At 38.9% G+C, this 449,891-nt stretch overlaps 1 protein-coding gene across 1 annotated transcript; it reads right to left on the bottom strand.

Annotated features, from left to right (window-relative positions):
- Positions 1-13,243: 13,243 nt before the first annotated feature.
- Positions 13,244-280,915, bottom strand: CPA6 (carboxypeptidase A6). Its single transcript, XM_058528827.1, has 11 exons — positions 280,675-280,915; positions 175,866-175,941; positions 92,156-92,280; positions 84,219-84,333; positions 82,209-82,310; positions 79,757-79,861; positions 57,381-57,491; positions 56,782-56,872; positions 20,278-20,480; positions 16,596-16,680; positions 13,244-13,431 (listed from the first exon to the last, which is right to left on the bottom strand). The coding sequence occupies exons 1-11, from the start codon at positions 280,788-280,790 to the stop codon at positions 13,244-13,246; spliced, it is 1,317 nt and encodes a 438-aa protein (XP_058384810.1). The 5' UTR covers positions 280,791-280,915.
- Between the last annotated feature and the right edge of the window lie 168,976 nt (positions 280,916-449,891).

The raw sequence follows: 449,891 nt of genomic DNA on the forward strand, positions 1-449,891 counted from the left end.
GTCTGAGACCTTTGGCCACTGTTTGGAAATTGTCGATCTACTGCAAATAACATGTAAAATCTAACGATTACCTTATTAGAGATATACACTGAAGTATTCATGGCTGAAATCATATGATGTCGAGGATTTCCTTTAAAATACTGCGCAAAAAAAAGTTGGAGGAGGAAAGATGAAATAAGTTTGGCAGAATAATATGTCGATAATTGTTGAAACTGGATGATGGGAGCATGGGATTTATTATACTATACTACCATTGTCTGTTTAAAAATTTCTGTAAATTAGAAAAATCTAAGGACTTGGCTTATGTTCTCAGCTTTGCCATTAACTGGATAAGAAACCATACTCAAATCACTTAAATATTCTGTGCCTTGATTTTTACAAATGATCCTATTGCAATTAATCAATCAGCAAGTAATTATTGAGCTAGGCTTACTGGGTAGGTAGCATTCTGATGATACTATCTAAATTCCCAGGGATGTTGTCAGATTACTGGAAAATATAAAGTACATTAAAAAACTAAAACCTCTTTTCAAGTATTATCACAAAATCCATTGTTGAAATTCTTTGAGTACAAATGCTTGGAGCGCAGATCTTTGGTAAATGAAATTTCCTGAAGACTTCTCTTTTTCTCGTGTTTAAGAATAGTTATTTAGGTTAGGTATCTGCTGAGATAGCAGCTGCTCACACTCCTACGTGAGAATAGGACAGGAAAAAAATAGTAATATGTTACACATCTTGGCTCCTTTTGTGTTTCTGAGAAAAAAGCAAGCAACCTTTAATATTTCTAAATACTGTCTGTATCTACTACATGGTAATATAATTTAATTCGGACACTTTTGTGGTTAACTCCCCAAAGGCAGGTAAATAGAGAAGGAAAAACTTAAAGTTTAAGAATATGCAAGCTTGTGTGTCTGTTGTTGTGTATGCACAAGCATAAATGATTTCGAAAATTTGGAATACCATCCAGGCACGGCTATGTGGCATAGTGCCAGAATAGGGAGATGATGGCCCCCTTCTTATCTGTGGACTTGAAGCCTTGGTGTGGTTCAGGACCAGACATGGACTGTGGCTTGAAGGTCTGGGGACTGCAGTGTGTGACCACATGCCTGGCTACCAGTGGAGTGCTTTAGTGGGCATTCCTGACTGACACTGAAGGAGTGGGAACAGTGAAACAATTGCAAACTAGGATGAGAACGTGCTGTGCACCCAGTGGAGTAGGGTAGGCACAGGTGCTATATGATAAGTGTAGGGAGTACTTAGCCTCCTGAATCACTAGAAATTCTTCCCTGTGGTTATTAAGCAATTACTCCCTGCCAGAAGGTACATTCTGTGCAAAGAGGGTTAAAATTCTTTCATAATGTGGTGTGTTTGAGCTAACTGTATCCTCTCTGTTATGGACTAAATGTTTGTGTCCCCCCGACCCCCATTAGTACGTTGAAGCCCTAACCCCCAGTATAGATGTATTTGGAGGTAGGGCCTCCAAGGAAGCAATTAAGGTTAAATGAGGTCATAAGCGTGGGGCCCTGATCCAAGAAACACCAGAAGCTTGGTATATTTCGAGAGCGTACTCCCCGCCACCCCACTGCCCCCACCGCCCCCATGTACATGAAAGAAAGGCAAGCCAGGAAGAGAGGACTTACCAGGAACTGAATCTTGGACTTCCAGCCTCTAGAACTATGAGAAAATGAATGTCTGTTGTTTAAGCCACCCAGCCTGTGGTATTTTATTATGGCAGCATAAGCAGATTAATACACCCTCCAATAGATAGATAGATGAGAGCACTTCCCTCTAGGGTGCACCAGAGAGGTCAGTTTTGATTAGGAAGAGGTGTGGAGAGAAATCTGGAAAGGCAGGCCAGAGAGAGGTGCTTCAGCTGGGGACAGTGATGGTGGTAGTGGGATTTCCTGAGCAGTGGGAGGCAGCAGAGTGCTGGTTATCCAGAAGAGACAGAGAAGTTGCCAAGAGAGAAAGCACTGATGTAAACTTGACCTTCTTTACAATTTTGCTTGTGGAGTACCTTGGCAGGAGACAGTATCAATCATACAGTAGTTGCTCAATAAACCTTTGGATAAATGCACAAATTTCCTTGGGACGTGGATTTTCTCTGGCACATTATTTGTTTGCCATATACACAGAATGGTAAATGTATCTAATAACTATTTCAGTCTTGTTAGTTTAGGCTTTTAAGAATAATATCTTTATTACTCCAGAGCACTGAATAGGGATATTTCCTCCCATTAAAGACCATATTTAAATGCTTTCCTCCTCCTTTTAGATGAGATGTTTATTGAAATATATTTTTTTCTAAATTGACTTTGTCAACAGTGTGCTATAGAAAAAAAAATGAATTTCCTTAAAACAAGGTGTGCTATAGCTCGAGTATGAGAAAAGTAGATCAAGGTGGAATCCTAATGATCATGTACTCATAATCAATGAAGAAGTCTGCATGCTTTGATTAGATTAATATTTTTTCTCCCAGTAAAAAAATTTGCCTGCATCCCGTACCTTATGTTTTTGCATATTTGTAAAATTTAGAAAATTTTGCTTGGGATGGACAATGTAGGGCTCAGGCCCTCCACTGAAATTTTTCTAATGTTACTACCTTTAATGACAGCCCTCGTGGTCTAGTGGGTAAGATTCAGCATTCTCACTGCTGTGGCCTGGGTTCGTTTCACCCTGTCTATTGGTTGTCAGACCGTGGCTGCTGTGATGCTGAAAGCTATGCCACCAGTGTTTCAAATACCAGCAGGGTCAACCATGGTGGACAGGTTTCGGTGGAGCTTCCAGACTAATACAGACTAGGAAGAAGGACCTGGCCACCCACCTCTGAAAAAAACTGGCCATGAAAACCATACAAATAGCAGCAGAACATTGTCTGATATAGTACCAGAAGGTGAGAGGATGGGAAGGTGAGAGGATGGCGCAAAAAACTAGGCAGGGTTCTGTTCTGCTGTACACAGTGTTGCTAGGAGTTGGAATCGACCTGATGGCACTAGCAAAACAAACCTCCTTTAATCCTCACAATATACCTGTAATACTGATCTTGTTATCCCTATTCTACAGATAAAAACTAAAGGAGGACTCCTCTGGAGTATGACTAAGAGACCCAGGATTGCTAATCAGAACATTTTCTCTTTTCTAAATGTAAAGCCAAACATACTTCTTGTCTCATTGTGCCCTCTCTTTACAAGATTTCATTCTTTTTAAGGCTGAGTAATATTCCATTGTATATATACACCACAATTTCTTTATCCATTGATGTATTGCTAGACACTTAGGTTGCTTCCATGTCTTAGTTACTGAAAATAATGCTGCAAGGAACATAGGGTTGCATATATCTCTTCAAATTAGTGTTTTCATTTTCTTTGGATAAGTAGCCAGAAGTGGAATTGCTGGATCGTATGATAGTTCTATTTCTGTTTGGGGAACCTCTGTACTGTTTTCCAGGGGCTGCACCAATTTACATTCTCACCAACAGTGCACAAGGGTTCCCTTTTCCCCACATCCTTGCCAACATTTGTAATTTCTTGTCTTTTTGATAATAGCCATTCTGACAGGTGTGAGGTGGTATCTCATTGTGGTTTTTACTTGTATTTCCCTGATGATGAGTGATGTTGAACATCTTTTCATGTGCTTGTTGGCCATCTGTATATCTTCTTTGGAAAAATGTCTATTTAAGCCCTCTGCCCGTTTTTCAATTTTTTTTTTATGATATGAAGTTGTGTAAGTTCTTTATATATTTTAGATATTATTCCCTTATCAGATGTATGATTTGCAAATATCTTCTCCCATTCAGCAGGCCGCCTTTTCATTTTGTTGATGATTTCCTTTGCTGTGCAAAAGCTTTGTAGTTTGATGTAGTTCCACTTTATTTTTGCTTTTGTTGCCCTTCCCTGAGGAGACTAGTCTAAAACAATATTGCTAGGACTGATGTCAAAGAGCTGACTGCCTGTGTTTTCTTCTAGGACTTTTATGGCTTCAGGTCTTACATCCAAGTCTTTAATCCATTTTGAATTTATTTTTGTATATGGTGTAAGATATGGTCCAGTTTCATTCTCTTGCATATAGCTGTCCAGTTTTCTCAACTTCATTTATTGGAGAGACTGTCTTTTCCCCATTGTATATTCTTGTCTCTTTTGTCATAGATTAATTGACCATATATGCATGGTTTTTTTCCTGGGCTCTCTATTCTATTCCATTGATCTATATGTCTGTTTTTGAGAAAGTACCATACTGTTTTGATTACTATAGCTTTGTAGTATAGTTTGAAACCAGGGAGCATGATGCCTACAGCTTTGTTCTTCTTTCTGAAGATTGCTTTTGTTATTTGGGGTCTTTTGTGGTTCTGTACAAATTTTAGGATTTTTTGTTTTAGTTCCGTGAAAAATACCATTGGTATTTTGATGGGGAGTACATGGGTAGTATGGACATTTTAACAATATTAATTCTTCTAAGCCATGAGCATGGTATATCTTTCCATTTATTTGTGTCACTTTCAATTTCTTTCATCAGTGTCTTAAAGTTTTCCAAGTACAGGGCTTTCACTTCCTTGATAAAATTTATTTCTAGGTATTTTTTTCTTTTTGATACAATTTTAAATGGGATTTTAAAAAAATTTTCTTAATTTCCATTTTTGATAGCTCATTATTAGTGTATAGAAATGCAGCCAATATCTGTATATTAGTTTTGCATCCTGCAACTTTATTGAATTCATTTATTAGTTCTAATAGTTTTTTGGTGGAGTCTTGAGGGTTTTCTGCCTATAGTATCATGTTATCTGCAAATAGTGACAGTTTTACTTTTTCCTTTCCAATTTGGATGCCTTTTATTTCTTTTTCTTGTCTAATTGCTGTGGCTAGGATTTCTGGTACTAATGTCGAATAAAAGTGGTGAGAGTGGGCATCTTTGTCATGTTCCTGATCTTAGAGGAAATGCTTTCAGCTTTTCACTGTTGAGTATGATGTTGGCTGTGGGTTTGTTGTATACGGCCTTTATTATGTTGAGGTATTTTTCTTCTATACCTGTTTTGTTGAGACTTTTTATCATAAATGGATGTTCAATTTTTTCAAATGCTTTTTCTGTATCTATTGAGATGATAATTCGATTTTTAGCCTTCATTTTGTTAATGTGGTGTATCATATTAACTGATTTGTGGTTGTTGAACAATACTTGTATCCCTGGAATAAATCCCACTTCATGTTGGTGTCTGATCCTCTTAATGTATTGTTGAATTTGGTTTGCTAATTATTTTGTCGAGGATTTTTGCATCTATGTTCATCAGGGATATTGGCCTGTAAGTTTCTTTTTTTCTGGTGGCTTTGGTTTTGGTGACAGGGTAATGTTGCCCTCATAAAATGAGGTTGGAAATGTTCCTTCCTATTCAATTTTTTGGAATAAATTGAGAAGGATATGTATTAACTCTTCTTTAAATGTTTTGCAGAATTAACCAATGAAGCTGTCTGGTCCTGGACATTTGTGTTTTAGGAGTTTTAAAATTACTAATTCAATTTCCTTACTTGTAATTGGTCTGTTTAGGTTTTCTGTTTCTTCATGACTCAGTCTTAGAAGGTTGTGTGTTTCTAGGAATTTATCCATTTCTTCTAGGTTTTCCAATTTGTTGGCATGTAATTGTTTGCAGTCTTTTATGATCCTTTGTATTTCTGTGGTGTCAGTTGTAACTTCTCTTTCATTTCTGATTCTATTTTGGGCCCTCTCCTTTTTTCTTGATGAGTCTGGCTAAAGGTTTATCAATTTTTATCTTTTCAAAGAACCAGCTTTTAGTTTCATTGATCTTTTCTGTTTTTTTTTTAGTGTCTATTTCATTTATTTTTGCTCTGATCTTTATTATTTCCTTCCTTCTACTAACTTTGGGTTTGTTTGTGCTTATTTTTCTAGTTCCTCTAGATGGAAAATTAGATAGTTTGAGATTTTTTTTTGTTTCTAGAGGTAGGCCTGTATCGCTATGAACTTCCCTCTTGGAACTACATTTGCTGCATCCCATAGATTTTGGAAAGTTGTATTTCTGCTTTCATTTGTCTATTTTTTTATTTCATTTTTGATTTCTTCATTGACCCATTGGTTGTTTAGTAGCATGTTGTTTAGTCTCCACGTGTTTGTGTTTTTTTCCAGTTTTCTTCCTATAATTGATTTCTAGTTTCATACTGTTGTGGATGGAAAAGATGCTTGATGTGATTTCAGTCTTCTTGAATTTATTGAGACTTCTTTTGTGGCCTAATGTGACCTATCCTGGAGACTGTTCCATGTGCACTTGAAAAGAATGTGTATTCAGCAGTTTTTGAACGGAATCTTCATCCCACCAGAGCAGCCTTGGTGTGGAGTGCCACGGGACCCCCCAATCCATGCCTGATCCAGCTCTGGCCATCCTGCCAGGGTGGCCCTAGTGTGGAGTGCCCCAGTATAATGGAAATTCACAAGATGCAGATTGCTATAAGATCTGTGGTTGAAATGTTTATTGTGATTCTAAGTGTCTTCTGTATGAAAGCAGCTTGGCTAAAGATAGTAAATAAAAAGGATCAGACTCCCAAGTATTTTAAAGGAAAGAAAAAGGCTAGTGTTCATATTTATTAGTCTAAAACGAATATTCATTTGATTTCCCGTTCCTAGTACAGAATTTATTCTTTGGGGGTAAATTCTACTCAGTTACTACTATTGTCACAAATAATTAATTGATTCTTGGACACTCTTGGTTAGCTCAGTGATACCTCTTTAGGATGTCCTCATATATTTCCCACGATAGTTTGGGACAGGTGCAGTGACACTTCAAATATTCATTCTTTTATGAAATTCTGTTGACCCTGGCACACATTAAACTGTCTATTCACGTCTGCTGCTCTACCAAATGAAACATTACACAATTTTTCAGACCAATATTGCTTGAGATAGACAGCTGGATCTAAACACATCCAGCAACACAATTTCTACTTAGCAGATATCAGATAGTCTCCCTTAGAATATTGAATACAGCTTTAAATTACTGAAGAATTCTACCTAGGATAGCAGGGATCTGTGCTTCTGCCAAAAGTATAGCTACAATAGAAATTCAATAATTGAGCCTAACACCAGTCATTTGGTTGTTGCGAATTATTTCTTCCAGGGCATGTACATGGTCTGTGGGCTCACTTTCATGGAGGGGCTAGGTGTTCCTGTTACCTTTTAATTCTTCTCAACTGGGGAAGCATTTACTCTTGAGTCAGTTTGAATCTTAGAACACACTGTTTCAGTGTTATGTGGGAAGCTATCCTCTTAGTTTAACTAACAACTAAATTATGAGGCGAATAGTGCTCCAGAGTCTATACACTATAACGTCTTGAGTGATCATTTGATGTGCTTCCCTCGCCTGGCCTGGGCTGGTGGAATAAAGATGGACGCCCTGGGCAGAAACTCCTATAGGGCATCCATGGGGAAAGAGGAAGTAGTCCTAGAAGTCATAACTGCAGAAACACAGTGGAGGGATTGGCGGCACATTGGAAATGAGGAGTTCGAGTCATTAGAGGACCTTCAAGTTCCCTTTATTTTCATGTGCAGTATTCAGATGTCTTAGCAGCTCTCAGTATAATTTGTTTTATGAAATACATTAGGTACTCAGTGTAGCTGTTGTCAGGTTTATTCAATATTCTGATTCTGATTCATGAAAATATTCCATTAAATGCAATTGCTCATGTAATTACTTTGCTTAATCTACAGCATACTTTAATTAACATTGCACAGAATTCTGATTTAATCAATTAGATTTGATCTAGTATAACGTAGCTGTAAGTACTTTTTATGATGCAGCAGCCCAAAATAATTATCGAGAGCTAAGGTAATATACGACACTACCTAAAACTAACAAATTTCCTATGTTAAGTAAAGTAAATCCTAATTTGAACTATAATTTTTATTATTTATAAAAAAGTAAACTACAATGAGTAAATCATTGTTTTCATTAATCATCTATTAAAAACAATCTCACCGGGAGTGTTAGAACTTAAAAAATGTGGTTTATTTTTGTGTGTATTCCCCCACAGTTAGCCTTGACAACCAAAGATTAAACTCAAGCAAGATTCACCACTTTTTGATTTTGTAAATAGACTCATTAACATTAATATCTCATGATATTTGTTCACTCTTATGGGTTGAGTTTGCCCCTCCCAAAAAAGATATGTTGAAGTTCTAACTCCCCCAGTAAGTAAGAATGTGACCTTATTTGGAAATAAGGTCATTGCAGATGTCATTAGTTAAGATCAGGTCATACTAAAGTAGGGTGGACCCCTAATCCAATGTGGCTGGTGTCTTTATAAGAAGATGGCTATGTGACAACACAGAGACACTCAGGGAGAAGGCCATGTGAGAGGAAGGCCGAGTTTGAAGTTGTGTAGCTGTAAGCCAAGGAATACTAAAGATTGCTGGCAACTGACCAGAAACCAAGAAAAGGCAAGGAAGGATTCTCCTAGAGGTTTCAGAGGGAGCATGGCCCTGCTGACACCTTGATTTTGGACTTCTAGCCTCTAGACTTGTGAGACAACAAATTTCTGTTTTTTTGTTTTTTTTTTTGGTGAGAAAGATTGGCCATGAGCTAGGTTGCCAATCTTCCTCTTTTTGCTGAGGAAGATTGGCCCTGAGCTAACATCTGTGCCCATCTTCCTCCATTTTGTATTTGGGACACCGCCACAGCATGGCCTGACAAGCAGTGCATCAGTCTGTGCCCGGGATTCAAACCTGCGAACCCCAGGCTGCCAAAGCAGAATGCACGAACCCAACCACTATGCCACCAGGCCGGCCCCTATTTTCCTCTATTTTGTATATGGGCTGCTGCCACAGTGTGGCTTGATGAGCGGTGTGTAGGTCGGCGCCTGGGATCCAAACCTGCGAACCCTGGGCTGCCAAAGTGGAGTGTGCGAACTTAACCACTACGCCACTGGGCTGGCCCCCAAATTTCTATTGTTTTAAACCACTCAATTTGTGGTACTTTGTTATGGCAGACCTAGGAAACTAAAATACTCACTAAAACTAAGTTGAGAGCTACCACTCAACATAACCAGAATCTATAAAATTATTTTTAATAATAGCGGGGGGGAAGCATCTTGCTAAACTATATTTCAAAATGCAGATGCTCTTTTTCGTTTGAACTTTTACATTCCTAAGCAAGTATTGACATAAATATAAAACTTTTTGTTCCTAGCACCCCTCCTCACACACAGTACCTAGCAGAGTGCCTTAAACATAAATCATCCAACAGTACATTTTGTGGCTTGGTTTAAAAAGATTAAAAATGAAAATAGCCTATAAATATTAAAATACCCACTTATAGAACTTGAGCTGTAAAATATATACAGTGCTACTGAAATGTGAGAGTAATCATTGAGAAGAATTTATATGAGGCTCATCAAGGCAAAATTTCATCTTGAATCTATATATGGATAATAAAGAAACTATATACCCAGCTAGTTGGTGGATTATTCAGATTTTATATTTTCTGTTGCCCTCATTTTAACTTTGAGGAAAATACTCTTAGCACCTTCACTATGTGAAGGGCAGGGAAAAATAATATAGATTTATGTTCTTGGTATTAACTAGCTAACAGATCTTGTTACTTAGGGTATAGAATAGATGAAAATTAAAAATATAATAAAAACGAATTTGGAGGGTTATCTGTAAACCCTTGTATCCCCCCTGAATATTCAAGAGCTGACAACCCCTTGGGTTGTCACTGGGGTGATAATGTTTGATGGAAAGGCATCAATGGACACCAGCAAAGGATCTGTACAGAAACAGCTAACAGAGCAGGGGGTATGTAGCATGCTTCAAATCAAAGGGAAAAGTTTCCTGGCCTCAGGGGGCCACGAAGGCCACCAGACGACACCAAGTTAATTGTGTGCATCTTTGTCAGGTCCTTTGCGAAGCAGCGTCTTCCCACTCTTGGGGGTCTTCATAAGCCTCTGGTGCTCCTGGTTGTTCTGGACACTTTGGCTTTTGCCCGTTCTACGGGTAGAAACAGCTAGCATAAAACAACTCCCCACCCCCCAGATCATTTCTGAGCGTTTCCTGCCGGATGGGATGAACTGAAGTTTAAATTCCCAAGTGTACTATTCCTCAGCAGGATAGAGCCTCAAACCTGCCTGAGAACCATTTCTGCAAATATATAATTGGGAATAAGATGACAAGAGGAATTAGATTCATAAAACATAGACAAAACTAACATTTCCTGATTGTCTACTATATTTTAGGCTCTGTGCTAAGCATTCCATATAATCTCATTTGACATTTCTTTTAAATTTAATTTTGATTTCATTTTTTTATTGAAACAACGTACATTTATAAATATCAAAAAGACTCGGTGGTAAGTAGTTGGGAGTTCATTTTAAAAAAAGATCTTCCTTTAAAAGGAATATACTCTTGTATGATATTTTTCATAATTAAAAAATAAAACCAGTCAAATAATACGACGAGGCTTATCCTCTTCTCCATCCTTCCTTACTCCCAATTCCCTCTTGTTAGTGCAATACCTTTTAATCTTTTAAATTATTTCTTCTAGTATTTTCTTTCTTGTTTCTAAATAACATGCCTATACTGATATTTCTTTTTTTTCCCCCCCAGTTTTAGATGTGTCTGTTGACATCCTACTATGGCAGATGAGGATTTAACCCTCCTACACCCGCTCCTCTCACATACATTTACTTCCTTCTATTCTTCAATACATTTACGTATATCACAGATTTTGGTTAAGTCAATATTTAGGGCTGGGGGCCGGCCCAGTGGCACAGCAGTTAAGTTTGTGCACTCCGCTTCGGTGGCCAAGAGTTTGCCAGTTCAGATCCTGGGCGCAGACTTACTCACTGCTCATCAAGCCATGCTGAGGTGGCATCCCACATAGAAGAGCTACAACTCTACAACTATGATACACAACTATGTACTGGGGCTTTGGGAAGAAAAAGAGGAAGACTGGCAACAGATGTTAGCACAGGGCCAATCTTCCTCAAAAAAAACCCCCCAAAAAGCCAAACAAAAAAATCAATATTTAGGCTTAACATTATTTTATATAAATATTATTTATAGCTATGTCACATAGTATACTATGATTATATTTCCTTTCTTGTATAACTCATTGTTTTTACCAGAGTTAACAATTGCATTATTTTTTGTTTGCTTGGTTTCTGTGCTTTTATTACTAATTCTGATATAAGTAAAACTTTCTGATATAAGTAAAAATTGCCTCTGAACATGTTTTTTTTTTTTCACCTCCAAAACACCAGTAGATAGTTGTATGTCATAGTTGCACATCCTTCTAGTTGCTGTATGTGGGACGCGGCCTCAGCATGGCGGGAGAAGCGGTACATCAGTGCGCGCCCAGGATCTGAACCCGCGCCGCCAGTAGCGGAGCGCGCGCACTTAACCGCTAAGCCACTGGGCCAGCCCCTGCCTCTGAGCATGTTGAAGTGTTCTGTTTCATTTCACCTGAAGTCTCCAGCCCTCCTCTCCCTATTCCAGGTCAGTGGTTCTCTAAGCCCGGCACACGGCTGTTACTGGGACATTTCCATTCACCGTTACCTTGAGATGTTTTTCCGTGCCCTCCTCCTGTTTCAGATTTCCTATTTTCTGGGATCCTACATCTTTCTCTTGGTTTACTCTCTCATTTTGGTAGAGTATATCCTTCAGGAGTTTCCTGAGAATGGTAAATAATTTAGGACCTCAATTTTATGAAAACGTCTATATTTTACCCTCACATTTCTTTGATTGTTTTGCTGGGTGTAGATTTTTAGGATAGAATTTCTCCTCAAAACTCTGAAGGCGTTTCTGCGTTGTTCAAGCTTCAGTGGTGCTCTTGAGAAGTTTCATTCTACTCTAATCCTCATTCCGTTGCGATCCCTTTTTTTTCATCTCTGGAAGTTTTTAGGTTCATCTCTTTATCCTAGTGTTCATGATGCATCTTGGTCAGATAAATTCTCTGAGAGGATTTGTATTTGCTTCTACCAAATACTTTGAAGGTATAACCAATCTTGGATTAATCTGAATTAAATTCTTGGCTAGAGGTTTATTTAGGTAGTCTGAATTTGGGCCACAAGCCTGGGTGAGGGCTACTTGTGGTTCCAATTTCTCGGTGCCAATTTCTCCCCTCTCTACTCTTGCCAAAATTTGAAATAGTCGCTTTTCCTTGTGATCCATTGGAGACAGTAGGGGGGCTCATTTGTAATTTACCCCGACACTGAAGCTATAGCCCTTTGGGATCCCAGAATTCTGGAAGGAGGAGACTCTGCTACTCGACTTCCCACCTTGGAGTAGCCTTGGGCTTTGTTCTCTGCTCTCATTCTCTAAAACGCTGTGAACATCAGGGTCTGCACTCAACTAGTTTAACAAATGCTCTCAGGAAAACAGCTTCCCACTTATCTTTCTGGGTTCCTGCCTTCACTCATGCCTGACCTGAGATTTTCTTACTTTTTTGTCTGATGTTTTAAAGATGATTTAAAAAATTATATTTTGTCCAAAAGTTTTAGTTATTTCCAGCAGTCTAGAATACCTATCCTGTCATTTTCCTGGAAATGGAAGTCTATATCACTTTTCTAAGCTGCAATTTCCTCATTTGAAAAATGAGGATAATAGTAGTATCTACTTCAAGTATTTGAGGAATAAGTGAGATGATTAGTGTAAAGCTCTCAACCCTGTATCTGGCACCTCAATTAATGTTTATTCTTTTTTTTAAAGTGTTATTCTCAGAGTCTAACTGTAAGTGCTCTATCTTGCTATGTTTTTATAGGTGTTTGGCACACTAATGCCAGGGGATAAAGATACGAATAATCTGAGGTCTTGGTAAGTTGTATATATTAAGAAATATAGTTCTTTCCATTTCAAACATTTCCATTTCAAATGAGAACCAAGTGGTTAAACATCATTAGTAGCCTAGATCTTAATTGAAAACATGAGATTTATTGAAGCGAAATCCTCAATTTCTACGTTTCTCGAGACAAAAGAATTTGAAAATATTTCCTCCCCCCTTAATCAAATAAGACTCTAAAGGGATATGAGATGGATGCTTTCTCTTACAACAAACTAGGCTAAGCTCTATTTTTTTTATCCTTTTTTATTGCCACAGAGAGTTGAATTGCATGAGAAGGTCCTTTTGAAGTCCACAGATATATTCATGCTAAGCAGTTGCCTGTCTCTTTAAAAACAATTTCCACCCATTGCCAAGTAGCTCTTGCGCAGTATCAGCTCCGTCTCTGGTGGTTGATCTGACTCTTGGGCTGTCTCAGGGACACTTTTTTAGTAGGTGCATTGTGATATTCTTCACAGCCAGCATGGTCTCTGTACAGGTGGGTTTGATGAGCGCCTCGGGGAGTAAAAATCCAAAATGCCCAGTGTCACGTAGTTCAAAAGCAAATGTGTAGGGTATTCCATTTTTGTAGGCCCAATCCATTGAGCTACCAGAGCTCACATCTAAAAGCAGAAGAAAAAAAAAAATTCAGCCTCACTAAAGAGTCTGTATACTTTCCAAAATATATATATAGTGCTTGCTTACTAAGCCAAACTAAATCCTTCCAATTAAATACTGTTTCAACAAGAATGATTTAACAGTAGTTCCTTGGCATCAGGCTCATGGAACTTATAAATCATATCTGCTATCATCTTTGAGGATCTAGTCTAAGTATTAATGCTTTTTCAGTATGATGACCTCAAAATTTCTCAGCCTCAATTCCAATAACGTTTATCTCCACCCTCACTTCATTTACCCATAAACAAACCCAAACCGTGGACTTTTCTTCTTATCGCTCAGTTCTTTTCCACTTCCAAGGTCTAGAATATTGAAATTCTGTTCCCAGAAAACCTCCTCATTTCTTCTATTTCCCCTATTTTTTCACTCCTAATGAGCTTGTTCTTTACCTTTACTTAAGTTTGTAGTTTCCAGACTCCTCCCAGCCTTCTTATAATTTCATTTGACTCTCTACCTGGCCATGGTCAATTACCTCACTGAATTTCTCACCAGACTCTCAGAGGCCTCATCCAGTCCTTTTTCTGCCTTTGTTTTGCTAGTTCTCAATTCTTGGGCCAGTTTTTCTGCTCACATTCCTTGTGAAGGAGCAGAAGAGAAGTCCTTGCTGTAAATTCACACTAATCGCTGAAGTCGTTCTCTGTTTCCAACGCTGTTCTAGGCTCCTTTTTCTAGACCTTAATTTACTGACCCTTTCTCATGCTCTTCTAGTCCTGCCCCTCACTTTACCACTGTCCCCATACTCATAATAGGTAATCAGCCCGTCACCTCTTCTACTGACATCATAGCTCTCTGACTTTTCTCCTGCTAGCTCAGAGGAAGAAATGTTGCTCGCCTTTTACGTGTGTCATCTTTTGACTCCATCCATTATTGTCTTCTCTGGTAGTGAGAGGGTCCCTTCTCTAGGACCTTGTCTCATTAATTAAACTCCCCTTTCTTGCATCTGCATTGACCAAAATGCTTAAGCACTGCTTTCCTGCTATATATATATATAGCACTTCCTTCTCGTGATCCTGCTATATACCATCCCCTTTTTCTTCTTCCTTTTGCTTTAGAACTCAAAAGGGAATATATATATGTTGCTTCTACATCTGGTTCTTGCCTCTACCCATCTATGAAAACTTTGTTCCTGAAGGTTACCAATGACAGCAGGCCTAATCTCCTCTGTTTTTTCCTTCCCTCAGATCCCACTTTCAAACTCTCAACAGTATTTAACCTAGCTGACAATCCATTCTGGCAACTCTCTCCTTCTCGTTCCTGTGACCTCACATGTTCCAGATTTTCAGCACGGAGTTGAAGGTGAGGGCATTAGAGGCAGACTGTGGGCTTGGGCTGTATCCGAACCCATCACCTATTGTGACTTCTCTGTGCTTCAGTCTCCCCTTTTGAAAAACAGATAATACCTACTGCATAGGGTTGTTGTGAAAATTAAATGAACTAATGTGCTCAGGATATATTAGCTGTTATTGTTTTGCATCTTTACACTCCAAAGTGCCTAATATGTAATTTTTAGCATAACATGCTCTTAATAATTACTTAATAAATGAATAAATGTTTCATAGAAGAATCTTATTATACTTTTTTCCTGAAAACTATATGATCCAGCTTGATATAACATTATTATTTTTAAAAAATTTTCAGAGCATTTTCATCTACTCAGATAATACCACTTTTTATACTATTTTTGCCAGGACAAGTTAGAGATAGAATTATTATGTGAAGACGACAATTAAATGACTCTGCATGTGAAGATGACAATTAAATGACTCTGCTGTTTCTCAGACTAAGGACAGAAGGTAGGCTGTGGCTTCATTGTCCCTCTGGGTTAGAGTACACTGGAACTGCAAATAGTAGTCATAGTAGCCAAAGTCAGAGACAATATGTGCCAACGGTTACATCATGGTGATGTGACAGCCTCATTTCTATGGTAACAGGTTGTTCTGGGTAAATATAATACAATGACTGTGTCTTGATACCAAGCTGAAAAGGTGAACTGTAAGATTTTAAAAAATTAATGTTTTAAAATTGTTAATATATATTATGTTGGTATTAATTGGTAATGTGATTTTTTTTAATACTATATTTCCCCTTTTAGGGTGGCTCTATCGAAAAACAGCTCTAAAAAGGTCATGAGACCAATGATCATAGTCTTTGAAAAAAATTCTGATACTTAAGACATTCTCATTATTAGGATAAACTTACTTGATAAGCAATGTTAATTGACAAACCAAGCTTTTCTTCTGAAGGCTGAAGAAAGTGAGTAGTTAGGAATATAATGATGGATGGATTAAAGAAATTAAGGAGAAATTTGCTACTTCACTGAAAAGCATAATCAGATGTCACTATCCATACATATACCTATAACTTGTGTGTGTAAACTTTCATATGCATATGTAGACATTCAATATGATTTCTCACCATATTTTCCCCATCGTATAGTCAATAAATTTTAGAGTTTGAAAGGTCAGGAGAAATGATGTAGTCCAATTCCTCATTTAATAGTTGTAGAAACGAAAGCCCAGGATTAATATCTTAGCTAAGATTACAACCCGACTAGTGGCAGAATTAGGACTAGAATCCATGTCTCCTGATTCTTTGTCCAAGTTCTTTCCATATATCCAATTGCTCGTTATTTCATATAAAATAAATATTGTAATCACCTTTTAAGGGGAAATTCAGCTGAAGGTGTTATGTAAGAAATAGAATTTCATAACAAGAATGGTGGAGGAAAGGAATAAAAGGGAAGCTCTTTTAGGGCTGAAACATTACTTCATTATCTTCTCAAGGCCCATTTCCACCCTTCCAGTAGTTACAATTGCTTAAGGAGCCCATTTTGGTACTTTCTACTGTCATAAGATCTCAATTCAACTTTGTAGTCATTACCACATGCTTAGAATATTCACTGCTTAGAATTTATTTAAATTAGAACAGTGATTTCTGTCAAGCAGTGTAAAACTGATCAAATATAAAATCCCTCCATCTTCCTTGGCTAATTTGATAGTCAAAAATTTCACTTTAGGGGGAGCACACTTCCTCTTTTTTTAAGGAGAAGTCATTATATAGGACACTGGTTCAAGAGATGATTCTAACACAACATACACAGGAAACTTACACAATGTGCTGGAGGCAGGTCCATATCTATACTGTACCCCGTATACCGACCAAAGGGCATTCACAGCTTTATAAGCTGCAGATTCCTGTGAGGGAAGATGGAGAATTTATACCACTTACATCATTGCATTGAAACCTTTAGAAACCTGGCATGTTGTTTGAGCATCATCAGTCATCAATTTGGAGAAGAAGGATGGGCACATTAGTTAATAGCTATATTTAATAATAATGTTATTCTTTGTCACGTGCTGCATTTTGCAATATGTTTTAGAACACGTTATTTCCTTTGATCCTCACAATAAGACAGTGATCAGTAATATTTCCATTTTACAAACGAGAAAAGGAAGGCTCAGTGAGGTTAAATGGGCAAGATGGGGTTACGTGGCAAGGAGTGGTTGAGCTGGGATAAGTACCCATATCTTCTGACACTGATTTAGTGTTCTGTCCTCTTAACTTTAGTTCAGAGATAGCTATTTTTATAAATTACAAAATGCTTTGACAGGGGAGGGCCCATGTCAGTCCTACTCATGGCTACTCATGCAGTATTTAGCAATGTGCCTGGGTATAACCGATGTCTAATCAACATTTCTTGCATGAATGTTGAATAAGCATAGATCTGCAAGAGTATCTAGATAATTTTATCGATGCTTAAGTACATACTTCCGTGGCTATGTACAAGAAAGTTAAAACACATTTGGACGAATTAAAAAACCCTTTAATTCGGTAAGAAAGACTTCTCTTATGCTATGTGTTTATCCCTACTGGGAATGGGAACAACAATTTGAGACTGCGTCATGACTTCTGACAGAGCTCAGCAAGGTACTGCTAAGATGTAGACATTTTGAGGTGGAACTCTTCCTACTAATGCCAAAAATCAGGAAAAATACTCAACACAATCAAAATACTAAAAGGTGACTCTTCTAACATGAACTAAAATGATACTGAACACCCTTGAAAACATTTTCAAATGGTATAAAGGCACTGGTTTCGATAAGGAGTTAGAGAAGTATTGTATGACCGGTGAGAGGAAAAGAAGTGTGTTGAAACCAGTATACAACTCTCCCGTTTCAATTGGCCTGTGAATAATTTAATCTGTCGGTTGAAGGCCTCTGGGCAACACGGTGCTGTGTGTAGGCCCAGCTTCATCCTGCTGTCCCCCTTCACCTCGGGGACGCAGACAGCAGCATTTGCAGCAAATACCACGCTTTGTGGATATTCAGGGACCAGGCTCCAGAACCTGGCAGACAATTTATCATTGATCTCACTGATCATGACATTCTCCTCTCAGGAGCCAACAGAAAAGGAATGTAAACACCATAATAAGGTATCTTGATGGAGAATATTCTAAGAGTTTAACATTTTCTTTAACGGTCTCAGCAATATTCCATGGCAAGGGCAGATATTTCTACATTTAGAAGATGACTGCATTCTGTTGGTGAGAAGACTTTTGTTCCTCATTATTTTAGATGACTAAACCCAAGGAAAAAAAAAATCTATTAAGAAAAACAAATTTTGCCTATTTACATAGAACATGCGTAGTTTTAGCCTTTTGAGCTCACTGCACTTCTGCCACTCGGGAGCAGGGGCATGTTGATGAGAAGTTCAGATATCCTTCTACAAAAAGCAGAAACATCATCAAATTTTCTAAGAATTATTTTCCAGGGTGGCATAGCTGGACACCTATTTGAAAGAGTTTAAGCAATTCCTCCTTTCTCTATTTCTTCCTCTTTCCAAATGTCCAAAAGGACCTACGCCTCACTTACTGGACCTCAGCTAAGTAAGAAATATATTTTTTATTTAAATATTTCCATATCTAAAGAAACTTAATGAATGGCATAAAAAATGTTAGCAGAAACACAGACTCCTACATATTGATGGAATGTTTTTGAACAATTTTAATAGAATTTAGTGGTTTCTGGTTAACATTCAGAGAGTATCTAGTTTCTCAGAATTGTAATCTTGGTTTTAGTGATTTAGCTTGTACATAACCCACTAACAGGATTTCGCCACTGTGGCACCACTGACAGTTTGGACTGAATAATTCTTTGCTGTGGGAGGCTGTCCTATGCATTGCAGGACGTTTAGTAGCATCCTTGGCCTCTACCTACTAGATGTCAATGGCATCCTCCACCCCTGTTGTGACAATAAAAAATGTCTCCAATATCGTCCAATGTCCCTTGAGAGGCAAATTTATCCTTCGTTGTGAACAACTGATCTACTCTTTATACCACATCCTTCAACCCAAGACAAAAGGAAAATAGGCTTAACTCCTGGTGGGAAGATAAATTCAAAATAAGGAGAACTTTCTCGTGTAATAATTTTAATATACTGCATATCTCATGTAATCTGTTCTGAGACTCTAAGTAGACACTGTGCCCTATTTAGAAAGCGCTAAACATTTGCCTACAGAAAGATAGTGATACAGGGTGGTTAGGGTGCCAGGTCGACAACAGCAAGCCTATTTGACCCAAAGACTAGCTGAAGAATAGCACTATCAAATATGACTACCACCTTTACGATATTTCTGGAGAGAGAGACTTTGCTCAGAATTCTTGCTTGGAATGCCAAGAACAAAGCTCCTCCTTTGGACAGAACACAAGCCTTCCCCAGGCCTTCTTCTGATCTCCTCATGTTCCCTATTCCTTCCAGGTCCTGGACGTCTAAATCAGGAATTGCTGCAACATCAAGCAACTGGTACAGGATTTGGACTTGAAGGTATAGAGACAAAGAGGATCCTTCTCTTTTATAAAAACTTTTAAATTTAAGTATAATGTACATACAGAAGAGTATACAAATTTTAAGTTTATAGCTCAATGAATGATCACAAATTGCACACACTCATGTAACCACCCTCCAGGTCAAGGAGTAGAACATCAGTAGCAACCCAAAACCCTCCTATGCCTCCTCCAAATCACTGCTCCCTCCCTCTTCCTTACTTCTAACACTATATATTAGTTTGGCCTGGTTTTGAACTTCATGGGCCTTTAGATGCTATAGGTTCTGATCCAGACTCACTTTATGAGGAATTATGCCCTATAGTGAATAGCTTCTTGGGTTTCCGAGATGAGAGAAAGGAATTCTGTTTTTTCACTTTCAGCTAATCTTATGCCTGAAAGGCTGTTCATTCTTAGCACTAACTTGTCAGATACATGCCCAGAGACTTAGTGGCATTAAGCAAATAGCGCTTATAAATTAAAACTTGCTTTTAATTAATGAGAGTCAGACCATAATTTATGAACAATTATTTACTCAATAAAGTTAATTACAGCCCTGCATATGTGATTGAAGCCGTAATACTAATCAAAACCATCCTGATGTTTTCTGTGTAACCTGTGGCAAGAATGTAAATAGGTTTGAAATGATTGCACTTGAGAAGGAGCATAGCCCAGTGGTTAAAAGCATCAGCGCAGGAGCTGGATTTGGGGCTGAATCCTGGCTAGGACACTTACATGTTCTTAGTCGAATTACCTAATTTCTCTAGGTTTCAGTTTCCTCATCTGTAAAATGGGGATAATAATAGTTACCTACCTCAAATGATTATGAAAAATAAATGAGTTAATATATAAAATGCTTATTAGAATAAACACAATATGTGCCTGCTATTATCATTGCTACTTAGAACCATCTTAGCATTAGAAAATCATTCGCATGTCTGACACACATGTACAGAGTCAAATACTTACCACACAGCTAAAATTGGGGATTGTTGCATATTTGTAAGAATAGGGATACAGCAACATCTGAGCGTATGCATGAAAGGAGAGGTAAGCCCTAATGTGCTTCCTGTGTTTTCGGAGGAAGTTAGCTACAGCTTTCACTTCTGGCTCAGATTCTGGGAAAGGTCCACAGTACGTATCATCACAAGGGTGGTTAGAAGCTCCTTCATCTGCAAATTAGAAAAGAAAACAGGGTGGAGAAGAGGGCAAGAAGCAAGAAACACGAATCAACATCGTTAAACTGTAATTTTTCTTTTTTGTTTTTTTTTGCTGAGGAAGATTCCCTCTGAGCTAACATCTGTTGCCAGTCTTTCTCTATTTTGTATGTGGGTAGCCATCACAGCATGGCCACTGACGAGCCGTGTAGGTCCGTACCCGGGAACTGAAGCTGGGCCGCCCAAGTGGAGCATGCTGAGCTTAACCACTAGGCTACTGGGGCTGGCCCTGTAATTTTTCTTTTATTTCTATAAACATATGGTATTATTAAGCAATTCATCTAACTTCTCATTTATAGACACCAATACTGAACATCCAAGGTGGGTCAAGCCTCCATGCATAATAGGAGGGCAGCCCGAATAGGAAATAGGTACTGACTGCTTAACTGAGCCTCATAAATCACTCTAAAAGGATGGCTCCATCAGCTGGAGAACTAATTCTGTATGATCTCCCAGAGCAGGTAGAGCCTCCTGTTTATATAAGCCACAACACCTGCTCTTTCCCTCCATAATGCTCAACATGCTCGTAATTAGTGCCAAAAATTTACTCATTTAACATTCAACCAATATTTACACTGTTCTAGGTGCCTGGGAAACACTGTAAAACAACACAGAAAAAAAAAATCCCTGCTCTAATAGAAACTACATTCAATCTGGATTCTTTATCAGACTCTAATGCTCCGTTAAGGCAGGGACGGCATCTTTCTTGCTGGGTACCTGGCAACTAGAACAACATATGGCAAGTGTTCAACAAATATTTGTGGAATAAGTGAATGTCAGATCTAAAGAATGAGCTAGACACCTGTAAAGGTTTCTGGTAAGATACAAATATTGATATATCAAGAACATGGAGGCAGAACAAAATAATTCCACAGAACATGTCAAACCAACTTCCATTACATTTTTAGATCAACAATATCCAGACTGGTTTTGTAAAACTCAAGAGGCCTCTCTAGTTATCTTGGGGGTTAGTTAGGGTTCAGTTAAGAAATCCTCAAGACTAAATTTTAATAATTTTTGAATTAAAAAAATTATACAGGTCTATGAAGGGGAGGAAGGAAAATAAGATTTATTATAACAACCACAAAATATTAAAGTTCCAAGAAGTTTTGAAAATAATTAAATTTTCTATAGTTATTTGCCATTCTGGGCCGTTATTATCCTTCCCATACCCATAAAAAACTATAACTCTTTCTATAAACTAATGGTAGATGTTTGGTGATTCTATGACATAGTCTAATTCTACTGAACATAAAAAGACAACCAGAGAAAACAAGAATTTGCAAGAATCCCAATAAATATTCAAGGGCATATCGGAGGGCATTGGAAACGTTAAGCAAGGACAAGAAGTTATAAAAAGAACCAATCAGATATAATAGAAAAAAGAAAACCTTAATTCATGGGTTGAATGAATACAGTTGATGAATGAATTAATGAGATGGAGTGAGTTTTGAAATGTTTCCAGAAGTCATCAAGAAGGGACAAAGAATTGGAAAAATGAGAGAAAAATTAAAGGGTATGAAAAATAGAATAAGTGTCAACATCTGATTAATAGGGGCCCTAAAAGGAGAGAAAGAAAATAAAGTTAAAATTTGAAGAATTGCTAATTGAAATTTCCCCACAATTAAGGAAAAATTGAATGGACTTATTATATACCAAACAAGAGAGATAAAGGAGAAAACAACACTTTGATAGTGAAATTTTTTTTTTTTTTTGTGAGAAAGATCAGCCCTGAGCTAACATCTGTGCTAATCCTCCTCTTTTTGCTGGGAAAGATCAGCCCTGAGCTAACATCTATTGCCAATCCTCCTCTTTTTTTTTCTTCCCCCCAAAGCCCCAGTAGATAGCTGTACATCATAGTTGCACATCCTTCTAGTTGCTGTATGTGGGACACGGCCTCAGCATGGCTGGAGAAGCGGTGTGTTGGTGTGCGCCCGGATCCGAACCCCGGCCACCAGTAGCGGAGCGCGCGCACTTAACCGCTAAGCCACGGGGCCGGCCCTCACAGTGAAATTTTTAAAGTGAAATTTAAGAAAAGATAATTCTAGAGAGAAAAAAGCAGGTCATCTATAAAGGAACAAGAATTAGATTCACATCTGACTTTTCAATATCAACAGTAGAGTAATATTTCCAAAGTACTTTTTATTTTATTTTTTATTTTTATTTCTTTGTGAGGAAGATCAGCCCTGAGCTAACATCCATGCCAATCCTCCTCTTTTTGCTGAGGAAGACTGGCCCTGGGCTAACATCTGTGCCCATCTTCCTCCACTTTATATGGGACGCCGCCACAGCATGGCCTGACAAGTGGTGCGTCGGTGTGCGCCCAGGATCCGAACCCTGGCCGCCAGCAGCGGAGCGCGTGCACTTAGCCTCTACGCCATGGGGCAGGCTCCTCCAAAGTTCTTTTTAAAAAGGAAATTTGAATCTAGACTTTTATATCTAGCCAAACTCTCATTGAAATGTGAGAGTGAAATAAAGATGTTCTCTGGCATAAAAGTTCTCAAAAGGTATACTATACAGAGACATAACTTGAAAACACCCTTGGAGAAAGTATTCTAACAAAATGATGAATAGCTCCAGAGAACTTACTTGATGTGAGAATTACAGGCGAGTTAGCAACTTAGTAAGATCTGTTGTCTGAATAAGCAATGTCCAAAGGAAAAAAAGAATAATGATAGAGTATCAAATTCTGGAAGATGGCAAACTAATGAAAGGGTGGCGGAGGGCAGAGATGACTTTTGTAAAGGATATATATATAGTAATTAAGTTTAGAAATTAATGGAGAAAAACAAACCTAAGCATGGGTCTTAATAAGTTATGAATAACCATCAGAAGAAGAAAAATAGAAGTAACTTTGACCCATCCAATAGAAACTAGTAAAGAAGAATAAAAAAAGAGAAATATTTGAAAATAGAGAACAGGAAATAAGATGGCAGAAATAAGTCTGAAGGTAACAGTGATTATGAAGAATGCTAAGAGTTTAAACCCACCAATCAAATGACTGGTATTTTCATACAGAAAAATAAAGATCCAGCAATATCATGTCTTTGGAAAAAAAAGTGGTATAAGTGGATATATAAGATGTCCACTTTTAGTATTGTAGCAGACTTTGTATTAGTTTCCTAAGTCTGCCATAACAAATTACTACAAATTGGGTGGCTTAAAACCAATGAAATTTATTCTTTCACAGTTCTTGAGGCTGGAAGTCTGAAATTAAGGTGTCAGCAGGCCATCCTCCGTCTGAATGCCCTGGGGAGGAATCCTTCCTTGACTCGTCCTAGCTTCTGGTGACTCCTGGGAAACCTTGGCATTTGTTGGTTTGTTGATGCATCACTCCAATCTTTGCCTCCATCTTCACATGGCCATCTTCCCTGTGTGTTTCTCTGTGTGTCCTCTCATCATCTTATAAGGACAACAGTCCTTGCATTTAGGGCACACCCTAATCCAGTATGACCTCATCTTAACTAATTACTTCTGGAAAGACCCTATTTCCAAATAAGGTCATATTCTGAAGTTCCAGGTGGATTTGAATTTTGGGAGGATTCTATTTATCCCACCATTCTTCTGTAGAACAACTAGATCCTGTATAGGATATATTCTCTGAGGCATTTTTCATCTTGTAAGAAGTAGAGGAGGCTCCAAGATACACAAATACAAGATTGACTTTAAAAATTTAATAATGTAATTCTACTCTCAGCAGTATTATCAATGAGAATATGTAGTAGAAAACAAGACACGGTTCACAGTATCTAGTAATTAACCTATCAAAGAATGTATAAGACTATCAGAAAATGTTAAATGTGGACACACACACAGACACACACACACACATGTTCAATTCAATTTCAACAAAAATTCCAGCAGAAGGATTTTGGGAAAACTCAACTAAGGAACTCTAACCTTCTTGAGGAAGAATAAATAGCTAAGAAAGTCTTAGAAAAGAAGAGCAAAGAGGAAGGAAGCTTTAAGGCCATCAGGCATTACTACATTTACTATATAAATATAGTAATAGAAACAGTATGATACTGAGTCAGGAATAGGCTAGTAGACCAATGGAACAGAATCTATGGGAATTTGGTATAATGATAGAAGGGGTCTCACAAATCACTGTGGAAATGATAGACTGTTTAGTGGATGATGCTGAGAAAACTAGCTCATTATATAGAGAAAACAGAGTTGCATCTTTACTGCATAAATATACAAAGTAAATGTTAAACAGTTTAAAGATTTAAATAACAAAAACAACAACAGGGTAAGGAAGCAAGAACCATAAGGGTTTCGTTTTTGTTAGGTGCTTTCTCCAACCCTTTTCTTTCATATCATTCTTCTGGAAGGGCTTACAGAATGTGGGGATGGTTACTTGGTGTTCTTGAATAACTAAGTTTTGTTGATGAAGATTATATGAAGGTGTGAGGGGTGGCATAGGAAAAGACTTTGAATGTTTGACCATATATAATGAAAGGATAATGAATTAAGAATTAAGATAAGTTTTGAAGATTTAGAAACTAATATTGGAAAAAATAAGGGAGGAAGAAAGAGTTCATGGGAAAATGATAGGTGTTAGAAAATATCTTTTCCAAATTCATTTTAAAATAAATTCTATTCGGGCCGGCCCTGTGGCTTAGCGGTTAAGTGTGTGTGCTCCACTGCTGGCGGCCCGGGTTCGGATCCTGGGCGCACACTGACTACTGCTTCTCCGGTCATGCTGAGGCTGCGTCCCACATACAGCAACTAGAAGGATGTGCAACTATGACATACAACTATCTACTGGGGCTTTGGGGGAAAAAATAAATAAATAAATAAAATTATAAAATAAATTCTTTTCAAAAAAGTATCAGGGCTGGCCCTGTGGTGTAGTGGTTAGGTTTGGTGTGATCCGCTTCGGTGGCCGGGGTTTGTGGGTTCAGATCCCCGGCGTGGACCTACACCACTCATCAGCTGTGCTGAGGTAGTGACCCACATACAAAATAGAGGAAGACTGGCAACAGATGTTAGCTCAGGTTGAACCTTCCTCACCAAAAATAAAAAAAATAAAAAAGTAAGTATATTTCGAAAATTGGTAGGAATTTTTATAATTCTCCCATTACTAGTAAGAATCAGAATTAGAAAAATAAATAGCTTTTCTCTGCAGGTTCTACCAACAACACCATGACTAGGCTATGCCACCACCACTATCACCACCACCTCCACCACCTCATTTACTGGGGCTCACTATATGTCAGGTTCTTGTTTAATCTTCACATCAACCTTGTGTGGTAGATAACTATTATTATCACAATTTTACCAAAAAAATCAAGGAAATGCAAAGGAATCCAAATATAGAAGATGACATAAATCAGACCATGTGTAATAATAAATGCAAAGGGCTTATATTTCCTAGTTAACAGCTGAAGTTGAATTCAACTGAACATTTGTTGAATACTTCTGTTCTAGACACTGTGTTATACACTGAAGATTCAAATATGAATAAGCTACAGACTCTGAGTTGAAGAACATATAGATTAACCTGGAAGACATACAGTTAAGTGATAATATCAATATAATGTGGTAAATGATATGATGTAGTTAGAAGATATTATGGAAGCAGAGAGAAGGGGCAATAAACCTATGTGGGTGTTCAGGAAAGGCTTCTTAGAGGAGATAATGCCTCCTAGAAGAGATAAATCTAGAAGAATAGATATGAGTTAGAAGATTGTTTCAGGTAGAGAGAACAATATGAACAAAGGTGTGAGGCAAGAAACATTTAGTACTAAAGTTTAACATAAAATCTGAATCAGGGAGTTTTGGTGGATAAGCCTGGAGTGGTAATTAGATGTTCATGGAGCATCTTACATACTATGCAAAGGAACTTGCAGTATCCTGTAGGCAGTAAAGAATGTCTGTGGTGGCCATGAAGTCCACCACTCAGATCTCCTGCTACAGTGAACACAGTTGACTGATAGCTCCAAGTACCACCACTCTGGATCCACCACTGCATTCTCATCAAGCCCACAATTACCCCAAAGTTGCTCCTAGCCAATGACTGATAATAGGATAGGTACTAGTGCAGGGCTATTCTTGAAGGATGCACGTGTTAAGAAATCCAGGGACTATTTGTTTGAAGAAGGAGGGTGTGGTCTGCGTGTAAAATGTGGAGAAGAGGTATATTTAATTTTACAGTAACGAAGTAATTGGGAATTTTGTTATAGAAAAATTAGTGGAGTGATGGGGCAAAAACGAGATTTAATATGCACTGAGAGGAATGAATGAGAAGGAAGAAATAGGAGATACTGAATACAGACTATCTTTTTCAGGCAGCTTGGTTCACAAGGGAAGGAAAATACAGAATGATGGCGAGAGGTAAGCTTGAGACTAAGAAAAAGATATAATTTTTTTAGAGAGGAAAAGACTTAAGCACGTTTATACAAACAATGGGGAAAACAGCATAGAGGAAGAAGTTAGAAAAAGAGAAAAACTATTTGATGAGAGAAGGTTCTAGAAAGCATGTGAATGAGTGGGATCAACAACCAGGTAGACTCATAAGCCTTGTAGAGTAGATGGAACTTCTTATTTCAGTGGTCTCCAAATGTTTTTGACAGTTCATACCATCAGTAAGAAACTTCGGGTGTATTCCTGATATATATTTACTTTGAATTTATATACGTCTTATTTGTGGGCTAATATATAAAATATACAAAAATAAAAATTTAGAAAGAATGGTTTAAAGATGAGTTAAACAATAATTTAAAGTATTTTCATTTTTAATTAATTGTGCAGAAAGATATTAATTTTCCAAAAATAAGGATGAGAGAGAGAGATGAAATCTAACTTGAAGTAAAATACTTCAGCAGTGTCCAGGTACTGTTTTCTAAATGAATATATGATATAAATGATAATGTAAAAAAATGTGAGCACACCGAGTTCTTGGCCGATCTCCTAACTGGAATTTTTATGCAAAAATATGTGTATTGTAATCTTTAGTCTCTCTGGATGTTTTAAAAAAAATCATTGACTTCTCTAAGAGTAGCCATTGGAGAGTTAATTCAATAACTACAAGAAAAAATGTTTGCAACTGAATATAGAAAAGAAGAACACGCAATTGAATAAATGAGATGGTTAAAAATATCCACAGAAAAAAACCAAAAATGTACCAAAGAATGACAGTAGTTTGTTAGGCTGGTGATATGCTAATTATTTTTTCCTAATGTCTTATTTCTGTAATAATATATCAATTATATATATATAAAAAAAGTATATGAGAGAAGAAAAAATAGAGATATGAGAAATAGTTTTTAAAAAGGAAACATTTTTAAAAGTTTTTTAAAGGGAAATAAGTAAAAACACAAAAAAGGCAGACAAATTTGGTTTTATTTTCCTTTTTGCAGCAATTGGCCTCTGTGGAAATTGATCTAACAGAAGCAGCTGAGTCCTCTAGCAAGCAGTATCTGGGGAAGTCATAGTTATTGTAGCATATTTTCATTGGTTATTTTTTCATTTTCAATGTTTGTTTTTCTTTTCCTATAGCTTTTAAATTTTACATAAATGGAATCACATGCCATTAAATTTTTTGAATCATTTTAGTCTTTTTAGAAATTTCTTTTCTGCTTACATCACCCGCTGCCAATTTACCTTCAAGTAACCCATGTTGACAACCGAGTGCAGTTGTTACTATAGTTTACAAACACACACATGCGTAGGCGTGTATATATGTATTCATGCACCCCTGCATATATGTATTTTTATATAGGTATATAGATATAGATACACATGCCTATATATAGGAGCTATTTTTGGTCACACAACAAGATCATAATCATATGGTTTTTTGCTTCTTGCTTTTTCCATCAATGATATTTTGTAGAACTCCTACATTAACTTGAATTCATTCATTTAAATTTTGTTCTATTGTGGTTATAACATAATTTAGTCTCCCACCTGCCTATTTAGGGTTTTTTTTATTTCCCTCCATTCTTTTTTGCTATGATGAACAATACCACAATATAGAAAGTGGGGACATTACTAGTGACCTGACAGAAACAACACTGCAATAAATATCGTAGTATACATATCCTTACATGTACTTTTTTTTCGCTAAGGAAGATTCGCCCTGAGCTAACATCTGTTGCCAATCTTCCTCTATTTTGGAGGTGGGTCGCTGCCACAGCATGGCCACTGATGAGTAGTGTAGGTCTGTGCCTGGGAACTGAACCTGGGCCGCCGAAGTGGAGCACACTGAACTTAACCACTAGGCCATGGGTCCAGCCCCTAAACGTGAGTATTTTTATTTCTATGGGATAGATTTATAGGAATGGGACACTGGGTTGAAGGATATATTAAAAATATATATATATTCATTTTAGGTAGGTATTAAATTCACATGATTCAAAATTTTAAAGTTTTAAAAGGATTGTATTTTTAATTCTCACAGATTTTTGCCAGATTGCTTACTAAGATTGTTACTATTTACACTTCCACAAACAGTGTCTAAGAGTACCATCTCTCTTTAGTCCCTACCAACAATACCCTACAAGTGTATCACCTTTTGATTTTTGCCAGTTTGATGCAAAAATTTAATTTGCCTTCCTTACTGCAAGTGTGTTTGAGCATTGATTCATATGTTTATTTTAGATTAGACTCTTTTCTAAATTGCTTAATCATGTCCTTAGCTCATGTTATTCTCTCTTGTGCTGTTTATCTTTTTCTTACCCATGTATAAAAGAGCTTCGTATAGATGTTTATCTGTCATCTGCATTGCATTTTATCCTCAAATTCACAATTTTTCTATTCAATTGTTTATGGTAACTTTTATCATTCTTGTCATTTTAAGTTTTATATAATTACTAAGTTTTTTCTTTTTAAATGGCTTTTCGGTTTCCTGTCTTGGTTAAGAAAGTTTTCCTTATTCTTAAAGATTATAGGTAATTTATAGATTTTCTTCTAAGGATTTTATCATTTTATCTTTTTCCATATAGGTCTTTAATCCTTCTGGATTTATTTTTGTACATATGTAACATATAGTTATACCTTCAGTATTTCTATATAGATAGCCAATTCTATCAGCATCATTTATTAAATATTCTATCATTTTCCCACTGAATTGAAACAACTCCTTGGTTATTTATTAAAGTCTACTGCATGTGTGGATCTATTCCCGGATTCTCTATTTTGTTCTATTTGTCTATTTCCATATTGTTACCTTACAAATCTGTAGTAGCATTAAAATATGTCTGATATCAGGCAAGACAAGTTCTCCTTACTGTTCTTCTTTTTCATAGTTTTATTGGCTTTTTAGGGTCTATTTATTTTTCCATATAAACTCTATGACCATTTTATCAATTTCCAAAAGCAGAAAACAAAACGAAAAACCCCTTTGAGATTCTAATTGGAATTGCGTTCAATTTATACTGATTTTGGGAAGATATTATTATACCGAATCACCCAATCCAAGGACATGTTATGCCATCCCATTTGTTCAGATCGTGTTTTATGTTCCTAATTTATATTTTATCATCTTTTTCCTTATGTGCTATCAAAATAAAGATGTGACCCAATGAGCAAATTTTATATTCAATATTATATACTATGATAAACATACTGTTCTGATAGCTTTTCTTAAAGATAATATGCTTACTTCATATTTGGGATAACGAGTAACAGCTCCATTGACATTTCCTTAGAAAATCAGACCCTCTTCTAAATAATTAAATATTCTAAGTTCTTAAAGCTACATAACTTGCTTTGTTCAAAGTGTTAAAGAAGAAAGCATTTAATTCTTTAGTATTCTCATTTTTCATTTTCTCCATAGATTGTAACTATTTCTAAGCCACTTCTGAATTTCATAGAGGCTAGAGACTTACTTGTTTTTCAACTATCTAAGGGGGGGAATTGCTGTTTTTTCTCCTTTTTAAGGGAAGAAAAACCAAACTTAATGATTTTCTCCTTTAAGACTGAGTAGCAAAAGGGATAACTATTTGATCTTGAAAACAGGGCTGGAGCTATTGTTCCTTTTTGGAGTGGGGAGCAGTCAGGGCTATAGATGGAGATGTGGGTGGTGAGCATCTTGCCTTGTGTCCCCGGCTGTATAACCACAGTGAGACAATCCTCTTGACCCGAGGCTACTTGTTTTATCCACAGCATCCTCACTAGATCCAGCTAACACCCATCTTCTACAGGTAGGCTTGAGGTTTTATGACATCCCATACTAGCATAGGTGGTTCAGATCCAATACAGGGTGGGAAGAGCAGTAGAATATAGAATAATTCTAGAGATGACTGTGTCTGGCTGTAATCTGGTAGCACTTATGTTGTAATGTAGTTATTTATTTATATAGACTCTCCTCTCCTTTAGAGGGTGGGTTCATCAAGGACAGAGGTCATGCTTTATTATTCCCAAGTACTTAATAAAGTGGACACCCTGGCTACCCTTTAAATGTTGTTGAATGAGTAAGTGGAGCTGACCCTGCTCAGGGAAAGTGTTTGCACTTTGGACTATTTCATTGCTATTTGTCTTTGATTAGACAACTAAATCCCAGTTCATCTCCACAGAAGACTGAGAACATACAAGTGCAATAACAACGAAACATCTTTGAAAAGCCCATTGGTCTATGAGAACATTCTGTTACCTACATATTTCTTAAATAATTTCAAATCTGAAACTCTGAGCTTTCCTAAGTTGTACGTACTTTAATAAATATTAACAGTTTCAGAAAGGGAATGAGGTACTTAAAAAATTCTTATATACAGGGGATGAGCCCCAAATTGTTAATGTACATGGGTACAAATCCTCCTTTGCCCCCAACAAAATACAGAGTGATAGGTTCATGAGTAAGCTTTTAACAAGTCATAGCGAAAATAGCGCCATTACATTTCCTCTTAGACTGCCTAAAAACTGTAATTGTGTGCTGGTTAGCTTTCTTCCACAAAATGAATGGAGAGAGATTTGCAATTAGGACTGTTCACGACAGGAACGTTTTGAGGAACATGCAGAGAGGCTAGAGATATGTGGAGGACGGACAGGGCCACAAAATATATAGGCTGGCCAGCAAAGCAGGAGAAAGGGGCCACGGCTTCAGCAGGGCCAGGGGCCTATCTTACCTGGCTTTTCTCAGAGCTTGACCTCCTGCCTGAAAAATTCTTGTCCCTTGGCTTTTGAAACACCGTTCCCTTATAATTTTCTTCCAACTAGTCTGTTCTTTCCTTCTCAGTCCTCTTTCTGGGTTTCTCTTCCTCTAATAGTCCCTTAAAAGAAGGAGTACCGAATTGTTCTGCCCTTTTTCCGTTTTCTTCAATGATCTCTCTCTTCCATGAATATGGCTTCTTCAACTACTACTTATATGTCGATACTTTCATTTATTCAACAAGTATTTACTATACACATACCATCCATCAATGAACAAAACAAAGGTTTCTGCCTTGGCAAGTTTACGTTCTAGTGGTGGTAGTGGTAGGGGGAGACAATTAACAATAAACAGTGAATAAGTGAATTGCACTTTGTAGTAGTGTGCTGTGGGAAAGAGAAAAAGGTAGAACAGTGTATGAAAGATCAGGAGGGCCGGCCCCGTGGCTTAGTGGTTAAGTGTGCGTGCTCCGCTGCTGGCGGCCCGGGTTCGGATCCCGGGCGCGCACCGAAGCACCGCTTCTCTGGCCATGCTGAGGCTGCGTCCCACCTACAGCAACTAGAAGGATGTGCAACTAAGACATACAACTATCTACTGGGGTTTTGGGGAAAAAAAAAAGGAGGAGGATTGGCAATAGATGTTAGCTCAGAGCCCCTCTTCCTCAGCAAAAAGAGGAGGATTAGCATGGATGTTAGCTCAGGGCTAATCTTCCTCACACACACACACAAAAAAAGATCTGGAATTCTGGGGAGGTGGGTTGCAATTATAAAGATGGTGATGAGGGTTATTCTCAGAAGCTGACTTTTGAGCAGACTTGAAGAATACAGAGAGTCAGCCAAGGCATCTGGGGAAGAGTATTTTAGACAGAGGGACCAGCCAATGCAAAAGCTCCAAGGCAGGCCTGGAGTGTGCCTGGCCAGTGTGGATGGAGGCAAGGTACCATTGAGGGGAGGCTAGAAATAGATGAGATCAGGCAGTCAATGGAGGCCCAAATCACATGAAGTTTTATAGGCTATTTTACATCCTTTGGGTGAGTAAAATGTGGAGCCATTGCCGCATTTTGAGCTGAGGACTGACATCAAATGACTTCAAAAGGTTCATCCTGGCTGAGGATAGTGTGTGTGTGTGTGTGTGTGTTGCGGGGAGAGTGTATGCAAGGGTAGAAGCTGTGAGACTAGTTAGAAGGTTCCCACACTAATCTAGGTGAGAGATGATGATGGCCTGGACCAAAGTGGTAGTAATAGAGGTGGTCAGGGGTGGTTGGAATCCGGAGCTATTCTAAAAGTAAAACCAAAAGAATTTCCTAATGGATTAGATGTAGAGTTCAAGAGAAAGAGAGGAGTTAAAGATTATTCTGTGGTTTTAGGCCTGAGCAACTGGAAGGATGGAGTTACCACCAACTGAATTAAGAACGGCTGTAGGAAGAGCAGGTCCGGCAGAGTGAAGATCAGGTGTTCAGTTTTGGATATTTCGAGTTTGAGATGTCTTTTAATACCCCAGTGGAGATGGCAAGTAGATGTTATATATAGGAGTTTGGGAGAACGTTTTGGGTTGAAGATATACATTTGGGAGTCATAGGCATATGGTAGAGGATGAGCTCTCAAAAGGAAAAAATGTATAAAAAAGAGAAAATGTCCAAGACTGCACCCTGGGCATTCCAATGATAAGAGTTTAGGCGAAAAGAGAGGACCCCAAAAATAAGACTGAAAAGAAATAACCAAGCAACCAATGAGTTTGGAAGAGAGTTTAATATTCTGGAGGCCAAGTGAAGCTAAATGTATTGGAAAATAAAGCAGGATCCACTTTGTCAATGCTGCTGAGAAATCAAGTAAGATGACATTGAGATTTGAGCATTGGATTTAGCAATGTGGAGAACAGTTTGATGGACCTGTAAGGGTTGTAAGGGTATAACACTATGTGGAGTGAGCTTAAGAGGGACTAGAAGGAGAGTAATTCGACACTGCAAAAAGGAACAAAGAAATGGGGCTGGTGGAAGAAGTGGAGACAAGAGAAGGATTTTTTTCAGGTGGGAGGAATAATAGCATGCTTTTAGGCTGATGGAAAAAGTCCAATAGAGAACAAAAGAACAAACAAACACAACCAACAAACCAACCAACCAGACAACAGAACTAAAGAGATAGGATAATTCCTGGAACAATATTCTTGAGTAGCAAGTGGGGATGGGATCTAGTGCAAGTCAATGACTCTTGAATCTCTATCAAGCTTCAAACTCATGTATATAGTAGCCTTCTGGACATCTCCATCTGCTTGTCTCAGAGGCTGTGAAAGCTCAAGGTGTTCCTAGATGAAATCATCTTTCTCTTTGCTACCCACTAAATTGATCTTTTGCTATGTTTCTCAACCTATGTTTCCTTCATTCATCTACTGGCCTAAGTCAGAAACTTAGGCGGAGCAATCCTAGAGGTTTTCTTCTCTCTCATCTCTCCATCCAATTGGAGAGCAAATTCTGTTGATCCTACCTGCTAAATCTCTCTATGCCTGCTTCCACCAACAAAGTTCAGGCCCTCATTGTTATTCTCCTGTATTATCAGAATAGTTCCCTGCCTTCAGTCTGGCCTACCTTGAATTCAGCCTTCTCAACAATATCATTGTAATCTCCTAAAAACATAAATCTTTTTTGCTCTGCCACTTAAAATCCTTCAGAAGTTGCCTTCTCGATAAAGTTCTGAAATCTTTACTATGGCTTAACGGCCCTAGAAGTAGTGTGATCCAAATGTCTGAATTTGGTATTGGTATGTATTATAGCTTATCTTGTGTGAGTGTTTTTTCTGTCTTAAAAAACAATCTGTGATTTTTGCCCTGTTGCTGTACAGATAGGACTGTAACTGGTATTTTATCATCTACTAGATAATTTCATGTACTTTCCATGGCTCTATAATAGTTTCAAGGTTACATAGTTTTCCCCTTTCTTGGAATTCAGAGGGTCATGCTCCCTCCCTCTGACCACATGATTATAAGGCCCTTCATGATGTGTTTTTGCTCGGCCTGCTTAAAATTTTAGCTTCTACCAGGCTGTCTTAAACCTTCTACCTTTATTCCTACTAAACTATTGGTCATTTTCCCAAGGTTCCATACTCCTTTGCCTTTATGACTTTGTACATGCTGTTCCCTTTGTGTGAAGCATCTCTTTTCTTCAGTCTAAGTTTACTCATCCTTCAATGCTCAATTTAGTTACCACTTCCTCTCAGGATCTCTCCAATGCCCTTAGGCTGGGTTAGGTGCCTCTCCTATACGTGCCTATAACACCCTTTACATGCATTTGTCATAAAACTTAGTATCATATGTTAAAATTGTATACATACCCATTTCCTCACTCAATTGGGCCTGTCCCAGTGTTTGACCAGTATTGCGTACATAATAAGATGAAAAAGCTCATGATTATCATACATGAGCTAAACTGTATAATATTAAGAAAGGCCATGCCTCGATTTACTGCTGTTTGCCTGAGAAGCACATTAGACACTGGAATGTTCTATAGCATTTTATGGTTTACTTTATGGATTGGCATCCTGCCAATGTTATTACCACAGATTAAGTATCGATTCACAGCAGAATGGGACATCACATTCAAAACTCTTTCTGCCAGTGTTTCTCTCTGAATTTTTGCCTTACTCATCTTCTATATCAAAACTGTCTTTAAAAAATAAAATAGAATCCTGAATAGTGGGGCCTCTAAGATGGAAATAAATTAATTCAGGTGGAAAGAAAACCACTAAAACAATGTAATTTTATTTATAGCCTTTTGGGGGCACTATCTAGGCTTTACCAAAATGCAAAGAAACAGCTCACAAATATTGTTGAATAGTAAGTCCCTTTGAGATTTTAAATAGCTGTGTTGGATACACAATTTGAAGAGTCCTGTCCAGATCTAGACTCAATTACACAGATTCTGATCAGAAACATCTGCTGTACTATAGAAGATCAAGATAGCAAAAGCTAAAGTACCAGGACACAGCATTTCAAGGAAACAAGTAAAAAAACACCAAAAAAGGAGTCAATATCCAGGGAACAATGATAAAACAGACTTCTGGGAGAAAGGAACAAGAAGCGTCAAAGTCATCCCTCTATAGATTTTAGGAGCATCAGAATCTAAAGGTTATTAGTTTTTCCTTAGTTTATGGGAGCCAATATATTGTTTCTGAAGCTGAGACAAAATTCTCTTTCCCATATTCACATACAGAACTGCAGAATATATAACAGATCTCTTCAGTGCAGAGTGGAGAGATTTTAGTCTTGTCAAATAAAACAGCATACGTCTCTGTTCTGCACCCTTCAGCAATTTAACTTTCAGACCATACATCACCTCTTTAGTTTTTGAGTATTGAGATGCGAAACTCTACAGGGACCTCATAAATCTAGAAAGGAGACAAGACGTGCACATGTGAGGAAATTAGAGCACAAGACAATGTAGGATACAACACAATCGTAAAGTGTGCAGTGCAGACGAAGCACATGGGGGGTACAGAGGAGGCAGGGAGAGCAGGGAGGCTTAGGAGCCCTGGGGAGGCTGTAATGGCAAAGAGACTCGATGGGACTCAAGATGGATGGAACTCGGAAAAAAAGGATTTTAATTAAGGAACAAAACAAGTTTTGTTGCCTCCATGGACCTTAGGCCCTCTGGATGGTAAAATGCAGTGGAAGGTAGTCTTTAGAGAAGGATGGAGAACTAGAAGCAGCAATAGGCTGAAATTCACAAGACCAGGCTCCAGTCAGAACTGTCAGAATGACAGTCATTCTGGACAGAATGTCCAGTCAGAATGAGCTCAGTGACAGGCATGTCACTGCTCTGACTGTATTTGTCCTGGGTGGATTAGGGACCCAAATCAGTGGTTCTCAGGTGGTGTTGCTATCAGACAATGCATTGCTATCAGTTGTGGGGGTTGTCTCATAGTAGCTAGTTACGTGTTATAAAATTATTTAACTAAAAAAATTGGTTTAGTTATTCTAATAAATAACTCAATTTATTCTTATATACTCTTGTAACAGGGAAGAGAAAAGGTAAATTAGAGTGAGTGTGCTTGGAATTAACCATAGGACTGGGATTTCATCAACTGGGTGTGTGGTAGTGGGAAAAAAAGGCCAAGAACTGTTGGATTAGAAAATGATTGCTAAAATGCTACAGCACTGAGTTTATGATTATAGTCCAGATGAAAAAAAGAATTCCAATGTAATTACATACTTACTTTTCCTTAACATCTTTAGATTCTGTTCTAAGGATGTGAGGATAAAATTTAGTAATAAAAGTTGTGTTACTTAATTGATTTCTGTTTTTGCTCTTAGAGGCAGTCTCCAAGAATGGATTGTAATCTAAAACTTAGTTTGCAAGCAAGTTGTTTAATTCTCAGAACACACTTTTTCTTAGATAAAAATTTCCCTCCCTGCCTAAGGTCCTCCAACCCTCTCCCTGGTCTGCTTCTCCTTTTGTATTACAAATCTTGGTGTATGGCACCTGATTGCCCAAAGCAGAAATCATTTGCTGCAGTCAACAATCTGCAAAGAGCTGTTGGTGCCGTTCTGTTAATTTCTCTTCAATACACCCAACTCAACTACTGCTGTCTTAGTCTAAACTCTCCTGAATTATTGTAGGGGTTCATTGACTCCAGGCTCTTCTTCAATCTGCATCCTCAGAAGTCCTGAATTAATTTTACTAAAATGCAAATCTTATCATGTAATTCCTCTGCTAAAACTTTCCAGTGGCTCACTACGGCCTTCAGGATAAAGGGGTTGGATTAGGGGCCTTTCCCCTATACCCCTTGTGGTGGGCTGAATAATGGCCCCCAAACATTGACAGGTCCTAATCCACAGAATCTGTGAATGTTGTTTTATATGGAAAGGGGTCTTTGCAGATGTGATAAATTAAGAATCTTGAAATGGGGAGATTATCCTGGGTAAATGTAATCACAGGTATCCTATAAGAGGGAAATTTGATTATAGACAGAAGAAAAGGCTTATTGGACAGATTATAGACAGAAGCAGAGGGAGGCTGAGTCAGAGAGAGAAGATACTATGCCACTGGCTTTGAAGGTGGAGGAAGAGATCACAAGGGAAGGAATACAGCTGCCACTACAAGCTGGAAAAGGCAAGAAAACCGATTCTCCCCTAGAGCCTCTTGAGAGAATATGGTCTCGCCATACTTTCAGCCTGATGAAATCCATTTCAGACTTCTGGCTTCTACAGCTGTAAGAAAATAAATTTGTGTTGTTTTAAGCTACCAAGTTTGTGATAATTTGTTAGTGCAGCAACAGGAAACGAATACACTCGTATAAACACCCTTTGTTTATCCACACACAGCATTCAGCACAGTTTAAAGTAATTGTATTTAAAGTAATTGTATTTTTACTAAACTGTCAACCTTCTTGAGCGCAGGAATTAGATCTTTTTCTTGTTTGTATCTCCTATGCCTAGCATACTGCCCTTAAAAATATTTATTAAATAAATTAATGAATTTTTTAATATGATTCAGATTAGAGGATGCCTCCAGAAAATTCTTCTTTTTCTCTTTTCTCTCTATTAACATTCTTTGTTTTTTGGGTCAAAGCCCTTTAACTAGATATATGGGGGAATTATTATTTTTGGCTAAAGATCTTAGAGTCTTCTTTAACTCCATAGTGTCCCCCTCCCTCCCTCTCTCCTCCAGTCAGGCATCGTGCTCTATGACTGTACCTTTCTAGCGTCTTCTCCTTTCTCTCCTCCCATCTTCTATCCTAATTTTGGCATACATAATCCCTCACCTGGACACGACCATGGCCTCTCGCCTGGTCTCCCCGCCATTATATGCTTTAATCCATCCTTCACACTGCAATTAGAGCACTTTTCTAAAACACAAATAGATCACGTTATTCCGCCAAGCCCCACCCCAAAACTCTCATTGGCTCCTTGTGGACAACAGCATCAGTGCCGACCCCTCAGCATGGTATCCAGCTCCTGCCCACTGAACATTTTTAGGCTCCTGTTCTCTTCTGTATACCCCACAAGCAGCTGCAGCCCTAGGACCCCCCTTCACGCACTGGTGGCTGCCCCATCCTCACTCCCCACACCTCTCTGCCTTCGTTCCTCTTCTTCCTTCAGCCTAGCCTATCCACCTCTTCTCTTGAAACCTATCACAAACCTTCCACGCCCGGAAGGCTCAGCTCAAAAGCCACGTGTCTGCAGCTTTCTCACTCTCACCCCAGTCAGAATTTCTCTTTCCTCTCTCCTCTGTGACATTCATGCTTCTATTTATCAGCTTTCATGTGGCCTCAGATCACAGCTGCTTGTTTACATGCCGCTCTCCCTCCCTGGACTGCTAGTTCCCAAGAACAAGAACTGAACAGTACTCCTATTTGCCTGACATCATGCTTTGCTCATAGCAGACGCTCAATAAATATTTATTGAGTGAATTAATCTTCCCTATAGCAAGGGCCCTCTTGGTCTATCACAGCAAAATTCCATTTGTGTTTTATATTTTAAGGTCAGTTTTATTATAATTTAAGGTTGTAATAAAAGGTAAGAGATTGCACAAGAGCCTGAACAATGATGTTGTTTTTAGCTCCGTGACATACCCTTAAAATATGTGCAAATAAAATTATACCTGAGAATAAGAATATACTTGAGAATGAGAATACATAAAGTGAAAAGGGAATCAAAAGTTTTGAATCATATTACTGCTTTGTCTTTGATTGTTGCCAATGTACCTTCCCAATCTAAAGGTAGTGAATGAGATGAATTAGTGCTATTTTTTATTGTAGAACTTGCTAGAAGGCCATTCTGGAATCTCTTTCTCAGAATGACACAGACTAGAATGGCATGCCAGAATCTCATTTTTTTTTTTTTTGTGAGGAAGATCGGCCCTGAGCTAACATCTGCCAATCCTCCTCTTTTTTGCTGAGGAAGACTGGCCCTGAGCTAACATCTGTGCCCATCTTCCTCCGAACCAGTGAACCCCGGGCCGCTGCAGCGGAGCGCGCACACTTAACCACTTGCGCCACCAAGCTGGCCCCCAGAACCTCATTTTAAATAGATAGCAGTATAAGAAAACAGATATTGTATTCTAATGAAATATGTCACATTCATTAAAATATTTTTGCTGATATACATTTTCTATTTCTCTACATAATGAAGTGATAAATTTTTGTAAAATGTTTTGAATCAGTGTAAAACTTAATTTTTCCTCTCAAACTATTTCACAGCCAACACCTGGGGATACCAAGGGGAATGATATGGGAACGATAGGGGACTATCAAAGAGATGATAAGGGAGGCCAGAGGGGTAGAGGGCAGTGCATTTGGTGTGCCTCAGATTAGATAATGTGTAATTAAGTGGGGACTCTACTTTGCCATTTCTCATTGGGGTGGTGAGTAGGGCAATGAAGAATGGTGGTGGAGGGAATATAAGTAATATGATTTCTTTATAGGCCCATGAGCTGCCTCTTTTTGGTCCCACTCCCCCGTGTTTTACTAATAATAACAAATTAAGCTAAATAAAAACTAATATGCAAGGCAAAGAAGTTCTTTGAATGGTGGTAGTACATTCTGGAACTTGATTTTGGTCAAAATTTTACTTTTAGGTTTTTCAGAAAAGCATGTTGACTTATTTTTACTATTTTTAATTTTTTTGAATGACCAATGGATGCACATGATTATACCATGGAAATTGTTCCCTCCTTCATCTGTCATCCATTTCTTTTCCCCAGAAGCAATCACTACTTTCTTGTATTATTTCAGGGTTAGTCTACATGTTTGTAAGCAAAGAGCCAGTTTTATTATATCTATCTGTGAAAAAAATTTTTTTACAAAAATAGCAGTATTCTTTATATATATTAATCTTAAATCTTCCTTTGTTCAACTATGTGTGTGCGTGTGTAGTCCTAGAGACTTTTCTATATTAGTACATAAAATAGCTGTCTAATTCTGGCTATTTCTGTCTATTTTACTGTATAATTGTAGCCTAATTTACATGACTAGTCCTTTGTTGATGGACATTTGGGATGCTTCTCATCTCTTATTATAAAGAGTGCTGCAAGGAATATCCTTGTACATATGTTATTTTCCACATATGCGAGTACAGCAATAGGATAAATCCCTAAAAGTAGAATTAATTACTCAGTCAAAAGTATGCGTATTTTTCAATCTTGATAGACATTGCCCAATACCCTTGCACAGGAGTTGTACCCATTCACACTCTCAGCAGGAATGTATAATATTGCCTGTTTTTCCATATCCTTCGAATTTTTATTCTTTCTCTCTGTCTTTTAACACATGAAACTTTGGTGTATAATAAAATTATAAGAATATCAATAGGTCCAAGTTAGATAGTCAGAAAAGGTGTTTTTATTTAAAGTGTCATTTGAACATAGGTAGAGAAAAATATATTTGAAAAAGAAAATTAGAAACTGTTTCCTTGATCTGAAAAAACATTCTAAAGTAGCATCCAGAGTACCTGTATATATTAGGTGCTCGTACATATTTGTTGAATGACTCCTGTGCCTCTATGGAGTTTTGCTAAATTCTCAGTGGTATAGTAGGGTGGCCTAACTTAAAGTCTCATAGTGGCAACAAGATCATATATTTAGATGGTATTTATCTATGGGATTCATTTCAATACATGCATCTTTTTTTGTGTGTGTGAGGAAGACTAGCCCTGAGCTAACATCCGAGGCCAATCCTCCTCTTTTTGCTGAGGAAGATTGGCCGTGGGCTAACATCCGTGCCTATCTTCCTCTACTTTATATGGGATGCCGCCACAGCATGGCTTGACAAGCGGTGTGTCAGTGTGTGCCCGGGATCCAAACCTGCAAACCCCGGGCCACCAATGCGGAGCGTGTGCACTTAACCGCTGTGCCACCGGGCTGGCCCCCATATATGCATCTTTTAAAAAAATCATGTCGCTTGATTGGTCATTTGGCTAATCAGTTGTAGGTTGTATGGGAAAAATAAAAATATATGCTATTAAAGGCAAATTGTTCCTTAATGTGGAATTCTAAAATTAACTTTAGAAAAAATTCAAAGGAAAAACAAACAACACTAGTCCTCCAATTCCGGCATTATGGTATATTTTTTCCCAGTCTTTTTTTCCTGTGTTAGTATGTAAATGTGTATGTATCATGCACACTTATCTGTCACATGTTCATAAGGAATCATCATTATATATTTTATAGAATTTGTAATCACGGTGAAAAAATAATTATATAGCTAGAATTAGACTCGATATCATAAGCTTTTTAATTATTTTTAAATGAAATTCTTATCCCTTTTTATGGCTTCCTAAAATTTCACTGAATGAATATGTGTTAATTTGTTTAACTATAGACCTGTTATTCAACATTTGGGTTGTTGTCAATCTTTTATTATTAATTATAAATTACATTGTGGTCAGCATCTTTTTCTGTTTCCTTATAATGTATTTTCAAAAAGGAATGCTTAGACCAAAGGGTTTACACAGGCTTGAGGTTCTGCTTTGATTCTCTTCTCGTTTCACTGTTCACGTGTACCAGTCTGATCTGTCCCCAAAGCTTCCACTGCTCCTTGTGTGCTAAGGACCCACGAGCCTATATGTTCAGATTAGAACCTTTTCAATACTCCAAGTCTACGTCTCGTTACCTATGGCAGATCTTCCCCTAGACTCCCACAAGCACTTCAAATCCACTGCTCAAAATCGGACTCATATTTTCCACCAAATCCTCACCTCTTACTAGATGCCAAATCTTGATAGATGACACCTCTATCTACCACTCACTTTAGCGGGAAGTGGAGTCATCCTAGACTTTTCCCTCTGACTGTCATCGTCTGCGTCTCACGGGGGTGTAAGTGAATGCTGCTGTTCCCATATTTCTCGCGTGCACCTTTCCTCTCCATCCTCGTGACTCCCTCCTGGATTATGATCCTGCCGTAATTTACTAACCAGGCCTTTGGCTGACACTCCTGCTCAAGTGACACTCAGAGGTCAGTCATCTTCTTCCCAGCTTAAAAAGCTCCCAATTATCCCTCCCTTTACAGGCTCCCAATTATCCAGTGTTTGTCAAACTTTTCCATCAACATACCCGTAAGAAGCAAAGTCAACATAGACTGTAAGTCCATAACTTCTTTGAAACCTTTGTTTTACCTTAAAAATTCATGTGAATTGTCCAGTCCACTCAATTATGTACTTGTGTTTGTTCTAAAATAAAATAATTCTCCTTCTGAAATCTTCAAATGAAACTGATATGCCCTGAAGGTGTGCTATGACTTTTTGTGACTTTCTCTGTGACATAGCTCCATATACATATAACCTCAGATTAGTTTAAAAGGCACGGCTTCTAGAATAAAATCCCTAGACTCCAGCACAGCACTGAATCTCAGCAAGTCCATCATGAACTATACCCTGGGAGCTTCTCCTGTCTCATTTCTCACCAGTCTTTTCAGTCATCCTTTGTTCCAGTCACTCATGGCCACCTAACCCTATTCTGTTTCATGCTGCACATTTTCCTCAAAGATATACTTGTTACCCGTACCTGAAATGGCCTCTTAACTCTGAATCCTTTGCTGTATTTACCTTCTGCCCCACGGTTTAGTTTATCTGATGACAAGTATATTTTTAATATTCAAATCTGCTATTATCTGTTCTATGAAGACTTTTTTGATTTTATCAAGTAGAACTGATCCCTTCTGTCTTTATATCTCCACTGTACCATATTTATATATCTATATATATCATACGTATTTCTACATAGTATCTATAACATTTCATTTCATTTTTTTCTCTCCCTTCCTTCCCCCTCCACTCCTCTTTCTCCTTCCCTCTTTCTCTTCCTTCTCTTCACCTACTCCAACCTCAATGATGTTAAACCCCACGAGGACAGGGAATATGTTGGATTTGTCTCTGCTTCCCACGTGTGTAGCACAGTGAGGCAGGTAGAATGATGCAGTACATTTTTTGTGTGTGTGTGAGAAAGACTGGGTCTGAGGTGACATCCGTTGCCAATCCTCCTCCTTTTGTTGAGGAAGACTAGCCCTGAGCTTACATTTGTGCCTGTCTTCCTCTATTTTGTATATGGGACGCCGCCACAGCATGGCCTGACGAGTGGTGCATATGTCCGCAACCTGGATCCGAACCCTCAAACCCTGGGCTGCGAAACAGAGAGTGTGAACTTAACCACTATGACACCGGGCTGGCCCCCCATTTTTTGGAATGAATGGAGGAATGAATGCGTTTTTGATGTGGTTGGTAGACTTTCTTTTTAAACCCCCCAGCGATACATGCTATTCCCAGTTTGACCATTGCTTTCAGCTTAAGTTATCACATTAGACATTTTGGGGGAATAATTTAATAGATGAAATGTTATCTTGTTTTATTTTTTATTATTGTTTTTGATTACTAGGAAGTAGCCCATTTGAGCATGTTGGTTTATTTTCATGAGTTAACTCTGGTTTTTTTTTTTATTTTAGCTTCTAAAGTCCAGGAATTTTTCTTTATGTTTTATATGGACTCTTAAAAATTATTTTTATTATGTAATGTTTGATTCTGAAGTGTTTATATAAAAATGATAGTAAAACTTTCTCTGCTATTTCCTGCAAATATTTTTTTCTCGCATTGTTGCTTATCTTTATTTTGGTTCCTTTTAATAACACTTGGTTCTTTACATAATAAAGATATATTTACATTTAGAATTCATTGTGGTATATGCCAGGTTGTCTAAAGATGTGGATAATAATATTCTTAGGTTAGACTTTTTATTATATTTTGAAAGCAGTGCTTTCAAATGAGAAAGTGTAATTTGAATCCCAATATCTGCCAACAATCCATTTGGTAGAGTAGCCAGAATAGTTATCTTTAAAAGTTAGTTAGATCCTGTCACTTCTCAATTCAAAACTCTTTGGTGGTTTCTCATCCCATTCAGAGCAAAATCCAAAGTCCCTCCTAAGATGCGGGACCTGTATCATCTTGCCTCTGGCTACTTCTCTGACTTGTCTCCCACCCCTCTCTCCTCCCTCACTCAGCTCTAGCCTCCCAGCCCTCCTTGCTCTTCCTTAAACACTCCAATGATGTTCCCAACTCAGAGCCTTTACACTATTGTTCCCTCTACCCGGTCTTTCCCTGGACCTCCTTTGCTCTCAAGTCTCATCTTATCAGAGTGGTCTTCCCTCTGCCACCTAAAACAGCGGAACTCCCCTGTCCCCCTCCCCACTCTCTATTACTTTTTCTGATATTATATTTTTCTTCATAACATGTATGATAACCTGACTTTGTTTATTGCTATTTTCCCAATAACCAGCTCAGTAAATAGTAGTTGAATAAATGAATGAATGAATGAATGTAGTCATGTATCTGATAACCTCTGAGATGGCAACTACATAAAACATATTTGGTACTTTTTCTTACATTGTAAAAAAATCTTTTTTTCTTACAACTTAAAAATACTACCATTGTGAGTGTCAGTTATTGCTATGGTTTGAATGTTTGCATCACCCCCAAATTCATACGTTGAAATCCTAATGCCCAATGTGATGGTATGAGGAGGTGGGGCCTTTGGGTAGTAATTAGGTCATGAGGGTGGAGCCCTCATGGATGATATTAGTGACCTTATAAAGGAGATTCCATAGAGCTCCGTAGCACCTTCCACCATATGAGAACACAGTGAGAAGGTGTTATCTATGACACTGAATCTGCTGGCGCCATGATCCTGGACTTCCCAGCCTTCAGAACTGTGAGAAATAAATGTTTGTTTTTTATAAGCCACCCAGTCCCTGGTATTTTGTTATAGCAGACTGAACAGACTAAGACAGTTATTTTTTTGGGCACCTAATTACTTCTCCTGGACCACTAGGGTTCTGCAGCTCACCAGGGTTTTGTGTAGTTTTGGAAATGTTCTAGAAGACAGTATAAAGGCATGGTGAACTGCCCGTGTGTCTCTGGTCATTATTCAGCATATCACCTCTTTTCAAACAATCATAAAAAGTGGTAGATAAAAAAGAATATCATTGTTTTCCTATTTCTGCATGTAAGAATAGCATTCAAAAGAGATTGTTTTAATAACAGAAAAGTTACTTCAAAAGGAGGTTGAGTTAAAAATAAGCATATAGATTGAAAGGAAATTGGGAATCTGAAAACAAGTAAAATATTTAACAACATTAGTGACCCAGAAAGAACATAATGCTGTAATGCTTATGAGGTATCAAAAACAGTAACAAGGACCAACAATTCAAAGCAGTTAGATATGCATGAAATTTATGAAAATAAAAAATAACATGACTTGTCAAATGCAAATGAGACAGCTGGAGGAAAATTATCAGAGGGTGTAGTTTGTTTTTGGTGAACTCAGAAATGCAATAATGTTGAAAAGCAACCAGCATAGTAGAACAAGAATTAGTAGATTAGATAAAAGCTTTAAAAACTTTACTCATATGCCCAAGGCGAGATTAGAAGCCTCCTAGACATTGAGCAGCATGGGAGGGTTACCTGCTAAAACAGGTGCAATAAAATTACTGGACTTAAACATCAGTACCAAACGAAAAATCAGTAGCTCAGTGTCCCAGGAGCCGAGGGAGTGATTCTGTCACCTCCATCATGCCTCACTGCAAAGACATCATTTTTATATGCCACTTAACTTCAGTGACTTTCAAAAATGAGCTATTGGTAAAAGGTTTTTAAACTTTGTAACATCATTTTCAAAAACTTCAACAAAGATATTTTTTCATGATGCTGGAATGGATGTTATAAATAAACTAAGATATTGTCCTTCACATGCAAATTCTTACCTATTTACCCAGAAGAATGATCAGAGAAGTACAACAACAATATATCATTTTGTGTGCACACATACAATCAGTACCAAACGTTAATCTGTGGTTACATGAAGCTCATTTTAAAAAGCATTTGGTGTGTCTTGCATAAGGAACATGAAATATGAAACAGGGAGACAAAGTGAGTTTTGCATAAAATCGGTATCTGGATTAGGAAAAATAGGATTCAAGAGTGCCTTCACAAAAGATAAAATAGCTCCTTTTAGTGGTGTATTAGCGGGGAAACACATGTTTGAAGAGCAAGAGAAGAAAATGAGTGCTTTTTGTATTTTCTTTAGGTCTTAGAGACAGAAGGATTTTCAGTTTAGCCTCTTGATCTTCTATCCTGGAAAGAATGAAGTTTTCAAAAACATGCTTAAGGTTGATGAATTAGAGCAGCGCTGAAAGGAACTGACAATACGTTCTTTAGCTAAGTCATACTAAGGAGATAGCGATAATAGCCTGCTAATATTTCTAGTAGGTACATTATTTTACAAGGCTAAAATAGTAAGGATGATAACTGAATATGAAAAAGTAGGATAGTAGCAATAATTAAAACAAAGAAAAATTGAACTAAATGTCAGAAAAAGCTTATGAAAGTATAAAATTCTTGGCTGAGGTAATAGATGTGGGCTGGGAAATGAAGTGTTCGTGAAAGACTCTGTTGGTCAGAGTTTCATGAAAGGGCACAGAATCTGCTGTGGCTAGTTTAAACAGAGGGATTTTTTTTTTTTAAATAAGGTGTTACACGTCTGTCAGAGTCATTGGGAAAGTAACTCTAGTTTGAGCCTTCGTGGATGACTTCAAGAGGCAAGGTGCATGTTACCAGGAGGGCTCCTGCCTCCTCTAAAATGAGGAAGCAGCACATTCAGGGAAAAGCCAAGATGGGGAAGCTGCCTCAGATAAACCACACCCCTCCCCGTTGGTGCTCCACAGCAGGCACAAGAGAAGCCACAGAAACTGACCTCCATCTTACCTCCACATTCTAAGTCTCACGTGAGGGCACCAAAATGGTGGAAGCTAAATCCCACCCAGATCCCTGGCTGTCAGGGGTTCTAGGAAATGCAGTCTTTGTCTTTTTGGCCTCAGGAGTACAGGAAGGCACACTAGACAGAGGTTGGAATGGATGGAGGGTACGTATCCATGACATGCAATACAGATTTCATTACAAGACAAACTTAAAAAGAAAATGCCTAAAATAACAACTAAACCAGAAAAATCAATGAGAACTAGTTCTTCTGAAGTTTCAGCATTCATTGTCAGCTCTCCCCAAATGTCAAAAGGACTACTATAGAAAGAGTTAAAAAACAACTTTTGGAATAAGAGTAAGAAATACCTTAAAGCTACAGACTTTTATTTTGAAACCTTTATTTTGAAACTGAGAGAGTATTGCTCTTGTGGTCTTATTACTTGTAGGAGGCAGCAAAAAACAAAGTTGCCTGGCATTGGTAGGTTCTGTAGGATCAGGTACAGGTAGGATTGTTTTAGACAGTTGTGGTGATGATAGAAGGTCTTAAAACCGTCATCAAGAAGTCAGGCCAACACTAATTCTAATTGTGTTAATGTCTAAAATGATAGCTGGGTTTGCTGGCAATATGGCAGAATTGTGGTAGATACTATGGCAAAATCTCCTGCTATAAATACCTCTAAGTGTTCAGTAAATCAATTGAAATACACAGCAGAGTTCTCTAAGATGTTCCTCAGAAAACAAACATTTAGAGGGTACTGGAATGAGAACAGGTGAAGTAGAAGCTGCAGCCATTCTTGGGGTGTTTGCTGATTTCAGAGGCACATTTCAGTGGCTGCATGCAGTAGAGGCAGGGGATCAGGATTTGGATCCTCAATATGCAGGAAGGGGGAACAAGACCAGGGCATACACCTGGGACACTCAAAGGGGGATACTTGCAGTGAAAGTGTGGGTACAAAAAAAATCTGCCTCCATGGGAAGACATCAAGCTCTGGCTGGGGGGAAAAATGTCTCCCCAGAGAATTCATGATCACACATCTGACATCACGTGTAAATTCAAACTACCTGCACAGTATGAGTTGGCCCAAGATCAGAAACAGCACCAGGGGAATTTTCCTTTCCTTCTCTCTTACCATGTGTTTTCAGTCTCTCTCTTTCTCTTGTCTGTGTTTCATAATTTTGGATAAAACAGTCCTATTATTCTTTTGATCCTTAAACTACTCTTTTGCAGCCACACATTGTTTAACTCGAACAAAGTGGAATGACCATTCACGTCAAGCTGATCCCTAAGGGGTCAGACTAAGGCTAGAAACGGGGGCACTAGAGTCAGTCAGACATGGCTTTTCATTCTGTCTCAACTTCTGTGTAATCTGGAGCAAGTTTCTGAATTTGTCTGAATCTTAGTTTCTTCATCAGTCAAATAGGGAGAATAATAGCAACTACCAATGAGAAATTCATCTCGAGCACTTAGCACATGCTTGGCACATAATGAGTCGTCAATAAATGTTAGCTGTATATCAACATCACCAGTGAACAGACCCCAACTGATCTAAATTTCTGAATTTCTAGGACTCTAGGCCCTGTACTCTCTTTGTAAAAAGCACAACTAAGCATAATAATTTAACTCATTGATTCTCTAATTTTTAAATTTTTCTACCAACTTCCACAGAAGATTTTAGGTGATTAATATATCTTTTTACACTAAATTGGTTGTAAAGCAAATAGGATAAGTGAATAGATTTTCCCTTTATATTTCTCCAGAATCCCAAATAATTCCTTGGGAATTAGATAAGAACTTATTAAGTCTTTCAGGACTCTCTGATACAATTTACATCTTCTTGCATTGTAGAAGGTGCTCAATACATTTGTTTTGATTTAAAACTGGATTAATGTCTAATATGTTAGAATCACCCCTAACAGAGGTGGCAGGGATCTTAAGGGTCTATTCTGACCATCTGGTTGATGTTTAATCCTATATATGTCATTCCCAGCCCAAAGTTATCCAACTCTTGTCTATAAATCTCCAAATACATTCACTGTCTTATGAGTGCATTCCTGTTGTGAGTTCCATGCTTCTGAAAATTTGATGTGCTGTCTCCCTGAGCTTACCTGAGGCCAGATTCAGCACTTCCTAACATCCCCAATAGCAGATTCAATTCCACAAAGAAAGTGAAGTAGATTGTACTGAATATTACCAATGGCGGTTTTTACGGAACACTGAAGAGAATTTACATACTTCACAGGAAAATTTAACTAAAATCCTCATTAGACGTCTTTAAGTTCCAAAGTCTCTTTCTAGATTTTCTAACAATGTTACCTCTCTCTTTTTTCTCTCTTCTTGCCCCAAATTTAGTGTCTGAAATCCCCTATATTTTTATAGGGATTCAGTTCAGGTTCTCAGCTCGAGTAGCTCTCTGAAAAACAAAGGCCTTCGGCTGGGAACTCATCCTCTGAGAAAGCAGGCAGGTGACCACCTAGTGTTCTTGCACAGGTATTGGCGAAAACGACCAGTATGCAGTAGTTTCCCTTTTCACCTCAGGTGATCTATCAATATATTTGCCCAACCAAAACAAACTCCCTTTTTTTTAATAGAGTGAGGAGATGTTGGCAGGAGAAGGGCATATGTGGAGAGGGGCAAATGTGATTGGGCTGCTAAAAAATATGATTTTCTCCATATTACACCTAATTTACAATAATGGAGTGTTCTAAAAAGAGTATTTATATTTCAGTTAAGTGCCTAACTTGCTCCTAAATGGTAATTAAAATTTTTTATAACAACTTTAGTAAGCTATAATGCACATACCATAAAATTCACACTTTGGAAGTGTACAGTTCAATGGGTTTTAGTATATTCACAATCATCACCACTATCTAATTCCAGAACATTTTCATCATCCCCAAAAGAAACCCCTTATCCATTAGCAGTTACTCCCAAGTTCCCCCTCTCCCTAGCCCTTGGTAACCGCCAATCCACTCTCTGTCTCCATGGATTTGCCTATTCTGGACATTTCCTGTAAATGGAATCATGCAATATTTGGTATTTTGTGACTGGCTTATTTCATTTAGCGTAATGTTTTCAAGATTCATCCATGTTGCAGCACGTGCCGGTCCTTTTTTTCATGGCCCAATAGTATTCCATTGTATGGATATACCATATTTTATCTACTCATTGGTTGATCGACATTTGGGTTGTTTCCACTTTTTGGCTATTACGCAATATGCTGCTATAAACATTCATGTACAAGTCGTTATATGAACAAATGTTTTCATTTCTCTTGGGTATATACCTAGGAGTAGAATTGCTAGGTCATATGGTAACTCTACGTTTAACTTTTTGAGGCACTATTAAACAGTTTTCCAAAGTGGTCACATCATTTTTACATTCCTACCAGCAAGTATGAGTGTTCCAATTATTCCACACCCTCACCAAGACCTGTTGTTGTCTCTCTTTGTTAGAGCCATCTTAGTGGGTGTGAAGTGGTACCTTGATGTGCATTTCCCTGATGGCTAATGATGTTGAGCACCTTTTCATGTGCTTATTCCCATTTGAATATCTTCTTTGGAGAAACGTCTGTTCAAATCATTTGTACATTTAAAATTGTGTTGTCTTTTTATCATTGAGTTGTAAGAGTTCTTTTAATATTCAGAATACAAGTCCCTTATCAGATGTATGATTTGCAAACATGTTCTCCCATTCTGTAGGTTGTCCTAATAGTAATTTATGTTTAGGCAACACTTGAATTATTCAGGAATTAAAGCTTATGTATGGATATCATCCAAACCCTTTGCCTCTCTCCTGGATTTATTCCAATTGGGAAAAAGAAGTGCTTGCAGCATTCTCTTAAAAGAGTGCATAGGGGAAGGAAAAAACCCCACAGTGCCCAGCAGAGAGTAGGAATTCAATTAACTTTGGCAAATGAATGAATAAAATGTATGTGTTTATTCTTGGTTCCCACCACTACTCTGACATCTTGAGTCCCTCTGCTGGACTTGCAGAGCAATGATATTCATTTCATGGCCTGAAGGCCCCCAGTGGGAGCTAGGAAGTATTGGAAATGTGCACCTGTTTCTATGTGTATGCTTTGTTTGTCTATGCCACATTGAACGCACTAAAGCGTAATACTGTCATGTGGGAGTCCACAGATATTTCATCGTAAAAAGCAGTCTCATGTTTTACTCTTTAAATTTGAGACTCACTGACTTAAGAGAAAGAAACAGTTTTTTTTTTTTGTCAGTTCAATGTTGACTCTATAGTGTTTTGCATGGTGCTGGGAATTTCTATATCATTTATACTATGGATGTTTATTTGAAGATTCACTTAGGAATTTCACTTACTTCAGTGCCCTTGACCTAAGAGTGGTCCCTTCAGTGAGGTTCATTGTCCCCTTGACCAAGCAAATAGCTGTAGAGAGATGGATCTGATGCTGTGAGGGAGGAAGTCCTGTTAGATCCACTGAATCTACTTGGGAGACCTTGGGGATAGGGGAGAAATGGTCCCAGTCAGCCTGTCTGCATTTCCACATCACTTACAATGGTCTATCAAGGTTATTTTGCAACTGATATTTGACATAATCCCTTGTACATTATGAGTGTTGACTCACAGGGAGAATCAGAATGATTTAAATATGGGAAGAATCAAAGGAATTCTAGTTGGGACCACAGTTGGAACTAGAAAGAAATCAAAGAAGGCATATGTGTGAGGGAAACAAGCTGGGTAAAGGAAGCAGAACAAAGGGAAGCAGGACACTTATTTGTAACTGGATATAAACAAGAATCTAACTTTACACAGGCAGAGCTGGTTGGCCTGCTAGTGTTACTCAACTCAATTACCCATTCAGTGTACTCACTCAGATGACTGTGGGCATCATACGTATGACATATGTATGGATGCAGGTACCTGCCAGCTAGTGAAATGGACACATAGTTATAAGCATGAAGAATAGTTCCATCAGAGAGAGGGAAAGATGAGAACTTTAAAAAATTAGTGGTCGTAGGGAGTTAACATAAAGAAGTTTGTTTTGGGGCCAGCCCGGTGGCGCAAGCGGTTAAGTGCTCGCGCTCCGCTGCAGCGGCCCGGAGTTTGCCGGTTCAGATCCCGGTGCGCAGCGATGCACTGCTTGGCAAGCCATGCTGTGGCGGCGTCCCATATAAAGTGGAGGAAGATGGGCATGGATGTTAGCCCAGGGCCAGGCTTCCTCAGCCAAAAGAGGAGGATTAGCAGATGTTAGTTCAGGGCCGATCTTCCTCACAAAAAAAAAATAAAAAAGAAGAAGTTTGTTTTCTTGGTCCAGGTGGAAGAAAAAAAATGTCTGTGTCTAAACAGCCACCAATAATACCACTTTATAGTATTTATGCAATGCTTTTTCTTTCCCTGTAAGTGCAAACACTTTTAAGCTTACCTTATGGCTCATCATCACAACACTCTACTGAAGGAAAGGGGTACAGACAAATGTCATTTTACTGTGCTTTACAGACATTGCATTTTTTACAAATTGAAGGTTTGTGGCAACCCTGCATCAAGCAAGTCTATCAGTACCATTTTTCCAATAGCATTTGCTTACTTGGTGTCTGTGTCTCACATTTTGGTAATTCTTGCAATATTTCAAGCGTTTTCATTGTTACTATATTTGCTACAGTAATCTGTGATCTGTGATTTTCGACGTTCCTATTGTAATTGTTTTGGGGTGCCACAAACCATGCCCATGTAAGATGGCAATTTAATCTATAAATGTTGTGCGTCTTCTGACTGCTCTACCCACCAGCTGTTCCCGTTTCTCTCCCTCTCCTCGGGCCTCCCTAGTCCGTGAAACATAATAATATTGAAATTAGGCCAATTAATAACCCTACAATGGCCTCTAAGTGATCAAGTGAAAGGAAGAGTCCCATGTCCCTCACTTTAAGTCAATAGCTAGAAATGATTAAGCTTAGTGAGAAAGGCATGTCGAAAGCCGAGATAGGCTGAAAGCTAGGCCTCTTGTGCCAAGCAGTTAGTCAAGCTGTGAATGCAAAGGAAAAGTTCTTGAAGGAAATTAAAAGTGCTACTGGTGAACACGTGAATGATAAGAAAGTGAAACAGCCTTATTGCTGATGTGGAGAAAGTGTTAGTGGTCTGCATAGAAGATCAAACCAGCCACAACATTCCCTTAAACCAAAGAGCAAGGTCCTAACTCTCTTCATTCTATGAAGGCTGAGAGAAGTGAGGAAGCTGTAGAAGTTTGAAGCTACCAGAGGTTGGTTCATGAGGTTTAAGGAAAGAAGCCATCTCCATAATCTAAAAGTGCGAGGTGAAGCAGCAAGTGCTGACGTAGAAGCTGTGGCTAGTTATCCAGACAGTCTAGCTGAGATCATTAATGAAGGCGGCTACACTAAACAACAGATTTTCACTGTAGATGAAACAGCCTTCTACTGGAAGAAATGACGTCTAGGACTTTCACAGCTAGAGAAGAGAAGGCAAGGCCTGGCTTCAAAGCTTCAAAGGACAGGCTGACTCTCTTATTAGGGGCTAATGCAGCTGGTGACTTTAGGTTGAAGCCAATGCTCATTGACCATTCCGGAAATCCTACGTCCCTTAAGAATGATGGTATATCTACTCTGCCTGTGCTCTGTAAATGGAACAACAAAGCCTGAATGTCAGCACATCTGTTCACAACATGGTGTACTGAATATTTTAAGCCCACTGTTGAGACCTACTGCTCAGAAAAAACGATTCCTTTCAAAATATGACTGCTCATTGACAGTGCACCTGGTCACCCAAGAGCTCTGATGAAGGTGTACAACGATATTAATGTTGTTTTCTTGCCTGCTTACACAACATCCATTCTGAAACTCATGGATCAAGGAGTAATTCCGACTTTCAATCTTATTATTTAAGAAATACCTTTTGTGAGGCTATAAGCTGCCATAGATAGTGAGTCCTCTGATGGATCTGGGCAGAGTCAATTGAAAACTTTCTGGAAAGGGTTCCTCATCCAGATGCCATTAAGAACATTTATGATTCATGGGAAAAGGTCAAAATATCAACATTAACAGGAGTTTGGAAGTTGATTCCAACTTTCTTGATAACTTTGAGGGGTTCAAGACTTCAACGGAGGAAGTAACTGCAGATGTGGTGGAAATAGCAAAAGAACTAGAATTAGAAGTGGTTCCTGAATTGCTGCAATCTCGTGATAAAACTTTAATGGATAAGGAGTTGCTTCTTATGGATTAGCAAACAACGTGGTTTCTTGAGATGGAATCTACTTCTGGTGAAGATGCTGTGAAAATTGTTGAAATGACACCAAAGAATTTAGAATATTACGTAAACTTAGTTGATAAAGCAGCAGCAGGTCTTAAGAGGATTGACTCCAATTTTGAAAGAAGTTCTACTGTGAGTAAAATGCTATCAAATAGCATCGCATGCTACAGAGAAATCATTTGTGAAAGGAAGAGTTGATTGATATAGCAAACTTTATTGCTGTCTTATTTTAAGAAATTGTTACAGTCACCCCAACCTTCAGCAACCACCACCCTGATCAGTCAGCAGCCGTCAACATCGAGGCAAGACCCTCTACCAGCAAAAAGATTACGACTCGCTGAAGGCTCAGATGATGGTTAGCATTTTTTAGCAATAGAGTATTTTTAATTAAGGTATGTACATCATATATTTTCAGACATAATGCTATTGTTCTTTAATAGACTACAGTATTGTGTAAACATAACTTTTATACACACTGGGAAACCAAAAAATCTGTGTGGCTCACTTTATTGCGATATTCGCTTTATTGCAGTGGTCTGGAACCAAACCCACAATATCTCCAAGGTATGCCTGTTGTTTTACCAACAATTGACCTACGGCTCAGAGGTGAATTGACTGTTCTGGAGGGTGGGAGAGAAGGGATAGATCACTGATATTTAGACCTCTGTTTACAGCTAGGACTGAATTAGCCATTAACCATACACAAATTCCTTTAATTCCTATCAGAACCCTATGAGGTGGGGAATTATTACTATAATTTGATAGAGTAAAGAAAATCACCCAAATTGTTGAGTTAATAGTGGTAGAATCAAACCATATCTGTCATATTATAGAGCCATATTCTTTATGCTCTACCATATTCTTATTTGCTAAATCTAATTGGCTAAGGGAGGTTGCCTGGAGGGATACATGGAAGGAGTCTAAGCCCGTGCCCAGTTATTCAGTCTGACGCTGGTGGGGTTGGGAGGACCGGCATCTAATATAGAACCCAAAATGAGTGGTTTTGTGATAGGCCTCATTTCTAAGGCACTAATGGAAGACTTTCTGTTACACAACAGTCTACATTTTGAGGGAGCTAAGGAAGGACTCTGCAAAAGGGCAGCTTCTTACAACTGCATTTTGATAATATTTCTTCTTTCCCTCCCTCTTGTTGCCAAGTACGATATTAGTGAAGGAAACCGGAACATATCACCCCAAAATGTGCCTATTTGACATAAAATTATTTTGAGCTGAAGGCAATTAAGCGACAACAAATGCAGGAAAACTCCCCCCACCCCACCCCTTTACTGCCTAAAGGCAGGATGTAAATTCTTGTTTTGCTGGAGACAGACTCTTAGCCATGAGACAGCACCAGAGGAATCTTACTCCAAACAAACCTTACTCCATTAGTTTCCTCCCATATATTTACCTTCTCACAGTTTGCAGCCCTTGGAAGCCTAAAATTGCTTTCCTTTGTCCTGTCATTTCTCTACAAATTTATTGCTCTTTGTTGCAGATGCTACATAAGCAGGAGTTCTAAGTTGCCACTTTGAGTTACTTTTCATTGGGTTTCTCCCATGTGATATGCGCTGCCCATGTTAATAAACTGTTTTTCTCTTGTTAACCTGTCTTTTTGTTTAAGAGACCAAGATGGGTAGAAGTAAAGTTTTGTCTCCTTTACACCAGCTATGGCCGATTTTCTCTCTCTTTCTTTTTGGGTACTTGCTTCTTTATTTTGCGTCCTCTCCTTTCTTGAAAGGTAAGTGTCAATGAAACATGGAACGTGGCTGATGACTATGTGAGTGGCAGACAGGTAGGGTCTAGACAAGGATTTGGCAGCTTTGATCATCATGGACAGATGAAGGCAGGATCGGTGTTACTCTCAGTGACAGGATAAAAACATTCAGCCAGATTTATACCACAAACCACAGATCTCCTTTTTAGTTTCTGCATGATAAATATTCCTTAGTTTTCTGCTGTTACATCTGTGTTTAAATTTTCAATTTTCTGGATTGGGCTGACAGATTTAAATCCTTGATATTTACATATTTTTAAACAACCCTTTCATTTTCTTTTGCAAATTACAGCTACAATGTACATATCTGTGTTTTTCTCTATTAGGTTTTCACATCAGTCTTACGTTAGAGTTCTAATGGGCTCATCATTTTTGAGAGTGAAAGCTGTGGAAACCTTTGGATATGAATCCCAATTAGTCCCCAACTTACCGCACCATTTCACTTTCCAGTTACGATTGGCATCAACTCCACGGCAGCGAAACCTTGAGTTCCTTGACCTGGTTTTTCTCCAAAATCGATCCTAGATGTAATTAAGAAAATAGGTGCAGAAAAAATACTTCAAAGGTTGTTCATGTGCATTTTCGTAGCTCAATCAGTGAATGAATCACAACACTGAGGGGAGAGTTCCCTCTGGGAAGAGACAAGTCGGCGGGGGGGGGGGGGGGGGGGGCGGAAAGACGGACTGGAGTAGTAGTGGAGACTCAGGTTCACACTCCAATTTCTGCCACAAACTTGCTATCTCTTACCTTCTATTGGCCTCATTTCCTCACAGTCACAATTGAACAAGCTGGACTAGAGAATGATTTTTCTGGATTTATTTGGAAGGAGAAATCTTTATTTACAAGAATCTTATGCAAAGCCAAATATATAAACGAAATCAAAAGGTTGCTGCTGTGATGGGGAAGGGAGTAGAGTTCTCTTTTATAGCACTGGAATCACTGGCTGGCTGACCACCAAGCTTCCTTCCTGTTCTGTTTTCTACAAATTATTCAGTCTGTCTTCTCAATTGGATAGGCAAAGTGACTTACATTGGTCCAGCTAAAATGGTATCCATCAACGTTAAACACAGGCATGATATAGAAATACAGATGATTTAACATTTTTCTCATGGTTGGGTCACTCCTATATGTTAGAAGAGCCTAAAAGACAAAGGTGACATTTTTTTTACAAATTGATCTCAAATACAGATTTAGAAAGAAAAATATGAAAGATTCTGTCTATCCATGGGAAATAATACGTTGGGTAAAAAGTTACAAGCTAATATGAACTATACTCTTTGACATCACATATTCTTGATTGAGACTTTTGTCTCAAACTCTTTATTAATGATAACATTTTAGCAAAGGTGGCAAAACATTAATTGGGCAGCCTCTTGCAGAATTGCGGATCTGGCTAAATTTTAAGCTGATTAAGAAAACAATAATTTAGATATACTTTTGTATGATTAGCTCTTTTTAAGATTCAACTGTGGACAAAATTATTATGTGAATTTTGATATCCTTACGTGATACATCATAATACAGTCTAGTTATATGTGTTGCTTAATTGTTTATGTCTAACTGGTACCAAACTCAAGACTTAGAACTTACTGCATGGACACTCTGTTCTCTCCTGACTTTTCTATAAAAAGTCTAATGGGAAATATAACATCTTTGTCCTCTTTATTATGGCTCCTTTGAAATCTTGCTTTGTGATTGAGTTTTACTTACATTGTGCCTGACCCCAAGTCTGAAGATTCTGCACTATAGATTTGGCCTCAAATAGAAAATCATTGAATGTGCTAAGTCAAGAATACAGACATTTTGAAATACCATTCCTATGGAATAGACTTTTAAAAAAGTACTTTCTGATGCACGTTTGTCTATGTGTAAAGTACCTTAGAGAAACACATAAGAAATTTGTAACAATGGCTGCCTCTGGGGAGGGGGACTGGGGGACAATGTACGAAAAGGAGAATTACCTTTCATTTTATACCTATTTGGATTGTTTGAATTTTTACTGTATTAAAAACATAATTCAAAATAAAAGAATTCTTAAATGATGTATATACTACCTTGGAAAATTTAATACTTAAAATTTCAATCTTCTTTTACCTCTAGTTAAGTAGGATTTCTGAACTCATCATAAGCAGTATTCTGTATTTACATGATAAGAATTCTCTTCATAGAGAGCAATCCAATAATATAATTTATTATTAGAAACTATCACTATATTAGATATAATAATGAAAATACAGGGATATATCCAAGAACATAAGAAGAGTTAAATACAATTTTATTAAATATAATTTAAATATCTATGTAATTAACACAAATTGATAAATGTTAATACAATTCTCTCTTGTTCTCCCTTATTTAAGACTAAATAATAAATTGTTGGCCAAATAGTTTCAGTACAATTTCCATATATGCTTGAATTTCTATTAACTATTTAATGCCTCAAACTAGAGAAAAATCCCTGGTATGTGATCAATTATACATATTCTAGAATTTTGTTATCCTCTAATAAATGGAGGTTCCCCAAAGTTTGGAGGAAGTCTCCTGCTGGGGATGGCTGAGACAGAGCTGTAGGGTTAGCTACATTCTTCCTTAACGTTAGGCAGCTGTGGCTTTCCATGCCAGTCTAGAGAGGAAGAGAGAAGAGATGGAAGGAAAGGGACCTGAGGCAACAAGGCAGGAAAGAAAGGGTAGGAAAAAGTCATAATAATTTCTCTCCCTCCCCTCCTAGCATTGGAGACCGTAGCTCATTTGTCTCAGTCCAAACTGGGGAAGTCTAATCTTTTCTAAGCACAGATCATGTTAACACCTAAGCACCAGACTACGCTAGAGACCTGCATGGGAGCGTTTTCATCTTATCCTGCCTTTTCCTCCTCCAATGCAAGTGACCTCCATACTTTTGTATTTCAAAGAATATTACTAACTCCCTTGAAAAAAATTACAATATTTTTTAAGCAAATAGAAAAAGTACAGAGAAGAAGATTACATCTATGTGCCCACCAACTACATCTTGCCACATTTATCAAATATTAAAAAAAAAAATTGAGACACTATAGATAAAACTAAAGCTCCCTTTTTATCATCCCTGATCCTATTTTCCTCTCCTCCACCAAGGTAATCACTGTCTTAAATTTGACATTATTGTTTTCATGCGTGATTTTATGTTTTGTTACATGCATATGGATTCATGAACAATATATACTGTGTATGCTTTGAAATTTCATGCAAGTGATATCATGATGTGTCAATCTTCAGTCTGCTTTTCTTCCCAATACTATATTTTTGACACTTATTAAGTTGATGATTTATTAATTTTAACTGCTAAATAGTATTCCACTATTGATAAATGCATACTATATCGATCCGTTATTTTGTCAATGGACAGTTAGGTTGCTTCCAATACTTCGTTGTTACAATATTGCAATGAACATTCTTGCACCTTTCTCCTAGACACGTGTGCGAGTTTCTTTATGATATATATCTAGGAATGGATTTGCTGGGTCGTGGATTTACTTGCCTTCCACTTGACTAAATGTTGCCATTTTCTCTCTAAATAGTAAATCTCTCATCTGCAGTGAATGCGAGTTCCCATTGCTCTACAACTTTACCAACGCTTGGTATCATTAAGCTTTTAATTAAAAAAAAATTTAATGGGTATGAAATTTTGTTTTCTTGCTTTATGTCACATTTCTCTGATTACAAATTATATTGAACAGCTTTTATATAATAGGTCATTCTGTAAATTACTCATATTTTTGCCCATTTTTCTACTAAACTCTCTTTTTATTCTTTTTATATTCTGGATGTTAATCCTTTGTTTGGTTATAAGCATCACAAACGTCTTCCTTTCTGGGGCTTATTGCTTCCTATTTTTATCATGTCCTTGTTGAACATAAATTTTTAATTTTATCATCATTAAATGTATAAATTTTATTTAAGAACTCATCTCTACCTTAAGATTATAAAGATATTGTACTATATTCAAAAAGTTGTTTCAAAGTTTTTTTTTCAAATGTAAGCCTTAAACCTCCTAGAAATGGTGTTTTACACGATGTGAGGTTGGGATTTATTAGCTAATTTATTTTTCCTTTGTAGAAGACCAATTGCACCACTGCACTCATTTGGATGGTTAGTCTTTTCCCCAGTGAGTTAGCACGCCATCTCCGTCCAATGTCAAGTTTTCACTTGTGGTGGAATTGCTCTAATGCACTTTGGTTTGTATCCATTCATCAAAACCACACCATGGTTTATACAGAATCTGTTGAGTCTGGTAGGATGTGTCTCCCTATGTTGTTCTACTTCAAAATTGACTTGGTTATATTTGACTCTTCTCCTGTCACATTAATTTTGAAATCAAGGTTGGATATATTAAAGATATTCTGTTTTATACTAGGTTGTTGTTTATTTTTTCGTCATTAATGGATGTTGAATTTTAGCAAGTAATCTTTCTTCATGTATTAGCATAATCATATAGTTGTTATGATCTATTTTATAAGTAATTTTCCATCTTTAAATCATCCTTTTATTCCTGGGATAAGCCCATTTGGTTATGATATATATTCTTATTATATTGGCTGGATTCAGGTTGTTAATATTTATATCTATATTCTTGAGGGAGATAGGCCTATAATTTCCTTTCTTATTTTGTCCTTGTTTGGTTTTGGTATGAGAGTTATATAACTTTATGATTATTTGGTGAGTAAACCATCTAGGCCTAGAGCAGACATTAATAAAATATTAAAAAATGATACAATAGGGAAGATCTATCTTTGCTTCCTGTTTCACTGATTTCTGCTCCTTATTGTTTCTTTCTTTTGTTGATTCTCTTTTTCCTTTTCTAATTTCTTGAATTGAGAGCTCAGCTCATTAGTTTGGAGACCTTATTCTTTTCTAATATGTACATTTAAAACTATAAATTCCCCTTCAGTACGACATCAGCTACAGTCTATATGTTTTGATATATAATAGTTTTGTTTCCATTCAACTATGTTGAAAATGTTCCTTGATTTCTTTAAACCATGAGATATTTATAAATATTTTTATATTTTAAAATATTTCAGTTTTCTTAAGTCATATTTTTATAAATAATTTTTAACAACTGCATTACAGTCAGAGAATATGGTCTGCATGATATAGATTCTTTGGTATTTCTTGAACCTTGCTTTGTGGCTTAGTATATAGTCAATTTCTGCAAATGTTCCAAATGTGCTTGAAAAGAATGTGCATTCTCTAATTATTGGGTATGGATTCTATATGTGTTTATTAGATTAAGTTTATTAATTACATTGTTATATTATCTATATTCTTACTAAAAATTCTGTCTATCTGCTGTCTTAATCACTAAGAGTCGTGTTAAAAAAACTCACATTATTTTAGATTTGTCACTTTTTCTTATAATTCTGTCAAATTTTGTTTTATGTATTTTGAGACCATTAACCTGACCTCATTTTGAAGTTCTTCATTTCCAAATAATATATTAAATAAGGAAGCTGTTCTCTGGTATTCTATTCTGGAGTGGATTTAATTTCTAAGACTTGCCAGAACATGTTCTTCCTCTGACAAATAAACAGGGTGTCATTGTATTGCATATGCTATATTTGTGATTTTTATAACTCGCTAAGAATTGCAGCCATTCTCCATCTGGTCAGACAAAGTGAGAATGATCACAATGTGATGACTGTTCACTACTGAATAGGACGACAGAGAGACCTCCTTGCTTGAAAGGTTTAAGTAATAGGACGTAGATCATTTCTCTTTTATGGTTTAGGTGGAGTTTCTAGAAAAAAGATGACCATGTGACTTTCTATTTTCCATCATTCTAACATATGCTAACCATAAAGAACCACATTCCTTCTAATGTGTAGGACACTTGAGCAATCAGTTCACACCACCCATACATACAGAAAAGGAGAAGCCTGCTAATCAAGTTCCATCTGGGCTTGACAAGTTTAATTTCTTGACTATTGTTGCTTAGGAGGAAGACAAGTAGTCGTGATCTGAAAGCCAGTCACAAAACAATGCACCATACGCCTCAGTGTGGCAGTCTTTAGGTATTACACTCACCTTCATCAATTTATTTTAAGAAGACTTCACCGAAATGGATTTTGATTTTCAATTAAAAAATATCAGAGAAAGTTTGGAGTATTATCTTCTGCTAGGAGAATGATATGTTTAGTATTAGGTTAGGGAACTTCTGAACTTGATTAAGAAAGACAAAGAATGAATCTATTTGGTATTTGCCACCTACCAAGACCATTTTGGCTTCCCCATAAAGATATACATGTCATATACCAGAATTCACCAAATAAACTTTGGTTAAATTTGAAGAAGATTTTCGCAATTACTAAAGTCTTTGTGTGGTGTGACAAAGTGAGGTCCAAAACTTTCCCTCCTTTTCACTGTTTTTGGATTTACTTGGTTGGCTGTTGCTTTCTTAGATCCCCATGACAACTGGCAATGTTGGGGCATTTTTTTGAGGATCGGTGTTACTGGCTTTTAAAAAGGTAGTTTTTATATTTTCCATTATTTTTATTTTTCTTCTAGAATCACTATAGAGACCCTAAAAGTAATAACCCCACATTCAGTGAAGGGCACACTGGGAGAACTACGCATGTTACAGCTGAGCCAAAGGGAGGGCACAATCACCAGTCAAACTGAAGAATATCCTCACTTGGACTGGAGCAGAGTAAAATTATTTAGGATGGAAAAAAGTTGTAGCACCAAAATGGATGCATTTTGACTTACAGAAGGTATTTAAAATTCAATACTAGGAGAATTAATTAGAGCAGGAGAGAGTTTCCAGGGAAATTTTAAAAAGGGAGCTTAATCTATAAAGATATTTGATGTCATACTATGAAAAGCTCATTAAATACAAAAGGGTAACTAAATAATAGTTTGAAAGCAACATGAGCAAAAGGCTATGTGAGTGAAGGATGGAGAACTGGAAAATTATATGCTAATCTTGTAAAGTCTAGTTATTTTTATACTTAGATAATTTATACTTAGAACTGCCTGGAGATTGACTAACAAGGCAGGTGACAATTGAAAAATGTTATATATTAATCTATATCTTTGAATAAGAGATACAGATAAATATTTGAAATGTTTTGTGTCACCACGAACAATATAACGTTAGATGCATGTCCACCCTACTTTTCCCTAATGCCACCTCACATTTCTAGAACTTTTACACCGAGATAGCCTAATAACAACGGTTGATTGTATTTACTCAGGACCAACAGAGTAGCGGTCAGGACCAACTTTGTGGCATTATGAAAATCTATTGTGTAAAAATCTTTTACCTACCAAAGAGAAAGTACAGGCACCCTCAATTTGCATGGCTCCAATATACACAAATTTCAGTTACCATAGTTTAGTCAAAGAACATCAGTCCTCCAACAAGTACAGTTCACATTTCGGTTACCACTGCTAGATCTTTAGTCTACAAATCACTATGTAAATAACAGATGCCCATCAAGATCTGTCACCAACTATGCCACTTCTTTTAAAGTCTGTCGGTGAGTGATTGGTCACTGTGCATTTGTTATTCAGTTCACACATAGACAGCTAAGTGTATAGCTGTGTTGCCCCGTTGTCTGCCAGGGATAAACCTATGTAGCATTTTACAAAAATAGATGATGGTAAGCGGAGATTGGCCAACAAAGATTAAAGTGCAGCAAGGAAATGAAAAGTGATAGCGGAGAGGTGAAATTTGAATCAAATGTAAACAGAGTTATAGAAGAAATAGCTGACCACAGGAATGTTAACACTGCCACCATTCAACTCTAGATATGCAGCCAGAGGAACTTAATGAAGACAAACTTACCAACCTGAATGAGAAAAGTGGTTGTGATGAAAAGGAGGAGATGTTCCATAAGAAATGATTTTGTCAACATTTCACATTAAAGAAACTCTTTAATGTGATCAAAGATACTTTACAACATTGAAAGCACAAAGGAAAAAAATATTGGAAGCTGATTCAAACTCAGAAAGGAGCAATGACAATTTGCCCAGGTGTAAAAAAATGCTCACTTCATGCTGTAAGTTATATAATGACAAGGCAAGCACTGTCCAAACTACTCATGATAAGGTTTTTCTTTTTTTTACAAAGAAATAAGACATTTTCCTTATCAGTATTTCTAATAATTACAGTGTAATAAATATTAGTTTTGCTATTTTTTGGTCATTTCCCTACCTATTTATAACAGAGTAAGGGAGTTTTTAATCTTTTGACAAAAATACGTCAAGCTCATAGAACACACACAATTTTCCCTGTTAAGGTAGACTTTTATGGCTTCAGCTTGCATAGTCACTTCACAGCCCTGCACTACCATGCAGGAAAAGCAAGGACTGCCTATATAAATAAGCCCAGAACATTCTCAGATATTGGATGGTGGAGTAAATGGATGCGACGGATTTCAATTAAATTAAATTGAACAAACATTAATATAGACCGTCGTATGTATAAGACGTTATAAACTGAATAGAAGAGGAGAAAGAGCTAGGCTGGAGGATGCAAAGCCTTAAAGAGAAGATTGGGGAGGATGAGAAGGATGGGAGAGTATGGGGAGTTCAAGGTACTAAAAGGCTGGCAGAAAACAAATAAAAATATTATAAATACTAGGAATGGCAGTGAACAAAGTCAGACAACTTAAAAAATGCAGATTATTTTTATATGATGAACTTTTTTTTTTTTTTTTTTAGTAAGGAAGACTAGCCCTGGGCTAACATCCATGCCCGTATTCCTCTACTTTATATGGGACGCTGCCACAGAATGGCTTGACAAGTGGTGCGATAGTGTGCGCCTGGGATCTGAACCTGCAAATCCTGGGCCACCGAAGCGGAGCGTGCTCACTTGACTGCTAGGCCACCGGGCTGGCCCCATGATGAAGTATTTTTTATTATGCAATTAAGGACAAAGACTTATTTGCTTACTCGACTGAACTCATTAGATATTTGATCTGGGCTTTTCAATTACTTATTTATCGCTGGCTTTTGGCACATTTTATACATATGATTTAAGTTCTCTTTTTTAAAAGGTTTACCTCTAGTGATGCATTTCTTAACCAAAACTTTGATTGAATTTCACATCTACATTTGAGGGTTTATATTATATTTTTACCTTTAATAACCAAGACATAATGAGACTGAAAGAAATGATTGTCCTTGGGAAGAGTATTCCTTGGAAAGCTCTTGAGTCCTGGCAGAAAGAGCCTTCCCATTCTGGAAAGTCTTCCCAGTTGGAGGACTTCTCCCACAGCCACTGCTCCAAGTCTTCCTTAGTCTGTGCCTTATACACCCAACCCACCATAGCCTCCACATACTACTACTCATCTTGCTCAGAATCATCAGCTGGTTCTTAGAAAATAACTCCCTTCCCTGAAGTCTCCTATTTCTATTTTTGGCTATTTGATTATCTACATAGCACATCTGAATCACATGCCAGATTTTGGCACCAAGAATAGCTATCACTAGTGCCAAGTGTAGATGAGTGGGAATGTGTAATGGAGGTGGTTTTCCAGTGTAATCAGGCTGGGCCTGGAAGGGTGAGGTTTCACATTATGTAGCAGCAGAGGAATACTGTGGATCACCTGGGACACTAAGGAAGATTTTCTTTTCTCTCTCTTTTTCTTTTTTTGTGAGCTGCTGCCTTTCTGTAACAAGATCAAATTAGATCCACCTGTATATTATACTTCTTCAAAGTCTGGAAGAATTCTCCATTTCAGACCATTTTCGTTCACCAATTTGCCTGTGGATCATCTTCTCACAAACCCTTGCTTTATTTTTCATCTGCCACTGAGTTAAATAGAATTCAACAACTGATTCTAAAATACCTGTAGGGATATATGACTCAAGCATAAATGAGTTTAGTCTGAGAATGAAATGTATTCAGTTCTGGCTGGATTAAATTTGTTTTAAAAATATCATTTTTGGTTCTATTTAATACAGAAAATTTGGAAAAACATAAAGAAGAAAATAAAAATCACCCATAATTCTTTTAGCATTTAGTGTATTTCTCATGTATATGTTTCTTGGATATGTATTTTACAACGTTGACATTATAACGCCCATGCTGGCTTTTTTTGATATAGCAGCATGTCATGGACAGCTTCCCACATCATTAAATATGGCTCTAAGATATTTTATGAAGTCAGGGCTATCAATTATTTCCTTTATGCCTTCCTCCTTTGCTTTTGTGCTTGGAATGTCTTCCTCACTTGAAAACCAAATAATATTTCCCCAAGTTACTTTCTAAATACAATAGTCCTCTCTTATCCCCGGTTTTGCTTTCTGCAGTTTCAGTTACCTGTGGTCAACTGCAGTCAGAAAACATTAAATGGAAAATTCCAGAAATAAACAATTAATAAATTTTAAATTCTGTGCTGTTCTGAATAGCCTGATGAAATCTTGTGCCATCCTGCCCAGGAGGTGAATCATCTCTTTGTCCAGTGTATCCACACTGTATAGGCTACCCGCCCATTAGACTTTGTAGCCATCTCAGTTATCAGATCAACTGTCACGGTACTGCAGTGGTTGTGTTCAAATAACCCTTATTTTACTTAATAATGGCCTCAAAGGGCAAGACTGGCAATTTTGGATATGTCAAAGAGAAGCCATCAAGTCCTTCCTTTAAGTGAAAATTTGAAAGTTCTTGACTTAATAAGGAAAGAAAAAAAATTGTATGCTGAGGTTGCTAAGATCTACAGTAGGAATGAATCTTTTATCCATTGCGAAGAAGGGAAAAGAAATTTGTTCTAATTTTGCTGTCACACCTCAAACTGCAAAAGTTATGGCCACAGTGAGTGATAAATGCTTAGTACAGGAAAAAACATAGTATGTATAGGTTTCAGTACCATCTGTGGTTTCAGGCATCCACTAGGGGTCTTAGAATGTATCCCTTGTGGATAAGGAGGGACTATTGTATTCTATGAATAAAGACTCTGGTCAAATTTACCCCAGCAATGTGGACTTATTTCAGGCAAAAGTTAAGTGCTATTCATAACTCTGGTCTAGCTAGCACCAGCCATGGCTTGAGATATTCAATCCAGGAGATTAGCAATTTCAAACTTTCAAAAGTGAACACAGCCCAAATTGCTTCATTCAGTTGGAGACGATTCTGAGAAATGAAGCAAATGCTGTTCCATCTGCATTGGCAACAAAGAATTAAGTGACATTTTCACAATTAAAAAATAAAAAGATGTGAAAATGGGCTGCTACTGAAAATTCTTGGCTACCCCAATATATCAATATTACTCCTTCCGAACTTGTGCCAGAACTTCATTGGTGAACTGCTACAATTTTCTGTCCTTTTCCCGTCTCTTCTTACCAGATTAAGCAATACAGACAAGAAAAGAACTTAGATACAACTTTGCTATTGTGGGCAAAAATCATTAGAATTTATTCCTGGACATCTGCTGCCCAAAGTAAGCCTGTGAATTAGGTATTCATTCATTTTGGCTGCTTACTGAATCTCTTTAACCTCTCATTAGAGAGTATGTCATTCTTTTAGTCCATGAGATTCAAGTTGTGTGAGAGCACAGTTATTAATGGTCCTTCCTCTTCCTCCCCAGGATCCACAGTGCATTAACAGTGCCTGGCCTGGCGCGTGGTAGGCACTTAGTAATCATTTGTTGAATAAATCAGTCATTTAACCTGTTTAATGTACTGTTGCGTTGACTTCTTCCCTTCTAACTAATGATACTGCCAACACTTCAACTGAAGCTCCCTCAACTTCAATGACACCATCACTCTCTTGGTCATCTTGCCATCTTGGACCTATCCTGCACTTTCATCCCTATATTAAGCTGATTATTAATTCCTAAAGACTTCTTTTATTGGTGTTATCGTCTGTGTTTGTGTGTCATCTCCCCAGTAGAATTGTAAATGAGTTGAGGAAAGGGTTAACGTCTTATACTTGACAGTACAGTACTTGTACCATTACAGGACTTAGCAAGCTGCCTTCACATAGAAAGAAGTGCTCACTAAGCATTTGGTAGAATGAATGAATCTTTCTTTGAACTATGTATATGCTTTCTTTACTTTCCATTCCTCCATCCACTCTTCCTTCCATGTCCATGTGTAGATTCCTGCCCTAAAAACTTCTATTTGGTCACCCTTCCTCTGGACTCGTCCTTCTTTCTTTCATTCATATCTCATTGCCTTTCATCTTTAAACTTTCTGACAATGACACATACTTTTCACTACATATCAGTGTTTTCTCATTTTACTTTATTGGACTAAACTCTGTTTGGCTTCCAAGGCTAAGTATAATTTTTCATTCAGTCTCATATTGCATTAGAATCTACTCACACAGATTCATGAATCTACAACCACCCATACGCCATGTTCTCAACATTAGTCTTTTTTCTTTCTTAGAACACTCTTTTATCTCCCTGATCAAATTCCTGCTCCTCAGTCAAGGCCTAACGAGACACACCTCCTCAAATCTTCCCCAAAACGTGTCTTCTTCCCAAGTCTCATGGATTTCTCTGATTCCTAAATTCCTTCAGTTACTATAGTCAATATAATTTAATCCCCAAAGATACACTGTTTTATGTTGTTTACCATTGTTTCTTGCACATAAATATTGCTCCTCAAACAGAACGTAGACTCCTTGAGTGCAGGGACCATGACTCATATTTCTGCTGACCCCAATCACGCTAGCAGAGTGCTGAAAATGTAGTGATCAACGGGAAATTGTTGGACTGATCAATATAAATATCTTCTAGGGGAATTCTACTTAACTTTAATTTTAAAAATAACAGCTTTATTGGGATACAATTCACACATCTTATAATTCATCCTTTTAAAGTGTATAATTCAGTGATTTTTAGTATATTCACAGAGTTGTGCAACCATCACTGTATAATTTTAGAATATTTTCATCATCCAAAAAATAAATCTCATATCCTTTAGGTATCAACTCCCCAAGCCACTCCTTTCTCCCCAGCCATAGGCAATCACTAAACTACTGTTTCTATAAATTTGCCTGCTTTGGACATTGCATATAAATATGTGGAATTGTGTAATATGTGGTCTTTTGTGATTGCCTTCTTTCACTTAGCCTAGTGTTTTCAAGGTTCATCAATGTTGTAGCATGTATCAGCACTTTATTCCTTTTTTTATTGAGATGTAATTCGTATAACAAAATTCACCATTTTAAAGTGTACAGTTCAGTGGTTTTTAGTATATTCATAATATTGTACAATCATCATCACTATCTGATGCAATCACTCACTATCATCACTATCTGTGCAATCACTATCACTATCCCAAAAAGAAACAGCATATCTGTTAGTCGTCACTCCCAATTCCCCTCTTACCCCATTCCCTGGCCACCACTAATCTACTTCCTGTTTCTATGGCTTTGCCTATTCTGGACATTTCATATAAATGGAATGACATAACATGAGGCCTTTTGTGTCTGGCTTATTTCACTTAGCATGTTTGTAAGCTTCATCCCTGTTGTAGCTTGTATTATACTCCGTTCCTTTCATCATTGAACAATATTCCATTGTATGGATATACCACATTTTGTTTCTCTATTCACCAGTTGATGGACATTTGAGTTGCTTCCACTTTTTGGCTATTATGAATAATGTTAAGAACATTCATGTACAAGTTTCTGTGTGGATATATGTCTTCATTTCTCTTGATTATATACACAGGAGTGGGTCACATTGTCACTCTATTTTTAACTTTCTGAGGAACTGCTAAACTGTTTATAACACTATTTTTAACTTAGTATTTTGCTTTGTAATTTAATTTTGAAGTCCATTACTTTTAAGCTTTTTGAGTGTCTCTTTTCCTAAGTCTCTAATTGCTATTTTCTTTGTTCTCTGACTTTTATTTGCCCTCAGATTTAAGTCTCTTACTCTCCTGTAAATAATATCTGTTCTCTTTTGCAGAAAGATAACCTCCAAGTTCTATATATTTATCTCTGTTTCCTTCTCCTTATATATCTATTGTAGTTTTCTTTCTTTGATCAATTTACTGTCTGTATCATCCCTCTTGGCTCATGACAAATTTAAGAAAACTTTATCACCAAAGGTGGTGTTCCTTAAAGCTCCTTTTTGGTTTCATGGTGAAGGGGCATCTGTAGTACACATTTCAATAGTAAGTCCACCATATCTACTCCCTCTTTTCCTTCCCCCCCAAAAAACCCCACAGTACTATAAATATAACATTAGTAATGGTTCTGCTGACCTGGTATAGACAAGCATTTAACAAGAGAAAGATTTTGCTATCCAAGAGTACCTCTATTTGTTTCCTTTATTTCGCTTATAAGATATAAAAATTTGTGATATGAATACTAGAAAAAAGACAGAAACAGCATGTACTGAAATAAAAAATGATGGCTCTATATTTTTCAACATAATTAAATGATTTTCAACTTAAAAGATAAAAACCCACAATTTTATTGTGTATTTAGCATTTAAAAAATGTCTGCCAACCAGCAGTTATATGCTGAGATAATGAATACAATTATCAGTTATATGTTGAGATAATGAATTCATTTGAGCAATCTTAAAAATAAAATGATCAAGCCTGGCTCACCAGTCATTTAAGCCAGGTGGTTTGTTTCTGTATTACTGTTTTCTGCGCCTTGTGTGTTGAAGACATTCAGGGACCCATCTACTAAATTGGAGTGGGGAGCAGAAGCGGAAGTGCTCTTAGGGCATGGCGTGGGATAGTCAAGCTGGCCAGAGAAGAGAGGGACATTTGGATCCAGGCTCATGTCTTGGTACTTCTGGTTTCCATGGCACAGAGAGTCAGGGGCAGTTGATGAGGATTATACAGCAGAGAAGAGAGCAGGGATGAAATTGCCTCTGATTCTCTAGGCAAGAGACAGATAGCACCTGGTTCCAAAGAGAATGGAACCCAGGAGTATGGAGACCTGGCTATTATTTTTATAGCAAATTTTTTATTTTGAGATAAATGTAGATTCACATTACAAGAATTAATACAGAGAAATCCTGTGTACCCGTTACCCACTTTCCACCAATGGTTACATCTTGCAAAACTATAGTACAATATCACCATCAGGCTACTGACATTGATACAGGCAAGACACAGAACCTTCCGATCCCCACAAGGACCCCTCGTGATGCCTTTGTAGCCACATCTACTTTCTTCCCACCTCCAACTCTCCTTAACCCCCAGCAACCACTAACCTGTTCTCTGTTTCTATAATTTTATCACTTCAAGAACATTATATAAATGAAATCATACAGTATATATCTATTTGGGATTGGTTTTTCAATCAGCATAATTCTCTGGAGAGTCATTCCGGTTGTTGTGTTTCCCTAGTTTGCTCTTTTTTATTGCTGAGTAGTTTTCCACGGTATGCATGTACTAATTTGTTTAACCTTTTGCCCACTGAAGGATATCTGGATTGTTTCCAGTTTTTGGCTATTATAAATAAAGCTGCTATAAACATTTGTGTACAGGTTTTTGAGAAAACTTAAGTTTTAATTTCTCTGGGATAAATGGCAAGAGTACAATTACTGGGTCATATGGTAGTTGCATGTTTAGTTTTAAAAGAAACTGTTAACTGTTTTCAAGAGTAGCTCTATCATTTTACATTCCCACCAGAAATGTATGAGTGATCCAGTTTTTCCACATCCTCTCCAGCGTTTGGTGGTGGTCTCTCCCTCTGCCTCCCTGTCCCCCCTCCCATTTATATATATAGGATTAATTTTAGCCATTCTGATAGATGTATAGTGGTAGCTCATTGTGGTTTTAGTTTGAATTGACCTAATGGCATCTTTGTGTGCTTTTCTGCCATCTGTATACTCTTTGGTGAAATGTCTCTTTATGTCTTTTGCCCTTTCCTAATTGGATCGCATGCTTCTTTATTGCAAGTTTTGAGTTTATGTACTCCAAATATGAGTCCTTTATAGGATATGTGGTTTGCGTATATTTTCTCCCAGTTTGTAGTTTGTCTTTTTCATCCTCTTAACAGGGTCTTCCACACAGCAAGCGTTTTTAATTTTGATTAAGTTTGATAACATCCAATTTATCAACTTTTCCTTTTATGGAAAGTCTTTTGGTGTCGAGTCTGAGGATTCTGCCCAGCTTTAGATCCTGAAGATTTTTTTCCTATGTTTTTTTCTAAAAGTTTTATAATTTTTCATTTTACATTTAAGTCTGTGATCTATTTTGAATTAATTTTTGTATAAGGTATGAGTCTTAGGTCGGGGTTCATTTTTTTGCCTATGGAAGTCTACTTGCTCCAGCATCATTTTGAAAAGTCTATCTTTCCCCCATCGAACTTCTTTTGCACTTTTGTTGAAAATCAGCTGGGCATATTTGTGTAGGTCTAATTCAGGGCCCTCACTTCTGTTCCATTTATCTATCTCTTCACCAACACCACACATTTTTGATTACTGTAGCATTATAATATGTCTTGAAATTGGGTAGAATGAATCTCTTTCAAAATAGTTTTAGCTCTTCTAGTTCCTTTGCCTTTTTATACAAATTTTAAAATAATCTTACCTATATCTACAAAAAGTCTTGCTGAAATTTTTATAGGAATTACATTAAACCTGTATATCAATTTGGGGAGAACTGACATCTTTACTATATCTAGTCCTTCAATCCATGAATACAGTATGTCTTTCCATTTATTTAGATTTTGTTTGATTTATTTCACTAGTGTTTTGTAGTTTTCAGCATATAAGTCCTGTATGTACATGTTTTGTTAGATTTAGTCCTAAGTATTTCATTTTTTTTGGTAATTATAAATGGCATTGTATTTTTAATTTCAGCATCCACCTGTTCATTGCTAGTATAGGGAAATACAATAGATTTTTGTATGTTTATCTTGTATCCTGTGATCTCACTGAATTCACTCATTCTATGAATTTTTCTGTAGATTCCTTGGGATTTTCTATGTAGACAATCATGTCACCTACAAATAGAATGATTTTATTTATTCCTTTCTAATCTGTACGCCTTTTATTTCCTTTTCTTGCCTTGCACTGACTAGAACTTTCAGCCCTATGTTAATTAAGAGTGGTGAGAGCGGATCTTTACCTGTATTTAGTCATTTACCATTAAGTATAATGTTTGCTGTAGGATTTTTGTAGATGTTCTATATAAAGTTGAGGAAGTTCCCCTCTATTCTTATTTTTCTGAGAGGTTTTGTCATGAATCTGTTGTTGAATTTTACCAAATGCTTTTTCTGTGTCAATTGATAAGATTATTTGATTTTTCTTCTTTAGCCTGTTCTTATGGTAGATTACATTGATTAACTTTCAAATACTGAACCAGGCTTGCATCCCTGAAGTTAACCCCAGTTGGTCATGGTGTTAATTATTTTTATAGATTTCTAAATTCTATTTGTTATTTTATATATATATATATATATATATATATTATTATTATTTTTTTTCTTTTGGTGAGGAAGAGTGGCCCTGAGCTAACATCTGTTGCCAATCTTCCTCTTTTAGCTTGAGGAAGATTGTTGCTGAGCTAACGTGTGTGCCAATCTTCCTCTATTTTGTATGTGGGATGCCACCACAGCATGGCTTGACGATCCAAACCTGCGAACCCCAGGGTGCTGAAGTGGAGCACTTGAACTTAATCACTAGGCCACTGGGCTGGCCCTTATTTATTAATATTTTGTTAAGGATTCGTGAATCTATTTTCATGAGGGATATTGTTTTAGCTTTCTTTTTTCCTACTGTATTTATCTGATTTTGGTATCAGGGTAGTACTAGATTCATAAAATGAATTGGAAGTGTTCTCTCTTCTATTTTATGAAAGAGATTGTGTAGTATTGGTGTTAATTTTTCTTTAAACATTCGGTAGAATTCTTCAGTGAAACCATCTGAGTCTGGAGATTTCGTTTTTTTTTTTTAATTTTAAAATCATGAATTCAGGGTCCTTAATAGTAATATCCAAATTATCTGTTTCATAATAGATTAGTTGTGGTAGTTTGTGTTTTTCAATTCATTGATCTATTTTGTCTAAGTTGTCACATTTATTATGTATACAGTTATTCATAGTATTCTTTTATTATCTTTTCAATATCTGCAGGGTCTGTGGTGATATTCCCCTTTTTATTTCTGACATTGTTAATTTGTATCTTCTGTCTTTTTTCTTTGTCTCTCCTTTCAAGAACTTTGTTAATTTCATTGATTTTTTTTCAAGACTCAGCTCTTTGTTTCATTAATTTCGCTAATGATGTTCTGTTTTCAATTGCATTGATTTCTGCTCTTATCTATATTACTTCCTTTCTTCTGCATGCTTTGATTTTATTTTCTACTCTTTTTCTAGGTTCTTGAACTGAGAGCTTAGATTAGTGTTTTGAGACTTTCTCTCTTTTCTAATGTATGCATTTAGTGCTATAAATTTCCCTCTCAGCATTGTTTTAGCTGTGCACCACAAATTTTGATATGTTGTATTTTTGTTTTCATTCAGTTCCATGTATATTTTTTTATTTCTCTTGAGATTTTATCTTTGACCCATGGATAATTTAGAAGCATGTGAATTTCCAGGTGTTTGGAGGTTTTCCTGTTATCTTTCTGCTATCGATATCTGGTTTGATTTTACTGTGGTCAGAGAACACAGTCTGTATGATTTCAGTTCCTTTAAATTTGTGAGGTCTATTTTCTGGCCCAGAATGCGGTAAATCTTGGCATATGTTGCATAGGAACTTGAAAAGAATGTGTATTCTATTGTTGTTGGGTGGAGTGATCTATAAACATTGTTAGATCCTATTGATTGCTGGTGGTGTTGTGTTCTTTCATAATCTTGCTGATTTTCTTTCTAATGATTCTCTTTACATTGGTTATTTAAAAATACTAAATTGCTGATACTAGTAATAAGAGTTGATTTTATTAAGTGCTTGTTATATGCCAGCCACTCTATTAAGTCTTTTACATCATTTAATCCTCCCTATAACCCAATGTGTCACATATTATTATTACTGAGGTTCAGAGAGGTTAAACAACTTCTCTACCAAAATCACACAGCTAGTCAATGGCAGAGCTGGCATTCCAACCCAGGGCTGTCTAACTACTAAATGTGTGCACATAATCTCTATGCAATCTACTATTCTATTAGGATCCCAGAAGGGCTTGACATATTTTCTTTCAGTTCTCGTTTGAGTAAGGATGCAAACATTATAGCAGTGGCTGTGGGGAAAGCCCCCCGAAGGTATGTTAGACAGTCTCTAAGGTGGTCCCCAATGAGTCCCACCTCTTGGTACCCATGCTCTTGTGTAATGCCCTCCCCTTTAATATGGTCTGGACCTAGCGGTCACTTCTAATGGACGGAATATGGTAAAAGTGATGGGATGTCACTCTGAGATTAGATTACAAAGACACTGTGGTTTCCATCTTGGGTCTGCTCTCTCTCACTCTCTCCCTCATCTGCTCTGAGGGAAGCCAGGTGCTGTGTTGCGAGCTGCCCTATGGAGAGGCCCACGTGGCGAGGAACTGATGCCTCTGGCTCACAGCCACTGAGCACCTGAGGCTGCCAACAGCCTTGTGAGTGAGCTCAGCAGATCCTCCCCCCTCAAGTCTCAAGATGACTGAAGCTCCAGCTGCTACCTTCACTGTAGCCTGAGGCAGAGGCTCCTGCTAAGCTGCACCTGAATTGCTGACCCACAGAAACTATCAGGTAAGAAATGTTTGTGGTTTTAAGGTGTTGAGTTTGGGGAAAAGCACCCAAGAAAGAGAGAAAGCAAAGGTAAGAAGCCAAAATTTGGCTTCTGACACCGGCCTCTTCCCTTGGGGTTAAAACTCCAGGGAAACAAGAGATGGCAGAAACCACTGACAGATGGGGGTAAAAAAATGTAAGAAAAGAGGACCTCTGTTTTGTTCAGCATGTCTCTCTGAGAGGACGCTGCCTCACGTAAACCTCACATGCCAAGAAGGGGCAAATGCAGAGGGGACAATCGGCCGCGTGGCATGTATCAGCCAAGAGAGGGCTAGACATAGCATCCTAGAGTCTCCTGGGAGGCAGAGACAGAGCCCAGAGGTTCCCTGGTGCCCCCAGAGGTGGCATGGAAATTAGACAAGTTAAGAGCCTGGGCACTGGTCATGGGATTTCTGTGGTGGAAGGGAGTTGACCCCTGGAAGGGACACTGCCTAGACCCCCTCTTGGACCAGCCACCCCTGCCTTCTTTGGAACACTGAGGATTTAACAAGGGAAGGAGTGTGTAAAAGATGATGTTCCAATGCTTGGCAGGTTTAAGGTTATTTAAATCTTTGAAATCCCCATTCTCCCTGCTCCCACCACCACCGAGTAGTGGGAGCTTTAAAGCAAGGTAAGGACATTCCTTATAAGCCCGCAATGTGTAAATGTTGACCCACTCCAGTCACTGCTGCCACGTGGCTGTCACATTTTGGCAGCCCCATTGCTTCCACAAGGACACTGGGACAAGTGACTCTTAGGCCACCTTTTTTTGATTTCTGGTTGCTACCCTGACTCAGGTGGGAAACGTAAGTGATAAAACGGAGGTGCAAGTGACAGCCATAAATGGCGAGAGTGAGAGAGGTGTGGAAAGGGCAGCAGAAGCACAGAAATGTCTAGACTCATCTGTACGCTTGAAGATGGCCTGGTGGAGGAGGGAGGAGGGAGAAGCCTTTTCTCTTTCATCTTTGGTGAGATGGAACCTAAATCTTAATTGATGCTTCTTGGTCTCGCTCCAAAATCAACTACCCTCAATTGACTCTCATCATGCATACCTCTTCCTTTTTCTGTGGTTACACACTGTCTCCTCTTCCTTGGAAACTTAGCTTGGGTTATAGGGCTGCCATATATGGCTGTACAGATTGTGTACTGCAAAAATCCAGCTGGTACCACTCATATCCTATGAGATGATTTGACAAGTCATCTCCCAGAAATCTTTCTACATCATTACCACTGGATTCTCATTATTCCCATTCACAACAAATATTTGAAAATTTATTAAGTGCCAGGTGTTGTTCTAGGTGCTGAGGATTTGTCAATGAACAAGATAGAGTCTCTGCCCTTGGCATTGGTAGGAAAAGACAGACAATAACCACATGAACAAATAAAGTAAGTTTAGGTATTAGGTATTAGTAATATTAGGTATTATTATAACAAATAAAGAAGAAGTTGCATATGTGGGAGTGAGGTAAAATGTTTGGGAGATACATTCTTATGTCTTTCAATAATACACAAGACCATAGTCTATAAACAATAGATGTTCTGTACTTAACCATTGTTTCCCCTTTTCTTTTTGAAGCTTGAGACAGCAGATATGTTGTATGTATACAAGGATATTTAATACAAGGTGATAGAATTAATTTCTTATTAGCTTTTGTATTTGTCCTACCAGGATAAAATGGTATTTTAAGAGAATATAAATTGCTCAATACACTGAGTGGGAATAGTTTGAAAATTTTGTTACACAATACTTATAAAATTAAGGATACTTTCATGGGTTTGGGAGTGGCAGAGAGGCAGATTTTGCAAATTTAGTACATTGTTGACATTTGTGAGGGATATTTTCCAAAACTAGGAGAGTCCTCAAAACCACAAACCTCAGTAGGGCGTGTAATTTCCCCAAAAGACATGGTGAAATATAACTGAAATATTTAAATATCTTTGTAACCCTAATGGTTTTCTATAAGTAAAGGTCTAAAGAAATTTGTAGGGTTATTTTCTGGCTTAGAATCTTCATTTCCTTAGGGGTGGTTTTCTCTTAAGAGTTTTTTTTTTTTTTTTTGGTGAGGAAGATTGTGCCTGACCTAACATCTGTTGCCAATCTTCCTCTTTTTGCTTGAGGAAGGTTGTCCCTGAGCTAACATCTGTGCCAGGCTTCCTCTATTTTGTATGTGGGATGCTGCCACAGCATGGCTTGATGAGTGGTGTGTATGTCTGCGCCTGGGATCTGAACCCTCGAACCCGGGCTGCTGAAATGGAGTATGTGAACTTAACCACTATGCCACCAGGCCGGCCCCTTAAAAGTCTTTAAAAAAAAAACAACACTCCCACCAGCAGTGTATGAGAGTTCCCTTCTCTCCACATCCTCTCCAACACATGTTGTTTCCTGTCTTGTTAATTATAGCCATTCTGACGGGCGTGAGGTGATATCTCATTGTAGTTTTGATTTGCATTTCCCTGATAGTTAGTGATTTTGAACATCTTTTCATGTGTCTGTTGGAAAACACCAATTTGCAAAGGTACATGCACCCCTGTGTTCATTGCAGCGTTATTCACAATAGCCAAGACTTGGAAGCAACCTAAGTGCCCATCAAGGGACGAATGGATAAAGAAGCTGTGGTATACATACACGATGGAATACTACTCAGCCATAAGAAACGATGAAATCCAGCCATTTGTGACAACATGGATGGACATTGAGGGTATAATGCAAAGTGAAATAAGTCAGAGGGGGAAGGTCAAATATTGTATGATTTCCTTCATTAAGTAGTAGATAATAACAACAATAAACAAACACATAGGGACAGAGATTGGATTGGTGGTTACCAGAGGGTAAGGGGGGAGGGAGGAGGGTGAAAGGGATAATTCGGTACATGTGTGTGGTGATGGGTTGTAATTAGTATTTTGGTGGTGAACATGATGTAATCTATGCAGAAATAGAAGTACAATGATGTACACCTGAAACTTTTACAATGGTATAAACCAATGTTACTGCAATAAACAAAAAATTAAAAAAAAAAAAAAAAAGTAAGATGTCAAGGTTAAAAAAAACAAACAAACCATGAAAGTCACTGCATTCTTGACAATGAAATAGAAAAATATCAGAACATAGTAAGATGTTGGCCCATGAGGTTGGCCCACTCTTGGGATAGAACCCACTCGATACACTAGCCTCGGATTTATGATTTAAATGAAGCCTTCAGAAAACGAGAAATCATTATGAGTCATCAACCGTTAGAATCACTGAAAAATATTGAAACTGAGAATGTTAAATCCACAGATGCTAAAAGTCTTTGGTATTTAAATTATAGATCCATAGCAGGAGGGGAAAATGCAATCACTTGCTCATCTCTTTGTTGTTATAGCATATGTGAGGTCATTTGGATGGAGAAGACAAGTGATGTAGAATTTTCCAAGCTGAATATCCTATGAGAAACTGCTCTAGAACACCATAAATTGGATTTTTAGCTTTTTGCCATATATCAGCTACTGTGGTTGGTTCCTACTTTGTCAGGTTCTTTGTCTGTAATGAGGTTTGGTAATTCCAACCTCCAAGGGCAGAGGTGAGGATAGACTGAGCCAGGCTTATGACAGGTCCTCCTAAACATGAAAGTGACCCACAAAAATCAAGATGTTATTATCATTCAGTCAGGTATTGCTGAATACCTGGCTTCAAGTCTCCAGTTTTGTTCCTTGAGCAGAATAAAAACACATGGGAAGCACTGATTAGCTGAAATGGACATTGTGTAAAGGGTTTCACTCACTTCTTTTACAAACCACTGACAAAAGGCAGGACCAATCCATTCTCTTGCATGAATACCACAGTCTATCCAGACAGCTCTTTTGTAAGCTCGTGATCTTCTGCCCAGCTGAAAACAAGAGTATTCATAGTAACCAACTCAGGCTTTTATTTTTAGATTTCACTAACCAGCATAATTTAATAAAAGTTTCAGCACCATTCTTCACTATAATTTGGTTCATTAGGTAACCCATAAAAAAGACAAAGAGATTTCCTATCTATTTCAGAAGTCCAGGCTTGTGTATGCAGAAACAATAAATTTATTACACTAATTACAAGTCAAAGAACTAGAAAATACATAAGGAAAAGGGCAATCCCTTAAGTAGGTTTGCTTTTGCATTTTAATATAATATGTGACTGTTAAGTAAAATGCTAAATTCCCCTCCCTCCCTCCCTTCTTTTCTCCTCCTCCCTCTCTCCACCACTTAAAGAAATAGCTATGTTTTATAGGCAGACAAAGTCAAATTTCATTACAACACAAAATGGAAAAACAAAACAACTTGATTTGCAGAATCAAGTGACAGATTTTTTTTCTTTACAATCCTATTATAGCAATATCACTTACAGGGGGATTCTAACCCAGTAATCAATAGGTAGCATTTGACATTATATTCATAGGGCATCTAGTTTTCATTCATTCATTAATTCACTCAACTAATACTTTAGGAAATCCTTTTCAATGTCAGACATTGTGCTCAGCACTGGAGATTCAAAGATGAAAAGGAATTTATATGTTAGTGGGGAGGGCAGACATGAGAGCAATCAATCATTATGATGTGAATATGCCTAAGTTACTTTGGGAACATGGGGATGCTATGTCTAATTTTCCTGGGGAATAAAAGAAGGCTTCTCAGAAGAAGGGCACTTGAATAGTTGAGCAAGACTTGAGGCTTGCCTGGCAGACAAGTTAGAAGACGGCATTTCAAGCTTGGAAGAGAATCTGAGCCCACCATATCTGAGGAACTGTTTCTGGGGTTTGAAGAAAGAATGGCAGATAAAGCTGGACACAGAGGCAGAGGACATGTGAAATTCCTGGATGCCACGTAACAGAGAGAAGGATTCATCCTGTATTCCATGGGAGGTGTGTGTATGTGTGCGCGCATGAGAGAGCAAGAGCGTGCTCACACTGACAGCAGTGTGGAGATGGATTAGAGGATGAAAGGGTAGAGGACGGGGCCTGGAAAGGAAGTTCAGTACTGAGCCTGTGGCAGTAGTCCAGGAGAATCGATCCAGAGGTAAGTTAGGGCAACAGCAGTGAGGACAAGAGAAGTGGCTGGGGCAGAGGCAAAGATATTTACAAGAAACAATTTTCAGGGGCCAGCCCAGTGGCCCGGGGTTCGCCGGTTCAGATCCCGGGTGCGCACCGACCCACCGCTTGTCAAGCCATGCTGTGGCGGCGTCCCATATAAAGTAGAGGAAGATGGGCATGGATGTTAGCCCAGGGCCAGTCTTCCTCAGCAAAAAAAGAGGAGGATTGGCAGATGTTAGCTCAGGACTGATCTTCCTCACACAAAAAAAAAAAACAACCCACAATTTTCAGTTCTTGGTGACAGATTTAAAATAAGTGGTTAAAATAAGAGAGAGGAACTTAGGATGATGCTCATGTTTCTCGACTAGGAGCATAGTGGTGCCAAGCTGAGTCTTAAGGTGCTTTTTTTGAATCTCGAGATGAGAATGTCAAGTAGGCAATGACATATGAATTTACAGCTAGAGAGTAGACTCCATTAAATAGAAAAGTCTGGAAAGATTATTGAAACTATGGGGTGGATGTGCCCATCCAGAGAGGGTTGGTAGAGCGAGAGTACACCTGAGGATAGAATCCTGGGATTACCAGACCCTAAGGAAAGGGCAAGGGGAGGGGAGCCAGTGAATGAGACGAGAGGGAATGGTCAGAGAGACAAAGAGGAGAACCAACTAGGAGTCATTGTTGATCTTGGCAAGAGACGTTTTAGAGGAATTGTAGGGGCAAAGGCCAGTGAGTCTGAAAGGGAGGTGAGGAAGTAATAGGTAAATCTTTTTAGATGTTTGGCTGAGAAGGAATGGAGAGCCCCAGGTCAGCAGCTAGAAGAGAATTCAGGGTCAAGGGCTGGGAATGACGCGTAACTTCTTACACATTTATGTACTTTTACGTTGGTTCATCTAAAGTAGCACCAAATCACAAATACTTTTGAAGCCCATTATTTTTTAAGTGCATCAATAACTATGAATGTGTTAGAAATAGTATTCTCTGGAATACTCAATGGCAAAAATTAAATATGGCTGAAAAACCTAAGGGAAAAGATTTTTCTTAAATTATCAGATGATGTTAAATATGAAACACTATGAAAGGCCATTTCGTTTCTTTTCCTCATAAGTCAAAGTTGGAGAAGATGAATGTTTAGTAAATATGTATTAAGTTAATAATTTCTTATTTTTACCTTTAAAACAAAAAGAGATCTTCCCTCGTATGACTTTCCAATAGAGAACATGTGAATGAGGCCTGAATGAGTTTTATTCAGATGATGCATCCAATTTTGAATCTAAAAGCAAATAAACAAAAACCATATCAGACTTTCACAACTATAGAGCTTTTAGAGAACAAAAAGACAACAGTGGGTCTCAGAACTCAAAGAGCATTTACAGAGTCTAAAAGTGAACAAAAACCAATTTAGTATTTTTAATTTTCTTCAGGATACTTAAAATTATATTTTCTGCCTTGCAAATAGTAGCTTTATGTCTTATATTGTTCCCTTTTTAAAGCATACCTTCTACTACCATTTATCATTAATGTCTTGATAGCAGAGATTTACAGAAAATTAATCAACGTGTTCTGGGTTCTTTTTGAAAATCAAAATTTATTTCCAAGTATTTAAGAGGAAAGAAATAAATCAGCTTCAGGAAAACCATCCAAACTACTTGAAAGTGTTTATTAAAGTCCCACATATTGTAATTTGCCACTGAACAGAAGACGCTAAGGAAAAGGCATTATCTTTTGCATTTAAAAGTTATTCTACCAAGCTACACATCGGAGGGCACACTCTGAAAAATTTCCCCAGTAATCGATCCAGTCACACACACTTATCTGTCATCAGGACAAGGTATATTTGAGATGGATGAGTAAGGCATTTAGAAAGATGGATGTCATTTCTGACTTAAAAGCCTTACAAGGAGTAAGGGAGTCACACAAAAGTGTCCCACTGTTCCACGACGTGCAAGAAAGAGTCTGTGTTGAACAAACAAATTTTGGAAAGGATCCATATTTTCTTTTCTTTCTACTCTTTTTTAGTCTAATGAGAAAAATGTATATACATATCTGTGTGTATATATATGTATTGTGTCTATGCATATGTATGTATGTATATAAGGCATATTTTAAAAATTTGACTTTTTTTCTAGTGCGTGTTAATAGCACTTCCATGTGCTAAGTTTCTAAAACCTTTCATTGCTTCTAATTTCAAGCTCCTAAAAAGTGTGAGACATGAAATATGTGGAAATAATTTTGAAAAGAAAATCATTATCAAGAGAACCATAAATTCTCTTAAGAATATAACAGAATCTCATTAAATCCTATGTCTGGCATTCCTTGGCTCAATTCAGGGGAAGTATGGAAAATGTGTGTACTCATTCATTTATTTATTCCGTCAACAGCTATCTATTTGGAGGTTTCTACTTGCTTGCCACTGGGGATATAGCGGTGAACAAGAAAGAAATGGCCTGCCCTCATGGAACTTGCAGCTTATTAGGAGAGAAAGGCATTAATCAAGTAATCATAAAGTTAACGTAATTGAAAACTATGATAGGCGTTATATCCATGTGCTATGGGTGCATGTAATATGCTCGTGCTTGGGGGTGGGGAGTTTTGATCCAGTCTGGGAGGATAGAAATAGCTCTCTTCTTGCTTAAGCTGAGATTTGACGAACAACTAGCTGTTGTCCAGGTGAACAGTAAAGGGTGTAGCAGTGGGGATGGGGTTCTGGGTTTTCCAGGTAAAAGCATGTTAAAAGGCCCTGAGCTGCTACTACAAATGAGGCTTGGCCTTTGGGAGTTCTCGACTGTGCAGAAGGTGTGGGGCAAGCATCAAAATTCACTACCCCTCACCAAATTGTTGCCCTCAAATTCTGGCTAGCTCTACCTTCCACGGCTTTTTAGTTAAGGTCTTTACAACTACAGTTATAGCAACATTACCTCACTCTTCCCTAGCACTTCCCATGTCCTTTGTGTGGGTGGGTTGGATAAAGTAATGAAATTCAAATTATTTTGCTACTTATTATCACAGTAAAAAGGTTAATGGAAGAGATGACTAAACCGAGGTGCCTAGGCAATACAAGAGCTATACCTATTTTTCATGTAGCCCCTGCCTCTGTCTTTATGCTTCTCTCCCAATCCTTAGACCTCCATGATAAAAATGCATTTGTAAAAAAGCACTAAAATCTCCTTTGATTACATACTTCTTCTAAGGAGTGATAAATTTCATAATTATATCCAGAGAGGGATCTTCTATTTCTCTGGTTTCGCAAACTGCTTCCCTCTTCCAGTGCTTTCTGAAGATCTTCTATGAGGATCCTGGATTTGAAATGACAGACATGATGAAAATTGAGTGGAGATAATATAAAAATCAAGCAACATCAAGAGAAAGTTATGCATCTATGAAAAGAAGGACAGTGAAGATTGACATTTCTAAAAATACCAGATGTTGGGAAAATGTTCTTTTTTGGGAAACAAAAACTGTTAAACAGTGTAATGAATATAAAATGTAAAATTATAAGAGATGTTCCCAAATTATAATAGTAATAATATCAACTATTGACTGAGCAGCTGCAAGAACCAAATGATGAGAATGAGCACTCATATTTATTAAGGACCTACCAGACACTAGGTATTTTACATACACAATCTTAGTTAACAACCCTCTGAGGTAGATTTTATTGTTATCTCTCTTCTACAATTGGGGCAACTCAGCCTCAAAGGGATAAGAACTTGGCCTCGTCCCTCTGCTAGCGAGTGCAGAGCCAGAATTTGACCTTGGAATGTGAACCCAAATTCCAGTCTTTAGATTCCAAGTCCTGTGTGACATTATGAAAACTGAGACAAGACAAGCTCGTCCACACCCTTGCCACATCCTCCTTTCCTGCAGCTTCTATCTGTTCCCATCTCTTTCATCACTGAGAGGCTTGTCTCATGTCTTCACCCAGCACACCTGATCCAAAACTTGGAGAGAAAAGGGAGAGGAGGAAAGAAGCTACAAACCTCAAGAGGAAATTGAAGAAGTACCCAGAGTCCGATAAAGCTGTGTCACTGCCTGCCAGTGTCAAGACTGCCAAGAGAAGACAGGCTCAGCTAATGGAAGTGAATGCCCTCGGACAGTGCATGCTGAGGCCAGGGTGAGGGCCTCCAGGGCCACCGCAATGTGTGGAGCCGCCTGCAGCTGGAGCCGTCAGTGTTCCTGATGGACGTCTGAGCTGGATATAGGCTTGTCTCCCCAGTACTCACCCCTCTCCTCTAACTGGAGTGGAGGAACAGGCGCTCACTCACTTGGGGTACTTCAAGTGTTGAAGAGCCCCTCAGTGATTTTTCTGGGCCTGGCAGTTAGCTAAAAAGCTTTGCTTTCGTATTCTATCTTCCAAAAGAACCTGTTGCTTAGTGGTTTAAGTGCTATTAAAAGAACATGTAATGGCATCTTTAAAGGACTTTCAAGGCTCATTTATATAAGCCACTTAATTTAAAAATTATCTTGAATTACCTGAATAAACGCTTTTTGGTTCATGAAGGAAGTAGAATTACTTAGGGTCATGCTGGGTGTAGGAAATTGCTTTTGATTTACTCATTCATTATTTACTGAGTATCCACCATGGACAAAATATTTAATTAGGAATTGATCATTGGCTTAATGGTCTTTTTGTTTCAATTTTTGACTTTAAAACTAGAAACATATTAATCATCAAGATAAAGTGGGGTGGCACAAACTAACTTGGTAGTTGCTTGCAGCAGCTCAAAATGTAAGTGGAGTGTTAAAGATTGTCAGTCTGAACACCATCTGTCTTCATGATTTCTTTCCTCCAGGAAAGAAGTTACAGATGAAGGTAGGTTTGTATGGACTAAAGAACTGTACAATATTGTCAGTGTAGGTCTTAAGAACCAAATGAACCTCTATATCTTTGTCCAATCTTCCTGTGTTGTGAGAGATCTGAGATGGTCAGGAAAGACGCAAGTTTGATTAGGGCGGAGGCTGTGATAAGCTGTCAACATATTCCAGTTACTGTAGACAATCCTCAGATATGTTTCCCTCACTGGCACCGTCTATCCATTTCTCCTGGCTACTTTTCTCTATCCCAGGAAACTAAGGAAAAAAAATAAATAGATTTGCCAAAGCCAGCAGTCTACATCAGAATCTCTTTCTGAATTTCCAGTTTAAAAGATAAAATACATAAATAAAATAAAATAAAAAATAAAAAGTTTTCAAAGGCTTAAGAAATTTTCAGAATGTTTACAAAATTGAGCTGTAGTGTACTGCTTTTGCAGTATTTCCAAAGTGTACAGACCTTCTAAATACAAACAAGTGCTGATAACTCGTTTCCACTCAAGGTAAGAGCAATTCCTCACATTCATCACCAGAAAGTTCTGAAGTTCTGATGCTAATATGTCTGTTTGGCAGCTCTTGATAGAACAACCATTGTTCCCTTTAGAAAGGTAATACTTTCCCAGGAGGTTGAGTAGAAAAAACTATGCTTCTTGGGGCCAGCCCAATGGCGTAGTGGTTAAGTTTGCATGCTCCACTTCGGTGGCCCAGGGTTCGCAGGTTTGGATCCTGGGCGTGGACCTACACACCGCTAGTCAAGCCATGCTGTGACCACATCCCACATACAAAATAGAAGAAGATTGGCAGTGGATGATGTTAGCTCAGGGCCAACCTTCCTCACCAAAAAAAGAAAAAAATCCACAAAAACTATGCTTCTTAATTGATTAGATTCTCTATTATTTATCATTATCAAGTGATAAATGACTTAACATATTACTAATCCCGTAATGAAATGCCCATTCAGAGAATTGTCAAAATAATTCTAATGGATAATTGCTCCCACAAAAGATTTATCTTAACATTTTTTAGTTAAGTTTGCTAGCGTTTTCACCAAAGTAAGAAAATTATAAAGTTTTTCAGTTTGAGGTTGTATGGAATCACTCTAGTTGGGTATTAGCTTCTTTGATGAATAAACTCTTAACGCTTCTCAGCCTTATTTTTTTAATTATTATTATTTTTTGGTGAGGAGATGAGCCCTGTGCTAATATCTGCCAATCCTCCCTTTTTTTTTTTTTTTTTGCTGAGGAAGACTGGCCCTGGGCTAACATCTCTGCCCATCTTCCGCCACTTTATATGAGGCGCCGCCACAGCATGGCTTGCCAAGCTTTGTGTCGGTGCGCGCCCGGGATCCGAACCGGTGAACCCTGGGCAGCCACAGCAGAGCGTGTGCACTTAACCGCTTGCACCACCGGGCCGGCCCCCTCAGTCTTTAAAGTCTCCAAGTGCCCTAAATAGAGCGAATCGTGGGATCTCTAGTACTTATCCATTCATTTAGGCCAGTGATTCTCAAGCTGGGCTGCTTTAAAATCACCTGTGAGCTTTAAAAAATACGTCACACTGGGCCCTACGTAGACCAGAATCTCTGTGGATAGGTATCAGTCCTTTTTAAAAGCTCACCAGGTGATTTTCGTATATTATCAGGCTCAAACTTGGGCTAACAATCTGGAAACCAGTAATTTAGGCTAATTAAATCAGGAAACTTACTGCTATCAGTCCTCTCGGGTTCCATATTAAATAAAAATGGAAGAGAATATTAGAAAATGGCTGATCCTTGCTTCCTCTTTCCTCCCTGGAGTGTCTGTGTTAGATATGCTCAACTGCCTCTTAACACACATTCCTACTCACTTTATGGGATTCTAGTACTGTAAAGGCTGAGAAGCGAAAGCTACTTTCCCTTGACCTTCTTGCAGCGAGGGTTCTGGGTACGCATTTGTGAACTCTGGCAAGTTAGGAAGTTCAGAGCAAGAAGTCTCCTGCCGCTGTTGCTGCAGCCATGTTGAGGTTCCAGAGATGTGACTGTTCAGAGGTGGTTGGGTGGCTGGACTGAGCACTCCAGTGTCTAGCCACCTGCTTCATGGCCCGAGAACAATGGTAATGACAGTGGTGGCAGCAGTAGCACAGCAACAGCTTCCCAACCTCTGGACTATCACATGAGGGAGAAGTAAACTTCTATTTCATTAACGCTATTGTGTTTTGGGGTCTGTCATGGGTTGAATTGGGTCCCCCTCAAAATTCATATGTTGAAGTCCTAATCCCCAGTACCTCAGAATGTGACGTTATTTGGAAATAGGGTTGTTACAGATGTAATTAGTTAAGATGAGGTCACTGGGATGGGCCCTAATCCAAAATGACTGGTGTCCTTACAAAAAGGGGGAAATTAGTTCAGTTTGGGAAGATGAAAAAGTTCTGGAAATGGATGGTGCTGATGGTTGCACAACAGTGTGGATGTACTTAATGCCACTGAATTGTATATTTAAAATGGTTAAAACAGTAAATTTTATGTTATGTATATTTTACCATAATTTAAAAAAAAGGGAGGCAGAATGTTGGACACAAAGATAGACACACATAGAGGGAAGACAATTTGAAGAGACAAAGGGAGAAGAGCCATGTACAAACCAACGAGAGAGGCCTGGAACAGATCCTTCCCTCACAGCCCTCAGAAAAAACCAACCCTTGCAACACCTTGATTTCAGACTTCTAGGCTCCAGAATCATGAGACAATAAATTTTTGTTTTTTCAACCAGCCAGTCTGTGGTCCTTTGTTATGGCAGCCCTGGCAAACTAATACAGGGTCTTTGTTCAATAACTTAGACTGTGTCTTAATACAGGTCCTAGGAGACCAACCTGAAAATGAAAATAATTGTGATGTGGCAGGGCTAGTCCCACTTTTCTTGTCAAATAGTTGACTGGAAACCAGCAGATTGTTGAGAATGCTGTGAAATGGAGCCCCGAAATGGTTTCTGTAACTGTTGTATTTTCTTAGTCCTTTATGGCTGATTATTATTCCTACCCCAATTGTACGCTCCCCTATAATGGTGACTAGCACTATTAAGAACTTTCCAAGTGATGTCATCACTTGGTACAAAACCACCTCCTCAAAGTTTCCAGGGTGGGATGGGGAGGCTCAAAATTTAAAACTCCATTACCAGTTTTTACAGGTATTTAAATTACAAAATGATTAAAAATTTTTATGGCAGAATGAGTCATCTCATCTGTCACGTCATTGAGAGTGGTTGATCATCTAGGGACCAGACACAGGGGGTCACATTATCTCTGCTTTAAAAATGACTATAGCTATACATTATGTACAGTTGTACAGAGTAAATGATAATCTTTTGAAAATACTCCAGGCTACAATAATAAAAGTCAATTAAAATGATCTCTACCTACTGGTCCTGTGGAATTTAATGGACTCTTATGTGTTATTATCTTGAGACCAACAAAGTGAATAATTCTAAATGATTGTTCTCCATAAGGAGACAACTGGTTTAAAACGCTCATTTTTTAGACTTTATTCTCTGTGACATAAAGTGTGATATTTTATTCTATTCAGTTCCAAATGACCTACATTTAATGGCAGGAAATAGAGACTTGTTAAAATAACTAGTATATTCTTTTCCACTGAATAATAATTAACAAAGCACATGAGTTGTTACTGAGCACCTATAGATATAATTACCAAGCTCTTTCCTGTCAGGCATTCAGAGAATCAAAGCACACCCTCAAAGCTATAGAATAACTAAAATATGTTCAATATGCACAATAGTTTTATGCACAGCTGTGACTCTACCCTGTTCTAGAAGCATAGATAAAATACCTCTCTGCAAAAAGTATATCAGTACTTTAATACAGCTGTAATTATCTTTCTGGCAGGGAAGTATTTGCATGGTCCAGGGAGGGATGTCACTGCCACTTTGCACCACTTGGCCCAGCCTTCCACAGAGACTAGAGATCTCACATTATTGACTCACAGAGCCATGAACGCATCCCAGGCCCTGCCAGACATCATCAGGGATCTCTGTGCCAGTTTTGGCAGTGCAACCACTTGCTAAAAAGTTGGAGTAGTTGAGGTTAGTCATTTACAATCATGCCTCTCTGCCCTGAAATCCTAGGATTCCAAATGAAAAGTAAGTCACTCCTTCCCATCTCATTAATTCACTACATTGAACTTCTCCCCCCAGATCCTGCATTGACTCTCCATCTCTCCACCACTTGCTTTTCTCTTGTCTGCTGGAATCCCTCTTTCATTGTAAATAAATTTCCTACGTTCTCCAGTCTCTTCAGAGAACTCTCTCTTCTCATATTCTTGCCCCAACAGAAACTAGACTATCTCAAGGACACAGATTCTTTTGTGGCTTTCTCTTCTTCCACTCCACATACCATGGGATCAGAATGGAGGGAGGTCAGCATTCTCCTGGGCTCCCATTTGTGCTTCCCCGTTGCTCTTCTAACTTCCTCATCCTCCTTTCATCATCACGCCATTCCTCGTTGCTTACCTCTAACTCCCGGCTACTTCCTGATATTCCTGTCCCAGGAGAACATTCTCTCCCTTCACCTCTAATTTTGCCATCAGCCAAGGAGATTCAAGACTACTGTGATGATTCTTTGGTGATTAAGCCCACTCATTCTTGACCACATCAGCCTCAATGATCTCGTCACCAGCCTTAAATGTTCTACCCCATAACTCTTAACATCTAATAGCCTACACTTTGTCAAAACTTCCTTCCTTCCAATTTGTTGCCCTCAGTCATACTATACCTGTTTTCAATATAAAGCTCTTCATACCTTCCCTGATTCTTCCATTTTGTCCCATCATTCTTCCTAGATGCTCCTCCCTCCTACCCAGATTAGACCTCATGGATGAATACTTGAGCTAGTATCTCACTAGGAACCTCAACTTCCTTGCTACTCTGACCTTTCTGTGGTCCTATCCAACAAAACCTCAACCGTGAATCTGGGCTACAATCTCTCTTCTCTGCAACAACCACTTTTATTGGTTCTTACCCCAGTTTTCCTCTTGGCAACACTCTTCAACCCCTGTCTTTTCACTTTAAGTAGATAATTTTGCTTCTTACTTCATCCATAAAATTTAGCTGTCACTTATGATCTCTTTCAACTTGTTGATTCTCCTCTCTATAATTTTAAATAGACCCATATTTACCTCTTCAGTCTTATAGGATAAGATATCCTTCCTACTCTTCAGACCCACTCCTCCACCTGCATATTCATTCCTGTCTCCTTCCCTACTGGTCCCTCCCCTCAGCCTCCATGCCAAAATTGCCCCTACCCAAACAAAGCCCAAATCTCAGTCATTGATGCTACATCTCCCTATAGTCGCTCCTCATTCTCTGCTGCTCTCCTTATTGGAACTTCTAAGAGCAGTGGTCTGCTCTTCTCCTATAGTGAGAAAACGGTAGTCTGTTCTCACCTCCTGTTCACTTCTCTGTCTTCTGCTCCTAACCGTCTAATCCCACCGTTAGAGTTGCCAACACAGTTTCCATTGCCGAATCCAAAGGAAACTGCTCAGTCCCTTTCTTGCTGGATATCCTGGCAGCACTTGGCACCATTGACGTTCCCTCTCTTGAAAGACTTTCATTTCTTCTTTGACTCCTGTGACTATCTTCCACTTGCTTCATTATTACTACTTAACTATTCCTAAAAACGAAAACAAAAAACCTCAACATATTCAAATCTGAATCTGTCTACTCATTTACCCAAGCTAGAAGACTTGGAGTCATCCTTGACTTCTTCCTCTTCTACCTACATCCAACCAAATGTGAGTCCAGGTGGTTTTGCCTCTGAACTGTTTTTTTGAGTGCTCTCCTGATCCCATTACTCTGGTCCTGACTCAGGGCCTCACTAGCTCTTACCTGGACTATTATTATAGTCTCCTACTGCCCCTGCACCCCGGTGACATGTGGCTCCCTTGCTTATATCCTCCATTTGTGCAGCACCACCCACAGGATAAGGTCTGAGCTCCCATCGCTGTGCATCAAGTTCCCACAGCCTGGCCTCCCCTGTCTCTCCAGCTTCTTTCCTTTCTACTCTCTGACTTGCACTTTGTACACTAACAACACTGAACTACATCAGTTGCCTGCACACATACCATGCTGCTTCTTCCCTTTGCTTGCACTGTCCCCTCCCCTGCCCCTCCCCCTCCCTCCCCTCCCTCATTACACTAAAAAGCTCATCAAAGATAAATATAACTGAAACACTGTGCTAGGTGCTCAGTAAATAACCTGAACACAGTTATCATTCAGTTCAGTTTAGTACAAATGAATTAAGCAAGTGAAAAAGAATGCTTACTTGTACTGGATGTTGGCTTCCTGTAAGAAGGCTAACAGGGCTTGGGAACCATTTTGGGGAATATGGACATCAGTAACTGTTCCCTCTGATACATAGGAGATACTGCTGGGCTGCCACAGGTCCACCTGTAGTGCAGGAACCAACCTATAATTCATATTCAGTGTAGGTGGGGAAAGATCCATGTCACAATGTCAAACACGTTATCTTGTTTGCATACAGTAACACCAAACACATTCTGGAATTAGACTCAGCGCTTGCCTCATCAGGGTAAAACTCCTATTTGATTTTGAATTTGATGTCTGAATTATATCCATGCAGAATTTGATCACACTTTACAAATAGTAGTTTAAAGACCAACGCATTAAAGCCACAAGGTAAAAATGAAATAAAATAGTTTTAAGTATGACTTTAATATTATTTAAAATTAATTATCACACAAATATTTGAACAGTAAAAGAAAGATATAAATTACCCTTCATCCTATTGCACAAGCAAATTGTGGTCGATTGACAATGTTTGGTGACTTTAAATGGAACACTCTCCAGATGCCTCCTCCTTCCCCAATACATGTTTTCACCAATTCCTACTCAACCTTCACATGTCAATAGAAACATCCCCTTCTCAGGGAGGACTCGTCAGCTAGGGTAGTTTTTTGTCGTAGTTCTTAGAGCACCTTGTGCTTCTTTCATTATGTAACGTCCTCTTACCAGAATGTAAGCTCCACGAGGGCAATGGATTTGTCCATTTGGTTACCACCCCATTCCAAGTGCCTAGAATGGTGCCTTGTGCATGTTAGCAACTCAATCATCATTTGTTGGATGCATGTAGACCCCACGTAGTAATTTCCTACATGTTCACCACGTGTTCAGTGTTTTTTCAGGAGAGCAGGAGCCATGTCTGTTTGGCTTACTGTAGTGTCCCCAGTGCCTTGTCTAGTGCTTTGCACCTGGTAGGAGCTCTACATTCCTTGAAAGAATGACCGCATTTAGCTGGGAGGGAGGAGAGCCCTATATTCTGCACAAGCCTAGAACTACATTTTCAGTTAGGCGTGGTTTGTCTGTACAGTCATTTCTCTGTCTTCTCTCTGCGGTGGGACTCCCTCTTCCTGCATGTCCAGTCTTGGTCTGTTGTAGGGCCTTGATCTCTGCTAAGCCCTTATCTGATAAGGTTTAGTTCCTTTATCTTCACTTGGGTGTCTGTGTCTGCATTCTGTGTGGGAACTCTAGAAGACTAAAAATACTTTGTGGCTCGAGGAAATACATCTCTAGTAGCAGAATTTAATCTGGAACAGAGTAGGGAGGCATTTATTTTTAGGATAAAAAGTCTACCTGTTTTCTTTCAAGCAGCTGACTCCTCCACTAACCTGCAAGGGCAAATCTGACTCAGCTAACATCTAGTCCAACGAGCACAGAAAAACAGGAGTGTGGGGCTGGAAGCGATGCTGAGAGGTCATTTGATCCATCTGTCAGCCCTTGGGCAAGGATACATCTAAAACTGAACCAAACTGTCCCCATTAGATGCATCTAAACTGCATCTAAACCTTTAAGTCTCCAAAAGGGGAGAGTCGACAGCATCCTAATTTAACTCATATCCACATTAACAAGATTGTCGGACAATTTTATTAATCCCCCACACTGCAGCAGTTTCATTTTTTCTTGTTCCATTTTTCAGTGAGGAGTCGCTGGTTTCTCGCCTTTGTGAGATAAAGTACATTGGTATTTTTCACTTTTCTTTATACGTTAGATTTTCTAATCCTTTAATCATCTTTGCGACTTGTCTCTAAATCCATTACTGAGACAGATTTTGATATTAAGGTTTATCACTTAATGCCAGTGGAGATGAGGAAATAGTGCTGTATTCAGAGGGTAGAGAGCCACAGGAACCTAAAATAATATGAATAACTGCTCTGGATAGGAGTCCATAAGTGCTATTTTCTGTGGCACATGCTAAAATAAGAATCCTCATCCCACAGAAAAGAATAGCTTCCCCAGAGGAAAGTTCCATGGAGGTAACATAGCCTACAGCATGATCTGGAGAAGGCTTCCTAGGAAACTAACATGTCATCAGAAAGCAATTGATCTAAAGGAAACTAACAAAAAAGAATTTATAAAATCAGGAATTGTGTTTTGTTGAAATATTAGGAAAGTAAATTAAAATGAATTATCAGCTTTTCTCCAGTAATATTTTGGGAAAAGGATACTTGGATAAGCAACATGGATATTTCAGTCTCAGTGGCAGGCACACGCCTATATCAACATATAGGGGACAGTACTACTCATGTGAGATTTGTAAAGTGCCACCCACCTTATAGATATTTCTAATCTTTTCAATAACACCTTGAGAGAGGAGATAATTGTAGATACATTGATGAATGAGAAGACTCAGGATCCTAGAGGCAAAGCCACTTTCCCAAGGATGCACAGCTGTAAAATAGTGGAACAGGATATTCCTAACTCTGGTGCCCATAATTTACTGATGGGGAAAGTGTCGTCAGGATCTTCTGAGATCACCCCAGAAGCAGCAGCAACTTCCAACTTCCTGATTTAGTGTTTGAGAGGATGTGGTCAGTGGGTCTCACACCCTGGTCTTTCCTGTCAGAGGTTATTTGCCTTATAAGTTAATATGCAGGTATTTCAAAGTTTCAGTCGGTCCACTGTGGGCAGGTTACCATTAGTCATTTCCTTAGGGCCCGATCACATCTGGATGATGTGATAAACAGTCTTGAACTGCAAAGCTGGGTGACCCTGGATTATGATGACTACAAAGCATTAACCCCCTTGTCAGGATGGCCTAAGGCTGTTGCCAACCCTCCCAGGTCTTTGCTGCAAACAGCCCTCTAGTATTCAAGGAAAGGGTGCTCTACTGCGGAGCCTTCTTGGCCTTGGAACCCGGTGGTTGTTCCCATGTGTGTCTTTCCTCATATGACTCCCAGTCACATATAGTCAGATCTGTTTAAGAAGTGGAGGCAGTTCAGTGTAAAGGCCACGTGTACGGACTTTGGAATCCCATGGCCCTGGCTGGAACGCTAGCTCTGGCAGCGTCAGCTCTGTGACTTTCGGGGAGCTTTTAACATTTCTGAGCCTCCGTTTCCTCATCCATACTGTGAAGACAACCTACCTACAGGCATCTTTTGTAGGACTAATTGGAATAATAGAAGTAAAGCACGTAGCAGAGAGTCTGCATAGTAAAAGCTCAAGAAATATTAGCTATTTGTTATTATTATTATTTGAAAAGCATACGAAAAGAAAAAATGGAAGCAGTCAAGATAAAGTTCTACTTCACATGTGTCTGGTTAAGATGAAGAATATGGTGAGATTGTCCCCTTGTTCAGAGAGATTAAAACCTACAGGTGGCTTGGCGGGTGGGGCGTGGGGGTGGAGCAATAAATAAACCAAGAATATGAACAAAGCTGGGATGTTTCCTAGCACAGGGGCAAATAGCTGGATTTGAAGCCACTCTAGTGTGGCAGTGAATTCCCTGGACTCTGGAGTCTGACTCCCCAGGATTAAATTCAGGCCTCCCCATTTGGCATCTGTGTGATTTAGGGCAAGTTCCTTAACCTCTCTGGGCCTCACGTCCTTCATCTGTAAAACGAAGATGATAATTACACTTCCTTCTTAATCAGTATTTGATAATGTTAGTGGTGGTGGTGGTTATTATTATGGGATTATAGAGATTATAGAAAATGCAGTGATGAAAAGCATGAATTCTAGAACCAGTCAGGCTGAGTTTGAATCCCGGTTCTGCCACTTATTAGCTAAGTGACTTTGGGCAATTTACTTTAGCTCTCTGCACTCCAGTTTCCTCATTTACAAAGTGGGGTTATGAATAGTATATTTTTCACAGGTTTGTTAGGCTTGAATTAATTAATACCTATAAAGCACTTAAAACCGGACCTGGTGACTAGCAGGCAGTCATTAAATAATAAATGATTCAAAATTCAAAAATAATTTCTTTGCAATTAAAAAGAGTCCTATTTCTGTCTGGCACTGTGGTCATGGCTCCTCTGGTTCTCGTGCTCTGCTTACTCATTGGCCTAGTCTGGCCTCTGGGAAGCACCCACCTGTCTTTTAGGCCCGGGGTTGATCATACATCTGGTTTAGGTGTCACAGGAGGGGTGATTAGTGTCTTCCAGCAGCTTTGGGGTGAGTCCTACATGTGGGTGTGGGAAGACATCTGAGGTGTTTCTTCAACTCAGCAACAGATGGCCTGCCTCCCAGCTGCCCGAAGTAACACAGAAGCACGGGAGAGGACGGTCCTGCTCTATATGGACTCTTATTTTTTGTTGGTTTGTAAAAGTGTTAGTTAGGCAGTGCACTTATGCGTCACATAATAGGTTTCTAATAAGACACTTTGATATCCAGTTTGTAGTCAACTAGTGTTTGATTATTTTACATAATCATATTAATTCCATATTAGCACACATAAAATCTTAATGCACTGAAAATTACCCTCTCTTATTTACCCTTAAAATTGTCTTTTTGGTCCAGACCCATTTACCCTTCTTGAATCTTCTCTTAGGATCTTTGTCTATGACCTCCTGCGAGGCTTCTCTGACCACCAAGTTTAGGTCAAGTACCTTTGTTATCTGCTTTTATGCAACTTTTAATTATATCTCATTTTTATAATTATTATATTAGTTTCCTATGGCTAACACAACAAATTGCAACAAACTGGATGGGTTAAAACAACAGAGATTTATTTTCTCCAGTTCTCACAGGAGGCCAGAAGTCCAAAATCCAGGTGTTGGCAGGGCCATGCTCTCTCTGAAGGCTCTAGGGGAGGATCCTTCCTTGTCTCTTCCAGCTTCTGGTGGCTCCAGGCATTCCTCGGCTTGTTGGGGCCACATCACTCCAATCTCTGCCTCTGTCCTTACGTGGTCTTTTCCTCCTCTGTGTCTTCTAAGGATACTTGTGCTTGGATTTAGGGCCCATCTGGGTGAGCTAGGGTGCTTTCATCTTGAGATCCTTAAGTACGTCTGAAAAGACTTTCTAAATGATGTCACATTCACAGGTTCCAGGGGTTAGGGCACAGACATACCTTTTGGAGGGCCACCATTCAACCCACTATAATTGTCATATTAACATCTGTTTTCCCCATTATTTCCATGAGAGTGGAAACTGTGGAATTCTTTTTTTTCCCCTCATGCTATACCCCAGTGCTTAGAATCGTGCATGACACATAATAAGCACTAAAGAAATATTTTGTAGATGGAATAAATGAAATCACGCATTTTTTTCTTTCCTCTTTCTTCAAATATGTACTTTCTCCAAGACTGCTGCAGAGCATTTGTAGATTCTTATTCTAGTTCCTTTCACCAAGAAATTGATATGGTGGTCCACTTAAATTTTGTCCACTCATCCCACTTCTCAACTCACAAGTCCTTAGTTTTGAATTTTTATTACGTTTAAGCGTAATCTTAGAACATGCTGCTTCTTAGGTCATAGCACTACAACCTTTTTTGATGACTATGGTGGCCACGTCAGTTACACAGTTAAAGAAATGCTGATTTTTCATGGTATTATTTGTGCTTGCTCTACTTCTTATGACTTGTCAACATTTCAAATATTGGTGAGCCGCTAGAAGGGAAACTTGGCTAGAGAATATGGTCTCCTCTAAACCAAAGGCGTTTGGCAGGTTGTTAAATTTCTGGGGCTAATTTCACCCAGCCCCCATCCTCTCTCTGCCAGCCCAGAAGCATTTTTCAAGTTATCACTTCCCTGAAGCACAGCCCCAATAAATCCAACAAAAGGCTCCAGAAACTTAGGCAACTAAGTCTCTTGTTTCACCATTAAAGATGAAAATATATTAATTAACTAATTAGGAATTAAAATAGTCATAAATATTAGTGGATGCCCAATAGTGGAATAAAATTAGATCAGTCCAAATGAAAGCTCTTCTTATAAATTTCAATATCATAGAAATTAATACTACTAGCCTGAGTACTAGTCATCAGAAAAGCATTATTCCTGCGACATTAGGTAAAGGTGGGAAGGCCTGGTAAAGCTTTGTTTTGGTGCCCAAGTTTTCCCTCTAATCTCTTCAAGGCCAAATGCTGATAGACATAATCAGATAGTAATTAATCATTAATCAAAACAAAGCGTATATGTTGGAAAAGAAAAAGATTCCTAACTTTTCCCTGAACTATTAATTAGTACATTCACCAATTTGAAAGGATTGTTGAAGCCCATCAGTCAAAGACTCTCAGAACACATGGGGAGTCAAAAAATCTTTGGGTTATTGGCTTGTTGCAAGAAGGGGTAATCTCTGAAGGAGGGTGTTAGAAAGAATTTATGGGATTTGGGCTTGTGTTAGGTGATTTTATGGAGGGTTTAAGGAACTGGGATTTTTCTCCGGATTGAATGCTATCAGAAAGATGGGTAATTTTATCATTGGATATCTTAGTAATTTTATCTAGAAGGTGGGAGAAACAAAGTGGGGCTAAAGCTATAATTGATAAAGAAGCAGTAGTCACTTATATCAGCCAAAAGGGGATGTTTGGTCATTTTTCTGGTTTGCACAATGTTCTCTTGTTTTTGGTCTGTGTTTAGACATGATCACATTGGTCTTGTTTTTACCTTATTTTATGATGGACACAGAGTAGTCTTGTCTGATGTTGGTGTTCTGTGAATTGGTTTATGTTCAACAGGAGACTACCAAGTTCTAGCTGTTAGTACCAGGCCGGCTCCTGGCTGCCAGGAGCTGCTTTTCAGGATAATTATTGTTCTACTTAGGCCATGTGATAACAGTATGTGAGTTGAGGAGTGGGAACTCTCAGCATTATTAGGCCAGGGTGGCTTGGCGGTGATTTGGGGACTAGGAAGCTTGGGTTATGAAATGAAGGACGTAGACCTGTGCTGGTCCACCCAGGAGAAATTAGGAAGTCGATGACATCTGACTTTGACACCCTGCATCTTTCTGAAGCACCTACATGCCACCACCTTTTTCATATAAAAGAGTCAATACCACCTTAATTCCTGCCCTCTAAGTGAACATTTGAAGACTTATAAATACTAAGGAAAGGTTCCTGACTCCTACACCAGAGGCTCTAAGAACTTAGCAGACACATGGGAAACTTATTAGATTAGGAAAATAATATTTCACTATATTTTGCTAGCTTAAAATAATTCTATACTTGGGAATCAGTTGGCATTTTTAGCCTTTAGCTGTGTAGAAAGGATAGAAATAATCAGATATCACCTGGTGCATCACCTGACTATCTATTAATAAGTGTATTTGAAGGCAAGAGCCCCTGCGCTGCATCTCATCAAGTAATAGAGATTTCCCTCCACCCCCTTGATGATTTATGGTTTTAACATTGAGGACTTCGTGAGACTTCGTGAGGACTTCTTGATCGCTACATTCACAAGTAGTCCATTTGGTATTCTAAACAATCGTTATGACAGTGCATTTACATTGAAAAATTCTGGCTCTTTTCTGGGGTTTAATATGCAATGAAAATCACTTCAGAGTTTGTTATGTATTTCCTTTTTCAGATGCTAGATCAAGAATTCTACTATGTATTAACCACAGAAATCAAAGCAATACTCATCTTTGGTTTAGTGAAAAAAAAAATTCCCAACTTAGGAAATAAAAGAAATGGCTTCTTCCTGGTTCTATCTAAACTTATGTCACATTTCAGAGCCTTAATTCTCTTAATTACAGATAAAGTGGTTGAACTTCTTGATTTCCAAGTGCCCCTTAAACTATAATTCTGCCAGACTCAATGTGCTTTTCTGAGTATAAAAGTTTACATTTCCCTAGGAAAATCCTTCTCAAGTTCACTCACTCTTACTCTGCGAGTCAGAAAAAAGACCTCTCAACAATTTAGCACTAGTATCACATTTCAGTATCAGTTATACTTATAGGTCAGTATTGAAAGTAATATATAAAGCAAGATAACTATTCAATTTTTAAAGCTATTTTCAACGCTGTTACTGAAAGCATTTTTTTCTAAAGCAGCTAAGAAGATGAAGCGGAAATCAGCATATTATTTTCTTCCACATTAATTGCTAGCTGATAGTAAAGACCAGTGAGAAATCCTGAAAATGGAGGGCTGGATGATCAAGCAACTGGATTATCATCCTTTGAATAATCCAGAGGATCTGGAGATTGTTCTGTCTCTCAGTTGTCTGTGAGAACAGGCTGATTTCCAAAAGTCACAGCTATGGTAACCACCCCACCTCCATTCACTGTTTACTGAGTACCTACAGAGTCTTAGCTATGTGCTGAGGATTCAATGATGAGTAAGACACAGCTTGGCCCTCAAGGACTAAGCAGACATTACATGCTTAACCTACACAGAGAAGACACATGAGGACTGTTCAGTTACATTTTGGGAGGTAGTTTGGGACACCTTCCCAGGAGAAGTGTTGCCTATGTAATACTGAATGATGAGTAGGAGTTAGCCTGGCAAAGGTGAAGGAAAGCGGAGTAAGAGGCATCATTCAGAGGCTTCATGAAATGTTGGTGGGTCAGGGATAGAAGACAGAAGAGAAAATGATAATGTTGAAGTTTGCCTAAGCCCTGTGATCCTGGAAAACAATGACAGTTACAGTCTTCCCACTGTTTCTTCGTGTTCTGGAGATGGCTTACTGCAGGGAACCATCTTCCCCATATGAGCTGGAAAAGACCCACGGACTCCTCCCGTGTTTACCTATGACAAGATCAGACGTAGATCCCCACATTTTCATTCTTTGCCTCATAAATAATTAGTTGCACTGTTTGTCCCCACTGATCAATCTGGACAAAATACCTGCTACCTTGACTTGACCAAGCATTAGTTAAGCCTTTCTCTTTCTACCAGGCCTCTTAACTTTTACCCACCCTCAGCCTGAGACGGCATACAGCCCCTCTGTAACAGCCCATCCTGAGCATCAACTGACCTCACGGTGCAACATTCTCTGATCTACTCTCTGATCAGGCCCCTTCGAGCTGTTCATCCCACTCCCCCAGATCTGGTTCTTTCTAGCCTTGTTCACTCTTCCCCATAAAAGAAAAGCCCTGGGCTGGCTCCGTAGCTTAGTGGTTAAGTGCGCGCGCTCCGCTACTGGCGGCCCAGGTTCGGATCCCGAGTGCGCACCGACGCACCGCTTCTCCGGCCATGCTGAGGCCGCAGTCCCACAGACGGCAACTAGAAGGATGTGCAACTACGACATACAACTATCTACTGGGGCTTTGGGGGAACAAAAAGGAGGAGGATTGGCAATAGATGTTAGCTCAGAGCTGGTCTTTCTCAGCAAAAAGAGGAGGATTAGCACGGATGTTAGCTCAGGGCTGATCTTCCTCACAAAAACAAAAAAGAAAAGCCCTTTTCTGTCTGAGTTTTGAGACTTGTACATATTAAGGTTGGCATGTTTGCCCTATTGCAATAGGCTTTTCTCCTGCATTTGCAATGATCTTTTTGAATAAAGTCTCTCCTTACCTAACTCAGGATTTATTTTTTATTTGATGGTACTATACAAAAGCATGCTCAAGGTTTATTTGGATAATTGGAAGTACAGAAGAAGTTCTATTAACCAACTTCCATGTAATGGATCCTGATTAACTAATGTGCTTCTCTATTCACAGGATTTCCTGTTTCAACATGTGGGATAAAGATATTGCCATTCCACTCTCCCCACACATCACCTCCAAAATAACAAAGAGAACTTGAATGAGAAACACTAACTTTGTCTTTGGTGAAACTAGCTGTAGACCTGAGAAATAAAATATGAAGATGAAAAGCAAATAGAGAAATGGTAAGTGACTTAGCTGATCAGAGAGTTCACATCTACCCAGCTAGGGATGAAGAATGGGATGTCAAAGAAAAGCAAGTTCATGAGATCCACAGAAGCCCTGGACAGGCTCAGGAATTGGTATCATGGTGGAATATGGAAGGTGGGAGTGGAGAGGTGGTGACATGAACACAAAGAGACCTTATGAAAATCTGGATAAGGACTCTAAATTTTCTACGCACCAATCCCACTCTCAGGTAAGGGCCCCTCCCGCATCCCCAGTGAATTATGTTTTCTGGAGGAATTTCAACAAAGGGGCTTTAAAGCAGTGATAAAGGACACAGAAGAGGCTGGGGTACAATGTTGGATGGAAAACAGGTAGGTTAATAAAAATATACACACTAACCTGTTGCTTTTCTTACCCCCCCAAAAAAGACATTGGAAACCAGGGATATACACTCCAGACAAGAGATTGGAGAAACCATACCATCCCAAAGAAAAAATGAGTTTATAGTGTCACTTAGGGGTACTCAATGAACTAATCATTGGAGGAGGTGAAGTCTGCCCTTTGAGAAGTCCCCTTCATGTACACCAGTCTTCCTGGCAGCTTCCTGCCACCCCACAACCCCCCAAGTTATTGAGATATGTAACATTGTGTAAGTTTAAGATATACAACATGTTGATGTGATATGCATATATCACATTAGCTAAAACCTCCATCATGTCACATAATTACCATTTCTTTTTTGTGGTGAGAACAGTTAAGATCTAGTTTCTTAGCAACTTTCAGGTGTATAATACAGCATTGTTAACTATAATCACAATGCCATGCATTAGATACCCAGAACTTATTCATCTTATAACTGGAAGTTTGTACCCTTTGACTAAATCTTCCAATTTCCCCCATCCCCTGAAAACCACTATTCTACCCTCTGTTCCTATGAGTTTGGCTTTTTAAATTTCCATATATAAGTAAGATCGTGCAGTATTTGTCTTTCTCTGTCTGATTTGTTTTGCTTAGCATAATGCCTTCAAGTTCCATCCATGTTTTCATAAATGGCAAGATTTCCTAACTTTTTCATGGCCAAATAACATTCCATTGTATATGTATATATGTCTGTCATCTGTTGACAGCACTTAGGTTGTTTCTATATCTTGGCCGTTGTGAATAAAGCTGCAGCAAACACGGAAGTGCGGATATCTTTTTGAGATCCTGTTTTCATTTTCTTTGGATATAGACCCATAAGTGGGATTGCTGGATCCTATGGTAGTTCTATTTTTAATTTTTTAAGGATCTTTTATACTGTTTTCCATAGTGGCTGAAACAATTTACATTCCCACCAACAGTGCACATGGGTGCCCTTTTCTCCGCATCCTCGCCAATACTTGCTGTCTCTTGTCTTTGTGATGACAACCGTTCTATCAGGTGTGAGGGGATACTTCATTGTGGTTTTGATTTGCTCTTCCTGTCAGCTTTTCAGTGCCTAGCTCTTACTATAAATGTGTGGTCAAGGCTCCCCAGATATTTGCTAAAATCATCAAACGAGAAACAGAAATACTAGAAAACAGAAAAGAGGAGTTCAGAGGAAATGGAGATGATGCAGGGAGGAGAGCAGAAGATGATTTCAAAGAAACTGTAATTAATAAGTGCAATGAATGTTTCTGAGGTAAGAGAAGATTCTATATTCAAGATACAAGAGCAGGGGGGCCGGCTCCTTGGTATAGTGGCTGAGTTTGGCTCACTCCACCTCGGCAGCCTGGGTTCACGGGTTCGGATCCCGGGCACGGACCTATACTCACTCATCAGCCATGCTGTGGTGGTGACCCACATACAAAATAGACGAAGACTGGCTCAGGGCTAATCTTCCTCTGCAAAAAAAAAAAAAAAGAAAGAGAAAAGAAACAAGAGCAGAATGCTCTAAAAAAAAGAACAGTTGGAGAATAAAAAGGAGCAGAAATTTAAAATCCAATAGAATAATTGGAAAACGAAGTTGAGGAAGTTTCCCAGAAAGTAGACCAAAATGGTAAAAAGATGGGAAATAAAGAAAATAAATTAAATCACGTAGTCCAACATCTGATGAATAAGAGAGCCACAAAGAATATAAAAAGTATCAGACCATTAATATAAGAATTTTCAGAACTGAAAACATAAATTTCCAAATTAAAAGGGGTATTGAGTACACAATAAATGAAAATAGGCCCACACCAAATTACATCATCATAAAATTTCAGAATACCAGGAATAAACAAAACATCCTAAAAGTTTCTAGGCAGTTTATATGTTAATGACAAACTAGCCATGGGACTTACATTTCTAGTAACACAGAGAACTAGATAACTTCAACACTCTCCTGGTACAAGACAGCAAGGAAATGCTGAATAAAATATAACCAACGTTCCTTTAAAAGTAGAGTGGAGCTCCTCAAAACATAAGAGAAATTCCCAGGAGCCTAAAATAAAGAAGAAAATGCCAACTAGAGCTGTACACATGTGGCTGTGATGGTAGACCAGTTCAGAGTTGTGGGTATTTGGGGCCCAGATCTCGGTGGATGACAAAGTTGGGAGCTGGAACTGGGATTCTAGCATAAAACTAAAGCTTCAAATGGCAAGAACCTTAGTTAAAGAATGGGATTAAGAAAAATCTACACGCCAGTAAAATTTGTTCAGGAAGCACTTTGTAGGGATAAACACAAAACCACTCCAGACACAGAAAGATGCACCCTCAAGCCAGGCCACTCGGAATTCTTACATCTGATGCCTTGCTGAAGAAGTGTTCATGACAAAAATATTATAAAACACACAAGCAGGCAATCCACTATAATTAAAAGCCAACATATTCAACACATAGCAGGATTATAACCTCAAGGTCTTCATAGTATCAAAAAGAATGGCTAGAGGGAGTTCCTGGAACAGAAAGGAAATGAAAGAACATTGGAATATCTGAAGATAAGATACTTTGATGTGGCTATCAATATATGTAGATGAAATATTTACGACAACTATGTTATCAACAGGGGAAGGGTAAAAGGGCCTCAAGGAAAGTAAGGTATCTACAAGGCAGAAAAGGAAAGAAAAAAGCATCAAAAAGAAAGTAGTATCAAAAAAGAAATAAGGAAATATATCAGTAAATATAGTAATTAAAAAGGGATTCTCCAGTTAAAAGAGCACGTATATCGAATAATAAAAAGTATCCTCTTAAGTGCTGGTTACAAGAGACATAAAATAGAAAGATTGAAAAGAAAAGAATGGAAAAAGATATACCATACGAATACTAAAGAAAAAAAAGCCGGTACAGCTATATAATAGCAAAGCATTTAGGGCAAAACCATTTTTAGGGATAATATGTCTATATATATATCACTATATATGGTGTATATGTATAATATGTCTGTGTATGCACATACATATATACATATGTACATCTATATATGTTCAATTTACCAGGAAGATATAAACACTATAAATCTAAATGCATCCAATAGAACAGCATCAAAATATGTATGGAAAAAACGGACAATATCATAAGGATTGTAAATGAAAATCCTCAGTTATATTTCAGTAACTAAAAGATCAGACTTCCTTCCCAAGCACACATAGGAATTTTTTTGAAAATTGACTCAATACCAGGCTACAAAACAAGTTTTAACAAATGTCAGAGAATTGATGTCAAACAAGTGTTCTCTGATTACAGTATAATTAAATTTAGAAAGCAAGAACAAAATTATCTACATTTAGAAATTTAAAAACAGACTTTAAATAACTTGTGGGTTAAAGACGACACTGTAGTGAAATTAGAACCAAATCAAAGCTAAATACAACATTTTTAAGGGAGAGATTTATGACCTTAAATTCTCCTGTTGCAGAAGAATAAAGATGAGAAATTGATGAGTCATGTGTCTAAATCCAGAAGTTAGACAAAGAACAACAGTATAAACTACACAAATGTGGAACACAGGGCATAATAAAGATGAGAGGAGAAGTTGATGAAATGGAAAACAAAAGTAATAGCAAAGATCAACAAAACCAAAAATTGGTCTTTGAAACATTTTAAACAGAAAAATTATTAGCAAATCTGCTTAAGAGCAAAGAATTCAAATGAGATATAATAGCAATGAGAAAGTGATGTAAACTTAGATTCATCAAATAAGCAACAAATGGGTAATACTATAAATGACCTTAAGCCAATACATTTGAAAACTTAAATGAAAAACTTCCTAGGAAAACATAATTTACCAAAATATAACAAAAAATTAGCTGCAGAAGAAATAAAAAACCTGAATAAACTTATTATCAGTTAAACAAATTGAATTGGTGGTTAAAAATTTATATTCTTCCTGACCCCTGCATGTCCCAAACCAGACACTACAAGACAAAAAAATGGCAGCCTCAGGGGAGCTCTAACACTTATGCCATACATAATGTTATCTCAATCTTAATTCTTCCCGAGTTTGGAGAAAGAAGAGATGCTCCTAAAATGACATCATGAGACTAGTATAATCTTTGATATGAAAAACCAGGCAAGGATAGCATGAGGGAGATAATTATAAGCCAATCTCACTTATGAATATAGGTGCCAATACTAAAAATGTATATTAGCAAACTAAATATAGAAACGTACTTAAATCATGACTGAGCGCAGTTGTAGTTTAACATTAGAAAAGCTATTAAGATATTTAACCATATTAATAGTAAGGTATTAAAGAAAAGAAACCATATGATCGTATCAATACACTCAAAAATTACTTTTCAAAATTTCACATCTGTTAATTATAAAATATCTATAGAAATGAGTAATAGAATTATATTTCCTTAACCTATTAAAGGGTACCTACCAAAAATCTTCAGCAAACATTTATATATAATGCTAGTATTAGAAGCATTCATTTCAAAGTCAGACACAAAGTAAATGTACTATAATACCAATTCCATAGACTTATACTGAGGGTCATTGCTAAAGCAAAAGAATAAATTTTTAAAAAGGCTAAGAATCAGAAGGGAAACAAAACTGTCATTATTCACAAACCACTGTCTACAGAGAAGCCAAGAGAACCAATACAAGTAAACCATGAAAATTCAAAGGTCTGCAGCATTTAGGGATATAACATCAATGTAAATACATAGACACATATCAGTGTAACTGTGCATTCATTGGCCTTGAAATATCTTCACAAAAATAACATTAAGTGAAAAAGCAGGTTATGGAATAGTAGGTATAGCTGATGTCACCAAAATAGCGATGTAGGAGACCTCAGCCTCCATTCTCCAATAAAGACCAACAATTAGACATATATCTATGAACTAAAAACAACTCTAAGGGAGCTCTGAAGTCCACTTAAGAAATTTTAACAACATAGTGGAATAAAAATCCTGAGAATAACTGCAAAAGAAGAGAAGGAAGACAGCTGCATTTTGCCTGCATCATTCCATTCCCCAAGGCATTGCTCAGAGCCAAGAGGGAACTTCCCAGCTAGAAAGATTTCCCCTTGCCAGGAAAGGAAGAGCAGGATGAGTGACTAGCTTCTCTAGTCTTTTCCTGCCTCAGTTTCACCTCACCGAGACCAGCAAAACTGAGACATATAGAAATGGCCAGGAAAAAGGAAGAAAAGAAGGAGCTACCAATAGCAGCAGCACAGTGCGAGCAATTGTGGTTCACAGTGACCTGTTCTCGATAAACCCAGCAACTTTTGCCGCTGAAGAGGGAACCAACTGTCAGCACAGCTGCCACAGATCTCCTGTTGATTTCACCAGCTTTTGCCTTACAGGTTTGCATTTGCTGATACCTATCGCCTGAGTCCCTCCCTGCTTCTTCTCTCCCCGCCCCTGCCCCCAAGCCTGGGAACTGCACCAGCAGCCTGTGGCTATGTGAGTGCAAGATGCTAACCTAGACCCTCTGTGGCTGACCTCCATTGCTGTACATGTACTCAGGGCTGCCCCTCCAGCTGGGCACTCATATGACACTGAAATGACACCCATCACCAGGTTCCACTGCAATGTGTACGCTTTGGGGGAGATTATGCAGCTACATGACAGCATGCTGATACTCAGGGTCCCGGGAGCTACTTGTGGGCCCCGATCAGGCCCTGTCTTCTGTCACTAGTCTGCACCACCATAGCTAGCCTCTCCAGCTATGCACATGCATGCCCCCAACCCAACCCCTGTCACCAGCCTCCACTGCAGTGCACATGTCCAGAGGGAGATTGTGCAGCCATGGGAGAGCATGCCGACAGCTGTGGGACAGCCATGGTCCCTGCAGCTGCCAGCGAGCCCATAGTTGGCCTCAACCCTTACTGCCTGCCCTGGCCCCCACCACTACAAGTGTATCTTCATCCAGCTCCAGCCACTACACAGGCACCTGCAGCTGGCCTCTGCAGCTGAGTGATTGCATGCCACCAGCTATGGCCACCACCATTGCCTGCCCTGATCTCTAGCCATTGAACCTGGAGGTGCTGCTGAGGACCCCAACAGCCCTTGCAGCCACTGTGGAGTCTCTGCAGTGCTTGCCAAAGACCACATAATTGTCTGAAGAACTAAAGAGTTGAGCTAAAGTTGAGCTAAAGAGCCATCATGCCCCGCCCCGGACCTGGGGCCACTACAATGCCCCCACACTTGGTGCCCTGCAGGTGCTAGACCCAGGGTTCTAGCATGACCCGACCTACAAGTGAAAGTCTTCCCTTACTGAAGTCAATCCATAAATTCTGGAAGGAATGACTGCTTCTTCAAATGTGCAGACACCTAAGCAAGGCTACAGGGATCACCAAGAATTAGGGAGACATGACTCCACCAAAGGAATACAAGGAACCTCCAGTAAAAGGTCCTAAAGAAATGGAGATCCATGAATTTCCTGACAAAGAATTCAAAATAAGTATTCTAAAGATGCTCAGAGAGCTACAAGAGAACACAAATCAACAATTTAAAGATATCAGAAAAACAATATAACAACAAAATAAGAAATTCAAGAAAGTGATAGAAAACATAAAAGAGAACCAAACAGAAATTTTGGAGCTGAAGAATATAATGACTGAATTAAAGAATTCAATAGAAAGTTTCAACATCAGACTTGACCAAACATAAGAAAAAATCAGTGAGCCAGAATACATGTCAACTGAAATTATCCAATTAGAGGAGCAAAAAGATAAAAGAATGAAAAGGAATGAAGAAAGCCTATGGGATACCATAAAAAGAAATAATGAACACATCATTGGAGTCTCAGAAGAGAGGGAGAAAGGGGCAGAAAGTTTATTTAAAGAATAATTGGTTGAGAACTTCCCAGACCTATGGAGAGATTTGAACATCCACGTTCATGGAGCTAAAAGGTCACTCCATAATTTCAATCCAAAGTGGTCTTCTCCAAGACACATTGTTAAAAAATTGTCTAAAGTCAAAGACAGAAAGAATTTTAAAAGCAGCAAGAAAAAAAATTCTCTCATAAAAGGGAACCCTCATTAGGCTATCAGCAGATTTCTGGCAGAGAACTTGCAAATCAGAAGAGAACGGGATGATATATACAAAGTGCTGAAAGAAAGAAACTATCAGCCAAGAATACTTTATCCAGCAAAGTTGTGCTTAAGAAATGAAGGCCAGATAAAGACTTCCCCTAATAAACAAAAGCTGAGGGAATTCATCATCACTAAACCTGCCTTACAAGAAATGCTGACAGGAGTTCTTCAAGCTGAACTGAAAGGATGCTAATTAGTAACATGAAAACATGAAAATATACAATACACTGGTAAAGGAAAGCACATTGTCAGATTCAGGATACTCTAATACTGTAATGGTGGTGGTCTGTTAACTACTTAACTCTAGTATAAAGGTTAAGAGACAAAAGTATTCAAGAAGGCTATAGCTACAACAATTTGTTAATGGATACATGATATAAAAAGATATAAATTGTGACATCAAAAACATAAAAGGGGAGAATAAAAGGGTAGAATTTTTGTATATGATCAAAGTTAAATTGTTATCAGAGTAAAATAGGCTGATATATATATCTATCTCACCATATATATACATATGCTGTTTTATATATGCCTCACAGTAACCACAAAACAAAAATCTATAATATGTTTACAAAAGATAAAGAGAAAAGAATCAAAGCATACGATTATGGAAAATCATCAATTCACAAAGGAAGGCAGCAAGAGAAGAATAAAGGAACAAGGGAACCACAAAACAGCCAGAAAATAATTAATAAGATGGAATTAGCGAGTCTTATCTATCAATAATTACTCTAAATGTAAATTGATTGAATTCTCCAATCAAAAGACATAGAGTAGCTGATAGATAAAAAACAAGAACTAACCATATGCTGCCTACAAAAGACTCACTTTAGCTTAATAACACATATAACTCAAAGGGAAGGGCTGGAAAAAGATCTTCTATGCAAGTGGAAACCAAAAGAGAGCAGGGGTATCCATACTTGTATCAGACAAAATAGACTTTAAATTTAAAATGGTAACAAGAGACAAAGAAGGTCATTATATAATGATAGAGGGGTTAATTCATCAAGAAGTTATTACACTCATAAACATATATGCACCTAACATCAGACCTAAATATATTAAGCAAATACTAACAGATCTGAAGGGAGAACAGTCAACAATACAGTAATAATAGAGAACTTCAATACTCCACTTTCAACAATGGATAGACCATCCAGACAGAAAATCAACAAGAAAAAATTGGACTTGAACTACACTTTAGAACAAATGGACCTAACAGACATTCCACCCAACAACAGCAGAACACACATTCTTCTCAAGTGCATATGGAACATTCTCTAAGATAGATCACGTGATAGGTCCCCAAACAAGTCTTAACAAATTTAAGAAGATTGAAATCATACCAAATATCTTTCTGAAACACAATGGTATAAAACCAGAAATCAATAACAGGAGCAAAACTGGAAAAACTCACATATGTGGAAATTAAACAACACACTCCTGAACAAGCAAAGGGTCAAAGAAAAAATTAAAAGGAAAATCAAAAAATATCTTGAAATAAACAAAGATGGAAACACAATGTATCAAAACCTATGGGATGCTGCAAAAGCATTTCTAAAATAGAAATTTGTAGTGATGAATGCCTGCATTAAGAAAAGAGAAAGATTGGGGCCAGCCCAGTGGCGTAGTGGTTAAGTTTGCATGCTCTGCTTTGGCAGCCCATGGCTCGCAGGTTCGGATCCCGGGTGTGGACCTACGCACCGCTCATGAAGCCATGCTGTGGCAGGCATCCCACATAACATAGAGGAAGATGGGCACAGATGTTAGCTCAGGGCCAATCTTCCTCAGCAAAAAGAGGATTGGCAACAGATGTTAGCTCAGGGCTAATCTTCTCACCAAAAAACAAAAACAAACAAACAAAAAAACAACACACTAAGCCCAAAGTGAGCAGAAGGAAGGAAATAACAAAGATCATAGTGGATAAATGAAATAAAGACCAGAAAAACAATAGCAAAAATTAATGAAACTAAGAGCTGTTTTTTTGAGAAGATAAACAAAACAGACAAACCTTTAGACAGAATATCTAAGAAAAAAAGGGAGAAGTCTAAATAGCTTTTCTAGGCTAAAAAAGAATTTACCTACTCATATAAGCTAAATCAGACATGAAAGAGGAGGCATTACAAATGATACAACAGAAATACAAAGGATCATATGAGACTACTCCAAAAAATTGGACAACCTGAAAGAAATGGATAAATTCCTAGAAACATACAACCTACCAACACTGAATCATGAAGAAATAAAAGTCTGAACAGACCAATAATGAGAAAGGAGATTGAATCAGTAACCAAAAACCTCCCAACACAGAAAAGCCCAGGATGAGATGATTTCACTGGTGAATTCTACCAGTGACAGACAAATTTAAACACAAATTAACACCTATCCTTCTCAAACTGTTCCAAAAAATTGAAGAGAAGGAAACACTCCCAAACTCATTTTACGATGCCAGCATTACCCTGACACTACAAGAAAAGAGAACTACAGACAAATATTCCTGATGAGTATAGATGAAAAATCTCAACAAAATATTAGCAAGCTACAGTCAGCAGCACGCTAAAAGGATCATACACCATAATCAAGTGGGATTTATCCCTGGGATGCAAGGATGGTTCAACATATGCAAATTAATGTGATATACTACATTAATAGAAAGAAAGATAAGAAATCATATGATCATCTCAATAGACGCAGAAAAACACTTGACAGACAACATCCTTTTGCGATAAAAACTCAACAAATTGGGTATAGAAGGAATGTACCACAACACAATAAAAGCCAAGTATGATAAACCCATAGCCAACATCATACTCAACAGTGAAAAGTTGAAAACATTTCTTCTAAGATCAGGAACAAGACAAGTTCTCATCAATGTATTCAAATAGTACTGGAAGTCCTAGCCAGAGGAATCAGTCAAGAAAAAGAAATAAAAGGCATCCAAATTGGAAAGGAAGAAGTAATACTGTCTCTATTTGCAGATGATATGACCTTATATATAGAAAGTCCTAAAGATTCCACCAAAACACTATTAGAGCTAATAAACAAATTCAGTAAATCTGCAGGATAGAAAATCAATATACAAAAATCAGTTGCATTTCTATACACTAACAATAAACTATCAGGAAGAGAAATTAAGAAAACAATCCCATGAATAATTACAACAAAAAGAATAAAATACCTATGAATAAATTAAACCAAGGAGCTGTAAGATCTGTACACTGAAAACTAAAAGAACTTGACAGAAGAAATTGATGAAGACACAAATGGAAAGATATTCTGTGTTCAAGAATAATATTGTTAAAATGTCCGTACTACTCAAAACCATCTATAGATACAATGCAATCCTTATCAAAAGTCCAATGTCATTTCACAGAAATAGAACAAACAATCCTAAAATTTTTATGGAACCACAAAACACCCCAAATAGCCAAAGTAATCTTGAGAAAGAGGAACAAAACTGGAGGTATCACACTTTCTGATTTCAAGCTATATTACAAAGCTATAGCTATCAGTATGATACTGGCATAAAAAAGTCATGTAGATCAATGGAACATAATCGAGAGCTCAGAAATAAACCCTTGCATATATGGTCAATTAATATTTGACAAATGAGCCAAGAACACTCATTGGGGAAAGGATAGTCTTTTCAATAGATGGTTCTGGGGAAACTAGATAACCACATACAGAAGAATTAAATTGGACCCCTATGTTACACTACTCACAAAAATTAACTCCAAATGGATTAAAGACTTAAACATAAGAATGGAAACTGCAAAACTCCTAAAAAGAAACACAGGGAAAAAGCCCCTTTACATTGGTCATAGGAACAATTTTTTGGATATGCCACCAAAAGTGCAAGCAACAAAAGCAAAAATTAATACTTGGGACTACGTCAAACTAAAAAGGTTTCACAGCAAAAGAAACAATCAATAAAATGAAAAGGCAACCAATGGAATGGGAGAAAATATTTGCAAATCAAAAGGGGTTGGTATCCAAAATATATAAAGGACTCATACAACTCAATAGCAAAAAATAAACAAACAAAAAACCCCCAAACAATCTGATTAAAAAATGGGCAGAGGGGGGCCGGCCCGGTGGCGCAAGCGGTTAAGTGCGCGCGCTCCGCTGCGGCGGCCCGGGGTTCGCTGGTTCGGATCCCGGCGCGCACCGACGCACTGCTTGGTAAGCCATGCTGTGGCGGCGTCCCATATAAAGTGGAGGAAGATAGGCACAGATGTTAGCCCAGGGCCGTCTTCCTCAGCAAAAAAAGAGGAGGATTGGCTGATGTTAGCTCAGGGCTGATCTCCTCACAAAAAAAAAAAAAAAAAAAAAAAAAAAAATGGGCAGAGGAATTGAATAGGTGTTTTTCCAAAGAAGACATAGAAATGGCCAACAGGTAGATGAAAAGGTGCTTGATATCACTAATCATCAGGGAAATGCAAATTAAAACCACAATGAGATATCATCTCACACCTACTAGGATGGCTATTATTAAAAATATAAGAGATAACAATATTGGCGAGGATGTGGAGAAAAGGGAACCCATGAGCACTGTTGGTGGTAACGTAAATTGGTACAGCAGCTGTGGAAAACAGTATCGAGGTTTCTCAAAAAATTAACAATAGAACTACCATATAATCCAGTAATCACAGTTTTGAGTATATATCCAAAGAAAGTAAAAACAGGAACTTGAAGAGATATCTGCACCCCCATGTTCATTGCAGCATTATTTACAATAGCCAAGATATGGAAACCTAAGTATCTATCTACGGACGTGTGGATGAAGAAAATGTGGTATATCCATATACAATGGATATTATTCAGCCATGAGAAAGAAGGAAATCCTGCCATTTATGACAATGTGAATGAACCTTGAGGGCATTATGCTAAGTGAAATAAGTCAGACAGGGAAAGACAAATACTGCATGATACCACTTATATGTGGAATCTAAAAAAGCCAAACTCATGGAAACAGAGAGTAGAATGGTGGTTATCAGGGGCTGGGTGGTGGGGGAAGTGGGGAGATGTTGGTCAAAGTACTGGTACAATCCTCCAGTTATAAGATGAATAAGTTCTGGGTATCTAATGCATGGCATTGTGCTTATATAGTTAACAATACTGTATTATACACTTCAAAGTCACTAAAAGAGTAGATCCTAAATGTTCTCAACACAAAAAAGAAATGGCTATTATGTAACGTGATGGAGGTGTTAGCTAAATGCTATGGTGGTAATCATTTTGCAATATAAGTGTATCAAAAGAACACATTGTACACCTTAAACTTACATGTCAATGATATCTCAATAAAGCTGGAAAAATATAGTAGGTATAGTATGATGCCATTTTTGCAACAACAAATATATATACATTTATATATGTAAACAAATTTAGTAAACACAAAACCAGCTAGGAGGAAAAAGACCTGTAATTCAAACAAAGCCATTTGAATTGTTCAAGAGAATGTTTGATTTACAGCTGAGAATGCTTCCTAACTTTGTCATCTACAAAGTTTTTTACCCCCTCCTTGTTCCCCTCAACTCTTTTACACATTCTGGTTAGAAACCCGCCTGCCCACCAGGATAGGTAACTGGTAACATCATGAGAAGATAAGATCAGTCTCACCAGTAATCAGGGAAATGTAAATTAAGTCACAATGAATTAATACCACACATATGTGAGACTGACCAACATTAAAAATTCTAACAATACCAAATGGAGTCCAGAGTGTGGAGCAATGTGAAATTTCATACACAGCTGCTGAAACCCATTGGTAGAAACACTTTGGAGTGCAAGTTGGCAATATCTAGTAAAGAATAAACACGTATTTCTCAACTCATCAATTCCATTCCTAGGTATATACCCCAGGGCAGTAGTTCTCAGAGAGTGGGTGCCCTAGAACACCACAATGAATACACAGGGATACCACGGGATGTTTAACATTTTCAAGGGAAACATCTCGAGAGTACTACTATTAAGTTTTTGGACCTAACTACTTAATAAGCAGAACTGTTAGTTATTTGATTTTTTTTTTTACTTGGCAATATGTCAAGGACCTTTTTCAAGTAAATACATACGGATCCATTCCATTGCGTGTGTACACCAATCATTTATTGAATTTGAATCCTTAGAAAACAAATTTCCAAAACACAACTCATACATTTCTCTCTGAAATATCTGAAGACAGACTTATTCGTGGCATACTTTTTCTTATACTCCCGAAATTATTCTAAATTTGAAGGATGTAGGCTTGAAGAGATGGTATAGTTCTGGTAATCTGGTTTTCCCACAGAAGGTAGCTGGGCACCTATTAGATGTCTCTTCTATGTTGTTTTTCTTGTTAACTGACCAAAGCTGGTGCTTCTACTCTGTTGTTGGAACTTTGAATCCAGGGTTCTCTGCTTTTGAATAAACCGTATATATTCCCAATGGATCATGGGAGGCTTCCCAAAGTGGTGTGGCCCTGGTTCTGTTTTTACCTTGTCGTTGTTGACATCCCACTTCATCTTACCTGAACTCTGGACTGTCTCTAAGGTCCAGGAAGGACTAATGATGATAGATACACATTGGTGTAGCCCACCAGCCTTCTAATGTTGAAGTGAATCCAATGCTCTGAGGCTTAGCCCACAATCAACAGCAGGATACCTAGCTCTCTTGGTATCATCTAAAAATTCAAAGAATCTTCTGTTAAGTACTCCTTCTAGCTCACCAGCTTTGGGATTGTGCATGACTATATTCTCTTTTCACCTTTCTAAATAAATGTATGCTCGCATCAGCTGTTCTGGACTCCACTGGGTTGTCATTACATTCATAATTTATTGCCCTCCTTCCTATATCTGATGGTCACCAAATGGGTATCATGAAATTCATCTCTTATTGATCTTTTTCTAAATTTCATGAGTAAGGAAAGATGGGCCTTTATAGGAACAAGGCATAGGGGCATTTGGAAGTTTTTGAGGCTGAGTACACTTGATTTAATAATTAGATGTTTTAGGTATATATTTGCAAGTGTAAGTGCTAGCCTTCCTTGGTACTCATTCTAGCTAAACAATGACTTATTCTAGGCTCAATAGGAAATGGGCTTCATTTAGGTAAAATTTTCTTTAGATAGTAATAGAAATGGTGCTGCTTTTGTTAATCTTATGTCTAGCTCAACTGAAACAAAAAACATTCAGTCACATAATTTTGCACATCCTGAATGGGACTGGAGGTAAGAGTGACTGCTTGCCCTTACGCCTCAACTCCACCCCTCTATGTTGGAGTCAGATCATCTGCCTAGGACAAGAAAATGGTTATAGCCGTAAGAAGGAGAAGAATCAGAAAGACTAGACATACTGACAGCCAAGTATGGTTCCTTCAGGTTGAAGATAACTGTTAATTTTTAAAAGGATTAAAAATTTCCAAATGTTCAGCTGATTAAGATTTTTAAGCCACCAAGAACATTCATTCTTGAAGTGATAGTTTCATTTGCATGACTCTACTCTAACCCCTGGGCAATATTAAAAAGTTATGTTTAGGCAAGAAAAAGAAATAGAAGGCATCCAAATCAGAATGAAAGGAGTAAAATTGTCTCTATTTGCAGATGACATAATTATATACAGAAAACCCTAAAGACTCCACCAAAAAACTGTTAGAACTTTTAAACAAATTCAGTAAAGTTTCAGGATACAAAATGAATATGCAAAAATCAGTTGTGTTTCTATACAATAATAATAAACTATCAGAAAGAGAAATTAAGAAAACAATCTCATTTACAATTGCATCAAAAAGAATCAAGTACCCAGGAATAAATTTAACCAAGGAGGTGAAAGACCTGTACACTGAAAACTATAAGACATTAATGAAAGAAATTGAAAAAGACACAAATAAATGGAAAGATATTCTGTGCTCATGGATTGGAAGAATTAATATTGTTAAAATTTCCAAATTACCCAAAACAATTTACAGATTCAATGCAATCCCTATCAAAATTTCAATGGCATTTTTTTTTTTTTTTTTTTTTTTTTTGTGAGGAGATCAGCCCTGAGCTAACATCCGCCAATCCTCCTCCACTTTATATGGGACGCCGCCACAGCATGGCTTACCAAGCAGTGCGTCGGTGCGCGCCCGGGATCCGAACCAGCGAACCCCGGGCCGCCGCAGCGGAGCGCGCGCACTTAACCGCTTGCGCCACCGGGCCGGCCCCTCAATGGCATTTTTCACAGAAATAGAACAAATAATCCTAAAATTTGTATGGAACCACAAACGACCCTGAAGAGTCAAAGCATCTTGACAAAGAAGAAAAAAGCTGGAGGCATCACACTTTCTGATTTCACCCTATATTATAAAGCTATAGTAATCAAAACAATATGGTATTGGCATAAAAACAGACACATAGATCAATGTAATAGAGTAGAGAGCCCGGAAATAAACCCATGAATATATGGTTAATGAATTTATGACAATGGAGCCAAGCATATATAATGGGGAAAGGACAGTCTCTTCAATAAATGGTGTTGGGAAAACTGGACAGCCACATGCAAAGAATAAAACTGGACACTTGTCTTGCACCGTACATGAAAATCAACTCAAAATGGATTAAAGACTTGAACAGAAGACCTGAATGCCCTGTCAGGGCATAGATGCCCATCAAAGATCAATGTCTCAGGTGTAATATCCCTTAACAGTATCAGGTAGCAGTTGCCTAAGTCTGTTCTTGCGACACCTTCCTCCTTCTAGTGCCTGTCATGAAGAAGTATCAGATTCTAAGTCATACACGCTTTGAAAAATATATCGTTAGACAACTGTTATCTACGATGTCCATTTGTGTTATCTGGCAAGAAACTCTTATATTATTACTTCTTAAACTTTAGAGAGCACCAGACTCATCTGGATATCTTGACAAAATGAAGAGTCTTGAGACCTATTGCCAGATATCCTGATTTCAAGGGTCCTGGGTTGTCCCAAGGGAATTTGCCTTTTTTTTTTTTTCTCTGAGGAAGATTCACCCTGAGCTAACATCTGTGCCAATATTCCCCTATTTTGTTTGTGGGTCGCTGCCACAGCATGGCCGCTATAGAGCAGTGTAAGTCAGTGCCTGGGAAGCGAAACCAGACCGCTGAAGTGGATTGCACCGAACTTAACCACTAGGCCATGGGGCCAGCCCCAGAATTTGCCTTTTTAACAAGCCCACTAGGCAATTCTGAAAGTAGTTGGTCTGAGGACCACGCCTTATGAAAGTCTTCTGCATTTAGGGACTGCTCTTTCAAGTAGTCATTAATGACAACACCAAATTTACCTATAGTTTTGAAGACACTGAAGTTTTCTCTGCTTAATTTATACATCAAGAAACCTTGAGTAGCACTCAATCAGCTACTCAATTTCAGTGACTTGTAGAAAAGTGAAATCTTGCACTAGTTTTAGAGGAAAACTCATTTATTTGGCTGCAGAAAGGATTTGCACACAGGTGTTGATGCAGGGATAGGAACCAAGTCCATTCCCAATTTGTCCTGACACAAATCTACACATTACATGCATTTTTGGAAAATGTTCAAATGCAGATACAGTTTGTTATGGGTATAATGCATATTTCCGCAATTCAAAGTAGCTTCACTATGACTGGCAATTCTCATAGTCTGTTTGGGCTGCTATAACAGAATACCATAGACTGGGTGGCTTATAAACAACAGAAATTTATTTCTCACAATTCCAGAGGCTGGGAAGTCCAAGATCAAGATGCCAGCAGATTAGGTGTCTGGTGAGAGCCTGCTTCCTGGTTCATAAGGCCATCTTCTTGCTGTGTCCTCACATGGTAGAAGGGGCAAGGAGCTCTCTGGGGTCTCTTTTATAAGGTCACTAATCCCATTCACGAGGGCTCTATCCTCCTGACCTAATCACCTTCCCAAAGCCCCACCTCCTAATACCATCACATTGGGGTTGGGTGTCAACATGTGAATTTTGGAGGACACGTACATTCTGTATGTAGCGGGAATGCAGGATAATGTCAAAATACTAAATTTTCATTGGTTCATACATAATTTTCCCAGTGCATTAATCTTTTATACTGCCAAGTAACAGTGTTCATAAAGTGTACTACTGCAGAAGAGCACAGCAAAGCACAGAGGAATTCAGGGTTGAATGTTCAAGAGCCCATTCACCCCATCTTCTTACTCTTGCCTCAGCCTGTCCACTGCTCTGCCTTGGAAGAATCCTTTGCTTGGTTTTCCCTGGTCCTTCTGAATGTTGTCCTTGTTGCTATGAAGCTCAGTGGCCTCAACCCTCCTGTTGCTCCTTTCCATCAAGCCACTGTTATTTCTTCCCATAAATACCTATATTTACCATACGCATATTAACTGTAGTATTTATTCATTAGGAATTTAACATACCTTTTAAACTATGCTAGTATTTGATTCATTTTTTGTTGTTGTTGTCAGTATTTTGTACATAAAGTTGCATAGATTTGAGTGGTCTGTCGTTAATCTAATTTTTCTCAAAAGCCCTGTTATTTTTAACACATCTTTTGTAGAATGCAAGGTTTTCTGGGATGCACATATTGCGTTACGGCAAAAACACCTACATTCTTAAACAAAATAGAAATGATCATCTATCTATGTGCTGTTTGAAATCATTTATGTTTTTGTTTTTCTCCATGAAGAGGAATACTGAAGAATGGACGGGTTTTGGCTTCGAGTTTGGAATCATTAAGCATTGCTTTTCTGCACCACATCAAGGAGTTTTGTTCATGAATTACACAACTTCTTACAGAGATACACAATTCTTCTTTTAAGCCAGATTCAGATTGTATGCCTGTCAGTTGAATACGCTGTTCAATTTTTGTTTGACAAATATACAGTTAAAGACCCCAGAATCAAACCAGGTACTCTACAAAAAACAAGTATGGAAAGAAAGCAGGATTTCTCTGGGGGAATCTTAAATATCTGAGGTACCCATTAAGGGCCTAGGACTTATTGTGGCATAATGCATGATAAGAATGAGAATTTTTACTGCACTATTATTTTTTTAACCATCTTAAAATTTTTAAGTGTACAGTTCAGTTGTGTTAAGTAAGTATATTCACATTGTTTGTGAAACAGATCTCCAGAACTTCTTCATCTAGACCCATTAAACAACAACTCCCTTGTCCCCTCACTATTATGTTTTAAAATTCCTCATCATTTGCCAGTTGAGCAAGTGGTGACTGTATGAATATCTAAAATCACCTTTAGCTTACAGAGTCATAAAGGATTTAGAGAACTAGGGGAATTAACTTTAACCAGGCTTGAGATAAATCCAGGAAAAGAGAGAAATATTTCTAATCCTAAGAGTAGAAATGTGGTCAGGATACTGTCAGAATCCCAGGTGTATCAATTCATAATTCACAGCAAGGAACTCTTTGATGGATGTTAAGCCGGCCCAAGGACTTGCATGGCAACTCTGGAGCATGCACTGCTTCTTTCTGTTGTGTTTTGTAGTACTGTGGCCCAGCAAACAGAGTGCTGAATTAGGAGTTGGGTGCCCTGCCAATGGCTTCCCTGTTAAATGGTAATGAATAAGTCATGGAGTCTAACAGGCACTGCCAAGCTCATGCACCAAAAACAGATGTCCCTCATCCTCAAGGAGTTTACTCTTTCTGAGTAATCTCAGCGAACAATCCTTTAGGGATATTTAGATGACCTTTTTCTTGAGATGTCATGCTGTTTCATTCTTTGCTAAATGTCTAATTCGTATCATTATATCAAGGCACCAAATCTGTTTAGTGTTCTTTGATGTGGATTGCAGATATAATTCACTGCTTCTGTCACGTATATCTTGGATACGCAACTGTAGACTTTCTTCCATTAACCCTCAACCTCCGTCTGGATCCAAGCAGAGCTCACTGTCACTTCTCTGCCTTACCTGTTCTGCTACCTTTCATTTAATGACATAAATGAGGAGTCTTCTGACCATTTCATCATAGAAGCTATTTGCACATATTTTAGAACCATTTTTCTAGCCGTCAAAGATGGTGCTAAATTATTTTAAAGACTGCTTGATTCATATTTTATCAGCAAGACAGACTTTTGCCTGTATCCTTAAATCCCATTTTATGTTCTTTAGAAATAGTGACTTAATTAATGACTATAGTATATAACAATTTTTAGAATAATGATATTGTATAATTATAAAGGACTGGGCTATATGTATAAGTGATTTTTCTTCCAAATGTGTAGCTCTTTTCAAAAAGTAGTTAATTAGAATTATATATATTTCAGAATGATAGAAGCATAATGTAGAAAAACTCAGCTAATTTAAAATGGAGCTCATTATTTTCTTCATGACATCCACTGCTCCTTCCATATTTTTCTTTGAGTTGAGAGGTTTATTATCTATGTTATAATGCACCCAAACCATCCAAACCATAAATCTAAAAGACACCTTTAATGCTTCTTCCTGTTCTATCTTGCAGTTGGTCCCCAGGTAGATTCTCTCTCTAAAATGTCCCTCGAATTCATTCTTGTTGCCTGAATCTACACCTCCAATATTTCCCTCCTGGTCTATTTCATTATGCTGTTGACTGATGTCCCTGGCTCTAGTCTCTCCGTTCATCAATCTGTTTCCTTCTATTGTTACCTTTCTTAAATACAGGCACCTACTGAAAAATCTCTAATGTTTTCTATTATGTAGAGGATAAAGTCCAATCCCTTGGCAGTACATCCAAGGCCTCTGGTAATTCACCTTTTCAGCTCATCTCTCCCTAGTCACCTATACTCTAGTCACAGCAACGAACTTGTCACTCTCTACTTCTGTCCCCAGGCATACATGGTTTCCTTTGCTGGAAGGTCTTATTGGCATCCTTACTATCTCCCTTCTACCCCAAACATAGCAAGTGTGAAGTAGATCCAGGTTTTGTGGGGGACCTGAGGCTTACACAATTTGGGGGGTTCCATGTAAGAAAAAGAGTACACAATTATGTATTCTCATAATTTTGTATAAATACAAAAATAGAGATGGGGCATTGGAAGGGTTCCAGGCAGTTGAGGAAGGCTGAAGCTTCAGATTGGTTAGCTTCCTTGTAAATCTGCCTTGGAGAGATTTCTCAATGACTTTATTGATTTGTTTATTAAACTTTCTCAGTCTGGCAGAGTGACTAGGATAGTATGTGCTCAGTAAAGATTTATTGAATTGAAGAATAAAATCCTACTTACTCCCAAGGTTGGCTCAAGTGTCACCTCTTCTGTACAGCCTGTCTTAATTTTCCAATCGGTTATTTGCTGTTTCTTCCCTTTTTCAGAATGCTTTGTAGACACACTTAGTATGACACTTTCAACACTGCATAGTAACCGTTTTTGTCTCTTGTAGACCAGTGGTCCTCAAACTTGAGCATACATCAGAATCAGCTTGAAGAGCTTGTTAAGCCGCTGATTGCTGGGCCCCACTCTCAGAGCTCCTGATTCCTTAATTAAGGAATTAAGATAAGCATATTATAAATTTTTAACTTCCTATACTTTTAACAAATAACAAATTATAGAATTATAGTCTTTAAAAATGGAATTCTCCTTTAATAATTAACATAATTAACAATATTTATTGAGTGACTATATATTACTTTGCAAATTAGTAATACATGGTTGTTTCTCTCTTAGATGGTGTTTTAAAAGGAAGGAAGGAAAATAAACAGAATTTTAAAGTTTCAGACTGTTCTTTATATATTCTGTACAGCACTTGGGGAAATGTTTAACAACAAAGTTGCCAGATTCTTAATCTAGATCAGGGCATATTATTTTTCTTATAACAAAGATTACAACCAAAGAATAGAGAAAGGGAGACTACCTATGAGATGGTACTTGATTAAAATCATATTCATAATGATATGCGTTTTTAGTATTGAAAAATGTTCTATATGGTTAAGAAACATAAAATTTTAATATTAAATTCCATGGTGTTTAAGATGTACACAACGATACTGAGACTAACATTATTTTGAAAAAGCAAAGGAAAATAGAGTGGAGGCAACACGGATCATTATGTTAAAAAAATTATGAATGACAAAAGAAAAGTAATTCAACCATAAAAGGCTTTTAAAAATTTAGAGTGATAATACTGGTGCCTACAGAAAATAATCAGAAATACACTGCTTTTATTTATCTAAGGATTTAGATAGTTCTCTGAGGAAGAAAAGAAGAAAGAAGTGAGAAGAGGAGGGAGAGAGAAGGAAGTGAAAAGAGGCTTTGAAAGATTATGAAACCCAGGCAATCTTACTCACAGTGTCATTTGGAAAAGGAATTACCAAATTTTCTACCAGGAGGAAATGCTCTTCATTTGCTCGAAGCCTTGAGATTATTCGGTATTAAGGACAGGGACCGCCCAACGTTCCTAATGAGGTGTGTGTCTCTGTGGGGAGATGCGGTCAGTCCTGGAGGATGGGGAGTGGGCACTGTTGCCCAGTGGTCTGGTTCCCCCTTTTGGAGGGAACTTGGCATTGCTGTTGGAATTGGAAACTTAAGGTAAGGTTTTGAGAGATCATAGACCCTAATTTACTCTTGGGGCCCATGATCTATAAAAAAGTGTTAAGAAAATTATTAAAAATCTTAATTTCAATTTTAATAGTGTTAAGAACATGTAATAGAGAGGTTGGTCACATCAGGTCTGTAAAACAGAGAATACCTCATGGGTAAGATTATTCAGTATTTATGTTGGTTCTGGTGACGTCTTGTTAGAGCACAGAAGTCAATGGAAAAAAATCAAAGCTTCCCATCCCTTCTCTGTTCTGGAACAGACTCTTTGGAAGCAGATCAGTTGCAGATTGGTGTCCAATGACATATTATTGCTGGGGAGAGACCGATGATAATAAATAGTAAAGGATTCCTGTGGCAGAGTAAATCTAATAGACTTGGGATAAACTCTACAGATTTGATCAAACTAAAATTTCTTTTTCTGAATGATAATGCCCTTATGACAGTCTCAAAACAGAACCAGAGAATTGGCTTGCACAATTCTGAATCATGGAAAGGTGGTGACAGTAGCCAAAAACGGTTAGGGATCAGTCAGGTTAGGCAGAGAAGGGAGCAAGAGGCAGGCAAACCTCCTTGGGAATTCTCAGAAATATTCTGCAGGGGACTACACCCGGGCTTGAGTTGTTGTATTTGGATATCAAAGGAAAGGGTACCCAGGAAGAACGGAAATTTCAGGGAGAATCAGGAGTGTACACCTTCAACAAAATGCTTTCTCTCCTCTCTCCTTTTTCTTCTGTCACCTTTCTTCATAAGTTTCCTTCTCCCTCTACCATTCTGGCCTCACCCCCATGCCTCTGCATAAGCTCTCTCAATCTATTAATGCTATTTTACTATGATCTTTGTGTTACTTGATGATGCAAGGTCATAACGTGTTTTATCTGCCACAATTTGTGTAGTTATTGGTTGGGAACAGGTAGGTCAGGTCAAGAGAAATATTTCATTGGTGTTGTAAGGACGGGAGACCAAAAATGCTATTAAGGGGTTCTCAGGGAAACAATATAACCTCATCACAGATTAAGGTGCAGAATAAATTTTTTTTATTTTGGTAAAAAACACATATCTCTTAACAAATTTATTGTTAAGTATAAGCACAATATTGTACAGCAGATTTCTAGAACTTTTCCAGCTTGCATGACTAAAACTCTATACCCATTAACAACAATTGCCCCCTTTTCCCCCTCCCCCAGCTTCTGGCAACCACTATTCTACTTTGTTTCTATGAATTAGGCTATTTAAAATACCTCATATATAAGTGGAATCATGCAGTATTTTCCTTATGTGACTGGCTTATTTCACTTAGCATAATGTCCTCCAGATTCATCCATACTGTTGCAAATGGCAGGATTTTCTTCTTTTTTATGGCTGAATAATATTTCCTTTTACATATATACCACATTTTCTTTATTCATTTATCCACCAGTGGACATTTATGTTGTTTCCACCTCTTGGCTGCTGTGAATAATGCTGCAATAAACATGGAAGTGCAAATATCTCTTTGAGATCCTGATCTCAATTCCTTTGGCTAAATACCCAGAAGTGGGAAGCTGGATCATATGTTAGTTCTATGTTTAATTTTTTGAGGAGCCTCTATACTGTTTTCCATAGTGGCTGCACCAATTTACACTCCCACCAACAGTGCACTAGTGTTCCAATTTCTCCACATCCTCACCAACACTTGTTATATTGTTTGTTTTTGATAATGGTCACCCTAACAGGTATGAAGTGATACCTCATTGTGGTTTTGATTTGCATTTCCCTAATGATTAGTGATGTTGAGCAACTTATCATACTTCTGCTGGCCATTTGTGTGTCTTCTTTGGAGAAATGTCTCTTCAGTTCCCTATCCATTTTTTAATTGGGTTCTTTTTATTTTAGGTTCAAATTTTTATTTATTTATTTATTTATTTATTTATTTATTTTTTTTTTTTGTGAGGAGATCAGCCCTGAGCTAACATCCGCCAATCCTCCTCTTTTTTTTTTTTGCTGAGGAAGACGGCCCTGGGCTAACATCTGTGCCCATCTTCCTCCACTTTATATGGGACACCGCCACAGCATGGCTCACCAAGCAGTGCGTCGGTGCGCGCCCGGGATCCGAACCAGCGAACCCCGGGCCGCCGCAGCGGAGCGCGCGCACTTAACCGCTTGCGCCACCGGGCCGGCCCCTTTATTTATTTTTTGCTATTGAGTTGTAGGAGTTCCTTATATATTTTGGATATTAGCCTCTTATCAGATGTGTGGTGTGCAGATATTTTCCTCCATTCTATAGGTTGCCTTTTCAGTCTGTTGATTGTTTCTTTTGCTGTGTGGAAGCTTTATGGTTTGATGTAGTCCCACTTGTCTATACAGAATAATTTTTTTAAACTTTTAATTTTGAAATGGTTATAGATTCACAGGAAGTTGAAAAAAAATGAACAGGGAGGTCCTATGTACACTTCACCTAGTTATCCCCAGTGGCAGCATCTTGCATAACTATAGTACACCGCCACAACCAGGATAATTCATATTTTACCCATTTTTCAGGTGGTCAGTGTGTGCATATGGTGTGTGCCTGTGTATGTAGTTCTGTGCATCTTTATCACATGTGCGGATCTGTGTAACCACCATCACAGTTAGGATACAGAACTATTCCATCACCACATGGCTGTGTCATGCTGTCTCTTTATAGCCACACACAATCCCCTTCATCTTGATGCCTTACCCTTGGAAACCACTAATCTGTTCTCCACTTATATAATTCTGTTATTTCAAGAATGTTACATAAACGGAATAATATAGTATGTAACCTTCTGGGGTTGTCTTTTCTCCATTCAGCATAATTCCCTTGAAATACATCCAAATAGTTACATGTATCAATAGTTAGTTCCTTCGTAGTGCTGTGTAGCATTCTATGACATGGACGTACCACGATTTGTTTAATCATTCACCTGCTGAAGGACATAGAGTTTTGTTCAGTTTGGGGCATTATGAATAAAGTTGCTGTGAACATTTGTGTACAGGCTTTTGTGTAAATATAAGTTTTCATTTATTCTGGGGTAAATGCCCAAGACTGCAATATCTACTACTTGTAAAAGGCCTCTTCGGCCCTTAGCTGAGAATACCCTAGACTCCATATTTGGTATGCAACTGAACATTTAACAAACTTATCTTTTATTAAAAAATTGGAAAACAGTGGGTACATTTGAATTTTCTTTTTATGTATAATATAAAGAGTTGCCTTTATGTAAATCTGCAGAGCACTGGGATTATGTGAAAGCCTGTCATGACTGCAGCTGATGAAATGGTCCACTGAAGAATTCCAGTGGGCATTTCTGATCATCTGCTGTAATAAGCAGACTGTTGCTTTAAAATCAGACTTTTTTTCTTCCTTTCATCTGTATACTTCATTTCCAACATAAAAATACACTGTTTTAAAAAGAATGCCTCTTAGTTTCTTTTCTTCCAAATCCTTTCAAATTAAACAAATATGGTTATGCATTTTGTAATGAAATCTTTTTTCCCTGAGCTATTAAAACAACCAAGCTTACAAGTGGAGAATTAGAGAAACAAGGCAGCATACACATATAAGTAAATTAAAATTCATAAACAGAAAAGGGGCAGCAGCAGGTTACTTACTAAATCTTGGGAGAGTGTTGGTCACAGAGTAGCGACTATCACTTCACTTAAGATGAATGCTCTTTTCTTAGTGGGGGCTTTGCCTGTGGCTTAAGGGCCTCGGATGGCATGGGGATGGAAAAACAACCCCCCCAACGCCCCAGGGCTTTTAGCAGAATATGTTACCCACTATATGTATTCAATATATACTAATTGGGTTAACACAAAACACAAGTTAATGTAAAATATGTATTAATACTTTCGAGTAAATTATAAAAGAATGAATGAAAAGACAGCAAAATCTCTGAAGAGAAGGGCCCATTTCTCAATTATATGGCAGGATAAAGCCGATCAACTTGGTTAAAATGATAAGCTCCATTTGTAGAGTTATACTTTTATTTGAACTAAGAAGTAAAAAAGAAAAGCATGACAATAAATAGATTTTGAGTTAAATTATATAATTTATGAGGCTATAAAATTGTAAAAGGATACTTCATGTCATACTCATGACATCCCTTTATGAAATATGTTTGAATTGATATTATAATAAACAACTCTAGGAAGGTAATCTTTTAAGAATTTATTAATAACCCTTACTTCTTCAAATCTAATATGCTCTGAATTTGATGCCTTCTTGATTTTACCAGGAGGTATTAATTGAAGATTTTCACACCTGGCTGACAGTGATTTAAGCCATTATCAATTGTAAGATGCATCCCATTTCAGAGATGTTAGCATGTGAAAAACTTATGCATCTTAAAATAGATAAAATATGGTTATATAATAAGCGTTTGTTGAGCATCTGTTCTATGCCAGGCACTAAGATAACTGCTGGGTATACAGAAATGCACAAGATATAGTCTACATACTCAATCAGTTTATAGCCTTCTAGGAGAAAAATAGATAAATCAAACAATTTCATGGCTAAAGAGTAATGATCTTATAAGGTCTCAATGAATTCTCTGTTTGTTTGAAACACAAGGAGAAACCTTCTGGTAACATCATTTTATAAGAGATATTGATTATACCATAGCTAAAACCCAGAAGTAGTTTTATGAGCATACAGAGAATAACCTGTTAACAGTCCTTTAATTTATTTCTCAAACACTTGCAATACCAATCCCTCACAGCCACTTTAAGTTTTGTCTATTTTTGAGACATTAGGGTGGAAAAAACAATCATTTTCCTCTTGGGTTTCAAGATTCAGATATGACCGATCTTCAACTCATTCAGTTCTCAAATAAATATTTTATCATCTTGCAGTTAAAGTAAAATGTAACATGTTAGTCCCAAAAGAGGACTTCTAAAAATAAAATCATGACTTGGTTTTAAAGCAACCCCAAATATAGTGCTTGTGCCCAATTCAGGTCCCCAAAATACTGCTGAGTGAACAACATCATTCGTGATGGAAAGAGCGACAATGGTGATCTTCAGATCTGATTTCTTGACTTTCTACAAACTACACTGGATTCCTGAAGGATATATGTGTATGTGTGTATCTGTCTACTTATCTATTATTGTGACATATTATAGTATAATATAAAATAAATATGTGCTCTTTGTCCCTGGTTCCTGGCACAGAGCTCCTAAAACCCTCGGAATATACTGGCTTTTGTATGTTAATGACTCATGGTGGGTGGAGCCAGAAAAACCAACCAAAAGATTAGAGGTTAGAACTTTCAGCTCCATCCCCTGACCTTTGGGGAGGGGAGAGGGGCTGGAGATTAAGTTTAATCACCAATGGCCAATGATTTACTCAATCATACCTATGTAAAGAAACCTCCATAAAAACCCCTAAATGATGGGGTTTGGGGAGCTTCCAAGTTGGTGTTCATATTGAAGTGCTGCCCAGAGAGGACACGCACCACCTCCCCAGTACCTTGGCCTATACATCTGGCTGTTCCTGAGCTGTAGCCTTTATGATAAACTGATAATTGTAACCAAAGTATTTTCCTGAGTTCCATGAATCAGTCTAGCTAATTGTCAAACCTGAGGGGAGGGCCCTGGGACCCCCTGAATTTGTAATTGGCTGAGCAGACATGCGGGCTGCCTGGGTATCCCATTTGCAGCTGGCATCTGAAGTAGGAGCAGTCTTGTGGCACTGAGCCTTTAACCTGTGGAGTCTGTGTTAACTCGAGGAGTTAGTATCAGAATTGAATCAAATTGTTGCACACCCAGTCGGTGTTTGAGAATTGCAGAATTGGTGCAGAAAAATGACATGTATTTTGTTTCAGAAAAAACTACACAAATAGTTTATTATGTTCACCCATTTTCCTATTGAATTCAGGCATTTTTGTTGGAATCGCTTTGGCCAAGGAAGCGTGAGGGGAAGTAGTGTGAGATCCTGCCAGGCGGAGCCTTAAGGGCCGTGCGTGGTTTCCTGTCTTTCTTCCATCTGCCATGATGACCAGCAATGTTCTAAACAGAGGCTGCCCCCTCAGCCTGGGTCCTGGGGTGAAGATGCAGAACAGAGCTGCAGATGGACCAGGAGCAAGAAATAAACATTGTTGCTAAGGTTTAGGCTTAACTTGCCGTCACAGCATAATCTAGCTTATTGTATTAAAGTCGAAGTGATACCGAATAAGGGATTTATCATGGGGAGTAGACCTGATGCAGTTGTGGGGCCTGGGAGCAAGTCTATCAGAGGGTGTTGCCTCTGGTCTCCTGGGGAGCCACAGCAGGTCAGCAGGGCTGGGGGAGAGGGAGGACAAAGTGGAACCTGACTGTCCCCCGTTTCCTCTAACGTCTCCCATGTGGGGACCTGCAGAAGGAGCTGGCATCCTGTGCTACAGAACTGCGTGTGCACCTGCACAGAACTTAAGGTGAAGGAGGAGATTCAGTGGGACCTGAGAGCTGTGGGCTGGACTGCTGCCTCACAGACATGGGGACAGTGAACTGGGAGGTCAGCGACCACGTGGGTGGCCTGCAGGTGCTCGGCCCCTGACTCGGTCCTCAGAGCAAGCTGGCTTCTGCTTTACCTAGGCCTTGCTTGTCCCCGGCAATTTCTCCTGTGGTCATCCCTAATTCAGAACTGGTTGGGAATTCTGGGAAGCACAGTTCCATCTTAGCTAAAATGACACATACAAAAGCACCACCGCTGTGAGCACACTCCAGGAAAAATGCACGCTCTACTACAAGCTAGAGCTCTACTCCCAAATCCCTATCGGGACTCAGATTTGGGTGACTGAGAGGGATCATTGTGAACGGCAAACTCTTTCTGCTTCCTTTAGCCCAAGTCCCAGACAAGAGTGGGCCGATGGTCTGCTGCTTAGGCTTTTTGTCCTAGGATCGTGCCTGATTGTGGCCCCTGAGATTAGCACTTGGACTGGAGAAGGAGAATAAGATCCTTTCCTCCGAAGGCCTGAAGCTGAACTTTACCAAGCCACCTCTCTCCATGTCTCTTTACCCTGGCCCTGCCAGACCTTGCAAGGGTTGGGGGAGATAGAGAATAATTAAAAAGAATTTTTACTCCTGGTAAGTTCTGTAGGATTCCAAAAAGGAAATCCAACTCCAGTCTCGGGAAGGCGCGGACCCACAGACACAGGAGACCGAGCTTGATGCAAATGCACGAGGTTTTATTAAGCGGAGCTCCGGGTCGACACGTATCTCTCGCAGGAGACAGAGGGGTCGACCCCGAACCTTAAGGGGCAAGCTCTTTTATAGGATTCGGAAGCATAAAGAGGGAAAAGGTTGGCGCGGTCTTACATGATTGGCTAATTTAAAACATTTAAACAGTTACATTTTATGGCGCGAATTGCTATGGCGCGAAGCAATTATCAGGTTACACACACGCGTCCCCATCTGGACCCCCTCCACCCCGACCCTCCCAAACTTATCCCTCTGGAGCACTCTCTTGTTCTCAATTTTCCCCGAACAGTTTAGGGCGAGTCTTCTATGAATAGAGTCAGTCAGGATCGATAAACGTTCCCCCTTATACCAGGAATCCTTAGGGTGTGGAGGTGCCTGTCTCTAAGGTATTAACTTTTAAATTTTTAATATAATTTACTTCCTTCAGTTCCATTTATGGTTCTTTACCTGTTCCATTGAGATTGTACCTCCTAGAGGGCTACGCTTTATCTTTGGCTCATAACAGGATTCTTTGCATTTGGAGATAGGGACAAAGGGGAAGGCTTGAGCACCGCCAGAAGTTAGAGAGGGTCCTGGACAGACTTGATCGTACTGCAGTTAACCCATTGCCAGATTAATGGACGGTCTCCATGTTCTCTGGAAAGGAAATTGACTAGTGCCCAAGACTTGTTGAATGGTTGAGGTCCCCAGGTTGCTCTCTATAGAACATCTGTGCATCTCTGCTCAACCAGATGAGTTGCAAGCTTATCAAGAATTAATTGTATTTATTCTGAAACCCATTTATGCCTGTTAGAGCAATAGGATACGAGTGGAAGTGATGCATGCAGCTTCCCTTTCACTCAATAATGAAGGTGCTTTGCTGCTGCCCCCTATGTATCAGTTATTCCATCAGCTGGTTCCAGTAGTGGCAGCTGGATTCAATTTGCAGTGTTTTTTACCCTTTCAGAATCAGCATCATTGTGCAGTTTCAGAAAGATCAGCACCATCCGGCCAGCAAACCCCTCCATCCTCAGAGGTCTGATCTCAGCTCTGCAGGGTGTCTGCTCAGAGCTCTTGGGGCACCACTATCAGCCAAGCAGTGCCCTTCCTCTGAGGTCTGAATCTTGGCTTTGTGGGAGCCTTCCTGCAACCTTCTAATGTAATCCTAACGTATTCCCTTGGTTCATGAGTCTAGCATTAAGTATGGAATAGACACTAGCATTGGGTGTACTAAATTTTCAGGAGAAAGTAGGCTTCTCATCATAATTATTAAGCCTTGGGATAGACCACTTTCAACACTGGTTTTGTGTTATGGCTAAGGTTGTCCATTCCTGGAAGAAGGAATGTTTTTTCTTTAGATCGCATTACACTTGAAAACTTAAAAACTACTTGAAAACTCTTAATGGCTTCCCTCTGTTCTCTGAATAAAGCCCTAAATTTTTATCCTTTTTTTCAAGGCCTTGAGTGAACTTGCCCTGGGCTGTCTCTCTCAGATCTCATATCTTACTGCTCTCCCTTCTGTTTCTACAGTCCAGCCATTCTAGCCTTATTTCTGTCCATCAAACAACTAGGTTCAGCTAGGCAAATCAAGTGTAAACCTGCCTTTACACTTACAATTATCTTTGCCTGAAATATTCTCTCTTGAAACCTTTGCACGACAGGTTATAGCCTCATTATCATCTTTTTAAACTTTCCGAACTTTTTAAGAATCCCAGTCTCTCTATTTAATCCTGTTTATTTCTTTCAAAGCATCTACAACAATCTGTAACTGCCTTGTTTACTTCTTCATTTGCCTATTTTCTTCTGCACGACTAGAATATAAGGGCATAAGGGCATCTAGTTTGTTTATCTTGTTGATTACCCTACCTCTTTAAATATCTATTGAATAAAAAATGAGTTTAGATTTTGGTAGTGTCTAAAATATACAAATCAATGCAAATTGATTACTTTCATTCTTCAAAGTAACCCAGAAACTCAAAGTACCTAAATATAAAAAATTTTTATTCTTCTAAGCCTAGAAGTTATCTAGGCTTAGAAGAATAAGTGGGCAACTCAGAACAAGTCGACAACTATTTTCATAAGTGGACCCTTCATGTGCTACAGTAAGTCATCTTGGAATGAGACCTCAGCAGCAAGGGGGTTAAGCATGGTTTTGATGTGAGACCCTGACATTGCAAGACACTGTCAGAGTGGAGAAGAGCTGTTGCAAATGGTTCACCAATGGGTTTGATCCTAGCAAATGCACATCACAAAATCTTGCAGGCTTAAGGCTGTTTATCCCCTCTGGTCACCCTTCATTATGACCCTGAAGGTGCCTGCTCGTAAACACGCCCTGAACACTGGCTCAAAAGGAAAAAGGTACAATCTTGTCAAGTAAGCAAAAGTTTAAGGCAAACTGCAAGAGTCAGTGAAATTGATGACATTTTCTTTTAACAAAGCCCTGTCATATTATATTGACCCAAGAAGTTTTACCAGTCTGTCTAATATTAACTCACTTTGTTTTTCAAAATCCACCTGAGGCCCACTTGAATCAGAAGGTTGGTGGTTACAGTGTCATGGCACCAATGTTTGGGGTCCAATTTAATACCTTGCACATTTGGAAAGTTGTATTTTGTCAAGAGTTAGCTGAAATCTCTCTTTGCCTCCATATATTGGCACACTCTTGTTGCACCATACCTATACCATCAATGATATTTGTTTCTAAACCACTTAGTGTTTCTATACATGAGACCTAATAAGATCAATATGAAATTTTATCTAGATTATTCAAGGAATGATTTCCCAACTGATAGATTATCTGGGTCTCATATTCTCTCACTGAAAGCATTTATTCCTCCTCCCCCAAACACCCATCTACAGCAAACTGTGTGGAAGAATTGAACAAGCCAAGTCTCATCTGCAAATTCAGCCTCAGGACGAGACAGCTGTCCACAAACCCCTGCATGGATCCACAGCCCTGACATCCTATAATTACTCCCTTCTGAGGTAGAGGATTTAGATTTATAAATACACAATCTTCAGATTTCTGCTCACGTTCTGTCACTTTAATTTTACAGGAATGGAAGAACTGACTTTCTCCACTGTCAATAACCCAAGTCTATTAAAATTTCGCAAGTGTAGAGATACAGGCAAGCACTCTCTCTTATTTATTCTACTCTGCTTACCCTTTGAAGGCCTTGACAAACCTTAGTATAAATCCCTTCTATATCACAGTTACAACCATAGGCATCACACCCTGGTCATTGAGAGAGGGCGGCAAAATGGGAAATTTGTCTGTAGCCTCATAAACACAGAATTCTACACTAGGGCTTCTTATTGCTGATGATTTGGATAAAAAAAATCCTGTTTCCCAGATGGACTTTTGGCAGGGCTATGGTTCTAAACTATCACACGATGAAATGGAGAGAACACTGTAATTACAAAAGAAACGATGCTTGTCTAAAAGCACTTGCTTGACTGTCATTTATGACATTTAGTATCATTAACCTGACTTACAGTCTCCCTCAGTGGGACAAAGCTACACTTCCTTAAACTTGGATTTTTTAGACTTCCTGTCTTTAGTACAGTTATGTCCTGGAAAGAAATGCAAAGCTTTCAAAAGCAGGAGATGAGTTAACAGTGTTCAGCAAGGCCTTTGATCTTCCTAGAGGTACAGAGAAATGGCCCCTGTGGATAGGGAAAGCCTTTGTATAATGCAATAACCTATGTTGTTAATTGGGGAGGAGAAGATGCTCAAGGTTGGTGGGCCCTATTCTGCTCATTCTCTCTCTCTCTCACTCTTTTCTTCCACCAGAAGTAAGGCTGATGTAAAGGAAAAGAGGTTGAATCAGAGGAAGCTGATGTTTGCCGACTTTTCAACTGTTCCCAATGTTCTAACCGGGTATTGACATCCTAAGTGGGATATCAGCTGACATCAAGGCCTTAGACAAAATGGAAATGGATTGCTAGGCATCTCCCACTTTCCTTTTAGATCGCTTTTCCCACCCGTTTTGTGACTCAACGCCTCCATGCTGCCCCCTGCTCAGCTCCATTCCCTACTCCCCCGTTCTCCTGGACATTACAAACAAAAACATTTCCCTACCCATGCTTAAAACAAATAATTATTGTTTGGAGAGTAAATACAGCTTGCCACAGCGAATCCTGATTATTTGAAAGTGCATTATAAACATGCAAACTTGGAAGATTCTATATAGTTGACTGAATAAATAGACAATTTCTAAATCTCCACTTTCAATTCCTATTCTAATTCATCTTATATGGAACTATCCAATTAATCTTTCTTTAACAACACTTTTGATGTCACTACCATACCCTCAAATTTATAATTACTACAAATTGCCCATAGAACAAAACTCTCAAATTTTAATCTTGGTGATTTAAAGCTCTCCATTAATTTAGTGGAAAAATACACACCAAGAACTCCACTAGGCATTTCTGAGGATACAAAATGAGCATAGTAAGATTCCTGCTTCCAAAGAATTTACAACCTAATTGAGAGAATATAGGTACAAAGATAACTACAAGGCAGATTATATGTGCCACAGAGCAGGCATAAATAATAGCAATTATATATGAGGCATTTATTGTGTACCAGCTAGTTCACATCTCTTATCACCAATCCTCACAACAACCCTATAACATAGACATCGGTATCTGCATTTACAGATAACAATAGCAATTGCCAAATTTCTACCAGTGCCAGGTGCTTTGTATACATGATCACAATGAATCCCCATAGCAACTCTTGTCTTACACATGAGTGCCAGTGATTGGCCCCAGGTCACAGAACTAGTCAGTGGCTGCTATGGTCTGAATGTTTGTGCCCCCCTCCCCAAATACACATGTTGAAATACTAACACCCAATGTGATGGTATTTGGAGATGGGGCCTCTGGGAGATGCTTAGGTTATGAGGGTGGAGCCCTCATGAATAGGATTAGTGCCCTTATAAAAGAGGTCCAAGAAAGCTCCCTAGCCCCCTTCCACCAGTGAGGACACAGTGAGAAGTTGGCAGTCTGCAACTCGGAAGAGGGACTTCACCAGAACCTGACCATGCTGACTTGCATGCTCATCTTGGACTTTCAGTCTCAAGAACTACAAGAAATAAATTTCTGTTGTTTATAAGTCACCCAGTCTGTGGATTTTGTTACAGCAGCCTAAATAAACTAAAACAGTGGCAGAACCAAGTTTCAAACCCAGGTCTCGCTGACTCCAAAGTCTTTCTTCTTTGGAGCTCAGAGAAGCTCAGTAGCTTGCCAGAGTTCATCAAGCTCTTAAGTGGCAATAGAGACTGAAAGGCAAGTTTATATTACTTCAAAGTATACACTTGCTTCCTTTTCCTCCTTCTCCTCCTCTTCTCTTCCCTTCCAAAACAAGTCATCCCTAAATCTGTGAGGCAGGGCAGAGCAAGGTAGGTGTCCCTGTTTAGAGGTGGGGTGTGGAAACACAGAACCTGGGCAGGGTGACGAGGATGTCTCTGTAGGAAGGAGCTTGAGGAGGGTGTCACACTGGAGGAGGGAGGGGAGCATGTGGTGTCAGAGCCTGGTCAGGGTCAGGAGAGTGTCCACGTGGAGGGCTTGGCCAGGTGATGGGTGTTAGAGCCCATGTGTGGTGAGGAGAGTGTCCAGGTGGGGAGAAGAGTGCCCATGTGGATGGGTACTCAGCCTGGTTGTCAGAGCTTGAGTGGATTAAGGAGGGTTTCCATAGGGGGTGGCAGTGGCCTGGCACAGGGTTTTAGAGCCCAAATAGGGTTAGGGTACTTGGTGTGTGTGTGTGTGTGTGCGCGTGCGCGCACGCACAAAGGCAAGGGAATGGTAGGAATGGGTTACATACAGGGGGTTACATACAATGTGAAAATGTATTTCAAATAATGGGAGGCTGGTTTCTCAGTGCCAAAGAAGGGAATTACAAATATGGAAAAGAACAAAATAAAAATAAAACAAATAAACATAAAATAAAAATTAAAATAGGCATTAATGTAAACCCATGGTTTTCAATATAAAAGTAGATATAAAAATATTCATGTAGATATATAAATACATATATACACACATACATGCACACACACACGCATATGTTCCCTAGCTCTGTCCACCCAGCATCAATGAGCACACCTGGTACCCAGACGTTGGCTTCTAAATGCCGTTTTCCAACTAAGAGAAACCAGGACTCTTTGAAGAAATGGCTAATTCCAGATCTGGGGCAAGGAAGGTACAAGATGAGCTGGGAAATTCCTCTTGTGCCAGAAAGAAAGTGGTCAAAGAATGATGGGAATATGTCAAAAAGACAGAGAAGCCAACTTAAAGGGGCTCCCACTGGCCTAATATAGGACAAATTTAGCATCAATATAGATCATGATAATAATAGATTAAATTTAATAAAAACAGGAAATTAGTTCATATTAATATAAATAAATATTACATAGATAAATTAAAAGTTTTATGAGGAATGGGACATTATATAGTTTCAAAGTGTCTCCCTACAAAGCACAAAAAGAAGAAACAGTGGAGAAGCTTGGCAGATGCCCCCTCAATCAAGTAATCCCCGTGAAAATTATCAGCCACGGGAAGCACTGAAACTTGTGCCAGTTGATAGGATGCAATGAGACACGGCGGCAATTCTCTGATGTTCCTGCCAAAGAAGCATAGCCAGATTCTAGTCATGAGGAAACAGCAGACAAACTCAACCTGAGAAACTTTCCACAAAATAACTGGCCTGAGGGCCGGCCCGGTGGCTTAGCGGTTAAGTGCGTGCGCTTCCGCTGCTGGAGGCCCAGGTTCGGATCCCGGGTGTGCACCGACGCATCGTTTCTCCAGCCATGCTGAGGCCGCGTCCCACATACGGCAACTAGAAGGATGTGCAACTATGACATACAACTATCTACTGGGGCTTTGGTGGAAAAAAAAGGAGGAGGATTGGCAATAGATGTTAGCTCAGAGCCGGTAACGAGGAGGATTAGCACGGATGTTAGCTCAGGGCTGATCTTCCCCACACACACACAAAAAAAAGTAACTGGCCTGAAATCTTCAAAAGTATCAAAGCCATGAAAGTCAAGGAAAGACCTGTTTCAGACTGAGGGGAACTAGTGATGACAATTTAATCCAATCACGTGATCCTGTACCAGATGCTCGTACTATAAAGGACATTATTGGGAGAATTGGTGAAAGTTGAGTGAGGTCTGAAGATTAAACGGTAGTAAAGTGTGTTAATTTAAGGTATGTTAATTCCTGATTTTGAGGGTCCTATAGTGATTATTAGGAGAATGCCCTTGTGTAGAGGAAATGCACTCTGACGTGTTCAGTGTAACAGGGCAACTTACTTTCAAATGGTTCAGAAAAAAGCCCTTTGTACTATACTTCCAAGTTTTCTGTAAGTTTAAGATTGTTTCAAAATAAAAAGAGTTATTAGAAAGATATACTCTCCTTTGTATTCTTCTTCTTTTTTTCCTAAAGTGAAATGTTACCACCATTTGTTTAGGCGCAGAGGTATTAAACATAGTTAGTGGTTAGAAAAGTCTTCATGGAGGAGATAGAATTGGGGAGAATTTAGATGGGGAGAGATTTCTAGGACGAAACCTTTCCATGTAAAAAAGTGGTGTGTTCAAACACATTAGTACTTTCCCATTGCCTTCCAAACTAAGTTTTTAAACAGGGAAATGGGAGGCAGAATACAAAAGTGGCTAAATTGGGCATTGCAGTTAGACCAGGATTCAAATGCTGATTTTGTCTTTAACAAGCTATGTGACCTTTGACTATTGAGTCTCAGTTTCATCATCTGTAAAATGAGAATAAAGCTGATGTTTGTGTGTGTGTGTGAGAATTAACGAGATTATGTATGTAAAGGGCTCAGCATGGTTCCTGCCACATAGTAGTGCTAGCAATGATGATGAGGAAGATATGGTAATAGTGATGCTCTCAACTTTGCTTTAGGGAAGATAATATGCACTGTGTAGAAGGGATTGGGATTGGTTCACAGTGACCCTGAAAGAAGGCAGAGCAGTTAGGAAGCATTAGCAATTGTCCAGGTAAGAGTAGAGTAAGGCTGTCAGAGTGGAAGGACTTGGGCAGATGAGAGTTTGTTAGGGTAAATTCTACAGGTTTAAAACAATGTTAGATTTCAAGATAATCCCTAAGAAGGTTAAAGACTGCCCTGAGATGCAGTCTCTGGCAGAGAGAGGGTATCAAGGCCATTACTGACTAGGGGAACCAGAAGATACTAGGGTTCCTTGAAGGAAAGCTGAGTCCCATTCTCCCTACCTAGGCCCTTCTAACCTCATAAGTGGAAAGAAATACAGAGACACGCACCTTTCAGCTTATTATGTCTTCTTTCCTCCTGCTGCACCTTTATTCTTTCTTCCTCATGTCTCTGACCCTTCCTCCCTGCACATTCCACTCAGGCACTCAAAGCCCTATACTTTCTTTAGGTCTTGTTCAAGATGTGTGCCTTTTCAAGCCCTAAAAGAATGTCTGATCCAAGCACCACAGAACGCGTTGAAGGTTGAGAGCATGAAGATTTCCCGATGACTGTTCTTAGACGGATACCACTTTCGATGCAGCTCCTTCCTCTGCATCTGTCCTGTAGTTCTACATGCAGCTGGTACCATACCTTCTTCCCCACCCCCCCCCCACCAAAGCCCCAGTGAATAGTTGTATGTCATAGCTGCACATCCTTCTAGTTGCTGTATGTGGGACGCGGCCTCAGCATGGCCGGAGAAGCGGTGCGTGCGTGCGCGCCCGGGATCCGAACACGGGCCGCCAGCAGTGGAGCGCGCACACTTAACCGCTAAGCCACGGGGCCGGCCCGTACCATACCTTCTTGTATTTGCTGATACAATATATCACAATGGTATGGCTCTCTGTTTCCTCTGTCTACATTTTGTCTCACCCACAAGAGGGCATGCTTTTCTGGGGCAGATGCTGTGTTTCCATAGCAACGATCACTGTGATGAGCACAGAGCGGCTGCTCCATGGATGTTTGTAGAACTGAACTGAGTGAAAATTAGTGTGATAACAAGAGGAAAAAAAAAAAACAGTACTAAAGAGGATGTGAAATCATGCTTTCCTTATTTAATTAAAACAGCTCTAAAAATATATGCTTTGGTGTTAGCTAAAACGCTCAGCAACTGCCCCTGGGGAATGCAGCGTGGCGTCTGAGAACACAGGCTTGGGGCCAGCCGCCTGCGCTGCATGTGGGCCGCTGCTCTGATGCTTCCCAGCTTTGGAATCCCGGAATTATTAGTAGCTTTTGCCGCCTAAGGTTTTTGTATTAAATGAATCATACGTATAAAGAATATAGAGTGCCTGGCAAATAGTAGCAACTCAAGAAAGGTTAGCTATTATGATTAATTCTTTCCTAAAAATTATGCATAGGAAAAGGCTATGCATAGCTCTGAAATGTTTTCACGGGGGGCATACCTATTCTTTAAGAGGCTTCAGCTGGGGAACCTGCTATCGGAGTAACCCACCCGGGCTTCAGGTAGGGAGAAGAAATCATCTGCCACCCAGTTCCTTTTCCTGACTACCGTCTCACAAGGCAGGCTGTGGAGCTCGGGAATGAGCGAGCTGGTGCAAAAAGATAGGAGACTCACAGCCTTAGACGCTCACTTCTCTCTCCCAATAAAGCCACTTCTCTCCCCTTCTGTTTCCACACTTTTTCTCTAACACTGCAATTCTGCTTGTTTAGCCTGTGTCCTTCAAAGCTGCCTTGGTGCCAATTTTTTTTTTAAAGCGCTTTTGATGATTTTTTTTTTTTTTGAGGAAGATTGGCCCTGAGCTAAGATCTGTTGCCAATCTTCCTCTTTTTGTTTTTTCTCCCCAAAGCTCCAGTACGTAGTTGTATATCCTAGCTGTAGGTCCTTCTAGTTCTTCTATGTGGGACGCCGCCTCAGCATGGCTTGATGAGCTGTGAGTAGGTCTGTGCCCGGGATCCGAACCGGCAAACCCCAGGCCACAGAAGCGGAACTTGCGAACTTAACCACTACGCTACCCGGCCGGCCCCTTTGGTGCTAATTTTAACTGATTTCCACTGCATTCTCTGAGCACAGTTAGAATGGTTGATCCACTTCCCCTCCCAGGACTGAAGCAGTCATCTTGGGCTGAAAGGCTATTCCATATTTTGGGGGTTGGGGAGCTCATTGGTAAGCCACCTCTCCAATGCTGTCTCACTTACAAGAGTATGGAAGAACATTTTATAGTGCTTTTTATTGGGCCAAATTGCTTCTATTGTATATAAGTTAGGAGGTCCTAGGGCAGGGACTTTGCATAAATTGTTCACAATGGTATCTCCAGTACTTCGAAAGGCGCCTGCTACACTGTAGGTGCTTAACGTTGCAAGAATGACATGACTTCTCCAGAAGAGTTCACCGTCTTGTTGGTGAGACAAAATGTATGTACAGGAAACAGAAAGCACCATGCAATTGGTCTCTGGCTGTAGGACTAAACCTTGTCAAGGTCTGTAGTGGTCAAACCCAGATCTCTCTCTCTATTCTCTGGCTATTACTCAACCAAAGCTTTTTTTAAAAATTTTTTATTTTCTTTTGTGGCCTGTGCTTCTTTTGGGATGTAAGCTGAGCAGTGGCTATTAAAGCCATTCCTGGGCATTTTTTTTCTTTGTTTACATTTTAGAGATAAAAGACTGTATCTAAGGGATAAGTTTCTTTCATTCAGGCTTCCTACTTGTACCTCAAGAATACACTCTTTTACAAAACTGAACGTTCTTACATGAGTGAGTTCTCAAGTTCATAGGAAGAGCAGCATAGAGCTGAATCAGATGCATAGAATGTTCTTGTAACCATCATATCACTAAAACACTTCTAGCCGCCGTTAGAAGGGATAAATGTCTGTTTCCAACCACTATTCTGACATAAGGAGAATTTTCTAACTTAAAAATGTTTAATTTTACACATTAAGTATGATGTCAATATATTTTAATTAGTGATTAAAATTGCCAATATAATTCTGTATTTTTTTACGTAAAATGATCCATAATGTGGCAATATGCTCATCCTAATTAAACAATGATCAGAACAATCACTGTAAACAACAAAGAGTAATGCTGTCCTTTAAAGGAATTTCATAAGGATTATTTGACTCAATGTCAAAAGCATTTACTGAGAAATGAATTGAGAATCCCAGTATGGTCTTCTAAATCATTTAGTATGTAACATTTGGTCAGATCAGTCACGCCATTTGCATTAAAGCTAGAGATGGATCTCTAAATCAGCACGACCCCAAAACAAATCTACTGGATAATAGAGAGCAGGTGGGACACAATTAGAGCAAAGATCTGGGACCATGCCCTGGTCTGGTTTTTGAGGCTCTTGCTCTGTTGTTAGGGATGCTGTAAACCCCTGCAGAATCCCCCTCAAAACCCAGATATAGAGCTTGTGTGTAAATACTTCAAAGAGGGAAGACTAGAAGGATAAGGGGACATAGAAAAATAACAGTGATGAGGAACATTCTGTCAGCAGCGTGTGATTAAAAAACCCCGTACAGATCTGGTCGAGTGTGCTTATTTCTGAAAATGACACTCACTTTGAAGTCTGTCCTTTTAGTCAGACCTCTGTTAGGCTAAAAGCCTCCCTTACTGCTGATACGATAGATCAAAGGAAGCACCTTACACTACATGTGAGGTGCATGGCTAGGACAAGACATTCTGGAAATAGAGCAACAGAGCAGCTAATGGACATGGAGCCAAAGTCTTCTACAAAAACACCCCCCCTTTTTGTTTTCAAAGGACGAACTGCTTTGAAAAAGACTGCAAATTCAATGGTGGTCACTTGCCAAGTTGCTATTAGTTTTTTTCCAAGGGAAAATAGAATGAACAAATCATTCGATACCAATAATCATAATTGGTATAGATCAACAACCTGGGGTCTACTCTAAAAATGTGGCTTGATTTGTAAGGCAGGTTTGTCTCAGGTACCCTGACTCTCAGGGAGACGAGGTCTGTCTCTGAAATGTCATCTTCACTTTGACAGAGCTTTCAGAGAATACCAGGATCCTCGTGTGCCACTTTGGAGAATGCCTCCTGCAAATACTCCCATGACAAGGATCACAAAGTTAAGTCTTCCTTTGCTGTTGCCAAGACCGAATTAAATTTTCAGAGAGAATTTCACTCATATATGGTTACAGCTGATTCATGATTTTCATTTCTCTGCCAGACACCCAAATGGCTTTTGAAGAGCCTTCCAGGGCAAAAGCAAATCCTCACCTCTGGATAAATAGCTCAAATCTCAAAGGAGATAATAGCCGATCTTCTACTGTTCTCCTGCTTGGCATTCTCCCTGCTCCCCATTGGTGCTTCAATACGACTACTCTTCAGTTTTCCTGCAGAAGAACAGCATCTTCCTCCAAAGATAACGCTATTTGGATACAGCACCATCTGTCCTGACTCATTGCTGCCCTGTACTGACCTTGCAGTCACTTTCCCTCATGCACTGGGATGCGGCACCTCCTCATAGTCTGCATTCAGCACTCCACCTGCAGACAACGCCCTAGAAGATATCAATGTCCACATCTGACACCTGAACCTCCACCTTCTCAACTCCAATGACCCAAATCTCCACCCCACTTCAGACATCCACGTAAGGATAACACCTTGTAACACCTCTGAAATCTTAAATTTCAATTTCCCATTCTTGGACCACAAATTCCCAGCCATGCTTTCACCTTTCTGAGTTTTAATTTCCTTTGGACATCTAGTCCCTAGATCCCTCTGCTTTCTCCAGACTTCTAGTTCCCTCTTAGCTTTCATTCTTTATTCACCCAAACTGGACATTGTAGTTGATAGCATTTAAAATAATCTCATCATAAAACTGCCTGCTGTTGCACCCTCACTACCAAACCTCATCCCTAGACCAGTGCTCCAATTCACCTTCTCCATCCCTAACCCAGGAGAGCCAGAGCTGCAGCAGAGATGCAGGGAATGTGCAGATTTGTCCCACTGCATGATCTCCAATCACAGTAGGATACTTAATGCTGCCCATCAATCCTGTTTCATATTCATGTACTGGAGATATTAAATGAGATGCCCAGGAATGCTGGGGAGGCACAAGGTTGTTCTTTACATAAGAATGGCCATTGTTTGGAGTACAAGGGTGGCCACTCCATAGGCTACTCAATAACCTATGCTGTGGCCTGGCCTGAAAAGGTGAGTTAGACCTCCTGCACTGGTAACCTGAAATATAAGAATGGAAATAATTCATCAGTTGGCATCTGAAGAGACTGAAAGAGGAGCAGATATACAGAGAGTAAGAATCATAGTAATAGTAGAGTATCCCCACCTCTTTCTTCATCGATGTGTGCTATTATTTATGATTTAGACAATAGGGTAAAGAGAATGGACAAACCAGTGCAACTCCTCTCTCATACTGGGTATCAGTTGGGTGGGCTTGGCCAGGCAGATCTAGGTCTTCTGGGACCTGAAGCTCAAACAGTTTTGAGGTGTCCTTTTAAAAAAATACGAAATTAACACAGCCACAAAAGCAATTTAAATGCATTTTAAAATTGCTGCTACTTTGTATTGAGCTACATAATTGTGTAATCAAATTGCTCTTATATAGCAGTCACTGACTCATTGATGAACACACATAGTTTTGCCACTGAAACATTGGTTTCTTCAGGCCAATGAACTGAGTCAGTGGCAGTTTTGCAAAGCATTTTGTTTGGAACCATCAGACTTAATCAGGCCAAGACGTACTGGTGCATTTGATATGATACATTGGGATGTATAAAACACATGACTTCTCACACAGATATACTTGCTACTGGTAGAAGTGCTACAGGTTTACACTCTGAAAACATGATTTCTAAAAACATAGAAATTTGACTTCACACGATTTCCATAAAAAACATATGGTGCATTTGTAATTGTACATGCTTCATTATCAAGCATATTTCTGACAGCAGAGAATGTCTGTTTTGACTAGATGGTGAGGAGAAACAAATCTTTTGCTTACAATTATACATATCTGATGACATGAAGAATATTCTACTGAGTAGCTTCTGGCTTCATACATTTCAAACCGTGTTTCTTTAACACTACTTCTGGTACTGGGCACTATCGGATGAGTTCGTATCACTTGAAGTTTCCCTGCCCTTGCCACAAAGTCACTGTGTTGGCAGAGTGGGTAGAAGGAGACAGCTAGTAGTAACTATAGACCAAGTGACTTCCAAGTAATATAAATATAACCCCACTGAAACCAAACTAAATATACCCCAAACTCCACTGCCTTCAGCAAGATCTCCCAAATACCCATAGCCTTTCCAAAGACAAGAGGATACAAGTGACAGAGGGAAAGTCTAAGTGGAATGAGACATCAGTCTCAAAGATGACAGTTCCAACACATATGAGCATGTGAACACATCAGAAGGGGCCTGTCCAGGTGAGGGGTTCTAAAGCTTAAGCTTTATTAATTTTACAGTAAATTTACCTTTGCATCTGCACTCTTAAGGCTTGACTGGCAGAGAATCTGAAGGTTCCTAGTAGGGAAGATAGGCTTCTCCCATATACCGATTGAAGAACAGGCATCTTCCTTATCCTCTTCGAAGATGACAAAGGCGTAAGAGGTATTCAAGATACAAAGACTTAGGATTAAAGTGTCTTATGAGTCAGATGAGATACTAAAATTTCTTGAGAGCAAAGGAAAGCAAGAGATTAGCTGTAATCTTCTAACTCTCACAAGAGAGTAACTTAATCAGGCCCACTTAAGTAATATGGATGAGGAGCACCTGTGGGTTAGACAGAACCACCCTGCGTGTTTATAGCCCCTGGGGGGCTGTATCCCCACTTCAAACCTCTGGCGAAGAGGTCATCTCAGGCCACCCGGGACACTAAGTATGTCGCAGCCATGAATTGTCCACTGAGTACATCAAATCACTGGAGATGATAAAGTTGTTCCACTTAGAGCAGGGGTTGGCAGACTTTCTCTGCAAAGGATCAAATAGTAAGTATTTAAAAGTTTTGTGAGCAGTATGGTCTTTGCCGCAACTACTCAACTTTGCCACTGTGAAAACATCAACAGACAAAATGCCCATGAGTGGGTGTGGCTGTGTTCCAATAAAACTTTATTGCGGATGCTGCAATTTAAATTGCATATAATTTTCATGTGTCACAAAATACTATTGTTTTGATTTTAACTATTAAAAATATAAAAACAATTTTTAGTTTGAAGGCTATACAAAAACAGGTGGCAGGCCAGATTTTGCCCCAGTCTGTAGTTTGCTGATCTCTATTCTAAAATATGCTCAGAAAAGATTTGAGATTAAACTCATGGCAGGTTTAGATGGACATCACTTTTCTGTTCTTCATTTCTATGCAGAGGGCATTTCTAAAATTACAGTGAAACTGTTTTCAGCTGTTTGGTAGGCATCATGCTGAAGATTTAAAACACATTTGTGGGTTTCCTCCCTCAAAGTGCTCAAAAGCAACATTATCACCTTCCGTACCCACAACTTTTGATTGGCTTTGGTGGTTTGGATTGGCTTGGCTATTGCTTTGGATTAAGAGTGAATGTTATCGAGACACAGTACCAAAGTAGCATCATGGGCACAAGCCAATTTGGTACATCATTGGCAGCCAAGCGGGCTGCACCTTAACAGTCAAGATAGATTGGCCACTCTGGCTGTCGGTAACTGGTGTCCTCCTCCTGTCATTGTGTTCCCTATGGGTCACTCTTATTATTATGAGTTTTCAAGTCCAAGAGGCTTTTGCACAGAAAGGATTAGTCTCAGTTACTTGCATTTTTAAGAAACATCAATTTAGTAATGTTACATAATTAAAAACATTCCTTTCATTAACTTTTAAGTTCAACATACAAATCTTATTATTCCATTTATAAATCTATATCTAAAATAAGAATTTTACCTTCCCTTGTTCTTTGATTAATGTTTGATTAATTCACGTTGCACAGGATAAACATCCTTAAATAATCAGCCTTTAGTTTATCAAATTCGTTTAAATAATTTACATTGCATTTATAAATTTATTCAATGAACTTTACTTCAAATGCCTGACCAGGCAAGTTTACTACCCAACCAAGTAAATCCTTTCTACATACTTAAACAATATAAATCAAACATAAATTTTAATATAAATTATTAAACTTATGATTATAGAGACTCTGAAGTTCTTCCAAGCATTCCATTATTGTTTATAAGTGTAGTTAAATTCCCTTTCAACTTTCAACTTAAAATCACAAGTCTATAATCAACTATACATTTTAACTGGAGTCCCCCTAAACTAATCCATTAGATTCTCTATCATGTCAAATTCCTTTAAATATTACAAGCACAATAAATATCAAACACATACAGATTGTCCCAACGATTATAAAAACTATACCTAAACTTAATCCCCAAAGTACAGACAATATGGATCAAATTACCTTCATTAATTATTAATTTTCAAGCATCCTGGGGTAAAGACCTTACCTTTTAAGTCAAGGATCAGCAAACTACACACAGCCCAGTGCCACATCTGGCCTGCTGCCTGTTTTGGGATGGCCCCAAGCCAAGAATGGTTTTTACATTTTTAAATAGTTGAGAGAAAAAAAGTAAAAGAAGAAGATTTCAGCATCCATAAATAGAGTTTTATAGGAACACTGCTATGCTCATTCATTTAAATATTGTCTATCTCTGCTTTCGGGTTATGACGTCAGAGTTGAGTGGTTAAGATGGAGACCATGTGACCCTCAAACCTAAAATGTTTACCCTCTGGCCCTTGACAGACAGTTTGCTGATACTCCCCCATGCCCCTTCCTTTTTTTTTTTTTTTTTGGTGAGGAAGATTAGCCCTGAGCTAACATCTGTTACCAATCTTCCTCTTTTTGCTGAGGAGGATTGGCCCTGAGCTAACATCTGTGTTCATCTTCCTCTATTTTATGAGGTCTACCAGGCACAGCATGGCTTGATAAGCAGTGCGTAGGTCCATGCCCAGGATCTGAGCCCGAGAACCCCGGGGTGCAGAAGCAGAGCCTGCAAACTTCACCACCACGCCACCGCCACCGGTCTGGCCTCCACACGCCCACCCCGGCCCCACCTTTTTTAAAAGAAGATACAAGTCATGCTGTGGTTGAATTTCAAAAACTCAAAGGATTGTTGTAGCAGAAGTTTTGCCTGAAGGGTATTTGGGGACCAAGAGCAAAGAGCTTCTTTTAAAAGGTTGTTTATCATCCTCCCTCCTGCATTTACCCAGAGAACAGCAAACAACAAAGACGGGATAGGAAAAAAAGGAAGGGAAAGTGCAGAACGTATTTTTTGGTACAAGGACAGAGACCCCCACCATACATTCCCTACCCACCCACCACGGTAGAAGGGAAAGTCTGAGCAGCCCCTCAGGGCTCCTTGGCAGCCACAGAGCAGTGGGGGTGCTTGGGAGCTGCTCCCTGGGTCGGAGGTCTGACAGGGGAATCCACACCAGAAGCCTCGCTTTTCAGTCACAGCTGCGGAACTCACACCTAGGGGATTCTGCTTTCTTTCCTGGTTGACTATGGGACTGTTCACCTATCTCTTCTGTATTTTGCTCCTCTTGCCTTGACAGATGGTTTAAACCAAGCATTTTAGCTAAGCCTTCCTCGGGGTAGCATCTCAACCCCCAGTTTAAGCTTCAAGTTTTAACTATGCCTTTCTTGTCATCACATCATTACAAACATGTAATATTTGCATATATGTTTTAATATGCAATATAGGTATATATTTGATTCACATAGTTTATAATTTGGACACATAACCTTTCCTCATAAACAATATTTCTGCAGCATTTCTGAACCAGTCATAACAAAGCACTGTGTCATCTAGATGAGAACAGAGACAGTGTTGAGCCTTTGGTTGCTATTAGCTTTGCCTTTCAGTAATTTCCTGAAAAGAACTGTTGAAATGCCTCCAGGCTATTATTTAGGGTCCAGTTTTCATATACCAGAAAATTTAAATCTTACGTCTTTAGAGTAAGAAAGGTGTTTGAAATAGAGATGAAAGGAGGAGAACCTAGGATAGGAGAGGGAAATTTGCATGGAGAGGAAAAATAAGCTTGAGGGTTAAAATGAATGTAATTCCTAATTACCACACTGAAATCATGGCAGGAATCCTATAGCCCCACTATTGCTTAGACAATATTTTAAAAATAGCTGTATTTAAAAAAGAACTGCTTAACGAATAGGAAACTCAAAATGCTCCTTGAAATAGAAAATTGTCCTCAAACAAAAATCAGAGCAGTTTGCTGAGTCTGAATGTCAAGCGTTTCTTACTTTTCGAGTTTTCACTTTGGCTCAGCCCCAAAGTACAATTTGTTTATCAAGATCATGAGTGACGGAGGCTAGAAGCCCGAGTTACATTCAGGATGGCTGCTGGGATGCCACAGTTATTGCGATGTGTATAGAGGAGCTTCAGGTATAGTAGCAAGGAATGCAGTAGTTTTATAACGTTTCAAACATTTTTTAGCCATTTCAAAATTTCTGCAGGTCTATTTATTCATTTAGCTTTTTGTAATTTTAATTATTTTTTGTAGTGAGAACATTTAAATAATGTAGCAAATTATTGAGGTAGTTTTGATCAAATGCTTTTTAAAAAATAAACTGGCATTTTCCTTTAATTTTTAAAAGGATTTGATCAAAACTACATCAACATATATTTCTAGGCAGCACAGCACCCTCACTTCAGAAGAACTTTGTGCGAATGAAATTATACACTTGCTAATGAACAGTATACCTCGTTGAAAGAGAGCTCCACAGGCTTAAAGGAGGTGGCACGGAGGAGAAGGGAATATAGAGAGAAACTTCATATCAAAGCAAGGGCTGTGGGGCTACAGTTTACAGAAAATCAGATTTTATGAACCTCTGAAAGCAGCTGCCTGAAGGGGCAGAGTGGGATCTTCAACGGGGGATGGGTAAGAGCTTTTCTAAGCCTTTTCTGACCCTCAAATGTACCTTGTGAGAGCTTTCTGGCGTTTGAAGGGCCATTTCATTATTTTTATGTTGTATATGATAAGGTGAGGCTGATACAGTGTTGTCAAGTCTTAAAAACATTTTTGCTACAAAATAAAACACCAAAACAAGCGCAGAGCTAAAGAATCAATACAAAGTGAAAATCTGTGTAGCCATACTTAGATGAGAAACAAAATCTCCATAGCACCCCAAAGGAGATCATTCTCCTGATTTTTACAGCAATCACTTTTTTTTTTCATTTGTAGCTTTTATCCGACAAGATCTTTCTAATCATCTCACCTATTCTTTGACGCTTCCTCTCAATATTCTGTCATTTCTGGGATTGATTTTTTTTTTTGTTCTGTTTTGTCTCTCCATTAGTTTGGAAGTTATACCTTCACCTGAAGAACACCCTTTAACATTTCGTTAGTGAGGGTTGCTGATGAACTCTCCCAGTTTTGTCTGACATATTCCATCTTCATTATTGAGAGATATTTTTGCTAGGTATATACTTAAAAGTTGGTATTGATACAGTTAATTTGTATATAGGGACCCACAAAATGGAGGCCAACCCAATGCCTCAGTCCATGTCACTAATCTAAACGTAAGTCAGCCTGCGCGCATGGGAACACACTCGTCAAGGAAACCAAACATACACCAATCACAATCCTCCAACTCAGCTTTAGCTGGCTGACCTTACCTTAGAAATAGGACCTGCTAGCCTTAAGGAAATCCCAGACCTGCTCGCCAGTCATGCCCATTTCTGCACTGCCTTTTCTAACACTCTGTAGAATTCATTCTTGCCCAAAATCCCTCAAGAAGAGTGCTCCAGCTCCCCTGCTTGTGAGGCAAGGTACTCCTCTAACCCATGGATTGTTTTTCCTTAAATAAAGGACATCAATCTTGTTATTAAATTGTTCTAGTTTTGTCATTTGACAGCATTTATTGTTGCAGTTGTTCTTATTACAGTCATGTGCTTCAAGACATTTCGGTCAACAATGGACCACATATATAACAGTGGTCCCATAAGATTAGTATCATATAGCCTAGGTGTGTAGTAGGCTATACCATCTAGGTTTGTGTAGGTCCATTCTATGATGTTCATACAAGGACGAAATCACCTAATGATGCATTTCTCAGAAGGTATCCCTGTTGTTATGACTCATGACTGTATTTTGCTACCATCCCACTGATTTCTGGCTTCCATTGCTTCTATTGAGAAATTAGCTATTAATCTGCTTGCTCCATTGAGTGAAAATTGCATTCCTCACTCCATTCCCGTTGCCTTCTTTCTGCTTTAAAAGTTTTCTTTTCTTCTTTGGTTTTTCTGTAGTTTCACTATATTTGAGTGTGAATTTCTTTCTTTCTTTTTTTTCTTTCAACTCTGCTTTGGAATTTTAAGTTGCAGACATGACACCCAGCAACCTTGTAATACTTTAGATTATATTTCCAAAGTCAAGGATATTCTCTTATATAACCATAGTACAATTATAAAAATCAGAAAAAGTCTATAAAATAGTTTCTTCTAATCAATAGACCTTATTCCGATTTTGCAAACTATTCCACTAATATCCTTTTTTGATCCAGGATCCAATCCAGGATCACAGTTTCCTTCATCTCCTTGGTCTCCTTTATTTTGGAAGAGTTCCTTAGTCTTCACTTGTCTTTTGACCTTGACATTCTGGAAGAGTACAGGTCAATTATTTTGAAGAATTTGGGTTTGTCTGATACATTTTCATGATTAGATTCAGATTAAGCATTTTTGGCAGCAATATTACAGGAGTGATGTTGTGTCCTCAGTGCATTATTTCAGGCACATGATGTTGACTTATCCCATTACTGGTGATGTCAACCATAATTACTTGGTTAATGTGGTGTGTGATTTCTCCATTGAAAATATACTATTTTTGCCTTTGAAATTAATAAATATCTTGAGAGAGCATAAATTGAGACTATGCATTACCTCTTCAAATACTGCTTTTCCTCTTTTTTTTTCCTTACTTTCTGGGACTCCAGTTAATTATGTTATATCTTTTCATTGTATCCTCTATGTTTCTTATTCTGAATTTTATATTTTTGGCTTGTGCTTTATTCATGCTTCTTTCTGGGCATTTTCTTCTGTTCTTCATTTCATTAATTCTCTTTTAAACTGTATCTAATCTGCTGTTAAACCTATCTCCTGAGTTTTTAATTTTAGCTATTTTTCAATTCTGTTTTCTATTTTTGTTTTCAGTTCTCAATATCATTTTATACAGTTTCTTGCTGACATTTTTAAAGCCTGAGTTTTCATCTCTATGAGCACAGTAAGCTTAAAAGCTGCACCACTATCTGGAAGCAAGTAGATGTTTTTGTTCTTCTGCACTGGTTCCTATTCATGCTATCCTATTTCCTTGCATATTTATCTCTTTTTGATTGTGTGTGGACGTCATATTTTAAAAGTTATTTCTAGAAATAATTTGAGGCCTAGGATGGTGTTATCTTTAAGAGAAGATTTTTGTTTGTTTTCTGGGATCACCTTAATTTAAATTCAGGATGTGAGACTTTCTGGATCATCCAGATGTTTCAAAGCAGAGCTACTTATTTCTGGTTCACCCTGACTCCAAGGGTGCAGTCTTTTAGCATCCCAACCCAAAGCACAGGCTGCTTTATCAGAGTCTCCACTCTTGGCAAGTTCTGTGAGGCTGTCAACATGGCCACTTAGACTTAGCTGTCACTTCTGCGTCAGCAAATGCCTCAAGCAAAAGTAGCTGTAAACTTTGGGCTTACCTCTCTGGATTTTCATCTTCTCTGGACTTTCACCCAGTAATTCCTCACCATCTTATTTGCTTTTTGATGTTTTAAAGAAAATGTTTATTTTTAATGCAGATTTAGTCATCTTAAATGGGAGTGTTGGTTCAAAGAGTGTTGGTTCAAATTACCTGGTCTGAATTACCCAAGTAATATTTTCTAGGTTAACTATTTTATTTTAGATGAGAATATTAAAGTTTCTGTATTATAAAATTAATTTTAAATTCAGTCTTTGGTAATATGGACAAACAAAACTGAATTTTCTATATAGCAATTAACAAATGCTTCTTAATATAAAGGCAAAATAATTTGTTGACATGTTTTAAGATAACACATTGTGTTGGGCTTGATTTGGGGACCAAATGCATATTGAAATGTAGATGGAAATAGATCTCCCAGTTATGGTATCAAAAATAGACAAAAACATTTTTCATATCTTGATGCTTGAGATTCTTGCATTTTGCACTTAAAAAAGCAACTGTTTTTTTTAAAAAAGTTGAGGTATAACTGACATATAACACATTAGTGTACAACATAATGATGTGATATATGCATATTTTGCAAAATGATCACCACAATAAGTCTAGTTAACATCTATCACCACACATAGTTATAAATTTTTTTTTCTTGTGATGAGAACTTTTAAGATCTACTCTCTTAGCTTAGAGGGAAGTTTATAGTGATAAATATCTACATTAAGAAATAAGAAAGATCTAAAATAAGCTAACTTTATACTTCAAGGAACTAGAAAAAGAACAAACTAAGCTCAAAGTTAGTACAAAAAAGGAAATAACAAAGCTCAGAGCAGAAATAAGTGAAATAGAGACTAAAAAGACAGTAGAAAAGATCAGCACAACTAAGAGCTGATTCTTTTGAAAAGATAAACAAAATTGACAAACCTTTAGCTAGACTCATCAAGAAAAAAGAGAGAGGACTCAAATAAATAAAATCAGAAATGAAAAAGGAGTTGTTGCAACGGATACCACAGAAATACAAGGGATCATAAGAGATTATTATGAATAATCATATGCCAAAAAATTGGACAACCTGCAAGAAATGGATAATTTCCTACCAAGACTGAATCATGAAGAAATGGGAAAGCTGAACAGACTGATTCCAGTAAGGAGATTGGATCAGTAATCAAAAACGTCCCAATGAACAAAAGTTTAGGACCAGATGGCTTCACTGGTGAATTCTACCAGACATTTGAAGAAGAACTAATACCAATCCCTCTCAAACTCTTCCAAAAAAACAGAAGAGAAGAGAATACTTCCAAACTCATTCTATGAGGCCAGCATTATCCTGATACCAAAATCAGACAAAGACATTACAAGAAAAGAAAATTACAGGCCAATATCCCTGGTGGACATACATGCAAAAATCCTCAACAAAATACTAGCAAACCGAATTTAATAATACATTAAGAGGATCATACACCTGATTTACTTTTTAAAAAATAATTTTTGTTTATAAATAAATACATTTTTCTCTAGATGATGAGCTGAGAGGTTTCAGGCTACTCTTTACAAGCCGTTTCCTATGTTTAACACATCATATGTATGGATAATCTATATTACCAAAAAATGAAAAGCAAATGTAGAAAATATTATCACGATAATTCCTCTTTTAAGTGTTATTTTTTAAAGTACTAGGGCTATTATAAAGTATTATAGAACATTATTAAAATCAGATTTGTGCAATTTATAGATTGTGTGAAAATAATCTTGAAGAGAATTTTTATCTGAATCATTATTTATCTGAATTATTATCATTATGATACTCCATATTACCTTATGCTATTTTAACATCAGTGTACTTGATGCTACTTGGCTTTGACTCATGATTCATTACGTAATTTCTTGTATTACATATACACACATAATTGCATATACATATATAATAATATGTAAAGTACTAAAGGTAACTGGTAAGTGCCAGAAAGGTCAAATCGTCATAGCGAAGAGCTAGTAGTGCTCAGCTAAAAGTGACTGCATTATTGCATTAACCATGTTCTATGAACTTGATGTTTTTACCAAGTTTCTTTAAACTTGATGTTTTAACATCTGCCCTGCACACATATGCTGGATACACCTTGTTCTGGACAACCTGATAATATGCCTGAGTTACCTTGTTTTGGCCTCCTGTCTCCTTTGTTGCCCCCCACCCCCCACCCCAGCCCCCGCTTTGGGAGTCCTCTTCCTCCTGGGGATGTGCTTTTCAAATACAAACCAACCAATCCAAAGTCTACACCCCCAACCACCTCCCTTATTGGGCTCTCATACATAGCCCGATTTACACCTGCCCCAATTATCCCAGAGCCAGGTGCCAGACAACCAGGGACAGCCCCTATGCTCCAGAGTCTACTAAAATTATTCAAATTAGCCAATCCTAAGTCTGTTTACCCTTCCTCACCTGTTCCTTCCTGCAGAAACACAATAAAAGTGGTCGCCTATAGACCCTTCCTCTCCCTTGTGACTGACCATGGTGATTCCCCATGTATCTCTCCCCCACAATAGCATGGATACCCTATCTCTTGGGACCTGTGAGTATAATAAACTATCTTTTCACTGGTAATCGTCTGCTGACCTGTTGGCCTTACCATACCTAAATAATAATAAAATCTATTAAAACAATTATGAGCCAATGCTGATTTGCTGACAAATCAAACTGTTCTGAAACAGTCACACCATTCCAGTTGAAGTGGAGAATGTTTAAATGTTTATTTTAAGGCACCTAGTAATAGATACCATCACCATGTTGAACAAATTGCAATCCTGAGAACACCGTGATGTTGTTGTCTTTGAGAAATACTAGACTAGAGGGAAGTACCTCTGAAAAATTCTGCTGGAGGAATTACACTTTATAGTCATATTATTATATAAAATGTGTCAAGAGTAAAATATTTCTTCATCTTATACCTTCTTTACCACATTTTGGTAACAACAGTTATCAAACCCTGGCTAACTGAAGTGAATTAGTAAAGGCAAAAGGCAATATTTCTAAGGACAATTTTCGTAAGAGCATCAAAGGACCACTTTCTCTTAGTAGCCAATTCAAATGGTATCAGATAGTGTTTGGTATTATAAGGGTGCAAGTGGGAGGCAGTTTTTAATACCATATGAACGTGTTGTATTACCAGTTCAGAGTTTTTTTTTTTTGCAAGGAAGATTAGCCCTGAGCTAACATCCGTTGCCAATCCTCCTCTTTTTTTTGCTGAGGAAGATCGGCCCTGGGCTAACATCTGTGCCCATCTTCCTCTACTTTATATGGGATGCCATCACAGCATGGCTTGATAAGTGGTGTGTAAGTCCCCGCCCAGGATCCGAACCTGGGAACCCCAGGCCACCAAAGCAGAGCACGCGCACTTAACTGCTACACCACCGGGCCGGCCCCAGTTCAGATGTGTTTTCGTCTTCCCAGTTTAACATAACCAAAAAGAATAGTTCCTCAAAGAACCTCATTTTTTAAGAACAAAGATTTTCAAGATAAGGCCATGAATAAATACAAACCTTTTGCTGATATTATAGTATCAATCAAATATTTTTATATAATTGAAAAAGGTCTAATACTTTACAACTTTGTCAAACACTACTCTCTATGGAGAACAGCAAGGCTCTGGGGCACAGGTGTACAAACACGTATATGTAAAATCTTGAGAATTTCCAGTAATTGCTATAAATGGAGAGAACTATTACAAGACATCTGTGACATAATTGAGAGTTGAGTACAGGTCCTCATATGGAATACCAGATGTCTCGATTACCTTTGCAAATGCTACAAAAATAATGCAGACCAGCGTGTGCTGGCACGTGCAGCACACACTTAAACATCCCATAAAAACTAATTTCTCACTTGGCAAACTTCTCTATAGTTCAACTTGTAATATCACAAACACCAACCCACAGATATTTTTGAAGTGCCTACCTCCACTATGGATATATACTTTAAATACCATATATAAAACAATATTTTCTTTTCTATATATAAAATGGTATTTTCTAAATACCATACATAAAATATTACTTTTCACTAGTTATATATTTCCACATTTTCCTGAAAGTGACCAAATCACAGTATAAGAAGCTCCCATATTCTGTTCAGATTCTTTGATAGGACTGAAAACATTTCGTATTAAGTATTTCTTGAAACAACTTGGTGGCTGGCTGAGGTTTAGAAACGTGGCACACAGAATTGTTTTGGCAAAGTTGTGGTCATCGTGAATGGGGTATGACCTGTACTTTTAAGCAATTTTATGCCAAGGTTAAATTTTGAAAATTGTTTTTTTTGAAGATATGTGCAACTTATTTTAAATTTGATTTAAATATCTTTAAATAAGATATTCTTTGATACACCAAATATCTCCTTCAAGAATTGGAAAACTCATTATTTAGTTTATAATGTCATTTATTTATTTATTTATTTATTCATTCATTTATTTATTTGTGAGGAAGACCAGCCCTGAGCTAACATCCATTGCTAATCCTCCTCTTTTTGATGAGGAAGATTGGCCCTGGGCTAACATCCCTGCCCATCTTCCCCTACTTTATATTGGACGCCGCCTCAGCATAGCTTGACAAGCAGTGCATTGGTATGCGCCTGGGATCCGAACCTGCGACCCCTGGGCCGCTGAAGTGGAGTGTGCGCACTTAACCACTGCGCCACCCAGCCGGCCCCTATAATATCTTTTTGAGTCAAACAGTTTGATTGTACACTATGTTGGCAAGGGCATAGAGAAATAGAAATTCTCAGACATTTCTAGCGGGAAAGTGAATTGATCAAGTCTTCATGGAGAGCAATTTGAAAAATCTATAAATCAAAGTATATAACCTCTTTGACCCAGGAATTCCATTTTTGAGAAGTTATCCTTATACATATGTGAAATGAGTTTCCTATCAGGTTTTTCATCGCGACAATGTTCAGTGTAGCACAAGATTGGCAGCAATCTTAATATCGTCAGTGGAAGACTGGTTAAAGAAATGCTGGTATATCCACGCAAAGGATGACTATACAGCTCTAAAAAAGAATAAGGGGGCTTTTTGTGTTTTGTTATGGAAAGATTGCAGAGATATCTCAAGTGAAGAAAGCAAGTAGTGAATACATGTACAGTGTGTATATTTTTGTTGTAAGTTATAGACAGATGAGGAAGAGAAATACGTGTCTGTATATAGATATACAGCCGCCCTCAGAATCCATGGGTTCTGCATCTACAGATTCAACCAACCACAGATCCAAAGGCCTAGGATAGTTGCATCTGCACTGAACATGCACAAATTGTTTTTCTTGTCATTATTTCCTAAACAATACGGTATAACAAATACATAGCATTTACATGGTGTTAGGTATTATAAGTAATCTAGACATGATTTAAAATATATGCGAGGACATGCATAGGTTAATTGCAAATATTGTGCCATTTTGTATAAGAGACTTGAGCATCCGTAGATTTTGATATCTGCAGAGGGTCCTGGAACCAATCTCCCGTGGATACTGAGAGATCAGTGTATATTTCTCTTCATCTATTCCCTCTCCTTCTCCCGGATCTGTATCAAATATGTCTGTAAGAAACTGGCAACACTAGTTGCCTCTGTGAGAAGAATTGTTGTGGCTAGAGGAGAGGAGTGGGAGAGATTTTTTTTTTTACTGTGTATTCTCTAAACCTTTTGAATTTTGAACGTTATCAATGTATTGTGTTACATATTCAAAAATAAATAAACCAAATTTTTATAGGTCTTTTTGAACTCTACATGTGTCAAGACAAAAAGAAATTACTCATTAGCAGAACAACTCTGATGTACTGAGACCCAACACCCTAAATATTTACTTCCCTTAAAAGAGAAACAAAAGCTGCTATCTACGAAAAGGCTTCTCCTCTCCCTGGTCTCACCAAGTTCTACATGATGGCATGGACTGTGACAGTTCACTGCCAGACCTTACAGAAAGAGAAATAAAAGCAAAACTGGAACATAACTGCCCAACTTGGAGAGAGGTGGAATGAGGCCAGGTCAGTGCCTCAACCACATGTTAGGAAATTATCGCTCTGATTTCTGCGTCAAGAGTCACGGTGACTCACGGTCCCTAGCAGAAAATGAGACAAAGCCCATCACGAACACCACCTGTCATTTCTTCACCTGCCTGGGAGCCGTGAGAATGAAATCAACTAACATTTTACAAAGAGTCTGGAGGCCCTTGATAGCAGTGTTACATAACAGTTTTATAATCCTGTGCTTTCTATATCTTACTTAAAAAAGAAAAAAGCCAAAGTTCTCATTATAAGCAAGAAATCAAGCGTGACACAAAACTTAAACAAAATGCTGTTAGTTCCATGGATCATTTCATTTCTATGAATTATCCCTCCGTACCTCGATACTATAAGAACTGCATTCTTGAAATGCTTTCAAATTAAGTACAGAGGGTCCCTTTGAGCTTGCAGTTACACACATGTACTCTCCACCTCCCAAGGAGAGATGTGCAGGATTTGTCCCAAACTGTTTTAATTTTAGCAAGTCTTGTTACAAAATTCTTTGAGGAGAAAAATTTAGAAATTCATTTAACTTCTCATTAAGTTACAAGCACGTTTATTCTTGAAAGAGTCCGTTCTGCACTTTATTATACTTCTTTCAGGATTATGGTTTTCCAAGAGGAATAAAGGATGTTACTAAAAGGAAGAAAGGATCTATAAAATTAAAACGGATACTAAACGAAACTGACAGTCCCTAAAGCATATCTATGAACTTTTGTTAAAAAACATTAAAGATAAACAATTATAGATTCATTGACGAGTGTTGGGAACATTCAGATCTGTAGTCAGTATTTACTAAGTTTTCCTTTAAGATAACCTGGGGTTGTGGTAGGGCATATTCAGCGAGATAGTCTGAAGAATGATTCCAGGCAAATCAGACTTTTTCTTCTGTTTCCTTTTCCTCTTTTTGTCTCTACACCATCCTGTTCCCTTGACTCAAGTTATTAAGCATATGGGTGTCACTAAAATTTTTCAACCTTTGGATAAAAAAAATACATCTTTTAAAAAATGTATCCTTTGTATATGAGGCGTGAAAGAGTATTTCATGGGGTGTGTGAGCAGCAATTTGGTTAGAAAGGGTGAAAAGATGTTGAGAAAATGTCAATTGTCGATATCAAAATATGTCGAGTGGTGATGGAGGTTGTGTGGGGTTAAGGCAAAGAGAGGTATGATTTATTAACCTTGGGTTATCCTAATGAAATTGGTTTGTTTTTCCCCAAAACTTGCAAGTGAATGAGAACATATGTTGGAGTAAGAAAAACCAGAATCTGAGAATAGATTGTACAAGAGAATAACAAAATTCTTCAAGGGCTCAAGAAGAAGGAACACATCTAGTTTTGGCAGCCAGTGAAAGCTTCTGATGAGTTAGCATCGGAGACTGCCCCTTTGACAGTATATAAGGAAGGAGTGGGTATTTTCAAAGGTGCAGGAATAACAGGTCACCCTCCCCTCCTTCAAACTTTTGCTCACATGCCATCTTTTCAGTGATGTCTTCCATGCCCATTCTATTACACTCCATGCCTTCAACCTTCTTTCCTGCTTTACTTTTCCCCTACAACTATGACCATCTGATATGCTATATTTTTACTCTTTTTTTTTTTGGTCAATTGCCTTTCATTAGAATATAAGTTTCACGAGGACAAAGATTATTGTCGGTTTTGTTTACTGCTGTAGCCTTCAGTTTTTAGAGTGTCTGGCATATGGTAATCACTTCATGTACATTTTAGAATACATTTATATATCTGTATAAACAATGCTCAGGGACTGGGACATATAGGACATATTTGGGGAACAGTGGATAGGCAAGTTTGGCTAGACTATTGAATACATGTATTGGATAAATTTGGAATAAGTCTGTCGAGGTTCTACAAAGTTGTCCTTTTTTGCTCTGGATGACCTAATGGATATCTCTGAGCTCCTTATCTGAAGGTCCAGTTTCTGTTCACTGCTGTATCCTCAGAGCACAGTGCTGGTTCACACAGTGCCCAGCATATGGTATGCAATTAAGTTCTGTTGAGGGAATGAATACGTTTGTAAGTTCTCAGGCTATAGTAGCTTTTGTAGAACTTAAACTCCTATGATATTCAGTGGATTCCACAAAGCTTATTATGGCTAGGAGTCCCAGAGATAGGGTCAGTTTTAGAGCTTCTAGTTCTTTCAGAGTAACACTAAGTACAGCAACAAATAGACCCAGACCATAGACTTGCTCAAACTCAAAAGTTTTCCCTCTTTTCTGAGACAGCTGCTCCTCGCTGGTGAGTGGCTTTCCGTCATGTGGCGATTTAGGGACCGGGCTCCATTCACCTTGTGGCTCCACTATGCACTAAGGCCTTGTCATTGTCCTGGTGCAGCCAGTGGACAGGGAAAGAGAGTGAGGAGGGGCTACAAAGTCTTGATCTGTAGATAGCATTCTCCATTTCTGCTTACTCTCTACTGGATGGAACACCGACCTATAAGGGAAGCTAAGAAATATAAGCCAAAAGAATTAGATTTTTGGTGACTAGTCAGAATGTTCTCTTAGTCACTAGATATCTGCTTGAGGGGAGGGACCACCCAAAGTCTCCTTCAGTTAGCGCAGTCTTCTTCAGTAGGTCCAGATGTGGCTCCTTAGACTCTGAAACGTGCAAATTAAAAGGCAGGTTAACTGCCCCCTGCACCTTCCTTTGCCCCATGTGCGCTGGTGGAGCAGAGACAGGACATCCACAGTAACATCTCCTTTCTGAACAGGGAAGAATGGGGAGTGTGTGCGATCGCTGGCCCATATAACGAGGACATCTATCTGGGCGGGCATGGTAAAGACTCCCCACTCTGGGGCAGTGGAGGAGGATCCTTGGTTGGACCCAGGCTCCACTCTCTGGAACTACCTGTCCTGTCACGGTTCTCCCCAGCCCTCTCTGGGAGGTTTTCCTTTGCCCATTATTCTTCCCGGCCACATTTTTTTTTTTTTAATTATTTATTTATTTATTTCCCCAAAGCCCCAGTAGATAGTTGTGTGTCATAGCTGCACATCCTTCTAGTTGCTGTATGTGGGACACGGCCTCAGCATGGCCGGAGAAGCGGTGCGTCGGGGTGCGCCCGGGATCCGGCCCGGGCCGCCAGCAGTGCAACTCGTGCACTTAACCACTAAGCCACGGGGCCTTCCTGACCACATTCGAAGCGGATGTTGGTGATATGCGCTCCTTGGAGGCAGGCAGCTTTCGTAGCCTGCTTCTGGCTTGTTCAAGTTTGGGGTCCTGAGAGTTGTATTAGGCTTTATCTAGCAAAGTTTTTGTTGTTGTTGTTGTTTTTGGTCATCTGTCATATTTTGGGCCATCTCTCAGAAACTAGGTAGGCTTCTGGTGTATTTTCTTTCATTAAGTTTCATTTGACAGCAACCACATCCTAAGTTTTTTCTTAGATGTAATTCTCAAATCTGTTTTATTATAATTTTTTGTTTCCTGGCCCACACACACTGCCCCCTCTCTCCAAATTAATGGAAGCCACTTTGAGGGCATTTGAAACAGTAGGTTTGAGTGGAAAGGTAGAAAAGTAACTCCCTTAATCGAGGTCACTTTATGAACCTAAGAAATCTTAAAACCTTTTTTAAGGTTTTTTGCTCAAAAATTTTTTCAGTCTTATTTCCTTGTGTGTAGGATCTAGGAGCAGTCTGATTTTCCTACCCTTTTATACTCCCACTTCCTTTTCATTTCTGCTTGTAAACTGGTCAATTCCTGCCTGAACTCAGCTCTTTCTTATAACATCTTTCTGTAAGCAGGGAGAGGAATCAACACGTGCTAACATTCTGGGTGTTTGCAACTAGTTCCCTTAGGACTATAGGATCAACAGGCACTTTGCTTTCCTTGGTCAGCTGATACTTTTACCAAATGTTACGTTACTACATAACACTGGTCTCTTTCTTTTTTTTTGTGAGGAAGATCAGCCCTGAGCTAACATCCATGCTAATCCTCCTCTTTTTGCTGAGGAAGACCAGCTCTGAGCTAACATCTGTTGCCAATCCTCCTCCTTTTTTTACCCAAAGCCCCAGTAGATAGTTGTATGTCATAGTTGCACATCCTTCTAGTTGCTGTATGTGGGATGCCGCCTCAGCATGGCCGGAGAAGCGGTGCGTCGGTGAGCGCCCGGGATCCGAACCCGGGCTGCCAGTAGCGGAGCACGCGCACTTGACCGCTAAGCCACGGGGCCGGCCCTCACTGGTCTCTTTCTTTCCAGATCGTGATACCTACGTTCCTTCCATCTACTGCCCAATTGCTGAGCTAATGCCATATCTTTTTGTTTTTGTTAAGGCAGCGCTCTCCTGTACCATCTGATGTATTATTTGTGATGATGCTGGAGGGGAGCAGAATATGCCACCCCAAAATATGGCTGTCGGGGTTCAGGACATGCTACCTCAAAATATGCTACTTTGGTATATTGATGATTTTGAGCTGTGGGCACTTGAAAAACAGCAAATGCAAGGAGAAGTTTTGTCTTTACTGCCCTTATCTGCCTAAAAACAGATCCTCTGAAATGAACTCAATTGTCATAAATCCCCTCCCCAGGAGTTTTATCAACCAGGGAAGATCGACTCATCACAGGAGAGGAGACCAGAAATTGATACCACACCCAGACAAACTTTGTCACAAACTATCACACCTCCCCTCTATTCTTCTAAGGGCCCATTCATCTTTCCTAAAAATCCTTCACTCTCCCCTAAGAGGCATACATCCCCTCTGCCTTTCTCTATTTAGATGGTATTTAAGTCTGAATTCTAAGCCCCCTTGGGGGTTACTCACTTTTCCCTGAGTATCTCCCATGCATATGTGTTAATAGACTTCGATTTGTTTTTCTCATGTTAATCTGTTTTTTCATTGCAGGGGTCTCAGCTAAGAACTTAGAAGGATATAGGGAAAATTATTTTTCCTTCCCTACAATGCTCAAATACAATATAATGACACTAATATAAGAGAAGTTTATTCTTTGGTCACGTGACAAAGGTGAGCATCTCTTGTGGGTGGGCAGCTTTCCTCTATGTGGTGATTCAGGGACCCAGAAATTTTCCATGTCACAGCTCCTCCATCCTCCTGGGCCCTGTTATTACTGTCATCTAGGCAGCAGAAGAGGAAAGATGGCGTGGAGAGAGAACTTCCTTTCTTTAAAGTCTTGGCCCAGAAATGGCCCACATCACTTTTGTGTACGTTCCATTGGCTATGCTCCATTGGCTAGTCATATGGCTATACCTAACTAACCGCGAGGGAGGTTGGAAGCACAGTGCCAGGAAGAAGAGAAGACAGAATTCTGCTGCACAACTAACTAAGCGTGCCATACAAAGGTCACTCCAGGAATCTCTGAAAGCCCAGAGTCCTTACACCCCGACAAGCACACCAACTTAGAGATGTGTAACTCTACACTGCTTGTTTATAAGCTCACATTTCACTATGATCTATGATTTTCCCTTTGGCATGTATTATAGTCTAAAAATTTGCAAGCGTTACTCTGCATTTGTCCTTAAGATAACTTTAATTTCTGAACCTTCTGTTTTCTGAACGTTCTATTGTTTTATTAAAATTACCTGGAATTCTGATTATAACTCCCTCAAATAACTGTTCCCTCCTTATCCGTTGATGCCATCTTCTGGCTTCATGGACATTCCCTAGAGACCATTATTTGTAGGTTTGATGAAGAGAAAAGGCTAAATATTACTGGTCAGAGAATTAACTTTTATGGCTTATGTCTCTATATTCTTCATCTACGATTGAATCCATTTATGGTTGTATGATATAGACCTTATTTGTACAACTTATTAAGGAATAAATTACTCTAGGCAATATCTTAAGTTCTGTGAAAGCCAACATTTAGTATATATCATTTATCTTGATCAACCTTGATCAATTGATCTCTTGACCAATAAAGGGCTCCTATGCCCCAGAAAGAAATTAGATGACCCTAAGAGATTTTGCTATTCCAAAATCAATGTTGTTGTTGTTGTTTTTTAATAATCTGTAAACTGTTTTCCCCAATATTTTTTCAAATACATATGATAAACAATAAGAACTGTGATAATTAGAGTCCACCTTAGATTTGTAAAAATAGAAATATCATGCTCATCACTGCAATTTCTCTCCCACTCTCTGAGCACCTCCTTCATTCTTCACATATTTATATGAGAAAATATTTGCTGTCAATTATTTAAATATACTAAGATAAAACATACTTAAATGGTTTAAACACATTATTAAGAAATAAAAAGGCAGGACGTGTTGCTGGAGGTCGCAGAAGAGTTGACTGACTGCCTGGGGCCCATTCCACTTTTGGACAAAATTGTGAAGTGAGCCGTGTTGGCCTGTGGCAAGTTCCCAGCTCCCTCCATCAGACTCCCCACCTCAGGACATCTGCATTTCTCAGTGTCCTTTCTTACTCTCAGCTGGCCACCAAATAATCTCCGCAAAAGTCTATTTAAACCTGATAAAGATTTCAGGTAAAACAAAGGAACTGCTTAAGTTGGAAAAATCTTCCCTGGAATAGGAAACAGAACATTTTAGTTTTTCACCTATAAAACTGGGATAATAATTCCACCCTCTCTGTAAATTATAGAGATGACATGAGATAATATAAGTATTTGGTAGTTAGCAGAGTCCTTAGCACATAGTAAATGTATAATAACTGTTAAATTGCTTATTTCTCTTTTTTTTGGGTGGCGAGAGGGATTTTGTGTTATCCCTTAACACCTACCCCTTGCTGTGGCCTATATTCCTCTTTAGGTGGCAGGGTTAGTGAGCACAAGGGCCTTAATTTCTCTTGTTAACCACCATATCCCTGGGATTTCAGTTATTGCCTCTCAACTTCAAATCCACTCTCTTTTTGTTCTGCTTTCTGATACTCGAGCCGGACCCTGTAAACATTTTCCCTTGATAGCTGGTCAATGTTAGGCTTTGTCAAGAGGGGGCTTTAAAGAGACACTAAAGAGAGAACAGAGGAAGGAGCTTCTTTTCCTGGCTCCAGTGTGCTTTCTTCCCTCCTATGGCATGGCTTTTGGTGGCATGTGGGAGTCCCAGTTACACTTACTCTCTGGCAAGTTTTTCTGACACCACAGCAAGCAGCTTCCTCTACACCAGCTCCAGCCTGCTGGCACCCTAGCGAATTTCTCCACCACTCATTGGGCCACTGACTCCAAGGAGGCCTGAACCTCAGCCTTGGAGTCGAGGGCAGTAAAAGAGCCTCTGTCGAGTTCTCAGTCACTTCCTGGGAACTCTTTCTTATTCCTAGGGGCAGTAGTTGCTCTCTATATTTGAATTTCCTCTCTTAATACTTTTTAGGGTTAGTTACCATTTACCAGTTAATACTGCTTTATATTAAAATTTTTCTGTTCAAATTATTGGTGTGGTTTCTGTCTCCTGATGGGATCTTGACTGATCTTGTTGCTCAATACAATCTGTTGACTAAATGAGTGGGCTGTCTACTCTAAGCCTGGCTCTGGGTATGGAGGCTGGAGTTTTAGGACAGGGAGGGGTGGGACTGTTGAATGAGAGAAGAATATATCCTGCTCTTCCATTGTTTATCCTCCGTCTATTCACTCCTTGCCTGACAGCCCAGGGCTTGCTCCCTCAGTATATTATCCATCACACTTTCACAAAAAGGCTTAGCCTGGTCCTCTAACACAGAGGCATCTCCTGCCTCTGCTCCCAACATCATTTCTCTAAGGGGATGAACAATCAACACGTGTGATGCAACTTCTCAAAGATCAGCAATCCCCACACTGGGTCAATTTTTTTCCCCTGCTAGATTATGTTTCATGCTCTCTATCTTCTCCTTTCTTCTTAAGAATATGATGCTGATTCTTAGCCCAGATCACGGTCCATTTTCAAAATGTGACTGAAATGTGAGAGAATAAAATAACACTCATGATCAGATAGCCTCAAAGCAAATGCAATTATCAGGAAAAGATCTAAGAACATGTCTGTGGGACCATGGGAATTTTAATCACAACAGCTAGAAAAACAAGATGGTAGAAAACAGGAAACTTCTTTAATCAAGCAAAGTCTTTGTGGTTGTGTCTGATGAATATGCAAAAGCTGCTCTGAATTTTTTTAGGGCACAAAGAATTGCCATATAGGCATCCCTAGTAGCTGTTTTCAGGTTACAAGAAAGGAATGGATTTGTTACTCAAGTATGTCAGAGGCTTAAAGAAATACAGACATTTTTGACTATACAAAGCAACAAATTGACTCCTAGGCAGAACATGTTAGCTCTGATTTTCAAACTAAAATAGTTCTTGTAATTAGCATTATTGTATTCATTGAGTTAGTCAGCACCCAAAGCAAAATCTTAAAGTTACATGAGATGGAACAAGAAAAGACCCGAATAGCCAAAGGAATCCTGAGAAAAAAGAACAAAACAAAAGAACAAATCACACTCCCTGATTTCAAAATATACTACAAAGCTATAGTAACCAAAACAGCATGGTACTGGCACAAAAAGAGACACACAGATCAATGGAGTAGAATCGAGAGCCCAGAAATAAACCCACACATCTATGGACAGCTAATTTTCAACAAAGGAGCCAAGAACATACAATGGAGAAAGGCAAGTCTCTTCAACAAGTGGTGCTGGGAAAACTGGACAGCCACATGCAAAAAAATGAAAGTAGACCCTTACCTTATACCATACACAAAAATTAACTCAAAATGGATTAAAGACTTGAATGTAAGACCTGAAACTATGAAACTTCTAGAAGAAAACATAGGCAGTACGACATCAGTCTTAGCAACATATTTTCAAGCACCATGTCTGACCAGGCAAGAGAAACAATAGAAAAAATAAACAAATGGGACTACATCAAACTAAAAAGCTTCTGCACAGCAAAGGAAACCATCAACAAAACAAAAAGACAACCTAACAATTGGGAGAAGATATTTGCAAACCATATATCTGATAAGGGGTTAATCTCCAAAATATATAAAGAACACATGCATCTCAACAACAAAAAAACTACCAACCCAATTAAAAAATGGGCAAAAGACCTGAACAGACATTTCTCCAAAGAAGATATACAGATGGCCAGCAGACACATGAAAAGATGTTCAAAATCATTAACTATCAGGGAAATGCAAATCAAAACTACAATGAGATATCACCTCATGCCCGTCAGAATGGCTATAATTAACAAGACAGGAAACAACATGTGTTGGAGAGGATGTGGAGAGAAGGGAACTCTCATACACTGCTGGTGGGAGTGCAAACTGGTGCAGCCACTATGGAAAACAGTATGGAGATTCCTCAAAAAATCAAGGATAGAACTACCATATGATCCAGCTATTCCACTGCTCGGTATTTATCCAAAGAACTTGAAAACACCAATGTATAAAAATACATGCACCCCTGTGTTCATTGTAGCGTTATTCACAATAGCCAAGACTTGGAAGCAACCTAAGTGCCCATCAAGGGATGAATGGATAAAGAAGATGTGGTATATATACACAACGGAATACTACTCAGCCATAAGAAATGATGAAATCCAGCCATTTGTGACAACATGGATGGACATTGAGGGTATTATGTAAAGTGAAATAAGTCAGAGGGAGAAGGTCAAATACTGTATGATTTCCTTCATTAAGTAGTAGATAATAACAACAATAAACAAACACATAGAGACAGAGATTGGATTGGTGGTTACCAGAGGGAAAGGGAGGAGGGAGGAGGGCGAAAGGGATAATTCGGCACATGTGTGTGGTGATGGGTTGTAATTAGTATGTGGGTGGTGAACATGATGTAATCTGTGCAGAAATAGAAGTATAATGATGTACACCTGAAATTTATACAATATTATAAACCAATGTTACTGCAATAAACAAAAAATTAAAAAACAAAAAAAGAATCTCCGGCAGTGGGGCCAGATATCAGCTTCCTAGGTGATTCAGTGTGTGGTCTGGGCTGGGAGTTACTGCTCTTGACAGTGGAGGACACTTAGGTTTTAAGTAGAGATGTGACATGGTCAGTTTTTCATTTCAGAAAGATCACCTTGGCTACAGTATGGAGGACAAATAGGAGTCGTATATGAGGGACAGAGGCAATTTGGGAAACTGGTGCAATGCAGGCTGAAGATGATTGGGGCCAGAACTAAAGTGGCAGTGAGAATTAGAGAAGTTATGTAGCTGCCGTCTTCCACCTTGGATCTGGTGACAGACTGGAAAGGATGGGTGGGGGTGGGGAGCTGAGGGGGTGGGAAATAGGGAGTAGGGTGGACATAAAAATGCCCACAGATTTTTCTCATGTCTATATTCACAGCTTGCAGTCACGTCATCAAGAATTGGAGCCTGTTTTTCCACTCCTTGAATCTGGGCTGGCCCTGAGACTTCCTTTGGCTGGTAGAATGTGGCAGAGGTGATGTTATCTGTTTCAAGCTTTGGTTCAAGGAGCTTTGTCAATTTGCTCTCTCTTACTCTTGGACTCCCAAGTAAATAAACCCAGGCCAGCCAGCTAGATGCTGAGAGACATGTGGTCCAATTGTGCTGTCATCCCTGCCCACAGCCTGCCAACCACCAGACATGAGAGTGGGGCAGTGACAGGTGATGGCAGATGCATGAATGATCCCAGCTAAGATCACCTTCTATGGCAGACTGTGCTGGACCCGACCTCTCAAACCATCCAGTTATAAGTGCTTTAGGAATGGCAGTTACTATCATCCAACTACTTTTAAAGTTTAAAAACTAGTCTCAAAACAGGTTGTGAAAACATGAAAACTGGAAAGTCTTACAAACAAAAAGGAAATGCGCTCAACTGAAAATACTGTGGTACTAGCCCAAGATCACATTGTCGACCTAGTTGAGTAAATTAAATAAAGGCTCACTGGGATAGTCATCATCATAATACCTTTTGAAAGGGCTTTTTACTTTCGAAAGAATGTTTCTAATGTGTTCTTGTTTTTTCCATATATTGTATTGTTTCTCTTAATATGTTTTTGTTATTGAGTATACTAATTACCAATAACCACGCAGAGGGAGAAAACTGCATTCCATGTCTGAAATTTATATTCCTGAAGTTTAATCTATAACTGCATTTGGACATCTGCCTGGATTTTAAAGAGTTTTTTCTCTTTCAAAAATCATGCCAGAAAAAGCGAAAGTCATGTTGCCTCATTACTTTACAAAGCCTTTAGCAAAAAAATGGAAATGCTATTTCCTGCCCCAAACATATTGACAGATTAAAGTTCTGGTTTCTTCCTCACTTTTATCTTTCAATATCATTCATAATGCTTCTGTTTATCTTCAGTTATCTCACCAAGTCACTAGCTGTTTAAGGTTATTGTATTAACTTTTATTGCTAAATTACCACAAATTTAGCAGCTCAGTTTTATTAGTTCACCATTTCTGTTGGTCAAAAGTGGCTTGATTTTCTGCTCAGGGTGTCACAGGGCTGAAATCAAGGTGTCAGCTAAGGCTGAGGTCTCATCTGAGATTCAGGATCCTCTTACAGTCTCACTGGTCGCTGGTAAAACTTGTTTCCCTGTGGTTGTAGGACTACGGTCCCTGCTTTCCTTTTTGTCAAACGAGGGACAGCTCTCAGCAGCTAGAGGCCTCCTGCAATGTCTTGCTATGTGGCAGTTCTCAAATGGACGTTGGATTTCCTCCAGGCCAGCAGGAGTGCATCTCTCTGACATCCTCTTTTGCAACCAGCTGGGGAAAACACTATTTTTAAAGGGCTCACCTTATTAGGTCAAGTCCACCCGGATAATCTCCCTATTTTAAGCTCAACTGATTTGGGACCCTACTTATGTCTGCAAAATCCTCTTACAGAAGTACCTAGATTAGAGTTTGATGGAATGCCTGGCAGGTGTGCATATATCAGGGCTAAGAATCTTGAGGACCATCATAGAATTCTGCCCATGGCAGCCACGATTAAGAGATCCTGTAATGGCACAATCAGTTTCTAATGAAACTGGGAAGAAATAACTCCCACAGCCTGATCTGTCACCCATCTTCTTCCTCACAAGTTTCTCAGTCAATCAAACTGGCCAGTTGGATGTTTGAGCTTGTAAGCGCCTAGGGACCACAGGTGTTCCAAAGCTCCTGTAGGTCAAGCTGTATGACTTGGGAGTGCACCAAGGAGGATTAGGGAAGAGAGCAGCCCACTACAGCACAACGCTGAGGAGGGAGAGTCACACCTGGGAAAGGCAGCAGGGAACTTCACATACGAGCCAAGGAGGAGTGAAGTCTTCCTCATATGAAGGGCAGTTTTTCCCCATGGAATTTTATGACTCTTAATATGTCACTCAGTGACACCCGACAAGCCATCTGATATCTTTGAGGCTGTGTTTTAGTTTGAAAAAATGGAAAACTTTTGGAGACAGGACAGTTTTTTTATCCTATAGCTCTCTGATGAGAAAACTGGAAACAGAAGCATAATTAATTTTTCTTGCAACAAGGACGTGTCAAATTTTATAACAGAAAGTTTGATTGTGATCTTACACAAAGCCGTTTCTATTCGTTCAGAGCACAAAGAATTTTTGAAGAAATGTAGGCAGAACGTGGTGTTCAGACTCTCACCTGCAATCTGTCCACCTTCCGTCACTTTATTTAAACCATAGCTATACTCTTAATTAACAGTTTAATTGATTGGTGCTTTCTCAATCCAGTTCTCTGGAGGCATGGTTTTCTGTTTAACTTTCTTGTTTTAATTCTTCAGCAAAACCATAAAATTTAATTAGGAAAGTAACCGGCTTTGTAACAGCAGTTCTATGTCTAATTAGCTATGCTTCGCCCGTACCTTCTCAGATTCCATTCAGCTTTGTACATACATTTTGCATTTGTTCATGTTTCAGATAAGACGTTGTGAATTTATAGCCTAAGCATGTAGTCCAATCACTTTTCACTTTTCCAAAGATGCTTGGTTATAGCCAGTGAAATCATTAAAGCATTTATACATTCTATTAAACATAAGAGTCATCCAAGGCCAAGATGTAGGGTTGTTACCTTACCGTGTGTACTAGTTTTCTATTGCTGCAGAGCAAATTACCACTAACTCAGCAGCCATTTATCATCTCACAGTTCTGTACATCAAAAGTTTAGGCACAGCTGGCTGGCCTTTCTTTTCAGGGTCTCACTGGGCTGAAATCAAGGTGCCACCTGGGCTGTGATTTCATCTGGCCCTCAGGGTCGTCTTCCAAGTGCATATAGTTGTGGCAGAATTCACTTGCTTGTGGTTGTAAGACTGACATCTCCATTTCCTTGCTGCCTATCAGCTGGGGATGGCTCTCACCTCCTAGAGGCCACTAGCATTTCTTATCATGTGGCTCCCATGAACAGTTCACCACAGAGCAGTTTGATTCTTCTTTGAGACCATCGGGAGCACGTCTTTGACTTCTTCATCTGTGAACAGCTGGAGAAAACTCTCTGCTTTTAAAGGGCTCACTTTTGATTAGCTCAGGCCCACCCCAGGTAATCTCCTTTCTGCCCCATCAAGGGAATGACTAGTCCATCATGTACACAGGCTCCGCTCACACTCAGAGGAGAGATTATGCAGGGTGTGTACACCAGGGGGCAGAAATCTTGGGGCCACGTTAGAATTCTGCCTGCCATACTGTGCTTTAGGAAAGAAGGCAACTAAAAGCTTCCTGGCAAACCTCTCTCCTTGCCCTTGGAGGCAATGAGCAGGGTGTGCCAGGAGCTGTTAACAATGGCCCCAATTTTGTCCCATCAGCTCCACAGGGCAAAAGATGACAGACAGCCATATTCTTTCTTCTCTGCATGCTGCTTTCTCTGCCTGGCCAGAATAGCTGCTTTCAGTAGTGTGAGTGGATGAAATCATTTGAATTTAAAATGACATCAAGTTAACATGATGCTTTTAGATAGAAATTTATGTAAGCTCAATGCCTCAAACTTCAGCTCAACAAAATGATTTCTTTAGTGAAAGGAAATGAAGAAATGTGCAGAAAAGAGTTAAGTAGCAGGCCTGAAGCTGCTATCCTTAGAGAGGACTGCTTGCAGTACTGGCCCTTGGCTGGCCTCTGGGAACTTGGGTTTCGGAAGGGGTTCCCATCACCCTAACTGAGAAGAGCGGCTCCCTGTGCCTAAACTGTTTGTGCTGATGACATAGTTCATGCTGAACATCTGCTCTCCTGCTGGGAGTCTGGAATTTTGGTATGTGTCAGGCAGAGGGGGCCTAGATGACTAGGCCCCAATAAAGACCCTGGGCACTAAGTCTATAATGAACTTCCCCCGTGGACAATTTCACATGTGCTATCACAGCTCGTTGCTGGGTGAGTTAAGGATGTCCTGTGTGACTCCATTTCTTGGAAGCTTCTGCCTGTTTCCTCCTGGGCTTTACCCCATGTGTCTTTTCTCTTTGCTGATTTTGCTTTGTGTCCTTTTGCTATAATAAATCATAGCTGTGAGCAGGACTACAGGCTAAATAGGTTCCACAAATCACTGAACCTGGGGATGGTGTTGATGACTCAAGGAATAAAGTAAATGAGAGCATGAGAATGCTCATATTGAGTCAAGGCTCCACTGCCCAGCAAACTCGGCCGTAATCCTCTCCACTGTGAAGATGATCAGAGTCAAGAGACCAGAGGCAAGTAGCAGGACTTCCCTGGGTTCTAGAGGGCGTGGCACTCTCTAGCTCTGTGTTCCAATTCCTCACTGGGACCTGGAGCAAGTTACTTAATCTCTGTCTGTCTCTCTCAGTTTCTTCATCTGTAAAATAGCAATAATAAAAGTCCCAGCAATAATAAAAGTCCCCACCTCATAAAGTTGTTAAAATGAGGCAATTTATAGAAAGCACTTAGCACTGTGACCAGCACACAGTGACTAAGCGGGGCTGGAGGTAATTTTCTGCGGATGGAATCAATACAGCATTGTCAACATTCTAATACAGATCTTCCTTGACTTACGATGGAGTTACACCCTGATTAACCCATTGTAAGTTGAAAATATCATAAGTTGAAAATGCATTTAGTACTCCTAACCTACTGAACATCAGAGCTCAGCCTAGCCTCCCTTAAATGTGCTCAGAACACTTACATTAGCCTACAGTTGGACAAAATCATCCAACACAAAGCCTATTTTATAATGAAGTGTTGAATATCTCACATAATTTATTGAATACTGTACTGCAAGTGAAACCAGAATGGCTATATGGGTGCAGAATGGTTATAAGGGTTGCGGTTGTTCACCATCGTGATTGTGTGGCTGACTGCAAGCTGCGGCTTGCTGCCGCTGCCCAGCATCACCAGAGAGCATACCACTAGCCTGGGAAAAGATCAAAATGCAAAATTCTGAGCACAGTTTCTACTGAATGCATATTGCTTTCACACCATGGTAAAGTCAAGAGATTGTGAGCCAAACCATCACTAAGTTGGGCACCGTCTGTATTAGCTCCCTTTTTTCCCTCTCACTCTGCTGCCTTCTTCCTCACCAGCCCCCTTTTCCTCCCTTTTCTGTTGTCTTCTAAGCTCCTTCACATCCAAACCATTTCCTCCCCCAGCTTATGACCTTTCTTAAGGACTAAATGAAAATAACATGGAGAAATGATTTTCTTTGTGTACAAAAAAGGGCACCATATAAACGTGTTGTCATCAGTGTCCACAGTCTTACTGTGCTCAACATCTTTTAGTTCCATCCGCTATGATTTACAAGAGTTTATAAGTAACCCTCACAGTCCTCACTAATGTAATTTTCTTGCTTTTGATAATGGTAGGTGATCATCACATATACAACTAGGGAATCTTATTTCTTAACTTTGTAAGGCATAGCATGTAAATAGATTCACAAATTGGGAAAAACTCCTTTCACAAATCATTTTTTCCAATATTTGGTTCATAATATTTGTTCCCTGAAATAGTAGACTCCAAGGTGTAAAGTGGCATCAATGGAGACAGAAACTTCTACTTGAAACTTGCTTTGCTTCTTTGCAACTTTTGAGTCCCTGGTGGACTGTTCAGATAGTGTTCAGATATTGTTGCTGAAAAGGCTATAATGGGGTTGATGATCATACATGACTAGAAGAAGTTAATGTCAGTATCCAGAAGCAGAGATTCCTTTGCGGAGGAGAGGAGGTTTAGGAAATGCCCGGTGAGCACAGTCTCTCTGCTGGTCATAACAATTTGAGGATGAGCTCCTGCATCCTCACCCCAGGCCCTTGTGATGACACCAAACTTAAACTAGACAGTGCATACACAGCGGCTAGGAATGAGGAGGAAGAAAGGAAATCAATAAACTAAGAGTTCAAAACTTCATTTGCAAATAGACTTAATATTTGAAGGGAAGATGTCAAAGAGAAAAATCAAACCAAAAATAAAAGACCAAAAGTTTGATAATTACAGATATCTCCAGAAGGCACTAAGTCTGTCCCTCCTCCCTCACCCCCCTAACACCTTCTCCAGGTAGGACTGTACTTCAGTCATTGAGGACACATGTTTTTCTAGCCCACACTGAAGATTAATGAGGCCTCCTTTATAATCTGCTTTGCCATCCATTAAAATGAAGCTAAACCACTGCATATTTTATGGGTTTGCTTCTGTTCTTGGTAGGCATGAAAGAAAGCCCATCACCACACTCCTCATCACAACTCTTTAGCTAAAGCTAACACTCAATTATACGCAGTAATGGGGAGATGAAAAACTCTCTAACTCTAAAATCCATAAAATTCAGCAAAGATTGAATAATCAGAGCCCTTTAACCTTTGCCAACAAAATTCTCTTATCAGACCCACTGAAACATAGCAAAATGAATTAACTTGAATTTCTAGCTTTTATTTTTCCTCAACTCACTTCTACTTGAAGTTTTAATTAGAAGGAAAATGTCTAGATGATCTGTAGGAAGATTTCAAGAAGGCAAAGTGAACCTCTGGAAAATTATAAACTAAATTCACTCATTCATTAAAAAAATCATTTACTGAGCTTCTAGGATATTCTAGACTCTCACTGAGAATATAGCAATGAACAAAAATAGATAAGCTCTCTTATGAAGCTTACAAAGGAGATGGAAAATAAATGAACTAGAAAATAGAAAATGGGTCAGATATATAATAATATTTTGAGTAACCTTAACTATCCATTAAAAGCTCTTTCAAGTTAGCATTTTCTGCCCTTGGCTAATTAATTTCAATTATTCGACTCCAGTCAGCAAAGCCCTGTAAACACATTATAAGGACAATGGTAAGTGAGTGGACATTCTATTACCTTGAGTTGGTGGTATATTTTCTTCAGTGCATACGCTTCCTCTTCTGTAATGGGATAAAGTCTTATCACCTTATCACTATAAGAAAGGAAAAAAATGGTGATTTTACCTTTCAAAAATAAAGATTTAGCCATCTCTATCTTTTTACCTTTTAAAAAACTGCCTCCACATTTAAGAAAAATAGCAGAACTGTGGACTGGCCGGCATGTATTTTATCCAGTTCTTGTTCTGCTCTGATTGCTTTGGTCTTTTTTTCCCTATCTTAAAACTATTTGTTTTTTTCAACAGCTTTTGAAGATTACAAACTCACACGTAAACAGAGAGATGCCAAAAACACAGGAATAGTGGCAACAGAGACAAGAACTTTCATGAATAGCTCAGAGCAGATACCAAGAAAGAAAATTCCTAATGACGGAAACAAACAATGCTGAAAAGAATGTGACTTTCAATGAGACGACACATGAACTCCACACACTGTGGAACAGTTCTGGTTTGGATTCTTCCCACACGAAGAACAGTAAAGATAAGTCCATCTCTATGGGGCATCTTATTTCTCTACTACAGAGCTTCCCAACTGGCATGTGGGGCCAAATTGGAGGGCCATGAATTGTTTACAGGTGTGCCATGAGATACTGATGGCTGCAAAATTTTTAAAGTAATAAAGATTTAGAATCAGTTTTTACAGCTATTAAAATGTTGCCACAGTTGAAATTATATTTGAACACTCCATAAGGGTCTTTCAGTAAAGATTCTGAATTGCCTGAGGAGACTCGAGGCATCAAACTATCCACCAGAGTTCTCTGTGGTGGTTACCTCTCCCCCAAGGAGTGCCAAACATGTATTATCATTTTCTAGTTATGTTGCGATGAGGACAGGTTGGGAAGCACAGCTCCAGTATATAATAATCACAATTGTTCTATATATCTTGCATAGAGTAGATACTTATTAAATATTTATTAATGCATTGGTATAAAGGAGATCATTGAGAATAATTGGTTTCCAGAGGGGAATGTAAGGAAAAACTAAATAAAGTATAACAGGAATGAATGTTTTTCTTAACCTTCTATGGCATTTTACAATGACTGAGGATAAAGTAGAATATCATTAGTACCATATATATAAAGCACAAAACAAAAACTCTAGCAGTTCACCTAAAACTTATCTGTCCAGCCTCAAAGAGGTACCGACATAAGGGTGGAATTTGCATGCTTTTCCATGGTTTTACTACTTAGATGAGGCAGTTTCCAAGGCTAGGTAAGATTCATATGGAGGGCTTTAGATCCCAGGGGGGACCTCCAGATTTGTTGGACAGTGATTCTTTAGGGCTGTCGGTGTGTTCATTTCCAACCACTTAAGCTTTGTTAATGATCTTGTTATACCCTCTTTAGGACTATGAATTACATGGCCCTTGGCTTGCTGAGGGTAATTTAGTCTGCTTTAGACACTCCACCCTAACATGGCTTTGGAGCTTTAGTTTCCTCAAAATCACACAAAACCACCTCTCAGTATCAGTGTCATGAAGACCATTTTTCTGAAAAGAATAAAAGAAAGTAGAGGGAAGGAAAAACTCAAGTCACCGTAAAACAACTCCAAGTATGACCTTTGGAGTTTAAACATAATTACATCTTTTCTCTTTCTCATTTCTGATACACAGTTCCCTGACCTTTGTTTTTCCTGCATTCTTCATATCCCAGCCTCTCACACCTGACCCAATATAATGCTTGGCAGAGAAAAACAACTCCACTGGGTGATATGGTTGTTTGTGAGGGATGGATCACTTGACAGCTTGCTGAAAAACACCTCCATCTGGGGCCCTGTCAGCGCCTCAAGAGTGCTAAGAAAGCAATCTGTAGCCGTTTTACAGCCATAGGAAGATCTTGGGGTTTCTTTTTGTTTTTTGTTTTTCAAATGATGGATAATTCAACCTGGCAATTGGTTCCTCTTCTGTGATTGTAGGAGAAAAGGGAACCACTCCTGGGATTATTTAACTCTGAAAGTGATTGCTCAAACCCAGCTTTGTCATTTTTATTACAAAATGTTCACTTCATCCCAGCTTGTGGAAATTCTGAGGGGTGACTTGAGAAATGTGTTGAATACTGTTTGATTACTTATCAAAGAACAGAGGATAAGGAAAGCTATTCAGGAAAAGTCATGAAATGTCATGTTTCTGGTAAACTAATAAATTATATTGGTAGACTAACCAGTAACCCAAACCCAACAAGAACTCTTTATTTGGCATGTAAAACCAAATGCCCCCCAAGTGCCCAATTTGTTTCACCACACAGAAAGCTTACTCTCCCTAGATCTGATGGCTAGTTTTTTGGAGTGGTGAACAAGAATTTGTTACCCCAAACAGTAAGGTTTCAGGAAGTGAAGTGGCTCCTAGAATTTAGAGAGAAAAACTAGCTGTGCACAACTATCAAAGAAGGTGAATGAGAGGTTTTCTTCAAATTTATCAGTTTTTCAACCAGTAGGTGGTAACATCAATTTAAGACCGCTTGGCTGCCCTTTGGGATTAAAACAAGGGAATCGAATGTCTGAATATGGGTTGAGGTTAGAGAGATGACTGGGCAACCAGCTGCTCATATGTACGTGTGTTTTTAAGTCAGATATTTTTAACTTAGGAGACTATACAAAGTTGTGGGAGACAGACAGCTCAGGTATTTTTATTTACAGTTTAAGGATGTAGTATAGAGGCAGTGGGATATTCAACATAACTAATCCCCCAGTAATTATTAATATGTATTCACTCATGATACACTCACATTTTGTCCCCTTGCCTTACAGGACACATGAGGTTATGTCGTTATAGTGCCAGCATCAAGTTTAGTTGTAAGTTTGACTACTAACCCTTGTGGGCAGTGGCTACCACATGAACGAGACAATATTAAATACATTTAATGAATTTTAAAGGTATTATTAAAGGTGTAATGAGAATGTACGTACCCAGAGAAGAGAATTTGGCAAGAGAATATCACCTCCAACTTTTTACAATCTGTCTGGGCTTCAGTTTCCTTGTTGAAGGAGTGAGAGATGAACTCCCAGTCGCCTTTCCATTTTAAAGTTCTAAAACTGTGTTATTTCAGTTTGACGCCTACCATATTTATTGCTGTGCCTTGACTGGGTGATATCTATGGAAGAACATTTCCATTTTGTGGGCAACTTGAGAGACCTCCCCAGTCTCCTTTTGAAAGATATAGATGTGAAGCTCCAGATTTTCCTTCTGGTTCCTGGCATGATCTTTCACAATTATTTCCATTATTAAATGCTAAATTTCTTTGTAAGTTACAGAAGCAGTTTATGAATCCATGCTTATAAAAATTATAATATTACAGGGGATATGATATAATAAAGTTCTCCTCCCAGTTCTCTTCCAACCCCAAACCTCCCATCTTCCCCTAGTAGCCATTGTTAATAATTTCTCATGATTCATTCCTGGTTCTCCTCTTTGCACTTGCACACGCACACACAACAGTTTGTTTTATAGCATTTTATAATACGAATTTGCTTCCATTTTTCACTTAATATTTTAGTTTTAAAACACTAGTTTTTATTTTATTTTATCTTTTTTTTGGTGAGGAAGATTAGCCCTGAGCTAACATCTGCTGCCAATTTTCCTCTTCTTGCTGAGGAAGATTGGCCCTGAGCTAACATCTCTGCCCATCTTCCTCTATTTTATGTGGGATGCCTGCCACAGCATGGCTTGATGAGCAGTGTTTAGGTCTGTGCCTGGAATCCAAACCTGTGAACCCCAGGCCACCGAAGCAGAACACGCGAACTTAACCAATATGCCACCAGGCCAGCCCCCAAACACTCTTTTTTAAATAAACATCTGGATGCTATATGCTAATATTTTATTTCAGAGTTTTATGCCGATATTCATAAGGGAGGCTTTTTTAAAAATAAACTTTTTATAAACTTAAAATAATGTTCATTTTGAATCACCCTTGATTTTGGCATCAGCACCATGCTAGCCTTATAGAATTAATTGGGAAATTTTCCATCTTTGTAATATGCTTTGACAACTTGACACAGAAATTGTGTTTCTGATTGTTTTGTAGAATACATTCAAAATTTTTCAAGGTGGGACCAATTCTTCCTTTTTTTGGTCTTTGGGGGTTAGATATCTAGTTCTTTGATGGATATTGGTCTATTCAGTTTTCTTCTGGGTTCTTTGAGATAATTTTGCTAATTTACATATCCTGGAAAACCATCCACTTATTTATATAAATTATATTAATATAAACAATTAAAAATTAATTAAAATATCTTATAATTTAAGACATCTTTTCTTTCTCTGTATCTTTGTTCCCTTTCTATGTCCTAATGTTATTTGTATTTTTTTGAAAAAATTCCTTAATCAGACTCTCCAAAGATTTGTTCATTTTATCGTTTTTTTAAAGAATCGTTTTGTTTTTATTGATCGATTATGTTGATTTTTGTATTAATTTCTGCCTCTATCTTTATTAATTCTGTACTTCTTTCTTTAGATCTGCTTTGTTATTTACGTTTTAATATATGATATTCTTATTGATGTTCAGATCTAATAGTTGATAATATCAAGTTTTTAAAATTCAATTTATTTAAACTAAAAACAAAAACACAATTCACCCACTTCTCTCATCTCCCACAACCACCAATCTGTTCTCTGTATCTATGAGCTTTGTTTTTTGTTTTTTTTAGATTTCACATAAAAGAGAGATCATACAGTCTACCTCTTTCTCTGTCTGACTTCCTTCACTTAGTGAGCATAATGCCTGCAAGGTCCATCCACATTGTCACAAATGGCAAGATTTTCTTTTTTACGGCTGAATAGCGTTCCATCGTTCAGTCCTGTGCTGCATAATGACAGTTCAGCCAGTGAGGGACTGCACATGATGGTGGTCCCATAAGATTAGCACCATACAGCCTGTGTCTGTAGTAGGTTATGTCATCCGGGTTTGTGTAAGTACTATGTTTGCACGATGAAATCACCTAATGTTGTATTTCTCAGAATGTATCCCCGTCCTTAAGCAAAACATAACTGTATACATATAGCACACTTTCTTTAGTTATTCATCCATTGATTGACACTTAAGTTGTTTCCATATCTTGCTATTATCAATAATGCTGCAATGAACATGGGGTTGCACATATCTTTTTGAGTTAGTGTTTTCATTTTCTTTGGATAAATACCTAGAAGTAGAATTGCTGGATCATATGGTAGTTCAATTTTTAACCTTTTGAGGAACTTCCATACTGTTTTCCATAGTGGCTGCACCAATTTACATTCCCACCAACAGTGCACAAGGGTTCCCTTTTCCTCAGATCCTTGCCAACATTTCTTATTTCTTGTCTTTTTGATAAAAGCCATTCTAACAGATGTGCTGCGATATCTCATTGTGGTTTTGCTTTGCATTTCCCTCATGATTAATGATGGTGAGCATCTTTTCATGTACCTGTTGGCCATCTGTATGTGTTCTTTAAAAAAATGTCTATTCAGATCTTCTGCCCATTTTTTAATCAGATTGATTTTTTGCTGTTGAGTTGTATGAGCTCTTTATATATTTTGGATATTAGCCCCTTATCATATAGGTGGTTTGCAAATATCTTCTCCCATTCAGTAGGTTACCTTTTCACTTTGTTGGTGGTTTTATTTGCTACATAGAAGATTTTTAGTTTTATGTAGTTTCACTTATTCATTTTTGCTTTTGCTTTTGGTGTCAGATTCAAAAAATCAACACCAGGACTGAAGTCAAAGAGCTTGCTGCCTATGTTTTCTTCCAGGAGTTTTATGGTTTCAGGTCTGATGCTGAAGTCTTTAATACATTTTGAGTTAATTTTTGTGCATGGTGTAAGATAGTGGTCTAGTTTCACTCTTTTGCATGAGGCTGTCCAGTTTTCCCAACACCATTTATTAAAGTGACTGTTTTCGCCCTATTGTATGTTCTTGGCTCTTTTGTCATAAATTAATGGGCCGTATATGCAGGGATTTATTTCTGGGCTCTCTATTCTGTTACATTGATCTATGTGTCTATTTTTATGCCAATAAAATACTGTTTTAATTACTGTAGCTTTGTAATATAGTTTAAAATCAGAGAGTGTGATGACTCCGGCTTTGTTCTTCTTTGTCAAGATTGCTGTAACTATTCAGGGTCTTTTGTGATTCCGTACAAATTTTAGGATTATTTGTTCTATTTCTGTGAAAAATGTCATTGGAATTTTGGTAGGGATTGCATTGAATCTGTAAATTGCTTTGGGTAATATGCACATTTTAACAATATTAATTCTTCCAATCCATGAGCATGGGATATCTTCATTTATTTGTGTTGTCTTCAGTTTCTTTCATTAGTGTCTTGTAGTTTTAAACATACAGGTCTTTCACCTCCTTGGTTAAATTTATTCCTACCTATTTTATTCTTTTTGATGCAATTATAAATGAAATCGTTTGATAATTTCAGTTTTTAGTTCCTCTTTACCAAAGAGTTATTTTGAAGAATGTTAAAAACTTCTACATATACCTATTAAACATGTTTATTTATGTTATTTATTTTTATTTTTTATTTTTTTTAATTTTTTGTTTATTGCAGTAACATTGGTTTATGACATTGTAAAAATTTCAGGTGTACATCATTGTACTTCTATTTCTGCATAGATTACATCATGTTCACCACCAAAATACTAATTACAACCCATCACCACACGTATGTACCGAATTATCCCTTTCACCCTCCTTCCTCCCCCCTTCCCCTCTGGTAACCACCAATCCAATCTCTGTCCTTATGTGTTTGTTTATTGTTGTTCATTAAGTAGTAGATATTTATGTTATTTAAATCTTCTCCCTACTTATATTTTGTCCACTAAATTTGACAATTTTTGATATAATTTTATTTAATATACCTACTGTGATTTTGGATTTGTCAACTTATTTTTGAATTTAAAAATTTTGATTCATGTATTTTGATGATATGTAGCTATATCATCATGACTACTGTATCTTCTGGAAGGAATAAAATTTTTATTTGAACATAATGTCCTTAGAAAAATCTTTCTTCGGCTCCTTTAATGCTCTTTACCATGAATTCTATTTCAAACTCAAAATGCTAGATTACATTTTTAAAAATCCAGTAAGAGACTTTCTGACTTTTAACTGGAGAATTTTACTTATTCACATTAATTATAATACCTAACATGTGTGGTTTTATTCTTATGATGTTTTTTTCCTTTGTTTTCTTGTTATATAAGATTATTTTCTTTGTTCTTTGTTTCTTTCCTTACTTATTTGTTGCCTTTTTCTCCCTCTTTCCCATCTTTCTTGGAGCTGATCAATTTTTTTGGCTGACTTTTTCTTATCTAGTGGTTTGCAAGCTGTGCATCTTATTTCTATTTTTTCAGTGATTTTTTTATTAGAAATTTTACAAACATACTTTAACAGATACCTCTTCTTTCATGGCTAGAACTAATAAGTCTCTGTAATTCTCCCCCTTGAACAAGAATATCTTTTCATCCCCCTCCCTCCCATGTTTTCCTTGTTCTTTGCTCCATGTTTTGTTAAAATCATCTGGAATTTTTGCTGCACGTTGTGTCTAACTGTGGGTATCTGAATCGTATCCCCTCCAAATTCATATGTTGAAGTCCTAACCCCTAGTACCTCAGAATGTGACTGTATTTGGAGATAGAGTCTTTAAAGAGGTAATTAAGTCAAAATGAGGTTGTTAGGATGCGCTGTAATCCGATATGACTGGTGTCCTTATCAGAGGAGTAAATTTGGGCACAGACATGCACAGAGGGAAGGCACTTTGAAGACACAGGGAGAAGACGGCCATCTGCAAGCCAGGAAGAGAGTCCTCAGAAGAAACCAAACCTGCCAACATCTTGATCTCAGACTTATAGTAACCGAACTGGGAGAAAGTAAATTCCTGTGGTCGAAGTCACCCAGTCTGTGGTACTGTTGCCGCAGCCCCAGCAAATGAATACACACCTTGAAGATCGCAGCTTAACAGTCATGTCCTCGGGGGAGCTATCCCTTGATATCTGGGAGATTTTAGTCACCTTGTTCCTAAATTCTCCCAATGCTCTCTACATTTCCTATCACAACACTCATTGCCCTCATTGTTATTATTTGTTTAACATCTCTCTCTCTCTCTCACTAAGCTCTAAACTCCATATGAGCAGGAACTCAATACATTTTGGTTTTATTCTGTGGGAGTTCTGGGTTGTGTAAGTGTCTCTATATGATGTGGAGCTTGTTTCGAGGGGTTCAGGGCCAGGTTTTGTTTTAATTGCAATTCCTATATCACGTGGAGTGTGAATTAGGAGCCCCCACCCATACATGGTAGAGGCCTGGGGTATCGACTTTGCAGAGGTATCTTCCTCCTTACAAGTTCCTGGTAGACTGAAACCACCCTCCATTTCCCCAGCTGGAGGGGGGAGTTTTTCTCCACACTTTGGGGCTCCCTGCTTTATGTAGACTTGCTCCTAGCTCCCCACTTCCGCCCGTTACAGGCATTAGAATCCCACCCTCAGCCTTGAGGGCTCCTTTTCATAGTCCCGACTCCCAGAACCACAAAGCATGAGCTTTTCCTTTCCACTTAAACTTTGCTTTTTACCCCAAATGTTTGGCATCTGGGAGTTTCCTCTTCTTTCTTTCTACAAAATTCAGTTATCTACTAAAACAAATGACAAGGTGGTAAAAGCACATACTCTGGAGGGAAGTTGCTGGTGCTAGCTGTGTGACCTTGGACAAGGTTTTTAACCTCTCTGTGCCTCAGTCCTTTTGTCTATAGATTGGGGATAGTGGTACTTAATTCATGGGTTACTGTGGGGATTAAATGAGTATGCATGTCCAGTGCTTAGAATAACACCTGACGCATAGTATTAGGTATGTGTAGGGCAATATAGATGTTTGATATGATGATGTTTTTGCATTTTCAGCATTTTTTCACTTTATTGAAGTTTATACTTTGAGGGTTCCTGACTGCATCAACTAAGTCTTCCATGTTCTCTCATATTCTAATCTGTTGAATGGAAGAATGAATACAATTCTCTCAACAGGAAACTACTTGTAGCAGACATCCTGAGCGGCCTCAGAATGCATGACCTGTCCAGAGTTTCCCTCTAAAGTATCCTTTGCTTGGTAACTCCTTCTCTTGGGACCACATCTAACCTGACACTTAACTTAAAGGCAGTCAGTGGACGATAAGAAAGAAGGAGAAGTGAGTCCTGCCCAGTTGGGTTCACTCTATTGGACGGTGACTGACAGCTGACCCAGTCAGATCCCATCTTTGGGAGTTTGCACTTGAGACATAAAAGAAAAAATCAGTTAGTTTGCAACATCAGGAGCAGTGGCAGCAGACAGATGTAATAGCCAAGTTACCACAACGGCAAAGTTCTCAAGCACAGGCACTGGGCACATCACCCTTTGTGAAGGATCCTTTAGGCTCCAGGGGCCTGGTTTGGAAATAGTCCCTGTTTTTCCCCGTGTTTCTTTATAGTAAACTTCTACCGTCTGATGTATCTGGAGCACGTCTTTTTTAAACCTAACAAATGTGCTAGTATTAAGAACATTTAAACTTCAGATACTCCATTTTTTCACTCTTATCCCCAAGTCACTGGATTTATCTTCTGTGATTCACTTCCCTCTTCAGGTAGGGAAGAAAGAGAGTAAGGTTGGATTCCAATCTGGGCTCCACCACTTGACCAAACTGCTTAAACATTTAGAGCCAATGATTACTAATCTTTAAATGGGGGAAACAGCAATAGACTGTTACATAAGAATTTTGTGAGAATTATTTTGTTCAGCCATGTTCATTAAGGTTACATTACATGCCAGGCACAGTGGTAGGTGCTAAGAAATACAGCAATTCCTGCCTGTGATGGGCTTACAGTCATAGTCCCAATGACATACTACTAGGGAGATGCCTAACTTATTCTAGTCTCTCAATGCGTAGTAGCTACCATTATTACCTCTGCAGGAAAATGTTTTTCTCATTTTTTAGAACCTGAAGCCCTGAAAACAGATGGTTCTCCAAGTATGTTTCATTGTGAACATCAGAGACAATAAAACACAATTTTATTATGGATCTATTTCACCTTATTTGCTGTTGCTGCTGTTTTTGTTTCTTGATCTTTTCACAGGCATTTGATCTAATCATTGATCAGTTTCTTAATTTGGGGCTTACTATTTCCTCTCTTCTCAGGCAGCTCTTTGGCGTCTGAGAAACACACATATTATTCCTATATTTTTATATAATTTAAAAAGGGAAAATAATTTCAGAGAAAGTCCTGTATAGATGGTTTCTCTATTGGGACAAGGTACACATGTTCAATTTTTCAATACTTCTAAAGACACAATTTACCTGGAAGTAGAAAAATATTTCTAATGTTGTCCTTCAGGAGGTATCAGATTAGATGACTGTAGTGGATGCTTTCAGCTGCTCGCCCAAATCTATTTTCCCCTTCTTAAACTCTAATGGGACTGATTCACTCAGTATTCAGCCCATCCCCACATCAGGAATGGGTCTCGATAAGCCAATCAGAGTTCGGATATTCCCTGGCAACTTTTGTTAGTCTGGAGTTCGACACGTGTTTCAAATTGTCGTAATCAGATTTAAGGGAAGGATTATTACTCCACGGTTGGGGGAAGAAAGAGTCACTCTCTTTTTGAATATAAAGGAAATGTGTCACCCTGCTTGCCACTGGCAGCCTGTAATTATGAAGGGAGTGAGCTTTAGGGTGAAGCAGACTATGGACTGTTGAGTGGAGAGACGGAACCTGCGTCTTCAGTGATCTTACTGAATCAAGCAACCTTTAAGCTTGTCCTACCTCTAGACTTCTGTTATGCAATATAAAAAAAATTTCTTTATTGCGTAGGCCAGTTTGAGTCAGGTTGTCTCCTACTTGTAACCAAAATCACCCTGCACAATAACAATAATTTTACTTAGTTTGGTTATTTTTAGGGAATGAGGTATGGGAAACCAACGGAATAACTAAATTTACTTTCAAATCAAAGTCTTCACAGGTGGGAAAACACATACTGGGATTCTTTCTTTCCTCTCTGAACATCTTTCTCTAAAAGATCCCTTTAACTTTGATGGTCACTTAAAAAACTACGTGTGCTTTCAGAAGGGAAGATGTAGGGTGCTCAATAGCTAAGACTCATCTCATATCTGCAAGGAAAATAGGACAGTTTAAAACATTTGCTGAATTTTCTGAAAGCTTGTAACCCATCGAAGAGTTAGTAATAGGATGTTCACTTACTTTAAAAAAATCTCATGCCCAAGCACAAAGAAATTCATTAGGTAATCTCATCTAGAAAAATTAATGTTCACATGTAGATTCTATATGATCAAGTGCTTAAGTCTCAGAGCTGCATTTCCTTTGTTGAAAGATTGTGTTTTGATGCACATGAAAAATTTCATTAAAAAGCAATAAATAAGAGACAACCTGGCAGAGAATACTCTAGAGAGCTAAATGGATTCTCCCTTCTTTGGTGGTAGTTTATAGTTGCCATATAAAGTGCTCAGAACATGGAGAAGCTCCCTCTGGCAATTTGCTTAGGACATGAAGATTTAGGCTTCACTCTTGGATTAAAGTTAAGCAGAAGTGATGATTCTTCTTTTTTTGTTGTTGCCGCAGTTATTTTAACACCAGAGAAAAGAAAACACACAGTTTTAGCGATGTGCTTCACTTTATAACAGAAATTTTCTCACGAGGCTGAATGCCTACCATGGTAACTCACACACAATGGAGGATCAATAAATATTTGCTGAATTGAATTGAAATTGGCTTTTTGTAAACTGCATCATCTTTTAAATTTCTGAAGTTGTCTTCCATTATAAAGTTTGAGAATTTCTCTTCTCTCATTAGCACAGGTCAAAGCAATAAAATGTAACCCTGCCATTAAATTAATTTCTTACAGTTAGATATTATCTATACTATGTCTCAAGGATTTGCTATATATTGTCAAATCATTATATGATACTTAAATTTAGTCTTTCTTGTATTTAAAAATAAGATTCAATCTGAGAAAACTGTTACTACAATGGAGAACAAAACATTCATTCAACAGATACCTATGTAGCAATTACTCCATGTAAGTCCCTGGTGGGGAGGAAAAATGAAAGGACTTACAAAGTGTAAGGGAAGAACTTTTAAGATGTATAATCTAGTTGGGTACATAAGGCATAAATAATACTTTATTTTATTATTGTAATATAAGATTAGCATGTAATCAATATTTTATAAATTATATTGAAAATATGTATAAAAAAGGTTTAGCTGGAATGATCCAAGAACCATATAGGACTTTGATGCTTGCAACTAAGAAGATTTGGGCCCCAGTGAACTGAAAACCATTGGCATATATCAGTTTAGTGGTTTTGAAATTTAAATGTACATAAGATTCACCTGGAAATCTATCTGCCAGCATAATTTGTTGGACTAAATATCCTGTATCCTGAAATCACCTTCCAGTATAAAGCACTTAGCAATATTGGAATATATATGTTTGTATGTGGTGTATCTTTTAACATGCATGGATAGGGTAGTAATAGAGTAGGGGAAAGCCTAAGAGGCCAAAAATGCTGAATTAATCTAACACTGAGACCAGTGGCTACTCTGACTGAGGGGCATCTTAATAATCCCTGATGCCCAGAGTCTGAGCATGGTGGGAATTCAGATCAGATACCCTCACAGAAAGCCTTAAAGATAATAAACTCAATGAAAAGATGACAAAAAAAAAAAATGCTTTGGGAAAGAAGAGAGTAGGGAAACTTGCCTTAGTCTTCGCTCTGGATAAAGGAGAAAGATATAGTCATTACTGAGAATTCAGAACCACAAGGCAGCCATCTAGTAGGGTTAGGAGTGAAATTCCAATCACCTATGTGGCCAAAAATCTACAAACTTCATTCTCTCAGCTGAAGAGCATTGCCTACTGATGGCTCACAGTTGAGTCCATCTTAAGCAATTGCCTTCAGCTGAAGGGAGGTGCTTGTCTAAGATTAAGATACCCCTAGAGGCAGCCAACATGCAAACACTAGTTTATGCTGAGGTACAAAGGCCTGGCCCCCTGGCCTTAATTTGAGATGTTGTTGAAGGGCCAACCCAGCTTTACTGATGCCCATGAAATCTGTTGTAACTCCATTGCAGTTCAAGTCTCCCTCCATCCTTAGCTTCCTTTATTCCCTTATAGATTTGTGTGTGTGTGTGTGTGTGTGTGTGAGAGAGACTCTTCAATCAAGTGCTTCCATAAAAACCTTACTTTCAGAGTCCATTTTCTGGGGAAACTTGACCTGTGACATGACTTGCCCCTAGGTTCCTAGCAGGAAAAAAATGCAAATCCTTTCTGGAAGGAATCCATCTTAAAACCAAGTCTCAGAGAATTTCCACAAATAAAGTTCCACTAAATATGAGCTCACTATCAAAAATTATGAAGCACATCAGGAAATAAGCCACCATGAGCTAAGGTCAGTAGAAACAACCAAGAGCAGAATAAGACCTGTAGAGCCTACCGATATTGAAATGATTAGATAGAGCAAGGGTTGGCAAAGTTTTCCTATAAAGGGTCAGATGGTAACTATTTTAGGCTTGCAGGCTGTACAGTCTCTATTACAACTACTCAATTCTGCCATTGTAGGGTGAAAACAACCAAGACAATATGAGACAAATGGGTATGACTATGTTTCAGTGAAACATTATTTACAAAAACAGGTGGAGGGTTGGATTCGGCCTGTTAGCCATGTTAACTATGATTCAGTCATAGTTAGCCAACCTCTGAGATAGAGTAATTATATATATATATGTTTAATATCCTAAAGAGATGAAAGAGGGGGTCCAAAATATGACTAATAAACAAGAGTCCATAAAGATGACCAAACTAAACTTCTCAAATTGAATCAATATAGCAAATGAAATTGGAAACTTAACAGACAGTTTAAATAGCATATTAGATACAGCCTAAGAATTAGTGCACCAGAAAGTATGTCTAAGGAAATTACTGAAAATGTACAGAAAGAAACAGTTATAAAATATGAAAGAGTTAAGATACATGTAAGATAGAGTGAGATGGTCTATTATATTTCTAACCCGCACGCATCACACTTAGCAGTGCAGTGTTCAAAGATTTTTCTTTGAAATCAAGAATAAGAGAAGGATGCTTATGATCATCATTCTTATTCAACAGAATTAGTGCAATAAGAACAGAATATAAAAGGTAAGGAATTCGAAAGAAGGAAAAAATGGCCAGTTTTCATAGATCACGTGATTAACCACATAGAAAACTTTGAAAAATCTACTGTTATACAACCAGTTGGAGAATGTAGCATGGTAAACCAATATATAATTAAAAATCAAAAATTCATTTGAACGTCTATAAATTATCAACACATAATATATTATGTAAAAATATACCATCCACAAAAATATAAGGTACTTAGCAATACATATAACAAAAGATATACAAGTTATTTATGGAAGAAATATGAAATTTCATTAAAAGAGATAAAGGGAGACCTAAATAAGCAGAAATACACCATGTTGATGTATGAGAAGACAATATTGTAAAGATATCAGTTTCTCTCAAATTTATAGATTCAATACCATTTTTTTTTTTTTTTGGTGAGGATGATTGGCCCTGAATGAACATCTGTTGCCACTCCTCCTCATTTTAGTTGAGGAAGACTGGCCCTGAGCTAACATCTGTGGCAATCTTCCTCTATTTTGTATGTGGGTTGCCACCTCAGCATGACTCGATGAGCAGCATAGGTTCACGCCTGGGATCCGAACCCACAAAGCCCAGGCTGCTGAAGTGGGGTACACCGAACTTAACCACTATGCCACTGGACCAGTCCCAGATTCAATGCAATTTTAATCAAAATTTCAAATTTTTTGTGTGTGGAACTGGATAAGCTGAATCTAAACAATACTGGAAGAGCAAAGAGTCAGGAACAGGTAAGGCAATCCTGAGAAAGAATCAGGTGAGTGACTTGTCATAACAAATATCAAGACTTATTATAAAGCTATACTAATAAAGACAATGTGGAATTGGCACGAGAACAGACAAACACATCAGAGGTAGATCTTCACTTATAGAGAAACTTGATCAGTGACAGAGGTAGTAGTGCAGATCAGTGGGAAAATGATGGACTCTTTAATAAAGAGAACTGGGACAAGCGGTTAACCGTGCAGGAAGATTATATTAAAATTAGGATCTTCTTTTCATCAAAATATACCATAAAGAAAGTAAAAAAGTAAAGGTACAAATGGAGAGAAGATATTTAAGTATCAACCAGAAGATTAGTATCATGAAAAAGATGCATTGGAGTGACATCAGCATCATGGCAGAGTGAGTTGCTCCCTTTGTCTCTCCTCTCTAGGTTAAAACCAGTAGGACATCCACAGACCAACAAAGGCCTCTCTGCACAGCACACCAGAATGCCTGAGAGATCCATACATCTTAAGGTGGGTGGACTGGACCTCCTGGAGGTGGTGGAATCAGGGGAGCAGTGGTGGCAGCTCCCCAGACTGGAGGTTCCAGGAACTGCAGCCTCACCTGCAACCAGAGGCCCCAGGAACTGATGTAATGCCCGTAAATGAAGGCCCCAGGAATCTAGGTAGCCCACAATACCAGAGCTGCCAGACATTACTACAGGCCCGTGACTGAAGGCTCCAGGAATTGCAAGGATACCTTTGACCCAACCCCCTCCCCCGGTGGCAGTGTTTTCAACCCCAGCCTTCCCAGCAGTGGGGGCTGCATCCAAGACCCTGATACCCCTGGCAGCAGCAGCAGTGCCTGTGACCTGAGGTTCCAGGAATCGCACCGGTGCTGGAGACCAGATGCTGCAGGAACCATAGTGGCACTTGCAGCTCAGCCTATCGCCCTCCACCAACAGTGGCAAGTAGCACCTGTGACCTGAGGCTTCAGGAAATGAAGCAGTGCCTACGATCTAGCCTCATCCCTCTCCCCCAGCAGTGGCACCTCCAACACCAGCCCTTCCAGCAGTGGGCGCTGAATACAAGACCCCAGTACCCCAAACAGTGGTGGCAGTAACCATGACCTGAGGCTCCAGGAACTGCAGTGGTGCGCACAACCCAGCCCTCGGTGGTGGCACCGCTGACACCAGCCCTGTCAGCAGCAGGGGCTGCATACAAGAGCTGGGACCCCTAGCAGTGGCAGCAGTGCCTGTGATCTGAGGTTCCAGGAACTGCAGAGGTGCTGGAGACCAGAGGCTTCAGGAACCGTGGTGGTGCTCACAACCCAGGTAATCCTCCACCTCCCCCAGTGGCAGTGTTGCCCATGACCCTGGCCCACCTGGTAGTGGTGGTGACACCTGTGAGCCCAGTGCTCTTGGCAGCAGTATTGCCAGCAACACCAGATAACCCAGGAGCAGCAGCCCCCAAGCTTGTGGAGAGCCTGCAGAGAGCCAGGTAATAGCTACAGTGGAGCCCATGACCCCAGCTGCATGGGCACCTGCAACTTTGGCCCCCCAAACAGTAGCCATGGTGCCTGCAGACCTAACAAACCTGGACGTGGCTGAGGTGCCTGTGACTCCGGCTCTTGCCCCAGTCTCCTCCTCCCCCTTGCCGCAGTGGGGGAACACATGATCCAGGCAACCCAAGAAGCAGTAGAGGTGCTCGCCAGACTGGTGACCTCAGTGGTGACACCCGTGACTGCAGCAACTTCATAAGCGGCAAGACACAAGAAACCTTAGAGGCACAAACAGCACAATGAGGGCACAGACAACTCTGGCAGAGGCAGTGAAGGGTGGAAAACACAGGCTCTTAAGCACAACCAGAAGCAGCTCAGAATCAAAGTAAACAAAGCCTTAACCAAACAAAAAAAGTGTTTAGTACCACAAATGTTCTGGCAGAGGAACAACTCAAGCACCATGAAGAACTACAGTAACATGGTAGAACAGAAAGAAAATGACAATTCTCCAGAAACCAAACTTGAAGCCATGGAAGACTGTGATCTAACTGACAGAAAATTCAAAATAGCTGTTATAAATAAACTCAATGAGTTACAATAAAACTCAGAAAGACAGTTCAATGAGCCCAGGGATAAAATTAATGAACAGAAGGAGTACTTCACCAAAGATAATGAAACTTTAAAAAAGAACTAAATAGAAATTCTGGAGCTAAATAACACAATAAATGAGACAAAGAATAAAGTAGAAAGCATTGGAAATAGAGTAGACCATATGGGAGAGAGAATTAGTGACCTCAAAGACAGACATCTAGAAATGATTCAGGTGAAGAGGAGAGAAAACTAAGATTTAAACAAAATAGAGAAATTCTGTGAGAAATATCCAACTCAATTAGGAAAAGTGACATAAAGATACTGGGTTTCCCAGAAGGAGAAGAGAGGGAGAAGGGAGCAGACAGCTCATTTAAAGAAATAATAGCTGAGAACTTCCTAATCCTAGGGAAGGAACTGGATGTACAAGTACATGAAGCTAATAGAACACCAAATTATCTCTGTGCAAAAAGACCTTCTCCAAGGCACATTATATTAAAACTGTCAAAAGTCAATGACAAAGAAGGAATATTAAGGGCAGAGAGAGAAGAAAATAATAACTTATAAAGGAATCCCCTTAGGCTATCAGTAGATTTCTGAGCAGAAACTCTACAGGCCAGGAGAGAGTGGAATGATATATTCAAAATATTGAAAGATAAAAATTTTCAGCCAAGAATATTCTCTCCAGCAAAGTCACCTTTCAAATATGAAGGAGAAATAAAGGCTTTCCAAGACAAACAAAAACTGAGGGAGTTCACTGCCACTAGACCTCCCTTACAAGAAATCTTCAAAAGAGCTCTCCTACCTGAAACAAAAAGGCAAAGGTATACAAAGCTTTAAGCAAGATGATAGACAGTTGGAATTAGAAAATTGCAACTCTATACCGGAATAGGTTAGTGAACGATCATAACATAAAGGCTAAAGAGAAAGAAAGTATTAAAAATAACTATAACCACTTCAGTTTGGTAACAAACTTACAATACAGAAAGAGAAAATTTTTGATAACAAAAGCATAGAAGGGGAAGAGGAAAAGGACAGAACCTGCATAGGCAAATGGAGATAAGATGCTATCAGCAGAAAAAGGACTCTCTCATATAAGAGATCTTTTATACCAACCTCATGGTAACCACAAAACAAAAACTCAGAGCAGAGTCACAAAACATTAAAAAAGAGGAAACTGAGAATCACAGAAAACCACCAAACTGAAACAGCAGACAGAAACACAAGGAAAAAGAAACAATGGAAATATAGAACAACCAGAAAACAAAAAATAAAATGGCAGTATTAAGTCCTCATATATCAATAGTCACCCTAAATGTAAGTGGATTGAATTCACCAATCAAAAGACACAGAGTGGCTGGGTGGATTAAAAAACAAGACCCAACAATATGCTGCCTCCAGGAGATCCATCTCAGCTCTAAGACAAACATAGGCTCGAGATGAAGGGATGGAAGATGATACTCTAAGCAAATGGCAACCAAAAGAAAGCAGGTATAGCTGTACTTATATCAGACAAAATAGACTTCAAGACAAAAACGATAAAAAGAGACAAAGATGGACATTGTATAACAATAAAGTGGACAATTCAACAAGAAGACATAACATTTATTAATATATATGCACCTAATGTAGGAACACCCAAGTATATAAAGCCATTATCAACAGACATACAGGGAGAAATTGACAGTAACACAATAAGAGTGGGGGGCTTTAAAACCCCACTAACATCACTGGATAGATCATCTAGACAGAGAGTCAATAAGGCAGAATTGGCCTTAAAAGAAACACTGACCAGATGCACCTAATAGATAAATATATAGAACATTCTATCCCAAAAGAGCAGAATACACATTCTTCTCAAGTGCACATGGAACATTCTCAAAGAAAGACCTATGTGGGTAAACAAAACAAGCCTCAATAAACTTAAGAAGATTGAAATCATGTCAAGCATCTTTTCTGACCACAAAGCAATGAAACTAGAAATCAACTACAAGATGAAAGCTGGAAAAGTCTCAAATACGTGGAGACTAAACAACATGCTACTGAACAACTACTGGATCAATGAAGAAAAATCAAAGGAGAAATCAAAAAATACCTGGAGAAAAAAAATTAAAATACCACATACCAAAACTTACGGGATGCAGTAAAAGCAGAACTAAGGGGGAAGTTTATAGTAATACAGACATACCTCACCAAACAGGAAAAATCTCAATAAAAAATCTAACACTACACCTAAAAGAACTAGAAAAAGAACAAATGAATCCCAAAGTCAGTAGAATGAAGGAAATAACAAAAATCAGAGCAGAAATAAATGAAATAGAGACTAAAAAGACCATACAAAAGATCAATGAAACTAAGAGCTGGCTCTTTGAAAAGATAAACAGGGGCCGGACCCGTGGCTTAGTGGTTAAGTGCGTGTGCTTCTCTACTGGCGGCCTGGGTTCGGATCCCGGGCGCGCACCGATGCACCGCTTCTCCAGCCATGCTGAGGCCGTGTCCCAATACAGCAACTAGAAGGATGTGCAACTATGACATACAACTATCTACTGGGGCTTTGAGGGGCGGGGAAAGGAGGAGGATTGGCAATAGATGTTAGCTCAGAGCCAGTCTTCCTCAGCAAAAAGAGGAGGATTAGCATGGGTGTTAGTTCAGGGCTGATCTTCCTCACAAAAAAAAAAAGAAAAGGTAAACAAAATTGACAAACCCTTAGCTAGATTCACTAGAAAAAAAGAGAGAAGACTCAAATAAATAAAATTAGAAATGAAAGAGGAGAAATTATAATGGATACCACAGAAATACAAAGGATTATAAGAGAATACTATGAAAAGCTATACACCAACAAACTAGATAACCTAGAAGAAATGGCTAAATGCTTAGACTCATACAACCTTCCCAAACTATTTCAAGAAAAAAATAGAGAATCTGAATAGACCAATCACAAGAGACTGAAACAGTAATAAACAACCTGCCAAAACCCAAAACTCCAAGAGCAGACGGCCTCTCTGGTGAATTCTACCAAACATTCAAAGAAAATTTAATAACTACCCTTCTCAAGCTCTTCCAAGAAATTGAAGAGATGGGATGCCTCCTAACTCATTTTATGAGGCCAACATTACCCTGATACCAAAACCAGGCAAGGGCAACACAAAAAAAGAAAATCAATATTGCCGATGAACATAGATGCAAAAATACTCAACAAAATATTAGAAATCGAATACAAGAATACATCGAAAGGATCATACACCACAATCAAGTGGGATTTATTCCAGGGATGCAGGGAAGGTTCAACATATGCAAATATTCAATGTGATATACCACATTAACAAAATGAAGAGTAAAAATCACCTGATCGGGGCCCGCCTGGCGGCACAAGTGGTTAAGTGCGCATGCTCCACTGTGGCGGCCCGGGGTTCACCAGTTTGGATCCCAGGCGACGCACCGCTTGGCAACCCATGCTGTGGCGGTGTCCCAGACAAAGTGGAGGAAGATGGGCGTGGATGTTAGCCCACAGCCAGTCTTCCTCAGCAAAGAAAAGAGGAGGATTGGCAAATGTTAGCTCAGGGCCGATCTTCCTCACACTAACACAAAAAAATCACCTGATCCTCTCAATAGGTACAGAGAAAGCATTTGACAAGATTCAACATCCATTTATGATAAAAACTCTCAATAAAATGGATATGGAAGGAAAGTACTTCAACATAATAAAGACCATATATAATGAACCCATAGCCAATATTGTACTCAATGGTGAAAAACTGAAAGATATTTCTGTAAGAACAAGAACAAGACAGGATGCCCACTCTCACCACTCTTATTCAACATAGGATTGGAAGTCCTAGCCAGAGCAATTAGGCAAGAAAAAGAAATAAAAGGTACCCAAATTGGCAAGGAAGAAGTATAACTGTCACTATTTGTGGATGACATGATTCTGTATATAGAAAACCCTAAAGACTCCACCAAGAAACTATTAGAAATAATTAACAAATACAGTAAAGTGGTAGGGTAAAAAATCAACATACAAAAATCAGCTGAATTTCTATACACTAACAATGAACTAGCAGAAAGAGAACTCAAGAATACAATCCTATTTACAATTGCAACAAAAAGAATAGAATATCTAGTAATAAGTTTAACCAAGGTGGTGAAAGACCTATACACTGAAAACTATAAGACATTGATGAAAGAAATTGAAGAAGACAAAGAAATGGGAAGATATTCCATGCTCAGATTGGAAGAAGAAACATAGTTAATATGTCCATATTACCAAAAGCAATCTACAGATTCAATGCAATCTCAATCAGACTCCCAATGACATTTTTCATGGAAATGGAACAAAGAATCCTAAAATTTATATGGAACAAAAAAAGACACCAAGTAGCCAAAGCAATCCTGAGACACAAGAACAAACCTGGAGGTATCACACTCCCTGAATTCAAAATATACTACAGAGCTATAGTAATCAAAACAGCATGGTACTGGCAGAAAAACAGACACACAGATCAATGTAGCCGAATTGAGAGCCTAGAAATAAACCTACACATCTACAGACAGCTAATTTTCGATAAACAAGCAAAGAAGATACAATGGAGAAAGGAAACTCTCTTCAATAAATGGTGTTGAGAAAACTGGACAGCCACATGCAAAAGAATGAAAGTAGACCACCATCTTATACCATACACAAAAATTAACTCAAAATGGATTAAAGACTTGAATGTAAGACCTGAAATCATAAAACTCCTAGAAGAAAACATTACCATCTTTGACATCAGTCTTAGCAGTATCTTTTTGAATATTCTGTCTCCTCAGGCAAGGGAAACAAAAGAAAAAAATAAACAAATGGACCATGTTAAACTAAAAAGCTTCGTTACAGCAAAGGAAACCATCAACAAAATGAAAAAACAATCTACCTATTGGGAGAAGATATTTGCAAATCATATATCTGATAAGGAGTTAATATCAAAAATATATTAAGGAATCATACAACTCAATAAAAAGAACCCTAACAACCCAATCAAAAAATGGGCAGAGGATAGGAACAGACATTTTTCCAAAGAAGATATACAAATGGCCAAAAGGACATGAAAAGATGTTCAACATCACTAATTATTAGGGAAATGCAAATCAAAACTACAATGAGATATCATCTTACACCCATCAGAATGGCTATTATTAAAAAGACAAGAAATAACACGTGTTGGAGAGGATGTGGAGAAAAAGGAACCCTCATACACTGCTGGTGGGAATGCAAACTGGTGCAGCCACTATGGAAAACAGTTATGGAGACTTCTGTAAAAATTAAAAATAGAAATACCAGATGATCCAGCTATTCTATTTCTGGGTATTTATCCAAAGAACAGGAAAATACTAATTCTAAAAGGTATATGCACCCCTATGTCCACTGCAGCATTATTCACAATAGCCAAGACTTGGAAGCAACCTAAGTGCCTATCAGCAGATGAATGGATAAATAAGACGTGGTATACATATACAATGGAATACTATTCAGCCACAAAAAAAGACAAAATTTTGCCATTTGTGACAATGGCAAACACTGACGGACCTTGAGGGTATTATGCTAAGCGAAATAAGTCAGACGGAAAAAGACGATTACCATATGACTTAACTCACATGTGGAAGATAAACAAGCAAACAAACACACAGATGTGGAGAACAGATTGGTGGTTACCAGAGGAGAAGGGAGTCAGGGGAAGGCAAAAGGGGTAGAGGGGCACATGTGGACATTGACAACGGCAACCAAACTTTTGGTGGTGAACATGGAGGTGCAGTCTACACAGAAATCAAAATATAATGATGTACATCTGAAATTTATATAATGTTATAAACCAAAGTGACCTTAAAAAAAAAGATGCGTTACTCATGAAAAATGGGCAAAAGACATGAACATGCAATTAAGAAACGAATGATGAAAGATATGAATAGATGCTCAGTTTCACTTGTAAACAGGGAAATGCAAATTAAAACCAGAGTAAGACACCATTTCACAACTACCAGTTTTTCAATTAAATTTTGACAGCATCAAGAAATGGCTATTAAAACTCACATCTTCGCTCAAATGAGCATAAACTGGTGTAGCGCATTGAACAAAAACAATTGAGTGTTAACCGGTAAAAGTCAAACATGTCCATGCCCAATGTTCCAACGATCCCATTCTTGAAAATACTCATACACATGCACACCAGGAAAATCATACAGGAATGTTCATAGTAGTTTTATTCCGTAACCACAAAACCAAACTAGAAACAACCTAAACTTCCATCAACAGTGGAAAAGATAAATAAATTGTAGCTCTCCAAAAAAGTAGAGTTCTATATAGCAGTTAAAATAGCTGAATTACAACTGTGATATCAATGTGGATGAATTTTGCAAACACAATATTGAGTGAGAAAAGCAACTCACAGAGGCATACCTAACGTATAATGAATTTTTTATAAATTTCAGAAATGTGACTATAAAAATTATATTTTAGGGATACATGTATATGTGGTACTTTTTTTAAAGCAAGAGGACAATAAAAACTAAGGACAGAGATAACCTCAGAAGGAAGAAAAGATGGAAGAGGGATAGATCAGGGAGGGGTACACATGGGAGAATTCAAATACATTGGCGATGTTTCATATTTTGGGCTGGGTAGTAGACATACAGGTGTTTGTTTTATAATTATTTGTTAAACCATATATATTTATATAGTCTCTTTTACATGTGATATTTCATCAAAGAGAAAGACTATCCTGTGGTACCATGGAAAGACTTTCCTGTGGAAAATGTAGATTCTCAGGCCCCATTCCCATAAATTTTGATTTAACAGGTCTGATAAGCATCCCAGGTGACTCCAAAGCAGACAAGTCTATAGACCACACTGACAAAGACCCTGGCTTAGTATAGGTGGGCTTTCTATGCTGAAAGAATTAACACCTATCCTGAGAGAGCAAGTCAGATTTGGTTTAGCAATGTGAGCGAAAGTGACATTACCCACTCTTCATATCAAGATGCAGATTGAGAGAAGTGGTGATACCGTGAGGAAAGCATGGTTGCTATTGTAAATCCATTCCAATATAGCTGCCTCGGCACTGCCAGTGTGCCTGGGGTAAAATAAATGGCAGGTTATATGTGTGAGCCTGCACAAACCCCAAGAGCAAGGTAACTCTGATATGTGAAGTCCTGGGTTCCTTGCGAACTAAGGCAAATTCTGTGCCTTTTGCACAGGCAGAGCTCTTGAAATCTTGTTCTTGTTGCCAGATATACCCAAGTTCAGGTCTCTGTACCAGAACTTGAAGAGAGATTGCAGACTGTAAGGACTTTCAGGTTCTGAGGGTGATGTTGGCCCAGATCAGCTAGCAGTGAACAAGGGGACAGAATCTGGTTGGATTGCACATGTCAGGAGCAATCCTGCGTGGCAGTGATGGCAACAATAGCCAAAAGGAACAGGGCTTCTTGGCCCAGCTGTCTTTAAGCGGGAATACTCACACCCATAGGGGTACATAGAGACTTTCCAAGGGGAATAAGGCAATGGATATTTTCAAAGGAATAAATTTCCAACTCTGTAGCATTCATATGTACTCCTTCCTATAACAGATCCGCCTGAGGATGCACCTACAGTTGAGGCTGAGTTCCTGTTCTAGTTCTCCTTTCACATCCCACCATCCTGCACAACCACGTACCTCCTTTTCAGAACGAAGGCAAAACTTTAATCCATTCTATATCTTACTATAGTGCGTTGCTCTGAGGGTGAAAAATTCTCAGGAATGTCAAACAAAACAATTAAACAAGGCACCAGGAGCCCATGGTAGGGATTCATGCCTTTCCCCATCATCATACCCTATCATGAGGGTAAGCAGGGATTAAAAATAGGATGGGAAAGTCTATATTCAGATACACCATAGCGGGAGAAGCAGGAGTGATGACAACTGACATCTAACAACCTGGCTTCTTCTATCACCTATTAACAACCAAAGACACTGCTCCTGAAGAAGAGTCCCCAAAGAGTAAACACAGAGAGCACTGGTAAAACATATTGACGACGATGGCATGTATTTCATCCAGGCAACAAACTCCTGACCAAGCTTGGTATCTTATATACTCATATATCCTAGAATTCAATTTAAGAAGGAAGAGGGTTGTGAAGGGGCTGTGTACTAACACAAAAATATGAATTGAAGGATGAAGGCAGAATTTCCTGATAAACACTAAGTCTGATTTGACTAAATGGTTTGCTAATGAAGTTTGCCTTTGCCAGTTAGAGGACAGAGCACATGGTTTCCTAAATGAGCTATATCTGCATCATCAAGGTTTAAAGAAAATTCTGTTTTAAAACATGTGATAACAGCTTTTTGTCAAAGATTGTGTTGGCATAAATGTAATGAAATTAACAATATTTCAATTTTCCCAAAGCTTTCTGATGATATCATGTTAAACGAAAACAGGTAAAGGATACATTATTTTCTGGAATTTTTTTGGAGGGGGTGGACCTTTAGAGAAGGTGGGAGCCAGCTTCCCTAGCTGTCTGGGCTGGTTTCCAGTTCTCTGAGAAGATGGTAACTCTTCAGACTGAGCAAGCCTCCCTGGAGGTGCTGTGGAGTTGTCAGGAGAAAATTCAGGGAGGGAAGAAAGATACTCTTGTTGAAGGTGAGAGAGGAGCTCAGAGTTATTATTTAAAAATATTAATATTTGATCATTGAGCAAATATTTATTACTGCCATTTTTCTAGGTGCTAGAGATACAGTAACAAATAAGGCAGGAAATTTTCTGTTGTCATCTAGCTTACATTATAGTGTGGGAGACAGATAATGAGTAAATAATTTCATGTAGTGATGAAAGCTATGAATAAAATAAGAGGTAATTTGATAGCAACTAGAGTAGAGGGGTGCTATTTCAGATTGGGTGGTCAAGGAAGGATCCTCTGAATCAATTTTGAGGTAAAACCTGAGTGATAATGAGCTAACAGGGCAGGATTCAATGGAAGAGTGCTCTAAGCAAAGAAAACACAAGCACAAAGACCCTGAATTGCAACGCTGGGCCTGTTTGAGGACAGGAAGACAGTCAGTGTGTCTGCAGCTGAGAGACAAGGGGCTGAGTGGAAGGAGGCAATGATGGGGAGGGAGACAAGGGCAGATCACGGGGTGGAGCCTTGCAGGTATCGGAAGGAGCCCGGCTTTTATACTTAGTGCGACAGAAGCTCTTAGAGGGGTTTAATCAGGAGAATGATATGTGATTGATTATTAACACTCACTCTGGCTGCTGTGTGGAGAATGGACGATAGATAAGGGAAGAGAAAGGGGAGAGCAAGACAGCCATTAGGATGATTGCCATGGTCTAGGATAGAGGTGGCTAAATAAGTGAGAGAGAGGCTAGATCCAGGATATATTAGAGGAAGAGCCCACAGGATTCATTGCTGAATTTACATAACCGAAGGTGAGTTAGAGGAATCACAGATACCTGCGACATTTTGGCCGTCAACTGAGATTGAGAAGACTGGAGGCAGGTTTGGTAGGAAATAGCAAGCTCCTTTTTTTTTTCCTGGACGTGTTAAATTCGAGATATGGTGATACGTGATATGGTGATGTTAAGGATTCAGTTGGATATACAAATTTGGGGCTTAGCAGGAAGTTAGGGCCAGAGATATAAATTTAAGAGTCATCAACATATGGTTAGTTTTAAAACTGTAATACTCATTTTACTTGTATAGCCTGCCTGTGGTACTGCATAGACTGCTTAGAGAATAGAGGAAATATCATAAATAAAATTCAGGTCTCATAGGAGTTGTTTGCCAGACTTGCTCTTTTCCTTCATTGTGTTTATAAAATTAGGATTTGAGTTTCCAGCAGAAATCATACAAAGCACTAACGAGTTGGGTAGAGAACAACATTGCTGCCAAGTCATTAGACATGCCTCATACATAGCGTGCTGTTTGGGTGTCACACTGTCTCTCCCCACTTACTCAGCTCCAAATTTGAGTCTTGAGCAAATGGAATCTAAATCACATCTGGAATCCTTGCTGCAAGGGGGCTTGGGTTTTTGTAGCCTCTGCTGGCCAGAAAGGGCGCACCAGAAGGATGCTGGAATAGACACTGAGTGAGCCAATGCAGTGTCTGTCCCATTGGTAAGAAAAATGTGGGCACTGGTGTTCAATCAGGCTTTAATTCTACAAGAGATTTTAAGAATATTTATTGGAAATTTTTTTTTTTTTTTTTTTTTTTTTTTTTTTTTTTTTTTTTTTGTGAGGAGATCAGCCCTGAGCTAACATCCGCCAATTCTCCTCTTTTTTTGCTGAGGAAGACGGCCCTGGGCTAACATCTGTGCCTATCTTCCTCCACTTTATATGGGACGCCACCACAGCATGGCTTACCAAGCAGTGCGTCGGTGCGCGCCCGGGATCCGAACCAGCGAACCCCGGGCCGCCGCAGCGGAGCGCGCGCACTTAACCGCTTGCGCCACCGGGCCGGCCCCCTTTATTGGAAATTTTTCATGCAGGTTTTTTTTTCCTTCTGGTTTGTTAAAGGAATAAAGCAGCTATAGGAAAAAGCTCTCTTGGAAGCTATGAAACCAGCTTTCTAAATCAGCCTTTTATTTGTTAAGCAAAAATAAGAGTTGATTAAAATGACTCTAAGAACAGAACTGGGGCATATAATCAATGAAGCTGGGAAAACAAACCAGGATCTGTTTACATTCTTGCCAAATGTGTTCTTCAGTTTGAAGACTTTCCTTTTTGATGATTTTAATTTGGTTTGGGGAGGAGGTTTTTTTTTTGTTTTTGTAAACACACTCATATTGTGGTATGTGAATGGTTTTTACATTTTTGGAAGTGACTGTTTTACTGGCTGATGGATGTACAATTAACACAGAATGCAAAATGGGAGTGCATGCTCCCATGTTCGTTGCAACATTGTTCACAACAGCCAAGGCATGGAAACGATCTAAGTGTCCATCAACAGATGAATGGACAAAGGAAAAAAAATATATGCTGGAATATTATTCAGCCATAAAAAAGGCGGCAATCCTGTCATTTCTGACCACATGGATGGACCTTGAGGGCATTACGCTAAATGAAATAAGTCAGACAGAGAAAAACAAATACTGTATGATCTCACTTGTATGCTGAATCTAAAAAAAGCCAAACTCCAGAGTAGAATGGTGGTTGCTGGGTGCTGAGGGGTGGGAGAAATGGGGAGATGTTATTCAAAGAGTCCAAATTCCAGTTATAAGATGAATAAGTTTCTAGGGTCTGAGGTACAACATGGTGACTATAGTTAACAATGCTGTATTATATAATTGAAAATTGCTATGGGAGTAGAGCTTTACTATTTTCATCATAACAACAACAACAAATGGTAATTTTGTGGGGTAAAGGATGTGTTAACTAATCTTATTGCAGTAAACATTTTGCAGTATATACATGTATTAAATCATCGCATTGTACACCTTAAACTTACAAAATGTTATATGTTGATTATACCTCAATAAAGCTGGAAAAAAATGAGAGTGCAAGCAATGAATTTTTTTCATGCAGGGACTAAGACAGTTGCATAAAACTTTAGTAGCTATAAATTTTTACATTTTTTCTGCTTAAAAATTTTTTGGGATGTTGACAAAGATATCTAGAACTTGTTTCAAATCATACTGGAAACATCTGCATGCAATGTGAATACGGAATTGTCTTTTTTTTGTGAAGGATACAGGCTCACAATAATTGCCCATATTGAATTGTCTGCAGGGAACTTTTTCATTTGTAATGTTTGATGTATTGACTTGAATCCTAACAATAATAAATTACAATCAGTTTTGAGATCTTACTCTTGTCAAGATTTTTCTAATTGCTTTACATGCATCATCTCATTTAACCCTCATCATTTTTTAGTAACTGGCTAAATTTTAAGCTAGTATATTTGATTATTTCTAACTTTTAAGGGTTTGAAGAAATGGTAAACTGAGGTGATGATTATCTGTATATATATAGGAGCATTCAGAATTAGGGTTGAATTTTGTCAAGGGTTATTCAGTCTCTTGGAAGGATTACTTTATCAGCAGTTTGTCCCAAATTATTTATTTGAACAATGGTCGATACGAGAACTGTATCACTATTATCACCTGGGACTTGTTCTTTTAAATCTGAAAATTTCTAGGAAACAAGAACCACCTGGAAGTTTAAGCTCAGTCTGACAAAAAGCTCCTTGAAGGGCAACAGAGGCAGACACCGCAAAGACTTAAGGGAAAGTGGCAAAACTGCGAACAGCCCGTCGAGAAGGAACAGCACCAGTTGAAGGGAAAGGAGGCCAGAGAATTGGTAAAGTATAGAGTGAGGGAGCAGAGTTTTGTTATTTCCTCATGTGACTGAAGAGCTAGCGAAGTCCCCAAACCTGGATCCACCCTTTTGTTTTTCCTTTCTTATTGCCTCCAAAACTACAATGAGATATCACCTCACACACATCAGAATGGCTATTACTAGAAAGACAAGAGATAACAAGTGTTGGAGAGGATGTGGAGAAAAGGGAACTCTCATACACTGCTGGTGGGAGTGCAAACTGGTGCAGCCACTATGGAAAACAGTATGGAGAGTCCTCAAAAAATTAAGAATAGAACTACCATATGCTCCAGCTATTCCACTTCTGGCTGTTTATCCAAAGAACACAAAAACACTAATTCAAAAAGATAATGCACTCCTATGTTCATTGAAGCATTATTCACAACAGACAAGATTTGGAAACAACCTAAGTGCCCATCAACGGATGAATGGAGGAAGAAAATGTGGTGTATACTACTTAGCCATAAAAAAGATGAAATCTTGCCATTTGTGACAACATGTATGGACCTTGAGGGTATTACACAAAGTGAAATAAGTCAGAGGGAAAAAGCCAAACACAAGATGATTTTACTCATGTTTGGAAGACAAAACAACAACAACAAACACACACATAGATACAGAGAACAGACTAGTGGTTACCAGAGGGGATGGGGGGAGGGAGGAGGGAGAAAGGGGTGATAGGGCACATGTGTACAGTGACAGACAGCAATTAGTCTTTGAGTGGTGAACATGATATAATCCACACAGAAATCGAAATATAATGATGTACACCTGAAATTTATACAATGTTATAAACCAATGTTACCTCAATTAAATAAATGCATGTATGTATGTATGTACATATATGTATTATGTGGTGATTCTGTGTATGAGGCGGGGTGGTTTAGGCCTTTGAGTTTCTTTCCTGGAGGAAAGATCACACTTGTTTTTTGGCAGTGGGACTGTCTGGCTCTATAAATGTAACCAACCCTGGAACACTTCTGTTAGGGTTGAGAAATGTGATTGGGTTATTGCCACATCAGTTAGGATGCTTTTGGTTCCAAATTAACAGAAAACCCACCTCAGATTATACTGAAACATAAAGAGAAGTTATCTGCTTATACATGAAAAGTCTAGCAATAGGTCAGCAGAGTTTGGTCAAGGCTCCAGCTCGATTTCTCTACAATTCTCTTAGCTCTGCATTCCATTATGCACACAAGCCAGCTCTCCTTACTGTCACAAAATGGCTGCAGCAGTTCCAGGCATTACATCCATATGCCACATTGTCAAAAAGCAAGGATTACTTTTCTTTCCAACTACTAAAAAAAAAAGTCCTAAACTTCACTATATTTGGATCAAGTAAGATACCAAGCCCACACTTGTGCCAGTCATAGTGCCAGAAGAATGTTACGTGCTGACTGGTTCATGACATCAGGGCTCACCCCTGCAGCTGGAGAGACAGTGGTGGTAGGGGAGGCACCATAAAGATCCATGGGTGCTTTACAGTGAGGAAATCCACAATGTTCACACATATAAACCAAGACATGATCCCACGTGCGCTCGCTTTCAATGCTCTTGCCCAGCTGTCTTGCCCAAATTGCACAGAGGATTGGTAGGACACCTGCTGGGGGTAATTTGGTAGGTTTTAATTACAGAGGTGGCAACCTGCAGGGATGGGAGTGAAGAATAATCTTTTCAGGCTCCTACCAACCAAAGCCTTCTGGAAGAATATTCTGAGGTTGCAGATTTTTGGCATTGAACAGCGGCTCAGAAGTAAGTTTAATTAAGAGTAATTGGTGAGGGGATGTTAATATTAGCAGCCTAAAATTAACCACACAGAAGCTGAAGAGTCAAAGAATTGTTGTCAGCTATGTTCAGAGGCAAAAACTAGAATGTACTTCTTTTCTTTGTCTCCTCGAAAGGAATTTACATGAAGCTTAATGGCTTTCTGATTATAGGAAAGCCTCTACTTTTCAATACCTTCTTCTTCGGGCTGCATTTTTTTAGTGCCTTCTTACTAGGCACTTAATTTTCCCCATTCGGTGAATAAAATCTATATGATATAGACTTTTGATGCGTGGGTACCAGATCCTTAAAATGTTATGAGATTCTGGAAGTCTGGAACAGTGGGCGATTTCTGGAATGTGAATGGCTTTGTTTGTATTGTGCAGCATGGAATATGAAAAGGAGGCTAGGGCTCCTGATGGCAAACATCCTAAACTGCGACCCTCGACCCTAGTACTGGTTTCCCTCCTGCCCCATACCATGCCCCCTTCCTTTTATAATATATGAATTGGAGCAGAATTGAGGACAACCGATGAAGGGAGTTTTGCACACGATGGGTGCCAAGCTATAAAATCTCTGTGACAACATCCTTCTCTGAGTGAGGGTGTAGGCATCATAAAATTATTCTGACACACCAAAACCGGCCTCTTCCTTTCCTACATTACCCCAGGCCTTAAGGGCTTACAAGAAGCAGCCAGATCCATCTAATTTTCTGTTTTTGCACTTTGGATTCTAGTCCTGGCTTTTCTATTACTAGCTGTGAAACTCGGGGCTTTGTGATCTTTCTATAAGACATAGCTAACGCTGCCCCTTCGTTACAGCACTGTCAGTAGGATCGAACTAAGGAATATACAGGCATTCTTTGCATATTATCAAGTTACACAGTGGTAGAGATTTATTAATCTCTCAAATACCCGAAATGGTCTGGAGTGTTTCAGTTGTGCAGTTCTTCAATGTGCCTGAGGTTTCTTTGTTGTAACAGGAATTCTTATTGCGGAGTGAGATGATTTGATCCTTCTAAAAAGCAGAGCGCCGAGATGCTTCTCTTTTACAAAATTAGACACTGGGGGGAAAGCATATGCAGCTGTTCTGGCTGCATCATCCAAGTGGGAAGAGCGGTTGAATCTCTGATCACAGGGAGCTGACTTGACCACTGGCACGGTTTCTGTGATTTCACTTTGCTCTAATGAGCTGGAGAGAGGTAATGCCTACTGTGAAATACATAACTGTTAGGAATTAGGAGAAACGGATGTTGATGGAAAGACACGAGGATAGATATCCCTCTTGAGATTAATTCTAAAACCCCACTACGGTTGGCCATAAAACCATTTCAAGTCCTCACTCTAAACTGCTTAAAAATAACATTTTATTCTGCTGGAATTCTTTTGTTCTGCGTTAATCAGGATCTACGCAGAAAAGAAAGCAAACCCTCCTCTCAGTGTACTAGTGTGGGAGATCACACAGGCTGGCTCCGAGGCTGTTCAGAAGTTCCTGAAAGAGAAGAGGATGGGCTCAGCTGGAAATGACAGGGAGGCCCCATGTGACTCTGTGATAGCATCATTAAAAGGAGTGTTTAATCTCTGCAATCCTGACTTTAAAACGACTGCCATTGTGTGAAGCGGGAGGCGAGGAGACACAGCTCTGAGGAGCTCTGGTGGCAAAGACGGAAGGAAGTAGCTGAAAAAGATTTCTTTTTTTAAATAAAAAAACCTCTTTGTAACAGAATATTTCCCTTAGTTCCTCCCTGGCTTTGTTTTTCTCAAGGTTCTCTCTTATCCATCCACCTTCCTGGACATAAAATACTTGACATTGATACGACCATGAGGCTTATGGGTTTTAGTGTATGTGGGAATCCTCCTTCCTTCTAGTTCCTGTGGAAGCAGAGAAGCAAACAAGGGCAGGCAATTGAAGAAATAATAATAATAATTTCACTTATAATAATACCTTGTTATTATAATAACAATAATAAATAACAATTATTATTATTATTACTATTTATTTATTTTTGCCTTCTTTGCCCAGACTAAGATATATGGGGTTGGGTGAGAAAAGATGTCTGGAGGAAAAGGGCTGGCTGAGATGTCCTGTCCTGGCCCAGATCACCCAGAGGCATAGCTGACTTTTCCTCACACCCCTGACTTGAGAAACCATTTTAATTTTCCATGAAACCCATAACTCCAAACACTGTTGGTTTGAAGTAGTTTCTGTTTGAGACACTTACATTTCCAATATCCCATTCCTCGCCCTCCAAACATCCCCACAAAATAGGAAGCGTGGATCAGTATAGCAAGGACTGGTTAGCCCCGAATCTAGGTCATTTATAATTTAATGCTTATTGAACACATACTATGACAAAGAACTTGGAGGACTCCTGGCGATGTGGTATCACCGTGTGATGCTCTGTGGTAAACCCGACCTTATGCCATCTGTGTTGAGGTGGAAAGAGCACTGGAGTTCAGGTCATCAAAGTGGGTTTCAAGGTTTGTCTCAGTCACTTAATCTCCCCAATGTCCATCTATATATGTCCATTGTAGATGGCCATCTATAAAATGGTTAAACCTTACCTGTGTAACAGAGCCTTGGGAGGATTGAATGAGACTGGAAATAAAGGCTCTTTCTAAAATAGTCAAATGCTATATAAAAATGAGGTTCTGTCTGGCCGTACAGCTCTTGGGATTTCAAGGATGGTCTTGATGAGTTTGGTGGCATTCCTTAATGGCCCAGAAAACAGTGTCAGAGCCAAAGGAATATGTCCCTGTGCCTAGACCTCTGGATTTACGCAAAGTATTTCCAAGCAGTTTGGCCTCAGAGACTGACTGAGTTGGGAAAACTGAGGTAATATGACGCCGTTTTCTCCTTTCCTCTCAAATATAAAGCAATAAAATGAAGACTACTACCCTACCTTCTACACCTACACTCCCATCTCTCCATCTCCTATCATTAGATTTATTTTGCTTAAACACGTGTTGTCTCCAGATTCAGACTCGGAAGAACAGGAGTGGTGGCTCAAAAGATTGTGATTGCAAATCTGGATGAGGGTGAGGAAGATTCAAAGAGGGGAAGGATTAGGGGATATAGAAAGGCCAGAAGTACAGGACTCTCCTTCCATTTCCCTCCAGAAAAAGTGAATAAATAAAATAAAATAAAATAAAATAAATTTAAAGGTAACTTTTAAAAGTACTTAATGATAAGAAGTCACAGTTGTAAAAAAAAAATCCTCAAGCCCTTTGTGATAACAGACTTGAGACTGTGTTGGAATCAACCATTGCATTTCTCTGCAAAATAATTCCACGTTGCAGGGCGGCCCACATGGCACAGTGGTTAAGTTTGGCATGCTCTGCTTCAGCGGCCCCGGTTTCCCGGGCGCAGACCTACACCACTTGGCGGCCATGCTATGGTAGCGACCCACATACAAAATAGTAGAAGATTGGCACAAGGCGAATCTTCCTCAACAACAACAACAACAAAATAATTCCATGTTGCTGGAGGATAAGTATAACCAGACAATTCTTAAACAGGACAAAGAAGTAAAAAACCAACCAACCAACCAATAAACGACATCTACATAATATACCAAGCAACTTAAAAAATATTCTTCCTTACTTCCTCTAAAAGGTGAGATATATCAGAAGAGCTGGTTTCATAAGTCAACAACAAAGATCAACTGTTCCACCCCGTCTTCCTTGCTAAGGGTAGGCTTGGTCCGCATCTGAGGTGTTGTGTTTACTGGTATCTCTGACAGCCAGCCCTGCTCCCAGTTCCTGGTAGGCCTTTAGCAAATATTTGTTGAATCAAAGTTTCTTTAAACCTGAGAGGGTCTAAAGTGCTGTGGGTTTTTTTTTTTTTTTTTTTGCAGAATAACAGTAATACTCAGGATAGCTAAACTGCTCTTCTATACACCCTGTCTTGTCTCCCTCCCGTACTTCTATCCTCCCTCCATGCAAGCTCTGATGACTCAGATGGTTCTGCAGGATCCCTCCACGGGGACTCCCTACTCCATTCTCTCCTCATGCCAATGTATTCTCTCTGCTGCCACCAGTAAAATAAATATATATTTTTGATGATAAATGAAATATAAATCTCCTCATGTAGTCATTAAATCAATATTTACTGAGTTCCTGCCTCCTGCCAGCCACTACTCTGGCTTCTGAAGTCTCCCTTCAACTTTCCATCGTGTATGGAATTACATGGTAACCAGCCTTGTCTCTTGCCTTCCTCACCCATCCCACATGCTGGCTTTTCAGCCACACGAGAGTCCATTTTGTTTCCTGAGAGTGGTGTGCTGACTTACCCGTTCTTCTCTTTGTTGTTCCCTCTGCAACGAAAACCCTGCCCCATCTTGTTGGTCTCAGGAATTCCCTGCATCCTGTAACACTCAGCTAAGGGGCTTTTCTATAAAGGCTTCTCTGATCTCTTCTATTATCTAACCCAGAGTGAGGGCATCATGGTACCTTGTATATCATAAGTGCTACGGCACTTAGGTATTACACAAGTAATGATATATACAGCACTGGATTGTAATGTTTTCTGTCCATGGCTGTCTCTCTGGCTGCAGTGCAAGCTTCCTGAGGTCAGGGATTAGTTCTAGTGCATCTTGGCACGCCCAGCACCTGATAAGGTGAATAATACACGTTTGTTAAAAGTATAGCAACATAGACGTAATGTATGAAACCAACTTCCCCGCGGATCTTCCTCCTGTACCTGCCTCTAAATGTCATTTCTCAGGGCCTCCTTCTCCTTTCGCTCCACAACTCTTCCCCTAGGCAATCTCACTAATCCTATTACTTCAATACACCTGTATGTTGATAACTCCCCCAAATCTATCTCTACATCAAACCTTTCTTTCTAGTTCCTGCTCACATATTTGACCGTATGTCTAACTAATTTTCTCTTCCTGGATGTCTCCCAGACACCTCAAACATAATATCCAACAATGATGTTAATCTTCCCCTCAATTCCACTTCTCCATTTTGTTAAATGGTGCCAAAAATTCAGACACCCCCAAGCCAGAAACCAGGGTCTTGTCTTTGACAGTTCCTTCTCCCTCAACCCAACACCTAATTCATTACCAGATCTAGTACCTTCTACTTCTAGTACAGATCTTGATTCTTTCTTGCTTTCTTCATCTCGACTGTTCCTCCTCTGCTCTCTCCTGTCTGGTCCCCTAATTGCAGCCTCCTAACTGGTCTCTCTGCTACCATCTTGCCTGACTTGAATCTGCTCTCCACAAAACAGGCAAACCAAATTTTTAAAAGTGCAAATGGCACCCTCTTCCTCTCTTGCTTAAAACTCCTCGGCATCTTTCCACGCACAGAAATTAAAATTCTCAAATTCTTAGCATGGCCCGCAAACCCTATCCTAGTTGGCCCTTGCCTTCCACTCCAGGATTTTCTCGCACCCCTCACCACCTCACACTTTACGCTCCAGACATACAGGCTTTCTTTTTGCTTTGTGTTGGACCAGAATTCTCCCTACCAATTGGAAGCAGATACGTAACAGAGTTCGAATTCATATTATACCAGTTATCAGGGGATACTGAGAGGCCCTGATTACATTATGGCTGCCAGTCATCATTCAAACTAGAGAAATTGCTAATTAAGAGACAAAGCAATGCGATATGTGTAGCTGAGCACCACCTAAGGAGAGAAAGAAATATACCAACCCATTTCTTTCAGTTACAATTAGCCGGAGTCATTTAGAAGATAGTTTATGCTGGAAAAAACAGAACAGATTAAGTTATAATGGCTGTTCTAAGACAGACAAGTCTTTCTCCTCTGATGCACACTAATAAAATATTATCACTTTCTTCCAAGTCTCTTTCAGAGTCTGCCAGCACATGGATTATTATTGAAAATATATTATATATTGGAGAACTTCAAATCTACACTTTAATGATATACAATCCTAATTATACTTGGAAAACTATCTCAAGGTCCTACTCTACATTTCAACAAGGTATTCAACCAGCTGAATGCTAGAAGCAAGACTTCATGTTACCAAAGCTGTCCTATTCATGAATTCCACCAGAACAATTTATTTTCACACTTATCGTAAGCAATAAATGAATCACCTGTTGTTATCAAGATGCAAAGCACATTTTGTGATACATTGCCTTTCCTTTTCATTGCATTTCTTTTATTGCTTAGAGATCTTCCCCAGTGATAAGCCAAGATGATTTTCAAAAAATGAATTGGAAAAGATAGCAACCTTTAAAATATCATTCCCCTGTACTGTGGAAAAGTTTCATCACTATAGTCAGTGTTTTAATAATCCAGGTAGAAAGCAGTTATAGAGGCTTGGTAATCTCAAATCTAGTTCAGGGTCAGCAAAAACAAACCCCAAGTGGTCTGATTTTCTTATTTAGGGAGGCAGTGTACCATAATGGAAAGGCTTTAGGCTTTGCATTCAGAAAATCTAAGTTTGATTCACCTGGCAGCATAAATGTGGACAGATAACTTCTCTGAGCCTCAGGTTTCTCCGGGAAATATTACTAATAGGATGGGAGACTTAAAAGACCTTAACTACAAGTGTAGTGTTTGGCACGAGGTAGGGGTTAAAAATTGAAGTTTTAATGAACTGTAATGATGCAAAGCTTTCCACCTTCTCCTGATCTTACTTATTCACAAAGAAAAATGCCAAGCTGCCTTGAGTATTCATATCGTTGAGTTGTTGCAGTTGATATGGTGACTGATTCCATTATTTCCCAGAGGATGTGGGTTTTCTGGAAAAGATAGGTTTACATTGTTGTGATTCACTTGAGAGTTTAGTGACTTGGGCATTAGTACTAGTGCTAGTAATCTGGATTGACATCCCCTGGCTGTTACAGAAACCTGGCATTATTGTGGACCTATACATGTTCTACTTACAGTTTCATTCTAAAGGGAGAGAGTTTTTTGTAAAGCTATATGATTTCTAACCATTCCAGGAAGCAAAGCACTAGATCATTCTTGTATTTAGTAATTTATCCAAGTATTCATGGAGTGTGTACCACATGCCACACACTGTGCAAAGCCAAGAGGAAACATCAATGATCAAAAATACAAAAATCCCTGACCTTTGTCAGGGAGGAAATACACATACATAATCAGTAAGTAAACCATACAGTCTGCAAGATGGCAAGGAGCACTACGGAGACTAGAAAACAGGGCAGCTTCATATGGAGCGCCAGGTGAGGGTCTTCTAATGTTAAATACGGGGGTCAAGGAAGGTGTAACTGAGAAGGTGACACTTGAGTAAAGACAGGAAATTGACGAGTGAGAAAGCCACGTGGACCTCTGGCGGAGGACCGTTCTAAGCAAAGAGAAGAACAAGTGCAAAGGCTAAGACTCAGGAGGGTGCCCGGCAATTAAGGAATAATGACGAGCCCAGTGTGGCTGCAGAGGAGTGAGCAAGGGGGAGAACAGAAGGAGGCATCAGAGAGGCAGGGCCTTGCAGGTCATTATAAGGACTCTGGTTTTTAATCTGAGGGAGAGGGGAAGTCACCAGAGAGTTTTAAGCAGAGGAATGGTGTGATCCGAGTGGAGTAAAAGAGTTTCTTCAAAAGAGTTTCACCAACTCCACATATCCTGCCTGCCCCACCAGCCCCCAGAAACCACCATTCTACTTTCTGTCTCTATGAATCTGACTACTCCAGGAATCTCATTTAAGTGGAATCATACAATGTTTGTCTTTTTGTGTCTGGTTTATTTCACTTAGAAAAATGTTTTCAAGGTTCCTCCATGTTGTAGCAGGTGCCAGAATTTCATTCCTTTTTAAGGCTGAATAATATTCCATTGTATGGATATACTTAAGCTCTTTTAAATTCTATTCCTTCAGCCCAGCATGACCATCCTGGATGTTCCTTTATCCCTTTAGGTCACCACAACCTCCTCAGACAATGATTTTGGGGAGGGTCTTAGAGGAGCTGGTAGAGGTAGCTGGTCTTAGAGGTAGCTGGAACCGGAGAAAAGGAGTTCCACTCTTCCCTCTGAGAGGAAGAAGGAGTTCAGGATGGCTGCACTGTATATAAGTTTAGAGTTAGAGAGGGTGGCATGTGAGAGTGTTCTCTCCTGATGGCTTCTATTTCTTCTTGGAGTAGGAGGGAAAGCTAATTTACAAAGAATGTTATAAACCAATGTTACTGCAATAAACAAAAAATTTTTAAAAAAAAAGAAGAAATACAGATATATTTACTGTATATAACTGTATTAAAAAGTATGGCAACCCAAGAAATTGCCTATACAACTATAATAAATAAAGTGTTAAATTTGCTTTAAAAAAAACAAAAACAAAAACAAAAAAAACAAAGACTGATTTGAACTTTTCAGAAGTTTATTTTAGAGATGTGAGGATAATTAGAAATTAAATAGACTCTTAATGCCCAATAAAGAATTTAATAACAACAACAAAAAAAATAATGCATGAGGTAACCAGAAACCCACAGCCTCCTGGGGCAATCCATTCCAATTCTACCTCTATCTCAGGAACCAGCAGTAATCTCTGGGTTTTATAGAACAAAGTCATAACTTGTGATGTAGCTCCGAAAAAATGAGATCCCAGGAGCCAGCCTGATGGCGTAGTGGTTAAGTTTGACTCACTCCACTTTGGTGGCCCGGGTTCACAGGTTCGGATCCTGTACGTGGACCTACACCACTCATCAAGCCATGCTGTGGCAGTGACCCACATACAAAAAAAAATAGAGGAGGACTGGCACGGATGTTAGCTCAGAGCTAATCTTCCTCAAACAAAAAAAAGAGGAAAGATTGGCAATGGATTGAGCTCAGAGTGAATCTTCCTCACAAAGAAAAAAAAAATGAGATTCCCGGACTACACATCTATTCTAAGGGAGAGAACATTACTCCCACATCTAAAGATTTATTGCTTATTTGGTTTTTATGATAAAGCACTTTGTTGTGTTTTTTAATGTGCATCTCAAGGGGACACAATGCTATACAGTAAGCACCTTGGAAAGTTATTTGATGTCAGTAATATAGAGGTACATCTCTCCTCTCCCCCACCAATCCTCAGAAAAAATTAGTTTCTTGACTTTCTCAGTTACAGCTGAGTTACACTGAGGTGAGAGGAAGCAGCAGGAGGAGGATGGGAGAAAAAAAAAAACAAACTGGTGTGGTCAGAAGGCTCTCCTCTGTGGAGAGGCTCATGAGGGTGGTGGCCACTGTTGGTGACAGAGCCTAACCCCTAAAACCTCTCTAGAAGAGGGAGGTGCCATACCTCACCACCTGCCCTTTCTGTGAACAGTTCTCTATTCAGAACCTGGAAAATAAAAACCACATATATATATTGCACTGCTTCAGGGAAAAAGGTCTAAACTCCAAGGCAAATATAAAACAGAAGTGATAACTGAAAACCAGCTAAGATCATTTTTCAGTATCAACATGTAGGTGCAGTAGACTTGGTTAAGCCTGGATAGTATAACTCTCGTAGCCTGTTAGTAGACAGTTATAAGACCCATCCAACTAGCCTCTTTCCACAGCTTGATGTAAAAGGTACAATTTTAAGAATGACATTGAAACATAATGACATAAAGAGATACGTTTAAGAATGACATAAAACATATGTTTTAGACTATTAGGCAATGAATTTGTTAATCCTCACCATCTAGGTGGAAACACAGGTTATGTGAAGCAAGTAATGAATACCCTTTTCAAAATAAGGTAGCAGGAAAGGGTCTTTATAGGCAAGATGCTGGGATATCCTATAGAATTTAAGGAAAAGTTGAGCAACCAAGTCTTGGATAGAACAGGAACCAGGACACCTCCAACAAGATGATAAAATGTTCTATCCTCTTACCTTGACAGGCATACCTTCCTAACAGACTGGAAATCCAGGTTCAAATTCAGAATTCTTGGATCTCACGGAGTATGGTGGCCAAATGTAGCAGCACAGAGAGAGCTGGCCATTAGACTGCTGCCCATCTGCTGCCTTCTCCTACCCCTGGCTTATGAATACCCTAAGCTGCATATCAAAGCTCCAAACACAGCCCACACAAATACCTACCCCTTCTTACCACTTGGTCTTATGGCTGCAAGCTTCCTGCGGGCCCAGGAAGTGGGCTGGAGACTGTTTAAGCATGGATTCCAGGGCCCCAGGTTCTCAAAACAGTCAACGGAAAGAGCATACTTTGAGTAGGACGGGGGTGCAGTTGGAGGAGGGCAGAGCGTGACACCCAGGGCATGGGTCCCTCTCATCTAGGTATTAAGATGTAGTACTAACTGTAAGACCAGGGAAAATTATTACTCTGGTTGTATTTGGGTAGTTATGGCTCATCCTATTACAAAGGCTAGTGGAATGTATTAAGGAATAGATAAGGAGCCTTTATAATCAAACACAGTTTACTGCACACTAAACAAAAAGAGATCAAAATTTCAAATCAAATCAAACAGTTTACTGCACACTAAACAAAAAGAGGAAAACAGAAAGAAAATGGTGACAGTAACACCAAATCATAAGCATCTATCTTCTTACTTCTTAAGCTATTATTCTTCCCAAAACAAGGTCACCAAAGGTTTCACTTTTCTAGGTTGAATAGACTATCGATGCCAATTTTGTGGCTTTGTTCAACAAGATTTCTATTTCTTCTCAAGAAAAAACAAAACAAAATACCACAACATCTGAAAACAATTCAGATTAAAAGCGTGCTAAGCTTTTATTCCATTACTTTTCTCTCCTGGGTTCCTTAATAGGCACATCTGTGTGTGGCTAAGATCTTCAGGACCTTACGTGACTGATTCTCTACATGAAGTTGTAATCTCCTATTTTCTGACCTCAATTTCCACTGCTGAAATTGAATAGCATGACACCAACTGAAAGAAAAAATGACACAGAAACAGATCTCTCAAGAAATAGTCAGAGTGAATACCTCCAACTACAAAGACTGAAAACAAAAGATGGAAAATACAGTTTGCACACAACTATTTTACTATTTTGAAAGTCGTTTAAAAATTGTAAATAGGAGACCTGTTCAGATTAATCATATACACCTGTGGTTTCTCATTGCACACACAAAGTCCAAATGCATTGAAATTTTCCTCTTTATGGTCTTCTTGTTTTTTTCTAGCCTCTTGTATATACAACATTATTCTTTCTATAGCTCTGTTTTTATTGTACCATTCTTCTTGTTCCAGAACTTCCAGTGGGCCCCTATTTGTGACAGCAACGATTCTCAAGGGTGCAGGCAATAAAGTTTGAGTATGAGCTTTAGAATCCAAAAAATCGGGGTTTAAGTTCCATTCCTGCCACTGACAATCTGTGTGACTCTCAACAAGTTACTTAACCTTTCTAGTCTCCAGTTTACTCATCCATAAAATGGGTATAACAATGCCTATCCCATCAGGTTGTGGTACAAATTACCTGAATTAACACAGATAAACTCATGGCAGTGCCTAGCGAGTGTTAAGCCTTCTGTAGGTAATTAACAAAATATATGTGTCCTCTTAGGGTTGGGCCTCTCTCCCTCATCTCTTGTTCCCAGTCTTATACTTTGCATTTCAGAACTGCTGAGCTGCTTAGAGTTTTGTGAACACGCTATGCTGTTCCTTCTGTGTAGGATGGCAGACTCGCACTCACCTTTAAAGAACCAAGCTGAGACATGACGTCGTCAGGAGTTCTCCCCCTTGCCCAGATGCAGGTGACAGCTCCCTCCTCCGTGCTAGTTTTACACATCCTTCTCTGCTACACTTCCCCAGTGTGAGGGTGCAAGCCCTTGCTTGCTGAGGAGAGTCACAGAAATGGACAGAAGATTTTCAGCAAGCTCTCCAAAGTAAGGCGTTACGCATTCCCTCAGGAAAACAGGTCCCAAAAGACCTCAGGTATCGGTGAGAGAGGGCTAAAGAGGGTCACTCTCTCCAGTGGAGGGCCGTGGCAGCAGCCAGTGGAGCTGGACAGAAGGGAGACCTGGCCTGGGAACTCACAGCCCTGGAACCTGGACAGAAAGTCCCCGCGGCTCCTCCTCGTTATTGAGGACAGGAGGAAGGCAGCGTGCAGGGTTAGTGGTCCAATGAGAGGTAGATCCTGGGGGGATTCTTAGGAAAAGGCTTCTACTCCAGAACCCAGAGGAGCAGCATGATGAGGCACCTGGTGCTGGGGGCCCAGGCAGCACTGACTGGGGACGGGGGCTGCATAGTGGTATGACTGTGACCCAGGCTTGTGACACTGCGGCCCTGGGTGAAGACTGTAGCCCTGCTATCGGGGGCCTTGACGAAAAGGGAAGGGCCAAGTCTAGGTGACAGGATGTGGGAACTATGGGTCGATAAGAATGCTTGAAACTCTTGATCATTCTTGACTCTCCTAAACATTTTACTGGTTGGGGCCTTAGGCCTGAGAAATAGTAGTTATTGCTATCTCCAGGATGGCAGAGCCTGAGCAAATACCTGCTATACACAGTATTATCAATTAGAGGGTTTACAAGTCTGTATTTCCTTTCTTCTTCTTCTTCTTTTTTTTTGGGGGGTGGGGGGGTGGGGGGTGAGGAAGATTGGCCCTGAGCCAATATCTATTGCCAATCTTCCTCTTTTTGCTTGAGGAAGATTGTCGCTGAGCTGACATCTGTGCCAATCTTCCTCTATTTTGTATGTGGGACACCATCACAGCATGGCTTGATGAGCGGTGTTTAGGTCCATGCCCTGGGATCTGAACCTGAGAACCCTGGGCTGCCAAAGCTGAGCGTGTAAACTTAACCACTATGCCACTGGGCCAGCCCCAGTATTTCCCTTCTTTTTAGACTGTGGATTCCTTGACGATAGGCATGTGGTTATTACTGTCACCAGTGCCAAGCAGAGCCTGGCCTACAGAAGATGTTCAATAACTGTTTATCTGGAATCAAAAAACCTATCATCTGGGACCTAGACAGGCTCTGGATTTATTTAATTTTCCTGTACAAGGCCATTCCATAATGATTCAGCCTAGTGGTTATCGCCTTTTCGCTACTAAAGACCCTATTTATTGTTTCCTTCAAGGAAATCATATTTTGGAAAATTTGGTCTACCAGACTATGATGATTAGCAACTTGTTTCCTGTTTTCATTAGACATATTTAACTGCCAACAAAATCTCCTTAACAGCCTGAGCTAACCATTTACCATGAGATCATCGTTATATACCATGAGTTAATCAGTTACCACACTTACTAGCCGAAAGAAGAATTTGAAACTATAGTTTGTATAGTTTTTGATTAGGCATTTTAAAACATTGAAATTGATGGTGGACTCCCATTTCTGCTTTGATGACCTTTGAGAGGAAACCATCAGTTCAGCGTGCCAAGGAAAGTTTGATGGTGCCCAATATTGCAGATCAGGAGTGAAGGCTTCATGTTCAACAATGTCATCGGTGGGTTGGCAACTGGCTTCTTGATTCTCAGATCTAAAGGACCTCAGAGCTTGCCTAGTTTAGCCCCTCAGCCTCCAAGTCCTCCCAAAGGAGACCAAGCAGGCCAGTGTCACCAAACTAATTATTATCAGAGCCAGAACCAGGACCCAGGTTTCCAAACTCCCAGCCTGTGGGAAAGAGCCTCATGCCAACATCACCAAATATCCCTTCCAATTTCCCCACCAAAAGTTACAGGTAAAAGAATTTTAAAGCTGTGTAAAACCTTAGAGGACCTGTGGTCCAACCTTCTCATTTCCTCTCATTTTACAGATTTTAAAAGGGGGGCTCAAGGAGGTTAGGTGACTCATCTAGGGGGAACTTCAGAGTCAGGAGTGAAACTGGGCTTAGATTTCTGGTCCTCTGACTCTCCACCCAATTTCTTTTGGTATGAGAATCTGAAATTGGTTTAATCCCAACTGAAGAAAAGATACGTCTCAACTTTAAATGATGTGGCACAGCTTGGAATGATGGTCACTGCCATAATGGGCAGCTCACCCTTAGGAAGAGCTCAGTGGGTGCTAGGTACTGGATAGAAAGATGAACAAGGATGGTTCCAGCCTTCCAGGCTACTGGGAGGACACGAGCTTCTCAAGTAACAACACATCTAGCCAGCCATTGCTATGACCACAAATCAAAAGTTAGCTGTTATATGGTATTAACATGGCAGTATTCTGCACACACAGAAGGCTCTCCAATATTTGAATTGAGTTGGCACTGGTCATGCACATTGGATTTTTGACATATTCACGTATTATTAAAATCATCCTCTTTGAAGACTTATTACAGAAAACTGTATGTGCATATGCATTATTAATTAACATTGGTAGTCCAGTTAAAAAGGCTTTATTCAACATGCTTTCCTCTACAATTATAAAGTTTAAATTTATTCATTTTATGGTTAGGAAATTGTTTTTGTTGCAATATACTGGTAAAATATATTTTATCAAAGTAATTTCAATAGCTTCCAATGGATTAATCTGTATTCTCTATATTCACTTCAACGATTCATATAGTCAGAGTTATAAAAATATATTCACACCCAATAAAGGCTTCAACATTATAGTTCCTCATCTGTTGTCCATTAGTTACGCACACAGGCAATTCTCTACTGCTTTGCTAGTGTGAAAGGACTGCTCCAATTAAAATGAGTTAAACAATTTCCCTAAGTTATGATAGTTAGGATTATTTATAAATGCAGAGCTAGCTCTTCATATTATAGTAGCTGCTCTCTAATTACTTATTATTTCAAAATTAATATATCTCAGTGATAGATAGCATATCCCATAGAAGATGTGCTCTAGTAGGAAGCAAGGATATCTGTTGGAAATTGTTTTATTGTTTGTTTCAGAAATTCATCTGGAGATTTATGATAACAAATTCTCCCGATATTCAGTCATTCAAAAAACATTTATAAGTGCTTACCAGACACCCTGCATTATGCCATATATTAGGTACGCAAAGATGAAGCACATAATTTAGAGAGGAAATTGACATGCAAATTCACAATTACATTACAATATGTTTGCTAAAATGGAGTACCATGGGAGCAAAGAAAAGAGCACCCAAATCTTCCTGGGAGAAAAGTTTCTTAAAAGAGGCAGTGTTTGAGCTAATGCTAGATCAACAGGTGGCTGCTCGCTTGTAGATAGCTAAAGGAGGGGCAGCTGTGGGTCAGAGTGTCATGAAGGAAGGCTTACTCCAGTGTCAGTGAAAGCATGGATTGGAGGCAGATCCTGGAAAACCAATGCAGTTATCCATCAGCTGTCTTCCTCCGTTAGCCAAGTATCTACTGCCAAAACCATCTAGGAAAACACCTAGGAAAGACAGTCTGAGTTACCATCTGATTTATTCCAGCGCTAATTGCAAATTGGCTATTCACAACCACATTCTTAAAGGAGCTCACTTATTACTAGAGGCTGAAAGGAGTCCCTTACCAATATGATTGTTCTCAAGTGTGGCAATATCCTTTAACTGAATATAGACGTCTGATTGTTTCAGAGGTTTCTTTATAAGTGGACTGAACAGAGTAAGAAGTGAGTGAGTTTAAAATGGTTAGATGGTTAATTTGATCAAGTTATATGTGTACATCTAAAGACATACACAGAATCTTTCCACAGCTCATGCCAGGAATAAGAAGTAAGCAAATATCATTTCCAAGATGCCAAGAGCAATATTACAGGATCTATGCTCAGGTAATGGGATTCTTCAGGAATTTACTTACATTTAATTTAGAAATAATTCTAATTAGTTTAGTAATTTAGTTTCTCAGCTAATAACTTCCTTCCTCCCTCCCCTCCCTCCCTCCTTTTCTTCCCTGTTGAGCATCTATCACTTCCTATTAGTAGGCTAGAGCAACAGAGGGTCAGACATTCCAAATGGATTAGAGTTTACCACAGACATTTGGGGCTTCCTGCTTGTATTAGTGCAACTAAGAGCAAAAAGGAAATACAACAACTGATAGAAGGACAAAAACCAGAGCATCTGGGGGCCATGTAGCGTGGAAACCAAGAAAGATCAGCACGTGAGTGTCTCTAAGCAGCAACTGATGACAGTTATAATCAGTCTTGGTCATAAAAGGCTAAATACAGCCTTGTATTCAGTTAGGATGTGTTACCTTTTAGAATGATTTCCTACTAAAATAGTTAAAATGAAAATGTTCATTATGTCATTCTCAGCTTCTAGAAAACTAGTCTATATGGAATAACATTCTTTGAGGGGTCTAAAGGAATCTCTTCAACTACTTATTGAAGACACAAAACACATACCTGTTAGCAAAGTTAAACATAATGCTCTTAAAATCAAAGCTATTTCTAGATTAGATCACTGACAAGCCATTTATTACCGGTGTCGGCAAACCTCACCCTCCCCATATACAGTGCTTCCTGGGATCTGGGAGCCCAATAGGTCCAGTCCAAGAGAGTAAAAGAAAACACAAATTTATCACAATTACTAGAAAAACCAGTGCAAATTACAGTATCTATAAATAGTTGGGCCATGGTGCTATCTTTGCCTACTAGCAATGATGTATGAGCACACACCTGTGTGTGTGTGTGTGTGTGTGTGTGTGTGTGTGTGTGTATTTACAGGGAAGCATATCAAGCGTATCTCTTTATGCACTGTTTTCTTCAGGTTACCTGAACTGATTTGTGGGCTGGAAAGCAGTGCAGAGGAGTCTTGAATGGACACAGAAATAAAGGCAGGGAAAGTTGGAAGGGAATCTAACAGGGGATACTAGGAATGAAATATCAAATAGCAATTTTAACATGAACATGTTATCTATATCATTGTCATCAGTCTGAGTGCCCTGAGAAAGGAAACACTCATATGTTAATAATTCCTCTAGGTACACAAACACAAACTCACATATGTTTTGCCACCTTTGTCTTTTTTATAATTCAAGATGATGGCGCGGGAGATATCTTCAGTTTAATCTGGTGAGTGAAAACAGTATTTTTCTACGTGTTGATGTGAATTCTCATTCAGACTGGTGATTATGGTTGCCGTGGAGCCCAGAATTATTTTCAAAAATGATGGATCATGTGGTCAGCCTTGAAAACAATCATCTCACTCTTGCTTATAGCCCACAATGGTGCCCAGCTCATAATAGGTGCTCATTAAACATTTTTTGGAATTAAAATCTGCCAGCGTATTGTTTTTAAAGTTGTCTGTAACTATGCACCTCTTTCCCCATCCTGGGCCATGGGTTCCCTGACATCTCTCTTTTATCTTCCTTCACTATGTGCTCCCCCTGCAGGTTACTCCACAGGAGCTGCTCCTCATGAAGATCCTTCTCAGTGGCAACACATTGCTGTACATATCTGTCTAATACTAGCAGAGAGACGATGTTTTGGCTCCTTAATGTCAGCTGGTCTTCCCTAGGGTTCATTGCTGGTGCTAATAGAAATGATTATGAATCAGGTTGAGAAATCGGAAGTATACTGCTGTCTCCTCATGAGCCCCCATTCTGGCCTCATATTTCATATATTTGTGGCACCAGCTCTGCCAGTTGACTAAGAACATGATGTCCTTGAGTCTGAAACCCACTAGTGTATAGTGGGTTGCTTCAGAAGCAGGCAGCTTCAGAAAAAGCTTTCACTTTTCTATTGTTAAGAAAACCATTTGACTTTAGAGCTTCTTTGTGCAGGCTAGAATATTACCTGGGTTTTCTTCTGTACTGGTCTTCAAACATTTTGCTTACGTACACCATAAGAGAATTTTGAAGAACTATCTCCTCAAATGTTCTAAAGTTGGCATCTAATATTTTTCATCATAAGTTTAAATAGCTGCAACGGATATAGTTTTTCAGTGTATTGTAAATATTGGCATTTAAAAATACATCACGCTTTTAAATGTATCAAAAGGAATCCAAATATCTTATAACGGTGGGAAATTTTACATGCTTTTTTCTCTTTGAACTCATATTTTCATTCCACTTCCTGTGCAAAATGTTCTCCCACTACCTGCAAATCTTCTAGATCACCCTTTTATACTTCTGTGCAACCTAAGGCAGTTCATTTCCCATCTCCCTAAATGGCATCACTATCTATCCAGGTCCTCAAGCCAGTAACTTAAAAGTCATCCTTTCTTTTATCTTCCTCACTCATCCTATCCATCATCAAGTCAAATCCATCCAAGTCTCTCCAGCACCCCAGGGTCTACCAGAATTCTTGAGAGGAGGTTTGTCAGAGAGCTGAGGCCCAACATGAACATGTAGGGGCAAAAGCCAGAGCAATTCATATTTCCTTTAGGAAGTGTCATAGTGGAAAGGCCATTAACCTAGGCATCAAACCAGTCTGCTGTCCTGCTCGGAACACAACCAAGATGCTTTATTCTAAGTCCCATAAAATGATGTTTTGCTGTTAAAATTGATGAAATGCCAAATCAGAGTCTTCTTTGAACAAACAAGCCCTAACTGCCTCATTTGCTTTAAGTTCACAGGATGCTTTCGGCACTACAGAGGAAGGTATCATTTCATTAAGTTAAAAAAAAAATCTATTTTTTATGTAACAAAGTGAGTTTCAAAAGTTGTGGATGATAGTGACTTGGGAGCTATAGCAAATTTCGCAGTAAGGAACAATGCAACTTGATGTGATTTGAAAGTATAGGTACATTGTGCTGCTAATCAAATGCTGCCCGTGGAGAAACATAAAAAGATGGACTGTGCAAAAGAAAAAAGGAGACAAAAACTTCTGCCTAATGACAGAAGCAGGGACATCATGTCAGGTCTAAATTCTTTGGTCTTGTTTTTCATACATCTATCCCCTTTTCTTACTCTTTTTGGCAGCATTAAAATCAGATCCTAAAGGGGTAAAATAAAGGATGTTAAAATTTTCAAATTTTAAAAACAATTTAAAATTTGGATTTGGATGTACAAGGGTGCATTTATTTTTATTGTGTAATCTTTTAATTGTTTGATTATTTTTATCCTCAGAAAATAATAGCATGTTAGCACTCCCATGGAATGAAATAGACAACTCAGCAAAATTCATTTAATAAAGATGTATTAAGTGCATCCTATGCATCAGGCACTATTCAAGACATTGGGAGTTTGGTGTTGACCAAAGATGCTATAGAGAGGCAAAAGACACAAATAATGCTTTCCCCTTCGAGAAGCTTTTAATAAAATTGGTATATATAAAACATTTTAGTGAGAGTTGCTTTAAGAGGTAAAGGTAAATAAAGGGAGAATATTCAAGTAGATAATAATAATAGCTACCATTTATGGAACACTTATATGCCATATTCTGTGCAATTTTATATATACCATTTTACGTGGTTCTTAGAACAATCCTATGATGCAGGAACCAAGAACTCTATTCTATAGTTGTGAAATCTGACACTTAGAGGGGTTAAGCTCAATGTTCTACAGCTAGTGAGTGGTAGAGCCAGGATTTGATCTGAGGTCTATCTGATTTCATGGCTCAAGCTTAGGAGGCAGGCTGTCCTACAGAGGCTAACTGAGCATTCTCCAGGACCAGTGTGGAGAACACGCCTGCCTCGGGTGCAAGGTTATGCTAGCACTCCAAGGTCCCTTTAATGCTCAAGTCCCACAGCTGTAATTAAGGCAAGCCTGTTATTTGCTAAAGAATCTCAACTGAAAAACTACTCTTGCCCAGCATCAATATCCATAGCAGGAATCTGACTTTAGTTAAAGTCCTCTGAATAGGAATAGAGACTGTATGACTGATTTTCTTTGCAGATTTACTGAAAATTTAAAGCTCCCAAACAAAGACACAGCCTGAGTGGTACTGGCCCTGGGTATGTTTTCCCACCATACACAGCCTGTCCCATTGCAGGGTTGGTTGTCCTCCTCGTTCCCCCTGGGACCTTTCCCTTTCTCCACAACAAGGGGATGCCTGCCTGCAATTCTGGAAGCTATGCTGGTGACCTGCGCCTGTCGGAGGTAGTTTTGACCCTCTTTTTGCTCATCCCACTATCCCCCACAATCTATAGTCTAGTTAAATTCCTCTAACTCAATTCTTACGACACTGGTACCTTGGTCTTTTCACCCCTCCCCTACTCATCAAAACTGACTCTGACTGACCCACTAATTCTCAATGGAGAGGATCTGATTGCCTAATTCACTTAGCACTTCTCTGGGACCCTTCTTTTGGGCATTTGTCTTAAAAGAAGGCAATGCCTCAGCCCACTGGAATGACATTTTGCAGTGAAAGTTGAGTCTAATTTGATGTGAGAGCCATTTGTGGGGCTGGGGAGGGGGCTTTGTGCAAGCTCTCCACTCATGCCACTGATACATTACCTACTCATAACCCTGATACTGCAGAGCATCTTGGCTCTGAAACATGTTTGTTCCTTTGACAGAGATCAAGGTCTTGTTCATTTTAAGATCAGCAAACTCTTATTTTTCTGCTAAGAGCCACATTCCTAAATTACAGTGCTTTCAGAAATGGTGTGACACGTTCTACCTCTATGTCAATTGTATGATTAGATGAATATTTTCTTGGTCTTTTGCTATTTAATAGGGTCACAGGAGTGTCAGCAGGGGGGATGTGAGAACACTCATTATTGTTTAATCTGCACAGGTATGGTTCTTTTGGACAGTTCATAAATACAGAGGGGCAGCTGTGCTTGTACATCCCACCAAGTGCATCCAACAGAGTCCGCATTTATAAGGTTTAACCCTCATTCAAATAAGGTGTAAAAGAAATCAGATCTCATTGCCTTAAATCCCAAGCTCAGGCAAGTCTATATCTTCTTTTAAACCCCCAGTCTTAATTACTCTCCGTGACTGGACATGTCAGATATGATTTTATTTTTTAAGCTGATGATAGCAACTCTGCCGTAACTTCAAAAGGTGTAGCTGGTGTCAGCTCACTCTGTTTTGGGAAGAGGGTTACCGTGTGGCCATTTAGCTTTCAACTTGGACACTCAGCTATATTATAAAACTTTTATAGATTAATTGCACAGAAATAACTGGCACCGGTTGTATTTCTGAATTCGTTTGAATGCTTTTCCCCAGACAGGCTTTTACGTGCCTGGTGGACATTCCTTCAGAGCACTGAACTTTAGCACCAGCTGCAGTAAAAAATATTTGCATTACTTGAAGAGTTATACTATATTATGAACTCTATTCTTCTATAAAAGTATGTTGCTATTTAAAATGCATCCAGTATAAAAGCCTTAGAATGCTGAAATCTATACTTATATCTATTAATAAGGATAGCATATCAGCAAATTTTGACATTTCAATTCTAGCATCAATTCCTCCCTGGTACCTAGGAAAACGTGTATAACGTATACCTATATCTATATCAATCTCCATCCCAGCAGGGCCACTGGACTGAACGGTACTGCACAATTCTATGGGTATCTTTCACATTGAGGTCTGTTAATGCACACTGCTTCCTAGGAGGTGTGTAGGATACAATCTTCTTAGTTTTACGTGGAGGGCCTGGAATCTGCCAATACAATTCTTGTCTTTCCATGAGAGGTACTTACTATTTCTCAATTCAGAACATGTGGGAAGAGATGACAACTTTGCTATTCATAAATTATTAATGAATGAGTTATTACTGTTCAATAGCAGCTACTTCATTCCTTCAGACTCACTCCCGTTGAAGTCCATCTCTTTATTCACTCTCAAAGCCCCATCTTGCTGCTAGTGAAGCGGAAAATGTCGTGGGGTCCAGAACTGGAATTTGGCTGCATTTTCCACTACACTGGTACACTGTACTTGGAATAGCAGCTGCCAAGGAGTCTTTTGTAAGCTGTCCTGAAAATCAACTATCAGTAACAACATTGAATGTATATAGAAGCATAAAAAAGCCAACTCACAAATGAAGGTTTGGAGCACAATCTGCGCCTCAATATATGTGTGTGTGTGTTGTATGTGTCACATAAATATACACACATATATATGTTATTCTTTGGAAGTTGTTGTCCTTGTTCTACTAGAAATAATCAAATGCCCAGCGTGGTAAATATCTAGGCAAGAATGAATAGCTACATAGAAAAAAAATAAATCTTGGCTCTCTATTTCACACAATATACAAAAATTAATTCCATGTGGATTGTAGCTCTAAATGGGAAAACAATAAATGTTTTTGGAAAAAAAATAGAATATCTTCAAATCCTCTGGGTAGTCAAATATTTCTTAAAAGGAACAGAAAACCTGCCATACATGAAAAATTGATGAATTAGACTACATTAAAATGAAGAAATTCTGTTCATCAAAAGACAACATAGAATGGGAGAGGATATTTATAATTTGTTACAAATTGTAATTACAATTACACTACATATATCCAATAAGACCTCATATCCAAAATACACAAAGGACTCCTATAACTCAACAAGAAACAATAATGCAATAGAAATATGAGCAAAGAATTTGAACGGGCTTTTTATGAAAGAAGACATTCAAAATGGCCAATAAACATACAAAATGGCACTCCATCAGTCATCAGAGAAATGCAAATTAAAACTCAACACAATACCACCACACATTCACAGGAATGGCTCAGATGAAAGTCAAATAATACCAAGTATTAGCTAAGTGTACAACAACTAGAAAGCTTATTGATGGAAGTGTAAATTGTTGCAGCCATTTGGGAAAACTGTTTATAGTAGTACCTACTAAAGCTATCCAATGACTCAGCAATTCCTACCATATACCCAACAGAAATACATCTACATGCTCACCAGAAGGCACGTACAGGAATGTTTATAATGTTTGTCATAGCCCCAAACTAGAAACAACCCAAGGTCTATCAACAGAATGGATACATTGTGGTATGAGAATGAATGAACTACAGCGACATGCACAAACATGGACACCTCTCCTGAACATAATGTTGTGTGAAAGAAACCCAGACATAAAGAGTATGATTCCATTGATATAAAGTTCAGACACAGGCAAAACCAATCTATGGTGTTAAAAGTTAGGATGCCGGTTTCCTTGGGGGAAGGGGCAGAGACTAGGAGGAACTCAAGGGAACTTCTCAGTGCTGGCAATTTTCTGTGTCTTAGTCTGGTTATCAATTATGTGAGTATGTTCACTTTCTGAAAAGTCATTCAACTTTGTATGTTATGCTTGTATATTATGCCAATAAAAAGTTCACATTAAAAAAATAGCCCCAAACATTCGAAGAACCAAAAGCATTTTATATGTATTCTATCCATGAAAGCTTATTGATTAAATAGTGCTTGGTGTTACCCTTGCTTTTTATAGAAAGGACATTTTTGTTCAAATCAAACATATGCCTCTGTGTTAAAAACTTTACTTGATATTTGGAAGAGAAAACACTCTTGAGACAAAATGCTTCTAGGCATCTGTTTTGAATGGATTTTAATGCCTCTGAAAGCCTTTTTATTGATAATGTGCTAAGTTAAACATTTTCAATTTCATATCATTGACTTCAGTACTACTATGCTTTTTACTACTAAAAGATCAACAAATGCTTATGCTAATTGGTTTGATATTTGGGATGTCAGAGTGGAAATCTCTTTGTCTACATAAAGCAGTTGAGCTGCAAAATACCCAGGGGTATCTATAGCTGTCATGCTTTTTGGTAGATAGGAAGTCACAATCAAGAAAAACTGCTTAGCCAAAACACCCTCACCAAATTAAGCAGCATACTACTGAGTTTTAATTTGTTCTTGTATAAACGGGTGTCTTCTAAGAGCATTTCTTCACATAGTTCAATCTAATATTAGGCTTAGATCCAAGGACATTAGGACTTAATTGTCTCATATCCTCTGTAAGTGGTGCAACATGTTATTACTTGGCTACAATTGTTGATGGTGATCATAACACAGACTTGGAGGTGGGGTGTGCTAGGGACTATGTGTTGTTTTTGACGGTAGCCATGGAGGTTGAGGCATACATATAAAACTGCCTTGCGTGCAGGCTGGACTGAAAGCTATTCATTGTCCGTTTCTAAAGATTAGTATCAAAATGCATTCTTCCCAGGATTCCTATCTTTATGTCACTCTGAACAGAGGAATAGATGAGAGTTGAGAATGTCATCTGTTTCCCATTCAAACCAAACGGAATTTAACTAAAAAACATTTGAGTGCTTGCTACTTCCAAGGCAATGAAGTAACCTTATATGCTTTTCACTTGACTACACATGTGAGCATAAATGAAACACACACATATACATGCATAGAAACATCTATCATCAGGAAAGAAATCTTTTGGTTGTAGATTCTTTTTAATGTTCCATTTTTAACAATTATATATCCAGACATGACCTGTCTTCCAAGTTCTAGTGAATATGTTCATCTGTCTGCTACATATTTTCACTCTGCATGTTCCTGTGTTACCTCAAAAGGAACATGTCTAAAATTCAACCCTTTCCCTCCAGCCTTAACTGGCTTTCCTGTTTTAGCAATCATGTACACCATTAATCTTACAGTTACCCAAGGTCCAAAGCTTAAAGTCACCTTTTACTCTCGCTGTAGTTTTACTTTGCATTTGCCTAATGGCTAATTATATTGAACACTTTTTCATGTGCTAATTTGGCCATTTGTCTATCTTTTTTGGTGATGTGTCTGTTCAAATCTTTGCCTTCTTTTTTGCTGGGTTGTTTTCTTATTGAGTTTCAAGAGTTCTTTACATATTCTGGATATAAGTCCTGTATCAAATATATGCTTTGTAAATATTTTCTCTCAGTCTGTGGCTTGTCTTTTTATTTTATTAACAGTATTTTTCCAAGAGTGGAAGTTTTTAATTTTAATGAAGTCATTTTTTTTTCTTTTTTCTTTTTTTTAAATCAATTATGCTTTTGGTATTGGATCTAAGAAATCATTGTTTAACCCAAGGTCATAAAGATTTTCTATGTTTTTTTCTAGAAGTTCCTATGTTTTCTTCTGAAAGTTCTATGGTTCTAAGTTTTACGTTTAGGCTTATAATCCTTTTTGACTTAATTTTTGTACAGTCACACATCTCTTAACGAGAAATGCCTCATTAGGTGATCGTCATTGTGCGAATATAGAGTGCAAATGTAGAGTAGAATCTTACGCACCTAGATGGTATAGCCTACTATACAACTCAGCTATACAGTAATAATCTAATGGGACCACCATCGTATATGCGGTCTGTCACTGACTGAAATGTCATTATGTGTTGCATGACACGAAATGTCATGTATGGATATAAATTTTTTTACATAAGCATGTCGAGCACCATTCATTGAAAAGACTTACTTCACTCATTTTCTTTGTACCTTTGTGAAAAATCAGTTGGCCATATACGTGTAGTTCTATTTATGAACTGTCAAAATAGGCCATTGTTCTATTTGTCTATCTTTATGCCAATATCATACCCTTTTGATTACCACAGCTTTTCAAAAAGTCTTGAAATCATGAATCATTAAGTCCATCAACTTTGTTCTTCTAAAAAATTGTTTGGTTTTCTAGGTCCTTTCATTTCCTTATGAATTTTAGAATCAGCATGTCAATTTCTACAAAAAATTGCTAGGATTTTGATTGGGATTGCAGTGAACCTATAGATTAATTTGGAGAGAAAAAAATCTGCTGTCTTATTTTGTTCCTCTGTATATAATGTATCTTTTTCCTCCAACTTCTAAGAGTTTGTCTTTATTCCTGGTTTTAAGCAATTTGATTATGTTGTACCTTGGTATAATTTTCTCCATGCTTCTTGTGCTCCAGGCTCATTGAGCTTCTTGGATCTGTGAGTTTAAGCTTTGATTCAATTTGTAAAAGTTTTTGGCCATTATTTCTTCAAATATTTTTTCTGCCCTCCTCCTTATTGTCTCCTTCCCCTGGCCTTTGGGGATTTTAGTTACATGTATATCAGGCTGTTTGATATTTTCCCATAGTTTACTAATGATCTAGTCATTTTTTTTGGTATTTTCTCTGTGTGTTTAAGATAGTTTCTATTGCCGTGTCTTCTTCAAGCTCACTAGTTTCTTATTCCGCCTTGTTTAATCTGCTGTTCATCCCATCCAGTGTATTTTTCAGTTCCCACCTTATAGTTTTCACCTCTAGAATTTCAATTTGTGTCTTTTTCATATTTTCAATGTCTCTACTTACATGCTAATCTTTTATTTATCTTGAACATATGGAATACTGTTATAATGTTATCTACTTATTCTATCATTGGTTGCACTTGTGGGTCCATTTCTATTGATTGATTTTTCTCATTATGGCTTATATTTTCCTACTCTTTTGTGTCACTGTCCTGTCTTGTCAGATGTTAATATCTGAAAACCATCGTTTCATATATTTTGTTTTTCTTAGTTGTTTTAGGTTATATCCATGAGGTTATACCCAATCCCTGCTACTCCATCTTGGTCAAAAGTAGAAGTTGCCACATCTCTTTAAACCTCTTGTGTCAATCTTTGTACAGCTCACCTAACATATCACATCATATTATTTGACACGTGAATTATATTGACTTGGAATTTTTTTCTAATAACTATTCTCCTTGTCCTCAGGCTCTGCTACTTGCAATTCATCCACTTTAACTCACAGTAAGTTTTATATACGTGACTTTCTTCAAAATCAGTGAAGGCACTCCTTTGGCTTCAGGATGAAATTCAAATTCCTAGCCTGACATGCAAGATCTTCCACACCCTGACTTCCATTTATCTTTCCAAACTTATTTCACTCTTCCAGCCAGGCTGAACTAAACAGGGTTTCCCAACATTACTTGTGCATCTCTTTCTCTTTGCTTTGTTGTGATATTTTTCCCCATGAGGAACACTCTCCTTTATACCTATTCAAATTCTACCTATTTTTCAACAAAGAGTTGAAGTCCCACTTCCTTTATGGATCCTTTAAGACTGTAGTTGATGAAGCTTCTATATATTTTTTTGCTTTTATTGTCCAAATTACTGTCTTGCCTACCAAGACAGTAATTTTGTAAGCAACTCAACAATTTTTCTAAGTAACTTAACAGCATCTCAGAACAAAGCTCAGGAGTTCAGTTTCTTTTCATTCTTAAAAATTGATTTTTGATAGGCAAGTCTGATATTTCCTCACTAGATGATATATTTCTTGACATCAGATACTTGTCTTACACTTATTACCCTCATGCTTAAGCTTATCACTGTGTGATGTGTCTTCTAGGACCTTAATAAATATTTCATGGTCATTCTCTATCCTGTTCACGTTCTCTCACTAAAAATGCAAATATAATTTTCCTATCCCTGATACCCTGCCAGCTCTGCAAATCTTCAAGGTGATGAGCTGTAGGAACTTTTCCTTTAAGTTCTCACCTCACTACGATTTCCTCCTCAGGAACAAATCACCAGTAGCTTCCCATGTCAAATAATTTTACAACAGGCGGAGGAGTGCCAAGAAACACCGAAGTCCAATGGAACAGCATAAACGCCTCAGCCTTGCCCCCGTTCAAGACTGACCTGATGCCTGGGAAATCTGGCCTCTAGTACAGTTCCCAATCAGCTTTAACCCTATAGAAGCAGGCAATTTCCTCTCTCTCTCAGGAGCTGTGGACACCCAAAAAGCAGGGTCCTTTTTGGCTGCCTATCCAGATATGTCAAACAGTTCCCAGTAGCCTAAGAGAATTTATTTTCTGTATCTTTTATTTGGAGATTCTCAGCCATCCTCCTGATGTAGCTAGCCCAGTGGTTCTTAACTTTTTGTATTGTGACACACATTTAAAGATTAGAATTGTCAATTACTGTGATGTAATAACAGCTTGTGATACCTGTAAAAGAAGCCACAGTTGTCATTCTCATGGTCACCTCCTAGCTCTGTGTCCTAGTTTCTGGTGTATACCACCATCTCCTTGAGTTATCATGAGGTGACCAAAGGCGCTGATCTTTCTCTTGACCATTCTTTCTGCCTGGAATATTCTTCCCCCAGGCAGAGGCATGGCTCCCTCTCTTGCTTCATTCATAGCTCTAATCAGTCACCACTTTATTGAAAGGGCCTTCCCCAACCTCGCCAGCTAAAATAGCACTTCTCCTCTACCCTTCACTTTCTATCTCCTCCCTCTGTTAGATTTTATTAGAGTACTTACAGCCACCTGTAAGTCTGTCTGTCTCTTCTCTATCATAATATAGGTGGAGCCTATGTGCCTAGAATAATGCCTGACACATAGTAGGTGATCAATAAATACTTGTTGAATGAATGAATGGCTAGAACTCTTTTTGCCTTGGTCATGCTGTCATTTAAGCTCATGAGGCAAAATTCTCTCACGTTCTGGTTAACACACAATCTTTTTGGTGCTACTAGAGAACTACATGGCCACTTTCTACTCTCTGACTTCTCTCACCAAGCAGTACTGACATGAGTAGCCAGCATGAGTGGCTCAGCTCAACTATCTGTTTGAGAGATATCACTATGGCAGAAAATCAAGCAATTAGAACCTTTTCTTTGGTCACATTTTCCCCTTAGCCTGGGCTGCTACCACCCATCTGTCATTTAATTACTCGACTCTCATATAAAACCTGGGCCAGTATACACGTTATAACATCAACAAAAATCTTTTATTTACATGTCCAAATATACGTGTGGCCAAAAAGGAAGTAAGAATTACGTACACATAACAGGGAGGAGGCTAGTGGTGATAGCAGGAATTATGAGCTTCTGGGACTAGGGGTTCTGCCCTGGCTGTCCACAAACTCACTCTAGACCACAAAAGAAAACTGTCAGAGCCTTTGCTTTAGTATCTAGGCTCTCAAGTAAAGCTGTAATAAAACAAAACAGAATTTTATTCAATTTTGTGTTTACATGTTTAATGGTTGTGCTCCAAGCTGAAATTTTGCAATTACAAACTGTATGAAAGAACAGTTTATGTGCTGAGGTTGTTCTTAGGGGACATGTCAGCTAAGGAATAAATTTATGAACATAAGTTAAATACACAAGGGAAGAGGTTGAGAGCGGCTTCTCAAAAAGATAAAAGAAATCATAAAATTTAAGAGGTAAGGGGGTGGGACAGTACATAGAACTGACTTTTACACAGTGTGAGAGTTCAGAAAAACAATTCTGAAGAACAAAATTCAATTAAACTAAATTCTACTGTATGGTGGATACCCACATGTAGTCTTTGTGTCTTTAGAGGCCAAAAGAACCTCACGGTCTACTCAAAGTGACCTATACCTGTCAGGGTTCAAATTCCTCCTTTCCTGCTTCTTAGAGGCAACATCTTAACTCCAGTATAAATTAGCTCTTCCAGGAAACAAAATAACAAATTAACTGGGATAAATAATAGGAATTTCCCACAAGATGCATTAATGTGTTAATGCTAATGTTAATATTAGTGTTCAGGAGTCAGAAGTTCTGAAATTGAGTCCTATTAAACTGTCAAAAACAATATAAACAGCCATATCAGCCTAAGGAGTTGATACAGGACACATTGAAAAGAAGAAACTATAGAAGGAAATTCTTATTAAGTTAAAAACGTGAGTCAGAAAATACCATAATGAATCAACATATTTTTAGAAAAAACTTGACTTCAATATATATTTAACTTTTGGATAAGTTGCAAGGAATATGTCAATTACATATTCAAATATGAGATATATTTCAACAGACAACAAAATGTCAATGAATATAAACTTGAGATGGGAAGTATAACTGTATTTAGTAGTTAGTATGACCCAAGTTTATATACAATAAGTTTACTGTACAAATTATTTTTTTATAAACACAATAATAAACAATGAATGACTAATGTCTAACTAACGGGATTCCCTAAAGGATAAACCTCTGTACGTTAAAAATTACATTACAATTACAAATGTAATTGGAAATTACATTCTGACAACTGCAAGAATTTGTCACTTTTCTTTTTTCCCTTTTCCCTTGTTTCCCATAATGAAACAAAACGGAACCTTACAAAAACAAAGAAAACAAGAGGAAATTCATATAAGAACCAAATATTTGTCTTTTATGTTTTTAGAAATAAGCCGTGTTGGCCTCATACATCTGTTCAAACAGAGGTCACTTTATGGATTTACGGAAGTGCATAGCTCTACGTCTGTAAACGAGATTAGTGGTGCTCAACAATATCTTTGTTTTTCTCTCCTTCCTTGGCACACCACAGACTATATTTTTCAGGTCCTTTATATCTAGGTGGCCCTGGGTGACCAATCTGGTCAATGGGTGGAAGTGATGTGTGTTTCTTTCAGGCCTGGCCCCTGAAACTTCCCTTGAAATCTTCACCATCTCTTTCCTCATTTGCTGAGGGGTACAGAGGATCTATTGCAAGACTGATGCCTGAGTAGATGTCAGAAAAGATGAAAAGAGCTTGGATCCTTGAATGACTCTGTGGAACAGAGCACCCCTAGCCCCCATCAAACTGTGTCATGAGCAATGAACAAATCTTTAGTGCTCCCCATTTATTTCTGTGTCTATGATGGTCTGTGAGACTTAAATTCAGATATAAATCGCTCTGCTCAATACTTTGCCAAGTTACTTCACAGTCATATTTTTTTAATTTATCTAATATTTGATCTATATAGCACTTTGATATGTTGAAGAGACTTCAGGAAATTGGCTTTTAGTGAAAATAACCAAGTATTAGTACAGGCCCATTTTAGCAGGAGAATATTACCTGCAAGGACCAAACGTGAACTGATAAATTAAAATGAAACCCCAAACAAACCTCTGGTACCGACTCCAAAACTTTTTTGGTTGGTAGAGAACAATTCCCTTATGAACTATGCTCGAGTTGTTTAATTAACACATCTTTTTGTCCTAACAGTCGCCTGTGCAGGGACAAAAAACAGATTTAAAGAACAAGGGAGTGGTGAAACTTGAGTGCGATGAAGACATATCTCACTTGTTAAAGTGTGAACTATGTGCTGGCAGCTGCTTGAAATATAATTTATTTTCATAAGCCTAACATAATGCATTTCACCACTGTACTCTTTTTATTGAAACTTTTCTGCAAAGTATTTTAATGACCAGTAATAAACACTTTTTTCCAATTAAGATTTTTAACAGTAAGGCTAATCTTTCTTGCTATAATTTATTATGTGTAAATCATGTTGCTTAGCTATATTATTTCGAAGTGGACGTGCCAGGCTACTTTTCATTAAAGCCAGTGTCACACAGAAATGTTGACCCTTGACTGATGGGTTATTAAGTGGCAATATCAATCATGGTTCTATTAGTGGGAAGTTAGTGTACTTCTCCGCCATTAAACCATAGGTCTCTGTAAGTGTTGACCTCTCTGCTTCAAATCAGGGCACAGATAATCAGTGCAAATTAATACCCAAGGTAGTTCACATGTAATCTTTATTAGCTGATAAAATGCTAGAGTTGTAAAAGTAAATATATACTCTTACTTACTAAGAGTCATATAAATTAGCACAGACCCATAAGCCTAGAGCACGAAGGAGTCTAGTGAGGGGCTAATTCAGACAAGTAGGAATAGAAACTTGAATAAAAATTCCAACGATGACTCAGAACACCACCATTATTGTCCATCTCTAGTTAGTAAGGCTGATAGCTGTGACATTATCTGCCTTGGTGACGGTGAAAAGACTGGCCCCAAACAGGGAAATAACTGTGAAATGAAATTCCTTGTTTTTCAGGCAGCATTTGTAAACTGTGTGACCCAGGATCACCATTACTTTGTTCTGTAGCACTATCTTAGGGAACAAAAGATAGGATACTCAGAACTATTACTAGAATTCCCCCTGCCCCCTCCCATACACACACAAATGTTTTTATTAAAGCAAACAAGCTTAATTAGGCTATTTCAATCCCCTAGTGCATAAACTATGAGGAAAAACAGGACATTCTTAGAATGTAGAACATACCACGGACCACATTGGAGTCAGACCCTCTGGTTTACTCCTAGAATTAGAAGAAGGTGGGAGAAGGGGCCTGGCATGTTCCAAGTCATCACAATTACTTGTTGAAATTACTTCTTAAAGTAAGTGAGTTTCTGTTCTAGAGAATTTTGAAAAAGTTCTTTGAAAGACTTGTTCCAAAAGACCTGTTTGAAAGCAGATCTAGAAGACTCTATAGGGAACTTACTCTGGGCTGTCCTCTAGAATAGTGCTTCCCAAGCCTTTCTACATCACAGCACACAAAGAAAATGATATATCTGCGTGGGACACTTGGGTAAACTGAGGAATTTGGAATCTTGGGTGAGGTGGAGGTCATAGGAACCCTGATGGGTGATGAGAAGAATTTCCCAGCACATAGTTTGGAAATTCTATTCCAGAGGAGAAGATGAATGAGTAATACTGAGGGCCCAATGAGGGATCTAGAACCTATTAAGTAATAAAAACAATAATAGAAATAGCTATCATTCATTGAGTACTTACCATATGCCAGCCACTGTACCCAATTTTATGTACACTATTTCTTTTCATCTTTAAAATAATCCTATGGACTCTATGTCTGGTAATGACAGTGTGAGAAGGTCAGATGATTCTTCTCCACAGAAAATGACTACATATTGGCCAAAATTATTAATGACAATAATTTCAGGGCACTGGAAATTAACCAAAGGTACGTAACAACTTGAGAAATGTTTACTCATGAGAAACTGCTACTGCATTGAGTAAGAATTATAGGTTTGCAGCTTTTTTTCTTTCTTTTTTTTTTTTTTTTTGTCTAAGGGCGTTCCCATCCTCCACCAACTGCCCAATGTGGGCAGAGAAAATCCACAGCTTTTTCAGCTCAAGGTGACAAACTTGGTTAGGAGCAGGGAGCAAAGTAGCTGGAAATTTGAGAGGGAGATTTTGGTTGTGAGAGAACAGCTGATACAATAAACTTTCCATTTACACCTTGCTGACTGTTAAACTATGCATGCTTATTGGATACTCTAGGGAACATAAAAAAAAATTAAAAGTAAGAAGGCTTGTGAATTTGCTGCGCCTCTACTGTGCGCTGCCATCCGTACACAGCAGAAGATGATGAATGCCTTAGTAGCTTGAAGTCTCCTGGCGTAATCTCTACCCAAATTGTCGTCTGACCTCTAAACTATGCAGGTGCAGGAGAGAGCCGTAGAGAGCCACACCAAAAAAAATAATAATAATAATAATGATCTGCGGTTGAGGTTTCGGCTTGACTCCAGGCTTGTTAATAACAAAAAAGTCAACATCTCTCAAAAGACCAAAAGATTCCAGAGTCATTACAAGTATTATCTATAAATACTTTTTTCTAATTTTCAACCAAAAATTTATGAGATGTGAAAGGGAACAAGAAAGTATGACCCATATTTAGGAAAAAAGATAGTCATTAGAAACTGACGTTGAGTGTGTTCAGATGTTGGATTTATGACAAAGACTTCAAACAGCTATTATATATATGTTTCAAAAATTAAAGGAAATCATGTTCAAGGACTTTAAGAAAATAAACTAATAATGAGTAAACAAATAGTGAATATCAAAAGAGAAGGAAACTATAAAAAGGAGCCAAATGGAAATTTTAGAGATGAAAAGTATATTAACTGAAATGAAAAATACATTGCATAGACTCAAACAGATTTGAGATGAAGGAAAAAAAAGTCAATGAATGTGAAGATAGATCAGTAGAAATTATCCAATCCAAAAGACAGAGAGCAAAAAGATTGAAGAAAAATAAACAGTCTTGAAGATCTGTGGGTCAATATCAAGCAGTGCAAAATACGTGTAATTAAAATCCCAGGAGGGGCCAGGCCTGTGGTGTAGTGGTTAAGTTTGATGCGCTCCACTTCGGTGGACTGGATTTGCGGGTTCAGATCCCAGGCAGGGACATATACCGCCTATCAGCCATGCTGTAGCAGTGACCCACATACAAAATAGAGGAAGGCTGGCACAAATGTTAGCTCAGGGCTAATCTTCCTCAAGCAAAAAAAGAGGAAGATTGGCAACAGATGTTAGCTCAGGGCTAAACTTAAAAAAAAAAAAAAATCCCCAGAGAGGAGAGAAAAGATGAGGAAAAAATGGCTTAAATCTACCCAGATTTGGTGAGAAACATTAACTTAAAAATCCAAGAAACTCAATAAATCCAAAGTCAGATAAACCAAAGGAAATATGCCTGGACATAGGAAAGTCAAATTTTTGAAAGCCAAAGAGAAAGAGAAAAAGAAAATCTTCAAAGCAGCACGATATAAATGACTCATCACATACAGGGGAACAATGATATGAGTAATGGCTAGCTTCTCATCAGAAGCAAGGGAAATTGCAGATGTCAGAACAGCATATTCACAGTGCTGAGAGAAAAACAAAACTGTCAGTCAAGAATTCTCTTTCCAGAGAAAGGATTCTTTGAAAATGGGGGTGAAATAAAGCCATTTCCAGGTAAATAAAAACTTAGCAAGTTAATTGCTAATGGACCTGTGCTATAAGAAATGTTAAAAAAAAAAAAAAAAAAAAAGTCCTTCGGGCTAAAGGGAAGTGAAAACAGAGGTTACGTAGATCCAGAGGAGGCAATGAGGAGTACTGTAAATGGAGATATAGATATAGGTGTAGGTATAGGTGTATGTGTATATGCGTATAAGTATGTATATACGTATGTGTGTGTATGTACAGAGACATACATACCCATATATATACTTCTACTCACACATGATTTTTTCTTTCATTTCTTAACTTTTTAAAAAGATATATGACTACTTAAAGAAAAAACAAAATTGAATTGTTGGTTTTAAAACATATATATGAAGTATATTTGACACAATAGTCAAAAGAATGGATATATAGATCTATACCAATGCAAAGTTCCTATATTTTACTGTAAAAAAGCCACTATTAATTTGAAATTATTATTAGAAGTCAAAAAATGCATATTGTAATGACAAAGAAAATAGAGCTACTAATTTAATAATCAAAATGGCATACCAAAAATCAAAATGGCATACCAAAAATATTTATTTTACAGCAAGAATAGAGAAATAGAGAAAGAAAAAGGTGATGAGACAAATATAAAATGAACAATAAAATAGATAGAACGAAATCCAACCATACCAAAAATTACATTAACAGGAATGGACTAAACACTCCAGTCAACAGGCAGAGACTGTTAGCTGGGATTAAAAAAAGCAAGATAGAGGTATATGCTATCTATGAAGACACTTCAAATTCAAACACACAAATAGGTAGAAATTTAAAAGATGGGAAAAATATAACACGCGAACAAATACATGAGAGCTGGAGTGGACACAATAGACTTTCAAGGCAAGTAATATTACTAGAGACAAAGAGTTATATTTCACAATTTTCAAAGGGCCAATACAGCAGGAAGATATAACAATTATAGATGTATATGTATCTAACAACAGAGCTCCAAAATACATGAGGGAAAACTGCCAGAATTAGAAGAAGATATAGACAAATCAACAGTTGGGGATTAACACTCTCTTGTCAGTAATTGATAGAACAAGTAGAGAGAAAAAATCAATGAGAACAGAGAAAACCTGAATAACAATATTGACAAACTTGACATCTACAGAACACTACACAAAACCAACAGCAGAATATGCATTCTTTTGAAGTGCATATGAAATATTCACTAGAATAACCACATGTTGGGCCATAAAAAAAATTTCAGTAAATTTCAAAGAACCAAAATCATCCAGAATTTGCTAACTACAATGGAAATAAATTAGAAACCAATGACAGAACAAAATCTGGGAAATTCCCAAATATTTGTAAATTAATAACAACTGTATAAATTACAGGGAGAATTAGGAAATAATCTTGAAAGAAAATAAAAACAACATATTAAAATGTGTCTAAAACAGTGTTTAGAAGGAAATTTATAACTTTAAATGTTTCTATTAGAAAAGATGAATGGTTTAAAATAAGGATCCAGGACTCCACCTTAAGAAGCTAGATAAAGAAGCACAAGTTAAATACAAATTAAGTAGAAGGAAAAAAATAATCATGATCAAAGTGAAAATCAATGAAAAAAATAAATGATAAAGTCAATGAAACAAAAGTTGCTTTTTTTAAAAAAATGTTTTCTTCAAATACATTTGAAAAATACTTGATAAATGTTTAGTTAAACTGGTCAAGAAAAAAAAAGGTATACATTACCAGTATCAGGAATAAAGGGAGACTATCACTACAGATCCTACAGACATCAAGAGGCTAATAAAATAGTATTATGAATAACTTTATGCCAATAAGTTTGACAATTCAGAGGAAAGGAAAAAATTCCTCAGAATACCCAAATTACTAAAACTGTTTCAAGAAGAAATGGAAAATTGAATGTACTTTTATCAAATAAAGAAAATTAAATTAGTAATTTAAAACTTTCCCATAGAGAGACCAAAGCCCAGATAGCATCACTGGTGAATTGAAACAAATATTTAACAAAAAGAACACAAATCTTAAATAAACTTTCACAAAACAGAAAAGAAAATGACACTCTCCAACATGTTTATGAGGTAAGTATTGTCTGGATATGAAAGCCAGACAAAAACATAAAAAAAAAAGAAACAACAGACCAATATGTCTTCTAAACATAGATGCAAAAGTATTTTAACAGTTAGCAAATCAAATCAAACAATATTTGAAAGGATAATACACATGACAATGTAGGGTTTATTCTAGAAATAAAAGGTTGTCTTAATAGAAAAAAAATCAATAAAGGAATAGATCATATTAATCAAGGAGAAAAACCACATGAGCACCTAATAGGTAAGAAAACTCATTTGACAAAATTAATATTCATTCATGACAAAAAAAAAAAAAAATCCCAGCGAACTAGGAATAGACGGGAATTCCTCAACCTTATGAAAGAGCATCTATGAAAAACTCAGAGGTAATATCACACTTAATGGTGACAGACAGATTGCTTTCCGGCTAGTATCAAGGATAGGGTATCTTCTCTCACCACTTCTATTCAACATTTTACTGGAGGTTCTAACTACTGAAATAAGGCAAGAAAAAGATATAAAAGGCATACAAGTTGGAAAGGAAGAAGTAAAACTCGTTATTCATAGATGACATGATTGTACATGCAGAAATCCTAAAGAATTTACATAAAACCTACCAGAACTAATAAGTGAATTTAGCAAGGTCATAAAGTAGTTTGAGTAATGGCCCCCAAAGACATTTAGGTTCTATCTGGAATCTGTGACTTTTACTTTACATGGCAAAAAAGATTTTGCAGGTATGATTAAGAATTTTGAGATGGAGACATTAGATTATTTGGGTGGATCCTAAACGAAATCACAAGTGTCCTTGTAAGAGGAAGGCATAGGGAGGTTTGACTACAGAAGAGGAGACGGTGATGTGATGATGAAAGTTGGTTTTGAAGATGAAGGAAAGGGCCATAAGCCAAGGAAGACAGGTGGTCACTAAAAACTGAAAAAGGCAAAGAAAAAGATTCTCCTTCAGAGCCTCCAGAAGCAACCAGCCCTGCTAACACCTTGACTTTAGTCCAGTGAAACTGATTTCTGACTTCTGATCTCTAGAAACGTAAGAGAATAGATTTGTGTTGTTTTAAGCCACCAAGTTTATGGTAATTTGTTACAGCAGCAACAGGAAATTGACACAGAGATCAATATAAAAATTAGTGTTATATCTATATACTAGCAGTGAAAATTCAAAAATGAAAGGTAACAATTTCATTCACAATAACATCAAAGACAGACTCAGGAATAAATTTAGAAATTATGTACAAAACCTCACAGAAAACCATGAAATATCACTGAGAGATATTAAATAGGACCTAGGCAAATGGAGATATACACTGTGTTCCTGGACTGGAAAACTTATGAAGATGGCCATTCTCCCCAAATCGACGTGTAGGTTCAATGCAATTTCAATCAAAATCTTAGTGTGCTTTTTTGAGAAATTGACAAGAACATCTAGAATATCAAGACAATTTTTAAGAAAGGAACAAAGTTAGATGACTTATACTACCTGATTTCAAGACTTAATATAAAATCATATAATCAAATAGTTTGGTATTGGCATAGGAATAGAAATATAGATCAATAGAAAAGAATAGAGAATCTAGAAAGAGACCCATGTTTATATGCTCAACCAATTTTTCAAAGGGGTCAAGGAATGCAATAGTGTAAGGAAAATTTTTTCAATAAATAGTGCTAGAATAATTGGCTATCCACAAGCAAAAAACTGAACCTTGACTCTTACCTCACTCTATACACAAAAATTAACTCAAAATGGGTCATAAATGTAAATGTGAGAACTTATTTTAAAACTGTAAAACTTCTGGAAGAAACACTGTGAAAAAAATCTTTGTGACCTTGGGTTAGGCAAAGATTTCCTAGATGTGACACCAAAAGCATTTTTTTTTCTTTTCTGACTTGTGCTTATTGTATCATAGAAGAAAAACAGTGAAAAATTGGATTTCATCAAAATTAAGAACTTTGCTCTTTGAGGTACACCGTGAAGGAAATAAAAAACAAGCTGTAGACTGGGAAAAAATATTTGCAAAGCATATCTAACAAAGAATTTGTTTCCAAAATATATAAAGAGCTCTTACAAATTGCAGTAAGAAGACCAATAACTCAATTTTAAATTGGGAAAAATATTTGAACAGACCTTACACAAAAGAAGATATATTACCTGAATAAACACTTCACAAAAGACGATATGTAATTTGAATAGATGCTCCACAGAAGAAGATATATGAATAGTCAACAAAGCACAAACAAGCTCAACATCATTGATCATTAGGAAAATGAAAATAAAGCCACATTGAGAAACCACTACATGCCCACTAGAATGGCTAATATTAAAAAGATGATCGACAATACCAAGTGTTGGTGAGGATGCCAAGCAACCGAAACCCTCAGCCACTGTTGGTGAGAATGCAAAATGGTATAGCCACTTTGAACAGTTTGACAGTATCTTATAACATTAAATATACACTTACCTAATGGCCCAAAAATTCTACTTCTAGGTATCTACCCAAGAGAAATAAAAACCTATGTCCACACAAATATTTATATGCTTAATATTTGTAGCAGCATTATTCATAATAGACAAAAACAGAAACAACCCAAATGCCCATCAACCGATGAAGAGATAAAAAAAATGTGGTATATCTATGCTATGGAATACTACTCGGCAATAACTGGGAAGAGCTACTGATACAAGCTACAAACAAAATGAAAAAACCACAAAACATCACGCAAGTGAAAGATAATAAACACAAAAGACTACACGGTCTGTGTTTCCATTTATATAATATTCTGAAAAAGGCAAAACCATTGTGACAGAAAACAGAAAAATGGTTGCTGGGACTGAGAGTAGGTTTGGGGATTGACTGAAAGAGGGCCCCATGGTACTTTCAGGGGTAATGGGAAAGTTCTAAAACTAGATTATGATGGCGCTTGTCCAACTAAAGACACGCACCAAGCTCACTGAACTGTATACTTAAATTGAGTGATTTTATTGCATGTAAATTATACCTCAATAAAGCTGTTAAAGAAACCCACACAATTCTATGAGGTAGACGTTACTCCCAGTGTGCATGTGAGGGAACAGTCTCAGAGAGGTTGGGTAATTTACTTAAAGTTAAGCAGCTAGTCGTTGTCAAACCCAAGTCCACGTTCCATACAGCTTGTTGGGGTGTGAGAGACAAGGAGGGCATCATGATGCTGGGAGGAGCTCCCAGAGTAGGCAAACCCACCCGAGCTGGAGCTGCTGGGGGCTGCTGCCCTCCACATAAGTGGTCTGTGGCAAGGAAGTGAGGAGAGAGTCCCGGGCTAGAGACCCAGTGTCTAGAGATTTCTGCTGCTTTCAGAGGCAACGTACTCTCATGGGAAAAACAAGGCACATGAGGAGGGTTAAAATTTTGGCTTTGCCACTTAACAGTTATAAGACCTTAAGCAAGCCATTCAACTTTTTACCTTCAGTTCCTTAATCTACAAAAATGACTTAAAGACATATCAGTTCCTTTATTGAGTAGTTTTGGGTATTGAATGAGATAAATGACATAAAGGACTAAACCCTTAGTAGAGCCTCAGTAAAAGTCAATTCCTGTCCCTTTTCCCTCTTGAGGAAACACACTCAGTCCCACTGTTTAATAACCAGAAGAAAGATTTAGATTACTTTAAAAAAAAATGTTCTTCACTGAGGAAAAATAAATAGGAATTTTCCACCAGGAGCCATCCTGGGCATTAGAGTTGGCTCGTCCTCAAATTCTACCCAGGATTTTGTAGTCATGGAAAAAAAGTACATGAAATTCATTTTATTGTATAATTATTTCCTTCCCTTGCTACATTTCTATGAAGTCTGACATATATAGCTATGGATACTTCATATAAGTTTCAACAAAAATCAAAAGAAATTGTGTGTATATGTGTATAGCTTACACATACACGAAAGAACTTGCATTATTTGAATCACAGCTTTTTGGCAGGAAGTAAACAAATGTTTGAAACCATATACTAAAATGGAACTCAAATGACTATTTCAGAAATATCAGGTGTTCATTCTGTTAGGCCCAGCAAATGATAGCCTGGTAGAAGTCACTATATGTAAAATCTTATAAATTCTCAAGTTTTCAGATTAAACTTAAAGAGCCCAAAGTATTTTACTATTTAATGTTATTTGACTAGATGGTAATGAATGCTTTCCCTCTTCATCGTGTGTGTCCATATGGGGATTCTCATGCCTGATAGTCCGTGAAAATAATCTGAGGTGTTGTTAAAATGCAGAGAGGCAAGGCCCCCACACCAGAAATTATGATTTCATAGGACAAAGGTAGAGCCCAGTAATTTTTTTTTTTTAAACAAATAACCACTGGCAATTCTGGTGCAAGTTATTCTGGACCATACTTGACTCATATCCTATCTATTTCTCAAGGCTTTCTCCCTCAGGAAAACTTTTCATGATAATTCTAGTTCAGGGTTCCCCAGTGTGCTCTTTGGGATATTAATTGGTGTTATAAAACAGGATTTATGACCAAATAAGTTTGGGAACACACTCTGAGAGATACTCATTAAGTTTATAATGATCTAATTTTATACTTGCTGTTAGTATCAATTAGCACATCAATGTTTCCTCATTCTGTGTCAATACTGAATAATTATTTTCTTGTTTTACTCCCTGTTTTATGTGTAGGTCTCCACTCTCCAACTGGATTTGTAAGATCCTTGAGACAGGCATATGTTTTTTAAGTTCTTTGCCAAACAGGGCCTACATAATAACTTACACTGCCTAGAAAAGGCACAGACATTGATACACTGGTGATTTTAGCTAAATGATATCACAGTGGAATTAGTTGGGAAAGGCAAGAATGGTGCCCAGAAGATCTATTATTACATTGTAGGTCTGGTTCCTTTTTGTTTCCTGAATATGGCTTCAAATACATTTCCAGAGGAAGCCATACACTTGAAAGACTAGAAGCTCATGGCAGGCCACTCCACATAAGGCGAGCAATGCAAGCTACGACATAGTTGGCAATAAAAAGGGAAAGGCCTAGAAGAATAGCATGGTATCCAATGTCACATTGCTAGAATGACTTTTCCCAAATGCTATATCATTATGGCTTCTGGACACTTGCAGCCATACAAAGGTAATAAAAAAGGGGTTAAGTAGAAAAACAGGCAAATTAATTAATTTGTACCTATTACATAATTACATAAAATTGTATGTAAAATTTTGTGTGTATTTCCATTTTGGAGGAGCAAGTACATAATATTCATCAGAATCACAACGAAATCCACAACTCAAAAGGAGTTTATCACTCTCCAGTCTAAATATTATATTTTGGTTCATACAACTATGAGGTTTACAAAACCAGGATTTTTCTTATATATTTCTCCAAATGACATTTTTTAGCTCATTCTTAAACAGTATTTTAGTAGCTTTAAAAGAGTGGCACTATTTACAGACCTGAAACTGATGTCTTTGCTGGTCCCTGGAGCCTGATGTTTATATATTTACTTAAAGTGGCTGACTGAATAATCATGGTCACAAGTTAAATAGCACACATTCTTTCAGTTGTCTAAATACCAGAGAGTTTATAAACTCTGAAAGAAAAACTACTATTTCTGGTAATTGACCTCAAACTGTATTTGCTAAGCTAATATAAACCATTGTTCTGAATCAATACAGCCATTTTCTCCAGCAATCACTGGGCAGCATTTCCCTAGACAAACAAAGTCTTCTGTAGTTCTTGAGTTTGCAAAAGACTTGCAAGGCAATGGATGTTGTAATTCTTTTGGTATTTTTTCAGAGACACATGAATCATTAGAGCTACAATTCCAAGGTTTAAAACAATGTAGTATAATTAACAAATGTATGGGTAAAGTTGGAGGAATTTTGCCCTAAGGGTGATTTTTATAGCCTGGGTCATTTGTCTTCATCTTTCCTTCCAGTGACTTAGGTTGGGGTTTGCATTATAGTTTTATGCTATAAAACATCAACAACTAAATATATTGACACAAGAAAATGTAAAATAATTACTTCAAGGGAGTTGCATTTTATATATCGTTATCTGGGAAGAAAAATATCCCAGAATTAGTAGGTAAATTTTGGTGGCTTCAATAATAACATGCTAGCCTTCACACATAAAATTTTGACCACTCCCTCACCCCCCAATCATGGATTTGTGATGATTTATTTCCACATTCTCCAACATTCTTTATGCCAGGAATACATAAAGAGAAGCCAATGGCTAGGATTATACATATATTCCATGACAATAGAATGATGTAGACATGTTAATTAGTGCCAGTGGAAAAAATTATTACTTCACGTAGGCACAAAGCATGTTTCAGAGTCATCTCAGAGGAAACAGATGTAGTGCAGAGAGCATGGACTTTGAAGTTAGAAGAGGCATTCATTTATCCTTTACTTATATTTACCGTGGGCCCATTTTGTGCTAGGGAATACAACAAGAAACTCACTGATACAGTCTCTGCTTCCTGGACCTTTACAGCCTCCATTCTAGGGGTGCAATTGAGCATTTATGTGTCAAGTACTTTGCTGAGCCTCAGTTTGTCAAAGGAGATGACGTCACTCATATCTCAGAGTGTTGTGAAGAGTACATAGGAAAAGGAGTCTGGTCCAATATCTAACAGGTAATATTTAAATCTGAATTGTTATTAGACAGCTGCTTCCTAGTTTTGAAGGGATGAACACACCATGACTGTGAAACTGTGTGGCAGATCAGAGAACACATTTCAAATTCTCTCGAGAGCAGAGAGTGCCACAGCCCTGAGTGCCGGTTTCATGAGTGTTCTCTAGTCTAGTGATTCTTTTCTTTTGCTAAACTGCACCAACCTCAGTGGCCCTACGTAGTAAGAGAAATGTGAAAGCACTGAAGGGTTTGAACAGACTCAAACTACAACTTTGGGATGTGTAAACTGCTGCTAGAACCAAACTCAGTGGTGACAAGCAAGAGAAGGCTCGTTTATGAAGTTTTCCTGGAAGAACTGTAACTCCCGGTTAAGAGCGGAATGTTTTTACTTCTGCAGCAGAATCACTGCTGACGCTGGACTGTAACTGGAGACCTGGTTTGGTGGCTCCCAATCTTTGTTGTCACTTAAATACCCCCTCTTTCGTGAACCCCAGGTTTGGAAAGATCATGTCTGCAGTGCTTGGGAGAGTGTCGGCACACAGAAAACACTGCCCAAGTGTTTGTTATTATTATTATGACTGCTACTACACTGAGTTTAAATAATTTCTCCGTTGTTTAGTAAAGAAAATTATATATAACAAATGTCTCTCATCATGAGAACACAATGAGTATTACCACATCACTTAATACCATTTTAGCCAAAAATCAAAGGAATTCAAGGTCATAATGATCTTGTGCATCTTTATCATGGTAAATAAATGAAGGCCTTTCGGAAATACTGGAGGAGTTAAAGAACATCCAGAACCCTCACTTGTACCTTTATGAGCTCAGAGAACCCAAGTCCACTGGGATTATTTTCAAGATTTCTTTTCTTTCTGAAAAACATTTGAAATATTCTCTTATGAACCACGAGTTAAAGAGCTGCAGTCCTTTGATCGTTGCTGTTGTCTTAACGATAAAAAAAAAAAAAAAAAAAAGATGAACAAATGCTCGCTATAGTAGATAGTTTTTGGAGCCTTGTCCACAGAGAATCCCATCTCCACACCTTGGCTATAGGGTTGGGCCTCAGGCATTTGGTTTGAATTACCTGAAACTGTGTCCCTGGCCTCAGTTGGCTGTATCATGGCCAGACAGACATCCAATTCTTTCTGCCCAGAATTTAGGATTTCAACTGTGATATAAAGAGACTGCAAACAAAGGTGAGATGAGCGCAGGGCTCTTGAGGAAAGGTCCACGTTCATGCCTTGAGGTCCCCAGAGCCCTGCTTGAATACTTGCAACAAATTCCCATTTTGATCTCAAGTAGCTCAAATTGGTTTCTGTTACTTGCAAACAGTGAAGCCTTAACAAGTACACAATTCAAATGCTAATTTGTTAGAAAACCCAGACTATCTATGACAAATAATACAGAAAATATCAGATTCATCAGGGTTGCTATGGAGAATCTGGAACAAACTTATTATAAGTAACAGGACTCATTTCCAGGGCCCCAGGATACAGGAGCAGGGGCTCTATTTGGGCTGGTGATCACACTCAGATTAATCCAGTTTGTGGAATTGGGCACCATCTCTCCTCCTAAGTATCTATTTGCATCAGCTCATTGACACAAGCCTGAGAAGCCTCCGGGTTTGGAGTGGTTCCCAAGAGCAGGTGTGTGTATGTATGCATGTGTACACACGCATTTATCTGAAAGATAGGGAGACACCTTACATAAGCCACTTCTCAAAGCTGGATGTCAGAGCCCATGGGAGAGAATTCAGGAGAAAGAGAGAGGGTGTTTGATGACGAGCCTGTCAGCAGTGAGTCCCAGACATCAGGTGGGAAGTGGTGGTTGAGCGACAGTCTTGTGGTACCCCAATCAAGATCTTGGTGGCTTGGTTACCTTAAGGAGAAACAGAGCAGTGGACAGATTCACAAAGCCATGTAATATTTTGGGGTCCAAGCTGACCTGTGTTGGGATGAATCCCACTTCGTCATAAGCTTCTCTCCCTCTGAGTCCCTTTGGCTGGGTGAGTGTGCAGCACCCCACACTGATATGCACGCTTGGACTAGCACCTGGGGTTGCTGTGATGGAGCGAATCCCAGCTCAACTCTGTGGAGATGGCTCAGCTGCAGGGAATAGCGTCATTCCAGGGCTGAGGTGGGGAGGCACTGGGAGCAGAGCTCCCCGACCCAGGCCTTGACACAGCTTGGGTAGAGAGAAACAGTGCAGCTGGGCAATTGAGGCTGCATTCTTATGTCCTGGAGGACCTAGCAGCATCAGGAGAGCCACCTGTCAAATGGCAGATACACATTTACACCCTCAGCAGACTGCCAGCTTTGCTGGGGCAGTAGCAGGGGGACTTTTGTCAGGGACTGAAATCAGCAAAGCACGTGAATCAACATGGCTTCCCACGCTATCACAAAGCACAGAGACACATGGGACATATTTCAAGTGCCTGTGGATTCACCATAGAGTAGGACATTAGCTTGCACACAAGAAGCAAGATAAAGACCCACTAAGATCTATTTTGGGAAGCTTAAACTGGGAGCATTAATCCTCATGAGGCCTATGAAAGTTCCTTCTAGAAGGCCAGAGAGAGGGCCCACGCTTGTGGTCACTGAAATGGAGATGTTAGGATACTCAGAAAGACTGCTCCCTGAAAAGTAAACTCATATTAGAGACTAGCTCCTTCACTAGGGACAACTCGGTTTTCAATAGCCATATTGATCATTTTAATAGACAGAAGATAGTTACCTGGAGTTTTGTTTTGGTAAATGAAGAAAGCCTGAATAGGGAGAACCCGGTTAAGTAGCTTGTCTGCAGCTGATATTTAGCCACGTAGTTTCCTCATTTCAAGTGTTTATGGGTGGCCCTAACAAGTCATTTACTCCATGTCATCAGCTCATGGCTCTGTTTTTCAAAAAAGAGGAGGGAAAGAAATCTCTTCCTGCTCTAGCAATTAAGCTTGTCGAACCTGGCACACACACATTCTGTGTAACACGAACTAGACAGTAAGTGCCCCAGGAAGTTTATAGGCAGCCTGGGAATATTTCATCCATTGTTTCTAAGTCACCCAGATTTATAATTGCAGTTTCCATCACAGGCATTTGACACAATGAGCATTTCTAAAGTGCTTCCCAGTCTGCAAATGGCTTCATTCAGTTTTTATTTAATTCTAAGAGACGACTGATTTTACAGTATACTGGCTAGTGGAAGACTACTTTAGTTTTCTGTATTAAATTAACTTCTGTATCTATTTCCGATTTATAGCTGCATTCAATTGCTATTTATTTGCTTTCTGCTTCTATCAGTACAGGGACTAAGCTGAAATTCAGGTGCTCTGGTGATTGTTAAATTCTAGCCACAAATGAATTTTAATCCTGCAGGTTTTGTACAAGCTCCAAATTCATATAATTGTGATCTCAAAAGTATTTTTAAAATCTCAGAACTAAAATTGTTGTCTAGAAATGGGGTTCTTAGGAAGGTTGTCATTTAAATATTCAAAATATTTCCAAGTCTGAATTCTGACCATAAATACATCTGCTTATGGTACATAAACAAGATGCATCATAGCAGGTGCTGGGGTACACAAGTTGCCCATGATGTCTTCACCCACCTCCACTCTCAAGATGCACAAGATTGTCCTATGGATGGAGGGTGGAGTACTAGGAATATACAAAAATGGAAGGAAAAGTGATTGTAAAGGAGAAGTAACAGTGAATGAGGAGCAATGTCAAGGGTGTTGAAAGAGAAGCACAATCCTGATGTGAGGATAGAGAAAACAGGTATGTTCAGGTGGTGACAACTCCCTGGAGACCTTAGAGGATCTCCTAGTATTCTAATTCTGAGCCTTAAACTAAAATCTGCCTTCAATCCCTGTTAACATTTAAAGCTTAGAAATAAGTGCCTTCCTAAGCTTTCTCAGTTGTTTTATTGGCAAATGTGGCAGCTCACAAACTGGGCTCACTGGAAAACCTTTGTAGAAACAGAGGAGTCATAACATTCAATTAGAGACACATCTGTTGAATATTTAATATGCATCCAGCATTGTCAGGATCCTGTATCTGCTCTCAGTGAGTTGATAGATCATTTGGGAATTTAAAAATACATCCATTTTTAAAGCCCAGAGTAAACCAAGCAACTGCAAGAACTGAGGAGCTATCATAGGCTTACAATATCAGAAAGGCACCTCCTCTGGGTTAGAGCCTCTTTAAGTCACCAAAAAAGACACCACCATTTTGGCACCTAAAAAGAGAAGGTATGGTGACTTCAACCATCTCAGAACCAAACTGTAGATTTTTTCCTCAATTTCACAAAAACAGTGGCCTTGGTTAAGTTGACTGGTTCCTCTTGGTCTTACTAGTCTACAAGACCAACTCCAGCAACATCAGCATCACCTTAGGGCTTGTTAGAGATGCAGAATCTCAGGCCCCAGCCCAGCCCCACTAAATCAGAAATCTGTAGTTTCACAAAATCCTCAGGTGATTTCTATGCACATTAAGTTTGAGAAGCTTGGCTGTACATGTTTTCGATGATTCATCTATCTACATGGTTTTCCTCTATCTTTTAAGAAAGAATCTATTCTGCTGCTGCCTTCATTGTCAATGAAAACTAGCCCTTCTCTGCAATGTTTACAGTGAATAAAAGGAGATATTATTGGCAGCTTCTAACAGATTTCCTACCTCCATTTTCCAGAGTATTCCAACCACATGCCCATATCAGTTGTGTTTACCTCTGTGATTAGACAGTACAATAAATGCACCTAGGGATAAACCAAGTTGATTTAATTAAATGCCTGATAACACATACTTGTTAAAACAGTTGGTTATTTTACCAAAACAATGGAAAATTCCTCTGTCACACAAAACTGCAAATGCCTTTATTGGTATGGCCAAATAGACATAATTTAATAGTGACTATAATTCTTTAATACATTTATAGAAAGCCAGGATTTCCAAATTTGTTCTTTAACATAATGAAATTTCCTTTAGAGAGAAACAACATTCCTGTCTAATTCAAAATGTTCAGTTTGGTTATCAGACATGTGGACTCTCTAGCCTTTCTGAGGCATTTGTAAAGAAACTGGATGCTAGAGAAGAGAGATGAAGACATGATTAGTCACCGGTGAACTGTATGCATCTTGAGCCAGTGACACTAGATCTTGGCAGCAGATTGGGGGAAAAGCGGAAAAATTGACTCTATGACTTTTTAGGGCATGATCTTTATCCTAGTCATAACTGTATTTTTAGCCAGCTGTTTATAGTACCTGAAAAATAGCAACTGCACCAAGAATATAGGTTGAGAAAGTGAATAAATGATACATAGTCAGCAGCATAGCAAAAAAACTCTTCCACAAATGGTAGGGATTCAGATACAGAGGAGGTGTGGATTTGTCTCCATGAAGTAGGACACCACATCCCTTGTTGAAGGAAGAAAAATCTAAAAACAAAAAGATCTCAAAGCACAGATCAAAAAAAATATATATATTTTGTATTCTTTCCAATTCTTCTCCTTGTCCCCTGCCTTCTGGAAACTTCTTTCTTTGGTCTTTCAAGAAGGAAATTAGGAAAAAGAGTCAGCCTGCAATAGAGGGAACAGCAGGGACTTTGAAGCCAAGCAAACTCTAGTTTGGTTGTAATGGCCTGAAGTGTGTTTTCAATCCAAATTGCATAGATGAGTGAAGGGAGAGCAGCTGCACAGAGGATGGGGAGGGTGGGGGAGGGGGCTTTTGGAGTGCTAGAAATAAGTGCTATGAAATCAAGAATAAAGATTCCCAATTGGGGCATCATTTGCTTCCTTTAATATTGCTGGAAGTATCTTTTTTCCTCTTTAATCCTTATTGTTTTATCCCTAAAGAGAAACATATCAATCACGTGTGCTTTGTAAAAGAGGAAAATGCTTCAACAGCTTATAATACCGCAAGTGAAAATTCCCCATCATCCCACTCCCATGAGATAACCATTGTTAACCATATGGTGTATATTCTTCTAAGAATATTCTTGCTGCTTTGTAATTTAAAATTTTAATTATGTAGTATTTGATATAAATTAAATGTTAATAGTTAATCATTGTGATAGCCTGAATAAGGGCCCCCCAAAGATATCCATGTCCTAATCCCTGATCTGTGAATATTACCTTATATGGCAAAAATGGACATTGCAGATGTGATCAAGTTAAGGATCTTGAGATATGAGATTACCCTGGATTATCTGGCTGGGCCTTAAATGCAATCACAAGTGTCCTTATAAGAGACAGACAGGAGATCTGATACACAGAGAAGGGGAGAGAAGGCAATGTGACCACGGAGGACGAGTTTGGAGGGAGGTGGCCACAAATCGGCAGTCGCCAGAAGCTAGAAGAGGGAAGGGATGCATTCTACCCTAGAGCCTCCAGAGGGACTGCAGCCCTGCTGACACCTTGATTTCAGCCTAGTTGGTGTACTGTTCGTAGAAGCAGGCTTTGGGGACTGAACCTATAACACTAAAAGACACAAAGAGATGGGTATGTGTAACATTCATTATGTTCTTTTGCCTTCCAGAAGAATTACATTCGCACTCTCCCAAGCCAGCCTACTTTGGTTCAATCTCTGGGTCTACTATTTTCTAGAATATTTAACCTTCTTTTAAAACTACCCAATTCCCCACAGGAAAATATATTAAGTCCTAATCAATTGCGGTTGGCACAATTAAGAAAATAATGCATCTATCCGAAAACTCATACAACGGTTTTAAGAATTGTGTTTTTCTTTGATTTTTTTTTTTTTTTTTTTTTTTTTGTGAGGAGGACCAGCCCTGAGCTAACATCCAATGCCAATCCTCCTCTTTTTTGCTGAGGAAGACTGGCCCTGGGCTAACATCCATGCCCATCTTCCTCTACTTTATATGGGACGCCGCCACAGCATGGCCTAACAAGCGGTGCGTCGGTGCGCACCCGGGATCCGAACCGGCGAACCCCGGGCCGCCGCAACGGAACGCGCGCACTTAACCGCCTGCGCCACCGGGCCGGCCCCTGATTTTTTTTTTTAAAAGCTAGTTTGGGCTAAAGAAAACACAGCCAGGTAAAATCATAGTTTATTTTTATGGATAAGGCTCAGGAGCACAGAGCTTGCAAAATTGTAGGGAAACTGTTCAGGTCTCTGCACACTGCCTCCCTCCCCCAGAGGAGGACCATGGGTTGTGTACCGGATGTGGTAAGGGTACGTATGCATGTCAGAAAATCCCCCTACAAGAATTTTATCAAGCTGGCAAGTCAGAAAACTTTCTCGGGCAAGAGTGTCTCCTCCATGTCTTTATCTGGGCTGATACCTTTCCCCAAGCACGTATGGATTTCCCAATTTCAGGAGACGGGGATTATTTAAACAGAGTCACGTTAGGGTTAAATTCAATTCACAGATCTTCTTGTTTGAAACTTAGGTGGGGGTAAAAAAAACCGAGCCCAGCTGCCAGTATTTTCTTTTGGCTTTCTTTTCCTTCATTATTTTGGGCAGTTGAATTGAGAATCATGATCAAGACAAGGGGCCAGGTTCTAAACCTAGTCAAAATAAGTCTTTTTTGTGCATTTACTATTTATGAAACACTAGAAGAAGCATATTATGGGCTTTACACTTAAGGTGCCTACAGTTGACACCCCAAAGAGCTGTTAGAGGAGAGAGATGTCTCTGTGGGCTTGTTTCAAGTTCCATCTCTATCGTGACCAGAGGCTGAAGGGTAGCTACGTTTCAGATGGGAGGACAGAGTGAGGGCCACATCCTGGGTGATATGAATGGAGTGTGGGCATGCTGTGGTCATGTTTGGGGAAATGGGCAGACCACTCTGATCGGAACATAGATTTGTTTTGACATGAAAAAAGGAGTTAAAACGGGAAAAGGAAAGGGTCAAGTTATAGACGGCCTTGGATGCCAGACAAATGAGTTTGGACATGATTCTTGAGATGTCACAGCCTACTGACGTGTTCTGGATCAGCAGAGCAATGTAACAGAACGGCACTTTAGGAAGATTAATTTGGTACTGATGTGCAGAACGGATTGGAGGAGGTGAAACTGGAAACAGAAAGGCAAGCTATGAGGTTATTATGGTCACACAGGCATGAAATAATGAAGGTGGCATGAGAGAAATGAAACAGAAGAGACTGTGAATAAAAGGAGTGATAAGACTTGGTGAGCGACTGAACTAGAGGTGAAAGAAAAATGACCAAGGTTTTGACCATGGGTGGTTGGATTTCTCCAAATTGAATGAGAATAGGGAAAAGAGGCAGGGAAGATGTGTGTAGAATACAAGGATGAACTATTTCAGAGAAGTTGGCATCCACGTGGAAATGTCCAGCAGCCAACTGGACATATAGGACTGAGTCATGGGTAAGAAGCCAGGGCTGGAAATAAAGGCTTGAGACTCGTCAGAACACAGACAATAGCTAAAGCCATGCAAACAATCAACATCTTGGAGACAGAGAACACAGCGCTCACAGAGACAGCCCTGAGGGATAACCTAAGCATCAGGTGGGGGAGGGATCCAGTGATGGAGACCAAAGAGGTGGTCAGAGAGATGTCAGCAGCACCACATGTGGGGAATGTCACAGAAACAGAACTTAAAAAAAGAAGGAATGGTATTTGGTCATCTTATAATTATCTCTCTGCATTGCATGCCTTGAACTCAACAAATGGCTCACTTTAGTATGTTTGAATTAGGGACTTTGTGCTTAGTTACAACTCTGCTCTGGATTTTCTTCACCTCATTGATCATTTCCTGCTCCACTAGAGAATGAAGCCAATGTGTACTTTGTGTGGCTTACTCAACTTAAGAAAGACCAACTGCACATTTAGAAGGTACCAGGTAATCCTGTCACCAAATATTTACTAAGTAACCTACTATGTGAAAGATCCCCATATCAGGGGCTGAACAAACATTTTATTCACTTATATTCTCTCTTGTAATACAAAAGGTAAGCATTACAAAATGTTTAAGTAAATCAAATGCAGGCTGGGGAAAAAAGTCTTAAATCTAACATATGGAGTTAATGGTGCCAAGTTGCTTGTTTTTATAAGCACAAGAGCTTTTTAAAGCTGAGCACTCTGGCTACGCCCATTAGGTTACATGGTCCCCACAGACTTTGTTGCACGACATCTGGTACTTTACTGCCTTAGAGGCTAAAGAGAAATACCACGCGTACCATTTGCTTTGTCTCAGTGTTGCTAAAATCTTTCATTTCTACTTGGTCTTTGTTTCTCTGTTAGTGGTAATGCTCTTCAAGGGTTTCACATGTTGAAGGTCTGGTGTTAATAGATTTTCTTTCAACTTTTAAATAAGTCACATATCCATTACTCAAAAAGTAAGTAAGGGAATATACAATTAAGATTTGTACACTAGCTTTACTCTTGTAACGTTTTTAAAGGATAGTCTTGCCCAGACGACTTTGGATATTTGACGCAAAGTATATGCATTGTGCCTAAAGACGAGGACACACCAGTATCAAGATACTGACTGAGAGGGTCAGGTGCACATGAATGACACAGGCTAGGGGTGACACTTTCTATGGCAAAGCTGGTATGTTACTTTAACAAAAATCCCATATCGAGGATCAATGGCTTTTAGCGTGTGGAAAAAAAATGAAATTTTGCAAACATGTTTGAATTTTACACATTTTGCCAGCTGTGCAGGAGGGCTTAGCACTAAAAGGTACTTTTTATGTAGGGGCTTTACAAATGCATGCTGCCTGCACCGCCTTTATTACCTTTGGCAGATAACTTGACCTTATTTGATAAACTTCGTCGATCGTTCACAAACACTAGTCTATAGATGAGATGCATCAGGATCACTTGGTAATCATTTAAAAATAGATTTCTGGGCCCAATTTCTGGATACTCTGATTCAGTACATTTGGGGTACGTCCAGGGTTTTTGTATTTACATTTGTTAAACCTGCAGGTAATTCTGAGAAGCAATTAGCTTTGAGGTCAGTCTAGTTCTTTCTAGATGTATCATTCTATGACTAGGAAATTCCGTGAAATAAACTAGGCTGTGACCCAGGGCAAGCTTACATTTTCCATATGCTGAGTATGGGCATCAAGGCACTGAATGTTTCCCAAACGAGAAAATGCTGGTCCTTCTCTAGTGGACTGAAGCAGACACTAATTTATGAACTTGTAAATCTTGGTCTTAACTACAGCAAACGTAAAAATTTCAGGGGAAACATTATCATCTTACCCTATTTTGCCCTTATTTCAGAGGCATTTGAAGCATTTGCCATTTTCTTCTTTATTCTTTCAACGTGTTTTGGAAGAAGAGATATTAGAAACACAATGACATACCCAAAACATGTAAGTAAAAACAGAACCCAGGTTTCCTCTTCCCTAGTCTAGTTCTTATGAAATACATAATTATATGATAAAATTAAATCTCTCATGTTGCTCTATCAGATCATTTTTAATGTTAAAGGGAGAAGGTAATCTACTCTCATAAAATACCACTGCTACTGTGTCCTCCCCACCTCCTAAAAAGAAAAAAAGAATCAGCACAAACAACATCCCAAAGAAACATCCCTACAATGCAAAAACTAGCACATTTCAAAAACAAGATCATACACGTTACTCTAAAACCTTCTATTTTCATTTAACAATATATCACGCACATTCCTCCAGGTAAAAATATGCACATAACTCATTCTTTGTAATAGCTTCATAATATTCCATGGTATAGACAGAGACATCATAATTTTTCCAATCATTCCCTTATTGATGGACTTTCAGTTCGTTTTCAGATTTGGGTTTTTTTTGATCACTAAACACAGTGCTGCAATAAACATTGTAACACACATGCTACTTCTTTTATTTTGGGCAAGTATTTTCTAATGAATGGGATTGCTTGGCACAAGGGTGCGAGGATCTTAACTCTTACTAGATTCTGCTGGATTATTTTCCAAGGAACACGTAGCAATTTCACATTTCCACCAGCACTGTACAAGAGTTCCAGTTTCTTCCACACCCTCACCAGCACTGAGCATTTTCTATCTTTTAAAGTTTTGCTAATCTGATATATGCAAAATGGCATTTTCTGGCTTTAATTTGCACTTCCCTGGGTGTGAAATGCATCTTTTCATGTATATTCACTCTTTGCATGTCCTCTTCTGCGAATGGCCCTCTAGGATAAAATAAAGCTATCCTCTCCCTCACATCATGTACAAAAAAATAATTCCATATAAAGAAAAAGACCGTATAGACTAAAGAAAAAGATCACAAAATCAGAAGGAAAAAAAACCCACAGAACATTTGTATAACTTTGAGCAGAAGAGATATTTGACATTTTAAACAAGATAAACCTAAATGCCACAAAGGAGAAAAATCTAAGGGTAGATTTGAATTTACAGCCATTAAAATTGTTTATATTGTCTTTTGCCTTACATATAGAGTCAAAAGACGTGATAATTGGTAAAAAACAAAAAACAAAAAAACAAGCCTGTATTATATATATGATACAAAGGATTAATATCACTAACATATAGTTCTCTCAAAAAAATTGACACAAAAAAGGCAAAAAGGAAAAGAAGCAAAAGAAAAATGAGCTACGGATACACATCCAGTGATATTTTTTCACTCACACGCTGCCTCTGAAGATTCTTGTATTTAAAATGTAGACAAAGTGCATATTCACATCAGAGTATTGAACAGAAGGTGTATCTCCTCCTACACGACCTTCTCATATTCACATCCATTCTCAGCCTGTAGAGCCTCTTGGCATTTGGGTGTGATTTCCTCATGTGGCGTGATGCCTTTGGTAAGCCTCACCTATCAACTAATCACATCTGAATTTTCCTGTTGACATTCCCCTCCAACCTCCCCTTCAACTCTGCAGCCAACTCACAGCAGCTCAATTGCCCCTTGAAGCCAATAGCTAATATTCAGAAAGCTCTGTACACAAAGCAAAGGGCCCCAGCGAGTACCATGTCACAATTTCCAGTTTGCCCTACAATGGAAGGACCACATCCAGGTCTAGAGTTTAGAAACTGAGTTTGGGAAAGGCACCTGCGCTGTTTTTATATAAATCAGAATTTAAAGCACTTACTTGTACGCCACATATGCAGACGAGGAGCAGCTGAGATAGTCCAGAAGAAAGGGCTTTGCAAAATCTAAGGTACCACATACAAGTAATAGTAACCTATTGGGCCAGATTTCCCTTTAAAACCACACAATTAAAAAGAATCAGTGATCAGTGGGAGCATCATATACCCTTGGCTCCTTTCTCCCTAGTTGGAGACAGCACATCTCTCTCCAGCTCACATCCGTTGTAAGAGCCACTCCCAGTAAACTCCTCATCATTCAAAGCCCTGCCTTACATGACATCCTGAGAAAGGTGTCTCCTGTCTTATTAGTCGTCAGTTCCTTCTAAACTGCTAGCACTCTGTACTACCTCTCCCTTATAACACTAATCACAGTTGTAATTAACGTCTGCCACCTTGAGTGTAAACTCAATGAAAGCAAGGACCACATCTATTTTGTGCAAGATGCTCAGCAAACTACTAGGTACGTAGCAGACAAGCAATGAACATTTTTTGAATGAATAAATGAAAGTCACAGCATCTTGCTTATTTATATCCTACCTGTTGTAAGTAATTATTATTGTTTGTTCACTTACGCATTGTCTCTCCCCCTCATGAAAACATGGACTTTACTAGAATAGGGGCTTTGCCTGCCTTATTCCTAGCCCTTTATAATGCCAACATCTGAAACAACTTGAGACATATAGGTGCTCAATGAAAATTTGATAAATACATGAATATAGGTCCCAGTACATGCTATTGTTGGCTGACTTAATGGAACTTTGAGATTATCATCACCTCCATTTTCAAAGCTCTATGATTGTATATTGTGAGCACTCCAAATTTCTATATAAAGTCCTCTACATGTACTATTCAATGTAATGCTATATTGTCTATATTATAAAACCATAGAAAAATTAAAATTAAAATAAGGATGAGATAAAACAAATGTTAGATGTATAATGTTTTCTTGGGCGTCCTACTTCAGAGACCATTTTTTCCTGGACGAGAGTGAGTGCCCCAGAGTTACACTGCGATGAGCCACAAAGGTAGCTGCAAAGCCAATCTTTTCCAATCTTCTTTAAGCAAAAGCCTGTATTTTAAGACAAAAGTCTCATTAATCCAGATTCTAGAATGTATGAGAGTGAGAGGGAGGCAAAGAAAAATGATTGGCAAGTGATTGAAAAGTGGTTTTATTCAGAAATTCTTTTTCTTGTAGTTTTCAGGTTGAGGTTACAGGTTAGGGAGAGAATCAAGCATCCATAGATCATAGCTGATGTCTCCCCAAAAAGTGAAAAGTTCAAAGTACTAAAAAGTCAGATAAAAATTAAGGGTGAGGGATTTTATCAGGCAGTGGAGTAGCAGAAAATTTATGCCAACTTCCCTCTCAATCCACGCCCCATAGAGGCCAGTTGAAATAGCTCTTAATCTTCTTTGGTAAATCATTCAACCTGGGCTAGGTTCTGATTATCACTAATATGGCAGCTTTGAAGAGAAATTGATGGTGTGGGAAATGGCTAGCAAATATTTTTCCTGAATTTCTTCTCAAAATATAATGGGCTGGCTCAGGCTGGGAAAAATACACATCATAGGGGAATATATGTAAAAGTGTAATGGATTCTCCTTCCAGTCACTTCAAATACTTTTTACTGACCCATTGTGTTACCTTCTAAATGAAAATCTAAATACAGATTTAATCATACGGTGGTATTGAGACTGCTGAAGAATTTCTATTTGAAAATCCATCCACTTAAACACACATCAGCATGACGCTCGTTGTTTCTGGTATTATTCTAAGCTGAAAAGCCTTAAGCCCCGCTCCCATTATGCAGCCTCCCAAGTATCTACGTGACACTCAGCAAGGCAGCCGCTTTGGCCATTTAATGCTTCATTGGAAAACCCAACAATCTCATTTTTTCTCAGAAATAAAAAATGAACATGCTTGTTTCAGTTTTCAGTCACTAGTTTGGCACTGAGTGTTATATTAAATTCACTGACTTCTGATTCTTATTTTCAATGCTTCTAGAACAGTTTTGGCATTAAGGCACCACAGAAGCCAAAATCCTTGCTACAGGGTTGATTTTCGTGTTTGGCGGGGGTTGGGGGGGGATGGAATTTACACGTTTAAAATTCCTTTTTCTCTGAATATACTAGTTGTTCATGCTTCACATAGAATTTGTAAATATAGAAAAAAGTATAGGGAGGAAGATGCTAGCACTTGGTCATAACAATCACTTAATATTTTGGAGCATTTTTTTCCCCAGATGTAGTTCACTATACCAGCCCTGGTGGTCTAGTGGTTAAGATTCGGTACTCTCATCACCACATCAAGATTTGTTTCCTTGTGCTCAGGGAACCACACCACTGTTTGTGGGTTGTCGTACTGTGGAGGCTGCGTGTTGCTGTGATGCTGAAAGCTATGCCACCAGGATTTCAAATACCAGCAGGGTCACCCATGGTGGGCAGGTTTCCGTGGAGCTTCCAGACTAGATAGATTAGGAAGAAGGACCTGGCCACCCACTTCCAAAAAAGTTTTCAGCCATGAAAACCCTATGAATGGCAGCTGGAGCACTGTCTGATAGAGTGCAGAGAGCCGAGAGGATGACGTAGAAAGACCAGGCAGGGTTCCGCTCTGCTGTACATGGGGTCGCTAGGAGTCGGAACTGACTAGACAGCACGAACAATAGTTCATTATATCATATGTAAGAAACCATAGTTAAACTCGAGCTGTTAATTCGGCTCTGTGTCCTGTTTTATCCTCATTTCATATTGTATCTTGAGCACTGAAAATTATTTGTGGACACTTACAAGGGGCATAAAAGATTCCATAATATGCACTGTAATTAACCTCTGTTATTCTTAAATATATAGGTAGCTTCCCACGTTTTGAAAGAATAAATTGGAGATAAATATCTTTGTGTATACTCTAAATCTTTGCCTACATTTCAGATAATTCCATTAGGAAAGCTTCTTCGAAATGAAACTATCAAGAGTATTAATGCAACAAATAGATTACATTTATTGAGTTTATATGTGTTAGGCTCTGTCCTAAGGACTTTAAATATATGGACTAATTCAATATTAGTTCAGTTTTACAGATGAGGAAACTGAGGTACAGAGAGATTAAGTAACTCCCTCCAAGGTCACATAGTTAGAAAGTGGAGAAGCTGGGCTATGAACCCAGGCTGTCTGAGGATGGAGCTTGTTCTGCTAACCTTTATGCTGTATGGGCTCTCCAAACATGTGTAAACTTGATCCTAGCAGGTAATAAGCATTGGACTTGGAAGGAATAGACCACCTCCTTGAACCCCTGGGCATTACAGAAAGCAAGACCCAGAAAGATTCAGTGACTTAAAGTCACACAGATAGCTAGTAGTAGATCTAGAACTTACGGCTCCTGACCCCTCAGGAGGGGTGGTCCAAAAACTTGCTACTCAAAGGATGGCCAGTGAACCACAACATCAGCAGCACCGGGGAGCCTGTTAAGAAATGCAGAGTCTCAGGCCCCGCCCCAGCCCTCCTGAGGCTGAATCTGCTTTGTTAACAAGACCCCCTGGTGATTCATCTGAATACTAAAGTTTAAGAAATACCGTCTGTAAACTTGATAGATCGGTGTTTGGTGTTTTAATGGAAAACTTGCTTATAAGCTGCTAGTATTTCCACAGCACGAATAAAAAGTCCTGATTTTTCAGAGTTAGTTAAAGCTTTTGTTAGGTTGAACCATATGAAATTGCTATTGCTTTAGATAAAAAACAGTCAAATATTGGCAACTTATTGTGGTTCAACTTCAGTGGGTAAAGGAGTAACAATAATAAAATTTATAGGTACCTGCAGTCTGTGTAGAGATTGAACTGGAAGAAGAATGACAAGGTTCTTTTCCCTAAAGAGTGTACAGTTTAGTCAGAAAGAACAGACAATTAAACAGACAGCTGCAATACAAACTGATAAGTGCCACTGAAGAGCATTTTGCGAGCTCAGGAGGAAGTTAAGTGATGTTCTGGAAGACAAATGCTATGGAAAAAAACAATTATTTGCTTCTATTAATGGCAATAAAGACGCGCTTGTAAACCTTTGCTGAATTATTAAATGAGTATCCCCATCAGCTGCTCAGAGGCTGACAACAAGTAGGTAAAGAATATAAGGTGTTCCACAAAGCAGGGGAGATGTGAATTACCGCTTGAACTGTGAAAGCAAGATGATTGTGTTATTCTTAATGGTGATAGCAGGAAAAGAAAGTTCCAGGTCTTACTTCTTAGGATGTGCTATTCTCATGGGCCCCAATTTTGCCATTTCTATTTTTTGAAGTTAATGGATATTTTTAATGGGGTGAAATGAAGAACTGGCTTCCCATAGTACTATGAAATGAACAGAAGAATATTTCAAGTAATTAATACTTAAAGATACAATGTTTACCAGAAGCTGTGCATAATAACTTTTAAATAAATTGTACAATATGTATAAGAGTACAAAATCTTTGTTAAATATTTGCCATAAAAATTTTCTATTTTGGGTAAATCATTAAGTATTTGCAATTTGCTACTATAGAAATGAGACTGGGTCATCATGTTGATGTTGCGTCTTTCCACTGGTTGATTTAGCATGCTTCATTGGAGGGGAGTTGATTGAAGCTTTGAATTGGCAATAATTCCACTTCACCATTTTATCTAACTTTTTTATTAAGATCCCTTTCCTAGAAAGAACTAACCTACCAATAGGTGGGCCCACAGTGAGCTTATTCATCCTGTAGTTAAATGCTCTCTATATAAGTTGCATTAAAGGAAAAAGCAAATGCTTTTTCACATGCAAAAAAGAGGTCAGAATGGTGGCAAGTCCTTTGGCATGTCATATGTTTTCTTGAGAAACCATGTATTAGTTTCACAACTGGGGAGTAAATCTCCAACCTTGGACCTTCCTCTTGCTGTGTCTCAGCTGGTCCTCATCTCCTCCTCCTTCTCCTTCCACAACTCGTTAACTCAAGGCTTTCTAAGACTTGAAGCCTTTCTCACAGGGACCAGCTGATTTCACACAATTTGTCTGGATATTTACAGATTCTGCTAAAGCATGACTGCCTCCATGGGAAGCGTGCTGAGCTCCAATCAGGAGATGCTGTAAGTCTGAGGACACTGAACCACATGGCGCTCTATTTGATGGATTCTATCTGTTCAGCTTTTTATTGTTAGCTTATTTTAAAGGCAGCCGGCCTCTACTCTCCAGGGCCCTTCTGTTGCTGTGGCCCCTGGAATTTATATGGTGATTTGAGTAGGGGAACTGAGTACAGGAATTGTAAGCAAACTTATATTCTCATTGCATCAAGACATCTAAAGAGTTAAAAAAAGATGGGCTAAAAGGAAGAACGTGGACAATAAAGTTCCGAGAGATAAATTGGAAGGCCTTTGATTCGTAAAAATTATTCAAAGACTAGAGATGTTAAACTGAACGTGATGATTAAGGAGTGATCTATAATCTCAGATGAGTTCATGCGTATTCCCTAGAGGATAAAACAATAACGACAAAAAGGCAGGGATGGCGTCTCTAAACACGGTAAAAGGCGATGGCTGATCAACATGCCCACCAGCTGGTGCTCACCGTGGCGCTCCACAGGGAAGAGCGGCTTAGCCTCCGAGATCTCCTCCCAAAGCAGAATGCTGTTCAGAGCAATTTTAGGAGCCTAAGTAAAATATCTGAGACCAAATTTGGGTAATTGTGCGAGTGATATCTGAAACACACGGAGCAGGGAGATGTGACATGAGGGCGAGGAATACCACATGTAGGCACATACAGGTGGCGGCGCTGGGGATCCCCCGTTCCTCCTGCAGCCAGAAGGGGCAGATGGTTTCTACTTCTCACGACTTCTCCTTGATGAAGTCTAGTCCAGCAAAACTGCCTGCAAATGTCAGCAGTTTGATTCGTAATTTGTTAGTCTCCTTCCTTGCCTGCCTTCCTCTCTCCTTCCCTCCGTCTAAATTTTACTAAATATGCCAGACACTATTTGGGGACTGTGAGAATACAGATAAGAATAAGATACAGCACCTTACTCTCAACTTGCTTATGACTGAAAAGGAAAGATAAGACATCCACAAACAACTGGAATACCCAGCAGAGTGTGCTGCTGGTTATCAAGGACAGATAGACGGCTGTAGGATCTCAGAGGAGGCAGCAATCACAGCTGATTGGTGGGACCAGGGAACTCTTGCTGGAGGAGTAGTGTTTAAACTGGCTTATGAAGGGTGGGCAGGCGTGGAGGAGGGAGGGCTTCCCCAGAAATGTGTGCTGCCTAGAGAAAGGTAGAGAGGAAGAGAGGGGAGGTGATTTTGAAACGTTTCCCAGTGTTAAGAGGAAGTAGAGGGCTATCTGCAGGAGAGGAGCAGGAACAAAGGTTGAGGGACCGCTCCCCTCAACGGCTCAACTCCAGCCATGTCACCTTGGTGCTTGTCCTCCACAGGGGTTCTCAAACTTGAGCTTCCATCACCCAGAGGGCTCGTTAAAGCCCAGATTGCTGGGTACACCCCTGGAGTTCCTAATGGGGAGAGGGTGTGGCCTGAGAATTTACATTTCTAACAAGTTCCCAGGAGAAGCTGATGCTGCTGGTCTGAGAACCACTGTCCGGGGACACGCCACACGGGCTCCCAACCCACTTGCTGGGGAAATTTCTACCCTCAGATATTCACATGGCTCCTGGTCTCACTTTACTCCTCTCATCTCTTCTCTGGACACTCTTTATCCCCTTTTTATGCTTTATGTATCTTCATAACCCTTATCAGAACTTAACACTATAGTTTATTAATTTTCTGTCATCCCATTAGAGTGTAAACTCCATGAGAGACTGTTTTATTTACTAGTGCCTAAAGTAGTGCTATATGCCTAGCACGTAGATCCCTGTATTCCTATGCTTTAAAATAGTGTTGCGCACATGGTAGGCACTCAATAAACAGTGTTGACTAAATGAATATTGTCTTGGAAAGGAGACGTGGGTGAGGGACCTGTATAGTCTGAGGTAGAGAGGATGGAAGCCAAGATAACAGGTCAGATGCCACATCGCCTCCATCTTATCAGTACAGGAAGAGTTACATTTCTTTGCTTTTGTTAGTCAGAGTGGGAGGAAGGGAGGGTTAGGTAGACTGGGGGCTTGAAATCATTGGAGAGTTTTTGGAAGAGCTGTCATGGAGAATGAACTACCTCAGCAAACTAGGTTTCTAGGGAAAAAGAGAAAAAAGAAACTCTCACTTTAGCAGAGGAAACAAGGCAGACTATATTTCTCTCTGAAATACCGAAGTGGTTTTCCTGTCAGATATTATATTAAGGTAATTTTCTACTCATCACATGTAGTCATTTCCCTTTGCTTCCACAGAGGGCTGAAAACTTAGGGAGGATGGAACTCCACATGTTCTCCTTTTCTGCCTTGTAAGTCAAGGGCTGAGAATATTTTTTCAGCAGCAAATTTCCAACTACTCCAAACATCTTGCTACACAGGCTTGTCCCCAATGTCTCCAACCCCCCCACAGGTTTAGCAATTTTGACGCCAAATACATTGCGCTCACAACATTGTACACACGTCACAGACATTCCATGGAAGCATGATTGATACGGTGTAATAGGACCTCAGCCATATCTTATTACAAATCTTGTGTCTTCACTGCATTCACAAAAATCACAAAAAGGAACTTAGTAGACATTTAGGTTCTTCATGAACTAGGTTCATAAGAAGAGGACAGTCTGAAAGGTAGGTGGGGGAAATGAAAATACGGCAAATGAGGTCACGTGCAAATGGTTACAGATTCTGTAAGTGCAAAAATAGACCAGTATTCTCATCTGGTGATAAAATGCGTGATCCTGTAGAAGTTTCAGCTTTTAGCGGTTGGTAATATAAGACTGAAATCCTATAAAAATACATGATGTGTGTGTTAAAAAAACAAAGGTTGAGAAAGAGCAGGGAGGGGGGAGTGTTGACCTAATGTATTTGTATTTTCATTTGTTTTTTTCCAGGTTAGGTCCTTGGATTAAAGCATAAGCCCTCAGGAGGCAAAGTCACTGATGCTCTGCTTTGAAGATTCCTAATCCTACATGGGGATAAAGAATGATGGTCAGTAAGTCATCATTGGGACTCCTGGTACTTGGTCAGTAAGTGTCATGGAATGAGGCAGGATGGGAGGACGAGAAAGATGGAAGAGGAGACGGTACCTTCGGTTCTCAGGTAACTGACAACAGGAGAGAGGTGAGGCTCATTCATTTGATTAAGAAGACACTAAGACATTCTCCCAGATCTTTTATTTAATTCCCCAGGAAGATGGAAGGTAATGGAAAGGTAATCAATTTTGTAACAGGATGTTTCTACATGAGAGCCTTTTCAACTAACATTAGACATAATAATTTACCTAACATAATACCTTATATTATATTCTGATTTACAAAGTACTTTATCTCTTCATTCAATACTAGAGAAATACAAATTAGTGGCAGCCTTTTCCTACCCTTTTTTTCTTCCATTGCTGTTTCATTTCTGTCTTATTTCATTTTGAGCTCCAGAAATTGCTTTAACACAAATCTTCAGAGCTAAACATGTATTCTTTCTGCTTACAATAATGGCTTGGTTTCTCTATCAGTCAGGGTCCCACCAGAAACAGAATTCTGCTCAGATGATTCAGCTGAAGAGACTTTAATAAAGGGACTATTTACAGAGATGTGGGCAGGGAAAGGGAACAGACAAGGATGCTGAAGCACCCAGAGATTAGTGATTCCTGGGTCCAAAGGGACAAAAGAAGGAAGGAAATTACGCTCCTAGAGGGCAGAGAGAGCTGGCCCTTGAAGGAGGGGCTGCCCCGCAGGAGACATTATTGTGGAGGCTAGCAGCTACTATCAGAACTGTGGCACTGAAACCAGGAAAGAGGGACAGAAATACGCCTAACCTTTCTCTCCTCCTGCCCTCTATTTTTCTGCTGGGGAAGGCAGCCAGACACAGGGCACAGAGGCCAATCTCGCAGGCACAGAGAAGAGAAAGGCAGAGAATGGATGGGCAGATTTCTGACATTAATCTTGCTTGACTTGCTTTTTGGCTTCCTAAGGCCTTATTTAAAGATATGTCCTCACTCTTTTGTGAAGTTGTAATAGATTTAATGGTGAGGGTCCACAGTGGCGTGTTCCGGGTAACATGAGGAAACGTGGAATGATCCTCAAGAAAACCACAAAGCTGGGTTCATGGTTACATTACAGACTCATCTCTGCCATCAGCTGGATCCTCAGTAATGCTTGGTGGCCCTTCTGAAGATCCAAGTCATTTCCCTCAGGAATATTTTAAATCATCTCTCCTTTTATCAGGTTCCCTATTCGCTATCTCTTCATAGGACAAAGACCTCGCCTCCTACTTTACAGAGAAAAGAGCTAGCTTTCTGTCTGTTCAGAGACCTAACCCCATCACTTCCCCCCACCGCTTTCTTTATCTATAGTCTCTCTCTCTCTTCTTATTCCTACCACCTGGCATAAAATATGGCCATATCTTTCACATCTTAAGAAGTAAAAGCAAAACAACAAAACCTTTCTTCAACTCTAGTTATTGACTCTCCACCTCCATCACCACCTTCTCTTCATGGATAAGTTTCTTGAAATCATGGTCTACATTCACTGCTAATCTCCTCACATCTCATTCATTCCTCCACCTACCATGGTCTAGTTTTCACTCACCAATCCACCAAAAGCACCTTTAAGAACAAATGGTTTCCTTAATGGCCAAACCAATGGATACTACTTTGCAGCACTTGATGTGACTGACCTCTCCTTTTTTAGATCTCTTAGTTTCCTTTAACTGACATTTCCTGGGTTTCTTATTCTCTTTCTAGGCCTTTCTACTAGTTTCCTCTCTGGCTTTTTCCTTCTGTTCTGAAATAGTTTTTGGCTCTCTCTTCTTTTCATGTAATGAGTGCTTCCTGGGTGCTCTATTCTACACTCAAGGTTTCAAAAAATTCTCTTTACACTTCAATTACTGGAATCTATTTCACAGTCTAGATCTTTCTCTTGAGCTTCAGATCCATCTATCCAGTTGTGCACTTTATAGGCACTTCAAACTATACATATCTGAAAAAGTACTTACTTTCTCCGCAAAGAGCTCAGTCCTGTCACCAAATCCTGAGAATCCCTTGACGCTATTTTCTCTGTCTTCTCCCCATTTGGTTACCTAATTATGAAAATCTACCTCTTAAATATTTCTTTAATTAGTTCCCTCCTTTCTTTCGATTGTCACTGCCATAAGCGAGGCTCTGGCTTGGCTCAGGCTCTCGTGTATTACCATGATCACCACAATATCCCAAGCTTCTTGCCTCCAAATATTCAGCCCTCAAGTCTTCCCTTCTCAAGATGGTCAAGGAAACTTTCTTTAAAAAAACAAACAAACTCTAGTCATCTAAATTCCCTGCTTACTATTTTTCATTAGCAGCCTATCACCTTTGGGAGAGACCAGAATTCCATGTTATGGGGCATAAAGTGCTTCATGACCTTGAAGTCTACCTTACCTCTCCTTACTCCCACTGAGAGAATATCCTTTATTTTAGCCATATTTAATTGCTCTGATTTTCTAGACTTGACCAAGCTTTCTCACTGGTATAGGATGCACTGTATGAGGATGTTTCCATGAAGGATGGACCACATATACAATGGTAGTACCATATAGCCTAGGTGTCTGGTATGCTGTACCATCTAGGTTTGTGTAAGTACTGTAGGGGAGGAAGAAATTTTCCTCTATCCTTCTAGGTTCTTCCAGCTGGTCTAAGAGTTAAACTGATATGAGACAGATTAACAAAAGTTAATCCGGAGAAATTAATCAGGAGAAAAACAAACAAACAATTAATAAGATATATACACGAAAGAAACCCAGGAAAACCAAGTAACTTGCCAAAACAGCCAAAGCCCTCACCTTAAATACCATCCTCAGCTCAAGACAAAAGAATATGTTGAGGGTGGAGAGTGTCAGGGACTTCAAAGGGAAGGAAGGCAATTCACAGGTAGGTGAAAAGGAGCAAACATTTGGAAAACAAGTGTTTGCCACACAGAAACAGAAGAACACAGAGGGGAGCCCAACAAACAGGCTTTTCTAGGTTCCTCCCTGTCTACCAACTAGTTCGTGTTATGCTAAGGTGATAGCTCGACTCCTGAGACAGGTTTTTTAATCTGAATTCTTTTAGGCAGTAAAGGGGGAGGTAGCAAGAAAATCTTTGAGTCTTTTGTTTCTTAAAAATAATCAGCCCCAAATTATCCTCATATTAAAGAGACACATTTGAGGTAGCAAATTTTGTTCCCCTTCAGTGCACTCTATGACAGTTCACACAACAACAAAATTGTCTCACGACGCATTTCTCAGAACGTATCCCCGTTAAGTGATGCATGACTATAGTTCTTTGCACATGCAATATATTCCCTGTGTCTGGAAAGCCTTACCTGATTTCTACCTGTTCTTTACGACTGAGATCAGGGCCGTGTTCTTTGAGTACCAACCATTTGAAAGAAAAATGTAAAAGACCTTGCATATTTAATAATCCACTCAAATTCCTGTTTGTCTTTTAAGACTCATGTCACAACCAAGAAGCCTTCTTTGACCTGTCTCCACCCTTCAGTCTGGATTAAGTGACCCTCCCCTGCACTCACTGGCAACAAGAGTTTTCTCTGCAGGCACAGTGGTCCCCGAGTTGGAATTGTTTGTTTACTTGCTTGAGTTACTCATTACGCTGTGCACATGGACTGCTCTTTTATCTCTGTTGTCCCGGACTAGCAGAGGGCCAGATACCCTACAAATATTTATAGAAATGAAATTAAATCCTCCCTCAGTAAACACTTCTCAGCCTTGCCAAATCATTTTACTTCACCCCCAACAACTCTAGGGAATAGGAAAAAGTAAGAAGTTTCCTGGATTCACCAAAGACAGTGTTGTCAATTGTAAAGAAAGCTGTGAACTCTACTGACCTGGGTTTTAGTGCTAACTCCACCACCAGCTCTGCAAATCCCTTTATGTTTTTGGAGTTTTGCTTCTGTATGTATTAAATAAAGGGATTGGACTGCGATTTTTTTCTCCTCCAGTTCTGACATTCTGACTTAAGAAGACGATTTACAGAATAAAAATGCACACTTTAAATCAGCTTGAAATGCAAAATTCTAAAGGCCTATTTGGATGGCTTGTTTCTTAAGGAGAACCAAGTGGAGGGGAGAATGGGTTGATAACCATTAACTATCAGAGTGACCAATGAGAGAGAGATTGCTAGTTATATCTCAGTATGTTCTCCCAGATCTGGCCTCCCCGCCTAAAGACCATTATTTCACAGCCTCCCTTGCAGCTAAGGCCATCTAACTGATTATGTCCAGTAGGAAGTGATGTTTGAACTTCTGGACTGTGCTCTTAAAGGAAAGGAGAGTGACTATTCCTTCCTCTTTCCTGTTGGCTGGACTGCAAGACCTACAAGGCTCCTTCTTGAACCACATTTGCGAGTTGAGTGTTGAGCGTGGCAGAGGTGCAGGACAGAGGGAGCCTGGGTTTCTGGCACTACCAACTACACCTGCTCTGGATTCTTACAAGTGAAAAATTTCTTGTTTAAGCCATTAAGTTTTGGGGTTCTTCACTAAAGCAAAAACGACAATGAAAAACACAACAACCTTGGAGTATCCTTTATAACATAGGTACTAAAATAAGAAAATGTTTTGCTATTTTCAAAGTACACCGAAAGAAAAAGAACACAGATGGTAATTTTGTTGAAGAAAACCACTAGCAGTAGTTTGCTTCAACCTTTAACAAAGTAATTAATTTTTAGGAAATTTAAATTTCCTATACTATACTACCCAGAACAAGATCCTAAAGGTTCATATTCTGCATTCCACCCTCTCTATGCAAAGAAGCTATTGCCCAGAGGCAGATTGGGTAGGCATTTATTTGGCAAAGCAAATTCTAATCCTATAAACCAATTATCTACTGATTGATCGTAATGAAGACTCCAAAACGAGTCACCAAAAGAGGTTTTATTTTCTGTTCAGTAATCCCATTTACAGAGACAGAAAAACATGTAATGCTTTTGTGGCTCTCACAATATAAGCTGTGAAGTTATGAAACATTAACATCCTTCACTGCTTTTCAGGGGGTGGAAGTGATTATGCTTAATGGTATTACCCAGAAAGTATCGTGGCGCCATAAAATTAAGGCTCCATTACCAGATCAGGCTCCAGGGAGAAAGTGGCCCAGAAGCATTTGCAACACTCCTCCTTCCACTAACTCAGTGGCAGAGGCAATGCTGGTCCCCAGGGAGTACAGTCCGCCGGTGAGTTCAGGTCAGAGGAGTAGAGAGCTACCGCACTGCACATCTTGAACAAGCAAAGCAGGAGGCCCCGACTCATAGAACACACCACAGGGAAGAGAGCTTCGGTATAATCAGTTGATAAACAGCACTCAGGGGTTGCACTTTGAGCTAGAGAGTAAGGAAAACTAAGAATATTCTACCATTAATAAGGGCCAAGAAATTTAAAAAAAAAAAAACCTCTAGAAGGCACTGGAGAACAATTCCATTAACCACACACTGACTTGTGGCGGAAGGGTTTAATACCAACCTCAAAACACAGCATACATCCTTCATAGTTCCTAATGCCCCAAATCTATATCTGTCTATATCTCACACATTTCAACCTATCTTTCACGATTCGAGAAGGTGTCTTCTTGCTTTGGGCTCTTATTATGAATGGGTCCCGCTGCTTCGCTTGTTAAAGATGAGCAATGCTGAGCTCTCTAGTTCTCCGACCTGACTACAGAGGGGTTTCAGGGCGGAGGGAGAGAGAAATAGAGGTAGAAGAACCAGTGAGTCTGATTATAGAGGCCTTGAAAGCCGGGCAGAGGATTCTGGCTTTGATGTAGTCAGCAATAGGGAGCCATAGTAGCTCTTGGAGCAAGGGAGTAACATAACAAGAGTCTTATTTTATTAAGATGATCAGTATGAGAAAGGACTAGAGAAAGGTGGCTCAGTTAGGAGAAAATTACCTTAACCTAGGCTGAGATAAAGCAGTCCCGGTATGGCTGTGACAAGAGAGAGGAGAGGACAAGAAGGATACTTGTTCCAGGAATGGAAGGAACGAAAGTTAAATTTGCTCCTTAGGAATGAAATTAGAGGCCAGCTGAAGACTTGAAGTAAAGCTCATTAAGGAAGCAAACATAGGGAAGAGTAAAAAGGCCGAACACACAATTTGCCATCCAAATCAGGACCCTTCTCAGACTGAAAGGGGGCATTGCCAATTACTCCACCAGAACAGCTGGTGCAAAATGGGGTGGTCCCTGGCAAACTGGCCAGTCTTGGGCAAATGGGGATTTACAGCCATCCTGTCTGAAAAACGCTTTCACCGCCAACATAGAAGATAACTCCCAGATTCAAATGACCGGCTTGATCTCTTGTACTCTAGTCCCAGGTTTCCAGAAGTTCAGAGCGTTAAAGGAAGCCACCACCAGAGGAAACAAGAATCAAAAGCTGCTGTTGAGAGACTGAGGGGATGAGCAGAGAGGTAAGGTGGAAAACCACTACGATGTCCCTGAAGTTGAATCTGTTCTACTGAGTCACTGTGTTTCCCACGGGCCTCGTCTCTTCAATACGTCACATCTCAATTTGGGGCTTCTTTGCTTATAGGATTGAGGACCAAACTGCCTTTTTTTTTTAAAAAAATCTTATTTCCTTCAAGTCTAATTTCTGAATCTCCATATCTCATTTCCATGGATGACTAGTGACCTTGACAAATAACTGGGGTGTGTGTGGGGGGAGCAGGTGAGGCATAGGGGGTGGGGGCATGGGTACAGCATGGACACTGACTAAGCAGATGCACCCTCTGCTTACAGCCCTCCTAGCTGGTGGGCTGTAACCAGCCCTGCACATACCTCAGGTCGTGGGTAAATGCTGAGTCATTGGAGCTGCTCTGCTGAGAAAGAAAAGAGAAGGGGAAGAAATTGCACTAAGACATGAAAGGCGACTTCAACAAACGCAGGGCTGGTTAAGGAAGGAGTCCATGAGGCCTCTGCAGGCAGATCCAATACCAGTAGGTTCAAGTCCCAAGAAGCAGTGCTGGTGGGAGGAAGTCAGTCCACTCTCCACCCCTGGCTGAGATCCAGGAAGGCTAGGTGACCAGAATAGGCGAGGCCTTGGAAAGGATTTCCACCCCTCTCTTCTTGGTTCCTTGAGCTCTCTGTCAATCCTCATAGTCTTCTCATCCTACACAGCACTTATACACTGTATACTAATGGTGTGTGTGGGGCTATCATAAGGCTTTGCCTCTGTTCATCAACGTTCTTGGCACAAGTAGGCATTCAAAAAATACTCTTTGAATGAATGAAGGCACACACCCATGGCCACTTTCTGTGCTACTTTTTTTTTTTGGTGATAATCTAAAGTTCTTTCATCTTCCATTTTTCTACCCCTTATGATCTCTGCCTGCTTTTCTAATGACGATTTACCATTGGTGACTCATTGTCACTCTAGAGAAGGTGACCATAACCTAATTGAACTTATAACCTACATAATCTACTCCTTTCACTTATTATCCTGAAACTATCAATTCCCCCCCAAAAGATTAAATATTCAGTTTTCCTTAAAAGCAATTCTTATCTATACATGAATGGTGGCAGAGGGAGAAGTCAAGTTTGTGCAGTCAGGCAGAGCTGGGTTAAAACCCCACAGTGCCCCTCCAGCAACCTTGGGTAAGTTAGCTCTGAACTTGGGTTATCCTGCCTGTACCCCATTTGGCTTATCTGTAAAGTGAGGATAGAAAAAACTGCATAAGCTTGTTAAGAAAATTATTAATATTTTTATAACTTTTACATTAAGTATTGGTAAATCTTAGCTATTTTATCACCCTGTTAAGTACTTACTAAGTGCCAAGAACCGTGTGGTACCCGTGCTACTGCATCTATCCTCACAACAACTTAGTGAGGAAGGTTCTAATATTGTCTCTGTGTCCCAGATAAGGAAACTGAGACTCAGACAGGTTAAGGAACTTGCCCAAGGTAACAGAGCTACTAAGTGTGGGAAAGCAGAAATTGAAACCCAGGCAGCTGAACTTCAGGACTTATAAACATTACACTACATTGGCTGGCATGGAGAAGGTACTGAATAAGTAGTTCTCAGAAAAAAACCAAAGCCACTTTAGTTCTTCAGCATTGCCAGAATTTATTGCTTGTCTTAAATCTCGTTCACCGTCACTAAAAAAAGAAAAAAATCTATCCTAATTTCATGTGATGCAGAAGATCCTTATTTTTTTGCCCTCAATACCACAGTATAGTAAGTAACTAGGTCTTCTTCCAGGAATACGAGGAGATAAGGGAAAAGAAGAGAACAGAGAGTGATGTTTGCCTGTGTAGGAGTCTCGCTCACTGACTGATACTCGTTTATCACTGAAATGTTTGACTTGCATCTGTAACCCTTGAAGCCCTCTGACAGTCGAGTATCAACAAATATTATTTGAAGTCAACTTATTTTCCACACTTTGCTTTATTCCTTTTCTGTGTATTTTTAAATCTCCCTTGAAAATGTGTAATTTAACATAGTTATCCAAAGAGGCATCAGCTTTTGTCATCAGATTTTCCTTGCAGTGTCTCTACAATTTTCTTTTTCCACGCGACACTTAAATTTGCCATTTACTAAGCATCTTTTATCCAACTGGCACTATACAGTTGTTACTAGTTTATGCAGAAAGAGGACAGAGCTCATTAGCTGCTCTCAGGAGGCATGCTGGTCTGCCTTGAGTGTTCTATTTTTTGCCCCGAGTCCAGCAAATGATAATCACATATTAGATTCGACCAAGACCAACAAAAATATTTTTACAAAAATGCAAGAAACGGGCTGCTCTGTAATTATTAGCAACAAAACCAAAACAAATCACTTGAGAGATAAAAATGAGGTAGTTTAGAATTATAACTTTGGATGAGCAACAAAAATAATGCCAAGTACTATTCTACTGTGGCTTCCCCTCAGGTCCTTGTTCACTGAAGAGTTAGACTTGCAGAAAGTAGTTCCTGAATAAATAAAGCAAAATAATCCCAAACCTAAGCAGCATTTCTGTCTTTGGTGACGAGACAATGACATATCTGATGAAGGTAAGTTAAAATCCCCCATTTTTGATGGTGAGTGGGCTCAGAAATATTTCTGGTTTTAAGGAAGCCCTAGGCTTCTGCTGTGAGGGACAGGTAAGGCTCCTTTGGTTCCTCATGGTTTCATCTTTTTCTTTTTCCTCCACCTTTCAGACCTCTGGTAATTTATATATTTGGGAGTAACTTATGTAGCAGCCAAAGAGAAACAGCCATGACGCCTTTCATTGCAGAACAGAAAAGGCAGAGCGACTTCCTCCAGAAAGTTTCCAGTGACTGCAAATTCGATAGGGAAAGGGCGCCGCCATCGGCCTCACTTCCTCTGCTAAAGTGGTGCTTAGGAAAGGGCGCACACCTGCTCAGCTGAAGCCGGCCTGGTCACTTGTCATCGAGGAGCGCCACACTGAAATAATTATGGACAGGGCCACAGCTGAGCGGAGGAGTGAGGTCCTGTGTCACACGGCATGTCTAAATCTGTGATCTACGTTCCTCACATCAGCTACAAGAGTCAGAGTCAATTCCTCCACAACCATCAGTCATTACACACGGCTTCCTCATCCAGATCTCCAAGGCAGTGACAAATGACCGGATGTAAAGCCTGGACCATGTGTGTCTAGGAGCCTGAAATGCAGCCCTCAGATGTTAACTCCTTTCTGTTTCTCCCCGAACATCGGGATAAAAAAATTGGAGATTGTATTACCATCTCTAGCGCTAATCTCAACCTGTACCTCCACCCCTAACCTGCACCCCCTAAAACTGAGGATATGTTTTTAAATTTCCTCTGTAAGCACTGTATTCAGGGAACTCTAAAAGCAGTGCCCAGATTCCTCAGGGGAGAAAGGAACACAATTCTCTTTTCCAGGGTCCCACTTATAAATTCTTCTCTACACTGTTCCTAGAAAGAACAACTTTGCTATAAGACTTTGGGCACTACCTGGTCATAATCCAGATCTATATGAAAGCTTTCCTCAACTGGTAATTGTTGAATGATAGTAGACTATGTAAAAGATTTAAGACACTGGTTTTCCTCTTCTGTAGAAAGGAGTTGAACTAGAGAAACTCTCTTAAGTTTCTTCCAGCTCTAAAATGCAAGAATGCCAAAATTTCCAGATTCAAAGAACGACCTCCTGCAAATCTGAGCAAAGCACATGCTGTCTATTCCACAGCAAGCCTTCACGATAATAAGACCTGCCGAGTCACACACTGCCTTCTACGCAGCTCTGTGCCTCCTTCTGAAAGGCAAACACAAAGCACGCTAACCTACAGAGGGGCAAAAATTGTTTTTCCATTGTATGTTTCTCCCTTCAGAAAAATACCCATAATTTTACAGTTGGCTACTTTTATTCTGCTTATTTTGGGTTGACTCATTTGCATCCCTCAGATTTGAAAATCTTTCTAACAACCACCTAATAATCACCCTGTAGGCTAACAAGCACTAAAAAAAAAAGTCACACTCAGTTCTTAAATTAATCGCTGGTGAATTTCAACCCACTGCTCCTGTATACAATTCTAAAGGAGAAGCTTTAGTTTTCAGGTCATAATTCATGTGGTGCAACAGCATCCTTCCTGCCGAGCATCAACCAAGACAAATACTGCAAATAGTGGCCGTGGCTACTCCAAAGACAGAACCCCATTCAACCCTGGTCCATAGCTGAGGTTGGTGCACTATAAAAAGTGTGAGCAGCTAGACTTGCACCCACTGCATTCTCTCAGGAACTAACCAAAGAGCTGAGAGCTGCGTGCACATTTTATTTTAGGTGACCAGGAAAGTGTACAGATTCACGTAAAGACCACAGACCGGGAAAAATGAGGCACGCTCGGGTGCAAACCATCCCCCTTACCCAACTAAAAGCTGTGCAGGGCGTGAAAGTCGCTCCACTTACCCAGCATAGCGCTTGCTATAAAGGTGGCTGTGCCCTGGTTGCAGAATCTTCAAGAAGAGCAAGCAAAGAGGCAGAAGAGCAGCTGTCCGGCTCCTGGGCTCCCTGAGGAACTTCATAGTGTTACAGTGAGAGGAGCTGAAAGTTTCAGCAGTCACCCGAGGCTGGAGGTGGCTCTCAGCATCCCCTCCACACGCGCTTACGATCCCTGGGAGGGGGTGGGGGAGAAGGGTTGGGAGGGAGCAAAATGTGACACTTCTTTCCTGCCACAGGAAAAAAAGTTTAAGCAGCCAAGGAAGGGAAGTTTCTATTACGACTTCGTCTTGGGACGAGAAGCAGCAGCTCACACAGCCCAGCCCAGCCCGGCAGCTGAGCCTGATCCTTAATCAGGCTCCCCTAGAAGGGGCTGGGCCTCCCCTGTGCTGACTCATGGCAGGGGTTCGCTGGGTGTGCTTCCTTTGGGTAACTCTTCTGTTTTTTTTGTTTTTGTTTTTTGAGCTTTCCAACTTTAGGCCTCTAACTTTTTTGGGCAACCTTTCTCCTTCTATTACCTTCTACAGCAGAGGACCCTTCCTAATTGGAAATGATTTGAGGATGATTACACACACAGGCATAGAACATTCCAGGCTTAATGTTTTGATCTACCATGACAAATTTCTACACGGATTCCACATCCTGAAATGCACAGAGAGTAGTTTTGATGCGTATATGCACAGGGGTAAGCTGGGACACCTGGATATGGACAGCCAGCCTCAGTCCCCCTCCCACCCGTACGAGGAAGAGGTGGTGGCATCGCTGGGCTTCGGGGAGCCCTTCGTGTTCATCCCGCGTCAGCAGCTCCCAGACCTGCGGCCGTTCCACAGGTCCCCGTCGAGAACGGGAGACCTCTGTCTGCTTTACCACCTTCGCTGCACATTTGGTATCGCTTAGGGAGCCAGACTATTTAAGTCAGAATTCCTGGGGGTGGGATCTGTAATTTAAAAAGCTTCTCAGGTGATTCCAATGTTCAGCCATCACGCTGGTCTAATGTGGGCTTTCTCGAACTTTAACGTGCGTACAAACCACCTGAGGATCTGGTTAAACTGCAGCTTCTGAGACAGTAGGTTGGGGCTGGGGCCTGAGATTCTGCATTTCTAACAAGCCTCCAGGCGATGCTTGTGCTGCTGATCCTCCAGCCACACTTGGAGTAGCAAGGCTTTACTTTAGAATGTGGTCTGTTTTTGCTTTTCTCTCTAAAAACCAGGAGTGGAGGGAAACCTTGGAGCAAACCATTTCCTTCTCGTTTTTCCCATGTTGGTGATGAAGAAGGCTTTTTTGCATCCACTTGCTTCTACCCGAATACACCAGAAAACCCATTTTGGGGGGATACTCTTTGCTCTAGTAAATAAGAACATTGTTATCTAGAGTGTTATCCCTCATGCCAAGTCCTGGTCCTACTCTGGAAGAGAGAGTGAGCCAACATCTCTCATCGCACTCTTTTACTTTTCAAATTTCCTGAAGAATTGTGGCCAAGAACTCCTGTACCCTCCAATATTATAGTCAGAGAACCTGTTAGAAGAGAAAGCACCAAATCTCTCCCTGTGTTCTCTACCTGGGAGTTAAACCACACTCAGAGGAGTTTGGTTCATGAGAGAGCTGAAATTATTTTAATTTGAAATGATCCTCTAAAGTTTTCTTAACTACCCCTAATCCTTCTCAATGAATGCGGACTGCATCCCTTTCATCTTTGTATGCACTGCCTTATGTCTCCTAGAGAGAACACAACCTTCACTCAAGGAATGATCAACAATGTTTGTTGAGTGAATGATGAACCTGGGAAGGGATTCATTCAACAAACATTTGTTCTGTGGCTTCTGTGTCCAGATAGAAGAAAGGACTCCTGGGCAGCAGAGAGCTCCATGGACACCTTTGTGGAGTGGACATTCCAGGGGTCCCATATTTTGTTTCTTGTTTGTTTCTCTCATTGTTTTCTCCCTTCCTGACTTCATGGCCTAGTGCTCTGGTCTTTGTAAACTGGTGAGCCTGCTCTGCAAGGCTCACAGCAATGCTTCCTGAGGCCTTTTTGACAAGGCCAAGAAAGCCTATACAACAGCCAGTGAACTGTTGAAATAAGAGGTTACTGTGTAAATAAAATAGTTCATCTCTTTGCATTTCATTATGTCAGAACAATGTATAAATCTGTCATATTATATCACAACACTAAACTAGGAATGTTCGGTCTCTGACTGGGGATTAAGCTCATCGTCAAATCACTCTGCAGGATTGGATCCAGCAAGCATGTTCAACAAAAGCTCTCCAGACCCTGGAGACCAAGGTAATTATTTCCTGGACCATCAAAAATGCAAGAGACCCTGGAGACATCCTATAACCTTCCTCAAAATTTCAGATCAAAGAGAGATTCTCAAACAATAGAAGCCATTCCTAGCAATCTTCCTCTGCTTTTCTAAGGACCAGGTTATCTGATCAAACTTCTCTCAGAGTAGATAAGCATCCATAAAATGAGTGATAAATGGTGTCCACTTAGCAAGTGGGAGGAGAGGAGAACAGTTTTATAGATGGATTCAAAGATAAAAGTCCCATTTTTAAGACACTGAGATGGAGTGAATTATTAAGCCAGTTAGAGGTTTGGAGGTGGAAAGATGAGAAATTCTGTTTATTGCCTATGCCTTTGTCATATTTTAAGAGTGAGTTTTATTAAAAGAAATATTATCCTGCAGAGAAAAAAAGGAAACTCATTGGGAAAGGAAAATGTCATCCTTGATTTGGGTCCCCTTGTTGGTGATTAGATAATTTTTAATGTCCCTTTCAGATCTGGAATTCTATGACGCTGTGGGGGAGGATTTTGCAAATCCCTCTCTTAAGTATGTGGTGAGAGCCCTGTAGATGAATTTTGGTAAAGCTCTCCTGAGGAGAAGATAAACGGGTGTGGTTGGGCTTTTCCGTACAGGCAACCCTCCCAGTGCAGTTGGTTTGGGGCTCATTCCTCAATGCCTCATTAACATGGACCTTATTGCCTGTCAGATCTCTTTTATGGCTTTCTGCCGTTGTTCCGACTTGTGAGGAAATACAAATGTGAAGTTAGGTTACTGCCTTATGCGGTCTTGGCAATTCTGTGAGGAATGTTCTGAAGCTTCCTTTAACAATGCATCGCTAAGACTCCCTCCCAGCTGTCTTTTTCAGCACCATCAGCTACCCTTTCTTGTCCCTTTGTGTTTCATCTTTCTCTTGTCAACTACCCATATCTCTCCCGTCCTTAAACACAAGCTACTTTTTTTTTTTTTTTCCAACTTCTCAAAAGCATAATCTTGAATGCTGACCATTAATTTTCCATCCCTACCATCTCGTTGAAACTTTCTCTTAAAGATCCGTGGTGATCTCTAAGTAGAAAACCCTTTGTTCTCAGCCTGCTCTGCATTTGCACAGTTTCTAAGGCTGTTTATCACCCCGTTTGAAACTCTCTTCTCCCCTGGGATTGGGGATATTGTCCTCTCCTCTTCCTCTCTTTCTTAGGGTTCCTTCTCTATTTTTTGCCTGCTTAAAAAGTAGATGTTCTATGGGGGTCTTTATTTGGCCCTCTCCTCTTCTTGATGCCCGGAGGATGGAAATGGGCTGGAACAGTGTCATGGAAGAGATTGACGAGCTAGGTCTGGAAGAGAAGGAAGGATTTGGCTGGATAGAGGTAGGAAGACTGGATAGCAGTGGTCGTTATGATCAAGGAAACATGGGAAACGACCTTGTGACACTTAGTGCTGGTGGAAGGGCTGGGCAGATAAATAAACACATCTTTACACTTGGTGGTTTAATTAATTATATGCAAACAAATCACAGACACTGTGATAGAAAGTTAAGGGGGAGTGGATCACATGTGTAGTGTCCTGAGAAAGTAGACAATGAAACCAAATATGAGAGGGAGCCAGCTGCATCAAGGAAAGGGTGGTGAGAATGTGGAGGGAGTGAGGGGTGGGGACAAGACCACTGCAGGTACAAGGAACAGCGTATGCAAAAAAGTCCTGTTCAGAATTTACTGTACTTCCGTAAGTTGAGACAGGGTAAAAAGCAACCTTCAGGCTCCTCAGTTTGGCATTCAAGGCCCTTGAAAACTTTTTCATTTTTAACTACTTCAGTATTCTCTGAATACTCCATACTTTTTCCTTCCTCTGGGTTTCTTTACAATATTTCCTTGATAAAAATGGCCATCTCTATCCAGCTTCCCATCCTCTATCGTGACGAATCCTTCCCTCCTTTCAAGACCCAGCTCTTTAAGTTAGTGTCTTCCATGGCACTGTTCCAGCTCGTTTCTGTCCACAGCGCTCACATTTTCTGAGCTGAGACATCCATTGATGTACTCTCTTATCTTTTAGTGTGTACTGACACTTAATCCAGTGTTACCATTTATTATAAACTGCTTGAAGGCAGGCACTCTGTTGTGTACATCTTTGTATTCCTCAGTGCCTGGGGTACAGGTGGGTCCACAGTTGACATCTGCTAACAACGTTGTTGGCTTACCTTTCAGCCTAGCGCTCAGCTGGTGCTGTCAGCTGTTAGGAGACTCCTTGCCCAGGATCCCAGGCTGTCCCCTTGTCCTTGACCAGCTCTCTCACCGAGTCCTCCTCACTCAGATGAAAGAACAATTTGAAGAGCAAGTCTTATTGTTGGACAAGCCTATTATTATATTTTTAGGCCCTTGTAATTATGTTACAAAGATGTTTTATAGAATTTATAGAACAAAACTAAAGTATTTTAATGTAGGAAGGTGGGAATGAGAAGCTCTACCTGCTGATTCAAAGCAGCAGAAAATATTTCGCTGTCTGCTTCCTCTCTTTGCTGTTTCTTCTTTCTCTCCCTCCCTCTCTTCCAGTCTCCCTCCCATTTTCCTTCCTTCCTGATATCTGTCCTAAGGCTCTTGGGAAGAAATAAGGTAGGGAAAACATAACAGATAAACATACTTCCAAGATTACTATATCAAAAGACAGAGAAAGGATGTGCTATATAAGTGTCTTAATGCTATACTATTTGTGACATTAAGTGTTTTAATGAAAATTAAGAGAAATTTGCGATGGATAGAGCATGAGACAGAGATTTAAAAAGTTTGATTAGAATAAAGTCAAAAGCAATATTAAAGCAAATGATTGAAGAGTGACTCTCCTATCCATTTACCCAGGGCAGTGGGAGATGATAAAAAAAATAAAGACAAAAACAAATAAGAATGGAAACAATGTAATAACAGAAAAGATTCAGATGTAAACAAAACTTATGAACTTATGAAAAAGACTAGGTAGAGGGGAAATTTTGGGTATAACAAGGATCAAAAGTATAGGTGATGGAACCTGTCTTAAGAAAGAAAAGCTGTTGTGAGGAATGAGAGAAGTCAGACACGCAGTAAGGTTTCATTTTCGGAAACAGACACTCATAAAAGTGGAGACAGAAGAATGTTCTCTTGATGCTGAGGACAGAGAAAGAGTAAATAGAAAAATAAAGAAGCTCTGTTCCAATTGGCTTATAGAGATAAATAAGTGTACTTTTAACGTCCCCACAATTCCAAGAAAATAGGGAACTTGAACTAATAGTACTTTCCATATGCTACAATTAAAAATAAAGGTACTCTTGCAGAAATTAACTCAGAAACATTTAAAAAATCTGAGTTCACATAATTAAGGTAAACCTTTGGCAAATAAGACTAGTTGAATAACTTTAGTATAATAACAACCAGCAATATTTTCTCTGATTTATCAACATTAAGTATAATATGAGTGCATTTTTTATTCTATTTGGGGCATGCTGTCTCTAAACTTATGGAGGTGTAGTGATTGGTTATGAAAAATGTGAATTTGTGTACAACTAAATTGAATCATTATTTTGACAAACACTTTATTTCAATAGGAATCATATTTTGTAGTATGTCAGCTTAAAGACAATTTCTAAGATCTTTCTAATAAAAAGCCAAATAACCAATTGAAAATGGGCAAAGGATCTGAATAGACATTTCTCCAAAGAGGATATACAAATGGCCAACAAGTACATGAAAAATATGCTCAATATCATTAGTCGTTTGGGAATTACAAATCAAAACCACAGTGAGATACCTCTTCACGCACACTAGGATGGCTATAATCAAGTACAGACAATGAGTGTTGCTGAGAATATAGAGAAATCGAAATCCTTAGACATTGCTGGTATGAATGTAAAATAATGCAGCTGCTGTGGAAAAACAGTTTTGTAGTTCTTCAAAAATTAAATAGAGAGTTATCATATGATCCAGAAATTCCACTCGTAGGTTCTACTCAAGAAAATTCTAAACATATGTTCATACCAAATCTTCTACACAAATGATCATGGCAGCATTTTTCATAACAGCTGAAAAGTGGAAACAACTCGTGTGTCCACCAACTGAAGAGTAGATAAACAAAATGTGGTATATCCATACAAAGGAATGTTATTTGGCCATAAAAAGGAATGAAATCCTGATACTTGCTGCAGCATGGATGAACCTTGAAAACATTATGCTAAGTGAAAGGATCCAGACACAAAAGGCCACATGTTGCATGATTCCATTATATGAAATATCCAAAACAGGTAAAACATATAGACATAAAGTATATTAGCAGTTTCCAAGAGTGAGAGAGAGGGGGAAATGGGGAGTGACTGTTAATGGGTACATGGATTTCTTTTTGGGGTAATGAAAATGTTCTGGAATTGGATAATGGTCATGGTTGCACAATCTTGTGAATATACTAAAAAACACTGAATTGTACATGTCAAAATGGTGAATTTTATGGTATGTGAATTACATCTCAATTAAAAAAAAAAGATCTTGGGGCCAGCCGGTGGCGTAACAGTTAATTTCGTGTGCTCCCCTTCAGCAGCCCTTGGTTCCTGCGTTTGGATCCCGGGCATGGACTGATGCACCACTTATCAAGCCATGCTGTGGCAGCGTCCCATATAAAGTAGAGGAAGATGGTCACGGATGTTAGCCCAGGGCCAATCTTCCTTAGCAAAAATAGGAGGATTGGCAATGGATGTTAGCTCAGGGCTAGTCTTCCTCACACACACACACAACAAAAGATCTTTAAGGAACTTGAAACCATAAGGAACTTGAAACTGAATAAATTGAGCTAATTAATGGATAAACACTGGCTACCTAAATCATTTCTAAGTGAGACAGAACACTGAAACATAGATTACTAAGCATAATTTTATGCTTGTATTCTTTTGTTTTTAACATGTCACAAGTGGGCTATATCTTTGGTTGATTTTTGCCACTTTCAGAAGGTATATAAGGCTGCAGCAAGTATGTGTCTGTAGAAAGTTATGTTATGTGCATTTATGAGTTCTCCTTGTCGGCTAAAATGCTGGTTTGTGACAGACAGTTCTCCATTATCCACTCCAAGTTTTCCGTGAGAAATAGAAGTTAGTTACTTTGGTTAAAAATTATAATTAATATTGGTGGTTGAGGCTATACCAAGAGCAATAGTGACAGAGAAAATACAAATACATTTGTGCTTCTATTTTTCAAGGAAAACAATAGTTTTCTCCTAAAATAGTACTTCTCTGTGCTTTGTCTTTTCTAAGAGTGTAAGTCAGACCCACTTACACTCTTAAAACTGATTGAGGACTCCAAAGAGTTTATGTGGGTTATAACTACTGATATTGACTGTATTGGAAACTGAAACTGAGAATTTTAAAAATCCTTCTTTATTTATTAATTTGAAGGTAGTAATGATTAAAGCATTGTATGCTAATGATGTCTTATGAAATTAGTTCTCGTGGCCTTGCGAGATTTATCCTAAAGTGCCAACATGTTCCAGAATGTTAAATAGCACAATGAAAGGTAAAACATGAGATGTAAATTTTATTTGTCTTGGTTTATAATACCTGAGCCTGAAAAGCTATGGAATGTGTTAACAGCTTAGCAAAGTTTGCTCAGTGTGGATGGGATTGCTTCCTTGGTTTACTGCTTACGGCTTTCTCTTATAGTATGAAAGGTTAATCCTTCTGTGTCATCTGCCTGCATAGCAAAGATTGTCTTATTAGAGTAACTTTCTGTGCTTTATATTGACTTTATTACATCCTGGATTATTTAAGAAAACAACATCAAAAAGAGAACAAAGAATCCTCACTTCTGAAAGAGCTAACATTTTGCAATATGTTACCTTCTATGTTTAAGTTTTTTTGTCACTTCAATTAAACAGGTAACAAGTATTTTTTCTCAGGCACCCATGGTCTTATCTTAATCAAGGGTCTAAATCTTCTCTGATAATATTTTTTATTTTTGTCTTCCCAAAATCAGACCTTCAGTATAGACAAAAAAAGTAAAGTAAAACTTTCAGGATATCTTTTGCACCTAAAACTGTATTTATAATTTCCCAGGGGGCCCCTGCAAAATCACAAAGATTTGTTTTTTTCACCCTGTAAAGTACCAGAAATAATTGGGTTTTAACAAAATCTATATTCCTATTGATGCGTTGCATGAGAAGAGTTGTTAAATCAGAAGAGATGTTTATCCTTCCGTAGGTAAAATTTTTTTTTTTTTTTTAAGGAACATTAGCCCTGAGCTAACATCTGTCGCCAATTGTCCTCTCTTTGCTGAGGAAGACTGGCCCTGGGCTAACATCCATGCCCATCTTCCTCCACTTTATATGGGACACTGCCACAGCATGGCTTGACAAGTGGTGCGTGGTGGGTGCCCAGGATCCGAACCCCAGGCTGCCGCAGCAGAGCGCACACACTTAACCGCTACACCACCAGGCCAGCCCTGGTAAAGTTTTTATAAGTAAAATATTATTAGTATAAATATTTCAGAAACTGCATCCTGTATGGGAAGTTCCTAGGGATTTGTCAATGCCTTTGCTGTCCATGACATCTTTCTATTTATCACAGTCTTGATGCTGTTTTGTCTGGTGACAGTAGACATCAACAGTCAAGTGTTGTTAGTCATAAATTTCAGTTATTATTAAAAATGTTAATTGGCCACAAGCTCATTCTTCATTTGAATCTAATATCTTCTAGGCCAGTGGCTCTCAGTAGGGGATGAACATCAGGTGCGTGCATGAGGTTTTGTAAAAATACAAATGTCTGAACTCTAGACTTACTAAATTTCCTTACTTAATAATCATGGGATATTCTTAGCATATGCTTTGCATATTGTTGGTATGTTGTCTGCATTATGTCTCAGGATTGTTAGATTGTATATCAAAAGTATTTCCTCTGTAAAAAAGTATGTTCATCTACTTTTATAAATCTAATGTAACATCCACCGACTTCTTTGAAAACAGGCTTAATCCCGGACCTTACCGACATTTTACCAGTGTTTTGGAATGGCTTTATTATCTTGTTTTTCATGCCACATGTACAACCAAATCTGCTTGTCAGTTGTGTCATTTTTGTTATGAACACTCACCAGACCTTTCACACTTGAAAATGATCAGTAATAAGTTAACCACAACCATTTGAATCTCTATCATCTACAGTTTTGTTTTACTCTGATGCTTTTTTGATGTAGGTATGACAGTTTGAAAAGTCATCAACAATGGAAGAAAACAGCGAGTTTGCTTCCCCTTCGTCCTTCAAATCAGAACTTGAGCAGTCTTCTCCCAGCATCTGCCAGAACCACCCTCACCTTCTCGTTCTGTGCACGCTCTTTTCCTTTTCCTGCCTCAAAGTTTTCCCTGTTAACTGGCCTTCTTACTCCTTTTTTCCCTTGTTGGAGGACTCTCTGTCTCTCTTTCGTTTCTTACCTCTCCTATTCCCAACGATTAGTTCTTTATTTGTTTCATCTACCCCTTCTCTCTGATCAGGGATCCCTCTCCTTCTTTTCCCAGGTCTTTCCTTTCTAATTGCCACCCCAATTCCTTACCTGTGGCCCTCTCTGCTACCCTCTGCGTCCTCCATCTAGTCAGGGCCCTCCATCCACGATTCCTCCCGGTTGTGTCCACACTTCCTTCAGTGTGAACTCCTTATTGCATCATAAGGAAAGTCCTTTGGGTCCAGAATGCATTTCTAGCTCCATTTTACCTGCTTGCTAGAGCAGAAAACTTACTCACAAAATGTTCTTGAACTCTTTCCGAGTAGCTCTGCGGACACGGGATTCCCAAATTGAAAATCAATCCGGGGCTTCCCAAAGTGCTTTAAGTGCTTTTCTGAATTAAAGGAAAGCATCAAACAGCCAACCAGAATTTTAACACAAAAGTTAACAGCTGGGGTATAAAGAAGCTCGGAGAGCCTCTTGTTATCTGAGTTAGGCCTTCTTTATTGAACTTGATTTGAAACATGCAACTTGGCATTCAATGCACAGCTGCAAGATTTCTAGGAGGGAGAAAAAATGGTCCAGATAAGGTTACTTCAGCTACAGAAGAAATGAAACCTACTGTGATCTTAATTCTTCAGGCAGCCTGAAGAGATGGGAGGAACCGTTTTCAGAGCTGCTTGGGAAGCAACACTGCAAATTACCCCCCGGGGCTGAGGGTGAGTCTTCACTGGCTTTTTTCAGTCCGTATGTTTTGGCCTTGCCCACCATTTGGCGGTGTAAGTCTCACTCTTAGAGATGTTTTCTTTTCTTCCATCCAACAGTTGCTGAGCAAAACTAAATACCTACTTAATTTTGGTGTAAGGACCAAAAACTTTGGTGCACCAAATGAGAAAAAACTGGTGTAATTATACTTGCTGGGCAACCCTTGAATAAGGAGCAGTCAGTTTACAATTATGCCATCCACATAATTTATCAGTTGCATGTTTGTTTCCACCCCCTTTCTCCCTGGAACCCTCTCTCTTCCCGCAAGCTTCTTCAACTTAATTTGTACTGAAAAAGCTTTCTGTATGCTGGGCATTGTTCTAAACTTGGGTGTCCCAAACTTTGCTGCACGTTAGATTCACCTGGGGAGCTTTAAAATATCTTCAAGTGTCTGGGGAGGGAGCCAAGTGTCCTTGGTTTTTAAAGATTCTCGGGTGATTCCAAAATGCAGCCACGTTTGGAAACCAGTGTTGCAAGTGATTTATCTATTTCAAATGCTTACAACGCTGTGAGGTGGTTCTATTACTATTCTTATTTGTTCAACAAATATTGATTCATCACCTTCATTATGCTGGCAGGTGCTAGGCACTGGAGATACTGCAATGAAAAAGCCGCGTAAAAGTCTCTGTTCCACTGGGCCTCCTGTTATACTAGATGTTACAGGTGAGACAACTGAGGCTGGAAAGGTTAAGGAACTTCCCAAAGATCTTGCTGATAGTGGTAGAGCTGGGATTTGGAAGCAGGCAGTGTCAGAATCCACCTTCCTATCTCCATACCTCACTGCCTCTCGTGCAGTCTTGTAGTGTCCTGGCATAAGGTCACTCTGAAGTCCTGACTTCACTGGACTCTCCTTGGAACTGGAGGCTGTAGACCACTCTTTCCCTTGTTCATGCATTCTTCTCTGTGGGTTCCATAATGTCATTCTTTCTCAGTCCTCATCCTCCCTCTCTTGTTGTTCCTTCTCATTATCCTTTTCTGCTGTCTGACTTTTGATACTGGTTTTCCAGAAGTTGTGCCTCATCTCTCTTTCCTTCACACTCTTTATAGTCTTGTCTCTTTCCCTACTTACTCCCTAAATTACCTCCTAGGCATTCTGATCTCAGCTCAAATGCTACCTCCTCAGACAGGCCTTCCCTAATTTCCTGAAACTAGATCCTGCTCCCCTGTTATATATTCTCACAGGAACCTTAACTTTCCCTTAAAGCACTTCTCAGAGTCTGAGATGATAAATTTGCATTCCTGTCCCCTCCACTAGTCTGTAGCACAGGTACCTTGTCTACTTTTTTTTTCATTTTTACATCTCCATAAATTAGCACAGTATGGGACATCTTGTGGGAACTCAGCAAGTATTTCTTGAGAGACTGAGAATCACAGACTTTCCCATGGATTCCACCATTGCCTATGCTAGTGTTTCTTAAAGTATGTTGTGCAGACATCTGGATCAGATTAACCTGAGACGTTCACTACAAATGCAGAATCTTAGGCTCCACTTCTGACCTACTGAATCAAAATCTCTGAAAATGGGGTCCAGAAATCTGATTTCTTAAAAATGTTGCCCAGTGACACAACCATCAACCATTTATCCATCTAAATATTTGGTAGTTATCTTTGAACCCACCTCCTCCACTTCCCTCACATCTAATTGGCTCTCTGGTCCAAGTAATTCTCCACTTCCTATACACACGTACATTCTGCTTTTTTTCTCATCTCCAATGTACTTAACTGCACCTATCTCTCATATGGTTTCTGAGAACCTCTTACACTACCCGCTTTCTGTGTGGCCCAATCTACTTTCAATGTGATTTTTTCCTAAAATCCAAAATATAATCATATCACTCCTTTGCTTGAAATTCTCTAGTAATTCCCCCAAACCATGGCTCTTCAATAAAGAGAATGATAGAGTCAAGGCAGAGAGCATTTCAAAGTAGAAGTGAATTAAATTCCAGTTTGCTGAGAGTATAAATAAGATAAGACCTGAAAATAGGCCATTGGATATGGTTTCCGTATTCTGAAAGTTACAGAATCCAGATTATAGATTTTGTAAAGCCATGTATCACTCATAGATTGTGTTGTCCAATAGCTGGTTTGGCCCAGACTGGAGCTGTGGCAATGCTGTCTTGGTTATTACCACTCAGAGTTATCAGTCTGTCCCAGATCACAAGGATTGGTCATCCAGTTCTCAGCGCTCATCTTGTGTATCACAGATGGTAACTCATCATCCTTGATATACTTCCTCTTTCACTTGTCTTCCAGGAAGCTGCACTTGCCCTGTCATTTTCTCTTAGTCTTGTTTACAGCTCCTCTTCTTCTTCCTGTCTTCCTAACACAGATGTGCTCCAGAATTCAGTCCTTGATCTTCTCTTATTTATCTTACACTTATCTCCTTGATGATCTCATCCAATCTCAGGGCTGAAAATACCATACCATCTATATGTCTACAATTCCCATATTCCCATATTTATATATCTAGCTCAGAATTTTCTCCTAAACTTCAGATTCCTAAATCCAACTCCCTATCAAGTATCTCTACTTGGATGTCTAATAGTCATGGTAAGATTGACATATCCCAGACAGAATGTATGGTTCTATTCTAACCACCACTCCAAACCTACCCCTTCTACAGAAATTTCAATTTAAACTGATGGAAATTCCATTCTTTGAGTTGCTCAGGTTAAAAGGAAATCATCCTTGACCACTCTTCCTCAGAGCGCATTGAATCTGTCAGAAAATCCTGTTGGCTCTATTCTTAAGAGTATCTCCAGCATCCAACCACATCTAACCACTTCCACTGATACCACCCTGGTATGTGTTACCATCATCTCACCTAGATCACTGCAAGCACCTTCTCACTGTTCTCCCTGCATCTATCATGCCTCCCTGTAGTTTCTTCTCAATACAGCCATGGAATGGTCCTTAAAGACACCAGTTCAACTGTGTCACTCCTCTGCGTGGTTTTCCACTTATAGTTAAACCCAAGATTCTTATGATGGTCTTCAAGGCCCATGTGACTTTGTTCCCAGTCACCTCTCTGACGTCATCTCCAGCTACTCCCCCTCTTGCTCACTATGCACCAGTATGGTTAGGCTGAATAATGGCTCCCAAAGATGTCTACGTCCGAATCCCTGGAACCTGTGAATGTTACCTTATATAGAAAAAGATGCTTTGCAGATGGGATTAAGTTAAAGATTTTGAGATGAGAAAAACATCCTGGATTATCTGGGTAGGCCAGATATAATCACAAGGTTCTTTATGAGAAGGAGGCAAGAGAGTCAAATTGAATAAACAGAGATGTGACAACGGAAGTAAGAGGTTGTAATATGACTTGGGAAAGTTACTAATTTGGCAAACCTCAGTTTTATCATCTATAACATGGCAAATATAATACCCACCTCACAGAGTCATTCTGAAGATAAAAGCCTTGTATATTTGCCTTTTGAACTGATATGGAAACTTTTCTATTTACATTTGATAAATTTCATCTTATTTATTGCAGATCCAACTTTTCATCAGTATGGGAAAAAAGGCAAAAATCTATTAAAGTGCTTATTCTGTAATTTAATGAATTAATCATGCAATTGAGATTTATGTGCCTTCTTGGTGTTTATTCAGGTCATTGACAACATTACAGGAACAAACTAGATCAGATACAAAATCCCTTAAACCTTTTTCTGAGTGGATTCTTATCCATGTTTAACACTCTTCAACCATCTATGAATTCACCTACATTAAGGATGCAAATATGCCCTTGGTTCATGGGAGGCTTTTTGAGACGCTTTTAAGCTGCGTTGCTAAAATCCTGGTATGTGGTATCTGTGACAACTCCTTAACTGCTGGTTAGTTGGGCAATGCTTTCCCTTACTGAATCCATTTGAATTCTCTAGACCATTGATCACCTCTTTATTTTCTAAGTATTGGCAAGCCGTAAGCCATTTTAGGATTTTACTAGATTTAGATATGAAGTTTATTCTTTGGTAGTTTCTTGGGCTTACCATTTGGAAGAGAGAGGCATTTTTTTCTCAGGTCTTAAGATTCTTCTCTCTTTCTCTATGATTTCTTATTGGTAGTCTATTTGGGTCCTTGATTGCACCTGCACATTCCTTCTATATCCTGAGATATAATATATCTTGGTCTGAAAGTATGAAAACATTTACCATGACCAACTATTCTTTTACTCTGCTCCCTATCTTGGGATTCAATTCCCTCTTAACAATGCTTATTCCATCTCCACAGTTTGAAGACCACTCTTCCCAATAGACAAGCTAGAAGTTGTTGACCTGGCCAGATAATTTGGTGCTCCCAATGTTTTTAAGGCATCAGTTTCAATACAGAATTGGGAGTATTGTTTTACAACGTGGCTACCAGATTTAATTTCACATAGACAAATTTTATGTTTTTCCCTATAGATTATATTTTTATTCATTAGAGTTCCTACTTTTCTGAGAGCAGGCAACATTTCCTTCCCTTGGCTTTATTTTTCTTTTTATAAAAAATTAGAAAGCTCGTTTCACTTAACTTTTGGATCCTTCGTATATTAAGAGTAATGTAGGATTGTCAGTATATAGCACTGGCATTGAATTAGTTCCCATACTTTAAGATATTCAGCTTCTTTATATGTGAAAATGTAAAATGTGTACCTGGCACAATTTCCCAGGGGAAAAACTCACTGAAATGTGTTGATGCCCCTTTTTTCAGCTCCAGAAATAGCTTCCGTGTGCTCCTTCACCCTGTGGATGAAACACCAGCCCAGCCCCTGCAGGAATCTCTAAGAATGTCAACTCTGTCTATTGAATTTATTTCATTAAGTGGACAGCTTGGATTTTACCAAACAAGAAAACTACGAAAATAAGGACAGAAAGAGAGAAATTCTTGTTAATTAGTTCACTCCAAAATTAAAGTTGAAACAGTCGTATTTGGCATATTTATTTTGTCTTACCAGTAAACTGAAAACAATTTCTCTGTAACCTATAACTTTCCTGTTTTTTGCTTCATTAAGAGATATTTAGCTATAAAAAGACTAAGTACATGGGTATCCTTCACTCTATGAGAGGGAAACATCTAGAAAACTAACTCTTAAAAAAATACTAATTTACATTATAAATTTGAAACTGTTACCACTGGGATCTCAATTTCTGGATGTCTTGTCCTTCTGACTGGGGAAGGTAAAACAGTGTCCCTTTGGGAGTAATGGTTGTAACTAACACTGAGTGCCTTACCATGTGTGAGGGACTGTGAGAAGGACAGGGGTGTCACTGCAGTCAGTCCTCAGGGCAGCACCGTGAAGCAGGTACTGTTGTTATAATCATTTTACAGAAAAAGAAGCAAAGGCTCAGAGAGCTTAACAAAAATGCCCAACTGAGATAGTTGTTAAGTGGCAGAGTCTAAATTTTCAAGCAAGTGTGCCTGTCTTCGAGGGCTGCTTTCACCCACTGTGCAATATGTCTTCTGACTTTAGGTACCGTCAGAGCCATCCCTGGAGGTTCAGTTCCCCTGCAAGTGACTCCTAGCTCCCCCTGCAAGTGACTCCTAGCTCTGTGACCTTGGGTAAGTTACTCAACCTCTCTGTATCTCAGCTTCCTCATGTGTAAAATGGGATAAAAAATATTTTTTATTCCCTAGGCTGGGGTTGTTGTGAGAATAAGCTAATACATGTAAAACATTTAAAACAGTGCCTGGCATATAGTGAGTGCTGAATAAATGTTAGATAGGAATTTTACTATTATTATTTTCAATACTATTCATCAGTATGGGATTATTATGATACTCTCCTAGCTGGTCTCCTTACCCATCCCCTATCCTTCTTGGATAAAACTTCCCAACCATCCTTCTAAAACCATTTGAATCATATTTTTATGCTGAAAAACATATAAGGGCTTTGTGCTATTTATTTAATCAAGCCTAAATTTTCTGCCTCATTCTTTTCCACAACATGGCCTTACCTTTCTTATCATTCATTCATTCACTCATTCATGCAACAAACATGTGCCAGCCACTGTGCTAAGCATTAGAGACAGGATGATGGATAAGGATAAGACATTGTTTCTGCCCTGAAGGATATCACAGTCCTGCATCAGTCAGCTATGGGACAGCTCTGATGGAGCACATAAGACCCCCAAAGGAGCCTACAGAAGGACACATAGCCCAGCCTGAACTGAGTCCTAAGGGGTATAAAGGAATTAGGCAAACAAAGACCAGAGCTAGACGGGGTGACAGATGGGGGTGTTGGGAATTGGTTCAGAGAAGGCCATGCCAGGTAGAAAGAATAGCTTATACAAAGGCATGGGGTTGTATGGCAAGATATGGCGTGTTCAGAGAATGCAAGTGTTATAGACTGAATATTTGTGTCCCCCTCAAATTCATATGTTGAAGCCCTAATCTCCAATGTCATAGTATTTGGAGATGGGGCCTTTGGGAGGTAATTATGGTTAAATTAGGTCATAAGTGTGGGGCCCCGATCCCATAGTATTAGTGCCCTTATAAGAAGAGACACAGGAGAGCTCGATCACTCATTCTCTCTTTCCTTCTATGTACATGCACTGAAAAAAGGCCATGTGAGGGCATAGAAAGAAGGTGGCTGTCTGCAATCCAAGGAGAGAGTCCTCACCAGACACCAATCCTGCTGGAACCTTAATCTTGGACTTCCAGTCTCCAGAACTGTGAGAAAATAAATTTCTATTGTTTTAGCCACCCTGTCTATGGTATTTCGTTATGGCAACCTGACCTAAGACAGCAATTAATTCAGTGGCTGGGGAGGCGAATGGGGGATGGGAAAGGGCAAGAGATGAGCTGAAGAGTAAGTGACAACTACAGTATAAAAGATCTTGTGTCCCATGGCTGGACTTCTTCCTGGAGGCAATAGGTGAGTCACTGAACTGTTTGAAGCAGAAGAGTTAGTTACATGGTCAATTTGATACTAGGAGGGTCACTCTGTGGAGGATGAATTTGAGGCAGGCAACAGTGGAGGCAGGAAGAACCATTTCGGTGGCTGTAGCAGAAATAGAGATGAGCTCTGATGATTTCCTGAATTAAAGTGGAGGCTGTGGGGATGCAGAGACGTAGATGGGGTTGAGATTTGACCTGATGAAGAGCTGTGGCTCTGGGTGGATTAGTGGGAGATATGGGAAGCCTTGAATACACCAGGAGCAGCCTCAGTCAGTCAGTCTCACTTTGAAGGAAGCCAACACCTCTCCAATACGCTTGTCTCTGTGACTATCACCTGTCAAAACCTCCCCAACCTTGAAGTCTCCCCACCTCTACAAAATGTCCCAAGACCGTATGAAGTCATTTCTTGCTGTGTTCTCCTTTGTCCCACTTCCATAATCCAAACCCCATAATTTAGCTCTTAATTATATATTATCCATATGGTTATCTGACAGATCCTGCCAGTTATATTATAAGCCCCTTAAAGCCAGGAGCCATGTCTTAAATTCCTTCTTGTAATTATCAAGGCCAAGACATCGTTGCACGTGCCAGGGCAGCTATTCTCAATCCCTCTCTCTTTCTGTGACACTCATGAGAGGTGATATTCACATATCCCTCGTGCAAAATCTAGGTGTCCCTGTAAGTCCACCCATTTCCATCCCAGTCAAGGAAGCAAATCAAGATGATCCCATACAGCTATAGGGATGACTTTAAATGTGATCTAATTTACAAAGAAGAAAGTAAATCATCCACCATCCTCAGTAGATCAGTAATGGTACTATTGATGGTAACAAATGACTCCATAACTGGTGTGTGGTGATGCCACTATTGAAAACTGTGCAAAGAAAGTAAGTTCCTTGAAGGCAAGGACCATGTCTCAATCATCCTTATACTGCCAACACCAACACCACACACACCTACTGCAGAGGTAATGCCTGTGGAACGCAGGGTAGGAGCCCAGTGATGAGAACTGTGGGTGGAATGCTCATGTGGGAGCAGGCATCTCTGCTCCAGACATAAAAGCTGCTCTGGTATATTCAAAGTTTCAAGAAAAAAAGTTTTCTGACTTGCTAACAACGTTTCTAGAAAATGTGTAATTTCTGGAAGTCTGATGTTGTAGCTAGCAGAATTTATTTCCTGTGAATTAATTTCAAATAGGAGAGAATTTTCCTCACTGTGAGAAAGAGTGGTGAGGACAGTATTAAGGTTGTCACATGTCTATGAGGGGTAATAATAGGTTTTTTTCTTATGTTTTAGAGAGAGAAAAAAAGAAATAACAGTTTTCTCTTGTGCCCCCCCTCCCCCCCAAAAAAAGAAGTCTGAAATGGTGAGCATGGGAAAAAGAGCTGGAGGTCATCTCTCAGATTAGCACGGTTTAGATTTCCATGACAAATCTCTACATGGTTGGTGTGTGTTCGGCAGTTTTAGGGTAAGAAGGACTCCTGGGCTATTTTGGCTGTCCTTTTCATGTGAGTGCAGCTTGTAACTCATCCATGACGCCAGGAGATTGAGTAAGGAGGCAATTTGAAAGGATGACTAAGAGGGAAAACCTTAACATCAGCCCTCTGGAGCGAGGGCAGACAGATTGTTCCAGAAGTCCTGATTAGGAAATCTGTAAAACAAAAAGAGTACGGGTTGTTGACTTTCTGGAATGCAGGTCACACAGACCAAACCCTCATAGGAAATGTTACAGACGCTTGTCAAGCTCTTTTTTGAACAGCCCTAAGGATGGGGAGCTCAATTTCTGAGAAGTCAATAGCGAGTAGTTAAAATCCTGGAGCTTAACCACTCACAATTGTTTTCTGGGCTGAAATATCCTAGGAGGACAAAGGATATTTTAAGATGCTATTATTTTAAGATTGAGTTATAGTTTAATAATTATGATAAAAAGAATTGAGGATACTGAGAGTGGATGAGATCCTGATGCTTCTGAACTTGAAGAAAATCGGTGAGAGGGTGGGTCCACTCAACAGTCACTAACAAGAGTTGAATGTGGGTGTGATAAAGGTCTACAAAGTCCCTAGGTGTTTGTATTTTTCAATGCCCAATTTTCTAATACGCAGCACTTTCACGTACATTCTTTCATTTAGTTTATTCACAACAGTCTCCAGAGCTATCACTGTTATTTACATATTTTACACATGAGGAAATTGAAGCCCAGAGGATTCGGTGATTTGCCCAGAGTCGATGGGGCAGATGAGAATGAATTGCAAAATGGCTCTCTGGACTCCAGACATTCTGAAGAACAGAAAGTAAATCTCTGTGTAGAATTTGATACGTAGTAGGTGCTCAGTAAATATTAGGCAAGCTACAATTGGGGGGTTCCACGCAGGCTGTTTGACTGTCCTGCACTGCTCCTTCCTAGTTCTCTACTGTAGATCGTTACCCGAGAGGATAGTGAGGAACTTCTCAAGGACTTGGAGATGGAAGAAACGATAGATTTTGTCAGCCATGTGTTGGCATGAGCAGGAAATGGTTTCTGATAATGCATCAGCAGAACAGAAGAGTTGGAAATTTGCCAAACTCAAACCAAAACAATCTAGAAGTCATAAAGAGGCCAGGCAGAAATATGAATTTAATTTAGTAAACCTAATCAATTTTATTATACCTGATTTGGAGAAAGACTGCATGAATGAGTCAAGTTGCATGGGATCTTAACCTGAGTGGATTGAACTGTGTTTCATTATAATTGGTTTCATTTGTAATCCTATGTATTATTTTATTTATTTATTTATTTTAAATTCACTTTTTTTGTTTGTTTATTTGTTTTCCCCAAAGCCCCAGTAGATAGTTGTACTTCATAGTTGCACATCTTTCTAGTTGCTGTATGTGGGATGCGGCCTCAGCATGGCCGGAGAGGCGGTCGTCGGTGCACACCTGGGATCCGAAGAGGGCCACCGGTAGCAGAGCGCGCGCACTTAACCGCTAAGCCACGGGGCCGGCCCCTATGTATTATTTTAAACATTTAAAAATATTACTCTGAGTGGGCTGGCCCCGTGGCTTGGAGGTTGGGGGCGCGCGCTCCCCTGCTGGCGGCCCGGGTTCAGATCCCAGGTGCGCGCCGGCACACCGCTTCTCCGGCCATGCTGAGGCCGCGTCCCACATACAGCAGCTGGAAGGATGTGCAACTGTGACATACGGCTATCTACTGGGGCTTTGGGGGAGAAATAAAAAAGAGCCTTAAAAAAAAAATAAAATAGATAAATAAAAATAAAAATAAAAATATTACTCTGAGAAAGGATTCATGGGCTTCGTCAGACTGCCAAAGGGGTTGGTGGCCAACAAAGTTAATAATCCCAGGCCTTATAACATAAAAAAGGGACACGAAAGGCCAGAACTAGGTGACGGTGCTTATCTAAACTGTACTTAGAAGAGATGGTGTCCCTTTAGGCCAGGGTAAGGGACCATACTCCAGGCAGAAACCAGCCCGTGTTAGAGATGGATGCAGCAAGATAACAGAGCCTGATGCTACAAGACAGAAAAGTGTACACTTTATTCCCTTTCCTTTGATCTGTTCAAACGGAGAACCCTCTGGAATATGGCTTTCCATACACCTCTCCTCTTGGGAGACCTTGCTCAAGCAGATGTGACTGTCCCGCCACCTGGTGGTTACATTGTTAGTGTAGTTTAATAAGTTGGCATTCTACTTTCTAAACACCCATCTGTGTGAGTCTGCAAAACTGAGGCCTAATCCTTGTGCTGTTGGGGAATTCACTGCCATTTTGCAAGCAGCTGGTCACCCAGCCAGCCTTCTCCTGAGAAGTGAGAACTGCTTCCGCTGCAAACCACAAGCTGTTTCTACCAAGAAATTGGTGGAAGTTATCTTTTGCTTGCTCTTCATAATGAGGTGTATGTTAACAATTATCACCAAAAGAGATTACTCTTTGTTCTTGCGCTGATGTACAGGTGGGGAAATCATGCAACCATAAGTCTAAGGCAATGCCATTCCATGGCTGCATCGACCTAAATGCCAGACCAGGAGCCTTGACAACCCAGACCTAAGAAGTGGTGACCAGCATCACACAGTCTAATACACGTGCAAGGTACATGCATAGGCACAAAGAGCGCTGAGACGCATTTCTGGAGCCCACGATGTAGTTGTGTTGGTGTAAATATTGTAGTAGTATGCTCAGCAGGAATTAAAATCTGTAACAGTTCATGTTGCTTCCAAGTTATTTGCCACAGTTTTCCCAAACTGTGACCAGTTTTGTCCTAGCACAGTTTCTGGCACGTGGTAACTAAGTTGGTTTGGCAGAGCTGAAAGGCACTGCTGCTTTGGTGTTAGAAGCTTTCTCCAAGCTCTATACTCATCCATTGTTGTCCTATGTGTGCACAAAGAACGTTCCTGATGGGAATGGCCTTCATTCGTATAAATGTGGTTTCAACACAAAATCTTCTGTGTTCACTTTTGTTTTGTGTCAAGTTGCAAGGCACAGAGACATGCTCAGAGACATCACGAGCTCAGAGATATCACAGGGACATCCTCAGTGATAGGAATTTTGTGTGTGTGTGAGGAAGATCAGCCCTGAGCTAAGACCCATGCCAATCCCCCTCTTTTTTTTTTGCTGAGGAAGACTGGCCCTGGGCTAACATCCATGCCCATCTTCCTCCACTTTATATGGGACGCTGCCACAGTGTGGTCTGACAAGCGGTGCATCTGCGTGCCCGTGATCAGAACCGGGCCACCAGCAGCAGAGCGCTCGCACTTAACTGCTGCGCCACGGGGCCAGCCCCAGTGAGAGGAATTTTTATAAGGATACATAGGGAAATGATCCCTGCAATTTCACAGCCAGGTACTAACGAAGTGAAGTGTCATTCATGGCTGTTCAGGCTGCTGCAGTAGCTGTACCAGAATCCATCACTGCCTGCTCTCTATTCTAATACGCCACTATCTTGGAGCCTCAGTTTCTACTGCTGTGCTTTATGCCACGCTACAGCTTCTCTGCCACCTCCCACTGCCTTCTTCGCTGTTCTCCTGCACTCTCTATCACGGCTTGTGCCTGCTCCTGGATGCTTCTGCAGGGCGTCTCTACAGAGAATATGTCATTGCATTGACTTGACTCACTAGTGCAGAGTACCTCTCTGGGGTTCTCAGGCTGAACCAACCACCTCGTAGGCTGCGGATCACAGTTGCTGACTCAGTCCCCAGTCCCTGACCCCATTTGCTTGTGGCCACGATGATGGGGTCACACAATACAAGGTATGAAACACGGGGGTGGGAAAGTACGGCTGACTACTTGGAGGCTGGTGGGAGTGGGTGAGAAAGGCATTTATGCTTCCGAGGCTGTTCATTACAGTCACCAGAGCATCTTGGTTGCCTCAGACCAAAGCTGGACCATATTTGATTCCATTCCAGAAGGTAATGTGCAGCTGAGAACATGCTCATTTAGGCGTTATTGTTGAGAAGCTATGTCCTTAATTATAGACTGCATGCTGATAATGTACTGCACCATATGTTCCAAAGCCAGAACTAAAGCTGCCGGTGTCCACTTTCATTCAGATGTGGCTCACACTGAATGTTTCCCGAAGGACCTGCTGCCCAGCGTGTAGGTGGTGATGGCTCCCTCAGAACCTTTGGGTTGTATGCAGGGTTTCATTTGCTTCTGTAATTACCTATTTTGAGCCTGACAGAGGAACTGAAAAGCTGAAAAAAATCATTCAGCTGTAAAGTCCATATGTGATGATTTGCTTGTCCCAGCAAAAGTGATAACAGTGAAAATAAAATAATATTTCAGTCTTGACACTTCCCATTTAGAATGTACGGAATCCTTTAGCAAAAGTGGTTCCTGTTGAAAACTTGTATATCAGCTTCCAGGGATAGCTCTTTGGGGCTCAAATCCTACAGGAAGTGTTTGCTGCTGTGAGAGATGACCAGGATCCTCCCAACCTTTGCATACGAGGGCCACCCTTAGGAACGCACTGTACCGAATCTCACTACATCGGGCTATGTGAATGAGAACTAAGGTACATTCTCTTCTTCCATTAGATGAAGTTAAGAATGTTGCTCAGGGTCTAAGTGAGGCTCTGCCTTTCCTAAAGGGTTGATGACAGGATGGAACTGTCCATGCTTCAGGGTGCTCTAATCTTATCTAATCTGTGTCAAACCAACTCAGACGTCTGGTAGACATAAGGCTGCTAAGAGGGACCTTAGGTCCTGCGTTTGGCTGAAACTGAGGGTGCACGCAATTTTTCAAAGGCGATCTCCAAAAAAGATTATCTTTGTTCTGGGTTGTGGCCAACTCTTACAGCTCAGGGCAGGATGTTATATGCTGTGACTGGTGGAAGAAGGGGTGAAGTTGCTTAGATTTTAGTTCTTGAAGTCTCCCAGCCTTACCAAAACATATGTTGTTGGGGAGTGTGCTGATCATTCTCTGTCTCCCAAGGCCTTGGCCGTCCCTGGTTCCAGGGAAGCCCCCCTCCCCTTTACCGCTCAGGCCCATGGGTGGTAATGGGTTCCAGCTGTTGCTAGTCTTTGAGCATGCTTCAAAACCCCCTGTTGCTTCCCTTAACCCTGTCTACACCACTGCAAACAATTCCTTCACCAAAAAGACGTCCCAAAAATCCCAGCTGATGATGCCATCTGTCTAATTCCAGGACATTGACTGAAGCATCTAGTATGCAAACATTTTCATAGCTTCCAAAGCTGGTAACCCACATCTCCATTTTTGAGATTTGTCAATATGGTAACACTTTATCAGCTTAAAATAATTTCTTTACATTTTTAATAGTGTGTTTATAGAAAGCCACCATTTTGACCCTGTCCCAAATGAAATGAATGCCTTGTGGAAGATCATTGTAATTCAATCCCCAAAGGTTTGATCTTCTTTAACAATATTTTTTCACTAATAAATATTTCCTTAATACAAATTAATTGCCTATTTGACTCAATTGTTAGACATTGTGCATTTGTCATTTCATGTTACATGGAGCAACATAAATAGAAGCTCAAAAATCCAAATTTTGCATAAAAATGGAATAATGGAGGAAATACAGCACAAGATGAGCCAATTATATTGTCAAGTTTCATGAATTAGTTATTTGACATTCAAAATTTCTGGTCTCATGACAGAGGCTGAGCTAACTTCTTTGCGAATCCATTTTTCACAGCCTCCAAGTTTTCAGGACTTCCTTCTGCCTAGGACTCCTGTCCCTTCCATGTTCCTCAACTGCACCTGGGGGCTCTGTATTTGGTCCTTACAACCAACTCATGTCTAGTATGGCCCTTCCTCACTGCTTTTTCCTCTCAAACTCCCTGTCTTCATCCAGTTTAGTCCTAAATGATGGCTGTGTCTCCCCTTCAGTATGCCTGTATTCTGGTCTCTTCCACCATTCCCAGGAGCACATGTTCTGTAAGTAAATCCCCACTTCCCCCACCAGCGTTCCTTCCACTTCTTCACTTGAACTGTAGTGGGCATCTCACTAATCTCTTTGTCAAATGGGGTCTTGTTGTTTCCTTCAATAGGGCTTGTTTTTTTCTCCTACTTCCTACAACACCAGAGGGGTAGATGGAGAGGTCTGAATGTTCCTCATCCCCCATTGCCAATTCCAGCCCACTGTTCCAATTGAATGATAATATTTTTGTCACCACTCAGTCACTCAAGGACAAGGATGAAAAACAGGTCAAAGGATTTGGAATTACTGTTCTAAATGGATGTTGTTCTAGACTGAATAATGGCCTCCGAAGATATCCAGGTCTTAATCCCTAGAACCTGTGATTGTTACCTTTTATGGCAAAAAGGACATTGCAGATGTGATTAAATTAAGGATTTTAGGAGAAGAAGATAATCCTGGCTTAATCTGGTGGGCCCTAAATGCAATCACAAGTATCCTTATTAGAGGGAGGCATAACATCTTAGGGAGATTTGAGCAGAAGAGGAAGGCAATGAGAGCGAGATGCTACACTACTGGCTTTGAAGATGGAAGGGGTTACAAGCCAAAGAATGTGAGGAATGGAGCTCTTGAAGCTGGAGAAAGCAAGGAAACAGATTCTCCCCTAGGGATAGATCCCTCTGGAGGGAGCACGGCCCTGCCAACACTTCGATTTCAGCCCAGCGAAACTGATTTTAGACTTCTGACCTCCAGAGCTATAAGAGAATAATTGTTTGTTATTTTAAGCCACCAGGTTTGTGGTAATTTGCTATAGCAGCCAACGGAAACCAGTACAGAATTCTTGGCTCACTTCTGATAGGGCAATTTTGGGACCAGGTGGATTAAAGAGAGATGGTATTTTAGCTCTCCATAAACACTGCTGCTGAATTAATTTCTCTAAAAATACACACTGATTATATTCTTAACTCTTCTTAAAACCATCTATAGATTTTTAGGGGGAGATAACTTTAAAAAGGCCTAATTAGCTTCTTCCAAACTGTGGCCACACCTCTCTTTCAGCCCTACCACTCTCTGTTCATCCTTCTACACCAAAACTGACACGCCCCCTTCCCTGTGCATCCCACATGCAATTCCACCTCCTGCTCTGGATCTTTGCTCATCTCCCCTCTTCAGTCTAGTTGCCCCCTCTCTCAGCACACCATACCTCATGCGTTCATCAAGCCTTAACCAAATGCCGCCTCCTCAGGAACTGTTTCCTGATTCCCTCAGCAGAAGTTATTTTCTCTCTCCTCTGGACGTGAGAGTCTTCTCACGTCTCACTTCTCAAAGTGCTTCGTGATTCCTCTCTGCTGACCCCTGTTATATTCAACCTCTCCTGGAGCTGTAGGTCGTAGTAGTTAAATGCATACACTCTGGAGCCAGATCTTCTGAAGTTGGATTTTTATGTGAATATTTACTAGATGAGCGACCTTGGGCAAATTACATAATTTTTCTGTCTTTTAGTTTCTTCACTTGGAAAAAAAAAAAAAATCAGGGATAATAATGGGGACTAACTTAATGGTTTGTTACAAAGATTAAAAGAGTTCACGAAATCAGTGCCCGGCACGTTGAAAATGTTCAATAGTTCATTGTTCAATAGTTCAGGGATAACTTTAAAACCATTCAATAGCTATGGTTTTTATTATGCATTGTCTTGCCTTTTAAGTGTAAGTTCCTTAATGGGAAGACCGGACATCTTATTTATCTTTGTCTTCTTCATAGTTCCCTATGTCAATGTATTGCACTGAGTAGGTGCTCATAAACTTTAGTTTTATTGAGGCAGGCAGGATCTTATATCCTAGTAAGACAAAGAATAGATGTCAGAGCCATCTCTTCTCCAAGGGAGGATCCATTTCTTTGCTCATTCAGGTGACTGGTCCACCTAGGTAATCCAGGAAAATCTCTCCATGTGAAGGTCCTTAACCTTAATTATCTCTGCAAGTCCATTTGCCATGCAAGGTGACATCTTCACAGGCTCCGGGAGGCCCTTATTCTGCCTACCACACTAGGGTTGAGACAAATGGACAGTGAAAACTTGATATCACTTGATTTGAATTCTCTGTCCATGGAATTCATATTTGATCATTTTCCTCTGTATTATTTTGTTACTTAAATTTCTAACTTCAGCTTTGTATTTTGAATCCAAGGGATGTAGGAAGGGACTGCGCTCTGTCTGGTTCATTTAGTAAGTGCTTAAAGAAATGTTAGGTGTGCAAATATCTCTCGGGGCATTTACCTGGAGATTTTGTGCAAGGAGGCATTTACAGGTATGCCAGGTATGCCTCTTCCCAGTTAGGGAAGAGCACCTGGAAAGCCATTCAGAAGTGACTGGAAATCCATAGATGGAGTTCCATCATTTAAAGTTTAAACCATTATCTAAAGATTTAACAGGGTTAAATAAACTTCTGTGAAAAGAAACTCATGACATGATGAATAGTCACAGCAGAAAGCAAGAGGGATTTTTTTTACAGCAAATGAAAACTATTAAACAAAAGATATATTGTGTTAGGAGAGGTGTTCATTCTTAAGATTATCATCCAATAGAAATTCGTATTTCTTTCCTATAAAAATTATTAAAGTAAAAACAATTGAGTACATTATTTGTTATATTTATTAGTGCCTGTGAATTATTTGCTAGAATAATATTTATTTACTGAATTATTTCCTTCTTTTGGGAAATCATTATGATTCTCTAAGTATAGCACTTTTATCTTTAAGGGGTTTTGGAAATAATGTACTTTAATTTCCTGCCCTCTAGTGACAAAAATAATGCACTCATGCCTTTATATTGAACAAACTGCATGCTTTAGAATCAGCAAATAAAATTATGTTACAGAATATGGGCACAGAAAATAGGAGAAAGTCTGGTTATCATTAATGTGCTAAACTTTAATACAACAAATACCAGTTTTGTTTGGCAAAAATTTGTATTCAGAGGCCATGCATGACTTTAGAATTAAGTAAAATCCAATGTGTTTTTTTCTAGCTACCACTTGGCTGTCTATGGCCTACGTCTTTATAATTATAGGGTATATACTATAGAAAACTCTAGCAGTAACTAGGAAATTGATGATTTAATATCTTCAATCTTAAATATCAGAACTGAAGGAATTCTGATTCTGATTTACTAATTCTAAAAATGACCCCTAATATTGTATTCTTTTGAATCTTAAGTCTGGCCCATAGTTTGTTGGATAACCAGCCTGGGAGTTTAAGCCAGAGATAAAAATAATTAAACTAGCTGATGTTGTAACAGGACCAAATAAGGTAGAATTGCTAGATTTGATTAAGTGTGACGTTACAAATTTTTGGTACTCTAATTCCTGACTACATCATTGCTTTCACTTTCTGAATAACATTTTTGGCACCCCTGGGGCACAGGAATGTATGTGGTATTTGCCATTAATTTATCATCTACAAATTTATTGAGTGTCTACTCTGTGCTAGACTCTGTCTTTGGTGCTAAATGATTGAATTCAAAGATGAAGCAACTAATTCAACACGCCACACTCCAGGTCTTGTTGGAGCTCTGGGTTCCTGCATCCTGAATGGTGACACCATGTTTGGATGTAGTAGAGACTGGGTCACTGCTTCTCATCTGTGGAGATCCTTTAGAACCCGTTACCATACCTTGTGGGACACGTGGATTAGGACTGAGGACAGGAATATGTTTTGTTGGGATGGACAGCCTAGATGGAAACGTGAGCTGCTGGGCCAGCTCTTTCTGTGGCCACTCTTTGTTGGCAATCACGGTGGTGCTACAGTGCCTCCCTTTACCAAGCACAGCCAGAAGGGTCCCTTGAAAGTGTATGAGCTAGGCTTTCCATGTGACTGCCCTTGTGTGAGGAGCAGGGTAGAGCAGGGTGGTATCCTCTCCAACTGTGATAGGAAATGAGTTAGGGACCGGCATGCTCCATGTTGGGCTCTCACTCACACGTTTCCTATGTGACAGACTCTACTCCTCACGACAGCCTTGTCAGGTGGGTGTTATCACCCCCACTTACAGAGGAGGTAACCCACAGAGAGAAAGAAAGACTACTCATGGTTACTCTTGGAACCCAGGTCTGGCTAGCTCCTAATCTTTCTATCACTTAATTTTGATAGAAATTTATTTTATTTCATTTTTTAAAATAGAAACTACTAATATTAGCTTCAATTTAGGCTTTAGAAACAGAAAATTTCAGTGGTGTTATATTCAGTGTATAGGGGAAACAGTGTATCACTTAAGAGGAAAGTAAGAGAAGAAGAAAACTAACATTTTCCTCACCACAACCAAACCAATAATAATAATTAAATATATATATATCTATGATACATAAAAAGATGGAATAATTTTTAATATGATTTAAAGAAACTAAAAATTCTAAGTTTATTTAGAAATCTTGGACCATCCACTCTCTCTGAACAACTTCCATAATTGTGTTTCAAAGACAGGGAGGATCTCTCTGTAAGACGTGCCTCCTGATTGAAAGACTTCCAGAAGTAGTTGTTGTGTCCAGCTGTCCAGGTATTTGGCCACGGGGCTTCCTCAGAAGGTGGTCTTTGTTAGCCAGTCCATCTTTTTACAGGGTAACGGGAAGAGGAGGATTTCTTCTGAAGACGAAAGTCATTTTTGCTTAGAAGGTCTTGATAAGTGCTGCAGAGAGAGGACATCCCAGTAGGGGCATGACCAAGACTTCACAGGAAAGTGGATGTAGCTCTCCTGAGACGGGGCAGGAATTCTGCTTTGCTCTTGGAAGGGATGGGGAGAGGGGGAGAAAAAGAGGATGGGTGTGGAGCTGGTGAGATAGAGTCCAGGACAAGCAGAAGGACAGAGCAACTCTACAGTGGTGGGTGGCCCACGGGTATTTGAAGAGCAGTGATACCTGGGGTGCCTGCTGACATTGTTTATGTCTCCCCTAGGAAACCTGGGGTGAGCCGACGTTGCTCCTTCATGCTCTGGGGAGTGGAATCCTTTGGGCCTTCCAGCCCTCCTATGTTCACATTGGAGTCAAAAAGGGACAGAACAGACACAGCTCAGGCATGCTGGGGTGCCCAGACTGTAGACAGCACCTTGAGAAAGTGAGTGCTTGAGTATTTGCATAAATCTAAAGTGATTTGTGCCAGGTGTACCCAAACATCTGAAGGAAAACAGAACTTGGCTAGCATTGCATTACTTTATATAACTTGTTTCTTCATAGGTAACAAAATAGAGCAGAACCTACCTTATTATTCAATTTTCAGAAAATTTTTACTAGAAAATTTAGAAATTTTTACTCTTAATCTTTATGAAAATTAGGAATTTTTGATTTATAGATGATGTGTACACTTAATCTGAATGCATAACCTCCCACTCCATCAAAAAGCTATTTTATGAACTTGACACAAGACATCTTACAATTAATGCCATGTTAGAAGGGAGGGATCATGTGGAAGAAAGACATATAATCTGCTCCAAATAATCATTGTGAAGAAAAAAAATACATTTTTAAAAATTTAAATAACAAAAATCTCACTAAATTAAGAGAAGATAATGAAAAAGAAGGTCAGAACCAATATTTATGAATTTAGCTTATTAAAAGACAATGGCAGATGGTGTTAGTAAAGGGAATAACGAATAGTTTGGAATTTTTATATCTTTACAAACGTTAACTTTATTTATCACAAGGATTCTTTGATGTAGATTTTATCTCAGTTTTCAAGCAAGGAAACTAAAATTAAATTGCTTAATGTCACACAGCTGGTAAATGGAAAAACCCGGATTTGAACCCAGATCAGTCTGACTCCACAGCACCATGGTTGAGAGTGTGTGTAAGTGTGTGGGTCCCTCACCAGCCTCTGGCTGTTCCCCATGCCTGAATCAACAGTCAACTGTGGCCCTCTTACTCTGGAGCTGGCAACTTCTCCTCCGAATCCTGGTCATGGCACTTCCCAGGCAGCCTCTGTCGAACGTCAGAGTTTGTATTGAGCCAAGTCCTCCCTGCCATGACCGTTCCTCACCTGTCGCCTCTGGACCCAAGTCCAGACTGGATGCAAGAACAACACGGTCTCATGTAATGGACCTCATGACCAGAATAGGACAGTGACAAATGGCACCTGCCTCAAAAGAAACAGATCTCACTTAAAGGGAGCACTGGGCATTTTATTTAGAGAAAACATGCTGAAGAACATTCAAGGAAAGAGAAAGGAGAGAGATGAGCCATAGACAGCTTTTTTGAAACCAATTCAAAACTGGCACGGGAGCAAGAAATAATGGCAGCAGGGACTTCTGCTGTCTGGACACGTGCCAGGGCTCTTTCACTGCCAAGAATTGAGCATCTGAAAATTTATTGATTTTTTTTTTTCTTAATGACAATTTGATCTCTCAAAAGCCAGAACAAGCAATTAGAGGAACTGCTGCTACTAATATAATTCTGGCCAATAAGAAAGTTTGTAGGCAGCAGATCTAACTAACTGCAAATGTGTCTCTCTAATGTTGCCTCCCATTCTGCTGAGCTCTCGGCATGAAGACTGTGGGGTGGGTCGGGGTGGAAGTAGGAAGGTACTTGGGAGCTTGGAGGGCTTGGCTCCAAGGAGGTGGGGGAGGGGGAGGACCTGGGAGTGTGCCACGAAGCTTGCTGTTGACACATGGTGGCTCTGCGGAGAGAAGCACTAGCAAGGGGTGGAGAGAGAAGGGCCAAGACACTCTTAACCTATTTAATATATTATAATAGTAATCCTAACAGAAAGAGGAGCATGCCCCACTACATCTCCTTTCCTCTTACGCTACCAAAAAGACCCTATCGTCTGGACCCAGAATTTCAGCTGTGCTATTGGAACTACGGCTTAGGTGTGTCATGGCCTGGCTTAACTGTCATGGCAGTCCAGGAAATTATCCACCATTTATTTTCACAAGGGAATACATTCTGAATTCCAATTAGCCAACTTTCCAATACATTTTTGGAATGCAATCAAGTTTTAAATTGGGAACTGCCTGTAGCTTCTCATTAGCATTCCTGTGTGCCAATGCATGTAATCCTATTTAGGATGCACTTTAAGAAATCATTCAGCAAAAATTTGAAATTCATGTATACTAAAGAAAGTAATGCTCTTTATCATATTTTAGGGGTACAGGGACGATGCATTGATTGGGGCTGGTATTTCCGGGTTAATAGTTAAAGGAGACTAACTCAATGCAAAATAATGCTGAAAGGCCAATTATAACTTCAAAATACTGAACGGTATGTCTATTTTAGTTAAGAGTTTCCTTATGTAGCTGTAGGACTGAATTTAGTTCTGCACTTTCGGAAAGTCCTCAATTTTTTTTCTTCACAAGCTTAGCACACATCAGTCTCTCGGTCTCCCCCCTTCACTCACTGGCTCCCACTCCTGTATGTTTTGGCTTAGACTTTCCCACAGTGCATAGATGTGGTTGTACAACTTATGTGTAGTGGTTTAGAAAATTCACAAGGAGATGTATAATGTTAAATGTTATGTTTTATCACATTTAAAATGCTGGATTACCAAGCTGGATTATATTAAAGAAACAAGAATAGTCATTATTAATTTCTAAATCATAGTTTTTATCATATACCTTTTATTCTATGCATTTTTATTCTTTTTCACCTGACATCTGCTGATAATCTGTTTGTCAATTAAATTTGAAGTTTACACTTTCTTTTAGTATTATATGTTGCTGAATTTTGCCGTTTCCAAACAAGTAAGAATGTTGTTCTCCCAAACCTTTTCGTCTAGATAACATTGCACTCCCTTCTGTTGGAAGTATAAATGGCCCTTTTCCTAAAATTCTCTGTGAAGACAGGGTTATGCAGATTGAAAGAGGTTTTAAAGTGATATCTTAAAAAACTGCTTCCCAAACACAGTGTCAGGACAGCGAGGGGTCCAAGCCTGTGCTGCGGTGATGGCATCTCTGGAAGATGTGCAGGACCCAAGCATAGCCTCCACTGAGGGCATAGCTAAGTCTTCCTCTTAGAGTCACTCCATGGGTCAAGTTATCCTCAGAAAGTGATTGTTTAAATTTTCCACCTGCAGAAAGAGAGAAAGGTCTAACTGGTTAGGACAAAGCACGATTCTTCACAACTGGCCTTTAGCTATTTTTTTTTAGTTTTACTTCCAGATGCTCTCGTTCATTCTCCTTCTCCTTGCTGTCCAATGTCTCCATATCAGTCTTCGCTCACTTCTATTTTAGCCCTTAATGACATTGTGTTTTAATGTTTTTGTTAAAATAGTGCTTTGGTGTGCACCCTTCCTCCTAGTTAGAATATAAGCTTCTTTTTTTTGTGTGTGAGGAAGATCAGCTCTGAGCTACCATCCATGCCAATCCTCTTCTTTTTTTTTTAATTTTTATTTATTTATTTTTTCCCCCAAAGCCCCAGTAGATAGTTGTATGTCATAGTTGCACATCCTGCTAGTTGCTGTATATGGGATGCCGCCTCAGCATGGCCCGACAAACGGTGCATTGGTTAGCGCCCTGGATCCAAACCGGGCCGCCAGTAGCGGAGCACGCGCACTTAACCGCTAAGCCACGGGGCCGGCCCCTAGAATATAAGCTTCTTAAATGCAGAAATCATGTATTTATTTTTGTAGCATGCAGCTTCATTCACAGTAAGTACTTGATAGATGTTAGTTAACTGAGAAAAATGAAAAAAAGATGAACTATTTTCCAGGGAAAGGTCATGTTAATTCATTGGTACCTCTATTGCATTACAGTTTTTGTCAGAGGAGCAAGAAGATACCAGGTCCTAAGAGGTAGGAATGAAATAGAACATATAACATTTTATTGCATTATGAGGTGAGGAGATAATCTTTCTTATTCAGATAACCAGGTGCTTTTCAGGAAAGACAAGTCCAGATAGGACCCCCACAGTGGTTGCCTTCAGCTATTGGAGAATAGCACGAGGGCAAGGTGGGCTGTCAGAGTGTGGGCAGCCTAGATGGAAGCTGGATTCTGAAATGCAAAGCAGGAAGGCAACAAAGGGAAACCTTATCAACCTCACAGTTTTCTCTTGATTTAGTTCTGTTCTGCCTGAAGTCTTTCCTTTTTTTTTTGTCAAGTTTTGTTTTAGGGTATAGTTGGTTGGAAAACCATGGAAGATGACAGCTGGTGTCTGTACTTGTATGTGTTCAAATAAAGTGACTGGAGGTGGGAGGCAAGATGGTGGGACAGATGGCCCGACCCTCGGATGGTTGCGAGGAGATGGGCTGGGCTGCCCTCCTCCATGTCCTGTTTCTCCTGGCAAGTTTACGCATTTGTCATCATGTGGAAAGGTGGGAAAACAGCGTCATGGAAGATGCTTTAAGACAGGTTGAAAGCAGAAACATAATGACACTAAAAAACTGTGAATGCTGAAGCCCACTTACTTCAAGTGCAAGAAAATGCTGGATGTGAACTATACTCTGGCATGAAAATTCTTGTCTTATCTTTATTGTGAATTTGAAGTCCTGAGGTCAGAAACGTGTTTGGCATGTGTGGTCAGCAGGGCTGGGGGCAAAGGCTGCATGGTAGGGCACACTGAAAATCACTGACTGTCTTTAAATGGGGCAGAGAACAAGCCGCTGGTGTCTATGCTCCCTCCCCAAGGAATTTCTGATCTGTGGAATTCTACTATGAGGCTTGTGGAGATGGGAGCAGCATTCTCTTGAATTTCAACCTTTGGAATCCCAATGAGATGTGGCTGGACTATTGGAGAACTGGGGTGAAGGGAGTAGGAAGTTCTGGAGACACAGAGCAAAAGCCCTAAATTCCAATCCATGGGGCACAGCAGTTGAACCACTGAATGATGTCAGGTAGTGGCGGAACTCACTGAGCCACCATCTTGTTGGCAGACCCGGCAGCTGCTCACACACCCTAGACGTTGAAGGACTAGTCGGGCTATTCAGTCACTGAATCAACATTACGGACAACCTATTGTTGTAAAGCATGTATTTCTGTGGAGAATTTTTTAAGCCCAATATTTTAGTTCTTGCTACAAGAGCCAGTTTAAAAAGCAGCCCTGTGCCTCCAGGTTTTAGCGATCTGGGGAGGACAGCATGCAGAGCCACATGTTTTGCTCCTAGATTGAAACAGAAAATCATTCCAGTGCAAAAGAAGCTGTGTGCGCTTCTCTGAGGGCAGAGTGTGTGATTTATGTTGTCCCTTGCAACCTGCCATGGGGTTTAACGGCAGATTGCTTTCCGGACAGAATGCCATCAGAAGGGAAGCCAATTCCTCAAGGATAAATTCGTTCTCCTGTGAATCTAACTGCAAAGATTATATGACATTCATTTAATAAAAGCAGACTTCAGCATTCCAAAGTTGTATCAGTCTGGTATTAGCACCTTTGGAGAACTATTTCAACTCATTAGATTATTAAACGTGTGCTCTTCTTACCCCTGAGCAAAGAGAGTACCTTGAAAGATGGTAAGGATATCTAAGACTAGCGTATACAAATGGGACCCTCTAGCAAATACCACAACTGTGGGACAAGACTCAAGGATTATTTACCTCTCCGATTTTTAGTTACTGGGCTCAACGTACACTTTGGGGTCCTTCATCGTTAGGAGACCTCACCTAAGTTGACTGGCACTGACCAGATAAAGAAGCTAAGGATCGACACCAAATGCCTCAGTGTACTACAAAAAAGAGTTGTAAAGAAATGCATGCTGAATTAACTATTACTAGGGATTATAATATTGGAATGAGGGGTGAACTACAAGAATAAGCTGTAGGAAAGAAATAGAACATGTTAATGTGGTGCAGGTACTCTTTCTTAATCGGATGCTCAATACATTAGAAGGCAAATTTAAAATCTCAAGGACCTCGAGCTTCAATTTTTCAGTTCACTCTCCTCTGGGTAAAACACACACACACACAATTGTGGCAGAATAAATGTTACTTTATCTAATCTAACATATTTTATTATATTATTCACGTGAGGATAGCCTCTCACAAGCAGAGATAAGACAGAAGAATAAGGAGATTTTCAAAGGATGCTGTTGAGATGACATCCTTGTGAACATACCTGTTTCAGACTCTTCTGAAGATGGTACAAAGCAGCAGAATGGAGTAGATCAGATGTTCTCAAATTTTAGGGCATCAGAATCACCTGAAGGGCTTGTGAAAACATGGATTGCTGGGCCCCGCCCAAGAATTTTTGATCCAGAATTTTTAAATTCAGACTTTTCTGATTCTGAGCTTTTGGCCCAGAGAAAAGTTGATTGCTTCTAGCTGTCTGGCTCTGCAGAATGTTGCTCTCTTTCTCCAGACCTAGCACCATTCCTCTTGCCTTCCCCACAAGGGAAGGCAAGAGGAATGAGCCGGGACCCTGGGGACAGGGCAAAGGAGCGGAAGGTGAGAGAGGGAGAGAGGTTCAGGGAGAAGGAACTGCTGGATGCCCGCACAGGATGAATTTTCTACAGCTGAAAAGGAAACCAGCCTCAACTATTTGATATTGATTTCGTCTGTTTGGTATCATCTGGATTCTGAGGTGCTCGTTGTGAGATTGTGTGCTTTCTTTTCTGTATTTTTTTCCTGCATAATTTTCTAGACATTTCAGACCACAATGGCAAGATTCAGTACAAATTTCTGAGACAAGATATTTTTCTCTTTTGCTACGTAGGCAAATTGAATTTGAATTTCTGCTGCTGGTTGGTGGAGCAGGCTTCAGATTGTTGATGTCTTTTTGATTGGACTCATCGGTCCCAGCATCATCTGCATGACGTGCAAGAGCTTCTCTTACTTGAAGCAGGTGGAGTCACCTGTAGGGCCGCCATATTGTACAACTCCAAAGCATCATCCACGTTGCTGCAATACTATGGATGGGGTGTTTTCCACTATTCCCTGAAAATCTAGTTATCACGATGACCTCTCATTTCCTTTCAGTGTGGGTAAAATACCTCCAGATCCACTCTGATCCTTCAAATGCACTCAGATAGCAAACTAAAAAGCTAAGTTACAATGAAAATCTACAGAATAAGTGGAAGAAAATTGCTTAAAGTGAATAAGATCGTCTCTAATCTAAGTCTCTGGTTTCACAGATGAGAAAACAAAGGCCATGCAAACACCCATTAAACAAATTTAATACTTATCTATAACACAATTTTAAGAGCTGCATAGTGGTCCATCCTATACAGATATAATAATTTATTTAATGAATTTCATCTTGTAGGAACTTAAGATTTTTTTTTTCAAAATTTCACTGTTATAGGCAATTCCCCAGACTACTACTATTCACTGTAGAGGTGAGATTGTGTTATTTTTATACGTGATGGACCAGAAGCTCAACACGATAACAGCAATGGAATTTTAGAATCCCACATTTAAGGCATCAGTAGCCAGTAACATATAAAGCATACATAATGCTTATTTATAAACATTTTATGTAAGAATTGCCCTTCATTAAGTGTTCAGTCTGAGGCAGGTCCTGTGCAGTGTGTAGTATCTCACGTAATCCTTGTACCTGTCCTAGGACTTTGATTTGGTGAGTATTCCCAATCAGCCAGATGAGGAAACTGAAGTTGACAGTGGGTAGAAGACTTGTCCCAGGTGCACAGGTAGCAAGAGGCAGAGTCCGGTGCCAACTCAAGTCCCCTAATACTAGGGCCACTGTCATGCTGCCTCTTTGCCTTGAAGATAATGAAGAGTCTCTAGCAGGAGAGAAATGGGAAGTACATGAAAATGAGAGCAGGGTCGTGGGGAGAAAGTTTATGAGGTAATTTTTGTCTTTTTCATTTTATTTTCAAGAAAATATGGTTATCATATTAAGAAATTAATAGTGCAGGTATTTTTAACCCACTTAAATGAATATGAATGTTATTCATTAAAATGGTAATAATTCATTAGGTTAATCTAAACATTGACAAATTTAAATGTCAAAAATGTAAATTTCAGTATCAAACCCCAAATTAAAAGCAAATAATTACATTTTTCCTAGATGTGGAATCACTGGGTCAAGGAGCGTTGGTTCAAAAACTCGAGATTTCCTGGGTGAAATCTAAAACTGGCCCCCATACATAAAGGGCAAGGAGAAATGGAAGAAAGAGGCAGACCACTCTAGATTGGTAGGTGGCAGGTGTAATAAGCAAGGGAGCTTACATCTGAGGCTTGTCTTGGGCAGCTGCAAGATGAGTAGATCTCTGCACCTCCCCGCCAAATCTCAAGAGTTTATAGAGGCCTTAATTGGGCTCAGTCATTTAGTCCAGATGGTTTCAACAACACTTTACTCTCCCAAGGCTGTGTCCTTGAAATGGCTCCAACTATGACAATGGTGGACAGAACGTACATTCCAAGGACAGGGGAGAGGGTGAGGAAACTCTGAGCACCAGACTCCAACTCTCAGGTCAGCCAGTGGTCACATCCTCCAATAAGGAAATAGGTACGCTTTTAATATTTTTAATATTTATTGCCAAATTTTCCTTCAAAAAGTTTCTAACAATTTATTTTCCTTCTAGTCTTTCTTCCTGACTCTCTTGTCATATTGGAAGTACCTTTTTTCATTCCTCAGAGCAACTCTTTAAAAAAAAATTCTCACAAGTATCTTTTCTTTAAAAAATTGTTTTAATTCTGTGCCCATTTACTAGTGGAAACTGGTCTTTCTTGGTTGTTTCAGTTGGAATTTCTTTGATTGACTATGAAGTTTAACTTTTTATGTTATATTTACTGGTGTTTGTTCTTTGTGAATTTCCTATTCTTTGGCTTTGCTAGATTTTCTATTGGAATGTTTTATATATTTTTGTCTTATTGAATTGTAAGAGCTTTTTCTATATTGAGGATATTAATTCAGTTTGACATATATACTGCAATCTCCTCTCCCTACCCCAGGTTTGTTGTTGACATTTTAATTTTATTTTTAATGTTTTGTCATATAGAAGCTTTATAGTTGTAGGAGTCAAGTAATTTATCTATTCCTTTTATGAATTCTGCTTTTGCAAGCATAGTTGATTTCTGGTGGCTCTTTTACTATTATCTTTCGAGACTTCAGCGTATATTAATTTACACAAGTGCCTTGTCTCAGATAACATTTGGGGGAACACTATCTCGTTAAAATGACCTGTCAGCTTTTTTTCTAAAGTTCCTGTGTCTGCCCTTCTCAGGGAAGTACACATTGTTTTACAAACGCCCTAACCCACTGTTGATCTCAGCAGCATCTTTTAATGGAGCAGTGAACAATTGCTATTCTGCTGAAGCTTGCTGCCTCTAAGTCATTTTCAGATCATAAAAAAAGAAGGAATTTAGTTTAACAGGCTGGACCTCTTTTTGAGAGATTAGAGAGGGAATCCACATAGCTCTTTCTGAAAAGTGATCTTGCCTGAGAGAAATGATAATGACTGAGATAAAAGGCCTCTCACACATCTCCTGTGGGCCCTCCTCGAATTTTAATCCTAATTACAGAAGATGTCCATGCGAGCCTTTCCAGAAGGAGCAGATTATAACCAGAGCTCCATATGGAACACATTGATGGTTACCATTCAACTGTTGAGCATTATAGCGTGAGATCCCCACTGCAAATGTCTCTATACGAAGCATACATTGAAAAATGGTTTATTAAACTCGGCTGTATGGGAGTCCTTTAGTGTTTTTAATGCCACGGAGCAAGTTTTTTATTCCAGGAGGCCCCCTTATTCCTTTAAGCATTGGTTATGCATTTTTTATGCACTGATATTGCATGAAACCTTTTGAATTGTTAGGCTGCTCTGGTCGTACCCCAGATAGAGGGTATGGCAATCAGTTTTAGATCTTTATCTTTGGGCAGTGGGCTTGGATTAATTTGGGGGGAAGTTAGAAAGTAGAAATTCAGTGGCCTCTAGGTCACATATTACTGGGGGCTGGTGAAGTGCGTGATGAGGGTAAGAGGTGAAGGGGCATTGGGGCTGAGCACAAATATCATCGAAGCCCACCCTAGAACAAGTTGGTGTGCTAACTGGCATTCACAATAGAGATCAGGACCAGGGAGGACTAGAGATCTGCTTGTTGTTTCAAAACTGGAATAAAGTTTTAGTGTTGCCTTGGCATCAAAATATGAGTATTTTAATGGTTAAGATTTTTTTCTCCTCTTACCAGTCTACCTCACACACAGTTTTGTATCGGTAGTAACCAAACACAATAAAGACCAAAACCAAAACAGGCAGACAGACGAGAAGACAAGCACGCGTCACTGAAATCTAAAGATAATCTCACATTCCACTTTAGCTAATATTTTCTATTCTCACCTTCACTCCAGTTTAATTCTTGAAAGCTGTGCGTAATAAGTGTAGTCACAACTCCAAGGTGAAGGTGGGTGCAGAGGGAGGATGAGACAGCCAGCATCCTGAACGCCCTGCTTCTTCCTTGGCGGCTCAGCGTGCCAGCAGATTCAGGAGGGAGTTAGGCAGAGAGGGTACCCATGGGCATGGCCAGGACCAGGAGACCAGAGTGGTTGCTGTCACCCCTTCTGGGTCCTTGAGGGAGGAGATACACAGGGGGGTATTTTCTTCTTCTTTGAGGCTTAGGGCCCTAAGCCCATTGTGGTCTCTAGGTGAATTTGGCACGTAGGGACGTCATGACTGGTTTGCTCAGGTTAGGAAGGCCTCAGTGGCCTGCGTGATGCTTCTTTCCCTAGGCCACCTGCTCCCCACTTGCCATTCTTGGATAAGAAGCGTCATGTGAAAACTTCCCAAGACAAGATGATGTCCTAATTATAGGATGGGACAGTTCCAAGGGCTCTGGAGATGCATTGCTCTATTGGGTTTACAGAGTCAAGGCTGGGAGACATGTGAGAATGGAGGGGACACCTGAGACCCCAAAACAGTTGTGCCTGTAGCCTAGAATGCTATGTGATGCCACCAACTTCCAAAAACATGAAAAGCTGGGCTTATGAGACAGGCGATTCAGAGGTCTTATGTTAATCAATGGGAAAAGGATGGTGTTTTATTTTGGTGATAGTTACGTGTGGTAAGACAGGGAGAGATTTTCCTAACCAGGTATTAACTGCACAGATTCTAGTCCAAAAAAATCTTCTGGCCTTGAGGAGGAAAGGGTAATGAGCTTGGATAGTGAATAAGCCTTGAGGGTGGAACTCATGAGAAAGTTATTTATCAGAATCTTATAGTTTTTCATACAGTGTATCATCCAGAGGCAGAGAGGTGGGCAGAAAGGATAAACTGTTTAGTAAATATTGAGCTACACATTACTGAGTACTAGGAAGAAAAGAGAAGAACTGAGATTCAATCATTCGGCAAATATTTATAGAGCATCAACTAGATGCCGGGCACTGTTCTAGGTGTGTGGAATACATTAGTGAACAAAGCTGACAAAGAGTTCTGTTCTTATGGAGTTAACTTCTTGGGAGTACAATACATGTAAAAGTAAGCGAATTCTGTAACTAGTAGAGGACAACAAATGCTATAGAAAAAAGTAGAGCAAGGCAATGGAGTTTAGGAATGCTGGCAGGGGGCAGGTCAAGGTGCCAGCAGAGTCGGGTTCTGGTGAGAGCCCTCTCCTGGCCTATGGACAGCCATCTCCTTTCTGTATCCTCACATGGCCAAGAGAGAGTGAGCCAGCTCTCTGGTCTCTTCTTGTAAGGGCACTAAGCCCATTATAAGGACTCCTCCCTCATGACCTCATCCAAACCTAATTACCCCCAAAGGCCCCACGTCCAAATGCCATTACATTGGGAGTTAGGGTTTCAACATATGAATTTTGGGAGGACATAAACATATAGTCCAATGTAGGAATAGTTTTGGATGAAGGCCTAGTTCCTTATTTAAATTGAGAATTTGCAGTAATTCCAGAAGTAGATAAAGAAGGCAGCCTCTTCAGCATGTACAGTGGTACACCATTTAGATGACTATCCACTGGCAAACAGTCTTTCATTGTGGACAGTTTGAATGTGAATGGCTTGAATGACCTGCTGGCTTGCTGAACCCCACACTGATAATCCCCTCATTGTGCCATCTGAGTATGTATTGGAGAACTGTGCTTCTGGACCCCATCCTCTGTGTCTCAGCATTAGTTGTTTGAGATCAAACAGATGTTAGATCCCTCTCCGAATTTAGTAAGCCAAAACCTATGAGGATGAGGCCCAGTTTAACAAATTCCCTAGATTATTCTGATGCACATCCAGGTTTAGGAAACATCGGCTTTTACTTGATGTGGCCTTGAAGGAAATGTCATTGAAATAATATCTTGAACCATTTCAGAAGCTTCTGGAAACAATATCAAAGCAACATTTGTCAGGCCACTCAAGGAGACCAATTCGCATTGTGACAAGAATTGGAGAAGTGTCTGAGGGAGATATGTTTTCAGTAAGTCGGTGATCATAGGTATCATTTGTTAATACCCAGTAATATGCAGATGACATTAATTTGTGTCATCTTTATTAGGTAATTGATTTAGTCCATTAAAAGTTGTTCCTAATTATATCTGTGTCTTTGGAAACTTAAAAATTGAAATACTAGGTAAAAATTATGAATCTTTCACAAAAATGAATATTATGTTGGAATAAAAGGCTAGAAGAAATTATATAGTAGTTAATAGAAAAAATATTCAATGTAACTTGCTAACTTAAAACTTCTTAAAAAGACGGTTTTAAGATATCTTCGATACAATTATTAGCAGTTTCTTTTTTTCTGTACTATAAAAAACTAGTTAAGCATTACATGTAGTGTTAAAAGTATAATATCTTTGGGAAATAAATTTCTGAAATACCTGATGATGTTTCGTTTAGAATTCCTTTGAATAAATCTGAGAAGAAAGAAAGATCATTATTGTATTAGTCAGGGTTCTCCAAAGAAGCAGAATCAGTTGTGTGTGTTTACTTATTTGTTTATTAATTATGGGGAATTGGCTTAGGTAACTACGACGGCTAAGAAGTCCCACAAGAGGCTGGCTGCAAGCTGGAGAACCAGGAAAGCCAGTGGTGTAATGTGGTCCAAGTCCTAAGTCTGAAGGCTTGAGAACCAAGGAAGCCGCTGGTGTAAATCCCAGTCTGAGTGCAGGAGAAGATGAGACGAGATGTCCCAGCTCAAGCAGTGAGGCGGGAAAAAGAGACAAATCCCTCCTTCCTCCTCCTTTTGTTCTAGGCCGCTGTCAACAGATTGGGTGATGCCCACTCACAATGGGGAGGGCAATCTGCTTTACTGAGTCTGTGGATTCAAGTGCTAATCTCATCTGGAAACAGCCTTACAGACACAGCCAGAAATGTTTAATCTGGGCACCCCATGGCCAGTCAGATTGACACATAAAATTAACCGTCACAATCATGCTTGTAAAAAACCTCTTTGAAACATTTTACTCTTTGAATTGTATGCTCAATACATTTCAAATGAGAGGACATAGGAAGAAAATAGGACCTTTCACATCAGAAGGACTAAAACTTTCATTTGTGCATATCCGAATTATATACTAAATAACTAGAGAATGATGAGTTTTCACCAGGGTAAATTATTTCTATTTTAATAAAGACCTTATGTTGGAATTGACTAGTATAGTGAAGAATAACAACATTTATTGGAAGTCATGACTTTATAACACAATACAATACTATATACATTATCAGTATTATAGTTGTCAACCTAACTTGACCAATTGCTTTCTCAAAAAAAAAAGAGTCTTCAGTTTAGTTAACTGTATTTGCTATATCAAAAAACCAAAAACAAAATCCAATGATTGAGCAAAATAGGTGTTTCTGCTCCTGTAAAAGTCAAGTATGTGCATTCACGGTCAGGAGACAGCTTTCTCAAAGTGATAATTCAGAGTCTGGGGCTCCTTCAATCTTGAGGTCCCAACATCCCATAGGGTCTTAAGTCTTCATCTGGTTGCTGAAGGAGGAACAGGCAGTATAGAAGGCTCATCTGCCTCTGTCCCAAACAGCACAGCGTGGTTGGTGCTGGTGCACATCCACGGACAAGGTCTGACCAGAGACACACCTACTCTGTGTACACCTGCACAGAGTTGTCTGCACCCTTGCCTCTCAATCCCAGCTCTACTCTTTAGAAAGGAGATCCCAGATGCCTGTGGACTCAAGGCTCTCTGTTGCTGCCTGACTCCACCTGGCTTGTCAATACAAAATGAGAGCAGTTGTCATGGAGCAGGCCTGCTATCCTAGTGTTAGCATAGTGCGCGTTGTCAATATGAGTGATCATCCTCCCAAGAACGACTTATGAATGTATTGCCTGGGAAGAAACAAGCTTAATTAAAAATAATGAAAACAAGCTGAAAATTTCAATAAGAATTCTAATCTAAAGTATGACTAAGTGCTATAGTTTTCATTTCATTTTGGTGGGAGTGAGGTTATTTTCTTTCAATCTTTTTTTTCCCTTGGTTTTACACCATATAATTATATGTATTTATCCATCATAAATATTGCATTTAGATATATATGAGTCTTAAGGAATTGTTGAGGAATAATAGTGAGGTATTATGCATAAAGAATAAAAATATTTCATCATGAATAATGTTAATAGTTAAAATTATACATGCATAATTAGTTTATTACAGTTTTCCTGTGTGTTGGGTGCACAACTCGAAAAAATAATTTGTGTTGTTCCATTGTCACTTATAGCCACATTAGTGATATCTAACATGTAGTTTTTCAAAGCAGTAAATTTCAAAGTTTTCTGGCAATATGATAGTTTTGCATTCACTGGAGCTTTTGGTACCAGGCTCCTACTGCCATAGGTTAGGTAGTCTCACTCTTTTGAAATCGGTTCCCACAGTAAGGATGGCAGGAGTCTGACATTTATGGATTTATAGAGAGTGAAAGTCCACTAGTTGTTGAAAAGGAGAATTAGAAAGGCATATTGCATAAATCAGATACGTTGACATTTTTAATAACCCACACACAACTGCCACATTTATAATTCAAGGCAGGAAAATACTTCAGAGCTATCCATTGATTAAAAATTATTCTGATCATTATGTTTTGTATTCATAAAGCCATACATGCACACATATAGTAGCTGAAGGAACAACAGATACAATATCTGGTTGACACCCAAATCACATATTAGTATAGAGAATTTAGAACACAAGTGGAGCACTAAGACATTCACAACCTCTTGAAATCAGCCATTCAGACTGGATTTCCCCTTGATTGGCACTTTGGGCTCTTTTTGACTTCTCAGACATTTTAGTGGCCATGTTTAATCTCTATGATTTTCAATATTGAAACTTGTATTCTTCTTTCAAATCTCAATTGGGATTTTAAATAAAGGGAAAAAGAAAAGAAAAAATCCAAGAGCTTTTTTATTGAATAGAAGAGAATTATTTAATATGTAAAGTGCTAAGAAAGAAAAAATGGTACCATAAAAGTGATTAGTTTGGAATTTTTTGGTACCTGTGGGCAGTGATTATTTCTATTCTAGAGAAGTAATGCATATTTCATTATTCAATGTTTGAAAAAAGCTACTCTGACTAAGGTGTACATTTTCTTAATTCAGAAACATGAGCCTGTCAGAGTGGGTCTCAGATTCGCGTGGTCAGTCATGCTCTTGAAGATTATGGAGGAGAGTCTAAAGATAGAAAGTGAAGAGAATAAAAGATGCCAAAACAGATTAGTCATCTGAGGAAATTTTGTGAATATTTCTAAAATATAGATTCTATTGATGTCAAGTGTCATAACTGCACACTGCATAACAATTATACCACATGTCAGATGATAATGTTCACTTTATGTAACTCTATAATGTCTTTTTAAATCTATAAACATGATTACATGTTTCCCAGCGTGTATAACCAGGAAGGGGTAGAGCCTTTCATTCGGGAATGAGGACAGGGTAAAGAGGCTTTGAAAGCCCCAGAAAGGGCTGACACAAATATAGTTAGGTTTAGAAGTATTTGGGTATTTAGGAGCTGGCATTGGGAATGCAGGTAGGGGTAAGGGAGCAGAAACTGTGCCCTGAAGAGTTGGCACCCCTTGGGGGAGGGTGCATCAGGGTGCTGGAGGGGCGCTCCCTTCTGAGGCTCTGAGATCTGCTGATGGAGGCTTCACTTCCATCAACAGTCTCTCTAGTTATATTTTTATGCAAGATCCTGAGTGGCCACGGCATTCCAATCATACCTGTTGGGCTTCAAAATCGCGGAGCAGTGCTCCTACCTGGGGATTTTCCAGTAGTGAATAGTGGTAGTCCGCTTGTCTCTGCAGGAGAAACCACTTCCAGAGATGAGGAATGAATTACTCTTTCAACAAACGACATCACATATAAAAAGAGGATGTATGAATGTATAATACAGATAGTAGAAAGGGGTTAGAGTACAGAGCCAGATCAATGAGAACTGGCACAACGGAGAAAAGCGTTATAGTGGGACTCTGGTCCCCAGGTCTTGAAGGATGGGCAGGATTTGCATAGTGGAAGGGGCAAAGAGGGGACAAGGGCCAAACCCGAAGATCAGAAGAACAACAGAAGAAAAGGCACGGAACTAATAACGTGCATGATAAGTTACATGTAGTGTGGAAAATAGTACTTTTTAAGAAACATAATAGTGTGTTAAATCAAGCACATCTGGGGTTAGAAGTGAATCATTAGGTGCCACTTTGCAACTCTGAGTCAGGAGCGAAACACAGGCTGCTGTTCGGTTTGTTCTTTGCGCATATATGTCAACATTTATAAGGTTGAATTTGTGCACACATGGGGAAACCAATAGTGATAATTGCTTTAGAGGAAATTATAAACAGAAATTAGAGATGCCTCAAAATTCAATATTTATCTTTCTATGGAAAAGCAAACACTATCCAAAAGATATTTAATTATTTAACACAAAAATTGAAGCATATATGAACAAGAATCACTACAGGTTGCTTTAATATTATGCTAGTTTATTAAACCATAACATCTTCCTCTTGAAGTGTGATATAAATGAAATATAATTTTTTAAAACGTTCAAATTCCACTACTAGATTGTAAGTTTCTTTAGAGGAGGACTTGTCTGATTCATTTTTGTTTCCTCCAGGGCATTGGAAAATAGAAGCCATTCAATAAATGCATGTTTGGTGGTGATTAGATTAATAATAGCTTTAAAACTTGATAAATTAGTAAAATATTTGAATTGAGGGGCTCAGAAGTAAGTCCTCTGATTAGAAATAATAATGATGATGAAAATTAGACATTTTGGGGAGCAAGCAGACTTGATAACTTTGAGCATCAGGTAGGACACAAGTAAAAGATACAGAAAATATCAGAATGAGTCAATGGGAGAACTTTGAGCAATAATTTTGCTCAAGAAGGTGGGGGACTTGAATTTTAGAACGAAAGGAAGAAAGAAAAAAAGTCAGACAGATTAAGCGGTAGAAATCATAGGGTTTGTCTGAAATAATGGAAAGAAAGGTTATTGTTCTCTCTCTCTCTTTCCAAAGAGATAAAATGAGGTTAAGTTGATTTTTATTATAATTATGTTTAGAATTTTAGAACTTAGTTTAGTTTATATGCACACATACACATGCATGTACACCTATATAGGTTATGTTATAGATATACTATTCATATTATATAAGTAACTGAAAGATAAACTTTTGTTAATACTTAATGCTCAAACAATCCTTTCGTTTTGGAGAGATCAAAACTCTGTCCATTTTTCCCTTACATAAAAACTGGAAAGTATTCGTTGCTTTTTCTTTCTCAAGTTCACTCTGGTCTCACAGGATAAGCATTTTCAGTTTTATTTGAACAGAACATCCATGGATAGCTTGAATTTCCGTTTCTTTTATCTTTGTCAACATTTTTATTTCCCCAGCGGACATTTCTGCAGAATCCATTTCTGCTTCTTTGCGACCAGAAGAGCTCTACTGGTCAAGTTCAATAACATCCTCAGTGTGGTATTGGGAGGAGATACAGAAAGCACTTCAGGTCCACCACTTTCCTGGAGGGGAAATGTTAACACCTGGTCCTCTTGCTCCCAATAGAAGATTCTGGGCAGCAGTGAGTTACTTATTTTCTGAAGGGGCATTAATTCTTCTAGACCTCTCCAATTACTTGCTAAAGTATCTCTTCCGTTGCCCGGAATGGTGCTTAGGGATTTCAAGGAATGAATGTTTCAAAAGTAGAAAGATGCTAAGAAACTGATTACATAAGTGCTTCCCTTCAAATTTTATTTTAAATAGAGCTTATTACATATGTGTATGTACATATATATGCAGGTATTATGAGTGTCGGTATGTGTTTATATTTGTATAAAAGGGAATGAGAGATTTCAGTTGTACATTTGTTTTAGCATTAGTTGGGCTATGGGTTTTCCTGCTATAATAGAAATCCAACATAATAGTGGCTTAAACTAGGTCAGGGTTTCTCAACCTTGGCACTGTTGACATTTTGGACCACATAATTCTTGCTAGTGGGGGCTGTCTTGTGTATTGTAGGATGTTTAGCAGTATCCCTAGGGTCTACCCACAAATGAAAGAGGCAACGACATCCTCCCAGTTGTGATAACTAAAAATGTCTTCTGACATTGCTAAGTGTCCCCTAGGGGAAAAAGTTGTCCCCTATTGGGAATCACTGAGTTAGATAGAAATGTATGTCTCACACATGGAGAGTCCAAACTGGCACAGTGGCTTTGTTCTCTATTAGGAGCTCAACTCCTCCTTGTTTGCCATCTCTAGGACCTGCCCTCATCTCATGGGCCCATAGATCTCACTCAAGTATCCTGATTCGAGGAAGGCAAGGACAATAATGTGCTGCTAAACTGACTCTCTGAAATAAAAAGACCCTGATTGGGGGGTGGGGAAGGCTCTGACTTGTAGTCTTTGTAGTTTCATGTTCTAAATACTCCTACTATGGCTGATATTAAATTACCAAAAGTTTAACAACTGGCTTGCAAAATTCCTGACTATTTAACAATCACCTCTTGTAAGGCAGCAGCATTGTTAGTGGGCAGCAGCATACCACAGACAGAAGAAGAGGGAAGAGGAAGTAGAAGGGACAGTCTTCTGTTTAAGTTAAAATGAGGTTTCCCTTCTGTTCACCCCCATAGGACAGAACTTAGTCACATATCCACCCTAGCTGCAAGGGAGGCTGGAATGCCATGTTTATTCTTAACAGCATATATCCAGCCAAAGAATCAGAGTATTGGGGCCAGCCCGGTGGCATAGCAGTTAAGTTCATGAGCTCTGCTTCAGCTGCCCGGGGTTCACAGGTCCAGATCTTGGGGACAGACCTAGGCACCGCTTGTCAAGCCATGCTGTGGCAGCATTCCATATAAAGTAGAGAAGGATAAGCACTGATGTTAGCCCAGGGCCAATCTTCCTCAGCAAAAAGAGGAGGATTGGCAGTGGATGTTAGCTCAGGGCTAATCTTCCTCACCAAAAAAAAAAAAAAAAGAATCAGGGTATCTATCAATAGGACACAGACAGATAGAATGTTTATTGCAGGAAAGCTATCAGCCCCTGTCACAGTATTTTCCAAACACAAACACAGGTTGGTTTACCTGTGGCACAGGAAGGCCAATAACTGGAATGCCAGGCTTGTGGCAAGGAAAGAGGTTTATTATCAAAAGGCAGCCAGACAAGGAGATGAGAGTTAAAACTCAAATCCACCTCTTCGAAGGGAAAAGTTAGGGGTATTTATCTGGAGTTTTAGGTAGGGGAGGGGGAGCACGTGGCCTTGCTGGTTGGCTCCTTCCCACCAGCCTGTGTTTGGCCTTGAAGACTGAATTTCTTTCCCTGGACTGTCTGGACTTTTCTGGTTAGTTCTCATCTTCAGCCTGCATTTGGCCTGTGAGGCTGAATCTTGACATCCGGACCTTGACTTCCTGGGAAAGACAGCTCACTCACATACTAAGGAGGGACAGAAAGACCTGGTTAGTTTTGAACAACAGTTGATTATGCTGAGTATCCACAGCTGCAGTTAACAAAACTTATCTCGAAGGTTTTTTTTCTCTTTCTAGCCCAGGGAAGATTTTTTAACTCTTTTGTTCTCAGTTTCAGTATAATTTAAAAATGACCAGAAATCTGAGCAAATTTTATCTAAGAGGATCTTAGAAATCTCAGCATTTACTATAATAAATAAATAATAAATATTAAGTACTAAATATATAATAAATAAGAAGAGATACATCACAGACTTCCTCCAACAATCAAAGATTCCCCATGCAACTAACATCAGAGGATGTTGGGTGATTGTTCTTGCAATTTCTTAAATTGAAGGTAAATGCAGCCCTAAAATTCTATACTTTTAGTGTAGTATTCAAGTTGTTTGAAGTAGCTCACCTTTGTACTTTATCTTTTGTACTCACTAGGAAACAAATATCAGAGAATTTTGGAGTTAGAAGAGCCTTAATGATAATGATAATAATTATAATAGATAACACAGATAATAGCATGTGCCAGTCACTATCTAAATACTGTACATATTTTTTATGATCATTTATCTTCACAACAACGCTATGTAGAAGGTACCATTGTTATCCTTACTTTTAGATGAGGAAATGGAAGCACAGATAGGTTAAGTAACTTACCCAAAGACACACAGCAAGTAAGAAGGGGGACCAAGATTCTTAGAGATTATCTTTTCTAATCCCCTCTGTCCATTCATCTCCATTTCCTTGTATATCTCTTCCTGTATGAAGGAGTTAGAAGGGTAAAAACTACATTTCCCAGATTTCTTTGCAGCTGAGGTTCTGGGTAGACTCTGCCTTGGAATCACCAGCTTCCCAAGTGTGAAGCAGCTTAGTGGCGGCAGTGTTAGCAGTAGGAGCAGCTATTTCCTGGTCACATCTAAGGTGGTGTGACCTTAACACCAAAAATCCAGTGGCAGCTCCTCCAGAACTTTCAGAGACTTTAAGAATGACAATTTCTGTATTAATCTCATTCTGCTTTATATATCCAGAGTGGTTTGTCTCCTGCACTAGACTTTACAGATGACAAAATTGAGGCTGAAATGAGATAAATATGACTGTTCCAAGGTCATGAAAGGTCAAGTCTAGAATTAAACTGTTTCAGTCTGGTAAGCGTTTCAATGATTCAGTGGAAAGTTGGAAACTCAGGTTTGCCACTTGCTGGTTCTGGAAACTTTGTGGGTTTTAAAAAATTTCCTCATTTGTAAGATGGAGGTAACATTTCCCTTTTAGGATTATTGTGAAGATGGAATGGTTTATTGGTTTGGTGCTAATGGCAGATCCAAAATAATAGTCACTCAAACAAGATGAAAGGTTACTTCTCTGTAATGCAAAACTCCTGATATGCAATTCAGACTTGGTATGAGGGCTGTCTGATCCTCAGAGTCTGAGCTCCTACCATGTTGCTTAATAATCGTCAACATTTAGCATCTGCTCGTGGTCTAAGATGATTATTCCCACATCTCAGCTGGCGCGGGAACTGGGTGAAGGGGGAGTAGTTGGTGTGGCTTTTCCTTTAAGGGCGAGGCCTGGAAGCTGTTCATAACACTCCGCTCATACCCCCTGTCTAGAAGGTAGTCATATTGTCGCACTTTTACTGCAAATGTAGTCTTAAAATTGTAGCCTTCAGCTGGGCTGTTATGATCTCAGTTAAAAATGTTTAATTCTATTGTTAATCCTGTATAAGAAAGATGTTATGGACATTGGGGTGACTAAAGTCTGTGCCACAGGTGGGATAACACAGGCAAAGCACGTGGTACCCGTGTGGCGGTAATACACATTAATCCTGGCATCCTCCAGTTCATTGTCTTGGGCTCTTCTATCTCCTAGAGACAACATTATTTCAGATTTTGGTTGAAATGGTAATACTTTGGAATTGTATTACCTGAAAATTTCAGGAAGTATTTTCTGTCTCTGAATCAAGCGTCAATGTGAAATACATCCTGAACCAAATGATAAGAGAAAATGCCATTGTCTTTATAAAATGATTTTTTGGGGCCGGCCTGTGGCTTAGCGGTTAAGTGCACACGCTCTGCTACTGGCGGCCCGGGGTTCGGATCCCGGGCGTGCACCGAGGCAGCGCTTCTCCGGCCATGCTGAGGCTGCGTCCCACATACAGCAACTAGAAGGATGTGCAACTATGACATACAACTATCTACTGGGGCTTTGGGGGGAAAAAAAAAAGGAGGATTGGCAATAGATGTTAGCTCAGAGCCGGTCTTCCTCAGCAAAAAGAGGAGGATTAGCACAGATGTTAGCTCAGGGCTGATCTTCCTCACAAAAAAAAAAAAAAAAGATTTTTTGTTCATATATTCCCTTGCAGAAAAACAGTAATAAATAATGACATTCTGGAATCTTATTGGGATGTTACACACAGTCCAAGCTCTATGGCAATTTCAGGGGGCATGTTTGCTTTTGCAGAAGAACAGTGGAATCCTTAATGCTGCTGGTGGCTATAAAGTTGTTCTAATTATTCCTTTCGAGCAATGAATTCTAGTCAGCAGTAAACCTGATCAGTAGAACATGGCCAGTATGGTTGAGTGGCCTGTTAACATATCCAAGAGGATCTTTTAAATCCCACAAATTTAATAAGTAAGAAGAGGTAAATCATGGGAATTGGAATGGGGTAGGCTTTGGAAAAACTGTGTGAGCAAGCTTGTCTTGAACACTTGTTCACCTTCCTTTTCAGATTCCTTCTTCTTTCCCTTGCCAGTGCCCAGCCGTTAAGTTTCTGCCCCTCCGAGTGCGTCTCATCTCACCGTCTCATGGGTAAAGAGCTGAGTACCTGTTATTACTCCCACTTTACAGATGAAGAAACCCCTTATCCCAAAGAAATGAAACCTAAATGCCTGAGAGAAAGATACCAGAGGTATTTGGGACACAAGATTCTTCTTTGAACCTGTAAACTCATAGCACATTGGCAGCTGATTCCCCATATGCAGAGGTGGCAGCTGGTTAGAGTTGCTGGAAACTAAGCATTTCTATTTTTGGCAAAATCAGCACGTAGTTATGAGGATAAGTAACTAGGCAAGGGTCACTTGGCCTGCTTACTGAGACTATTAAAATATTTCATAAAGTTTGGAGTGGACTTTGGGTTATAATGGTTAATACTGTTATTCTTGACGGGGGCAGAAAAAAGAATATTTATACCTCTCTGAGAAGTTTCTGTTCTCATAGTTGATTACACCACATGGAGCTGTTTGAAGCTGCTCTGTCTAGGGAAATGGTGCGTGTCACAAAAGAAGATATTTGAATACTTTCCCTTGCTTCCTACATGGCTTAGCTCCCTTTAAATGGGCTCAGGGTGTCTTCTTTCTCCCCAACACTTGAAGCAATATCTAAAGAACTAACAGCTGACTGCAGATGACATTTTGGGGGGAATTTTGGAGTCCCTCAGCTGCGTCTTTTGCTTTAAATTCCACATATTTTATTTAAAAATCTGTTTTAGATACCAAGAGTGCTGATAAGTATTAAAAACCATAAAATCTCCATGTTTACTTGATAAATAGCTCTCTCTCTTTCTGTCTTTTTATCCCATCTTTTAGCTCTGGCAGTTCAATTATTCTGCCAGAGCAAGAACTGATAGAGAAGATATGTCAATAAAAGAAAAGATCAAGATGTTTTCAAATTGGCAAAAGTTAGAAAATGTGACTATAAGAAGAAAAAGAAATCCTCTAACAGTTGAGCCTGGACCTTTCTTATGTTAAATTGGCCATCAAATATGGCTTTGTAGCTTGCGAGACTTAAAAAAGAAGCTAAAATTAATAGTTCGGATTTAATAATACGCAAAAAAGGGTGAAATTCACATTTGTAGCAAGATATCCAGACTAAAACTCAGTTCCTAAAATCAACCAATGAACCAAACGAACACACGTTCTATTGACGGTAGAAGCTAGAGCAAACTCTGACTTACACATGCCTGCAAACAGTTTCTATCCGGCAAAAGAGAAAAAACTTGCATTTGGATTGTGCTTTTGTTTTTGTGAACAACAATAAATAGACTCTTTAGTTACCCAAATATTAATAATCCACTCTACTATTCTTAAGGAAAATTGTAAAGTGACTTGAACACAGACGTTTAAGGTTAAAAACCTAGATGTTTACTTTGTAATGTGAATTCCTTTTGTTTTAGCCAGAGTGCCATTCTTGCAGATTTTAATTCTTTGGGAAGTATTGCTCTTCTCTGCAAAGATTTAGCCTGGGGGCCCGGTGTCAATAATGTGGAGATGTGTGTGTAAGCAGGCACCCACCGGGAAACAAGGCGGGACGCAGACAGGAACTTCACCTCACACTGGGGGAAATATGCTCACAATCTCCTGGCTAAATTTAGATTGTCCCCCCCAACAAAGAACGATCTGGCACAAAATGTCAATAGTGCCGTGAAACTGGTTATAGAAGAAGCAACCAGGCCTAGACAGGCTAAGTCATGTGTCCAACGACCCACAGCTAGCAGGCCAGCAAGCAGCTGAGCGCACTTGGCACCCAGAGGGCTCTGAATCGGGAGAGCCTTCTCCAGGCAGGCCTGAGTGCAACTGGGTCTTGATGACACGTCCAGGTTTGGTCTTTTTTCCTATAAACTAAGCGCTCCGGTTTAATTTTGCCCCACTAACATTGAGTGCAGCTGTTGTATAGAGTAGAAAGAGTCTGGCTTTTTTTCCCTCTCCCAATACAATTTCATTTAACCATTGAAATTGGACTCATTTTAATTTTATTTTTGGCCCCAAATTGAGCTGCTTTTATAAATGATTCTCAGATTAGCTCTAATTAAGGGTGAATGCATTGTGTTCTAGAATGTCTTCAGTCATTGTGGAAGTGCCAGTGTATTATTCTAAGAAACTGTCGTTGTCTTTTGTCATTTTTTTCTATCAGTTCTTTCCTCCCACTAATTTTTATTTCAGAGATTTCTTTTGGCCCATGTATAATACTTTTAAATGACAAAAATAACCTAGATGGGAGGTACTTGAGAAGGCAAGATTTGGATCTGATTATAGAGGTGACAAATTAGAGACATAAGCAGAAACAAATATGTACAGAATGATGCCTTATGAGCAAGAAAAAATCAGCAAATATGAGTAACCACTGCTTGTGTTAATGATAGGTGGCCATATTTCTGATTAGAAATTCACTTTTACAGTATTTTTCCCCTGAGAAGCGATTTGATATGATTTATGCAAACACTCACTTTAGCGAACTTATAAATCTGGAAAAAAATTTAATGTAGGTTTCTTGAGACTGATTTCACTGGATTTATTGTCTTCTTGGCTTTGCGTTTCTCATCATCTCATATTTGGATCATCCCCAATCCTCTTAACTGGCTTGCCTGCCGCTGATGAAATGTCCCTTGCAATTTTTCTCCACCAGAGTACACTTTCTAAAATTTAAGTCTAATCATACCATTATCCTGCTTAAAATTCTTCAACTGTTTCCATAAAGCACCTGCAGAAACACGTGAGACCCTCACCCACCCTGCAAACTCCCTCTTCCCCTACAGGCTGCCCTGACTCGGATCAAATGGAACTATTTGCAATTTCTCTCACAAGCCAGCCTTTTTGGTGCCTGGCTGCATGTGCATTTGGAGTAGCCTCACTGCAGCTTGTACCCAATAAATTCACTTATTTTTTAAAATGCAAATAATGCTGCTTCTGTGAAACATCCCCACTTGCAGTTATATGTTTCTTCTATGTTCTCATAATAACCTCTATGTGCATCTATTACCACACTTAACTATATTGTATTTTAATTATCTATTTACCCATTTGACTTTTCCACTAAATGTTGGACTCCTGCTCAGCAGGACCTGTCTTGTTCGTTTGAATCCTCCATATATTATATAGTTTCTGGTATATACTAGATGCTCAATAAATATTTTTAGCTCAAGAGAGTGAATAAGTGAACACAAATTGAATATATAAAAATTACACTGGACTCAAATTTAATCAGTCACCTTCAAGAGCTCCTCTTAATCAACTGAGTCTTTTTTGTGAAAGCATTCTGTAAAGAGATTTATCTCAAAGTTCAGTTGTGGCACATTCAAAACATCATTAAGGTTATTATTATAAGCTAAACAGACAATTTCCTATATTCATTTTTGTGAGTATTGAGGGAATATTTTGATAAGCAGACAAAATGTAGAAGTGCTTTCAAAATAAACTCAAATGGCATGACTTCAGTGCTGTGTTATTTCACAGTTTCATTAGACAGAGAGCACATTTTCAGTGTCCAATAATCTAGTGGTGAATTACTAATAGAGCAATATTTTAAAACCCCACTGCTAAAAAGGTCTTTTACCAGCTAGAAAGAGGCTAGTTTCCACTGAATGATTTACTTTTTTATGTGTACATTTAAGAGGACTAAATTGAGCTTAACTTTAGTCATGCTTACTTTAAAGGAAAAAAACAATAACTTTCTTCCAGAAGTGTCCTCCTGGTCATTTTCTTTTCCATCTAATTGGTTACCTGTGAGAGTTGGCTATTTAGTTAGTATTCATCATAAATTCCTGCCCTGAGAAAATCTCCTGCATTAAATTCCCAATTCCCGGTGGAATGTTAGCTGTATGACGTCTTCCAAAGAAAAATGAGGAAGATAATTACCTTATGAGGAACAGCCCTACCCCGAGGTATGATTTTAACACAACAGAAAATGTTGCAGTGTCCAGACCCTAAAACAGAAGCAGTGAGAAATCAGGTAGACGCTGAAAGACTGGAAATATTTCGCCAAACCAAATTCCGAATCGAACAAGTCAAATCACGGTGTGTCGGAGGTCATCTTGCTGTTATCAGAACTTCACACGTTCAGGGATTACTAGAAATGGGAACATCTAAGTTTTATTTTAAACTTTACCATGATTTGTGACTTCTGTTTGTTAAAACGAGAAGAAATAGTTGTTTCCTTACCTAGCAGTGTCAAGGCAGCATTTAAAGAAGCTATTTGAGCTGCTTCTGACAAACACGAAGTCATGCCTCTTTCACCCAGAGTGAATTTAGTTAGAAGTAGTAGAAGGCTCAGAATGGGCCAAAATAGAAATAAACCAACACCATGGCAAGCTGCTAAGGAAGAGTCAAGCTCTAGCGGGAATAAGCTGGTACTTTAGCTTGACATCAAGTAGCTTAAATACAAGGCTCTTTTTGAAAAAAAAAATAGTTTTGAAGATTATTGTTTAGCATTGGCAAGAGCATTTTAAAAGTCTATTTTCAAGATTGAACATCACTGCTAAAAGACAGCTTACATATAGGTTGTTTAAATTTTTCAGAGGTTATATCTGACAGGAATCCACTGGAGGGCAGTATATAGTAAGAGTTATGGCTGGTTGCCTGGAATATTGATTTGTTTCCGAACATAAACTGAATATCACATTACAGCTTAATTTTAAAAAATGACATATAGTTCTGCTCTCTGTTTTAAAGTTTAAAGAGATTTCTCACATTTAGTGCCTGGATAAGTCTGTGTATTTCCATTTTGGTGTGAAGAATGAGGGGCTGATTATACGGTGAAAGCATTTGTGTCTTACTGACAAATCAAAAAGTATGAATTCAAGTTTCTGCACTCAGTTGAACAGTGATGCATTTCAGGCTGGCTAGGCTTTAATTTATACTCTGTTTCCATAAGGAAAGAAGCCAGGTTTCCAGAGACAGCTGCCATTAATCAAAGTTAGGTCATACTGTCTCACACGCCTTGACCCCAGAACATTGAGTGCGATGTTCTGGATCATATCAGCTGCCTGTGTAGCACACATTCCCTCAGTGAAATGTATTTGATATTATTTCTGAGCGTTAATGATACATCTGTGAGATAGAGCTTAGAATTCAACTTGTTCATTTTACTGTGGAAAGAAACACTACATTTGATTAAAAAGTCATCTTTTGCTTATAAAACTTGCCTCCTCACCTATAGTTCCTTCCTTCATCCATCCATTCACCCATCCATCCATTAATTTATTCAATGTTTTCTGTTCTCCTACAATGTATGCTGGGGTTAAAAGGTGAATATGAAATTTCAGTTCAGATATGGAATAGGAAATAAACTCTTTTCATAATAAAAGGACTTGGTGAGCCTTAGGTATTCCTCAAATAATAATAGCAGACACGTGTACAGCTCTCTGAACCAGGCACTTATTATTATGAGCTCTTTATGTAACAACCCCATGAGGTAGGTTCCATTATCATTATCATCATCATCATCATCTCCATTTACAGACGAGTACATTGAGGCACAGAAAGATCAATTCCCTTGCCGAAGGCCACACAGTATGAGTGGCAGAGCTAGAGTTTGAGACTTACTCCTGATCCCATGCTCTAAGCAGCTAACCCAGCTACACTGCTCCTCAAGAGTAGGGGTTCCAAGTGAAGCAAAAGTCAGCTTGGAAATACATAATTTAAGGATGGCTTTTTGCTTTTGTGAAAGATAAATGTTGTAGACAATTAAGGCAATGTTTTATTCAAGCTATTGCAACAGGGAGAATGTTCATTAATGAACGTCTGGAAGAAGAGGAAGACAACTTAGAATTTTTCAAAAAAGAGAGTCATTGCAGAAAGGTGGTGGTACATCATATCTCCAAATCTGCAAGAGCAGATTCCTTTGCTCTTAGCTGGTTGGCCATTTCTTGGAACCCAAAGGCATCACAAAAGAGTGGAAGGATTTCTTGACCCTATTGCTACTTCCCAGAAGCCCAGGGCTCAGATAAAGTTCAACACTGTGAATCCCCACTTTTGTTCAAGACAAGGAATATCATTCCATGCTGAATGATGGAGAGGCAATCATACACCTCCCAAGTGGGACAAAGTAGGGGCTAGGAAATAGTCTCTTGAGGACTCTTGTTGGCATTGTTCCCGTAAAATCAATTGAACCACCTATTGGGAGGTGGTGACAGAGGTCAGCTTCTTTAGAGTGCTGGAGTGCTAGATCAGGTATCTTAAAAGAGGGATTCCTAAAATGAAAAACAAATGTTACTATCAAAGTTTGTATTAAAATAAAGAGCCAGAAGTTGAACTCTGAGAGTAACCAGATCAGTGGCTTCCATAACATTGGTGGCGGAAAATCCTCTTGGTATACAGGACCACTTGTTGAGTTTCTTGAAATCCTGGAGCTAGAATGTCAATGTTCTTGGTGACGTTGTCCACAGTTGTGGTTACCCCTCTTCTAAGTACCTGTGTGACCCAAGTGTTTCATTGGACTTCCTTAGCGCCCCAGACAGGGCTTTCTCTTAGGATCCAGGAGGAAATCTGGCCCGTGCATAGTCTGCTGTGTGGTGAGTCCTTTGAGGTTACATCACGTCCTTGGGTTTCCGCTCCTGGGGCTTCTTCATATTCTGGGGGAAAAGGCCAGCTGCCAGGCAACCCAGAGTCCCGACAGGGATCTGGGCAGTTATCACAGAATACGGGATAAACTTTTATAACCACTTCTTAGAGGAGGCCAATAATCCAAGAAAAATTCTCCACTTTAATAAAGAGAAGACCAGTTCTATTTTTGTACCAGGATAGTATCTGATACGAAATCTCCCTTTGAAAATCTTATCAGTGAATTCGTTGTGATAGGCAGAAAAATGGCCCCTCCAAGATGTCCACTTCCTAATCCCTGCGACCTGTGAATGTGTTACATTACATGGCAAAAGAGAATTAATTCCATTGCAGATGGCATTCAGGTTGCCAATCATCTGATCTTGCAAGAGCAGGATTATCTGGGATTATCTGGTGGACCCAGTGTAATCACCATAATCATTTAAATGTGGAAGAGGGAAGCAGAAGAGTCAGTGTCGGAGTGACGAAATGTGAGAAAGACTCGACTGGTTGTGGCTGACTTTGAAGATGAAGAGGATCATAAGTCAAAGAATCCAGGCAGCCTCTACAATCTTGAAAAGGCAAGAAAACGGATTCTCTTTTAGAGCCTCCAGAAGGAATGCAGCCCTGCTGACACCGTGATTTTAGCCCAGTGAGACGCATTTTGGGCTTCCGACCCGAAAGATAATAAATTTGGGTTGTTTTAAGCCGCTAGTTTGTGGTAATTTGTTACGGCAGCAACAGGAAACGAGTACTCCCATCAGACCTTAGTCAGCTTTGACCAAGACCAAAAAAATTCCCTTTCAGCAAAACTTCCACACTTTCTATATTCATTCAAGTTTTGTCCTACGTTTTCCTCTTCTCATTCTGGAACAATCAGGCATTTTACTTAACTTTATGACAAAACTACTCTCATTTCCTTCACACAAACATCCCTGATAACATACCTTCTCAAAGTGGCAAAAATGAACATGCTTTTTACCAAGACCCAAATACATGTTCTCTCTATATCGTAAAGATGAGGCAAAAATATATAAACTGAAAATTATGCTTAGTAATTAATGTGTCAATATTCTGTCTTACTTAGAAGTGATCTAGGCATCTAGTGAATATTGATTAATTAACTCAATTTAGTATCAGTACAAGTTTCAAGTTACCAAAAGTTTTGGAAATTATCTTCAAGTTGACATACTACAAAATACAAATACTGTTTGTAATTAAGAGTCTGCCTAAGTTGATGTTTGCTGACAGCGTTTTTTTTTTTTTTTTGTGAGGAAGGTCAGCTCTAAGCTAACATCCATGCCAATCCTCCTCTTTTTGCTGAGGAAGACCGGCCCTGAGCTAACATCTGTTGCCAATCCTCCTCCTTTTTTTCCCTTTTACTCCCCAAAGCCCCAGTAGATGGTTGTATGCCATAGCTGCACATCTTCCTAGTTGCCGTATGTGGGATGCCGCCTCAGCATGGCCGGACAAGCAGTGCATCAGTGCGCGCCAGGGATCCGAACCTGGGCCGCCAGTAGCGGAGCTCGCGCACTTAACCGCTAAGCCACGGGGCCGGCCTCTGCTGACAGCTTTTTAAGCCTCATCTTTCCCTCTTCTGTCGCACATTTGGGCAAGTTGATAGGAAAACCCAGGTGTTTCCTCCATTGGTGCTGGTGGGAAGTTCAAACCATTCAAGCCCCTGCCCGCACATGGGAAACTTCACTCCAGCCCCATCCCTAACCACCATACAAACCCCAAGCCAGCCTCCTTCCCTGGTTCTCTTTCAAGTCATTTTGGACCTATTTGGGAGGCCTGCCCTGCTCTCTCCAGAAAGCCTCCTTGTGTGAGTAATAAAATTTTTCCTACCTTCCTGGTGTTTGTGTTGATGTGATCAGTCTCCAATCTGAACCACAGTTTGGGTGTGTCCCCATCATTTCTTTTTAGAGCATCCACAACACTGTTGAAATAAAATGTGTCAGAATAGTAATTCAATTTTGGTTAAACATATTTATATTTTTAATAATCTTAAACATTTAGTAGAAATAATGCCATCTTATTCAATCAGTAAACCCATATATGTTTAGGAAAAACATACCCAAGTAGAATAAAAGTCTACACATATATTATACTTAACGTTGATCTAATATAAAATAGATATAGCTGTTTTTAATTAAACCAAAATGATTAAACTAGTCTTGTTTGCCAAGGATTTAACTAAATTATGTGAACTTGAATTCTTAAAACATTTCTGAGTTCACTTCTATAAACATACTTTTTTTTATATTGAATAATTGAGAAGGTTCAATTTCCTTAATATCTGGGAATTTTAGGAATATGCAATATATATAAGTGCTTTTCATCACTAAGCCCATCAGAATAGGGATCCTTAAGAGATTTTGTAATCTAATTTAGTAATACCATATAAAGTACTTACACGATGAGATGTAATGGCCTTTCTGAATGGCAGATGTATAAATATACGAACAGACAAATAGAGAGCTTATAGTTTTATTTAAAAATTTTCAGCCATGAGTCAAGCATAAACACAGAAGTACAAATCTCACTGGTCTAAATCAAAGAGGGTTTTATTCCCAGTGGGTACAAATTCTTAATTGATTTGAGCTAAAAATAGACTAACATACCAGATTTTCTGTTGTCTTTCAACCAAAAGAAACAAGATCTTTATAAACCACTGATACATTTACAGAAATCATGAAATGGTCAGACTTGAAACCAAGAGAAGCCAGCACCAGATGTGAAGCGAGAACTCAAAGGAGTCACATCAAATCTTTATCATGCTACAAAGGACAAAAGTCCAGAACACAGGATCAGGAGCTGAGCTCACTTTTGGGTCCCTGGGTCACGCTGGATCACCACTCAGGAATGGAGCACAGAGGGCTCCAAGAGCCCTTATCGTCTGGTAGGAGAGTGGGATCCTAAGACAAGAACCAATACTATCTGAGCCACCGCACCAAATTCTGAAGGACAAAATGCACTAGACAATTAAGGAGATGATTTTACTCAGGTTACTGCAGCAGAAAGAACATTCATTAAGGATAAGTATGTCTAAGAAGAGGGAGAAAAGTTGGGGTTTTATAAAACACGAGAGTCATTGAGAAAGGGTGGAGGTGGGTCTTATCTCAGTATATGAAGGGACACAGTGGTTCTTTGTCATTAGCCAGTCGGCTGCTTAGCCATTTTGCCATTTCTCAAACATGAAAGAGTGATAAAAGGGTTGGAAAGTTTCTCACCTGTCACTGCTTTCCAGGAGCACAGGGCTCAGATGAAGTTCAACGTTGTCACTTTATAATAAGCTGTTTGCTTCATCACTTCTCTGACCATGGACCCCGATACACATAGAGAGATAGTATCCTTGGGAGGACTTTCTATGCCTTGTAACATCAGGTACTCTATGGACGTTTTTGTATCATTCAAATCTACTTTTTATGCACTACATGACTTTATGAAGATTTTTTTTTAAAGAAAAACACATTTGGTGCTTATAAAAATTTTTGGAGACAGTGTGAAAAGTAAATTTGTAAACACAAACGTCTTTTAAATTAGTTTCCATTGAACTTGCAGGGTAGAGAATTTAAGTGATTTTAAGGACAAGTAGACATGTTCTAGAAGCATCTACTATGATTGAAGCGTGAACACTGGCCAGGACTTCCTGGGTATCTACTTAAAATGGGCAATTTTAGCTTTCTATGAAGAGGAGCTTTGTGGAAGAAGGGAAGAAGATTTTGTGTAGCACCCATAAGAACATCAGGGACCCAGGGAGATTAGATATTATGCATAACATCTAATCTAGTTAGAAAAATGTTGAACGAGTTAAACTACTCCAGGGTGGCCACTGGCATTTCAGTTTGCAAAGCAGCAGAAGGAGCTCAGCAAGCTGATAGCAACCATAAAATCCTGCCAGAGCTGTGTTTCTGCTGCAGCATAATAATTCTAGATGTAGAAGTTTTCAGAAATGTTCTGTGTATGAAGAAAATGGGTATTCTCCAATTGTTGATTTATAGTTCTGTGTACATCTATTACATTAAACTTGTTAATCGTGACATTCATTATTATTTTTACCCATTTTTAAAATCTGCTTGATCTATCCATTGAGAGAGATGTGTCAAAAATCTCCTTCTGTGATGGTGCATTTGCCTGTTTCTCCTATCATTTTTTGCTGATGTTTTCGAAGTTACACTATTAGGTACAAATGAATTTAGAATTGTTTAATCCTTGGTGAGCTGAAACTTTTGTTACAACACAACAAAAGTATTTTGCCCTAATTTCTATTTTGTGTGATGTTATTATAGCTATCCAAGTTTTCTATTGTTTGGTATTTCCCTTATATAACTATTTCCACCCTTTTATTTTCGATCTTTTTTTTAGTCCCCTATGTGTCCACCTACCGTTTTATTTTGTGCTTTTTTATTTTTCTTATTTCTTCTGTTATTTTTCCCCTCATTTCTTGACTATTTTTTAATTGATTAGGAGTTCTTGTCCTCCTTCCCCTTTTTCCCCTTGTGATTACTCTTAAACTGATAATATGCCTATTTAACTTAGAAAATTAAAATTTAGTCAATATTTTTATCATTCTCGGTCCAGCCAGGAAAAGAGAAACCACTGTAGGTCTTCCAGTAGAGGGTATTTAATAAAGGGAATTGGTTACAGAGGTAACAGGAAGGCAACGAAGCTATGTAGAGGATAGTAATTTAAAGTTGAGCTATAGCAAGACATTGCTTCCACCTCTAGGGCTGGAGGGGCAATAGAAAGAAGTCCAAATGATATAAATGTTACTGTATCTTCTTGTACTGTACTGTATCTATCTAGGCCTTCAGTTCCTATTAATGTATTTTCAATATTTTTCATCTCTTTGTCATCTATGTTCTCTGCGTTCTGTGTAATTTTATCCAATACAAGTTTCCTAATTCTTGTCTCAGGTGTGCTGTTTAACCATTCTAGACAGTTCTAAAATTAAATTATTACATCATTCATTTCTAGAACTTCTCTTTGGTTCTTTAAAACATCTACCTGTTCATTTTTTTATAGTATCTTGCTCCTGTTTTATTTCACATTTTCTTCTTTAGACACATTTAATGTAATTATTTTGTATTCTGCACTTGAAATTTCCAGTGTCTTATGGTTTGGCAAGTCTGATTCTGTTGTTGGTTGTTTTCTCTGACTCCCACTCTGACTTTTTTTTTAATGTGTTTTATTATTCTTTTGTTGTAAACGTATATTTGTTGGAAGTATTTCTGAGAATTCTTTAAATCTGGGCACGAGCATGTGTTTCTCCAGGGAGTACTTCTGTTTGCTCCTTCCATTACCTGGGGCGTTATAAACGTGCATACACTTTAAACTACAGTTTTTGGTTTGCAGTTTTTAGGGCCATGAAAAGACTATAAATCAGGCCCTAAATCCACATGAGGTCTGGCCAGTGATCAAGAATTCTCAGGGAAGACAATTTTTTACCTCTAACTAGAACCAAGGCTAAGTCAGAAAACTTTCTTGACAACTGCTTTTGTGGAAAGGTTATTTTTTTCCCAGTTTGTCCTGTTGCTGAGAGTATCTTTCCTCTGGGATTCTGATTTTAAGTGAAGGGCCTTTGATCCAGTTCCCTTCTCTACAAAAGCCCGAGGCTTCGTCCTCAAACCCCTATGGGCACTGATGCTCCAGGCTTCGTGGTCGTGGTTGCTAGGAGCATCCTGCAAAGTTAGCACTCACTCACTCCCTCATCTCATACTCTGCTTTGCTCCTCTTCCCCGTGTTTTTTTCACACAGACTTTCTCACAGACTTATTCAATCTTTCAGAAGAGTTTAAAGATATATTTTATTAAGCATTTTTATAAGTTACATCTAAAAGGTAAAATTTCCATTCATATAATAAAGATATGGAAATAGCAAATAAACCAGGATAGTAATTTCACAAATTATCTTTAGTAATAGCATAGAAATACTATTCAAAAGGTCTGTCTTTGTGTTGGTTAATATTTTCCTCCGCTTACTATGTGTTAGGCTCTCTGATAAGCATTTTGCATACATTATCTAATTCAATCCTTGTAGCAACTCCATGAAGTAGATATTATTATTATTACCCCATTTTATATCTTAGAAAAAAGGAGCTCAGAAATATTAAGTAACATACTCCAAATAGTATAAGTAATAAGTGTTAGAGATGCTTTTGAACCCTGGTCTCTCTGACTATAAAAGCCGTGTTTTTAAACACTCTTCTGTAAAGTTGAGTACAAATAGAATTGGTGGGCTGCTCTAAACTTGATAAAGTAGTCTCCGTAAAATTTTCACAGTCTTGAGCTGGAAGGTTATTTATTATATTTTTAATCTTTGATTAAAGGGATATAGTGATAAGACTTTGAAGTTGAAAATTCTAAATCCACTTTATTTTTTTTGAACTCTATTTATATCAAAGACTTCACTGGAGTTTGTTAAGCTCCCATCAACTTTATGCCCATATCTGTTCTTTTGGTCTTTTTGAAACACTCACCCTTAAAGCATGCTAAGTGACAGTGAATGTGTAGGAAAGAAAAGAAAGAGAAATGACAAAGCAAACAGAATTTTAGACGGCATTAGAAACTCAGGCTTGAGACCCTCTCCTTAGCATATTTTCAAAAGTATGATTATGACAGTGACAAGTCTTTTTTCTATGAATGTGAATCCAAGTTAATATATGACACATGGCAGATAAAAAAAAAAAAGACATTGATTAAGGAGAATGTGAGTCAGATTCCTGAGAAAGAAAATCATTCTTAATCTGAGTTTGAGATCCCCTGGAGCAAACTTTTTATGTGTGATCATGAATGAGAAATCTGCAAAGCAGTAGAAGGCCAGCTTCAAGAAGAAAGGAGGAAACAAAGAAATGAATGTTTAGAAACTTCATGCAAGGATTTTTGAAAAAGGAAATATGAAATAGAGAATAGACAATTTTGGTGGTTAATCACCGTAACAGGCACAAAGCAACACGCAGAGATGAAGACCCTGCAGGAGAGCCTGAGGAGGGATGGAGGCTCTCCAGTTCCTTTTGTACAATTAATGCAGGATAATTCGGCAATTAAATGAGTTTTGGTCATTATCAAATGTTAAAATTCCTTCTCTCCTTGTGCCTGTGAAGAAAAATAGCTTTCATTTCTTAGGATCTTTCACTTTTCACAGCTAATGCTAAAAAATTGAACTGATTCTACGTGAAATCCTTAAAGTTTAGTTCAAAAAGTAGACTGCCATTACCGTGAATGCTTTATGAGAAATATTCAACCTTCTTAGTCTAATAAATATGTTCAAAAATGGAATATTACTGCTACAATGGCAGTGTGCAGAAGTGATATATAAATAGAAAACGCAGCCTAGTTATTCTTGGTGTCTGAGTTCTGAGGCTGATTCAGTCTAGGAAACTCGACTTCATATCTGAAATGATCAAGTGTAGAGGTTGGATAGCGTAGTGAGGTAAGCAAAGTTTTCAGATGTTCTCTGTGTACAGAAGCATTAGAGAGTGGGAAGACTAGGGGACTGAATTCCTGGTATCTACTTATGGTTCTGCCATCATATGAAGTCCTCTTGTGTTCTCAGGTGGAGGAATTGAAAGGTTGTAATATAAGGCAAAGCATTCCACTGGGAACCTCTGGACTGACCAGGACAAGCAACCCAGCACTTCTTTCACTCCATTAGCTTTCCATCCTCAATGACTTGTGTCTCCAGCCTGCAAGAGAACTTCCTGTGAACCACAGTTCTACCCACAGTGCAAATCCTCATGCACATTAACACTTGCCATAAACGATGGAGTCTCACCCCACACCATTCATGCAGAATTCATGGTGCTATCCATGCTCTAAGAAAGAAAATTATACAAGTTTGTCTAACTGAATATTCACATTTGCCTCTGCTCTGTCCACACATTCTATTAAAATAACTATAAGGAAATTTAAAATAGAATTACTTCATGATAGCCCTGAGATGAAAGGAGAGAGCAATAGAAGATCAGAGATCGAAATCAGTTTTTTGAAGATGGAAATCCAAAGGGATAATATTTAGGGATAAACTAGACCAGAAGCTAAATTCTGAAAGAATATCAAGAAAGCGTCTACTGTGGAGGTAGCAGTTAGTGCTATAGCCATGGAAAGACTACAGACCAAGAGCTGGTGAGAAAGAAGATAAGAATTCGTAGATGATTAATTAAAGAGTTATCTGGAGAAGTGTTTTGAGCTTGGGATCTCATCCCCAAAACTTGCCATCATCTCCTCAATGCATTGTTATTGCTTCCAGGATCACACTCGAGCAATCATCTCTAAAAATGTCAGCTGATCTGTGTGAGGAATCCTAGGGATCTGAGTGCAGATAGAGGCATCCCAAAGTAAAGCCCTTTTTGGGTGTTGGTGTTGGTGGGATGGGAGTTGGGGGGTATCCTGTCTTGCCAAATGACAGGTAACACCCATGTACATGGAGATTGCAGTCAACCTTCCCATTCAGGTGAGGACTTCTTAGTAGGGAAATTAGACAGCTCATACTCAGAGGACATCCATACTGTATACCCACGTTAGCAACTCAGCCCTTTATCCACGAATGAGAATAGTTGGTTGGTTAATCAACAACTATCCGTTTTCAAGGACAATAAAGGCACAAAAGAAAGACAACTGACCCTGTGGAAAACAGACAATTCACAGATCAGAAGAGAAATATTTTTTAAATCTTATTAATATTGCCCAAGAGATTTGGAAAGATATTAATCCATAAAACAAAATAGATTGCCATGAAAAAGAAGTAAAGAAAAATAATTTTTAAAATTTAAAAATACAATTGGTAATCTGGAGGTTAATGGTGGCCTCTTGATCTCGAATCTCCTCATACCCTCCACAAATGTCATAAAATCAATAACAAAAGAGAATAAAATCACACAAAACTCACACTTTCCGCATTACTAGGAGACAGAGAACATCGTGGTTGTCAAATTACATGTAGGTGGATAAATAAAACAAGTTCTAACAAATGTTGGAAACTACTTAAATTTCCAAATATAGGAGATTGGTTGAATAAACACAATGGAGTGCTATGCAGCAGTAACAAAAGATGGGATGATCTCTATGAACTGATATGGAGTGATGTCCTGGATATATGGCTAAGTAAGAACACCAAAGTGCAAAAAATCATATATAGAGCATATATGGTATGCTGCCTTTAATAAAGAAGCGGAAATTATATATATATACTAATCTTTAGAGAGAGTTGCACAGGAATGATAAACCAGAGAACAATGAAGTTGGTCACCTGCAATGATTAGTTCTGAGGACCCAGTTAGAAGAGATAGAGGAGGGAGTGACATTTTTCTGAGTGTATCATTTAGAATATTTTTGACTTGTAGAACTCTGTTAATGAACTACATATTAAAAAAACTAAAATGAAATCAACGAAGATAGGAAAGGGAAAAATCTAAAACAGAAAGCAAACAGAAACAAAGGAACCAACTATATTTCAAATGAATAACATAACCACACTGGTGAAGTGGAGGGCGGGATGAATTTTAGTAATATATGAACTCAGTATTTGACCACATACTCTCAGACTTGGGAGGTGGAGTGGTGGTGATGTGTGAAAAAGGCAAGCGAATACCGAATCACTTTTATTGGTTTATTTTTGTAGTAGTATGGGTGAAGCAATTCTGCAACTATTTTAGTTGTATTATAGGATTGAGCAAGTGAGTAAATGTGTTGATGGTTTTGGGAGCCAGAATTCTCACTGCAGAAAAAAGGTCATGCACATATGGAATGAGAGAAGGCAAGGAAGATCCCTGTGGAGATGAACTAGAATGGAGAGTATTGGTCTGAACTCATGAATTCTAAAACACATATATGTACGTATGAATGTACATGTAAATGCATTCTTGTGTGTGTGTGTGTGTGTGTGTTCTAGCTTTATCTGCTGAACGGTCCTAGAAGCAGAGACATTTCAGTAGCAACAGGTACCTCTAGCACTAAGATCATGCTCTATAATACCACCCCCCACTAAAAGTACAAGGGCTCCTTGGAGAAATGGGTGACTCTAGAGCTGGGGTTGGGAAAGTACAAAATGAGCTTGGAACATCTTGTTAAGCCAGGAACAAGAAAGTGGGGTTTTTTTTGTTTTGTTTTGTTTTGTTTTTATGATGGAGGTGTGTTAAAACAATACAAGAGGGGCCAGCCCGATTGTGTAGTGGTTAAGTTTGCACGCTCTGCTTCAGTGGCCCCAGGGTTCGCAGGTAAGGATCCTGGGTGCGGACCTACGCACTGCTTATCAAGCTATGCTGTGGCAGATGTCCCACGTATAAAGTAGAGGAAGATGGGCATGGATGTTGGCCCAGGGCCAATCTTCCTCAGCAAAAAGAGGAGAATTAGCAAGCAATGTTAACTCAGGGCTAATCTTCCTCACCAAAAAAAAAACGGGGGGGGGAGCACAAGAGCCAATATACCTAAAGTTTCTCCAACTGGCTAAATATGGAACAATTTGGTTATTAAAGTAATTAAGAATAGTAATGAATTATTTACTCAAAAAATAGGATTCTTTATGTTTTTTCAAAATAGGTAGATGAAAACACGCTGAAGAAAGGAAGAGAACTCTTGTTTATAATAGGATGACTACCAACTGGTAAATGTGGAGAAAGTACTGGAGTAGGAAAATTATTGTTTTGTGACCATAATGGAAAAGATTGATTCAGACAAGAATCATTAATGGATCTGAGGGGGGAATATTGTTGAGGGGAAGGATATTTACATGATCTTAAAGCATATCCCTGCAGATTGCTTATTAGTTGGCAGAAAAACAGCAACTATACAGGGAAGAAATCAGACAACATCTTCACTGGGTGATCAAACTTAACACCACCATGGAGGGGCAAACAGACATTGAGTGCTATATTAGTTTATAGATGAAGTAACACCAACTGAGGGGTTTAAACAACAGCAATTTCTTGTCTTACAATTCTCCTTCTAGGAGGCTAGAAGTCAAACCAAAGTGTAGACAAGGTTGGTTTCCTCTGAGGGCTGTCGGGGAAGGATCTGTTCCAGGCCTCTCTCTTTGGCTTATACGTGCATATATATACACACACAGAGAGACCATGTGCCCACACGTGCAAATGATAAAGCAAATGGGGCAAAATGTTAGCAATTGGTGAATCTGCGTAAAAGATATGTAGGTGTTTTTCATACTGCTTTTGCAAACTTTTCTGTAGGTTTGAAGTTATTTCTAGATAAAAAGTTAAGAAAGATACAAATTACTGCAATTTAGAATAAATCAACAGAAATTCTGTAAGATCTAATAAATCTCAGATTTTAGAGCAAAATGACCAAGAGATAAAATAAAACACAAAAGATGATAAAAGAGGTTGAATTTAAACTATATAATCAGAGTTCCAGGAAAAAAAATAGAGAAAAGGAAAAGTAGAGAATATTCAACGAGACAATAGGAGGATGTGTTCCCAGAGATGAAGAAAGACCCACAGTCAGGTTGAAAGGACTCACTGAGCATCAAGAAGAAGAAATAACAATTTAAAAAGGACCCATCCTCTGTTTCACTCTTGTGAAATTGCAGGAAACTAAGGCTAAAGTGAGCATCTAAAAGGATTTTGGAGCAAAAGGCAGGTTAGGTTATTTACGAATTAACAAGAATCCAATGAGCATCAAACCTGTCATCAGTAGCACTGGATTCTAAGGAAAATGGAGCAGTGTCTTCAAAGTGAGACCTACTGGTGAGAATCAGGGATGCTGGAATACTGGAATAACGAGTAATGGTGCCATATAAGTTCCAAGGGAAAATTACATTAAAGCTATATTTTATTCCTAACCAAATCATCAACCAAGGGTAAGGGCAAAATGGAAACGTTTAGATTTAGAGTAATTCAGAAATTGATTACTGACACACCCACTCTGAGAAAAGTATCAGAAGATATTTACCAGGAAAATGAAAAATGTATACAAGAAAAAGAAGGACAAGGGATCTAAATTATTGGGTGCAACCCAAAAGTACAACAAGTGTCATCTAGGATGACAGCTAGCCTGCAAATCAGTGGTCCAAATTCAAATGGAAAAGTTTTCAAGACATCTTCAAGAAGAAAATTACACGACAAAATGCAAGAAGAATATACACGACAAAAATTGTATTATTAAAAAACTGGGTAGTCCTGCTGGTAGTAAAGAGAAGTCATATGATAACAATAATGCGATGAGTGGAGATATGTAGATGTTGTTATGTGAATGGAATGCACGAACGGAGCTCCTTGAGCCTCTTGCTTGGAAGAAGGTCTTTTCCCTTCCCTCTGCCCTCTCTTGCCCTCCTTCCCTGCCTCCCTCCTTCCCTCCCTCCTTTCCTTTTTCTCTCACTCCCTCTCACTTTCTTCTTGTTATAATGTTATTGAGTGAGGAGAAAGGAGAAGTTTCTTTTCAATTATCCATTGGGAAAGTTATATTTTCTTCTTAAACTGGTCTCTGGACAGTTGTCACCTCTAATTCTTTTCAGTGTGCCTTTAGGAGCTCCTTTCTGTTTTGAACAAACTGCCCTTTGATCTCAGCTACTCCCTCAAATACTTCAGAAAGGACTCCAGTGTGTTTTCACCCTTACCCTCTTTCTCTATCTGTGGAAAAGACCACCTGACCACTGGCTCTGGACTCTGTGGCCAGTTCTGTCCTTTTGTCTTCAATATTTAAGTGCTTTAGCATGAAGTCAACCTCACTCTGACTTGGTGTCTCAATTTTCGTAGTTGGGCATTAACCACCTCTCCACTAGTCCTCTAGTTCCAGGGGCCCTGGGCCATGTGCCCCTTGCTAGAGCCCCTGTATGAAACACCTGCCTGGGGTGCTGGTCACCTAGAACAGGTCATGCCTCATCCCTGCCAATTCCCACTGTGGAAGGGGAAGCCATCAGACCAGCCTAATGGACTGCGGCCTGGATTCCTACATGGGGCTGGCTCCCACATTCACCCTTTGAGTCTGTCTTATTTTGACAACACTCTCTTACTTCCTTAAACCATCTTGATGGCAGCTGCTCACCTAGATTCCCATCTGTTGGCTGTCATCACTTTCTCTGGAATCCATCTGTCTAAAACTCCTAAGCTTTTGGAAAGTGAGTCTGGCCACCGAATGGGTATTTCTAGCTCCAAACCTTGACCTTTCTGTTTTGTCCAAGCTGCTCTCAACCTCCTTCCTCCTCCCTATACCTGAAACCTGGCTTTCCTATGCTACTGCCGTGGCTTTGTCCCACTTCGGTTATGACTCTCGCCCTGACTCACTCGGCAAGGAGCAGAAAGCAAAACCTTTGTCTATATTGATACTTTCAGACTGTCTCTTCACCATTTTTATTTACACCTACACTTGCAAATGCTAACTCCTCGTTCTGGCCCTTGTCCCCTCAAGCCTGATCTATTGCAATCTATGCCAACTGTTTCCCCTGTCTTTTTTTTCTCTCTCCCTCTCTGCTCACAATCGACTCTGCCACTCTGCCAGTTATCTTTCTAAAAGAAAATTTTTTTCTGCTAAAAATCTCCTCTCCTGTTCAAAGTCTGCGATTGTTTTCTACTTCTTGGAAGGAATTGTGATTCCTTGTCCCGGAGTCAAGGCTTTCCTACTGGTTTGGGGATACCCATTGACACTGACTTAGACCCTCCATTTGTAAAATGTATATAGAATGCCACTCTATCTAGACAAGCCATTAAGAGAGATGGCATGTAAAAGCTATTTGGGGACTTTTGATCATCTCAAATGTCACATAAATATTCAGTAAAACCAACAATAAACATACCCCTGTTCCTAAGGAGACACAGTTGAGAATTGACCTGCGCTGCAATGTCGGGAAGATGACCTCTTGTTCTTTGGTCTCAGAGCTCATGCAGAGTCCTGTGAGTGCCACATGCCCTGAGTTATAAGATTGCAAAATTCAATTCAAGGAGGGTATTGTAGGAAGATTAATGAGACTCTCAAAGTAATAAATGCAGTGTGGCTGTTGTGGAGCTAAAAAAGAAATGAAATATGCACAGCTAGTAGCATTGGTAGAAACTTTCTCTTTTGCTAGATGTTTTATTCTTAATAAATCTGAACCAGATGCATGTATATTTGCTACATTGTCATTTTAGTGTGAACCTGACTTCTCTAACCAACTCTGCCCCTGCTATACTTAGTATCAGCTATCACAGCCCCTGACCAGTATGGTATTACTATATAAAAGTTGTTCTCAACTGACGGAAATTTCAGTGTAACAGTCATGTAAAATGAGTAAGGATAATTCATCGTGTCCATTCTGTCTTCTGATTCCGGCCCTGACTGGAACATTAATTTAGTTTTCCTTACACTTATTTCTTGAATGAATTAAGGAAAACTTGTTAAAATTAGTCACGAGAGATTTGCTCAGCTGCTATATACAAACCGTTTGATAGATTAGTAGCCCTGACTCTCAGGTGCCAATTTCATGAACTTGGATTTTTTTTCTTTTTAAAATCTTTTATGTGTTTCTGAGCTTGATTTTGAAATTTTAACTTAGCTCTACTAATTCTATGATTTTTGGACTATGTGCTAGTTGTCAACTGAAGATATTTTATTCTCACACAGCAATAATTATTGTGCATTATAAAGCAAAAAAAGACTATAAATCGGTTTTTATTTTTTAATATTTTGTTTTATTTTCAACTTTAGTTAGGTATAATTTACACACAGGAAAACCCACTCATTTTGAGAGTACAGTTTTATGAGATTTGACAAGTGGTGTAAGCACCACAGTTAAGACATAGAACATTTCCATCATCTTCCCACCTACAGCCCCAAGCACCCACTAATCCCCTTTTAGATTTATTTTTTTTAAGAATTTCATATAAATGGAATAATACAGAATTTTAAATTTTGTGTCTGGTTTCTATAAATCAGTTTTTATTTTTTTTTATTTTTTATTTATTATTTTTTTAAATTTTTTGTTTATTGCAGTAACACTGGTTTATAACATTGTAAAAATTTCAGGTGTACATCATTTTACTTCGATTTCTGCATAGATTACATCATGTTCACCACCAAAATACTAATTACAACCCATCACCACACACATGTACCGAATTATCCCTTTCACCCTCCTCCCTCCCCCCTTCCCCTCTGGTAACCACCAATCCAATCTCTGTCCCTATGTGTTTGTTTATTGTTGTTATTATCTACTACTTAATGAAGGAAATCATACGGTATTTGACCTTCTCCCTCTGGCTTATTTCACTTTGCATTATACCCTCAATGTCCATCCATGTTGTCCCAAATGGCTGGATTTCATTGTTTCTTATGGCTGAGTAGTATTCCATCGTGTATATATACCACATCTTCTTTATCCATTCGTCCCTTGATGGGCACTTAGGTTGCTTCCAAGTCTTGGCTATTGTGAATAACGCTGCAATGAACACGGGGTGCATATACCTTTGCAAATTGGTGTTTTCAAGTTCTTTGGATAAATACCCAGCAGTGGAATAGCCGGATCACATGGTAGTTCTATCCTTGATTTTTTGAAGAATCTCCATACTGTTTTCCATAGTGGCTGCACCAGTTTGCACTCCCACCAGCAGTGTATGAGAGTTCCCTTCTCTCCACATCCTCTCCAACACATGTTTCCTGTCTTGTTAATTATAGCCATTCTGACGGGCGTGAGGTGATATCTCATTGTAGTTTTGATTTGCATTTCCCTGATAGTGATTTTGAACATCTTTTCATGTGTCTGTTGGCCATCTGTATATCTTCTTTGGAGAAATGTCTGTTCAGGTCTTTTGCCCATTTTTTAATTGGGTTGGTAGTTTTTTTGTTGGTGAGATGCATGAGTTCTTTATATATTTTGGAGATTAACTCCTTATCAGATGTATGGTTTGCAAATATCTTCTCCCAATTGTTAGGTTGTCTTTTCGTTTTGTTGATGGTTTCCTTTGCTGTGCAGAAGCTTTTTAGTTTGATGTAGTCCCATTTGTTTATTTTTTCTATTGTTTCTCTTGCCCGTCTATAAATCAGTTTTTAAATGCTCTAATTTCTTACACCTGTGTGTGTATGTATGTGTGTGTGTGTGTGTGTGTGTCTGTGTACATACACATATAACAAAATGTTAATGGTTGTTATCTCCCACTGATGGTGTTATGGTAGCACACATTTGTGATTTGTCCCCCATTCGCATTCCTTCTCCTTCAAGCATCAGCCCCAGTTCTCATTATGGTATCAAGCTCTCCACTACTTGCAGCCCTGTGGTCTGGGAGGTAGGCTTCACCCCTGGTTCCCCAAGTCAGTCAGCACACTGAACCTCTGAGGGATACAGGGCTAGGCCCACTCCAAGCCAACTCAGTTCTAAAGCTTGGGTTTCAGCCATCAGGGTTGCAAAGTCTTTCTTTTCCCATGAGATTTGGAACTGGAGGTAAGGTCATGCTAGAGTTGCTGGGGTGTAGCCATACGGCTGCCCACCTGAGACTGGAGCGAGCCTCATGGATGGCAAAGCCGGAGATGGTGAGACAGAGATCAGGTCCTGGGAACATCATTTGACCTCAAGTCAACAGATGCCTGAAGCTAATTCAATCCCTGTTCTTTTCAGTTCTAGGATGCAGTAGATTCCCTCTTTGCTTAAACCAATTGAATTGGGCTTTCCTGTTACTTACAGTAGAGAGATTCCTAATACTTAAAAATTAGGGATGATTTTTCTCTTAGTAGTTTTCTATATTTTTCATATTTCTATGATGGACATACTAGCTATAAATAGAGTCCCCCCCCACACACACAATAAATGTTATAAAATTGTTTTTAATTCTCCAAAGTAGTATTAACAAATTCTTTCCCTTATTTTTGGTGTTGAAAAGTTTAGTTCTTCTCTTAATGTTGCATCTGAATTTTATTTTGCAGGTAAAGAATATATTCCCTTAAAGAAAGAACTTATTTCTAAACCTTGCTCAAGCTCTTTTGGTAACTGACAATACCCAGGGTGGTTTTAGAACAATCTTCTTACTTTCTCTGAAGCTGACTTACATTTAAGAAAGCCTCAGTTTTCCTTATCTATGTCAAACTATTATAGGCAACATTTATCATTCTGTATAGATTTCCATCCCAGGCTAAGGGAACCTTGACACATTTTTCTTTTGGGATAACTCTTTTTGTAAGTAGTTAGTATGCATGTTATTAATACAAGGCCCTAAGTTTAACATCAACCCTCACAGAATAATTTTATTTATTAAATATTTACCAAGAAATAATCTGAACTCCTGGTCTTCACAGGTTGAAGTTTGCTGAAGTCAGGAAAGTTGAGGCCTGGGGGTAGGGTGGAGGAGAGTGATGGGTGTCATCTTTAAACAAGAGGAGCCAGAGGTCTGCATGGAAATCTGGAAAAAATAAATAATGTATTGTCTTAGTCCTTTCAGGCTGTTATAACAAACTACCATAGTCTGGGTGGCTTATAAACAAGAGAATTTATTTCTCACAGTTCTGGAACCTGAGAAGTCCAAGATCAAGGCACCGGCAGATCTAGTGTGTGGTGAGGGTCCCCTTCTACTTCATAGGTAGCTGTCTTCACTCTGTGTTTTCATATGATGGAAGGGGTGGGAGAGCTCTGTGGAATCTCTTTTATAAGGGCACTAATCCCATTCATAAGGGCTCCACCCTCACGATCTAAGCACCTTCCAAAGGATCCATCTCTGAAAATCATCATATTGGGAATTAGATTTCAACGTATGAATTTGTGAGGGGACACAAACATTCAGGCTACAGCATGTTATGTTACAGGAATTTGTTTTAGGCACTAAGCACACATAGATAAAAAACGTCTTCCCACCCTTGAAGACCTTAGTTATTTAGTGAGTGGTGACATTCTATGCAACCCTAGCTAGATCACTCATGTGGGCTAGCTCACTCACTATGTGCTGATTAGGGCTCCTGGTGGAAAGCAAGAAAATCCGGCTCTGAAAACTTAAGCAAAAAGTTAACTTTTGGAAAGATCTGGCATGAAGATCAGCTGAAGAACCTGGCTGGGAAGGACAGGGTGTCCTAGACAACCTGTAGCAGGGACTAATCTACAGTTTCAACAAATCAGCTCCATATTTTTTCCCTCTCTTCAGCTCTCTAGTAAAAATATAAAGTCCTAGAAAATAAAAGTCTTAGACTAAGAAGGGTAAAGCATCTTATTTTGATAGATTCATCAATTCTGCTTTCACCAGAAGAATGGAGGAAAAGATATTAGGCAGCCAAAATTATAATGTTCACCATATTCAGTTAGGTCTTAGCAGTGGGTCTGAAACTTGGCCACTCAAAGCCCCAATGCATGAGATGGATAATTCATGTTTTAGGGTAACTCCATATGGATACTTCCCTTCTTGTAAAATAATTCTGTAAGCTACTCAGCACAATGCGTGTCACATCTTAGGCTGTCAATAAATGGTGGCAGTTATGACTGCTTTTGTCATTCCAAAATGTTGCTTTTTATACTTCTTCTATATATTCCATTGTGTCATTCTGGGAAAAATTTCTATTAGGTCATTCCTTTAGACTATCTGAGGATAGCGGCATGACAATCAGTCTACTGTTGCGTCTTGGGATCAGGTCTGGACAAGGAGAAAGTTTGACCTTTGACCTGAAATGAGACCTGAACAGAAAGTACAGCAAGGGCTGAGGAACTGATCTGGCTGGGCCTCAGGGCTTGGCTCTAGAAGTACATCCTGGCGGACCAGGTATAGGATTCAGGGTTCAAGGGAGCATACCTGTCCTCATTTACCATTTATGGTGGATTAACTTTTTGGTCCCAATGTTTCACTCCCTTGTAGTGGAAATAGACATCTACATGGTTGCCATGACCTCGTCTCCCTGCCCCTTGACTTTGGGCCATGTGGCTTGCTTTGGCCAACGGGATGTTAGGATGTTAATAAAGGAGGGTGGAAATGTGCTTGCAATTTGGGGCTGCTTATTCTTCTGCCATTCTCACGAGAAGAACATAATGAGATACATGGAGCAGAGCCACCTCAGCTGACCCTCAGATGCATTATTGAGAAATAGAAGCTTTTTGTATTGTGTCGCCAATTTTAGAGTGGCTGGTGATGCAGCATTATCATGGCATAAATGACTGATACACTATTTTTAAAATTCTTTATGTGTCATTGGGAGATAGAAGATTAGAGGATATGCAGTGACCTGGCAGAGATCTCTAGGAAACCAAAACCTGTCAAAGAATTGAGATCTGTTGGGCGTATTTTTCAAATATGATGGTTATAAAACCTCTGCACTTCACAGAAATGATGTTCTACCATTCTGTAATGCAAAATTCCCAAAAAATATTTATGATATAATATTGTTAAAGAAGTTCTCTCTTCATGTGTATCTAGTTACTTGGTCAAATAAAAATTATGTGGCTCCATCAAATAATGAAAATTATAAGTAGAACTTAATTAGCATTCAGTTAAATGTCTATTAAAGTTAGAAAATGATAATGGCATTTGGAAGCTATTTTCAATTTTAAGAAGTGAATTCTACCATGTCTGAATAGAGTAAGTGACAAAGCAGCTCTAAAAAGTCTGCTCAACAGAGTATGTAGAGGGCAAGTTCTATTTTTAAAGCTATTTAAACAGGAGAAATAGATTAACATTTAAGTGAATAACATTAAACAATAAAAAACAAATTTTTGTACTGAAAACTATTGTAAGATTGTCATAATATGCCTTAATTTTCCCCTAGTGGCGTATTTATTTTATTCTTTTGTAAAGATGTCTTGCATAACTTTGGGGAAAAAAGTTATTTTCAGGGAGAGTTTTTTTTCTCCCTAGACTTTTGAATAGCTGACTTTTAAAAGATCGTAGTGTTAGTCTGAGTTTTTCCTGAAGTAGATTTTTCAAAAGATCAAAATATGTACAACTGATCCGTAGGACAAAGGCAAAGCCTTTTGGTCAAAAGCTATTTCTGCCATAGATAAAGCAATAAAATATGCTAAAAAACTGAATTAAATGTTAAAGTCCTGTCTATTTGGAAGAAGATAAAAGTAAAATTGAATGTGAGTAATGGTAGCAGTTACTACCTGTTTCAGTCGTCTATTTCTATAAACAAGGCACCCCAAACTCGGTGGCATGGAGAGCCATCATTTATGACTGGCATCTTGCAGATCTGAGGATCAACTGGACTCAGCTAGGCAGTTTTCACTAAGGGTATCTCATGCAGTGCAGTCAGACAGTGGGTAGGGCTGGAGTCATCTTGATGACTCAGCTCACATGTCTGGCACATGGGCAGGGCACACTCAAACAGCTGTAGCCTATGGAGATGGGATCTCAACGCCTATCTGCTCCCTACCTCTTCCATAACATTACAACCAACATCAATGCTTGCTTTGCAGATCTCCCTATTTTAATTCAGGAACAATGTACGCACAGCTCCCATGCCTGAGGCCGCAGCAGTGACCTATCGCTATCACATTTCACTCACATGTTAGAAAGAAATGACCTAACTTCAGAAAAAAGAAAGGTAAATAAAGTCAATCTATACTACTGGGAATCTCAAGGGAGAAGCCAGATTGCTCCAGCAAGATATTTTCACTGTTACTTTTGCATCTTTATCCATGCTTTGAAAAGTATGTTTTTTTAAAAAAAATAATAAACTTTATTTTTTAGAGCAATTTTATGTTTACAGAAATATTGAACAAAAAGTACAGATTTCCCATATGCCCTTCCTCCTCCATCACACACACACACCCACACACACACACCCACAGTTTCCACTATTATTAACATCTTACATTAGTGTAGTTCACTTGTTACAATTAGTGAGCCAATAATGTTACCCTATGATTAACTAAAGTCCGTAGTTTACATTATGGTTCACTCTTTGTGATATATAGTTCTATGAGCTTTGAGCAATGCATAATGTCATGTATCTGCCATTACTGTATCATATAGAGTAGTTTCACTGCCCTAAAAATCCTCTGTGCTCCATCTATTCATCCTTCACTCCCTCCCAACACCTGGCAACTGCTGATCTTTTTACTGTCTCCATAGTTTGCCTCTTCCAGAATATCATATAGTTGGAATAGTCAATATGTAGCCTTTTCAGATTGGCTTTTTTCACTTAACAATATGCATTTAAGTTTCCTCCATGTCTTTTCATGGCTTGATAACTCATTTCTTTTTTGTCATTGAATAATATTCCATTGTATGGATATACCACAGGTTGTTTATCCATTCACTTATTGAAGGACATCTTGGTAAAAGCATGCATCTTTATGAAGAACAACTTAAATAATTCTGTAGTGATTTTACAGGGATTCTTCTGATAGTGATGACATGACAAGGTGGTTATGATTTGCAGGAAGCTAGAGAGAGAGCCTCACTAACTGTGAGGAAGCAAAAAGCCTGGTGGTGTTGTAGTTAAGATCATCATGGTTTTTCTCACTAAATGATTACTGTTTGTGGCATCCCAATATGGCCAGAGATTTTATCTCCTCTTTGACTTGGGAATTGATAGCCAGAGGGGGAAAAATGATTGAAAAGTAGGTAGCTGGATGATAGCTTAGGTTTAAAATGAATATCTTTTTTTCTTTCCCTTGTCCCTCTGTCTACACAGAGAAATATGTCATGGGGCCTAAGAGACCTGTGGCTGTGGTATTTGGTAGACCAGCCTGGCTTCATTCAAAACACCAAATGCACACCACTGAGGCTCAATGTGTGGAAATATTTGGACTTTGTGGCCATTGGAATGTATGACCAAATCTAGCCTCCTCAAGCTTCTGCAGATCAAGCAGAAATCTTACTCATCTTCTGCCCATCGCAAATCCTGTGAGGTAGCATTCAACTTCCTAATGCCATCCATGAGATCAGTCTTGCAGATGGTTATTACGCTGCTTACCCAATGTGGCAAGCTTTGGGGGTGGGTAAAAGGGGCTTCAATGCTCCATCTCCCTTTGACAGTCTAAACTCAGGGTTTTAAAGTTCAAATATTATATTCACTGATAATTTTTTTTTAGCTCTTAACTGCCCAGCACTGTGCTAAGAGCTTAGCATGCATTAGCTCATTTAATCCTCACATCTGCCCTCGGGGTTGGTACTATTAAAGAGCTAAAGGCTGAAATTTAGAAAGCCAGTTTGCTAACCCTGGAGCCAGAGAGGGAACCGGGTCTGATTCCCATCCCACACTTTTTTCCCCAGGCTAACAGTATTTTATTGAGATATATTGTTTCATTGAGATACTATCTATTGAGATATATTATAACATATACAATAAATATTACATATAATAAATTATGATATGCACAAAGCTTACATATACCACTGAAGGAATTTTGAGACATACATATATAGAGAGAGAGTTGTATAACAACTGTTCAGCTCAAGATATAAAATATATCACCCCTGGGGCCGACCCCATGGCGTAGCGGTTAAGTGTGCGTGCTCCACTGCTGGCGGCCCGGGTTCGCATCCCGGGCACCCACCGATGCACCATTTGTCAGGCCATGCTGTGGCGGCATCCCATATAAAGTGGAGGAAGATGGGCACGGATGTTTGCCCAGGGTCAGTCTTCCTCAGCAAATAAAGAGGAGGATAGGCATGGATGTTAGCTCAGGGCTGATCTTCCTCACACACACACAAAAATATATATATATATCACCCCAGAAAATCCCCTTGTGCTTCTTTCCTGTCGATACGCTCACCAATTCACCCTCAACCCGTAGGTAACTGCTGTTCTGACCTTTATCAACGTGGACTTGTTTTTCTTGTTCTTAAAGAACAGGAAGATGAATGGAACCATACATACTAAATTATTTCACATCTGGCTTCTTCCCCTCACCATAGTGTTTTTGAGATTCATCCGTGGTTTTGCATGTGTTCGTAGCTTGTTCTTTTGTATTGCTGAGTGATGTTCCATTGTAGGAAAATACTACAGTTCATTGATTCATTCTTATAAAGATGTACGTCAGGGCTATTTCTAATTTTTCACTCTTAAGATTACACTGCTATGGATATTCTTGGGCAAGTCTTTTTGTGGCTATATGCACTCATCTCTCTGGAGTACATACTAGGCGGTGGAGCTAATGGGTCTGAAGGTAGATGTCTGCTTAAATTTATGAGGAACTGCCAGAGATAACATTAATAACCTAGGCGTATATTCTTCTTGGCCTTTTTTTCTTATATATTGACAAATATTAGGTATATTTTTTAGTAAAAGTGGAATAGCATTTTTCGTTTATCAACACATCCTGAAAATATTTCATATATATTTCTTGTATATAATTCATACATGTAGCTATAATTTTAAATGGCTAAATATTATTCCTTTGTATGGATTTTAGTGGACACAATTGGCCCCATTCAGATCCACTTTACCTGGTCGGCGCGCCCCATCACTACCTGCTAACTCTACCTGCTGACAGCTCACAGCTGCACCTTTCTTCTGAGAATTTCCCTCAGGTTGTGGGACCCTCGTGGTCCTGAAATGCCTAAGAGATTATACCCCTTCCTGTCTCCAGTGCCCCGTAGTGACCACAACCTATGACTGACTACTATGAGAATACAAGAAGCTGATTCTCTTGCTTCAAGGTGAACCAACTCTGTGGCTTCATTTTGCTCCATAGACCCCCATGGGATCAGAGGAGGCAGGATTTAAGCTTGAACCCACATCTTTCCCTAACTGCTCGCTGGTCCTATCCTGCCTCTCTTGTACTCTTTCACATATCTCCTGAGAACACTTCTTCAATAAAATACTTGAACAGTAAACATTTGAATTCCTGTCTCAGGCTCTGCTTCTAAGGAACACAACTGAAGACATAGATACTTCTTATAAAGAAATCCTCCATGTTGGACATTTAGATTGCTTATAATTTTTGCTATCATAAATAATGTTGCAATGAACATCTTTATAAGTAGATATTTCCTAAGGGCTCATCCAGTCCCATGGTTCAAATTCTATGTATATGCCAGTGACTCCTAAATTTAGGTCTTCAACTGCCAAAAATACATGAATAGTTTAAAAGTTTCTCAAACTGTAGAGAGACAAATAATCTTTATTCTTTATTCATGGCAGCCCTTTTTTACAGAAAAATTCCAATGAATAAATGTAGAAGGGATAAAAGAAATAGAAAATCACCATTAGGCAAATAGCACAGTAAAGAATGCTGTAGGCAAGATCCCATTATGGATATTAAAACTAGTGGGAAAAATTTTGAGTAATAACAGAGTATTTGTATAATCTCAAAATATCTTCCCCAAGATATTTATTAATTATAAAGGAGAAGATAATAACATTTCAGTCACTTAGTTGTTGCTAAGGGATATTCCATTGTATGAATATATCAGTGGAGAAATCTGGCAGACATCATCTTAACCAAATAATCAAAGTTAACATCACCAGTAATTGACATCACGTGCCCCTTGACATTGTGTACAATATTGACATCATGTATGCCTTTTTTCCCCAGCTTTATTCAGATATATTTGACACATAAAAATTGTATGTATTTAGATCGTACAACATGGTTTTTTAAAGGTAGAAAATGTGGTGATTTAATATGCATATACATTGTGAAATGATTACTGACAACATGGATTAACCTGAAGCGCATTATGCTAAGTGAAATAAGCTAGACAGAGAAAGACAAATACTGTACAGTCTCACTTATATGTGGAATCTAAAAAAGTCAAATTCATAAAAGCAGAGTGTAGAACGGTGGTTGACAGGGGCTGGGGGGGAAGAAAGGGGGAGATGTTGGTCAAAGGGTACAAACTTTCAGTTTTAAGATGAATAAGTTCTGGGGATCTAATATACAGTATGGTGATTATAGTTATTAATACTATATTGTTTACTTGAAATTTGCTAAGTGAGTAGATCTTAAGTGCTTTCACCACACACAAAAAAATGTAACTATGTACCACTTGATACGATGTCCTGAGGAAGAAACAGCATCACCTGGTGGTATTCTTGATAAAAATGCATAACCTTAATCTAAGCATGAGAAAACTTCAGACAAAGCCAAATAGAGGGGCATTCTACAAAATAACTGACCAGTACTCCTGAAAAGTTTCAAAGTTAGGAAAGATAGGAAAGAATGAGGAACCATCACAGATATATTATTTTATTGAGACATTATTGAGATATATATTGTGATATATACAATAAATATGACATATAATAAATTATGAAATGTACAAAGCTTAAATATACAACTGAAGAAATTTCGATATATATATATAGAGAGAGAGAGAGAGTTGCATAATGACTTTTCAGCTCAAGATGCAAAATATATCACCTCAGAAAAATCCTCTTAGTGGCCGGCCCGGTGGCATAGTGGTTATGTTCACATGCTCCACTTCGGCGGCCTGAGGTTCGCAGTTTCAAATCCTGTGCGCAGACCTACGCACCGCTTATCAAGCCATACTGTGACAAGCGTCCCATATATAAAGTAGAGGAAGGTGGGCACAGATGTTAGCCCAGGGCCAATCTTCCTCTGGAAAAAAAAAAAAATCCCCTTGTACTTCTTTCCTGTTGATACTCTCACCAATTCACCCTCAACCTGCAGGAGGAGACTAAGAATACATGAGAACTCAATGCAATTTGGGATTCCGGATTGGATCCCAGAACAGCAAAAGGATATTGCTGGAACTGATGAAAATCAAATAAGATCTGTCTTTCAGTTAATAGTATTGTACCAATGTTAATTTCCTGGTTTTGACCATTGTGTTATAGCTATGTAAAAATGTTAACATTAGGGGAAGCTGGGTGAAGATTACATGGGAATCTCTGTACTATTTTTGCATCTTTTCTATAAACCCAAAATTATTGCAAAATAAAAGGTTAAAAATTATTCCCAATCTATCCACTTCTCCTTTGCTACTATCTTTGACCAAGTCACTGTCATCGTTGACCTGAACTGTGGCCATAACCTCACAAGGGGCTCCATTCTACTCCAGCAACTCTACAATCCATTCTCCACACGCATCCAGAGTGTTCTTTTAAAATCGTGATCTCACCCGTGTTTAAGACCCTTCACTTTCCGCCTGTTACCATCAGACTGAAACCTACTCTCTGTCTTGCAATCTCTTCCCCTAACTCCCTAAACTCTAGGGATGTGGGATCCTTTTTTCAAAATTATGAAATATTTCAGGTGTTTAAAAAGTGCAGAAACCAATTAAAATGAATTCCAATTTCCCCATTCATTTTGTTGAATCTTAATTTTCAGACGTCAGATATGTTGCTTCAAATCATTTTAATAGAAATGAAATATTAGAGCTACAAAGAAAAACCCTGATCCCTGATCCCATTTTTTTCTATAAAGTTATTTTTCTTATGGGTGGTAGGGATGCGTTACGTGTTCTGGACAATATTTCTTTGTCAGTTACATGCATTGAAAATATTTTTTCCCAGTGTGTGGTTTGCTTTGTTTATAGTATATTTTGTAGTACAGATGTTTTAAAATTTAATGCAGTTAAATTTTTGGCATGGTTTGAATTTTTTATGACTTGTTTAAAAAACACTTCCCAACTTCAAGATCGTACAGACATTCTTCGACATTTTCTCCCAATAGCTTTACAATTTTATTTTTTTATACCATAGTGTCTTTGCCTTTGCCATTTTTTCTAACATCTGCCACCATATCCCTGCCTGGCCCTTTTTAGCCATTCAGCTCTCTGATCATGTGTTACTTCCTTATCCGACCTCTCGATAGAAAAATAACCCCCACACAACACCAGCTGCTCTCTCAAATTATCCTGTTCTGTTTTCTTCACAGCATTTATTACTCTCAGCAATTATCTTGTTCACCTATTTGTTTACTTGTGTTTCTTCTAAACCAGATGTGAGTGCCAAGAACAGGGGTCTTTATCTGTTCCCCACAGTGTCCCCAACTTCTAGAAGAGAACTGTTGCCAGTGGGCCCTCAGGGAGCAGACACTGAGGCAGGTTGCTTACTAGAGCAGGCCCTTTGGATCAACACTTGTGGAAGGAGAGAGGCAGAAGCAACTCCTCCCTCAAGCAGAGGGAGGAGTTGAGCTGCAAAGCTGGCCCAGCTGTCTTAGCTCTTGAGGTAAAATGGCCTGTTGGAGTCATCCCGGGGGGGGGGCCAGAATGGCTGGGCCTTGAAACCCTGCCTCCTTCAGTCCTTGAGGTGACCCAGCCTGGGTGAGGTGGCTCTGCAGATGAGGCCAGCCCTGTAGATGCTGACAGCTGGAGACAACAAGTTCTTTCCTGAAGGGGTGTCTTGGTGACACAGCTGTGTCCATCACAGGTGCCTGGCTTGTAGTTAGCACTTAATAAATATTTGTTAAGTGAGTAAGTCTTTCCACATATTTGGAATATTTTCCTGAGCATAAAGTAGAATTTCTGAGTAAGAGGATTTAAAATATTTTAATGTGAATACTGCAGAAATTCACCTTAGAAATCTTGTGATAAATCACATTCTAAACACTGGCGTAAACATTCCTCTCTCCTTGCCAGCCAGTGCACCTCTGCCTTTTTTGAGCTTAGCCCACAGAAGACATTGTTTATATTTTTATTTATTTTTTTTGAACTTTTAAGTGCATACTAGTAAAAATCTATGTTTGTTGTGTTGTTTTTTTTATAAATTTTTTCCCTAAAAGAGGAAGACCTCTGCCTGGTCAGGGCATTATATTCCCCTCTCCGAATTTTTGCTTTTTTACAATTCCTGGAACAATCCCTGTTTTACACTGTCTATACACATAGAAATTAAACTTGTTTTCAATTTATTTGTCCTGGAACACCCCTAGCTGGCCACCCAATGACATCTTGGTTGTCACTGCTGCTTTCTAGAACTCTCCTGACAAGGGATTTGATGCAGATGGAACAAAAAAGGGACATACAAGATACAAACAGAAACGCATCTCAAGGATTACTCCTGGGAAGATGATGGAAGTCACATCAAGTCACCCTGGAGTTAGGTTTTTTTTTAAATTTTACGATGTATACAATATATTAGTATAGGAGATCACAAACATGTAATTTATACATGGATGTGCATGCTGAAACATTTTTAAGGATAAGAGTACATATTCAAAAAGCAAGATATTAGTTACCTTCCACCATCTCTATTCCTTGGTTTGGTGTCATCTAAGAAATTTTTATAATGTCTATTTTACTTAATCTTAGTACCATGTACAGAGCATATCATATTTTCCATTCTTATTAAATAAATGAATAAATGAGTGAATGATATTTGTTATTTTATGTACCAGAAAACTTGTGTAACCATAACAACGTATTTTCTCCCTGAAAGTAGATGTTTAGGGCAAGTCATATTCTAATTCGAAGCTTGCTTGGTGAACACAGAATCAGAACAGGAAAAGGCAGTTTTTAGTGTTAACATCCCTAGGCTATAATTGCCAGATATGGTCATTTCCAGAGTGACATACTTGCCACAGGGGTAAGAGTGATCAGATCTGTGAGCTGGTGGGCTGCTCCATTGGGTTGACTTCTAGTCCCCTGGACTTTCCATCCCTTTACTATGTAAACTGAACAAGTTATAAACTGCTAGATTAAGATTTGGCTTCCTAACTTTTATACTCTAGCCTTGCCTCCTTAAGGTTTTCACAGGTTGTTTTTTTTTTTTTTGACCCTATTTGTTGTTATTCATAATTTCTACTTTTAATACTTAGGCATTTCTCAATGAAGAGTATTTATTTTCTTATGATGCCTTTATAATTTCATTTTGTGATTAAATCTTTCACTTATTGACAATTAATTGTGTATGCCATGAGGAAAGATCTACATTTTTTTCTAAATTGTCTTAAATGAGTAATTATTGATTTCTGATGTACACTCTTAATCTTTTGTACGTTTAATGAGCTCCAGAAAGAACTGAGGAAAAAAAGTCTGGGAAATAATTTATTTTGATGAGTGAAGGGTAATATTTCCTAGAAATGATTGCATCTGTTATTGTGTTATTGAGGTGCTGAGAAAGTTGTGTGACACCTCCTCTGACTCTAGTTTGTCTCTATGAAGTAGGCATAATCAACTATGTATTGCTGACTTTTTCACTAGTTAATTATTTCAGTATCTAATTCATGTTCAGTGCAAATATTCAAGGAAGTCTAAATGTTTTAATGCCCAGTTGGCTTGCATGAGTTAGAGCTAACTTTCTGTTACTTATTGTTTTAGGTCATAGTGTGAAATCCCAAGAATGAAGACCTTATTATAAGATTTCCTAGCTTGAGTTTGGTTTGATTAGAAACGTCACTGAAAATTGGATAGTGTGGGAGTACAGAAAAATTTCTATCACAGAATAAAAGTAGCATTGGTGAAGGTACGTAAAAATAAAACCACAGAAAACTCATCTGAGTTTTTGAACATCCTTCTAGATGCAGTCTGGGTTTAGAATGAAATTTTGGCACAACTTCAGGATATTTTGATATTGAATTGAATTTTGAATTGGCTTCTTATTCTGTTGTCTTAAGAGAGGATTATCGTTTCAATAAACTTCAATTATAGCTTTGTGTGCTAGGTGAGACTTTTCTCCCATATTAGAGAAAAAAGAACATGAATTTCACTCTGAATCCAGCAGAAGGAAGCAAATTGGTATTGATTTTTTCCCTTCCAATGAATGTATGAGGACTATTTAGACATCTGCAAATCGGGTGGTTAAAGACTTTATAGAGTCGTGAAGATATTTAAAAATATGCCCTTCAAATATTTTGCAGCTGATGATGGGAAGGGGAATAAATATCTATCTTTTTTATGTATCTTAATTTTTCAACCCATTTCATATAATATGTGGAATAGACTGATTAAAATTTATGGGAACTTTAATACTGTATACAAATTTACTGTTTTAAAAATTTGGCATTTCTGAAAAAAAAAAGCCAGGGTATAAAATGTTTATTTTTCTAAACAAGAGAACAGAAGATTCTAAAATATAATTTTGGATTTCATAACATTTGCTTTTCTTTTTTCATGTAGCAAATAGCAGTACATAGTTTTAACAATACGTTATGTGTGCATATAAATTCTCATCGACTATGTTCTTTGAGGGTCTATCATGTATACAGACAATTGTGTTCTGTTTGTTTTTTATTGTGGTAAAAATTATAATATATAAAATTTACCAAGTTTATTCACGTTGTTATGCAACCATCACCACTATCCATCTCAAGAACTTTTTCATCTTCCCAAAGTGAAACTCTATACCCATTAAACAATAACTCCTCATTCTCCCCTCTTCCCAGCCCTGGTAACCACTATTCCACTTTCTGTTTCTAAAAATTTGACTATTCTAGGTATCACATGTAAGTAGAATCATATAATATATGTCCTTTTGTGTCTGGTTTATCTCACTTAGCATAAAGTCTTCAAGGTTCATCCATGTTGTAGCATGTTTCCCAATTGAATGGTTTTGGCATCCCTGTTGAAGATCATTTGACCATATATGCAAGGATTTATCTCTGGGCTCTCTATTCTATTTCATTGATCTCTATGTCTTTATGCCATTACTACACTGTTTTGATTACTGCAGATTTGTAATAAGTTTTGAAATCAATAAGTGTGAGACCTCCAACTTGGTTCCTCTTTATCAAAATTATTTTGGCTGGCTTTGAGATTCTACATGAATTTAGGATGGATTTTTCTATTTTTGCAAAAAATGCCATTGGGATTTTGATAGAGATTGCATTAAACCTGTAGATCACTTTGGGTAGTATTTACATCTTAAAAATGTTATGCCTTCCAATCCATGAACACAGCATGTCTTTCCATTAGTTTGTGTCTTTAATTTCTTTCAGCAATGTTTTATAGTCTTGAGCATACAAGTTTTTCACTTTCTCGTTAAATTTACTCTAAGTATTTTATTCTGTATGATGCTATTGTAAATGGAATTGTCTTCTTAACCTCCTTTTTGGATCATTCATTGTTACTGTATAGAAACACGATGGATTTTGTGTGCTGATTTTGTACCTTGCAACTTTGCTAAATTTGCTTATTAGTTCTAACAGGTTTTTTTTTTGCGTGGAATCTTTAGGGCTTTCTACATATATAAGATCATGTCATCTGTGAACAGAGAAAATTTTACTTCTTCCTTTCCAATTTGGATGCCTTTCTTTTTCTTTTTCTTGCTTAATTACTCTGGCTAGGACTTCAAGCACTATGTTGAATAGAATACCATTTTTTTTTGATAAAGACCTGGGCTAAGTGTGGCCAAAGGATTTTTTGATAAAGACCTGGGCTAAGTGTGGCTAAAGGAATCAGGGGGCTGCAGACAAATTTTTTAAGTATCTGCTAAGTGTTATACAGGAAAAGTGTTATATGGAATAACAGGTTTTCAATGCTGTTGAGTCTGGCTTGTTTTACAAGGATGCTGGCAAATGAACCTATATAACACAAATGGTGTTTCAGTTGATGAAAATATTGTGACCAGAGGCTTGTGGGAACCTAATCCTATATTTCCCCTGAAAACAATATTTCAGTATTCACTTATTCAGTGCTCACAGCAAGTTTAAAGAATATAATGATCACGAATAATGAGACTTGATTGTGCTCCCCACTATTACTGCCATATAGGCTCCAGTTCCACTGAACTATTTGTGGTTGCCTGAAAATGCTTTTCCTGATGTGTCTTTTCCTCTTCATTTATCCACCTAGATTCATCCATTAAACCTCAGCCCCTGTGTGAAATAATAGAAAAAATGTATATTGGTGTCTGCCCCCAGTTCCTGATACAGAGCTCTGAAAACCCTTGTAATTTCCTAAGTGATAAGAGCACTAAGAGTGTTTGTTCTAATATTTGGGTGTTGACCCCTGTTTCTTACACAGGGCTCCTAAATCCCTTGGAATTTCCTGGGTGATAGGAGCATCTTTTGTTCTAATGAGTCAATGCTTGGCAGGCTCCTGGATAGGGGCGGGCCACCAGAACGACCGAGCCATAATTAGAAGCTTGGAAGTCTCACCCCCATCCCCTATCTTCCAGGAGGGGAAAGGGGCTGGAAATTGAGTTAATGATTAATCATATCTATGTGATGAAAGCCTCCATAAAAACTCAAAAGGTATGGGATTCAGGGAGCTTCCAGTTTGATGAACACGTCAACATGCTGTGAGGATAGCGCATGCCAACTCCATGGGAACAGATGCTCCTGTGCTCAGGACACTTCCAGACCTTGCCCTACATACTTCTTCATCTCACTATTCATCTACATTCTTTACTATATCCTTCATTGTATAAAAAATTGGTAAATGTGAGTAAGAATTTTCCCTGAGTTCTGTGAGCTGCTCTAGAAAATAACTGAATCCAAGGAGAGGGGCAATCATGGGAACTTGTTTAGCCAAGTCAGACAGACGTTGTGGGTAACCTGGGGACCTCCTGCTTGCAATTGGTGTCTGAAGTGGGGTGCAGTCTTGTGAGAGTGAGCCTTAACTTCGATTAGTGTCAGAATTGAATTGAATTGTAAGACACCCATTTGGTGTCACAGAGAATTACTTGGTCTGGGAAAAAACCCACACATCTGGTGTCACAAGTGTTGTGAGTGTAGTAGTAGAGTACTGAGAATAGAGAAGAAACATACAGGAGAAGGGATATAGTTTTTCCTATACACCCTGTCATCCTGAATTCTCTCTGGACCCCCACTCCTAGGGTGCCTGAGATACTCCTCTTCTGTGCTTGTTAACACACTGTGTGCTCACCTCCACCACATTTATCTCAGCAATGTATTTGTTGATTTGTTTGTCTTCCCCATCAGTCTCTAAGCTGCTTAATGGCAAGATCTAATATATGTATGTGTATTATATGTATTGTTTTACCCCCACATATATGGAGAGTAAAAACCAATATTCCAAGATATTTCTTATATTACGTTTTTATTTTATTTTTTAAATTAACTTACAGTTCCATACCATATTTGATTGATTCTATGTTTCTGTGTTGAGGTACTGTCTTAGTCCATTTGGGTTCCTATAACAAAATACCATAGAGTAGGTGGCTTAAACAATAAAAATTTATTTTTTGTAGTTCTGGAAGTTGGAGATCAGAGTGCAGCATGGTCAGGTTAGGGCTCTCTTCCAGGTTGCAGACTTCTTGTATCCCTCTCTTGTATCCTCACTTTGTAGAAGGGGCTGGGGGTCTCTCTGGAGGCTCTTTTATAAGACACTGACCCCTTTCAAAAGAGTTCCACCCTCTTGACTTAACTACCTCCCCAAGTTCCCACAAACTAATATCATCATCTTTGGGGGTTAGGGTTTCAACACATGAATTTTGGGGGCACACAAACACTCAGATTGTAGCAGTAACTTAGCATAGTGCCTAGCCCATAGAGACGATCAGTAAATATTGGTTGAAAAAAAATAATGGTAAATAACATTTATTTATTCTACCTGATTGAAGCTCCTTAGGTCATAAATTTTTAATAAATAGATAAAATAGTTTTAAATTAACATATTAAATTAACAGCTTGTCTCCTTAAATATTTTAAACAATTCCTCTACCCCCTTTCTTTTTAATTTGAACATCTACAATAAAATTTTGCTAAGCCAAAATAAATCAGCTTAGTGCAAATGGAATAATTAGAAACTTGGAACAAGCAATCTGAATTAATGAGTTTTTACTGTGCTTAGTATAATTCTAGACTATTAGAGCCAGAGGAGGGCTTAACTTACTTACACATGTGTTAATTAGGCTCTTCTAGGTTAGCTAAGGAGTTAGGAGGGAGAAAGAACAGAAACAGTCCTCCTCAGGCCACCTGGGGCCTGAAAGGAAGGTCATTTGAGAGCAGCACTATGTCCAGTTTCTGGCAGCAGCTCTGAGATTGAACAACTCCTACCTGTCTTCTCATGAGTGGGCATTTGCTATTCCAAAGCTAGAGGTGCTGTTATGGAGCTGCTACTGCAGCTGCTGCTTGCTCATGGCTTGTCCTGACTTGTTATTTCTACCACTACACTCTCTGCCTGCTTTATGCTTCTGCCTAGACTAGCAAGTGCTGATGTCTCTACAGGTCTCAAATGCAAATCAAACTCAAAGTCACTCTTCTTCCTGCTGGTTGGAGATCTTGTAGTTGTCCAATGCCTAAGATGCTGACCACCCTATAAACTAGCTGCCCTTTGGGCAAGCACTTCCACCACAGGTTAGGATGGCAAGAAGGCACAGTCCACCTTCTTAGAGCGCCTGTGGGCATGGAATGAGCTCAAGTTACACCACTGGGAGCTCCTCCCTGATTCAACAGAGGCAGAAACTGAAGCCTAAAAAATTAGGTGGATCATTCCAAGGAGGATTCCTTTTAAAAGCAGACTGTGATCTAGGTATCTGAAGCATATCATCTCCTCCATGTTGAGAAATGTTGTTTCTTTGTCTTGTTTCTTTTGACCTGCTCCAAATGTTTGGGTTAAGCCTGCAAAGGCTGGATTAACAGATACATCTGGTTTATGGAATGTCTAAACATATTGCCAATGTATGTTTTATTAGAACTATTTATGCTTTAAAATTAAGGATGGTTATGGTTTCCAGTTCAGCATGTAAGAACCTTGGAAGTTGCCACTCTGTCCTAACAACAAATAAAAAGCTGAACAAACTGAAAAATCAACCACTCTTCTTAGATCCGTAAGGGGATTGAGGTCATAGGGCAAACTGCTATCCTCAAAATTGGAGAGACAAATAGGTAGATACAGAAAATCACATCATACTGAAGCAGACATCTCCCCAGGAACAAGTGATGGGGTAGGAAAACCTGAACTGTTACTGATAAATTGCTGGAGGCTAAGAGAGGACAAATCTGGGAGTTAAAAACTTTAGGGGAACCCTGTCAGAGGCGGCTACCACACTTGTGTGAGTTTTACCTCCAGGAGCTTGACTAGGTTCTCACGTCAAATATCATAAAAAATTCCCCTTGTGCTTCTTGCAGGGGGAGGGGAAAAGAAACCATTTTGAAACACATCATCGCACTCCATTCTTATTAATAAGATCTGCCTTCAGGAGAAACTAGTTAACCAGGGCCTAACCTGCTGGGGTTTTATCTGAGCCTATCTGACCTGGGAGAAAGGAAATCCCCAACTTCAGCCCACTCTAGCCATCCTGGAGTTAAAAAACTGAGAAACACTTGTGAAGTTCACAGTCCAGAGGTATAGGCTCACTAAAAGACTGAGACCTAATCACAGAACCACAGAACACTTTCCTTCACCCTAGACCTTAGCACTACAGTATCAAAGACCTATTTACAGCTGTTCATTTTACCCAGAAAATTATATCCAACTATCAAGAAAAAATTACAAGGCATACTGAAAGGCATAAAACACAGTTTGAAGAGAAAGAGCAAGCATGAGAACCAACGTGGCAGGGATGCTAAACTTATCATACAGGAAATTTAAAACAACTATGATTAATATGCTAAGGGCTATAGTGGATAAAGTTGGCAGCATGCAAGAACAAATGGGCAATGTAAGCAAAGAGATGGAAATCCTAAGAAAGAACCAAAAATAAATGCCAGAGATAAAAACACTAACAGAAATGAAGAATGCCTTTGGTGAGCTTATTAGTAGACTGAACATGCTGATGAAAGGATCTCTGAGCTTGAGTATATAGCAATAGAAATCTCCAAAAGTGGGGGCAGGCCTGGTGGCGCAAGTGGTTAAGTGCTCGCACTCTGCTGTGGCAGCCCGGGGTTCGCTGGTTTGGATCCCGGGCATGCACCGACACACTACTTGGCAAGCCATGCTGTGGTGGCGTCCCATATAAAGTGGAGGAAGATGGGCACGGATGTTAGCCCAGGGCCACTCTTCCTCAGCAAAAAAAAGAGGAGGATTGGCAGATGTTAGCACAGGGCTGATCTTCTCACAAAAAAAAAAAAAAAAAGAAATCGCCAAAAGTGAAAAGCAAAGAGAACAAAGATTTGAAAAACAGAGCAGAACATCAAAGAACTGTAGGACAACTACAAAAGGTATAACATACATGTAATGGGAATACCAGAAGGAGAAGAAAGAGAGAAAGGAAAAGAAGAAATATTTGAAACAATAATGACTAAGAATTTCCCCAAATTAGTGTTAGACACCAAACCACAGATCCAGGAAGCTCAGAGAACACTAAGCAGAATAAATGCAAAAAAAAAACACTACATCTAGGCACATCATTTTTAAACTACAAAAAGTCAAAAATAAACTCCTGAAGGAAGCCAGAGGAAAAGACACCTTACCTAGAGAGGACAAAGATAAGAATTACATGTGACTTCTCTTCAGAAATTGTAAAAGTGAGAAGAGAGCGGAATGAAATATTTAAAGTGTTGAGAGGAAAAACCATTAACTTAGAATTCTGTACACTGCAAAATTTTACTTCAAAAGTGAAAAATAAAGACTTGCAGAGACAAACAAAAAATGAATGAATTTGTTAGTGACGTCAGCGTCATGGCTGAGTGAGCTTTCCCATAAACTCTTCCCTCGATAAGATACAACAAAAGGAACAGTCACAGACCAACAACGAAATCCTAGACAGTGACAAGCAAGATCGGAAAGATCCACACTACCGCACATCTGAGAGAGGAACGTGCCGGCCCGGAGGAAGTGGGGAGAGGTAAGGAGAACTCCTCTCCCTCCCCATCAGATCAGTGATCTGCGTGGCTCCCAGAGAGGGGGGAGGGGCGGCCCGCTGTGGGGAAACCGTAGCTCTTTGGGCTCTCTCAGCCAGTGGGAAACTCCCACACAGAGGACTCAGAACTGCTACGGGGTACCATCAACATCTGAGCACCCCAGGAGAGCGGATAACGAGAGGCGAATGAGAAGCCCCCACGCCAGGGACCCAGTGGGCAAAAGAGAGAGTCCCTTCCCTCCCCGCAAGCTGGACCCTGCAGCTCAGCTGACCAGACCAGGCCAAGCGACCTGCGGATCGCAGAGAACAACCGTGGCAGAGCACAGGGGGCTCAGATTACACAGCCCTTTCCCCCCACACAGTGGCGGCAGTTGGAAATTGCAACCAGATATTTCCAGGATGAAGAAAAACAAAGCCAATACAGCAACCACAATGCAAAGGTACATGAAATCACCAGACCAGAAGGAAAATGACAAGCACCCAGAAACCAACCCTGAAGACACAGAAATCCATAGCCTAAATGACAGAGATTTCAAAATAGCTATCATAAAAACGATCAACGAAATACAAGACAACACAGACAAACAATTCAATGAGATTAGGAGTTTCTTCACAAAAGAGATTGAAATCATAAAGAAAAACCAATCAGTGCTGATGGAGATGAAGAACACAGTGGAGGAGATAAAGGAGAATCTGGAATCTTTAAAGAACAGAGCTGACAATATGGAGGAAAGAATTAGCATTATAGAGGGTATGAATACAGATATGCTCCAGATGGAAGAGGAGAGAGAACTAAGACTAAAAAGAAATGAAGAAAGTCTCTGAGAAATATCTCACTCTATTAGGAAATGTAACATAAGAATTATAGGTATTCCTGAGGGAGAAGAGAGGGGAAGAGGAGCAGAGAGCCTATTCAAGGAAATAATAGCTGAGAATTTCCCAAATCTGGGGAAGAAGCAGGAAATATCAGTAAGTGAAGCCAACAGATCACCTAAATACGTCAACAGGCAAAGGCCCACTCCACGACATCTAGTGGTAAGGCTGGCCAAAGTCAACGACAAAGAAACAATATTAAGGGCAGCTAGACAAAAAATAACGTACAAAGGAACTCCCATCAGGCTCTCAGCGGATTTCTCAACAAAAACTTTACAGGCTAGGAGAGACTGGAATGATATATTTAAAATACTGAAAGACAAAAACTTTCAGCCAAGAATACTCTATCCAGCAAAAATATCCTTCAAATATGATGGAGAAATAGTAACTTTCCCAGATAAACAAAAGCTAAGAGAGTTCATGGCCACGAGACCCCCACTATAAGAAATACTCAAGAAGGCCCTCAGGCCTGAAAAAAAGAAGAGAAAGGGGATACAAAGCTTGCAGCAAGGAGAAAAATAGGTAGACAAACTCAGAAAAATAGTAGATCTTTACCGGAATAGGTTAGCAACCACTTAAATACCAAAATCAAAGATCAAAGGAAGGAATTCACCAAAAATAAATTTAACCTCATCACTGTAAACACACACCCACAACACAAGATAGAATAAGGTATAATAAGAACAACTTAGAAGGGGAAGAGGAAAGTGATTGAATTGACTTAGTTTAAGGAAATAGGAGGCCATCAGATAATGGACTATCTCATACACAAGATTTTTTACACAAACCTCAAGGTAACCACTCAAAAATAATCAAAACAAAATCACATATGATAAACAAAGAGAAAACTAGAAGAGTCATAAGACAGAACAACCAAACTGAATTGGCAGTCCAAAACAAATGGGACAAGAAACAAAGGAAATGCAAAAGAACCAGAAAATAAGTAACAAAACAGCAACATTAAGCCCTCATATATCAACAATTACCCTAAATGTAAATGGATTGAACTCTCCAATCAAAAGATACAGAGTAGCAGGATGGATTAAAAAGCAAGACCCAACAATATGCTGCCTCCAGGAAACACATCTCAGCTCTAAAGAAAAGCACAGGCTCAGAGTGAAAGGATGGAAGACAATACTCCAAGCTAACGGCAAACAAAAGAAAGCAGGTGTTGCCATACTCATATCAGACAAAGTAGACTTCAAGATAAAACAGGTTAAGAGAGACAAAGAAGGGAAATATATAATGATAAAAGGGACACTCCACCAAGAAGACATATCACTTATAAATATATATGCACCCACCATAGGAGCACCAATGTACATAAAGCAACTATTAACAAACCTAAAAGGAGACATTAACAACAACACAATAATAGTAGGGGATCTTAATACCCTGCTTACATCAATGGATAGATCATCCAGACAAAAAGTCAATAAAGAAAAAATGAATGAATTTGTTGCCAGTAAACTTGCCTTTCAAGAAATGTTAAAAGAATTTCTTAGGGAAGAAGGAAAATTATATAGTTCAGAAACTGAGATCTACATAAAGAAATGGAGAGTACTGAAGAACGAATAACTGAAGGTAAAACAAAAAATTTTATTTTTCTTACTCTTTGTTTTGAATAAATTTGGCGTATAACATTTTGTAAATATAAATTGTGTTACTTTAATGCATTTGTATAGTTATATGATTGCCATTGTAGCAATGTTTGTCACATTACTTAATTATAGCACAATATTGTTGTCTATATTCATTGTACTATGCATTAGCTCTCTATGGCTTATTTACTACTCACTGCAGTTTGTTCAAAACAATAATAACAATATATTTGATGATACATGCTTATATATATATCTTATGTATAACATGCTTACGTATGCTTATATATAAGTAAAATGAATGAAAGCATTGACACAAGGGATGGGAGGGAGGAATTAGGGTTATTTTTTTAGTATAGGGTACTTACTATGGTACTTCACTTACTGTGAAGCTATAGTGTTATTTGAAAGTGGGCTTTGATTAGTTGTAAATGTAGATTGCAAAATCTATGGAAACCACTAAAAAAGTAAAAAAAAGAAGTATAACTAATATGTTAAGAGAGGAGATAAAATGGAATAATAGAAAAACACTCAATTAAAACCTAAATGGCAGAAAAAGAGTGGAAGACAAAAATAGGAACAAAGAACAAGGGCAACAAATAGAAAACAGTAACAAATATGGTAGATATTAATCCAATTATATCAATAATCACTTTGAATGTCAATTGCCTAAATGCAACAATTAAAAGACAGAGATTGGCAGAGTGGATAAAAAAAGATCCAACTCTACGCAATCTGCAAGGAACCAACTTTAAACATAAAGACACATATAGATTAAAAGTAAATGGATGGAAATGCGTAAAGATCATGCACTCCTATGTTCATTGCAGCATTATTCACAATAGCCAAGACTTGGAAGCAACCTAAGTGCCCATCAAGGGACGAATGGATAAAGAAGCTGTGGTATATATACACAATGGAATACTACTCAGCCATAAGAAATGATGAAATCCAGCCATTTGTGACAACATGGATGGACATTGAGGGTATTATGCAAAGTGAAATAAGTCAGAGGGAGAAGGTCAAATACCGTATGATTTCCTTCATTAAGTAGTAGATAATAACAACAATAAACAAACACATAGAGACAGAGATTGGATTGGTGGTTACCAGAGGGGAAGAGGGGAGGGAGGAGGGCGAAAGGGATAATTCGGCACATGTGTGTGGTAGTGGGTTGTAATTAGTATTTTGGTGGTGAACATGATGTAATCTATGCAGAAATAGAAGTATAATGATGTACACCTGAAATTTATACAATGTTATAAACCACTGTTACTGCAATAAACAAAAAATTAAAATAAATGAATAAATAGATTTGAAATTTGTAACATCTACCACATCAAGGACACTTGAGTGTGTCACTGGAGGATGTAACTTAGATTTCTGTTTCTAATATTTATTTGTAACTTTCGTAATGTCACTAAGTCACTTATATGCCGATTCTCAGTTTCCTTATTAGGAATATGTGGAGAATAATTCCAGCCTCTCATACTACACAAAGATGCTGTGAGAATCAAATGCAAGTATCAAAATGCCTCAACATGTATTATTTGCTATTATTATTATTTTAATAATAACATTTGAAATCTCATATGTTCATCTCAGAGATAGTTCTCCTTTAATCGATTGCTACTGTATGAGTGTAATAAATTTGTGATTCTTAAAAAAAAAAAAAAGTAAATGGATGGAGAAACATATATCATGCTAACACTAATCAAAAGAAAGTGGGAGTAGCTGTATTAATTTCAAACAGAGCAGACTTCAAAGCAAGGGAAGTTATCAAGGATAAAGAGGGATATCACGTAGTGGTGAATAGTTCAATTCTCCAAGAAAACATAGCAATCCTTAGTATGTGTGCACCTAACAACAGATCATCAAAATATATGAGGCAAAATCTGATAGAACTGCTAGGAGAAATAGATGAATCCACTAATATGGTTTAAAAATGAATTTAGACACAGACCTTACACCCTTCACAAATTAACTCCAAATGGATCATAGACCTAAATGTAAAACTCGAAACTATAAAACTCCTACAAAACAACATAGAAGAAAATCTATATGACCTTGGGTTTGGTGATGACTTTTTAGACACAACATCAAAGGCACAATCCATGAAAGAAAGAATTGATAAACTGAACTTCATTAAAATTAAAAATTTCTTCTCTGTGAAAGATACTTCTGAGAAAATGAAAAGAAAAGCCCCAGACTCAAAGAAAATATTTATAAAAGATGTGTCTGATAAAGAACTATTATCCAAAGTATATGAAAAACTCTTAAAACTCAACAATAAGATAACAAAAAACCCAATTGAAAAATAGACCAATCTCCTTAACAGACACCTCACTGTAGAAAATATACGTAAAGCAAATAAGCATATGAAAAGATGCTCCACATCATATGTCATCAGAGAAATGCAAATTCAAACAACAATGAGATACCACTACACACCTACTAGAATGGCCAAAATCTGGAACACTCACAACACCAAATGCTGACAAGGATGTAAAGCAACAGGAACTCTCATTTATCGCTAGTGGGAATGCAAAATGGTGCATCCACTTTGGAAAACTGTTTGGTGGTTTCTTACAAACTAAGCATATTCTTACCATACAATCTAGCAATTCTACTCCTTGGTATTTATCCAAAGGAGTTTAAAACTTATGTCCACACAAAACCCTGCACTTAGATATTTATAGCAGCTTTATTCATAGTTACCAAAACTTAGAAGCAACCAAAATGTTCTTCAGTGGGTGAATGGATAAATAAACTGTGGTACATCCAGACAATGGAATATTGTTCAGCACCAAAAAGAAATGAGCTATCAAGCTATGAAAAGTCATGGGGGAAACTTAAATGCATATTACTAAGTGAAAGAAGCCAATCCGAAAAGGCTGTGTACTGTATGATTACAACTATATTCTGGAAAAGGCAAAATTATGGAGACAGTGAAAATATCTGTGCTTGCCAGGGGTTAGAGGGAAGGAAGGGTGAGTAGGTGGGGCATAGAGGATTTTAGGGCAGTGAAACTACTCTGTATGATACTACAATGGTGAATACATGTTATAACACATTTGTCCAAACCCATAGAATGTACAACACCAAAAGTAAACCCTAATGTAAACCGTGCACTTTGGGTGATAATGATGTAGGTTCACCAGTTATAACAAATGTACCACTCCGGTGGGGGATGTTGGTAATGGGGGAGGCTATGCATGTGTGGGGGCAAGGGGTATAGTGGAACTTTCTGTGCCTTCCTCTCAATTTTGCTTTGAACCTAAAACTGCCCTAAAAAAAAGTCTTAAAAAAATTAAGAATGTCTGATATCATTAAGTGGGCCCATGACACGTTGTTTATTTTTATTTGTTTTCTTTAGTCTAAATAAATGAGTTGGCACCTAAAAATAAACATGTAACACTGCAAGGGAACTTGTTGAGCTGCTGTTATGTAGAAGTTATTAGTATTGTTTTGTTTGAGAAGTTTGAAGCAAGGTGATATGGAAAGTAGAAATTTATTCAACTGGTATTTATTGAGAGGCAATTATGTGCCAGGCACTGTAATAAGCCTTGGAGATACAGCAGTGAACAAGGCAGACAGATCTCCTGCTCTCATGCATTGTGACTGGGATATATCCAATTGACCTGTTTTCTCATTTTTTCAGAACAATAAAGAGCAGAGCAAGTGATGAAATGAGGGTCAAAACTAAGTCGTAAAGTCTTGCAGTAAAGTTTTGTAGTTAAAAGTATAAATGAAAGAATTTAAGCAGCCAAATTAGCAGTTTGAACATTAAAAATGACAGTTTAACTCCAATTTTAAGCCGATTGGGAGTCAGAATAATGCCATAATGATATTTTTAAAAATTAATGGCCTCAACGCCCATTAGAGTTTCTTCCTTTTCCTTCTCCCCTACTCTCATTTCTCCTGAGTAAAAAGAAAAGAAAAAACAGAACAAAAATGTCTCAACAAATAACTAGTAGCCAATATTTTAATTATTGGATTGATTTTAAGATTTCATAAACCCAGTGATGTATGATGATAAACCTCAGGCCCTACAGTCTCGAGTAGTTACCAGTTTACGTGACAAAAGACTCATTATTGCCTCAGCAAGTGTCCATCCAACTTATTTAGTGCCAGGCCAGTGGGAAAGAATCTGCCCTACTTCCAGCTCTGACTTACTTTTTCTGCAGCAGATTCATCACTGTTTACAAAGCAGTCCCTTGCAACCTCTTAAAACCCCCAAAGTACAGGCCCATGAATGGGCTGCTCCTGCCCGCTGATCCTCTCAGCACGAGGGAGGACATGCGGCTGGCAGTGGAGTCCAGCAGCATATTTCTGGAGAGCAGGTCAAATACAACTCAGTCAAATATGACAGATCAAATATAAATCTACCATTCCTCCCTTAGAACTGGCAATGGCCTAGATTCCTGGGGGAAGACCCTACTACTCAGAGCATCAAACCTCAGATCAGGGCCAACAGATGAAGACCACATCATTCCCCAAACCAAAAGGATACTAAGCCCAAAAGTCAAATCTTGTCCTGTGCTCATATTTAACAGCACTTTATTTAAAATAGGATATAGATTTACCCCTTTGAGCTATGATCCAATTCTGCTTCAGTTTTCTGACATAGTTTGTATACTCTGCTTCCTCAACCAAAGTCTCTCCCCATCCTTGGCTTCCTAACCATTACCCTATGTAATTAGTAAATACAACCCAGCCCCGTACTCCTACGCTAACTGCTTTCAATTTAGAGGGTATATAATCCCAAACAGCAGATGTGAGCACCCCAAGATATTGGGCCACAGGGCAGTTTCACTGGGAGAAAGATGTTTCTGATCCTCTGTACCCCTGGAAAATGAACTAGCGGTCAGATTCACCTAGAAGCCACCTGTATGTTTAATTACTTGAGGGATAGTTCAACCCTGAGCACTGACTGACTCACAGGAATGCTGAAGTGTCTGGGCAGCTTCATGCCGGCTTTGGTAGAATGGTTGTTGGGTTCAGTCTCAGGATAACACATTTATTATGAAATGAAATTAAAATATTTGTCATACTAGTACATTTTGTAAGACTGGGATAGATTTTCCTAAGGGCATATTCAATTTTATTCTGGTAATTTATCTTTGTGTTTAAAAGGATCACTTCTCCCCTCCCTAGCTCTTCTCTGCCCTTTCTTCCATGTTTGTGAGGGAGGGAAAATGGTTGTATAGAAATAAATACGATAAAAAAATGTAATGCAGAAGCATTTGAAATATCTTATTTTCTAAGTTGCTTTTAATGATGGATTTGGGGAGGTGAGAATGGACTTAAATGGTTCTCATCAATGTTTGTCTTAGAGAACATAGAGCTGTCACTTCCTTGTGCTAATTTTAAAACAATGATATTAACAGCAAGAAATAATAGCATTTACTATTGGCCAAAGATTTCCTATATCATTTTGATTAATTTTAGCCCCAAATGGCCATTTGACAGATTGAGAAGCAAATGCTGAGTGAGGTGAGTAGCTCGTTGAAAATTACAGAGCTGGTGGGTGGCAGAGCTTATGTTGTGAATGTCTGGTCTCAAGTCCAGTGCTATGTGGCCTCCCTTGAGCCTCTAACGAGGTCTGTTTTTTGGCATCCTTTTGAGGTTGGTTATACCGTGTTTCTTAAATGGACAATTCAAAGTAATAAGAGAGATGAGACAACCAACTGCTTTGGGCACCACTTTTCAGTGCTCCTTTTGAATTAATTTGTCTTCAGTGCTCTACGTCCTCCTCTGCACAGGGAGGACACAGTCAGTACAAATTCTACTTGGAAAATGTGAAAGAAAAATGCAGCTGTCCAGAGTGCTGGAAATGCTACCGACGTGTGGAACCCCACACCATTTAGCCTGGGGGATGGTGCCTTGTAGGCCCTTTGGCACACACGTTTACCACCCTGGTATTACAGCTTTAGTAGAAGCCTAATCCAGATCTAAACAAGGGATGGTGGCTAGGAAAGTGACCTCTTTGCTCCTCTCCTACCTCATGTCATTCTTATAAGCTAGATAGCAAATGTGGAGTAATGCCATCAGGATGAACATCTCTTGCATATTTCAAATTTGCTTACTTTCTCTATCCAATTCCTTTTTTATTAAAGTATGCATTAACTTGGGTAATTAATATTTTGACTCCTGGGATGTTAGGAGACGGATGTGTATTTAATAAATATTTGTGGAAAAAATATATTTATTGGGGAGCTACTATAGTCTTGCAGGTGCTAGACCTAAAGGGATAAATAGAGTATAATACTTCTCCTCAAGGAGCAAATACACTAGTTGGAGATTTATTCACAAATATTTATTCAGTACTTTTAAGTGCCCAGCACCAAGTAAGTAATAAAGAAGTATCTCTTTGCTTTTATTTGTTGAATGTTGGAGATAAGTGTGGAGGAGGGACACTTAGTCCAGCCTGAGGAGGAGGTAGGTTAGGTAGAGGGGAAGTGGATGGAGGGCAGGACTTCCTAAAGGAAGTGAGAACTGAATGGTCTTATAGGATGGGTGGAAGTTAGCTGGCTAAAGAAGGAAGAGGGAAGGACAGTCCTTCAGAGGCCTGTCACTGAGAAAGACAGCAGAATATACATTTTGGGAGTATATTACAGCAGCAAACACAGGGCTGTGTATGTGGCAAAACTGCACTCCTTTAACCCAGAAAGGTAGGGCAGAGGAAATAAGTTCTGGGTTGTTGGGGGCCAATAGAAGCAGAAAGCACCCTTCACCCACTTTACTGAGTTGCCTAAAACATAGACCCTAATTAGGAAGATTTCAAATGCATAAACTCAATGCTTTCCAGATGTTCCGTAAAACACAAGATGCTTGGTACATAAATGCCACTTGATAAATAGGTCCCAAGATCAAATTGGTTTAGAAAATGCAAATACAAAGATGTGTAAATCTTAAGAGAGGAGAAAGTCCGCAGTTTTCCACAGGGTTTGGACAGCTTTTCTCCTGAGCATCTTGAGAAACTGGCTCTCAGAGTACATGCCGGGAAATGCCATGTCAGCTCGTGGGTGCTACCTGGCTTGCCTAATAGGTCTGATTCTCCCTGAAGATATGCTGACTCTCCTAAGAGAGATCAGCACAAGCTAGAGGCAGCCTGGAGGGGGCAGCTGCAGATGCGTTAATGATGTAAGACCCAAAAATGGAGAGTGAAAGAAGTTGTCTTGATAACTGACCTTCAACTTAATCCACCACTCGTCTGTTACGTGCTGGGATTGCAAGCCCTTCCGCTCTCCAAAGTGCCGGCTTTCTGTTATGGCTGAGAAGCATCTGCTCCTTTCTTCTCTCACTTTTCTGCATTCTTCTGACCTCTGTAGGCTGTGCAGTGACTCGCATGGATACTAAAGTGAACAACTATTTCTTTTTTGTGTGTGAGGAAGATCAGCCCTGAGCTAACATCTGCCAATCCTCCTCTTTTTGCTAAGATTGGCCCTGGGCTAACATCCGTGCCCATCTTCCCCTACTTTATATGGGACGCCGCCACAGCATGACTTGACAAGCCATGCGTCGATGCGCGCCTCGGATCTGAACCAGCGAACCCCGGGCCGCCACAGCGGAGTGCGCGCACTTTACCGTTTCCGCCACCGGGCTGGCCCCGTGAACAACTGTTTTTATAACTAGAATGTTGGTTGGGAGAAAGTAGGAATTCTTGATAGAAATAGGAGAGCTTGATTGGGAAATAATTTAATCTATTTTGGTCCCTAGACACTTGAGAAAATTGTGCCTTCAAAGAATTCTAGTTTTCAGAGTTAAAAGAAGGTAGCTAAAAATTGTAAATGAAAGCTATGCAAGACTCATCTGTCGTCTGTTTTGGAAAGTCAGGGTTATTGGTGAGGGCTGGTCACTCAGAGAGGACCTGACCTACTTTTGGACGTCAAAGGGAAAGAATAAATAATTTCTCCTGCTCCCTAGAGCCTCCACTCTTGAATCACCTGTGCAAAGTGGTCATTGCCCCATTTACTCTCCTGATGTCAATATTGTATCTCCCAAGTGTTCGTTTCAATAGGCTATTTGATTTGTATTTTTTATGGTGCTCATCAACTTTTAAAATCCTATATGTAAGAACATCTTTATAGATCATGTAGAATAGTGTATTCAGCTTGACTGTGTTCTTCTATTGGTAGAAGTCACCTTTACGGCGTGTCTACAAGGATGGGGAGGATTTGATTTAAGGAGAGGAGGAAACTGTAAGCAGAGATTGAGGTTGGCATGTAGGATGTGTTGAAGGGAGTAGTTCTTGTGTTTACTTTTCTCTCATGATGACATGGCCTCTGTGCCTTGTAAGAGATGAGGTTAGGACGGTGGAGTGGTGATAGGGTGAGGACGTTCACGTAGGAAGATATATAGAAAGCAAAATTTTGTATTAAGCTTTGCTGTATCTACTTCATCTCCATTCTGCTAGGTATCTACTATATTTAGCTTATACCTCAGCATCATTTTTCATCCATATAGAAATCTATCATATAAATTGCTTAACTTTTGAAAGGTTATATCATTTCTAAAATAAAATCTGTTTGAAGGTTGAAACCTTCTGCTACCATTTTTTCCTCTCTTATCCCCTCAGTCCCTCACATATATTGACTTATCCTTAAGAAGTGAAGGAGCACTTTCCTGGAGGCATTAGTAAAGGTTAGTTAGATACCTGCTCAGTTGCTTAAACATGTGTGTTAAGACACACAAAAAATAGAGCTACTCCACATCTATGGTGTGAAGGAAAGTAAATGTCTTACATTATTTTCAATTAACTTTTGGTGTTGAAGCATTGCAATTTTGATGTCTCTTATATGTGAGGTAAAAAATTTGAGACATTCATTAGTTTTATGTGTCATTTAAGGAGGAAGAAAATAGAGACCTCTGTGCACTTAAGTGAGTGATAATTCAGACATCTATTTCTGGCTTGTAATTTGAGGGGACGGGAATGATGTCTTTATTTGGGGCACATGCTTCTGAGGATAAGTACAATATGTTAACAAGGCAAGAAAGTCTCAGAATCTTACTTTCTCCTCCTTTTCTCCAGAATGGGCTAATGACTTGTCAGTCAGGCCTTTCTCCTTTGCATTTTTCCCTCTCTTTGCAGATGATGTCACCAAGTTCTGCTAACACCCTCTTTGACAATTGGAGCTGTCTAGAACTCCCTTTAGTGCACCCACTCCTGAGCTGCTGTGTCACATTCCCAGCCCAGGGATCAGCCACCATAGCAGATGCCCTGACCTGCGGTGTGCTCCAGGCTCCCGTTCTCTCAGACTGTCCCCAGGCATGGGGGACAGAGATCTCATTTAGGGTGGGACTCAAGCTTTTTCCTGAGTCAGACTGCTTGGGGAGGTTGCTGAACAGTTCTGGGAGTGTCCTTGATTGAAATTTCATGGCAGGTTTTTTTTTGGCACCTCCTCTAGGCCAAGGTGCAGGCCTTTAGACATGGACTTTCTTCTCGAATATGTTTAGCACCAGTGCCTGGCTTGTAATAGGGCTCAATAAATAGTATTTTTCCTCTTTTCCCTGCAAGAGAGTTATAAAAGAGAACTACAGGGAAATTTTAAAAGAGGGAGAGACTACTACATACAGCTGAGGTGAGGGGCAGAAATGTTTTGTGGATGAAGCATATTTGAGTCAAGAACTGAAGGGTAGGTTCACTTGTTCATTCAACAGATGCTATAGCTGACCCACTCTATTTCAGGGACTGTGACGAATGGAAATATAATGGGGACCAAAAACCATCACGAGAATTTACAATCTGGTGGGGAAATAAACACTCATCAAATAATCACATAAATAAATATAAATTTACATGGCAAGTAACCTAAATGCCCAAAAGGAACATGGTAAAATAAATTATATATTCTTTTGATTTACTTTTATGCAGCTGTTGAAATTGTTTCAAATAATTGTAAAATGATTACAATAACATTGAATATTTAAAAAGTGGGGCATAAAAGTATAGAGTATAATCCCTATTTTATTATTATTTTTATTATTTTTTATTATTATCCCTATTATTAAACAAATGCGTGTCTGCCTATGCATGGGAAAGTTGATTACATACTACACTGAATGGTTATCCCTGTGATAGAGCGTGTTCTCATTGAAGAGTAATGTTTTTGCCAGGAGGCAAGTAGAGTTGTTTTTCCATTGTTTGAATTTACAATTAGAGCCTTTGTATGCTTTAAATGAGGAACTAAAGCTTTGACATGTATTCTTTCTCTCTCTTTTGGTTGTTTCTTTTTTGATGGGGTGGGGAGTAAGGTGAAGATCCTTGAGAGAATAAACTTTTAAATTCTAAATAAAACATACTTCTAGTGGTCTTATCTATGTAACAATGTATTGATGAATTATTACCCTGCATTTAGTCTGAGAGTACCAAAGGATATTTAATTCTGCCCTGGGAAGAAACCTAGCTTTAAGGCAATTTTGTTTTGGTGAATTTTTCCTTTGAGATCTGAAAGGATGTGACAGATATTACTACTGTCCATTGACATCTGGTTCCATTCTCCTTCTGGGGCACTCAGGGGGACTGTACTTTCCCGACTGCTTGCAGTTAGGTGTGTCCAGGTGATAATGCTAGCCGATGGTGAAGATCCTTCCCATTGAGATTTTACAAAGTGCCTATAAGAGCCCCACCAGCTCTGCTCTTCACTGTGAAGCAAATGCAGACATACGTGCTGATGTGGAGACTCTTTCAGCTTGGGTCTCTGAGTGACTACTGAGCAGAGACCCTCCAATCCCCCCTCCAGCCCCGACTACCGCCACCCCAGGCCCGTGTTGCATGTGTAACGTAAGTGAAAGATAAACTTTTGCTGTTTAAGCCACTGAGATTTGGATCATTTGGGGTTACCACAGCCAGCCTATCCCGAATGACACAGGGAGCAACTTTAGCTCCTGACGGGCACAGCCTTCCCCAAAGATCAAAAGAGCCTCCTAAATACCCAAGTTCTCAATTATGACAGATTTCCATGCTGCTGTCACTGTCAATGGACAGTGGAACTTTCTTTCAGAACTGAAAGACAACATTGTAGGACAGATTACACAAAATGCCTAGAGAATGAGTTCTTTCTGTGATTTTTAAAGATTGTGTATATTTAGTGCCAAATATCTGGATGACAAATGAAAAATTCAATCAAACATCTATGTGTTCTCAAATAGTATCTGGATGCTTGGTATCACATAAAACATCTGGTCAACTGCTGGAATTGGAAAGTTTTTCACTGCAGATTTAGTGTTGTCCATAAATAGGCCTAAAGTCAATGATTCAGTCTCAGTTTGGGCATAGAAATCCTCTGGTGAAGTGGATCAGAGATAGACTTATACAGAAGCAGACTAGATGTTTTGTTAAATAGTTTGTAGCTTTAGAAGGAGAAGAAGACTTCCCACCCCACCCCCAAAAGATATCCCTTAAAAATCCACTGTTAGTAATACACCACTTTCTTTTTCTTTGTTTGTTTGTTTGTTTTCTGAGGAAGACTCACCCCTGAGCTAACATCTGTGCCAATCTTCCTCTATTTTGTATGTGGGTCACTGCCACATCATGGCCGCCAATGAGTCGTGTAGGTCCACACTTGGAACCGAACCTGGGTCACCGAAGCGAAGCACCCTGAACTTAACCAGTAGGCCATGGGCTGGCCCAACCAATTTCTTTTTTGAAATAAAAATTTCCTCTTTTAAAATGCAAATATAGCTGAGGTGGTCATAGCATTTTGTCATATATATACCTGAAATTCTTGAAGAGAACGATGTTAAGTGTTTAGGTAAGCAAGGGCAAGCTGTGAACTAGGCAGCGAGATAATTAGAGAAAAATATGAGGAGGGAAGAGGCAATTTCAGAGGATAGGAAAGAGCTCCACAAATTAAGTGACACAGAAATCTCCCAAAGCTCTTCTCTTCTTTATGCATATGAAAACTAATTTTTTCTCCTAAGATGAGATTTTAATAAAAATTATGCAAATGGATTCCGGAATTCTTTAGACATACACACACACAAACATGCACACAGAGACAAAGGAGAGAAGAGAGAGCTTTTTTCATGATCAAAGATTCACTATGTACGCTATGAATAAGAAAGTTGATCAACATTACTTTTGGAAAAAAATCAATTTTCCCATGTTTATTTGGGCCACTTTTCCATTTTAGTGCTAGCCAATGATTTCAAGTTTTTAGTGTTCTGTTTTGCATAAATTGATGCAGTTGAGAGAGGCAATGGCTGTCATCACAGCTCCATCTCTCCTCTCCAAAGCCAGGAGACCTGGTCTGCATCGTAACTATCTGTCAGTCTTGTGTCTGCCTGATGTCAGCTACTTTTGCTCTGAGAAATATAGCTGCTTCATTGCAGTTGGCCTCACAACAGGATCACAAAATGCTTCAAGGTCGTGTACAGTGTCCTCTGGAAGCGAGTGGAGGAAACCCCATTTCCTGCTAAATCAGTGGAGCTTCTGGTACAAAAGGTCACTATTGGCTACAACTTCTTGTGTGGCTCTGAAACTCACCGAGGGAATTGGGCCAGGCAGACATGGGTGTGGAGCAGGAACAGGCCTGCTGCTGATTTACTTGGCCTCATGCTGATGAATAATAATGACTTCCATGTCACAGGGTTTTATCTAATGGGAGCATAGAGGGTTTTAAATCCCCATACTCCCATCAACTGCTTTGCAGCTAATTGAAACTTAAAACACAGACATTGTTCCTATTGTTTCTATCGTTGCTTTGGAGGGGTATTTAATAGAAAATATGTAGAAATGTCTGGATGGAGATACCATTTAAACTCACTTGATTATAATCAGATCCTGCATGTAACATCAATTCCTTCAAATCATTGAGGACGAATGTTCAGAATGATAGTTTTACATTGTATCTCTCATTGTAGTTAATCCAATTTATCATTGTTAAAATTCCCAAAAACCCATTCCTCCTCCTCCTACCTCTGCTTTTTTCCTCCTTGTGAGCAACCCATTGCTGTCTATAGAGGTAAGCTGGTAAAAAAAACATGTTACTGTACCTAGCAATCTTTTTCTGGCAGCCGATGTCACCATCAGTTCTCCTACCTAAGTTATGAATATCCTGTTACTTCTGATTCCAAACTTCATTGGTGCTGTCATCTGTATTGATCATGTGACTTCCCACCTATGTTGGAGAGACCATCCCACTTAGCTTCTCAAGTTCCTACCTGTCTTGCTGGGTGTGCCCAACTGCAAGGCCCTGTTACTTTGGCCATTTCTCATGTTTGCCTATGCAGCTGGTAACCTGTGAGATGAGGCAATGTGTTTCTGACCCAGGATGTCTTCTGCTAAGCATCCAGGAGACTATTATAGGCCAATTTTGTAGCTTATACCTGGGATAAAGTCAAATCCAGACCCAACAGTCTATACTACCTGGATTGCTTTTATATACATGCCTTTTTTCCCCAAATAGTAAGCCCCTTGAGATCAAGAGTCTGAGTTCTCTTTGTATTCTCTTTGGTAAACTTATAATAGATATTCAGTAAGTGTTCACTGACTATGATGATGTCAGCTTATACCAGGACGGGGTGAAATTTTGATATCAAGACAAGGAAATCACTGTGGCAACTTGTAATGCCTTAATAGAATGCCACTCCTTGCTCACTTCTTACTCATCCTAACTCGTGAAGTAGATGATGCCATGTTGTGGAGAGGTTTTACTCTAGGAAACAGATGTGAAGAATTGCTCACTTCAGTAAAAAAAAAGAACAGAGCTGCTACTTCTCTGTATGAGGGCAATAGCAAATCTTTCTCTCCCTCTTCACCAATCACTGAGAAGGAAGTGGCAGCTTTCTTTGAACTAAAAACCATCAAATAGCTGTCAAAGAAGCCAGTAGGTGCAAAGATTCTCTTGAGTAATAAATTAGTTTATCTTTTTGAGGTAGAAAACACTCATTCCTCTACCAAATAAATATATGAGCTAATTTCCTTCTCATTTAAACAGACATACTTGTAATGCTAAGTGATGCACTGATATACATGTGTTATGCTAATTCTACGTCTCAGGAGGCATTCCCAGGAGAGCTGACTCGTTGGTGTGATCACCGTGAGAATTCATCTCTCAGATCTCCTCCCACTGCAGGGAGCATAACTGACCTAAAGCCCCAGCAGCCTGGATCTGAAATCCCCATGTTTGCGCCAAGGCCATGCTTCCCATGTGCTGCTCTTGGTCATTGACTGAGTGTGGCAGGAATACTATGGTGGGCCCATTCCTGGGGCATGGGGGACTCTTCCGACAGATGACTTTGGTTGAGGAGTCCCAACAGTCTTGTGGAACTTCCCTTACAAAGGCACAGTAGTCTAAGACACTTCTACTGGACCTTCCCTTCTTCTTTCCGTTCTTCACTTGGGGTCAGACTTGCACTGCAGTCTAACGGCTCTCCTAGCCTCCCCCAATTCCCTTTCCATTTCCTCTCACAGGCATTAACCCTAATAAATTTCTAGCATGTTCAAATCTGTCTTGCTTTTGGCCTCTTGTAGGACCTGGACTAACTCAGTTGCCTTAGAAATTACCAATATTATTTGTTGAAAGTGTGGAGATTCTTAGAGCTAATTTGAGAAGACGATATTATAATCTGACATTGTGAATATTGGGCTAATTCACAGTAAAATTCTGAGAATTGCAGGAATTTCAGAGGAAATTATAATAAATGGCACTTATATTGTGTGTTTAATATTTCACCAGTTTTATTTTAATCTTTTATTTTAATTTCAGTTGTGTTTGTCGGGATAGTGGTCTCCTAAATGCATCTTTGGCTTTCTCAGACGTTGCTCACAGAGGTTGTTTGCCTGAAATGTTCTCCCTTTTTCTTCTCACCATCTTCATCCCTCATTGTCTCATTCATCCTTCAGGATTGATTCCAACTGCTTCTGTGACGCCTTTGCAGCCTCTCCCTGAGGAGAGTATTTCTCTCTGTCTTCCCTGCTTACAAAGATCACAGTCACTTTCTATCGTGCATTTAACATCCCATTTGTTACATTACTGTGAGATATATGTGTTCTCTCTCCTACAGTGAAAGTTTCTTACGGGTGGGTTGTGTTTTATAAATACGAAGGTGGCTCTCCTTTCAAAGAAACAGATCAGTGCCTAGCTCACAGTACACGCTCAGCACGTATTTACTGAACTGTACGTCAACTACTTTCTGTCGCTGGCTATTTAACAGGAAAGCTCTTGAAAGTTTGGTAAGTTGGACCCCACCAGTGAGGATTGTTTTTGCTTTTTTGGCTGTCTCTTGACTGCTGAGAAATGGTGTTAATTATAAAATTATATAATGTTCTGTACCAATACTTTTTTTAAAAGACAAACAATAATGATTTAGGACTAGTCAATTGAGTCTTTGATTTGAAATTATGACTACTTTCTATGAGCACAGACGCAGATCTCATCTCTGACTTTTCCCTCAAGGTCCTTCCAAAGAGAATGCTCAACTCCACATTCCGTTCTCCTCCTCGATTTGTTGCAGCATTTTCTACGTTATCTCAACATATTTCCCTCATACTGGCCTTGTTAAAATCCATCAGAATGATTTGTGTTTGTGTGGAGAAAAATCACCTTTTCGTCTCCCGGGATTCACATCAGTTTTCTGTGTCTTCGCGAGCCTCCTGCTAAAGGCATAGGAGTGTTAGAGATTTAATGCCCAGACTCCTTTGAAGTGAGAGCAGAGACCAGGTCTTATCCTTTCATCTTGACGTCTATAAAGCTATGATGTGAAGAGAGAGACTTCTGACTGCTGCCAAATTTTCCCCCCAGTCCTTCACCCTTGCCTGGATCTGTGTGTCGAATTGCACTGGAGAAGCAGATTAGAGAATTTATTTCCATAGAACAGTGTCTCAAATGATCATTTTACAGCTTTGTAATAGCGTCATATGCAAATATTGATGTTCTTTTAAAATATCATGATACAACCTCCTATAAATGTATTCACTGTATTTTGTTGCCAGCTGCTGTAGAATAATTTAAGTTGGCTAATCGTCCAAATGATGGAGTAGTGAAGTTTGGTGAGCAGCTTCTGGTTACAAGGTGAGGCAAGGTGAATATAAACCTTACTTGTGTCTTTTATTCCTGCAAAATGTAACAGCTCTCTGTTGGATGTATAAAATTTTATTGGACATAACCGAATATGTTTTGAGCTTGATTTAAAAGTCATTGTAATAGAAACTTTATATTCTTAAGGTGATTTGCACTGTTTCATGTAAGAAATTCAGCAGCTCCCTATGCCCTATGGGAGGGAGGCTTAGCAAGTATTTCTAAGGTTCATCTCTTGCCCATATGTCTGTGTATATGGTACCCTATATAGCCGTCTACTCTACTGCTTTTCATCATGAGGATGATGAAATTTTCAGTGAGGTTTGCAGCCTCCATGAGTAGCCACATAGAAGCATAATATTCCTCTCTCTTCTTTCAGACCCCCCCAAAATATGGAATTCTATCTTTCTCTCTTGTTAGGAATCAGCCTGGGAGAGGAGCATAGATTTCCTTTTTCTGGGACCTTCCCTAATCTAAAATCTCCTCTCCAATTACCTTCCTCTATTCAGCTTGAAGCATGTTATCAAGTATGGGGAAATGGTGTGTTGTGGATGACAAGGAATGTAAGTTCTACCTGATTGAACCTTTGATTTTTTTTCTTCTTTTACATCTGAATCTAGTCTTCTGCACTGAAAAACCAGATTTATTGTTAATTTTCTTCTCTGCTTCCTCTATTACTCTCCCCAATTTAGAGCAATCATGGATGCCCCACCGAACGGAGATAAATTTGCATGTGTTTGGGTGGGTTCCTATAATAAACCATGTGTCACCCTGCCACCTGTGTCCATATAATCTTCAAAAACAAAGAGGTAACTCACACCATATGCAAAAATTAACTCAAAATGGATCAACAACATAAATATAAGAGCTAAAGCCGTAAAACTCTTAGAAGAAAACACAGTGATACATCTTCACGATCTTAGATTTTGGCAATGGATTCTCAGATCTGACACCAAAACCATGAGCAATAAAAGAAAAAAATAGATAAATTAGACTTCATCAAAATTAAAAACTTTTGTGCATCACAGGACATTATCAAAAAAGTGAAAGATGATCTACAGAATGGGAGGAAATATTTAAAAATCATTTATCTGATAAGAGTTTAATATCCAGAATATATAAAGAACTCCCAAAACTCAACCAACACAATTAAAAAATGGGCAGACTTGAATAGACATTTCCCCAAAAATATATGAAAGTGGGCAATAAATACATGAAAAGATGCTCAATAGCACTAATCATTAGGTAAATGCAAATCAAAACCATAATGAGATACCAATTCACACCTACTATGATGGCTATAATTTAGAAAAATGCAAAATAACATGTGTTGATGAGCCTGTGGGAAAATTGGAACCCTCATCCATTGCTGATAGAAATGCAAAATGGTGCAGCCTCTGTGGAAAAGAGTTTGATGGTTCCTCAAACAGCTAAATATAGAATTACCATAAGACCCAGAAATTACACTCCTAGGTATATATCCCACATCATTGAAAACAGGAGCTCAAACAGACACTTGTACGCCAACATTCATTGCAACATTATTCACGATAGCCAAAAGGTGGAAACAACCCAAGTGTCTTTCAACAGATGAATGGATAAACAAAGTGTGGTATATACATACAATGGAATATTATTGAGCCATAAAAAAGAATGAAGTTCTGATATATGCTACAACATGGATGAACCTTAAAAATATTATGCTAAGTGAAATAAGGCAGATATAAAAGGACAAATATTATATGATTCCACATAGATGAAATATCTAGAATAGGCAAATTCATAGACAGAAAGTAGATTAGAGCTTACCAGGAGCTAGAGGGAGAGAAAAATGAGGAGTTGTTACTTAATGGTTACAGAATCTCTATTTGGGGTGATGAAAGTGTTTTGGAAATAAAAGTGGTTATGATTGCACAATATGGTGAATCTAATTAACACCACTGAATTGTACACTTAAAAATACTTAAAATGGCAGTAAATAAATAAATCAATAGGTGGCTTCATTTCCCTATACCAAATAAACTAGTGGAATTTGAAAGATGGATTTAACTATTAGTTTAAGGCTGGTGGGAATGGATATATACTTCCAGGAAGATAATCTAGGAGTGATTCTAACAGGTAAAATGGAAACAGCAGAGTTTCATAAGAACCATGAGAAGAAAGAAGTATTTCATCCTTTGTTCAGTGGGTTCCTGTTCTGAGAAGAGGATTCTCTGAAAGGGGCACAGAAAATCCACTTGATCCTTGTCATTGACAACTGCTTAAGACAGTCCACACCAGAAGGTACTTGGGTTGCTGGAAGTTTTCCATTAATCTTATGCAAGTTTTTCTATAAAAACTTTTAAAAGTTCCTTTTAAAATTTTCATATATGTTTGTCTTAGATACTAAATCTTATTGTCTTTGTTAATAAGACAATACGCACAAAACATTAACAGTTCTCATGGAGGCAAAAGTCTTTGGTCAACTTTTCTTTGTTTTTTCTGTTTGGAATTGGTAAGAGGATCTACTAACACTTTCAAACAACTACTTTATTTGTGCTTGGATGATCACTCTGAATAGGACTAAAACTTCATAACTGTAAGGAAATTTGAAATCCTTGGACTTATCTCTGTTTCAGTTTATCCTATGATCTTAACATTTGTGGAGGATAAGAAAGGTGATGGAGGTGGAGAAGAAGCAGTAAAAAATAGCCACTATCTAAAGTTTTTATCCACTTATATGGCAAGTGACTAACACATTCAAAAAGTTTCAAGATTGTGCTTCCTGATGTTAACAGACCTTTATTTGTGATTTGCAACAGCATTCTCGCTAGAAATAAGAAATTATAAGTTCATGTCCGTGTAATCATATGAAAGCTTCATAAATATAAAGTGGTACACTAGATATAAAAATGTACACACAGAGACAAATACAGGCATGTCACAACCCAGAGAGTCCCCCAAGCCTATGCTCCTAGTATAGTCTTTGAAAGGGACATCACAAGGACCTGAACGAAAGAGAGGGAGGAGAGGGGTGCATGTTAAATAGGATGAAGTGTGTCTCATGTCAGAAAATGGGTGAGGATACACAGAGGAGAGGGATAGGAAGAAAACAGCTAGGGTGAGCACAAAAGAGGAAAGGATAAAGACAAAGGAGTACAAAAAAGTAAGAGTTCTCGGAAGAACCACATAGAACAAGTGGGAGTGCGGGCACTGGTGCCTTTCTCACCTGCTTTCAAGGGGCTGCAAGATTGTAATGCTAGACTACATGGCTCTTTTGCTTTTCAAGACTGTTTCTTCGCTCTGCCACTCCTCTAGATTCGGGGGCCTCCTCACCCTCACGAATCTGTAGACATTCATGTACACGTTGCTCTAGTTTCTCCCGCAAAATTGTTGAAAACTAGTATGAGATCTCCACCATATTCTAAGAAGTTGAAAACACCTGAAATACACAGGGATAAATTAAACATTTGGGAAGACATTTTAACAGTTGCAATCCAAACAACTTCATCAGAAGCAACTGACCAATCGACCATTGCTTTGAATAATCTTCTAATAAGGCTGTTATAGGAATAGTGTTTTGTCATTGAATCATCCATTCATCGATTCAAGTACATACTTTGTAATATGCTATGACTTATTTCACCTTATGAGTGCTTAGTTAATGACTTTTCAACGTAATTTATCTTGAAAAGTTATACTACTCTTCAGACAATGACCATTTTTTTTTCCAGAATAACAAGATTTTCACCATAGAACACACTGAATAAACATGCTGTAAGAAGTGGTATTTCAACATTATGATTTCAGGCAAGGATATGCTTACCAATTCACTCAAAACAAGTTTTTAGTCAGAGAACAGCGTGTGAAACAAATTTAAATTGCGCACTGTGATGGATGCACCCAAAATGTTTTTCTTTGTGTACATAAGACAAGCAAAAGGATGAAAAGTCAGCATCTTCAGCTAGTTATTTACATGCACTATTTTGAAGTGTTTTGAAGTATTCTCATGGTTATTTACTCTTTATTTTGCCTTAAAGTTATGTTTTGTACAATAACTTGAAGTGTACATTTGAATGCGAGACAACCATAAGCCTCAAAACGGTTGGAAGATTGGGGAAGAGAATGATGCAGAAAGAATACACCTTCCAAAGAACATCTTCCTCACACCCCTCCTCTACCACCCCCCATCCATTTTAAGTCTTTTATTACACTATATTTTAAGTATAAACTGTATTTATTTACTTTAAACTCTTTATTAATTATAAGTTGTTTTTATTGTTCAATTTATATATTTTTCTAAGAAGATTGTTTGGGTATCTTGGTATTTGGTTTCTGATAAAAGCATTATAATTTTTCCCATTAAATTTAATGGAGTTTTTTCCTCCTTTAATAGCTCTTCACTTGGTGGCAGCATTTTACAAATGAATTAAAGTCATTAAGCAAAGGAATACATTGATGGAATAAAAGAGATGAGTAAATTAATAGCCTTGAAGGACTTTGCAATCTTTTAGAGAAGATGAATAGATTTGTACATGAGTATGCATCATGTAAAATTCATGTGAACTATAAATAAATGACTCATTTTTTTAAATAAATAAGCACATCTGAGATTATACACCACAACTAGTATTGTCTCTTTTAAAAAAGTCCCTGGAAAGTAAATATTGTCATTTCTCAAAAACTTATTTGATTAAAAAATGAGTTGTGATGATAAAGTAATAGGAACGGTGTCACAGAGAGGCATAGGGATATAAAATGCCCAGAACATAGATAATTGATTTCTCTAAAGGGGTGACAATCCATAAGGAACTTTCCATGATCTACTTAAAGCAGAATATCCTCCCTTCAAAATTTCCTACATAAGACAATAACAAGGTTCAGAATAGCTGATACAAAGGGAGAATTTGATTGCTAATGCCCTCGTCCAGGAGGTTAGGTCAAGCTCAGATCCCAGAGTGTGGACATTTTTGCAATGATAAACAACCACACACAGAAGAAAGTGACTGAAGAATGAGTCAACTAGACTCATCCTAGACGATACTCCTTTCACTGCTTAAAACCATTGTGGGCAGGCAGGGTTGGGAAAAAGAGTTCGTCAAATACCTTTCTATTCAGCAGATACAAGAACTTGCTGAGGATATTCATGGGCATTCCAGGACATTCAAGAGGAGTTTAGATGGCAAGGGAAGTAAGGCTGATCAACTCTGTGTGTTTGAGAGGGGTCTGCAATCAACCATACAAACAAATGACCCCTCCATATGGACCAGGTCCAGATTCAAAATAAGTGAAACTGAGGGTAACACTGAACCAGGACACAAAGAGGTTCCAGAAAGGCACCCTACTATGCCTCTGGCCAGGCTCTTCACCATGCCCTATGATGACGCACTGGTAGTTAGCATCAGTGCTATATATAGACAAACTCAAAGATTACTTGTGTATTTTGGTATGGTTATTCCATAACATGAGTTTATTTTTATTCAACCAATCCTTTTTTTTTATCCCAAGTTTAAAAAAACCTACAGGTTTTGTTAAGAGGAGGTTCTTGAACTGAATGAATGTTGTGAATGGACATTGTACTTCTGAACCTAATGAACGCTGTATGTTCTTACATCCTGATTTGCCACCAAGCAGATATAATATTGGTCCCCTTATAGAGTGAACAGACCCATTAAGTAAACATTCTTACATTAACCAAGTATTATTACACCAAGGATTGTACAGGGTTAGTACTTAAAAAATTTTTCCCCCCAAAAGACATAGAGAGATTGCTTAACACTCTACTGACATATACTTCTATTCCAACTGTATCATCATTCCCAAGTCGATCACAAGAGGGGAACTAAGACTTTGTAAGTCCCTGCTAGTGCTGGTTATTCTGTGTATGCCTCCTCTGACACATTCTTTGCTCTTCTCCATTCCACTCCATGCCCCGAGAAGCTGACCTGGAAGGACTGTATTATCCAGGCTCATCTGCCCTCTGGCTTTTAGTTGAGTTGGACAAGTGCAATGCAGGAGATTGGAGAGTGAGACGAGGAAGAGGTCAGGGTATTTATTCCCGCTCCCTGCCTGGTTTGGCAGGGTCTGCATTCCTTTCCCTATGGCCTCAGCTCTTGACAGGTGGCTTCTCCCAGGGTTACAGCTCATACCAGGCTCCAGTGGGGCTCCCTCCCTTGCTCCTTCAGGCCTACAAGTGGTAACAGGTCTTCCTGCTGTTGCATCACCATCCTCCATTGGTTCCTTACTCTCTGCGTTTAGTCCCTACATCAAACCCTCTTCAATTGCCCCATTTGAATGAGCTGTATGTCTCCTGACTGAATCCTGTATCTCAAATACCTTATTTTCTCATATACATTGTTTTATTTAATTCCCACAACACCCTTGTGAGAATTATCAATCTAAAAGTCACAAAACGATCATGCTTCCTAAAAAATTGTAGCTTCTATTTAAATCTAGATTTGACTTACTTGAAGCCTTTGCTCCTTTATCTGTATGTACTTTCCTTCTAGAAGATTTGTTAACACTTACTTAGAATCATCATCCATAAATTTACTATCATTGTTCCCATTTTGCAAATGAGAAACTGGGAATCAAAACTACTTACTATCCAGCACCCCCAACCCCCAAACACATTTCACTGTCCCCATTATCATGATTTGACTCTGCCACTGTCTTCATCACAATGTCTTAACTATTCTAGGAAATTTTTGTCTAGAGAGATAAAAGTTAAAAATAACTTCAATGTTCCTTTCAGGAACTTCCTGAAAAAATCCATTTTTAATGAATATCAGACTGTTTGACTTTTCAATAGAGAGTATGCAACAACTCTGCTCTCTAAGACTCTTCTATGCCCTCCCCTCAAAGCCTGCGTTTTGCTGTACCCGCCACTCTTAAATTGTCCTATCATGATCTTTACCCAATCCTAATCAAGCCTCACCCCTTGCCTTGAAAGACTTGCCTTAAATCAAACCCCAAAATCTCATAAATAGCACAACTTTGCTTTCTCCCCTCCAATATGCTCCCAGTTCCCTGTCAAAGTGGTATTCTCCCTTACTGAGGTAACCAATAAACTCAGATTTATGTTTTAAATAGGTTATTTTGGTGATATTTTCAAGGATCCAGCATTTGGCAACACTAATATTTATAGAACTTAAATAATTGTCCACATTCATGAGATCAAATCCAAGATAGGAAGAGATGGAGCTGAAATACAAACCCAGATGATCTGGCCCTGGAGCCCTCTCATAAACAGCACACTCCAATAGGCTATAGTGTCAAAGGAAAATGTAACAAATTACCCAGCACAAATGTTCCTACTTGGTCACTAGAATGCTCAGTGAAGTCCCTGTTAGCTTGAGAACCAGAGCATTATTATCTTTTTAGCTATTCAGAAATAAAATTACTAAATAATTAGTCTTTTTTTTTACATCTTCCAACACTTAACTTTTTTAGATTTTTGTCACTTAGATTTACAAATGTCATAGAGGTAATTAGCAAAAGTAATAGAATTTCTTTGTATTATCATCTTGTCACATGAAAATATTAAATTATATTTTATCATTACAGAAAAGTGAAAAGAGGGACTTGCCTTGACATGGTATTATTAACCAAAGTACTTATTTCTGAGTTGTTTTCACTGTGCAGCATAGATTGTTTTATCGTCTAAATGGACTAGAGCAGAATTTGACTTTTTGTACCCCCAAAATGACTGTTAGAATAAAAGTGTACACTTTAATAAAACAGCATATGATATATTCTTGAGATACCAAAAGGTACATATCTCAGAGACTAGAGTGAGAATTAAAATTTTTAAATTACATATTTGAAGGCAATCATGAAAATGGGAACTGATGAATACAACCAAAAGGAATGAAGAAAGTTTCTAGAAAAGTATGGAAGTGGATCCTCTTCCTCTTCTTGTTTATTTTGTTTTCCTGGTAATCTGTGTCCTTTGGGGACTCCTGAATAAATATGATGAAAACAGATGTTAATGTTTAATGTCCTTTTAGCCTGGTGATATGGGGAGCAACTCTCTAAGAAGGCTTCCATTGAGCTGCCCCTCCTGATTGACTCTCTCCCATCTGTCTGTGAATCATACTGGTTAAGTCCCACAGCAAAGTGACCTTCACTGCTGCTACAATACTCCCCATTCTGCCCATCCACTTGTAATGAACCCAGAAGACCATAAGAACTAAATGGAATACAACAGTGGATGAGACATCTCAATAAGTTTTTGAAAGATGGAAAATGGATGGACCTGGGTAACTGACTTAGTAGTCTAGAAAAAGGTAAAAGAGAATGCAGTAGTGTGATGGGTGGGTAGACAAAAAGCAAAATGATTCACGTCTCAGAACCCTGAAAGAACTTGGGAACTCAAAGTATCAGGGACCTTTGGAAGATCAGCTGAAAATCTGTTTATGAAACAGATCCTCACATCTTCTCCAATCTTCAGCCAGTGGGTGTCCTGTCCTCAAACCAGCAGAAGGCAGAAATTTCACTCTCCGGAAAGGTGGAATCTTTCCCCAAACAATAATGAGAATACTCCCAGCCTCATTTACACAAACCAGGTAGGAGAATAGAGAATTCCTTCCAGGAAAAGCTGGCTGGCCTGTGGAAAAAACAGACATACTGGTATTTGTGTGCCCCTCAATGAAAAAGCCAGCTTACTGTCGAGCGATAGCCACCACTGACAAATTCTGCTCGTGCAAATAGAGCTCCTAACATGAAACACAGAAAAAAACAAACAAACAAAAAACTTAGAGAAAATAGGAAATGCGAGAAGGATCAAGAAACTTCAAAACATATTTTAATAATATCTTCAAAGAGTTACGAGATGATGTTACATCTACAAAACAAAAACAGTGTTATAAAAAGTGAATCATCAAAGCACAAGAATGGCCTAGAGGGAGAAAAATATGAAGGAAATAAGACGCACCAAAAAATTCCTATAACTGAAGAACAGAAGTTTCTAGATTAAAATGACCCATTGAATGTCTAGCCATACAAACGAAAAGAGAGGCAAATGAGGAGAAAGAAGTCCTAGAAGATTCTAGAGAAAAAAGATCAGGTCATATACAAAGCCAGACTCTGAATGGCATTCAAAGGAATTGTGAACAGCATTAGGAAGCCTTGGGATCTAGGGAAGAACACATCCAATATGGGAGAGAGCTGAAGAGAATTCCTAGTCCATGAAGGGAAATACCCATGCTGGCTGGGTAGCAAGGAAAGAAAGGATGTGGAATGAGTCAGGAAACTTGACTGCTGGGAAACCTGAGGTAAACAGGATTGAAAGGCACGAAGAACTCACTACCAACAGGAAGGTGGAGAGTCAGCCTGGTCCTGACTTAACCCACGGTAGCTGCTATTTGTTCCTGCAGCTCCACTGAGGCAGACAGAAGAGGACTCTAACGTGGCAAAATTCCCCTAAAGGCACTACCTAGTCTACAGAAGACTTTAGTCTCAATAACTGCAGGCTTCTTTGAATATTGCTCTATTTAATGACACGAGCTTTTCAAGCGATTCGTTGTTTTCCTTTGTGACAAATTCACTCCATTGAAATACTTGTGTAAGTTAGGTATGGTATTTATTTTCTTAACAATTGGCACCAGAATGTCTTTTGGGGAGGAAACTACCTTTGAGGAAATGCCTTGATTAGCCACGGGGTAGAAGATGGGGCCCTGTGGGGTGTGGTGTTCAGCAAAGTCAAAGCCAAAAAAGAGGCTGGTTCAATTGCTCTGATGAGAATTGTAGAGGAGTTTCTTTTGTTTCTGAGAGGGAGAGGTGGGGAAGAGAGGGAAGCAAAGAAGAGGGAAAGGACAGCAGAGGTTAGGAGGAGGAAATTATGATATGTGCTGGGTAATAGGAGGTAAAACAGCCAGTGGGAAAAATAGGGTGGCTGGAGGATTTTCTGTGAAGAGGATGGAAGACTGAGTGGAAACTATCTGCATTTCTACAACTGAACACATTCTCTTGTTGGCCCATCCCATACCACATCTTAAAGCGTACCACGTTCACAAATGGGCGTACAAATTGGCTTGAGGATGGAGATGATTTTTAAGCCTCAATCAACTTGATGTTAAATAGAGACAGCAGGCCCAGAAGTATGAACCCAGAAACAGACTTGACCTTAAGATTTGTTCTCCAAGAATGAGAAGGCATTGGATTTCCACACTGTGCAAAACTAGAGTTCAAGCCCGGACCTGTTTAGTCTCAAAAGAAGAGGAGACCCCAGCTGATATGTAGATTACACTTCTTGCAATGCCTCACCAACAGCACAAAGTCTTAAGTGTGACTTTTTTTTCCCTAATGGCCAATTTCCTCTCCTATTATTTTAACCCAAGCACGTTCAGCACAAGACACAGCTCGGTTTTCATTTAGTTACTTTCAGAAAACCTTGTGTGAAATTAATTATATCTGACGAATGATATTTTTTCACGGGTTTTCCATGCGTCAAAAATGAGTTCAGTTCCTTATTAAATAAGGCTTTTGAAAAATCTGATTCCATTATGTACAGCGTGCATTTTCCCTTATGATGCTTAGTATCATTTTAAAAACCCTATTACTATGTTGCACATGTGCACTAGATTTGTTCCTCTGTCCACTCAGTATATATATATTCATTTTTTTTCTGTTACCTGTCCATAATCCAGTTTCTCTTCTTCATAGCTAGAAATTTCATTTCTTGGCAGCTAGCCCTCCTGACACAGAAGTGAAATTATAGCTTAACTGATCTTCCATTTCCTCTTCCTCCTTCTTGTTCTTCACTGTCATTTTTTTACTAAACTAATTTTCTTTTCTGCTGACTTTTGTAGATTAATTTAAAAGGCTCCCGTGTGTGTTAGTTCAAAGATTTTCCATAGTTAACATCGTTTCCCTGAGCTTCTGATCAAATTGGTCTCCATGATGAAACTCGTCTCTGTTAACATTGGCTGATTAAAAAAAAATACCAGAAGGCATCATTTTACTTTTCTTCATCTTCAGTATCAGAGCATGTTTCTTTCTTAAGCTGATACTTCTCGCTGCATTTATCGAAACATGCCTGTGATAACAGACATCTTCTGTTCTGAAGTAACTCACCATTTATTTGGAAGATTCCTGTGACTTCATGACTTGGAAGTTAAACACAGTTAGTGAATCTATTCTTAGAGCAGAATGAGCTATGTCAAGCGTAGTGTCTAATCTCTTATTTCAAGGTTTAGTTCATTCGCAAGCGGAACACAAAAAATCCCATTAAACCATCACTAGGTAATGTTGTTAAAAAGCATAGTTAATTAGAATTTGCACATAGCTGAGATAATCAATGATAAAGGATAAAGAAAAAAACAAAAATATTGTTACTTCTCCTGTAGTTCTTGTATTGTTAACAGATACACTTACTCTCTATATTCCTGAAAGAAAAAAAATTAAAGCCGCCAGAAGAAACTCCCTCCTTTCTCTGTATGAGCGACAGACTTGCCAGCCTCTGCACCATCATCTCCTCCACGTTCCCAGGCGTGTCCCTTTTTCAAGGGCCGGTGTCTCCACGTGTACTTGGAATCCCACCCTCTCTCACCTTCTAAAAAAGGTTATTCTCCGGATTGTTTTCTCCTTCTCCTGTATTTCCAGTTTTGACCCATCCCATCAGCATTTAAATATGTCCTAATCTTTCCCATCTTAAAAAATATTTGACCCCACACCCTCTTCCTACAACCATCTTAAGGGTTGTCGTGCTTTTTCCAGCCAAACTTATCAAGATGTTCTCTGTGTTCTCTGCTTTATCACCTCCCAATTGTCCCTCCACAGCCTCCGTCTGTCTTTGATCCCCATGATTCCTCCAAAATGACTCTCACTAAGTCACTTTGTTAGGAAGATAAATGCACTCTCTGGTGCTTTCATTTCACCTGTTTTCTCATTCTTGTTCGACACAGTTTATCCTATTTCCTTCTGTAAAACATGATGCCTGTGGCTTCCATCACCACCTACTTACTTCTCTGGCCACTCCTACTCAGGCTCCTTTTCTGGATCTTTCTTCTACTTTTTGATTTAAGTTATTTGTGGCAGCTACACAGGGCTTGGTCCACTTTTCTTTCCTTAATCCGCACTCTCTCCCTCATGCAATCCTACATTGGCAAAGGTTTTACTCCCCAACTTTTCCCAAAAGATTAATTGAAATGCCAATGAATCTAAAGAAGGTTCTGGTGATTCCTATTTCTGGAGAGCCTTTCTCTACTCAGGGAAACGTGAAGAAAGGGGTATGTGCGGCAGATCCATGTGGACAAATAACCAAAATGAGGACTTGTTTAACAGATCATGAGCTCTTCGAGGAGTTTTGATAGATTCATAATTTCATCCTTCTTCAGGACTCAGTATGATAGCACTTGAAGTATCTTTGGTTTGTTTTTAAAATTCTTATTTTAGCTTCAAAAAAGCTATTTCTTACATTAAATCATTGCTTATTTCCTCCCAGGGAGAGGACATATTTCTAGCCTTTCGATAATAGCACTGATTGTTATTACAGGGTATTTGATAACCATTTTACTTTTTTTCAGGCATTATTTAATCAAGATTAGTCTCCTGTTGGAAGAACTATTTAAAATATTACTAGAAAATTCGTTGAAACTAATTTCTCTTTTGTAATGTATTCTTTGGCTGAGAATGTGATCTGCCCAGATCTTTTTTGCTTCTGTTTTTTTTTTTTTTTTCTATTTCTTTTCTTTTTTTTTTTTTTTGTGAGGAGATCAGCCCTGAGCTAACATCCGCCAATCCTCCTCTTTTTTTTTTGCTGAGGAAGACGGCCCTGGGCTAACATCTGTGCCCATCTTCCTCCACTTTATATGGGACGCCGCCACAGCATGGTTTACCAAGCAGTGCGTCGGTGCGCGCCCGGGATCCGAACCAGCGAACCCCGGGCCGCCGCAGCGGAGCGCGCGCACTTAACCGCTTGCGCCACCGGGCCGGCCCCCCAGATCTTTTTTTTTTTAATTAATTTTTATTGAGGTAACCTTGTTTATAGCATTACATAAATTCAGGTGTACATCATTATATATATATATATATTTTGTGTGTGTGTGAGGAAGATCAGCCCTGAGCTAACATCCATGCTAATCCTCCTCTTTTTGCTGAGGAAGACTGGCCTGAGCTAACATCTATTGCCAATCCTCCTCCTTTTTTTCCCCAAAGCCCCAGCAGATAGTTGTATGTCACAGTTGCACATCCTTCTAGTTGCTGTATGTGGGACGTGGCCTCAGCATGGCCAGAGAAGTGGTGCGTCAGTGTGTGCCTGGGATCCGAACCTGGGCCGCCAGTAACGGAGCGTGCGCACTTAACCGCTAAGCCACGGGGTCGGCTCCGGGTGTACATCATTATATTTTGATTTCTGTGTAGACTACATTGTGTTCACCACCCAAAGTCTAATTGCTATCTTTTCACCCTCCCTCCTCTCTCTTTCCTCTCTGGTAACCACCAATCTAATCTCTGTGTCTATGTGTTTCTTTGCTGTTGTTGTTGTTGTTTTTATGTTCCACATATGAGTGAAATCATATAGTAGTTGGCTTTCTCCGTCTTATTTCACTTAGCTTTTTTTTTTTTTGGTGAGGAAGATTGGCCCTGAGCTAACATCTGTTGCCAATCCTCCTCTTTTGGCTGAGGAGGATTAGCCCTGAGCTAACATCTGTGCCCATCTTCCTCTACTTTTGTATATGGGATGCCACCACAGCATGGCTTGATGAACGGTACATATCTGCACGCCTGGGAACAAAACCTGCAAACTCTGGGCTGCTAAAGTGGAGCGCACAAACTTAACCACTACGCCACCTGACCGGCCCCAAGATTTCATCTTTTTAATGGCTGAGTAGTATTCCATTGTATATATATACACCATATCTTCTTAATCCATTCATCCATTGATGGGCACTTAGATTGGTTCCAAGTCTTGGCTATTGTGAATAATGCTGCAATGAACATAGGGGTGCAAATATCTTTTTGAGTTAGTCTTTTCATGTTCTTTGGATAAATACCCAGAAGCAGAATTGCTGGATCATATGGTAGTTGTATTCTTAATTTTTTGAAGAATCTCCACACTGTTTTCCATAGTGGCTGCACCAGTTTGCACTCCCACCAGCAGTGTATGAGGGTTCCCTTCTCTCCACATCCTCTCCAACACTTGTTACTTCTTATCTTTTTTATAATAGCCATTCTGAAGAGTGTGAGGTGATATCTCATGGTGGTTTGCTTTGCATTTCCCTAATAATTAGTGATGTTGAACATCTTTTCAGATGCCTGTTGATCATCTGATATCTTCTTTGGAAAAATGTATAAAACTAATTTCTAGTTAATTAATTTCTAATTCTAAAAAATTCCTTAAAACTCATTAGCACAATGTAATATTTTGTAGCTGAACGGAATAGTAGATGGTTATATCAGGCAGCATTATTACTTCAATTACTTCAGAAAACTTCACCTAACTAGGAATATGTGTTAGAACTCTGCATTTTTGAATACTGGGAAATGTCAACAGAGCAAAGGAGTCCTTCTTTTTGTGGACCATTTGCTGCTGAATTAATCAGGCTTAAAATCCTAATTTTATGGTATGCTAACTATATTATTTGATCCTTGATGGAAAGAGATTTCTTTGAGGAACATTGACTTCTTCAATTAGCCAGTTTAACATCTCCTACTTTAATGAGCAATTGTGCAGAACAGTAGAAAGGCATGTGCTTTGAAACTAGGCCAGCCCAAGTTCAAACGCTGCCTTAGCCACTTGTTAACTCTGATATTTATTAGGAGGTGATTTAAATTTCCTGTTCCTCACTTTATCACCTGTAAACTTTTTGGCTTTTTTTTACGGTTTTATTTTTTTAGAGCAGTTTTAGGTTTATAACAAAACTAGGAGGAAGGAATAGAGATTTTCCATATACCCCCTCCCACACACAGGCATAGCCTCCCCCATTATCAACACAAGGATGCACCTACATTGACACATCATAATCATGCAAAGTCCATAGTTCACCTTTGGGTTCACTCTTGGGGTTGTACAGTCTATAGGTTTGGACAAGTGTATAATGACATACAATCATCATCGCACTATCATACAGGGTATTTTTTACTGCTTTAAAAATCTTCTGTGCTCTGCCTATTTATCTCTCCCCACCTCCTCACACCTAGAAACCACTGATCTGGGCCGGCCCTGTGGCTTAGCAGTTAAGTGCGCGCGCTCCGCTGCTGGCGGCCCGGGTTCGGATCCCGGGCGCACACCGACGCACTGCTCCTCTGGCCATGCTGAGGCCACGTCCCACATACAGCAACTAGAAGGATGTGCAGCTATGACATACAACTATCTACTGGGGCTTTGGGGGAATAAATAAATAAATAAAATTTAAAAAAATTAAAAAAAAGAAACCACTGATCTTTTTATTGTCTCCATAGTTTTGCCTTTCCCAGAATGTCATATAGTTGGAATCATATAGTCTGTAACCTTTGCAGATTGGCTTCTTTCACTTAGTAATATGCATTTAAGATTCCTCCGTCTTTTCAAGGCTTGATAGTTGATTTCATTTTAGCACTGAATAATATTCCATTGTCTAGAGGTACCAAAGTTTATTTATCCATTCACCTACCTAAGGATATCTTGATTGTTTCCAAGTTTTGGCAATTATGAATAAAGCTTCTATAAACATTCATGCGCACATTTTGGTGTGTGTGTTTTCAGTTCCTTTGGGAAAACACCAAGGAGTGAGATTGCTGGATCATATGGTAAAAGTATGTTTAGTTTTGTAAGAAACCACCAAACTGTCTTCTAAAGTGGATACACCATTTTGCGTTCCCACCAGCAATGTATGAGAGTTCCTGTGGCTCCATACCTTCACCAGCATTTGGTGTTGTCAGTGTTCTGGATTTGGGCCATTCTAATAGGTGTGTAGTGATATCTCACTGTTGTTTTAATTGGTATTTCCCTAATGACATATGACGTGGGGCATATTTTCATATGCTTATTTGCCATCTGTATATCTTCTTTGGTGAAGTGTCTGTTAAGGCATTTGGCCCATTTTTAATTGCATAGTTTGTTTTCTTACTCTTGATTTTTAAGAGTTTGTTGTATATTTTGTATAACAGTCCTTTATCAGATGTGTTTTTCACAAATATTTCCTCCCTGTAGGTGGCTTGTCCTCTAATTCTCTTGACACTGTCTTTCACAGACCAGAAGTTTTTAATTTTAAAGAAGTCCAGCTTATTGATCATTTTTTTCATAAACCATGTCTTTGGTGTTGTATCTAAAAAGACACCACCATACTAAAGTCATCTAGGTTTTCTCCTATGTTGTTTTCTAGGAGTTTTATAGTTTTGTGTTTTACATTTAGGTCTATAATCCATTTTGAGCTAATTTTTGTGAATGGTGTAAAGTCTGTATCTAGATTCATTTTTTCATGTGTATGTCCAGTTGTTTCAGCACCATTTGTTGAAGAGACTATCTTTGCTCCATTGTATTGCCTTCACTCCTTTGTCAAAGATCAGTTGACTATATTCATTTGGATGTATTTCTAGGCTTTCTAGTCTGTTCCATTGATCTATTTCTCTGTTTTTTCACCAATACCACACTGTCTTAATTACTGTAGCTTTATAGTGAATCAGCTAGCATCAGTCCTCCAACTTTGTTTTTCTCCTTCAATATTGTGTTAGCTATCCTGGATCTTTTGCCTCTCCATACAAACTTTAGAATCAGCTTGCTGATATCCATAAAATAGCTTGCTGGGATTTTGAATGAGATTGATTGAATCTGTAGATCAAGTTGGAAAGAACTGACATCTTGACACTGTTTAATCTTCCTATTCATGAATGTGGAATATCTCTCCATTTTTTTATTTTTTGATTTTGTTCACTAGAGTTTTGTCATTTTCCTTGTGTAGATATTATACATGTTCTGCTAGAGTTACACCTAAGTATTTTATTTTCTTGAGTGCTAATGTGAATGGTATTGTGTTTTCAATGTCAAATTCCACTTGTTCATTTTTGGTATATTGGAAATCAATTGACTTTTGTATATTAACCTTGTATCCTGCAACCTTGCTATAATTTCTCATTAGTTCCAGGAGTTATTTGTCCATTCTTTTGGATTTCCTATGTAGATAGTCATGTCATCTGGGAACAATGACAGTTTTGTCTTCCTTCCTAATTCCTATACCTTTTATTTCCTTTTCTTGCCTTATTACATTAAGCAAGGATTTCCAGTATGATGTTGAAAAGGAGAGGTGAGAGGGGGTCTTAGCAGGAAGTCTTCTGATTTCTTATTAAGTATAATGTGAGCTGTAGGCTTTTTGTAGATTGTCTTTATCAATTTGAGAAAGTTCCTCTCTGTTCTTAATTTACTGAGAGTTTTTGTGCTGAATGGGTATTGGATTTTGTCAAATGCTTTTTCTGCATCTACTGATATGATTGTGTTGTTTTTGTTTTTTAGTCTGTTGATGTAATGGATTACATTAATTGATTTTCAAATCTTGAACCAGACTTGCATACCTGGGATAAATCTCACTTGATCATGGTGTATGGCGTTCTTATTACATTTTTTTGGATTTGATTTGCTAGTATTTTGTGGAGGATTTTTGCACCTATGTTCATGAGAGATATTGGTCTTAGTTTTCTTTGTTTGTAATGTCTTTGTATGATTTTGGTATTAAGGTAAGGCTGGTCTCACAGAATTAATTAATAAGTATTCTTTCTGCTTCTATCTTCTGAAAGAGATTGAAGAGAATTCATATAATTTCTTCCTTAAATGTTTGGTATAATTCACCAGTGAACCCATCTGGTCCTGACGCTTTCTGTTTTGCATAAATTGGTTTGAATTATGCTTACATCATAAGGTTATTGTGATCATTAGATGAAATAATAAATAGAAAATATATGACAGTAATAATAATTCAGTCCCAAGTCAGCCTCAAAAGCTTCCTCTAAATATCTATGTGTTTCTGAATGGAAGTATTTCCAGTTAGATATAATAATAATTAAAATGTGGACAAGATTTTGCATCTCTTTTTGCATATAGTAGGTAGTTTTATCCTTGAAATAACCATCTGCTTGCAGACTTCTCTCTATTTTGGATGAGGAGGCAGATGTGGGAATTGCTGGGTACCTTCTTCAAGCTCACCAGCTAGGTTAGTGCCAGAGCCAGGTGGTGAAATCAGAGTCTCTCATTACCTTATAGTGAATCAATTGAGCTAGATCTATGTAGATTGAAATGAATCTTAGATCAACTATAATAATATTCAGCACAATGCCTTACACATAATAAATTTTTCATGGTTGTCAAATGAATGTGTCCACATAAGATATTACTAAGTGTGGCAAAACCTAATACTTCTTTTACTTTTTTATTTATGATAGTCAAAGTAATTAAATATTAAACCTATTTACAGTACAAGCTGAAGGAAAGCTGGAAGATACGTATAGTGCTAAACCATTTTTAATAGAGCTGGAAATAACTTCTTTTAGGGTAAAGAGAATTTTATATTATGTCTCATGTGATAAATGTTTCAATTGAATTTAGCTTTTCTGATACTTCGGAGGGAGTGTTTTAGAATTTTGATCATTGCAATATGCCAATTTCACATTCTACTCCTGTGTTAGTATTTTAATATCTATAGTGTAATCAATTTCTTTTTCCTTTTACCCCGCCCCTGCCACACACACACACACACACACACACACACACACACATACACACACACACACACACTCAGAGTTTAGTTTCTCATCAACCTACTTGGTGGAACTTTAAACTTTCTGTTCAGCACATAGACAATATGAGAACATAACTGAAATTAAAAGCTTTTTGGCCAACTGGACAGTTTATTGTTTTTAACTAGACTGTGGCAGTCGGGAGAAAATAACACGAGTAGAAAGAAATGGATTTGATTAGTTTCCAATACCATAATCTGGAATTATTTAAAAATTATAGTGTTGTGTTAGAGAATAATTTTTTTAAATGGTAAAATCATGAGTCTCATACAAATATAAAATGCACATAAGTCACAGATTTTATTTATCTCACTAATTAAATGAGAAAACAAAAAGATGTTGCAACTGGTTCAAAGACGTCAAAAAAGCAGAGACATTTACAGACCAGAAGTACTGAATAGATGTGCAAACGGATGCAGCGCAGTCTTCCTCCCCTCTCCTCTTCTCCAGGAGTAAGGGGTGGGGGCGGGGCTTCGCTCCACTGGACAGAATTTATTCGTATATCTATAGACAAGCATTATTGCACTGCTATCAGTGTTCTACCACTTACAGGGTTGTAAAACAGCCCAAGGACAATGGAGGCCACAGACACCGTACGAAATCAAAGTCAGTTAGCTCTGAAAGGTGTGCTCTGAAGCTTTAAATAGTGCATAGTTTTCCACTGAACCCCACATTGTTCTCTACACTTGGAAAACGGTGATAGGACCTTCTACCTTATGAAACACTAAGTTGTAAATATTCACTGTTTTAGTTTCAGTGTAGCTTATATTGAGACAGAAATACTTGTTTACTTTTTAGAGCAAACCTGACAACATGGATGAAGCTTGAGGGTATTGTGCCTAGTGAAATAAATCAGAGGGAGAAAGTCAAATACTGTATGATCTCACTCATAAGTAGGAGATAAAAACAGCAACAAACAATCACACAGAGAAAGAGATTGGATTAGTGGTTACCAGAGGGGAAGGGCAAAGGGAGGAGGGGGAAAGGGATGATTAGGCACACGTGTGTGGTGATGGATTGTAATTGGTCTTTGGGTGGTGCACATGATGTAATCTATACAGAAATGGAAATACAATGATGTACACCTGTTATTTATATAATGTTATAAACCAATGTTACCGCAATGAAAATAAATAAATAAAATAAATTACAAAAAAAAAAACCCAACCTGAATATCAAAAGAATTCATGGAGCATACACATAGGCGTGAGAGAATGGGCACGGGGTAACTTCTAAGCTTGTGTGTTTTGGCAAAGTCATTAAATCAGTGATTTCAACCTTTGGAAGAGCTTTATGGTTTTTTTCCAAATATACGATCCTAGGAATTGCCAAACCCAACTCAGCCCAAATCTACTGAATCAGAGTTTTTGCAAGGTGAGTGACGGGTTTCTCAATTGGGCACTTTTCCAGCCCTCGAAGGGGTAGTGAGCTCCTGAAGAACTTGCTCTAATTTGTACATTGCTCCCTGCTGTTCACGAACTTGATGAAGACTTTTGCCTTGAAGCTCAGTGACAGAACACTCTAATTTTAACAAAAATCAGTGACTGGGCCTGGTAACGCAGTAACGGGGGGCATCCCGACGCCAAGGGCCCCTCCCTGCTGGCGAAAAGAACCTCTTCAGCAGATTTTGTTTGCAACTGTGGGCCACGAGGAAAGCAAGCAAACATGAAAGGGAGAGGAAAAGGAAAATGGAGGTTTGCTATTTTTTTGGTACCTCTATTCTGTTATTTGAGGAATGTCGGCATCTTCATTTTTGAGGGCTTTTTAAGTTGCTCTGTTTGTTTCTCGCTATGATCGATGTGTTTGAATAGCTTAGCTTACAGCATTTGATGGAGTTTATATTTTTCTCTGGATGAGAATGCAGTTCTCATTAGCATTAATGACAATTCCGCATGCTCTTCTCCCAATTTGCCAACTGTCTTTTTCCTTCTGGAAAATGGATATTTTCGTTCTATTGCTCCTAAAATGTTTCCAGCCTTAAACAGTTAGGTGGATTTAAAATGTTCTTTAAAGCCTATTCCTCTATTTATAGCTTCCAAGTATTTGCAGTTTTTATCTTTGTGCAAGTTACTTAGTGCACAAATGAGAGTAAATAAGTGGTGAAAAATGTATTAAATTAAGAATGTAATTTCTTTGGTGGAATGCTTAATCCATCTTTCATTAAGAAAAAATACGCGTTTGCAACAAACTCCGTTAGGGCGTGAATGTGTGTGTGTGTGTGTGTGTGTGTGTGTGTGTGTGTTTTCCTGCATCTGTTGTAGACTCATGAGATTATTTTAGTATAATTTGTAACTGTCCTTTTTTGGAAATCAATACAGAATAACAAGGCATATTTCCTCCCGATAATAGTAATTCTTTAAATGGAAAGTACCTTTGGCCATTGTTTCCTTTTCTGAGGTTCAAATTATTCTAGTATGATTAATGAGAGCAGCAGTTCCTTGACATTCTTGGTAACTATATCCTGTTAGGTTAAGAACTTACTTTGCCTAATTTGTGGTTAAACACTCTAATTACTGTTAGATGTAACACAGATAGTTCTTGTGGTTGACTGTGACAGAATTTGGAAACTGTAGTTTTGATCATACCAGTATCCTCACAGAGATTAGAGAGAAAGTACTAGTCTAGCCAACTTGTCATCTTGCTTTAGTTTCATTTTCACTGACTAATCTGGCATTGTTTTACAGTTATCTGGAACTCAAAGAAGCATGCCATACAATTCAATAATTGATAGAATCTCAAAGTGCCTAAATACTACCGATTTCCTTAAGGAAAACGCCTCCCAAGCTTTTACTCCCCTCCTCCTTGGTCTTTTTAACATGGCTGATCCTTCTGAGAAGGGAAAAAACAAGCCTGTTCAGGTAATTGCCAGGACCTATGTGCCCTCTGCCCTTGCTTGGCTCTGTGGTCCTTATATTCTTGGAACCTTAGTTTGGTGATGCATTTAGAGTCCCCTCCCTAGCCTCCCAGACTCATCTTTGCACATTGTTCTGACTCTGGTCTCCCCCAAAATTTCAAATAGGAGGTTCCTTGTCCTTCAGCTTCGATGACCCACATCTTTCCCCTGAAGTGCTTCAAAAGTCAAAATTAATCTTCACTCTTGCAGTTCTCCATTGTTCTCAGTGCATCCAGGATAATCTTTCTTTTTAGTGTTCCCCATGGTTTGTAAGAGGATGTCCAGCAGCCTCCAGCCTTAGCTGCCCACAGCAATAACCTGCTCATTAAACCACTCCCTTCCCTACTTTATTTCCCACACTCCCTTGCAATAATTCCTTGTATTGCCTCTCAGATAAACTACTTGTGCTCAAATCACTATCTCAGATTCTTCTTTTGGAAGAACTGAAGCTAAGACACATAGCAAACCCCCTCCCTCTGGCAATTATTGATCCAAGTCTGGGCATGGGACTGGGATATTGCCATTCAGAGCTCTTGCTTGGAATCGATGCTGAGGGAAGAAGATTTCTCTTTCTGCCAGAGTTTTTCAGTTGGTGTAGCCAACACCATGCTCCCTTCACACGGAGATCCGTATGCAATAGGAGAGAAGTGTTTGTGAAAGAAGACTAGTCCTGGCAGTTCCTATAGTTCTTTCTTCAATTCTGCAGACTGCCTGGTATCCCTCCCACCTAGGCTATCAATAAATCCCATTCCTGGTCTCAGTTAATGTTTTTGTTTACATTGTATATGATCAAAAGAATAATGTCTAAGGCATACAATGACAAGAAAGAGTTAATTAAGTGGGAGAGGTTGAAACTGAGTTTGACTTCAGGCTGGTAGAAATTGAATATAAATACAGCATGAGGGTTATAGAGGTAAGGATGACTTCAGATGAAATGCACGTCAATGGTCGTGTGTAGAGCATACGCAGAGTCTCTGTATTAGTGTGTGTATATATGCAGTGGGAGATCTAAAATCATTTTATTCTTAAAATATATTTCTTCTCTAATCTCTTTTTTGAGGTATAGTTGACATATAACGTTATATTAGTCTCAAGTGTACAACATGATTCAGTATTTTTGTACATTGCGAAATGATCCCCACGAGAAGTCCAGTTAACATCCATCACCACACATAGTTACAAAATTTTTTTTCTCGTGATGAGAACTTTTAAGATCCACTCTTTTAGCAACTTTCGAATAGGCAATGCAGTCACCATGCTGCACATTACATTTTTAACTATAGTCACCATGCTGTACATTACATCCCCTGACATTTATTTTACAAGTGGAAGTTTGTATCTTTTCACCCCCTTCACCCACCCCTACCCAGAATAATCTTTCTTAAAACTCAAATTCCAGCCCATCATTCTCTGCCTTCAAGCCTTCAGTGATATCTCTTTGCCCTCAGCTCCTGCTGTCCCTCAGGAAGGGACAGAAGCACAACTATGGCTCCAGCCACAGCTCGTGCGGTGACTCACCTCACATGCTGTGTTCTAGTCCAGGGATTTCAGCATGCAATTCCCCGGCCAGCAGCGTCAGCACCACCTGGGAGCTTGTTAGATATGTAGATTCCTCAGGGTTCCACCCCAGACATACTGACTCAGAAGCCCTGGGATGGAGCCCAACAACCTGTATTTTAACGAGCCCTCCAGGGGATTCTGAGGCAGGCTGAAGTTTGAGAACCACTGTTGTCATCCCAGACACTTGGTATTCTCAAGCTTTCTGTTTGTCACTTCCAGAATTTATCATCCCCCCACAGCTCCCACTGTTCCACCCACATCATCTTAACTCCTCTTTGTCCTTCAGTACAAGATATAACCTCCTCTGAGCATTCTGGAAATCCCCAAACTAGGTCCCACAACCCTTCTTTGTGTCCCCATGCAAACTCTGCTACCTTCATGCTCACCCTTACCATCTAACAGCCTGATACTTTGCTGCCTGCTCCTTCCTCCCCTGCAAGACTGTACGTACTGCAAGAGGAGGGCAGGAAGCGATGTTTCACTAAATCCCCTTTTTCTCAGCTGAGCATAATGCCTGAAGCAGAATAGGTCGGTAAGTGTGAAGCAAATATCTGTTAGATGAATATGTTACCTATTTGCTTTACATCAGCTTATAATTGTCCTGTAGAATGACTAACATCATTTCATACATGTCCATGATGTTTCCTTAGTTTGATTTTAAGAATGAAAAAACTCCTCGAGAGTAGGGGTCGTTTTTTTCTTTTGTATGTCCCCCTTTCTTTCTTAGACGATTGCTAAAGCAAAATCTTCTGCACATGGAATTTCATTTCAAAGCATTACTTGAAATGGCACACCAGTAAATGCTTAGCATCCCTGATTGGCTTTAGGAAGAAGGGGAGGGTGTGGGCAGCATCGTGTATATAAATAGGCTAATTTTGAATAAACCTTCATTACTCGTTTTTCTTCATGCATGTTAACATATGCTGATGAATAGCATGCAAAGTCTTCTGGAGTTTGCCTGGAAGACTGGACTTATTTATTTAACTGGATTTTGAAAGTATCCTCTCTCATTGCCAAGCCTGTAGTATTTTAATATATTTAAAAGTATTTATTCCAGAAAAAATGCTGACTGATAATCAAAAGCTAGTGAATTCCCTCAAATCACTGCATGATTTCTACCAAAGAAGTTTTACCCAAATAGCACCCCCATAGGTAACTGAAAGAGTAAACAGAGAAGTCTTTAAGTAAACTATATCTTAATGGTTTCCAGGTTCATGCTTAATAATATCAGTGGATGAGTTGAGTCAGGGTCCTATTTTATGGAGTAGCTTCTTAACCTCTACTTCAGGGATGGTTAGTGAAGATAATCTAAAAATGTTTTCAAATACAGAATTGCCAGAATTTGCCAATTCTGCCAAGTATCACAATCATTTCACTTCCACATTGAAGCAAATAAGAAGTAAATATTGAAACTTATCCCTTATGTGGTCCAGTTCTAGTTCCTGGAATATAGTGCTCAGTGTATGAGAGAATAAACTTATAAGAACGTGGGAATTTCAATAGGATTGAAAGGTCTTTCTTCTTTCAGAAAAGAATTGTCTCTTGCTAACATTTATAGGCTATTTCTGAAGGTCATATGGCATAAGATAAAGCCAATTTATTGAAAGAAATACTTCCTAGAGAGACACTTGGCCTGACAATTTCTAATTGGAAATGTAGGCTTTGCTGTGGGTCAGATGGCTAGCTATTCATCTTCAAGGATGGTATTGCTTCTGGGTTTATATAGATGCAGCAGGTACAAAAGACTAGATGACTAGACTTCAGAATCTTGAGACTGAACCCTTCCTTCATACTCAAAATGAGAGTGTGGGACACGGCAATTTCTAAGGATTCTTGCTGCTTTTCTAAAGTGGAGGGTTGCCTAGTAAAAAAAATTAGTCTTTGCCGTCAGGCAGCCCTGGAGTTACTATGTACTGGCTGTGATTCTGGAATGTTCTTCAGTCTCTGTGAGTCTCACTTTGTACAGCTGCAAATTGAGGACACTAACGTATATATCATAGAATTACAGTACAATTTCATTCATGGTTACCAAACCTAAAATACGTAGGATGGCACCTAGCATGGTGAACACGCTCATTCATGAGAGGTATTATTAATTAGGTAAGGTTCTACCTCTGCCAACAATTAAGTGTGTACATTTAGAAAAGCCATTTAAACTGAAGTTGCTATCACCAGTCAAACCTGGACTCTATGGTCTGCCGTAACCACAATTGTGCGGCTCTAAACCGATATGAAGTGTGAGCATATCAGCCATTTTCAGACTGACCTATTCCCACTTGGAAAAATATCCCATGGTTATTATCTTTTGGATGATTTACTATTTAAAAATAGATTGCTTTTGGGGAGTGGGGGAAGTGCTGAAAAATTTCGTTTTCACAAAACTTGAGAAACAGTTCCACAGCTCTATGCACACTCCCTAAAGCCGTTGCTAAAAATGGTGCTTGGTGTTGTATTCCTTGGCTCAGAGCCTCTAACTTGCTATGTGCACATTGAAAATAATACAGGAAATACTTATTTAAGAGAAGTTAATTTATCCTTTCTTTAGGCAGCCTTATCTGTGCCAAAACTAAGCCACTCTTGAAGGTCTATGTATCAAGCTGCATTGGTTGTGTTTTAAATGAAAAGAAGTATATCCCTTTGTGTTGGGCTCCAGGACACAAGTGTATGCAGTTGAATCAACTGTAAAACTAAAGTCACGTCACGCCATCTCGTTGCTCAAAACCTCCCAACAGCATCCCATCTCGCTCAAGTCCTCCCTCTGGTCTACACAATCCTGCACAACTGGCCCTCTTTTCCCTCTGGCCTCATCTGCTGCCATTCTCCCCATCCTTCAGCTTGAATCACATCAGCCTCCCCAGGCAAACTCCTGCTCCTCCTCTGCCTAGTGGGCTCTTTGCCCAGGTATCTATCAGTCTTCATGCTTCCTTTCCTCACTTCCTTAAGGCCTTTACTGAGATTGTTATCCTCTTGTTGTGGACTTCTCCGGCTACCCTTTCTGTTATTGCAACCCTCCCATTCTTTCCCCCTTCCATCATTTATTTGTTTTTCCTTAATTATTATTAAATAATGTTCTATACATTTTATTTCTTTATCTTGTTAATTGTCTCCTCTACTATCTTGTGAGTTATAGGAGAGCAGCTGTTTTGTTTTTAATGTTTTCTTCACTACTTATAATGTATCTAAAATAGCACCTGGACCAGAATAGGTTCTCAATACATTTTTATCAAATGAATGAATAAATGAATGTTGATAGTCTGACCGAGGAGAGGTGATTCATTGGGACAAACCATCAGACATCTTAGAACATAAGGTCTCCAAAGAAAAGGCTACATCTTGCTAACTCTCTATTGCCTCCTCAGAGCTTTGAAAAGCTCTGGGATATAGTGGGCATGCAATTAATATTTATTTTTATGACTTAATTTGTTAATTAATGATTTAAGCCTCCTAATTGTCACAGTCCTAAATACAACATCATGCTTTGAGCAACTGGTTTCTTATTATAATTTGGCTACCGATTTTGTTTTAGAAACTTAAATAAATTTCTTATTTCTGAGCCTCAATCTTCTCATCTTTAAATGGGAGCAACAATATTCTTTAGTGTATGTATCTAAGAAGTAGAATAGCTAAACTATACACAATGTCTGGCAGATAGTAAAGTTTTAATAAATGTTATATGTTATTTTTTTCTTTTTTTAAAGTCACTATAGCTCTAAAATGACTCTTATGATACAATTTAGATGTACATTGTTCTCTTGGAGTAAGAATTTAAAATCTCAGCTGCAACCCAACCATCTGTAACAATAAAACAAACTGCAGATTCATATTCTCTTTAAGTTCCTCCCTAAGTTTCAAGCTACACCTGTGCAGGAAATATTATAACACATAAACAAAGTCTTAACCATTGACTACCATCAAAAGAGAAAAGGGGGAAAAAATCTACAACTTCCACAGGAAATTCCAAGCACAGATTCTCACAGATGCCTCTATTCACTTGTTGTTACGGCTTTGACCATTGTTCTAACTATGGCTCAAAGAGAGACATTAATTTCATGGTACTTTTACCTCCTTAAAGCAAAGGTCTATCGCTGTTGTCCAATCTCGAATATTGCAATACTTGCACCAGTCAGTCATGCTGAATTAAGCTAGAGAACCTAGGAAGTCAAAGATTAAATTCTGGAGGTCAAAGTGGAAAATTTTTTGTTCCAAGTGCTGTAAAGCATGTATATAGTTCCTTCAATTGTACCCGGAAATCAGTCTCTGTTGGAAGGCATGCTTCATTAACTTTCATCTACTGTAGCCTTGGGACAGATAAGAGCATCATCTTATAAAATTAATAGTATTATGAGTATAATTTTTCTTCTTATCATCAGAAGTAGAAGATTTGTAAGAGAAATTGTTTTAAGGGAACCTTGATAAGGGAACCAATATAATACTTCAGAGAGCTTTCTAAATTTATCCCAATTGTGAACTTGCCCTATGTATCTATGTTCCTGGAGTTTATTTTTGTTTTGTGCTGACCAGTCTTTGACTCATTTACCTCATTAGTCCTTCTTTGTTAAACATTAATTAAGTTTTAAGAGAAGCCGTGGTTAGAGGACGGCACTAATTGTATGTAGTGGGATTTATTGTCTTAGTTGGTAAAAATGTCTCTGTTTTGGCAATTTTTAGTCATTTTCTGACTCTCTTCAGAGTGGTTAAAACTTTAAACAAATATTTTTTAAAGTAAATAAGACAAGTACACAATTGGAATGTGTGGAAACATCTTTAGAATATTATTCATACTTTTGGGGTAATTTCCTTGGAATAACAATATTTTATTTTGACCTTATTTTAATCATGATCTAAAAAGTTTGGCTTTGAAAGATCCTTAAATTCAAATAGAATGGCTTTTCAGTTCCATCCAAACTAATTTTGAAATTAATGTGTCAAAATTTTGTTGAATACATGCTTTGGTCAAGATAATATGTCCATTCTTTCATCTTTAAACTGACTCTTGATCCCTATTCAGAACCAGTAGGGAAAAGTAGCAGCAGAGTTTTCATTTTCAAGATCCTCTGGATTGATTTTTTCTCTCTCAGTAGTCCTTTGCCTTGCATGCTTGTAAGAGATACCTAATGCTCTTAGAAGGAAGAAGATATGGTATTTAGAGAACTATGGTTGAAGTAATATGTCTAACATATTTATTTATTTATTCCACAAATATTTACTGAGCACTGCTTTGTTAGCTATTGCTGAATAACAAACCACCTCAAAACTTAGTAGCTCAAAATAACAATCTAATTATTTTGCATGACTGTGTTGGCTAGGGCTCAGCTGGGTAGTTGTTCTGCTGGTCCTGCTTGGGGTCTTACATGAGACTGCAGTCAGAGGGCAAGTGGGTATGGATCATCCAAGATGGCTTCTTCACTCACATGTGGGGCGCCTTGGGGCTCCCACATGTGACCAGTCTCTGGTGGGTTGTCTAGATTTCTTACATAGTGGCTCAGGACTCTAAGACGCAGTTAGAGGAAGCTGCCACTTTTCTGTAAGTCTGGTCTCAAAATCTCAGGATGTCACTTCCACTGTATTCTATTGGTCAAAGCCAATCACAAGATAAGGCCATTTTCAAAGGATTTTGTGTGTGTGTGTGTGTGAGGAAGATTAGCCCTGAGCTAACATCCAATGCCAATCTTCCTCTTTTTGCTGAAGAAGATTGGCCCTGGGCTAACATCTCTGCCCATCTTCCTCTACCTTGTATGGGATGCTGTCACAGCATGACTTGACAAGCGATGCGTTTGTGCGTGTCCAGGATCCGAACCTGCGAACCCCAGGCTGCTGAAGCGGAGCGAGCGCACTTAACCACTACGCCACCGGGCCGGCCCCTCAAAGAATTTTTAAAGGAGGTAAAAGAGGGTTTCAGCTCAGATCAGAGAGATGGATAAAATATCTCTTCCACTTGTACAAGACAAAAGCAGGACAAACTATATACATGTACTAATGATATTTTGTGAGTCCTTCAGAGAGCCAAGGTTAGACAAACAACTACTTGAAATCTGGAGAGAGATAGGCACCTGCAGGGAGAAATAAAATCCGAGCATTTTCTTACCTTGGACAGACACCACCAAACATCATATAAGCTGGTAAGAATATTCATGTAGCAACTTTTAATGAATTGCTAAAGGCCAAGTATGAGCTTGAAGGAAAGTATGAAGTCCCTGGGGGCTGCAGACATAGGAGGGATTGTATCCTCTTGCAAGTTTTCCCTCCAAGAACTCCACCAGGTGCTCAGAGGGAAAATCAGGGAAAACCCTGAGGAAACTTCTCAAGGTGGTGGTTTGGGCAGGGAACAGCAGCCCCTGCCACAGCTATGCCCAAATATAGCTCTCCTGTCTCCTTTATGGAACAAAAATCTTAATCCATAGGGGAAAGGGCAACAAAAACTATAGCTTGAGGGTACCGGTGGAAACCAATGGTAGCTTGGAGAGGGAAATAATAAAAAAAAATTTATTCCTGGTGGAGGGAAGGAATATGTGCTAGGCCCAGCTTCACATCTGAAGAAGATGCAGGAACACTTATAAAGGGCATACTTCCAAGGTTCCTAGTGCCTGCCTAAGACTGAGGCTTAATCAGAAGGTCATAAAATGAGCCCCATCATGCTAACAAGTGTCAAGTACAAATAACAGTGGAATGTACTGTGGGAAACCAGAACAAAGGGAAAATCCAGGGCCAAGCAGGGAGCAGGTGTTGAGAAAACTCACTGGCAAATTAGCCTATACCATAAACACGAGGTATCACTAGAGGAATTTGAAGCTCTAATGGGGCACTGAGGATAATCATAGCAGCAACAAACTTCAAACCCAGCCCAACTTCTGACTAGATGAACACAAAACTTCACTTACAGGAGAAAAGGTAGACTCATCTCCAAACTTAAAAAATTATTTACTTCAATATCTAGTATCTTATACAACATGGCCAAATTCCAACAACAACAACAAAAACTTATGAGATGTGTAAAAGGCCAAGAGAAAAAATGTCTGAAAAGATAAAGCAGTTATCAGAACCAGACTCAGGTACGGCACAGATGTTCAAACTATCAGACAGAGAATTTAAAACAGCTATGAATAATTTGTTAAAGGCTCTAATGGAAAAGAAACATGCAAGATAAGACAGTCAATTTCAGCAGAGAAATGGAAACTATAAGACAGAATCAAATGGAAATGCTAGAAGTCAAAAACACAGTAACAGAGATGAAGAATGACTTTGTTGGGCCCATCAGTAGACCTGACATAGCCTAGAAAAGAATCAGTGAACTTGAAGATAGGCCAATAGAAATTACTCAAATTGGAAAACAAAGAGAAAAAAAAGCGAAAAGCCAAACAGAGCATCCAATAGCTGTGAGATAATATCAAATTGTATAACATATGCGTAATTGGAATCCCAGAATGAGAAGGCAGAGAGAATGAGGCAGAAAAAATATTTAAAGAAATAATAACTGGAATATTTTCAAAATTAGTAAGAGACATCAAACCATAGATCTAAGAACCTCAAAGAACACCGAGAAGAAAATTTTTTAAATAATCCAAAAAAACAAAAAACAATCCCAGGCACATTCTATTCAAACTGCTGGAAACCAAAAGAAAACCTTGATAGCAACCAGAGAAGACTTATCCACAGAGGAACGGTAAGAAGATAAACAGCAGACTTCTTGCCAGAAACCATGCAAGAAACATGACAATGGAGTGACCGCTTTAAAGGGCTGAAGGAAAATTCTGTATTTAGTGAAAGTAGGCTTCAAAAGTGAAAGAAAAATGAAGGTTTCTTCAAACAAAGGGAGAAGGAATAAGCTCCACTTCTTGGTTTGTGGAGTAGTACATGCATATAGGGAGAGAAGAAATTCGTTGGAGGACACCTTTGAAGACTAGCTACAAGCATCTACTGCATGAAAGGTCAAGGTTATGCTATTTAGTAATATGGACTTTAGAAAGTCCATATTACCTCATTGGAACTTTTTCTTATTTATAAAATACTGGTATTGATCTACAAAATTTCCATGATTTCTTGAAATTGCACTATTCATTTTTTCATAGTAGTTGTATATTGTTGTTCATTCCTTTAACAGTCTGGGATAGGCGTTTTTGTGGTATGTAGAAATAGCCCATTTTAGATAGATAGTAGATAATAACAACAATAAACAAACACATAGGGACAGAGATTGGATTTGTGGTTACCAGAGGGGAAGGGAGGAGGGAGGAGGGTGAAAGGGATAATTCGGTACATGTGTGTGGTGATGGGTTGTAATTAGTATTGTGGTGGTGAACATGATGTAATCTATGCAGAAATAGAAGTACAATGATGTACACCTGAAATTTTTACAATGTTATAAACCAATGTTACTGCAATAAACAAAAAATTAAAAAAAAAAAAAACATTAAAAGTTACATCTTGTACAACCTGAAAAAATAAAAATAAAAAAATAAATAAATTAGCTTGGCTATAAAAAAAAAAAAAGAAATAGCCCATTTTAAAATTAAATAGAGGAATACATTTAAGAATTTTTACAATGGTTGACTACACATAGTGGCTATGGCTGATCAATCAATCTTTGGAAACTTAACCATCTATACATAAGCTAATGTCTATATGTTAATAATAATAAATATCAATCAAGAGTCTAATTGATTAACAATGGTCAACAAAAATAATTTCAATTTCAGAATTATTGTTTATTAACATTATCTTTTAACTTTTTTTTCATCTTATAGTGTATTTAAAAAGAAAGACACTGGATAATCCAATTCAATTTTGACAAATATGTATAGCGTCAATCACTTCACTTTTTAAAATGCTAATAAAAATTATTGAAATCAGTTATAGATTTAGTACTCTTAAAATTATTTTACTGCAATTTACAAAGATATTTGTGATATTATGTAAACTATGACTAAGCTGTAAAACTTCTAGATAGAGAATTTGAGTCGTGCCTAATACATTTATGTATATTTGTTAAAGGAAAGATATTCAGTAACACTCGTTAAAGATGATGAAGCAGACTTTATTCAGGACCATGGTGATAGGTATAGGGACCACTGCAGTGGGATTGCACCGTGTGGGAGAGAGATGGGGCTTAACTCCAAATACAGCATGGGCAAGCAGGAATTTATAAGCAAAAAGCAGAGTGGGGGGACATTGGATGGAAAATTACTAAGAGGAAACATCAAGAGAAAGGGGAGTTCTGGGTCAACTGTCCTAATGGGATTCTTGCTGAAGATAGGCCAGGTGATCAGACATCACCTGGGGGATGGTGAAGGATGAGAAACCTGATCATATATCGAAGATGATTAGATATTAAGGGTGGAAGGCGCTGGTTAGTGAGGCTCTTGCTAAAACTGGATTTTATAAGGTAGTGCACAGATGGGCCTAGAAGCAGGTTCAAGAGCCTGACTAAAGTTTGGTCAAGCAAAGGATCTTTGTCAATCAGTCATAACATAATAGTACATGTTAAAGGTAGGCTAGATTACAGCAGTGATTCTCAAGTTTGAGCACGCATCAGAATTACCCAGAGGGCTTGTTAAAAAACAGATTGCTGATCCTGCCCTCAGATTTCTGATTCATAAATCTGGGGCAGGGCCTGAGAATTTGCATTTCTCACAAGTTTCTAGATAATGCTGTTGTCTTTGGTCAGGGGATCACCCTTTGAAAACTCCTTGCATAGATGAACAAATATGCTTTCATATCAGACACACTTGAGTAAATCCCAGGTCTGCTACCAATTCACTCTGAAAACGTGGGCACAACCTTAATGTTTTAATCTGTATTGAGCATTATGGAGTATTAATAGCACTATGTAGGGTTGTTGATAGAATCCCGTGAAGTGCTTGCTGGAGGTTCTGGAACACAGGATGTATCTGATAAATGGAAGCTGTTGATACTATTTCAAATGTTTGGTGATGAAGATATCATTGAAAGATTGTTACGCTTGTCTCAATACATTTATTTAATATATATCTCCACACATTTTGAGCAAATTAAGTAAATAGGTTGAATATTTTGATGCTGATTACGTTAATAGGAAAATTACCTTTTGAATTAGAAGTAACTATTCAATTCTGTCTCTCAAAAGGGATCCCTATTTTGCAAAACAGACACTGAGCAGTCAACTAATATTTATTGAGCACCTTTGTCCCCAGACAAAATGCACACAGACACAGACACACTTCCATGTACACATAACCTTTAACGTGGATACAAATTGGCTATTTCATTTTTCCTCCTTTCTTTCATCATTTTGTCTCTGGAGTTGGTGCTTCAGGTTGCAGGTTGCATTCATTTGCTTTGTGCCCCTCCCCCGGGCTTCCACAGGCACATCTTGCATCAATTGAGTACCTACAGCAAAAGTGGCTAACAGATGTGTGGGCTCTGTTGTATTTTGGTATTGTAATTTCCTATTACTGAAAAAAATGAGAAGTGTCACCAAGGAGTCCAGGGGGATTTCCTGACTAGCAATGCCTTTCAAGTGGAAGAATATTTTAAGACAGAGGTTTTTAATTGTAAAGAATCTTAATCACGTAGGGAAGTATGCCTTTGAAATATTTTTCTTTGAACAGCACATTTACTAGTTCAGGAAGCTCATTTCCATGAAACCATATTTTAATTTTAATGCATTTATTTCCCTTGCATGTATCAACAAAGCTACAATTTTAGTCTTATTTATTACACTTTGAAAATCAGAATACTTGCCTTAAGCTAGTCTATATAAATGTTTTTATTTCCAATACGTATTTTTTTAGAGATGCAATTTTAGCCTTTAAACAATATAAAGTGGCTATGACTGAGATGTTCTGGGTTTATACTTCTGCCATCTCTGAATGGGGCTATTCTCTACATGAAAATCTGAGAATTCTCATTAATGTTAATTCTGGGTATAAACTCATTAATCTGGAGGAAAAGAGACTACTTCTAAATTCGACTTTTCTAACTAATTCCATTTGCTTGAAGTCTGAATAAACTAGACTCATCTTAAAATGGAGATTTGATCACGCGAAAGCTGACGCAAGAGGAGTGAAAGAATGTCATTTGTTTAAGACAGGAGAACAACACTGTTCAAAGTTTATATCAAAAAACATATTGCCATAAATATTTCATTATTTATTCCAATTAGGAGGAGAGATTATTTATTTGTGTTCACATTCCTAAGTAGTATATATATCATAACCATAAGCATATTTTATGTCTTTGGTCATAGTAACATACACACACACGCGTGCACACACACACACACACACACTCAGGACTGTTGAAGCCCAGACAAAATGACACTCATTAGGAAACCACACTCTTCTGAATTAACTGCATTTCTGAAATGAAGTAAATATTGTAAGTACTGTTCCTTTACTTAAAATACAATCACTAGTTCCAAATGGATGTGTTGATATCATCAGCTTAGCCTGAGGGAAATATCTATCATATTTGTAAGTACATTAATAATAATTATTATTTATATATGTATGTCTGGTGGTCTAGTGGTTAAGACTCCGTGCTTTCACCAAGATGGCAGGGGTCCGTTTCCAATCAGGGAACCACACTACCCGTCTGTTGGTTGTCATACTGTGGGGGCTGCATGTTGCTGTGATAACTGAAAGCTATGCCACCAGTATTTCAAATACAACCAGGGTCACCCATGATGGACAGTTTTCAGCGGAGCTTCCAGACTAGACAGACTGGGAAAAAGGATCTGGCCACCCACTTCCAAAAAAATTGGCCATGAAAACTCTATGAATAGCAGTGGAGCATTGTCTGATACAGCGCCAGATGGTGAGACGATGGCGCAAAAAAACCAGGCAGGGTTCCGCTCTGCTGTACACAGGGCCACTGGAAGTCAGAATCCACTTGATGGTGCTAATAACAACATGTATGCATATATATTAATACGTCTTTGTCTCCAGGGTCTCTTAAGATTTGGGTTGCAAATTTGTTTTCTAGGTTGCTTGTTTTATTCAGTTTTTGTCTTTAGTGGTATCAGTATTACCATTGGTAAATTTGATTTTGACTAAAGGGAAGACCTATTGTTACCTTCTTTTAACTTTTCCACATCTGCGTTTGGGGTTAAAACTCCTGGGTAGCTAATAACATATTTTCATCACAGAGCAAGAGTGAGGCTTGGAAGACTATAGCAGGTAATACAAGTCAGGTGAGGTCCCTTGAGAGGACCACAGTGGCAGCCCTACATTTGTGTAAAGGAAAGCTCACAGAGGGTGAATCGGATAGGGAGGGAAGAACTTGGGGACCTGGCTAGAAGCTGGGATCGCACAGCACATCATTATATAAAATTGAGGAAAAGTCAACTGCATGTAACAAAGAATGGGGGTGGGAGAGGGTAGGTGTTGGGGTGAGGTGGGGGTCATTGGGGGATGATAGAGATCATGGTTCTGGTAAAGCTGATATAGAAAGGGGATGAGAGGTATAAATAAAATTGCAAGTTTTGGTGTCAAGAACATTATTTTTTTCTTAATTAAGAGACTTGTCTGCCAAGCTAGTCAATTTTTGAAAAATAAAAATCGTCTGGACTTCCCAAATATGCTTCCACCTCCGCTTTAGTGAGAAACCCAGAAAAAGGCCTAAAGCAGCTTCATAAATCACTGTATTTTTGGTTAAAAACAAACATGCACATTTTTTAGAATCCCACACTTCATCCATACAAAAGTCTTTTTAGAGTATAGTAAAAATAGTATTCCTTTTAAAAGGAAAAATTAAGAAATCTTTCCTTGCTACAACGTGAGTAATAGCTCCTATGAAGATGGGTATACTGGAAATTTCTGATCAAAATCAAGGACAACTTTTCCATGGCATCTAATTTGACATTATTTTCCCCAAATCTTTTTTAGAAAAGGAACGTTTGTACTAAATATTAGCTATTCCTCAAAGACATCTCAAAAGAAGCTATCAGATATATTCTCTAATACCTCTAAATTTTTAAAGACCACATCAATCATATAAAAAATAGTCCTTTCCTTTTTAGCAGATTGTTTTGAATTCCAGAAAAGAAATACAGAGTGAAAAATACTTGCCTCTGTTCATAAAGATTAGGGATTAAGGTCAACATTGATAAGTACACATCTTGCTTATGACAACAGTTAAGGTATATTTTGATTCTAAAGCACTGTAAGAACATTTTACTTAAAAATAGGGCAATTTTTTATCTTAAGAGTCTGTGGTTGAAGACACAAGGACTATGATTCTGACACCAATTCCAGTATGTGTATTTTTTCCACACCATCAAGCAATTCTGTGACACCAGCTGGGCGTCCTACAATTCAACTCATTTCTGATGCTATTTACCTGGAGATAGTGTCAGATCCCACAGGTTAAGGGCTCAGTCCTACAAGACTACCCCCTCCCTCACCTCAGAAGCCAATCATAAGTCGGGGTTGTCACCTGTGCCTCTGACCCATCGGCTATAGACTAGTTGCAAGGACCTTCTTCTTGGGTTTGATTAATTTACTAGATCAGCTCGCCGAACTCAGAGAAACATTTTACTTACTAGACTACTGGTTTATTATAAAAGAATATAACTCAGGAACAGCCAGATGGAACCCAGCCAAAGGGCAAGGTATGGAGAAGGGGCACAGAGCCCCATGCACGCCACTCGCCCAGCGCCTTCAAGTTTTCACCAACCCACAAGCTCTCCAAACTCCGTCCTTTGAGTCTTTATGGGGGCTTCATTACATAGGCATGCTTGATTAAATCATTGGCCATTGGCAACAGCTTCAACCTCCAGCCCCTTTCCCCTCCCCTGGACGCCAGATGGGTGGGACTGAAAGTTCCAACCCTCCAATCTCATGGTTGGTTCCCCTGGCAACCAGCCCCATCCTTTGATGCCTTCCAAAAGTCACCTCATTGACATAAACCCAAGTGTGGTCAAGAGGGATTTGTTATGAATATCAAGACACATTTATCACTCTTATCACTTAGGAAAATCATAAGATAGATCTAGTGGGAGTTCTCAAGTTTGGTGATCACTCTTATAAAAATTGGGCCCTTGGAAATTCCATAGAATTTCAACAGATGTAAGTGTAATGTGGCCACCTTGGTTCCTAACTGATTCCGAGTCCAAACCATCTAGATTTTTTTTAGAAATGTTCAGATTTTAAATATTCTTATTTGTTGTGCCCACATTTGTCTCAGCAGTTCTGATTTTAGAACAAAAAACATAATCTGTTTATCCATTGGCCTGAATAGCTTCTGATTCTGCTTCTGAGAAAATTTAAAATAAGTTAGATACTTGAGAAGCTGTTGTAATTTTGACTTCAAACATTTATGCAAAATTTTTGTTTAAAACGGTGGACAAGAATGTGTATGTCAAGGAATCAAGATGAGGCTTTCCTTCCAACTTTCCTTCTTGTCTAATATTTTAGTTTTCTTATCCCTCTCTGCCTGTTTTCAGTGTGGAAGTAAAAGTTGAACACAGGAGTGAAAGACCACCTACCACTTTCCTCTGCTGATCTATTTTTCTTTGAATGCATTTATTCTGTGAAATGCTCAGAAAAAGCCCACATCCAGCTCAGATTTCTTTCTTTCAGAGTTTCCCTAGCAACCTGCTTGCTGCCTAATGCTCCTGTAAAGCACAAGTTTTGGTAAGTCAACATAATCACTGCATTCAAGATTCTGCTCAATAAACCACACAAATCTTTTTATGAGTCATACTAGAGATGTTGGTTCTGGAAATTACAGACACATTATTAACTTTTACACTTAGAAACATACTGAAGTTCTAAAAATAGGTAGAAAATTGGTTTGAGAATACATAGAAGGGAGAAGAGCACTGTGTTGGACTGAATGTTTGTGTCCCCCCAAAATTCATTTCTTGAAATTTCAACTCCAGTGTGATGGTATTAGGAGATGGGGCTTTGGGGAGTTAATTAGGTTATGAGGGTGGAGCCCTCAGGAATGGGATTAGTGCCCTTATAAAAGGGACCCCAGAAAGCTCTCTCGCACCTTCTGCCGTGTGACGACACAGGGAGAAGATGGCCGTCTGCAGCCCAGAAAAAGGCTCCCACGAGAACCCAACCAAATCGGCACCCTAATCTTGGATTTCCAGCCTCCAGAACTGTGGGATATGAATTTCTGTTGTTTATAAGCCACCCAGTCTATGGTACTTTGTTATAACAGCCCAAACAGACTAAGCGACGTACTATATAACCTATTCAATAACAAATGAACATGGCTTCAAAAAGAATCAGTTTCATTAAATGAATTTGAACTCTTTTCATGAAAGAAGGATAGATAATTTAAAGGAATGTGAGTGAGGTGAAACATTCTGAGTTAGGATTGCCTACTACAGTAAGCAGATCTGTAGTCCTTTTTCATGTAAAAACCTTGGGAATTACTGATCTGTCTCTCTGTCTCCTTTTTACTGTACTCAGAACACTTAGAAACTTGATTAACGTTGCTTGACACTTGAAGAGAGAGAAGGTGGCATAGGGAAATACAGTGGGGCATAGGGTTTTTATTCTGTTCTGGTGTCATTTCTGTAGTTCATCTGCTCCAAGTATTAGCAGAGTGTTGCTGGAGAAAATCATGCAAGAGCCAGACCAGAGTTTCTATGGAGTCATTGTTTCCAATCTCAACTGGCTCCTCCATTCTCTCCTTCCTGAGCCTCTGACCCTGCAGCCAACAGATGAATTCACATCTTACCTCATAGATAAAGTAGCCATCAGAAGAAACTCCCTTCTTGCCCAAACACGTCCAAACTCACCTGCACACATCTGTGCCTATTGTTTCCTCCTGTTACAATAGAAAAGGTGTTCATGGTCTGCTAGTCTCATCATCTGTGCTTTGGATCCCATAGCCCTCCTTGCTTTCTCAGGAAACTTTCTTTTAGTTTTTCTCTTCCTCTCCTTTACCTTCAACTCCTTTAACTCCCCTCCCTCCTACTCCCATCCCCAACGTACAATAAACTTTACTTTTAGCCTAAATACACAACGTACTTTCTTGTCTGTAGGCCTTTTCTCATGATTTTGCTCCTGATTGGGTCATTCTTCCCTCCCACTTCTCCTCTTTCCTTAGTTAAACCTTTCTTACCATCCCATCATGAAGGCCCCATCCTCATGACTTCATCTAAACCTATTACCTCCCAAAGGTCTCATCTCCAAATACCATCACATTGAGGTTAGGGCTTCAATATATGAATTTGGGGGGACACATTTCAGTCCATAGCAGTTAGCTTCTTAGATCTGTAGGTTTATAGTTTTCATCAAATTTGGAAAAATTTCAGCCATCATTTTTTCAAATATTATTTCTGTCCCCCTGACTCTCCTCTCTTTCTTTGGGATTCCAATTACAAATGCAGATTAGGTCATTTGTTATATTCCCGCAACTCACTGACACTCTGCTCAATTTCTGTTTGTGTTTAATTTTGTACACTTTTACTGCTATATCTCCAAGTTCACTAGTGTTTCCTTCTGCAGTGCCTAAGCTGCTTTTAATTCCATCCAGTGTATTTTTCATTTCAGATATTGTACTTTTCATCTATAAGGGTTTGATTTGGATCTTTTTAATGTTTTATTTTTCCTCCCCAAAGCCCCAGTACATAGTTGTAGATTCTAGTTGTAGGTCTTTTTAGTTCTTCTATGTGAGCTGCCGCCACAGCATGGCATCTGACAGGTGGCGTGGTTCCATGCCCAGGAACCGAACCCAGGCCGCCAAAGCAGAGCATGCCGAACTTTAACCACTGGGCCATCAGGGCTGGCTGTGATTTGGACCTTTTTAATAGCTTTCCTTTCTCTCCTCCTTGTTCTCATGCTTTCCTCTACTTTTCTTGAACCTAAGAAGTTTATTTATAACAGCTGTTTTAACATCCTTGGGTATTGATCCAGCATCTTGTTTCTGGATATGTTGATATTGATTGATTGTTCTGCTGATTATGGGTCATTTTTTCCTGCTTCTTCACATACCAGTTAATTTTTATTAGATGCCAAACATTGCGAATTTTACATTGTTGGGTGCTGGATATTTCTGTGTGCTTTTAAATATTTTGGGGCTTTGTCCTGAACAAAGTTAAATTACTTGGAGTCAGTTTGACTTTTGAGGTTTGCTTTTCATCTTCATTATAGCAGGTTCAGAACAATCTTCAGCCAAGGGATAGTTGGCCCACTACTAAGCAATACCCTTTTGTGGCCTCTACCTGATGGCTCATTTACTAGATCCTTGCACTCTGGCTGGTGGGAACACGAATCATGCCTGGCTCCACATGAGATCCGAGGATTGCTGCCCCTACTCCTCACTGGTGATCTTTCCCCAGCCTCGAGCTGTTTCCTCACTTGCCTCCACAGATCCGTTCTCAGTAAAAGACTCAAAAGGGCCCCTCTGCAGATCTCCCAATCCCTTTCTGTGCATTTCTCTCCTCCCTGGCTCTCTACTCTGAGAATGATAATTGCCTTAGCCTCCTAAGTTCTGTCTCATTAATCAATGAGATTCCTGGGCTGTTTGAGCTCCTCCTTCTAGATTTCAGCCCGAAAATGTCTCCAGGCAGTGAGGTAGGTCACTCATAGGTCTCAGGTCTCATCTTGCTTGTTTCCTCTTTCTCAGGAATCACTGCTCTGAGCTGCATGTAGTCCAATGTCATGTATCAGCTCTGCTTTTCTAGTTGTTCACAATGAGAGGCTAAATCTAGTCGCTGTTATTCTATCATGGCCAGAAGTAGAAGTCTCATTTTCCTATTACATTTGAATACTGCTTTTGTTAGATATTGAATTTCTACATATATTATAATGTATCAATTGGCTGTTCTCTATTACTCTAAATAGTTGCCTATTTGTGTGCTAATCACACATGCTTTTCATTAGGGTGGCTTTATGTTAAGTTGTAATGTTTGCAAGACAAATATCTCCTGCACCTTTGATACATTTTATTTACTGTTCTCAGATATTTTTTTATGATACAAAGACTTTTCCTTTTTAGATCTTGTTATATGAGCTCAAATAATAGCTTACAATTATACTCAACTAAGCACTTTATTGTTAGAAATAAATGTTATGGTTTTAATGATATTATAAATGGAATATATTTGTTGGTGGTTTGGAGTATACAGTCTTTATCATATTTAAGCCATTTATTTCATGCCCTCTTAGAGTTTTTATTATAATTGCTGCATTTTATCAACTGCCATTTCAGAATCTATTGAAATGGTCTAAACATTTTCTTCTTTAATTTGTTAATTAGTGAATTATGTTAATTGGGATATTTTAATGTTTACCCTCCATTCCTAAAATGAATCCTACCTGATCATTTTGATATGCTATAAATGGATTGAATTCTGTTATTAAATTCAGATCCTGTTAGAGTGATTAAAAAACAAACCCAGAAATATGTTGATTTCAAGAATTTCTCTTAAAGCCAATAAAAAATGCTAAATAGTGCAAACTATTAGGGATACAAGAAGAACATAAAAATATAAATAATTATAGTGGGTATTTTAATATAGGTCTTTCAGAATTTGATAAACTGAGAAGACAAAAATTAATTAAGGATATAATAGAATTAAATAATTCAGCAAAACCTCAATTTTATGTATATACAATGTTATATTCTTTAAATTGAAAATGTACTTTTTCCCCCACATGATTGTGGCACATTTATAAAAATTCATCATTTAGCTGGCTACAAATAAATACTTAAAATATATATATATTAATTTTTTTGGTGAGGAAGATTGGCCCTGAGCTAACATCTGTTGCCAATCTTCCTCTGTTTTTGTATGTGGGCTGCCGCCACAGCATGGCTTGATGAGCAGTGTGTGTAGGTCTGTGCCTGGGATACAAACCCGTGAACCCTGGGCCTCCAAAGTGGAGCATGTGAACTTAACCACTATGCCACCAGGCCAGCCCATTAAAATGTATTTTTAAAAAGTATAGATCACTGATCATAATTTTTTAAGAGTCAGAAATAAATATTAGGGCCGGCCCCGTGGCTTAGCGGTTAGGTGAGCGTGCTCTGCTGCTGGCGGGCCCTGGTTCGGATCCCAGGAGCGCACCGACGCACCGCTTCTCCGGCCACGCTGAGGCTGCGTCCCACATACAGCAACTAGAAGGATGTGCAGCTATGACATACAACTATCTACTGGGGTTTTGGGGGAAAAAAATAAATAAAATTAATAAAGAATAAAAAAGAAAGAAATATTAAACACATGACCCAAACTAGTGATTTGGAAATTAAGACACATATTCCTAAATAACTGTTGGATCAAAGAAGAAATCAAAATTGAAATACAAACTGTTAAGGCAGCAGTGTAATGAAGAGTTTTAAAATCAATGGGATGCATAAAATCTGTGCATAGGAAGAGGCATAGCCTTAAATACCTCCATAATTAAAGAAAAATGATGGATTATAAAGGAACTTAGTACTTATCTTAGAAAACTAGAAAAACAGCAGCAAGGAAAATAGGAAAGTAAAATTAATATCTTTATTTTTATAATAGGCAAGAATAATTAAAGAGAAAAAAATTATAAAGACTGAAAACTCCATAAGTTGGTAAAATAGAATTGCATAGGCCAACAATATAGAAAACTCTTCACAAACCTGGTTAAGAAGAAAAGGACACAGAGCAAATATATAAAATATTAGATGTGAGAAAGGTGACATAACAGTGATGCGGAAGAGATTAAAATATGATATTTTTGCATGCAATTACATGGCAAAAAATCAAAAAACTAGGAAGAAATGAAAGTTTACTGAACAAAATAAAAACTACCAAAATTTTCATAAGAGAAAAGAAAATATAAATAGAGGTTGCAAACTAGGTTAATCTATACTATTTAAAGAGGCACCAGGATCAGGTAGATCACTTTATTACTAACTTCTAGCTAACCTTTAAAAACAGATAATTTCAATGTTATTTAAACTATTCCAGAGCATAGATTTTTCTAGGTTTCTCCTTATTTGTATTAAGAATCCAGTTTAGAGCCAGCCCTGATTGCCTAGTGGTTAGAGTTCCATGCTCTCTGCTTTGGGGGCCTGGGTTCGTTTTCCAGTCCCGGTACCATATCACCCACCTGTCAGTTGCCCTGCTGTGGCAGCGGCCCACATAGAAGAACTAGAAGGACTTACAACTAGAATATGCAACCATGCAATGGGGCTTTGGGGAGGAAAAAAAAAGAGGAAGATTGGCAATAGATATTAGCTCAGGGCAAATTTTTCCCTGCAAAAAAAAAGATATCCTTTAAAAACAAAAAAGAATCCAGTTTAACCTTAATAACTAAACTTATTAAAAGAGAGCACAAAAGGAAAACTTCTTGTCCATCACTCTTATGAATATAGATGCAAATTCTAAAAAATAAAATAATTTCAAGTAGAATCCGTTAAGTTGGCACCATATTTTAAAAAAGAAAATATGACTTGAACACATACAAATGCGTGAGGATGGAATGTAAGAGCTGAGAGAAACCTGCCCAGGAGATGCATATTTTTCACTTGCTGATAGATAGCATTTCCCCCCTCTTTTTCTTTTTCACTCCTTCCTCATCCTGAGACTCTTGCTGTCCACATATCAACCTGAGCTGGGCTGCAGCTGCAGTTTTGCACTTTTGCTGCAGCCAAACCTAGGAAGCTGGAATATACATAGTCTCCCAGGGCTTAGCTGTTGTTAAAGTGAGCAAATCCCTCTCTGGCAACTGTTAAGGTAGTGTATGAACGTCAGGGAGTGAGATCCTGGAGGCAAAGGGCCAATCTTCAGAGACCCAGATGTGTGACTTGCAAGGCAGGTCCACAGATCATTCCGGGCAGCAGCTGTGGTGGAACTCAGAATACTTCCTAAAACCCTGGCTCCTCAACTGTGCCTCAACTTTTCTCTCCTTGATAGCTGATTCTGCAGTGAGAGCTGCTCTTGTCATCTCCGCAGCTGCTGCGGTTCTAATGGAAGGAATATGTAGCTTTACCAGCCCATCCATGAGTCTTTTACCTTTGCATCCAAACTGGGACTAGGCATTCTCCTCTCCTCCTCCATTTTGTCCCTTATTTCTGCCTCATCTTGTCTGTCTTCCCAACTTGACCTTTTTGGTTAGACCCTCTCCACATATTGTTCTCAGCTGGGTTTAGGCTGGAACGCAGTCCAGCACTCCGGCTGGAGTTGCAGCTCGCTTGGAAAGCCATGGGCACCCAAGATGTGTAAGCTTCATAATAGTAGCTTCATAACATTGGCAGCAATAGGACTGGAGCAACGGCAGCAGCTACAGCCGACTCAGAGGCGGCAATTGTGACGGTGGCGGTGTGGGTAATGGTGGCAGCAGTTTTCACGGTGATATTGTTGGCTTCAGGAGAAGCAGGGGTTGAAAAACGGTCACGGACAGGGACTTTTCCCTGGTCAGTTGCTACCCTTACCCATCTATCATGGGCATTGTAATTGCCTCTGTAGCATCCATTTCACTCCCTCCCCATTGGCTTGGGGGAGAGATTGAATTCACCCTCAGTTCTAGGAATAGGACCTCATTTGACCTAAGCCAACCATCACAATTTCTTGCTACAACACCTAGTTCAAGGAAAAGCAAAACCTCAGCCCTAAGCCAATCAGTGCAGAGAATTCCTTTAGCCACAGTGATTGTTGAAGGGTTGGGCACGCATCATTAAAACAGTCCAATTAGAGACAAAATTCAGAATATTTGTTAGATACTGTTTCAGTAATCCATTGCTCAAGAAAAAACCACTCCAAAACTTAGTGTCTTAAAACATCAATTATTTATTATTTATCTTATTTTTGTGAGTCTACCATGTGTTTCTTCTGGTCTTGCCCAAGGGCATTCATGTGGTTGCAGTCATATGACAGCTCACTTGGGACTGGAGGGTCCCAGATGGAATCACTCCCTTCTGGCAATTGATGCTGACTGCTGGTTTGACTAGCATGGTGGTCTCAGGTTTTCAAGAGGGCAAGAGTGGAAGTTACAAGTGCTTTTAAGGCTTCATCTCTGGAATTTGTACATTATCACTTCCATCATATTCTGTTGGTAAGGGCAATTCTCAAGGCCAGATAAGATTTAAGGTAGTGGAAAAAATAGGCTCCATCTCTTAATGGGAGCAGCAGAATTGTCAAATTGCTAAGTGATGTGGACACAAGGGGTCATAATTCTTAAAGGGACATTATCTACCCACTGGTTGAGTGAGGCTAGTTATGCTGTGAAAGTGAAAGTTAACATTTGTTGCATAAGCCATTGGCCAGTATTATAACCCATTGTCTAGTATTATCTTTAAAAATTATCGTTCCTTCATCTAACATATTCCAGTTTTCATAATTTTCCCTTCAGAACTGGCTTTCTGTGCAACCACATCTGTGTGTGTACACTTATTTAAGTGTATGTGCACATGTCATTAATCAAGATATGAAGACAGTGCTGGTTCCTCCTTTTTAGATATCATAAACCCTTTTATTTACCTGTTTCACTCGAAGCTGTGTTATATTGGATTTGAAACTTCTAGTTAAAGATGGTTCAAGATAATGAGCTGAGGATGTGTGTTTTTCTGTAATCTCTTTAAACTCCCCTGCCCTGCGCCACCACCATTAGATAACACTAAAAGGAAACACCCATTGCCATGAAGAGAATGAAAGAGGAACACGAGCAGGAGAGAGATTTCAACAAATTTCTGAAAGATAAAGAGGGCGGAAGCTTTTTGACAAGGACAAGAGAGTGGGGTGCTGGTAGAGCAGAGCAGCGGGAGTAGGCTGGAGCAGAGCAGAGTTGGTGGGTGTAAAGGTGACAGGAGGGAGAAGAGTGGCTTAATTGGGAAACCAGTCTGTGGAGCAACTTAATGCTTTCTTCCTGAGATGCCCATTTCTTTGTTTTCCTTCTCTGTGCTTCCTAGCACTTAGTGTAGAAACCAAGCATCAATCTCAGCTAAAAATATCTAAGGATTCATCTCTAATAAGACATATCTGCATAGGCAGAACTAGAACTTTTGGGACCAGCACTCCAGGGTAAAATTCTTCCATTTGGCAGCTGGAACTTCCACAACTAAAGCCCTGCTACCTGCCTGTTCCCACTGAAGGCTTCATTTCCTTTAGACAAGCCCTGGACACATACCTAAATTTCCCAATCAGCATTGCTGTCAGTGAGAGAGACAGGGCAGGAAAAGAGACCCACATACAACAATAGAGGACACAGGCCCCTGCTACAGAGAGAAATGATCCCATTCCCCTTTCTTAAGTAGAATGGATATCCAAAGACCGCCAACATCATAGGACAGGATAAAAGGCAGGACAAGTTAAGAAAGGGCAAGATTAAAAAAAAAAATTGTGTCTAGAACAAACAAAGAAACTTCAGAGAAAGATTTGAGAAGGTAGTGCCCCCAGAGTACAAGAACAGAATGCTATGAGGAAGAAACAATCAGTGAACAAATTAGAACAGTTGTCACATGGATAATCATATGCCAAATGAAAAACTTAAGGAAAAGTGAGAATACAAAGTAAGTCTCTTACAACATACGGAAAAAGAACCACAAAGCGATTGAACAAAACAAAGACAACAGCAACAACAACAAAAATAAAACAAAGAGATGGAGCACCTGAGGTAGATAACATACACAGACTATTACAGAGAATAATTCTAGGAGATCCAGCTCAACTAATAGGAGTTCGAGAAAAATGGGCACGTAATAACAGAGGGGAAGAAATTTTAAAGAAATAATGCAAAACACTTTCCCAGTGATCAGAAGAGACTACTTTTCTGTTTGAGTCCATCAAGTTCTTAACAAATAATTGAAAGAAGACTCACATGTAAACATAGTCCTGAAATCTTTTTGTCAGAACACAAAAGAAAGAGAAGATTTCTAAAAACTTCTGAATAGATAAAACAAGATAGAGAGTCAAACTAGCACTGGATTTCTAATCACCAATAGAGATGGTAGGAGAAAAATGAGCAATGTATTCAAAATTCTAATGGGCAATAATTCCAAACCTAGCATTCCTACACACTCAAATTATCAATAAAGCATGATGGCAAAATAATTATATTTTAGGCACACCAGGACTAGGAAAATTTACATCCCTTGTGCCCTTTATAAGGAAGTTATTTGAGATATAATCCAGTAAATTAAGTGTAGATATCAAGTGTTGTCAGTTGAATTGTGTGCTCCCAAAATATGTTGTAATTCTAACCCCCAGTATCTATGAATTTGACTTTATTTGGAAATAAGGTCTTTGCAGATGATCAGGTTGAGATGAGGTCATTAGGGTGGGCACTAATCCAGTTTGACTGTGTCTTTCTAAAAAGGGGAAATTTGGACACAGAGGCAGACATGCATAGAGGGAGGATGATGTGAAGACAAAGGAAGAACACCATCTACAAGCTAAGGAACATCTGAGGATACCAAAAGATAGGAGAAAGTCATGAACAGATTCTCTCTCACAGAACTCAGAAGGAACTAAGCTTGCTGACACCTTGAGTTTGGTCTTCTAGCCTCTAGAACTGTAAGATATTGGTACTTTGTTACAGCAGCCCTAGGAAATTAATATACTGTGGGAAAAAATTTCTTATAGAAGAGATGGTGTAATTTACCTGGAGGCCTTGAAAAGATAATCCCAGGGTGACAGTTATCTATCAGGTCCTTAAGCAATCAGTCCAGATTGGAAATGAAATCAGAGGGCTCCAAGAAAAATGAAGAACAAAATAGAAACCAAACAAAACAACAGATAGCACCTAAGGGACTAGATAATGTTAGTGACTCTGTGAAGAAGGGACATATTTCATTTTTTTCACAAAAAATATGATCTCCACCAAAAATGGAAAACAAAAGCAAGAAAACTAACAAATAAACTGTGTAACAAAGTCATGGTTCAAATGTGAAGGAAACCAAGAGATGTCATGCATGCCTTTCAGCAATTGATGGTGTGTTAGGAAACAGAAACCATTTAACCCAGAAGTGGTCCCTTGAGTGTCATGAGGGTTATGACTTTGGACCCAGAAAGAATGAAATTCAATTTTATTGCAATACTTATTTATGCAGTGAGCATTATTAAAGTAGTCGTATAATATATACTCTGTTTACTCATTTTAAGCTTTTAGAAAGAAACATGGGTGACTTAAATGTGATTAGAGAACACGAGATGAATATTACCAACCCTGATGATACCGCACTAAAGATAGTGCTCAAAAGGGAGAAGGTAGGGGCCGGTGACGTAGTGGTTAAATTTGTGTACTGTGCTTTGGTGGTCCAGGGTTTATGGGCTCGGATCCCAGGTGCAGACCTCCGCACCGCTCATCAAGCCATGCTGTGACAGGGTTCCATATACAAAATAGAGGAAAATGAGCACAGATGTTAGCTCAGGGCTAATCTTCCTCAGCAAAAAGACGAGAAGTGGCAACAGACGTTAGCTCAGGGCTCATCTTTCTCATAAATAATTAAAAACAAAAAAGGTAGAGTGAAGGAGAAGAAGGGCAATGGAGAAAGAAGGGCAAAATTCTTAGTCTTATCTAATATAGTGGCTAGTCAAGAGACATTGCCTAAATTTTCTGAAACAAGAAAGTGATATAAGTGTGTTATTTATTGTACAAAGTTTATCAATATAAGAATTAAAATTATAACTATCAAAAATGAGTACAACCTTTCTCAATGTAATAAAAACATCTGTGAAAAACCTACAGCTAATGTCATACTTAATGGTAAGCAACTAGATGCCTTCCCACTAAGATCAAGAATAAAGTAAGGATATCTGCTATCATCACTCCTATTCTACATTGTATGGGAAGTCCTAGCTAATGCAATGGACAAGAAAAAGAAATAAAAGGTATATAGATTGGGAAGAAAGAAATAGAACTGTCTTTGTTCACAAATGACATGATGGGGTATGTAGAAATTCCAAAACAATAACAATAAAAACCTCCTGGAACTAGTAAGTAATTATACCAAGCCAGCAGGATACCAGGGTAATATATAAAAGTCAATTGCTTTCTTCTGTACCAGCAATGAACAATTGGAATTTGAAATAAAAACACAAGACCATTAACATTAGCACCTAAAAATTATAGTTAGATATAAATCTAACAAAATATGTGTAATATCTATAGGAGGAAAATTTAAACACTCTGATGAAAGAAATCAATGAATCTAAACAAATGGAGAGATATTCCACATACATGGGTAGAAACACTCGATATTGTCAAGATGTCAGTTATTCCCAACTTGATCTATAGATTCAACGTAATTACAATTAAAATCCCAGCAAGTTAACTTGTAGATATTGAAAAACTGATTCTAAAGTTGGTATGAGAGATAAAGGACCAAGAATAGCCAACTCAGTGTTGAAAGAGAAGGACAAAGTCAGAGGGTTGATAATACCTGATTTTAAGACTTAGTACCTATGAATCTAGAGTAATCAATACTGTGTGCTACTGGCACAAGACTTGATCAAGGTAACAGAATAGAGAGCCCAGGAATAGACTCACAGAAATAGAATCAGCTGATCTTTGAAAAAGGAGCAAAGGCAATTTAATGTAGAAAGGACAATTCTTTTTGATAAATTGTGCTGGAACAATTGGATATCCACATGCAAAAAAAAAAAAAAAAAAAAAAAGAATCTAGACACAGACCTTACACCTCTCACAAAAGTTAATGGATCATAGACCTAAATGAAAAATGCAAGACTATGAACCTCTGAGTAGATAACATAGGAGAAAATCTAGGTGACTTTGGTGATGATAAATCCAAAAGTTTTTAGATACAACACCAAACATGTGATCCATAAAAGAAAAAGCTAAATTGGACTTCATTAAAATTAAAACCTTCTGCTCTGCAAAATGACAATTTCAAGAGAATGAAAGACAAGCCACAGACTGGGAGCAAATATTTGCAAAAGACACATCTGGTAAAGGACTGTTATACAAAATATACAAAGAACTCTTAAAACTCAATGTTAAGAAAACAAAAAACTTAATTAAAAAATGGGCTAAAGACCTTAACAGACACCTCATTTAATAAGATATACAGATAGCAAATAAGCTTATGAAAAGTTGCTCCACATCATATGTCATTAGGAGATTGTAAAATAAAACGAGATACCACTACATATCTATTAGAATGGCAAAATCCCAAACCCTGACAACACCAAAGGCTGGAGAGGATGTGGAGCAACAGGAACTCTCATTCATTGTTGGTGGGAATGCAAAACGACACAGCCACTTTGGAAGACAGTTTGGCAGTTTTTTACAAAGCTAAATGTATCCTTACCATACGGTCCAGTGATCACGCTACTTGTATTACCCAAATGAGTTGAAACTTTATGTCCACACAAAAAACTGCACACGAATGTTTATAGCAGCTTTATTCATAATTGCAAAACTTGGAAGCATCCAAGATGTCCTTCAACAGGTAAGTGGATAAACAAACTAGTATATCCAGACAATGATATTTTATTCACTGACAAAAAGAACTGAACTATCAAGCTATGAAAAGACATGGAGGAAACTTGCATGTGCATTGCTAAGTGAAAGAGCCAATCTGAAAAAGCTACATACTGTATGAATCCATTTATATGACATTCTGTAAAAGGCAAAACTACGGAGACAGTAAAAAGATCAGTGATTGCCAGAGTCTTGCAGGGAGGGAGGGATAAATAGAGCACAGGGGATTTTCAGTGCAGTGAATCTATTCTGTATGACACTGTAATGGTGGATATATGTCATACATTTGTTAAAACCCATAGAATGTGCAACACAAGGAGTGGACTCTAATGTAAACCACGGATTTTTGTTAATAATAATGTGTACATATTGGCTGATTAGCTGTAACAAATGTACCACACTAATGCAAAATATTAACAAGAGGGGACACTGTGGGGTGTGGGAGGGCAGAATATACGAGAGTATATGGGAACCCTCTGTACATTCTGCTCAATTTTTCTATAAACTTAAAACTGCTCAAAAAAATAAAGTCTCATAACTTTTAAAAATAGGTACAAGAAAGCTATTTCACAATGTTCTGTTTTATATTTATGTGATTCCAGAAGCATTCCAGCAAGAAGCAAATTCTTCTTCACTACTAAGGATGTTTTCAGTAAACTTTTTTTTGTGCTTTGGTAGTTGTGATTTCTTTCTTGAACTTATTGTCATATATTTCTTTCACTGTTTTCCATGATTGGTTTGGGAATAGTGTAGATCGATTTGATTTGATTATGTGATTGGCACATTTCAAGTGAGATGAATGATACTTTTTCTTTGAGAATACAATAAAATAAATATAGTATTTGTAGTTTCTTCTTGTTCTGTAAACAGATTCACAATCCATAGTGGAGGTCCTTTACATATAGAACATTGTTCTCTGCGGACCTAAAAGGGTGTCTACGTTGGCTTCTCCTATTGAAGAAACGTTAGAGGAGAAACAAAAAGCCAGGTCTGATGAGTCTTAGTTTAGAGACACAGTGATTAAGCTCTGGGAGGTCAACAGATTTTCAGTGCATTTTATTCTCCCATTCATTCATTCATATATTCAATTAGCAAATATTCATTTAACTACAATTGCATGCCAGATTCTGGAGAGGCTCTGGGGCCACATTGGTAACATGGTCTTTTCCTTCAAGACACTGTATCTGGTAGAGAATTCCATCAATTGATCTGGTAATTATGATAAAGCATAATCAGTGATATGATAGAGAAAAAGGACTGTATTGTGAGGCTTGGCATTGCAAGAATTCTGAAAGTACTCTAGTGTGGCTGGGGTGCATTTTGCAAAGTGGGAAGTGGCGTTGAAGGAAGCCAGAGAGTCTGAGTCATAAATGACATTTGTCTTTAAGTGTTTAAAGTAGGATCAGACCCCTCTTGTATTCCAGGAAAAACTCTCTTGACCTCTTCTCTTATTCCTGATGACCATGGAAGCAGTTCCTCGAATGCTCAGACCAACCTCATACAGACACAATCTAAGAGTGCCTTATCCTTCTCACTTCTGACTCGAGTCTTATCTGGGAAGACCTCTAGGCACTCATGCATGGGCAACATGGAAGTACAGGGACCAGTCAATGTCCTGTGGGAAATCCTTGACCAATGGGGAATAGGAGATGATGAATAAATGCTTCCTTCTTTCTCTCCCCAGGTAGACAGTTCTGAGATGTGTTTCATGAGTCTTCTCAGAAGGTCGGATAGAGCATCCAGTTTCCCACAGGGGTGGCCAACTCCACTATGCATTCTTGTATTGGGTTTCCCTCTTTCTCTGTTTCACTCTTCCTTTCCCTCACTCCTACTCCCTAGGATCACATTACCATACATACTATCTTCACATTAGCTTTTGTCTCACACTCTCCCTTTTGAGGAAACCAGGCTAAGACAAGCAGGGAATGACATAAAAAATATATATATAATATAATATATATATGAATGATAATACTGGGGAACATATTAGAGGGCGTTAATATAGGAAGCAAGACAACCAGGTAGAAATGTTTATAGAGAGGAGAGAAGTAGGATGTAGCTTGAAGTTTGTGAGGCTGGAGAGAATTTTTAAAGAAAGTGATAGGAAGGGAAGGCTAAGTAGGCAGATGGTACACTGCAAGGATGACATTCTTCTGAGACTAATCACAGACAAAAAATGACTTTATTTTACTAAGATGGTTGTAGGTTAAGTTTCCATAATGGGAAAGTGATTACCCATTACAAGTTAAGATTATGGCTATGAGGATGATTTGAGGTTAATCAAGCTAGCGTGGAAATGACCACATCTTTAAGAACTTTAGAGTCTTGCTAAAGTAATCCTATCCAAACATTTATTTAGTTTGCTATGTCATAAACATTGTATCTAAAATTAAAATATGACCAATGAAAACCGTATTTTGTCCTTTGAGGCAATACACATTCTAAAACCCTTGTATTGGTATGACAGAATTAATTACATGCTCCAGTGCATCTTGTGCTTGTCATGACCAAATTGCCACCAAAATTAAGTGGAAGTAACTGAAGGATTAAGGATGAAGTCTAAACTAAATTAATAAATATTTTTAGAATTACATCTTGTCCAAGACTCTTAATTGTGCATTAATATAGCTCCAATGTGTTTATAATATTTTTTATATTAGTATAATCTAGCATTGTCTATCATAGGCCAGTGTAGTAAAGGAAATGCCAGAATCAATTTTACTTGTAAACGAAGAACAGTCTGATGCTTAGAATTCTCTATTTAATAAGATGGCCATGCAATCAAGCAATCTTTCCACTTTTTTTTTTTTCAGTGTTGTTATCCTTTAACTAACTTCAGCATCAAATTTGATCTATTACTTTACCTGGGCAAATACTAGTATTGAAGTGACAGGGAGCCTAAAATGATCTCTGTCAGGGGAGGTCTCTTCTTTCAAAGAGACAGCCTTGGATTTCTCTGTCTTTTAGTCCAGGAGTCATCCTTCTCTGGGCCTGACCAAAGGCAACCTACTGTGCACTGTGCTTCGGCTCTTTGAACTGCAGGATAATAGATTCTAACCACATCAAGTTCATGCAGATGAAATAAATTTAATGGCTGAGCTAGTTTAATACTCAGCCTCTTCTCTATCTTCTTTTTTCCCAACTCCTTTTTATTGGATGCTTCAACCTCATTAGTATTTCAGGAAAAAACTGGATCCTGTCCATCATTTTGGTTGTTGCTTTCCTTTTCCTGGCAGACAGAGCCTAAAATTTCAATAGAGGAAGTGGGAAGGGATACAACACATTCAGAGTTTATGAAAGACCTTATTTACCATCAAAGTGAAGGTTTCCAGATACTCCAGCCCTGTTTTCTTATGCTCTTATGTCTTTGATGAGGAATTAAGAACTCCAGCCAGGGCTACAGAAGACGCTGAGAGGTTCCTGGCAGAAGGCACTACATGGTGTCCTGACGGTGTTCATTAATTACAAATGATGTTGAGGAGTAGACCGAGGAGCCGAAGAGTGAGCAGAAACTATTAATGTCATAAAAATTTCTACATGGGCACTTCTGAGAGAAATCTGAATCCGTACACTTAAATGAATATTTTTCTTCTAACTTCCGTTGCATTTTTTTTTTTTTGGCAAAGCATTTATTGCAGCTTGCCTTTTAATAGAATTACTTATGTTCGTGACACTCTGTCCCACTCAGTTGTAAGTCTTTAGAATGGTGGCTGTCAAATGTTAGCACGCCTAAGAATAATCTGTAGACCCTGTCAAAAGAGTTTAGGGCTTACATCTCTGAGATTCTCATTCAATAAATTTGGGATGGGGCCCAGGAATGTTCATTTTTACAGGACCTCAGGGGATTGTAATGCAACGGGCTGTGACCCACCTTGAGCAATATTTGCCTAGAGATCAGGGTCTGTGTGGTGCTCAGGTCCTAGCACCATGCAATACACAGAGAGGTCTTCAGTACATGTTTGTGGAATTGAGGCAAATGCCTTGGGTGGTTAAAACCCCACTAGTGATTCAAGCTCAATATTATTGCTCCTAGAGGTGAGACTGAGGCTCTAGCGGGTTGTGTATAGACTAATTTTTTTGATAGAAGGAAATTGCATAAACAGTTCTGCAATTGGGGACAACTGGTAAGAGAAATATTATTTTATCTAGGAGAACACCTGATGGAAAGCGTGATTTATTTACTTACTTTGTACATTAGAGAAGGGTGCAGACCTAGGAGGAGGAAATGCATTCATTCCTTACTGCCTGTGGTGCATTGTGAAAAGGTTCAGTCGCGTTTGATTTTCCCATTCATTACTAGATGTGTGTTCCCTACGTCTTCCGTTGGTTTCTTTTGTTTATTGTTTACTAAGTGCTGTGAGGTCTGCTCTTTAGCGTAACTTGTCCTTTGTTCTGCTGCCACAGGCTGTGAAGCCATCTACTTATTTGTCCTCTGCTCACGGCTACTTCTAGATAGCCATGCGCAAAAGAAAGAGGAAATCGCACCTTGTCCATCAGCTCCTCACACATCATTCAAAAACTGTGCCCTTAATATAAGAAGAAAAGTACAGTCCCTCGGTTTCATTACAGAGGGATAGAGTGATTCATCACAAACCATGCTCTGAAAACACATCACCTGTAAAACTGATAATTATTTTAACGTAAATAATGTGGAAAGTATCTTTATTTTTTAGTTTTGCCAATGCTTTCAACTATTAGAACAAATTACCATGCCACTTTCTTGCATTAAAACCTTCAGTTTATTTAAATGTCACTAGGGTGGACTGTTTAAAGGTGTTCTAAATAGGAAAAAAAAGACTGAAAAATATACATGGACAAAAATATAGATGGATTGTTTTGCTTGCATTGGACATATTCAGTGCTCATTAGGTTCTAGCTCTGCTTCCAAGTGATGAAATTATAAATATTAAAACCGGGACATGCTCTGTTTCCATTTTCAAAGCCTAAGAACATATCTATATCT

This window comes from Diceros bicornis, chromosome 33, assembly GCF_020826845.1.
Source record: "Diceros bicornis minor isolate mBicDic1 chromosome 33, mDicBic1.mat.cur, whole genome shotgun sequence".
Classification (NCBI taxonomy): Eukaryota; Metazoa; Chordata; class Mammalia; order Perissodactyla; family Rhinocerotidae; genus Diceros; species Diceros bicornis.

Coding starts and splice junctions, on each gene's coding strand:
- CPA6 (XM_058528827.1), bottom strand. CDS start 280,790: ATGAAGTTCCTCAGGGAGCCCAGGAGCCGGACAGCTGCTCTTCTGCCT. Junction 57,492..79,756: donor GTCAGTGGTTTGTAAAAGAA/GTGAGTGAAACC, acceptor TTTGTCTTTTAG/GCTCTTCTAACATATAGGAG. Junction 16,681..20,277: donor TCCCCAATTTTAGCTGTGTG/GTAAGTATTTGA, acceptor CTTCCCTCACAG/GAATCTGCAGCTTATAAAGC.